The sequence below is a fragment of the Haematobia irritans genome, chromosome 3 (assembly GCF_050003625.1).
Source record: "Haematobia irritans isolate KBUSLIRL chromosome 3, ASM5000362v1, whole genome shotgun sequence".
Taxonomy (NCBI): domain Eukaryota; kingdom Metazoa; phylum Arthropoda; class Insecta; order Diptera; family Muscidae; genus Haematobia; species Haematobia irritans.
This window is the reverse complement of record NC_134399.1, coordinates 163,211,796-163,788,511: the sequence shown is the minus strand read 5'-3', so window position 1 is coordinate 163,788,511 and position 576,716 is coordinate 163,211,796. Positions and strand designations below refer to the sequence as shown.

General features: G+C 32.9%; 4 protein-coding genes, 1 long non-coding RNA gene and 3 other non-coding genes across 11 annotated transcripts in view; 4 read left to right on the top strand and 4 right to left on the bottom strand.

Moving 5' to 3' along the window:
• The window catches only part of Traf-like (TNF-receptor-associated factor-like), a 17,184-nt gene extending 9,993 nt beyond the window's left edge, over positions 1 to 7,191 (bottom strand). The window contains exon 1 of the mRNA XM_075300261.1: positions 6,623 to 7,191. Within this exon, the coding sequence (XP_075156376.1) occupies positions 6,623 to 6,757 (135 nt within the window). The 5' untranslated portion in view covers positions 6,758 to 7,191. The remainder of the gene's footprint in view (positions 1 to 6,622) is intronic.
• Positions 7,192 to 141,735: 134,544 nt separating this feature from the next.
• Positions 141,736 to 380,972, top strand: LOC142231262 (otoferlin-like). The gene is made up of 25 exons (XM_075301878.1): positions 141,736 to 142,140; positions 189,587 to 189,645; positions 202,933 to 203,128; positions 223,580 to 223,650; positions 282,472 to 282,664; positions 314,490 to 314,570; positions 322,431 to 322,800; positions 329,798 to 330,025; positions 334,931 to 335,114; positions 335,181 to 335,243; positions 342,114 to 342,198; positions 346,475 to 346,631; positions 346,696 to 346,978; positions 347,048 to 347,731; positions 349,425 to 349,622; positions 349,679 to 349,795; positions 349,869 to 350,222; positions 350,280 to 351,340; positions 361,433 to 361,808; positions 361,875 to 362,419; positions 362,549 to 362,795; positions 373,688 to 373,938; positions 374,001 to 374,239; positions 374,300 to 374,576; positions 380,792 to 380,972. The coding sequence occupies exons 1-25, from the start codon at positions 142,062 to 142,064 to the stop codon at positions 380,970 to 380,972; spliced, it is 6,579 nt and encodes a 2,192-aa protein (XP_075157993.1). The 5' UTR covers positions 141,736 to 142,061.
• LOC142229046 (uncharacterized) lies at positions 159,566 to 160,933 on the top strand. The gene is made up of 3 exons (XR_012720313.1): positions 159,566 to 159,668; positions 159,730 to 159,819; positions 160,748 to 160,933. It is a non-coding gene; the product is annotated as an uncharacterized LOC142229046 (long non-coding RNA).
• Positions 229,526 to 229,598, bottom strand: TRNAR-CCU (transfer RNA arginine (anticodon CCU)). Its single transcript has one exon. It is a non-coding gene; the product is annotated as a tRNA-Arg (tRNA).
• Positions 238,366 to 238,438, top strand: TRNAR-CCU (transfer RNA arginine (anticodon CCU)). The gene has a single exon. It is a non-coding gene; the product is annotated as a tRNA-Arg (tRNA).
• On the top strand, positions 238,858 to 238,930 carry TRNAR-CCU (transfer RNA arginine (anticodon CCU)). The gene has a single exon. It is a non-coding gene; the product is annotated as a tRNA-Arg (tRNA).
• A 14,888-nt stretch (positions 380,973 to 395,860) lies between the features above and the next one.
• LOC142228526 (phospholipid-transporting ATPase IF) lies at positions 395,861 to 514,852 on the bottom strand. 4 transcript variants are annotated; one of them, XM_075298975.1, is made up of 11 exons: positions 485,351 to 485,984; positions 457,247 to 457,843; positions 442,044 to 442,254; positions 409,793 to 409,918; positions 404,833 to 405,794; positions 404,076 to 404,769; positions 403,872 to 404,010; positions 403,305 to 403,807; positions 400,521 to 401,334; positions 396,771 to 397,097; positions 395,861 to 396,705 (listed from the first exon to the last, which is right to left on the bottom strand). In XM_075298975.1, the coding sequence occupies exons 2-11, from the start codon at positions 457,379 to 457,381 to the stop codon at positions 396,483 to 396,485; spliced, it is 4,134 nt and encodes a 1,377-aa protein (XP_075155090.1). In that variant the 5' UTR covers positions 457,382 to 457,843; positions 485,351 to 485,984; the 3' UTR covers positions 395,861 to 396,482. The 4 variants fall into 4 exon arrangements, with proteins under 4 accessions (XP_075155090.1, XP_075155091.1, XP_075155093.1 ...); XM_075298976.1 differs by having other exon boundaries at positions 485,448 to 485,984; XM_075298978.1 differs by lacking the exons at positions 457,247 to 457,843; positions 485,351 to 485,984 and adding an exon at positions 514,363 to 514,852.
• A 13,609-nt stretch (positions 514,853 to 528,461) lies between these two features.
• LOC142231260 (phospholipid-transporting ATPase IF-like) lies at positions 528,462 to 571,723 on the bottom strand. Its single transcript, XM_075301877.1, has 13 exons — positions 571,684 to 571,723; positions 562,741 to 562,866; positions 557,563 to 558,524; positions 554,564 to 554,752; positions 548,167 to 548,305; positions 548,001 to 548,097; positions 547,446 to 547,924; positions 543,443 to 544,256; positions 540,650 to 540,976; positions 540,398 to 540,564; positions 531,421 to 531,598; positions 530,483 to 530,916; positions 528,462 to 530,215 (listed from the first exon to the last, which is right to left on the bottom strand). Exons 1-13 carry the CDS (start codon positions 571,706 to 571,708, stop codon positions 528,462 to 528,464), a joined length of 5,691 nt encoding a protein of 1,896 aa, XP_075157992.1. The 5' UTR covers positions 571,709 to 571,723.
• Between the last annotated feature and the right edge of the window lie 4,993 nt (positions 571,724 to 576,716).

Sequence of the window (576,716 nt, the reverse complement as noted above, 5' to 3'; positions counted from 1 at the left end):
GGGAAATCGATTAGTTTATCAATTTAGATGATAGGAGATTTTTTGTTTGCACCTGCTGTCACATTTCTAACTAAAACAACTCCGAGTACAAGTGTAGACGAGCGTTTAGTTTATATGAGGCTTATCTTATCATTTATGTAAAATGTATTGCAATGTGTATATGTTTTTCGAAGACACATAGAACAATTTTTATGGGACTTGTGATATGATATTTAGCTTGCACAAAGGAGATAACATGGATTCATTGTTAAACAAGCCAATATAATTTTCAATATAACGAAGCCGGCTTTATAATTCCCTTCACATTCATAATATCCTATACCAATAATGTTAGTGAATGCATTTAGGTATAGGGAAAAATTTTGTTTAAATAATGAATTTTTAATTGTTAGCTTATAATCTGTGTTTAAAAAATTTTAATTTTTTAAATTTTAATCATTGAAATTTTTTTCCCTCCATTAAATCCCAGGCATTAAAGAAAAGAAAACCATGTTTAATTTAAATAAGCAATAAATAAATGATTTTAAATATTGTATCTTCGAATAAAACACTTACTTTGAGGATTTTGTATTTTAGCTTAAAACTTTTTTTGCAACAACCTCCATAGGATGGTGATAAGGGTATAATAAGTGTGCAATTCCCTTTGTAATACATCGAAATATCGATTTCCGACTATACAAAGTATATATTCTGGATCAGGGAGAAACTCTAAGACGATATATAGATATTCATCCATATCTTAGTATATTTGTGAGAGCAATATACTGCAGTGGTGAACTTGGAAAGTTCAAAAATTTTTCTACTGAATTTCTTTTTTTGGACATGTTGGATTTCTTGTTCTTTGCAATAGAAGAAAATTGTTCAAAATTAATAAAATCGTCTTTATAATTTTGACTTTTTGTATCTTGACTACAAAGCTACAAATAAGGGTTTAACAAGTATATACGGCCGTAAGTTCGGCCAGGCTGAATCTTATGTACCCTCCACCATGGAGGGTTATATATAACAATAGACCGATATGGACCTAGCTAGGCATGGTTTTTAACGGTTATATACTAGCACAATGTACCAAATTTCAACTGACTCGGATGAAATTTGCTCTTCCAAGAGCAAATCTCGGGATCGGTTTATATGGGGGCTATATATGATTATGGACTGATATGGACCACTTTTGGCATGGTTGTTAAATATCATATACTACCACCGCGTACCAAATTTCAACCAGATCGGAAGAATTTTGCTTCTCCAAAAGGCACCGGAGGTCAAATCTGGGGAACGGTTTATATAGGGGCTATATATAATTATTTACCGATGTGGACCAATTTTTGCATGGTTGTCAGAGACCATATACTAACACCATGTACCAAATTTCAACCGAATCGGATGGAGCGGCTCCGGAGGTCAAATCTGGTGATCGGTTTATATGGGGGCAATATATAATTATGGACCGATGTGGACCAATTTTTGCATGGTTGTTAGAGACCATATACTAACACCATGTACCAAATTTCAACAGGATCGGCTTAAATTTGCTTCTTTTAGAGGCTCCGCAAGCCAAATCGGGGGATCGGTTTATATGGGTGCTATATATAATTATTGACCCATGTGGACCAATTTTTGCACAGTTGTTTGAGACCATATACTCAAACCATGTACCAAACTTCAGCCGGATCGGATGAAATTTGCTTCTCTTAGAGACTCCGCAAGCCAAATCGGGGAATCGGTTTATATGGGGGCTATATATATTTATGGACCGATGTGGACCAATTTTTGCATGGTTGTTAGAGACCATATACTAGGTTAGGTTGGGTTAGGTTATGTGGCAGCCCGATGTATCAGGCTCACTTAGACTATTCAGTCCATTGTGATACCACAGTGTTTAACTTCTCTCTTATCACTGAGTGCTGCCCGATTCCATGTTAAGCCCCCATATAAACGGACCCCCAAATTTGGCTTGCGAATCCTCTAAGAGAAGCAAATTTCATCCGATCCGGCTGAAATTTGGTACATGGTGTTAGTATATGGTCTCTAACAACCATGCAAAAATTGGTCCACCAAATTTCAGCTGGATCGGCAGAAATTTGCTTCTCTTAGAGGCTCCGCAAGCCAAATCGGGGGATCGGTTTATATGGGGGCTATATATAATTATTGATCCATGTGGACCAATTTTTGCATAGTTGTTTGAGACCATATACTCACACCATGTACCAAATTTCAGCCGGATCGGATGGAATTTGCTTCTCTTAGAGACTCCGCAAGCCAAATCGGGGGATCGGTTTATATGGGGGCTATATATAATTATTGACCCATGTGGACCAATTTTTGCATAGTTGTTTGAGACCATATACTAACACCATGTACCAAATTTCAGCCGGATCGGATGACATTTGCTTCTCTTAGAGGCTCCTAAGCCAAATCGGGGGATCGGTTTATATTGGGGCTATATATAATTATTGACCGATGTGGACCAATTTTTGCATGGTTGTTAGGGATTATATGCTTACCCATGTACCAAATTTCAGCCGGATCGGATGAAATTTGCTTCTCTTAGATACTCCGCAAGCCAAATCGGGGGATCGGTTTATATGGGGGCTATATACACAGTCTTACACAAGTTTACATACGACTTAAGAAATTGTATTTTCTTTAATTAATAAAATATAATAAAATATGCATATATATGCTTTAGATTTTGTAAATTAATTTAAAAAACAAAGTATTTGTCAATTTTCAAGAAGATTTTTTTAGTCTGGATTATAAACAACAACAAGAAACATGTTTAGTTATAAGGTAAAAACCTCAAGGGTATGTAAACTTATGTGAGACTGTGTATAATTATGAACTGATGTGGACCAATTTTAGCATGGTTGTTAAAGATCATATGCTGACACCATGTACCAAATTTCAGCCGGATCGGATGAAATTTGCTTTTCTTAGAGGCTCCGCAAACCAAATCAGGACATCGGTTTATATGGGGGCTATATATAATTATGGACCGATGTGGACGAATTTTTGCATGGTTGTTAGAGATCATATGCTGACGCCATGCACCAAATTTCAACCGGATCGGATGAAATTTGCTTCTCTTAGAGGCTCCTAAGCCAAATCGGGGGATCGGTTTATATGGGGGATATATATAATTATTGACCCATGTGGACCAATTTTTGCATGGTTGTTAGATACCATATACTAGGTTAGGTTAGGTTAGGTTAGGTTAGGTTATGTGGCAGCCCGATGTATCAGGCTCACTTAGACTATTCAGCCCATTGTGATACCACAGTGGTGAACTTCTCTCTTATCACGGAGTGCTGCCCGATTCCATGTTAAGCCCCCATATACACGGACCCCCAAATTTGGCTTGCGAATCCTTTAAGAGAAGCAAATTGCATCCGATGCGGCTGAAATTTGGTACATGGTGTTAGTCCACCAAATTTCAACCGGATCGGATGAAATTTACTTCTCTTAGAGACTCCGCAAGCCAAAGCGGGGGATCGGTTTATATGGGGGCTATATATAATTATGAACCGATGTGGACCAATTTTTGCATGGTTGTTAGAGACCATATACTAACACCATGTACCAAATTTCAGCCGGATCGGATGAAATTTGCTTCTATTAGAGGATTCGCAAGCCAAATGGCGGGATCGGTTTATATGGGGGCTATATATAATTATGGACTGATATGGACCACTTTTGGTATGGCTGTTAAATATAATATACTACCACCACGTACCACGGATGAATTTTGCTTCTCCAAAAGGCACCAGAAGTCAAATCTGGGGATCAGTTTATATGGGGGCTATATATAATTATGGACTGATATGAACCAATTCCTGCATGGTTGTTGGATATCATATACTAACATCACGTACCAAATTTCAACCGAATCGGATGAATTTTGCTCTTCCAAGCGGCTCCGGAGGTAAAATCTGGGGATCGGTTTATATGGGGTCTATATATATAGTTATCGACCGATTTCGACCAATTTTTGTATGGGTGTTTGAGGCCATATATTAAAACCACGTACCAAATTTGAACTGAATCAGATGAATTTTTTGCCTTCCAAGAGGCTCCGGAGGTCAAATCTGGTGATCGGTTTATATGGGGGCTATATATAATTATGGACCGATGTGGGCTAATTATTGCGTGGTCATTAGAGACCATATACTAACACCATGTACCAAATTTCAACCGGATCGGATGAAATTTGCTTCTCTTAGAGGCTCCGCAAGCCAAATCGGGGGATCGGTTTATGTGGGGGCTATATATAATTATTTACCGATGTGGACCAATTTTTGCATGGTTTTTAGAGACCATATACTAACACCACGTACCACATTTCAGCCGGATCGGATAAAATTTGCTTCTCTTAGAGGATTCGCAAGCCAAATTTGGGGGTCCGTTTATATGGGGGTTATACGTAATAGTAGACCGATATGGCCCATTTGCAATACCATCCGACCTACATCAATAACAACAACTTGTGCCAAAATTCAAGTCAATAGCTTGTTTCGTTCGGAAGTCAGCGTGATTTCAACAGACGGACGGACATGCTCAGATCGACTCAGAATTTCACCACGACCCAGAATATATATACTTTTTGGGGTCTTAGAGCAATATTTCGATGTGTTACAAACGGAATGGCAAAGTTAATATACCCCCCATCCTATGGTGGTGGGTATAAAAATAGAAGATGTTCTTCAATACATTATTTAAAAAAGTAAGGAAAGTCTAAAGTCGGGCGGGGCCGACTATATTATACCCTGCACCACTTTGTAGATCTAAATTTTCGATAACATATCACATCCGTCAAATGTATTGGGGGATATATATAAAAGTTTGTCCCTAATACATACATTTAAATATCACTCGATCTGGACAGAATTTGATAGACCCAAAATTTAAGTCGGTTAATGCACTAGGGCGGAACGCAATGTTAGTAAAAAAAATATGGGAAACATTTAAATCTGAAGCAATTTTAGGGAAACTTCGCAAAGTTTATTTACTATTTATCGCTGGATATATATATGTATTAGAAGTTTAGGAAAATTAGAGTCATTTTTTCAACTTTTCGACTAAGCAGTGGCGATTTTACAAGGAAAATGTTGGTATTTTGACAATTTTTGTCGAAATCAGAAAAACATATATATGGGAGCTACATCTAAATCTGAACCGATTTCAACCAAATTTGGCACGCATAGCTACAATGCTAATTCTACTCCCTGTGCAAAATTTCAACTAAATCGGAGCAAAAAATTGGCCTCTTTGGTCATATGAGTGTAAATCGGGCGAAAGCTATATATGGGAGATATATCTAAATCTGAACCGATTTTAACCAATTTTGGCACGCATAGCTACAATGCTAATTCTACTCCCTGTGCAAAATTTCAAGTAAATCGGAGCAAAAAATTGGTCTCTGTGGTCATATGAGTGTAAATCGGGCGAAAGCTATATGGGAGCTATATCTAAATCTGAACCGATTTCAACCAAATTTGGCACGCATAGCTACAATGCTAATTCTACTCCCTGTGCAAAATTTCAATTAAATCGGAGTACAATATTGGCCACTGTGGTAATATGAGTTTAAATCGGGCGAACGATATATATGGGAGCTATATCTAAATCTGAACCGATTTCAATAAAATTTGGCACACTTGACTACACTACTAATTGTACTCCTAGTGCAAAATTTCAACCAAATTGGGGTAAAACTCTGGCTTCTGGGACCGTATTAGTCCATATCGGGCGAAAGATATATATGGGAGCTATATCTAAATCTGAACCGATTTCAATAAAATTTGGCACACTTGACCATAGTACTAATTGTTCTTCTTGTGCAAAATGTTAAGCAAATTAGGGTAAAACTCTGGCTTCTGGGGCCATATAAGTCCATATCGGGCGAAATATATATGGGAGCTATATCTAAATCTGAACCAATTTCTTCCAAAATCAATAGGGTTCTATTCTGAGCCAAAACACATATTTGTGCCAAATTTGAAGTCGATGGGACTAAAATTGCGACCTAGACTCTGATTACAAAAATGTTTTCACAGTCAGGCAGACATGACTAGATAGACTCAGGGGCCGACCCGGAGCAATATTGGCAAAGACACCATGTGTCTATCTCGTCTCCTTCTGGGTGTTGCAAACATATGCACTAACTTATAATACCCTGTTCCACAGTGTGGCGCACCGTATAATTATATCTAATTTTGTCTCATCATATCTGGGTAAATCTGCTTAGATCTAAAGGGGCCAATTTTGAGATCTAATCATATCTAATTAGATCTTCAAATTTTTACACAGGCAGCAAATTTATTACAGTCCAAATAATCAATAAATTGTCAACATTGAAAATAGATTGAAATTGTATTGTTTCTAGAAACAATATTCCAAAAAATTTTATTTATTATAAGAGTATCGTATCTTTGTTTAGCCGACTTTGACCGATAACACAGTTCAGTTTAACGTATTACGAGTACTCCCTTACATTGTAGCATTGAATTAAACACGCACACACACACAAATATACAGAAATGATAAGATTAGCGGTATGTTTTTCAAAAAGAACCCATTCGTGCTTTTTGGCTAAGGAATGGTCTTAACCATCATTGACACATACCGTAAATGTTTGCGAGTCGAACCATTCATTACAAAAAAGACAGGAAGATTTTTCATATTTTATCACAGTAGTGGAGCCGGATGACGAGGGTGCGATTGGTGGTGAGTCACCATTATTTATGGAGGCACCATTCATACTCGTTTTGTCTCAAGAAGGAAACGCTTCAACTCAATGGTTTTCTTAAAAACACACAACACTTTAGCCGTTGGTCAATATGAAGGAGATAACGATCAACTTTTTTTTTTTGATAATAGAAATTTATTATTCTATATTTTAAAATAATTTTCGAGACCGTTACATTAATTTGTCACAAAAAAGGTCAAACTTTTTTCCCTCAAAGATTTTATTTTACAATATTTAACACTTTCTCTTTTCAGATTTTTAATAATTTAATTATTCTCTAAATGGTTGTTATCAATTAGGGGTGTTTTCCATTCATTATTAGAAATTAATATTTATAGATTTTTGTTTTGTTTTAATTAATTTTTTTTTTTGTTATTAGATGTGATTTTTTTTGTTTTCTTTTGCCAGCTGCTGCTGTCTGGTTTTACTCGGTTTAATGACAGTAATACTACTGAATGTTATGAAGTGAATATTAAAGCAAAAATGCGTTTACTATGAGGTACTTAAAATTTAGAAAACAAAAACACAGAATTGTTTTTTGCTCAGTAAATATCAGTAGATATCATTTTTGTTCCCTGTTATCAGTTTCTACTGGCATTGTTGGTGTTGCAGGTCTAGAGAGTATGAACTACTCTTGCCATTATTTGTGAAAATGATAAAGAAAAATTGCTGATTATTTTTAATGTCTAGCTGATGTTTCTCTTCGTTTGGTTTGTAAACAATTCGCAATTGCAAGAGTAAGAGTTTCTACATAAGAGAAAATTATTATATATGGGTATTTCCACTAGAAACAAATTTTAAATTCTTATTCGCGAAATTAATTGATCCAATTATTTGTATACCCTACCCAAGACAGGGGAACAAGGTATTATAAGTCAGTACCAAGTTTCAAGTAGATAGATGCATGGTGTCTTCGGCAATAATGCTCAGAGCCGGCCCTTGAAATGATCTAGCCATGTGAGTCCGTCTGTCTGTATGTGCCAAACTTGACACAAGTCTGCGTTTTTGGGCAGAATAGAACTATATTGATTTTGAAGAAATCGGTTCAGATTTAGATGTAGCTCCCATTACTTACTGCTGAAGTATTTTTTACCAATATGGACCAAGTTCTGGAGGTCAAATCTGGGGATCGATTTATATGGGGGCTATATATAATTATGGACAAATATTGGATTGGGTGACTGGACTAAGACGTTCTGTTATGGTGCCAACACCCCACGATGGGAACTAAAAAGTTTCTCAAATTGTAAAACTTAAATACTCGTATTTAGAATATAAAAGTTTCATAAAATATGTAAAAAAGTGAAATGTGAAATTAGTGAAAAGATTTTGTTTTTATTTTTTTTAATTTCTTCATTCAAATGAACCTCCAAGGCACAAATTCTAAGCAAATGCAAAGGATCCGAAAACATAGTACTTCCGTCCTATGACAAGCCCATGTAAAATTCATTGGACATGATCCAAGTTAGCACTACTTCAGGATCATAAGTTGGGATTCCAAACTACTGACATCATGTATTACATTAACCGCTTCGGATGAAATTTGCTCTTCCAAAAGGTCTCGGAGTTCACGTTGGAGGATTGGTTGATATGGTACTATGTCTAACTATCGACCGATATTTATTTATTCATTCAGTCTATGGAATACATTCCTAACAGACTAGCAACTCTAAAAATAAATTAAGTCTAAAACTATTTACAGAAATTGAAAAATCTAAATCAAAGTTATTATTTAATTTATTAAATTCCCTAAGATATCTCAAAATTGGCTCCAAAGATGCAAAGAATGTAACCAAAGAATGGAAACTAATCTTGTAAAGATTCGCTAGCAAAACATTATGCGGAACCTTCTCAAAGGCTTTGCAGAAATCTAAGTATATAGTGTCCACTTGAAACCCTTTTTCCAAACTATTTAAACAGAAATTAGTAAAGACTAACAAGTAAGGAAAGTCTAAAGTCGGGCGAGGCCGACTATATTATAAACTGCACCACTTTGTAGATCCACATTTTCGATATTATATCAAATCCGTTCAATGTGTTGGGTGCTATATATAAAGGTTTATGTTCCCATATACATATATTTAAATCTGACTAGATCTAGTCAGAGTTCTACAATATTTATAAACTTTAAATTTAAGTCGTTTTTGTGTTCCCTGGGAGTGGAACACAATATTAGTAAACAAAAAAAATATGGGAAACATTTAAATCTAAACCAATTTTGAGGTAACTTCGCAAAAGTGTATTTATGATTTATCTGTCGATAGATATTTATTAGAAATAAATGAAAAATTGAGTCACTTTTAAAAGTTTCCGAATAAGCAGTGGCGATTTTATAAGGAAAATGTTAGTATTTTAGCCATTTTTGCCCAAATCGGAAAAGCATATATATGGAAGCTATATCGAAATCTTAACTGATTTCAACCAAATTTGGCGCGCATAGCTACAATGATAATTCTACTTCCTGTGCAAAATTTCAATTAAATCGGATTAAAAAAATTGGCCTCTGTGGCAGGGCTGTGGAGTCGAGCCAATTTTGCTCGACTCCGACTCCAGCATTTTTCATCAGCTCGACTCCGACTCCGGAGTCGACTCCGGGTAATATGACTAAATCTCATTTTAATACCACTAATTTGTAGTTTTATTGTGGGGGTACCGTAAGTGGATCGATATAAAGTATCGTATTTATTTATGTGTGCAAAAAAGGTCTTAATTTCACATTAGATGCCAATTGAACTCTATATTTCAAATTTAGGGCAATGTTTAATAAATAAAATAATGATATAAATACCCATCATAATATATGAGAAGATACAAACAGTATATGTATTTGTGAACCAAAATTATTGATACTATCTCAAATCCATATGCATGAATTTCAATCTGAATCGATTTAGCCAAAATTTATATACTTCTACAAAATCTATGTACTTTAAATTTAAATCTAACATTATGGGACGTAACACAATTTTAACAAAAATTAAAAATGCAAGGAAAGTCTAAAGTCGGGCGGGCCGATTATAATATACTCTGCACAACTTTGTATTTAGATCTACATTTTGATAAAATCTCAAATCAGACTTCTACAAAATCTCAGGCAATATTTAGTAAATATTTATAATTGTTTGGACAATTTCGCAAAAATGCATTTATGATTCATTCATTGAAAAATTTGAAAATTTGACTCATTTTTACAAGTTTTCAACTTAGCAGTGAGTTCACTGTTACTCACGCATACAAGTTTGGAAAAATTTTTATCTAGTAAATAAAATGTTGACTAAATTTTATATAGAAATAAAATTTTGCAAAATTTTGTGCAGAAACAAAATTTTGACTAAATTTTCTATAGAAATAAAATGTTGGCAAAATTTTCTATAGAAATCAAATTTTGACCAAATATATAGAAATAAAATTTTGAATAAAATTTTTATAGAAATAAAATTTGGCAAAATTTTTTATAGAAATAAAAGTTTGAAAAAATTATCAATAGAAATACAATTTACAAAAATGTGTAGCAAACAAAATTTTGCCAAATATTCTATAGAAGTAAAATTTTGACTAAATTTTCTATAGAAATAAAATTTTAACTAAATTTTATATAGAAAAAAATATTTCTATAGCACTAAAATTTTTAATACATTTTTTATAGTAGTGAGTATCAGTGAACATCAGTAAGAAAAAAATTTTTGAGAAAATTTACTATAGAAATAAAATTTGACAATTTTTTCTTATAGAAATAAAATTTTGAAAAAATTATCAATAAAAATACAATTTTTTGTGTAGTAAATAAAATTCTGCAAAGTATTCTACAGAAACAAAATTTTGACTAAATTTTCTATAGAAATAACATTTTGACAAAATTTTCTATAGAAATAAAATATTGAGCAAATTTTCTAATAAAAAAATATATTACTATAAAATTTTGGCAAAATTTTCTATAGAAATGAAGTTTTGACTTAAATTTTTGTAGAAATAAAATTATCAATAGAAATAAAATTTTGAAAAAATTTTTGTGTAACAAACAAAATTTTGCAAAATTTTCTATAGAAATAAAATTTTGCAAAATATTCTATAGAAACAAAATTTTGACTCAATTTTCTATAGAAATAAAATTTTGACTAAATTTTCTATAGAAAAAAATATTTCTATAGTAATAAAATTTTGAATAAATTTTTTATAGAAATAACATTTTGACAAAATTTGCTATAGAAATAAAATTTTGACAAAACTTTTTATAGAAATAACATTTTACCAAATTTTCTATAAAAAACAACTTTGAAAACATTTTCTGTCAATATTCCACATACACAGTCTCACACAAGTTTACATGCGGTTAAACAATTTATATTTTCTTTAAATAATTAAATTTTAACAAAATATACATATATCCCTTAGTTTTAGTAAATTAATTTAAAAAATAAACTATTTGTTAATTTGCAAGAAGATTTTTTTGGTGTGGTTTATAAAAAACAACAAGAAACAGGTTTAGTTAAGAGGTAAAAAACTCAGGGGTATGTAAACTTGCGTGAGACTGTGTATGTATATGGCCTTAAAATAAAATTTAAAAAAAAAAAACAAGTATATACGGCCGTAAGTTCGGCCAGGCCGAATCTTATGTACCCTCCACCATGGATTGCGTAGGAACTTCTACTAAAGGCTGTCATCCACAATCGAATTACTTGGGTTGCGATAACACTTGCCGATGGCAAGGTATCGTAAAACTTTTTAACACTGTCTTCTAAATTGTAAGTTAGCCCATACGGGGTATATATTAAACAAAAAAAAAAGGCGATTAAATACGTATATAATCTAGTTTGACAAAATTTTCTATAGAAATAAAATTTTGACAAAATTTTCTATAGAAATAAAAATTTGACAAAATTTTCTATAGAAATAAAAACTTGACAAAATTTTCTATAGAAATAAAATGTTGACAAAATTTTCTATGGAAGTAAAATGTTGACAAAATTTTCTATAGCAATACAATTTTGACAAAAATTTCTATAGAAATAAAATGTTGACAAAATTTTGTATAGAAATGAAATTTTGACAAAATTTTGTATAGAAATAAAATGTTGACAAAATTTTCTACAGAAATAAATTTTTTACAAAATTTTCTATAGAAATAAAATTTTGACAAACATTTCTATAGAAATAAACTTTTGACAAAACTTTCTATAGAAATGAAATTTTAACAAAACTTTCTATAGTAATAAAATTTGACAAAATTTTCTATGGAAATAAAGTTTTGGTAGATTACAAAATTTTCTATAGAAATAAAATTTTGACAAAATTTTCTATGGAAATAAAATTTTGACAAACATTTGTATAGAAATAAACTTTTGACAAAACTTTCTACAGTAATAAAATTTGACAAAATTTTCTATGGAAATAAAGTTTTGGTAGATTATTTTTGGCGATATGGACCAATTTTTGTGTAATAAGTCATAGGATATATATAACTAAAGACCGATATGGACCAATTTTTACATGGCTGTTAGAGGCCATATATTGACAAAATGTACCAAATTTCAACCGTATCGGATGACTTTTGCTCCTCCAAGAGGTTCCGGACGTCAAATCTGGGGACGGTTTATATGGGAACTATATATAATTATGGACCGATATGGACCAATTTTTGCATGGTTGTTAGAGACCATATACTAACACCATGTACCAAATTTCAACTGGATCGGATGAATTTTGCTCTTCCAAGAGGCTCCGGAGGTCAAATCTGGGGATCGGTTTATATGGGGGCTATATATAATTATGGAGCGATATGGACCAATTGTTGCATGGTTATTAGAGGCCGTAAACTAACATCAGGTACCAAATTTCAACCGGATCGGATGAATTTTGCCCCTCCAAGAGGCTCCGGAGGTCAAATCTGGGGATCGGTTTATATGGGGGCTATATATAATTATGGACCGATATGGACCAATTTTTGCATGGTTGTTAGAGACCGTATACTTAGACCACGTACCAAATTGCAACCGGATCGGATGAATTTTGCTGCTCCGGGCGGCTCCCCAAGCCAAATTTGGGGATCGGTTTATATGGGGGCTATACGTAAACGTGGTCCGATATGGCCCATTTTCAATACCATCCGACCTACATCAATAACAACTACTTGTGCCAAGTTTCAAGTCGATAGCTTGTTTCGTTCGGAAGTTAGCGTGATTTCCACAGACGGACGGACAGCCGGACAGACGGACGGACGGACAGACGGACAGACGGACGGACATGATTAGATCGACTCAGAATTTCACCACGACCCAGAATATATATACTTTATGGGGTCTTAGAGCAATTTTTCGATGTGTTACAAACGGAATGACAAAGTTAATATACCCCCATCCTATGGTGGAGGGTATAAAAATAATGTCGATTGTTCGAAATATTTCAAATAAATTGATATGGGCATTAAAGTGGATCGATCCAGCACATCTGCTAGTCTAACATTCTAGGAAACATAAAAAGATAGCCATAATTGGAAGTTGATTTTCATTTACAGTCATGCTATACATTGATCGAATGAATAACGCAATGGAAACTAATTTGCGTAAAAACTTGCTTAGTTACAAAAATGTGAAGTGTTTTAAAAAATTTGGTTTAGCCGGAGTCGGAGTCGAGTAAAATTTTTACGACTCCGACTCCGACTCCAGCAAAATCTTCAGACTCCGACTCCAAGACTCCGACTCCGGCTCCACAGCCTGCTCTGTGGTCATATGTGTGTAAATCGGGCGAACGATATATATGTGAGCTATATCTAAATCAGAACCGATTTCAATAAAATTTAGCACTACACTACTAATTTTACTCCTAGTGCAAAATTTCAACCAAATTGGGATAAAACTCTGGCTTCTGGGACCATATCAGTCCATATCGGGCGAGAGATATATATGGGAGCTATATCTAAATCTGAACCGATTTCAATAAAATTTGGCACACTTCACTATAGTACTAATTGTTTTTCTTGTGAAAAAATTTAAGCAAATTAGGGTAAAACTGTTGCTTCTAGGGCCATATAAGTCCATATCGGGCGAAAGATATATATGGGAGGTATATCTAAATCTGAACCGATATCTTCCAACATCAATAGGGTTCTATTCTGAGCCAAAACACATACTTGTGCCAAATTTGAAGTCGATTGGACTTAAACTGCGGCCTAGACTTTGATTACAAAAATGTGTCCACAGACAGACGGACAGACAGCTATATCGACTCAGGAGCTCACCTTGAGCATTTTTGCCAAAGACACCATGTGTCTATCTCGTCTCCTTCTGGGTGTTGCAAACATATGCACTAACTTATAATACCCTGTTCCACAGTGTGGCGCAGGGTATAATAAATTTGTAACCGTCGAATCAATTTTTGCATAGGGGGCTTATACTAATGTCAATTACCAAATTTCAATCCGGCCATAAGAAATCTTCTCTTCACAGAGGCTCCGGAAGCCAAATGTTAATCGATTTACCTGGGGGCTATACCTAAATGTGGTCTGTTATGCCTCATCGGCAATACCATCCGACCTACAACTACTTGCGCAAAGTTTCAAGTCGATAGCTTGTTTCGTTGGGAAGTTGGCGTGATTTCAACAGACGGATCGCCACACGGACGGAAGATCATGAATATTTATAATTTATGGGCTTTGAGACAAATGTTTCGATGTGTTACAAACGGAATGACAATGTTAGTGTATCCTCCATGGAGAATAGAAAAACATAAACATTTGGTTTTGTATCTACTTACAAATGCATGTGGTATTGGTCTACCATTTGAAACCGCATGCCAATACATCAATAATGGAAGACTTGAGCATACATAAAAAATTGCAAAACAACAAAAGCCAACTCAAAATTGAAAACTGTTTATTTCCCAATTGACGAGCACGAGAATTTACAAGGAGTACCACCAACACACCAATGTGGCAACAATAGAGCTATCATCAACACATCAATGTGTGATGATGGATGATGGTAGTCTTAAACGATACACAAAGGACTAAAACAGAACAAGGATATTTAAAGCACACATGCATATACACACATACTCACACAAAACATAGCGAAATATCAACATTATGTCCTTTTAACTAATAACATATGCACATGTGTTGGTTAACGGATGTAGCACGTTCCATTTATTTTTGGCATAGGAACCAAACAAGCAAGAGAACGCTTTTCTCATTTGGCTTCGTGTTTTTTACATTGAAAAATAAAAATAAATGTTAAAAAGTCACCATTAAATTTCAACAACAAAAATTTGGTTTTGTAAGCTTATGGAAAATAATGGAAAAACCGTTAATAGTCATGTTTGCATCTCTTGGGGAAAGGGAAATGTTCTGACATCTTGACCTGTTGTATATGTCAAGCAACACCTTTTTTGCCTCTGCCCATAATTTGGGCTATTTTAAGGATTATAGCTTGTTTTTTTTTCACATGGAATTTGTTATTGTGTTGTTTGTTTTGATTAGGATTTTCTGCGACTTGTTGTTTTTTTTTTGTTTTTCTTTTGCCGCCAAAACATTTATGATGAGAGAGTATATTTTTGAACTGAGAGAATAAGAGAGTCGAGAGAGTTTATTCCATCCTGTCGTTTTTTTTTTTTTGCCACATTTGTAGTTTTAGTACTTGTGTTGGTGTTGGGTCAACGTGTTCTTCTGCTGCTGACGTAAATCATAGCAGTACTTATAGTATTTTGTACTAAAAAGCCATGTTGCGGCCAAACACTAAAGCTTTTTCGAATGTCATTGTCAATGACTTATGCAATGTTGGTTTAATACTCCCTCCCTAGGAAAGAGTTGCCAATTGGCTTTGGAATTTATAAAAAAGGCTAAGGCTTAAGGGGTTCATAAATTACAGAATAAAACAAATGAGTAAAGTAGAAAGTCGGGCGGAGCCGACTATATCATACCCTAAACCACCCCTACTTAATTAGTAAACATTAGCATTTGTGGGGTATCTTTGGTATAGGTTTTGGAGTATCATTGGTATAGGTTTTGGAGAACATAAAGTGGGGTACATATTTACGGGAGTCTTGTCACAATCTGAGAAGAAATGTCTAGTATTATGAGCTATAGTTTATTTTGCACCAAAAGAGTTAGTATGCCACTAATATTGAGTCCATTATTAAAAAAGAGGAAATCGGTCAATTATGTTAGTTGTGTTTTTTGGCCGATCAAACTTATTATACCCTGACCACTATGTGGTTTAGGGTATAGTGTGGCCATAATACTCTTATTTATTAAACTATGTTATTCAAATTTCAAATTTTGATGTACTAGCTGATCGTATTTAGACTTACATGTAGCTCTTACATAAATCTATTGCCCTATTTGCAGAAATTTGGATTTATTACCCACAACTAATTGACCGATTTTCTCTTTTATACCCTAAACCACATAGTGGTCAGGGTATAATAAGTTTGATCGGCCAAAAAATGTGCCTACCAGAAATATTGATTTTAGACCCCATAAAATATATACCGATCGACTCAGAATCACCTCCTGAGTCGATCTAGCGCTTGGTGTCAGTCCGTCCGTCTGTCCATGTATTTGTTGTTCACAGGATTCCGGTCGCAATTATTAACCGATTTTGATGAAATTTGGTACAGGGAGTTTTTTGGGCACAAGGACGAACGCTATTGGAAGAAATCGGATCAAATTTGGAAGAAATCGGATCAAATTTAGATATAGCTCCCATATATATGTATCGCCCGATTTCGACAAATGGAGTCACGTTGCTCTTTTTTACAAACTTTTTCATCACCCTTTAAGTCTGCAAAATTTCATCGAAATCGGTTCAGATTTAGATATAGCTTCCATATATATGTATTGCCCGATTTGGCCAAATTTGGCCGTAAAACCCTTATTTATTAAGCGATCTTACTCAAACTTGGCTTACTCTAATCTTTTATGGTACTGACAATATGTGCTAAAAATAATCGAAATCGGTTCAGATTTAGATATAGCTCACATATATATGTATCGCCCGATTTTGGCAAATTTGGCCGTAAAACCCTTATTTATCAACCGATCGTAACCAAGGTTGGTTAAATGTAATCTGCTATAGCTCTAACTGTATGTGCGACATTTCATCGAAATCGGTTCAGATTTAGATATAGCTCCCATATATATGTATCGCCCGATTTTAAAAATTTGCCCCTAATAACCTTATTTTTGACCATAGGGCCCTCATTTATTAACTGATCGTACTCAAATTTTTCACAAGGTAACCTTCTGTGGTATCAATCATACCTGCAACATATTATACAAATTGGTTCAGATTTAGATATAGGTCCCATATATATGCATCGCTCGATTTTGTCATATTTGGCCATAAACTCTTATTTATTAACCTATGTTGTTCATATTTCAAATTTTGATGTAATAGCTGATCGTATTTAGACTTACATGTAGCTCTTACATAATAATATTGCCCGATTTTTACAAATTTGGATCTTATATACACAACTAATTGACCGATTTCCTCTTTTTTAATAATGGACTCAATATTAGTGGCATACTAACTCTTTTGGTGCAAAATAAACTATAGATCCTAATATTAGATATTTCTGCTCAGATCGTGACAAGACTCCCCTAAATATGTACCCCCCTTTATGTTCTCCAAAACCTATACCAAAGATACCCCACAAATGTTTATGTTTACTAATCCAGTAGGGGTGGTTTAGGGTATGATATAGTCGGCCCCGCCCGACTTCTACTTTACTCACTGGTTTTTTTTTTTTTTGAGTTAGTCTTTATGAAATTGTTTCTACATCCTGGAAAAGAATAAACGTTTATCACTTTTCTTTCAAATAAACTTCCTTACAGCGAAAAGCAAATGAGTAACGAACTTTGTTTGTCTAAAAATTCGTTTGGGAGGAAAGAATTATTTTTTTGCGTGTAATACATATGCACCAAGTTCATAGTACTCCGTAAGGAATTTTGTTCTAAAGATTGAAATATGTAAATGAGTATTTTATTCAACATTAAAATCTCGTTAAGGAATTGCATTTCCCCCTCAGAATTTCCCCACAGATGGCATCTCTGTTTGCCCTCATCATACCAACACATAAAAAGAAAGCTTTCTCTTTACCACCAACACCACCATGCCCACTCCACACTCCAATGACCATGTGAGCTTTTCCACTAGAGATGAAATCAAAATAAATATTTTAGCGCGTACACCAATACCAGTACATTCACAACATACAACAAAGTCGCATTGTGGTTCTCGTGCAACTCGGAAAAAAGGACTCTATAAACAAAAACAAAAAGCACGTGTATAGTAGTATAGAATGAAAACAATACGACTACCACACCAGCATAAAGTCCTCTAAGTTCTCATACTTCGCATACAAACACAGGAAATATTTGCTTATGTGCCGTTATGGTGTCGGCGTGCATAGAGTTTATTTTTTCCGTTATGTTACTGTTGGAATGCTGATTGTTTTTTATTTAAGCAAAGGATATCGGGTAGAGCAGTTCAGTTAGAAATGAGACATCGCGATATGCGTTAACCAGAATATTTTGAGAGCGCGGAAACTCAACGAAAATATAAGGTGTCCTATAGCAAATACACTCGGAAAAAAATTACACCATATATATACAAAACAGTGGTAGTGTTTGCAAAAAAAAAAAAAAAAAATAAAAAAAAAATTAAATTGATAAAAATTATTAAGTGAGAGAGAAATTATTTTTCTTTGATAAAAGAACATTAATAAATTTTGTGTGAAGTTAGAAAAATATAATTATTCAAATATAAATAATGGCATATTAATCGACCATTTTTTGTTCATAATTATAGCTATTGGATATGGTGCTAAGTGAAATGAATAACTGTGTGGGTTATTTAATGACCAAGTGAGTGTGTGAAATTAATTATAAATATTTTCATATATCATATATTCCAAGGATATCCATTTTAATAAATTGTGGTATTAGAATCAATCAAGCTGTTAAGTAGTTTCATTACTGAGCGTCGAAAAGTGAAAGGCAACTTTCAACTAAAGAATATTTTGTTTAAAAATTTCTTTATATTTAATAAACTTAAATCAGATCACAGAAATATAATAAGGCCTAAAATATAGACTCCCACCTATAAAGAATAAAATATATAAGTGTTATAATTTATTATAAGAATATCCTGTGCCGTGACGTCGTGTCCTTGTTGTAGCATTAATGCTGCCAAGCATTAATAGTCAGCATGCCAAACTCCTTAATATTTCATTAGAAATAAATGTGGATATATGAACCAAAATGTATTCTTTGTTTTCTACGTATCGAGTACTCCAGATAGTAAAATTAAAGCCAATTCCCAAGTGAATTCATAAACTAGCATTGGTATAGAATCGTCTACGACAACGCAATAATTGTGTTCTTCTATCTTCCCCAACAGGTAATGGAGTTTTTTTCTTCTTCAAGTCAAAGTGTTGGCTGGTATTTTTTTTTTATAAATTTTTGTAATCAATGTTCTCAGCCCAAATATAATGAATAATTTATTTCACTGTATTACGAGGGTTTCATGATATTTATTTGCACTGAAATACATATTTAAGTTACCAGCAGAGTACTAAATTTTCCCAATGAAAATAAGTTAAAAAGTGTTAAAGTCAGACGGAGCCCACTAGACGAGGATTTGTGTGCTATGGCAATACAGGGTAGCAGACATAAAGTGTTTCCAAGTTTACTCTTGTTTATCTGGCAAAATTTGCACGCAGAGTGGATGAAAATCGGTTGTAGTGGAATGTTCCTTCCATCTTCAGTTATATGAGTTGAATAACAGGTTAATGGCTGATAAGTTCCCGGTCTAACAAAGAAAAACACATTTTTTGTCAAAATTCGTTTTTATTATTCAACATAATTCCCTTCAAGAGCGATACAATGATTATAACGACCCTCCAATTTTTTGATACCATTTTGGTAGTACTCCTTCGGTTTTGCCTCAAAATAGGTCTCAGTTTCGGCGATCACTTCTTCATTGCAGCCAAATTTTTTCCCTGCGAGCATCCTTTTGAGGTCTGAGAACAAGAAAAAGTCGCTGGGGGCCAGATCTGGAGAATACGGTGGGTGGGGAAGCAATTCGAAGCCCAATTCATGAATTTTTGCCATCGTTCTCAATGACTTGTGGCACGGTGTGTTGTCTTGATGGAACCACATTTTTTTCTTCATTCAGAGGCCAGCGGACTTTTGAGTTTTTCCACGCTTCGGAGATGATTCACCGGTCGCTGTCTACTCAGCCGACTGTAGATTGGACTCAGGAGTGTAGTGATGGAGCCATGTTTCATCCATTGTCACATATCGACTCGGGTGTATTACGAGCTAACAACTGCAAACAACGCTCAGAATCTGGATTTTTCTTCTACATTATTTGATTTTTGTAAATCATTAGATATTATATATTTTTAGTAATAAGCTTAGTCTGTAAGGATTGTAATGCAAATCCAAAGACTGAAATAAATAAATAAATAAATAAAACACGTTGTTGTGGTTGGTCAAATGTGAGCTCACGCGGCTCCCATTTTGCACAGAGCTTCCGCATATCCAAATATTGATGAATGATATGACCAACACGTTCCTTTGATATCTTTAAGGCCTCTGCTATCTCGATCAACTTCATTTTACGGTCATTCAAAATCATTTTGTAGATTTTTTTGATGTTTTCGTCGGTAACCACCTCTTTCGGGCGTCCACTGCGTTCACCGTCCTCCGTTCTCATTTCACCACGCTTGAACTTTGCATACCAATCAATTATCGTTGATTTCCCTGGGGCAGAGTCCGGAAACTCATTATCAAGCCAAGTTTTTGCTTCCACCGTAGTTTTTCCCTTCAGAAAACAGTATTTTATCAAAACACGAAATTCCTTTTTTTCAATTTTTTTCACAATAACAAAAGTTGCTTCACAAAAGACGCTCTATCTCACAAACTAATTGACTTACAGACGTAAAATTTTGACACGAATCATTTGAAGGTTGGTACTATATAAAAATAATATGCATTTAATACTAGCGACGCCATCTATGTGTCATACCGGGGACTTATCAGCCAACCTGTTACCTGAATTTGCAATTTTTTCGAGAACGGAAGCAGTAGACTCTAATTTTAATTGATTTGTGTTTGTAATACAGACAATTGGGTTTGAAATCCGTAGATCCAATCTAATTTGAACAAATTAAATAAAGGTTTTGTCCACTCTTGGGAGGTATCCAGTTATGAGAGGGTAATTTACAATAAGTTTGTCATTCCATTTGTCGAAATATAGATTTCCGAGTATATAAAGTATATACATTCTTGATCAGGGAGAAATTCTAAGACGATATAACCATGTCCGTCTGTCTGTTGTAATCACGCTATAGCTTTCAATAATGACGCTATCGTTCTAAAATTTGGCAGAGATTCGTTGTTTGTTTGCAGGCAGGTCAAGTTCGCAGACGGGCTACATCGGTTCAAATTTTTATGTAGTCCCCATATAAACCGACTTCCCGATTTGGGGTCTTGGGCTTATAAAAACAGTAGTTTTTATCCAATTTGTCTGAAATTGGAAATCTAGAGGTGTTTTAGGACCATCAAAGAGTGTGCCGAAAATGGTTCCCATCGGTCCATGTTTTGGTATAGCCCCCATATAGAACGACCTCCCGATTTTATTTTTTTGGGCTTCTAGAAACTGTATTTTTATCCGATTTGCCTGAAATTGAAAATCTGGAAGTATTTTTGGACCTTAAAGAGGTGTGTCGAAAATGCAGAGTATCGGTCCATGTTTTGGTATAGCCTCCATATAGACCGATCTCCCGATTTTATTTTTTGGGCTTCTAGAAACTGTATTTAATATCCGATTTGCGTGAAATTGGAAATCTAAAGGTATTTTGGGACCACAAAGAGGTGTGTCGAAAATGGTACGTATCGGTCCATGTTTTGGTATAGCCCCCATATAGACCGATCTATCGATTTTGCTTCTTGGGCGTATAGAAACTGTATTTTCGAGCCGATGTGCCTGAAATTGAAAATGTAGAGGTATTTTAGGACCATAAAGAGGTATGTCGAAAATGTGGTGTAGCGGTTCATGTTTTGGTAAAGCCGCCATATAGACCGATCTCCCGATTTTTATTCTTGGGCTTCTATAAACTGTATTTATTACCCGATTTGCCTGAAATTAGGTATCTAGAGGTACTTTGGGACCACAAATAGGTGTGCCGAAATTGAGGTGTATCGGTACATTTTTTGGTATTCCCCCATATAGATCGATCTCCCGATTTTACTTCTTGGGCGTCTAAAGACTATATTTTCTAGCCGATTTGCTTGAAATCTTGAAAATCTGGAGGTATTTTAAGACACAAATAGGTGTGTCGTAAATGGTGCCTATCGGTCCATGTTTTGGTATATACTGATCTCCCGATTTTAATTCTTGGGCTAGAATTCGTAGTTTTCACCCAATTCGCCTGAAAGTGGAATTCTAGAGGTATTTGAGGAACATTAAGAGGTGGTGAGTATTGGTTCATATTTTGGTATAGCCCCCATATAGACGTAACTCCCGAATTTATTTCTAGGACTTTTGGAATCCGGCTGACCACAAATAGGTCAGCCGAATATGGGGTGTTTCGACCCATGTTTTAGTATAGCCTCCACACAGGCTGATCTCTAGATTTAAGTCCTTGGGCTTGCAGAGCACCTAGTTTTTTATCCGATTTGCACAAAAATGTAAATACACTGGAATTTTAGACCCTCAAAAATCTGTATCCCATTTATTTTTACCGGTCCAATTTATAAGGCATCGATATAGACCGATTTCACTTCTTGAAGGTACCAAAGAAAAAATATTTTCCTCCGGAATGAAATTTTAGAGAAACGAAATTCCCCTTTCGTATAAAGTATTTTCGTTTAGAGCAAATTAATCCGAAGTTTTGATAAGCGATTCAACGATTGTCTCTAAAATTTGTGTCAAAAGAAAACTTTGCATGTCTTAAATTTTCATGCATCAGAAAAGAAAACACTTCTTTCAGGTTATAGCAGGTGTAATGATCATGAAAATTGCTTGAAACTGAAGGGAAAATTTCCAGATTTTACTCATCGTATTCATTTAAATAATTGTGCAAAAATCTAAAGATTTGAGATTTCAAATCAAGGAGTTATTTCATCATATACACGATATGTTTATGATTTCTCCAAAACTCAAGCAAAATTGGTTCTCATAAATCCAGAATCTGACCTAGTCTTCATAGGTAGTAACTTTAATTTTTTTCTTCGGAAAGCGTACTGGTTGAATTGATTTGCTTGGGAGAAGATTTGTCATCAAACCCCCTAAATTTCTATATATTATGAAGTAACCCGCTACGACGAAGATTTTTCAAAGTAAACTATTATATTTGATTCATGGTGGTGGGTATTTAAGATTCGGCCCGGCCGAACTTACTGCTGTATATACTTGTTTTTTTTTTTTTTTTTTTGCTACCAGATCATCTTTGGTCAATATACAATTAAAGGAAATGTATGCCAAAAATGCATATTCATGGCTAATTTACCCCCTTGTTTTACATACCAAAAATAAAGGTATATATGAAATATATACTATTCAACTGTTTTTAGCCGAAATGCCACTTTAAATAATGAACTTTTCATTTAACCAGTGTCGGAATTATTCAAGGGTGAAATAAATCAAATGAAATATTGATAAATTTTGTGGCTGGCGGTTGCTGATTCTCTTGTGTGTATTTTGTTATTCATATCCATTTAGATTTGTTCCGTTTCAAATTTCACAAAACTCTTCTGCGACCGATATAAATATTCTTAGAAATATGAGTTCTTCATTGCTTTTATACGATAAAAATATTTGATATTCAATACAGAATTATAATCTCACTGCTTCCGTAGGCTATCAAGCGAGTATGTTGGTTAAAAATGAACACATACACGAAAATGGTGTATACATGGGATTGCACATGTAAATGTGGATGTGTGTTGTTCTTTTAGTTAGCATAAAAGAACAATAATGTAGTAAAAATTCTCAAAAAAAAAAAGAAACAGCGACATTATCGATGCTCATTCACATGCATTTGTATACCACACAACGATGATGATGCCTCGTCATATACACGAACAAAAACATAAAGGCTATGCACACGAACACATATAAATAGCATTGAATGAATTCACAACCCACATAATTGAAAATCAAACGGATATGGGTTCTCCCATACTCACTCTCTCACAAAGCATACCCCATCTATTTTCCCTCGCTCACTCTCTGTCTCCCTCTGTCCCAAATGTGTTTGTTTTGTTAGCATCAATTTTTGTGTGAAATGTTCCTGGTGAATCTTTTGTTGTGAATGGCACGGATATTTGCAATCGACAAAATGAAACAAAAAAGAGGAAAATGGGGAAAATGATGCTTAGAAATGAATAATAATATTTAGCATAGTGGAGATCGTTTTGGTTCATACATTTTTATATTTCCCTAAAGCCTTACCGTTATATATTTTATATTTGTTGATTTGTGTGTATGTGTGTATATCATTGGCAAATATTTCATTATGGGTAAATGCGCCCTAGGCAGTCTACGGTATATTTGTTTGTTGTTATTTATAACTGATGTAATTAGTTAATTGATTTCCATTTAACTAAGAAAAAACCAGTAAGGAAAGTCTAAAGTCGGACGGGGCCGACTATATTATACCCTTCACCACTTTGTAGATCTAACTTTTCGATACCACATCACATCCGTCAAATGTGTTGGGGGCTATATATAAAGGTTTGTCCTAAATACATACATTTAAATATCACTCGATCTGGAAGAATTTGATAGACTTCTACAAAATCTATAGACTCAAAATTTAAGTCGGCTAATGCACTAGGGTGGAACACAATGTTAGTAAAAAAATATGGGAAACATTTAAATCTGAAGCAATTTTAAGGAAACTTTGCAAAAGTTTATTTATGATTTATCGCTCGATATATATGTATTAGAAGTTTAGGAAAATTAGAATCATTTTTACAACTTTGCGACTAAGCAGTGGCGATTTTACAAGAAATTGTTGGTATTTTGACCATTTTTGTCGAAATCAGAAAAACATATATGTGGGAGCTATATCTAAATCTGAACCGATTTCAACCAAATTTGGCACGCATAGCAACAATGCTAATTCTACTCTCTGTGCAAAATTTCAACTAAATCGGAGTTAAAAATTGGCCTCTGTGGTCATATGAGTGTAAATCGGGCGAAAGCTATATATGGGAGATATATCTAAATCTGAACCGATTTCAACCAAATTTGGCACGCATAGTTTCAATGCTAATTCTACTCCCTGTGCAAAATTTCAACTAAATCGGAGTTAAAAATTGGCCTCTGTGGTCATATGAGTGTAAATCGGGCGAAAGCTATATATGGGAGATATATCCAAATCTGAACCGATTTCAACCAAATTTGGCACGCATAGTTACAATGCTAATTCTACTCCCTGTGCAAAATTTCAACCAAATCGGAGTTAAAAATTGGCCTCTTTGGGCAAATGAGTGTAAATCGGGCGAAAGCTATATATGGGAGCTATATCTAAATCTGAACCGATTTTGTTGATATTTGGCAAGTTTTTCGAGACTCATAAAATATTCGGACGTACGGAATTTGAGGAAGATCGGTTGATAAACACGCCAATTATGACCAGATCGGTGAAAAATATATATGGCAGCTATATCGAAATCTGAACCGATTTTTTCCAAAATCAATAGGGATCGTCTTTGAGCCGAAACAGGACCCTATACCAAATTTTAGGACAATCGGACTAAAACTGCGAGCTGTACTTTGCACACAAAAATACATCAACAGACAGACAGACAGACAGACAGACAGACAGACGGACAGACAGACGGACAGACAGACGGACAGACAGACAGACAGACGGACATCGCTAAATCGACTCAGAATTTAATTCTAAGCCGATCCGTATACTAAAAGGTTGGTCTATGATTACTCCTTCTTGGCGTTACATACAAATGCACAAACTTATTATACCCTGTACCACAGTAGTGGTGAAGGGTATAAATATGGGAAACATTTAAATCTGAAGCAATTTTAAGGAAACTTTGCAAAAGTTTATTTATGATTTATCGCTCGATATATATGTATTAGAAGTTTAGGAAAATTAGAATCATTTTTACAACTTTGCGACTAAGCAGTGGCGATTTTACAAGAAATTGTTGGTATTTTGACCATTTTTGTCGAAATCAGAAAAACATATATGTGGGAGCTATATCTAAATCTGAACCGATTTCAACCAAATTTGGCACGCATAGCAACAATGCTAATTCTACTCTCTGTGCAAAATTTCAACTAAATCGGAGTTAAAAATTGGCCTCTGTGGTCATATGAGTGTAAATCGGGCGAAAGCTATATATGGGAGATATATCTAAATCTGAACCGATTTCAACCAAATTTGGCACGCATAGTTTCAATGCTAATTCTACTCCCTGTGCAAAATTTCAACTAAATCGGAGTTAAAAATTGGCCTCTGTGGTCATATGAGTGTAAATCGGGCGAAAGCTATATATGGGAGATATATCCAAATCTGAACCGATTTCAACCAAATTTGGCACGCATAGTTACAATGCTAATTCTACTCCCTGTGCAAAATTTCAACCAAATCGGAGTTAAAAATTGGCCTCTTTGGGCAAATGAGTGTAAATCGGGCGAAAGCTATATATGGGAGCTATATCTAAATCTGAACCGATTTTGTTGATATTTGGCAAGTTTTTCGAGACTCATAAAATATTCGGACGTACGGAATTTGAGGAAGATCGGTTGATAAACACGCCAATTATGACCAGATCGGTGAAAAATATATATGGCAGCTATATCTAAATCTGAACCGATTTTTTCCAAAATCAATAGGGATCGTCTTTGAGCCGAAACAGGACCCTATACCAAATTTTAGGACAATCGGACTAAAACTGCGAGCTGTACTTTGCACACAAAAATACATCAACAGACAGACAGACAGACAGACAGACAGACGGACAGACAGACGGACAGACAGACGGACAGACAGACGGACAGACAGACAGACGGACATCGCTAAATCGACTCAGAATTTAATTCTAAGCCGATCCGTATACTAAAAGGTTGGTCTATGATTACTCCTTCTTGGCGTTACATACAAATGCACAAACTTATTATACCCTGTACCACAGTAGTGGTGAAGGGTATAAAAAACACAAACCTTCCAAAAATCCGATTACAAAGATTAAATTGAAGTGTTTGTTATTCTATCCCATTCTTTTTCAATAATAATCAAGATTCCTACAGAATGCAAAAGGAATATTTGATAATAATATTAACCTTGAAGGTTATACATTTTCGATGGGCTTAAAAATTAAAGAAAGGATAAATAAATTAAAGTAAGCTATAGCATATAGGCCTTATTCATTTTGAAAATAAATAAATAATTTCACATTTACAATTTCGATTGTGGCGTTTTCTTTAGAAATAAAATTTCCGCAGACAAAATTGTTTTCATGGGTTAATAAATTATAAACTTAAATCTACTTCATTAAAGCAACTACAGGAAATTTTCATCAATCTTACACTAAAAAAAAATATTTACGTGGTATTAAATATTATGCAACCTAAAGTTTTGGATGCGCAATTCACAATATATAAAGGAAAAATTTCTTTAGAAAAATGAAATTTTAATTAAAAGAATGTTTATAATCTTTGCTCAAAAAAAAAAAAAAAAAAAATATATATATATATATAAGACACTAATTTTGGAAATTTGTCGTATGTCTTTAAACTAAGGGAAGTTAAGAAAACCACTTTTGATTTAAAGAATCTTCACATTTAAGATAAAAAACTCTTCAAATATAATTAAGAAAATATTGTATACATTGAAGTAGCCGTCATAATTTGAATTTTTAAACTGCCATTTGTTTGCACCTGAATAGCTTTAGTAATTTACCGCGAAAAAGGAATGAAAAATCCATAAATGAGACCTGTATCCTAATTTTAATTTTCTTTATCATAGATTTAGAGCCAGATAGGTCGATTTAAAATGCTTTTATTTTAAAGAAGCCGAGTTTGTGGCTCGGAATCAATACCAAAATCCTTAAAAGAAAGTCAAAATCTTTGGATCCAAGTAAAATTTTTTTGAGTGTGGGCAGGTGAAGTTCGAAGAGCTGCCAGATAAGGAATATGATCACCTCCTAGAAATGTTATTTTTGGACGGTGAACATGTAACATGTTTGTCGTAATCATTTTATTTTCTCGGACATTATGTATCAGATTTCTACAACCATTTTTTTTGGGCTAGAAAACAATATTTTTGTGGGAAAAATTTTGTTTTCTTCCCATCCAAAAATAACATTTTGCTTTTGGGGGTGATCATATTCTTTGTCTGCGTGTATGGAGTACCTTGTTGTTTTGATATTTGAAGATGAGGGGCGAACTTTTCTGCCCGGGCACAGAACCTTCCACTTGCTCGACACTTTGCAACTTGAAGAAAACTTTTCCTTTTTTTTTTGAGAAAGTTAAGGGTGCTCTGAATACAAATGTCCTCCTTTCTATTTTTCGATATTTGATAAGGGAAGGGGATGATGCCTTTTTTAACAGAATAGAGTAAAATATGAACTTCTCCGATTTACTTGAAATTTAGAGAAATCTTAAGAGAAGGTTATTAAATTAATACAATGCATTTTTTGATATCTGGAAGATGTGGGGTATGGTCCAACGTCTTGAATACAGTACATAAGTGTTAAAAAAGGTGTTGAGAAGGAACCACCCCTCCCCAACACTCAAAAAAAGTTTACTTGGATCCAACGATTTTGTTTTTTATACCCTCCACCATAGGATGGGGGCTATATTAACTTTGTCATTCCGTTTGTAACACATCGAAATATTGCTCTAAGACCCCATAAAGTATATATATTCTGGGTCGTGGTGAAATTCTGAGTCGATCTGAGCATGTCCGTCCGTCCGTCTGTTGAAATCACGCTATCTTCCGAACGAAATAAGCTATCGACTTGAAACTTGGCACAAGTAGTTGTTATTGATGTATGTAGGTATGGTATTGCAAATGGGCCATATCAGTCCATTTTTACGTATAGCCCCCATATAAACGGACCGCCAAATTTGGCTTGCGAGGCCTCTAAGAGATGCAAATTTCATCCGGCTGAAATTTGGTACATAGTGTTAGTATATGGTCTCTAACAACCATGCAAAAATTGGTTCACATCGGTCCATAATTATATATAGCCCCCATATAAACCGATCCCCCGATTTGGCTTGCGGAGCCTCTAAGAGAAGCAAATTTCATTCGATCCGGCTGAAATTTGGTACATGATGTAAGTATATGGTCTCTAACAAACATGCAAAAATTGGTCCATAATTATATATAGCTCCCATATAAACCGATCCCCCGATTTGGCTTGCAGAGCCTCTAAGAGAAACAATTTTCATCCGATCCGGCTGAAATTTGGTACATGGTGTTAGTATATGATCTCTAACAACCACGCAAAAATTGGTCCATATCGGTCCATAATTATATATAGCCCCCATATAAACCGATCACCAGATTTGACCTCCGGAGCCTCTTGGAAGACCAAAATTCATTTGATTCAGTTGAAATTTGGTAAGTGATGTTAATATATGGCCTCAAACACCCATGCAAATTTGGTCGATATCGGTCCACAATTATATATAGGCCTCATATAAACCGATCCCCAGATTTGTCCTCCGGAGCACCTTGGAAGAGCAAAATTCTTCCTATTCGGTTGAAATTCGGTACGTGATGTTAGTATAGGGTATCCAACAACCATGCAGAAATTGGTTCCTATCGGTCCATAATAATATATAGCTCCCATATAAACCGATCCCTAGATTTAACCTCCGGTGCCTTTTGGAGGACCAAAATTCATCCGATCTGGTTGAAATTTGGTACCTGGTGGTAGTATATGATATTTAACAACCATGTGAGTTGAAATTTTTGGATGACAGTCTTTCGTAGAAGTTTCTACGCAAACCAGGGTGGAGGGTACATAAGATTCGGCATGCTCGAATTTACGGCCGTATATACTTGTTTGGTATTGATTCCGAGCCAAAGATGCGGCTTTTTTTAAAATAAAGAAATTTTTAGCGACCTATCTGGCTTTAAATCTAGGACCAATAAATTTAAAATTAGGATACAGATCTTATTTATCAAATTTTCAATTTGTTTTCGCGGTTTATTAGTAAAGGTACTCACATAAAAACAAATGCCAGTTTAAAAATCCCAATTATAACGGATATATCAAAGTAAAACAATGTTTTGTTAATTCCCACAAAAAAAAAACTTTAAACCAAAGACGCTAAATCCTCAAAATAAGCCTTGGCCTATATGTGAAGCGTTTTTATCTTAAATATAAAGATTGAATATTTCAGGTAATGTAAGGACAATTTCTTTAAATCAAAAATGTGTTTCTTTACTTTAAGGACAATTATCCTCAGATCAAAGGCATGCGACTTTAACGGAGGGAGGAACGCAAATTTACAAAATTCGTGTCCTAAATTTAATGAAAAAAAAAATGCAGCATAGATTATAAACTTTATTTTAATTAAAATTTCATTATTTTAAAGAAATTTGTCCTTAATATTTTGTTAATTTCGCATCCTAAAATTTAGGTTGCGTAATCTTTAATATCACGTAAATATTTTTTTTTCAGTGTAGCTTTTGTTGAGAATATTAACCACATTTCTATATTTTTATACCCACCACCATAGAATGGTGACGGGGGTATAATAAGTTTGTCATTCCGTTTGTAACACATCGAAATATCGATTTCCGACTATATAAAGTATATATATTCTTGATCAGGGAGAAATTCTAAGACGATATAACGATGTCCGTCTGTCCGTCTGTCTGTCTGTCTGTTGTAATCACGCTACAGTCTTCAATAATGAAGCAATCGTGCTGAAATTTTGCGCAAACTCGTCTTTTGTTTGCAGGCATGTCAAGTTCGAAGATGGGCTATATCGGTCTAGGTTTTGATATAGTCCCCATATAAACCGACCTCCCGATTTGGGGTCTTGGGCTTATAGAAATCGTAGTTTTTATCCAATTTGCCTGAAATTTTAAATCTAGAGGTATTTTATGACCATAAGGAGGTGTGCCAAAAATGGTGAGTATCGGTCGATGTTTTGGTATAGCCCCCATATAGACCGATCTCCTGATTTTACTTCTTGGGCTTATAGAAACCGCAGTTTTTATTCAATTTACCTGAAATTGGAAATCTAGAGGTATTGTAGGACCACAAATACGTGTGCCAAAAATGGTGAGTATCGGTCCATGTTCTGGTATAGCCCCCATATAGACCGATCTCCCGATTTTACTTCGTGGGCTTATAGAAACCGCAGTTTTTATTCAATTTACCTGAAATTGGAAATCTAGAGATATTAAAGGACCACAAATACGTGTGCCAAAAATTGTGAGTATCGGTCCATGTTTTGGTATGGTCCCCATATAAAACGACCTCCCGATTTGGATCTTGGACTTATAGAAACCGTAGTTTTTATCCAATACGTATGAAATTGGAAATCTAGACCATAAATTTTATGACCATAAAGAGGTGTGCCAAAAATGGTGAGTATCCATATTTTGGTGTAGCCCCCATATAGACCGATTTCCCGATTTTACTTCTTGTGCTTCTAGAATCCGAAGTTTTTATCCTATTTGCCTGAAATCGGAAATCTAGAGGTATTTGCGGGTCATAAAGAGGTGTGCCGAAAACGGTGAGTATCGGTCCATATTTTAGTATAGTTCCCATAAGAACGATCTCCCGATTTAACTCCTTGGGTTTCTAGAAACCGTAGTTTTTATCTGATTCGCCTGAAATTGTAAATATTCTGGTATTTTAGGCTCACAAAAACGTGTATCGGATTAAGTTTTTATCGGTCCATTTGGTAATGCCTCCATTTAGACCGACTTCACTTCTTGAGGGTGTAGAAGGCGCACTGATCATGAAAATTGCTTGAAACTCAATGTAAAATTTCCAGATTTTACTTCTACAGATTTAAGATTTCAAATCAAGACGTTATTTTATAATTTTCTTGCACACTTACAAGAGATGTTAAAAATTCCTCTAAAACTCAAACAAAAATGGTTCTTATAAATCCAGAATCTGATATAGTCCTCATAGGTGAAATCTTTAAATTTATCTTCGGGAAGTGTCCTCAAGCCCTCCTGAAATTTCAAAGGAAACCCTAATATTTGGTTCATGGTGGTGGGTATTTAAGATTCGGCCCGGACGAACTTACTGCTGTATAAACTTGTTTTATCTATGGTTAAAACTGACGATTTTACACATTAGGAAAAACAAGGTTTCTGAATGTTTTAAAATTTAAAGGATTCCAGTTTGGAGTATATAAACTAATATAAAGTTTTTTTCCTTGTCCAAAAGTCGATAAACTTTTCACTGAAGTCGTACTGTCCTTATAATTAAGTGATTTCACTTAAAAATGGGTATCATAACATGAAAGAAAAAATGTTTGGGCTAAAGTCAACTTGACTTTAATAATTCAGAAAAATTCTTTAAATTTAATGAAATTGTCATTAAATTTGTTGTCGTTTTGCATCTTGACTATAAAGCAAAAAATCGTTCAAATATAGGACATGTTTTTCAAAACTTTATTTTAAAGACATTTTTTACTTGAAACATAGAATAATTCCTACTGAAAGTCGAGTCTTAATTTGGAAAATAAAGTTGTCGTTAACTCGTTTTTAAAGGACTTTGATAGCATATGAAGAAAAAAAGCTGAGAAACCGAAAAATTAAAATTTGCTTCCTAGAAGCAAGTACACAAAACCCAAATTTAAAAGAGAAATGTGTCTTAAAAGTATCCTTACTTGTATTCTCGGCTTCTTTGGCTCGGAATCAATCCCAAATTTTTTAAAGTAAAGACAAAATCTTTGGAACCGGGCATGCTTTTTTTCAGTGTAATGTTTTGTGCAAGTAAGGTTGTTTCCCCTGATACTACTATTTAAAAAGGTTCTTCGGTTTAGTTTTACAATATCACGAGCGGTCCATATTAATATTTATGCATAGTTTTTACTTTAAATTGAAGAAATTTGAAATGTTCATTGAAGGTAATAAAATTGGATGAGGCATTTTCGCAACAATCTTACCTCCAAATTAACAAATTCTCACTTTTTATATATGGGAATAATATAAATTGAACTGCGAAAATTTATGTGTTAGATAGTATTATAGATTCATTTTACATGCCTAGAAGAAGAGCGTAAGAAGAGCTTAAAATAGCTACGTTTAATTGTTATTAGTTTTGAACAATATTTTATTTCCCAACTTTAACTAATACCTAAAATCTTCTGAAATAAAATCTTCTGAAATAAAATCTTCTGACATAAAATTTCAAATATTCTCTAGCAGAATAAAGCCAAAATAATCAACAATGCATAGATGTTCAATGCAATTAGTTACCATAATCAATTTCTTCACATCATTTAATGGGAAACTCTAGTCATCTTCTTTTACGAATATATACCAATATCGAATTAATACTCTAGAGAGCTCATTTGAATCTCCTTTACCCATTAGTCTATTAAATTCCATGACCTTTTAAATAAATTGGCCAACAGAATACCTATAATGTCTGCTCTTACTGCATTTAATGAGTCTCCTTCAATGGAATTCGAATACGGATGCTAATCAAAAGACTCAAAATGCCCAATGTCATTGATTTTTGGCAAACCAAATCAATCTGTAAACCATCAAATCTAGGTTACAAGTGTGTCCTTGTTATGTGAGCATCTTCCTAAATTGAATTGAAGGACCTAAATAGCATAGAAATTGTGGGGGGTAAAAATTGCCTGCAAAATGAGATTGTCAAAACATTCCAAAACACAAAATTAGGAGGGCCAAATATGATAGTAATAAAGTTTGTTGTCAATTTTTATCGGAATGACATATGATTTTTAAAAACAACTTGCCTTACAACATAGTTTGCAATATTAATATTTAGGAAGAATTAAGAGAAAAATAAATAAAAAAGCCCATGAAAAAACTTCAAAGATAAATAAAAAATCTGGAAAAGAATTTACCTTAGTTCTATTAGAATTAAATTCGACTATTATGTAAAAGCTAGAAAGATCTTATTAACCCTTTGACTACCGATGTCCCCTTAGGTGGACATTCAAAAACGACACCAAATTCTATTTCCCAATTTAGTTTCGATTTATTTCTCGACGTTATTTTAAAGTAAAGGCTTTAGTCTAAATAAGCTATAAATAGTTTCCATATTGGTGAGAAGCATTTTCATACACTTCTTTAATAATAAAATAAAAATATTTAAGACCACTTTCCTACTGTACGTCTATAGTAAATGGACATTCATACAAAAACTATAGCCGATATTAACATATTTCGTATTCTTTTTTGTAGTTTTTTCTCACACTTCGATAGATATTATAGATCAAATAGCGCTTATTTTCGGGCACAATTCAAGAATCAAGTTTAAAGAACAAACTCATATAGCTTTCGAACTAAATGATGTAGGTTCTCAAAAGAAATTTTGTTTTCTAAATTGTAGCGAAAATTTAAAAAAGCGGAATTTTTTCAAATGTTTGGAAACTTATCCCAACTATTTGCCAATGTATGGGTACGGCAACGACAAAACAACCAATCCACGTATTGAAACAATTGGTTTTCTTATAGGAAAGAAAATGCTGATCAGTCCGATCTTACGTCATCGATCGGAACAAGTAGAAATCAGAAGAGGCAATATCTTGGCTATAAATAAGTACGGTTGCCACAGTTTGTAGAAGTCTACCAAAAATGCTAGATTTTTTATTATTGTTTCGCAGATTGTATAGAATAAACGTTTGATTAAATTTTTTAAAATTTTGACAAAATTTTCTATAGAAATAAAATTTTGACAAAATTTTCCAAAGAAATAAAATTTTCTATAGAAATAAAATTTTAACAAATTTTTTTTATAGAAATCAAATTTTGACAAAATTTCTATAGAAATAAAATTTTGACAATTTTTTAAAAAATTTTCTTTAGAAATAACATTTTGACAAAATTTTACAAAATTGTCTATAGAAATAAAATTTTGATAAGGTTTTCTATAGAAATAAAATTGTGACAAATTTTTTATAGAAATAAAATTTTGAAAAATTTTTAAAATTTTTTTATAGAAATAAAATTTTGACAAAATTTTCTATAGAAATAAAATGTTAAGAAAATTTTCTATAGAAATAAAATTTTGACAAACTTTTCTATAGAAAGAACAATTTGACAAAATTTTCTATAGCAATAAATTTTTACAGAATTTCCAATAGAAATAAAATTTTGACTAAATTTTCTATAGAAATAAAATTTTGAAAAAAATTTTCTATAGAAATAAAATTTTGACAAATTTTTCTATTAGAATAAAATTTTGACAAATTTTTCTATAAGAATAAAATTTTGACAAAATTTTCTATAGAAATCAATTTTTTACAAAATACCAATAGAAATAAAATTTTGGCTAAATTTTGTATAGATATAAAATTTTGATTAAATTTTTTATAGAAATAAAATTTTGACAAAATTCTCTATAGAAATAACATTTTGACAAATAAACTAAAATCTTGACGAAATTTTCTATAGAAATAATATTGTGACAAAATTTTCTATAGAAATAAAATTTCGAAAAATTTTCCATAGAAATAAAATTTTGAAAAAAATCTATGGAAATAAAATTTTGACAAATTTTTCTATAAAAAAAAAAAATTTGACAAATTTTTCTATAAAAAAAAAAAAATTTGACAAATTTTTCTATAAGAATAAAATTTTGACAAAATTTCGAATAAAATGTTGATAAATTTTTTTATGGTAATATAATTTTGGCAAAATTTTTTATAGAAATAAAATTTTGATAAAATTTTCTATAGAAATAAAATTTTGACAAAATTTTCTATAGAAACAAAATTTTGACAAAATTTTCTATAGAAATAAAATTTTGACAAAATTTTTTATAGAAATAAAAATTTAACAAAATTTTTTATAGAAATAACATTTTGACAAAATTTTCTATAGAAATAAAATTTAGACAATATTTTCTATAGAACTAAAATTTTGACAAAATTTTCTATAGAAATAAAATTTTTACAAAATTTCCTATAGAATTAACATTTTGACAAATTTTTACAAAATTTGCTATAGAAATAAAATTCTGATAAGGTTTTCTGTAGAAATAAAAGTGTGACAAATTTTCTATAGAAATAAAATTTTGAAAAATTTTTATAGAAATAAAATTTTGACAAAATTTTCTATAGAAATAAAATGTTGACAAAATTTTCAATAAAAATAAGATTTTGACAAAAATTTCTATAGAAATCAATTTTTTACAAAATACCAATAGAAATAAAATTTTGACTAAATTTTGTATAGATATAAAATTTTGAATAAACTTTTTAAAGAAATACAATTTTGACAAAATTCTCTATAGAAATAACATTTTGACACATTTTTCTATGAGACTAAAATCTTGACGAAATTTTCAATAGAAATAAAATTTTGATAAATTTGTTTCTGGAAATAAAATTTTGACAAAACCTTATAGATAAATAAAATTTTGACTAAATTTTGTATAGAAATAAAATGTTGACTAAATTTTTATAGAAATCAAATCTTGACAACATTTTCTATAGAAATAATATTGTGACAAAATTTTCTATAGAAATAATATTTCGAAAAATTTTCCATAAAAATAAAATTTTGAAAAAAATCTATAGAAATAAAATTTTGACAAATTTTTCTATAAAAATAAAATTTTGACAAATTTTTCTATAAGAATAAAATTTTGACAAAATTTCCAATAGAAATAAAATTTTGATAAAATTTTTTATGGAAATATAATTTGGGCAAAATTTTTTATAGAATTAAAATTTTGATAAAATTTTCAATAGAAATAAAATTTTGACAAAATTTTCTATAGAAATAAAATTTCGAAAAATTTTCCATAGAAATAAAATTTTGAAAAAAAAAAAATCTATAGAAATAAAATTTTGACAAATTTTTCTATAAAAATAAAATTTTGATAAATTTTACTATAAGAATAAAATTTTAATAAAATATTCTATAGAAATAAAATTTTTATAAGGTTTTCTATAGAAATAAAAGTGTGACAAATTTTCTATAGAAATAAAATTTTGAAAAATTTTTTAGAAATAAAATTTTGACAAAATTTTCGATAGAAATAAAATTTTGACAAAATTTTCAATAAACATAAGATTTTGACAAAATTTTCTATAGAAATCAATTTTTTTTTAAACTACCAATAGAAATAAAATTTTGACTAAATTTTGTATAGATATAAAATCATGATTAAATTTTTAATAGAAATAAAATTTTGCCAAATTTTTCTATGAGTCTAAAATCTTGACGAAATTTTCTATAGAAATAAAATTTTGATAAATTTTTTTCTGGAAATAAAATTTTGACAAAACCTTTTATAGAAATAAAATTTTGTATAGAAATATAATGTTGACTAAATTTGTATAGAAATCAAATCTTGACAACATTTTCTATAGAAATAATATTGTGACAAAATTTTCTATAGAAATAATATTTCGAAAAATTTTCCATAGGAACAAAATTTTGAAAAAAATCTATAGAAGTAAAATTGTACAAATTTTTCTACAAAAGTAAAATTGTGACAAATTTTTCTATAAGAATAATATTTTGACAAAATTTCCAATAGAAATAAAATTTTGATAAAATTTTTTATGAAAATATAATTTGGGCAAAATTTTTTATAGAATTAAAATTTTGATAAAATTTTTTATAGAAATAAAATTTTGGACAAAATTTTCTATAGAAATAAAATTTTGACAAAATTTTTTATAGAAATAAAATTTCGAAAAATTTTCCATAGAAATAAAATTTTGAAAAAAATCTATAGAAATAAAATTTTAACAAATTTTTTCTATAGAAATAAAATTATAACAAATTTTTTCTATAAAAATAAAATTTTGACAAACTTTCCTATAAGAATAAAATTTTGATAAAATTTTTTAAAGAAAGAAAATTTTGACAAAATTTTCTATAGAAATAAAATTTTGACAAAATTTTCTATAGAAATAAAATTTTGACAACATTTTCTAGAGAAATAAAATTTTGACAACATTTTCTAGAGAAATAACATTTCGACAAAATTTTCTAGAGAAATAAAATTTTGACAAATTTTTACAAAATTTTTTATAGAAATAAAATTTTGACAACATTTTCTATAGATTTTTCTTCTATGTTGACAAAATTTTCTATAGAAATAACATTTTAATAAAATTTTCTCTAGAAATGAAATTTTGACAAAATTTACTATAGAAAGAAGATTTTGACAAATTTTCTATGGAAATAAAATATTGACAAAATTTTTATTGAATGAAATTTTGAAAAAAGAATTTTTGTTTTTTTGGTAAAATGTTCTCCAAATTTTGGTAGATTATTTTTGGTTTAAGTGGCAACCGTGGTAACGATGCAATATAAACAACCTTTCCTTTGTTGCCTTTAGAACAGCGACTTTCGACGTCTCTCGACTTTAACACGTACGACACCAAATTTTCTTGCTTTTGAGTAGTCATCCAGTAATGTATACATGAGTCTGAAATATCAGGCTACCACTATACCTAACCTAACCTAAATATACTACTTACGAAATGCACAAACCATCTTTCACACGGTAAAAGCGAAAGTACACACCCCTGATAAGCTTCGGAGAGTAAGCTGTGTTTCAGTGTGGCCACGGAAAATAATTTTGTCATTGTGAATAATAAATAATCATAGGAAATTGCCAATATGACCTCCTTAACAGTATGAGTTAATTCCCCAGTGTAATTCTCACACTGTCTCATGCATCACAGATTATGCTGTCGAAACGAATAATGAATTCTGATGATGTGCTTCAGTAGCCTGGAGTAATTTTAATATTTGTCCTTTTGCTCAAATAAGTCCAAGGACAATGATGCGGTGGCATGCTACATTTTTCGTCCAAATAAAAGTGACAATAATGAATATTCTTTTTTTTTGGCCAAAAATATAGTTAAATTTGGCAGATATAAATTTTTTTGTGAAATCGTCGTAATATACGAATTAACTTGGATCCATTGGATCAATTAATTGTTTAATTGAATTTTATGATTTATAAACAGAAAAAATATCACCAAAGTTTTTCCAATTAAAATTCTAATTGAATTCTCAAAAATTGATTCAACTATATTTTCATATATAGTTTTTGTTTCAATTAATTGTTTAATTTGATTGGCGACAAAAAATTATTTTTCTATGTAAAAGTTTGCACTTATAAATAATATTTTGAAAAATTGAATTCCAAAGACACCAAAACATATGTGCGTGTACTTGTTATATATTTGATTCCATAAAAGTGTATTTATTTGAAGCACGATCTTAAATAATTTATCCATAGTATTAGTTGTCTCAAATAAACGAATGCTATTAACGTTTAAGAATTATGGTTTCACATTATGTCAAATGATTTTTGCCAAAAGTGGAAACATTCAACAGTCCAACCATTTCCACAAATTTTGAATTAATGGAATGGAACACAAGGGACATATTTGTTGTCCCAAGGCCATAAGCTGAGGCCATTTATTTAAAAAATACAAATGCTTCAAAGTCAGAAATGATGATGGATTTATCATCGTTATTAGCTAATTTAACGCATACAGCTGTCTTAAAAGACCTTCTACAACTATTGCTGGCAATTGGTTAACTACACAAGAGTGGTTGGGGAATAAAACAACAACAAAAATCAATTGGGAAAACCTTAGTTATAATTAAGATTATTTATATTGCTACAAACATTATGTGAGGTATGAGAGGACAAATCGGTATGGAATTATAAGGGGTTAAGAGAAAAATTGATTTTTCTATTAAAAAAAAAATTGCCAAATTTTTTACAATTAAAGATTGAAGTTGAAAACGTAATCAAGGAAAGTCTTGAGTCGTGTCGGACCGACTATGTCTTACCCTTCACAATTTTGAAGAAAATATATATATATATATATATATATATATATATATATATATATATATATATATATATATATAATATATCCCCATATACGATTATTTAAATATGAAACGATTTTTTCAACATTTGTTTCACTTTAACAAAATATACAAATTTAACAACTAACGCTTTCTTTGCAATTTCGCAAAAGTGCATTTATTATTTGTCGGACGTTCCATATGTATTAGAGGTACATGTACATTTAAAGCATTTTTAGAATTTTTGCTATTTACATAGCAGTGGTATATTTTACAAGAATATAAGCTATCAAAAACAAGTATATATTGCCGTAAGTTCGGCCAGACCGAATCTTATGTACCATGGATTGCGTAGAAACTTCCACTAAAGACGGTCATCCACAATTAAATTATTTGGGTTGCGGCCGATGGCAAGACATCTTAAAACTTCTAAACATCATCATCTAAATTGTAAGTTAGTTCATGCGGGATATATAGTAGACAAAAAAATGGTCGATTAAATACGTATATATTCAGTTCTTGAACGGTATATATAGGGAAGAAGTAAATACGAACCGATATGAACTTTTGTACGGTAATTATAGGGCCAGAATTGAAATATGGGGGTCGCTTTAACAGGTTGGCTGATAAGTCCCCGGTCTAACAAAGAAAAAAACACTTTTTTTGTCAAAATTCGTTTTTATTATTCAACATAGTTCCCTTCAAGAGCGATACAACGATTATAACGACCTTCCAATTTTTTGATACCATTTTGGTAGTATTCCTTCGGTTTTGCCTCAAAATAGGCCTCAGTTTCGGCGATCACTTCTTCATTGCAGCCAAATTTTTTCCCTGAGAGCATCCTGTTGAGGTCTGAGAACAAGAAAAAGTCGCTGGGGGCCAAATCTGGAGAATACGGTAGGTGGGGGAAGCAATTCGAAGCCATGAATTTTTGCCATCGTTCTCAATGACTTGTGGCACGGTGCGTTGTCTTGGTGGAACAACACTTTTTTCTTCTTCATATGGGGCCGTTTTGCCGCGATTTCGACCTTCAAACGCTCCAATTACGCCATATAATAATCACTGTTGATGGTTTTTCCCTTCTCAAGATAATCGATAAAAATTATTCCATGCGCATCCCAAAAAACAGAGGCCATTACTTTGCCAGCGGACTTTTGAGTCTTTCCACGCTTCGGAGACGGATCACCGGTCACTGTCCACTCAGCCGACTGTCGATTGGACTCAGGAGTATAGTGATGGAGCCATGTTTCATCCATTGTCACATAGCGACAGAAAAACTCGGGTGTATTACGAGTTAACAGCTGCAAACACCGCTCAGAATCATCAACACGTCGTTGTTTTTGGTCAAATGTGAGCTCGCGCGGCACCCATTTTGCACAGAGCTTCCGCATATCCAAATATTGATGAATGATATGACCAACACGTTCCTTTGATATCTTTAAGGTCTCTGTTATCTCGATCAACTTCATTTTACCGTCATTCAAAATCATTTTGTGGATTTTTTTTGATGTTTTCATCGGTAACCACCTCTTTCGGGCGTCCACTGCGTTCACCGTCCTCCGTACTCATTTCACCACGCTTGAATTTTGCATACCAATCAATTATTGTTGATTTCCCTGGGGAAACTCCGGAAACTCATTATCAAGCCAAGTTTTTGTTTCCACCGTATTGTTTCCTTTAGAAAACAGTATTTTATCAAAACACGAAATTCATTTTTTTTTTCATTTTTTCACAATAACAAAAGTTGCTTCACAAAAGACGCTCTATCTCACAAAATAATTGACTTACAGACGTCAAATATTAACACGAATCACTTGAAGGTTGGTGCTATATAAAAATAATATGCATTTAATACTAGAGACGCCATCTATGTGTCAGACCGAGGACACATCAGCCAACATATTATATGGGGGCTATATACAATTATGAACTGGAGTCTACCAAAAATGGAAGATTTTTTTAATAATTGGTAGAATTCTTGATATTTTGGAAGATTTTGCACAATATTCCTCTCCATAGTTGGATGCTTCGTAAATTGAATGCTTCGTAAATTTTCTATACAAATAACATTTTGACAAAATTTTCTATAGAAATAAAATTCTCTCAAAATTTTTTACGGAAATTAAATTCTGACAAAATTTTCTATAGAAGTTAAATTTTGACAAAATTTTCAATAGATATAAAATTTTGACAAAATTTTGTATAGAAATTATATTTTTACAAAATTTCGTAAAGACATAAAATGTTGACAAATCTTTCTATAGAAATAAAAATTTTCTTTTCTATAGTATTATAAAATTTTGACAACAATTTCTATGACAATAAAATATTGGTGGATTATTTTTGGCTCGAGTGGCAATCGTGGATTTTTCTGTGATTGGGGATCGGTTTATTTGGGGGCATTATCTAATATAGATCGATAAGGACCAATTTTAGCATAGTTGTTATCGGCCATACATTAGCGAAATGTACCATATTTCAACCCGATCGGTTGAATTTTGCTCCTTGAAGAGGCTCCGGAGGTCAAATATGGGGACCGGTTTATATGGGGGCTATGTATAATTATGGACCGATATGGACCAATTTTTGCATGGTTATTAGAGGCCATATACCAACATCATGTACCAAATTTCAGGCGGATCCGATGAAATTTGCTTCTATTTGAGGCTCCGCAAGACAAATCCGGGAACCGGTTTATATGGGGGCTATATATAATTATATACCGATGTGGACCAATTTTTGCTTGGTTGTTAGAAACAATATACGAATACCATGTTCCAAATTTCAGCCGGGTCGGATGAAATTTGCTCTTTAAAGAGGCTCCGGAGGTCAAATATGGGGATCGGTTTATATGGGGGCTGTAAAGGGTGATACGATCAAAATTTGATCAAGGGAAAACGCGTGTAAATCGGTGAAATCGTTTATTTAAAAAATCAAATTAAATTTCTTTTTCAAGTTCAATTAGTATAAAATTCAGGAAAAATATTCAGTTAGGCTTTCGCTTTTCCAAATCCGAATTGCCGGGTCTCACGCCTGACACATGTCATCAGATTTTGTACAGCCACCTTGTCCACCTTCTTCGCCGCAGAAAGCCAGTTTGCCTTGAACTGCTGCTCGTCCTTAGCAGTTTTTTGGTCTTCTTAAGTTCCGCTTGACAACAGCCCAATATTTCTCAATTGGGCGGAGCTCTGGCGTGTTGGGATGGTTCTTGTCTTGGGAACCACCTGCACGTTGTTGGCGGCGTACCACTCCATGGCCTTTTTACCGTAATGGCAAGATGCCAAATCCGGCCAAAACAGTACGGAACAACCGTGTTTCTTCAGGAAAGGCAGCAGACATTTATTCAAACACTCTTTCACGTAAATTTCTTGGTTGACAGTCCCGGAAGCTATGAAAATGCTGCTTTTCAAGCCACAGGAACAGATGGCTTGCCAAACCAGATATTGCTTTGCGAACTTTGACAGTTTTATGTGCTTGAAAATATCTGCTACCTTTCCCCTTCCTTTTGCCGTATAAAACTCCTGTCCCGGAAGCTGCTTGTAGTCGGCTTTGACGTCGGTTTCGTCGTCCATTACCACGCAGTCAAACTTCGTCAGCATCGTCGTGTACAGCCTCCGGGATCGCGCTTTGGCCGTCGTATTTTGTTTATAATCGCGAGTTGGAGTCACTACCTTCTTGTAAGTCGATAGTCCGGCTCGTTTTTTGGCACGATGCACGGTTGTAGACGATACACCCAGCTTATTTGCGGCATCTCGGAGAGAGAGGTTAGGGTTTCGCTTGAAACCGGCAACTCTCTTTGTCGTCTCAGCGTCTTCCGGTTTTCGATTTCCCCCCGATCCAGACTTCCTGGCTGTCGACAAACGTTCCCCAAATACTTTAATTACATTTGTAACGGTTGATTTGGCAACTTTTAGCGATTTTGCCAGCTTTGCGTGCGAGTAGCTCGGATTTTCGCGATGCACGAGCAAAATTTTGATACGCTGCTCTTCTTGCTTGGACGGCATTTTGACAACTGAAAAGTGAATTCCAAAATCAAAATAGGACCAACATTCTACACACACACATCTTCAAAATGAGGGGTGTTCAGGTTTTTTAAATGCAAAATTTAAATAAATACATCAAGTTTATATTGACCAAATTTTGACCGTATCACCCTTTATATACAATTATGAACTAGAGTCTACCAAAAATGGAAGATTTTTTTAATAATTGGTAGATTGGTAGAATTCTTGATATTTTGGAAGATTTTGCACAATATTCCTCTCCAACTATGAAATGCTTCGTAAATTTTCTATACAAATAACATTTTGACAAAATTTTCTACAGAAATAAAATTCTCACAAAATTTTCTACGGAAATAAAATTCTGACAAAATTTTCTATAGAAGTTAAATTTTGACAAAATTTTCAATAGATAAGGGCTATATAATTATGGACCGATATGGACCAATCCTGGCATGGTTGTTAGAGACCATATACCAACATCATGTACCAAATTTCACGCGGATCCGATGAAATTTGCTTCTCTTTGAGGCTCCGCAAGCCAAATCTGGGGATCGGTTTATATGGGGGCTATATATAATTATCTACCGATGTGGACCAATTTTTGCTTGGTTGTTAGAGACCATATACCAATACCATGTTCCAAATTTCAGCCGGGTCGGATGAAATTTGCTCCTTAGAGAGGCTCCGTAGGTCAAATATGGGGATTGGTTTATATGGGGGCTGTATATAATTATGAACCGATATGAACCAATTTTTCCATGGATGTTAGATACCATATATAAAAACCACGTACTAAGTTTCAACCGGATCGGACGAATTTTGCTTCTCCAAGAGGCTCCGGAGGTCAAATATGGGGATCGGTTTATATAAGGGCTATATAATTATGGACTGATATGGACCAATCCTGGCATGGTCCATATCGGTCCAAGTCTCAAGTCGATAGCTTGTTTCATTCGGAAGTTAACGTGATATCAACAGACGGACGGACATGCTTAATTAACAATCAACAATTAAAAAGTTTCTTGGATCAGTTAATTTCGTGATTGAATCAAACAACCGTTTTTTTTCTGTGTAAAGCATTCTCATTTCTTTAAAGACACCCTAATATTTTCAAAAAATATCCTGCTAAAGTTACCAAAGTCCAAATGACGAGATGAAATGCTCTCTTTAATACTCCTTATTTAATATCTTTCACAGGCTTTAAATTAAAATAACCAATTTTTTGTATGTGGTCCAACAAGGTTTTACATATAAGAAACGAAAAGGTTGGTTTAGAAAATGGTTTTTTGAACAAGAATATAGCTTCAAAGGATACCCAAGAAAATTGAACCCTTTTCTTTGTTTTGTTTTTAATATATGGCAATAATATATGCATATATTTATATATTGGAATATATATGCAAATGTGTAAATTTACATATTTATGTTTTCTTCTTGGCTAGTATGTTTATTTATTGCCAATGAAATTAGCCAATCTTGAAAATAAATTACCTCAGTGATTTATTTAGAACATTTGAAAGAAATTATGCACAACATTGTAAGGCAATTTCGTGAACCATAATTGACCCCTTAAGGATTAAGTGATTTCCGAAAAAAAAAAATTTTCCCAAGAAATACAAAATCCTCAATTTAATAGGAAGTAATAGAAGTTTATGGCGAAATTAATGGGAAAACTTGAATTAGAAACAAAAACCAATTTAATATGAATATTCGGTGTAATTAATTTTTATTAGGAAATTGGATTTCTATAGGAAATTTCATCGCAATTGAATATCTATAGGAAATTACTCTGCTGTTAGCAGTTGGATGGAAATTCCACCAATAGTTAGGTTAGGTGGCAGCCCGATGTATCAGGCTCTTGGAGGAGCAAATTTCAATCCATTGTGATACCACATTGGTGAACTTCTCTCTTATCATTGAGTGCTGCCCGATTCCATGTTAAGCTCAATGACAAGGGACCTCCGTTTTATAGCCGAGTCCGAACGGCGTTCCACATTGCAGTGAAACCACTTAGAGAAGCTTTGAAACCCTCTGAAATGTCACCAGCATTACTGAGGTGGGATAATCCACCGCTGAAAAACTTTTTTTTTGGTGTTCGGTCGAAGCAGGAATCGATCCCACGACCTTGTGTATGCAAGGCGGGCATGCTAACCATTGCACCACGGTGGCTCCACCAATAAATCCAATGTCCATTTTCTTTAAGCAGGATTAGAGAAAAGTTTATCTAATAAAGCTTTGCAGAGTACATAATATATGTATGTAATTCTGCCTACACTAAAAAATTCTACAAGGATCCAATGAGCTTCACCTTCTCCTAAGGATTTTGATATTGATTCCTAGCCCAACATGCGGCTTCTTTAAAATAAAGAGTTTTTTAAATCTCCGGATCTCAATACGTTAAACTTTTGTGCTAAGACCATTTCGGAGATTAAGATTGACACTAAAAACTACCAAAGCGTCGATCATGTCGGCGCTACCGTCGGGAATGGGTCAAAATACCGTAGGATCACTTTCGAGCAACTAGCAACTAAATAGTGGTCGTATGAAGACTTTGTCTGTCGTATGAAGACCAAAACTTGTGGCAAAGATAGCCAATTTGAGCAAATCTGAACTGGTTCTAAAAATTTATGTAATTTCCGATATTTTTTGCTATTGAATAAAAGAACTAAAAAAATTGCATTACATCGCAAAGAGGCTGATATGTAATCCTGCCTATGCTCAGCAAATATAATCTTTATTTTGATCCAAAGATTTTGACCGATTCCGAATCAAAAATTCGATTACTTTAAAAGGATAATTAGCCTTAAATTTAGGCCGTGTAAAATTAAAAGTAGGAAACAAATCTTATATATGAAATTTTCGATTTTTTATTCCCTACACCATGGGAGGGGTGGGAGGTGTATTTGTCATTCGGTTTATAACACACCGAAATATTGATCTAAGACCCCATAAAGTATACGTGGTGAAATTCTGAGTCTGAATCTAACGATATCCGTCCGTCCGTCCGTCTGTTAAAATCACGCTAACATCCGAATGATACAAACAATCGACTTGGAACTTGGCACAAATAGGTCAGATGGTATTGCAAATGGGCCATATCGAACCATTTGTACGTATGTAGGGTCCATATAAACCGACCCCCAGATTTGGCTTGCGGAGCCTCTTAGAGAAGCAAATTTCATCCGATCCAGTTAAAATTTGGTACGTGGTATTTGTATATGGCCTCCAATACACATACAAAAACTGGTCTATATCGGTCCATAACTATATATAGTCCCCATATAAACCGATTCCCAGGTTTTGCTTGCGCATCCACTGCACTCAAAAAAAGTTTACTTGGATCCAAAATTTTAACCTTCTTGAAGGATTTCGGTATCGATTCCGAGCCAAAAATGCGGGTTCTTGAAAATAATGATTTTTTTGCAACCTATCTGGATTTAAGTCTAGAATACAGATCTCGTTTATCAAATTTCCATTCTCTTTTCGCCGGTTATTAATAAAGCTATTCACATACAAACAAATGCCTGTTTAGAAATCCAAATTATGACGGATACTTGGAATTAAAAATTATTTTCCTAATTCAAAAAAAAAATAAAAACAAGTAAGGAAAGTCTAAAGTCGGGCGGGCCGACTATATTATACCCTGCACCACTTTGTAGATCTAAATTTTCGATACCATATCACATCCCTTAAATGTGTTGGGTGCTATATATAAAGGTTTGTCCCAAATACATACATTTAAATATCACCCGATTTGGACAGAATTTGATAGACTTTTACAAAATCTATACACTCAAAATTTAAGTTGGCTAATGCACTAGGGTGGAACACAATTTTTGTAACAAATATGGGAAACATTTAAATCTGAAGCTATTTTAAGGAAACTTCGCAAAAGTTTATTTATGATTTATCGCTCGATATATATGTAACTATTAGAAGTTTAGGAAAATAAGAGTAATTTTTTTCAACTTTTCGACTAAGCAGTTGCGATTTAACAAGGAAAATGTTGGTGTTTTGACCATTTTTGTCGAAATCAGAAAAACATATATATAGGAGCTATATCTAAATCTGAACCGATTTCAATCAAATTTGGCACACATGACTATATTACTAATTGTACTCCTAGTGCAAAATTTCAACCACATTGGGCCAAAACTCTGGCTTCTGGGGCCATATAAGTCCATATCGGGCGAAAAATATATATGGAAGCTATATCTAAATTTGAACCGATTTCAATCAAATTTGGCACACATAACTATACTATTAATTGTACTCCTAGTGCAAAATTTCAACCAAAGTCGGCCAAAAATCTGGCTTCTGGGGCCATATAAGTGCATATCGGGCGAAAGCTATATCTAAATCTAAACCGATTTCTTCCAAAATCAATAGGGTTCTATTCTGACCCAAATTAGGAACATGTGCCACATTTGAAGGCGATTGGACTTAAATTGCGACCTAGACTTAGATCACAAAAATGTGTTCACAGACGGACGGACGGACGGACAGACGGACATGGTTATATCGACTCAGGGACCCACCCTGAGCATTATTTCCAAAGACACCATGTGTCTATCTCGTCTCCTTATAATACCCTGTTCCACAGTGTGGCGCAGGGTATAAAAAATTTAGACCAAAAATCCTCAAAATAAGTCTTAGCCTATATTTGAAGCGTTTTTGTCTTAAATCTATAATTCAATACTTCAATTAATTTAAGGTCGATTTCTTTAAATCAAAAATATGTTTCTTTACTTTAAGGAATATTTGCCTTAGTTTAAAGACACGCAACTTTAACGAGGGGAGGCAAATTTTCAAAATGTGTGTCCTAAACTTATAAACTTTCTTTTAATTAAAATTTCATTATTTTAAATAAATTTGTGCATAATAGTGTGTAGGGAGCCACCGTGGTGCAATGGTTAGCATGCTCGCCTTGCATACACAAGGTCGTGGGTTCGATTCCTGCTATGACCGAACACCAAAAAGTTTTTCAGCGGTGGATTATCCCACCTCAGTAATGCTGGTGACATTTCTGAGGGTTTCAAAGCTTCTCTAAGTGGTTTCACTGGAATGTGGAACGCCGTTCGGACTCGGCTATAAAAAGGAGGTCCCTTGTCATTGATCTTAACATGGAATCGGGCAGCACTCAGTGATAAGAGAGAAGTTCACCACTGTGGTATCACAATGGACTGAATAGTCTAAGTGAGCCTGATACATAGGGCTAAATTGCGCTTCCTAAAATGTAGATTGCGTAATCTTTCCTATCAGGTAAATATTTTTTTTCAGTGTGGGAGGAGTAAAAATTCATCCGATCCGGTTGAAATTTGATACGTGGTGTTAGTATATCGGTCCATTATTATATATAGCCCTCATACACAGATTTGAGCTCAGGAGGCTCTTGGAAGAGCAAATTTCATCGGATCCGGTTGCCATCAGCAAATATTGCCACAATCCAAATAATTCCATTGTGGATGCCAGTCTTTTGTAGAAGTTTCTACGCAATCCATGGTGGAGAGTACTATAACAGATATTCCAAAAAGATATGTTCTTAATTAAAAAAATAAACTAAACCAATGATTCAAAATCCTCAAAATAAGTCTTGACCTATGGTAGAAGCTTTTTCTATCTTTAATTCAAAAATTCTATATCTCAATTAATTTAACGATTATTTCTCCAAATTTAAAGTTATTTTCTTTGCTTAAAGGAAATTTGGTATTGCTTCATAAACATATAAATTTAACATATGGACTCAGTTTTCAAAGAATAATATTCTCAATTAAATAAAATTCCTAATTAAATTTCTATTGTGTAAATTGAATATCTTAAAATTAAGGTAGTGTAATTTTTTATATTAGATCAACATTATTTTTCAACGTAACTGCTAAAAATTTTCCCGTTTATCCTCAATGAAAATATATTAAATTTACTATTGGGTAATTGGCAGCTATATGCTAAAGAAGCTACACAAAAAAGACCGTAATTGAAGAACTTTTTATTTTTCATTACGTTTCATAATGCTTTCCTTGGCGTCCACTTTGTCGCCTTTCAATATTTTTGTTACACCCTCCACCTTAGGATGGGAGTATATTAACTTTGTCATTCCGTTTAGGTTAGGTTAGGTTATGTGGCAGTCCTATGTATCAGGCTCACTTAGACTATTCAGTCCATTGTGATACCACATTGGTGAACTTCTCTCTTATCACTGAGTGCTGCCCGATTCCATGTTAAGCTCAATGACAAGGGACCTCCTTTTTATAGCCGAGTCCGAACGGCGTTCCACATTGCAGTGAAACCACTAAGAGAAGTTTTTAAACCCTCAGAAATGTCACCAGCATTACTGAGGTGGGATAATCCATCGCTGAAAAATTTTTGGTGTTCGGTCGAAGCAGGAATCGAACCCACGACCTTGTGTATGCAAGGCGGGCATGCTAACCATTGCACCACGGTGGCTCCCGTCATTCCGTTTGTAACACATTGAAATATTGCTCTAAGACCTCATAAAGTATATATATTCTGTGTCGTGGTGAAATTCTGAGTCGATCTAAGCATGTCCGTCCGTCTGCTGAAATCACGCTAACTTCCAAACGAAACAAGCTATCGACTTGAAACTTGGCACAAGTAGTTGCTATTGATGTAGGTCGGATGGTATTGCAAATGGGCCATAACGGTCCACTTTTACGTATAGCCCCCATATAAGCGGACCCCTTTATTTGGGGTCCGCTTATATGGGGGCGAATCGTCTAAGAGAAGCAAATTTCATCCGATGTGGCTGAAATTTGGTACATGGTGTTAGTATATGGTGTCTAGCAACCATGCAATAATTGGTCCACATCGGTCCACAATTATATATAGCCCCCATATAAACAGATCCCCAAATTTGGCTTGTGGAGCTTCCAAGAGGAGCAAATTTCATCCGATACGGCTGTAATTTTGTACATGGGTTAGCATACGATCTCTAACAATCATGCACAAATTGGTCCACATCGGTCCATAATTATATATAGCCCCCATATAAACCGATCCCCAGATTTGACCTCCGGAGCCTCTTGGAAGAAATTTCATCTGATTCAGTTGAAATTTGGTACTTGTTGTTAATATATGGCCTCAAACACCCATGTAAAAATTGGTCGAAATCGGTCCATAATTATATATAGCCCCATATAAACCCATTTAAAAACCCATTTGGTTTTGGAGCCTATTGGAGAAGCTAAATTCATCCGATCTGGTTGAAATTTGATACGTGGTGTTAGTATATGATATTTAACAACCATGCCAAAAGTGGTCCATATCAGTCCATAATCATATATAGCCCCGACCCCGACATTTGGTTTAGGAGCCTCTTGGAGGAGCAAATTTCATCGGAGTCAGTTGAAAGTTTGTACATTGTCCTAGAACATGGCCGTTAACAACCATGCCATCGGTATATAGTTATATATAGCCCTCAGATAAATCGATCCCCAAAAATTGGTCCATATCAAGTTCATAATTGTAGCCCCCATATAAGCGACCCCAATATTTCAAATCTGGCTCTCCACGTACCGTGCAAAAGTCCATATCGATTCGTAATTATTTGTAGACTTACATATACATAACTTGTTTGTCTAATATATACCATGTATGGACTAACTTACAATTTAGACGACGATGTTAAGGAGTTTTAGGATACCTTGCCATCGGTAAGTATTACCACAATGCAAGCAATTCGATTTTGGATGGCAGAAGTTTCTACGTACGAGGGTACATAAGATTCGGCCTGGCCGAACTTACGGCGGTATATACTTGTTTAATTTTGTTATTTTCTATACTCTTGAATAAAGTTAGAGTACAGCCATTCAAGGTCAAGTGAACAGCATTACCTCCATTGATCAACTACTACCAATTATTTTAAGAAATTTTAAGGGCAGGTTGATGGTAGTATGGCGGTACACTTTCACAACAGATTACCCATGTTAATTTCACTCAAGCGGAAATTATCTGTGTTCCATCGAAGGGAATGCCAAATTTAATTTCAACAAAGCCATGAAAAATGTACAACTGTGGCAGTCTTTGTAATCGCGTGAAAATTGGCAAGCATTTTACGATAGCCTGAATTTTTTGTGGCCATTGGCTTCTTGCCAAATAAATAAAAGGAAAATATTCGTATTTTATGAATAAAGTCTCAAGAGTATGCTGGAGGAAATATGAAATGAGAAGGACGATTTATGTTCTTCTTTTGTTGTTCAATAGAAAATCTCTTAAGTCTGTAAGTCATCTTAGGAATCACGAAATATATAACAATAATTTTTTGTATATTTACCAAAAGAAAGTTGTTTTTTTTCTTGAAAAAGTAGTAATGGTATTTCAATGATTAAATTACCTGCTGTGATCCAGAAATGGAATGTTCAATACTCATGGTTTCTTTTGAATGTAAAAGTTTTACCAGAGACAGAAGTCAGTGAATAATAAATATTTTGTATTATTGTCTACTTTGAAAATTCCAATTAAAATGTCAGCCATTGTTACTCTGCCAGATTCCTTTATTTATTCATTACGTTAATATTATTATTCTCTTTTAATTAATTTTGTGTACAAGGTATATTCCGAAGTTATAATTTTCTTCATTTAGTGAAGACAAAAAATTTCTTTCTAGGAATGTGAAATTATAATTATACAGTGCAACGATGCGTATAATTGCTAACAACTTACTGTCCACTTGGTCGTATGATTTGCTTCCGTTTTTCTAAACGTCACGTATACATCACATAGGACAGAAGTAATTAACCCTCTAATTATCTAGCCCTCTTGGTGAAAACGTGAATCTTGTACACAAACATGTCACCGTGCTGCAATGGTTAGCCTGCCCGTCTTACGTCCACTGGGTCATGGGTTTAAGCCCAGTTTCTACCAAAGACCAAAAAGCTTTTCAGCGGTCAAGTATGCCCTCTTTCGACGAACTTTATTGTTGAATAGCAACATTTCAATTTCGACGAAATTTCCTTTAAGAATTCGACAGAAATTCAATGTTGACGAAATTTGTTTTAAAACCTCAGTTTGTATGAGATTTCCTATAGAAATTAAATGTCAACGAAATTCTATATTAAAATTCAATTTCAACGAAATTTCGTACCGAAAATCAACTTTGATGATATTTTCTATAGAAATTTCGACAAAATTTCAATTTCAAAAACACAAAAAAAAATTGCGTGCACACAGAAAAAGAAATTCAGCTTCATCGAAATTTTTTGATCGGTATTTTATTGATGATGAATAATGAATTTCCTTGATGATTCCTTGGTTTGATTTTAACGAAATTTTCTTAAAGAAATTAATTTCAACGGAATTTCCTATCTAACTATAAAATCGACGACATTTCATAATTCAGAATTCAATTTCGACGCAATGTTCTTTATAAACCGTATTTTCTGCAAGAATTTTATTTGACGAAATATTCTATGGAAACTCAATTTCAATGCGATTTCTTTTAGAAACACAATATTGAAAAGATTTCTAATACGAAATTAATTTTGGCGTAATTTCCCAACAAAATTCAATTTCGACGAAATTTCCTTAAGGACCTTAATTCCTATCGAAATTCAATTTCGACGAAATTTTCTATAAAACGTATGAGGTATTTGATTTTAAATACAACTCGTCACTTATACGACATTAAGTACAGAAATCTTCAGTTTTAACAAAGGAATTTAAGTTTTAAAATAAATTTATTTTTCAATTTTAAGAAAATATCCTAAGGCTGTGACCACAGGCAAATATTTGACCAAAATTAGTGTCAAACATTTTTCCAGAACCATTTTCCAAATATCTGGATACAGTTTTTGGAAAATAATCCTACCGTGATGTTACCGTGATGAGCTAAATATGTTATCTGGTTTGGCTGTGGCGAAGGATTCATTTTTGATTTCTGTCAAATATTTGCCTAGACCATAGCATAAGAGATATAATGTCGATGAGATTTTCTATAGAAACTAAATTTTGATCAATAGTTCTTATAATTTTGATCAATAGTCCCATAGCATCGAAATATTGACAAATTTTCTCATGGAAAATCAATATCAATAACAACAAGTTATTGATATTGGCCAGGCCGAATCATATGTACCCTCCACCATGCAGGGCTATATATAACTATAGACCGATATGGACCTAGCTAGGCATGTGGTATCACAATGGACTGAATAGTCTAAGTGAGCCTGATACATGGGGCTGCCACCTAACCTAACCTAACCTAGGCATGGTTGTTAACGGCCATATCCTAACACAATGTACCAAATTTCAACTGACTCGGATGAAATTTGCTCTTCCAAGAGCAAATCTCGGAATCGGTTTATATGGGGGCTATATATGATTATGGACTGATATGGACCACTTTTGGCATGGTTGTTAAATATCATATACTACCACCACGTTGCAAATTTCAACCAGATCGGATGAATATTGTTTCTCCAAAAGGCACCGGAGGTCAAATCTGGGGATCGATTTATATGGGGGCTATATATAATTATGGACTGATATGAACCAATTCCTGCATGTTTGTTGGGTACCATATATTAACATCTCGTACCAAATTTCAACCGAATCGGATGGAGCGGCTCTGGTGATCGGTTCATATGGGGGCTATATATAATTATGGACCGATGTGGACCAATTTTTGCATGGTCATTAGAGACCATATACTAACACCATATACCATGCCGATCCGGCTGAAATTTGCTTCTCTTAGAGGACCCGCAAGCCAAATCGGGTGATCGGTTTATATGGGGGCTTTATATAATTATTAACCGATGTGGACCAATTTTTGCATAGTTGTTTGAGACCATATACTCACACCATGTACCAAATTTCAGCCGCATCGGATGAAACTTGCTTCTATTAGAGACTCCGCAAGCCAAATCGGGGTATCGGTTTATATGGGGGCTATATATAATTACGAACCGATGTGGACCAATTTTTGCCTGGTTGTTAGAGATCATATGCTGACACCATGTACCAAATTTCAGGCGGATCGGATGAAAGCTGCTTCTCTTAGAGACTCCGCAAGCCAAATCGGGGGTTTATATGGGGTCTATATATAATTATGAACCGATGTGGACCAATTTTTGCATGTTTGTTAGAGACCATATACTAACACCATGTACCAAATTTCAGCCGGATCGGATGAAATTTGCTTCTCTTAGAGGATTCGCAAGCCAAATTTGTGGGTCCGTTTATATGGGGGCTATACGTAAAAGTAGACCGATATGGCCCATTTGCAATACCATCCGACCTACATCAATAACAACTACTTGTGCCAAAATTCAAGTCGATAGGTTGTTTCGTTCGGAAGTTAGCGTGATTTCAACAGACGGACGGACGGACATGCTCAGATCGACTCAGAATTTCACCATGACCCGGAATATATATACTTTATGGGGTCTTAGAGCAATATTTCGATGTGTTACAAACGGAATGACAAATTTAATATACCCCCATCCTATGGTGGAGGGTATAAAAATTAAATTCGACAAAATTTCCTATAGGAATTCAATTTAGACGAAATTTTCTATAAAAAGAAAATTTCAAAAAGGTTTCCTCATAGTCGCCCGAATGTTATTTTCCAACTTTGCTTTGTACTTGGGGTGGTATGAGGTATTAGATTTTAAATACAACTCGTCACTTATACGACATGAAGTACAGAAATTAATATTATTATTTTTTCTGTTTTAACAAAAAAATTTAAGTGTTAAAATAGGCAAATTTTTATTAAGCATCAAATAAATAAATAAATAAGAATTCAATTTTAAGAAAATATCCTAAGAGACTCAATATCGGTGAGATTTTCTATAGAATGAATGATCAACATTTCCTTTAGAAATTGAATTTTAATTAAATTTCCTAAAGCATTGCAATATAGAAAAAATTTCCTATGAACTCAAGTTCTCTAAAATTTCTTTTGGAATTTTCAAAATCGTAAAAAAATTTGAACTTCGATGAAATTTAGTAAAAAATTCAATTTTCTATAGGAATTCAAATTCGAAATTTTGTATATAAAAAATCAACTAGGTTTCTTCATAGTCGCTCGAATGTTATTTTCCGGCTTTGGATTGTACTTGGGTAGTAGGTTAGGTTAGGTGGCAGCCCGATGTATCAGGCTCACTTAGACTATTCAGTCCATTGTGATACCACATTGGTGAACTTCTCTCTTATCACTGAGTGCTGCCCGATTCCATGTTAAGCTCAATGACAAGGGACCTCCTTTTTATAGCCGAGTCCGAACGGCATTCCACATTGCAGTGAAACCACTTAGAGAAGCTTTGAAAACCTCAGAAATGTCACCAGCTTTGAGGTAGTATGATATATTGGATTTTAAACTGAATTCAACACGTATACGTCATGAAGGACAGAAGTACTACAGATTACTGCTTTAATAAAAAATTTTAAGTTCGCAATAGTTTGACATGTACTACAAGTAGCAATGCAAATTTGTAAAAAAATAATCTAGTGGAAATTATTCTTTAAAATTAATATCAAACAATATTCCCTTTGACAACTCAATGACGTCTAAATAAAATGCTTAAACGTATTTAAATTCCAATCAATTGTTTGAAATTGTCCTTATTAAATTCAAAACAAATAAAAATGTGGGCCTCATCACATCTAAGCTTTAATTTCAAAAACAAAAATTAAATAAATAAAATAATTTTTTTCCAACCTTCTATTTGTTTAGTATGACCTTAAATATTAAAAAAAAATCAACACCATTCCACTCTGTTTGAATTCAAATTATTTTGATTTACTCCATAAAGTTAAGGGAAAATTTCATTAAACAATTCCAACTAAATTTAGATATAACATAGCTTCGGATATATTACCGCTAAATACTCTGAGAAAAATTTTCCTCCGGCCAAACTCCTCTCCCAACTGACTAATCAGCATCCTACTGAGGGAAAGTTAAGCAGGAGCCTTAACCACAAAAAATTATATTCTTTAAATACAAAAAGTTATAATTGGTTTCTCTGGCAAGTGAATGTTTTTGCCCAGCAATAAGGGAATGAATAACTTTAGAAAAATTTCTTCGGTGGCAAATAATTATGGGTCGGTCATAGTTCATAGTTTTGCATTTGGTCGTATTTCAGGGCTACCATGATGAGAAAATAGGATTGGTGAATATGGTCTTCTTCATTCGGTGTGTTTAGCAATTAGAGTTTTAATTAAGAATGTTATATTGTAGAACTGTACTTGATAATATGGTGTTGGTTAAATTTATTTAAAAAGTTTATGCTCGTCCAGAAGGATGGACATTGTCGTTTTCTAGTTGTTGTCATTTATTGATGGAAACAGATATTTTTGGTAAAGGTAAAAGTTTTTGTAATGGAAATGAACCTCCACAAAATCAGTTAGGTTAGGTTAGGTGGCAGCCCGATGTATCAGGCTCACTTAGACTATTCAGTCCATTGTGATACCACATTGGTGAACTTCTCTCTTATTACTGAGTGCTGCCCGATTCCATGTTAAGCTCAATGAGCCGATTCCATGTTAAGCCGAGCCCGAACGGCGTTCCACATTGCAGTGAAGCCACTTAGAGAAGCTTTGAAACCCTCAGAAATGTCACCAGCATTACTGAGGTGGGATAATCCACCGCTGAAAAACTTTTTGGTGTTCGGTCGAAGCAGAAATCGAACCCACGACCTTGTGTATGCAAGGCGGGCATGCTAACCATTGCACCACGGTGGCTCCCAAAAGCAGTTTAGATAGCCAACTTGAGATCCGAATATAGTGCAAATGAATTTTACATGGATTTATCATAGGGTGGAAGTTGTTCAGTTCAATGAAAAAGTTAAAAAAAAGTTTTTTTTTTTATATAAAATTTTTATTTTAGTTTTCCAATTTAATATAATTTTTTTAATTCTTAAAACCCTTATCGCTCCGACCGAGAGTTGAGCCTGGGTATATTGCCATAACAGCAGACCCGCACAGTCAGCCGTAGACGCCATTGAACATGATGCATCAGCACGACAGTGACAAAAATGTTCCATGTTCACCGTCCATTTTGCTCTTGGTACATGATCATATTCCTTCTCTTCGTGTATATCATATTCCTTCTCTTCGTGTATATCGAAGAAGTATAGATTTTTCATTATTCCAAAAGGGAATCCCCTTCCACGACCAGATATCATAGATTCATGTACACTAAATCAATTTAAAACCCCTTTCCCACTGTCCCCCTGAATTCCAAGAAAATCGGAGAACTTTAAATTTTGCTCTATTCTTTAAAAAAGGACGCAAGAAAATTTCATAAAAATCGTGTAATTTATTTTCAAGTTTTAAAATGACGGGTAAAAGGAGACTCCTTTTCAGGACAACTATCGGAAAACACGTTTTCAGCCATCACTGAAAATTTCCGAAAAATCGGGAATTTTTTCTTCAAGTTTCAAGTTTCATATTGTTGGAAAAGGGGGAGGCCATTCATTCACGGTTGTCATAATTTGGTAGAATTCTACCAAAAATTGTAGGTTTTTTACCTTTTTGGTAGATTTTGCCAAATATTCCTCTCCAACTAAGAGGTACTTCATAAATTTTCTATAGAAATAACATTTTAACAAAATTTTCTATAGCAATAAAATTTTGACAAAATTTTCTAAAGAAATAAAAATTTGACAAATTTTCTTTCTATAGAAATAAAGTTTTCAGAAAATTTTCTTTCTATAGAAATAAAATTTTGACAAAATTTTTTATTGAAATAAAATTGTTATCAAATTTTCTACAGAAAAAAAAATTATCAAAATTTTCTATAGAAACAAAAATTAACAAAATTTTCTATAGAAACAAAAATTAACAAAATTATCTATAGAAATAAAATTGTCACAAAATTTTCTATAGGAATAAATTTTGACAAAATTTTCTACAGAAATAAAGTTTTGACCAACGTTTCTTTAGAAATAAAAATTTTACAAAATGTTCACAAAATATTCTCTCTATAGAAATTTCTATAGAAATAAAATTTTCACAAAATTTTCGTTCTATAGAAATTTCCTTAGAAATACAATTTCGACAACATTTTCTATAGGAATTAAATTTTGACCAAATTTTTTATAGAAAAAAAAATAAAAAAAAATTCTATAGAAAAAAAATTAACAAAATTTTCCATAGGAAAAATTTCACAAAATTTTCTATAGATATAAAATTTTGGCCAACTTTTCAAAAGAAATAAAATTTTGGCTAAATTTTTTAAAAAAATAATATTTTGACAAAATTTTCTATTGCAATAAAAGTGTGAAAAAAAAATTTCTATAGAAATTAAATTTTGACAAAATTTTCTATTGAAATAAAATTTTGACAAAATTATCTATTGAAATAAAAAATTGACAAAATTTTCTGTGGAAACAAAATTTTAACAAAATTTCATATAGAAATAAATTTTCACAAAATTTGCTATAGAAATAAAATTTTGACAAAATTTTCTACAGAAACTAAAATATTGACTAAATTTTCTATTGAAATAAAATTTTTAGAAAATTTTGTATAGAAATAAAATTGTTACCAAATTGTTTTTACAGAAATAAAATTTTGACTACATTTTTTAAGAAATAATATTTTGACAAAATTTTCTAAGGAAATAATAGTTTGCCCAAATCTCTTATAGTTATAAAATTTTGACAAAATGTTTTTGTAGAAATAACATTTTGACAAAATTTTCTATAGATATAAAATGTTGACAAAACTATATATAGAAATATAAATAAAATTTTGACTAAATTTTTTAAAGATATAAAATGTTGACTAAATTTTCTATAGAAATAAAATTTTGACAAAATTTTCTATAGAAATAAAAAAAAAATTGACAAAATTTTCTATAGAAATAAAAATTCGACAAAATTTTGTATAGAAATAAAATTGTTACCAATTTTTTTTTACAGAAATAAAATGTTGACTACATTTTTTAAGGAAATAATATTTTGACAAAATTTCCTAAAGAAAATAATGGTTTGCCCAAATCTCCTATAGACATAAAATTTTGACAAAATTTTTTGTAGAAATAATATTTTGGCAATTTTTTTTATAGAAATAAAATTTTCGTTTTGTTTGTTATTGTTGGCTTCTCTTCAATCGTTATTGTTGTTTTTTATCTCAGCTTAAAGCCATGCATTGACTAAACTACAAGTGAAGCTTAACCAACAGAGGAAAAGTATGCTTGTAAAATTTATGTGGACAAAGCCTTATAGACTGCAAGATGGTTGGATGTACATCTGTTTCGGAATTAACACATTCCTCATCAGCATCCTCTACTTGCAGCAAAACTATCAACCAATTATCAGAATAAATTCGGGTAATTCACTCAACCCAAAGTGAACTGCACCTGAACCTTCCGAAAAAAAGTTTGATAGTCGGCTACTGCCTAAACAAATTTGCAAGCATATCTCTTTTCCTTTGCCAAACTCAAATCATCGATTTGAATGTAGTTGGCTGGGTTTGTTAAGCTACACTTGTAGTTTAGTCAATACATGGCTTTAAGCTGAGATCAAAAACAACAATAACGAAATAAAATGTTGCCAAAATTGTTTAGAGAAATATTTATTTATAATAAAATCATAAATACGATTTTTACCAAATTTTCAATAAAAAAAAATTACCAAATTTTCTATAGAAATAAAATTTTAAAAAATTTTCTATAGATATAAAATGTTGACAAAATTTTCTATACAAATAAAATTTTGACTAAATTTTTTAAAGAAATAAAATTTTGACTAAATTTTCTATAGAAATAAAATTTTGACAAAATTTTCTATAGAAATAAAAAAAAATTGACAAAATTTTCTATAGAAATAAAATTTCGACAAAATTTTCTATTGAAATAAAATTTTGAAAAAAAATTTCTATATAAATAAAATTTTGAAAATTTTTTCTATAGAAATAACATTTTGACAATATTTTCTATAGGTATAGCATTTTGACAAAATTTTTCTATAGAAATAAAATTTCGACAAAATTTTCTATTGAAATAAAATTTTGACAACATTTTCTATATAAATAAAATTTTGACAATTTTTTCTATAGAAATAATATTTTGACAAAATTTTCTATAAAAATAACATTTTGATTAAATTTTTCTACAGAAATAAAATGTTGACAAAATTTTCTGTAGAAATAAAATTTTGACAACATTTTCGATAGAAATAAAATTTTGAAAAAAACTGTTATGGAAATAAAATGTTTACCAATTTTTCTTAAGAAATCTAATTTTTTTTTTTACCACGAAAAAAAATTTCCAAACTATATTCGTTTGAAAGAAATTTTTTTTTGTGTATAGCTTAACCCTCAATTTATCTTCCCAAAAACAAAAGTAATGGAAATTCCTCACGAAATGTTAAGAGTTGCTAGTTTTAGCATAAAATAAGAATTATCTGATTCAACCTAATGATAAAGAGGCATAATAAAACAGAAGACATTACAATGCCAACCAACCATCCAAACAACCATCAACAAGCCGCAAAACAAGAACATCTTCAGTGGGCCTCTAACACGCCCCAGGTATAAATTTTATCAGATTCCTTTTTAGGATTATCAACACGGTAAATAGAATGAAGTGTGCATCTGTGTGTGTGTGAGAGAGGAGACACGACAAGGAAACCCTTGTTGCTTGCGTGTGAGACACTTAATAACAGAAATTACATTTGTTATTTTGAAAAATTACACACACACAGCAAACATTGGATATTCACCTGTCCTCCTACCCTTACAGAGAGGACTGATACAGAAGCTTTGCTATATAGAGCAAATGTTTGTGAATGGTGGGAATGGCTGTGTTCTTTGACCCTGGCAATATATTAAATATTCAATAGTCTCTTAAGGACACACTTCATTTATGCCACTGTTTCTTATGCTATGACATATCCCTGCGGAAGGAGTCTGGGACAAGAAGTAGTCAATTGACAAGGCTATGAGCAATGAAATGGAAAATGGATGCTGTCTTACTAACGCAAATCCAAAAGGCTCCAAAATTTGACAACAGCTTTATGGCTTTTGCTTCAAAATTATTACCATTGACTTTGTGTTCCAGACTCCCCCACAGAGACCATCCAAGCATTTTCCAATTTTGAAAAATTCCTCAAATGACTCTTCTGCCATGTCCATGGTAGACACTCAAAATGGAGAAATTCACGAATTCTGCTCGTCGACAATCTTTAAAGTACAGGTACACAAAGAAGGATTTTTCACAGCAAAATTCTAGGAAAATGGTATTTGGGTGTGTGTGCGTGTATGTAGCCAGGTTCGTTTGCCTTGAAATCCATAAGGATGAGAAAAATGATGTATATCTTTGGCCCATTATAATTTCAAAAGAAAAGAAAATGTAATAAAAGTTGTTTGTTTTCCACATAAAATGTAAGACAACCCAAAAAGCCTTACTTAACGTGAACAAAAGTTTACACCATTTTGCAAATGATGGTGATACAGTCGAAAATTCCACCTGCCCATTTACTTGCAATGATTTCTATTTTGTATTAAGGGGTGTGTGGGTGAGAACACTTGGCTTTATATTTGGATATAGCAAAGAAGAAGTTAAAACAAGTATATACGGCCGCAAGTTCGGCCAGGCCGAATCTTATGTACCCACCACCATGGATTGTGTAGAAACTTCTACGAAAGACTGTCATCCACAATCGAATTACGTGGGTTGTGGTATCTTAAAACTTCTTAACATCGTTTTCTAAATTGTGATTTAGTCCATACATGGTATATATTAGACAAAAAAGTTATGTATAGTTAAGTCTACAAATAATTACGAATCGATATGGACTTTTTGTACGCAGAGAGCCAGAATTGAAATATGGGGGTCGCTTATATGGGGGCTATATACAATTATGAACTTGATATGGACCAATTTTTGTGTGATTGGGGATCGATTTATCTGAGGGCCATATATAACTATAGACCGATATGGACCTAGTTAGGCATGGTTGTTAACGACCATATACTAGCACAATGTACCAAATTTCAACTCACTCGGGTGAAATTTGCTCCTCCAAAAGGTTCCAAAACCAAATCTCGGGATCGGTTTATATGGGGCTATGTACGATTATGGAGTGATATGGACCACTTTTGGCATGGTTGTTAAATATCATACCACGTACCAAATTTCAAGCTGATCGGATGAATTTTGCTTCTCCAAAAGGCACCGGAGGTCAAATCTGGGGATCGGTTTATATGGAAGCTATATATAATTATGGACTGATAGGAACCAATTCCTGCATGGTTGTTGGATACCATATACTAGCATCACGTACCAAATTTCAACCGAATAGGAAGAATTTTGCTCTTCCAAGGGGCTCTGGAGGTCAAATCTGGGGATCGGTTTATATGGGGCCTATATATAATAATGGACCGATATCGACCAATTTTTGCATGGGAGTTTGAGGCCATATATTAACACCACGTACCAAATTTCAACTGAATCAGATGAATTTTGGTCTTCCAAGAGGTTCCGGAGGTCAAATCTGGTGATCGGTTTATATGGGGGCTATATATAATTATGAACCGATGTGGACCAATTTTTGCATGGTTGTTAGAGACCATATACTAACATCACGTACCAAATGTCAGCCGGATCGGACGAAATTTGCTTCTCTTAGAGGCCTCGCAAGCCAAATCGGGGGATCGGTTTATATAAGGGCTATATATAATTATGGACCGATGTGGACCAATTTTTGCATGGTTATTAGAGACCATATACTAACACCATGTACCAAATTTCAGCCGGATCGGATGAAATTTGCTTCTCTTAGAGGCCTCTCAAGCCAAATCGGGGGATCGGTTTATATGGGGGCTATATATAATTATGGACCGATGTGGACCAATTTTTGCATGGTTGTTAGAGACCATATACTGACACCATGTACCAAATTTCAGTCGGATCGGATGAAATTTGCTTCTCTTAGGGGCCTCGCAAGCCAAATCGGGGGATCGGTTTATATGGGGGCTATATATAATTATGGACCGATGTGGACCAATTTTTGCATGGTTGTTAGAGACCATATACTAACATCACGTACCAAATGTCAGCCGGATCGGACGAAATTTGCTTCTCTTAGAGGCCTCGCAAGCCAAATCGGGGGATCGGTTTATATGGGGGCTATATATAATTATGGACCGATGTGGACCAATTTTTGCATGGTTGTTAGAGACCATATACTAACACCATGTACCAAATTTCAGCCGGATCGGATGAAATTTGCTTCTCTTAGGGGCCTCGCAAGCCAAATCGGGGGATCGGTTTATATGGGGGCTATATATAATTATGGACCGATGTGGACCAATTTTTGCATGGTTGTTAGAGACCATATACTAACGCCATGTACCAAATTTCAGCCGGATCGGATGAAATTTGCTTCTCTTAGAAGCCTCGCAAGCCAAATGTTGGGGTCCGTTTATATGGGGGCTATACGTAAAAGTGGACCGATATGGCCCATTTGCAATACCATCCGACCTACATCAATAACAACAACTTGTGCCAAGTTTCAAGCCGATAGCTTGTTTCGTTCGGAAGTTAGCGTGATTTCAACAGACGGACGGACGGACGGACGGACGGACGGACGGACATGCTCAGATCGACTCAGAATTTCACCACGACCCAGAATATATATACTTTATGGGGTCTTAGAGCAATATTTCGATGTGTTACAAACGGAATGACAAAGTTAATATACCCCCCATCCTATGGTGGTGGGTATAAAAATCAGCAGAAAATATTAACTGGGATTTATCCAAATTTCAAAAAGGCCGAAAGAGAGATGGAAATTCCTAAATGTTAAAAAACAAATCGACCAAACGAATTAACTGAAAATGGAGATTGAAGGGCAAGTTATTATTTTATTAAGAATTTTTTAGTTTGATTAAAATGAGATTATACGTATATTACTCAATCGAGACAAGGAATACGTTCACTTCCTAGAGCACAATGTTATTTTTGGACGTTGAACATTAGAGTGACCGCAACTTATATGGGGCAAAAAAAATATCTGAATCTTGTTAACCCCACAAAACGAATCCCCTTTCCAGATATTGGGATAGCCAAAATTTGAGCCCGATTAAACGACGTTAACACGTGCCGCTCGTCGCTGAGTCAAACCAAGTTACGCCAGCCTTTAGCTTCGAAAACGCGACCTGGTGCCACTAGAAGCATTCGCCTTAACCTCACAAAACGAATCCCCTTTCCAGATATTGGGATAGCCAAAATTTGAGCCCGAATTAAGGACCAAATAAGCTATCGTTTGTGATATCGTGCGTATTTCTATTATTTACGTTCTCGAGTTATGGCTCAATACGTCATCTTTTTGGCCAAAACATTCGTTTTTTTTTCAAATTTTGAGCGACGATTTTGGCTATCCCAATATCAAGATTCCGACATTTTTTTTGCCCCACATAAATTGCAGTCACTCTAGTGAACATCAAACATGTATCTTGCAACCATGTTATTTTCACGAACATTATATATTTGATTTTGAATTGTTTGGCGAGAAAACAATATTGTTGCGGCAAAAGTGTTTCATGTTCCCCACCCAAGAATAACATTTTGCTCTAGGGGGTGGTCATATTCAGAATGCTACATTTTCCAACCAGTCATTAATCAACGAAAAATTCCAGTGACAGTTGATTTTATTGTTTACGAGCTTACAAGAGGTTTTTGATCTATTGCATTAAAAAATAAAATTATTCGTGTTGGGATTCACTCGTATATGTGGCTGGAATATCACAAGTGGCAATCGTTAGAGCCCTCATTCAAATTTTTTTACCATTACTGGTTATCATTACACTGGCACTGTTGCATGGACAAGGAGAAACCCGTAGCAATACCAGAAATGATTCGATATGTGAAGGCGAGATTTGATCGAAATTCAATCCTGTAGTATCCTCTTCCGAGGATACTATTCGGTGCACCTATTTATGGACCTGCAGAGAAGATTTTGATTCCCAGGCAAATCGGATCAAAATTGGGATGTCTATATGGGGACTAAACCAAAACAAGTGCCGATTCACAACAATGTTAAAGTGGCACTCCAATTTATTTTCAGGCTCACTTAAGCTATTCAGCCCATTATGATATTCACGACAATATTCACCATATCCATATAGGGACCTAAAATACCTCTAGATGTCCAATTTTAGGCAAACCGGAAAAAACTTGTGGCGTACAAAAGCCCAAGAAATCAAATCGGAAGCTTTGTTGGGCACACGTATTTTTGGACCCAAAGTTCGTCCAGATTGTGAATTTGAGGCAAATGACAAGGCATAAAATCGGAAATTGAAGTAAAGCCATTGAACTTTTTTTTGCTATTATCACCCAATTTTTTTAAATGTTTAATAATTTTTAGAGTCTGAAAGATACATGTGTAGATAGTGTATTTCAGTCCGTGTTTGTATGGTTCAAATGAAGACATAGTATCGATTTTATTTTTTGATCATCTTCGACTGATGTCATTTAAGCTACATACATAAATAGAAATTTTGAAGTTGTAGACATGATACTAATACTCGAATTCAATGGTATGGTGAAGGTAAAAAATAAACGTACCTATATATTATGGGGGTCTAAAACTATTCTTTTTCCATCCAGCGGTAACACTTGCCAATGGCAAGGTATCATAAAAAACCCTTAACACCGTCTTCTAAATTGTAAGTTAGTCCATATATAGGCCGATTAAATACGTATATAATTCAGTTCGACAAAATTTTCTATAGAAATAAAATTTTGACAAAATTTTCTATAGAAATAGAATTTTGACAAAATTTTCTATAGAAATAAAATGTTGACATAATTATCTATAGAAATAAAATTTTGACAAAATTTTCTATAGAAATAAAATTTTGACAAAATTTTCTACAGAAATAAAATTTTAACAAAATTTTCTACAGAAATAAAATGTTGGCAAAACTTTCTATAGTAATAAAATTTTGACAAAATTTTCTATAGAAATAAAATGTTGGTAGATTATTTTTGGTGATATGGACCAATTTTTGTGTGATTCGCCATTGAATATATATAACTATAGAACGATATGGACCAATTTTTGCGTGGCTGTTAGCGGCCATATACTAGCGCAATGTATCAAATTTCAACCGAATCGGATGAATTTTACTCCTCCAAGAGGTTCCGGAGGTCAAATCTGGGGATCGGTTTATATGAGGTCAATATATAATTATGAACCGATATGAACCAATTTTTGCATGGTTATTAGAGACCATATACTCACACCACGTACCAAATTTCAACTGGATCGGATGAATTTTGCTCCTCCAAGAGGCTCCCGAGGTCAAATCTGGGGATCGGTTTATATGGGGGCTATATATAATTATGGACCGATATAGACCAATTTTTGCGTGGTTGTTAGAGATCATATGCTGACACCATGTACCAAATTTCAGCCGGATAGGATGAAATTTGCTTCTCTTAGAGTTCCAGCAACCAAAATCTGGGGGTCGGTTTATATGGGGGCTATACGTAAAAGTGGTCCGATATGGCCCATTTGCAATACCATCCGACCTACGTAAATAACAACTACCTATGCCAAGTTTCAAGTCGATTGCTTGTTTCGTTCGGAAGTTAGCGTGATTTCAACACACTGGACGGACATGCTCAAATCGACTCAGAATTACACCATGACCCAGAATATATTTGACCTGGCTGTGATTTATTGAATATGAGTTGTTTTTCACAATTGTGTTATTTATTACCAACCAGCAAAGAAAAAAAGAGTCGAGAAAAAAGTAGTGGAAATATTCTTTTGGGTTCCGGAATTAGTGCAAAATTGGCGCATAAGCGATGCATTTCACATGGCCTTATCATAGGACGGATATCCACCATTTTAACAGGCGTTGCACTGAATTTACATCACTTCTTAAGATATGAACCGAATTCAGTGTTTTGGACGTGAATTAAAAGTTTAGTGATATTTTTCCAAATAAATAATATTTAGAATGTTTTTTTTTTTAAGATTTTTAATGAATTCTAAAGCTTGTCTGAAACGTTTGACCTAAAATTATAGTCACCTCAACGTTTCCTAGTGCGTGGAAGTTGGCTCGGGTAGTACCGATTCCCAAAAATGGATCATCTTATGATATTGATAATCTTAGGCCCATTAGTGTATTGCCCATACTCTCAAAGGTGTTTGAACACGTTATTCGGTACCAAATTACAAGACATTTAGAGGATAATGAACTGCTCAATGATAAACAAGCTGGTTTCCGGAGGGGTTGCGGTGTTTCTTCTGCATTACTAGGCGTCACCGAATCAGTAAGAGAGTATGTGGACAGAGGGGAGGCTTGTTTTTTGGTGTCCTTGGACTTGTCCAAGGCGTTTGATCGTGTTGATCATAAAATTATGTCAAGGAAACTTTGTGATCTCTTTTATTTTTCTAACAGTGCAGTTTCGTTGATATATTCGTACCTAGCTGGGCGAAGACAGTTTGTTTCGTTTAATGGCCAGAATTCTCGAATAAGATCGGTTACTTCAGGAGTAGCGCAGGGGTCTGTCCACTGCTGTTCACAATGTACCTGAATGATTTTTTTGGCATTGTAGGTTCTGATTTCTGTTCATTGTATTCTTATGCAGACGACATTTAATTAATTTTTCATCACAGTTCAGCTGTGATTCTACAAGAGAAGGCAAACGACACATTAAAACGCATTCATGATTGGGTGACATTGAATAAGTTTGTGCTTAATGTTTCGAAAAGTAAGCTCCTAAGGTTTGATTCTTCGAATCCAGGAAGCGTCATTGTTCGTGTTGATGATAGAGAAATCGAGACACTTGATGAACTTAAAGTTTTAGGAGTCACCTTGGATTCCGAACTTAGTTATAGGAGACATATTGATAATGTTTATTCCAAGGTATGTTTTACACTTAGGAGGCTTTACTCATTGAATGTAGTTCTTCCATACCGTATCAGATACATATTGGCCCACGCTTTATTAATGTCACAGGTTTGTTTTTGCATGGAGGTATATTTGTGTACTATATCTAGCAACATCAATAAGATTAGAATTCTAGTGAATAAGATTATTAGATTTGTTTTCAATGTTCGATATGTCTCAACAGTCAGACAGGCTGATGGTCAAACTGTTCATAGCTACAATCACATATCCCCCTATGTAATTCGTTTTTTTAACTGTACTTTTTCGGACTATATTACTATAAGATACTTACTGACGTTTTACAAGATAGTAAAGAGTTCTAGGCCAAAATTCTTAGCACAACAATTTACATTTTTGCATTCCCAGAGGAATTTGCAAATATTTATTCCTATAAGACATTATTCGATTTATGACAGATCACTTTTGATTAGAGTTGCACATGCTTGGAATTTCTTACCAACCGAATTGAAAAGATTTACATTTTCCTACCTTACATTCCGGAAGAAATTATTTGAATATTTTGGGAATGTATAACTTCGTTGTCTTCGGACCTTTTTATATAATTTAATTTAAGACTTTCTCTTTCTTATATATCTTGTTAAAAAGTATAGTGTTGTTAATTGAAGCTGATTATAGATAAAAAAAAAATATTTGAATATATATAGAATTAAGGTTATTACTTTATTACCAACTATGGAACAATTGTAATATGTTTTTGGCTATCAATAAGTAGCTTTTTGTATTACAAATTTGAATGAAATAAAAAAAATTTAAACTTGTTTTTTTACCAAATTTTAATAATTTGTACCATTTTACTAATGCATACCCTGTTTTTAACATTTTTGAAACAAAAAATGTAAAATTGCCCATTGAAAATAAGAAAAAAAAAACCGAGTTATAAAAATTTGTATTAAACGAACTTCCTTTATAGTTAAAATAAGGAATATCTTTGGAGGACATCTTTTGAAAGTGCTTTTAAAGTTGAGCCTTTGGAAGAACCTCCAAATTCTTTGCTGATTACGTAAGTAACATTAGTTTATTTTCAGTTAGATATAGAGACAGCCTATTAAAGTCAGTCAGAATTTACTGAAAGTGTATAATCCACCGCTGAAAAACATGTTGTTATTCTGTGGACACTGGGATTGAACCAATGACCCCTTGTATGTATGGCAAGCAATCTAACCATTGTACCATGGTGGCCCCCTTGATACCTAGAGTATCAAAAAGTCCTCTCCATCGAACTCTAAGCTCATTGTTATTTGTTGTGATCCCATATTATTCCATATTTTGATTGGAAATGCTATTCCCCTGCCCATTGACATTTCGCTCACTAAAGCCAATACAAAAGCCCACCAAGGATGTATATAGACAACTTATATAATGGCCTTTTATATTAAAATACATCAGTGTAGAAGGATAAAGAAAATTATTATCAAAACTTCCGACCATATCTCAGGTGAAGAAGTATTCCAGTTTAGTATAGAACTACGAACTACAATAACAAAACTTTTTATACTAAACAATAAAAAGAAAGGCAAACTATGCACAACCATGGAATGGCCTTAGTTGTGCAAGAAAGAAGATTTATTCTGTGTGATTATGCAGCGAAATAAAATAAAGCCAATTAAAAGGGAATAAAAATACAAAGAAAATTATTTTTTACTTAGATAAAGTTAAGAATATAAAATAGGGTTATAATTATGTTACTTTCTAACGATTGTAGATTTTAATTCCTCATGTGTACATTCAATTTAAAAATCAAATATACCATTGTCGAAGGGTATTACACTGGGAAACTGGTGTATATGGATTAAGTCATAACAGGTTAGCTGATAAGTCCCCGGTCTAACAAAGAAAAACAAATTTTTTTTGTCAAAATTCGTTTTTATTATTCAACGTAGTTCCCTTAAAGAGCGATACAACGATTATAACGACCTTCCAATTTTTTTATACAATTTTGGTAGCACTCCTTCGGCCTCAGTTTAGGCGATCACCTCTTCATTGCAGCCAAATTTTTTCCCTGCGTGCATCCTTTTGAGGTCTGAGAACAAGAAAAAGTCGCTGGGGGCCAGATCTGGAGAATACGGTGGGTGGGGAAGCAATTCGAAGCCCAATTCATGAATTTTTGCCATCGTTCTCAATGACTTGTGGCAATCCATGGTGGAGGGTACATAAGATTCGGCCTGGCCGAACTTACGGCCGTATATACTTGTTCTTCATAAGGGGCCGTTTTGCTGCGATTTCGACCTTCAAACGCTCCAATAACGCTATATAATAGTCACGTAGATGGTTTTTCCCTTCTCAAGATAATCGATAAAAATTATTCCATGCGCATCCCAAAAGACAGAGGCCAATACTTTGCCAGCGGACTTTTGAGTCTTTCCACGCTTCGGAGACGGTTCACCGGTCGCTGTCCACTCAGCCGACTGTCGATTGGACTCAAGAGTGTAGTGATGGAGCCATGTTTCATCCATTGTCACATATCGACGGAAAAACTCCGGTGTATTACGAGTTAACAGCTGCAAACACCGCTCAGAATTATCAACACGTTGTTGTTTTTGGTCAAATGTGAGCTCGCGCGGCACCCATTTTGCACAGAGCTTCCGCATATCCAAATATTTGATGAATGATATAACCAACACGTTCCTTTGATATCTTTAAGACCTCTGCTATCTCGATCAACTTCATTTTACGGTCATTCAAAATAATTTTGTGAATTTTTTTGATGTTTTCGTCGGTAAGCAAAGTTTTTGCTTCCACCGTATTTTTTTCCTTTAGAAAACAGTATTTTATCAAAACGCGAAATTCCTTTTTTTCCATTTTTTTCACAATAATAAAAGTTGCTTCACAAAAGACGCTCTATCTCACAAACTAATTGACTTACAAACGTCAACTTTTGACACGAATCATTTGAAGGTTGGTACTATATAAAAATAATATGCATTTAATACTAACGACACCATCTATGTGTCAGAACGAAGACTTATCAGCCAACCTGTTACCACAAAGGATTACCTTATGTCTGCACATATACGAGATGAATAGAGTTACGTTGGCCATAATGATACATATACAGGGGGGCTGCTATGTAATGTAACATCCCATCAATATGGAAGTTATTCTTAATGCACGACTCTAAGAACAGTTCCAGAAATGTCCTCCCAAAGATGTTTTTTATTTAAACTACATGGGAATTTATTTTAATTCAATTTTTCATAACTTCTTTTTTTTCATATTTTTTTTAATGGGTAATTTTAACTTTTTTGTTTTAAATAGGGTAAAAACGGAGTAAGTACAAATTTTTCAAATTTGGTCAGAAAAAATGCTAAATCCATTCTAGATAAATTGCGAATTTTTGGAAATATTTGAAGTCAAACGTTTCAGACAAGCGTTAGGATGCATTAAAAATCATAACAATTTTTAAAAATTATTTGTTCGGCAAAATATCACACAATTTCTTAATTCACATCCAAAACACCGAATTCAGATCACACCTTAAGAAGTGATATAAATTTAGGCAACAGCTGTTAAAATGGCAAAACCGTGTTGAATTCATCGCTCTTGCGCTAATTTTGCACCACTTCCGGATCTAAAAAGAGCATTTTCACTATTTTTATTGGCGGTACTTCTTTTTTTTTTGCTGAGAAAGTAAAGCGCTTTACTTTTTTCGTGGAAATAATATCAAATTTTAGAATCAGTTTAGACTTTCTAGAACTGGCAAACTGTGGTACGAATTATCATCATCAAACGGCCAACATGCTACTCGAAAATGACTCTGCGGTATTTTGGGCCATTAACGGCCGGTCTTGGGATTATCGACACTTTGGTATTTTTAATACGAACCTTACACATCAAAAGGCCCCAGGATTGAAGTCCAAAGATTTTGGTGGCCATTGTGTGGTAAAAATGAAACTAGCGACCTCCTTTTTAAGGCCCTCTTGGTTGACGGGTGCTAAATCCTATTGGAAAGCTGCTGAATCCTGTTGGAATGTACGTGGTCTGTGGAAGCCCAGTGTTTCAATACTGTATATAGGACATTTTCCCGTTAATATTCGACATTTTTTTTGACCCACAGTCGATGAATACTAGCGGGGAGCGATCATCGACCGTTACGTCGGCCCTCACCATTAAAATCCGCGCCGCTTGAATACTGGTGGACAATTGTTCATAAACTGCTTAATTTGGCATAGATTTTCACCGGAGAAAACCAAATTCACTAATTGGCTACATTCGTGCAAACGAAGCAGCTCCTTGATTCTTTTCAGACAACAATGTTCTAGCTCATTTTTTTTCAATATGTGTTGTATTCGTTCTCGTGACATTCAGCTCACGCGTTAATTTTGACCAAACACAAAAGATTTATTCACACTTAAATGTTGGAGGTCTCTAACGATAGACACTGAGGGGTTTTCGTGAATTCCATCAGTAATGACTTCATTTCTGAATGAAATAGATCAAAATGCTTTTGTAAGCTAGTACACAATAAAAGATATAAATCTGTCAGTTGCACGATTTGTGGTTTCGAAAGTATAGCAAACTGAATTTGGTTTGTCAGTCACCCCCCAGGCAAAAAAATTTGGAAGTTCTTCCAAAGGCACAACTTTAAAAGCACTTCCAGAAGATGCACTCCCAATGATGTTCTTTATTTTGTTTCAAATAGGTTAAAAACAGAGTAAGATTTCATAAAATGGTACAAATCATTTAAATTTTGTCGAAAAAAAATGCTAAATCCAATCTGAAAAAATTGTGAATTTTTGAAAATATTTGAAGTCAATCGTTTCCGACAAGCGTTAAAATCAATTAAAAATTATAAAAATTTATAAAAAATATTTATTTGACAACATATCACATAATTTTTTAATTTACATCCAAAAAATTGAATTCGGATCACACCTAAAGAAGTGATACAAATTCATTGCAACGGCTGTTGAAATGGAGGACTTCCCTCCTATGACAAGTCCATGTTAAATTCATCGCTTCTGCGTCAATTTTGCATCACTTCCGGATCCAAAAAGAACAATCATTACTTTTTTGGCGACGCTTTTTTGCTGGGCCTGTATATATATAATTATGAACCACTATGGATCAATATTTGCCTGCCTTTTAAAGGGCATATAGTGGCATCACGTACACAATTTTAACGGGATCGACTATAAAAAGGAAGTCAATTTTTATTGCCAAGTCGGGCGGGTTCACCACTGTCGTATCACAATTTACCTAATGTCAAAGTGAACCTGAAATATAGGACTGCCACTATATATAACCTGATCTACTATCCTAATTGTACAAATTAGGAGGTAACATGCCCGCCTTGCATACACAGGATCGTGGGTTCAAACCCAGTTTCGACCAAATGGTGCTCGTGACATTTCTGAGTGTTTCAAAGCTTCTCTAGGTCGTTTCACTGCGATGTGGAACGCCGTTCGTATTCGGCTCTAAGTCCCTTTTCATTAAGCTTAACATAGAATCGGGCAGCACTCAGTGATAAGAGAGAAGTTCACCACTGTGGTATCACAATTGACTGAATAGTCTAAGAGAGGCTAAAAAATCGGGCTGCCACTATACCTAATCTAACCTAACCAAATTTTAGTAAACTAAAATTTAGCTTTGTTGTAAAGTTCTTTCTTTGAAAAAAAAAAATAAACACGACTTTACTGTAAGCATTGTGACAAGTTTCTCAAATCTTTTTTATTTGCTTCTTAACAAAAAAAATTTTTTTAAACATTTCTTTTGTTTAAAATTTCGCACTTCAGAAAGGAAACAATTTCATTCAGTATAAAAAATACATTGAAGACGTATAGTGCGACATTTGCCATCAGTAAACGAGTATTTTGTAAGCGTCAAATTTCATTAAAAATTTACGACAATTTCATTTGCAAAAGCACCACTTTAGGGGCTTTCAATTTTTGTATCATATTGGAAGTACAGTATGAATTAGTCCTTAGGTTCAATGAATTGTAAATTCTTTGTTCCTTTTTAGAATAAAACAAGTATTTACAGTAGTAAGTTCGGCCGGGTCGAATCTTGAATACCCACCACCATGAATCAAATATAATAGTGTCCTTTGAAAATTTCAAGCAGATCAGTTCAACCAGTTCGCTTCCCACAGATAAATGTAAAGGTTTTACCTATGAAGACTAGATGAAATTCTGAATTTATAAGAACCATTTTTTGTTTGAGTTTTAGAGGAATCATAAACAGCTCTTGTAAGTGTGCAAGAAAATGACGAAATAACGCCATGATTTAAAATCTATAATGTATGGATTTTCATACCAATTATTTAAATGACTACGAGAAGTAAAATCTGCATTCAGTTTCAAGCAATTTTCATGATCAGTGCGCTTTCTATACCCTCAATAAGTGAAATCAGTCTATATGGAGGCCTTACCAAATGGACCGATAAAACTGAATCATATACACTTTGTTATGGGTTTAAAATATTTTCAATTTGTGGCAAATCGGATAAAACCTAAAATTTCTAGAAACCCTAGGAGTTAAATCGGGAGTTCGGTGTAATGGCGGCTATTCCAAAACATGGAAAGATACACACAGTATTCAGCGCATCTAATTGTAGTTCTAGAATCTCGACCCCAAATCGGCACATCCTAGATTTCAAATTTCAGGCAAATTGGATAAAAACTACGGATTCTAGAAACCCAAGAAATAAAATCGGGAGATTGGTCTATATGGTGGCTATATCAAAACATGGACCGATACACCCCATTTTCGGTACACCTCTTTATGGTCTTAGAATACCTCTAGATTTCCAATTTCAGGCAAATCGGATAGAAAATACACTTTCTAGACGCCCAAGAAACAAAATCGGGAAATCGGTCCATATGGGGGCTATACCAAAACATGGACCGGTAGGCACCATTTTCCGTACACTTATTGATGGTTCTAAAAGACCTGTAGATTTCCAATTTCAGGCAAATTGGATAAAAGCTACAGTTTTTATAAGCCCAAAAAGTAAAATAGGAAGATCGGTCTATATGGGGGATATACCAAAACACGGACCGATAGACACCATTTTCGGTACACCTATTTGTGGTCCTAAAATACCTCTCCATTTCCAATTTCATACAAATCGGATAGAAAATACCCCGAATCGGGTGGTCGGTTTATATGGGAGCTATATCAAAACCTAGACCGATATAGCCCATCTTCGAATTTGACCTGTCTGCACACGAAAAACGAATCTGTGCAAAATTTCAGGACGATAGTGCCATTATTGAAGGCTGTAGCGTGATTACAACAGACAGACGGACATGCTTATGTCGTCTTAGAATTGCTCCCTGATCAAGAATATATATACTTCATATAGTCGGAAATTGATATTTCGATGTGTTACAAACGGAATGACAAACTTATTATACCCCCGTCACCATTCTATGGTGGTGGTTATAATGAGAATATAAAACTCATTTTCACTCTTTTTAATTTTTTCGGTTTTAACCAAAAACCGAATTTAAAAATTTCTGACTTTAGGATAAACCGAAAAACTAATTTTCAAAAAAGCGGTTATTTGGACACTCATTCCAAAGAAACCCTTAACAAAGAAAATAATCCACTCTTAATTATCACAATTTACAAAAATTTTCCAAGAGACAAAGATAGAAACAGAAAAGTCAACTCCCTTATATTTCTTCATGATCGTATCTGGTAACTGAGCCTTGTTAACTAACCTTAAATAATTTAGAAAGTTGTTTGTCCTTTGGCTTATATGTATGAGTGTTTGCTATTGAGCAAATCCCATTAAGGACCTAAGAGAAGAGAATGCATATGCCAACACAATGAGTTTCCTTTCAAGTTCATTTACACATACAATGACCATAACTTTGAAATGGGATAAATCAACGTGAAATATGAAAATTTAATTTTCATATTAACTATGTAAAATTATTTTTAGCAAAACTCTGGTGGGATTTAATTTCATGAAAATTTAATGTTGAAGATTATTAAGTAATTACCAATCTAGCCCATGCAAAAGCTTATAAATTTTAAAAAGGGTATTTTTAACATACAGAATGGATAAAGGGTGGCAATTGAAATTTGTATCTTTACATGAAAGAAAATTTTGTTGGGCTCATCTTGACTTTTATAATTCGAAAAAAAAAACTTCAAAATTAATGAAATAGTCTTTACATTTGTTGACTTTTTTCATCTTGACTACAACGCAGAACTTCGTTCAAAATTAGGACATGTTTTTCAAAACTTTATTTTAAAGGCGTTTTTACTTAAAGCATAAAATCTTTGGAGCCGGACATGCGTTTTTTCAGTGTATAAATTGTACACTAAGTAGCCTTTCATAATAAGTATTTTTTTATATCCACCACCATAGAATGGTGACCGGGGTATAATAAGTTTGTCATTCCGTTTGTAACACATCGAAATATCGATTTCTGACTATATAAAGTATATATATTCTTGATCAGGGTGAAATTCCAAGACGATATAACCATGTCCGTCTGTTTGTCTGTTGTAATCACGATACAGCCTTCAATAAGGGCGCTAATGTCCTGAAATTTGGCACAGGTTGGTTTTTTTGCAGGCAGGTCAAGTTCGAAGATGGACTATATCGGTCCATATTTTGATATAGTCCCCATATCAACCGACTTCCCGATTTGGGGTCTTGAGCTTATAAAAACCGTAGTTTTTATCAAATTTGCCTGAATTGGAAATCTAGAGGTATTTTAGAACCATCAAAAAGTATGCCGAAAATGGTGCCTATCGGTCCATGTTTTGGTATAGCCCCCATATAGACCGGTTACCGAGTTTGCTTCGTGGTCGTCTAGAAACTGTATTTACAATCCAATTTGCCTGAAACTGGAAATCTTGAGGTATTTTGGGACCACAAAGAGGTGTGGCGAAAATGGTCCGCATCGGTCCATGCTTTGGCGTAGCCCCAATATAGACCGATCTCCCGATTTTATTTCTTGGGTTTCTAGAAACTGTATTTACAATCCAATTTGTCTGAAACTGGAAATCTTGAGGTATTTTGGGACCAAAAAGAGGCGTGTCGAGAATGGTCCGTATCGGTCCATGATTTGGTGTAGCCCCAATATACACCCATCTCCCGTTTTTATTTCCTGGGCTTCTAGAAACTGTATTTGCTGTCCGATTTATCTGAAATTTGAAATCTAGAGGTATTTTATGACCACAAATAGGTGTGCCGAAAATGGGGTGTATCGGTCCATGTTTTGGTATAGCCCTTATATAGACCTACCACCCGAATTTATTTCTTGGGCTGCTAGAATCTATAGTTTTTATCAACTTTGTCTGAAATTGGAAACCTAGGTATTTTAGGACCACAAATATATCAGCCGAATATGGTGTGTATCGATCCTATTTCTCCTATTTTAACTTAGTCATTTTTTCCATGCAAAACAAGGCTTCTCATAATTTCCAATTAGTGTAATTTCAAATTAACCTCTACTCTGGTATATTCATAATCAGGAAACAGCAATCATTCACATTTCCTTTATTACCATTAACTTTCAAACACACCATTCATTTATATTCCTTGAACTACATTAGGATAATGGACTGACTGATTTAATGAATTTGTGATTTGTTGACCATAAATGAGGAGCTTTATAAGAGGATATAGGCTACTTTAACTACATTAATTTTTCCTCTTTATTTTGCTTTGTTTTGTCATCTTTTGAGTCAGTTTATGAAATAGAATGCTTACCTTTAGCAAAGGCTCTGTAATGGCGTTCAGTTCCTTCTGGTTATGGTCTACCGAAGATTAATTAAATTTTAGGCTTTTGATTTGTAATAGAATTACTGTGAAATGCTATATAACAATAAGAAAGAACAAGGAAATGCTAATTAGTATAGAAGTTATCGTAAACTACACGGATGAAAAAGACTGTTTTTCATATGTTTGGCTATAAACATTATATGTTTGGAACACACATTTTTAAACACAACATTTTTGAGTGCAAGCATATAATGTTCATAAACTAGCATAACATGTTTGGGACATATATGTTAATATATTAGAACATATTATGTTTGGGACATAAAATGTTTGTAAATATAATATGCTTGGATGCAAACATATATTAATTTAGAAATAGCCTATAAACATATATGTGTTTAGTAGCTTGAAGCGCTATTTAACAGGGAGCGATATTGAATTAAGTTGGTGGTTGTTGCTTGTTATTACAAAATTAACATTTTATTTTTCCTTGGGCAATTGATCAGCTACTTCTTTGATCCTTACAAACTGTGTGGTCCGCTGTTCGAATCCCCGTCCGGCAAAAGGTAAAATTAAAATATAAAAAAAAATCATAAAATTGAATAATTTCTTCTACAATGTTTGTATTGCAGAAAAAGGTGCTAAGAACTAAAAAATCTCGTGGAAGTGAGAAAGATGTCGGGGAATATACAATTGGGCAGAAACAAAATTTTGAGCATTCAGGTCGAAAACCTATGTTGTTAGCACCTATATTACCTGTTTATTTTCATAATTCATTATGATTGTAAATATATAAATAAATAAAATTTTGAGCACAATATTGTTTGGAAGAATTTTTTTAAGCATATAATATTTTTGGGTGCAAAATGCTTCCAAACATATTATATGGTCACATAATAAGATATTGTTTTTTGGAAGACAACATTATTGAATTTGGATGCAAAAATACAAAATGTTTGGAACTTAGACTACCCAAACATATATTGTTTAGACCAATATGCTTTCAAACATATTATATATTGGTAGAGATCAAACATATAAATGTTTGGGCAATACCCACAAATGTATATGCTTGAAGCAAAATATGTTTGGGAGTATATGTTACAGAAGCGATTTTTTGTGAGGGTGTAGATGAGTAAAATGATGACAATTCAATGATAAATCGTGTCAGCAAAAGAGTTTTTTTAAATATGTAGAAAAATGGAATTAATGTTTCAAAATTTTAATAAATTTGATATTGATGATGTATATGTCAGCAATCGGCTCACACATTTTATATCATGATTTAAATTAACCATATCCAAATTTTTTATTTCAAATTCTTTTTTTTTCCCTCAAAATACCGCAAAAAAAATATAAAATAGAATTTGTCTCATAATCTGAATGGTTTAATGGTAGTACCTATAATAACCAATAAATTATTCGCTATAGTTTTTCTATATTTTACGATGTGGTTTCATTTGTAAACATTTTCGAATGAAAATAAAATATTAACCACTTTTATTCGTATGCCATAGAATTGATACTAAACGCGACCAAATGCTCCATAAATAATTCATTTAAATGTAATTCAGTTTCAGTTTATTCAGCGATTATTTGTCGCATAATAAATGACATTATGTCCTCGCATTGGAAAACAGTGATGTTGACTCTTGTTTCCAAACACAAATTATTTACATTTAGGGACTGGTCAGAAAAAAAATACAATTGATTTTTTTTAAGGGAAAACATTGTGGAAAGTACACAATTTCGAACAAAATTAAAAATGACACTGATTACAAATGACGTGGTATTAAATTAAAATCATTTAATTTATGTTAATTGCTGGTGCATGCGGCTTCTTTAAAATAAAGACATTTTTAGCGACATATATGGCTTTAAATCTGGGATTAATAAAATTACAATTAGGATACAGATCTTATTTATCGAATTTTCATTCTCTTTTCGCGGTTTATTAAAAATCCAAATTATAACAGATACTTCAAAGTAAAACATGTTTTCTTAATTCAAAAAAAAAAAAAAACAAGTATATACGGCCGTAAGTTCGGCCAGGCCGAAACTTATGTATCCTCCACCATGGATTGCATAGAAACTTGTACTAAAGAATGTCATCCACAATCGAATTACTTGGGTTGCGCTAACACTTGCCGATGGCAAGGTATCTTTAAACTTCTTAACACCGTCTTCTCAATTGTAAGTTAGTCAATACGGGGTATATATTAAACAAAACAAGTAAAGAAAGTCTAAAGTCGGGCAGGGCCGACTATATTATACCCTGCACCACTTTATAGATCAAAATTTTCGATACCATATCACATCTGTCAAATGTGTTGGGTGCTATATATAAAGGTTTGTCCCAAATACATACATTTAAATATCACTCAGTTTGGACAGAATTTGATAGACTTTTACAAAATCTATAGACTCAAAATTTAAGTCAGCTAATGGACTAGGGTGGAACACAATGTTAGTAAAAAAATATGGGAAACATTTAAATCTGAAGCAATCTTAAGGAAACTTGACAAAAGTTTATTTATGATTTATCGCTCGATATATATGTATTAGAAGTTTAAGAAAATTAGAGCCATTTTTTCAACTATTCGACTAAGCAGTGGCGATTTTACAAGGAAAATGTTGGTATTTTGATCATTTTTGTCGAAATCAGAAAAACATATATATGGGAGCTATATCTAAATCTAAACCGATTTCAACCAAATTTGGCACGCATAGCAACAATGCTAATTCTACTCCCTGTGCAAAATTTCAACTAAATCGGAGCAAAAAATTAGCCTCTGTGGTCATATGAGTGTAAATCGGACGAAAGCTATATATAGGAGCTATATCTAAATCTGAACCGATTTCCACCAAATTTGACACGCATAGCCATAATGCCAGTTCTACTCCCTGTGCAAAATTTCAACTAAATCGGAGCAAAAAATTGGCCTCTGTGGGCAAATGAGTGTAAATCGGGCGAAAGCTATATATGGGAGCTATATCTAAATCTTAACCGATTTGGCTGATATTTTGCAAGTTTTGCGAGACTCATGAAATATTGGGATGTACGGAATTTGAGGAAGATCGGTTGATATACACGCCAATTATGACCAGAACGGTGAAAAATATATATGGCAGCTATATCTAAATCTGATCCGATTTTTTCCAAAATCAATAGGGATCGTCTTTGAGCCGAAACAGGACCCCATACCAAATTTTAGGACAATCGGACTAAAACTGCGAGCTGTACTTTGCACACAAAAATACATCAACAGACAGACAGACGGACAGACGGACAGACAGACAGACAGACGGACATCGCTAAATCGACTCAGAATTTAATTCTAAGACGATCGGTATACTAAACGATGGGTCTCACACTTTTCCTTCTGTAACGCCACATACAAATGCACAAACTTATTATACCCTGTACCACAGTAGTGGTGAAGGGTATAAAAAGGCCGATTATATATAATTCAGTTTGGCAAAATTTTCTCTAGCAATAAAATTTTGACAAAATTTCTATAGAAATAAAATCTTGACAAAATTTTCTATAGCAATAAAATTTTGACAAAATTTTCTATAGAAATAAAATCTTCACAAAATTTTGTACAGAAATAAAATTTTGAAAAAATTTTCTATATAAATAAAATTTTGGTAGATTATTTTTAGGGATCGGCTATATATAACTATAGACCGATATGGATCAATTTTGGCATGGTTGTTAGCGGCCATATACTAGCGCAATGTACCAAATTTCAACCGAATCGGATGAATTTTGCTCTTCCATGAGGCTCCGGAAGTCACATCTGGGGATTGGTTTATATGGGGGCTATATATAAGTATGGACCGATGTGGACCAATTTTTGCATGGTTGTTAGATACACATATACTTACACCATGTACCAAATTTCAGGCGGATGGGATGAAATTTGCTTCTCTTAGAGGATCCGCAAGTCAAATCTGGGGGTCGGTTTATATGAGGGCTATACGTAAAAGTGGACCGATATGGCCCATTTGCAATACCATCCGACCTACATCAATAACAACTACATGTGCCAAGTTTCAAGTCGATTGCTTGTTTCGTTCGGAAGTTAGCGTCATTTCAACAGACGGTCGGACGGACATGCTTATGGGGTCTTAGAGCAATATTTCGATGTGTTACAAACGGAATGACAAAGTTAATATGTTATGTTGCACAATCAAACAACGGACACTATTGAAATCTTAACCCTCTAATGTCCAATCCCGCCTTTAGGCGGACTTCATTTAATAAGGAAGCTTTTAGTAAAACGCACTTTAAGACAACAAAAATGGGTAAAATAAAAAGAAAACTTAGTTTAAACTGTTCAAGAGACTTTTCAGCATATACTGAATTTTACGGTATATTTAAATTTTTTTGTTTAGTTTTCTTGCTTTTGTGTCGTTAACATTGACAATTTAATCAGCTGGCAAAAAAATTGGGGCATTAGAGGGTTAAGCGTGCTAAAATCCGTGACGGTTAATTTGTTCGTGAGTCAATTTTATCGTGAACGTGATTTCGGAGTTATTTTACTCACGCAAATCACGAACACAATTTCATTCACGGCTTCGCGTGAATCATGCGTGATTCACGAAAATGTTTTGTTTTTTTTTTTAAACACATGCCAGTTTAACTGGCGGTCTAAAAAACCAAAGTATAGTAAAGCGCCCATATTCGAGCTAATTCTACAGGCCGATATCTATGGCTTCTTCCCTTTTAACGATTTCTTTTAAATTCCTCTTCAGCACTGCAGATATGTCTTCCATATCATTGCCTCATTCCTCGTCACTGGGACATCCCAATCGAAGTTCAAAACTTGTTTAATATCATTGTTTTTCAAACCTTTTTTCTCCCATGTCCAAAAATATGTAATTTTACTACCACAATTGCCCAAAGTTGCTCGCAGGCAAATTTTAAAATTTTCACACTTGTTGTTTTTTTTTTTGCAATTCTAAGATTTGACTTCTACAAATCTTTTATTTGATATGTACTACAACAGATTTAATAAAAACTTTCAATACTTTTGTTGTAATTTTTGAAAAAGATAAAAACTCATTTATAAAAACCGTTTTCCAAATTTGCAAATATTTTTTTTCTTGAGGCGCATGTGCTAAATGATAACCAAATTGGCTGTTTTTTGATTCAACTTAAAGAGAACGCCTGTAGCTTTCGATACCGTTCCAGTTTTATGAACAAATACCAAAACAACGCTGACAGTTAGTCTCAAAATACAAAAAGTAGCCCACAGGAAACTTTTGGGTCGAAAGGGTTAAGAGCAACTAAACCGAGCGATGCCTATAATCTTTTTACACCCTCCACCATGGGATGGGGGCATATTAACTTTGTCATTCCGTTTGTAACACATCGAAATATTGATCTAAGACCATATAAAGTATATATATTCTGGGTCGTGGTGAAATTCTGAGTCGATCTGAGCATGTCCGTCCGTTCGTCTGTTGAAATCGCGCTAACTTCCGAACGAAACAAGCTATCGACTTGAAACTTGGCATAAGTAGTTGTTATTGACGTAGGTCGGATGGTATTGCAAATGGGCCATATCGGTTCACTTTTACGTATAGCCGCCATATAAACGGATCCCCAAATTTGGCTAGCAGACCCTCTAAGAGAAGCAAATTTCATCCGATCCGGCTGAAATTTGGTACATAGTGTAGGTATATGGTCTCTAACAACCAAGCAGAAATTGGTCCACATCAGTCCATAATTATATATAGCCCCCATATAATCGATCCCCCGATGTGGCTTTCGGAGCCTCTAAGGGAAGCAAATTTCCGACTGAAATTTGGTACGTGGTGTTTGTATATAGTCCTTAAGAACCATGCAAAAATTGGTCCACATCGGTCCATAATTATATATAGCCCCCATATAAACCGATCCCCAGATTTGACCTCCGGTGCCTTTCGGAGAAGCAAAATTCATCCGATCTGGTTGAAATTTGGTACGTGGTGGTAGTATATGATATTTAACAACCATACCAAAAGTGGTCCATATCAGTCCATAATCATATATAGCCCCCATATAAACCGATCCCGAGATTTGGTTGGAGGAGCAAATTTCATCCGAGTCAGTTGAAATTTGGTACATTTTGCTAGTATATGGCCTTTAACCCATGTCTAACTAGGTCCATATCGGTCTATAGTTATATATAGCCCTCAGATAAATCGATCCCCAATCACACAAAAATTGGTCCATATCAAGTTCATAATTCTATATAGCCCCCATATAAGCGACCCCCATATTTCAATTCTGGCTCTGTGCAAAAGTCCATGTCGATTCGTAATTATTTGTAGACTTACCTATACATAACTTTTTTGTCTAATATATACCACGTATGGACTAACTCACAATTTAGGAAACGATGTTAAGATGTTTTAAGATACCACAACCCAAGTAATTCGATTGTGGATGAAGTTGAAGTTTCTACGCAATCCATGATGGAGTACCCTCCATCGGCCTGGCCGAACTTACGGCCGTATATACTTGTTTTATTTTATTTGTCGTTAAAGCAAATGGTTTAATGTCAAAAAACAAACATTGTTTGTACAAAATTTTGTTCTTCAGAACAGAAAAGTTTTCTTTCAGTGTATTTACTTACTATCCGAGCAAAAAATTGAAGTTTTTCTAAAGGTAAAAATGTATTTTTAATGGGTAATTTGAATTTATTTTGTTTCAGACAGTATAAGAATTAAAACAAGTATATACAGCACTAAGTTCGGCCGGGCCGAATCTTAAATACCCACCACCATGAACCAAATATTAGGGTTTCCTTTGAAATTTCAGGAGGGCTTGAGGACTTGAGGATATTCCCGAAGATAAATTAAAAGATTTCACCTATGAGGATTATATCAGATTCTGGATTTATAAGAACCATTTTTGTTTGAGTTTTAGAGGAATGATTAACATCTCTTTTAAGTGTGCAAGAAAATTATAAAATAAAGTCTTGATTTGAAATCTTAAATCTGTAGAAGTAAAATCTGGAAATTTTACATTGAGTTTCCAGCAATTTTCATGATCAGTGCGCCTTCTACACCCTCAAGAAGTGAAGTTGGTCTATATGGAGGCATTACCAAATGGATCGATAAAAACTTAATCCGATACACGTTTTTGTGAGCCTAAAATACCAGAATATTTACAATTTCAGGCAAATCAGATAAAAACTACGGTTTCTAGAAACCCAAGGAGTTAAATCGGGAGATCGTTCTTATGGGGGCTATACTAAAATATGGACCGATACTCACCGTCTTCCGCGCACCTCTTTATGACCCGAAAATACCTCTAGATTTCCAATTTCAGGCAAATAGGATAAAAACTTCGGATTCTAGAAGCCCAAGATGTAAAATCTTGAAATCGGTCTATATGGGGGCTATACCAAAATATGGACCGATACTCACCATTTTCGGCACACCTCTTTATGGTCCTATAATACCTCTAGATTTCCAATATCAGACAAATTGGATAAAAACTACGGTTTCTATAAGCCCAAGACCCCAAACCGGGAGGTCGTTTTATATGGGGACCATACCAAAACATGGACCGATACTCACAATTTTTGGCACACGTATTTGTGGTGCTACAATACCTCTAGATTTCCAATTTCAGGTAAATTCAATAAAAACTGCGGTTTCTATATTCCTAAGAAGTTATATCGGGAGATAGGTCTATATGGGGGCTATACCAAAATATGGATCGATACTCACAATTTTTGGCACACGTATTTGTGGTCCTACGATACCTCTAGATTTCCAATTTCAGGTAAATTGAATAAAAACTGCGGTTTCTATAAGCCCAAGAAGTAAAATCGGGAGATCGGTCTATATGGGGGCTATACCAAAACATGGACCGATAATCACCATTTTTGACACACCTCTTTATGGTCATAAAATACCTCTAGGTTTCAAATTTCAGGCAAATTGGATAAAAACTACGATTTCTATAAGCCCAAGACCCCAAATCGGGAGGTCGGTTTATATGGGGACTATATCAAAACCTGGACCGATATAGCCCATCTTCGAACTTGACCTGCCTGCAGACAAAAGACGAGTTTGTGCAAAATTTCAGTACGATTGCTTCATTATTGAAGACTGTAGCGTGATTACAACAGACAGACAGACAGACAGACAGACAGACAGACGGACAGACGGACATCGTTATATCGTCTTAGAATTTCTCCCTGATCAAGAATATATATACATTATATAGTCGGAAATCCATATTTCGATGTGTTACAAACGGAATGACAAACTTATTATACCCCCGTCACCATTCTATGGTGGTGGGTATAAAAATGTCAAAAATTATTCAAAATTTTGTTGAATAAAAAACTAAATCCATTCTAGAAAAGTTGCGAATTTTTGCAAATATTTTAAGTCAATCGATCAGACAAACGATAGAATGCATTAAAAATCATAAAAAATTAATTAATTATTCGGCAAAATATTACAACATTTTTTAATTCACATTCAAACCACTGAATTCGGATCACACCTTAATAAGTGATGCAATTTAGCGCAACGGCTATAGAATGGGTGAACATCCGTCCTACGACATACCCATTTTAAATTTATCGCTTCTGCGTCAATTTGCATCACTTCCGTATCCAAAAGGAACATTTTCACAACTTTTTTGGCGACGCTTTTTTTGCTGGGTTACTTTTTGAAATTTTCTTTAACACAACAGGATGATTTTAGTAATTGGTTTCAAGTATATGATCATTGGAGAAGCTTTCTTTAAGAGCTTAGACATTTCTACTTGAACTGAATTTTTCACAATATTTTAATGTGTTATATTAATACTCTGTATGCCCTGGGATTTGATTAGGTATCATTAGTAATTGATTTTCAATAGCAAATAATTTCCAAGAACTTCCATTATCAAATGCCAACATTCGTAATTTATCACCCAAGGGAAGTTATTCAAATAATTAGGTAATTTGATTTAACTAAGTGGTCATTATACACTCAAACATCTATTCATTTAACGATGACATTTAGCCATATTGGCAGAAAATATCCTTAGCACAGCAGTAAAGCAAGCTTATGGAAATGTTATAGCTGCGTCCCACAAGGCTACAACAACATAAACAAGTGATTACAATCGAACAAATCTGCAAATTCACATAGAGCCAAACAGGTGGTGGGGGAGGGGGAGTTCGGTCTCTAGAGTTCTCATTAAATAAAAACACATTCATTCATGGTAAAGTTCAATACCAATTGAGATCGAGCGATTAAAGTAATGCCATCAAAAATGTCCACAACATTGGATGTGTAAAGGAGGCGAGAAAATCGAAATGGAGTCTTTAACACAGTTTCACTTATTATACTCTGGTAATTGCCGAGTCCTCCAAACAAAAAACACTTAAAGTTTTATGGGTTTGCAGTGGTGAACATTTTTTTGTATTGAATGTTCACACTATGAATTCTTAAGGTAGCACACACACCCACACATACACAAGTGTACTTTCTTTTCTCGTAATCTCTCTAAAGAAATGTTTGTAGTCTGTTGGATGTTGGAGAGGAGAGTTTAATATTCTCATGGCATCCCATATTCCTGGTTTGTATTGTATACACTGAGTCGTAAAATGAAATAATCTTTGACATAATGACCGTACTTCCACAACAGTTATTTACTTTTATTTAGGCTAACTGGTGAGCAAATCTAGGTCATTAAATCCTGGTTTGCTATGTATTCTTGGTGGTCTCATCCACTGGGAGAGGTCTTGTGGGTCAAATGTTTGGCATTTTATTTGTAGTTTTTATTACAACTTGAGAATAGATGGCAGCCAGCTATTGTAGGCAACATTCGTAACAAAATGAATTCCATTTGCCTAGGACAAACATCAAATGTGAATTTGAGTCACATGGGAATAGTAGGGAAGGAAGGAAACAGAAATACAGAATATACATAGGCTGACCGCTAGGTAGTTCTTTTAAATGTTTTTGAAAATAATTTGGGAAAAATACCAAATGATACGTAAGTTTCCAAAAATGTCTATCTTTCCCTCATTCACTCTCTCTCTCTCCCTCTCTATCTCCCTGCCTCTCTACATTGTATCACAATTGTCTACTGAGTTTCAATTCCAAATACCAAAGCAAATTTCGTTTTCGTTGGATAAATCTGATAAAATTATTAAATGCCTTCACGAATAATAACCAAAAGCTTTGGAACATTTAGATACATTATAGAGATTGTTGACCAATCGGCAGGACACGATAGCATATTGTGTAATGACGAAATTGTAATGTTAAATAAAACTAAATGTAATGGCATTTAATTCTTTGTTTATTAAGATAATATGAAGCAATTACACCAAAATTTTTGAGTATAGGAGTATAGGGATTGGTCCTATGAGCACGATATATCATACTTAAATTATATATAATTACTCTCTTTATTTGACGAATAACATAGCAACAATGTGAAGAGAATGAAAATGAGGTGACATACAATCCCACAGTGATAATAAATTTGGTTTTGCTATATGAGAAAAAAAAACGTTTCCAATTTCGTTGCATATTCGTTTCAACTCTATACTGAAAAAAATATTTACGTTATATTAAAGATTACGCAGTCTAGATTTTAACATGCGCAATTTACAAAATATTGAGGAAAAATTTCATTAAAATAATTAAATTTAAATTAAAATAAAGTTTATAATTTTTGTTTCAATTTTTTTTTTTTTTGTTTTATTATATTTAGGCCACAACTTTTGGAAATTAGAGTCCCTCCATTAAAGTAGTATGTCTTTGATCTAAGAGAACATTTTCCTTAAAAAAAAAACTTAAATTAACTGAAATATTGAATCTTTACACAAAAAAAAAGTGAAGCCTATATTTCGCTGAAGCCAAATGAACTTTATTTTAGTTCATGGAATTTTTATGTTTTGGAGAAAGTTTTCTTTACTCTAATAATTTTTTTGAGTACGTTAGTTAAATGAACTAAAAAACCGAGAAAAATTATGTACAAATAAAGCATACAGATTTACTAAATTCATACTTCTCACAAAATAGTTCATTATTTCTAAAAAATTTGTAAATTTTAGTACAAATGCGGCTATCTTGAACTTCGTATGACTCTAAAGATATTCTTGCAATTTTGAACTCCAAGTTTTTCCTTCAAACTACAAAAATTTCTTTAACAAGTGAAAACAAGTATATATGGCCCTAAGTTCGGCCAGGCCGAATCTTATGTACCCTCCACCATGGATTGCGTAGAAACTTCTACGAAAGACTGTCATCCACAATCGAATTACTTGGGTTGTGATAATACTTACCGATGTAAGGTATATTAAAACTTCTTAACATCGTCGTCTAAATTGTAAGTTAGTCCATACATGGTATATATTAGACAAAAAAGGTCTAGATAGCCAGAATTGAAGTATGGCGGTCGCTTTATATGGGTGCTATATACAATTATGAACCGATATGGACCATTTTTTGTGTGATTGGGGATCGATTTATCTGAGTGCTATATATAACTATAGACCGATATGGACCTCGTTAGGCAGGGTTGTTAACGACCATATACTAGCACAATGTACCATATTTCAACTGACTCGGATGAAATTTGCTCGTCCAAGAGGTTCCAAAATCAAATCTCGGGATCGGTTTATATGGGGGCTATATATAATTACCGACTGATATGGACCAATACCGGCATGGTTTTTAGACACCATATACTAACACCACGTACCAAATTTTAATCAGATCGGATGAATTTTGCTTCTCCAAAAGGCATCGGAGGTCAAATCTGGGGATTGGTTTATATGAGGGCTATATAAAATTATAGACCGATATGGACAAATTCATGCATGGTTGTTAGAGAGCATAACATCACGTACCAACTTTCAACCGCATCGGATGTATTTTGCACTTCCACGAGGCTCCGGAGGTCAAATCTGGGAATCGTTTTATATGGGGTCTACATATAATTATGGACCGATTTCGACCAAATGTTGCATGGGTGTTTATGGCCATACATTAACACAACGTACCAAATTTCAACTGAATCAGATGAATTTTGTTCTTCCAAGAGGCTCCGGAGGTCAAATCTGGGGGGTCGGTTTTTATGGGGACTACATATAATTATGGACCGATATGGACCACTTCCTGCATGGTTATTAGAGACAATATACTAACACCACGTACCAAATTTCAACCGAATCGGATGAATTTTGCTCTTCCACGAGGCTCCGGAGGTCAAATCTGGGGATTGGTTTATATGGGGCGATATATAATTATGCACCGATTTCGACCAATTGTTGCATGGGTGTTTAAAAGGTTAACTTAACCTTAACCTTTATGGGTGTTTAAGGTTACATATTAACACAACATTTTAAATTTCAACTGAATCAGATGAATTTTGCTCTTCCAAGAGGCTCCGGAGGTCAAATCTGGGGATCGGTTTATATGGGGCCTACATATAATTATGGACCGATATGGACCACTTCCTGCATGGTTATTACTTACACCACGTACCAAATTTCAACCGAATCGGATGAATTTTGCTTTTCAACGAGGCTCCGGAGATCAAAACTGGGAATCGGTTTATAAGGGGGCATTATATAATTATAGACCGATATGGACAAATTCCTGCATGGTTGTTAAAGAACATATAACGTAACAACTTTCAACTGAATCAGATGAATTTTGCTCTTCCTAGAGGCTCCGGAGGTCAAATTTGGGGATCGGTTTATATGTATATAATTACGGACTGATATGGACCAATACCTGCATGGTTATTAGAGACAATATACTTACACCACGTACCAAATTTCAACCGAATCGGATGAGTTTTGCTCTTCCACGAGGCTGCGGAGGTCAAATCTGGGGATCGGTTTATATGGGGGCTATATATAATTATGGACCGATGTGGACCAATTTGTGCATGGTTGTTAGAGACCAGATACTAATACCATGTTCCACATTTGAACTGGATCGGATGAATTTTGCTCCTCCAAGAGGCTCTGGAGTTCAAATCTGGAGAACGGTTTATATGGGGGCTATAAATAGTTATGGACCAATTCTCGCACGGTTGTTAGATACCATATACCTACACCATGTACCAAACTTCAGCCGGATCGGATCCGACCTACATCAATAGCAACTACTTGTGCCAAGTTTCAAATTGATAGCTTGTTTCGTTCGGAAGTTAGCGTGAGATGGACGGACGGACATGCTTAGATCGACTCAGAATTTCACCACGACCCAGAATATATATACTTTATGGGGTCTTAGAGCAATATTTTGATTTGTTACAAACGGAATGACAAAGTTAATATACCCCCCATCCTATGGTGGAGGGTATAAAAAATATTTATATGTATTAAATTTTCTTCAATTTGTCGAAAAATATTTATATAATGTTTCTTCCTGGTGGGTTCACTGTTTTTTCAGTGTAGATTTAAAATAAAATTGCTTAAAATATAGGCTAAGACTTACTTTGAGATTTATCATCTTGTTTTTTGTAATTAAGGAAACGTTTTTTACTTCGAAGTATCCGTTATAATTTGAATGTGTGACATTTCATATAGTAATTTTTGATCCTAAATTTAAAGCTTGATGGTCGCTAAAAAATTTAAATTGTCAAATTGAAGAACATTTAATAAAAGTAATATTTTTTTTGTTTAAGAATATTTCATATTTTTTTTGTTTAAGAATATTTCATATATAATATTTCATACAAGACAGGTACAATTTTAGTAAAATTTACTCATTTGAGAGACATATGAACTCAATTTAAGCAAACTTCTCTCATTTTAGGAAAATGTGAATTATTTTCTGTTTTAACTATTTTATTTTTAGTAAAATTGTGCACTATATTTGTATACAACTTTTTTCTTAAAGTTAACTAATCTTCATGAACTAAAATAAAGGTCAAATGGCATTACCGCCCCATTTTTGAGTGCAAAAAAAATTTACTTGGATCCAAAGATGTTGACCTTCCCCTAAAGTTGTTGGTATTGACTACGAGCGAAAGATATGACGTCTTTAAAAGAAAGAGATTTTTGAAGGACTTATGTAGCTTATAGGGATCATGTTCTGTACATACCAATCTAAAAATCAGAATTTTAACAGATAAGTCTTAGCCTATATTTTAAGCGTTTTCATTTTAAAACTAATGATTCACTATTTCAGTGAATTTAAGCACAATTTCTTTAAAACCAAAATATTTTTTTTTACATTAAGGAAATTTTGTCTTAGTTCAAAAATTTTGTCTTAGTTCAAACTTTAATGGCCAGATGTAAATTTCCAAAATTTGTGTCCTAAATTTAATAACAAACATTTTGTAAGCAAAGATTATAAATATATAAAAATGTCATCATTTCAACGAAATGTGTGTAAATTGTGCATCCTGAAGCTAAGGTTGTATAATCTTTAATATCACGTAAATATTTTATCCAGTGAAGGCAAAAAAAAAAACGACTTTTTTACTTCGATTGTAATCCCTAAGCTGTATTCTGTTGTTTTTCATTCTTTTAAGAATTATTCACATATGACTAAAGGAAACACGTTAATTAAACATTTTAAGAGTCATTCCGACAAGATTACATTAATGCATAATTGAAAAATATGGAAGATTACAAACAAAATATCATGCGAAAATGTAAACATAAATCACGCAAGTAAAAGTACTGCTGTTTATTATACAAACAGCTAAAGGAAGAACATGTGTTCTAAGGATTAAAGGAATGATGGCATATACTCTTATGTGCTATAATAGAATGGGTTCCATGAAATCTGAAATACGAAATGAAATGGCTTTTTATCTTAAATCTAATGATTCAATATTTTAGTTAATTTAAGGACGATTTCTTTAAATCAAAAATGTGTTTCTTTACTTTAAGGAAAATTTGCCTTTGTTCAAAGACATTCGACTTTAACGGAGGGACGCAAAAAAAATTAAAAAACATTTTTGAAGCAAAGATTTTAAACTTTATTTTAGTTAAAATTTCATTAGTTTAAAGAAAATTGTGTTTAATATTTTGTAAATTGTGCTTCCTAATAAGAGAGAAGTTCACCAATATGCACAGAAAAAAGTGTCTTGTAAATTTAAGGACCATTTTAACTTTCACATAGTTCAACAAATTTACTGTAATATAGTTCATTTTTCGTAACCACAACGAAAATTAACTTAGCTAAAGGAAAACTTATAAAAATTCAGTAAATGATTTTTAGTTCACTAACTACGAAATGGGAAGGATTTTTTCTTAAATAAATTTCCAACACAGTAGTTAATGCATCGTTGATTCTATTATAAAAATACAGGGACAATATAAAAATCTTACGGACAATTTACTAAGAAAAAATTTTGTATGGAAAAAAAATTTTATAGTAAAAATTAACTTAACGACATTACCGATTCGTACGATGGCTACCTACAGATGATTTCCCTTTTTATTATATGTTGGAGTGTTTTTACTCACATTGAAAATTTTAGATAAAGTAGAATAAAAAGTAGTTAATATAATCCTCGACGGGTGTATATAATTTTTTTATAGATTCCTCATAGATTTGGTATATATTTTACCTTAATTTATAGATAGAATTCCAACTAATCAATAAACGTGCTACTGGAAAATGTGAGTGCACCATGTGAGGGAGTTTTTAGAGACATTTTGTGTATATCTCGTATGATTGTTTGTGTTTATTATTGCGTCATTTATGCTGTTGTTGGTTGTTTTGATTCTACCCACCTGACCACAACGTTCGTTATCGTATTCGATATAGAAACATTCTCGGTTTTTTCTCGAAGAAAACTATCGAAAACGATATCGAGAATGGTTCGAAAAAAATTCGAAAAACGTTCATCTGTCGTGCTGTTACTGCCAGCAAACTCTTCGTTTTCGAAGGCTTGCTAGTGATTCGTTAAAGAAGGTTTCGCGATATCTATAATTGATCGTTAACGAATCTATTTCGAATTCGTTTTCGTATCCGATATCATTTCGCTTTCGAAGGTTTTCTATACTGTTTTATTCCCATTTTGTTCCCATTGTAAGTTGCGTAGTAAAAGAAAATGTTCAAGTTTGTTTTTATTTTATTACAACACATATAGATAAGTATAATACAAAATAATATAGATATAAGTGTTGCGAACAAAATACTAGAAATATTTAAATTTAGGAATATATATTTAAAGTGATTGAAGGCACTGCTTTGACTTCTTTGCGCGGAATTTCTTATTAAACTGGTCGTGGTTATGCCATTGAAAAGGACTAGAATCAATGAGAAACATTTTCCTGGATACATCTGCAACTTAAACAAGAAAGAAAATTGGTATTTTTTTAAAAGATATATAAATAAATTACTTACTTCTTTTAGATTCGCTAAGACACTTCACCCGCACTTAACAATTTCTTAAACTGAAATGACTTTTTGATCTCTGTCTTTGTCAAAAACAAACATGGCGGAACACCAACAAATAAGCCGAAAAATATTCGTTATTACTTCGAAACAACGAACGTTCGAAATTTTTCTATTATCGAACTTTTTTCGAATAATGTGCGCATTAATTTATTTCGAAAAATGTTCGCTTTAGCGAATCTTCGCCATTTCTCGGCACTTTGGTCGGGTGGGTAGAGACAATGGAATGTTCCTTGTGTGTTGTTGGTATCTTTTGTGGTGAGAGTTGTTTTCTAGCAATAGCGAGATCTGACAGGGATCGTGTGTGTGTGTGGAATTCTTTTTCTTTACGGCATGTATGTATCTTTTATGACTATTTGTGTCTTTGAGTTTTATTGTTGCATTCAGTTATGTTGATGCATTTATGAAGTGCACACGTGGGTTTAATTTTGCAAAATTGTACGTGCGGTATTGGTGTTTATTAATGAAAATACATTTATTCGAAACATTTTAGAAACTGAGAAGTGAATGATGTGATGTTAGAGTAATCAAGAACGCTTTTTATTGATAAAAAAACAAATAACAGATTAAGGAACTGTATATTTCTGTTAATATGTTAGTTTAAAATTAGTGCGGATTTTAATTGATTTACATAAAAAATATACAACATGAGAAGTAATAGGAAGATCTATATTTATTCTATATCTGGATCACAGGTTGGAGATGCAACCATTTTTTTGAATCTATATTTTTTATGTTACAACAATTCCTACAGGTGAGTACTAGGTTCGAGTTTAGCCGCTAAAATTAAAAATAAATCACTAAGAAAAGTATAAATGTATACGTCTTCGATACAAATTTAAATAAAACTAGATGGAGAATAGCCCAAACCAAGTTTTTTATAAAGATTATTTTTTATAATAGATTATTAAAGAAAACTTATCATGAAAATTGCGATTTTGGCCTCTAAACTCGAACTTAATATTCACCTTAAATACTAAATGCTATACTGACAAGTGGAAATTATGTCTAATTTTATAATATTTTTTATTTCAAATATATTCTGAGAATAATTGCAAAAACGTCCCATTAGTCCATGGATATGATTCCAATAATGTACCTACTGCATGGATTTTTCAATGTGGTAAGTTTTTCTATAAACGGTATTTTGTCCGTTTTTAATAAAACCAAAATTTCAATTTATTGAAAATAATTATTTTCACTTACAGGTAGACAAGCCTTGTAATGGTAATTTTTTGGAATATTCTTACTGTTTAATGCTAACTAAGCTGATATCCTTATTGGCTCTAGGAAATACTCTTGAAACCCGTAAGTTAAAAATCAATATGAACGATAGAATTTGCAACTTTGCAATTTCAGATGCTTATAAGACAAATCCGTCCAACAAAAGTTAGCCAACATCTATGAAATTTGACAACAATTCAATGAATATAGCAACTTATGCCTCATATATCTTTCATATGGATAGAAAACATGGAAATTTAAATTAATTAGTTTAGTCCTAATAACATAGAATATTACCCTTTTGAAGAAGCAATTACTAACTACCGACAAGTAACTGCATCCAACGTACGAATAAAAATATGTCCTTTATTGTATATCATAAGCCATAGTTTTGTGTAATATAATAATAATTTTTTGAAATAAAATACTGGTCGTTATAGAAAATTGACTTGTTTTGTACGAAAGTTTTCTTAGTTGTATACAGGCTTGTTGTACCTTTGATTCCTCAATTTCTCTACTTTTTAGAAAATTATACTGACAAATAGTTTATTTCAAACCAATTTCTTAATACAGGTTTCCCAAAAAAATGTTCATTTTTCCGTATAACAGGAATATTTTGAATGAGTTTAAGTATATTCTTCCCAAAGCATAGTAATAATGAACTAAAATACGATGCAATACATGAACTAATTTATAAGAAAATCATGAACATATCTAGATGAAAAAAATCTTTGGCGCCAAATCATGGTCATTCTTACTATGGGTTAGTTCATTTTTCATAAAAAATAGTAAACTTTTTTTTCGGTGTGGTATCACAATGGACTGAATAGTCTAAGTGAGCCTGATACATTGGATTGCCACCTAACCTAACATAAACTCCTAATAATATTTTTATATTTAAATACATAAATATTTGTTAGTGTAGAATTTAAAATTTTTTATTGAGTATAAATGGGGAAAAAATATATTTGTACAAATATACGCCGAAAATAACAAAATAACAAGTACATACGGCCGTAAGTTCGGCCAGGCCGAATCTTATGTACCCTCCACCATGGATTGCGTAGAAACTTCTACGAAAGACTGCCATCCACAATCGAATTACTTGGGTTGTGGTATCTTAAAACTTCTTAACATCGTTTTCTAAATTGTGAGTTATTCCATACGTTGTATATGTATATTAGACAAAAAGTTATGTATAGGTAAGTCTACAAATAATTACGAATCGACATGGACTTTTACACGGTACGTAGAGAGCCAGAATTGAAATACGGAGGTCGCTTATATGGGGGCTATATAGAATTATGCACTTGATATGGACCAATTTTTGTGTGATTAGGGATCGATATATCTGAGGGCTATATATAACTATATACCGATATAGACCTAGTTAGGCATGGTTGTTAACGGCCATATACTAGCACAATGTACCAAATTTCAACTCACTCCGATGAAATTTGCTCCTACAAAAGACTCCAAAACCAAAAAAATGTTCATTTTTCCGTATAACAGGAATATTTTGAATGAGTTTAAGTATATTCTTCCCAAAGCATAGTAATAATGAACTAAAATACGATGCAATACATGAACTAATTTATAAGAAAATCATGAACATATCTAGATGAAAAAAATCTTTGGCGCCAAATCATGGTCATTCTTACTATGGGTTAGTTCATTTTTCATAAAAAATAGTAAACTTTTTTTTCGGTGTGGTATCACAATGGACTGAATAGTCTAAGTGAGCCTGATACATTGGATTGCCACCTAACCTAACATAAACTCCTAATAATATTTTTATATTTAAATACATAAATATTTGTTAGTGTAGAATTTAAAATTTTTTATTGAGTATAAATGGGGAAAAAATATATTTGTACAAATATACGCCGAAAATAACAAAATAACAAGTACATACGGCCGTAAGTTCGGCCAGGCCGAATCTTATGTACCCTCCACCATGGATTGCGTAGAAACTTCTACGAAAGACTGCCATCCACAATCGAATTACTTGGGTTGTGGTATCTTAAAACTTCTTAACATCGTTTTCTAAATTGTGAGTTATTCCATACGTTGTATATGTATATTAGACAAAAAGTTATGTATAGGTAAGTCTACAAATAATTACGAATCGACATGGACTTTTACACGGTACGTAGAGAGCCAGAATTGAAATACGGAGGTCGCTTATATGGGGGCTATATAGAATTATGCACTTGATATGGACCAATTTTTGTGTGATTAGGGATCGATATATCTGAGGGCTATATATAACTATATACCGATATAGACCTAGTTAGGCATGGTTGTTAACGGCCATATACTAGCACAATGTACCAAATTTCAACTCACTCCGATGAAATTTGCTCCTACAAAAGACTCCAAAACCAAATCTCGGGATCGGTTTATATGGGGGCTATAAATGATTATGGACTGATATGGACCACTTTTGGCATGGTTGTTAAATATCATATACTACAACAACGTACCAAATTTCAACCAGATCGGATGAATTTTGCTCCTTCAAAAGGCACCGGAGATCAAATCTGGTGATCGGTTTATATGGGAGCTATATATAATTATGGACTGATAGGAACCAATTTCTGAATGGTTGTTGGATACCATATTCTAACATCACGTACCAAATTTCAACCGATTGGGAAGAATTTTGCTCTTCCAAGATGCTCCGGAGGTCAAATCTGGGGATCGGTTTATATGGGACCTATATATAATTATGGACCGATACACCGAAAAAAAAGTATACTATTGTTTACGAAAAATGAACTAACCCATAGTAAGAATGACCATGATTTGGCGCCAAAGATTTTTTTCATCTAGATAAGTTCATGATTTTCTTATAAATAAGTTTATGTATTGCATCGTATTTTAGTTCATTCTTACTACGCTGTGGGAAGAATGTACTTTTACTCATTCAAAATATTCCTGCTATTCGGAAAAATGAACAAGTCTTTGGGAATCCGATATTTAGAAATTGGTTTCAAATAAACTGTTTATCAGTATAATTTTCAAAGAATTAAAAAAATTGAGGAATTAAAGGTACAACAAGCCTGTATACAACTAAGAAATTTTTCGTACAATATAAGACAATTTTTCATAACTACCAGTATTTTATTTCAAAAAATTATTATTATATTACATAAAACTATGGCTTATGATATACAATAAAAGAAATGTTTTTATTCGTACGCTGTATGCTGTTACTTTTCGGTAGTTAGTAATTCCTTCTTCAAAAGAGTAATATTCTATGTTAGTAGAATGAAACTAATTAATATCAATTTCCATTTTCTATCCATATGAAAGATATAAGTTGCTATTTTCATTTCATTTTTGTCCAATTTCACCGATTTCGCTAGTTTTTGTTGTGTGGATTTGCGTCATAAGCCTCTGAAGTTAAAAAGGTATATAAAATATAAAAATATTATCAAATTCTATGGTATTTTGATCTTTAACTTACAAGAGAATTTTCTTAGAGCCAATAGGGATATCAGCTTAGTTAGCATTAAACAGTAAGAAGATTCCAAAAAATACCATTAGATTTGCTGTCATCTTGCAAATGAAAATTATTTTTAATAAATAGAAATTTTGGCTTTATTACAAATGGACGAAAAACTTAACACATTGAAAAAAATCATCCAATTACTACATTAGTGGAATCATATCCATGCACAAATTGGACATTTTTGAAATCCTTCTCAGAATATAAATGAAATAAAAATATTATAAAATTAGATATAATTTCCACTTGTCAATATAGCATTTAGTATTTATGGTGGATATTAAGTTCGTGTTTAGTGGCTAAAATCCCAATTTTTCATGATTAGTTTTCTTTAATAATCTATTATAAAAAATAATCTTTATAAAAAACTTGGTTTGGGCTATTCTCCATCTAGTTATATTTAAATTTGTATCGAAGACGTATACATTTATACTTTTCTTAGTGATTTATTTTTAATTTTAGCGGCTAAACTCGAACCTAGTACTCACCTTAAGGACTCGCTAAAACATAAAAATATAGACTCAAAAAATTGTTCTGTGATCCAGATGTAGAGTAAATATAGATCATTTTATTACCACTCATTATGAATATTTTTATGTAAACCAATTTATTTTATTTATTTATCTTATTTTAAATTATTAATAGAAATATACAGTTTCTTAATATGTGATTTATTTTTTATCAATATAAAGTGTTTTTGTTTTCTCTAACATCACACCATTCACTTATCAGTTTCTAAAATGTTACGAAATACATGTATTTTTATTAATAAACACAAATACCGCACGCAAGCGCACCACGTGTGCGCTTCATAAATGCATCAACAGAACTGAATGCACCAATAAAACTCAAAGACAAAAATAGTCATAAAGGACACATATGTAAAGAAAAACAACTCCACACACACACATGATCCCTTTCTGATCTCGCTATTGCAACAAAACAACTATCACCACAAAAGATACCAACAACACACATTCCATAACATCATCGCAATAACAAACACAAACAAAAAAAGATGATGCAATAATTTCATAATTTCTTCTCACTTCAATTTCCAGTATCACGTTTATTGATTAGTTGGTATTCTATTTATAGGATAAGGTAAAATATATTCAAAATTTACGAGGAATCCATAAAAAATTATATACACCCGACAAGGATTAAATTAACTACTTTTTATTCTACTTTATCTAAAATTTTCAATGTGAGGAAATATCCTCCAACTTATAGTAAAAACCGAAATAAGCTGTAGGAAGCCGTCATACGAATCGGTACTGTGGTTAAGTTAATTTTTACTACAAAAATTTTTTTCCATACAAAAATTTTTCTTAGTAAATTGTCCACATTTCGTAGTAAGATTTTTATATTGCCTATGTCTTTTTATAATACAATCAACGACGCATTAACTATTGTATTGGAAATTTATTTAAGGAAAAATCCGTCCCATTTCGTAGTTAGTGAACTAAAAAACATTTACTGAAGTTTTATAAGTTTTCCTTTAGCTAAGTTAATTTTCGCAGTGGTTACGAAAAATGAACTATATTACAGTAATTTTTTTGAACTATGTAGAAGTTAAACTGGTCCTAAAATTAACAAGACACCTTTTTTCTGTGTATCGACCAATTTTTGCGTGGGTGTTTGAGGCCGTATATTAACATCACGTACCAAATTTCAACTGAATCATATGAATTTTGGTCTTCCAAGAGGTCAAATCTGGTGATCGGTTTATATGGGGTCTATATATAATTATGGACCGATATGGACCAATTTTTGCATGGAAATTGGTGAACAAATATTTTTACTTCCAAGACACAACTTCACTTCACAAGCCCATATTAATTTCATTGGAGATGATCCAAGTTGGCACTACTTCCAGAGCAAACGTTTGGGAATCAAACTACTTTTTTGGAATCTCTTTTTTGCTGGGAAATTATATGTGTATTGCAACTAATTGTTTTCAAACAAAATTTTCAACTATATTTTAAATTTTAGACCTTTTTTTATTAACTTGGGTGGTTAATTGTATACGCTTTTACTTAAATCAATTTTTTAATTGGAATTTTGTGTAAGCCTCTTTAGCTCTATATTACATCATGGTCATCAAGTAAATTCAACCAGATCGCATGAAATATGCTTCAAAAGGCTCCGGAAATAAAATCTGGGGATCGGGTTTATATAGGGGCTATAAGTAATTATGGGATCTATAAGACCCAATTTGTGATCTATAAAGCCCAATGGTTGTTTGAAGGCATATGCTGATAGCATAGGCGTAATTTCATCGAGATAGGATGAAATTTTTCCCCCAAGAGAGTCGGAAAGTTAAATCTCTTGATCGGTTTATATGGACATCATATGGGCCAATTTTTGCATGGTTGTAATTATGAACTGATGTGGACCAATTTTAGCATGGTTGTTAAAGATCATATGCTGACACCATGTACCAAATTTCAGCCGGATCGGATGAAATTTGCTTTTCTTAGAGGCTCCGCAAACCAAATCAGGACATCGGTTTATATGGGGGCTATATATAATTATGGACCGATGTGGACGAATTTTTGCATGGTTGTTAGAGATCATATGCTGACGCCATGTACCAAATTTCAACCGGATCGGATGAAATTTGCTTCTCTTAGAGGCTCCTAAGCCAAATCGGGGGATCGGTTTATATGGGGGCTATATATAATTATTGACCCATGTGGACCAATTTTTGCATGGTTGTTAGATACCATATACTAGGTTAGGTTAGGTTAGGTATAGTGGCAGCCCGATATTTCAGGCTCACTTAGACTATTCAGACTATTGTGATATCACGGTGGTGAACTTCTCTCTTATCACTGAGTGCTGCCCTATTCTATGTTAATGTCAATGACAAGGGACCTCCTTTTAATAGCCCAGTCCGAACGGCGTTCCAGATTGCAGTGAAACCACTTAGAGAAACTTTGAAACCCTCAGAAATGTCACCATGAGGTGGGATAATCCACCGCTGAAAAACTTTTTGGAGTTTGGTCGAAACTGGGTTTGAGCCCACGACCCTGTGTATGCAAGGCGGACATGCTACCCATTGCACCACGGGGGCTCCCAAGGCATATACTTACATCACGTACCATAAAATTTCGTTCCAGAACAAAGTATTTTTTTTTCTTTGTATGGACTCTTACGATTATTTTCCATAGCACTGACTGTCACCTAATTTAATTGCAATATATTTTTCATGTAATGATTCAAACGATGTTTATGTACTCCTCTTGTTTTTGTTGTATTCTGTAAACACTGAAAACATTTTTACCGAAAAGCCATGAATGAGAAAAAATCGCATTTCAGAGAAAAATCTAATTTACCTCGACTCATGTGATTAGAGTCAATGTAATTTTCATGCTGACAGGAGTTCTAGCAAGAGAATAAAAAAATTCAATTTGCTTATTAACGAAAGCGAAATGATGGTGGCTGGGTAGATTGAAAATCTACCATTTATAAATTCCCATGAGTTTCAAACTCATAAAATTAACTTTAAAATTTTACTCCTCTTTATTTTTCTGGGTAAAAATACACACACACACACAAGCTCATCTAAAGAGTTCCAAAGTGAAAATTTAAAATGAAAGTTTTTCAACTTTCCATGGAAACACACAAAACGCAGGTCATAAACTCAAAAAATACAAAAGCTAAGAAGGTCATTGCAACCTATGTCTGTGTCAAGTTCGCCATACACGCAAATGTTATCATGAATATTTCAATTATTGTCTTTGTTTTAGTTCATCATGATGTAAGGATTCCTTTGGGACACGTAAAAATTTAAATATTTTTTTTTTTAATACTGACACCTTGAAATTCTTGAAGTTAATAAAAAAATAATTAATTAAAACGCATTAGGTTTAGGGAAATTGTTAAAGTCCACAACGAAATCGGTGAAAATCATCCACTCGCAATATGCAATACTGAGGAATTATTGGATCTTTGGTACTTCACTACCACTTTCCACATTGGTGGCTACGTCAATAAGCAAAATTGTAGTATCTGGACCTCGGAGAAGCCAAAAGCTTATGTTGAGAACACTCTACATCCTGAAAGTATGACTGTTTGGTGAAGTTTATGGTCCGGGGGTAGACTTTACTTCTTGGATCAAAAGTTACACGGAAACAACTAACTCTTTCCTCCCAAACGAAATGGAAGAATATTTGCCACAGTTTGTAGAATTCTACCCAAAGAGTAGATTTTTTACTGTTTGGTATAAAAATAAAATTTTGTCTATAAAAATAAAATTTTGACAAAATATTCCAAATATATAAAACTTTGACAAAATTTTCAATAGAAATAACATTTTGACTAAATTTTTTATAGAAAAACATTTTGAGAAACTTTTCTATCGAAATAAAATTTTGACAAAAATTTCTATAGAAATAAACTGTTGACAACATTTTCTTTGGAGACAAAATTGCTGACAACATTTTCTATGGAGACAAAATTGTTGACAAAATTTTCTATAGAAATACATTTTTGACAAAATTTTGTATAGAAATAAAATGTTGTAAAATTTTTATAGAAATAAAATTTTGATAAAATTTTGACAACATTTTTTATAGAAATAAATTTTTGACAACATTTCCTATTGAGACAAAATTGTTCACAAAATTTTCTATAAAAATAAATTTTGACAAAATTTTCCATAGTTTGTTGCTATGGCAACAAAATTTTCTATAGAAATAAAATGTTGACAAATATTTCTCTAGAAATAAAATTTTGACAAAATTTTCTATAGAAATAAAATTTTGACAAAATTTTCTATAGACATAAAATTTTGACAAAATTTTCTATAGAAATAAAATGTTGTTGTTGTTTTTTTGATTTCAGCTTAAAACCATACATTGACTAAACTACAAGTGTAGCTTAACCAACAGAGGAAAAGAAACAACAATAACAAAACAAAACGAATGAAAGAAATAAAATTTTGACAAAATTTCTATAGAAATAAAATGTTGTCAAATTTTTTATAGAAATAAAATTTTGACAAAATTTTCTATAGAAATAAATTTTTGACAACATTTTCTATGGATTTGTTCACAAAATTTTCTGTAAAAATAAATTTTGACAAAATTTTCTATAGAAATAAAATTTTGACAAAATTCTCTATAGAAATAAAATTTTGACAAATTTTTCTATAGAAATGAAATTTTGACAAAATTTTCTATAGAAATAAAATTTTGACAAAATTTTCTATAGAAATAAAATTTTTACAAAATTTTCTATAGAAATAAAATTTTTACAAAATTTTCTATAGAAATAAAATTTTGACAAATTTTTCTATAGCAATAAAATTTTGACAAATTTTTCTATAGAAATAAAATTTTGAGACAATTTTCTTTAGAAATAAAATTTTTAAAAATTTTCTATAGAACTAAAATATTGACAAAATTTTCTTTAGAAATAAAATTTTGACAAATTTTTCTAAAGAAATAAAATGTTAAAAAAATTTTCTATAGTAGTAAAATCTAAATAAACTGTTGACAACATTTTTTATGGAGACAAAATTGCTGACAACATTTTCTATGGAGACAAAATTGTTGACAAAATTTTCTATAGAAATACATTTTTGACAAAATTTTGTATAGAAATAAAATGTTGTCAATTTGTTATAGAAATAAAATTTTGATAAAATTTTGACAAAATTTTCTATAGAAATAAACTTTTGACAACATTTTCTATAGAGACAAAATTGTTCACAAAATTTTCTATAGAAATAAATTTTGACAACATTTTCTATAGCAACAAAATTTTCTATAGAAATAAAATGTTGACAAATATTTCTCTAGAAAAAAAATTTTGACAAAATTTTCTATAGAAATAAAATTTTGACAAAATTTTCTATAGAAATAAAAGTTTTACAAAATTTTTATAGAAATAAAATTTTCATAAAATTTTGACAAAATTTTCTACAGAAATAAATTTTTGACAACATTTTCTATAGAAATAAAATTTTGACAAAATTTTTATAGAAATAAAATGTTGTCAAATTTTTTATAGAAATAAAATTTTCATAAAATTTTGACAAAATTTTCTACAGAAATAAGTTTTTGACAACATTTTCTATGGAGACAAAGTTGTTCACAAAATTTTCTATAAAAATAAATTTTGACAAAATTTTCTATAGAAATAAAATTTTGACAAAATTTTCTATAGAAATACAATTTTGAGAAATTTTTCTATAGAAATAAAATTTTGAGAAAATTTTCTATAGAAATAAAATTTTTGAGAAGATTTTCTTTAGAAAAAAAAATTTTCTATAGAACTAATATATTGACAAAATTTTCTTTAGAAATAAAATTTTGACAAAATTTTCTATAGAAATAAAATTTTGACAAAATTTTCTACAGAAATAAATTTTTGACAACATTTTCTATAGAAATAAAATTTTGACAAAATTTTTATAGAAATAAAATGTTGTCAAATTTTTATAGAAATAAAATTTTCATAAAATTTTGACAAAATTTTCTACAGAAATAAATTTTTGACATTTTTCTATGGAGACAAAGTTGTGCACAAAATTTTCTATAAAAATAAATTTTGACAAAATTTTCTATAGAAATAAAATTTTGACAAAATTTTCTACAGAAATAAATTTTTGACAACATTTTCTATAGAAATAAAATTTTGACAAAATTTTTATAGAAATAAAATGTTGTCAAATTTTTATAGAAATAAAATTTTCATAAAATTTTGACAAAATTTTCTACAGAAATAAATTTTTGACAACATTTTCTATGGAGACAAAGTTGTGCACAAAATTTTCTATAAAAATAAATTTTGACAAAATTTTCTATAGAAATAAAATTTTGACAAAATTTTCTATAGAAATAAAATTTTGACAAAATTTTCTATAGAAATAAAATTTTGACAAAATTTTCTATAGAAATAAAATTTTGACCAAATTTTCTATAGAAATAAAATTTTGAAAAAATTTACTATAGAAATAAAATTTTGACAAAATTTACTATAGAAATAAAATTTTGACAAAATTTTCTATAGAAATAAAACTTTGACAAAATTTTCTATAGAAATATAATTTTGACAAATATTTCTCTAGATATTTCTATTTATTTCGGCATAAGCCGGCTATCATGTAAAACCTTTTTTCGGAAGGTTCAAGTTGGTTAAGCTACACTTGTAGTTTAGTCAATGCATGGTTTTAAGCTGGAATCAAAATTAATAAAATCTTTACAAAATTTTGTATAGAAATAAAAATTTTTAAAAACGCTTCACATAAAGGATAAGACTTATTTTGAGGAGGACTGGCATTTGTTTGTACGTGAATAGCTTTATTAATATAACGCGAAAAGAGAATGAAACTTCGGCAAATGAGATTTTTATCCTAATTATAATTGCGTTTTTTTTTATTCAATTAAAATTTTAATTGGATAAATATTTGTAATATTTTTTATGTGTGGGTATAAGAAGGTAAAAAATATAATACTTGCTTCTATATTGTCTGTCATATAGTAGAGAACTAATTCAATTATATTATGACGGAAAGGACATGTGGAATAATGTACGGACAGAAAATAAAATAATTTTTTGGATTGTCTACAAATTTGTTTGAAAGGAAAAAAAGTTTTTTTTGCGTGTACATCATCGAAATATACCAACCATGCACTCAAGCTTTTATTTTATTTGAACATTTGGAATGTAATTTATATGCTTTCTCTTGAGGTTTGCCATGCTACATTCTTCCTTTCCTTCCAGCCGAATAAACAGAATTTCTTACACAGATTGCCCCTGCAATCAGGCTTTTCTGTTAGCATGACCATTTAAATGTAAGGCCCCATTTAATATAGGATTTCTTTTACCCCATAATTTAGGGGAGTGTAAACAATAATTATCCCACTAAATATAATCCACCATTGACCATGCACTTAAATGGACTAAAGTTTAACAATTAAGATGCCACTAATGGTAGTATTTATGGAACAGTATACGGATATAACCTTGCATCCCACCCGAGATGAATTTGAATTGAATGGTAAACAATGCCTTAACTAAATGGAAAACAGCAAAATAACCATTTCCAGATAAAATAAACAAAAAAAATGTAGAAAATTAAACAGACATTGCTGAAGTTGGTAAATATTTTTTTAAATGATGAACTGAATAGGAAAGAAAACATGAAATTTGAAATGTACTTCTTGTAAATCTGGATTATTTTCATGGAAAGTTTGTTCTTCATGTTACTGGATTTTGTTTAATGCCAAGTTCCAAGAAATTTATTGTAATCAAGAAAGTTATATTTGCTGAAATTAATTCTTTCCAGAAATAATACATTTTGATGTTGTCTTAGGTATTTTCTAATGATTACAAATATAAACAAACTAATTACTGTCTGGAGTAATAATCCAACAAAAACCTGGACGAGATATGAGCAAATAATATCCCAGTAAAAACTGGATAAGTAGGCGAAAAAGCGCTTACTACGAGAATTTATTCCATACACACAGTAATACCGTATACTTGCGGTTTTGATTGCCATATATGATATTTTCATGAGTTCTACCGTGCTTCATGAGTTCTACTTTGCTTTTTAAACCCACCCCTATAGAATGGGGTTTAAAAAATTTGTCATTTCGTTTGCAACACATCGAACTGTGCATTTCCGACTACATACAACTCTTGAGAAATTCTAAGAGGGGTTTTAGACGATGCAATTGGTTGCGTGCAATTTTTTGTATTCTCTTTTAAAGTTGCTTCTTAAAAACATCAGCATTTATACGGTGCAATTTTGAATGCAATACGCTTGAAATTTTTCGACGTTTATTCGCTCAATCTTACCAATTAAATTCGTAACAATGAAATACATAGTGAAAAAATTGTTTAAAAATAAAAATGGAAGATAATAACGAAAAAGTCATTGAATCACCACAACACGTATGTTTTCATATTTTTAAAACACCGCAACACGTTGAAAGCAGAATACAAATAAAGCAAATGAACAAGAGTACAAACGACAGTGCAGAGAAATGTCAAAAAATTGCAAGAGGAACGGAAAACGTGAAATTAATCTACAAACAAGAGTTGCATGCAATTATTGTACGAAGAAATTGCATCGTGTAAAAGGCCTCTAAGATTTGCCTAAAACTGGAAATCTGACAAACCAATTGCAGGACATCCAAAACGCACAAAACTAGGAGGCTGATTGTCCGGTTTAACTTCTCGTGCTCATTGTGTAATGCAGGTAAAAATGGCTACAATTTAGATTTCAAATCAGATTTCTTGATGTTTAAGATACCTCCAAAAATCAAGCAATAATTGTTCTTCTAAATCCAGAATTTACTGTAGTCAATTGGAAGAATTCTACCAAAAATATAGATTTTGTTTACTGTTTGGTAGATTTGCAGAACATTCCGCTGCAATTAAGAGGTGTTTCCATTTTCTACAGGAATAAAATTTTGACAAAATTTTCTAAAAAATAAATTTTTGACAAATTTTTCTTTAAAAATAAAATTTTGACAATATTTTCTTTAGAAATAAAATTTTCACAATAATTTCTATAGAAATAAAATTTCGACAAACATTTTTATATAAATTTTGACAAAGTTTTATTTCTATATAAAAAAAATTCTAAAAAAAATTATATAAGAATACATTTTTTGTCAAAATTTTGACAAAATTTTCTAGAGAAATAAAATTTTGTCAAAAATAGAAATGAAATTTTGACAAATTTTTCCATAGAAATACAATTTTGACAAAATTTTCTATAGAAATAAATTTTTTACAAAATTTTTTTATGGAAATAAAATTTTGACAAAATTTTATATAGAAATAAAATGTTGACAAATTTTTCTATAGAAATAAAGTTTTGAAAAAATTTTTTATAGAAATACAGTTTTGACAAAATTTTCATAGAAATAAAAATTTGACACAATTTTCTATAGAAATAAAATTTTGAAAAATTTTTCCATAGAAATACAATTTTGACAAAAATTTCTATAGAAATAAAATTTTTACAAAATTTTTTATGCAAATAAAATTTTGACAAAATTTTCTATAGAAATATAGTTTTGAAAAAATCTTTTTATAGAAATACAGTTTTGACAAAATTTTCATAGAAATAAAATTTTGACACAATTTTCTATAGAAATTAAATTTTGACAAAATTTTCTTTAGAAATAAAATTTTGACAAAAATAGAAATGAAATTTTGACAAATTTTTCCATAGAAATACAATTTTGACAAAAATTTCTATAGAAATAAAATTTTTACAAAATTTTTTATGGAAATAAAATTTTGACAAAATTTTATATAGAAATAAAATGTTGACAAAATTTTCTAGAGAAATAAATTTTTTGTCAAAATTCCTTATAGAAAGAAAATTTTGACAAAATTTTCTAGAGAAATAAAATTTTGAAAAAATTTTCTATAAAAATAAAGTTGTGATAAAATTTTCTAAGAAATAAAATTTCGACAACAATTTTTATAGAAATAAAATGTTGACTAAATTTTCGATGGAAATAAAATATTGGCAACACATTCTATAGAAATACAATTTTGACAAACATTTTTATCTTAATAAGAGTTTGACAACATTTGCTATAGAAATAAAATTTAGCATAATTTTCTAAAAAATTAAATTTCGACAAAGATTTGTACGGAAATAGAATTTTGACAAAAATTTGTATACAAATAAAATTTTGACAAAATTTTTATACAAATAAAATTTTGACAAAATTTTTATACAAACAAAATTTTGACAACACTTTCTATAGAAATAAATTTTTGACAAAATTTTCTGTAAAAACAAAATTTTGACAAAAATTTCTATACAAATAAAATTTTAATAAAATTCTCTATTTATTTATTTATTTATTTATTCATTTCGTCTATGGAATAGTACATCCTTTCAGACTACTGGCTAAAAATAAATAACATCTAAAATATTTTTAAATCTTTGTAAATTATAACTAAAATCGAGATCACAGATCAAATTAATTCTATTAAATTCTCTTAAGGCCTTTAAAATTGGTTCATTCATACAATGATTGTTTCTATGCATCGGTATGTTAAACATTTCAACTCTTCTTAAATGTCTACATGGTACATTGAAATTTATTAGATTAAGAATATAAAACAATCTATAATTCCACAAATAACTTTATAAACAAATAACATAGCCTGAATATGCCTGCGATTAATGAGTGTAGGTAGATGAATAAGCTTACATCTCGATTCGTATGACGGCAAAGGTAAACAGAAGTTCAAAGAAATAAGAGCAAATTTTACGAATTTACGCTGCAATTTCTCAATTCTATTCACTTGTGAGCACATAGAAGGATTCCAAATCAAGTGCGCATATTCTAACTTTGATCTAACGAAGCAAGAATATAATATTTTTCGCACGTAAGGGTCACTAAATTCCCGGCTGTTACGCTTAACAAAAGCTAGTGATGAATACGCTTGAGGCATTATATAATCTATATGTCTATTGAATGACAATTTGGAGTCGAAAAATACGCCTAGATCCAATTTCTCATCAACTTCTTTAACCAGTTTATTATTAATATAATACTCCATAAATATGGGACATCTCAGTCTAGAAAAACATAAGTAATAACTCTTTTCTGAGCTCAAATGTAAATCATTCAACGAGCACCAACGTTCAATAGATTTGAGATCTAACTGCAATAAAGTTGCATCTAAATGAGATCTCACGCTCTTAAAAATGTTCATATCATCTGCATATAGCAGGCAATGGGAGTATGAGATAAACGAAGAAATGTCATTAATAAACAAATTAAAGAGAAGCGGACCAAGAATACTGCCCTGTGGCATACCCGATATAGCTGTATATGGCATTGACTTACAACCATTAATCGATACAACATACTTTCTTCCATTAAGATACGAAATAATCCACTTCAAGAAATTTGAGTGAAAACCCATCTTTAACAATTTTTTGGCCAATATAATGTGTGATACCTTATCAAAAGCTTTCACAAAGTCTAAATAAATCGTATTTACTTGATTTCCAGCTTCAAATGAAGAAATACAAAAATTAGAAAAAATTAATAAATTCGTCAACGTAGACCGTCCATGAATAAAACCATGCTGATTATCCGATATAAACGATTTAAAAGCAAAATATATCTTTTTATAAATTATATTTTCGAATAGTTTTGCAATATTACATAGTTTGGCAATTGGCCTATAATTTCGAATATTAGATTTGCTACCAAATTTGAATATGGGAGTAATAAGAGCAAACTTCCACTGGTCTAAAAACACACCCTCATCTAGGGATTTATTGAAAATAATTCTCAAAGGTACACAAAAAGAATCAGACAGATTACACAAAATCTTCCCGGACAGCCCATCAAGATCCAATCGTTCAGAAAGTTTCATTTCATTAATACTTTCAAGTACATCATCATTTGAAAGTTCTATAGATCCAAAATTAACGCACTCTTTAACACTAATTAAAAATTCATTCGATGAATTTGGACAAAATTTTCTATAGAAATAAAATTTCGACAAAAATTTTTATAGAAATAAGATTTTGGCAAAACTAGAATTAAAGTTCTGAAAACATTTTTTATAGAAATAAAAATTTTGACAAAATCTTCATAGAAATAAAATTTTCTATAGAAATCAAATTTTAATAAAATTTTCTGTTAAAATAAAATTTGGACAAAATTTTCTATAGAAATAAAATTTCGACAAAAATTTTTATAGGAATAAAAATTTGACAAAATTAGAAATAAAGTTTTAAAAAAATTTTATAGAAATAGGCTTTTGACAAAATTTCCATAGAAATAACATTTTGACAAAAATTGTCTATAGAAATAAAAGTTTGACAAAAATGTTTATAGAAATAAAATGTTGACAACATTTTCTTTGAATTCAATTTCTTTAAAAATTTTAATTTTCCTTTTAGGTCATACTATCAAATTCCCATGGTGAGTATGTTACCTCCAAGATAACTTCTAATTACAAATCTATAGCGAATAGATATGGTAGTACTTACTACACAGAAATAAAGCTTGTTCGGCTCCAAAGATTTTATCTGTAAATTAATGATTTTGGTATTGATTCCGAGTTTATTTGTTTCTTTTAGCATTTTTCTTCATGTGCTTTCATAACGTATTAACGACAACTTAAACTCCAAAAGTCAGACTCAACGTTAAGTAGAAATTATGATATGTTTCAACTAAAAAATGTCTTTGAAATAAAGTATTAAAAATTAACTATTTTGTAGTAACATACAAAAATTCAACAAACTTAATGACGATTAGTCAAAGAAACTTTTCTTTCATATAAATATACTAATTTTTAAGTCGAATCACTTAACTATAAAGATATACTTGAGAGAAAAATAAAAAATTTATATCTTCTATGCTAAACATAATTCCCATTCGTAATTTAAGGTTATGACATTTTTGAAATCACGTCAACATTTTTTCAGTGAATAAACCATATAATTTAAAGCGAAATTCCTTTGGGAGTATGTTTAATCAAGTGATGAAATTCGATCCATGTATTTAAAATTATTTAAAATTATGCCTGAACTTTTTTAAAATAAATATTTACCAATACCAGTTGCTATCACAATATAATCGAATTATTGTTGTTCGAAAGCCTTATTAAATTCCGCCAGTGATTATGTTTATAAGTCTACGGCCAATACGTGTATGCATGAACATTTTTTTGGTTGTTGATTAAAGTCACGTCCTTTCAAGTAAATACATAAATAAACGTTCTTTCGTGGTTATCTTGAAGTAAGACACCAGCAAAGATTGGTTTTCATTGTTGGTGGGTAGTCACGAGTTATCCATAAAATCCATCGAAAAATATTAAATTGTACATTGTCTGGGGAGGGAATTTCTGGAAAAAAAAATATTTAATTTATGGCTCTTCTTAAATACTGAATATGAAACAAATTTTCACTAAAATAACTCTGTTATTATTTATTTAAGAAAATAATATTATTACCAAAATTTCTACATAAACTTAACACGGACAAAACGTATGTACTATTCACCATGGATTGCGTACAAAGTTCTACTAAATTTTGGCAAAATTTCATATAGAAAAGAAATAAAATTTTGACAACATTTCGTATAGAAATAAAATTTTGACAAAATTTTCTATAGAAATAAAATTTTGACAAAAGTTTCTATAGAAATAAAATTTTGACAAAAGTTTCTATAGAAATAAAATTTTGACAAAATTTTCAATAGAAATTAAATTTTGAGAAATTTTTCTATCGAAATGAAATATTGACAACATTTTCTATAGAAATAAAATTTTGAGAAATTTTTCTATCGAAATGAAATGTTGACAAAATTTTCTCTAGAAATAAAATTTTGACAAAATTTTCTATCGAAATGAAATATTGACAAAATTTTCTCTAGCATACGATCAAATTTATCCCATACTACTTCAATCAATACCATACACGAGAATGATTTTATAGAAATTTCTTATTCAAAAATAATCTTAAAGTCAGGTGATGAATAGATGTTTTCTTTTTAAACAATTTTAAATATCTCACAAAAGTTCCACATAAATACTCTCTCATATTTCGAATGAACGTTAGAGTTTTCTATGTGTATCTTTGTGACAAGAATAAAATACTTTGGAAACATTTTCAAATCCACGTATGTATTTTACAAAAATTCCAATATTCAAAAATTCATTCCACGTTTCTCATTGCCAACAACTCATTTCGCTTCAATGTCACTACGACCAATGTCATGAAAACCATACCAGGCAGCTGTTTCCAGCAGCCTAAACCAATAAATCAAAAACAGTTTAACCTGGGGCTCCTAAAATATTTTGCAACATTTATGGGGAATGGAATGCGCCCAAACGACTCCTGCAAAAACCTCAATTGCTCCCAGAGGCTGGGTCTCAAAAACCGCAAACACATGGTGTGGTATTTTACAGAACTGACGGAGCTGACAAGATTTTCTGTGGAAAAAAACTTCCACTGACATATCATCCTCAGAGGATGGTTTGATGTTTTTACACTTGGTGACAAATATAAACTCCATTTTGTAAGAATCCTTTGAATTATTGAAACAACATCGCAGTAAGGACAACTTCATCCGGGGAATACAAAAGCGTTTTCATTTGACAATGGCTGTCCTAAAATAATTGGAACACATGAACATATATCGAAATGTTTAAATTTCGAACTGAATACAAGTATACACTAAAAAAATATTGACAATACCAAATTATAGGAAAATTAATTAATAAACAATATTAAGAGCAAATGTATTAAATGAAAAAAAAAATATTTAGAAAATTTATGATTTCAGTTGTAATTATTTTTTATTAAATTTGAGACACCCAAATTATAGATTATAACCTAGATCTATTTCCAAATGCAATGTGATTTGGATTGTCGGCGAACGATGTACATATATTGAATTCTACACACAAAAAGTGAACCCTCTATTTCACTAAAGTAAATTTAACGTGGAAATATTATGTTTAGAGATATAATAATCAACCAAAATGTTTCTTCCTGGTGGTTTCACTCCTTTTTTAGTGTACCGACGAACGGACAGATGGACATCTCTAAACTGTCTCAGGAAGTTTAAAACCAGAACCACTTCCTGAGACGGCTTAGAGATAAAATTTTAAATTTTAAATTTTTTGACAAAATTTTCTATAGAAATAAAATTTTACAACATTTTCTGTAGAAATAAAATTTTGACAAAATTTTCTATAGGAATAAAATTTTGACAAAATTTTCTGTGGAATTAAAATTTTGGCAACATTTTCTATAGAAATAAAATCTTGACAAAATTTTCTATGGAAGTAGGTTAAGTTAGGTATAGTGGCAGCCCGTTAGTTCAGGCTCACTTAGACTATTCAGTCAATTGTGATACCACAGTGGTGAACTTCGCTCTTATCACTGAGTGCTGCCCGATTCTATGTTCAGATCAATGACAAGGGACCTCCTTTTTATAGCCGAGTCCGAACGGCGTTCCAGATTGCAGTGAAACCACTTAGAGAAGCTTTGAAACACTCAAAAATGTCACCAACATTACTGAGGTGGGATAATCCACCGCTGAAAAACTTTTTCGTGTTTGGTCGAAGTTTGGTGTTTGGTAGAAATTTTAGTGTTTCGTCGAAGTTTTTTGGTCACATTTTCTACAGAAAATTTAGTAAAAATAGTATTTCTATAGAAAATTTAGTAAACATTTTACCTCTATAGAAAAGTTTTCAACATTTTATTTCTATATTGTCAACATTTTATTTTTAAAGAAAATTTTATCAACATTTTATTTTTAAAGAAAATTTTGTTAAAATATGGGTTCGAACCCATGACCCCGTATATCTTAACAAAATTTTCTTTAAAAAAAAAATGTTGACAAAATTGTCTTTAAAAATAAAATTTTGACAATATAGAAACAAAATTTTGAAAAATTTTCTATAGAGGTAAAATGTTTGCTAAATTTTCTATAGAAATACAATTTTTACTAAATTTTCTGTAGAAATAAAAATTTTGAAATATTTTCTATAGCACAAAAAATCTTGACAAAATTTTATATTGAAGTAAAATTTCAAGAAAATGCTCTGTAGAAGTATAATTTTGACAAAATTCTCTATAGAAATAAAATTTAAAAAAAAAAATTCTATAGAAATAGAGTTTTGGCATACTTTTATATAGAAAGAATTTTGCCAAAATTTTCTATAGCCATAAAATTTTCTATAGTATAAAATTTTACCAAAATTTTCTACAGGTATAAAATTTTAGCAAAATTTTCTATAGAAATAGAATTTTAGCAAACTTTTCTATAGAAATAAAATATTGCCAACATTTTCTATAGAAAAATTTTCAAAAATTTTTATAGAAGTAACATTTTGACAAAATGTTCTATAGAAATAAAATTTTGACAAAATTTTCTATAGATATAGAATTTTGGCAAAAATTTATTGAAATGAAATTTTGACAAAAATTTTTATAGAAATAAAATTTTGACAAAATTTTCTAAAAAAATAAAATTTTGAAAAAAAAATCTTTCGAAATAAAATATTGACAAAATTTTCTATAGAAATAAAATTTTGAAAAAATTTTCTATAGAAATAAAATTTTGATAAAATTTTCTATGACAACATTTTCTATATATAGGATTTTGGCAACATTTTTTATAGAAATAGAATTTTGGCCAAACTTTCTACAGAAATAGAATTTTGGCACAATTTTCTAAAGACATAAAATTTTGGAAACATGTTCTGTAGAAATTAAATGTTGTCAAAATTTTCTATAGGTATAACATTTTGGAAAAATTTTCTACAGAAATAAAATTTTAAATTTTCTATAGATATCAAATTTTGGAAAAATTTTCTATAGAAATAAAATTTTGAAAAAATGTTCTATAGAAATGGAATTTTGGCAACATTTTCTATAGAAATAAAATTTTAAATTTTCTATAGATATAACATTTTGGAAAATTTTTCTATAGAAATAAAATTTTGATTTTTTTTTTTTAATTTTGGCAAAATTTTCTATAAAAATAAAATTTTGACAACAGTTTCTATAGATTAAAATTTTTACAAAATTTTCTGTAGATATAAAATTTTGACAAAATTTTCTGTAGATATAAAATTTTGACAAAATTTTCTATAGATATTGAATTTTGTCAAAATAGAAATAGAATTTTTAATTTTCTATAGATATACAATTTTTAGAAAAATTTTCAATAGAAATAAAATTTTGGCAAAATTTTCTATAGGAATGGAATTTTGGCAAAATTTTCTATAAATATAAAATTTTGGCAAAATTTTCTATAGGTATAAAATATTGCCAAAATTTTCTATAGATATACAATTTTCACAAAATTTTCTATAGAAATAAAATTTTGACAAAATTTTCATTAAATATTTTAATTTTTGTGTTGGGTAATACCGTCATACACTTAAAGTAACTACTAATAGGAGATATCATAATGTATAATATTTCAAATATTGAAATAAAATTCTAAAATAATTTAAGAAGAAAAAACAATTTTTCATCATAACCACAAAAATTTGATCAAAAACTTCAAGATAAAAGTTTTTAAATTTGGAAAATTTTGGTAAAATTTTCTTCAAATTTTGATAGATTAGTTTTGAAACATTTGGCAACCGTGACGACACCCCAAGAAAAAAACAACGAACATTTTTATAGCCGATTTAACATTATTTTAGTTCTTGAAAATTATTTGATATTAGTTCAAATTTGAGAATTTTTTTTTATTTTAATTATGTCTAAACTACAGTTTAGACTTATCTTTTTTATTTATTTTATTATTCTATAACCATTTTTAACTGAAATCTGTTTGAAATTGAATTGAATTATTGTGAATTATGATAGTGGTACAAGTTTAAGTCTTAAGTGAATTATCGATTAATTTTCTAAGTATATTATTGTGAATTATGAACTTTAGAACATGTATGTTTCTTGGTAGGTTTATTCATATGAATTCAATTCTGCATCTCAAACGGTGAGCATAGGCAATAAACCAAACCTCCATAACTCTAACTCTTGGCCTTTTCTCTTTTTTTATTGTTTTGTACCACTGCGGTTGCATAATTTCTCGTATGCTATGAAATTATGACAAAGATCTAACGTCCACAATTCTCCTAGCTCCAAAGGTTCTCCAAGTGTTGTTCCGCCCAACCAGCGTTGCCAGAATTGTTTCACCAAAAACCGCTAGATTTGCCCAAAAAAATAGCTAAAAAAAGCTAAAAAATGCTAAAAAAATAGCTAGAAAAAAAGCTAAATTTTTTGGTATCAAAAGTCACATTTTTGATTGAAATTTAACAAACTTAAAGGCTTTATTTCACTTACAATGCATATTATTTTCATTTTAATTCCACTTCTGTGAGACTGTAACAATATCTAAGGCATATTAGCTCTGTTTGCGTATTCGATACATTTTGATTACTATCACAAATTTTTTACTGGAAGTCCTTCGTTTTGTGGGAGCTACCTTCCCAACACCTCTATTTTATTTACTTGTTATTTTAAAATATTAAATGATTTATGCATGCTTTGGATTTGGTAAAAAAATGATTTGTCATTTTTTTAAATAAAATTTTAGTTTGGTTTTGAAATTGTGAAAAAAAAAAAACATTTTTTTTTTTATTTAAATTGTAGAAAATACCTATAGTTTAGATTTCCCAGTAAAAACATTTTCCTTTTCTTCATGAGCTATCAAAGTGCTTTAAAAACGTGCTAACGCCAACTTAAATTTCCAAATTCAGACTCGACTTCAAGTAGAAATTATTGTATATATACGTTTTTAAAATAAAGTGTTGAAAAACATCTTCTATTTTTGAACGCTATTTTGGTTTGTGGTTAAGATGCAAAAACTCCTCACATTTAAAGACTATTTCATTAATTCTTCCTTCTTTCATGAAAACATACCCATTTTTAAGTTGAATTACTTAATTATAAGGACAAAACGACTTTATCGTCTTTTGGACAAGGAAAACAGTTTATATAAAAGAAATTCACAAATGCTATTATAACCAAAATTCGCGTTCGTATTTTAAGGAGACGACAATATTTTTTCAGTGCACAAAGCTATTCACATCTACTATTTTAATTTAGTAATATCGTAATAACTTTAGAATATTATAATAACATAAAAAGGATACACGAGTCAAATGATAATATTCCCAATAATTTACTGACAGTTTATCTAACAAATTTGTATGGTAATAGTAGATTTAAAGTTTACGATAACTTTTATGTATATAATGAAAAAACTTTACAACAAGGTGCATTTGCTACAAAAATGCCCGCATAATGGCTGAACTCATTATTAATGTTTCAACTGAGCTTTGAAATATGTGGAAACCCTTATAATTGCAGCAAGGCTTAGATAAAAACGCCGATTTATCCATATTTCAATAGAAACATGTCGAAAATAAAAAAAGCCAAAAATAGCTAAAAGGGTCATGAAAAAAGCCAGAAAAGAAGCTAAAAGCTAAATGCATTTTTTCCCGCTAAACGTCTTCAAAAAAGCCAAATCTAGCGGGAAAAAAGCTAAATTGGCAACGCTGCGCCCAACTACCCACAACTACAGTCAAAAACACACTAAAGGAATTGGAATCCACCTACTCAATTGCTTCGTCCACAATCCCCCAAACCCCCATTCTAAACAAATTATTTTTTGCTTACTTTAATGACGTGAACTAAAAATAAAAAAAAAATTGTATACAAAAAAATTGTATTTGACTAAATGTGAAAGTAGTTCATATTTTCCTAAAATGGGTGAAGTTTGCTTAAATTTAGTTAATAAATTTCTCAAATGAGAAAATTTCTTTTAAATTGTGTCTGTCTTTTTTTGTCAATTTGACAAAAACTATTAACTTATTTGTGTCATATTGCAATTACTAAAATATTTTAGTTAAAATTGTCTAATATAACCCTACATTTTCTTTCATGGTATGCTCACGTTTTTCTGGGTGTATGTTTATTATCCCAGCAAAAAAGCGTCGACAAAAAAGTGGTGAAAATGTTATTTTTTGATCCGGAAGTGGTGCAAAATTGGCGCAGAAGCGATGAATTTAACATGGGCTTCTCTTAGGATGGATGTACACCATCTCACACCCGGTGCACTAAATTCGCATCACTTCCTAAGTTGTGATTCGAATTCAGTGTTATGGATGTGAATTAAGAAATTTTGTGATATTTTTACAAATAATTTTTAAAATTTTTTATGATTTTTAATGCAGTCTAATGCTTGTCTGAAACGTTTGACAACAAATATTTTCAAAAATTCGCAATTTTTCTAGAATAGATTTAGCATGTTTTTCGGCCGAATTTAAATAATTTGTACCATTTTATTAATTCTTAATCTGTTTTTAACCTATTTGAAATAAAAAAAATTAAATTTCCCATTAAAAATATGAAAAAAGCCAGTTATAAAAAAATTGACTAAAATTAACTTCCTGTACAGTTAAAATAAGGAACATCTTTGGAAGGACATTTTTGGAAGTTATGTTATGCATATAGAAGAACTTCCCAATTTTTTTGCTGGGATATCATATCATATCGTGTTCCACAGTCCATTCCTATACTCAGTAAAAAAAGCGTCGCCAAAAAAGTAGTGAAAATGTTCTTTTTAGATCCGGAAGTAGTGCAGAATTGACGCAGAAGCGATGAATTTAACACGGGCTTGTCATAGGACGGATGTCCATCATTTCAACAGCCGTTGCACTGAATTTGCATTACTTCTTACTCTGTGATTCAAATTCAATTTTTTGGATGTGAATTAAAAAATGTTGTCATATTTTGACAAATAAATAATTTGTATAATTTTTTTATGATTTTTAATGCATTCTAACGCTTGTCCGAAACGTTTGAATTAAAATATTTTGAAAAATTCGCAATATTTCTGGAATGAATTTTTGAATTTTTTCGACAAAATTTCAATAATTTGTACCATTTTATTAAAGCTTACTCTGTTTTTAACCTTTTTGAAACAAAACAAGTATATACGGCCATAAGTTCGGCCAGGCCGAATCTTATGTAGCCTCCCCATGGATTGCGTAGAAACTTCTACGAAAGACTGTCATCCACAATTGTGGTATCTAAAAACTTCTTAACATCGTTTTCTAAATTGTGAGTTAGTCCATACGTGGTATATATTAGACAAAAAAGTTATGTATAGTTAAGTCTACAAATAATTACGAATCGATATGGACTTTTTGCACGGTACGTAGAGAGCCAGAATTGAAATATGGGGGTCGCTTATATGGGGGCTATATACAATTATGAACTTGATATGGACCAATTTTTGTGTGATTGGAACAAGAGGCTCCAAAACCAAATCTCGGGTCGGTTTATATGGGGCTATATATGATTATGGACTGATATGGACCACTTTTGACATGGTTGTTAAATATCATATACTATCACCACGTACCAAATTTCAAGCAGATCGGATGAATTTTGCTTCTCCAAAAGGCACCGGAGGTCAAATCTGGGGATCGGTTTATATGGGAGCTATATATAATTATGGACTGAAAGGAACCAATTCCTGCATGGTTGTTGGATAACATATACTAACATCACGTACCAAATTTCAACCGAATGGGAAGAATTTTGCTCTTCCAAGGGGCTCTGGGGGTCAAATCTGGGGATCGGTTTATATGGGGCCTATATATAATTATGGACCGATACCGACCAATTTTTGCATGGGAGTTTGAGGCCATATATTAACACCACGTACCAAATTTCAACTGAATCAGATGAATTTTGGTCTTCCAAGAGGCTCCGGAGGTCAAATTTGGTGATCGGTTTATATGGGGGCTATATATAATTATGGACCGATGTAGACCAATTTTTGCATGGTTGTTAGAGACCATATACTTACACCATGTACAAAATTTCAGCCGGATCGGATGAAATTTGCTTCTCTTAGAGGCCTCGCAAGCCAAATCGGGGGATCGGTTTATATGGTGGCTATATATAATTATGGACCGATGTGGACCAATTTTTGCATGGTTGTTAGAGACCATATACTACCACCATGTACCAAATTTCAGGCGGATCGGATGAAATTTGCTTCTCTTAGAGGCCTCGCAAGCCAAATTTGGGGGTCCGTTTATATGGGGGCTATACGTAAAAGTGGACCGATATGGCCCATTTGCAATACCATCCGACTTACATAAAAAACAACTACTTGTGCCAAGTTTCAAATCGATAGCTTGTTTCGTTCGGAAGTTAGCGTGATTTCAACAGACGGACGGACGGACGGACATGCTCAGATCGACTCAGAATTTCACCACGACCCAGAATATATATATACTTTATGGGGTCTTAGAGCAATATTTCGATGTGTTACAAACGGAATGACAAAGTTAATATACCCCCCATCCTATGGTGGAGGGTATACAAATTAAATTTACCCATTATAAATAAGAAAAAGCGAGTTATAAATAATTGAATTAAAAGAACTTTCTGTGTAGTTGAATTAAAGAAGATCTTTGGGAGTACATATTTTGGAAGTGCTTTTAAAGTTTTGCCTTTGGAAGAACTTCCAAATTTTTTTGCTGGGTATGTGAATCTTTTTTAATTTTGATCCAAAAATTCAGTATTTCAGTTAATTTAGAGATTATTTACTTAAATCTAAATCTGTTGTTCATTATTTTAAACAATATCTTCCTCACTTCAAAGACATACAACTATATCGGAGCAATGCATATTCCAAAGATATTTCAAAGAGGTGGGCATATATTTTATTAGATTCAAATATTAATATCTATCAACTCAGGAAAAAATGTACATTAAATCATTTAATATGCATGTCATGTTGTTGGTCATGTCTATTTAAGGCATTGCCATCTATTCAGCATAAAGCTTTACAAAATTCATTTCAGTTCTGTTTCCTTTAGATGATGAATTCTACTGTCATATGACCATCAGCCAGGATATCGAAAAACAAACAATGATGTGCAAGACATTGAGATGTATGTGACGAAAGTTTCGATTACCAATCATTCCTACATTCGAAATTCAAGACATTGCAGTATGGCCAATGGCATTCGATTGTTTACTTGTATTTCATTCAAATATGCGTTAGTGGTGCATGTCTGAGAAGACGAAACCAATACAAAGAAATCTCTATGTATGCATTTATGGGGTATTGTGTCCACACAAAGAATTCATATCGATTTCTAGAATTAAAATGCAATGATCATACGAAAGATATGGGATAAAGTCAGTCAATATAGCAAATGTATTATACTATTGATATCGGCTGTCGTGCTATTACTGGGTTCTAACATAAGTTTATGTCTTAAAAAATTTTTATACCCTCCACCATAGGATGGGGGGTATATTAACTTTGTCATTCCGTTTGTAACACATCGAAATATTGCTCTAAGACCCCATAAAGTATATATATATACTGGGTCGTGGTGAAATTCTGAGTCGATCTGAGCATGTCCGTCCGTCCGTCCGTCTGTTGAAATCACGCTAACTTCCGAACGAAACAATCTATCGACTTGAAACTTGGTACAAGTAGTTGTTATTGATGTAGGTCAGATGGTATTGCAAATGGGCCATATCGGTCCACTTTTACGTACAGCCCCCATATAAACGGACCCCCAAATTTGGCTTGTGATTGCTCTAAGAGAAGCAAATTTCATCCGATCCGGCTGAAATTTGGTACATGGTGTTAATATATGGTCTCTAACAACGGTGCAAAAATTGGTCCGTATCAGTCAACTTTTACGTATAGCCCCCATATAAACGGATCCCCAAATTTGGCTTGCGATTGCTCTAAGAGAAGCAAATTTCATCCGACCCGGCTGAAATTTGGTACGTGGTGTTAATATATGGTCTCTAACAACCATGCAAAAATTGCTCTATATCGGTTCATAATTATATATAGACCCCATAGAAACCGATCCCAAGATTTGAACTCCGGAGCCTCTTAGAGGAGCAAAATTCATCTGATCCGGTTGAAATTTGGTACGTGGTCTTAGTATATGGTCTCTAACAACCATGCAAAAATTGGTCCATATGGGTCCATAATTATATATAGCCCCCATATAAACCGATTCCCAGATTTGGTTTGCGGATCCTCTAAGTGAAGCAAATTTCATCCGATCCGACTGAAATTTGGTACATGATATTAGTATATAGTCTCTAAGAACCATTCAAAAATTGGTCCATATCAGTCTAGAATTATATATAGCCCCTATATAAACCGATTCCCAGATTTGAACTCCGGAGCCACTTGGACGAGCAAAATTCATCCGATCCGGTTTAAATTTGCAACGTGGTGTTAATATATGGCCGCTAATAACCATGCCAAAATTGGTCCATATCGGTCTATAGTTATATGTCGCCGATCCCCAATCACACGCACAGAAAAACCATGTTTGGACATGGTTGCCGCATCCATTTAATGCTTAGCTAGAGCATGTAATTGCCGCGAAAACCATGTATTTTGTCTTTGTAAAAATAGTTTTCGAGCGGAGAAAAATTTATGGTGGCAATAAGCATTTGAATGGTTCTCAAATACCGCAAACATGTTCTATCATTTAAATGATAGAATTTGAGACCATTAAATGGTCGGGAAAATCATGTACCTGACCATTCAATTTTTTTTACTTTTTTACAGGGAAAAAAGTATTTTTATAGGTTAAGTATAAACATGTCTAGAACCATTACATGGCCATAAAGACCATTTACATTTTTTTCGTGACCATTTAATTTTTTAACTTGTTTGCAGCGAACAGAATTTTATAAAAACATTGAGCAGGCACACACGATTTTCATTTTGCGCGTCAGTCGTGTGTTGATTGTTTCTTGGAATGGACGGAGAATACGGATTTACTGTGTTTTGTGTTAATTTATTTATTCAGAAGTGGCACGTGGTTTTATGTGAACACAAAAAAGGGAAAGTGTAATTGAAAAAATGTACCTGTTTTTTGTTCTGCATTTTGCTATATGGTATCATTTATTTTTATTTGCAGTTACATGATGTCTGCCTTTGTACATTTGATGCGCACGATGTAAATATGGAATAATTACTTATTGTTGAAATTGAAATAAAATAGAGTATGTAAAAATATATGATGTTTGCTTGAACGGCATTATAAATACAACTAAACAATGAATTAGTTTATAAATAAATAAAAACAAACAAATAAAGTTAATTTTGTGTTTTCTTTTCTCAAGTGGCGTCCTTTTTTCGACGATGAAAAAAGTTTTTTCATAAAGATCAAAACATTTTAGGTTGTGACCATGTTCTTTTAACTAGAAGAAAAACATTTTTAATGAATACCATAACATTTTAAATCGTGACCATTGTCTTTTCATTCAAACAAAATTCTTTTTATCAATATAATAACATTTTTGATGAGGACAATTACATTTTTCGTAGAACCATGTTCACTGAGCCAACATGGTTGCAGGTTAAAATGTTACATGGTCGCCGCAAAAATAGCTCCTATCATATTATTTTGCTCTTCGAATATGATTGTGACAATCATGTTTCTTCTCTGCGTGCACACAAATATTGGTCCATATCGGTTCATAATCATGCTTGCCACTCGAGCAAAAATAATCTAGCAAAATTTGTGGAAATTTTATTCCTATAGAAAATTTTGTCAAATTTTATTTCTATAGAAAATTTTGGCAAAATTTTATTTCTGTAGAAAATGTTGTCAAAATTTTAATTCTATAGAGAATGTTGTCAAAATTTTAAATCTTTCGAAAATTTAGTAAAAATTTTATTTCTATAGAAAATTTTGTCAAACTTAATTATATACGTATTTAATCGGCCATTTTAAGTTTTATATATACCACGTATGGACTACGTGGTATATATTACGCAACCGAAGTAAATCGATTGTGGATGACAGTCTTCAGTAGAAGTTTCTACGTAATCCATGGTGGAGGGTACATAAGCTTCGGCCTGGCCGAACTTACGGCCGTATATACTTGTTTTATTTGAAAAACAAGTAAGGAAAGTCTAAAGTCGGGCGGGGCCGACTATATTATACCCTGCACTACTTTGTAGATCTAAATTTTCGATACCATATCAAATCCGTCAAATGTGTTGGGGGCTATATATAAAGGTTTGTCCCAAGTACATACATGTAAATATCACTCGATCTGGACAGAATTTGATAGACTTCTACATAATCTATAGACTCAAAATTTAAGTCGGCTAATGCACTAGGGTGGAACACAATGTTCGTAAACAAATATGGGAAACATTTAACTCTGAAGCAATTTTAAGAAAACTTCGCAAAAGTTTATTTATGATTTATCGCTCGATATATATGTATTAGAAGTTTAAGAAAATGTTGTTAAAACAAGTACTGATTTTATATGAATTTTAACTAACCTTCTTATAAAGTAAAAAAAATAAATAGAAGTAAAGAAACAGATCATTAGCTCCATAATAATAATGTTTTAGTTCATTCTTATTATTTTTGGAAACATTTCGAAGATTTTCTACTCTTTTAGTTTGAATTGAACCTATTTTTACGACAATTCATTTTTATACCCAGGTTTAGTTCATAAAGTTATTGAGACATAGTTGGAATAGTGGAAATTTCAAAAATAAGAAAAATTGTAAAAAAAAATAATAATTAAATTTAGCACCGGTGTAAGATTGGATTTGTTTTCAATGTATAATATCCCCCATCACACATCCCCCATCCTAACTGAAATCGCGTATGTGCCATGTTTTTTAGTTTAACCAACATCACAGTAGAAAATAAAGTTGTTTATATCCAATTAAGGTGAGTGAGGTGATATCGTAAAAATGACATTGCTGTATGATTTTTGCTTTCATAAAATATATAGCGAGAGAAAGTAGCAGAGAGAATGTCATTTATGACACAGTTTACCAACTACAGCCAAGAGCATATTGGTCATGGGTAATAAATTCTTGCAATGTGACATAGGCATCGACCAACTTAGTGTTCGTGTATTTGTGTGTATACGAAGAGAAGTGAGTGATATTTTTTAATAAACTTTTATGAATTGTTTTTTTTTCCTGTTAACGTGTTAGAATGTTGGTTATGTGAAAATTTAACGGTTAATATTTCACACTATGGTCAATGAAAATTTACGATGCAGACACCATGAGAAATTTAAAAACCAGACTATAGGTGAGAGTTTTATTGGTGGCCTCATGTAGTATACGTGTCAGCAAGGACATCGAAATGGAGTGAAATTATTTGTTAAGCTACATCTAGATAAAAAATATTAATAAGGGATTTTCATAATAAGTAAAAATAAGAAGTAAGAAAAACTTGACCTTACTATTGCTAAAGTATGCAATATCAAAAAAAAAAAAAATCAATAAATCCTTGCCTATGTTTGAAGCTTTTTATACCCACACTGATATACTGAAAATATTGTCGTGAGGCCAAAGATTTCATGTCCTTAAATTACGCAGTTTGTTTAGCATAGAAGACGCATTTGATATCAAATTGTTTTCCTTGTCAAAAATTCGATAAGCTTTTCAAATGAAGTTGTTTTGTCTTTATAGTTAGGTGATTCGACTTGAAAATGGGCAATTTTATATGAAAAAAAAAATGGTTTGAGTAAGGTCAACTTCAAATTCTTCAAAATTAATATAATAGTCTTTAAATTTGTTGACCTTTTGCATGTTGACCACAACGCAAAAAGGCGTTCAAAATTAGGACATATATTTTAAAACTTTATTTTAAAGACGTTTTTGCTCGAAACATAGCATAATGTTTACTTGAGTCGAGCCTGAAATTTAAAACTTAAGTTGTCGTTAATACGTTTTAAAGGACTTTGATAGAATGAAGTGAAGAGAAGAGCTAAAAAGATGAATAAATTACAATTTTGTCCTAAAATCAAGTACGCAAAACTCAAATTTAAAACAAATTGTGTCCTAAAAGTATTCTTATTTCAATTCCCCCCTTCCTTGGCTCGGAATCAATACCAAAATCAATATTATTTAAATAGAGAATAGAGAGTGGAAATATTTGTACACTACACAGCCACCGTGGTGCAATGGTTAGAATGCCCGCCTTGCATACACAAGGTCGTGGGTTCGATTCCTGCTTCGACCGAACACCAAAAAGTTTTTCAGCGGCGGATTATCCCACCTCAGTAATGCTGGTGACATTTCTGAGGGTTTCAAAGCTTCTCCAAGTGGTTTCACTGCAATGTGGAACGCCGTTCGGACTCGGCTATAAAAAGGAGGTCCCTTGTCATTGAGCTTAACATGGAATCGGGCAGCACTCAGTGATAAGAGAGAAGTTCACCAATGTGGTATCACAATGGACTGAATAGTCTAAGTGAGCCTGATAGATCGGGCTGCCACCTAACCTACACTACACAGTTTTTGTTACCAACATTACTTTCAAATCTTGTAAATATTATTTTATTTCAAATTTATAGTTTTTTGAATTTTTAGTCAAAATTTGATTTTCAATTTTGACTTTAATAATATCAATTCCTTCAACTAAAATTTGGCCAGCATCTAAAGACTCGATTGGCAAAGAAATCGAAAATTTATTTAGAAGATTAAAGGGTGATACGGTCAAAATTTGGTCAATATAAACTTTGTGTTTTTTTCAATTTTGCATTTAAAAAACCTGAACACCCCTCATTTTGAAGGTGTGTGTGTGTAGAATGTTGCTCCTATTTTGATTTTGGAATTCACTCTTCAGTTATCAAAATGCCGTCGAAGCAAGAAGAGCAGCGTTTCAAAATTTTGCTCGCGCATCGCGAAAATCCGAGCTACTCGCACGCAAAGCTGGCAAAATCGCTAAAAGTTGCCAAATCAACCGTTACAAATGAAATTAAAGTGTTTGGGAACGTTTGTCGGCAGCCGGGAAGTCTGGATCAGGGGGAAATCGAAAACCGGAAGCCGCTGAGACGACAAAAACCTCTCTCCGAGATGCCGCAAATAAGCTGGGTGTATCGTCTACAACCGTGCATCGAGCCAAAAAGCGAGCCGAACTATTGACTTACAAGAAGGTAGTGACTCCAAATCGCGATGATAAACAAAATACGACGGCCAAAGCGCGATCCCGGAGGCTGTACACGACGATGCTGACGAAGTTTGACTGCGTGGTAATGGACGACGAAACCTACGTAAAAGCCGACTACAATCAGCTTCCGGGACAGGAGTTTTATACGGCAAAAGGAAGAGGAAAGGTAGCAGATATTTTCAAGCACATAAAACTGTCAAAGTTCGCAAAGAAATATCTGGTTTGGAAAGCCATCTGTACCTGTGGCTTGAAAAGCAGCATTTTCATAGCTTCCGGGACTGTCAACCAAGAAATTTACATGAAAGAGTGTTTGAATAAACGTCTGCTGCCTTTCCTGAAGAAAAACACGGTTGTTCCGTACTGTTTTGGCCGGACTTGGCATCTTGTCATTACGGTAAAAAGGCCATGGACTGGTACGCCGCCAACAACGTGCAGGTGGTACCCAAGGACAAGAACTCTCCCAACACGCCAGAGCTCCGCCCAATTGAGAAATACTGGGCTATTGTCAAGCGGAACCTAAAGAAGACCAAAAAAACTGCTAAGGACGAGCAGCAGTTCAAGGCAAACTGGCTTTCTGCGGCGAAGAAGGTGGACAAGGTGGCTGCACAAAATCTGATGGTAGGTGTCAAGCGTGAAGCCCGGCAATTCGGATTTGGAAAAGCGAAAGTCTAACTGAATATTTTTCCTGAATTTTATACTAATTGAACTTGAAAAAGAAATTTAATTTGATTTTTTAAATAAACGATTTCACCGATTTACACGCGTTTTCCCTTGACCAAATTTTGACCGTATCACCCTTTACAAAAGTCAATAAAATTTCGCTATTTCGATTAGGGTGCCAAGTAACCGATTATAGCCGAATTTAGATTTTTCTAAATTTCCTTAATTTTTCCACAGTCTCTTTAGGTCTTTTGGGGCGTTTAACCTTTTTGTTTAAATACATTAGAAATCACTTTAAACTATTCATGATAAATTGGTTTTGTAAACCCTTGTTACATTTCTTATCAAACCCAAAATCGTTGTTGCCCTCATTTATTTATGGGTTGTTTTGGCAAATACCTGTTACATATGCCCTAGTACCACTACTTTGGACACTTTGGTTTTATGCTGTCATATTTGGTTTTAAATGCCAAAACGATATGACAGCCTGACAACTCATACGTTTCCAATGTTTTACCTTAACCTGAATTGTAACTTGAGGCAAGGTTACAAAGGTTTTCTCTTTTTTTTTTAATTTTTTTATAAACCCATTTTCTGCGTTACTCTTCAAGCTTTTGCCTGTTTAAATTTCACATATGGCCACAAAATGTCCTTTGCATGTTATCCCCTAATTAGCTTAACGTGTAATCTTTCTGTTCTATAGACCATAAGGATTTTGTGTAAAAAACACACAAATTAAAATTCATTTAAAATGTTTTTAAAATAAATGACTGGGTTGATACACTTGAAATGCTTGTTGGGGGAAACAATATCACATGGCGTACACACTCAACCACACATTCACTCCCACATACACCAACACACAAACTCAATTATGCACTTGAATGAATTTTGGTATTTTTCTTTAGGAAATGGGGAACATGCAACATTATCTGGCAACAAGGAAATTATTGCTTGTCAAGGGAAAACTTATGTGCTCTTCCATTTTGCTATGCACAAACAGATGAATTAGAAATGAAAAAGCAAAATTCGACTACCAGACATCGGAGCATTAATCAATCCTAGAGAAATGTAATCATGTTGTGTAGTCATTTCCTGTGGAATTGTGTGAGTTTTGGTATGGAAACTACAATCAAAAAAATTATTTACTTGGATCCAAAGGCTTTGACCTTCCCTTAACAATTGTGGTATTGATCTCGATCCAAAGATACGGCGTCATTTAAATACACAGAATAAAAATTAAACTGTTTTATAGGAAGAATGAACTACCTCGCTCCAAAACTGAACTATAAAACAAAAATTAGGATACACTCTAAGACAAATTTCGCGAAGGTCGTCCAAAATCAGTTGTTGTTCCAGAAAACAGTGGTGCTGTTGCAAGATCGTCATGTGACATTCAATATTCCACCATACTCCAAAAATACGATCCGTGTGCTTCGAAACACGTCTATGACATCGTGACGGGTGATGAATCGTGGATTTAAAGTAACCAGCAGTCACCTATATATATATGTTTCAAAATCGCTTGTTTTTCGCAAAATTGGACATGTCGCTATCGTACTACTAGAACAACGCCATCGTACTACTAGAAAATAAATAAAATTTTCTATAGAAATAAAATTTTGACAAAATTTTCTATAGAGATACAATTATGACAAAATTTTCAATAGAAATATTTTTACCATAAATTATCTATAGAGATAAAATTTTGACAAAATTTTCTATATACATAAAATTTTGACAAAATTTTCGATATAAATAAAATTTATATAGAAAATTTTATTTTATTTGAGATAAAATTTTGACAAAATTTTCTATAGAAATAAATTTTTCTATAGAGATAAAATTTTCTATAGAAAAAAAATTTGCAAAATTTTCCAAGAGATAAATTTTTGGCAACATTTTCATTGGGATAAATTTTTGACAAAATTTTCTATAGAGATAAAATTTTGACAAAATTTTCTATAGATAGAAAATGATGACAAAATTTTCTGTAGAGATAAAATTTTGACAAAATTTTCTATAGAGATAAAATTTTGACAAAATTTTCTATAGAGATAACATTTTGACAAAATTTTCTATAGAAATAAAATGTTGGCAAAATTTGTGATAGAAATTAAATTTTGACAAAATTTTCTATAGATATAAAATTTAGACAAAATTTTCTGTAGAGATAAAATTTCAATTTTCAATAGAAATACAATTTTAAAAAAATTTTCGATAGAAACAACATCTTGACAAAATTTTTGATAAAGATAAAATGTTGACAAAATTTTCTATAGACATAAAATTTTTGACAAAATTTTCCATAGAGATACATTTTTGACAAAATTTCCTGTAGAAATAAAATTTTTAAAATTTTTTTTTCTATAGAAATTAAATTTTCTTTAGAAATTAATTTTCTATAGAAATTAAATTTTCTAAAGCAATAACAATTTAGGAAATGTTTCTATGGAGACAAAAATTTGACAAAATTTTCTAGAAGATAAAATTTTGACGAAATTTTCTATAGAGATGCCATTTTGACAAAATTTTCTATCGAGATAAAATTTTGACAAAATTTCCTAGGTTAGGTTAGGTTAGGTGGCAGCCCGATGTATCATACTCACTTAGACTATTCAGTCCATTGTGATACCACATTGGTGAACTTCTCTCTTATCACTGAGTGCTGCCCGATTCCATGTTAAGCTCAATGACAAGGGACCTCCTTTTTATAGCCGAGTCCGAACGGCGTTCCACATTGCAGTGAAACCACTTAGAGAAGCTTTAAAACCCTCAGAAATGTCACCAGCATTACTGAGGTGGGAGAATCCACCGCTGAAAAACTTTTTGGTGTTCGGTCGAAGCAGGAATCGAACCCACGACCTTGTGTGTGCAAGCGGGCATGCTAACCATTGCACCACGGTGGCTCCTATAGAAAAAAATGTTCAACAAAATTTCCTATAGAAAAAAAATTTTTGACAATTTCCAATACAAATAAAGTTTTAACAAAAATTTTCTACTGCGATAAAATTTTGACAAAATAAAGATAAAATTTTGACAATAGAAATAAAATTTTGATAAAATTTTCTATCAAAATAAAATCCTGACAAAATTTTCTATATATAAAATTTTGACAAAATCTTCTATATAAATAAAATTTTGTATAGAAATATAATTTTGACAAAAATTTCTATAGACATAAAATTTGGACAAAATTTGCTATTGAAATAAAATCTTGACAACATATTCTATACATCAAATTTTGACAAAATTTTCTATATAAATAAAATTTTCAATAGAAATAAAATTTGACATAATTTTCTAAAGATATAAAATTTTGACAAATTCTTCTATAGAAATAAAATTTGACACAATTTTCTATAGAAATAAAACTTTGACACATTCTTCTATAGAAATAAAACTTTGACAAATTCTTCTATAGAAATAAAATTTTGACAACATTTTCTAAAGAGGTAAAATTTTGACAAAAGTTTCTATAGAAATTAAATTTTGACAAAATGTTCTATAGAGACAAAATGTTGACAACATTTCTATAGAAATTAAATTTTTACAAAATAAATAAAATTTTAAGAAAATTTTCTATAGAGGTAAAATTTGACAAATTCTTCTATTAGAAATAAAATTTGACACAATTTTCTATAGAAATAAAATGTTCGTTTTGTTTTGTTATTGTTGGTTTTTTACTCTTTAATCATTGTTGTTGTTTTGATTTCAGCTTAAACAATGCATTGCCTAAACTACAAGTGTAGCTTAACCAACAGAGGAAAAGAATGTTTGTCAAATTTATTTGGGCAAAGCCCTATAGACTGCAAGATGGTTGGATGGAAGCACGTTTAGAATTACCATATTCCCTCATCAGCATCCTCTACTTGCAGCAAAAACTATCAACCAATTATCAGAATAAATTCAGGGCAGTTCACTAAACCCAAAAGTGAGTCACACTCATATAATAAAAATTTGGACGAATTCTTCTATAGAAATAAAATTTTGACAAAATTTTCTATATAGATAAAATTTAGACAAAATTGTCTATAGAGATAAAATTTAGACAAAATTTTCTATAGAGATAAAATTTAGACAAAATTTTCTATAGAGATAAAATTTTGACAAAATTTTCTGTAGAGATTTTGACAAAATCTCCTATAGAGATAAAATTTTGACAAAATTTTCTATAGAGATAAAATTTTGACAAAATTTTCTATAGAGATAAAATATTGACAAAATTTTCTATAGAGATAAAATTTTGACAAAATTTTCTATAGAGATAAAATGTTGACAAATTTTCTATAGGCAAAACATTTTGACAACATTTTCTATAGAAATAAAATATTGACAAAATTTTTGATAGAAATAAAATGTTGACAAAACTTTTGATAGGAATAAAATTTTGGCAAAATTTTTGATAGAAATACAATAAAAATTTTCTATAGATATCAAATTTTGACAAAATTTTCCATACAGCTACAATTTTGACAAAATTTTCTATACAGCTAACATTTTGACAAAATTTTCTTTAGAGACAAAATTTTGACAAAATTTTCGATAGAGACAAAATTTTCTATAGAAATAAAATTTTAACAAAATTTTCGATAGAAATAAAATTTTAACAAAATTTGTGAAAATCGTACGATCTTTCTCCTTTTTTTACCAAATTTCACCCGGTTCGGATGAAATTTTTATTTTATTTATTCATTCATTGTCTTTGAATTACAAGAATTCCTTACGGACAGAAAACTTAAAAATTATACATATATCAAAATCAAAAATATATGAATTCTAGAATTTCTAAATACTTTGATAAACTTAAACTAAAATCAAGTTCATAACAATTGGAGATATTAATAAACTCATTTATGGCACGAGAAATAGGCTCATTTGCTGAATAATTACTTTTGTGTATACAAGTATAAAATAAAGCTCTACTACGCAAAGATCTTGCGGGTACTTTTAATAGAAGTATTAACTTTCCCTTATTTGTGCAATCTAAAACCATTAAAGCATGTAAAATTCGACACATTTACAATACATTCATTCGAAGAAAAAACATTAGCTGATGGCCTCAGTTGTCAATGCTTTTTATATCTTTATACTAATATTATATTTACTATAAATTTAGTATCAACTATAAATAAAATAAATAAAATAAAAAACATTTGTTTCATAGCAAAAACAAAAAATTGATCAAAAACTTCAAAATTAGATTTTTTTCAATTTGATAGATTTGTGGTAAAATTTTCTTCAAATGTTGGTAGATTTTTGGCACGAGTGGCAAACGTAACTTAAATGACTTCTTTTTATACTCGTATTCAAAAAATAAAATAAAAGGTTAACGTTTTTCGACTACTGAAGGAGTGGTTCATACGTTTAGAATGCATGTTTTTGGCATACCTCAACTAGAGAGAGGAAACGTTTTTCGAAAATTGGTTCAAACGAATGCAAAATTATATAGATCTTAATATGTTAGGGAAGAGTTTGTAAAACAGTAAAGCTATTTTCGATGATAATTTGTTTTTTTTTTTTCACCACCGGAATATAAAATACAACCATCATATTAAAAAAAGATTCAATATTTCACTTATTTTAATGAGTTTTTCTCTAAATCCAAATTTCTTTTCTTGACAGAGGCAAGATAAAAGATAAAAGGTGGTTCGTATTTTTTTGGCTCAATGTGATGTTCTGCCTTTCTTCAGCATATACGTCCTGTCATAGTTTTTACCTAGTCTTAGAGACTAGATACTAACGTCCCATATATTGTACGAAATGCACGAAGAGAAATGCTGAAGATTATTTATAATTTCTTAAGTGCCCTTGGTTAGAAAGCAGTTACCAACAATTTTCCCGGATAACAAGTGTATTAACTTTGAGGCCACACTGAAAAAAATATTAACCTAATATGGAAGATTATACAACTTAAATTTTATGACTCAACATTTACGCAATGCTAAGGACAAAATTCTTTAAAACAATGACATTTTAATTAAAAGAAAGTTTATAATCCTTGCTTCAAAAAATTTTTTTAAAAAATTTAGGACACAAATCTTGAAATTTTGCGTCTCTCTACTGAAGTTTTAGATCTTTGAAGTAAGGCAATTTTTCCTTAAAATAAAAAAACATTTTTAATTTAAAGAAATCGTCTTTAACTCAACTGACATATTGAATTTTTAAATCTAAGATAAAAACGCTTCAAATATATGCTAAGACCTATTTTAAGGATTTGCATCTTTGGTTTAAAGTTTTTTTTTTTAGCATTAAGAAAACAGTTTTTACTTTAAAGTACTTGGCATAATTTGGATTTTGAAACTGGAATTTGTTTGTACATGAATACCTTTATTAATATATCGCAAAAAGAAAATAAAAACTCGATGAATGAGATCTGCGTCCAATTTTAATTTATTTGATCCTAGATTTAAAGCAAGGGAGGTCCGTAAAAAAATGTCTTTATTTTAAAGAAGCCGCATCTTTGGCTCGGAATCAATACCAAATTCCTTAAGGGAAGGTCAAAATCTTTGGATCCAAGTAAACTTTTTTTGAGTGCAGGATCAATGAAAATTACTCTGAGGCCACCACAGGTGGGTACAGCTGCCCTTGGTTTTCGGAGGCCATTGGCGGTAGGTCCAGCCGTTTGGATTCAAATTCTCTTTAACAAAAAATTTACGCAATTGATTTCGAGGGCAGTAACTGCACAACCTTGCAGTTTGGCAACGATACCATTATCATTATAACGAGTTATGGGACGATTTACAACTTGTGTTCCTTTTGATGAGTTTGGGCTCGTGTAACAAGCTGCTTTGGGAAATTTCACATACATCAAAGTACTCGACCACATGTTATACCATTCCTATCTAAATTAAAAAAAAGTACTTGGCTTATGTAGTCATCAGTAATATTAAAACCAACCTGAAACTATAACTAATCCGAAGCAACAAGTTATTGGCATAGCCAGCTTTTACGGATGCAGAAATCAGCCTGTGTTCCACTTCTACTTGAACTTTCTTTGTCAAAACAAGTAAGACTATATTATACCCTGCACCACTTCGTAGATATAAATTTTCGATACCATATCACATCCGTCAAATGTGCAAAAAATTGGCCTCTGTGGTCATATGAGTGTAAATCGGGCGAAAGCTATATATGGGAGCTATATCTAAATCTGAACCGATTTCAATAAAATTTGGCACGCATAGCTAAAATGCTAATTCTACTCCCTGTGCAAAATTTCAACTAAATCGGGCTTAAAATTTGGCTTCTGTGGTCATATGAATATAAATCGAACGAAAGATTTCGAATGTACAGATTTTGAAGAACATCGGAAGAACATATTTTGCAAGTTTTTCGAGACTCATAAAATATTCGGATGTACGGAATTTGAGGAAGATCGGTTGATATACACGCCAATTATGACCAGATCGATGAAAAATATATATGGCAGCTATATCTAAATCTGAACCGGTTTTTTCCAAAATCAATAGGGATCGTCTTTGAGCCGAAACAGGACCCTATACCAAATTTTAGGACAATCGGACTAAAACTGCGAGCTGTACTTTGCACACAAAAATACATCAACAGACAGACAGACGGACATCGCTAAGTCGACTCAGAATTTAATTCTAAGCCGATCCGTATACTAAAAGGTTGGTCTATGATTACTCCTTCTTGGCGTTACATACAAATGCACAAACTTATTATACCCTGTACCACAGTAGTGGTGAAGGGTATAAAAATATCGTAATACCTCCTTTACACTTAACGGTTAGTTAACCATTCACCATTTTCATCCATTGTAACTTTTTCCCCACAGCATGCACTTCATAAAATAGTTTTTGTTCATAGAAGTAAAGGCAACGTTGATAGCATGTCGACAAAATGAATTTTCGATAGAATTCATTAAATTGCATTACAGCAAAATTTTCTAAGAAATACCAAATGCCAGTAGCGCTTTTTAAAAAATTAAACGACAGGAATGCTTGAAGGATACTCAAGATAGATAAGAGAATGTAAAGTGTGTCATTCCGAAAAAGGGGTTGTTAGTCAGCTTCTTTGTTTATGTATAAACTGATGGTACAATTACAAATTTTATGACTTTCATTAATTCTTTAAGACAAGGGCATTTGTTTACATTGTGATATTAGAGTGTGTAGGAAACAAAAGCTGGGTAAATTTTGTGGGGTTTCAATGTGAATTGAGTTTTTATTAAGTTATCTATTGTTATATTATATAAGTAATAGATTTTAAACATTTTAGTTAAATACTATGGTATATTTCCCAAACTCTAGTTTGACACACTACAAAAGGGTTACACTCTAATATCATCCCAAAGTCATCCGCAATGATATAAAGTAAAGAGTTTCTTTACTGCACTACAATTAAAATTTATAATTAATTTGTACCAGAATTAACTAAGATACTGAAACTCATTTAATCTTTTAAACAAAGTGTTTCATATTGACGATTGAGCTAAATTAGCACAGTTTGCATTTAATTGTGTCTCTGGAGATAATATCCATATTTCTTAAAATAATTTCTGGAGGAGCAAGAAAAGCAAATCATCCACAAAATTTTAGTAATAAATCTCATAAAATTAAGTGTGTATTTCTTGAAAAGACAATGTCTCAAAATATATATGTGTGTGTTATTATTTTTGGAAAATTTGGTGGTGCCCACAAAAAAGGTTATTTGATCCAAAGATTTTGACATTCCTATAAGGACATTTTTAAGAAGCTATCCAACTTCGAACCTAAGTTCTATAGGATTTAACTTAGCATACAGATTTCATTTTTAGAATTTGTATTCTCCGTTTGCGGTAAACTAATAACTCACGTTCAAATAAATTCCAGTTTCAAAAATCAATGCTATAACAGATATCTGAAAATTTTTCTTAAATAATAAAAAACTTGTAAACCTAAATACAATTCCTAAAAATGTCTGTTCGCCTATATTTGAGGCTTTTCCATCTTTAATCCAAGAACTCAATAACTCATCTATTTTAAAATTTAAGTCTTTCAGGAAATTTTGTTTTACCTCAAGGACATACGACTTTAACGGAGGAACGCAAGTTTCAAAGATTCGTGTCATAATTGTTACTGAAATCATAGCAACACGAAATTGGTTGCAATACATATCATCCATCCTCTACTGGCTTGTTAGACCTCGCACTAGTTGGTTATCGCAATAATCAACCTTTTTTTATAATATTGAGCCAACTCGAGCCTTTTTCACTTCCAAAAAGAAAATGGTTTTTCCCTCCCATATCCCCAAAAAAGCTCAATGAAAAGGTAAAAATGTAAATATTTGGGAAGTTTAGTGTTTCCCATTGTTACATTCTAATCCGATTTAAAATAAATCCCATAAAAACAATATTAAACTTTTATTACTTTCCATTGTCGCTACATACTTCAAAATGGGATTTAATTCGAACAGATTTGAAAAAAATAGGCAATAAAGGGATTGTAATCGGAATAAAAAAACAACTTTTCGAATTTAACACAATTCCAAAAAAGGGATTTTTCAATATTATGAAATTTTGAAAAAACAACAAACATCTAAAGAGATAAAGTAAAATTTTTGCAAAATTTTCTGTAGAGATAAAATTTTCAAATAAGCTTTAAATAATTTTACAAAATTTTATCTCTATAAAAGGTTTTGTCAAAATTTCATCTCTGTAGATAATTTTGTCAAAATTTCATCTCTATCGAAAATTTAAAATCTATAGAAAATTTTGTCAAACTGTTATCTCTATAGAAAATTTTGTCAAAATGTTATCTCTTTAGAAAATTTTGTCAAAATTTTATCTCCATAGAAAATTTTGTCAAAATTTTATCTTTATAGAAAATTTTGTCAAAATTTTATCTTTATAGAAAATTTTGTCAAAATGTTATCTCTATCGAAAATGTTGTCAAAATTTAATTCCTATAGACATGTTTGCGTGTATTTTATTTCTATTGAAAATTTTGTCAAAATTTTATCTCTATAGAAAATTTTATCAAAATTTTATCTCTATCGAAAATTTTATCAAAATTTTATCTCTATAGAAAATTGTGTCAAAATTTTATCTCTATAGAACATTTTGTCAAAATTTTATTCTTATAGAAATTTTTGTCAAAATTTTATCAAAATTTTATCTCTATAGAAAATTTTGTCAAAATTTTATCTCTATAGAAAATGTTGTCAAAATTTTATCTCTATAGAAAATGTTGTCAAAATTTTATCTCTATAGAAAATTTTGTCAAAATTTTATCTCGATAGAAAATTTTGTCAAAATTTTATCTGTATAGAAAATTTTTTCAAACTGTTATCTATAGAAATTGTTGTCAAAATTTTATCATTATAGAAAATTTTGTCAAAATTTTATCTCTATCGAAAATTGTGTCAACATTTTATCTCTATATAAAATTTTGTCAACATTTTATCTCTATAGAAAATTTTGTTAAAATTGTATCTCTATAGAAAGTTTTGTCAAACTATTATCTCTACACAAAATTTTGTCAAAATTTTATCTCTTTAGAAAATTGTGTCAAAATTTTATCTCTATAGAAAGTTTTGTCAAAACTTTATCTCTGTAGAAAATTTTGTCAAAATTGTATCTTTATAGAAAATTTTGTCAAAATTGTATTTTTATAGAAAATTTTGTCAAAATTTCATTTCCGTAGAAAATTTTGTCAAAATTCTATCTCTATAGAAAATTTTGTCAAAATTTTATATCTATAGAAAATGTTGTCAAAATTTTATCTCTATAGAAAATGTTGCCAAAATTTTATCTCTATAGAAAATTTTATCAACATTTTATCTCTATAGAAAATTTTATCAAAATTTTATCGCAATAGAAAATTTTGTCAAAATTTTATCTCTACAGAAAATTTTGTCAAAATGTTATCTCTATAGAAAATTTTGTCAAAATTTTATCTCTATAGAAAATTTTGTCAAAATTTTATCTCTATAGAAAATTTTGTCAAAATTTTATCTCTATAGAAAATTTTGTCAAAATTTTATCTCTATAGAAAATGTTGTCAAAATTTTATCTCTATAGAAAATGTTGTCAAAATTTTATCTCTATAGAAAATTTTGTCAAAATTGTATCTCTATAGAAAATTTTGTCAAAATTTTATCTCTATAGAAAATTTTGTCAAAATTTTATCTCTATAGAAAATTTTGTCAAAATTGTATCACTATAGAAAATTTTGTCAAAATTGTATCTCTATAGAAGATTTTGTCAAATATTTTTTTCTGTAAAATATTTTGTGAAAATTTCATTAACAAAACTTTGCAAAATTTTATTGCTATATAAAATTTCGTCAAAATTTTAGTTCTGTAAAAAATTTTTTTTGTAAAAAAATTTTTCTCAAAATTTATTTCTGTAAATAATTTTGACAAAATTTTATTGCTATAAGAAATTTTGTCAAAATTTTATCTCTATGTTTGTTCAAAAATTCAAATTGTTGAAATATTGAAAAGTCTTATTTTTAGGATTTTCGTAAATGTCGAAAATTCGATTTTTTTAATCTGATTACAATCATACCTTCTTATTTTAAATATGTTCGTATTGACAAAATTTTCAATAGATGTAATTTATTTTGTTTAAAGAAAATTGTTAACTATTAATTCTTTAAGAATAAACATTTGGCACAATGTTCTATAGAAATAAAATTTTGACAAATTATCCTATAAAAATAATTTTTTATAGAGATAAACTTTTTGACAACATTTTCCAATGATTTCAATAACGATGGCCAAAAGTCGACTACAGCCTTGCATTGGTAAAGAAAATCTATTTTCGAATTTTATATCCCTAAGGCAAAGGAGAAGGACATGTTTGGCACAATAAAAAAAAATGGAAAACCAGAACCACAGATGTGGAAAATGTGGACTTCCATCGAAGTTATATACAAAAGGGAAGACAATAAAACCTACAAACTTAGAACAAAGGAATCCTTTATTGGTCTGTGATTTTAAAATTCACAATGATTTTTCAATTCTCATGCGGCAGTAGAATGTAAAAAAAATATTCTAACATTCTTTTCTATCAACATTAGAAGTGAATAAAAAACTTTTTATTTTCTAATTTTTTATCCCATTGTTCTATTCTCTTTATCGTTTCAGGATATTTTTCAACATCTAAACAGCCAATGTGAAAGAAAGTTGTAAACATAATAATGCCATCAAATGGAAACCCCGCCAGAAACCAACAACAAATAAAAAGCAATATTTTAACAAATCACAAAAGTTATAACCGTCATTGAGACTATAAAATAACCCAAAGCAAGTAAAAGTCAAAAAGGACCACATTTGAAACGAAGGCGTAATCAAAAAAAAAATTGGCAGTTGCCTTTTTGGTAGAAAATAATTGTTCGTTGTTAAAAACAAACCCAACACAAATCAAAAGCAATAAATATTATACACCGATATAAATACCAAACAAAGGAAAGCTTCAAAATGTCGTTGACCATTAAAGTGATACAATTTCAAGTGCCCAAAGCCAAATCGAACCTTATAGCTAAGGTGGAATTTCGAGGTAAGTGAAAAGTAAATATAGTTTCATATATACATAAATTTAGTTCATATATCGATCGATATAAATTGTTCACCGACACAAACTTTTCAGACAAAAATCCACTGATATAAAAATGTCGAATTTTCTGAAGAGATAAAATTTTGACAAAATTTTCTAAAGATATAAAATTATGACACAATTTTCTAGAGATAAAATTTTGACAAGATTTTCTATAGAGATAAAATTTTGACAAAATTTTCTGTAGATATACATTTTTGACAAAATTTTTTGTAGAGATAAAGTTTTGACAAATTTTTTTAGAGATAAAGTTTTGACAAATTTTTTTAGAGATAAACTTTTGACAACATTTTAGATAGATGTAAAATTTTGACAAAATTTTCTATAGAGATAAAATTTTGACAAAATTTTCTATAGTGATAAAATTTTGACAAAATTTTCCAATGAGATACAATTTTGACAAAATTTTCTAAAGAGATAAAATTTTGACAACATTAAAGATATAAAATTTTCTATAGAGATAACAGTTTGACAAAATTTTCTAAAGATATAAAATTTTGACAAAATTTTCTAAAGAAATAAAATTTTGACAACATTTTCTATAGAGATCAAATATTGACAACATTTTCTATTGTGATAAAATTTTGACAAAATTTTCTATGGAGATAAAATTTTGACAAAATTTTCTATGGAGATACAATTTTGACAAAATTTTTTGTAGAGATAAAATTTTGACACATTTTTTTTAGAGATAAACTTTTGACAACATTTTAGATAGAGGTAAAATTTTGACAAAATTTTCTAAAGATATAAAATTTTCTATAGAGAAAACATTTTGACAAAATTTTCTAAAGAGATTAAATGTTGACAAAATTTTCTAAAGAGATAAAATGTTGACAAAATTTTCTAAAGAAATAAAATTTTGACAAAATTTTCTATAGAGATAAAATATTGACAACATTTTCTATAGTGATAAAATTTTGACAAAATTTTCCAATGAGATACAATTTTGACCAAATTTTCTAAAGAGATAAAATTTTGACAACATTAAAGATATAAAATTTTCTATAGAGATAACATTTTGACAAAATTTTCTAAAGAGATAAAATTTTGACAAAATTTTCTAAAGAAATAAAATTTTGACAAAATTTTCTATAGAGATCAAATATTGACAACATTTTCTATAGTGATAAAATGTTGACAAAATTTTCTATGGAGATAAAATTTTGACAAAATTTTCTATAGAGATAAAATTTTGACAACATTTTCTAAAGAGATAAAATTTTGACAAAATTTTCTATAGAGATTAAATTTTGTAGTGATGAATAAATAAAATTTTGTATAGAGATACAATTTTGACAAAATTTTCTATAGAGATAAAATTTTGACAAAATTTTCTATAGAGATAATATTTTGACAAAATTTTCCATAGAGTTAAAAATTTGACAAAATTTTTTATAGAGATAAAATTTTGACTAAATTTTCTATGGAGATAAAATTTTGTCAAAATTTTCTATAGATATAAAATTTTGACAAAATTTTCCATAGAGAAAAAAATTTGACAAAATATTTTATAGATATAAAATTTTGACAAAATTTTCTATAGAGATTAAATTTTTCCATTTGTTTTGTTTTGTTATTGTTGGTTTTGTTCTTTAAGCATTGTTGTTGTTTTTTTATTTCAGCTTAAAACCATACATTGACTAAACTACAAGAGTAGCTTAACCAACAGAGGAAAAGAATGTTTGTCAAATTTATTTGGGCAAAGCCCTATAGACTGCAAGATGGTTGGATGGACGCACGTTTCGGAATTACCACATTCCTCATCAGCATCCTCTACTTGCAGCAAAACTATCAACCAATTATCAGAATAAATTCAGGCAGTTTATTAAACCCAACAAAAACCACACTTGAACCCTCCGAAAAAAGGTTTTACATTGATAGCCGGCTTATGCCGAAATAAATTCGAAACAAACATATCTCTTTTCCTATGTCACTGTCAAATCATCGATTTGAATTCACATGGCTGGGTTTATTTCGAGCGTGCCTCCTCTTCTTTTTCCATTTGTTTTGTTTTGTTATTGTTGGTTTTGTTCTTTAAGCATTGTTGTTGTTTTTTTATTTCAGCTTAAAACCATACATTGACTAAACTACAAGAGTAGCTTAACCAACAGAGGAAAAGAATGTTTGTCAAATTTATTTGGGCAAAGCCCTATAGACTGCAAGATGGTTGGATGGACGCACGTTTCGGAATTACCACATTCCTCATCAGCATCCTCTACTTGCAGCAAAACTATCAACCAATTATCAGAATAAATTCAGGCAGTTTATTAAACCCAACAAAAACCACACTTGAACCCTCCGAAAAAAGGTTTTACATTGATAGCCGGCTTATGCCGAAATAAATTCGAAACAAACATATCTCTTTTCCTATGTCACTGTCAAATCATCGATTTGAATTCACATGGCTGGGTTTATTTCGAGCGTGCCTCCTCTTCTTTTTCCATTTGTTTTGTTTTGTTATTGTTGGTTTTGTTCTTTAAGCATTGTTGTTGTTTTTTTATTTCAGCTTAAAACCATACATTGACTAAACTACAAGAGTAGCTTAACCAACAGAGGAAAAGAATGTTCGGAGGGTTCAAGTGTGGTTTTTGTTGGGTTTAATAAACTGCCTGAATTTATTCTGATAATTGGTTGATAGTTTTGCTGCAAGTAGAGGATGCTGATGAGGAATGTGGTAATTCCGAAACGTGCGTCCATCCAACCATCTTGCAGTCTATAGGGCTTTGCCCAAATAAATTTGACAAACATTCTTTTCCTCTGTTGGTTAAGCTACTCTTGTAGTTTAGTCAATGTATGGTTTTAAGCTGAAATAAAAAAACAACAACAATGCTTAAAGAACAAAACCAACAATAACAAAACAAAACAAATGGAAAAAGAAGAGGAGGCACGCTCGAAATAAACCCAGCCATGTGAATTCAAATCGATGATTTGACAGTGACATAGGAAAAGAGATATGTTTGTTTCGAATTTATTTCGGCATAAGCCGGCTATCAATGTAAAACCTTTTTTCGGAGGGTTCAAGTGTGGTTTTTGTTGGGTTTAATAAACTGCCTGAATTTATTCTGATAATTGGTTGATAGTTTTGCTGCAAGTAGAGGATGCTGATGAGGAATGTGGTAATTCCGAAACGTGCGTCCATCCAACCATCTTGCAGTCTATAGGGCTTTGCCCAAATAAATTTGACAAACATTCTTTTCCTCTGTTGGTTAAGCTACTCTTGTAGTTTAGTCAATGTATGGTTTTAAGCTGAAATAAAAAAACAACAACAGAGATTAAATTTTGACAAAATTTTCTGTTGAGATAAAATTTTGTCAAAATTTTCTATAGATATAAAATTTTGACAAAATTTTCTAAAGAGATAAACTTTTGACCAAATGTGCTAAAGAAATAAAATTTCGACAAGATTTTCTAAAGAAATACAATTTTGACAAAATTTTCTATAGAGATAAAATGTTTGCAAAATTTTCTAAAGAGATACAATTTTGACAAAATTTTCTAAAGAGCTAAAATTTTGACAAAATTTTCTATAGAGATTAAATTTTGTAGTGATAAATAAATAAAATTTTGTATAGAGATAAAATTTTGACAAAATTTTCTATAGAGATTAAATAGTAACAATTTCTGTAGAGATTTAATTTTAACAAAATTTTCTGTAGAGATACATTTTTGTCAAATTTTTCTATAGATATAAAATGTTGACAAAATTTTCTATAGAGATAAAATTTTGACAATAATTTCTATAAAGTCAAAATTTTGACAAATTTTTCTATAGAGATAAAATGTTGACAAAATTTTCTATAGGGATAAAATTTTCTATGGAGATAAAATATTTAAAAACAAATAATATTTATAGAGATAAAGTTTTGACAGAATTTTCTATAGGCGAAAATTTTGTATTGATATATATATTTTTGACAACCGTTTTATAGAGACGAAATTTTGATAAAAAAATTACGGAGAAACAGTTTTTACATCTCTTTGTACATATTTTGTTGAATTCTTAATATTGTTTATTGTTGTTGATATATGGATTCATTTCACATTGCTTTTATTAATTAAATCTCTTAGGAATTCGCTTTTATATTTGCATTTTTGTGGTTTAGTAGATCGGTCATATGTTCACCGCAGGGTCACTAAATCAATTTATATTTATGTATACAAATCGAATTTGATGATTATTTGTGAGTGTCAAATCGTTACCACAATCCTAAATTTGTTGATTTAATTTTTGAAATTACAATCAAGGATTCAAACATTGCTACTTCACATTATAAATTCAAAAGCAGCATGTTCATATTTTCTAATTGGAAACATAAATATTGTATGATATCTCAATGAAATAGCTTTAATAATATAGATTTTCTATCATTATTAAAATTTGTTTCTCAAAAATGTTATAAGCTATGTTGTAAGCAATTGGTATTAACTAACAAAAAAATTATTCCAAATTTTTGTAGTTAAAATAATAACTTAATTTAAAAAATTTAATAAAAAACATAATTAAATTAAAAAAAAAATATAAAATAATGGTATAACTTGTTTAATCAAAACAAAAAGCAATCATAGGAAATAATTCTATCAATAATTTTTTTAATTGGATCAACTTTCTAATAGACGTTAGTGATTCATAGTATCATTTTCCTGTTAAAAAAATCCTAATTACCATAGGGATAAAATTTTGACAAAAAACCTATAGAGATAAAATTTGGACAAAAATTTCTGTAGAGATAAAATGTTGACAAAATTTTCTAACGAGATAAAATTTTGACAAAATTTTCTATAGAAGTATAATTGTGGCAATTTTTTTAATGGAGATAAAATGTTGACAAAAGTTTTTATAGACATAAAATTGTGACAAAATTTTCTATAGAGATAAAATTTTGACAAAATTTTTTGTAGAGATAAAATTTTGACCAAATTTTCTATGGAGATAAAATTTTAAAAATTTTTCTATAGATATAAAATTTTCTCTAATTATACAATAAGTTTTCGAGCTTTATTAACCATGTTCTTTAATCTATATCTGTCGATAAAGTTCGAAAAATAATTGTATAATTAGATATAATGCATTTGGACGTCAATTGCCTGTTTCGGTATCAGGCTAACATGAAATATAATGATATAAAATTTTGACAAAATTTTCTAACGAGATAAAATTTTGACAAAATTTTGTAAAGAGATAACATTTTGACAAAATTTTCTAAAGTGATAAAATTTTTACAACATTTTCTAAAGAGATAAAATTTTGACAAAATTTTCTATAGAAGTATAATTGTGACAAATTTTTTAATGGAGATAAAATGTTGACAAAAGTTTTTATAGATATAAAATTTTGACAAAATTTTCTATAGAGATAGAATTTTGACAACATTTTTTGTAGAGATAAAATTTTAACAAATTTTTTTATAGAGATAAAATTTTGACAACATTTTAGATAGAAATTTTGACAGATTTTCTATAGATATAAAATCTTCACAAATTTTTCTAAAGAGATAAAATTTTGACATTTTCTAAAGAGAAATTTTGACCAAATTTTCTATGGAGATAAAATTTTAACAAAATTTTCTATAGAGATAAAATTTTGACAACATTTTCTATGGATATAAAATTTTGACAACATTTTCTTATAAAATTTTTAATTCACTTCCAAAACCATTAAATTCGGATCACACCTTAAGAAGTGATGAAAATTTAGTGCAACGGCTTATGAAATATTCGGCATCCATTCATGACAAGCCCATGTTAAATTAATTGCTTCTGCGCCAATTTTGCGCCACTTCCCGATTCAAAAAGGACATTTATCACTGTTTTTTGGCGACGCTTTTTATCTGGACATTGGTGCGTATGATTTACAAAAATTGATAGACCATTGTGGCGCATGATTGATAATGACTGTGATGGCACTCTATGTAGTCGATCGATTTATAAGAATACAATTTGGCAAAATTTTCTATGGAGATAAAATTTTGATAAAATTTTCTATAGAGATAAAATTTTGACAACATTTTTTATAGAGATAACAAAATATTTACTTGGTAAAATATCACAAAATTTTTAATTCACATCCAGAACTCTGAATTCGGATCACATTATGAAAATTCAGTGCAACGGCTGATGAAATGTTGTATACCCATCCTATGATAAGCTCATGTAAATTAATCGCTTCTGCGCCGATTTTGCACCACTTCCGGATCCATAAAGAAGATTTTCACTACTTTTTTGGCGACGGTGGCCATAGTGTGTATGATTTATAAAAAAATATATTACATGTTAGCCTGCTACCGAAACAGGCAATTGACGTCCAAATGCATTATATCTAATTATACAATTATTTTTCGAGCTTTATGGACAGATATAGATTAAGGAACATGGTTAATAGAGCCATTGAAAAGAAAACGCCAGATACAAATCTATACACGCCCGGACTGTACATGTTTCGGTTCGGGCGAATGAACCTTTCCATAGCCTTTAGTATAGATCTGGCTGGGAGAGATAACTCAATTTTGGGCCCTTTATGCTAACTCCTTATGGAGAAAACATTTGGGAAATTTCCTCTTACAAATTGAATCATTGAATTGAATCTCCCACTGTACATCATCTTTTCATATAACTTACAAGTCCCTTAATCTTATTTTTTTTTTATTTCGTTTTGTTACATAGTAATGCAACAACACGAAATTTATTTTTAGAAAGCTAATTTGTTAGAATTCACCTAAGTGGTGAACAGTCGAACAATGCTTATTGTTTCTACAGTCAACTATTAACCATGTTCCTCAATCTATATCTGTCCATAAAGCTCGAAAAATAATTGTATAATTAGATATAATGCATTTGGACGCAATTGCCTGTTTCGGTATCAGGCTAACATGTAATATAATAAGCAACGATGAGCCCGTCGTAAAACTAGGAAAAACACGACTAATGTACGCGTTAGAATTGTTGTTGTATCCTGGAAACCAGTTTCTGTTAATCGTCATATGTTGTAGTTGACTGTAGAAACAATAAGCATTGTTCGACTGTTCACCACTTAGGTGAATTCTAACAAATTAGCTTTCTAAAAATAAATTTCGTGTTGTTGCATTACTATGTAACAAAACGAAATAAAAACAAGTATATACGGCCGTAAGTTCGGCCAGGCCGAAGCTTATGTACCCTCCATCATGGATTGCGTAGAAACTTCTTCTAAACACTGCCATCCACAATCGAATTACTTAAGTTGCTGTAACGCTTGCCGATGGCAAGGCATCTTAAAACCTCCTAACACCATCTTCTAAATTGTATAACAAAATTTTCTATAGAAAGAAAATTTTGACAAAAATTTCTACAGAAATAAAATTTTAACAAAATTTTCTATAGAAATAAACTTTTGACAAAATTTTCTATAGAAATAAAATCTTGGTAGATTATTTTTGGCTCGAGTGGCAACCATGATTATGAACCGAATAAAATTTGAACAAAATTTTCTATAGAAATAAAATTTTGACAAAATTTTCTCTAGAAATAAAATTTTGACAAAATTTTCTATAGAAATAAAATTTTGACAAAATTTTCTATAGAAAAAAATTTTGGTAGATTATTTTTGGCTCTAGTGGCAACCATGATTATGGACCGATATGGACCAATTTTTGTGTTATTGGACCAATTTTGGTATGGTTGTTAGCGACCATATACTAACACCACGTTCCTAATTTGAACCGGATCGGATGAATTTTGCTCCTCCAAGAGGCTCCGGAGGTCAAATCTGGAGAACGCTTTATATGGGGGCTATATATAATTATGGACCGATATGGACCAATTCTGGCACGGTTGTTAAAGATCATATACTAACACCATGTTCCAAATTACAACCGGATTGGATGAAATTTGCTTCTCTTGGAGACTTCGCAAGCCAAATCTGGGGATCGTTTTATATGGGGGCTATATATAATTATGAACCGATGTGGACCAATTTTTGCATGGTTGTTAGAGACCATATACCAATATCATGTACAAAATTTCAGGCGGATCGGATGAAATTTGCTTCTCTTTGAGGCTCCGCAACCCAAATCTGGAGATCGGTTTATATGGGGGCTATATATAATTATGGACCGATGTGGACCAATTTTTGCATGGTTGGTAGAGACCATATACTAACAGAATGTACCAAATTTCAGCCGGATCGGATGAAATTTGCTTCTCTTTTAGGCTCCACAAGACAAATCTGGGGATCGGTTTATATGGGGGCTATATATAATTATGGACCGATGGGAACCAATTTTTGCATGGGTGTTAGAGACCATATACCAACATCATGTACCAAATTTCAGCCGGATCGGATGAAATTTGCTTCTCTTTTAGGCTCCGCAAGCCAAATCTGGGGATCGGTTTATATGGGGGCTATATATAATTATGGACCGATGTGGACCAATTTTTGCATGGTTGGTAGAGACCATATACTAACAGCATGTACCAAATTTCAGCCGGATCGGATGAAATTTGCTTCTCTTAGAGCAATCGCAAGCCAAATTTGGGGATCCGTTTATATGGGGGCTATACGTAAAAGTGGGCCGATATGGACCAATTTTGGCATGGTTGTTAGAGACCATATACCAACACCATGTACCAAGTTTCAGCCTGATCGGATGAAATTTGCTTCTTTTAGAGCAATCGCAAGCCAAATTTGGGGGTCCGTTAATATGGGGGCTATACGTAAAAGTGGACCGATATGGACCAATTTTTGCATGGTTGTTAGAGACCATACACCAACACCATATACCAAATTTCAGCCGGATCGGATGAAATATGCTTCTGTTAAGGCTCTACAAGCCAAATCTGAGGGTCCCTTTATATGGGGGCTATACGTAAAAGTGGACCGATATGGCCCATTTTCAATACCATCCGACCTACATCGATAACAACTACTTGTGCCAAGTTTCAAGTCGATAGCTTGTTTCGTTCGGAAGTTAGCGTGATTTCAACAGACGGACGGACGGACGGACGGACGGACATGCTTAGATCGACTCAGAATTTCACCACGACCCAGAATATATATACTTTATGGGGTCTTAGAGCAATATTTCGATGTGTTACAAACGGAATGACAAAGTTAATATACCCCCATCCTATGATGGAGGGTATAAAAAATAAGATTAAGGGACTTGTAAGTTATATGAAAAGATGATGTACAGTGGGAGAAAAGATGATTCAATTTGTAAGAGGAAATTTCCCAAATGTTTTCTCTATAAGGAGTTAGCATATAGGGCCCAAAATTGAGTTATCTCTCCCAGCCAGATCTATACTAAAGGCTGTGGAAAGGTTCATTCGCCCGAACTGAAACATGTACAGTCCAGGCGTGTATAGATTTGTATATGGCGTTTTCTTTTCAATGGCTCTATTAACCATGTTCCTTAATCTATATCTGTCCATAAAGCTCGAAAAATAATTGTATAATTAGATTTATAAAAAATGGCTAGATCATAGTGGCATATGATTAAACATTACTTTGATGACATTCATTGAATCCGATTGATTGAAAGAGAAAAAATTTTAACAACATTTTTAAAGCGAAAAAATGTTGACAAAATTTTCTATAGAGATAAAATTTTGACAAAATTTTCGATAGAGATAAAATTTTGACAAAATTTTCTATAGAGATAAAATTTTGACAAAATTTTCTATAGAGATAAAATTTTGACAAAATTTTCTATAGAGATAAAATTTTGACAAAATTTTCTATGGATATAAAATATTGAAAAAAAATTATATTCGATAGAGATAAAATGTTGACAACATTTCCTATAGAAATACAATTTTGACAAAATTTTCTATAGAAATACAATTTAAACAAAATTTTCTATAGAGATAAAATTTTAACAGATTTTCTATAGATATAAAATCTTGACAAAAAAATTTTTTTAAGAGATAAAATGTTGACAAAATTTTCTATGGAGGTAACATTTTGACAAAATTTCCTATACAGATAAAATTTTGACAAAATTTCCTATAGAGATAAAATTTTGACAACATTTGCTTAAGATATAAAATTTTAACAAAATTTTCTATAGAAAATTTTTAATTCACTTCCGAAATGTCGGACATCTATCCTATGACAAGCCCATGTTAAATCCATCGCTTCTGCGCCAATTTTGCACCACTTCCGGATAAAAACAAAAAACAAAAAAAAACATTTTCAATACTTTTTTGGGAACTTTTTTTTGCTGGGCATTAGTGCGTATGATTTATAAAAATTTCTAGACCATAGTGGCGTATGATTGACAATGATTTTGATGGCATTCAATGAATTCGATTGGATGATAGCAAAATTAAATTTAAAATTGATGACCGTGTTTATTTCTACAGATCATTAAATAAAGAAATTGATTTACAGCGTGATAAAACCAAATTAATTTGTGGTATAGGGAATATTTGGAAATTAAATGGAAATCTTTCAGAACCTCTCAGGCTAAAATATGTCCATATTATGAAGATATACTATTTATCATTATTTTTTAATCTTAAAGAAAAATGTACATGTAAAATTTATAAACAGAGCTGCTACTGGACTTTTGGCCATTTTCATGTAGCTCCGTTAGACTTTAACTGCCAGTTAACAAATTCCAAACTGACATACTGAATATATAGGCAAGATGACAGATATGTATATCTGTAGTACGGTTTACGAACAAAAGCAATTATAATATCCTAGCCCTTAAATAATTAATTTGAGAATATTTTATTTAATGTTACTGAGACATTAATTCTCCTAGATATGTAAAAGACAAGGTTATGTTTTCTTGTGTGTGTGTGTGTGTGTGACCCTGAATATATACTGTTTTCTTTTATATGTTGAAAGATTTATGCTGACATATATAAAAGAAGGAAATTTCACCACGATCCTATTACCCGAAACCTATGTAACATAAGAAGTATCCATTTATTTTATGGTGTTCTCAATGCTTTAACTTTTCAAGATGTCGTCAATAAAAGAAAAAAAAAACGAAAACATGTCAGGAATTTGACCTTTTTGTCAAAGTTCATCAAAAATAAAAAGGAAAAAGAAATGTGAAAGTTTCAGCTTTTGTTGGCAAAATGTAAGTACTACATATCTGTCATTCATTGCCATACTAAATATAGATGGCAGGACAAAGAAAAGTCCTCTTTGCTATGGCACAGTTAATAAAATTTCAGGAATCTTAACATTTGGCACTTCAGTGAAGAGCATGAGTAATGGATATCATGGTGGATTCATTACAAGAATTCATCTTTGAAATTTGACCTTAATAGGGCAAATTATTTCTCGAAAGAATATTTTGTGCTAAATGTCTATCAACCCTTAAGGATTCTACTGATTAACAAAAGACCCATGTAGATTTGCAATCCAATTTAGTATCCTTTCATTTATTGCTTATGTCCGTTGTGGTGTGATGAAAATACAAATTAAGAAAACCCCGGTTTCTTTCCCATTTCATTTGTTACATTCTAATATTCCTTTATTTTCTTTTCTCATTACTATCAAAAATATTTACGCAAAAATTTCATTACAACAAAAGGATAATCCTGTGTCTAATCTTTATGAAATATACACCAGTGACACAAATCTAATTTCCTGTGACTACTGTGAGAGAGAGACAATCATAGCTGCTAAGTAAACAAATCTAATCCTTCTACAAACATCATCATCACCATTGTTTATCTGATTTAGCAGATCTAAATCACTCCACACACACACACACATAGATGTCTTTGGGTCATTTTACTACAGCTCCTTATTTCCTTGCACTGTTAGTGGCAACATCATCGTTAACTATATCATCCAGTTTATTGTAGTCAAGGATTATGATATAGGCTTCTCTGTATTTTAGTGTTAACATCGTCATAGCAATGGTCAAAAGAAGGCGGAAATCTGGTTATGTAGATAGGCAAACAAAATGAACCAAAAATAACCCGGAAATTGCGTCTCTTCATCATGGTCTTCTAACGATGAAATGATTAAACCATAAAAATCATACGCACAATTTCGTTTTATATTTCTCTGCCCCCGCCCCCATAAACAGCGGAGACAAGAGCAAAATTTTCTATTTGCTCCTCTATTCGCATATATTTCCGTATTTTTTTATGTGCCAGAGTATGTCAGAAGAACGTGTGTCCTTGCAGGTACCCTGAATTGTGGATATACCATGCCCACCATCATCACACCTGTTTTACAGGGAGTTGAATTTAGCTGAACACAAAAAAGTGGCGAAACAAATGAAATGGAATCATTTATTTGAGTTCTCGTTAAGGTCCTTTATCATCCAAAATGGTTTCATTTGTGGATTGTCATTTTTTCTGGTATTCTTTTAATTTTCCCTTCTATTCCTTTGATTACAAAAAGTTCGTTTGGGTCTGACCATATCAAAATGGCCAAAATGGACATGTTCACAGCATGACCAAAAATGAAGAGGATATGTCAGTTAAAGTGTGTAAAACCCCTGGAGGTTCTTGTTGGTATATTGCGGAATTTCTGTATCATATTTACGTAGAAACGAATATCAAAAAAATTCCATTTGAAATATTAAAAAATAAAAATTTAATCAAATAAATTTATTGGTTCACTTAATTTGTAATCAATCAATCACATAAATTAAGTGAACCAATTGAGTTTTTAATTGGGTTGGGTCAGTTAATCATCAAGTAAATACGACCAAAATTCGGTCAGCCCGAATCTTATGTATACCATAAAAAAATCACTTCTGTAACATATACTCCCACACACATTGTGCTTCAAGCATATTTATTTTCAGGATTGGTCCAAACAAAATATTGTTCGTATTGTTTTAACATATTATGTTTCGCATACACTGTGGTAGAAAAAAACTTTTAATGAAACTTCCGTTGTGTGTATATATTTTTAAGGCGCCAATTTCAATGCATCTTAAAGCTTGTCTGAACCGTTTGACCTCAACTATTTTCAAAAATTCGCAATGTTTCTAGAATGAATTGAAACTTTTTTTAACAAAATTTGATTAACTTGTACCATTTAATTAATTCTTACTACGTGTTTGCCCTATTGGAAATAAAGAAGTTAAAATTACCCATTAAAAAATATGATAAAATCGAATTATAAAAATTGAATTAAAAGAACTTCCTGTGTAGCTAAAATGCAGAACATTTTTGGAAGTGCTTTTAAAGTAGTGCCTTTAGAAGAACTTTAGAATGCCTTTAGAAGAACTTTGTTGCGTACCGATAACATGGTATATTAAACCTTTTTAACATTGTCTTCTAAATTGCATGTCAGTCCATATGGAGTATATGTTCGATAATAAAAGCTAAGGTCAGATGGGGCCAACTATAGAATACTATAGTATAGCCGAGTCCGAACGGCGATCCACATTCCAGTGAAACCACGTAGAGAAGCTTTGAAACCTTCAGAAATGTCACCAGCATTACTGAGGTGGGATAATCCACCGCTGAAAAACTTTTTGGTGTTCGGTCGAAGCAGGAATCGGACCCACGACCCTGTGTATGCAAGGCAGGCATGCTAACCATTGCACCACGGGGGCTCCCTATAATTATATGTAGCTCCCATATTAACCGATCCCCAGATTTGACTTCCGAAGCCCCTAGGAAGAGCACAATTCATCCGATCGGGTTGAAATTTGGTACGTGGTGTTAGTATATGGTCTATCCGGAACTATTGGGGGATCAAAATTCATCCGACCCGGTTGAAATTTGATACGTGGTGAAATTTGGTACATTGCGCTAGTATATGGCCGCTAACAACCACGCCAAAATTGGTCCATATCGGTCTATAGTTATATATAGCCGACCACCAAAAATAATCTTCCAAAATTTTATTTCTATAGAAAATTTTGTCTAAATTTTATTACTATAGAAAATTTTATCAAAATTTTATTACTTTAGAAAATTTTGTCAAAATTTTATTACTATACAAAATTTTGTCAAAATTGTATTTCTATAGAAAATTTTGTCAAAATTTTATTGCTATAGTAAATTTTGTCAACATTTTACTGCTACAGAAAATTTTGTCAAAATTTTATTGCTATAGAAAATTTTGTCAAACTGAATTATATATAATCGGCTTTTTATACCCTGCTCCACACTGTGGAACAGGGTATTATAAGTTAGTGCATATGTTTGCAACACCCAGAAGGAGACGAGATAGACATATGTTGTCTTTGGCAAAAATGCTCAGGGAGGGCTCATGAGTCGATATAGCCATGTCCGTCTGTCCGTCTGTCCGTGAACACATTTTTGTAATCAAAGTCTAGGTCGCCGTTTAAGTCCAATCGACTTCAAATTTGGCACAAGTATGTGTTTTGGCTCAGAATAGATCCCTATTGATTTTGGAAGAAATCGGTTCAGATTTAGATATAGCTCCCATATATATATATATATATATTTCGCCCGATGTGGACTTATATGGTCCCAGAAGCCAGAGTTTTACCCTAATTTGCTTAAAATTTTGCACAAGAAGAACAATTAGTACTATAGTCAAGTGTGCCCAATTTTATTGAAATCGGTTTAGATTTAGATATAGCTCCCACATATATCTTTCGCCCGATATGGACTAATACGGTCCCAGAAGTCAGAGTTTTACCCCAATTTGGTTGAAATTTTGCACAGGGAGTAGAATTGGCATTGTAGCTATGTGTGCCAAATTTGGTTGAAATCGGTTCAGATTTAGATATATCTCCCATATATAGCTTTCGCCCGATTTACACTCATATGACCACAGAGGCCAATTTTTTGCTCCGATTTAGTTGAAATTTTGCACGGGGAGTAGAATTAGCATTGTAGCTATGCGCGCCAAATTTGGTTGAAATCGGTTCAAATTTAGATATATCTCCCATATATAGCTTTCGCCCGATTTACACTCATATGACCACAGAGGCCAATTTTTAACTCCGATTTAGTTGAAATTTTGCACAGGGAGCAGAATTAGCATTGTTGCTATGCGTGCCAAATTTGGTTGAAATCTGTTCAGATTTAGATATAGTTCCCATATATATGTTTTTCTGATTTCGACAAAAATGGTCAAAATACCAACATTTTCCTTGTAAAATCGCCACTGCTTAGTCGAAAAGTTGTAAAAATGACTCTAATTTTCCTAAACTCTAATACATATATATCGAGCGATAAACCATAAATAAACATTTTCGAAGTTTCCTTAAAATTGCTTCAGATTTAAACGTTTCCCATATTTTTTTACTAACATTGTGTTCCACCCTAGTGCATTAGCCGACTTAAATCTTGAGTCTATAGATTTTGTAGAAGTCTATCAAATTCTGTCCAGATCGAGTGATATTTAAATGTATGTATTTGGGACAAACCTTTATATATAGCCCCCAACACATTTGACGGATGTGACATGGTATTGAAAATTTAGATCTACAAAGTGGTGCAGGGTATAATATAGTCGGCCCCGCCCGACTTTAGACTTTCCTTACTTGTTTTGTTTAATATATACCCCGTATTGACTAACTTACAATTGAGAAGACGGTGTTAAGATGTTTTAAGATACCTTGCCATCGGCAAGTGTTACCGTCATCGATTGTGGATGACAGTCTTTAGTACAAGTTTCTATGCAATCCATGGTGGAGGGTACATCAGATTCGGCCTGGTCGAACTTACGGCCGTATATACTTGTTTTTATCTCTGATTTCTAAACTACTAGGAAAAATTATGTTCCAAAATCGTGAACGGACGGTAACAAAATGAAATGAAAGCGTTCACGAAACATCAAAACGGAATGTTTACTTTTATGAACAGATCATTTTGAAAAGAGCACGCTGTTTATGTTTTTTTCTATGGGTGTATGCATATTCTCGGTCCTGGAGATATTGATGATGAAATCTGTGTGTCTGTCTGTTCCGAAAGAAACAAGCTTTTGACTTGAAACTTAAAATTCTGAAGAGTTAAAATCAGGGATCCGGAGCGGAGCGTGGAGCGGAGCGGAGCGTGGAGCGGAGCGGAGCAAGCCCTTTTTTTGCCGGAGCGGGAGCGGCATTTCTAAAATCCGGAGCGGAGCGGTTTCCAAATGAAAAACCGCTCCGCTCCGAATAAAATATTACTTGAATGAAATGTGTAACTTTGAAATTACACTGTGTAGGTAATTTCAAATTTAGCTAGTACTTAGCGTAGTGTGAGTAAACGTTTAAAATGTACGATACGTATTTTTGTACGTACGTACATTGGGGAAAACACAACGTGTTTTTTTAGTAATTGTTTTCAAAAACGGCAAATGTCAAAATATATATCTAGTATGTGTTGTAAAAGTAACAACAGTACTTTCGATCAATTTCATCCCGTATTACTACAAAGATGTTTGTAATGAACGTCAAATAAATGAAATTAAACGATCTTATTTATATTTAATCTTTTAGTTTTCTACACTGAAAAAAATATTGTCGTGAAGTCAAAGATTCCATGTCCTTAGAATAAGAATGCAAATTTTGCTTAACATGGAAGACGCATTTCTCTAAAATAAAGTTTTTTATACCCATCACCATAGAATGGTGACGGGGGTATAATAAGTTTGTCATTCCGTTTGTAACACATCGCAATATCGATTTCCGACTATATAAAGTATATATATTCCTGATCAGGGAGAAATTCTAAGACGATATAACGATGTCCGTCTGTCTGTCTGTCTGTTGTAATCACGCTACTGTCTTCAATAATGAAGCAATCGTGCTGAATTTTTGCACAACCTCGTCTTTTGTCTGCAGGCAGGTCAAGTTCGAAGATGGGTTATATCGGTCCAGGTTTTGATATAGTCCTCATATAAACCGACCTCCCGATTTGGGGTCTTGGGCTTATAGAAATCGTATTTTTTATCCAATTTGCCTGAAATTTGAAATCTGGAGGTATTTTATGACCGTAAAGAGGTGTGCCAAAAATGGTGAGTATCGGTCCATGTTTTGGTATAGCCCCCATATAGACCGATCTCCCGATTTTACTTCTTGGGCTTCTACACACAGAGAAGAGATTGGTTGGAAATCGGTTGAAGTAATGAAAATTCTACATTTATAATTAAATATCAATTGCCCCAATCTATGTATTATATTTGCAATCATACGTGGGTCTCTACTACAATGCTTCGATTATTTCAATGGATTTACGTTTGTGATAGAAGACAGACAGTTGTAGGAGCCAAATGTCTCTACTTTAAAAAATTTTGCCCGTATTCGGATGACACAACCTGCCGTAATTAGTTGTCGTAACTGTCACTTTGTTATCACAACTTACGGATACCTTTCACAACCGAATGCCATTTGAATTATTGTACAAATGTCATTTCTATTAAAATATTAATTTCATGTCTAAGGAAGACGTATTTTTTTAATTTTTAATCTTCAAAACATAATTTGTTACCTGGAGAACTCGGAATGTAATAGATCGGATGAGAAAGAGAAATGCCCTTCCACAATGGTCAAGGAGTGCTCCGAGACACCACTTTAATGTACCAATCTTCACAGTTCCAACAGGTATTTAACCCTAGCATCCAGTCTGTGATTTGATCAATTAATCAAAACTTTTGTCTTTTAGTTAGTAAAATACTGGCCAGAGTGGTTGACAACTTAATTCCGTGCTAAAGCAAATATAAACTCTCTCGATAGCTGGCGACGTCGGCAAAAAGTAAATACTTGTAATCTGCTATAATCTCAATAGTAACGATTTTCACAATTTTACGTACATGTCAGCTAAACAGGTGCAGATGTTCATGCAATATGTTACGAGATGAGTCTTCAAGTAAATTTCTTATGTGTCCTCCATTGAGTTGGGTATTATACCCTCCACCATATGATGGGGTGGAGTATATCGAGATATGGCTCTAAAACTCAATAAAGTATATATTCTTAGTCGTGCTGAAATTCTGTGTCGATCTAGCCATGTCCGTCCGTCTATTGAAATCACGTTAACTTCCGAACGAAAACAGCTATCGACTTCAAACTTGACACAAGTAGTTGTTAGTTCGGATGGTATTGCAAATGCATATTGTCTACATATAAACCGACCCCCCAGATTTGGCTCTCGGATCCTCTTAGAGAAGCAACATTCATCCGATTCGGTTGAAATTTGGTACGTGGTGTTAGGTCGATATCGGTCCGTAATTATATTTAGTCACCATATAAACCGATCGCCAGATTTGACTCGGGAGTCTCTTGGAAGAGCAAAATTCATCCGATGCTATTGAACTTTGGTACGTGGTGTTAGTATATCGTCTTTAACAACCATGAAAAATTGGTCCATATCGGTCTATAATTATATATAGCCTCCATAGAAACCGATCCACATATTTGACCTCCGGAGCCCCATAATTCATTCGACTCGTTTGAAATTTAGTACATTGTGCCAGTATATAGCCGCTATCAACCATACAAAGACTGGTACATATCGGTCTATAGTTATATAGCCCCCATATAAAACAAACCCCATATTTTAATTCTAGCTCTCTAATTAACGCGCAAAAGTTCATATCGGTTTAATCTTTCTGCGTATTTAGTTGTTTTCGATACGAACATATATTAATTAATTTACTAATCAATTTTTATTTTGTTTGTAGTAAAATTTTTTTGCAACATAGGATGATGCGCAAATTCATGGCGAAGGATATACGAGCTGATTTACAACCAACTTAATCGCTAAAAATTATAAATTGTAATTTTCATAATTTGATATGAAATACAATGAATTAAGATTTATTTTCATTTCATATTTTTAAATAAAATAAAATATATTTAATTGGGAAGGAATTGGTTTTTAATTTGGCCATGAGTATTATTAAGGTTGGGCAACACAACCGAATGATGAAGGTAGCTACAACCAATGTCGTCGGCAGACCCAACCAATATCACATTAGGCATTAGTTGTGTCGACCGAATCAGTCGGGTGACACAACTGCCAACTGATAGTTGCTACAACTGCCAAAAGGAGGTTGGCAATAAATTCGGTTGTCACAACCAATCTGTATTGTCTGTGTAGAATCCGAAGTTTTTATCCTATTTGCCTGAAATTGGAAATCTAGAGGTATTTTCGGGTCATAAAGAGGTGTGCCGAAAACGGTGAGTAGCGGTCAATGTTTTAGTATAGCCCCCATAAGAACGATCTCCCGATTTAACTCCTTGGGTTTCTAGAAACCGTAATTTTTATCTGATTTGCCTGAAATTGTAAATATTCTGGTATTTTAGGCTCGGTCCATTTGGTAATGCCTCCATATAGACCGACTTCACTTGAATTGCTTGAAACTCAATGTAAAATTTCCAGATTTTACTTCTACATATTTAAGATTTAAAATCAAGACGTTATTTTATAATTTTCTTGCACACTTACAAGAGATGTTAATGATTCCTCTAAAACTCAAACAAAAATGGTTCTTATAAATGCAGAATCTGATATAGTCCTCATAGGTGAAATCTTTAAATTTATCTTCGGGAAGTGTCCTCAAGTCCTCAAGCCCTCCTAAAATTTCAAAGGAAACCCTAATATTTGGTTCATGGTGGTGGGTATTTAAGGTTCGGCCCGGCCGAACTTAGTGCTGTATATACTTGTTTTCTTGTCCAAAAGGCAATAAACTTTTGAATGAAGTTGCAATGTCCTTATAATTAAGTGATTTTACTTAAAAATGTGTATCATAACATGAAAGATAAAATTTTTGAGGTAAGGTCAACGTGACTTTAATAATTAAGAAAAATTCTTTAAAATTAATAAAATTGTCTTTAAATTTGTTTCCTTTTTGCATCTTGCCTACAAAGCAAAAAATCGTTAAAAAAAAGACACTTTATTTTAAAGACGCTTTTTACTTGAAACATAGCATAATTTCTACTGGAAGTCGAGTCTTAATATGGAAAAAAAATAATTCGTTTACTCGTTTTTAAAGGATTTTGATGACAACTGGCGAAAAAAATCTAAAAAAAATGAAAAATTAACATATGCTTCCTAGAATGCTTCCTTTAATGAAGTCAAAATGGATTTAATATTTCTGAAAAAATCTTCAAAATTAATAAAATATTTCAACACATTGTTTTAAAGTCATTATACCCTAAACCACATAGTGGTTAGGGTATAACAAGTTTGATCTGCCAAAAAATGTGCCTACAAGAAATATTGATTTTACACCCCATAAAATATATACCGATCGACTCAGAATCACCTCCTGAGTCGATCTAGCGCTTGGCGTCCGTCCGTCCATCCGTCCGTCTGTCCATGTATTTGTTGTTCACAGGATTTCGGTCGCAATTATTAACCGATTTTGATGAAATTTGGTACAGGGAGTTTTTTTGGGCACAAGGACGAACGTTATTGAATTTGGAAGAAATCGGATCAAATTTTGATATAGCTCCCATATATATGTATTGCCCGATTTCGACAAATGGGGTCACGTTGCACTTTTTTTACTAACCGATCGTCGTCAAATTTAGCACAAAATAATCTTCTGTATCACCCTTTAAGTCTGAAAATTTCATCGAAATCGGTTCAGATTTAGATATAGGTCCCATATATATGTATCGCCCGATTTTGTCAAATTAGGTCATAAAACCCTTATTTATCAACCGATCTTAATCAAAGTTGGCGAAATGTAATCTTCTATAGCACTAACTATATGTGCAAAAAATCATCGAAATCGGTTCAGATTTAGCTATAGCTCCCATATATGTACCGCCCGATTTTTCTAAATAAAATAAAACTCAATTGAACAAATAATACAATGTTTGTACTATAATTTTCTCGAAGAGGAGCGGAGCGGAGCGTGGAGCGGAGCGATTTTTTTTTTCTCGGAGCGGAGCGAGGATCGGAGCGGTTTTTTTTTCTCCGGAGCGGGAGCGGAGCGGAGCGAAAAAAATGGACCGCTCCGGATCCCTGGTTAAAATGGACTATGTTATAAAAAGTGCACGCTCGAATCTAGCCCTTGATTATTTATTTGATAACTCAGTTTTTGCCTTCCATGCCAGATATATGATTTCTTTGACATTGTTCCAACAATTGAAGTGCTTGGTGTTCTTCTTAATATTTGAAATACATTTATGCTAACTTCAATCATGAATTCAGATTTAACCATGTTTTATTGATTTGATTTGAACAAAATGTATTTTCCATTCAACAAATTTGCTAAAATCCATTTTCATCACTTTATATCTTAAGTGACTGAAATGGATTTCATCTGTAATCTATGAAATTGAATGTCTCATTTGACTGAATCTTCAAAGAAGAAATTGGTTAAACGCGATTATCATCAAATCGAATTATATGGAGTGCTAAAAATAAGCAAACAAAGTTTTTACCCCCCACCTAGGGGGGAGGACAAAAGAAAAACATTTTTCAGAATTATTATTAGTATTGCTATTATTAGAAAAAATCGATTTACTGCTTTGATTAAAAATAAAGTTTTCACAAATCTGCTAGATTCATATAGACTTGGTTAAGTGGTAATGAAATTCCTTTCATAACAAAAACTTTTCTTTGCCCTTAGAAAAGTTCTAATATGATATGAAAATTTAAGATTCATCTCACAAAGTGGCGAAGGAAATGTTTTCATTATTAAATGTTAACTTGCAAAAGAATTTTAGCTATTTGTGCTTGATGGTTGGTATTCTCTGGCATGATCTCTTTTTAAAAGAATTTTCCTTGATTATGATTCAAAAAATCCCAAGGTCCAATTTTCACAGTGGTGGAGCACACAAAATTTTCCCAATTATTTCGAAAATTACTTGGGCATGTCCACCATCAGTGGTTTGTATTTCTATCTGTGCAGATGATAACATTTCTTTTGCCACTTGGTTTTGGTTAAATTAAAATTCTTAAACATTTCTATTATTCTCATTGTTATTATTATCATTCATTCATCCACCAAGGATGCTATTGACCAAGTGATGAATAAGGCTTCCATGAGCATAACTTTTCTTCCCTATTTATTATAACACGTCTGGTTGTATGGTTAAGACATTCGCACACACAGAAATTTCATTTTTCGTATTCGAATTGTGAAAATTTTCTGAAAAAGTTAATCACGCTGACAACACTCCTGGGGAATTTCTGCTTCTGTTCATATATTCTCACATCCAATTATACCATGACACCCATCCAGTTTGCAGACAAAATATTCCTAAATTACATTCAATTGGGTAAGAGTAGGACATTCCAGTTGTGCCTCTATTGTTTTGCTAACCAGATATGGGAATAGCAACGCGTGCCACTCACTTATTCAAGTAATTTGTTCATACGCAAATAGGGGAGAGAACAAAGAAATTAACAATTTATAAATGGATGTGCTTACAATAGGGATTCAAAATTAGATTTTTCTTTTGTATATTATCATTCCCTTGGTAACGTATTGAATTAGTGGTCCTATATCATATAAAGTGCCTGTATTTTTGGTCAAGGTGAAATTTTGAATCCAAAAATTTTGAATTTATAACAAGTATATACGGCCGTAAGTTCGGCCAGGCCGAATCTTATGTACCCTCCACCACGGATTGCGTAGAAACTTCTACGAAAGACTGTCATCCACAATCGAATTACTTGGGTTGTGGTATCTTAAAACTTCTTAACATCGTTTTCTAAATTGTGAGTTAGTCCATACGTGGAATATATTAGACAAAAAAGTTTTGTGTAGGTAAGTCTACAAATAATTACGAATCGATATGGACTTTTGCACGGTACGTAGAGAGCCAGAATTGAAATATGGGGGTCGCTTATATGTGGGCTATATACAATTATGAACTTCATATGGACCAATTTTTGTGTGATTGGGGATCGATTTATCTGAGGGCTATATATAACTAAAGACCGATATGGACCAACTTTTGCATGGTTGTTAGAGACCATATATCAACACCATGTACCAAATTTCAGTCGGATCGGATGAAATTTGCTTCTCTTAGAGGCTCCGCAAGCCCAATCGGGGGATCGGTTTATATGGGGGCTATATATAATTATGGACCGATATGGACCAATTTGTGCATGGTTGTTAGAGACCATATATTAACACCATGTAGCAAATTTCAGCCAGATCGGATGAAATTTGCTTCTCTTAGAGGCTCCGAAAGTCAAATCGGGGGACCGGCTTATATGGGGGCTATATATAAGTATGGACCGATATGGACCACTTTTTGCACGGTTGTTAGAGACCATATACCAACATCATGTATCAAATTTCAGCCGGATCGGATGAAATTTTCTTCTCTTTGAGGATCGGCAAGCCAAATTTGGGGGTCCGTTTATATGGGGGCTATACGTAAAAGTGGACCGATATGGCCCAGTTGCAATACCATCCGACCTACATCAATAGCAACAACTTGTGCCAAGTTTCAAGTCGATAGCTTGTTTTGTTCGGAAGTTAGCGTGATTTCTACAGACGGACGGACGGACATGCTTAGATCGACTCAGAATTTCACCACGACCCAGAATATATATACTTTATGGGGTCTTAGAGCAATATTTCGATGTGTTACAAACGGAATAACAAAAAGTTAGTCATTAGGGTTATATAAGCCATTCCATTTATACACTGAAAAACAAAACCCTAATATGAAGGACTAAAGGGTGATACGGTCAAATTCTGGTCAAGGGAAAACGCGTGTAAATCGGTGAAATCGTTTTTTTTTTATATCAAATTAAATTTCTTTTTCAAGTTCAATTAGTATAAAATTCAGGAAAAATATTCAGTTAGGCTTTCGCTTTTCCAAATCCGAATTACCGGGCCTCACGCTTGACACCTGCCATCAGATTTTGTACAGCCATCTTGTCCACCTTCTTCGCCGCAGAAAGCCAGTTTGCCTTGAACTGCTGCTCGTCCTTAGCAGTTTTTTTGGTCTTCTTTAGGTTCCGCTTGACAATAGCCCAGTATTTCTCAATTGGGCGGAGCTCTGGCGTGTTGGGAGGGTTCTTGTCCTTGGGAACCACCTGCACGTTGTTGGCGGCGTACCACTCCATGGCCTTTTTACCGTAATGGCAAGATGCCAAATCCGGCCAAAACAGTACGGAACAACCGTGTTTTTCTTCAGGAAAGGCAACAGACGTTTATTCAAACACTCTTTCACGTAAATTTCTTGGTTGACAGTCCCGGAAGCTATGAAAATGCTGCTTTTCAAGCCACAGGTACAGATGGCTTGGCAAACCAGATATTTCTTTGCGAACTTTGACAGTTTTATGTGCTTGAAAATATCTGCTACCTTTCCCCTTCCTTTTGCCGTATAAAACTCCTGTCCCGGAAGCTGCTTGTAGTCGGCTTTGACGTAGGTTTCGTCGTCCATTACCACGCAGTCAAACTTCGTCAGCATCGTCATGTACAGCCTCCGGGATCGCGCTTTGGCCGTCGTATTTTGTTTATCATCGCGATTTGGAGTCACTACCTTCTTGTAAGTCGATAGTCCGGCTCGTTTTTTGGCTCGATGCACGGTTGTAGACAATACACCCAGCTTATTTGCGGCATCTCGGAGAGAGAGGTTAGGGTTTCGCTTGAAACTACCGGCAACTCTCTTTGTCGTCTCAGCGGCTTCCGGTTTACGATTTCCCCCCGATCCAGACTTCCTGGCTGTCGACAAACGTTCCCCAAACACTTTAGTTACATTTGTAACGGTTGATTTGGCAACTTTTAGCGATTTTGCCAGCTTTGCGTGTGAGTAGCTCGGATTTTCGCGATGCGCGAGCAAAATTTTGATACGCTGCTCTTCTTGCTTGGACGGCATTTTGACAACGGAAGAGTGAATTCCAAAATCAAAATGGGAGCAACATTCTTCAAAATGAGGGGTGTTCAGGTTTTTTAAATGCAAAATTGAAAGAAATACGTCAAGTTTATTTTGACCAAATTTTGACCGTATCACCCTTTATCTTGGCGAGATCTAACCAATATCCTTGTAAAATCCCCACTGCTGAGTAGCAAAAATTGTAAATATTACTCTAATTGTCCTATATCTCGAATACATATGTATCGCCTGAAAAATCACAAATCTCTTTTGTACAATTGCATTAAAATTTCTCTCGCTTCATAACATTGTGTTTCATCCCAGGGCGTTAGCCGATCTAAATTTTAATTCTAGAGTTTTTGTAGAAGTACAAAAAATTGTTTTCATTAAAAGTATTTGTATCTGGAAATGCAAACTTTTATATAGCTCCCAGCAAATTTTAAATAGTTGAGATGGTAATACAAATGTTTGTCTACATAGTGGTGAAGGGTATAATATAGTCGGCTCCGCCCGACTTTAGACTTTACTTATCTGTTTTATTTGGTTTTAAAGAATAGTTTTTACGGAATTTTCGTTTGTCTAAAATTTCGTTCTTAAAAAAGAAATCTCTTATTTGAGTGTACTCATTTAATTGTATTTTTTTTTAATTTTTCATTCTATTCATTAAAAAAAAAAAAACCTAATCAAAAAATTTAATTCACTTTGTCATATTTTGCATATTTATCAACTAAACATAATGTTAAAAAAGTTTATTTATTTCATAGAACTTCAACTCTTGTTTCACATTCGAATATCAGACATATGTACATTAAATCAAATCCATAAAATTACGTAGTTTTGTGCACTTACAAATACAACGAATGGATTCCCATCTTTCTCTAAGTTTATAAAAATGTTCTTTCATGTCTTTGGAAACCCAATCACATATATTTCCTTGCCAAACATACTTTCTCCATATATTTGTACTTTACGATGTTGTACATTTGAGTTGATGATCCTAGACCTACTGGGATAAATCTTTCTTGACTCAAAACCATTGGTGCACACAACGAGAAAGTTTCTTTATGACATTGACAAAACTGGGAGGAGAAATTTAAACTTGAAAGTTTTCTAAATGGTTACAAAATCCTTGTAGTATAAAAATATGTTAAGCAGCCACTGGGAACAGATGATTAAAGTATTTTTCAAAAACTTTGATAAAATTTTCTATTTCCCCTGAAACTCTTCAAACCCTTTGGTATGGTGTGTTTAAAAAATATGTATTTCCTAAATTATATTATCGTCATAAAAATCTAATAATATCTCAATTTTGTATTTTCAGTATTTTCATTTCATTGTGAAATTTTGGGAAATTTTATTTCTATCGTTATATTAAATTAATTCAAATAACATTTGTAACTATTATTGCAAAAGTTATCATCAAATCCATGAGTAGTATTTTGCTTTGGGATATTTTATTCTATTTATAGAAGAGAGACATATCTCAAAATTTAATCACAATCTATTTTTGATCTAGGATTACTCTGTTGAAATGGGGTATTATGAGTAGATATTTTTTCACATTCATGGAAATATCAAAAGTTACATGTTATTTTTATATTTTCCTAGTACATCCAGAGAAGGCATATTATCACTTTGTAGAGTAAAATGTTATTTTTGGACGGCAAACACCAAAATTTTTGCAATTATAATTTTAATTGATTTTTAAATATTCAACAAGAAAGGAAAGTCTAAAGTCGGGCGGGGCCGGCTATATTATACGCTGCACCACTTTGTAGATCTAAATTTTCGATACCATATCACATCCGTCAAATGTATTGGGGGCTAATATAAAGGTTTGTCCCAAATATATATATTTTAATATCACTCGATCTGGACAGAATTTGATAGACTTCTACAAAATGTATAGACTCAAAATTTAAGTCGGCTAATGCACTAGGGTGGAACACAATGTTAGTAAAAAAATATGGGAAAATATTTAAATCTGAAGCAATTTTAAGGAAACTTCGTAAAAGTTTATTTATGATTTATCGCTCGGTATATCCGTATTATAAATTTGTGAATCGACGGAAAATAAAACAGTGTCATTAAATTTAATAGCACAAAGTAAAATAATTCATTTATTGATTAATTAATTGATTATTGGCTCAAAGAAATTAAGACAAAATATTTAAAGTGTTTTCAGTTTCGCTAATCACCGTCGACTGACTTTACTTCATCTTTCTTCTCCTCCTATCCATCAACAGAGTTGCATATCACTCGGTAGGGACGTGCATATAATAGGTGTTTTCACATTCGGCCTTTCCTGACGATCTAGGCGGCCTCGCCAGATGTTTCGTCATCATCCTCTTCAAACGGTGGCAAACAACACCAAGGCTTCATTTTATCGGAAGAATATACCGAACAGTAATGTCGGCGTTTACGGTTTGAATTTGGTAGATCCTCGATTACGTAGCGATCGTTAGCTAAAACCTTCGTTATTTGAAATGGTCCCTTAAAGCGTGGTTCGAGTTTTCTTGATGAGCCTGTACTTCCAGGTTCATTCTCTACAAGGACCAGGTCACCAGTTTTGTAGCTTGTTGGCGTTTTATGATCAGCGTCGTACCGTTGTTTTGCATATGCCCGTCTTTGTTGTATATTAGCGGAAGCCTCTTCCCGTATCTTTTGCAATTGCTCGTCATCAATTGACGTTTCGTTGTGTAGAGCTAAGACAATTTTATTCTTCAAAATATCACGAGGGGTATATCCAAACAATAATTCATTGGGTGATTTCATCGTTGTTTGATTTTTATTCGAATTCATAGACCATTGAATATTTCTTAGATGTTCATCCCATCGTTTATCTTCGTTTGACGTCGGCAATAACATATCCAGAATAGTGCGATTAGCACGCTCGACTTGCGCGTTGGCCCTGGGCGTTCTGACTGCATTTAAGATATGAGTAATGTCATTATCGTGGCAATACGACTCAAAATCCTTAGACGTAAAAGCCGTACCTCGATCTGAGATAATACGAGTAGGTACGCCAAAATAACTGCTAACATCTTTCAAAATCTCAAGTACGTGTTTCGTAGCCGTATTCTTGACAGGTCGTATGATGACATATTTAGTAAAAGAGTCGATTAAAACCAAAATATGCTCATTTCTCCTAACGCTCTTGGGAAACGGACCCAAATGGTCCAAATGTATCGTGTGAAATGGTATAGGTTCGCATTCGCCAAAATGGTACTCACCCTCTTGTTTACCGCCTGGTCGCTTATTGTATGCGCACTCAATACAAGATTTTACATACGATTTAACGAAATTACGCATACGAGCAAACCAAAAATTCTTCTGCAACCGCTCAATTGTTTTGTCCACACCAATATGGCCTACACAATCGTGATGATTTTGGACCAGCTTCTAACGAAGTGATTTAGGAACTACCCACAATAACTGACCTGATGACTTACGAAATAGTCGCTGATGTTCTACGGCATAATCCTTCTTGACTTCGTTATCACCCATGTTGATTCTTTCGACGATTTTCTGTAAATCGGGGTCTTGCATTTGCATAGCGTACAACCAATCATTATCATCGATTTCGGTTTTCATAATACGCATTGTAGCCGTATCCGGTTCTTGACATGTATTAGTTGGTGCTCGACTCAGAGCGTCGACGTGATCCATTTGAATTCCTTTTCGATGTTCCAACGTGATTTCAAAATCTTGAACCTTCAACCACCATCGCGCTATTCGAGGGATAAGCTCACGTTTCTGCATAACTGTGGTGATGGCGTTACAATCGGTTATCACTTTAATTTGTTTACCGTAGATATAATACTTGAATCTCTCTAGGCTCTCAACCACAGCCAACGTCTCAAGTTCATAGCTATGGAAAACTTGTTCGGCTGAAGTTGTAGCACGGCTATAATAGGCTATCGGCTTAAGATCATCTCCTTCTCTCTGTAGCAGTACACTGGCCAGACCTACAGCACTCGCATCAGTGTGTAATTCATGTTCTGCGTCAACTCGATATGGCACGATTACAGGATGTGAAATCAAACGTTGTTTTAATTCCTCGAAAGCCATCTGTTGATCTTCTTGCCACTGGAATTTAGCCTCTTTTCGCAACAATTTACGCAACGGTTCGGATATGATGGCAAATGCAGGCACAAATTTTCGAAAATAGCCACAAAGACCCAAAAATCTTCGCACATCAGTAATATTCGACGGAACACTAAATTCGGCAATGGATTTTGTCTTCACCTCACCGGGACTTACGCCTTCGCTGTGTAGCTCGTGGCCTAAATACTGAACTGTCGCCTTGAGAAAGTCACATTTCCTCAAATTAAGCGTCAAATTTAATTTCCTTAAAACTTCAAAAACACGCTCAAGTTTCTCGAACATCTCGCTCGTTGTCTCACTGGCTACGACTATATCGTCCATGTAATGGTACATATCTCCGGGTCGTGTCTCACTCTTTACGCGAGCCATGAGGCGTTGAAAAACTGCCGGGGCGTTCTTCAACCCGAAAGGCATGCAGTTAAATTCGTATAGTCCATCCGGAGTAATAAATGCCGTATACTTTCGACTGTCAGACTCTATCGGTATCTGATAGTAACCACTATTCAAATCGAGTACACTAAAAAGTTTGTATTTCAAAACCTCTTGAAGTCGTTCTTCGATATTTGGAGTTGGAAAGTTCTCCTTAACTGTAAACCGATTTAGACGTCTGTAATCGACACAGAGTCTGTCACTACCGTCTTTTTTCTTTACAAGCACTATCGGACTAGCATATTCGGAATGCGATTCTGATATTATACCACTTTCCAGGAGATCCTTGACCATACCCGACACTATTTCCCGTTTAGGTTCCGGAATACGATACGGTTTCTGCGTGATCGCTTCACCTGCTGTCAACTCAATTCTCATCTCCAATACATTTGTCTGTCCGATTTCGTTTACGTTATTAGAAAACACATCACTAAATTTATTTAGAATTTCCATTAATCTCATTCGTGTTTCAACATCGTCGGTACCGCAACGTATTTGAGCCTCGTCAATTCTCTTAACCATTTGGACTTTTGCCTCCTCAAATTTCACTGATCGACCGCGAAGTACCGCACGAATGTCATTGTTTACAAAAATGTCACTTCCGAGTAAAATATCCGTAGTTAATTCACTATCTGATATCACGTATAAGTCAATTTCCAGGTCTATTTCATCCATTCTCATACAAACAGTAATTTTTTCATTCAATTCACCGGTGCCACCACATATTCCGTTTATCCGCATCGAGCATTTCTTCGAAGCGCCAATTTGTCCAGCCTTAGAACGACGTACCATGCTTATTTCACTACCGGTATCGAGAAATGCAGTATATTTTCCTCCATTTATCAGCACTGTCTTTGCGTCTTTATCACCCGATTCGACTCTCGTGGCTAGCTTTATTGTTTTTCCACAATCTTGAGGCTCGTTTCGCGGGTGTACCTTATTACAGTCTTTGCAACGTGATCGTTTCTGCGGCTCTGTACACTTACTCGAAATATGACCGGTAATTCCACAATTATAACACACGATTTGATTCGATTTTTCAACTGTCTTCTTCGCGCCCGTTTCAATCTTATTGGTAGGAATGTCCTTACGTATCTGGCGATCACTGTTAAAATTCTTTAAATTGCTTAAATAAGACTCGAGAGTCTCCCGCATTTCCTTCATAGAATTAAAACGCATTGCGGCAATAGCGATTTGCAATTCACGATATTTTAATCCTTCTCGCGTATATTTGACCACAGATGCTTCGTCTAAATTATACCGTCTTCCTAGCGCACTCATTCGGAAACAATAATCGGTTACCCGTTCAGCTTGTTGTCTCACAGCACTGCTCATTTTGTAGTGGATGTCCGCTGCGTCGAGTTGGGAACCAAATTCTGCCATCAAAGCGCTTGAAAAATCCGCCCATGAGACATAAATGTCAGATGAAGCATCCAACCACAATTTTGATGCACCTTTCAGCTTACCATACACTGCTAGATGAACGCCTTTATCGTCCCATCGATATGCGTGAATCGATTTATTAACCCGATCAATAAATTGCTCAACAGAAAACAATGAATCTTTTGATGGGTCATATTCTGGAATGGTGTCAGCAATATCCTTAACGTTATAACTTCGCATCATCATACCGTCGTTAGTTGGATTTGACTGTCTCGTTGTATTTTCTGCAGCCACCTCAATACCACCAACATCCACCGGTGTATTATTCGCGTTGCTGTTGCCACTTTGCAACAACGCCATCATCCCCTGCATCATGTTACGTAGGTCATCTATTTGTTGCTGCATGACGCTAGCCTCGTTTACGCCCTTAATTTCGTTTTCATTCATCACGTCCAGTCCGTTTGCATCCACAAACTCGTCCTCCGAAATAATTTCGTCCTCCAAATTCACTTTGTTTTTACCAACAGCAACAACCTCCTTCTTGTCCAAAACTTGCATCAGCCGTTTTATTAACTCTTGCCTATCTCCCGTCGTAGGCAAACCAAGTCGTCGTAGTCTCTCTCTTAAACTCGTTGTACGTAAATTCGAAATAATCATTTAGCCGCTACCGTCTGTTTTTTTCTACACCGTTCGTAAACACACATAAAATTTTACCAATTTTCTACTCGTTACAATTCGTATACGTTAAAAATTCAAAATTTCTCGCCCGTATTTTTGTATGTCTCACGCACATACACACACCAATACATTTGCTCGTTGTCTATTCGTTTGTCTCACCGAAACTATGACATGATCATAATGACCGATGCAGACACTTAATTCACGTTTTGCCGTCCTTAATTACGTTCTTATTCTCGCTTCTGCCTACGTTCATTCATAGAAGTGCTGTGACTTTAACACACACAACCATGCCAATACATTTGGTTGGCTTCGTAAAGTTATGAAAGCACACACACGTTCACGCGACGATCATAACTCTGTCAATTCATTCGTCGTTTTCCATACAAAACAAAAACTCACAACCGCACATTACAACTTTAATTTCATTATGTACGCGAATTCAATCTCACTTCTGAACTGTGAATCGACGGAAAATAAAACAGTGTCATTAAATTTAATAGCACAAAGTAAAATAATTCATTTATTGATTAATTAATTGATTATTGGCTCAAAGAAATTAAGACAAAATATTTAAAGTGTTTTCAGTTTCGCTAATCACCGTCGACTGACTTTACTTCATCTTTCTTCTCCTCCTATCCATCAACAGAGTTGCATATCACTCGGTAGGGACGTGCATATAATAGGTGTTTTCACAAATTTAGGAAAACTAGAGTCATTTTTACAACTTTTCGACTAAGCAGTGGCGATTTTACAAGGAAAATGTTGGTATTTTGACCCTTTTTTGTCGAAATCAGAAAAACATATATATGGGAGCTATATCTACATCTGAACCGATTTCAACCAAATTTGGCACGCATAGCTACAATGCTAATTGTACTCCCTGTGCAAAATTTAAACTAAATCGGAGTTAAAAATTGGCCTCTGTGGTCATATGAGTGTAAATCGGGCGAAAGCTATATGTGGGAGCTATATATAAATCTGAAACGATTTCAATCAAATTTGGCACACATGGCTACAATGCTAAATCTACTCTCTGTGCAAAATTTCAATCAAATTGGGCCAAAACTCTGGCTTTTAGGACCATATTAGTCCATATCGGGCGAGAGATATATATGGGAGCTATATCTAAATCTGAACCGATTTCAATCAAATTTTGCACACTTGACTATACTACTAATAGTACTCCTAGTGCAAAATTTCAACCAAATTCGGCCAAAAATCTGGCTTCTGGGGCCATAGAAGGCCATATCGGGCGAAAGATATATATGGGAGCTATATCTAAATCTGAACCGATTTCTTCCAAAATCAATAGGGTTCTATTCTGACCCAAATTAGGAACATGTGCCAAATTTGAAGGCGAGTGGACTTAAATTTCGACCTAGACTTTGATCACAAAAATGTGTTCACAGACAGACGGACATGGTTATATCGACTCAGGGTCCCACCCTGAGCATTTTTGCCAAAGACACCATGTGTCTATCTCGTCTCCTTCTGGGTGTTACAAACGTATGCACTAACTTATAATACCCTGTTCCACAGTGTGGCGCAGGGTATAAAAATGTATTTGGTTCAAAAAAATGTTTAATTGAAACAAAAATTAATTGTATCAATTAATTTTTTAATTGACTTTAGTGCTGGATACTATTATTTCTGTTATTGAAGACATTTCAATTAAAAATTAATTGGATCATTTTTTAATGAGAAAAAAACATATCACCGTAATATTTCCAATTAAAAAGTTGATTGAAGTTGAAAAATTTTCACTTCATAAATTAATTGATACAATTAACTTTTTATTCAAACTCGAAAGACTAAGTCAATTAAAAAATGATGACAATTTTTTTAATTTTTAACTAAAAATTTAGTTCAAACAATCTCTTTTTTAGTCAAACTAAAAACACTAACAGCCATTCTCCTGTAGCTCCGATAGGCTTTAACTGCCAGTTAACAGAAAATAAATTTCAAATATCTTCTCTCGGGTTAACTTTAACTGAAAAATTGTTGTCAGTTAAATTCCTAACTGGCATATGGAATATATAGGCAAGATGACAGCGGACCACTAACGGAGCTTCATGAAAATGGGGGTTAGTCAGTTAAGGACATAATAAGAAATGTTAAGTTTTTAATGAAAAAAAAAAAAACAAGTAAGGAAAGTCTAAAGTCGGGCGGGCCGACTATATTATACCCTGCCCCACTTTGTAGATCTAAATTTTCGATACCATATCACATCCGTTGGGTGCTATATATAAAGGTTTGTCCCAAATACATACATTTTACTATCACTCGATCTGGACAGAATTTGATAGACTTCTACAAAATCTATAGACTCAAAATTTAAGTCGGCTAATGCACTAGGGTGGAACACAATGTTAGTAAAAAAAATATGGGAAACATTTAAATCTGAAGCAATTTTAAGGAAACTTCGCAAAAGTTTATTTATGATTTATCGCTCGATATATATGTATTAGAAGTTTAGGAAAATTAGATTCATTTTTACAACTTTTCGATAAGCAGTGGCGATTTTACAAGGAAAATGTTGGTATGTTGACCATTTTTGTCGAAATCGGAAAAACATATATATGGGAGCTAAATCTAAATCTAAATCTGAACCGATTTCAATCAAATTTGGCACACATGACTATACTAGCAATTGTACTCATTGTGCAAAATTTCAAGCTAATCGGGATAAAACTCTGGCTTCTGGGGCCATATAAGTCCATATCGGGCGAAAAATATATATGGAAGCTATATCTAAATCTGAACCGATTTCATTCAAATTTGGCACACATGACTATACTATCAATTGTACTCCTTGTGCAAAATTTCAAGCTAGTCGGGACAAAACTCCGGCTTCTGGGTCCATATAAGTGCATATCGGGCGAAAGATATATATGGAGCTATATCTAAATCTGAATCGATTTCAACCAAATTTTGCACACTTGGCTATACTACTAATTGTATTCCTAGTGAAATATTGCAACCAAATTCGGCCAAAAATCTGGCTTCTGGGGCCATATAAGTCCATATCGGGCGAAAGATATATATGGGAGCTATATCTAAATCTGAACCGATTTCAATCAAATTTTGCACACTTGACTATACGACTAAGTTTTACGTTTGTACAAAATTTCAAGCAAATCGGCATAAAACTCTGGCTGGAGATTTCAACCAAATTTGACACGCATAGCTACAATGCTAAATCTACTCCCTGTGCAAAATTTCAACCAAATTGGGCCAAAACTCTGGCTTTTAGAACCATTTTAGTCAATATCGGGCGAAAGATATATATGGGAGCTACATCTAAATCTGAACCGATTTCTCCCAAAATCAATAGGGTTCTATTCTGACCCAAATTAGGAACATGTGCCAAATTTGAAGGCGATTGGACTTAAATTGCGACCTAGACTTTGATCACAAAAATGGGTATAATTAATTGAGTTTTGTAATCAACATCAATTAAATTTTCAATTGGATCAATTAAATAATTTATTAAAATTTGCTCATGTAATCAATAAAATTTGTAATCATGTATTTTTTAATGTCCAATTAAAACTGTGATTGATACTATCATTTTCGTGATTGAAGACATTTCAATTTAAAAATTAATTGGATCAATTAATTTCATAATTGAATCAGAAAAAAAAATTTGTTTGTGTAACATGCTTGTCGCAGCTATGTTATTCTCTTTGACATTATGTATCGATTTCAACAACAACATTTTTGCGGCAAAAATGTTCCATGTTTCCCATCCAAAAATAACGTTTTGCTCTAGGAGATGATCATATCTCTCTCTGCGCGTAACTTCGGAACTATTTTCAATAAAAATAGTAAGATTTCTCAACTCTTCACGATCCTAACATACGAATGCAAATTTTGTTTAAAATCAGAATTACATTTCTCTGATATAAAATGTTTTTCTTATAGGTATCTTCAGTGAAATTCTCAGCTTCTTTGGGTCGGAATCAATACAAAAATCATTAGTCTAAATACTTTTTTTAGCGCGTGATATCTTATTTGGAAACGTTCAAATAGGAAGTCCTACCCATCCGTGGTATAGCCCAGACATTGGTACTTTTGATTACCACCTTTTCTGATCGTTGACGCATGATTCCGATGATCAGCAATTTTGTTCTTATGAAGAAGCTAAAAATAGAGTCGATTTTTGTTGATCAATCTGCTACAATTTCTTTTTTGGAATAAGAGAAAAACATTTGAAAAAATTCTGCACTTTTAATTAGCGCCTCCATTATTATTTTAGGCAGTTTTGCATACTCAATACACAAAATATTATTGCAATATTTTTGTAATTTTTTTATTTCAAACTACATACCATATGGAAATATTCATTTTATTTAAAGTTCCCAACACAAATTCAAGATATTACTTTCTTGCTTCAAATTACCACAAATAAAAACTAAAGTTCTTCACACAACGAAAAAGTCATAAAATATGTAGTTTTGTGAGTGTGTGTAAATAATATAATAAATTTTCCAATGTGTGTATAAGTATTGATAAATCCATTCTTGTGCAGAAACTAGATGTTCTTTTACGTCCTTCAGAATGTGATTGTTGACGTTAGCTATCAATGAAAAATCAATCATTCACATATATGTTACAGTGCTTCTTATAGTTGTTGATGTAGAAGATGTTAAGGATACTAAAGCAAATACAAATATATAATAAGACCGCATCAAAACAAATTAAGCAGAACGTAGTACATGTGAAAATAAATAAGAAAAATACTCAAACATCACAAAATAGGCTGAAGGACAGATATCGCTAGGGTTAGGGAGTCAAAATAACCGGCTTCTTTTTTAAATCGGGTTTATCCGAAAATCAACATTTTTAGGTTTTAGGTTTTAGATATTTTATTTTTCCAAAATCCGGTAATCCATTTTAAACTGAAAAACAAAAATTTGTGAAAATGAGTTATCTTACTGTAAAGGGAAAAAATTTACAATTAAGGGTATTTGTTTACATTTTATGAAATGTTCTCTGAACAAACTCGTTCTTCCTTCCAGTTTTACTTCTTAAGTATGTCTTTGCACAAATTTCGGAGACAACATATGACAAAATAGATAGAAATTTCATTGAAATAAAGAAAACCGGTTAACGGGTACTCAAAAACCGGTTTTCGGATTAACTTCTTTCCAGTTTTACTTCTTTGGTGCAAATTAGTGAAACCCTGCTGTAAGATCAGCTGTTTAACTTCTTAAGTATGTCTTTGCACAAATTTCGGAGACAACATATGGCAAAATAGGTAGAAATTTCATTGAAATAAAGAAAACCGGTTAACTGGTACTCAAAAACCGGTTTTCGGATTAACTGGAAATGCGTATGTTTTCACTATGCGGTTTAGGTTTTTGTAACGGAATCCGTTTATCCAGTGTTGGTATTAAATTAAATTTGTTTACAATATACTCGTATTTATTTGTAATTGGAATGAAATGAGTTTGGGTGAGTAAGTTATTCCGGAGAAATAGTCTTCCCACAAGCGATAGATTGATGTCCGCCTCTTAGTCTTAGCTATGATCATGGGAAACTTAAAGACGATCACGCAATGTCCGCCTTCAAGAACTGTTTCAATATGCTACTATCTGCAACGTAGACTAGCCCCAGTGCGAAATAGACCACTGTTGCCGCAATTGGTAGAATTTTACCAAAAATGGTAGATTTTTTACTGTTTGGTACATTTGTAGAATTCTTGATGTTTGCAAAGAGGTTCTTAAATAAAATATTGACAAAATTGTCTACAGAAATAAAATTTTGACAAAATTGTCTATAGATATAAAATTTTGAAAAAAAAAATTTCTATAGACATACAATTTTGACAAAATTTTCTATAAAAATGAAAATTTGACACAATTTTCTATAGAAATAAAATTTTGACAAAATTTTCCATAAAAATGGAATTTTGACAAAATTGTCTATAGAAATAAAATTTTGACGAAATTTTCTATAGGCATAGGTTAGGTTAGGTGGCAGCCCGATGTATCAGGCTCACTTATACTGTTCAGTCCATTGTGATACCACATTGGTGAACTTCTCTCTTATCACTGCACCCTCACAAAAAATCGCTTCTGTAACATATACTCCCAAACATATTTTGCTTCAAGCATATACATTTTTGGGTATTGCCCAAACATTTATATGTTTGATCTCTACCAATATATAATATGTTTGAAAGCATATTGGTCTAAACAATATATGTTTGGGTAGTCTAAGTTCCAAACATTTTGTATTTTTGCATCCAAATTCAATAATGTTGTCTTCCAAAAAACAATATGTTATTATGTGAACATATAATATGTTTGGAAGCATTTTGCACCCAAAAATATTATATGCTTAAAAAAAATTCTCCCAAGCAATATTGTGCTCAAAATTTTATTTATTTATTTATATATTTACAATCATAATGAATTATGAAAATAAACAGGTAATATAGGTGCGACCTGAATGCTCAAAATTTTGTTTCTGCCTAATTGTATATTCCCTCACATCTTTCTCACTTCCACGAGATTTTTTAGTTCTTAGCACCTTTTTCTGTAATACAAACATTGTAGAAGAAATTATTCAATTTTATGATTTTTTTTATTTCAATTTTACCTTTTGCCGGACGGGGATTCGAACAGCGGACCACACAGTTTGTAAGGATCAAAGAAGTAGCTGATCAATTGCCCAAGGGAAAATAAAATGTTAATTTTGTAATAACAAGCAACAACCACCAACTTAATTCAATATCGCTCCCTGTTAAATAGCGCTCCAAGCTACTAAACACATATATGTTTATAGGCTAATTCTAAATTAATATATGTTTGCATCCAAGCATATTATATTTACAAACATTTTATGTCCCAAACATAATATGTTCTAACATATTAACATATATGTCCCAAACATGTTATGCTAGTTTATGAACATTATATGCTTGCACTCAGAAATATTGTGTTTAAAAATTTGTGTTCCAAACATATAATGTTTATAGCCAAACATATGAAAAACAGTCTTTTTCATCCGTGTGAGTGCTGCCCGATTCCATGCTAACCATTGCACCACGGTGGCTCTATAGATATAAAATTTTGACAAAATTTACTATAAAGCTAATAATTTTGACAAAATTTTCTATAATAAAATTTTAACAAAATTTTCTATAGAAATAAAATTTTGACAAATTTTCTATGGAAATAAAATTTTGACACCATTTTCTATAGAAGTAAAATTTTGACAAAATTTTCTATAGAAATAAAATTTTGACAAAATTTGCTATAAAACTGAACATTTGTCAAAATTTTCTATAGAAATAAAATTTTAACAAAATTGTCTATAGAAATAAAATTTTGACAAATTTTGCTATAAAAATTAAATTTTGAGAAAATTGTCTATAGAAATAAAATTTTAACAAAATTGTCTATACAAATAAAATTTTAACAAATTGTCTATAGAAATAATATTTTAACAATATTTTCTACAAATCTTTTCAAAAAAATTAATTAAGAAAATTGTCTATAGAAATAACATTTTTATAAAATTGTCCATAGAAATAAAATTTTGAAAAAATTTTCGATAGAAATAAAGTTTTGACAAAATTGTCACTAGAAATAAAATTTTAACAAAATTGTCTATAGAAATAATATTTTGACAAAATTTCTATAGAAATAAAACTATGACAAAATTTCTATAGAAAAAACTTTGTCAAAATTTTCTATAGAAGTAAAGTTTTGACAATTTTTTTTTGAAATAAAATTTTCATAAAAAATTCTATAGATATAAAATTTGACAAAATTTTCTATAGAAATTTAGCAGAAATAATATTTCGACAACATTTTTTATAGAAATAAAATGTTGACTAAATTGTCTATAGAAATAATTTTGTCAAAATTTTCTATAAAAATTAAACTTTTCTACAGAAATAAAATTTTGACAAAATTTTCTTTTGAAATAAACTTTATTCAAAATTTTGTCAAAATTTTCTATTAAAATAAAATTTGGACAAAATTTTCTGTAGAAATGATGTTGTCAAAATTGTCTATATAAATAAAACTATGGCAACATTTTCTATACAAATAAAATTTTATATGGAAATAAGATTTTGACACAATTTTCTATAGAAATAATATGTTACCAAGTTTTCTATAGAAATAAAATTTTGACAACATTTTCCATAGAAAAAAATTACAATATTTTCTATACAAATGAAATTTTGATAAAATTTTCTATAGAAATAAAATTTTTCAAAACTTTCTATAAAAATAAAATTTTGACAAAATTTTCTATAGAAATAATTTGTCAACATTTTCTATAGAAATAAAATTTTAACAAAATTTTCTATGGAAATAAAATTTTTACAAAATTTTCTATAGAAATAAAATTTTGAAAAAATCTTCTGTAAAACTAAAATTTTTGAAAAAATTTTCTATAGAAATAAAATTTTAACAAAATTTTCTATAGAAATAAAATATTGACAAAATTTTATATAAAAATAAAATTTTGACAAAATTTTCTATAGGAACAATGAAAGTACAATTTACTATTACTTAATTTTTTCATCTATCAAAAGGTATAATTTAGTGAACTGCAGTTAAAGAGTACAACAGGAAATCTTAAAATGTGGAATACAATTTAGTTTAGTCTTCCTAGAAAAGAATTTATTTTTTCGGTATAGGCTGCACTGGATTTTCCAATCGAATAAAAATTTTCAATTTATGGGGGAAAGGGGTAAAGTATGCAAAACATTTTTTACCAATCAGAATAACTATATGTTTGTACCGAACATGGTGTGAATCGGTTTTTGTTTTTGTATAGTCGGTATGTAAACCGATTTTCCTATTTTAACATTTAGGCACCCCAATTTGTATTCAATTAGTCTGAAGTTCTATTTTAGGTCCACAAATAGGAATACCGAATATAGTGTGTATCGGTTCATGTGTAGGTTTAGCCGAATTCGAAATCTAGAGGCATGTTTGGCTCCTAAAGTGATATGTTTATATCAATATGGGTTTGAAATAATCCTCATATACATAGGTCTCCCGATTTGCACGAAACTAGAAGTAAAATTTTTGGATTTTACTCCTCGTGTTCATTCGAGTAATGCGGGTAATATATATAGAATTTAGTTGTAAAATCATATGAAAGGCGTTATTTCATCGAGAGATGTTTAATATTCCTCTAGAACTTTACAAATATGGTTCTTATAAATCAAATAATCTGAATTATAGAATTGTTAAATTTCGTCAATTTCGAAAAATATGCTGGTTGAACTGATCTACTTGGGAGAATATCATATATTAACATGTAACCCATTAGGACGAAGAGTTTTCAAAGTAAAGTATTATTATGTATTGGTGGTGCGTATTTAAGATTCGTCCCGACCGAACATAAGGTCAGTTTCTTTTTTTTTTATTCATATATGAGCTGCAGACAAGATTCAGTCAACTTAATAAAGATTTTTAATTAAATAACTTTTAAATTTCCAAGGAATAACATAAAAAATGGGAATCCTACCAATCCTTGCCAACGTCATCAAATCTCTAAAAGAAAACCCTCCACAGAATTGAGACAAACTTAAAAGCATATGTATCCATATAAGTAAGTGAATGTTAAACCTTGTATTTTCATAAAATATTCTTTTATTTTGACTTCCAGCAAGCATTGTTTTTTATTGTCGTATCCTTACAATAAAACTAACTACACAGAATAGAAAATATTTTGTTGACATCAGATGGAGAAAACCAAAAAACGAGTGCAAATAAAGGCACTAAAAGCCCAAAGGATATATAGGTCTTTAGAGATTCCAAATAAAACTGATGGGAAATTGTCCCACATCAGCAAAACCTAGAATAAATGGCAATGGCAAAAAAAAATCTGTTACAATTGCGCCACTTTTATATGACCTCCAATTTTACTGAATGAAGAAGGTTAACATATCCGTGACACTTTAATCAAGATTTCTCTTTTCGTAAGAGCTTTAAAGCATTTAACGACAGATGTTAATATTGGATTATCTCAGATTTATTTGATTGAGTGTAAGTAACATTTATTATTATGATAATGATTCGGTGGTTTCGCACCTCATTCAGTCCCTCTCGCAAAGGTATCCTTATCATGTGTGCTTGTGCTTGTTTTTGTCTGTATACAAAATGGTAATTTGATTTTATGAGAATCGAACGTAGGATGCTATAAAGAAGTTGTCTTCTTCTGTTTTTTTTTACATACACACCCACATATTGGCAGGTGATAATTTTCAAATGAAAATCCATTAAATTGACTATATAGGCAGATGTGATTTGTGATAAGTTTTATGCCGATATCAAATAACGAATTGTTAAATGTGGTAAAACAAAATTGAGTTTTCCGCATGGATTTAAATACAATAGGAGATCTCATCCTCCTGTTGAATAAAATCGTTAAATAGAGAATGGATTTTTTATACCCTCCACCATAGGATGTGGGGTATATTAACTTTGTCATTCTGTTTGTAACACATCGAAATATTGCTCTAAGACCACATAAAGTATATATATTCTGGGTCGTGGTGAAATTCTGAGTCGATCTGAGCATGTCCGTCCGTCTGTTGAAATCACGCTAACTTCCGGACGAAACAAGCTATCGACTTGGAACTTGGCACAAGTAGTTATTATTGATGTAGGTCGGATGGTATTGCAAATGGGCCATATCGGTCCACTTTTACGTGTAGCCATATAAACGAGCCCCCAAATTTGGCTTGCGAGGCATCTAAGAGAAGCAAATTTCATCCGATCCGGCTGAAATTTGGTACATGGTGTTAGTATATGGTCTCTAACAACCATGCAAAAATTGGTCCATATCGGTCCATAATTATATATAGCCCCCATATAAGCCGATCCCCCGATTTGGCTTGCGAGGCTTCTAAGAGAAGCAAATTTCATCCGATCCGGCTGAAATTTGGTACCTCGTGTTAGTATATGGTCTCTAACAACCATGCAAAAATTTGTCCATATCGGTCCATAATTATATATAGCCCCCATATAAACCGATCCCCCGATTTGGCTTGCAGAGCCTCTAAGAGAAACAAATTTTATCCGATCCGGCTAAAATTTGGTACATGATGTAAGTATATGGTCTCTAATGACCATGTAAAAATTGGTCCACATCGGTCCATAATTAAATATAGCTCCCATATAAACCGATCTCCAGATTTGACCTCCGGAGCCCCTTGGAGGAGCAAAATTCTTCCAATTCGGTTGAAATTTGGTACGTGATGTTAGTATATGGTATCCAACAACCATAAAAGAATTGGTTCCTATCAGTCCATAATTATATGTAGTGGTCCATATCGGTCCATAATCATATATAGCCCCCATATAAACCGATCCCGAGATTTGGTTTTGGAGCCTCTTGGAGGAGCAAATTTCATCCGAGTGAGTTGAAATTTGGTACATTGTGCTAGTATATGGCCGTTAACAACCATGCCTAACTAGGTCCATATCGGTCTATAGTTATATATAGCCCTCAGATAAATCGATTCCCAATCACACAAAAATTGGTCCACATCAAGTTCATAATTGTATATAGCCCCCATATAAGCGACACCCATATTTCAATTCTGGCTCTCTACGTACCGTGCAAAAAGTCCTTATCGGTTCGTAATTATTTGTAGACTTAACTATACATAACTTTTTTGTCTAATATATACCACGTATGGACTAACTCATAATTTAGAAAACGATGTTAAGAAGTTTTAAGATACCACAACCTAAGCAATTTGATTGTAGATGACAGTCTTCCGTAGAAGTTTCTACACTGAAAAAAAAGCATGCCCGGTTCCAAAGATTTTGTCTTTACTTTAAAAAATTTGGTATTGATTCCGAGCCAAAGAAGCGGAGAATACATGTAAGGATACTTTTAAGACAAAATTCCCTTTTAAATTTGGGTTTTGTGTACTTGCTTCTAGGAAGCAAATTTTAATGTTTCGCTTTTTCAGCTTTTTTTCTTCATAGACTATCAAAGTTTACGACAACCTTATTTTCCAAATTAAGACTCGACTTCCAGTAGAAATTATGCTCTGTTTCAAGTAAAAAACGTCTTTAAAATAAAGTGTTGAAAAACATGTCCTATATTTGAACGATTTTTTGCTTTGTAGTCAAGATGCAAAAAGACAACAAATTTAAAGACAATTTCATTAAATTTAAAGAATTTTTCTGAAGTATTAAAGTCAAGTTGACCTTAGCCCAAACATTTTTTCTTTCATTTTATGATACGCGTTTTTAAGTCAAATCACTTAATTATAAGGACAATACGACTTCATTGAAAAGTTTATCGACTTTTGGACAAGGAAAAAAACTTTATATTAGAGAAATGCGTCTTCTATGCTAAGCAAAATTTGCATTCGTATTTTAAAGACATGAAATCTTTGACCTCACGACAATATTTTTTTCAGTGTACGCAATCCATGGAGGTGGGTACATAAGATTCGGCCTGGCCGAACTTACAGCCGTATATACTTGTTTATTTTTATTCAATAATGGAAATTGGTAAGAGGTAAAGTGCTTAATCTGCAACAATTACAAAAGAAAAATGGTTAAAGAACTAGATATCAGCCATTAGATGAGCTTCACTCCAACGATTTAAAACCGGCTGGAACAATGCCTTTGGACCTTAGAGTAAAATTGTAAGAAATGGTAGAAAAGATGTAACTATTATTAAAAAAATTATATTGTTCAAGTATTTATTCCAGCTTTATTCCACTCTATGCGGAACTTATGTTCTATATTAAGGAGTCCTGAGCTTACCACGCTGATCACAAATCTATTGACATAAAAATGCGTTATTTATACTAAATTGACAAAGATCCGTCTATATAGGAGTTATGGTCATCGCATTTATATCATAGAAAAGAAAACTGCACAATTAAAGTAAATGTGTTGAGAAACCCTTCAAGGCCAATGTTTCATTTTATTTAGTTAAATACAATTTATTTAGTTCCAAACTTAGATAACAATTGTGACCTTCACAAACTTTGAATGATCCTTGGACACATAATGTTCCATAATGTTGGACACATGTTCCAATTGTTTAGGTTGGATATTGTTGTTGTCCTTATGTAGGTATCTAAATCATTACCTGAGTCACATTTATTATTTATTTTGATCTTCCAATTCAAAATTGGATTACAAGCAGAGAGCATTTTAAATGCAAATAATTAAAATTCATTTTTGCACATCAGCTGATTGTTTTCTGTCACGATGATCCTTGTGTCATTTTTATAGTTTTGGAAGCTTAAACATATATCCACATATTTTCCCAGTCAAATTTAATATTTTTCTGGATTTTCAGACTTAGAAATGATTCAGAAATAAAAATATTTTAAACCGAAAAAAATAGAATTCATTCTGTGCACATCACTTGATTGTTTTCTAGTGATATTGGTCATTTGTTACCGAGTATTGTAATTGCTACAAAAAGTAACTGTCACCGTCGCCTTTCCCCAGAAATACCAACTTAGCGGCGAGGCGACGAAAAAGCGAGGGCGAAAGCGAAAATAGGAAAAGAGGCGAATATGTTGGGACGATATATCCGACCTACATCAATAACAATTACTTGTGCCAAGTTTTAAATCGATAATCCTGTTTCTTTCCCGGAAATTAGCGTGATTTTAGCAGACAGACGGACGGACATACGACCACGGTTGCCACAGTTGGTAGAATTCAAGCAAAAATGATAGATTTTTTACTGTTTCGTAGATTGGTAGAATTCTTAATATTTTGGTAGGTTTTGCCAACTATTCCTCTCCAACAAAGAGCTACTTCACAAATTTTCTATAAAAAAAAAATTTTGACAAAATTTTCTATAGAAAAAAATTTTTTGCAGAAAAAAAGTGTGACAAAATTGTTTATAGACATAAAATTTTGACAAAATTTTCTATAGAAATACAATTTTGACAAAATTTTCTATAGAAATGAAATTTTGACAATATTTTCTATAGAAATACAATTTTGACAAAATTTTCTATAAAAATAAAATTTTAACAAAATTTTCTATAGACATAATATTTTGAAAAAAAAATTGTAGAAATAAATTTTTACAAAATTTTTTATAGAAATACTATTTTGAAAAAAAATTTCAACACAAATAAAAGTGTGACAAAATTGAATAAAATTTTATACAGAAATAAAATTTTGACAAAATTTTATACAGAAATAAAATGTTGACAAAATTTTCTATAGAAAAAAAAATTGACAAAATTTTCAATAGAAATGAAATTTTGACAAAAATTTTCTATAGAAATGAAATTTTGACAAAATTTTCTGTATAAAATTGACAAAATTTTCTGAAATAAATAAATAAATAAAATTTTAACAAAATTTTCTATAGAAGTAAAATGTTGACAAAACTTTTTATTGAAATAAAATTTTGACAAAATTTTCTATAGAAATAAAATTTTTAAAAAATATCTATAGAAATAAAATTTTGAGAACATTTTCTATAGAAATAAAATTTTGAAAAATATTTCTATAGAAATAAAACTGTCACAAAATTTCTATAGAAATAAAATTTTGACAAACTTTTCTACAGAAACAAAATTTTAACAAAATTTTCTACAGAAATAAAATGTTGACAAAATTTTCTATAGAAATAAAATTTTGCCAAACTTTTCCTTAGAAATAAAACTTTGATAAAGTTTCTATAGAAATGAAATTTTGACAAAATTTTCTGTATAAAATTGGCAAAATTTTCTGAAATAAATAAATATATAAATAAATAAATAAAATTTTAACAAAATTTTCTATAGAAGTAAAATGTTGACAAAATATTTTATTGAAATAAAATTTTGACAAAATTTTCTATAGAAATAAAATTTTTAAAAAATATCTATAGAAATAAAATTTTGAGAACATTTTCTATAGAAATAAAATTTTGAAAAATATTTCTATAGAAATAAAACTGTGACAAAATTTCTATAGAAATAAAATTTTGACAAACTTTTCTACAGAAACAAAATTTTAACAAAATTTTCTACAGAAATAAAATGTTGACAAAATTTTCTATAGAAATAAAATTTTGCCAAACTTTTTCTTAGAAATAAAACTTTGATAAAGTTTCTATAGAAATAAAATTTTTACAAAATTTTCTACAGAAATAAAATTTTGACAAAATTTTGTATAAAAACAAAATTTTCTATTGTAATAACATTTTGACAAAATTTCTATAGAAGTACAATTTTAACAAACTTTTCTATAGAAATAAAATTTTGACAAAATTTTTATAGAAATAAAATTTTTACAAAATTTTCTATAGAAATAAAATTTTGACAAAATTTTCTATAGAAATAAAATTTTGACAAAATTTTCTATAGAAATAGAATTTTCTATTGCAATAAAAGGTTGACAAAATTTCTATAGAAATAAAATTTTCACAAAATTTTCCATAGAAATAAATTTTTTACAAAATTTTCTATAGAAATAAAATTTTTACAAAATTTTCTATAGAAATAAAATTTTGACAAATTTTTCTATTGAAATAAAATTTTGAGAACATATTGAAAAAATAATTGACCAAATTTCTTATAGAAATAAAATTTTCCAAAATAATTATTTTTTTAGTAGTTCATTGGTAAAATGTTCTCCAAATATTTGTAGATTATTTTTGTCTCGAGTGGCAACCGTGCATACGACTCAACATTTCACTACGATCCAGAATATATTTAATTTATGGGGTCTGAGAAAAAGTCCCATCCTATGGTGGAGGGTATAAAAGTGTGTAAAAAAGTGATAAACTTTATTCTAACGAAAAAAATATGAGTTAAAACATTTATATCATTTATTCTATACTAAGCTATCATGTAGCAGGATTTAAGCCTATCCAAGTACACCCATGTAATCACAATCGACATGCATAAAACTCCTTATTTGCATATTCATACAGTAAAAGAAAACAATGAAACGCAAAACCAACAATCATATTAATTGAATATAAAAATTTGACGGACATATTCCATTTTATTAAAATTTTATGACGGCAAACATTTAAATGCGCTTGTAAACACGAAATAGCAATTTAGTATCCTTTAAAGCGTAATCAAAAACACGAAATAAAATTTTAAACAAATCTGATTTAATATGGCCATATCATATTTTCTTTTTCAGGTGTATCCCACATCACATCGGAATTAAGCTCATCCTCAAACCAAATTGATGTCAACCAGGTAAGTTGAATGTTACGGAAATGTGGAGAACAATGATATGATGCGATTCATTTCTACTTCAATGATTCATCTAAATGAAGTATAATGCTAGTCATCTGCAGGGAAAATTCGTTCCCAAGAACCCCATATAGTCGATGTCATTGTCATCTATATATAAGTAAATGAGACGTATAGGTCAACGTTGAAATCGATGGAATTTGGTTTGATATGATATGATATGATATGATATGATATGATATGATATGATATGATATGATATGATATGATATGATATGATATGATATGATATGATATGATATGATATGATATGATATGATATGATATGATATGATATGATATGATATGATATGATATGATATGATATGATATGATATGATATGATATGATATGATATGATATGATATGATATGATATGATATGATATGATATGATATGATATGATATGATATGATATGATATGATATGATATGATATGATATGATATGATATGATATGATATGATATGATATGATATGATATGATATGATATGATATGATATGATATGATATGATATGATATGATATGATATGATATGATATGATATGATATGATATGATATGATATGATATGATATGATATGATATGATATGATATGATATGATATGATATGATATGATATGATATGATATGATATGATATGATATGATATGATATGATATGATATGATATGATATGATATGATATGATATGATATGATATGATATGATATGATATGATATGATATGATATGATATGATATGATATGATATGATATGATATGATATGATATGATATGATATGATATGATATGATATGATATGATATGATATGATATGATATGATATGATATGATATGATATGATATGATATGATATGATATGATATGATATGATATGATATGATATGATATGATATGATATGATATGATATGATATGATATGATATGATATGATATGATATGATATGATATGATATGATATGATATGATATGATATGATATGATATGATATGATATGATATGATATGATATGATATGATATGATATGATATGATATGATATGATATGATATGATATGATATGATATGATATGATATGATATGATATGATATGATATGATATGATATGATATGATATGATATGATATGATATGATATGATATGATATGATATGATATGATATGATATGATATGATATGATATGATGTGATATGATATGATATGATATGATATGATATGATATGATATGATATGATATGATATGATATGATATGATATGATATGATATGATATGATATGATATGATATGATATGATATGATGTGATATGATATGATATGATATGATATGATGTGATATGATATGATATGATATGATATGATATGATATGATATGATATGATATGATATGATATGATATGATATGATATGATATGATATGATATGATATGATATGATATGATATGATATGATGTGATATGATATGATATGATATGATATGATATGATATGATATGATATGATATGATATGATATGATATGATATGATATGATATGATATGATATGATATGATATGATATGATATGATATGATATGATATGATATGATATGATATGATATGATATGATATGATGTGATATGATATGATATGATATGATATGATATGATATGATATGATATGATATGATATGATATGATATGATATGATATGATATGATATGATATGATATGATATGATATGATATGATATGATATGATACTCTGACAAGCAAACATATATACACATGGAAATTCGAAGACTTAAGACATGGGACTATGCCAGCACATGGAAATCGGAAGACAACACGGGGCTATAGCAAAACATTGGCCCATCCACACCATATTCGCTACACCTATTTACGGACCTTAAATACTTGTCAATTTTACATTTCAGGCAAATCGGAAAAAATTGCGTTGTCCACGAAGTCAACTCGGGAGATTGATTTAAGGGGGTATATCAAACTATGGATCGATATACCCCATATACGTCGCATTTATGTGTGGACCCAAAATACCTCTAGATTTTCAATTTAAGCGAAACGGAAAAATTGAGATGTCTAGACACTCAAGAGGTCAAATCGGGAGATCGGGCTATATGTGGGCTATACCAAACTATGGATCGATACACACCATATTCAGTACGCTTTTTTATGGGCCCAAAGTACCTTTAAATATTGAATTTCAGGCAAATCGAATAAAAATTCGGATATCTACACCATCAAAAAAAAATCGCTTCTGCAACATATACCCCAAACACATTTTGCTTCAAGCATATATATTTTCAGGATTGGTCCAAAGAAAATATTTTTTGTATTGTTCAAACATATTGTGTTTCACTTTAGGGCATACACTGGTAGTAAACAATTTTATTGAAATTTTCTGTGTGTGAATATATTTTAAGGCGTCAATTGGTTACTTCTATTTTTTTATTTGCAGCATACTCTCTAGGCCTCTCTTTCTAAACACATATATGTTTATAGGCTATTTCCAAATTAATATATGTTTGCATCTAAGCATATTATATTTACAAACATTTTATGTCCCAAACATAATATGTTCTAACATATTAACATATATGTCCCAAACATGTTATGCTAGTTTATGAACATTACATGCTTGCACTTACAAATATTGTGTTAAAAAATTTGAGTTCCAAACGTCGTCCGTGTAGACGCTCAAGAAGTCAAATCGGGAGATGGGGCTATATCCAAATGTGGACCGAAACAAACCTATTCACAAACCGAAAATACTTCAAAATATTGAATTTCAGGCGAAATGGATAACAATTGCAGTGTCTAGAGCACGGTTGCCCCTCGAGCCATAAATAATCTACCAATATTTTGAGAAAATTTTACAAAAAAACAAGTATATACGGCCGTAAGTTCGTCCAGGCCGAATCTTATGTACACTCCACCATGGATTGCGTAGAAACTTCTACGAAAGACTGCCACAATCAAATTACTTGGGTTGTGGTATCTCAAAACTTCTTAACATCGTTTTCTAAATTGAGAGTTATTCCATACGTGTATATATTAGACAAAAAAGTTATGTATAGGTAAGTCTATAAATAATTACGAATCGACATGGACTTTTGCACGGTACGTAGAGAGCCAGAATTGAAATATAGGGGTCGCTTATATCGGGGCTATATAGAATTATCAACTTGATATGGACCAATTTTTGTGTGATTGGGGATCGATTTATCTGAGGGCTATATATATCTATAGACCGATATGGACCTAGTTAGGCATGGTTGTTAACGGCCATATACTAGCAGAATGTACCAAATTTCAACTGACTCAGATGAAATTTGCTCCTCCAAGAGGCTCCAAAATCAAATCTCAGGATCGGTTTATATGGGGGCTATATATGACTATGGACTGATATGGACCACTTTTGCCATGGTTGTTAAATATCATATACTACAGCCACGTACCAAATTTGAACCAGATCGGATGAATTTGCTTCTCCAAAAGGCACCAGAGATCAAATCTCGGGATCGGTTTATATGGGGGGCTATATATAATTATGGACTGATATGAACCAATTCCTGCATGGTTGTTGGATACCATATACTAACATGACGTACCAAATTTCAACCGAATCGGATGAATTTTGCCCTTCCAAGAGGCTCCGGAGGTCAAATCTGGTGATCGGTTTATATGATGGCTATATGTAATTATAGACCGATGTGGACTAAGTTTTGCATGGTTGTTAGAGATCAGATACTAACATTATGTACCAAATTTCAACAGGAACGGATGAAATTCGCTCTTCTTAGAGGCTCCTCAAGCCAAATCGGGGGATCCGTTTATATGGTGGCTATAACTAATTATAGACCGATGTGAACCAAGTTTTGCATGGTTGTTAGAGACCAGATACTAACATCATGTACCAAATTTTAACAGGATCGGATGAAATTTGCTTCTCTTAGAGGCTCCGCAAGCCAAATCTGGGGATCGGTTTATATGGGGGCTATATGTAATTATAGACCGATGTGGACCAAGTTTTGCATGGTTGTTAAAGACCATATACTAACATCATGTACCAAATTTCAGCCGGATCGGATGAAATTTGCTTCTCTTAGAGGGTCCACAAGCCAAATCTGAGCGTCCGTTTATATGGGGGCTATACGTAAAGGTGGACCGATATGGCCCATTTGCAATACCATCGGACCTACATCAATAACAACTACTTGCGCCAAGTTTTATGTCGATAGCTTGTTTCGTTCGGAAGTTAGCGTGATTTCAACAGACGGACGGACATGCTTAGGTCGACTCAGAATTTCACCACGACCCCGAATATGTATACTTTATGGGGTCTTAGAGCAATATTTCGATGTGTTACAAACGGAATGACAAAGTTAATATACCCCCATCCTATGGTGGAGGGTATAAAAAACCGAACAAAAAATCTTATTATGCAATATTTTGTTACTGTTCTCAAAACTTTATTTCTGAAGAAAATTTTGTGAATTTCTTTTCTATAGAAAATTTGGTCAAAATATTATTTCTGTAGAAAATTTTGTCAAAGCTTTATTTCATAGAAATTTTGTCAAAATATGATTTCTATAGAAAATATTTTGTGAAGTACTTCTTAGTTGGAGACGAATAATGTACCAAAACATCAAGAATTCTACCAACCTAAAAGCCAACCCAAACAGTAAAATATCTACAAGTTTTGGTAAAATTCTAACAACTGCGGCAACCGTATATAGAAACCCAAGAAATCGAGAGATCGGTCTTTATGGGGGGGTATATCAAAATATGCCCCTATACGCACCTATTTATGCACCCAAATGGCTTCGTTATTGAAGACTGTATCGTGATTACAACAGACGGACAGACAACCAACCAGACAGACGGACATGGTTATATCGTCTTTCGACGATATTTCCATGTGTTACATACTATGTGTACCCCCATCCCAATTCTATGATGGTGGGTATATAAAAATATCTCTTTACTTTCTTGCATTACATATCATCATCCACTCTGTATTATCTAGGCGCATTTACAATAACATACAACCGCCATAAGTTCTAACGTACACATTTTCCACTTGTCAGTTTCCGGTCATTTGTACACTTTCCTCCTATTGCTGTGAAAGCAACCATATATTTTTACGTGTCATGTTTTTAATCCTTGTATAAGGACTTTTGTACATACACAACAGACTGGTGCTGTGTTTCAACCAACTTAAATATACTTGAATGCATTCGCCCCGGCAGCATTCTCGGACATAAGCATAAACAACTTTTACACTCCCCTCCATAAACAAAACACCATGGTATTGTGAGAGAATGCTAGTTGACCCGGTTAATAACTGCTCATTATTCGCTCATTGCTTCATGAATGTGAACCGAGCAATTCTAGACTAAAATGAATGGTAAACGAAATGAATTTGCAAATAAGCCAATTGGGATACCTGTAGCCAATGTTTAGCATACTCTACTCCGCCTGGCCAACTGCTATTTTATTTCGACAAATATGCGGGAGACGAAATTGGGAAAAGTTTGTTTTCAAAATTAAAACTAATGACATATTCATGATAAATTAAGTCACCTGAAAGCCAGATATCAGGTGTACACTGATGGAAACATTTCATTTTCTTAATAGTCTAAAATGTTTCTATTTATTTGTGTTGATAGATAGAGAATGCATTGGGAGTTGAGAAAAATACTTAGTAGACCTATTAAATAGCTCTCCATATTCATAAGCTATTTTTTTGAGATATTTCCCCTGACACACTCTCAGTAATGTGCAAAGTATTTTATTACTCTACTCATAATTCACACGCTCAGTGACACTCAGTGCTCGTGGGAGAAATTGTGTTCTTATTTTTTAGCCATTGAATATGGAGTAGAATTCCAGAAATATTTCCAATGGTTGGCTTTTAATGGATATGTCACACTAGAGAAAAATATGGATCTAATGGTGTTGGTAAATAGTGACATAATTTTGGAATGAGTAATGTGATAGTGAGCAGCGTTGCCAGAATTGTTTCACAAAAAACCGCTAGATTTGTCCAAAAAACTAGCCAAAAAAAGCTAAAAAATTTTAAAAAATAGCTAGAAAAAAAGCTAAAATGTTTTGTATCAAAAGTCACATTTTTGATTGAAATTTAACAAACTTAAAGGCTTTATTTCACTTAAAATGCATATTATTTTAATTGTATTCATTTTAATTCAATTTCTGTGAGACTGTAAGAAAATTTAAGTCATATTAGCTCTGTTTGCATACTCGATACATTTTGATTACTATCACAAATTTTTACTGGAAGTCCTTCGTTTATATTTCCTAGTAAAAACATTTTTCCCAGTAAACTTGCAATTGTCAGCTGGTTAATCATCAACAAGTCCAATGTGCGATATATTGCACAATGTCACATAGAACTGCATAAGAAAATATCAATATATTTCGTTTTAACTGAATTAATGATAAATTCGTGAACGAGTACACTTCTCCTAATTTTACCCAAGAGAATAAAACCCATTCTAACTGTCTTGCAAGTTTATATTGAATAACTTTTATTCGAAAATTTCCCATACAAACCTATTGTTATCTAATTTTCGTAAATGTAAATCCATTCCATTAATATATAGCAGATTTGTTTTGATCCTATCACTACGAATTTTTTCATTGCATTTTTTTGATGTTAAAATAAATAATACCACATTCAAAACTTTATTTCCTTAATTATTTCTATGTTCGGTTCCAAAGATTTTGTACACTAAGGATTTTGGTATTGATTCCGAGTCAAATTTGAATTTATTCGTTTTTTCAGCTTTTTCTTCATGAGCTATCACAGTGCTTTAAAAACGTGCTAACGACAACTTAAATTTCCAAATTCAGACTCGACTTTAAGTAGAAATTATTCTATGTATACGTTTTTAAAATAAAATGTTGAAAAACCTCTTCTATTTTTGAACGCTATTTTGGTTTGTGGTCAAGATACAAAAACTACACAAATTTAAAGATTATTTCATTAATTTTAAGAATTTTTTAGAATTGACCCTAGCCTTCTTTCATGAAAAAATACCCACTTTTAAGTTGAATCACTTAACTATAAGGACAAAAAAAATTTGTCGGCTATTGAAGAAGAGAAATTCACAAATGCTATTATAACCAAATTATAATAACATAAAAAGGATATACGAGTCAAATGCTAATATTCCTAATAATTTACTGACAGTTTATATAAGGAATTAAAATATGTGGAAAACCTTATTCTGGCAGCAAGGCTTAGATAAAAACGAAGTTTTATCCATATTTCAATAGGAACATGTCGAAAATAAAAAAAGCCAAAATTAGCTAAAAGGGTCATGAAAAAAAGCCAGAAAAAAAGCTAAAATCTAATTGCATTTTTCCCCGCTAAACGTCTTCAAAAAAAGCCACATCTAGCGGGAAAAAAGCTAAATTGGCAACGCTGATAGTGAGTGACAAGTGAGGAAGGGTTGTTATCAGATGGAAATTATTTCACATCAAATTTAATTGCCATACTATTAATTAAGAAAATTTAATATTCTACCACTTTTGATTTCTTTTCAAAAAATTTCTAAATAGTGTCTTGGAGAGGTTATTGCTGTAAACTCTACTGATATCTAAACATTGAATATTTCATTTTCAACTCAATAATTACACTAGTTTACAAAATAAATTTGTTATACCCTGCGCCACATTGTGGAACAGGGTATTATAAGTTAGTACATATGGTTGCAACAACCAGAAGGAGACGAGATCGACATATGGTGTCTTTGGCAATATTGCTCAGGGCGGGTCACTGAGTGGATTTAGCCATATCCATCTATCCGTCTGTCTGTGAAAACATTTCTGTGATCAAAGTACAGTTCGGTTCTGATTTAGATATAGCTCCCATATATATCTTTCGCCCGATATGCACTTATAAGGCCCCAAAAGCCAGTGTTTTACCCTGATTAGCTTGAAATGTGGCACAAGGAGTTCAATTTGTATTATAGTCAAGTGTGTTAAATTTTATTCAAATCGGTTCAGATTTAGATATAGCTATATATCTTTCGCCCGATTTTCCCTTATATAACCACAGAGATCATTGTTGTAATCCGATTTACGTGAAAATTTGCACAGGGAGTAGAATTAACGTAGTAACTATGCCAAATTTGGTTGAAATCGGTTCAGATTTTAAAATAGCTTGTAGACAAAAATGTGCGAGTATTTAAAGGAGAACGAAAAGGAAAAAAGGCAAAATCATCTTTAAGATTTGAATCCACGACCGAGGCACAGCGACATATGGGCAATAGAATTGCCATATCTAGACCCAAAGAAAAAAATCCCCTTTCTTATGAAGTATTTCCTTTTAGAGAAAATTTGTCCGAATTTATGATAAGTGACTCAACAATTGTCTCTAAACTGTTCCGCTAAAATCAAAATTGAATCAGTAAAAGTAGATTAAAATGATATAGTTTTGTTTATTTATTTCGTTTTTCAGCTTGAGGTCTGAACCGATTTCCACCAAATTTTGCACACTTGACTGTACTACTAATAAGACTCCTCGTGCAAAATTTCAAAAAAATCAAAGTAAAACTCTGGCATCTCAGGCCATATAAAATACTGACAAAATCCAGTGTCGTTGACTTTTTCCAAAAAATTGGTCAAAATTCTGTATTTTTTTGAAATTCTAAATTGTGGAGTTTACAACTTTTGATTTAAAGCACATAGGTACAACATTTTTCTTCTTAAATTCGTAGAATTTTGTAGGAATTGCAGTTAATAAAAGATCGGCTCAACCACGGACCCTCAAGGTTCCAAATACTGACCCCACTTTGCTAACATTTTGAAAAAAATAAATTTTAGGCCAGGGTTGCCATTTTGGTCCGATCGGACCAAAATTAGTCCAAAAAATTATAAATTTTTAAATTTGGTTCGATGGTCGGACCAAATGGAATTTGGTTTATTTTGATCCATTTTCGTTAAATCGCTATTTTTTTTAAATAAATAGAAATAAAATTTTGACAAAAAATGCTATACATATAAAATGTTAACAATATTTTATATAGAAATAAAATTTTGAACAGAAATAAACCTTAAAAAAATTTTGTATAGAAACAAAATAATGCAAAAATTTTGTAAAAATAAAAATAAAATTTTGCAATAACTTTCTATAGAAATAAAAGTTTGACAAAATTTTCTATAGAAATAAAATATTTTTTAATGAAGTCAAAGTTTTGGATACATTAACTATAGCAATGAAATTATGACAAAATTTCCTAATGAAATGAAATTTTGATAAAATTTTCTATAGAAATAAAATTTGGAAAAAAGTTTCTAATGAACTAAAATTTTAACAAAGTTTTCTACAGAAATAAAATTTTGACAAATGTTCTATAGAAATAAAATGTTGGTGACATTTTCTATAGAAGTAAAATTGTGACAAAATTTTCTATAGAAATAACATTGTGACAAAATTTTCTATAGAAATAATATTGTGACAAAATTTTCTATAGAAATACAATTTTTATTGTTGTTTTTGATCTCAGCTTAAAACCATACATTGACTAAACTACAAGTGTAGCTTAACCAACAGAGGAAAAGTATGCTTGTCAAATGTATTTGGGCAAAGCCCTATAGACTGCAAGAAGGATGTACAGCTGTTTCGGAATTACCACATTCCTCATCAGCATCCTCCACTTGCTGAAAAACTATCAAGCAATTATCAGAATAAATTCGGGTAATTCACTAAACCCAAAGTGAACTACACTTGAACTATCCGAAAAAAGGTTTGATAGTCAGCTACGGCCTAAACAAATTTGCAAGCATATCTCTTTCCTTTGCCAAACTCAAATAATCGATTTGAGTGTAGTTGGCTGGGTTTTTTGATACCCTAAACCACATAGTGGTCAGGGTATAATAAGTTTGATCGGCCAAAAAATGTGCCTACCAGAAATATTGATTTTAGACCCCATAAAATATATACCGATCGACTCAGAATCATCTCCTGAGTCGATCTAGCGCTTGGTGTCCGTCCGTCCGTCCATGTATTTGTTTCTCGCAGGATTCCGGTCGCAATTATTAACCGATTTTGATGAAATTTGGTTCAGCGAGTTTTTTTGGGCATAGGGACGAACGCTATTGAATTTGGAAGAAATCGGATCAAATTTAGATATAGCTCCCATTTATATGTATCGCCCGATTTCGACAAATGGGGTCAGGTTGCGCTTTTTTTCAAACGGATCGTCACCAAATTAGGCAAAAGGTAATCTTTTCCATCGCCCTTCAAGTCTGCAAAATTTCATCCAAATCGGTTCAGATTTAGATATAGCTCTCATATATATGTATCGCCCGATTTTCCCAAATTTGGCCACAAAACCTTTATTTATCAACCGATCTTACTCAAAGTTGGCTAAATATAATCTTCTATAGCACTAACTATATGTGCAAAAAATCATCGAAATCGGTTCAGATTTAGCTATAGCTCCCATATATATCTACCGCCCGATTTTTCTAAATTTGGCCATAAAACCCTTATTTATCAACCGATCTTACTCAAATTTGGGTAAATGTAGTTTTCTATAGCACTAACTATATGTGCAAAAAATCATCGAAATCGGTTCAGATTTAGATATAGCTCCCATATATATGTATAGCCCGATTTTCCCAAATTTGGCCATAGAACCCTTATTTATTAACCGATCTTACTAAAAGTTGGCTAGATCCAGTCCTCTATAGTACTAACTATATGTGCAAAATTTCATCGAAATCGGTTCAGATGTAGATATAGCTCCCATATATGTATCACCCGATTTTGAAAAATTCGTCCTTAATAACACTATGTTTGACCATACAGGCCTCAATTCTTAATTGATCGTACTCAAATCTTGCACGAGGTAACCTTTTGTGGTATTTATCAAAACCGCAAAATATTATGCAAATTGGTTCAGATTTAGATATAGCTTCCATATATATGCATCGCTCGATTTTCCCAAATTTGGCCATAGTACTCATATTTATTAACCAATGTTACTCAAATTTCAAATTTTGTTGTACTAGCCGATCGTACTTATACGTACTTGTAGTTCTATTGCTCGATTTTTACAAATTTGTGTTTATTACCCACACTAATTTAACGATTTTCTCTTTTTTAATAATGGGCTCAATATTAGTGGCATACTAACTCCGTAGGTGCAATATCAAATACAGCCAGTGTTGCTAGAAGTAGGAGAAATTCCCTATATGTAGGGTTTTTCTAATATTTAGCGTCTTGTGGGGACGTAGGGCCACAATGTAGCACATTTTCACTCAACACAATTTGTAATAAATTTTACATTTTGGTGGCTCTAGAGGAGGAAATTAGAAGCCGGCAAGGCTTGATCTTTAACAATGTGTGGTAAACTTTATTCCTGTAGAAAATTTTGTCAACATTTAATTTCTATAGAACATTTTGTCAAAATTGTATTTCTATAGAATTTTTTTTCAAAATATTATTTCTATAAAAAATTTTCTCAAAATTTTATTTCTGTGGAATTTTTTCTCAAAATTTTATTTCTATAGAATTTATTGTCAAAATTTTATTTCTATAGAAAAATTTGTTTATAGAAACTTTTTCCAAAATTTTATTTTTATAGAGATTTAACAAAAAAGATTACTAATTTGGGTAGAATTCTACCAACTGTGGCAACCGTGGTGGTAATACAAATGTATATTCTAAGTTATATACGTTGCATATTCATGTTTTAAGATAATAAAGTACTTAGAACCATTTTTGTTTTGTAAAATTTTTTAAATTTAACGAAAAATATAGTAGGGAAAATTGTTTGGGAATGTATGGGAAAGTAGGGAACTTTTTTTGTCCTTGTAGGGTAAACCGAACATTTTCCCTGGCAACATTGGCTATGAGCTATAGTCAGATTGACACAAAGCACCCATAGACATGTACCCCTTAATTTTCTTATGATTACTAATTCTGTAATGGTGGTTTAGGGTATGATATAGTCAGCCCCGCCCGACTTTCTACTTTACTTACTTGTTTTTTTTTGAGCGTGCAAATTATAGAAATAAAATTTTGACAAAAAATTCTATAGAACTAAAATTTTTACAAAATTTTCTATAGAAATAAAATTTTGACAAATTTTCTATAGAAATAAATAGAAATAAAAATTTGACCAAAATTTCTATCGAAGTAAAATTTTGGAAAAATTTGAACTTTTCAATGATATTAATTTAATTTGGAAAGATGGTCCGCTGGTAGGAATTTTGGTCCAATTTTGACCTTCGGTTCATAATTGCGGAATTGACAGCTAAAACGAAATTTGATACCCCGAGGTGACCAACTCTCAACGCCTACAGGTCAGACCGTGGACACACTAGGGACTCACAAACTTGCAAACTTAGAGGAAAACACCTCAGCTTTCACTCAAATGAAAAATTATGTACGGATAAAGATCCGTTCAAAAGTTGCAGAATTATTTCCAAAAAAAGCGATTTGGAACCACTGTGGGAGGGCATCGTTAGGTAGACTTAGAATTTCAACACGTCCCGGAATATATATACTTTATGGGTTTATAGGTTTCAGACGCGTATTTCGATATATTACCAAGGGAATGACAAAGTTAATATACACCCCCATACTATGGTGAAGGGATTCATTATTTTGAAATCCCGAATCCCGGGACTTATAAAAATCGATCCCGAATGACAGTCCCAGTCCATACTTATGGCATGACCAGCGAATAAAATCTCATTGCATTTTGCAATTATATATTTTATATTTTTGCAATTTTAACCCCAATATTTTTGTACACAAGGTGCACAGTTTTCATTACATGATTACTCTCATGAAAAAAATTGAGTCATTTTTGAGATATAGAATTTTAAATAGTGCAGAAAAATTCAAATTAAAAAAAAAAATCCCTGGCTCACTTTGTTACGCTTCTTCTGGCCTAACCCATTGGCAAGAAAAACTTTTTTTTTATAGACACTTATTTAGGATGTATATTACAAATTTTATCACTCCCATTAAAAGACCCTTTTCGCTGGCATTAAATTTATGTTCATATACTTTAACATTACATGTAAGTCATAAAAATAAAATAAACATTATTATAGAAGTGATGACCATCATCATAAAGAACATCATACGACACCATACACAAAGAATGTAAACTAAATTTAGAAAACATAAATTTAATTTTTTTTGTCTGAAGTTATAAATGAAATTGAGTAACAAATGCCTGGACTTTTTTCTTATTTATTTTTTGCAGTCGTTTATATGGCCTTTGGCTAGACCCGCCACCGATGAAGAGCCTTTGATTGTCGAATTACGCTCCCAAACGACAAAAACTCTAATCCGAACGAGTTTAAGTCATGCCTCAGGTGGATGGATGGGTGGTAGTCCTGCCACTGGCACAATTTCCAGCAGTAGTAAATGTGTTGGCCAATATCTAATACTTATGCAAGGTAAGTACTCCATAAAGGTCATCTTTCTTTCCATAGGTGTCTATGGGGGGTTTAATACCAAAACCCGTATGAGTTAAAACAAACAACATTTCCACATAGTTGACCATATTCAAGGATACTGATGATATACATGGCCCACAGGATAAAATCTTCATAGCAGGTTAGATGATGATGATGATGGTATCACCATTTTTCCATTTGTCTCTGTGAATGTTCGAGATGGCCGAAAGAGAATATTTAATATTGGAGATATGTGGACACTAGTACCACTATCCTATGTGACATTTTAAGTGTTTGGCGGTTGGCTTAAAGCCTTACGAATGCATGACATACATATTGGGCAAAGGGAACGTGTGCGACGATATAGGCAGGATAATCGGATTACCATTACCATGAGTTACAACTACAGTTGATACTTAGATTTTCAGCCTTAAAGAGAATATTTGAAAGAGAATGGAAGAAAACTATTTTGCCATGTCCATGTTCTTTATTGCTATATAATCTCGTAAGCATATTGGCATTATTTACTTTGTAAAGATTTGGAATTCCAAATGATTTCTAAAGTAAAGTAAAAGCAAAAGAGCATGATTTTTAAGCATGATTTTTATAGATTTTGGAAATTTTTGTCATTATTCTTCCCAGAAAACTGAGGTTTCAAAAAATTGGATACACAAATTGTGTACCCAGCAATGAACACCTAAAAAATGTCATAGATAGATAGATTTCACTTCACACAAAGTTCTTTTGAAATAATATATATAAAAATCATTTGTTTTGTGCTTGTGTTTTAACAGAAATTTATTTTTACCGTAGGTTACGTTACGTTTGTATTAACAAACAAATATGGTCAGGGTTGGCTGATAAGTCACCGGTCTAACAAAGAAAAACCCATTTTTTTGTCAAAATTCGTTTTTATTATTCAACATAGTTCCTTTCAAGAGCGATACAACAATTATAACGACGTTCCAATTTTTTGATACCATTTTGGTAGTACTCCTTCGGTTTTGCCTCAAAATAGGCCTCAGTTTCGGCGATCACTTCTTCATTGCAGCCAAATTTTTTCCCTGCGAGCATCCTTTTGAGGTCTGAGGACAAGAAAAAGTCGCTTGGGGCAAGATCTGGAGAATACGGTGGGTGGGGAAGCAATTCGAAGCCCAATTGATGAATTTTTGTCATCGTTCTCAATGACTTGTGGCACGGTGCGTTGTCTTGGTGGAACAACACTTTTTTATACCCTCCACCATAGGATGGGGGGTATATTAACTTTGTCATTCCGTTTGTAACACATATATTGCTCTAAGACCCCATAAAGTATATATATATATATATATATATATATATATATATATATATATATATATATATATATATATATATATATATATATATATATATATATATATATGTATATATATATATATATATATATATATATATATATATATATATATATATATATATATATATATATATATATATATATATATATTCTGGGTCGTGATGAAATTCTGAGTCGATCTGAGCATGTCCGTCCGTCCGTCCGTCCATCCGTCTGTTGAAATCACGCTAACTTCCGAACGAAACAAGCTATCGACTTGAAACTTGGCACAAGTAATTGTTATTGATGTAGGTCGGACGGTATTGCAAATGGGCCATATCGGTCCACTTTTACGTATAGCCGCCATATAAACGGACTTGGCTTGCTATTGCTCTAAGAGAAGCAAATTTCATCCGATCCGGCTGAAATTTGGTACATGGTGTTAGTATATGGTTTCTAACAACCATGCAAAAAGTGGTCCACCCCATATTGACCGATCACCAGATTTGACCTCCGGAGCCTCTTGGAAGACCAAAATTCATCTGTTTCAGTTGAAATTTGGTACGCGGTATTAGTATATGGTCTCAAATACCCATGCAAAAACTGGTCGAAATCGGTCCATAATTATATATAGCCCCCATATAAACCGATCCCCAAATTTGATCTCCGGAGCCCTTGGAAGAGAAACATTCATCCGATTCGGTTGAAATTTGGTACGTAATGTTAGTATATGGTATCCAACAACTGTGCAGGAATTGGTTCATATCAGTCCATTATTATACATAGCCCCTATATAAACCGGTCCCCAGATTTGACCTCCGGTGCCTTTTGGAGAAGCAAAATTCATCCGATCTGGTGGTAGTATATGATATTTAACAACCATGCCAAAAGTGGTCCATAATCATATATAGCCCTCATATAAACCGATCCCGAGATTTGGTTTTGGAGCCTCTTGGAGGAGCAAATTTCATCCGAGTGAGTTGAAACTTGGTACATTGTGCTAAAAAATGACCGTTAACAACCATGCCTAACTAGGTCCATATCGCTCTATAGTTATATATAGCCCTCAGATAAATCGATCCTCAATCACACAAAAATTGGTCCATATCAAATGCATAATTCTATATAGCCCCCATATAAGCGACCCCCGTATTTCAAATATGGCTCTCTACGTACCGTGCAAAAAGTCCATATCGATTCGTAATTATTTGTTGACTTAACTATACATAACTTTTTTGTCTAATATATCCCACGTATGGACTAACTAACAATTTAGAAAACGATGTTAAAAAGTTTTAAGATAACACAACCCAAATAATTCCATTGAGGATGACAGTCTTTCATAGAAGTTTCTACGCAATCCATGGTGGAGGGTACATTAGATTCGGCCTGGCCGAACTTACGGCCGTATATACTTGTTTAATTTACATCCAAAACATTGAATTTGGATCACACCTAAAGAAGTGATGGAAATTCAGTGCAACAGCTGTTGAAATGGAGGAGTTCCATCCTATGACAAGCCCATGTTAAATTCATCGCTTCTGCGTCAATTTTGCACTACTTCCGGATCCAAAAAGAACATTTTCATTACTTTTTTGGCAACGCTTTTTTTGCTGGGTTTTTATATGAAATGTCTTCAAGCACAGAAAAGGTATCAAACACCAAAGCCAATTCAAAAATTAACAGATACAATTAATTTTTGCGATTGAGTTTTATATCAATTAACAAATTGGATAATCCAATTGAATTTTTAATTGAATATTTTTTTAAATTCAATTAAAATTTTGATTGGAAAAAATTTGATGGTATTTTTTGTGTGAAGTTGTGTCTCTCGAACAATTTCCAAATTTTTTGTTGGGAAAAAGTGTGGAACTAAGTTTAGTTGCTTTATTATAAATATATGTATGATTTTTTATTCATATTTAATAAAATAAAACATTAATTGAACCTAAAACATCAGTCTATTAATTTTTGGTTAGGAGGACTATAGCCCCCAGACATGGCTATATTGACTTGGAATTTCTCCTCGATTAGGAATATAGAAATTTCCCATACAACATAATTTTAGAATTTCTTTTCTATAAAACATTATAACAAAATTTTCAAATTTCTACTTCCGTAGAAAGATTTGTCGAATTTGGCATTAAATAATTTGTTCGATCTTATATATTCGCAAATTGTTTTTCAAAGAAAAATGTGATTTTAATAGATTATTTTTGATCCCATCCCAATATTTAATTGTCATAGAAAAAACTGAATCAAAATTTCATAAAGAATTTAATTCCGTTGCAAATTTCGAATTCCATTTCTTAAATTTGTTACCATTTTTGTTTTTTTTCAAGCACTCTCATCGTTATTTCAACCCCCCAATGATCGTAGATTCGATTCGAAGCAAATTTCAAGGTCCTAGCATCCACTACTGTTGCTTTTCAATTAAAAATCTCTTTGTGTATGGTAATGGCAAAATAACACACAAGCCGTGACCTCGTTAACTTTGAGTGAAAAATGCAAGTGCAAATTATTTTTATGTAAATTAGTTGAAAAAAAAATATTCTTATTTTTTGTTGCTTATAGCTTTTAACTAACGTTTAAACACTGCCATAGCCAGAAACCTTCATATAATATATCATGTATAATATAGAGTACTGCTTGTTTTAATTTCTTCAGACTTTCATTCCTACAAAAGCAGCGTATGAAAAAGAGTTCATTAAACGAAAGAAGAGTGAGAATAAGCCTTGCTATAGGAAGGACCAACTGATATTACTGATATTAGTTCTCCCATTTTTTTTTGTTTCCATCATTAAACTGATTCGAAATTTTAATATTTTTATTGGAAAAAAAATATATAATTGTTTTTTTTTTTTTTTTTTTGAAAGATTCTACAGCCCTATGCACTCTGCCTTATCTGAAGTATGCCTTATACAAACTAAACGTGGATACAAAAATCAACAACCCTATAAATAAGTTCAATGCAAAGTAAATCAGAAGAAAAGTTTCATACAATTCTCAAAAATAATTATATGGCGATGGTTTGGTGCCAATGATTTTTCTTTGTTTTTCGATAATATCATAAATGGTAGGTACAAATCCTCAAATTTCAATAATTTTTATACCCTCCATCATAGGATGCTGGTATATTAACTTTGTCATTCCGTTTGTAACACATCGAAATATTGCTCTAAGACCCATTAAAGTATAAATATTCTGGGTCGTGGTGAAATTCTGAGTCGATCTGAGCATGTCCATCCGTCCATCTGTTGAAATCACGCTAACTTCCGAACGAAACAAACTATTGACTTGAAACTTGACACAAGTAGTTTTTATTGATGTTGGTCGGATGGTATTGCAAATGGGCCATATCGGTCCACTTTTACGTATAGCCCCCATATAAACGGACCCCCAAATTTGGCTTGCGATTGCTCTAAGATAAGCAAATTTCATCCGATCTGGTTGAAATTTGGTACATGGAGTAAGTATATGGTCTCTAATAACCATGCAAAAATTGGTCCACATCGGTCCATAATTATATATAGCCCCATATAAACTGATCCCCCGATTTGGCTTGCGAAGCCTCAAAGAAGACCAAGTTTAATCTGATCCGGCTGAAATTTGGTACATGGTGTTAATATATGGTCTCTAATGGTCCCATATAAACCGATCCCCAGATTTGACCTCCGGAGCCCCTTGGAAGAGCAAAATTCATCCGATTCGTTTGAAATTTGGTACGTGATGTTAGTATATTGTATCCACCAACCAATTGGATCATATCAGTCCATAATTATATATAGCCCCCATATAAGCCGATCCCTAGATTTTACCTCCACTGCCTTTTGGAGAAGCAAAATTCATCCGATCTGGTTTAAATTTGGTACGTGGTGGTAGTATATGATATTTAACAACCATGCCAAAAGTGGTCCATATCAGTCCATAATCATATATAGCCCCCATATAAAACGAGCCTCTTGGAGGAGCAAATTTCATCCGAGTCAGTTGAAATTTGGTACATTGTGCTACTATATGGCCGTTAACAACCATGTCTAACTAGATCCATATCGGTCTATAGTTATATATAGCCCTCAGATAAATCGATCCCCAATCACACAAAAATTGGTCCATATCAAGTTCATAATTCTATATAGCCCCCATATAAGCGACCCCCATATTTCAATTCTGGCTCCCTACGTACCGTGCAAAAGTCCATATCGATTCGTAATTATTTGTAGACTTACATACATTTTTGTCTAATATATTCCACGTATGGACTAACTCACAATTTAGAAATCGATGTTAAGAAGTTTTAAGATACCACAACCCAAGTAATTCGATTGTGGATGACAGTCTTTCGTATAAGTTTCTACGCAATCCATGGTGCAGGGTACATAAGATTCGGCCTGGCCGAACTTACGGCCGTATATGATCACCTCAAGCATGTTTCAAAAGCAAAATGTTATTTTTGGGTGGTGACCTACATGGTTTTTGCAACATGTTATTTTCTCGGAAATCATGTATCTGATTTCGGCTAGCAGGTTATATTTGACGAGAATACAAAATTAGTATAAAAAAACTTTGGAAACTGACACCATCACCTAAATGTTTTAATTTTATCGAAATGTTAATTGGGTTAACCCTTTCACTACCGATGTCCACTTAGAAGGACATTCGAAAAAGACACCAAATTCTATTTTCCCACTTAGTTTAGATTTATTTCTCGATGTTATTTTAAAGTAGAGGCTTTAATCTAAATAAGCAGTTTTATAAACTTCTTTAACAATAAACGAAAAATACAAAAATTTGAGGCAATTTTTCTGTATGTTTGTAGTAAATGGAGATTTATACAAGAAATATAGCTGATACTGTTTCAGGTTCTTTTTTGTATTTTTTCTCACATTTTGCAAGATATTGTAGGCCAAAAAGCGCTCATTTTCGTAAGGCCATTTGGTCGTAATTCTAGAATCAAGTTTTCAGAACAAAGTCATATACACAGTCTCACATAAGTTTACATACCCTTGAGGTTTTTACCTTATAACTAAACATGTTTCTTGTTGTTGTTTATAATCCAGACTAAAAACATCTTCTTGGAAATGGACAAATACTTTGTTTTTCAAATTAATTTACAAAATCTAAAGCATATATATGCATATTTTATTATATTTTAATAATTAAAGAAAATATAATTTCTTAAACCGTATGTAAACTTGTGTAAGACTGTGTAGCTCTTGTAGTAGTTGAGGTAAGTTCTCAAAACGACAATTTTTGTTCTACATGCCGTTAGTACAAGTTAAAACAGAAGAAAAATTAAAGCTTTTAACATAGGGTTTATTTCGGCAGTAAAAGGGTTAATTAAGATTTTGGTTAAAACTTAAACTTTTTCAATTTAATTATTTTCCTTAAGTTATTTTTTAATTTGATTTAAAAATTAATTCTATTATTAATTGACTATATTCTCAGTTTCTATCATTTTTAATTGATAATATTTTGATGACATTTTTTCTGTGTAGAGTGTCATTTAGCCAGCATTTACGAAAAATTATATTGAATTTATCTTCCGACAAAATCTAAAGGATAGAACGTTTCATATAAAATTTACAAATTAATTTGAATTTAATGAACCATTAAAAAATTATCCAATTTTACCTTTATTTCTAAACAATCTATTCACCAACAATTTCCCGCGATGAAGCATAGGGCTAAAATAAAAGTAAATATTTGCGAACTGGAAGAAAAGTAAAAATCAACAGAAGCGCATCAATGTTGTCTTCAACATTATTCAATTCCCTCTCTGGCCAATGTATGCAGTACATTAAGAAAACTCTACCTTACATAAAGAGGTGGAAGAAGCAAGTTACCTTTTTATTTGTTTGTTTTTCATGAACCCTTGACCCACAAACAAAAAAAAACTTAAATATAAACAAAAATAAAACATGGTAGAAACATAGTTCGCAGTATCAGCAGTAGAGTTAAATAAGAGCAAAAAATATTTACAAAAAACTGCTGAAGGTTAGTAGTGCAATGTCTTTCATTGCTGCAATCGTTTCTGAACTATAGCACAAATGCTTTTAAAATTATGCCATAGGTTTGCAACTTTGGTTTGGTGAACTTGAAAAATTCGAGAATATAAGGTATTTACCATATCCATCTCGTTCTAAGAAGACTTTAAGGATATTTAGATTAGGGATGTTTATCGACGGTTGCCACTCGAGCCAAAATAATCTACCAAACTTTGTAGAAAAAAGTACCAAACAAAAAAATTATTTTGTCGATATTTTATGTCTATAGAAAATGTTGTCAAAATTTTATTTATACAGTAAGTTTCTAAAAAAAATTGTCAAAATTTTATTTCTATACAATATTTTGTCAAAATTTTATTTCTCTAGAAAATGTTGTCAATATTTTATTTCTATAGAATATTTTATTTTTGTGTTAAAATTGTATTTCTATAGAAAATTTTATTATTTTTTTTTTGCTTTTTTTATACCCTGCGCCACACTGTGGAACAGGGTATTATTTTATTACTATAGACAATTTTCTCAAATATTTATTTCTATAGAAAATTTTGTCAAAATGTTTTTTCTATAGAAAATTTTATTAAATTTTATTTCTATAAAAAAATTGGATAAAATTTGTTTTCTATTTTGTCAACATTTTATTTCTATAAAAAATTTTGTCTATTTCTATAGAACATTCCATGTAGGAAATTGAGGTGACTTTAAGTTAATAAATTGTTAGTCATAACTGAGTCATAGGTGACACAAAACCTAACTCATTTCCCATGTAAAATCCTATTCAGTTTTAACACGTGTTGTCATTGGAACGAGTCAGTCCTCACTCAACCCTACATAAGCTTCAGCTAACCAAAAGTTCACACAAAAAAATTTTTTTCTGATTCAATCACCAAATTAATTGATCCAACTAATTTTTTAATTGAAATGTCTTCAATCACGAAAATGATAGTATCAATCACAGTTTTAATTGGACATAGAAAAAATTCTTGATTAAGTGATTAATTGATTTTTTCAGCAAATTTCACTTAATTGTTTAATTGATTCAATTAAAAATTTAATTGATGTTGATTGCAAAACTCAATTAATTTATTAATTAAAAAAGGTAACTATTTTTAATTACTTTCTGAATTGGCTTAGAGTTTTTATTTGAATTAACAAATGATTGTTTGAAATACATTTTTAATTAAAAATTTAAAAAAAAATCAGCACTTTTTTTAACCCTTTCACTACCGATGTCCGCTATGAAGGACATTCGAAAAAGACACCAAATTCTATTTTTCCACTTAGTTTTGATTTATTTCTCGATGTTATTTTAAAGGCTTTAATGTAAATAACCTATAAATATTTTCTATATTGGTGAGGTCCAAAATACATTTTTGTAAAGTTCTTTAGAAATAAACGAAAAATACGAAATTTTGAGACAATTTTTCTACTGTATGTTTCTAGTAAACGGACATTCATACGAAAACTATAGCTGACACTTTTTCGGGTTCTTTTTTGTATTTTTGCTCACACTTTGAAGGACATTATAGGCTAAATAGCACTTATTTTCGTAAGGCCACTTGGTCACAATTCAAGAATCAAATTTTCAAAACAAGCTCATATAGCTCTTGAAGTAGGTTTTCAAAATGGCAATTTTTGTTCTACATGCTGGTAGTACAAGTAAAAACAGAAGAAAAATTAAAGTTTTTAACATTAGGTTTATTTCGGTAGTGAAAGGGTTAACAGAATTAGTCTTCCGAATTTGAATAAAAAGTTAATTGTATCAATTAATTTTTTAATTAAAAATTTAAAAATTTTCAATCATTGCCTTAATTAACTTAATGTTTCTATCATGATTAAAAAGTTAATTGTATCAATTAATTTATTAATTGAAAAAATTTTCAACTTCAATTAACTTTTTAATTGGAAATATTTTGGTGATATTTTTTCTGTGATAGCTCAAAGTGAGCTAACTTTAGGCTGATAATATATGAACATACTATGAGTTAGCTCCTAACTGGTTAGTTTATGGTGAGCTCTTTGTGGATAATAAACTATTTTGTTTTTGTTTTATTATTTTTGACTCATTTTATTTTGAATTAATTAAAAAAAATCAATTCAGATTTTTTAAAATTATTTTACAATAAATAAAATATAACGTAAATAAAAATTCGGGTAATATTAATTTAGTTCATCTTGTCTTGAGTTTGAGTGTTGTCTTAATTTTCTCGTTTAACTCAGAGAGAGTTGTACCTACTTTTGTAATGACGCACACGGAAGAGACGTTGGGCTTCTTCTGTTGGATGTGAACAAACCAAATTGATGTGGGATGACAATAATACTAGGAACTCTGAGGTCCTGATGTCATTACAGAGGGAGGATGTAAGGTCTATGATAGGCATCATAACGGGACACAACACCTTGGGGAAACATATGGTAAGGATAGGCCTAGCAAGTGATGATATTTGTAGGTGGTGTCTGGACCCCGATGCTACGGAGGACTCTTTTCACTTCCTGTGCCAGTGTCCAGCACTATCTTTCAGAAGAAACAAGATACTCGGCTCTTATTTCTTTCAGACTTTGACCGACTTGCGAGAATGCAGCCTGAGGAATATCCTCGTCTTCATCAAGTCTTCGGGGTGGAGGAGCTAGGCGCTTCCAAGGATACACTATCATACAATGGACTCATTCCGGCCAGAAGATGACGGACACGTGGAGGAGAAGGAAAAAGAAGTTTAGAGGAATCACAATGGACCAACTATGGTCTAAGTGGACACAAACCCGCTAGTTCGGATTGGTGTCAACCTCCATAACCTAACCTAATGACGCACACTGAATGGAAGTGGCATTCGTCAATGAAGTCCAAAAGGCTTAAGTGTATTTCCCTATATCTTCGTCCTCAAACAGCCATTTAATACTTTTATTCAAAGTTTTCACTTATTCCGTCAATGATGGTTTCTAGTGGAAAAGAGGAAAGTTTAATTACTAAATTGCATTTTAATTGTGCATTTATATGTTACTTACCGCTATCCGCGACAAAAAATTACAAAAGTTCTCTGAAATTACAAGCTAAATTGAAACAAATATAAAAAGCCAAATCCAAATTGACAGTTATAGAAGTCAATACATATTTTTTGTTTGTTTATTTGAATTGTTTCCATGACTTTACTTCACTTAAATATGAATCAGCTTAGAGTGAGCGAAAAGGTAACTCATTGCTGATCGAGAAAAAGTGAGTCTGGGAAAAATTCAAATGACTCAAGACTGCATAAATATTGAGTTAGCTCAAATTAGTTTGTAAAAAGTTAGTTTGATTTTGAGTGAGTTCGATTCCTACAGATTCCTACAGGGTTTTATCAAAATTCTATTACAATAGAAAATTTTGTAAAATTCTACTACTATAGAAAACTTTGTCAAAATTTTACTTAATTGGCAAATTTTGTTAAAATTTTACTTCAATGGAAAATTTTGTTAAATTTTTTTTCTATAGAAAATTTTGTCAAAATTTTATTTCTATGGAAAATTTTATCAAAATTTTATTTTTATAAAACATTTTGTCAAAATTTTATTTCTCTTGAGAATTTTATCACAATTTTATTTCTCTTGAAAATTTTATCAAAATTTTATTTCTATAAAAAATTTTGTTAAAATTTTATTTCTCTTGAAAATGTCGTCAAAATTTTATTTCTATAGACAATTTTTGTCAAAATTGTATTTCCATAGAAAATTTTGTCAAAATTTTATTTCTATAAAAAATTTGTGAAGTACCTCTTAGTTGGAGAGTAATATTTGGCGAAATCTATCAAATCATCAAGAATTATACCATTCTACCAAATAGAAAAAATCTGTCATTTTTGGTAGACTTTTACCAACTGTGTGTTAACTGAAGTGAGTAATATTACTCATCTCAGTATTTATTTTATAATAAAACAAGTAAGAAAAGTCTAAAGATGGGCGGAGCCGACTATATTATACCCTTCACCACAATATAGACAAACATTTGTGTTACCATCTCAACTACTTCAAATTTGCTGGGAGCAATATAAAGGTTTGCATTTCCAGATACAAATACTTTGATAGGCGATAATTTTTTGTACTTTTACAAAAACTCTAGAATTAAAATGTAAATCGTCTAACGCCCTGGGATGAAGCACAATGTTTGTAAAAAACAAGTAAGTAAAGTCTAAAGTCGGGCCGGGCCGACTATATTAAACCCTTCACCCCTATGTAGGCCAAAATTTGTGTTACCATCTCAACAACTTCACATTTGTTGGAAGCTATATAAAGGAGACAATTTTTTTACTTCTACAAAATCTCTAGAATACAAATTTAAATCGGCTAACGCTATCCAGTTAATTGGAGGAAACTTCCATTGAAAATGGGTCTAAAATGTGTAACAGTCTACCATATTTCCCCAACTCTGGTGTACGTATATATGGGAGCTTTATATAATCTGAACCGATTTTGACTAAATTTGACATGTATAGTTAGAATAATAATGCTGCTATCTATGCGAAATTTCACGTAAATGGGAGTATAACTTTGGCCCCCCTGGTCATATGAGTGCAAATCGGACGGAAGATATATATGGGAGCCATATCTACATCTGAACCGATTTCAACCAAATTTGGCACAATTACGTATTCTACTAAACGTACTCCTTGTGCGAAATTTGAAGCAAATCACGGCAAAACCCTGGATTTTGAGGCCATATAAGTTCAAATCGGACGAAAGATATACATGGGAGCTATATCTAAATCTGAATCGATTTTGTCCATATTTGGCACATACAATAGTATCGTTAAAAGTACCGCTTGTGCAAAATTTGAAGTAAGTCAGGGCAAAACTCTGGCTTTTGACACCATATAAGTCCAAATCGGGCGAAAGATATATATGTGAGCTATATCTAAATCTGAACCGATTTTAACAAAATTTGACACACTTAACGATACTATTAAACGTACCCCTTGGGCAAAATTTGAAGCAAATCACGGCAAAACTCTGGCTTTTGTGGCCATATAAGTTCAAATCGGACGAAAGATATATATGGGAGCTATATCTAAATTTGAACCGATTTCAATCAAATTTACCAAGAATTGGTAGAATGTCAATTCTACCCTTTGTGCAAGATTTCACGAAGATCGGTAGTAAACTTTGGCCTCTGTGGTCATATGAGTCTAAATCGGACGAAAGATATATATGGGAGCTATATCTAAATCTGAACCGATTTGGCTGATATTTTGCAAGATTTTCGAGATTCATAAAATATTTGGTCGTACGGTATTTCAAGAAAATCGGTTGATAAACACGCTAACTATGACCAAATCGGGGATAAATATATATGGCAGCTATATCTAAATCTGAACCGATTTTTTCCAAAACCAATAGCGATTGTCTCTGTCCCAAGAAACGGTCCTATGCCAAATTTGAGGACGATCGAACTTAAATTGCGAGCTTTACTTTGCGCACAAAATTACATATACAGACAGACAGACAGACATACGGACATCGCTAAATCGACTCAGAATTTAATTCTAAGCCGATCGGTATACTAAAAGATGGGTCTATGGCCACTATTTCTTGGCGTTACATACAAATGCACAAACTTATTATACCCTGTACCACAGTATTGGTGAAGGGTATAAATATGGGAAATATGAAGCGAAGTAAATTTTAATTCAATTGTACAAAAGAGCATTTATGATTTATCAGGCGATACATGTATTCGAGATATAGGACGTTTTTAGTAATATTTAAAATTTTTGCTACTCATCAGTGGCGATTTTACAAGGATATTGGTTAGATTTCGTCAAGATATGTGGTCACGTGTGGGTTGTGATATATTATTTGGTCAACTCGGGCGACTACGAGCCTTATTTAGAACTCAACCGTTCTGTGGAAATTCTGGCATTACAGTGTTTAGGATATGACTATGATATGGGGAAATCATCACAGAATTTTTGGGAATTTTGGCCATATTTCTATAAACCGGAAAAACGAATATATAAAGGCTTTATCTAAATCTGAACCAAACTAAATCAAGCTTGACATATTTAAATATCATATTAAATGAATTCTCTATGGAAACTATCCAGTCGATTGGAGGAAAATCCCATTGAAAATGGGTTTAAAATATGAAACAATCTACCATATTTCCACAACTATGGTGTATATATATGGAAGCTATATCTAAATCTGAACCGATTTTGACTAAATTTGACATGCATAGGTAGAATATTAATTCTGCTATCTCTGCAAAATTTAACGTAAATGGGAATATAACTTTGGCCCCCGTGGTTATATGAGTGTAAATCGGACGAAATATATATATGGGAGCTATATCTAAAACTGAACCGATTTAAACCAAATTTTGACACACTTACCGAAACTGTTAAACGTACTCCTTTTGCAAAATTTGAAGCAAGTCGTGGCTTTTGAGGCCATATAAGTCAAAATCGGCGAAAGCTATATATGGGAGCTATATCTAAATCTCAACCGATTTTAACTAAATTTGGCACACATAACGATACCATTAAATGTACCCCTTGTGCAAAATTTGAAGCAAATCACGGAAAAACTCTGGCTTTTGATGCCATTAAGTCCAAATGGGACGAAAGATATCTATGGGAGCTACATCTAAATCTGCACCGATTTCAATCAAATTTACCAAGCATTGGTAGAATGTCAATTCTACTCTCTGTGCAAAATTGCACGAAAATCGGTGATAAACTTTGGCCTCTGTGACCATATGAGTCTAAATCGGACGAAAGATATATATGGGAGCTATATCTAAATCTGAGCCGTTTTGCCTGATATTTTGCAAGTTTTTTGAGGCTCATAAAATATTCGGATGTATGGAATTTGAAGATCATCGGTTGATAAACACGCCAATTATGACGAGATCGGGGATAAATATATATGCCAGCTATATCTAAATCTGAACCGATTTTTTCCAAAACCAATAGCGATTGTCTCTGTCCCACACGCAGAGAAGGAATATGATCACCTCAAACATGTTTCAAGAGCAAAATGTTATTTTTGTATGGTGACCATGTAACATGTTTGTCACTAAAATGTTATTTTGTCGTCAAATATAACCTGCTTGCCGAAATCAGATACATGATTTCCAAGAAAATAACATGGTTGCGAAAACCATGTTACATGGTCACCACCCAAAAATAACATTTTGCTCTTAAAACATGTTTGAGGTGATCATATTCCTTCTCTGGGTGCACAAAACGACCCTATGCCAAATTTGAGAACGATCGGACTTAAACTGCGACCTGTACTTTGCACATAAAAATACATGAACAGACGGACGGACGGACAGACAGATCGTTAAATCGACTCAGAATTCAATTCTAAGACGATCGGTATACTAAAAGATTGGTCTATGGCCATTATTTCTTGGCGTTACATACAAATGCCCAAACTTATTATACCCTGTACCTCAGTAGTGGTGAAGGGTATAAATATATGGTTTCATATCGGTACACACTACTATGTTTCCTTTTTTTTCACGCATATAACAGAAAATATAACTAACCATCAAAATCAATTGAATTATCCATTCATTCAAGTATGTTTTGAAACTTACAACATTTCTATACACACATTGTAAACCACATCTATATTACATTTCACTCAAGCCCAGCCATCAAGCATTGGTTTATATGAGAATTCGTTTTACAATTTTGGGTCAAGTTCAGAAATGAAGTGGTGTACTGTTGCATTTGTTTAGGTGAACCTCAGTGGTAAACATGAAACGAGAAAAAAGATTTCCCAAATGTTTTCAAGGTAAACATGTGAATTTGTTGCCCCTAGTATACAAAATGTCCGGACTTGATAACGGTACAGGATACTGATGCCAATAGCAAAATACTTGTATTACGTGAAATCATTGAAGTACATTTAGTTTAAAGACATATGCCATTAATAAGTGTTGATAAACAGTATAGTATGTCTATGGCAATATGTTGAAGCAACATGTTGATTAAAATTAGGATTTGCCGTACGGTATACCTTTTACTTTTAAGGTTGTGGGATTTTTTTATACCCACCAGCATAGAATGGTGACGGGGGTATAATAAGTTTGTCATTCCGTTTGTAACACATCGAAATATCGATTTCCGACTATATAAAGTATATATATTCTTGATCAGGGAGAAATTCTAAGACGATATAACGATGTCCGTCTGTCTGTTGTAATAACGCTACAGTCTTCAATAATGAAGCAATCGTGCTGAAATTTTGCACAAACTCGTCTTTTGTCTGCAGGCAGGTCAAGTTCGAAGATGGGCTATATCGGTCCAGGTTTTGATATAGTCCCCATATAAACCGACCTCCCGATTTGGGGTCTTGGGCTTATAGAAATTTGAAATCTAGAGGTATTTTATGATCATAAAGAGGTGTGCCAAAAATGGTGAGTATCGGTTCATGTTTTTGTATAGCCCCCATATAGACCGATCTCCCGATTGTACTTCTTGGGCTTATAGAAACCGCAGTTTTTACTCAATTTACCTGACATTGGAAATCTAGAGGTATTGTAGGACCACAAATACGTGTGCCAAAAATTGTGAGTATCGGTCCATATTTTGGTATAGCCCCCATATAGACCGATCTCCCGATTTTACTTCTTGGGCTTATAGAAACCGCAGTTTTTATTCAATTTACCTGAAATTGGAAATCTAGAGGTATTGTAGAACCACAAATACGTGGGCCAAAAATTGTGAGTATCGGTCCATGTTTTGGTATGGTCCCCATATAAAACGACTTCCAGATTTGGGGTCTTGGGCTTCTAGATACCGTAGTTTTTATCCAATTTGTCTGAAATTGGAAATCTAGAGGTATTTTAGGACCATAAAGTGGTGTGCCGAAAATGGTGAGTATCGGTCCATATTTTGGTATAGCCCTCATAAGAACGATCTCCCGATTTAACTCCTTGGGTTTCTAGAAACCGTAGTTTTTATCTGATTCGCCTGAAATTGTAAATATTCTGGTATTTTAGGCTCACAAAAACGTGTATCGGATTAAGTTTTTATCGGTCCATTTGGTAATGCCTCCATATGGACCGACTTTACTTCTTGAGGGTGTATAAGGCGCACTGATCATGAAAATTGCTTGAAACTCAATGTAAAATTTCCAGATTTTACTTCTACATGTTTAAAATTTCAAATCAAGACGTTATTTTATAATTTTCTTGCACACTTACAAGAGATGTTAATGATTCCTCTAAAACTCAAACAAAAATGGTTCTTATAAATCCCGAATCTGATATAGTCCTCATAGGTGAAATCTTTAAATTTATCTTCGGGAAGTGTCCTCAAGACCTCCTGAAATTTCAAAGGAAACCCTAATATTTGGTTCATGGTGGTGGGTATTTAAGATTCGGCCCGGCCGAACTTAGTGTTGTATATACTTGTTTTAACTGTGAATATTTTACTGTGAATATCATTCTCTGGAACTCTTTATTCATATTTGGGGTTATCTAACATGTTTGTATGGTTAGTTGAATATCGTGAAATTTGATATCCTGTACCGCATTTCAGAAGGATCGAATGAAAAATAAATGTTCAAGACTGGCATCTGCTTAATTATAAACTGTAACGAACTTATATTTGTATGATTTCTTGGGGTATGTAGTGACACCACGTACAGAATATCAGATCTGAGGATCGTTCAATGGACCAAATTTGTGTGAATATTGAGGATGAAGATGGATATTTTGCAAAGAATTTGGGGCGGTTCGTATGAAAAATAACCTTTCAGGATGCCCAAGAAATCGAATATGGGGATCGGTCTACATTAGGGCTAATTAAATTGGGAGCCACCGTGGTGATAATGGTTAGCATGCTCGCCTTGCATACACAGGGTCGTGGGTTCAAGATCAATATCGACCACACGCCAAAAAGTTTTTTAGCGGTGGATTAAGCCACTTCAGTAACGCTGGTGACATTTCTCAGTGTTTAAAAGCTTCTGTAGGGGGTTTCACTTCAATGTAGAACGCCGTTCGGATTCGGCCACAAAAGGAGGTCCCTTGTCATTCAGCTTTACATAGAATCAGGCAACACTCAGTGATAAGAGAGAAATTTATCACAATGAACTGAATAGTCTAAATGAGCGTGAAATATCGGGCTGCCACTATACATAAATTAAGCTAGGGCTAATTATAAACCGATATCGACCAAATATGTTGTATAAGAGATTTTGTTCTATGGACGTTGGGGCAATTCTGCATTTTATACAATTTGGACCCAAGTCCCCACGAAATGATTTCAGAATTGTAAAAATTATACTAGTCAACCTGAGTAAATGTATAAATTAGCGCTTAGGGTTCCAAACATTTATTCCTCTGAGTATTTCTAGCCCAAATTCTTCACTTGCATTCTATGGTATGCCGTGGAACAAAGAGAAACAGAGTTTTATCTTTTTTAAACTTGACGATTCGCTGTGTTTTTATACCCTGCGCCACACTGTGGAACAGGGTATTATAAGTTAGTGCATATGTTTGTAACACCCAGAAGGAGACGAGATAGACACATGGTGTATTTGGCAATAATGCTCACAGTGGGTCGATACAACCTAAACTGAACACTATTGATTTTGGAAGAAATCGGTTCAGATTTAGATATAGCTCCCATATATATCTTTCGCCCGATATGCACTAATATGGACCCAGCAGCCAGAGTTTTATACTGATTTGCTTGAAATTTTGTACAAACATAACACTTAGTAGCCTAACCTAACACTTAGTAGTATAGTCAAGTGTGCTAAATTTGATTGAAATCGGTTCAGATTTAGATATAGCTCCCATATATATCTTTCGCCCGATATGGACTAATATGGTCCTAAAAGCCAGAGTTTTGGCCCAATTTGGTTGAAATTTTGCACAGGGAGTAGATTTAGCATTGTAGCTATGCGTGCCAAATTTGGTTGAAATCGATTCAGATTTAGATATAGCTCCCATATATGTCTTTCGCCCGATAAGCACTTATATGGACCCAGAAGCCAGAGTTTTATCTCGATTAGCTTGAAATTAGGCACAAGGAGTACAATTGGTAGTATAGTCATGTGTGCCAATTTTGATTGAGATCGGTTCAGATTTAGATATAGCTTCCATATATATTTTTCGCCCGATATGTACTTATATGGCCCCAGAAGCCAGAGTTTTGGCCCAATTTGGTTGAAATTTTGCACTAGGAGTACAATTAGTAATATAGTCATGTGTGCCAATTTTGATTGAAATCGGTTCAAATTTAGATATAGCTCCCATATATATGTTTTCTGATTTCGACAAAAATGGTCAAAATACCAACATTTTCCTTGTTAAATCGCCACTGCTTAGTCGAAAAGTTGTAAAAATGACTCTAATTTTCCTGAACTTCTAATACATATTTATCGAGCGATAAATCATAAATAAACTTTTGCGAAGTTTCCTTAAAATTACTTCAGATTTAAACGTTTCCCACATTTATTTACTAAAATTGTGTTCCACCCTAGTGCATTAGCCAACTTAAATTTTGAGTCTATAGATTTTGTAAAAGTCTATCAAATTCAGTCCAAATTGAGTGATATTTAAATTTATGTCTTTGGGACAAACCTTTATATATAGCAACCAACACATTTGACGGATGTGATATGGTATCGAAAATTTAGATCCATAAAGTGGTGCAGGGTATAATATAGTCGGCCCCGCCCGACTTTAGACTTTCCTTATTTGTTTTTTTTTTAATAATGCACCAATAGAAAGACTTTTATTTAAACCTTCATTGTAAACCTGGTTTATTATACGGAGCAGATTGGGGATATATCAATGCTGACATCACTGTATATGTTTATTACAGTGATTTATTTTAAAGAAGTCGCAAATAGATTTTTAAACTAATCAAAAAAAATCAAAAATTTCAAGGCGACTTTTTGTATCTTTCAAAATGGACTCAACGTCTTTTGATTGAGTCAAATGTACTCAACGGTTTTTATTGATGGTCACAATCGACTAACGTACTTCTGATAAAGATTTAAAACTCTATTGTATACCGCTCTTTTTATTCCAACAAGTCATAAAAAAGTGCCAAAAGTCGAAAGTCGTGACGTTAAAAATCAAATGTTGAATAATCGCAAAAGTCACGACTTCTAAATATATAAAAAATGGCCAAAATCGATTTTCCAAATTTGGGAAAACGACCAATTTTTAATCTGATTACAATGCCTTATTTTCTCCTAGATAAATGTAGATCCCAATCTCCAATTAGAAAATGTGGTAACCCTCCCAAATCACCTCAGCAACATTATACCAAACTCATATTAGCAACATCAACACAACTTATTCGGCAACATGAACATACCACCCTAATTTCATGTATATTCACTCATGCTTAGCACACATTATCCATGGCAGCTTATTAAGTTGATGTTAGAAACGGAAACAAGGTTCCTGCCATCAACAGCATCCTTGAAACGTGATTATTTTTAAAAATCCATAAACAAACACATTCACGCCATGTATGCTACGAGGCGAATGCACTTCAACAAAATAACATCTCTTAAAGCCATTCGGGAAATGTACTGTCAAAGAACCCAAAATAGTGCAAATCTCACGCTGTGATTAAGTGATAAGTACTGACATTAGTTGGATGGTGTAGACGGGCAGTTTACTTGTGGCAATTTCGTTTTTGGATTAGCATGAGATAGAATTTGTACTTCATGTTGAATTTAGATGAGCATATTCCATTGAGAAATTGTATTAGCAATGTGGCATTAATTTGTAGAGATATATATGAGTAAGAAAACAATCAAATTACATTTGTTGGAGTATATTGGGTAGTCGAAGAAGACCTTTAGTGTTTTGTTCAATAGATGCCGTTGAAATTGTCTATTTCCCGAGCTACCAATCGCCAATGAACTAAACATTCATCATCAAACTTTTTGAAGCATTTAAAAATTACATAGAAGTTGGTTATTACATGAACTGTCTGTGATAGGGATATAAAGTTGAAAATCGGCTAATCGACTTCTTATCAAAAAACAAAAAAAAAAAAAAAAGTGGAATGTCGAATTCAACTTTCAATCGATTCTTTTAAGTCGATATTTCTCTTAATTTTTTTATTGGATTATCATTGAATTGCTTTAAACTTTGTTTTATTTTTACAGGTCTTATACAAACTGGATTTATCCATGTTGAAGATTATATGGTGGATATAGCAACAAGTAGATCTTTACCGGTAAGTTTTGATGAATATTGTCTGATATCTTATAGATGTGTGAGCAAATTAAACTAAGGAACGATTCTAGTCCCTTAACCCCCACTAATTCCCTACCAAAAAAAAACAAACATTTTAGAATTTTCTATGTATTTAAAATATTTATTTGTATTTATTTTACAACATAGTTGATATATAATTACATTTAAAAAATTAATTACCCATCTAAAATAGCAACTCAATGGGTTTATAATTCTATTAAATTAAAAAAAATATATACCGTCAAAAGTTCGGTCGGGCCGAATTTTAAACAACCATGGGGGTTTGATGACAGATACCCCCTAGCAGATCAGTTCAGTTACTACGCTTCTCGAAGTTAAATTTAAAGTTTCTACATATGGACACTAAATTCACACAAAAAAATATTTTTTGTCTTCAATCACGAAATTAATTGACCCAATTAATTTTTAATTGAAATGTCTTCAATCACAGAAATGATAGTATCAATTAAAAAATTAATTGAAAGTCAATTAAAAAATTAATTGATCCAATTAAAAAATTAATTGATACTATTAATTTTTATACCATCCACCATAGGATGGGGTGTATATTAACTTTGTAATTCCGTTTGTAACACATCGAAATATTGCTCTAAGACCCCATAAAGTATACATATTCTGGGTCGTGGTGAAATTCTGAGTCGATCTGAGCATGTCCGTCCGTCCGTCTGTTGAAATCATGCTAACTTCCGAACGAAACAAGCTATCGACTTGAAACTTGGCACATGTAGTTGTACATCAGGTCGGATGGTATTGCAAATGGGCCATATCGGTCCACTTTTACGTATAGCCCCCATATAAACGGACCCTCAAATTTTGCTTGCGGAACCTCTAAGAGAAGCAAATTTCATCCGATCCGGCTGAAATTTGGTACATGATGTTAGTATATGATATCTAACAACCATGCAAAAATTGGTCCACATCGGTCAATAATTATATATAGCCCCCATATAAACCGATCACCAGATTTGACCTCCGGAGCATCTTGGAAGACCAAAATTATTCTGATTCAGTTGAAATTTGGTACGTGGTGTTAATATATGGTATCCAACAACCATGCAGGAATTGGTTCCTATCAGTCCATAATTATATATAGCTCCCTTATAAACCGATCCCCAGATTTGACCTCCGGTGCATTTTGGAGAAGCAAAATTAATCCGATCTGGTTGAAATTTGGTACGTGGTGGTAGTATATGATACTCAACAACCATGGCAAAAGTGGTCCATATCAGTCCATAATCATATATAGCCCCCATATAAACCGATCCCGAGATTTGGTTTTGGAGCGATCCCCATATTTCAATTCTGGCTCTCTACGTACCGTGCAAAAAGTCCATATCGATTCGTAATTATTTGTAGACTTAACTACACACAAAAAAAAATTTGTTTGATTCAATCACGAAATTAGTTGATCCAATTAATTTTTAATTGAAATGTCTTCAATCACAGAAATGATAGTATCAATTAAAAAATTAATTGAAGGTCAATTAAAAAGTTAATTGATCCAATTAAAAAATTGATTGATACTATTATTTTTGTGATTGATTTTTGTTTCAATTAAAAAAATTTGTTGAATCAATTAAATTTTTAATTGAATATTTTTTAAAACTCAATTAAAATTTTAATTGGAAAAATTTTCGTGAAATTTTTTTGTGTGTATACATACCTTTTTTGTCTATTATATACCACGTATGGACTAACTCACAATTTAGAAAACGATGTTAAGAAGTTTTAAGACAGTCTTTCGTAGAAGTTTTAAGGCAGTCTTTCGTAGAAGTTTCTACGCAATCCATGGTGGAGGGTCGAACTTACGGCCGTATATACTTGTTGTTATTGATTTTTGTTTCAATTAAAAAGTTTGTTGAATCAATAAAATTCTTAATTAAATATTTTGTAAAACTCAATTAAGACTTTAATTGGAAAAATTTTCGTGAACATTTTTTCTGTGTTGGATTTAGGAACCATAAGAACCATTTTTGTTTGAGTTTTAGAGGAATCTTAAAATTCTTGTTGAAGCGCGCTGGAAAATCTAATGAAAGATCGTCTTTCATATGATTTGAAATCTAAGTTCTATAAATTTTGACCCGCATTACTCGAATGGGTACGGCAGCCCTGACTAAGATTGCGATTTCTAGAAACGATGGAGAAGTGCAACTCGGAAGATGGGTTCATATGAGGGCTATACCAAAAACATGGATCGATACATACAACATTTAGTATATCTCAAGAGCTAAATCCATTTTGGAAAAATTCTACATTTTTAAAATTTTTTGGGTCACACATTTCAGACAAGCGTTAGAATGCATTAAAAATGCAACAAAAAAATGTTTATTTGACAAAATATTACAAAATTTTTTAATTCACATCGTAAACAATGAATTCGGATCGAACCTTAAGAAGTGATTCAAATTCAGTGCAACGGCTGTTGGAATGGTAGACGTCCATCCGATTCTACCTATGAATACTAGATCAGATTTATGAGAAGCAATTTTGTTTGAGTTTTAGAGAAATCATAAACATATCGTGTATAAAGGGTGATACGGTCAAAATTTGGTCAAGGGAAAACGCTTGTAAATCGGTGAAATCGTTTATTTAAAAAATCAAATTAAATTTCTTTTTCAAGTTCAATTAGTATAAAATTCAGGAAAAATATTCAGTTAGGCTTTCGCTTTTCCAAATCCGAATTGCCGGGCCTCACGCTTGACACCTGCCATCAGATTTTTTACAGCCACCTTGTCCACCTTCTTCGCCGCAGAAAGCCAGTTTGCCTTGAACTGCTGCTCGTCCTTAGCAGTTTTTTTGGTCTTCTTTAGGTTCCGCTTGACAATAGCCCAGTATTTCTCAATTGGGCGGAGCTCTGGCGTTTTGGGAGGGTTCTTGTCCTTGGGAACCACCTGCATGTACCACTCTATGGCCTTTTTACCGTAATGGCAAGATGCCAAATCCGGCTCTTCTTGCTTTGACGGCATTTTGGCAACTGAAGAGTGAATTCCAAAATCAAAATAGGAGCAACATTCTACACACACCTTCAAAATGAGGGGTGTTCAGGTGTTTTAAATGCAAAATTGAAAGAAATACGTCAAGTTTATATTGACCAAATTTTGACCGTATCACCCTTTATGATGAAATAACGGGGTATAATAAGTTTGTCATTCCGTTTTTAACACATCGAAATATCGATTTCCGACTATATAAAGAATATATATTCTTGATCAGGGAGAAATTATAAGACGATATAAGCATGTCCGTCTGCCGCTATTGTCTGAAATTTGGCACAGGTTCGTGCTTTGTGTGCAGGCAGGTCAAGTTCGAAGATGGGCTATATCGGTCAAAGTTTTGATATAGTCCCCATATAAATCGACCTCCCGATTTGGGGTCTAAGGCTTTTAAAACCCATAGTTTTTATCCAATTTGCCTGTAATTGGAAATCTAGAGGTATTTTAGGACCATCAAAAAGTGTGCCGAAAATTGTGCTTAACGGTCCATGTTTTGGTATAGCCCTCATATAGACTGATTTCCGGATTTTGCTTCTTGGGCGTCCAGAAACTGTATTTACAACCCGATTTGCCTGAAATTGGAAATCGAGATGTGTTTTGGGACCAATATATCGAAAATGGCTCGTATCGGTCCATGTTTTCGTACATCCCCCATATATACCGATATCCAGATTTTATTTCTTGGGCTCCTAGAAACTGTATTTACTATCCCATTTGCCTGAAATTTGAAATCTAGAGGTATTTTATGACCAGAAATAGGTGTGCCGAAAATGGAATGCATCGGTCCATGTTTTGGTATAGCCCCCATATAGACCGATTTCCGGATTTTGCTTCTTGGGCGTCCAGAAACTGTATTTACAACCCGATTTGCCTGAAATTGAAAATCTAGAGGTATTTTAGGACCAAAGATTGGTGTGTCGAAAATGGGGTGTATCGGTCCATGTTTTGGTAAAGACCCCATATAGACCGATCTCCCGATTTTACTTCTTGGGCGTCTAGAAACTGTATTTACAACCCGATTTGCCTGAAATTGGAAATCTAGACGTGTTTTGGGACCAATAAGAGGTGTGTCGAAAATGGTTCGTATCGGTCAATGTTTTCGTACAGCCCCCATATAGACCGATATCTTTTTTATTTTATTTCTTGGGCTCCTAGAAACTGTATTTGCTATCCGATTTGTTTGAAATTGAAAATCTAGAGGTATTTTAAGACCACAAATAGCTGTGTCGAAAATGGGGAGTATCGGTTCATGTTTTGGTATAGCCCCCATGTAGACCGATCTCCCGATATTACTTCTTGGGCGTCTAGAAACTGTATTTGCTATCCGATTTGTTTGAAATTGAAAATCTACAAGTATTTTAAGACCACATATAGATGTGTCGAAAATGGGGAATATCGGTGCAAGTTTTGATACATCTCCCATATAAACCGATCCCCCGATTTGGGGTCTTGAACTTCTAGAAACCGTAGTTTTTATTCGATTTGCCTAAAATGATGTATTTTAGGACCACAAATAGGTGTGGATAAAATGGGGTGTATCGGTCCATGTATCGTTGTAGCCCCCATATAGACCGATCGCCCAAATTTAATTCTTGGACTTATAGTATCCATTGTTTTTATCCAATTTGCCAGAAATTAGAAATCTAGAGGTATTTTAGGACCATAAAGAGGTGTGTCGAAAATGGTCCGTATCGGTCCATGTTTCGGTATAGCCCCCTTATAGACTGATCGCCCAATTTTAGATTTCGTAGTTTTTACCCTATTTGTCTGAAATTGGAATTCTAGAGGTATTTGAGGAACATTAAGAGGTGTGTCGAAAATTTTGAGTATTGGTCCATGTTTTGGTATAACCCCCATATAGACCTACCTCCCGGATTTATTTCGTGGGCTGCTAGAATCTGTAGATTTGATCAACTTTGCCTGAAAATGTAAACATACTGGTATTTTATACCCTCAAAAATTTGTATCGCATTTATTTCTACCGGTCCATTATGTAAGACATTGATTGATCGACCGATTTCACTTGAGGGTATAGCAGGAGCACTGACCATAAAAATTGCTTGAAACTAAAATTTCCAGATTTTACTCCTCGTTATCATTTAAATAATGGCGGTCAAAATGTATGGAATTAAGATTTCAAATCAAGGCCTTTTTCATCATTTACACGATATGTTTATGATTTCTCTAAAATTCAAACAAAATTGGTTCTTATAAATCCAGAATCTGATCTAGTCTTCATAGGTAGAATCTTTAAATTTATCTTCGGGAAGTGTACTGGTTGAATTGATCTGCTTGGGAGAATATCTATCATCAAACCCCCTTAAATCCTACATATATTATCAAGATACCCGCACCGACGAAGAGTTTTCAAATCAATTATATTTGATTCATGGGTATTTAAGATTCGGCCCGGCCGAACTTACTACTGTATATATTTGTTGTAAGTGATTTTAAAGTTGTGCCTTTAGAAGTACTTCAAAATTTGTTTTATGGGAAGTCCATGTAGAATGTATCGGTTCTGCGCCAATTTGCACCACTTCCGCATACAAAAAGAAAATTTTCACTACTTTTTTGGCGACGCTTTTTTGCTAGGATGTTCATTTTATGTAAATTTAAATGGACAAAAAATATTTCTTTATGACATGTTATAATCTCCTCTATCCGAGTTTAGGTTTTTCATACTTCTTATTTAATAATTACTGCCAAATAAAAAAATCGATACTTTATTTATTTCACATATACAAGATTTTAATCTTATAATTATATATAGGAGTACTAAAGGCACATTTAATAAAAAAAATAATTTAAAATAAGATTAAAAAAAATAAAACTATCTAACTTTACCCCAGATGGGACTCGAACCCACAATCCCCGGCTTAGGAGGCCGATGCCGTATCCATTGGGCCACTGGGGCAGTTGAGCGCATAGCAACTAAGTGCACTTTATAAACACATCAATGCCATTCACGCACATTCACCACACATAACTGTAACCAAACCATCACAAGTTCTATTCTTAGAATATCTCTCTCCCTCATTACTTACTCACCATGCTGGTAACAACAGCCAAATAACCAAATGTTAGCTGCCGGGTAAGAGCACCACAATAACAGCAACAAGAACAAACAAACAACAGATAAGAATACTCTTTCATTTCATTGTCGTATATACATATGTAGTCATGGCGATGACAAACAAACCACAACTGAAACATGTTTACATACCCACTTACCAACCGACATACATACGTTCAGTGTGTAAACGGGCACATATTGGCGGGTTGTATAAAAGAAGATATTCTTTATTCAATACTCACCGAAGTTATAAATAAACCAGAAGGAAATACAAAAAAGTTTGTTTGAATAAAAAACAAAAACAACGCATGCGAGTCTACGTCACCGCATAAACCATTTGAATGAGATTGCTAAAGAGCATTTCAAAAGAGAAAGTTTGCCGGTTGTTAGTAAAACAGAAATTTGACGCATTATTTGCGAAAGAGTTCAAAGGTAAATATAATAAAAAACTCAGAGAAATGTTGTTGAAGAAAAAAGCTTACAAAAGGTTTCATACAGAAATCTGGGCTGGCCAACATATCACACGCTATTATGAAGAGTTAGTTAGTAGTGCGTTATAATAAAAATTTGTTGATAATTTTTAAGAATTTGTTCATTATTTTAAACTTCTTCATATATTTTGGGAAATCTATTTCGTCACCCCAAAGTAATCCCCCAGTCTCAATACACTAATTGCGAGGTTTTTTTATACCCACCACCATAGGATGGGGGGTATATTAACTTTGTCATTCCGTTTGTAACACATCGAAATATTGCTCTAAGACCCCATAAAGTATATATATTCTGGGTCGTGGTGAAATTCTGAGTCGATCTGAGCATGTCCGTCCGTCCGTCCGTCCGTCTGTTGAAATCACGCTAACTTCCGAACGAAACAAGCTATCGACTTGAAACTTGGCACAAGTAGTTGTTATTGATGTAGGTCGGATGGTATTGCAAATGGGCCATATCGGTCCACTTTTACGTATAGCCCCCATATAAACGGACCCCAAAATTTGGCCTTGCGAGGCCTCTAAGAGAAGCAAATTTCATCCGATCCGGCTGAAATTTGGTATGTGGTGTTAGTATATGGTCTCTAACAACCATGCAAAAATTGGTCCACATCGGTCCATAATTATATATAGCCCCCATATAAACCGATCCCCCGATTTGGCTTGCGAGGCCCCTAAGAGAAGCAAATTTCATCCGACCCGGCTGAAATTTGGTACATGGTGTTAGTATATGGTCTCTAACAACCATGCAAAAATTGGTCCACATCGGTCCATAATTATATATAGCCCCTATATAAACCGATCCCCCGATTTGGCTTGCGAGGCCCCTAAGAGAAGCAAATTTCATCCGATCCGGCTGAAATTTGGTACATGGTGTCAGTATATGGTCTCTAACAACCATGCAAAAATTGGTCCACATCGGTCCATAATTATATATAGCCCCCATATAAACATATCCCCCGATTTGGCTTGCGAGGCCTCTAAGCATAAGCGTAGGAAGGCCTCTGGGGAGGGGGCTTAGACCCCCCCAGAAAAAATTTAGCCCCCCCAGAACTTGAAAACCTATTTACGATTTTACATTTTTATAAAAATTAAACAAGCACAAAGTTCCGCTAAAGACCTTCATGCACAATCGAATTACATGGATTGTGGTAGCAGTTGCCGATGGCAATGTTTGAAGTCTGATATTTATGAAATAGAGCTGTGATTGAACTTATGGTTTAGTTGAATAACTAACAGCCTGTTTCCGTATGTCGAACGAGTTCAATCGATCGACTGAAATGTATAGAAACAGCTGTTTTTGGTTATAAATTCAGCTGTTTGTTTCCATTTTAGTCGATCGACAGAGCTCATTCGACATACAGAAACAGGCTGTAAAGCTCCTTTATTATATTGTTTAGTCTGGTTTAGTCATCTTAATTAAAAAATAGTAATTGGTATTAATTACATTCTTTCATAAATTAATATCTAAATAAATTAATGCTGCAAAAAAGCGTCGCCAAAAAAGAAGTGAAAATGTTCTTTTTGGGTCCGGGAGTGGTGCAAAATTGGCGGATCAGCGATGAATGTAATAAGAACTCGTCATAGAACGAATGTCCACCGTTTCAACAGCCGTTGCAATAAATTTGCATCACTTCTTACTTTGTGATCCGAATTCAGAGTTTTGAATGTGAATTAAAAAATTGTGTGATATTTTCCCAAATAAATAATTTTTATTTATTCGTTTTTTATTTGATTTTTGGTCGACCTTTTTTTAGAATTATATAAATATTTATAAAGACCTCGAGCTTCAAGAAACATTAATTTATAATAATTTGTATATTTTTTTATGTTTTTTAATGCATTATAACGCTTGTTTGAATATTTTCAAAAATTATCGATAAGTTCAGTCTATAAATTTTTAGCTAGGGGGGCTATAGCCCCCCCTAGGAAAATTGTATAGCTACGCTAATGCCTCTAAGAGAAGCAAATTTCATCCGATCCGGCTGAAATTTGGTACATGGTGTTAGTATATGGTCTCGAACAACCATGCAAAAATTGGTCCACATCGGTCCATAATTATATATAGCCCCCATATAAACCGATCCCCCGACTTGGCTTGCGAGGCCTCTAGGAGAAGCAAATTTCATCCGATCCGGCTGAAATTTGGTACGTGATGTTAGTATATAGTCTCTAACAACCATGCAAAAATTGGTCCACATCGGTTCATAATTATATATAGCCCCCATATAAACCGATCACCAGATTTGACCTCCGGAACCTCTTGGAAGACCAAAATTCATCTGATTCAGTTGAAATTTGGTACGTGGTGTTAATATATGGCCTCAAACTCCCATGCAAAAATTGGTCGATATCGGTCCATAATTATATATAGGCCCCATATAAACCGATCCCCAGATTTGACCTCCAGAGCCCCTTGGAAGAGCAAAATTCTTCCCATTCGTTTGAAATTTGGTACGTGATGTTAGTATATGGTATCCAACAACCATGCAGGAATAAGAAGTTTTAAGATACCACAACCCAAGTAATTCGATTGTGGATGACAGTCTTTCGTAGAAGTTTCTACGCAATCCATGGTGGTGGGTACATAAGATTCGGCCTGGCCGAACTTGCGGCCGTATATACTTGTTTTTCATTCACGTTTAATATCTTTCATATTTACTGAATAGCCGGATGTAATAAGAACCGAAATTTTAGACGAAGGAAGTTTTTTTATATCGTTTCACAATTTATTTCAAATTGGTGTAAAACTTGTTTTGCATATACAGTCAATGTTCGTGGTAAACAGCTTTTTACCTCAACTAATTAACACTTTTTGTTGGGAATCAGAACTTATCCCCTTTGTTACTTTTAATCTGACACCAATTACACTAGTTTACACTGAAAGTGTACATGTGATGAGAGGTGAATTTTCTTAAGTATTTTGATCCGCTGAATTCGAAAAAAAAACAAGTATATACCGCCGTAAGGTCGGCCAGGCCGAATCTTATGTACCCTCCACCACGGATTGCGTAGAAACCTTTACTAAACCCTGTCATCCACAATCGAATTACTTGGGTTGCGGTAATACTTGCTGATGGCAAGGTATCGTAAAACTTCTTAACACCGTGTTCTCAATTGTAAGTTAGTCCATACGGGGTATATATTAGACAAAAAAGGCCGATTAAATACGTAAATAATTCAGTTTGACAAAATTTAATATAGAAATAAAATGTTGACAAAGTTTTCTATAGCAATACAATTTGACAAATTTTTGAATAGTAAAAAAATTTTGACAAAATTTTTTATAGAAATAAAATTTTGACAAAATTTTCTATAGAAATAAAATCTTGACAAAATTTTGTATAGTAAAAAAATTTTGACAAAATTTTCTACGGTAATAAAATTTTGACCAAATTTTCTATAGAAATAAAATTTTTGTAGATTATTTTTAACGATCGGCTATATAGACCTATAGACCGATATGGACCAATTTTGGCATGGTTGTTAGCGGCCATATACTAGCACAATGTACCAAATTTCAGCCGGATCGGATGAATTTTGCTTCTCTTAGAGGGTCTGCTAGCCAAATTTGGGGGTCCGTTTATATGGCGGCCATTGGCGGAGCTAGAAATTTTCTCTGGGGGGGGCTATGCCCCCCAGACATCCTTCAAAATTTTGTCGAAATTTCCGAAGCGATAAATTACCCCTATTGATAAAACTATACATGATTGATACTATCATTTTTTTTTGATTGAATACATTTCAATTAAAAACAAGTAAGTAAAATCTAAAGTCGGGCGGAGCCGACTATATTATACCCTTCACCACTATGTAGACAAACATTTGTGTTACCATCTCAACTACTTAAAATTTGCTGGGAGCTATATAAAGGTTTGCATTTCCAGATACAAATACTTTTAATGGAAACAATTTTTTGTACTTCTACAAAAACTCTAGAATTAAAATTTAAATCGGCTAACGCCCTGGGATGATACACAATGTTAGTAAAAAATATGGGAAATATGAAGCGAGAGAAATTTTAATGCAATTGTACAAAAGAGATTTTTAATTTTTCAGGCGATGCATATGTATTCGAGATATAGGACAATTAGAGTAATATTTACAATTTTTGCTACTCAGCAGTGGCGATTTTACAAGGATATTGGTTAGATCTCGCCAAGATATGTGTAGGGCGACTTGGAGCCTTATTTAAAACTCATCCGTTCTGTGGAAATTTTGGCATTGCAGTGTGTAGGATATGGGGAAATCATCACAGAATTTTGTGTAAACTGTGAGAATTTTGGCCATATTTGTATTCTCTGTGGAAACTATCCAGTCAATTGGAGGAAAATCCCATTGAAAATGGGTCTAAAATATGAAACAGTCGACCATATTTCCCCAACTCTGGTGTACGTATATATGGGAGCTATATACAATCTGAACCGATTTTGAATAAATTTGACATGTATAGTTAGAATAATAATTCTGCTATCTATGCGAAATTTCACGTAAATGGGAGTATAACTTTGGCCCCCCTGGTCATATGAGTGCAAATCGGACGGGAGATATATATGGGAGCCATATCTAAATCTGAATCGATTTCAACCAAATTTGGCACAATTACCTATACTACTAAACGTACTCCTTGTGCGAAATTTGAAGCAAATCACGGCAAAACCCTGGATTTTGAGGCCATATAAGTTCAATCGGACGAAAGATATATATGGGAGCTATATCTAAATCTGAACCGATTTTAACAAAATTTGACACACTTAACGATACTATTAAACGTACCCCTTGTGCAAAATTTGAAGCAAATCACGGCAAATCTCTGGCTTTTGTGGCCATATAAGTTCAAATCGGACGAAAGATATATATGGGAGCTATATCTAAATTTGAACCGATTTCAATCAAGTGTACCAAGCATTGGTAGAATGTCAATTCTACTCTTTATGCAAAATTTCACGAAAATCGGTAGTAACCTTTGGCCTATGTGGTCATATGAGTCTAAATCGGACGAAAGATATATATGGGAGCTATATCTAAATCTGAACTGATTTTGCTGATATTTTGCAAGTTTTTTGAGACTCATAAAATATTCGGATGTACTGAATTTGAAGAACATCGGTTGATAAACACGCCAATTATGACCAGATCGGGGATAAATATATATGGCAGCTATATCTAAATCTGAACCGATTTTTTCCAAAACCAATAGCAATTGTCTCTGTCTCAAGAAACGGCCCTATGCCAAATTTGAGGACGATCGGACTTAAATTGCGAGCTGTACTTTGTGCACAAAATTACATATACAGACAGACGGACGGACAGACAGACAGACAGACGGACATCGCTAAATCGACTCAGATTTTAATTCTTACCCGATCGGTATACTAAAAGATGGGTCTATGACCACTATTTCTTGGCGTTATATACAAATGCACAAACTTATTATACCCTGTACCACAGTAGTGGTGAAGGGTATAATTAATTAGATCAATTAATTTCATGGTTGAAGACAAAAAATATTTTATTGTATGTGGGAGCCGGTTCCACGACACCGCTATAAATAATCAAATAGCAACTTACCATTATTTAATATAACAAAAAATAAAAGCATTGCTTTAAGTATGTGTTTGAAAAATATTGTTTGTAATTTATTTTTAATTCAAGACAACAAACATATGATTTTTAAATTTTATTTAAAATGTGTGTTTTAAAACAGGACTAGACATCATAAAGCAAAACATAAACTTAATATATTCATCGTGTATAAAAAATACTAAGAATAAAAAATTAAATAAAAGGCAAAAAATAAATTGAATATTATAAAACTTCTATCTTCGATTAGTTTTTAGAAATTCTCTGAGAACAGAATACAACGAAGCAACTGTCGAGAGCAGCGGTGCCAACTCTGTGGATTTTTCGTGATTTTGACGATTTTAGATGGTAAATTGGGCATGTGACGATTTATGATTTTAATCAACGTAGTTATAAATTGACTATTTTTGAAAATGTGCGTCTCAAGTTTCCTTTTAGTGTTTTTATTACGTGTTTTTAGTTGTAATGTAAATATCAATACTAAAAAATATGCTTAACATACTCTCTCTGCCACAATCTTAATTGGATTAAACACATCGCAAAGCTTGAATTAAAATATAAATCAACTGTAGCTTTGATTATTCTGGGGGGGGCAAGAACTATTCTGGGGGGGGCATAGCCCCCCCCAGCACCCCCCTAGCTACGCCAATGATGGCGGCTATACGTAAAAGTGAACCGATATGGCCCATTTGCAATACCATCCGACCTACATCAATAACAACTACTTGTGCCAAGTTTCAAGTCGATAGCTATATATATATATATGTTTCGTCCGATTTTCACTTATATGGCCTCAAAAGCCAGAGTTTTCCCTGACTTGCTTCAAATTATGCACCAGGAGTATGTCTAATAGTATCGTTAATTGCGGCAAATTTGGTTGAAACCGGTTTAGATTTAGATATAGCTTCCATATATATCTTTCGCCCGATTTGAACTTATATGACCTCAAAAGCCAGAGTTTTGCCCTGACTTGCTTCAAATTTTGCACAAGCAGTACGTTTAATAGTATCGTTAATTGTGCCAAATTTGACTGAAATCGGTTCAGATTTAGATATAGCTCCCACACATATCTATCGTCCGATTTGAACTTATATGACCTCAAAAGCCAGAGTTTTTTTAAATTTGTAAATTTTTCTTTTTTACGACATTTAATTGTCCAAACTTTAAATTTTGAATTTAAACCCCCAAATAGTTTATTTTCTAAGAACTTCATCGAAAGTGGACAAAAATTAATGGGGGATCCGGGGATGTTCTTAAACAGAAATGTTTGTGGAACAACTTCAAGTTTTATTAACCGATAGAAACCAATTTTTACACGGATCGGATGAAATTTCCGACAGTCAAATCTGGAGATCAATTTATATGGGGGCTAAACCTATACCACCCGACCACCCGTACATCAATAACTATGACTTGTGCCAAGTTTCAAGTCGATAGCATATTTCGTTCGGAAGTTGATCTCAACAGACGGATGGACGGACATCGCTATACCGACAACGAATATATATATATATATATATATATATATATATATATATATATATATATATATATATATATATATATATATATATATATATATATATATATATATATATATATATATATATATATATACTTTATGCGATCTAAGACCAATATTCCTATATGTTACAAAATAAAATTATTACCTTCAATCATTATATTTCTTAACATCTTTTCACAATGTCCATTTCGCACTACTTCTGCATTCAACCATGTGAAAAAGGTTGCATATAGCGAATTCAGCTAATAATAAAATGAGAAGATTAGCACCTGAAGAGTGTTTGTAGCAACTCAGCATGAAAAATCGTTAGATATAGCTATAAAATAGCTAAATTGACATCACTGCTTTTTAATTTGTGTCATCTGCTCTCAAATATATTTTCTGCACTCTCTAAGAACTCTTATAAGAAACTGCTTAGCAAAACAAAAAAACGGAAAACATGCGCAAAACTTTATCAATCGATAGTGAGTGTTGGCGGGAAAATACACAATGTTCATTATTCGTTTATACAGTAGCACCAAAACAGATGTTATCTATGAGATACAAATCGACATGGCAATAACAACGAATAGAGTGTGTCAATTTTATGATGTCTAAAGAGGTAGCTATAGGCGAAGATGGGAGGGCGTTAATGTTCTTAACATGAATATGGATGTGATGCTGTATAAATCCACATACGTACCTATTTAATATTCGATTTTTATTCTCTTTATTCTGTTTTTTAATAAATTAAAATTTAAGCAGAAATAAATTTTGATGATTGTATCTCATAGATACAACGATATAGTTTTCGTATTTCATTGATTTGAGTGTGCAGACATTTGTACTCAACCAACACAAATGTTCTATTTTGGGTTTCGAGAATATGGCATGGACTTTCTCTTATTCTGTTTGGGAGATGACCTCATTTATGGCTAAAAAGAATATTATACAAAAAAAAAAAAAAAAAAAAACATTTCTCATAGCTCAATTTTTAATAAGAGTTCACCTTATAGCTGACATTCTAGTAACAGCCCCAGTGGCCCAATGGATACGGCATCGGCCTCCTAAGCCGGGGATTGTGGGTTCGAGTCCCATCTGGGGTAAAGTTAAATGAGAATTTTTTATGTATAGAATAATTAGTTAAACAAGAAATGGCAATTAAATGTAATTAATTAGAAAACCATAACGGGTAATTAATGGGTGGCCTACACAAAACGCTGCTAAGCCAATTAAAATTGCATTAACTTGTGATTTCTATGAAATCCCATCATAAATTTAATGGGAATTTCAAACTGTGATAAATTCATATCACAGGTTGTAATTGAAGTGCGTTTGTGTGTTGACATAATCACTGTGTATCTGTTGGTGTGGTGAAATTGTCAACCTTCTATATTTGTGGTTCGCTCTCAATGCCTCTTTGTGGGGTGGGTTTTCTCTTTTACCTCAGAGATAATCACAGTATTTATCTGATCTTTTTTATGCTTGAACTTTAATTACCTTTTAATCGGCAAACGTATTAACCGCCCCAGTGGCCCAATGGATACGGCATCGGCCTCCTAAGCCGGGGATTGTGGGTTCGAGTCCCATCTGGGGTAAAGTAATGAGTGTAAATTCTTTCTTTTTTTAAAGAAAATTGTGTGGGAAACTATAGTATTACACCGTTTGATGCTTGTCTTATGGCCTGTTCCTGTACACCCAGAAAAAAGTGACCCCTTCTTTAAGTTAAAATGAACTCATTGTGAAGAAAGTTGAACTTCGTATAGCGCCAAAGACATTTTTATTTGTTTGAACGATGTGATTTTCGTAGAAATTAGGGATAATGCATTCCATATATTAGTTAACATTTTCCTATATTTATATACCACTATACTACAGAATGAAAAAATTTAACTAATTTGAATTCATATATGGAATGATTTTATTGAAATTTTTTCATTCATTTCGACAAATCTTACACATTTGTGGTAAAACTTTTACTTCATAATTAGAACTGCTTACCTTCGTTTTTAAATACAATTTTATTTATTTCTATAAGCAATTTTATCTTCAATAAAAGACATGTTTTATTAATATATTGAATATATTTATTAAGAATCAACAGCATCGAATCTCTTTGAAATATTAGTTTATTATTCCACTATTTCCAATTTCCGTGTGATATTATCAACTGTAAAACGCACTTTTTCTTCTTCTTGTACTTTTCACTTTTAATAAGTTGCTGCCTAATGATTTTGTCCTCCTTTTACAATTTCAATACCTACAAATATAAAAAATCATAAAACATTTTTGTTGCAAAAGGTTAGCGTCACTGAATATTACCTGATAATTGAAGATTCCAAAATGAAGACAAATGGGTTGTTATTCTGCTGGTGTTTTCTTTCTTTATACACTATCACGAACATTGATAGATTTATTTAAAAAAAAAACGAAAATTTTTCTCACTAGTTTAAAATAACAAATATTTTATATATTTTATTTGTTATTTATTATATTATTTTACCATATTATTTTTTAACAATCTCTCCGTATACCAAAACAACGCGATTCCAACTAAAAAAACAACCGACGCGCAAATATATCGATTACACCCACGCGCAAACACATCGATTACGATGACAGGTAGACAATAGAAATTTAGGAAAATTTCCTATATTCTAACAAGTGTGTTTCCTTAAGTTTTGAAAGGATTGCATACTTCTTAGTACGAATGAACTAAAATATTTTTCTATGCCAAGTGTTGTTCGTATGTATGAAAAACTTTCTATTATAAAGGAAGTCGCAATTATCATTTTATAAGAAATTTTACTAATTTTGAAGAAACTTGATTTTAGTTCGGTTTTTGTTTATTTTTACGAATGCTTTGTTATCGGTGAATAAAATTTTCTTTTTCAGTAGTAAATTCTTATACCCAGCGAAGAAAATAGTATGAGTAAAATTCCATGCCTTATTCTAGTTAATGAACTATTCCTAACTGCTTACAGTTTAGGATTTTTTTACTGAAACGAGTAAATTTTATTATTTTTCACAAAAATTTACCTTAATGGAAATAAAATGGATAAACTATATTGATGAAAATTTTTTCCTTTAGTTTCGAAGGCACTTTTTTCTGGGTGTATATCGAACGAAAGGTTTCTTTCGTATTCCAAACGAAAGAGAATTGATTTTTGTTCTTTTATTTCGAAAAGCAAGTCACTTCATATTTTGTTGTCGAGTAATAAACGAACATATACAATAAGTGTCAAGAAAAAAGTAAAAAACATTGTTAACATTTGACTGAATTCTCAGGCCAAAAGTTTGAAAATACTCATTTTGGATAATCAATGTATTCTCCTACAAACGAAACGAACTGTCAAAAATAGAAAAACCCAAAATCATACGAATTCGAGTGACTGCCTTTCTTTCGAATGAGTTTTCGTTCGATAAACAGGAACAGGCCATTAGACACAAGAATAGTGCAGGGTAGCTGGCATTAAGTGTAACCAATTCAAAAAACAAAATTTTTTGTTGGAAAATCCAAATAAGTTGTTGTTCCGGAAACCATTGATGCTGTGATATTGCAAGATCGTCATGTAAGATTGAGATAACCTTAAACATTGGGAGGACCAGCATTCAGAACATTCAACATTGCATGACAATTTAAATATCAAAATATTTTTTCATTTATAACCGTACGTAGAAAATAAAATGAGAGGTCTCGACGCCTGAAGAAGCCGTTGATGGGTTCATAATTTTTTTTTTTGAAGATACCTCGATGAAAGTGGCAAAAGGGGTTCAACAATTGGTTCAAACAAATAGAGAGGGAATGTTTTGAAAAAAAAAACTGTAAGAGATTTTCAAAGATTAATATTTGTTTTCTCTAATCCTGAAATATAAAACACAACCCTCGTACTTTCTTAGAAAGAGAATTTCTTTTGTCTTAAATTTCGTTCCGGAAGAAAGTATTGTTTCTTTGAGTGAAGAGATACAAAAGTCGAAAAACAATTTTGATTTGAAAATGTACTAACGGACAATGGACTGAATAGTCCAAGTTAGCCTGAAATTAAACCAGGGTGCCACTTTAAACTTACCTTTAACTTAACGGAACTTTTATGTCGGCCAAAATCGGTTAATAGCCTTTTGATAGTAATCAAAATCGTCTTGCAGAATTTTAACGAAAAAAATCTAAACGTGGTGTGCAATTCATCAAAGTCGCGACGCCAAATATCGAATTTTTCCAAAACTCAAATGTCGACTTTTTCTTAGGCCCCATATTTTCCTTTTTTTATACCCTCCACCATAGGATATTCCCTTTGTAACACATCGAAATATTGCTCTAGAACCCCATAGAGTATTTTTATTCTTGATCGTGGTGAAATTCTGAGTCGATCTAAGCATATCCGTCCGTTCGTCTGTTGAAATCACGCTAACTTCCGAATGAAACAAGCTATCGAATTGAAACTTGGCATAAGCAGTTATTATTGATGTAGGTCAAATGGTATAGCAAATGGGCCATATTATACCACTTTTACGTATAGCCCCCATATAAACCTACCACCAGATTTAGTTTGCATTGCCTCTTAGAGGAGCAAATTTCATCCTTTCCGGTTGAAATTTGGTACGTGCTGTAAGTATATAGTCTAACAACCATGCAAGAATTGGTTCACATCGGTCTGTAATTATATATACCAATTTCCAGATTTGACCTGCGGAGCTTTTTGGAGGAGCAAAATTCACCCGATCCGGTTGAAATTTGGTACGTGGTGTTAGTATATGGTCTCTAACAACCATGCAAAAATTGGTTCACATCGGTCCATAATTATATATAGCCCCCATATAAACCGATCCCCAGATTTGACCTCCGGAGCCTCTTGGAGGAGCAAATTTCATCCTATCCGGTTAAAATTTGGTACATGGTGTATGTATATAGTCTCTAACAACCATGCAAGAATTGGTCAACATCGGTCTGTAATTATATATAGCGCCCATATAAACCGATCCCCAGATTTGACCTCCGAAGCTTCTTGGAGGAGCAAATTTCAACCGATTCGATTGATATTTTCAATGTTGTGTAAATATATGGCCACTAACAACCATGCAAAAATTTATCCATATCGGTCCATAATTATATACAGCCCCCATAGCCCCCTAGATTTGACCCCGGGAGCCTCTTGGGGAAGGAAATTTCGTGCGATTCGGTACGTTATATTAGTAAATAGTCGCTAACAACCAGGGATCGCTTCGTTCCGAGAAAAAAAATTTCGCTCCGCTCCCACTCCTTCTTAGAGAAAACTATTTTTTTATTTACTTGTTTATAATCATAAAAAAAAAAACAATTAAGTAAAGTCTAAAGTCGGGCGGGGCCGACTATATTATACCCTTCACTCCTATATAGGCCAAAATTTGTGTTACCATCTCAACTACTTCACATTTGCTGGAAGCTATATAAAGGAGACAATTTTCTTCTTCTTCTACAAAATCTCTAGAATTAAAATTTAAATCGGCTAACTCTATCCAGTTAATTGGAGGAAACTTCCATTGAAAATGGGTCTAAAATGTGTAACAGTCAACCATATTTCTCAACTCTGATGTACGTATATATGGGAGCTATATACAATCTGAACCGATTTTGACTAAATTTGATATGCATAGTTAGAATAATAATTCTGCTATCTATGCGAAATTTCACGTAAATGGGAGTATAACTTTGGCCCCCCCTGGTCATATGAGTGCAAATCGGACGGAAGATATATATGGGAGCCATATCTAAATCTGAACCGATTTCAACTAAATTTGGCACAATTACCGATACTACTAAACGTACTCCTTGTGCGAAATTTGAAGCAAATCACGTAAAAACCCTGGATTTTGAGGCCATATAAGTTCAAATCGGACGAAATATATATATTGGAGCTATATCTAAATCTGAATCGATTTTGACCATATTTGGCACATACAATAGTATCGTTAAAAGTACCGCATGTGCAAAATTTGAAGTAAGCTAGGGCAAAACTCTGGCTTTTGAGACCATATAAGTCCAAATCGGGCGAAAGATATATATGTGAATTATATCTAAATCTGAACCGATTTTAACAAAATTTGACACACTTAACGATACTATTAAACGTACACCCCTTGTGTAAAATTTGAAGCAAATCACGGCAAAACTCTGGCTTTTGTGGCCATATAAGTTCAAATCGGACGAAAGATATATATGGGAGCTATATCTAAATTTGAACCGATTTCAATCAAATTTACCAAGCATTGGTAGAATGTCAATTCTACCCTCTGTGCACGAAGATCGGTAGTAAACTTTGGCCTCTGTGGTCATATGAGCCTAAATCGGACGAAAGATATATATGGGAGCTATATCTAAATCTGAACCGATTTGGCTGATATTTTCGAGATTCATAAAATATTTGGATGTACGGTATTTCAAGAAAATCGGTTGATAAACACGCTAACTATGACCAAATCGGGGATAAATATATATGGCAGCTATATCTAAATCTGAACCGTTTTTTTCCAAATCCAATAGCGATTGTCTCTGTCCCAAGAAACGGCCCTATGCCAAATTGGAGGACGATCGGACTTAAATTGCGAGCTGTACAAACAGACGGACGGACAGACAGACGGACATCGCTAAATCGACTCAGAATTTAATTCTAAGCCGATCGGTATACTAAAAGATGGGTCTATGACCACTATTTCTTGGCGTTACATACAAATGCACAAACTTATTATACCCTGTACCACAGTAGTGGTGAAGGGTATAATTATGAAAATAAACGAAAATATAGGTGCTAACATATGTTTCGACCTGTTACATAAAAGCACAGTACACACACAGAAAAAAATATTTTTAGAGGCCAAAGATTTAATGTCCTTAAAATAAGAATGCGTATTTCTCTCATATAAAGTGTTTTTCCTTGTTCAAAAGACAAACAACTTTTCAATGAAGTCGTTTTGTGCTTATAGTTAAGTGTTTCGACTTGAAAAATGGTATCCCAACATAAGAAATTTCTTTCTTCATAAGAAATTTTCTTTTTACTAAGGTCAACATGACTTTAATACTTCGGAATTTTTTTTTTTAAATTAGTGAAATCGTCTTAAAATATGTCTACTTGTTGCTTCTTGGCTATAAAGCTAAAAAGCGTTTAAAAATTGGTGACATTTTTCAGCACTTTATCGACGATTTTCTATACGAAAAAAACAAATAAATTATAAATTGCTTCCTACACTGAAAAAAACCTTGCCCGGTTGCAAAGATTTTGTCTTTACTTTAAAAATTTTGGTATTGATTCCGAGACAAAGAAGCGGAGAATACAAGTAAGGATACTTTTAAGACACAATTCTCTTTTAAATTTGGGTTTTGTGTACTTGCTTCTAGGAAGAAAATTTTAATTTTTCGCTTTTCAACTTTGTATACCCTAAACCACATAGTGGTCAGGGTATAATAAGTTTGATCGGCCAAAATATGTGCCTACCAGAAATATTGATTTTAGACCCCGTCCATCTGTCCATGTATTTGTTGTTCACAGGATTCCGGTCGCAATTATTAACCGATTTTGATGAAATTTGGTACAGGGAGGTTTTTTGGGCACAAGGACGAACGCTATTGAATTTGGAAGAAATCGGATCAAATTTAGATATAGCTCCCATATATGTATCGCCCGATTTCGACAAATGGGGTCACGGCGCGTTTTTTTTTCAAACGGATCGTCACCAAATTTGGCAAAAGCTAATCTTTTTTATCGCCCTTCAAGTCTGCAAAATTTCATCCAAATCGGTTCAGATTTAGATATAGCTCTCATATATATGTATCGCCCGATTTTCCCAAATTTGGCCACAAAACCTTTATTTATCAACCGATCTTACTCAAAGTTGGCTAAATACAATCTTCTATAGCACTAACTATATGTGCAAAAAATCATCGAAATCGGTTCAGATTTAGATATAGCTCCCATATATATGTATAGCCCGATTTTCCCAAATTTGGCCATAGAACCCTTATTTATTAACCGATCTTACTAAAATTTGGCTAGATCCAGTCCTCTATAGCGCTAACTATATGTGCAAAAAATCATCGAAATCGGTTCAGATTTAGCTATAGCTCCTATATATATGTACCGCCCGATTTTGAAAAATTCGCCCCTAATAACCTTATGTTTGACCATACAGGCCTCATTTCTTTACTGATCTTACTCAAATCTTGCACAAGGTAACCTTTTGTGGTATTAATCAAACCAGCAAAATATTATGCAAATTGGCTCAGATTTAGATATAGCTTCCATATATATGCATCGCTCGATTTTCCCAAATTTGGCCATAGTACTCTTATTTATTAACCAATGTTACTCAAATTTCAAATTTTGATGTACTAGCCGATCGCTCTTTTACGTACTTGTAGCTCTTACATAAGAATATTGCTCGATTTTTACAAATTTGTATTTATTACCCACACTAATTGAGCCATTTTCTCTTTTTTAATAATGGGCTCAATATTAGTGGCATACTAACCCCGTAGGTGCAATATCAAATACAGCCAGTGTTGCTAGAAGTAGGGCAAATTCCCTACGTCCCTACAAGATGCTAATATTTAGCATCTTGTAGGGACGTAGGGCCACAATGTAACAACAGTTACCACTCGTGCCAAAAAAAAATCTAACAAAATTTGAAGATTACCACAAATTACCACAAATCTAACAAACAAATATTTCTATAGAAATTTTTATCAAAACTTTATTCCTGTATGAAATTTTGTCAACATTTTATTTCTATAGAAAATTTTGTCAAAATTGTATTTCTATAGAAATTTTTTTCAAAATATTATTTCTATAAAAAATTTTCTCAAAACTTTATTTCTATGGAATTTTTTCTCAAAGTTTTATTTATATAGAATTTATTATCAAAATGTTATTTCTATAAAAAAATTTCTCAAAAAAATTGTTTATAGAAACTTTTTCAAAAATTGTATTTCTATAGAGATTTAACAAAAAAAAATACTGTTTTTGGTAGAATTCTACCAACTGTGGCAACCGTGGTGGTAATACAAATTTATTTTCTACGTCATATACATTGCATTTTCAAGTTTTAAGATAATAAAGTACTTACAACCATTTTTATTTTGTAAAATTTGTTAAAATATAACGAACAATATTGTAGGGAAAATTGTTTGGGAATGTATGGGAAAGTAGGGAACTTTTTTTGTCCTTGTAGGGTAAATCCAACATTTACCCTGACAACACTGACCATGAGCTATAGTCAGATTGAAACAAAGCAACTGCGGTTAAACTCCCAGACCTATATCAATTTTACCCCACAAATGCTTATGATTACTAATTCAGTAAGGGTGGTTTAGGGTATGATATATTCGGCCCCGCCCAACTTTCTACTTTACTTACATGTTTTTCATATACTATCAAAATCCTTTAAAAACGAATTAATGACAACTTTATTTTGCAAATTAAGACTCGACTTCCAGTAGAAATTATGTCTTTAAAATAAAGTGTTGAAATACATGTCTTATATTTGAACGATTTTGGGTAGTCAAGATGCAAAATGACAACAACATTAGAGACAATTTCATTCAATTTAAAGAATTTTTCTGAATTATCAAAGTCAAGTTAACTTTAGCCCAAATATTTTTTCTTTCACGTTATGATACCCATTTTTAAGTGAAATCACTTAATTATAAGGACAATACGACTTCATTGAAAAGTTTATCGACTTTTGGACAAGAAAAAAAAAATTATATTAGAGAAATGTGTCTTCTATGCAAAGCAAAATTTGGATTCGCATATCAGGACAATATTTTTTTCAGTGTAGAAGGTTTTCATTGCATAATTTGGTTCATGATGTTTGTATTCAGCCTTCAATGATGTTTGTATTCACCAATCACACAAAAATTTCCCATATAAAGACAGGGAGAGCAGAAACAATGAATGCTTGTCAAAAAAGGGACTGAATATTAAATGCAAACATGATGAGTTCGTTATCAGATTTTTTTTATTTATTTGACAACATGGTATAGAATCTCTGAAATATACGTGTGTTTGTTTGGTCGGGGCAACTTGACAAGAAAAGTTTTGTTTCTTTAACCCTTTTCAGGCGTGTAATTGTCTGTAAAAAGGTTTACTAATGGAGAAGAAATTTTTGGAAATTGTTTGGATTTTGGCAATTGGAGAAAATTGAAGAAGTTTGAAAAATTTGTTCATGGCTCCCGCAAGTCATCGAAAGTTTCTTTAAGGAAATTTAATATTTCCATTGTCAAAGGTAATGGAAGCTTTAAAAGTTCACTGAACACCAATTTAATGCGGAAAGTAGATTTATGTTTTGGGACATATTAACATGGAGACATACATATGTATGGTTTCATGTGTCTGTAACTATGGAAAGGAGGAGCTTTTGTATGACACAGTGGTTTCTGAAAAAAAAAACCAAGATGGATAATACTTCGATTAATCAGTCTGGTACACTTCTTTGTCGGAATAAATTTCCAAACATGTCAAAAAAATCCCCCATTTTTTATTAGCCGAAGGAAATGGAAAAATAGTCTTGATTAAAGAACAAGTAAGTAAAGTAGAAAGTCGGGCGGGCCGATTATATCATACACTGAAAAAAAAGCATGCCCGGTTCCAAAGATTTTGTCTTTACTTTCAAAATGTTGGTATTGCTTCCGAGCCAAAGAAGCGGAGAATACAAGTAAGGATACTTTTAAGACACAATTCTCTTTTAAATGTGGATTTTGTGTACTTGCTTCTAGGAAGCAAATTTTAATTTTTCGCTTTTTCAGCCATGAATTATGTTATGATACCCATTTTTAAGTGAAATCACTTAATTATAAGGACAATACGACTTCATTGAAAGGTTTATCGACTTTTGGACAAGGAAAAAAACGTTATATCAGAGAAATGCGTCTTCTATGCTAAGTAAAATTTGTATTCGTATTTTAAAGACATGAAATCTTTCACTTCAAGACAATATTTTTTTCGGTGTATGTATTTAAGAGATACATGTAAGTCTAACTACGATAGGCTACTACTTCAAAATTTGAAATGTGAGTAACTTTGGTTAATAAATAAGAGTGACCCAATTTGGGAAAATCAAGCGATGCATATATATGGGAGCTACGTCTAAATCTGAAACGATTTGGATGATATTTTCCAGGTTTGGTTGATACCACAGAAGGTTACCTTGTACAGAAATTGAGTAAGATCGGTTAATAAATAAGGCTATTATGGTTAAAAAATAAGGTTATTAGTGCCAAATTTTCGAAAATCAGGCGCTACTTATATATGGGAGCAATAGTTAAATGTGAACCGATATCCATGATTTTTTGCACATATAGATAGTACTACACACAAAAAAGTTTTTTTCTGATTCAATCACAAAGTTAATTGATCCAATTAATTTTTAATTGAAATGTCTTCAATCACAGAAATGATAGTATCAATTAAAAAATTAATTGAAGGTCAATTAAAAAGTTAATTGATCCAATTAAAAAATTAAATGATTTTTGTTTCAATTAAAAAATTCGTTGAATCAATACAATTTTAATTGAATATTTTTTAAAACTCAATTAAAATTTTAATTGGAAAAATTTTCGTGAAATTTTTTTGTGTATAGAAGATTAGATTTGTCAACCTTTGAGTAAGATCGGTTGATATATAAGGGACTCATTGTCAAATTTGGGATGATACATATATATGGGAGCTATATCTAAATCTGAACCGATTTCGATAATTTTTTGCACACTTAAAGGGTGGCAAATTTGACGTCAGTCGGTTAGTAAATTAGGGCAATATGACCCCATTTATCGAAATCGGGCGATACATATATATGGGAGCTATATCTAAATTTGATTCGATTTTTTCCAAATTCAATAGCGTTCGCCCTGGTGCAAAAAAAAACCATATGCCGAATTTCATCAAAATATTTTTTGTAGGGTCTACAATCAATATTGCTGGTAGAAACATTTTTTGGCAGATCAAAGTTAATTTACGGTTAAAAAGGCCATGGAGTGGTACGCCGCCAACAACGTGCAGGTGGTTCCCAAGGACAAGAACCCTCCCAACACGCCAGAGCTCCGCCCAGTTGAGAAATACTGGGCTATTTTCAAGCGGAACCTAAAGAAGACCAAAAAACTGCTAAGGACGAGCAGCAGTTCAAGGCAAACTGGCTTTCTGCGGCGAAGAAGGTGGACAAGGCTGTACAAAATCTGATGGCAGGTGTCAAGCGTGAGGCCCGGCAATTCGGATTTGGAAAAGCGAAAGCCTAACTGAATATTTGTCCTGAATTTTATACTAATTGAACTTGAGAAAGAAATTTAATTTGATTTAAAAAAAACGATTTCACCGATTTACACGCGTTTTCCCTTGACCAAATTTTGACTGTATCACCCTTTATTCTGGGTCGTGGTGAAATTCTGAGTCGATCTGAGCATGTCCGTCCGTACGTCTGTTGAAATCACGCTAACTTCCGAACGAAACATGCTCTCGACATGAAACTTGGCACAAGTAGTTGTTATTGATGTAGGTCGGATGGTATTGCGAATGGGCCATATCGGTCTTCTTTTACGTATAGCCCCCATATAAACGGACCCCCAAATTTGGCTTGCAGAGCCTATAAGAGAAGCAAATTTCATCCGATCCGGCTGAAATTTGGTACATGATATTAGTATATAGCCTCTAACAACCGTTCAAAAATTTGTCCATATCAGTCCATAATTATATATAGCCCCCATATAAACCGATCCCCAGATTTCAACTCCGGAGCCTCTTGGAGGAGCAAAATTCATCCGATCCGGTTCAAATTTCTATAGTTATATATAGCCGATCCCCAATCACACAAAAATAGGTCCATATCGGTTCATATCATGGTTGCCATTCGAGTCAAAAATAATCTAGCAAAATTTTATTTCTATAGAAAATTTTGTCAAAATTTTATTCCTACAGAAAATTTTGTCAAATTTTATTTCTATAGAAAATGTTGGCAAAATTTTATTTCTATAGAAAATGTTGTCAAAATTTTAATTCTATAGAAAATGTCAAAATTTTAAATCTTTTAAACATTTTGTCAAAATTTTATTTCTATAGAAAATTTTGTCAAAATGTTATTTCTATAGAAAATTTTGTCAAACTTAATTATATACGTATTTACCCAAGTAATTCGATTGTGGATGACAGTCTTCAGTAGAAGTTTCTACGCAATCCATGGTGGAGGGTACGTAAGCTTCGGCCTGGCCGAACTTACGGCCGTATATGCTTGTTTTCTTCTGTGTGTATGAGCTGAGGCCATACCAAACTCAATGATGATCTGTTAAGGAAATCATAAACATTCACAGAATTAATTCTTCACCATCAGATGGATGGGATCTTATCAGGACTGACAAGGTAGTTACCAAAAAATATACCCATGTCAGTTTGGGAATCCTTTGTAAATAAAATATCAAAATAAATTCAACTCTTTACAGTGGGTTCGTATTTGTTGTACTTGTTCATGTTTCTTCTTAAGTACAATTTTAGGGCACTACAAAACCACTGTTATCAGTTGGATTTATTTGAGATGTTTTATTTACACAGGATTCCCCCAACTAAGACGTGTATATTTATGTTAGCAACCTCATAAGTCCTGATAACACTCCATCCACCTGATAGAAAGGAATTATTTCTCTGAAGGTTTACGGTTTCCTACAAGTTCATGTCTCATATTTTCTTTTTATACCCTGCGCCACACTGTGGAACAGGGTATTATATGTTAGCGCATATGTTTGTAACACCCACAAGGAGACGAGATAGACACATGGTGCCTTTGGCAATAGTGCTTACGGGTGGGTCCCTGAGTCGATCTAGCCATGTCCGTCTGTCCGTGAACACATTTTTGTAATAAAAGTCTAGGTCGCAGTTTTAGCCCAATCGACTTCAAATTTGGCACAAGTATGCGTTTTGGCTCAGAATAGAACCCTATTGATTGTGGAAGAAATCGTTTCAGATTTAGCCTTATATAGATTTCGCCCGATATGTACTTATATAAACCAGAGCCAGAGTTGTACCCTAATTGGCTTAAATGTTTGCACAAGAAAAACAGCCAGAGTTTTCCCCAATTTGGTGGTGTAGTCAAGTGTAGTGTAGTCAAGATTGCTAAATTTTATTGAAATCGGTTCAGATTTAAATATAACCCCATATATACCTTTCGCCCGATTTGTACTAATATGACCACAGAGGCCAAAGTTGAACTCCGATTTACGAGAAATTTTACACTTCTAATACATATCTATTGTCCGTCCGATAAATCATAAATGCACTTTGCTTCAGATCTAAATGTTTTCCATATTTTTATACCCTCCCCCATAGGATGGGGGTACATTAACTTTGTCATTTCGTTTGTAACACATCGAAATATTGATCTAAGACCCCATAAAGTATATATATTCTGGATCGTGCTGAAATTCTGAGTCGATCTGAGCATGTCCGTCCGTCCGTCCGTCTGTTGAAATCACGCTAACTTCCGAACGAAACAAGCTATCGACTTGAAACTTGGCACAAGTAGTTGTTATTGATGTAGGTCGGATAGTATTGCAAATGGGTCATATCGGTCTACTTTTACGTATAGCCCCCATATAAAAGGACCCCCAAATTTGGCTTGCGAGGTCTCTAAGAGAAGCAAATTTCATCCGATCCGGCTGAAATTTGGTACATGGTGTTAGTATATGGTCTCTAACAACCATGAAAAAATTGGTCCACATCGGTCCATAATTATATATAGCCCCCATATAAACCGATCCCCCGATTTGGCTTGCAGAGCCTCTAAGAGAAACAAATTTCATCCGATCCGGCTGAAATTTGGTACATGATGTTAGTATATGGTCTCTAATGACCATGCAAAAATTGGTCCATATCGGTCCATAATTATATATAGCCCCCATATAAACCAATCACCAGATTTGACCTCCGGAGCCTCTTGGAAGACCAAAATTCATCAGATTCTGTTGAAATTTGGTACGTGATGTTAATATATGGCCTCAAACACCCATGCAAAAATTGGTCGATATCGGTCTATAATTATATATAGGCCCCATATAAACCGATCCCCAGATTTGACCTCCGGAGCATCTTGGAAGAGCAAAATTCTTCCCATTCGGTTGAAGTTTGGTACGTGATGTTAGTATATGGTATCCAACAACCATGCAGGAATTGGTTCCTATCAGTCCATAATTATATATAGCTCCCATATAAACCGATCGCCACATTTGACATCCGGTGCCTTTTGGAGAAGCAAAATTCATCCGATCTGGTTGAAATTTGGTACGTGGTTGTAGTATATGATATTTAACAACCATGCCAAAAGTGGTCCATATTAGTCCATAATTATTTATAGCCCCCATATAAACCGATCCCGTGATTTGGTTTTGGAGCCTCTTGGAGGAGAAAATTTCATCCGAGTGAGTTGAAGTAGAAGTTTCTACGCAATCCATGGTGGAGGGTACATAAGATTCGGCCTGGCCGAACTTACGGCCGTATGTACTTGTTTTTTACTAACATTGTGTTCCACCCCAGGGCATTAGCCGACTTAAATTTTAAGTCTATAGTTTATGTAGAAGTCTAACAAATTTTGTCCAGATCGAGTCAGATTTAAATCTATGTATATGGGAACAAAAACCTTTTTGTTGTATATAGCACCCAACACATTCGACGGATTTGATATGGTATCGAAAATGTGGATCTACAAAGTGTTGCAGGGTATAATATAGTCGGTCCCGCCCGACTTTAGATTTTCCTTACTTATTTTCATTGGATTCTTCTGTCTTCCACATGTTCTTCTTAGTGCCCACAAATAAACAAAAAATATATGTGGCTCTTGGCCATTGTTATTGATTTCCTTTTGTTCTTGCTTTTTTCGACTGGATATAATTTCCTCATACATGGCCTTGTATTGTTCTTTAAGCCTTAACCTTGGGAAGGTAAAAACCCGTATATCTTAATAATAGTTGAGAGAAATTTATGGTGGGGAATGAAGATGTAGTTCAACGACATCGTATGAATGTAGAAAAAATTTACTTACGCAGTATTCTACTGAAAAAAACTATGAAACAAATATATACGGCCGTAAGTTCGGCCAGGCCGAAACTTATGTACCATCCACCATGGATTGCGTAGAAACTTCTTCTAAACACTGCCATCCACAATCGAATTACTTAAGTTGCGGTAACGCTTGCCGATGGCAAGGTATCTTAAAACCTCCTAACACCGTCTACTAAATTGTATGTAAGTCCATACGTGGTATATATTAAATAAATCAAAAAATTATCGATTTAATACGTATATAATTCAGTTATAGAAATTAAATTTTAACAAAATTTTCTATAGAAATAAAATGTTGGTAGATTATTTTTGGCTCGAGTGGCAACCATGTTTATGAACCGATATAGAACAATTTTTGTGTGATTGGGAATCGGCTATATATAACTATAGACCGATATGGAGCAATTTTGGTATGGTTGCTAACGGCCATATACTAACACCATGTTCCAAATTTCAACCGTATCGGATGAAATTTGCTTCTCTTAGAGGCTCCGCAATCCAAATCTGGGGATCGGTTTATATGTGGGTAACATATAATTATGAACCTATGTGGACCAATTTTTGCATGGATGTTAGAGACCATATATTAACACCACGTTCCCCATTTGAAAGGATCGGATGAATTTTGCTCTTCCAAGAGGCTGCAAAGGTCAAATCTGGAGAACGGTTTATATGGGGGTTATATATAATAATGGACCGATATGGACCAATACTAGCACGGCCAAATCTGGGGATCGGTTTATATGAGGGCTATTTATAATTATGGACCGATGTGAACTAATTTTTGCACGGTTGTTAGAGACCATATACTAACACCACGTACCAAATTTCAGCCGGATCGGATGCAATAGGCTTCTCTAAGAGGCTCCGCAAGCCAAATCTGAGGATCGGTTTTTGCATGGTTGTTAGAGACCATATACCAACACCATGTACCAAATTTCAACCGGATCAGATAAAATTTGCTTCTCTTAGAGGTTCCGCAAGCCAAATTTGAGGGTCCGTGTTTATGGGGGCTATACGTAAAAGTGGACCAATATGGCCCATTTGCAATACCATCCGACCTATATCAATAACAACTACTTGTGCCAAGTTTCAAGTAGATAGCTTGTTTCGTTCGAAAGTTAGCGTGATTTCAACAGACGGACGGACGAACATGCTTAGATCGACTCAGAATTTCACCACGACCCAGAATATATATACTTTATGGGGTCTTAGAGCAATATTTCGATGTGTTACAAACGGAATGACAAAGTTATTATATCCCCATCCTATGGTGGAGGGTATAAAAAACAAAAAGATTAATTCAATCTGAAGGTAAAATATGTTCTACCAAAAGCATATTTCAGTACTTTTTTCCTTCAGAAGTTTGGCTTATACGCCAAAAAAAAAACTTTGCTAAAAAAAACAAACAACAACTCGTCAAATATTGAGCTCTTAAATTTTTAACCAAACACCCACAGAAGGAATATGATCACCGTCAGTAGAAAAATGTGTTTTTGTATGGGGAAAATGGAGCATTTTTGCTGCAAAGATATTGTTTTCTCGGCAGATATAAAATGCTTGCCCAAATCAGATTCATAATTTCCGAGAAAATAACATGATTGCGACAAACATTTTACTTGTTTCAAAAATAATATTTTGCTCTTGAAAAATAGTTTACGTGATCATATTCCTTCTCTGGGCTAAATAAAAAAGAGTTTGTGGTATATTTCAGCCCTGTAATACTCTGATAAAATACCGAATGTGATCAGCAAACTTCACATTTTATTTTTAAACATAAGGCCTTGCAACTTTTAAGTTAACCTATTTTTGTTTGTTTTTGCCAAATTAAAACATATTTTAGTGAAATCGTTTTTGGTTCATTTGTTCAAACATTTATAGCTTTCCCCTTTTCATTGGACTTTTTGCTGTTTTAGCAAAATTTTCTGCAATGTCTACAAACAAATTTTCTTTGAGTGTACCATTAGTGGTATAATTTCGCCTCTTGAATTTCATTCTGGTTTGAATATTTTATATAAATTTTGTTGTTCTTCTCGTTATTTGTATTACGAAATATCCAACATTTTTCAAAGCTGAATTTTCATAGAATACCTTTGAAGCCATAACAAAGAAGTGAATTCTTTTGATTTTTCCTTTTAGAATCTCTGGTTTATTTTACGCTACAATGAACATCATCTCAAAACCAAGAATTTCTACGTGAACTAAATTCCTTGACTAGACTACAACAGCCGGATGGAAGTATTTCGAATGTATTCAAAGATTTTGAGATTAAAGTGGCATAAACAGTAGTTTTCCTTTAGGGTGACATAAACTGATTTTTTTATGACTGGAATTACATTTTTATTCCTCTGTTATCTGCCATTACGTAGACTTATTGAATAGCAAGACAGTTTTATCTAAATTTATGCAACTTTTTTATTTTGCTTTAAACATACATAGTGGATATGAAAACCATTTTTCGTTGACTTCTCAACCATTAAATAAACTGCACAAAAACAAATATGTTTAAGATTCAAACACGAAATTAATTGGTCCAATTAAGTTTCAATAAATATTGCTTCAATGACGAAAATGATAGTATCAGTCACAGAATTAATTGATAATTAAAAAATTAATTGATTCTTCTGCGCATTCAATTAATTTTTTAATTGGGTTGAATTATTTATCGTATTACTATTTATTTAAAAATATTTGGAGGTATATTTTAATTTTATTTAAATATTATTTGATATAATACATATTTTAATTATAAATGTAAACATTTTCATTCAATTTCTTAACTGAATTTATTTTGATACCCTCCACCATAGGATGCGGGGTATATTAACTTTGTCATTCCGTTTGTAACACATCGAAATATTGCTCTAAGATCCCATAAAGTATATATATATTCTGGGTCGTGGTGAAATTCTGAGTCGATCTGAGCATGTCCGTCAGTCTGTTGAAATCACACTAACTTCCGAACGAAACAAACTATCGACTTGGCACAAGTAGTTTTTATTGATGTCGGTCGGATGGTATTGCAAATGGGCCATATCGGTCCACTTTTACGTATAAACGGACCCCCAAATTTGGCTTGCGAAGCCTCTAAGGGAAGCAAATTTCATCCGATCCGGCTGAAATTTGGTGCATGGTGTTAGTATATGGTCTCTAACAACCATGCAAAAATTGGTCCATATCGGTCCACTTTTACGTATAGCCCCCATATAAACGGACCCCCAAATTTGGCTTGCGATTGCTCTAAGAGAAGCAAAATTCATCCGATCCGGTTGAAATTTGGAACATGGTGTTAGAATATGGTCTCTAACAAACACGCAAGAATTGGTCCATATCGGTCCATAATTATATATAGCCCCCATATAAACCGTTCCCCAGATTTGATTTCCGGAGCCTCTTGGAGGAGCAGAATTCATCCGATCCGGTTGAAATTTGCAACGTGGTGTTAGTATAAGACCGCTAATAACCATGCCAAAATTGGTCCATATCGGTCTATAGTTATATATAGCCCATCCCCAATCACACAAAAATTGGTCCATATCCGTTCATAATCATGGTTGCCACTCGAGCCAAAAATAATCTACCACAATTTTATTTTTATAGAAAACATTGTCAAAATGTTATTTCTATAGAAAATTTTGTCAAAATTTTATTTCTATAGAAAATTTTGTCAAAATTTTATTTCTATAGAAAATTTTTTCCAAATTTTATTTCTATAGAAAATGTTGTCAAAATTGTACTTCTATAGAAAATGTTGTCAAAATTTTATTTCTATAGAAACTTAATTATATACGTATTTAATCGGCCTTTTTTAGTTTAATATATACCACGTATGGACAATGTGGTATATATTACGGTGTTAGGAAGTTTTAAGATACCTTGCCATCGGCTTCAGTAGAAGTTTCTACGCAATCCATGGTGGAGGGTACATAAGCTTCGGCTTGGCCGAACTTACGGCCGTATATACTTCTTTTCAATTCAATTTCTTAACTGAATTTATTTTTATACCCTCCACCATAGGATGCGTGGTATAATAACTTTGTCATTCCGTTTGTAACAAATCGAAATATTGCTCTAAGACCCCATAAAGTATATATTCTGGGTCGTGGTGAAATTCTGAGTCGATCTGAGCATGTCCGTCCGTCCGTCCATCTGTTGAAATCACGCTAACTTCCGAACGAAACAAGCTATCGACTTGAAACTTGGCACAAGTAGTTGTTATTGATGTAGGTCGGATGATATTGCAACTGGGCCATATCGGTCCACTTTTACGTATAAACGGACCCCCAAATTTGGCTTGCGAAGTCTCCAAGAGAAGCAAATTTCATCCGATCCGACTGAAATTTGGTGCATGGTGTTAGTATATGGCCATAATTATCTATAGCCTCCATTTAAACCGATCACCAGATTTGACATCCGGAGCCTCTTGGAAGACCAAAATTCATCTGATTTAGTTGAAATTTGGTACGTGGTGTTAATATATGGCTTCAAACTCCCATGCAAAATTGGTCGATATCGGTCCATAATTATATATAGGCCCCATATAAACCGATCCCCAGATTTGACCTCCGTAGCCCCTGGGAAGAGCAAAATTCTTCCCATTCGGTTGAAATTTGGTACGTGATGTTAGTATATGGTATCCAACAACAATGCCAAAAGTGGTCCATATCAGTCCATAATTATATATAGCTCCCATATAAACCAATCCCCAGATTTGACCTCCGGAGCCCCTTGGAGGAGCAAAATTCATCCGATCTGGTTGAAATTTGGTACGTGGTGGTAGTATATGATATTTAACAACCATGCCAAAAGTGGTCCATATCAGTCCATAATCATATATAGCCCCCATATAAACCGATCCCGAGATTTGGTTTGGAGCCTCTTGGAGGAGCAAATTTCATCCGAGTGAGTTGAAATTTGGTACATTGTGCTAGTATATGGCCGTTAACAACCATGCTTAACAAGGTCCATATCGGTCTATAGGTATATATAGCCCTCAGATAAATCGATTCCCAATCACACAAAAATTGGTCCACATCAAGTTCATAATTGTATATAGGCCCCATATAAGCGACACCCATATTTCAATTCTGGCTCTCTACGTACCGTGCAAAAAGTCCATATCGATTCGTAATTATTTGTAGACTTACCTACACATACCTTTTTTGTCTAATAAATACCACGTATGGACTAACTCACAATTTAGAAAACGATGTTAAGAAGGTTTAAGATACCACAACCCAAGTAATTCGATTGTGAATGACAGTCTTTCGCAGAAGTTTCTACGCAATCCATGGTGGAGGGTACATAAGATTCGGCCTGGCCGAACTTACGGCCGTATATACTTGTTCAATTTAAAAAGTTAATTGTGCCACACTGTGGAACAGGGTATTATAAAGGGTGATACGGTCAAAATTTGGTCAATATAAACTTGACGTATTTCTTTCAATTTTGCATTTAAAAAACCTGAACACCCCTCATTTTGAAGGTGTGTGTGTGTAGAATGTTGCTCCTATTTTGATTTTGGAATTCACTCTTCAGTTGTCCAAATGCCGTTCAAGCAAGAAGAACAGCGTATCAAAATTTTGCTCGCACATCGCGAAAATCCGAGCTACTCGCACGCAAAGCTGGCAAAATCGCTAAAAGTTGCCAAATCAACCGTTACAAATGTAAAGTGTTTGGGGAACGTTTGTCGACAGCCAGGAAGTCTGGATCGGGGGGAAATCGAAAACCGGAAGCCGCTGAGACGACAAAGAGAGTTGCCGGTAGTTTCAAGCGAAACCCTAACCTCTCTCTCCGAGATGCCGCAAATAAGCAGGATATATCGTCGACAACCGTGCATCGAGCCAAAAAACGAGCCGGACTATCGACTTACAAGAAGGTAGTGACTCCAAATCGCGATGATAAACAAAATACGACGGCCGAAGCGCGATCCCGGAGGCGGTACACGACTATGCTGACGAAGTTTGACTGCGTGGTAATGGACGATGAAACCTACGTCAAAGCCGACTACAAGCAGCTTCCGGGACAGGAGTTTTATACGGCAAAAGGAAGGGGAAAGGTAGCAGATATTTTCAAGCACATAAAACTGTCAAAGTTCGCAAAGAAATATCTGGTTTGGCAAGCCATCTGTACCTGTGGCTTGAAAAGCAGCATTTTCATAACTTCCGGGACTGTCAACCAAGAAATTTACGTGAAAGAGTGTTTGAATAAACGTCTGCTGCTTTTCCTGAAGAAACACGGTTGTTCCTTACTATTTTGGCCGGATTTGGCATCTTGCCATTACGGTAAAAAGGCCATGGAGTGGTACGCCGCCAACAACGTGCAGGTGGTTCCCAAGGACAAGAACCCCCCCAACACGCCAGAGCTCCGCCCAATTGAGAAATACTGGCCTATTGTCAAGCGGAACCTAAAGAAGACCAAAAAAACTGCTAAGGACGAGCAGCAGTTCAAGGCAAACTGGCTTTCTGCGGCGAAGAAGGTGGACAAGGTTGTTGTACAAAATATGATGGCAGATTCGGATTTGGAAAAGCGAAAGCCTAACTGAATATTTTCCTGAATTTTATACTAATTGAACTTGAAAAAGAAATTTAATTTGATTTTTTAAATAAACGATTTCACCGATTTATACGCGTTTTCCCTTGACCAAATTTTGACCGTATCACCCTTTAAGTTAGTGTATATGTTCGCAACACCCAGAAGGAGACGAGATAGACACATGGTGTCTTTGGCAATAATGTTCAGGGTCGGCCCCTGATTCGATCTAGCCATGACCGTCTGTTCTTCTGTCCATGCTCCGTTCGTCTGTCTGTGAACACATTTTTATAATCAAAGTCTAGGTCGCTATTTTAGTCCAATCGACTTCAAATTTGGCACAAATTTATCTTTTGGGTCAGAATAGAACCCTATTGATTTTGGAAGAAATCGGTTTAGATTTAGATATAGCTCCCATATATATCTTTCGCCCGATATGCACCTATATGGCCCCCATAAGCCAGAGTTTTACACTGATTTACTTCAAATATTGCACAAGGAGTACAATTGACAATATCGTAAATTGTGACAAATTTGGTTGAAATCAGTTAAGATTTAGATATAGCTCCCGTATATATCATTCGCCCGATTTACACTCATATGGTCACAGAGGCTATAGTTTTACTCCGATTTACAGTGGGGAGCAAAACCCAGCGCATGTTGACCTCTTAGGAGTATTTTTATGTGCTTAATAACAACCGTCTATTATTGGTGCTCTTTGGTGTAATCTCAAGCACCTTTTAACGAGAGACTATAAATGCTCAATGGGATTGAAATCGGGGCTTTGTGGTAGCATTTTGCCGTCTTTTTGAAAAATAACTTGATCCTCAAGGTAGGCGTAAACCTCCACAAACTCAGGCAAATTTGATTGAACATTATCAAGATAGTCTCCTTTTTTCATGATTCCTTATCACTAACCAACGGCCCAGTGTGTTACCATCCCCATACCATAAACACCATGTGATGTGGTGCTTTTGGTAACTTTGTCATTACCAGTAAAGTTCTATTGCATCAGATTGAAAACGCTTTATTTTTGTTTCATCTGACCATTTAACTTATTTTCAGTCATCAACGACCCAATCTCTATGGGCCTTACTAGACATTTCCTATTTAATACAGATTGCAATAAGGGATTTGTTTTTGAAGTGGCGATTTTACAAGGAAAATGTGGGTGTTTGGGCAATATTTGCTCAAATTGGAGAAACATATAGGGACATATGGGGAGCAAAACCGGGCATACTTTTTTAAGTGCATATACGAACAGTCCCGGCCTCTCATGCATCTTCGATCCATCTCCCACTGGTCTGATCTCTTTTTAGGTTCCATTCTCCCAGAACCATCTTACTGGTATCACAATGTCACACTCTACCACAGGAGCCACCGTGTTGTAATGGTTAGCATGCCCGCCTTGCATACACAGGGTCATGGATTCAAACCCAGTTTTGACCAAACACCAAAAAGTTTTTCAGCGGTGACTTATCCCATCTCAGTAATGCTGATGACATTTCTGAGGGTTTCAAAGCTTCTCTAAACGGTTTCACTGGAATCTGGAACGCCGTTCGGACTCGGCTATAAAAAGGAGGTCCCTTGTCATTGTAACATAGAATCGGGCAGCATTCAGTGATAAGAGAGAAGTTCAGCACTGTGATATCACAATGGACTGAATAGTCTAAGTGAGCCTGATACATCGGACTACCACCTAACCTAACCTAACCTAACCTATGGTCCAAAACTACCTCTAGATTTCCAATTTCAGGCAAATTGGATAAAAACTACTGTTTCTATAAGCCCAAGAAGTAAAATCGGGAGATCGGTCTATATGGGGGCTATACCTAACCCTGGACCGATACTCACCATTTTCAGCACATGGTCCTGAAACACCTCTAGATTTCCAATTTCAGGCAAATTGTATAAAAACTACTTTTTCTATAAGCCCAAGACCCCAAGACCGGTTTATATGGGGACTATATCAAAACCTGGGCCGATATAGCCCATCTTCGAACTTGACCTGCCTACAAACAAAAGGCGAGTTTGTGCAAAATTTCACACGATTGCTTCATTATTGAAGACTGTAGCGTGATTACAACAGACAGACAGACAGTCAGCGATACGGACATGGTTATATCGTCTTAGAATTTCTCCCTGATCAAGAATATATATACTTTATATAGTCGGAAATCGATATTTCGATATGTTACAAACAGAATGACAAACATATTATACCCCCTTCACCATACTATGGTGGTGGGTATAAAAACAGGATATATTGTAAGTAACCCCAAAAGAATTGTTTCCTTTATTAACCAGCTTAACTTTTGGAAGGCTTTCATCTATTTCGAAAATATAGATAAAATTTTGTCACAGCCACTTATTTGAAGAAGCCTTAAACCATACAACCCAGGTTGTTATTCACTTTAAATATTGGAGTAGAAACATCCGAAACAAAAATGATATAATACTTCTGGAAGGAAGATATGACGGGGGATCATTCCTTCCATCATCTATGACAGAGAATTAAAAATCAAAAGAAAACAAAAAACATTTCCGCCTGTCGTTGACATCATTACGAGGATACTCACTAAGGCAATGAAGGATAATGTTGTATGCACTCTAGTGCCCCATATCGCCCCTAAATGACTGACACTAAAGGAAATTCTCCAAGGATTTGAACGTTACAAAGAGATATTCACTGATGAATAGAACATCAAACGAAAACATGGCAATGGCAATAAATGCAAAGATAACCTTTAAGCATTCCAACTCAACTTAAAGTGGTTAACCAAGTTCGGCATTGTACTAGTAAGTGGAAAATTGAAGTTAAGGAAGTGTTGTGTAATTTTACGCAATACTAGCACAACATGTTTGGTCGATATGGAGGTAGACTGAAGTTTTTCTATTTGGCTTGTAATTGAAGGTCATGGTAGATGAAAACATTTACCTTGAGGTCTGGTAAAACTTTTTAAATTAACATATTCTTAATTAAGTTCAAAGAACTTAATTGACTGCTTAAGGGACCAAATGTGATGAGTTCATTTTGAATAGAATTTTTTAAATAACGCAAACTTGTACACTGAATCCGGAAGTGGATACCTATCGTTACCAAAATTTTGACCATATTGGGGGAGTATCAACTTATGAAAGGTTTCACAGAAGTTTGAGAGGTTTCCATCTTCCAGACTTGTTGGCCAGATTGGGCCAAATGATTCTTGAGAATATTTAAATGATCTATTTTGTGTATATTTCCTTCAAGAAATATGAGGTTTCTATCGCCATTTGTATGCCGTCACATTCCTACCTACGTGGTTAACAGTATACGCAATATTTGGTTTCTTCCCAATTTGTCTCAATTTGTCCTCCACACGTACCGAACTACTCATAAATAAGTTGAATTTTCGGTTTAGCCTCCATATTGTAGAGTTATTGGCGTACTTTTTTATCGGCGCCAGGCTTCAGGCTCACTTAGAATATTCAGTCCATTGTGATACCACAGTGGTGAACTTATCTTTTATCACTGAGTGCTGATCGATTCCATGCTTAGCTCAATGACCACCTTTTTCAAGCCGAGTCCTAACGGCGTTTCATATTGTGGTGAAACCACTTAGGGAAGCCTTGAAACACTCAAAAGTGCCACCAGCATTACTAAGAGGGGATAATATAGCACTGAAATACTTTTTGGTAGAACCCACGACCATATGCCTGTAAGGCGGGCATGCTAATCACTTCACCACGGTGGCTCCCAGTGTTGCAATGGGCCAACTGACAGATCTATCGTAAAGCTTGACACTTTATACACACTCTGGTTCATCTCCCCCCAAAATATGGAATTAAATAGTGACCATTTTCGTGCGATAATTTTTTACAATTTCGACGTCGATTGCCTCACCAACAGTGCGTCGATGGACTTAATTCACTTTTTGGCGATGAAGCTGCGGCAAGGACCAGTGTTTATCGATGGTATGGTGAATTCACCCGATGTCGTAATTCACTCCAAGACGAATTTCGTGAAAGTTGTCCAAAATCTGTTGCTTTCCGGATACCATTGATCCTGCACCCCAACTGGTATTGCGAGATCGTCATGTGAGATTGAGAAAACTTTAGGGATTATTGGGACCAGTATTCATTCAATATTGCAACAGTCAAACAATTTCTCGCGTTGGATCCCACACAATTTGTCAACTGCTCAAAACAAGGCTAGTGTCGATTGCTCGAAAGTAATGCTCCAAAAATACGATCATGGTACTTGGAAACACGCCTATGACATCGTGATATGTAATGAATCGTGAATTTACGCGAAAAAGCTCAAAAGTAACCAGCAGTCGACTCTTAACCACGACAATGCGAGCTGTCACACATCGACTCAAACAAGTGCATTTTGGGCCACTCAAAACATCGATTTGATGGGTCATATAGTCTTGACTTGGCACTGAATTACTTCCCGTACGTAAATAATAAAAATAAAGGTAATCGTTTCTCGACACCTGAAGAAGAGGTTAATGCGTTCAGAATGCATGTTGAGGAAATATATCTAACAGAGTGCTTCCGCAATTAGATACTTCCGCATTGAACTCGACCAAATCATCCGAAGTAAACATATCCGTAATAACAAACGAAACGTTGCCGACGACATATAAACTAATCATCAACAATAATTCGAAGAGTCGCCGAGGCGGTGTTAGCGGAAACCCAGAATTATTTACACCGAACATTATCGACGACGTATGAAATAACCGCAACGACAATCCTGAATGAGGACTTCGAACAGTCGCCGACGCCGTATCAGCTGAAAGCCGAAACTTTTACCGTGAACTGTAACCGACGCCGAAACGCCGGAATCAACGAAACCGGATCAACAACACCGCGTCAAAGAATCCTCAACGACAACAATCCGGAATCAACTAATCAGAAGAGCCGCCGACTCGGTATCAACGGAAAGCCCCAATCATTTACACTGTTTCCGATGCCGGCTACTCCGAACCAATGAAACCGGATCACCAACACCGACCAGCCACCGACGCCGCATCAACAAATTGTCAACGACAATCCTGAATCAACTACTTAGAAGAGCCGCCGACACGGTATCAGCGGATTGCTCGAACAGTTACCGACACCGAAAACCCCGAATTACTGAAAGCCGAAACTTTTACCCCGAACTGTAACCGACGCCGAAACGCCCGAATCAACGAAACTGGATAAACAACACCGCATTAAAAATTCCTCAACGACAATCCCGAATCAACTAATCAGAAGGTATCAACGGAAACTCTCTTCTTCCGACGCTGGTAACTCTTTCCGACGCTGGTAACTCCGAACCAATGAAACCGGATCACCAACGCCGACCAGCCACCGACGCCGCATCAACGACAATCCTGAATCAACTACTTTGAAGAGCCGCCGACTCGGTATGAGCGGATTGCTCGGACAGTTACCGACACCGAAAACCCCGAATTACTGAAACCGTATCGCATCAAGGAACCCTCAACGACAATCCCGAATCAACAACGTCGAAGAAGCGCCGACGTGAAAGCCTGAATCGTTTACACCTAACAGTTACTGACGCCGACAACCCCGAACCAATGAAACCAGATCACCGACAACGACCAATCACCGACGCCGTATCAACAATTCCGAAGAGCCGCCGACGCGTTGTCAATGGAAAGCCAGAATCGCGTACACCGAACAGTTACTGAAGGCGACAACCCCGAACCAACAAAACCGGATTCCAACACCGAAAGCCTGAATAATTTACACCGCATAGTCACCAACGCCGACAACACCGATTCAATAAAATCTGATTACCAACACCGATGTCCCGTCAACGAATCTTCAACAACAATCCCGAATCAACAAATCCAAAGAGACCCCGATGTGGTATCAGCCGAAAGAACGAATCATTTATCCTGAACAGTCACCGCCGCCGTACCAACGAATTGTTATCAACAGTCGCGAATCTGCAAATGGGAACAGTCACTGACGCCGTTCAGTTCAAAATTATCAATACCAAACCGTCACTGACTCCGACGATGTATCTTCAATAAACCACCTAAATCCTAGATTCATCTTAGGATAGGTTAGGTGGCAGCCCGATGTATCAGGCTCACTTAGACTATTCAGTCCATTGTGATACCACATTGGTTAACTTCTCTCTTATTACTGAGTGTTGCCCGATTCCATGTTAAGCTCAATGACAAGGTACCTCCTTTTTATAGCCGAGTCCGAACGGCAGCCCGATGTATGAGGCTCACTTAGACTATTCAGTGCATTGTGATACCACATCGGTGAACTTCTCTATTATCACTGAGTGCTGCCCGCTTCCATGTTAAGCTCAATGACAAGGACCTCCTTTTTATAGCCGAGTCCGAACGGCGTTCTACATTGCAATGAAACCACTTAGAAAAGCTGTGAACCCCTCAGAAATGTTATCAGCAGTACTGAGGTGGGATAATCCACCGCTTAAAAACTTTTTGGTATTCGGTCGAAGCAGGAATCGAACCCACGACCTTGTGTACGCAAGGCGGGCATGCTAACCATGGCACCACAGTGGCTAGATTCACCGTAGAGCATAGTTAAATACGATATTAATTGTTCAATTGGAAAATTCCAAAAAAAATATAGTGATTACATTGACGATAAGTGAATTTCCGCCCGGAATAATTGAATTTGTTTTGAAAAAAATCTTCATTTGACATGTAAAAGGTTTCATTTGATTTGAAAAAGGTTCCATTTGGAATCATCGCAATGTGAAACGCCGTTCGGACTCGGTTATAAAAGGAGGTCCCTCCTCATTGAGCTAAACATAGAATCGGGAAGAACTCATTGATAGAAGAGAAGTTCACCAATTATGTTATCACAATGGGTTGAATAGTCTAAGTGAGCATTAAATAATGGACTGCCAAAATATCTAACCTAACCTTCATTTAAAATAAAACCTTCTACAAATTTATCATTTACAAATTTATTTATTTATTTATTTATTTATTTATTAATCCACAAAGTAATACAAAAGCCCTAGGGCCAAAAAAACGTATTACATAGCAAAACAAAATACCTGAATTATAGAAAATAATTAAATTCAAAAACTTAAAATCTAGATTACCTAAATTACAAAAAAAAAATACTTAACCATAGTATATTTGGCTCCCCAGCCATTTATAAATACATTTAAAAAAATGAACACTAAAATATGCCCAATTATCCATGTTAAAGCATCACAAAAATAGAGAATCATTCAGTATCACCCGAAAAATGCTGCAAAAGCTTACGTCTAAAAGCATTATTAGAGTGTGTAAAAGTCTGTAATTCAATAGGCAAATAATTCCAACAACGTGCCACACGAATCAGAAAAGATCTATCGAAGGTACTACACCTACTCAGAGGAATATCAATATGATTAACCCTTGCAGACCGAATAAAAGAAAATGCATTACACAGTGGTAAAACTACTCCGCACTTAAGCGTCCTATAGAAAAGATACACTGCGCGAATCTTAACGAAATCCCTGAAAGAACATCCTAACAATTCTCTTACATAACCCGATATATGTTCCCTTCTCCTAACGCCAAAGACAAATCTCGCCACAGAATTAACAATACGTCCAAGTAAGTCAATATTGTTAGATGTAGTGCCCGAATAAACCTCGAGTCCATATAGTACCTGCGGCATGAGTAGCGACCAAGCTATACGATACTTAGTACCAAGTGGCAAATAAATGTTAGTAGAATAAATCCTTCGTAGAACACTCAAAACCTTACGCTGGACAGATTCTATGTGGGACAAAAAGCGTAGCTGCTCATCTAGAATAACTCCAAGACAACTAAATTGACTAACAAATTCGATAGCAGTCCCATCAATAAATAATCCATAATTGAAATAACGACTCGAAGAGCAAAATGCGATAGCTTTAGATTTGACCGGATTAATGGCCAACGCATTCACTGCCGACCATTGAAAAATCCGATCGAGGCAAGATTGTATATTATCACGCAATAAATCAGGGCAATTCCGTGCAGAACTAAAATGTAAAAATATGTCGTCCGCAAACAAAAACGGGGTACAAAATCTGCTATCCACACAATCAGGGAGGTCATTTATATACAAAATGAATAAAAGGGGTCCCAGGACAGTGCCTTGGGGTACACCCGATGATAACCCCAGATTGCTAGACACAGCACAATTCATCTCTACAAATTGCGACCTACCAGTCAAAAAGGACCATATCAACTTACACGCCGAATTAGAAAAATTAAAGTTATTCCTGAGCTTATTAATCATTGTGAATTGAAGATTGCGTTTCTAGTTTGCGACAATACTTGGTCCTTTATTAAGAGCTCCACTATCTTCGAAACTGCCGGGAGTATTGATATGGGCCTCAAATCTTCCGGGCCCCTAACTCTGGCCGACTTAGGAATCGGAACAACCCGCGCTTTCTTCCATAGAATAGGAAACGTCGAAGTAGTAAGTATCGAATTGACTAAATCTAACAAGACAAGGGCGATAAATGGATACACCAACTTCAAGAAGTGAATAGGTATCCCATCTGTCCCCATCGCTCCTGATCTTACCTTTTTCAGGGCCAACACAACATCGTATTCATCAACACTTCTAAAAGAAAATAAGCCATCATCCCCATCCGAATGATCAAAAGGTAGTTCGTGTGACTCTACGTTATCCAATGGCGTTCGCACAAAATGCTCATTCAAAGTCTCAATATCACAGTCAAAAGCCACATTAACCGATCTCGAGCATCCAGCCTCCTTAAGCAGTCTCCACATACCCGAGGTGTCCAAGCTGGCAAATAATTTTGCAAAATGTCTCCTTTTCTCCCTTCTGACTACCGCTTTCGCCCGATTCCTATATTTGCAAAACACCTTCCAGTTATATTCAGATGGATCGGCCAAATACGTAGAAAAAGACAAGTCCCTCAGCGACCGCGCATAAATAACAGTTCTCAACTTCATCCAACAATCATCAGTCCTTCGTACACATCTTCTAGTCGGCACAAAACCGAACAAGGTGTCAATTAAAGATGAGAACAAAAAACATTTCGAATCCACATCCTGTTCATCCAAAATATTTGAAAAATTGTAGGAATCACAAAATCTCGCAATCCCATCCCAGTCCATCCTCCTAAAGTCCCTGTATTCAACATAGTCATCATTGGCTGCCGAATGTAAGGCAAAAGAAGCAAAAACCAGCGCATGGTGGGAAATACCAGGGCATTGCACCTGGGAAGAGAAATTTATCAAAGATGGGTTACTGATAAGAAAAAAGTCAATTAGTGATGTTGACTTATGTTGCACATCATAGTGTGTGGGAACTGAATTGTGACAAATGGACAAATTATTCCTAGCACAAAACGAACGGACTGAAGCCGACTTAGCCAAGTCAAACTGGTTAAGATTAAAGTCTCCCACAACAATGATGTTGGAATAGTTCAAAAATAGTTCCGAATGAAGATCCTCAAATGAATGTATGTCAGCTGGTGGCGGCAGATACACCACACCAAACAAAACCCTAACGCTCCCCAAATGTAGCTCAATAAAAACAGACTCCGCAACTGGACTTGAACTTCGGAAAACAACCTTAGTAACAAATTTGCGAGAAATGTATATACCCACACCACCACCCCTGCGAGTACCAGACCGATCATTCCTAATAAACCTATAGCCAGGTAACTCAACAGCACAACTCGACACATTCTCATTTAGCCAAGTTTCAGAGATGCCAATGGCATCAAAACCCGATCCTCCGAACACTGCTTTTAAATCATCAAACTTGGAAGTATTATAAGAGGGCCTAATACTACAACAGTTCATATGTGCAACAGAAAAATTGCCTATGTAAGGACGCAGAATGTTCGAGAAATATGTGTTGCCATTAACAATTGGGCCCAAGTTAGGGCTAATTGACATTGGATATTAAACACAACGGTATGGTGGGGAACCAAATGTACCGGTACAAGTATAATGGCACAATATAATCGCTATACATCATGGACCTAGAAATTCATTTTGCTAAAGTACAGCTGATCAAAGCAGCATTAGAGATCAAATAAAATATACTTAAATATAATACAATAGTTGGAGCATAGATATAATGATCATTAAAAAGAAGAACAAAAGGAATTCATTAGACATTATATCACAACTTCACAGACTTAAAAAAAAAATGTAGCATATACTTATAAAGTAGCAAACAATCAAACTAATTTTAAGAGATAGGTGAGTTACCATTACGAATCGCAGCACATCCATCCACATTATAAACAAAGGTTTCTCTTCCATCCAATAATAATAGCTTAGCACTAAGCTTATCAGCATTAATAATCTTGTATTTCGAAATCAAACCATCTTTTAAGAGGCCACGACAGGCAGCATTAAGTTTACCAGCTGCCGGTGAGTAGTGGTCATTGAGGAAGACCCTATCACGAGGATTAGTATTCACATCGGATGTCTCACTATCCTTTACGACCTCTCCAATAATATCACGTCTCCTCAAGTTCCGACTTTTGAAGTATGCACTCATGATTTTATCTCGTATAAATACATTGCTGAACCTCACCAATATCTGTCTTTTTTTGTCGATGTAGCAGACTTGGCCTATATCTTGCCCGGCAACAGGAATGTTAAAAAATGCACCCAATGCAACCACAATACTAACGAGGTTATCAATGCCATCAGGAAGTCCTCGAATCACTAAGTCATAGCGATTAATTCTCCGGTGCAAAGCATGAATCTCTGTGTCATATGTAGACATTTTTGAAGAAACAAAAGCTGCATTATCGTTAACCATTTTTTTGCACTCAGTAATGTCGCTTTTTAACTCATTAAAACAGGTATCCATTTTCGATTTCATGAACTCCTTGAGAGAACTCATCTCTGCTCGCATTTCAGCCATAAAGCGTTCAAGTCTATCGCTCGGCTCGCTGTTGTCGCCCCCATCATCGTTAGGTTTACCATTACATTCTGAGCAAGTAAATGAAAATAGCTTCGTATTCTTTAGCACTGTAAGTTCTCTATCAGTGACACCAGCACATGAGGAGTGAAACCAATACGCACAGCTCTTGCATTGAAGCGATGGCTTCCTAGCGCTAATATTCTCATCACATTTGCCACAGGTTGTCACCATGATCACAAAAAAATTTAGGTTAGAGCCAACAAAAACAATTATCTGCTATGACACCAACAAAATAAGATGCTGCACAACAACAATAGACTGGAAACCCCACGTTGTGCGAAGAGAATCAGTTTTATCATAAAAAACTGAACAAATCCACGGATAGTCGTATTGTAATGTATAAATCAATAGGTTGTAGTGGCGCTCCACAAAAAAAACTGCAATTTTAGTAGCCAATTAGCCGGATAAAGCGGGAAAAATCGAGAAAATAAAAATTTGATCAGCTGCGACTTAATTTTCTCGTCTATTCAGGCATAGCGTTGCCAGATATCCCAGATATATTATTTAAATAATATAATCCAATAATATATTATTTAAATAATATAATCCAACTTCATATTACACTCTGTTATTTTAAATCATATAATTAGCACAATCTACAAATCCTTCTGCTCTTGTTTAGAAATAATTCCAAGTCCTCAATTAAAATTCACATTCCATTGCACAATTGAAAAAATCATCTTCCTCTCGTCTTTTTGAATCAGTCAACAATTAATGCGGAAACAATGGTCCTATTGTTCCTCTTACAATTGGCTACAATGTTGCTTATATTCGTCTTCATTCGTTAGACGAAGAATTGAAGATGTCAAGTGCACAGACAGTCATTTAAAATCGTAAGCATTTATGGTCCTGTAATACAAACACATACATGTACATCCTGGTACCAGTTTTTCCGAGTGTGTATAGTGTGTGTGTAGGCTCCATCAGCTACATGGTCTTGGCCATGGCCAAATTGATGGTAACAGAAAATATGGCAGACAGACAAGTTAAAACAAACTGGCGGAAAAAAGAAAGTAGCAGACGTCAAAGAGCATTCGTGTCATTTCCATTGGTAAATGGTCCCACAGCGGATGCTACGAATAATAGACTCATCGTTTAATGTGTCACCCGAAGAGACGACCGATAAACCATCATAACGAGTCAAGGCTAATGGAACTTTGCTGGTGCTGGATTTTATTGGTTCGATGGTTTTGTCCAGTTACAGCTTCGGCAGAAATTCCGCCATGTGGCTCCAACAGTTTTTGGTATGGAGAAGTTGAAATCGTTTTGCCTGTTGATGTACCTGCCAAATTTTGATTTCTGGCTTAAGAGCAATGAAATTTTGGGAGTATTTTTTGTTGATTTGTTTCATTTGAAGAGAAATAAATTTTGTGACAACAGAGTTCTGGATGAAGTTTTCTAGCCAGGGGAATGTTATACTACAGGCAAAAAATCCTACTTCTATCAAAATAAACATGGTTGTCACGATCATATTTAAAGAGCAAAATAATATGATTGGAGCTTTCAACGCAACCGCCCATTGAGCAAAGAGATAATAAATAAAGGAGTAATGCCTTAGGGATCTATAGTACAAACCAATAATCGATTTTTCGACTCTTCGATTATTGACTTTTAATCAAAAATCGATTTTCGTTTATCTTTACCAATCAAAATTCGAATATTCGATTTTTCATAATCGAATTTCATAGAAATAATGATTCTACGAAATATTCGATTTTATGAAATCGATTTGTCTTTCTGTGATAGTTATCAACGATAGTTGGTAAGAAATGCCAAATACATGTTATTTTTTATACCCCCCTCCATAGAATGGTGACGGGGGTATTTCCGTTTGTAACACATCGAAATATCGATTTCCGACTTTATAAAGTATATGTATTCTTGATCAGGGAGAAATTCTAAGATGATATAACCATGTCCGTCTGGCTGTCTGTCTGTTGTAATCACGCTACAGTATTCAATAATGAAGCAATCGTGCTGAAATTTTGCACAAACTCGCCTTTTGTCCTCAGGCAGATCAGGTTCGAAGATGGGCTATATCGATTCAGGTTTTGATATAGTCCCCATATAGACTGACCTCCCGATTTGAGGTCTTGAGCTTATAGAAACAGTAGTTTTTTTTATCAAATTGACCTGAAATTGGAAATCTAGAAGTATTTTAGGACCATAAAGAGGTGAGCTAAAAATGGTGAGTATCGGTCCATGTTTTGGTGTAGCCCCCATATAGACCGATCTCCCGATTTAACTTCGTCTGGCTGCCTGTCTGTTGCAATCACGCTACAGACTTCAATAATGAAGCAATCGTGCTGAAATTTTGCACAAACTCCTCTTTTATCCGCAGGCAGGTCAGGTTCGAAGATGGGCTATATCGGTTCAGGTTTTGATATAGTCCCCATATAGATCGACCTCCCGATTTGGGGTCTTGGGCTTATAGAAACAGTAGCTTTTATCAAATTGGCCTGAAATTGGAAATCTAGAGATATTTTAGGACCATAAAGAGGTGTGCCAAAAATGGTGAGTATCGGTCCATGTTTTGGTATAGCCCCCATATTGACCGATCTCCCGATTTTACTTCTTGGGCTTATATAGTAGTTTTTATCCAATTTGCATGAAATTCGAAATCTAGAGGTATTTTAGGACCATAAAGATGGTGAGTATCGGTCAATGTTTTGTTATAGCCCCCATATAGACTGATCTCCCGATTTAACTCCTCCGGTTTCTAGACACCGTAGATTTTATCCAATTTGCCTGAAATTGTAAATATACTGGTATTTTAACGCACAAAAACGTGTATCGCATTTAGTTTTTATCAGTCAATTTGGTAAGGCCTCCATATAGACCGATTTTACTTCTTGAGGGTATAGAAAGCGCACTGATCATGAAAATTCCTGGAAACTGAATGTAAAATGTTCTGATTTTACTTCTCGTAATCATTTAAAAAATGGAGGGTGAAAATCTGTAGATTTTAGATTTCAAATCAACGGGTTATTTCATAATTTTTTTGTACACTTACAAGAGATGTTAAGGATTCCTCTTAAACCTAACAAAAAAATGATTCTTATAAATCCAGAATTTGATATGGTCTTCATAGGTAAAATCTTTAAATTTATCTTCGGTAAGTGTAATGGTTTAACTGCTCTGCTTGGGATAATATCTGTCATCAAACCCCCCTGAAGTTTCAAAGGAAACTATAATATTTGATTCATGGTGGTGGGTATTTAAGATTCGGCCCGGCCGAACTTACTCTTGTATATACTTGTCTTTGTTTTTTAATTTGTTAAAAATCAAAAAAATATCAAACCCTTTTTCGGGAGGTTCAAGTGTAGTTCACTTTGGGTTGAGTGAATTACCCGAATATATTCTGATAATTGGTTGATAGTTTTGCTGCAAGTAGAGGATGCTGATGAGGAATGTGGTAATTCCGAAACAGCTGTACATCCAACCATCTTGCAGTCTATAGGGCTTTGCCCAAATAAATTTGACAAGCATACTTTTCCTCTGTTGGTTAAGCTACACTTGTAGTTTAGTCAATGCATGGCTTTAAGCTGAGATAAAAAAAACAACAATAATTTGTTAAAAATGTTATATTGAACATTTTAAATATATATTAAAATGTTCAATATAAAATTTTTAACGTGTATGAATCATTTCTCATAATTTCGCCAAATAATTACCAGTATAAATTTGAGGAAATTGAAAACACAAAGGATTCATTTCCATCAATTTTATATTTTATTTAATCAAATCAAAATCTAAAATCGATTTTGCGATTATTTTTAGGTTAATAATCGATTTCGATTTTTTTTAGATTTTCATGCCAAAATTCGAGTAATCGATTTTTGATTTATAGATCTCTAGGTTGCCATTTTAAGGTTTAGAGAACAAAACAAAAATATTAATCTTCGAAAATCGCTTTATTGCTTTCAAAAATTCCTCATTAAGAGATATACATTTGTACGAGTATGCGTTTGAACCAAATATCAAAGCACTTTTGTCACTCTCATTGAGGTATCTCAATAATAGGCATTCTGAACTCATCAACCGTTTTTTCAGGCGTTGACTTCTCATTTTATCTTTTATATACGGGTAATAAATCATTTGGTCCCATGCATAAGCGTAGGAAGGCCTCTGGGGAGGGGGCTTAGACCCCCCTAGAAAAATTTTAGCCCCCCCAGAATTTGAAACTCTATTTATGATTTTCCATTTTTCAATAAATGTCAATAGTTTTTTTAATTTTTATAAAAATTAAACAAGTATATACAATCGCACAAATTTCCGCTAAAGACTTTCATGAACAATCGAATTACTTGGGTTGTGGTAGCAGTTGCCGATGGCAATGTTTGAAGTCAGATATTTATGAAATAAAGCTGTGGTTGAACTTATGATTGATTTAGTTTAGTCAATTTAATTAAAAAAATAGTAATTGATATTAAAACTATTCTTTCATAAATTAATAATGCTGCGAAAAAGCGTTGCCAAAAAAGTAGTGAAAATGTTCTTTTTGGGTCTAGAAGTGGTGCAAAATTGGCGGAGAAGCAATGAATGTAATATGAGCTTGTCATAGGACAAATGTCCACCGTTTTAACAGCCGTTGCAATGAATTTGCATCACTTCTTAAGGTGAGATCCGAATTCAGTGTTTTGAATGTGAATTAAAAAAATTTTTCACAAATAAATAATTTTTATATTGTTTTTATGATTTTTAATGCATTCTGACGCTTGTTTGAAACGTTTTTCTTGGAATAATTTCCAAAATTATCGATTTTTCTATAATGGATTTAGCAGTTTTGTGGCAAAATTTGAATAATTTGTACCAATTTATTTATTCTTACTCTTTTTTTAAACTATTTGAAAAAAAGAAAACAAAAAATTACACATTAAAATATGAAAAAAAATTAAGTAAAAAAAACTTCCTGTGTAGTTAAAATAATTGAGGACATTTTTGGAAGTACTTTTAAAGTTGTTCCTTTAGAACAACTCACAATTTTTTTGCTGGGAAAAGTGTGGAACTACTTTTAGTTGCTTTATTATAAATTGTTTGTCGAGTTATTTCGATGTCTAATTTTTATTCAATTTTATGAAATAAAACATTAATTGAACCTATAAGTTCAGTCTATAAATTTTAGCTAGGGGGGCTATAGCCCCCCCTAGGAATATTGTCTAGCTACGCTAATGGTCCCATGTCAGGACTTCGACTTCGAGTGCTCAAAAATGCAGTTGTTTGAGTCGATGAGTGACACCTCGCATTGTCGTGGTGAAGAGTGATCCGTCTTCGAAAAAATTCGAATTTTTTTTATAATATTTGTGACCAAACGTTTCAGACATTCTTAGAATGCATTAAAATCATTAAAAAATTTTTTGGGCAAAATAGCACACAATTTTTTAGCTCATATCCAAAACACTGAATTCGGATCACACCTTAAGAAGTGATGCAAATTCAGTGCAACGGCAGTTGGTAGTTGACACTTTCCCATAAATGTAAAGAAAAATATCATAGGCGCCAAATCATGACCATATTATCCGAACTGTAGTTCATTCTTACCCCACCTTCAGAAGATAAAATTTTGAGCCATATTGGGAATAAAGAAAATTGCAAAAAAATCGAAAAATATATTTTTAATTAAACTAAACTGAAATATTTTTCCCTTTAAAAATAAGCATCAGTTTTCCAATTATCTTTTTTCCCTATACTAGGACGCACATTGGTGAGTGTAGATATGTTAACAGAACATGGACGAGGATAATTACATCCTCACATGATTCGTTTCCTTCAAGTAAATTTGCTTTTGAACAAAGCTTGTTTGCTCATTTCATATTACTCAAAAATTTGCTTGGCCTTCATGTGCCTACAACTCTATAATGGAAAAATAATATCAACCTTGGTACAGATTTTTTGCCTTTTACAAACGTGGTTAGAAAAGTGGCCTTTACTTGGATATTTATGACCATAAATCACCCACTACACAACATTCGCCTTCCCCATAAAATAGGATAAACTAAGAATCACAATTAGCCAGTACCATGACAAATTATGTTGAACATCCCTAACTACCTGTTGCTCTGCTTACAAGCGACCTCAACATTCAACCAAAATAGCCCAGAGGAATTAAGGACGACAATGTCAAAACAAATTTCCACCTACACCACAACAACACACACACACACAACCATACTACACGTACTCTAGGCATACATTCATTTATGTGAATACAATGTGTTTAGTGTAGGAACTCTATTGGGCTCCTTCCTGGACCTAAACCCTAGCGAATAAACACACAAGCTTCGCTTAATGAAAAAGTCAAGGAGACGAGAAAAACAAAACATTTTTATGCATTGACCTTATCCCGGCAAAAATGAAAATAGACATCTAACAACATCGAACATGTTCGAGAAGGATAACCATAGCTCGCAAAACATGGTGTCGGTTCAGCCTACAGGTTTATGAACAACATTGCTTTTAAGAGAAACTCACATTTCTTTGTTGGTATACGAAAGAGAGTGCGAACAAGAGTTTCGTATCCTAAAGGCAAGAGAACAAAATAAACACGTGTTGTGCGCAGTGTAAACAAATTGTTGATTCAATCCCATTCACCATTAAGATGAAAATTCAAAATCACCCATCCGTATTACTTACTCGAGGGTTACCTTAAAAAATCAAAATGCCTGTATTTGGAGCTAGCCAAATATTGAACGTGTTTTCATCACTTTAGAGAATTTCATAACTTTTGCCCAATGGAGAGAAATATGCCAAAATTTTATGTCATTAGAAAATATTGTCAAAATTTTATTTACACAAAAAATTTTGTAAAAATCTTTTTTCTATAGAAAATTTTGTTAAAATTTTATTTCTATAGAAAATGGAGAGAAATATGTCAATATTTTATTTTTATAGAAAATTTTGTCAAAATTTTATTTTCACAAAAAATTTTGTCAAAATTTTATTTCCATAAACAATTTTGTAAAAATCTTTTTTCTACAGAAAATTTTGTTAAAATTTTATTTCTATAGAAAATGGAGAGAAACATGTCAAAATTTTATTTTTATAGAAAATTTTGTCAACATTTTATTTCCACAAAAAATTTTATCAAAATTTTATTTCCATAAACAATTTTGTAAATATCTTTTTTCTAAACAATATTTTGTAAAAATGTTTTTCTATAGAAAATTTTGTAAAAATTTTACTTTAATAGAAAAAAAATTTAAAATTTTATTTCTGTAGAAAATTTTGTCCAAATTTTATTTCTTATAAAATTTTATCAAAATTTTATTCCTATCGATAGCTTTGTCAAACGTTTATTTGTACAGAAAATTTTGTCAAAATTTTATTACTATACAAAATTCTTTCAAAATTTTATTTCCATAAAAAATTTTGTCAACATTTTATTTCTCTAGATAATTTGTCAAAATTTTTATTTCCATTGGAAAGTTTATCAATATTTTATTTCTATAGAAAATTTTGTCAAAATTTTATTTCTATAGAAAATTTTGTCAAAATTTTGTTTCTGTAGAAAATTTTGTAAAAATTTTATTTCTGTAGAAACTTTTGTCAAAATTTTATTTCTGTAAAAAATTTTGTCCACATTTTATTTCTATATTAAATTTTGTCAAAATTTTATTTCTATATAAAATTTTGTCAAAATTTTATTTCTATAGAATATTTTGTCAAATTTTTTTTCCTATTCAAAATTCTTTCAACATTTTATTTCAATACAAAATTCTCTAAAAATATTATTTCTATAGAAAATTTTGTAAAAATTTTATTACCATAGAAAATTTTGCAAAAATTTTATTACCATAGAAAATTTTGCAAAAATTTTATTTCCATTGGAAATTTTGTCAATATTTTATTTCTATAGAAAACTTTGTCAAAATTTTATTTCTATATAAAATTTTATCAAAATGTTATTCCTATCGATATTTTTGTCACACTGTGGAACAGGGTATTATAAGTTAGTGCATATGTTTGTAACACCCAGAAGGAGAAGAGGTAGACATATGGTGTCTTTGGCAATAATGCTCAGGGTGGTTCCCTGAGTCGATATAACCATGTTCGTCTTTCCGTCCGTCCGTCCGTCCGTCTGTCTGTGAATACATTTTTGTGATCAAAGTCTAGGTCGCAATATAAGTCCAATCGCCTTCAAATTTGGCACGTGTTCCTTGTTTGGGTCAGAATAGAACCCTATTGATTTTGGAAGAAATCGGTTCAGATTTAGATATAGCTCCCATATATATCTTTCACCCGATATGCACTTATATGGCCCCAGAAGCCAGAGTTTTGGCCCAATTTGGTTAAAATTTTGCACTAGGAGCACAATTAATAGTGTAGTTAATTGTACTCAATTTGATTGAAATCGGTTCAGATTTAGATATAGCTCCCATATATATCATTCGCCCGATATTGACTAATATGGTCCTAGAAGCCAGAGTTTTGGCCCAATTTGGTTGAAATTTTGTACTAGGAGTGCAATTAGCAGTATAGTCATTTGTGCCAAATTTTATTGAAATCGGTTCAGATTTAGATATAGCTCCCATATATAGTTTTCGCCGGATATGCACTTATATGGACCCAGAAGCCAGAGTTTTATCCCGATTAGCTTGAAATTTTACACAAGGAGTACAATTGGTAGTACAGTCATGTGTGCCAAATTTGATTGAAATCGGTTCAGATTTAGATATAGCTTCCATATATATTTTTCCCCCGATATGGACTTATATGGCCCCAGAAGCCAGAGTTTTGGCCCAATTTGGTTGAAATTTTGCGCTAGGAGTACAATTAGTAATATAGTCATGTGTGCCAAATGTGATTGAAATCGGTTCAGATTTAGATATAGCACCATATATATGTTTTTCTGATTTCGACAAAAATGGTCAAAATACCAACATTTTCCTTGTAAACTCGCCTCTGCTTAGTCGAAAAGTTGTAAAACTGACTGTAATTTTCCCTAACTTCAAATACACACACACATATATATATATATATATATATATATATATATATATATATATATATATATATATATATATATATATATATATATATATATATATATATATATATATATATATCGAGCGATAAATCATAAATAAACTTTTGTGAAGTTTCCTTCAGATTTAAATCTTTCCCATATTTTTTTTACTAACATTGCGTTTCACCCTAGTGCATTAGGCGACTTAAATTTTGAGTCTATAGAATTTGTAGAAGTCTATCAAATTCTGTCCAGATCGATAGATATTAAAATGTATGTATTTGGGGCAAACCTTTTATATATAGCACCCAACAAAATTGACGGATGTGGTATGGTATCGAAAATTTAGATCTACAAAGTGGTGCAGGGTATAATATAGTCGGCCCCGCCCGACTTTAGACTTTCCTTACTTGTTTTCTATAGAAAATTTTGTCAAAATTTGTTTTCTGTAAAAAATCTTTTATAAATTTTATTTCTGTAGAAATATTTTTTTCTTTAGAAATTTTTTCAAAGTTTTATTTTTATAGAAAATTGTGTCAAAATTTTATTTTTATATAAAATTTTGTCAAAAATTTATTTCTCATAAAATTTTATCAAAATTTTATTCCTATCGACATTTTTATCAAAATTTTGTTTCTATAGAAAATGTTGTCAGAATGTTATTTCTATAGAAAATTTTGTCAACATTTTATTTCTATAGAAAATGTTGTCAAAATTTTATTTCTATAGAAAATTTTGCCAAAATTTTATTTCTATAGAAAATTTTATCAAAATTTTATTTCTATAGAAAATTTTATCAAAAGTTTATTTCTTTAGAAAATCGTGTCAAAATTAAATTTTGTCAAAAATTTATTTCTATGGAAAATTTTGTCAAAATTTTATTTCTATGGAAAATTTTGTCAATGGAAATTTTGTCAATATTTTATTTCTATAGAAAATGTTGTCAAAATTTTATTTCTATAGAAAATTTTGTTAAAATTTTATTTCTATATAAAATGTTATCAAAATCTAATTATACAATTTTTCTTTTCAATGGCTCTATTAACCATGTTCTTTAATCTATATCTGTCCATAAAGCTCGAAAAATAATTGTATAATTAGATATAATGCATTTGGACGTCAATTGCCTGTTTCGGTATCAGGCTAACATGAAATATAATTTTATCAAAATGTTATTCCTATCGATATTTTTTTTAATTTTTTTCTATAGTACATTTTGTCAAAACTTTATTTCTGTAGAAAATCTTTTAAAAATTGTACTTCTGTAGAAAATTTTATTTCTATAGAAATTTTTTCAAAGTTTTATTTTTATAGAAAATTTTGTCCAAATTTTATTTCTTATAAAATTTTATCAAAATTTTATTCCTATCGATATTTATTTCTATAGAAAATTTTGTCAGAATTTTATTTCTATAGAAAATTTTGTCAAAATTTTATTTCTATAGGAAATGTTGCCAATATTTTATTTCTATTGAAAATTTTGTCAAAATTTTATTTCTATGGAAAATTTTGTCAAAATTTTATTTCTATGGAAAATTTTGTCAAAATTTTATTTCTATGGAAAATTTTGTCAAAATTTTATATGTGAAGAAAATTCATTGATCGTGATTCTGTATTGATTTTCCATATTCGAACTTGACCTGCTTTCAGATAAAAATAAAGACTCAGTGCCAAATTTCACCACGATTGCGTCATTATTGAAGGCTTTAATTTGATTACAACAGACAGATAGGCAGAACGACGGACAGACATGGCTAAGTCGGCTTAAAATTTCGCCCTGATCAAAAGTATATTTCATATAGAGGGAAATCGATTATCGATGTTTTACAAACGGAATGACAAACTTATCATCACCATTCAGCCAGCATGTATTGACATTTGTCTATATCGGCAGCCGCAGAGTTTATTGTTACTCCCGTATAATCCACTACACACTATAAAAATTAATACTACACAGTAAAAAATATCACTAATATTCTTCCATGTGAAATATTTATAGAATTTGCAAATTATCGATTAAAAAATTATTTTGAATAAATTTTTGTATTTAAAAGAAAACATTGATTTATATCAATTAATGTTGTGATTGAAGCGGTGAACATTGCAGCATTTGTCCATATCTCTCCGAAACTAAAACGTGATGCATGAATTTTTGAACAGACTTAACAGAACCCTTTACAGATGTGGTAAAAGTATCTGACGTCAGACTTTTTTTTTATTGGTCTCTATATAAACTCATTTGTCCTGAATATTAAAATAGAAGCGGTTATATGTAAACGATTTTTCTGAAATTCCAATATGAATTAATTTAATAAATAAATAAACAAAATAAAATATATAAAAATCCTACAATGCTGTGTTGTAGGCCGTGTAGTTATTATCGATTTATGCTTTTCCATTTTACTTCTTGAACATAAATAATAAAATGAAAAAAAAAAACACATCTATTGTTTCCTTTCTCCCTCCCCAACCCCCACCATCTCACTCCGAACTCTTCACAAAGGAAAGACCATGCTCTTATATTTTACATATGCTTAGCATTTTCCCGCATCCTGTTCATATGCTATAAACACTCATGCTCTTTTGTTGTCTTCTTGTTGCTTATTTTCTCCCCTCAATTCTTTTACAGGTCCTTGTTATATTCGAAGCAAAATATGTATCTCCCGATGATGCTTCTGGCAACTTTGAACCAACCAACTTGGTACGTTCCATACAGCAGCAGCATAACATAAGTTGCAGCACACAAAGTTTGGATGATGATCAACAGATGCTACTTGACATCGAACAGAACATAGCGAACCTGGAGCGCACTCTAAATAAAGGTGAACAAAATAGAATCGAATTTTTAAAAGCAAAATAAAAAAAAAAAATATTTCATATATGAAAATAGTCTCATCTCATAGTATAAAAGCAATGCCTCACAAATGTTTTCCTTTCAATCGTAGTAAAGTGCTATACGGAAGACAAAAGCATGGCATACATTTAGGAGTTCGCGGAGATTAAACGTAGTCTATTCCTTAGGGATTTCGTGCAAAATGAATGGCAAATAAAATCGCTAGTTTTGTGGAAAAACACTTGATAAATGTTAAGTGGAATATAAAGTTGTGACAAGTGAATCTTATTTAAAATGTGATGTAGATAGAAGCGAAGGCCAAACGTGATAATTAATTATTTATTTACATGAATATAAAATCAAAGAATTAGTGTTTTGTAGCAAAAATAATGAAAAAATATTAAATAAATTAGATAGGGTGTTAAAAATTCTTCACAATGAAATCCAATAAAAATACTAATGAATATGCAAGGCCTACCCCATACCTGGGACCCAGAGGAGAGCTACCATCAATTTTAAACCGAAGAACCGTGAGGTGTAAGTTTGACATTTTTTTAAATAAAATTATATGCAATAAAATAAAAAAAAACATGAACGATAGACGTTTAAGATTTGTTTGACAAAGATAAAAATAATGAGAAACAGTAACTACGTTCATTAAAAAAAGCTTAGCAAAAAATATTTAAAGCAATTCTAAATTTTTTTTAAAATTTTATTGAAATTATCGTCGCTGTTACAAAAACATTTAAGAAAAATTATTTTGTGGACATAGTTTTTTTATTAACCCAATACATTTGGAAATCCCAATATATAAGAAATTTAAATAATTTAAAAAAATATTTAATAAAAATGGCGGTTATTTTTTCATAGATTATTTTACAGCCAATACATTCGGCACCAGTGATACTTCAACTTTGACAATTGTTTGAAAATATGTTTCCTCCACTCCTGCAAAACAGACTCTTTCGTGATGATAAACGACTCATTTGATTGATATTGTGCCAAGAGTGTGACTTTTAGTGATCCAAATCATAAGGATTCGATGGGGCCAGCAATGAACGTGTATATCGCCTGAAAGTATGCAAAACAATGGTTCTATACTAAGTAAAGCTGGTTACTGTCCAAAAATGTCATACGGGACAAAATCAAAGAAAATACTGTGGATAAAGCAACAGTTTGTAGCCGAAATTCGTTGTGTGTGTACAATTTTTTTTACATAAAAAAACCGACTTTTTTTTTAAATCGACTAATCGAATTTTTATATCGACCAAAATTTACTAACCGAACATTAACGAAAAAGTCGAATTAGAGGTGAAAAGGGATGTGATACAAATCTTTGTATGCTAAAACTTCAAAAACAAAGAAAGTCGCGCAGTCAAACGTCAACTTATTATTTTTAAATCCACACGTCACGGCGATAAAGATCGAAAATTTTTCTTTTTGTTATCGCCAAAATCAAGTAACCCAAAATATTTTAAAAATCAAGTTAAATCGTCTAATCAACTTTTTAATATTATGTTAACTATAGTCGAAAGTCTAAGTTTTCAAAAATTGGAAAAAATCGAAATTTCTAGGATACAAATGTCGAAAATCGACATTTTCTCTCCGAAATCGACAATTATTGGAAACTGAGTTATAAAATCGAATCGAAAAAGGTTGAAATAGATTAATCAAAATTTGACTAAAAAAACCAAAAATTAAATTCGAATAGGAAACGGAAAAAATTCATCAAATTTTATTTGTAGAGAAAACTTGTCAAATAGCCGACTGACGCGATTTAGAATTTTTATACCCTAAACCACATAGTGGTCAGGGCGTAATAAGTTTGATCGGCCAAAAAATGTGCCTACCAGAAATATTGATTTTAGACCCCATAAAATATATACCGATCGACTCAGAATCACCTCCTGAGTCGATCTAGCTCTTGGTGTCCGTCCGTCCGTCCGTCTGTCCATGTATTTGTTGTTCACAGGATTCCGGTCGCACTTATTAACCGATTTTGATGAAATTTGGTACAGGGAGTTTTTTGGGCACAAGGACGAACGCTATTGAATTTGAAAGAGAAATAGGATCAAATTTAGATATAGCTCCCATATATATGTATCGCCCGATTTCGACAAATGGGGTCACCAAATTTGGCAAAAGGTAATTTTTCCCTTGCCCTTCAAGTCTGCAAAATTTCATCCAAATCCGTTCAGATTTAGATATAGCTCTCATATATATGTATCGCCCGATTTTCACAAATTTGGCCACATAGCCTTTATTTATCAACCGATCTTACGCAAAGTTGGCTAAATATAATCTTCTATAGCACCAACTATATGTTCAAAAAATCATCCAAATCGATTCAGATTTAGCTATAGCTCCCATATATATGTACCGCCCGATTTTCCTAAATTTGGCCGTAAAACCCTTATTTATTAACCGATCTTACCCAAATTTGGCTAAATGTAGTCTTCTATAGCACTAACTATATGTGCAAAAAATCATCGAAATCAATTCAGATTTAGATATAGCTCCCATATATATGTATAGCCCGATTTTCCAAAATTTGGTCATAGAACCCTTATTTATTAACCGATCTTACTAAAAGTTGGCTAGATCCAGTCCTCTATAGATATAGCTCCCATATATGTATCGCCCGATTTTGAAAAATTCGCCCTTATACCCAGCAAAAACTAGGTAACCACATCTCATTACAATTGACATTACCAGGAGTAAAGCTGTCATTACACGTTGCATTACATTGCGGCGAGTTATAATGACTAACTTGTAATGACAAAAATAAATACTTCTCGGTAATTTTCGAATTGTTATTCTCAAATTTTTAGGCAGTTGTAGTTTATATAATTATTCACATAATCGAGCACTTACATAAAAAAATCAAAAAGAATATGTAATGTAACGGTAATTCTGAAGATTTTTCCGTTAAGAATTTTTTATCACAAATATTTCATAATAATTGTGTTTAATGACATTATCATACTATGTTTTAAATAAATCCTTTCTTATACCTCATTGACATTACACTTCCAAAATGCGCATAAACTAAATTTTAAATGCCATTTGCCTTATAAAAAAGAGACTTAAAATCCAGTTTTAGTAGATTTCGAACCTTATGTGAATTGGCTATTGGATATATTATAACGTAATTCACGAATCCAACTCCCTTACACAACGTACATTTATTTCTATTTTAAGTGTGAAATTAATTTGAGTGTAATCTTATTTAGATTATTTATTAGACTTTTACTTTTTTTATACAATATTCGTTTCTATTCAAGTAGTTCTCCTATTACAGCACCACTCGCCATATTTTGATCCATTGTAATCGGCGATAGAAATCAATATTTTCGAGATTTGGTTGCCTGAGACAATAAGTGGCTATTTTGCAAGCTTTGGTGTATCTACGAATAAGTCATTACATATTAGGTGATTATATGCTTTAAATGCACTACTTATTTTATGGCCGAAAGTATGCCTGGGGAGAAGTACTTTCCTCCTAGGACATGCGTATGTAAATGTAATCCGAAGCGATGCCAATTAATAAGTGGTTATTAATTTTTAAATAGGCTTACCTACAAGATTACCGGGTAATGAGAGTTTTTGCTGGGTAACCTTATGTTTGACCATACAGGCCTCATTTCGTAACTGATCTTATTCAAATCTTGCACAAGGTAACCTTTTGTGGTATTAATCAAACCAGCAAAATATTATACAAACTGGTTCAGATTTAGATATAGCTTCCATATATATGCATTGCTCGATTTTCCCAAATTTGGCCATAGTACTCTTATTTATTAACCAACACTGAAAAAACAGTGAACCCACCAGGAAGAAAACTTTTGATTAATTTTAGAAAATTTTTAATATTTTTAGAAATTTTTAACTAAACAGTATTACAAGCGCTAGCATCGCGCCGATATCACAAAAATAAGTAAATATTTTTCGACAAATTCAAGAAAATTTATTAGACATAAATAATTTTTTTCACTTTTTAAAGAAAATTTTGTAGTTTGAAGGAAAAAATTGGAGTTCAAAACTGCAAGAATGTCTTTAGTGACATACGAAGTTCATGATGGACGCTTTTGTAGTAAAATTTACAAATTTGAAGAAATAATGAACTATCTTATGACAAATACGAATTTAGTAAATCTCTATCCTTAACTTGTGTATAATTTTTTCCCGTCTTTTAGTTCATTTAACTAATGTACGCAAAAAATTATTAGAGCAAATGAAACTTTCACCGAATATAATAAGTTCATGAACTAAAATATAGTTAAATTGGCTTTAGTGAAATAGTGAGTTCACTTTTTTTGAGTGAATGTTACTCAAATTTCAAATTTTGATGTACTAGCCGATCGTACTTATACGTACTTGTAGCTCTTACATAAGAATATTGCTCGATTTTTACAAATTTGTATTTATTACCCACACTAATTTAACGATTTTCTCTTTTTTAGTAATGGGCTCAATATTAGTGACATACTAACTCCGTAGGCGCAATATCAACACAGCCAGTGTTGCTGGAAGTAGGGGAAATCCCTATACGTAGGGTTTTTCTAATATTTGGCGACTTTTAGGGACGTAGGGCCACAATGTAGGACATTTTCACTCAACACAATTCGTAATAATTTTTACATTTTGGTGGCTCTAGAAGAGGAAATTAGAAGCCGGCAAGGCTTGATCTTTAACAATGTGTGGTAAACTTTATTCATGTAGAAAATTTTGTCAACATTTTATTTCTATAGAACATTTTGTCAAAATTGTATTTCTATAGAAATTTTTTTCAAAATATTATTTCTATAAAAAATTTTCTCAAAATTTTATTTCTGTGGAATTTTTTCTCAAAATTTTATTTATATAGAATTTATTGTCAAAATTTTATTTCTATAGAAAAATTAATCGCAAAAATTTGTTTATAGAAACTTTTTCCATAATTTTATTTTTATAGAGATTTAACAAAAAAGATTACTAATTTGGGTAAAATTCTACCAACTGTTTTTTTTTTTTTTTTTTAAATTTAACGAAAAATATAGTAGGGAAAATTGTTTGAAAATGTATGGGAAAGTAGGGAACTTTTTTTGTCCTTGTAGGGTCAACTGAACATTTTCCGTGGCAACATTGACTATGAGCTATAGTCAGATTGACACAAAGCACCCATAGACATGTACCCCTTAATTTTCTTAAATATGCAACTGCGGTTTATCTCCCAGACCTAAAGGGTGATTTGTTAAGAGCTTGATAACTTTTTTTTTAAAAAAAACGCATAAAATTTGAAAAATCTCATCGGTTCTTTATTTGAAACGTTAGATTGGTCCATGACATTTACTTTTTGAAGATAATTTCATTTAAATGTTGACCGCGGCTGCGTCTTAGGTAGTCCATTCGGAAAGTCCAATTTTGGGCAACTTTTTCGAGCATTTCGGCCGGAATAGCCCGAATTTCTTCGGAAATGTTGTCTTCCAAAGCTGGAATAGTTGCTGGCTTATTTCTGTAGACTTTAGACTTGACGTAGCCCCACAAAAAATAGTCTAAAGGCGTCAAATCGCATGATCTTGGTGGCCAACTTACCGGTCCATTTCTTGAGATGAATTGTTCTCCGAAGTTTTCCCTCAAAATGGCCATAGAATCGCGAGCTGTGTGGCATGTAGCGCCATCTTGTTGAAACCACATGTCAACCAAGTTCAGTTCTTCCATTTTTGGCAACAAAAAGTTTGTTAGCATCGAACGATAGCGATCGCCATTCACCGTAACGTTGCGTCCAACAGCATCTTTGAAAAAATACGGTCCAATGATTCCACCAGCGTACAAACCACACCAAACAGTGCATTTTTCGGGATGCATGGGCAGTTCTTGAACGGCTTCTGGTTGCTTTTCACTCCAAATGCGGCAATTTTGCTTATTTACGTAGCCATTCAACCAGAAATGAGCCTCATCGCTGAACAAAATTTGTCGATAAAAAAGCGGATTTTCTGCCACTGATTTTGGTAATAAAATTCAATGATTTGCAAGCGTTGCTCGTTAGTAAGTCTATTCATGATGAAATGTCAAAGCATACTGAGCATCTTTCTCTTTGACACCATGTCTGAAATCCCACGTGATCTGTCAAATACTAATGCATGAAAATCCTAACCTCAAAAGAATCACCCTTTATATGTTACCCCACAAATGCTTATGATTACTAATTCTGTAATGGTGGTTTAGGGTATGATATAGTCGGCCCCGCCCGACTTTCTACTTTACTTACTTGTTTATTATGTACACGCACATACATACATAAATGGACTTAGGAGTAAGTATGAGCAATTTTTAATTCGGTTTACGTCGTTTGGATTAACGTCGTCAAATTCCGGAACCAATCACGACGTATATCGAGGGATTACTGTAGTATAAGAAGGAATAATTACAATGTTGCACAATATAATCAGAAGTTGTCGCAAAAATGTAAAAATTATTTAGTAGCACAAAAAAAATTTACAAAAAGTATAATCTCGTGAAAAAATGACAATTTTACCACTAAAATGGCACAACAGTAAAATTGATGGACATACAAATCAGTGGAATGAAATGTTCAAAGCTCTCATTGAAGTTACGAAAAAACATAATTTTCAGACAGATTAAAAATCTTGAACTATTGCTGGCCCAGGTCGAGTATCGAGTTATTAGAACTAGAGGTGTGCACGTGACACGAAATTGTCGTGACTCACGCGTGAGTCGTGATTCACGCTCTTGGCAACGGCGTGAGTGTGCGTGAGCATGATTAACAAACCAAAATGTCGTGCGTGAGCGTGAGTCACGAAAATATTATCTTCGTTAGTGTGCGTGAGTAAAGATTTACGCTCACGAAAATAATCCCGCTCACCAACATGAAACGCTTAAGAGTTAAGTTAATTTACAATTTTAGTGACACCTGGGATGTTAAGAGTGTAATAACGCTCTCGATTTTAATAACGCTCATATTTTCAGACACGTCGCTAAAGTAAATTACTCAAAAAATTGTTCGTTAGTCACGACATTTTTCGTGAGTCTCGATATTTTTCGTGAGTCACGATATTTGTCGTGAGTCACGATATTTTTCGTGAGTCACGACATTTTCGTGCGTGAGTATAAATTTTCTTTTCGTGAGTGTGCGTGCGTGAGTCCTACCAAACAATATCGTGCGTGAGTAAGATTTTTCCGTCGTGAGTGTTCGTGAGCAAAATATCACTCACGTACACACCTCTAATTAGAACACCTTATTGAAAAGCAAATACCCACTTTTTCAAAACGTTTTCCCTTTTTGGTAGGCTATGTGGCCCAATATAATCAGAAGTTGTCGCAAAAATTTAAAAAATTTTTAGGACCACAAAAATTTTTACAAAAAGTATAATCTCATAAAAAAGTGGCAATTTTACCAATAAAGAACAGTAACATTGATGGACATACAAATCAGTGGAATGAAATGTTCAAAGCTTTCATTGAAGTTACGAGAAAACATAATTTTCAGACATGGTTTTCAACACATGGTTTTCAACACTTTATTTTAAAGACTTTTTTACTTGAAACATTTGAAAAAAAAGTTGTCGTCAACCCGTTTTAAAAGGACTTTGATAGCATACACTCAAAAAAAAGTGAACTCTCTATTTCACTAAAGCCAATTTAACTTTATTTTAGATCATAGAAATATTATGTTTGGAGAAAGTTTTCTATACTCTAATACTTTTTTGTGTACGTTAGTTAAATTAACTAAACCCGAGGAAAAAAATATACTAAAATGAAACATAAAGATTAACTAAATTCGTGTCCTCCACAAAATAGTTCAGATTCTTTAAATTTTTAAATTTTACCAAAAATGCGTCCATCGTGAACTTCGTATGTCACTAAAGACGTTCTTGCAATTTTGAACTCCAAGTTTTTTCTTCAAACTACAAAATTTTCTTTAACAAGTGAAAAAACTTAGTTATGTCTAATAAGATTCCTTGTATTTGTCGAAACATATTTACTTATTTATATGACATCGGCGTGATGCCAACATTTGTAATACTGTTTAGTTAAAATCTTCTACAAATATTAAAAATTTTCTAAAATTAACCGAAAGTTTTCTTCCTGGGGAGTAAAGACACACGTTTGTGATTTAAAGAAATCATCGTAAAATATCAAATCGCTGTAAACACTGCACATATTTAAAATTGAAATTAAATTCCTATTGTTCTCATGAGCATTATGATGGAGTACTGAAAACTGAGAGTAAATTAAGCACGGCTTTTAAAAGTAATTTCACCAAAGTCTCACATTACGCAAAAGATTTGTACACCGTAAAAAGGTGGACTGTTTTACGGGAAAAGTACAAAATTGACATTAGCATAAGCATAAGGAAACTTGGACATTGGAGTAAGGCTACCTGTCTAAAAAAAATAACAGAAAAAATTATTATTTTTAATAAATTTTCTTCAAATGAACTTATTTGTAAAATGTTGCCATTAGAAAAGTATTTCAGTTATTTGGTTTCATCGTGGGTTCACTTTTTTTGGATGTATTGTTTTTTTTTTGCCATAACAATACGATAATATTAGCATCACTTTAACTTTGGACTTTTTTTCGATGTAATTGCATAACAAAAGATATTTTGGCGGAGGCTATATAATGAAGAGTAATGCTATGTTAAATATTGTAAAATTCTTGGAATTTCATACGGCTAAAATATATCATATTAGAATAGCAAGAAAGGTAAAGCATACCATTAGGAGTAGATTGTATTTCGTTAAGTTTAAAGTATATCTTTAGGCTCTGGGGTGTTGATATGATGAAAGTAATATGATATGATTGACAAATAAACAAGTATATAAATTTGGCCAAAAACTCGGCCAGACCGAATCTTATGGACCCCTCACCATGGTTTTTGTAGGAAACTTTTTTATAAAGACAGTCGTCCACATTCGAGGGCAATATGATTGTTGTAAGAAAGTGAAACTAAACATCACGTATCAAGTGGACGATGAGTAAAATATCTAGGACAGTCAAAAAGCTAAATAAAAGCGGTCACCATAGTTGGTAGAATTTTACCAAAAATTGTCGATTTTTTATTGTATAATAGATAGGTTTAATTCTTGTTTTGATAGATTTAACAAAAATATTCCTCTTCAACGAAAAGGTACTTCACAAATATTCTATAAAACAAACATTTTGAAAAAATTTTCTATAAAAATAAAATTTCCTATAGGAATAAAATTTTGACAAAATTTCCTATAGAAATAAAATTATGATAAAATTTCCAATAGAAATAAAATTATGACAAAATTCTCTATAGAAATAAAATTATGACAAAATTTCCTATAGAAATAAAATTCTGAAAAAATTTCCTATAGAAATAGAATTTTGACAAAATTTTATATAGAAACAAGTAAGTAAAGTAGAAAGTCGGGCGGGGCCGACTATATCATACCCTAAACCACCATTACAGAATTAGTATTCATAAGCATTTGTGGGGTAACATATAGGTCTGGGAGATAAACCGCAGTTGCATATTTAAGAAAATTAATGGGTACATGTCTATGGGTGCTTTGTGTCAATCTGACTATTGCTCATAGTCAATGTTGCCAGGGAAAATGTTCGGTTTACCCTACAAGGACAAAAAAAGTCCCCTAATTTCCCATACATTCACAAACAATTTTCTCTACTATATTTTTCGTTAAATTTAAAAAAATGTACAAAACAAAAATGGTTATAAGTACTTTATTATCTTAAAACATGAATATGCAACGTATATAAGAATATAAATTTGTATTACCACCACGGTTGCCACAGTTGGTAGAATTCTACCCAAATTAGTAATCTTTTTTGTTAAATTTCTATAAAAATAAAATTTTGGAAAAAGTTTCTATAAACAAATTTTTGTGAGAAATTTTTCTATAGAAATAAAATTTTGACAATAAATTCTATAGAAATAAAATTTTGAGAAAAAATTCCACAGAAATAAAATTTTGAGAACATTTTTTATAGAAATAATATTTTGAAAAAAATTTCTATAGAAATACAATTTTGACAAAATGTTCTATAGAAATAAAATGTTGACAAAATTTTCTACAGGAATAAAGTTTACCACACATTGTTAAAGATCAAGCCTTGTCGGCTTCTAATTTACTCCTCTAGAGCCACCAAAATATAAAAATTATTACAAATTGTGTTGAGTGCAAATGTCCTACATTGTGGCCCTACGTCCCTAAAGACGCTAAATATTAGAAAAACCCTACATATAGGGAATTTCCCCTACTTCTAGCAACACTGGCTGTGTTGATATTGCACCTACTGAGTTCGTATGCCACTAATATTGAGCCCATTATTAAAAAAAGAGAAAATCGTTAAATTAGTGTGGGTAATAAAAACAAATTTTTAACAAGTATATACAGCAGTAAGTTCGGCCGGGCCGAATCTTAAATACCCACCACCATGAACCAAATATTAGGGTTTCCTTTGAAATTTCAGGAGGGCTTGAGGACTTGAGGACACAACCCGAAGATAAATTTAAAGATTTCACCTATGAGGACTATATCAGATTCTGGATTTATAAGAACCATTTTTGTTTGAGGTTTAGAGGAATCATTAACATCTCTTGTAAGTGTGCAAGAAAATTATAAAATAACGTCTTGATTTGAAATCTTAAATCTGTAGAAGTAAAATCTGGAAATTTTACATTGAGTTTCAAGCAATTTTCATGATCAGTGCGCCTTCTACACCCTCAAGAAGTGAAGTCGGTCTATATGGAGGCATTACCAAATGGACCGATAAAAACTTAATCCGATACACGTTTTTGTGAGCCTAAAATACCAGAATATTTACAATTTCAGGCATATCAGATAAAAACTACGGTTTCTAGAAACCCAAGGAGTTAAATCGGGAGATCGTTCTTATGGGGGCTATACTAAAATATGGACCGATACTCACCATTTTCGGCACACCTCTTTGTGACCCGAAAATACCTCTAGATTTCCAATTTCAGGCAAATAGGATAAAAACTTCGGATTCTAGAAGCCCAAGAAGTAAAATTGGGGAATCGGTCTATATGGGGGCTATACCATACTATGGACCGATACTCACAATTTTTGGCACACGTATTTGTGGTCCTACAATACCTCTAGATTTCCAATTTCAGGTAAATTGAATAAAAACTGCGGTTTCTATAAGCCCAAGAAGTAAAATCGGGAGATCGGTCTATATGGGGGCTATACCAAAATATGGACCGATACTCACAATTTTTGGCACACGTATTTGTGGTCCTACAATACCTCTAGATTTCAAATTTCAGGTAAATTGAATAAAAACTGCGGTTTCTATAAGCCCAAGAAGTAAAATCGGGAGATCGGTCTATATGGGGGCTATACCAAAACGTGGACCGATACTCACCATTTTTGGCACATCTCTTTATGGTCATAAAATACCTCCAGATTTCAAATTTCAGGCAAATTGGATAAAAACTACGATTTCTATAAGCCCAAGACCCCAAATCGGGAGGTCGGTTTATATGGGGACTATATCAAAACCTGGACCGATATAGCCCATCTTCGAACTTGACCTGCCTGCAGACAAAAGACGAGCTTGTGCATAATTTCAGCACGATTGCTTCATTATTGAAGTCTGTAGCGTGATTACAACAGACAGACAGACAGACAGACAGACGGACAGACGGACATCGTTATATCGTCTTAGAATTTCTCCCTGATCAAGAATATATATACTTTATATAGTCGGAAATCGATATTTCGATGCGTTACAAACGGAATGACAAACTTATTATACCCCCGTCACCATTCTATGGTGGTGGGTATAAAAATCGAGCAATATTCTTATGTAAGAGCTACAAGTACGTATAAGTACGATCGGCTAGTACATCAAAATTTGAAATTTGAGTAACATTGCTTAATAAATAAGAGTACTATGGCCAAATTTTGGGAAAATCGAGCGATACATATATATGGAAGCTATATCTAAATCTGAACCAATTTGCATAATATTTTGCGGGTTTGATTAATACCACAAAAGGTTACCTTGTGCAAGATTTGAGTAAGATCAGTTAAGAAATGAGGCCTGTATGGTCAAACATAAAGTTATTATGGGCGAATTTTTCAAAATCAGGCGATACATATATGGGAGCTATATCTACATCTGAACCGATTTCGATGAAATTTTGCACATATAGTTAGTACTATAGAGGACTGGATCTAGCCAACTTTTAGTAAGATCGGTTAATAAATAAGGGTTCTATGGCCAAATTTAGAAAAATCGGGTGGTACATATATATGGGAGCTATAGCAAAATCTGAACCGATTTCGATGAAATTTTGCACATATAGTTAGTTCTGTAGAGGACTGAATCTAGCCAACTTTTAGTAAGATCGGTTATTAAATAAGGGTTCTATGGCCAAATTTAGAAAAATCGGGCGGTACATATATATGGGAGCTATATCTACATCTGAACCGATTTCGATGATTTTCTGCACACATAGTTAGTGCTATAGAAGACTACATTTAGCCAAATTTGGGTAAGATAGGTTGATAAATAAGTGTTTTATGGCCAAATTTAGAAAAATTGGGCGGTACATATATATGGGAGCTATAGCTAAATCTGAACCGATTTCGATGATTTTTTGCACATATAGTTAGTGCTATAGTAGATTATATTTAGCCAACTTTGAGTAAGGTCGGTTGATAAATAAGGGTTTTATGGCCAAATTTAGAAAAATTGGGCGGTAAATATATATGGGAGATATAGCTAAATCTGAACCGATTTGAATGAAATTTTGCAGACTTGAAGGGTGATGGAAAAGATTACCTTTTGCCAAATTTGGTGACGATCCGTTTGAAAAAACGCGCAACGTGACCCTATTTGTCGAAATCGGGCGATACATATATATGGGAGCTATATCTAAATTTGATCCGATTTCTTCCAAATTCAATAGCGTTTGTCCTTGTGCCCAAAAAATTCCCTGTACCAAATTTCATCAAAATCGGTTAATAATTGCGACCGGAATCCTGTGAACAACAAATACATGGACAGACGGACGGACGGACGGACGGACACCAAGCGCTAGATCAACTCAGGAGGTGATTCTGAGTCGATCGGTATATATTTTTTGGGGTCTAAAATCAATATTTCTGGTAGGCACATTTTTTGGCCGATCAAACTTATTATACCCTGGCCACTTGGTTTAGGGTATAAAAAATTGATAAAATATTCTATAGAAATAAAATGTCGACAAAATTTCCTATAGAAATACAATTTTGAAAAAAATGTTTATAGAAAAAAAAATTGATAAAATTTTCTATAGAAATAAAATTTTGACAAAATTGCCTATAGAAATAAAATTTTGAAAAAATTTTCTACAGAAATAAAATTTTGACAAAATTTTCTATAGAAATAAAATTTTCACAACATGGAATAAAATTTGATAAATTTTTCTATAGAAATAAAATTTTGACAAAATTCTCTATAGAAATAAAATTATGACAAAATTTCCTATAGAAAAACAAAATGATAAAATTTTCCTTAGAAATAAAATTTGGACAAAATTGTCTATAGGAATAAAATTTTTACAAAATTGTCTATAGAAAGAAAATTTTGAAAAAAATTTCTACGGAAATAAAAAATTTTGACAACATGAAACGAAATTTGATAAATTTTTCCATAGAAATAAAATTTTGGCAAAATTTTCTATCGAAATAAAATTTGATTCCTTTTGTTTTGTTCTTTAATCATTGTTGTTGTTTTTGATTTCAGCTTAAAACCATGCATTGACTGAACTACAAGTGTAGGTTAACCAACAGAGGAAAATAATGTTTGTCAAATTTATGTGGGCAAAGCCCTATAGACTGCAAGATGGTTGGATGGACATCAACATTTTAACAAATAAAATTTGTTAAAATGTTCTGTAGAAACAATTTTTTGACAAAATTTTCTATAGAAATAAAATTTTGACAAAATTTACTATAGAAATAAAATTTCTGATGATGTGACTTTGGCAAAGGAAAAGGGAGATCTTTGTTCAAAATTTATTTAGGCAAAAGCCGACTATCAAAAACCTTTTTTTTCTAAGAGGTTCAAGTGTAATTTACGTAGGGGTTAGTGAATTGCCCGAATTTATTCTGATAATTGATTGATAGTTTTGCTGCAAGTAGAGGATGCTGATGAGGAATGTGGTAATTCAGAAACGGCCGTCCATCCAACCATCTTGCAGTCAATAAGGTTTTGCCCAAATAAATTTGACTAACATATTTTTCCTCCGTTGGTTAAGCTACTCTTTCTATAAAAATACAATATTGAAAAAATTTCCCATAAAAATAAAATTTTGACAAAATTTTCTATAGAAAAAAATCAATAAAATTATCTGCACAAATAAAATTTGACAAAATTTCCTATAGATTTTTTTTGAAACAATATTCTATAGAATAAAAATGTGGCGAAATTCCCTATAGAAATAAAATTTTGACAATATAAGATTTCTTTTGTTGGTAGTTTTTTGGTAAGTTTTTTTCCAAATTTTGGTAGATTATTTTTGGCTCGAGCTCCCATACAAATCACTCGCCCCGTTTGTACACATATAAGCACAGAAGTCAAAGTTTTAAACCGATTTAGGTGAAATTTTACCCAAGCAGTAAAATTAATAATCTTGTTATAATTTAGAGATTTAGATATAGCTCCCATATATATATTTCTCCGATTTTGGAAAATTAACGGAAATACCGAGATTTTCCGTCTTAAATTTTAAGCATAGAGATTTTGTGGAATTTTAAAAAATTTTGTCCAAATCGGTTCAGTTTTATATATAGATATATGTATATGGGGACATAAACTGTAATATATGTTATAGCACTGAATAAATTTGAATAATTTCAGATGTAGATCTACAAATTGGAGGAGGGTAAAATATAGCCGGCCCCGTCTAACTTTAGACTTTTTACTAGAATTTTCTGAATTACAGATGCTAGTATCAATCACCAACACAAATTAAAGAATTACGGGATCTAATTAAAAAATTTATTGGTACATTTAAATTCCATGATTGATTGTTGTTTTAATAAAAAAAAAATTTAATCAATTAAATTTTTTATAAATATTTTTAGTTCAACTAAAATTTAAATTCGAAAAATTCCTGTTCCTACCATGGTCTTTAAAACAGTCTCTATAGAAATGTCCATCGAATTGGCATTTAGCAGTTTGGACAACCACTATATGAACGAAATTAAAATTTTTAGCAACTCTTGTGTTTCATGTGGTTTTTGTGTGGTGCTCATTGCCCCCACGGCCCAATAACAAATTGTGTTTAATATAATTTCGGATACTAATCTGTCACATTTGTGGTCATTCGATAAAGTGGTTTGTTTTATGAATTTAGGGAAATTTTTCTAATGTAAAGGCAATATGTTTGATTTAAATGAATAATCCTTAAATTAACTGAATCTTTGGATTACAAATAAAAAAGCTTCAAATATCGGAGACATTTTTTTTTAAATATTTCGGAACAATTAAAACATTTTTCTGTTTTTGAAATGTCTGATGTAATTTGGATTTTTAATTAGATATTTATCGATACGAGAATTATTTGATATACATCTCCCAAAAAAAAAGAAAAATTCGATATAGCACATCTGAATTCAAATGTCGACTTCTTAAAGTTTAATGGCGGCACCTTTGGCTCGTAATCAATACCAAAATTTTTAAGTGGAGGTCGAAATCTTTGAAACCAATTAAACTTTTCTGTTTAGTGTAGAGGGCATTAATAGAAAGTTTTTCATTAATTTAATGCTACTTCAATATGTCAGCTAACAAGGCATGTAAAAATATTTTGACAAACACTTTTGTACTGTATATAATTTTGAGAGACTAATATTTTTGAAGCTTTTGACCTCATTGTTTTGCCTTTCTTAAAAGATGAAAGTCCATAAAATAAAACTTCATTAAAAGTTCATTCAACTGTAACCAACGCCTAAAGTTATGCTACTCGTCTAAACAACAAAAAAAAAATGGCAACTAAAACTGGGTTTCATTGTTTAATGTTTTTCTATTACATGTAAAAAAAAATTATTAAATATTTATGACGATAACATCAGCAAGAGAAATGTCTGTTACCCCAACCATTCATCTGGGATAACAAAACAATTTCTTTAAAAGTTGGTTACACCGTAACAATATTTTGCTTAAGGAGGTGGTAGGAGGGAAGAAACTCCTAGGACTTCTCCTTGTTATTTCAATAAAGACTAAATGGAATATTTTTCGCTTGGATCTCTTTTTAAGCGAATATATCTATCTATTGTCGAGAAGAAAGCAATTTGACAAAAACTTTTCTTTATTTTACACTTCATTTAGATGATTATATTTTTGATATCAATTAGAGTAGATAAGACTAATTGGTCTTGCACTTGGACAAGTGCACTGAAAAAAACTGATCTGATCTAATTTGCAAAATAAATTATGAGCACTCAATTTACACAATATCTTTTAAAATAATTTTAATTAAAAGAAAATTTTGAATCTTAGCTTTAAAAATGTTTACGTCAAATTTAAGACAAAAATCTGTGAAATTTGTGTCCTTTACTTCAAAGACAAACTCTTTGAAGTAAAAACAAAAATTCCTTAGAGTAAAGAAAAACATTTTTGATTTATTGAAAAACTCTTTAAATTTACTGATATATTGCATCTTTGGTTTGAAAAAAGGAAAACCTCCAACTCTATACTTGAATTATTTTTTTTTATACCCCCCACCATAGGATGGGGGTATATTAATTTTGTCATTCCGTTTGTAACACATCCAAATATTGCTCTAAGACCCCATAAAGTATACATATTATGGGTCGTGGTGAAATTCTGAGTCGATCTGAGCATGTCCGTCCGTTCGTCTGTCTGTTGAAATCACGCTAACTTCCGAACGAAACAAGCTATCGACTTGAAACTTGGCACAATTAGTTGTTAATGATGTAGGTCGGATGATATAGCAAATGGGCCATATCGGTCTACATTTACGTATAGCCCCCATATAAACGTACCCCCAGATTTGGCTTGCGGATCCTCTAAGAGAAGCAAATTTCATCCGATCAAGCTGAAATATGGTACATGGTGTTAGTATATGGTCTCTAACAACCATGCAAAAATTGGTCCATATTGGTCCGTAATTATATATAGCCCCCATATAAACCGATCCCCAGATTTGGTTTGCGGATCCTCTAGGAGAAGCAAATTTCATCCGATCAAGCTGAAATTTGGTACATGGTGTTAGTATAATGTCTCCATATAAACCGACTCCCAGATGTGAACTCCGGACCCTCTTGGCGGAGCAAAATTCATCCGATCCGGTTGAAATTTGCAACGTGGTGTTAGTATATGGCCGCTAATAATCATGCCAAAATTGATCCATATCGGTCTATAGTTATATAAAGCCGATCCCCAATCACACAAAAATTGGTCAATATCGGTTGATAATCATGGTTGCCACTCGAGCCAAAAATAATCTAGCAAAATTTTATTTCTATAGAAAAATTTGTGAAAATTTTGTCAAAATTTTATTCCTATAGAAAATTTTGTCAAATTTTATTTCTATAGAAAAAGTTGGCAAAATTTTATTTCTATAGAAAATGTTGTCAAAATTTTAATTCTATAGAGAATGTTGTCAAAAATTTGAAATCTTGAAAATTTTGTCAAAATTTTATTTCTATAGAAAATTTTGTTAAAATCTTATTTATATAGAAAATGTTGTCCAATTTTTACTTTTATAGAAAATGTTGTCAAAATTTTATTTTGTCAAAATTTTATTTCAATAGAAACTTTTGTCAAAATTGTATTTCTATAGAAAATTTTGTCAATCTTAATTATATACGTAGTTAATCGGCCCTTTTATACCCTCCACCATAGGATGGGGGTATATTAACTTTGTCATTCCGTTTGTAACACATCCAAATATTGCTCTAAGACCCCATAAAGTATATATATTCTGGGTCGTGGTGAAATTCTGAATCGATCTGAGCATGTCCGTCCGTCCGTCCGTCCGTCTGTTGAAATCACGTTAACTTCCGAACGAAACACGCTATCGACTTGAAACTTGGCACAAGTAGTTGTTATTGATGTAGATCAAATGGTATTGCAAATGGGCCTTATCGGTCCACTTTTACGTATAGCCCCCATATAAACGGACCCCCATATTTGGCTTTCGAGGCCTCTACGAGAAGCAAATTTCATCCGATTCGGGTGAAATTTAGTACATGGTGTTAGTATATGGTCTCTAACAACCATGCAAAAATTGGTCCACATCGGTCCATAATTATATATAGCCCCCATATAAACGGACCCCCAAATTTGGCTTTCGAGGCCTCTAAGAGAAGCAAATTTCATCCGACCCGGCTGAAATTTGGTACATGATGTTAGTATGTGGTCTCTAATCACCATGCAAAAATTGGTCCATATCGGTCCATAATTATATATAGCCCCCATATAAACCGATCACCAGATTTGACCTCCGGAGCCTCTTGGAAGACCAAAATTCATCTGGTTCAGTTAAAATTTGGTACGTGATGTTAATATATGGCCTCAAACACCCATGCAAAAATTGGTCGATATCGGTCCATAATTATATATAGGCCCCATATAAACCGATCACCAGATTTGACCTCTGGAGCATCTTGGAAGAGCAAAATTCTTCCCATTCGGTTGAAATTTGGTACGTGATGTTAGTATATGGTATCCAACAATCATGCAGGAATTGGTTCCTATCAGTCCATAATTATATATAGCTCCCATATAAACCGATCGCCATATTTGACCTCCGGTGCCTTTTGGAGAAGCAAAATTCATCCGATCTGGTTGAAATTTGGTACGTGGTGGTAGTATATGATATTTAACAACCATGCCAAAAGTGGTCCATATCAGTCCATAATCATTTATAGCCCCCATATAAACCAATCCCGAGATTTGGTTTTGGAGCCCTTGGAGGAGCAAATTCCATCCGAGTGAGTTGAAATTTGTGGATGACAGTGTTTCGTAGAAGTTTCTACGCAATCCATGGTGGAATGTACATAAGATTCGGCCTGGCCGAACTTACGGCCGTATATACTTGTTTAGTTTAATATATACCATGTATGGACTACGTGGTATATATTACGGTATTAGGAAGTTTTAAGATACCTTGCCATCGACAAGTGTTACCGCAACCCAAGTAATTCGAGCACTCTAATGAGTCTAAAATAAATTTTGATAAACAGTCTTTAGTAAAAGTTTCTACGCAATCTATGGTGGAGGGTACATAAGCTTCACCTGGCCGAACATACGGCCGTATATACTTGTTTTAAATTACATTTATTTGTATGTGAAAAGATTTTAATTTTATTTAATCCTAGATATCTCCCTGAAAAATATCTTTATTTTAAAGATACCACTTCTTTGGTTCATAATCAATACCAAAATCCTTAAGGAAAGAAAGGTCAAGAACTTTGGATCCAATTATTTTTTGAGTGTGGGAGATATAACACAAAAACTCCTTCAATTATGGAATGAAATCTCTTTTTGATTTTATCTAAATCTATTCATAACTTTAATAAATTTTAAATTGTACACTTGAATGTAAGTACCTGTAATTCTCAGAATTTATGTTGTTGTTTTATGTCCTTCTTTCGTCTAGAAATAAAAAAAAACTGAACATTTCATTAAAGGGTTTTTCTATTGAAAAATGTATTTGACTTTTACAACCAAAAAGAGAATAACTTTAAATATTTATGTATTATGCACATCACAAACAGATGTGAATGTAATTAGGTTTGAGACAAAAACTATAAGAAATCTCTTTGTAATAGATAAATTGATTGCTATGGGAGTAGAATGAAGTAAATTTATAAATATCGGGTTTATAGTAAATTATTACAATCAAAAAAGGTTTAATTGGAGCTAAACAGGTTTCAGCCAAGTATGTTGATATTGATTTCAAGCTAAATATATGTTTTTTTTTTTAATAAAGATAATTTCTGGGAAGAAACTCACACAGAGAAAAATTTTGGTCTTATGCCGCCACGAAAGTAATTGATCCAATTAATTATTTAATGGTAATTGCTTCAACCTTAATATTAATCACAGTATTGATTCAACATAAATGAATCGATATTGTCAACACATTCTATTAAAAATTTAATTATTTAAATTTAATTAATTTTACAGCAAAATTCAATAATTTTTTTATTGCCGCAATCATTTATTTACTCGATACAATCAAATATTTACCTACCTTCAAATTGATTATTTCTGTAAAAAAGCATATAATTGCTTCAGTTACAAAATCAAATCAATCGATCACATTTGTGGGAATGCAATTGACACAATATTAAGGGTAAATTTCTTTAAAAGAAATAAATTTTAATTAATTGAAAGTTCATGCTTTAAAAACATTTTTCATTAAATTTTTGACACCATTCGTTGAAATTCTTTGTGAAGCAAATTTTCCTTAAGGCTAAGAAAATCATTTTTTTTATAAATATAGTCTTTATGAGGTATTGAAAAATTGGATTAAAGATCAAAACGCTTCAAATATAGGCTAAGACATCTTTGAATTGAAGTTTTCTTTTTTGATATTAAGAAAATATTTATTCGTACAGAGCTATTGTCAATATATTGCAAAACCAGAATGAAAGTTCGATGAAAGATATCTGCATCTTATTTATATGAGGCTTAGATGTAGTTAGCTAGTTAGCTCCCAAAATTAAATTACTTGGTTGCGGCCGATGGCAAGGCATCTTAAAACTTCTTAACATCATCTTCTAAATTGTACACTGAAAAAAAGCATACTCGGTTCCAAAGATTTTGTCTTTACTTTTAAAAATTTGGTATTGATTCCGAGCCAAAGAAGCGGAGAATACAAGTAAGGATACTTTTAAGACACAATTCTCTTTTAAATTTAGGTTTTGTGTACTTGCTTCTAGGAAGCGAATTTTAATTTTTCGCTTTCTCAGCTTTTTTTCTTCATATGCTATCAATGTCCTTTAAAAACGAGTTAACGGCAACTTTATTTTCCAAATTAGGAATCGACTTCCAGTAGAAATTATGCTATGTTTGAAGTAAAAGACTTCTTTAAAATAAAGTTTTGAAAAACGTGTCCTATATTTGAACGATTTTTTGCTTTGTAGTCAAGATGCAAAAAGACAACAAATTTAAAGACAATTTCATTAAATTTAAAGAATTTTTCTGAATTATTAAAGTCAAGTTGACCTTATGTTAAGATACCCATTTTTAAGTCAAATCACTTAATTATAAGGACAATACGACTTCATTGAAAAGTTTATCGATTTTTGGAAAGGAAAAATAACTTTATTTTAGAGAAATGCGTCTTCTATGCTAAGCAAAATTTGTATTCGTATTTTAAAGACATGAAATCTTTGACCTCACGACAATATTTTTTTCAGTGTATATACAATTATGGATACGAGTCCACCAAAAATGCCAGATTTTTTACGATTTGGTAGATTGATAGAATTTTTTGGTGTTTTGGAATATTTTGGAAAATATTCCTCTCCAAATATCAAATGCCTCATAAATTTTTTAACATTTTGTTAAAATTTTCTATAGAAATAAAGTTTTGACAAAATTTTATATAGAAATAAATTTTTGACAAGATTTTATATAGAAATTATATTTTGAAAAAATTGCCCAAAGAAAAAAAAATGTTGACAAAATTTCCTAAAGAAATAAAATGTTGGCAACATTTTATGCGGCAATACAATTTTGGTAGATTATTTTTGACTCGATTGCCACAGTGATTTTTCTGTGATTGGGGATCGGTTTATTTGGGGGCTATATATAATATAGATCGATACGGGCCAATTTTGGCATGGTTGTTATCGGCCATATACTATCGAAATGTACCAAATTTCAACCGGATCGAATGAATTCTGCTCCTTGGTCGGTTTATTGGTCCATATCGGTTCATGTAATTATGAACCGATATGGACCAATTCTTGCATGGTTGTTAGAGATCATATACTAACACCACGTACTATGTTTCAACAGGATCGGATGAATTTCCCTCCTCCAAGAGGCTCCGGGGGTCAAATCTGGGGATCGGTTTATGTGGGGGCTACATGTAATTATGAATCGATATGGACCAATTCTGGCATGGTTGTTAGATACACGTTCCAATTTTCAACCGGATCGGATAGAAATTTGGTTCTCTTAGAGACTCCGCAAGCCAAATCTGGGGATCGGTTCATATGGGGGCTATATATAATTGTGAACCGATATGGGCCAATTTGTGCATGGTTGTTGGAGACCATGTACCAACACCATGTACCAAATTTCAACCGGATCGGATGAATTTTTCTCCTCTAAGAGGCTCCGGAGGTCAAATCTGGGGATCGGCTTATATGGGGGCTATATATAATTATGGGTCGATGTGGACCAATTTTTGCTTGGTCATTAGAGAACATATACAAACACCATGTACCAAATTTCAGCCGGATCAGATGAAATTTGCTTCTCTTAGAGGCCTCGCAAGCCAAATCGGGGGATCGGTTCATATGGGGCCTATATATAATTCTCAACCGATGTGGGCCAATTTTTTGCACGGTTGTTGGAGACCATGTACCAAATTTCAGCTGGATCGGATGAAATATGCTTCTCTTAGAGGCTCCGCAAGCCAAATCTGGGGGTCAGTTTATATGGGGGATATACGTAAAAGTAAACCGATATGGCCCATTTGTAATACCATCCGATCTACATCAATAACAACTACTTGTGCCAAATTTCAAGTCGATAGTTTGTTTCGTTCGAAAGTTAGCGTGATTTCAACAGACGGACGGACGGACGGACATGCCCATCCTATGGTGGAGGGTATAAAAAAAACAAATTTAGTACAAATTTATATAAGCCTCTTTACTTCTTGACTGGTTTATATAGAGGAGTCTATAAAAAATTTGAACCGATATGAACCAATTTTCCCATGCTTTTAATCGGATTAAATTTGTTCTTTCAAAGTCCGCAAGTCAAATCCGGGGGTGGGTGTATATTGTAGGAAGTACGAGTCAATTTCAAGTGTTGTCTTTCAGAATTCGTAAGCCAAAATATGGTGGAATATTGGTAGAAATTTTTCCCTATTGATACCATAGTGCTTTTATGACTCCTCCTGAAAGTATGCAAATATCTCAATGACATTTTCCTATTGTAGTTTTGGACTTATATTCTTGGACTGTAGCTGTTTTAATTTAGATCTTAATATTTTTCGTATTCACAGTCAATTCATGTTCTTTGTTCTATTGTCATTTGCAAATTAAACTTGGTTTCTATTGCAGACAGAGCATTGAATAATTGAATTCTTAAGTTGTGAGTCTTTGGATTGCGTGCAATGTCATTAGGATTATTTAATTTTATTAAGTTATCAACTACAAGTTCAACATGCAAATGATGTGCACATTAATATTACAGTAAAAAGCCAAAATGGAAACATATTTTAATTGATTAGGTTGTCTACATTTTGATAGGGGAAGCATTATTAAAATTTGCAATTAAAAAGTTAATTGCTTTAATCAAATTAAAAAATACATTTTTGAACATTTTTATATTTTTCCAAAGAATAAACCAACTGTTATCATAATTGGACTGAAATAAAAAAAATACTTGTGTTTTGCGATCAAAATAAAATTAAAAAATTAATTGAATCGATTACAAACTTAATCGAAAATGACGAAGAAATCAATAAATTTTTCAATTAAGTTCATTTTTCTAACTAATTCTGTAGTTGATATTATTTTCTTAATTGAGGCAATTTCAATTAAAAATTAAAAAAATCCAATTAAAATTGTTAAATTATTTTGGAGGATATTTAAAAAAAAACGAAAAGATCTAAAAAATTTGACTAGACTATTTCAATTAAAAATAAAAAATAGATTTTTCCAGTCAAAATTGCTAAATTATTTTCTAGGATTTGTTTAAAAAACGAAAGTACCTCGAAAAGAAAATAAATTCGACTAGATGAGATGAATAATTAACAGAATAAATAACACAGGAATTTTTAGTCAAACTAAAAAATAATGGAAGTTAAAATAAATTATTGAAAAAATTTTCCAAAGAATAATCCAACTTTTATCATAATCGAAAAATATATAAGAATTTGCTATTTCGTATGAATTTTTCTAAAATCGCAATAAAACCCTATATTATATATAAATATAGATATATAAATAATAATACAATAAATAATTGACCCAATTAAAAAATTAATTGTTTTTTTGCCATCAAAATAAAATTAAAAATTTAATTGAATCGATTGCAAAGTTAATTGAAAGTGCCGAAGAAATCAATAAATAAATGAAGTTGATATTATTTACGTAATTAAGGCTAATTAAATTAATTAAAATTTATTTTTTTTTCCAATTAAATTTGCTAAATTATTTTGGAGAATATATTTAAAATACGAAAACATCTAAAAAATGTGACTAGGCAATTTCAATTAAAATATTAAAAAAGATTTTCCAGTCAAAGTTTCTAAATTATTTTCGAGGGTATGAGGCTAATTAAATTAATTAAAATTTAATTTTTTTTCCAATTAAAATTGCTAAATTATTTTGGAGAATATATTTAAAATACGAAAACATCTAAAAAATTTGACTAGGCAATTTCAATTAAAATATTAAAAAAGATTTTCCAGTCAAAGTTTCTAAATTATTTTCGAGGGTATGTTTAAAAAACTAAAGTATCTCAAAAAGAAAATAAATTCGACTAGATGAGAGGAACACAGAGTAATAAATATAACAATTTTGTTTGAAGAGGAGACAAAAGCACCCCTTAGCTTCCTAATGAAATATATTTTGAATATAAAAAAAACTAAAACTTAAAAATCTGCCTAACGAGCAGTAACGAAAATTTCTTATCAGCTAGTACCTTCCAGATACCTTTTTAAATAACATAGGCCTTTCGTGGGTTATTGCCTGTTCTTGGCAACCATGCTTATTCAAAGCCTTCATTCTACTCATCGAATATAATTCTAAGTGGCTTTCAGAATCCATGTACTTATTTCCGAAGAATTACATTGAAGATTTGTAATTGGTAAATTTGATATCATGTATCATTAGAACAAATATAAGAATTATTGGATTTTATTAAATGTGCTTGTTATCCATGACATTCATTTTAATTTATTTGTTTTTTTTTCTTTTGTTAAGGACAGCATTGGCAATTTTTTATACTTCCCAAAGATCAACATCAAATTACAAATTAATGTAAAGCAAAAAACAAAAACGGAAAACGGTTACAACAAACATGAGTCCTTCGAACTCTGCCCCAAGAAATGCTTGAAATTTGTTATGCTAACTTTAGACATTGAGAGAGAGAGGGAACGCAGCTGCCACCCAAAAGCGATTTATTTATGAAATGACTGACATTTACAAATATTTTTGGAAATTAAATATACATATATCAGTTAAACAAATTGATGTTCACAATTTATTTACATTGTTCATATATGTGAGCTCTGTCGTAAGCCTAAAAGTATGCTTAATACAACCTTTTTATTTGCTTTTGTAATTCTCCACCCCATATACTCGTACAGTAGAATTTTTCTTTTTTTCTTTTTCTATTTAAGATATGGTGGACATTTATGATCGGGGTATTAATAATTCAACACCATCGTTTGACAAAGAATGAGCAATGCTACATTTACAATGGATTTATGCTTCATGATGAGAGTCTAGGAACCCTTTTCAACCCAGCACAAAAGTTGTGTGCATGCAATCCTGCAAAATAATAAACAGTATATCCCCAATTTATTTAAAATTGTAAACCTTTCGGGACCAGCATATACGAGGTGGCTGATATGTAGTGCAACAAAGCAAACTGCTGCATTTTTTTATATTTGAAGATAGCAAAAATGGAAACAAATTCAAATTTAAGAATCATAATAAATGTGTTTGAATTGGCTACCTTTGGCACGAATTATGGCCTTTTGAACGGTCGATAAACACCCAAAGAAAATTTCATAAAAATTGAGCCAACGGCAGTTTTTCATTGATACAACCAATATTTTTCATTATGACAATGAAAACTTTCTTTAGCAGTACGAAATGCTTCATTGCTTAACAGAAAATTCATAACTATACTGAAAAATTTCGTTAATAACGAATTTTTTTCGTTGGCTCAATTTCAATCAAAAATTTCGTTGAAATAAAGAAAGTTTTCCTATCTGTCAAGCCATAACACGCTGCACGAATGTTGGTCTATGGTTGGTCTATGAAAAACATGTTGACAACACTTTGTATAGAAATAAAATGTTGACAAAATTTCCTATAGAAATAAAATTTTGACAACATTTCCTATAGAAATAAAATTTTGACAAAATTTTCTATAGAAATAAAATGTTGACAACATTTTCTCTAGAAATAAAATTTTGACAAAATTTTCTATAGACATAAAATTTTGACAAAATTTCCTATAGAAATAAAATTTTGACATAATTTTCTATAGAAATAAAATTTTGACAACACTTTGTATAGAAATAAAATGTTGACAAAATTTTCTATAGAAATAAAATGTTGACAAAATTTTCTATAGAAATAAAATTTAGACAAAATTTCCTATAGAAATAAAATTTTGAAAAAAATATTCTATAAAAATAAAATTTTGACAACATTTTCTGCAGAAATAAAATTTTACCAAAATTTTCTATAGAAATAAAATTTTGACAAAATTTTCTACAGAAATAAAATTTTGACTAACTTTCCTATAGAAATACAATTTTGACAAAATTTTCTATAGAAATAAAATTTTGATAAAATTTTCTATAGAAACAAAATTTTGACAAAATTGCCTATAAAAAAAATTGTTGACAAAAATTTCTATAGAATTAAATTTTGACAAAATTTTCTATAGAAATAAAATTTTGACAACTTTTTCTATAGTAATAAAATGTTTTTAGTTTATTTTTGGCGTTATGGACAAATTGTGTGATTGGGGATCGGCTATATATAACTATAGACCGATATTGACCAATTTTGACATGGTTGTTAGCGGCCATATACTAGCTTAATGTACCAAATTTCAATCGAATCGGAGATGCCGGAAGTCAAATTTGGGGCTCGATTTATATGGGGGCTATATATAATTATGAACCGATATGAACCAATTTTTGCATGATTGTTAGATACCATATTCTTACAGCTCGGACCAAATTTCAACCGGATCGGATGAGTTTTGCTCCTCCAAGAGGCTCCGGAGGTCAAATCTGGGGATCGGTTTATATGGGGCCTCTATATAATTATGGACCGATATGGACCAATTTTTGCATGGTTGTAAGAGACCATATACTAACACCACGTACCAAATTTCAACCGGATCGGATGAGTTTTGCCCCTCCAAGAGGCTCCGGAGGTCAAATCTGGGGATCGGTTTATATGGGGCCTCTATATAATTATGGACCGATATGTACCAATTTTTGCATGGTTGTTAGAGACCATATACTAACACCACGTACCAAATTTCAACCGAATCGGATGAAATTTGCTTCTCTAAAAGCCTCCGCAAATCAAATCTGGGGATCGGTATATATGGGGGCTATATATAATTATGGACCAATATGGACCAATTTTTGCATGGTTATTAGAGACCACATACTAACATCACGTACCAAATTTCAACCGGATGGGATGAAATTTGCTTCTCTAAGAGCCTCCGCAAATCAAATCTGGGGATCGGTATATATGGGGACTATATATAATTGTGGTTGTTAGAGACCATATGCTAACACCACGCACCAAATTTCAACCGGATCGGATGAAATTTGCTTCTCTTAGAGGCTCCTCAAGCCAAATCTGGGGATCATTTGAAATTTGCTTCTGTAAGAGGCTCCGCAAGTCAAATCTGGGGATCGGTTTATATGTGGGCTATACATAAAAAGTGGTCCAATATGGCCCATTTGCAATACCATCCGACCTACATCAATAACAACTACTTATGCCAAGATTCAAGTCGATAACGTGTTTCGTTCGGAAGTTAGCGTGATTTCAACAGACGGACGGACGTGCTTAGATCGACTCAGAATTTCACCACGACCCAGAATATATATACTTTATGGGGTCTTAGAACAATATTTCGATGTATTACAAACGGAATGGCAAAGTTTTTATACCCTCCCCATCCTATGGTGGAGGGTATAAAAAGTTTTATTTTGATGCTAAAAATTTTCTTTAACAACAAATAAAAAGTTTGGGCGCTATCGTTTGTCGTGAATTCGGTATTATTTTTATTTATAAAAAATTTATTTTGTTTTATAATTATTTTAATTTATAAAAATACTAAAAATACCCTTGTGCTGTCGATTCTATTTTTTGCTTAAAGCCAAGGGATCTCCATTTTTTTTCTATAAAAAAAGCGTTCACTTGCTATTACGAATGATATTTTTGTGATACTTTTCACAATTGCGTTTAATTTTTTGAAATATGTGTATTGTAGCATAATGTCAGTACAACCAACTTTAAGGAGATGTAGACGTTTCGGCAGGTTTACGCCATAGAAAATGTGTAAGGCGTTTAGCCTTAGGAAGGACAAAATACATACGTCTCCTCATGCCTTTTTAATATCGATATATACGTTTTTGTATGATTGCTTTTTTCTTTTCAATATTTGTAATGCAGGAGAAAAAGAAAAACCAATTATTTTATGTTCAATACATGTGACTGCATGACACGTGTTGCCTTTATGCCTTAAAATATGCTGTATAATTTTTTGTTTGGCTTGATTTGCCTGGGGTTCTTTTGCATATTAAATTTTATTCAAATAGAGCAACTATTTAATGATTTTAACGTTGTAATATTAATAAGTTTTTTTATTTATCGATTTTAACTTTGTAATATTAAGAAGTTTTTTTTTAAATATAAATTAATTTCCTTATAAATATAATGAACAATACACCAATATTTGAATAATGAGAAAAACAAAACAAAGTTAAATGAATAATTTATAATTTTATATTAGATAAATTTAAATATCGTAGACTTTCAATTATAATAAAGATCAAGTTGTCTAAATGTGTGGCATACATTAAAGTAAATTTTGAATATGAATGAAAGCATAAGATTAGGGGCAAACGTTATGAAGTTCTCGTTTCATCCAAACACCCCTTAAGCGCTACCTATGAAAAACTGTTACTTCCTTATTGAAATTTATCCCACCAATGGCATTATAAGCTAATTTTTTTTTTGTGTCTTCACTCTTACACTGCCTTTGCATTTTAACGTATTTTAATTAGACATTTTCGTAAATTAATATAAATGTTTTTTCACAAAATGAAAATACCCTTTTCAATGTTACAATTTCCCTATCTCTAATTAATTTGCATAAGCTTATGAAATTCATAAATGAAAAATAACATTACTAATATTTACTCTAAATGGGTTATAAATGGCAGCCACAATACGGGAAATGCGGATAATGCAATCTTAAGCAGATGTTAACTTTGGCGAGAAGATGGTTTGTGGATAGATTTAAACCCACTTGAAATAATTATGATAGGTATTTCCTTTTCTTAGGTCTACCCTTGTTTCCAGACTTGAATCCTAATATTCGTAATTAAGTTTTATTTTTATTTTATTCTATTAGACTTTATCGATGTATAAAGAGAAAAGAAAATAAGGAGAATACTTAAATTACGCATTTTATTTTTTATGAAAATAATTTTTGTTAAAGAAAATTAATTCATAAAGGTTATGTCAGGTCAGGTCAGCTGTCTCTTATTTCGGGCTCACTAAAGAATAGTCAGTCCTTTGTACTGCACAACCTCTTACATTTTGTCTAATGCCCTGTTTAACTCAATGGCATAGACCTCCCCATTAAAGCCGAGTGTGAAACACGGTTGTCACTCGTTCCAAAAATAATCTACCAAACTAAAAAAAAAAAATATTTTTTTAGATTTTTCTTCGAAAGAAATGTGTTTAAGAAGTTTATTTCAGTATTTGCAATATTATATAATATGATCTATAATATATATATATTATATAATATGAATATCAAACATTTTTTAGATCTTGATGATCTAACACGAACATTAAAATTTTTTCAAGATTTTGAATTTAAAGAAAATTTTGATTCTATAGAAAATTTTGTCCAAATTTTATTTCTATAGAAAATTTTGTAAAAATTTTATTTCTATAGAAAATTTTGTCAAAATTTTATTTCTATAGAAAATTTTGTAAAAATTTGGTTTATTGTTGTTTTTGATTTCAGCTTAAAACCATGCATTGACTAAACTACAAGTGTAGCTTAACCAACAGAGGAAAAGTATGTTTGTCAAATTTATTTGGGCAAAGCCCTATAGACTGCAAAATGGTTGGATGTACAGCTGTTTCGGAATTATCACATTCCCCATCATTTGGTAGAATTCCGAAACAGCTGTGTTTCTATAGAAAATTTTCTCCAAAATGTATTTCTATAGAAAATTTTTTCCAAATTTTATTTCTATAGAAAATTTTGTCAAAATTTTATTTCTATATAAAAGTTTGTCAAAATTTTATTTCTAAAGAAAATTTTTGTCAAATTTTTATTTCTATAGAAAATTTTATCAAAATTTTATTTGTATAAAAAAATTTTTCAAAATTTCATTTCTATAGAAATCTTGAAAAATTTTATTTCTATAGAAAATTTTTTCAAAATTTTATTTACGTAGAAAATTTTGTCGAAAATGTATTTCTATATAATTTTTTTGTCAACTTTTAATTCCTATAGAAAATATTGTCCAAATTTTATTTCTATAGAAAATTTCGTCAAAATTTGATTTCTATAGAAAATTTTATAAAAAATTTGATTTCTATTGAAAATTTTGTCAAAATTTGATTTCTATAGAAAATTTTGTCAAAAATTGATTTCTATAGGAAAATTTTTCAAAATTTGATTTCTATAGAAGATTTTGTCAATAGTTTATTTGTATAGAAAATGTTGCCCAAATTTTATTTATGTACAAAATTTTATCAAAGTGTTATTTCTATAAACATTTTTGTCAAAATTTTATTTCTATAGAAATTTTGTCAAAATTTTATTTCTATAGAATATTTTGTTGAAATTTGATTTCAATAGAAAATTTTGTCAAAGTCTTATTTCTATAGAAAATTTTGTCCAAATTTTATTCGATTTCACATTACAAAAATACATTTTAGTGTATACAATTAATATGTATAATTAATAAGTATTATTAAGTAAATAAAATTAATAAGTATTATTAAGTAAATAAAAGAACAATACAGCACGGTTTTTAGAAATCGTCTGTCGGAAAAATGAGTTTTACGAAGAGTATTAATAATTGAATTCATTTATCAAAAATTTTCTAAAATTTAAAGCTTCCTTTAAAAACTTATACAAATCTAACCAGCAAAAATCTTCACCTCCATTAAGAGAATGAATTATGTCATTGTGAGATAATATATATTGATTAAAGTACCTCAAGCGTATCTCATTTAGCACTGGGCATCTGCCTATGATATGGTTAATTGTTTCGATTTCTCCCAAGTTACATAATGAGCATCGCTGATCTTGTGAAGTATCATGTTTATTTCCGTTCAACCGAAATAGGTCTCCTCTGGCTTTCATTATATAAGTAATTTGATCGAGAGTAAAATTTTCGTTGCAATACATGACACCGACGTTGAGATCTAAATGTCTATAAAATCGCGTTTCGCTTTCCTGAGCTTTTTGTAAGTTTGCATTATAAGAATGTGCAGTAATCTAATTAAGAATTTCCTGGCATGCATGCAACCAATTGACCTTATTAGACGTTATGTGATTTGTGGAGATATTATGGTTAAGAAGTTGTCTTCTAAAATCCAGCTTATATCTAATTCAAGGATCTTTGATGCAAGGATATGTGGTAATCTGCGGTCGTCAAGGTCAAACAACAGTTTTCCTAAGTATGATAAATGCCGATTGTATGTATAAATATAACACGGTTCGTAGCCAGTTTCCAGAGATATTATGTAACTTGGGGTATTTTCTGGTAACTTTAAAATTCTTTTAATAAAATATCGGTAGAGTTTTTCTACCTCCTCAAAATAGGAATTTCCCCAAATGTCAGCACGATAACTATGTTTTGACCGGCATACCGATAGAAACAGCTTCCATTTCGCCTTCAAAGGGACTGATGATTTTACAATGAAGTTACTCCATGTTGAGTTTATAGACAATTTGGCTGCAACATTTTTCTTGTCAAGGTGTTTTTTAAAAGCCATCTTGGGCGTCAGAATGAGTCCAAGGTATTTATATTCGTTTACTATTCTAATAGATTCCCCCATAAATGACCATTTTTCGTTGTTTGCGAGACAACCTCATTTCCTAAACACCATGATCTCAGATTTGGTTTGATTAACTTCCATGCCCCATTTTAAACAATATATTTGTAGGTTGTTTATCATCTGTTGCAATGTACTTGGGTTTTCTGCCAATATTACTATATCGTCCGCATACATAAGGAGACGTATATTGATATTATCTATGAAGAGACCTGCTTCGAGTTGGTCATGTAAATCATTCAGGTATAATGCAAACAAAATTGGTGACAGTAAGCAGTCTTGTTTAACTCCTGTGACAGTTGCGAAGTATTCTGTACCTGTCCATACAGCCGACTTCGTACTTGTATATATCTGTTCCAGAAATCTTACAATTTTCGAAGAGAGGCCAATCTCGTGGAATTTATAACAATAGATGTCGAGGAACTCTATCGAAAGCGGATTTAAAATCAACAAAATATGCGTATACATTTTTGTTCTCGCTCATCTTAATTCTAATTATTGCCATCAGATTGAAGATATCGTCGAGTAGCCTTTTCTGAAACCCGCTTGAAATTCTATTCACCCATTTTATTTCTATAGCAAATTTTGTCAAAATTTTATTTCTATAGAAAATCTTGAAAAAATTTATTTCTATAGAAAATTTTTTCAAAATTTTATTTACGTAGAAAATTATGTCGAAAATTTATTTCTAAATAATTTTTTTGTCAACTTTTAATTCCTATAGAAAATATTGTCCAAATTTTATTTCTATAGAAAATTTTTTAAAAATTTGATTTCTATAGAAAATTTTGTCAAAATTTGATTTCTATAGGAAAAATTTGATTTCTATAGAAAATTTTGTCAATAGTTTATTTGTAAAGAAACTGTTGCCCAAATTTTATTTATGTACAAAATTTTATCAGAGTGTTATTTCTATACAAAATTTGGTCAAAATTGTATTTTTATAGAAATTTTGTCAAAATTTTATTTCAATAGAATATTTTGTCGAAATTTGATTTCTATAGAAAGTTTTGTCAAAATCTTATTTCTGAAGAAAATTTTGTCAAAATCTTATTTCTGTAGAAAATTTTGTCCAAATTTGATTTCTTTAGAAAATTTTGTCAAAATCTTATTTCTGTAGAAAATTTTGTAAAAATTTGATTTCTATAGAAAATTTTGTAAAAATTTAATTTCTTTGGAAAATTTTGTCAAAATATTATTTCTATAGAAAAGTTTGCAAAATCTACTAAAACATCAAGAATTCTACCAACCTACCAAACAATCAAAATTCTACAATTTTTGGTAGAATTCTCCCAACTGTGGCAATCGTGGTTTGAGAACTGTTTAACATCACGCTTAAAACACTTAGATAAAATTTGAAATTCTCAAAAATGTCACCAGCATTACTGACAATTTAAGACCCACCGCTGAACAACTTTTGGTGTTTGGGCGAAACTGGGATTAAACTAATGACTCTTTGTATGGAAGGCATGCTAGCTTTTATACCCTTCAGGGTGGCTTCCCTCAACCCATACAAAGTTCATTATTTCTGTACTTTACGCATTCGCCTAAAATTATGCTACGCTTATATCAGGATATTCATAAGAGTTGATAGTCAACTGATTTTCCGACATTCTATTTACTTTTATTTATGTAATTTATTTATTTAATAGAGAAGGAGTTACGTACTTTTAAATCAAGCCGATATTAAAAACAATCGAAACACACACAAAAAGTATATTTTTTAAAATATTTTTTAAGAAAAATTTCCCCAACCCAACGGCATTCCAATATGTCTCAAAAATTTTATTACCTAAGGGGGTATACATTTCATAGATCATAGAAATAAGTTTAATGCTAATTAACAGAAGAAAATGTTCGTGCAAATCTCAAAATAAATAAGAGAAAACGAAGTATTGATTTGGTGCCAATGATCCTTTACTTTATTTTTAGTGCATTTTTTACTTTACTGAGAAAGACGAATTTCGTAAATGGTGGATAAAAATTCAAAAAATCTCGTTATTTTAACCAAGCATTATAGAATACAAATTAGTTCAATTATCGTACGAGGAGTTAATTTTTCCAATAAAACCATTTAACTATTTTTTGTTTTTCTGTTCAGATCTTAAATCTGGTTTGTCCGAGCAACAGCAAAAAACATCTTTGAAATGTGGTGATTTATTTTTCGAAGTAATACCCTTTTAATTCGATATCTTTGGGCGAACGATGTCCCAAATATAACTTTTCGGAAAAATATGATCTGAGGCCTACAAACTAGCACCCTCAAATATGCACTGTTCCAAAGATTTTGTCGTTAAACTAATGATTTTAAAGAATTGAATTATGAATACATTTAAGACACAATTCCCTTGTAAATTGTGTACATAATACTAAATTTCAATCTAATCATTTCTCAACGTTTTTCTTAATGCGCTATCGCAGTCCATTAAAACTGTGTAAACGACAATTTAAATTTCTAAATTCAGACTCGACTTCATGTAGAAATTATGTTATGTTTCAAGTAAAAAAGTCTTTTACATAAAGTATTGAAAAACATCTGCTATTTTTAATGATATTTTGTAGTTAAGATACAAAAGGTCAAAAAATTTAAAGACGATTTAATTAAATTTGAAAAAGTTGTCCGAATTATTAAAGTCAAACAAAATTTTCTTCCATGTTAGGATACCCCATTTTTAGGTCAAACAAGTATATACGGCCGTAAGTTCGGCCAGGCCGAAGCTTATGTAGCCTCCATCATGGATTGCGTAGAAACTTCTTCTAAACACTGCCATCCACAATCGAATAACTTAAGTTGCGGTAACGCTTGCCGATGGCAAGGTATCTTAAAACCTCCTACCACCATCTTCTAAATTGTATGTAAGTCCATACGTGGTATATATTAAATCAAAAAAGATCGATCCAATACGTATATAATTCATTTTGACAAAGTAGACATACAATTTTGACAAAATTTTCTACAGAAATAAAATTTTAACAAAATTTTCTATAGAAATAAAATTTCACAAAATTTTCTATAGAAATAAACTTTTGACAAAATTTTCTATAGAAATAAAATCTTGGTAGATTATTTTTGGCTCGAGTGGCAACCATGATTATGAACCGAATGAAATTTGAACAAAATTTTCTATAGAAATAAAATTTTGACAATGATGAAAATTTTATTATGAACCGAATAAAATTTTAACAAAATTTTCTCTAGAAGTAAAATTTTGACAAAATTTTCTATAGAAATAAAATTTTGACAAAATTTTCTATAGAAATAAAATTTTGGCAGACTATTTTTGGCTCTAGTGGCAACCATGATTATGAACCGATATGGACCAATTTTTGTGTGATTGGACCAATTTTGGTATGGTTGTTAGCGACCATATACTAACACCACGTTCCTAATTTGAACCGGATCGGATGAATTTTGCTCCTCCAAGAGGCTCCGGAGGTTAAATCTGGAGAACGTTTTATACGGGGGCTATATATAATTATGGACCGATATGGACCAATTCTGACACGCTTGTTAAAGATCATATACTAACACCATGTTCCAAATTACAACCGGATTGGATGAAATTTGCTTCTCTTGAAGACTTCGCAAGCCAAATCTGGGGATCGGTTTATATGGGGGCTATATATAATTATGAACCGATGTGGACCAATTTTTGCATGGTTGTTAGAGACCATATACCAACACCATGTACCAAATTTCAGCCGGATCGGATGCAATTTGCTTCTCTTTGAGGCTTCGCAAGCCAAATCTGGAAATCGGTTTATATGGGGGTCTATATATAATTATGGACCGATGTGGACCAATTTTTGCATGGTTGTTAGAGACAATATACCAACATCATGTACCGAATTTCATCCGGATCAGATGAAATTTTCTTCTCTTTGAGGCTCCGCAAGCCAAATCTGGGGATCGGTTTATATGGGGGCTATATATAATTATGGACCGATGTGGACCAATTTTTGCATGATTGTTGGAGACCATATACCAACACCATGTACCAAATTTCAGCCGGATCGGATGAAATATGCTTCTCTTAGAGGATCCACAAGCCAAATCTGGGGATCGGTTTATATGGGGGTTATATGTAATTATGGACCGATGTGGACCAATTTTTGCATGGTTGTTAAAGACCATATACTAACACCATGTACCAAATTTCTGCCGGATCGGATGAAATTTGCTTCTCTTTTAGGCTCCGCAAGCCAAATCTGGGGATCGGTTTATATGGGTGCTATATATAATTATGGACAGATGTCGACCAATTTTTGCATGATTGTTAGAGACCATATACCAACACCATGTACCAAATTTCAGCCGGATCGGATGTAACATGCTTCTGTTAGAGGCTCCACAAGCCAAATCTGAGGGTCCCTTTATTTGGGGGCTATACGTAAAAGTGGACCGATATGGGCCATTTTCAATACCATCCGACCTACATCGATAACAACTACTTGTGCCAAGTTTCAAGTCGATAGCTTGTTTCGTTCGGAAGTTAGCGTGATTTCAACAGACGGACGGACGGACATGCTTAGATCGACTCAGAATTTCACCACGACCCAGAATATATATACTTTATGGGGTCTTAGAGCAATATTTCGATGTGTTACAAACGGAATGACAAAGTTAATATACCCCCATCCTATGATGGAGGGTATAATAACATAACTAAAAAGACAAAACGACTTCATTGAGCAAAATTTGCATTCGTATTTTAGTTGTAAGAAATTTTCAGCCACACGACAATATTTTTTACTATGCATACTTGATTTCTTCGCATTTATTTAGCTTGTTTCATTTTCTTGCTTTTGTCTCATAAATCTTGATTATTTTATCAGGTGGTAGAAAAAATGGGGCATTAGAGGGTTAATAATTAAGCAGTAGTCTCACCTCCATCATCCTTTATCTCATTAGAGCAATAGATTTACTGGAAATCTCATCAAATTTCAATGTACATCAACTCAAGTTTCTGTCAATGTGTGTTGGTGTGTCCGTGGGGGTGGGATGGTATTTAATCTTCTACGACAAATTAAAATCCTGACAAATCATATAAATGTGACACCTATGGCCGTGTTCTCCAGCCTACTCGTATATTTCATGGGTTTCTATGGCGAAATTTAATGCGCTATATGTATTTAAACCATACACGTGTACAAAGTTTATGTTATTAACACCTCAATGTGGCTAAGAATTCACATAACTTCTCAGGAAATCAAAATGAAGCAAAAGTGTTCTTTGGACTATTGTGATTCCGTATTGGTTACCAAATACCAATAGAATTCTACCAAAAATTGTAGATTTTTACTCTTTGATAGAATTCATGATGTTTTCGTTTATTTTGTGAAAATTTCTCTCCAATTAAGAGATACTTCAATTCTCTATAGAAATTAAATTTTGGAAAAATTTTCTACGGAAATAAAATTTTGGAAAAATCTTCTACGGAAATAAAATTTTTTAAAAAATTTCTATACAAATAAAATTTTAACAAAATTGTCTATAGAAATATAGTTCTGACAAAATTTTCTATAGAAATAAATATTTGCTATAGAAACAAAATATTAACAAAATTTTAATTTTAAAATTTTGACAAAATTTTGTATAGAAATAAAATTTTGACAAAATTTCCGACAGAAATACAATTTTCACAAAATTTTGTAAAGAAATAAACTTTTGACAACATTTTCTACAAAAATAAAATTTTCTATAGAAATAATCATTTGACAAAATTTCCTATGGATAAAAAATTTTGACAAATTTTTCTATAAAATGAAATTTTGACTAAAAGAAAATTTGGACAAAATTTTCCATAGAAATAAAATTTTGACAAAATTTTCATTAGAAATAAGATTTTGGTAAAATTTTCTATAGAAATAAACATTTTTATAGAAAGAAAATTTGGACAAAATTTTCTATAGGAATAAAATTTTGACAAAATTTTCATTTGAAATAAAATTTTGACAAAATTTTCTATAGAAATAAAATTTGGCAAAATTTCCTATGGATAAAAAATCTTTTTGAAAAATTTTCTATACAAATAAAATTTTAACAAAATTGTCTATAGAAATATAGTTCTGACAAAATTTTCTATAAAAATAAAAATTTGACAAAATTTTCTATAGAAATAAAATTTTTACAAAATTTTCTATAGAAATTACATTTTGACAAAATCTAATTTTAATTTTAAAATTTTGACAATATTTTCTCTTGAAATAAACTTTTGACAAAATTTCCTATGGATAAAAATTTTTGACAAATTTTTTTATAAAAATGAAATTTTGACAAAATGTTCTATATAAATGAAAATTTGACAAAAATTTTTATAAAAAAAAAATTGGACAAAATTGTCTAAAGAAATACAACTTTGACAAAATTTTCTATACAATTAAAATTTTGACAAAATTTTCTATAGAAATAAAGTTTTGGCAAAATTTCCTATGGATAAAAAATCTTATACGGAAATAAAATTTTTGAAAAATTGTCTATAAATAAAATTTTAACAAAATTGTCTATAGAAATATAGTTCTGACAAAATTTTCTTTTGAAATAAAAATTTGCTATAGAAACAAAATATTAACAAAATTTTAATTTTAAAATTTTGACAAAATTTTGTATAGAAATAAAATTTTGACAAAATTTCCGACAGAAATACAATTTTGACAAAATTTCCGACAGAAATACAATTTTCACAAAATTTTGTAATGAAATAAACTTTTGACAAAATTTTCTACAAAAATAAAATTTTCTATAGAAATAATCATTTGACAAAATTTCCTATGGATAAAAAATTTTGACAAATTTTTCTATAAAATGAAATTTTGACTAAAAGAAAATTTGGACAAAATTTTCCATAGAAATAAAATTTTGACAAAATTTTCATTAGAAATAAGATTTTGGTAAAATTTTCTATAGAAATAAACATTTTTATAGAAAGAAAATTTGGACAAAATTTTCTATAGAAATAAAATTTGGCAAAATTTCCTATGGATAAAAAATCTTTTTGAAAAATTTTCTATACAAATAAAATTTTAACAAAATTGTCTATAGAAATATAGTTCTGACAAAATTTTCTATAAAAATAAAAATTTGACAAAATTTTCTATAGAAATAAAATTTTTACAAAATTTTCTAAAGAAATTACATTTTGACAAAATCTAATTTTAATTTTAAAATTTTGACAATATTTTCTCTTGAAATAAACTTTTGACAAAATTTCCTATGGATAAAAATTTTTGACAAATTTTTTTATAAAAATGAAATTTTGACAAAATGTTCTGTATAAATGAAAATTTGACAAAAATTTTTATAAAAAAAAATTGGACAAAATTGTCTATAGAAATACAACTTTGACAAAATTTTCTATACAATTAAAATTTTGACAAAATTTTCTATAGAAATATATGATGGATAAATTTTATTAAGTAGCAAATTTAAATCAAAAATACTAACATCAATTTTCTACCACATTTTAACCATTATTTTATTGCTTAAAATTCTCTCCATAGATGCAAGCAGCACCATGGCATCTGGTAGTGGTAACGCCTCAAGCAGTAGTGAATCATCGAAGAAGCGCCTACTGAAACGAGTCATATCCAGCTCACACGCGACCTCTGTGACAACATCAACCACTTTTGTGGGTGGTACTCAGCCGACTCAGCCCATACCCATTGCAGGTCGTTCACGTAGTGAAGCTGCATCAAGAAGTAGTTCCATAGGTGGCGGTGGTGGTGGGACGAGTGATACTGGTACTCCAGGCGGTAGTCCAGTGGTAAAAGAAAAACGCATTACAATGCGAGCTGTTCGCAGTCTAATGCGTTTAGGACGTAGTCGAAATAATTCACAAACACGTGATAGCAGTACAGAAGATGAGGGCAGGTAAATAGTGCGATGATATTAAACTCAAAACAAAAAAATTATTTCTTTTCTGGGAAACGAAATGGTAGATTAACAAAGTTATGTTTTTTAGGAATTTTCGTTGGAATTTTTTTTCCATTGTAAGACATTTGTTTGGAAGAAAAGTATATTATTTTTATTGTAAATGTTATCGTCTTTTAACAAAGACATTTGTTTGGAAGAAAAGTATATTATTTTTATTACAAATGTTATCGTCTTTTAACAAAGACTAGCTAATTTCTTTATACCCTGAACCACTCTGTTAAAGACGATATTATAGGTTACTGCATATCCCAGCAAAAAAGCGTCGCCAAAAAGTAATGAAAATGTTCTTTTTGGATCCGGAAGTGGTGCAAAATTGACGCAGAAGCGATGCATTTAACTTGGGCTTGCCATAGGACGGAAGTTCTATTCAACAGCCGTTTCACTGAATTAGCATCACTTCTTTAGGTGTGATCCTAATTCAATGTTTTGGATTTAAATTAAACAATTCTGTGATATTTTGTCAAATAAATAATTTTTATAATTTTTTATAATTTTTAATGGATTTTTAATTTAAATTATTAATGACCTCAAATATTTTCAAAAATTCACAATTTTTTCCGATTGGATTTAACATTTTTTTCGACAAAATTTAAATAACTTGTACCATTTAATGAATTATTACTCTGTTTTTATCCTATTTGAAACAAAAAAAGTTAAAATTACCCATTAAAAGTATGAAAAAACCAAGTTATAAAAAATTGAATTAAAAGAACATCCTGGGTAGTTGAAATAAAGAACATCGCTGGGAGTGCATCTTCTGGAAGTGCTTTTAAAGTTTTGCCTTTGAAAGAACTTCCAAATTTTTTTGCTGGGATGTAGAAACAAAATTTTGAGAAAATTTTCTATTGAAACAAAATTTTGACAAAATTTTCAGTAGAAACAAAATTTTGACAACATTATCTATATGAACAATATTTAGAGAAAATTTTCCATAGAAACAAAATTTTGACAACATTTGATATAGAAACAAAATTTTGCCACAAAAAAAAATTTAAAACAAAATTTTGAAAAAAAAAATATCTATAGAAACAAACTTTTGAAAAAAGTATTTTCTATGGAAATAAATTTTTCTATAGAAACAAAATTTGGACAAAATATTTTATTGAAACAAAATTTTGACAAAGTTATCTAGAGAAACAATACTTTGACAACATTTTCTATAAAAACACACATTTTGATATAATTTCTTGTAGAAACAAAATTTTTACAAAATTTTCTATAGGAACAAAATTTTGACAAAATTATCTATAGAAATAAATTTTCAATAGAAACAAAATTGTGACGAAATATTCTATTTATTTATTTATTTCAGTCTTTGGATTTGCATTACAATCCTTACAGACTAAGCTTATTATAAACAAGTAAGGAAAGTCTAAAGTCGGGCGGGGCCGACTATATTATACCCTGCACCACTTTGTAGATCTAAATTTTCGATACCATATCACATCCGTCAAATGTGTTGGGGGCTATATATAAAGGTTTGTCCCAAATACATACATTTAAATATCACTCGATTTGGACAGAATTTGATAGACTTCTACAAAATCTATAGACTCAACCAGAGAATGAAGCCGACCCATTTTTGTCGGCGGAGGCTAACACTAAATTTTTGCCTCCGGCGGCGGCGGCTTGACGGCTAAGCCGATAAAAAATTGTCTGTTCGGCGGCGCAAAATTATCTATTATAAAATCAATTTGAAGTTTTCCCAATTGTAATGTGATTAGTTGTACAACCAATCTTACAATCAAATTTACATTTCATTCAAATTTTTTGAGCTAAATTTTTGTAAAACTATTATAGCAACTTGATACTAATTGATTAAAAGTGGAAAGTTCAAAATTTTGGCAAAAACTATAACAAATATTATTAAATTTTTCTGATATAAATCAATATTTTAGATTAATTGGCGGCTAAATTTAAGTCGAGATGAGTCGACATATTCGGCGGCGGCGTCGACTGCTAAAAACGGGTCGGCGACGGCTAAAATCGGCGGCTCGACTCGGCGGCTTCATTCTCTGGACTCAACATTTAAGATGGCTAATGCACTAGGGTGGAACACAATTTTAGTAAAAAAAAATATGGGAAACATTTAAATCTGAAGCAATTTTAAGGAAACTTCGCAAAAGTTTATTTATGATTTATCGCTCGATATACATGTATTAGAAGTTTAGAAAAATTAGAGTCATTTTTACAACTTTTCGGCTAAGCAGTGGCGATTTTACAAGGAAAATGTTGGTCGAAATCAGAAAAACATATATATGGGAGCTAAATCTAAATCTGAACCGATGTTAACCAACTTTGACACGCATAGCTACAATGCTAATTATACTCCCTGTGCAAAATTTCAACTAAATCGGAGCAAAAATTTGGCCTCTGTGGTCATTTGAGTGTAAATCGGACGAAAGCTATATATGGGAGCTACATCTAAATCTGAACCGATTTCAAACAAATTTGGCACGTATAGCTACAATGCTAATTCTACTCCCTGTGTAAAATTTCAACTAAATCGGAGCAAAAACTTGGCCTCTGTGGTCATTTGAATGTAAATCGGGCGAAAGCTATATATGGGAGATATATCTAAATCTGAACCGATGTCAACCAACTTTGGCACGCATAGCTACAATGCTAATTATACTCCCTGTGCAAAATTTCAACTAAATCGGAGCAAAAAATTGGCCTCTGTGGTCATTTGAGTGTAAATCGGGCGAAAGCTATATATGGGAGCTACATCTAAATCTGAACCGATGTCAACCAACTTTGGCACGCATAGCTATAATGCTAATTCTACTCCCTGTGCAAAATTTCAACTAAATCGGAGCTAAAACTTGGCCTCTGTGGTCATATGAGTGTAAATCGGGCGAAAGCTATATATGGGAGATATATCTAAATCTGAACCGATGTCAACCAACTTTGGCACGCAAAGCTACAATGCTAATTATACTCCCTGTGCAAAATTTCAACTAAATCGGAGCAAAAAATTGGCCTCTGTGGTCATTTGAGTGTAAATCGGGCGAAAGCTATATATGGGAGCTACATCTAAATCTGAACCGATTTCAACAAAATTTGGCACGCATAGCTATAATGCTAATTCTGCTCCCTCTGCAAAATTTCAACTAAATCGGAGCAAAAACTTGGCCTCTGTGGGCAAATGAGTGTAAATCGGGCGAAAGCTACATATGGGAGCTATATCTAAATCTGAACCGATTTGGCTGATATTTTGCAAGTTTTTCGAGACTCATAAATATTCGGATATACGGAATTTGAGGAAGATGGGTTGATATACACGCCAATTATGACCAGATCGGTGAAAAATATATATGGCAGCTATATCTAAATCTGAACCGGATCGTCTTTGAGCCGAAACAGGACCCTATACCAAATTTTAGGACAATCGGACTAAAACTGCGAGCTGTACTTTGCACACAAAAATACATCAACAGACAGGCATACAGACAGACAGACGGACATCGCTAAATCGACTCAGAATTTACTTGTAAGACGATCGGTATACTAAACGATGGGTCTCAGACTTTTCCTTCTTGGCGTTACATACAAATCCACAAACTTATTATACCCTGTACCACAGTAGTGGTGAAGGGTATAAAAATATAGAATATCTAATGATTTACAAAAATCAAATAATGTAGAAGAAAAATCCAACCTAAAATTTGAGATCCGATTAAATTCCTCTAAAACACGCACAATTGGTTCATTATATGAATAGCTGCTACGATGAATTGGAATGAAGAGTAGGTTTTGACGACGCAAATTATGGCATGGAATATTAAATTGTATTAATTCAAGCAAATCTGGAGCATCTATGATACCATTAACTATCTTGTACAGAAAAATCTGAGATAAAATTAATCTTCTATTTTCTAGTGTCTTCATACCGATAAGTCGACATCGGTCCGAATATGATGGTTCAGGATCTGTGAAAGATATTGAACGCAGGGCAAATTTAATAAACCTCTTCTGAATGCGTTCAATACGAGTAACATGGCACATATAAAAGGGATTCCAAATCACACTGTCATATTCTAATCTAAATCTAACCAATGACATGTATATATTTCTAGCAGTATAGTGATCTAAAAAGTCCTTACAATGCCTTTTAACAAAGGCTAACATTGCATATGCCTTTGGCACAATGAAGTCAATATGACCCACAAATGTAAATTTAGAATCAAATATTACTCCCAAGTCCTTCACATTATCAACATCTTGAATACAAAAGGAATCTATGAAATGATTCGTAGAAATCCTAAACCTGGCCTTGCTAAATGTGACCTTAAAACATTTAGCTACATTAATATCAAGTCTATTCTCTACACACCAATTCACAATATTATCTAAGTCATTCTGTAGTCTAGAAAAGTCAACATAAGATTCAACCCGTAAAAAAAAAATTAAATCATCAGCATAAAGTAGTATATTCGCCCACACAACACATTCAGATATATCATTAATAAACAATATAAAAAACAGAGGTCCTAAAACACGCCCCTGTGGAATACCGGATGTGGCCCTATATACATCAGACACATAATTTTCTATTCGTACATAACAAAGTCTATTACACAAATAAGAAGATACCCATCTCAAAAAATTAGAATGAAAACCTAAACAAGCTAACTTTTTCAAAAGTATACTATGTAACACACGATCAAAAACCTTCGACAAATCCATATAAATGGCATCAACAAAATGTTGATAAAATTATCTAGAGAAACAAAATTTTCTATATAGAAACAAAATTTTGACAACATTTTCTATAAAAACACACATTGTGACATAAATTCTTGTAGAAACAAAAAAAAGATTTTGACAAAATTTTCTATAGAAAAAAAAAACATTTGAGAAAATTTTCCATAGAAACAAAATTTTGACAACATTTGATATAGAAACAACATTTTGACAAAATTATCTATAGAAACAAACTTTTGAAAAAAATTACTTATAGAAACAAAATTTTGATAAAATATTCTATAGAAAAAAAAAATTATAAAATTTTCTATAAAAAAAAAAACAGAATAGAAACAAAATTTGTGACAAAATTTCCTCTAGAAACAAAACATTGACAAAATTTTCTATAAAAACAAAATTTTCTGTACAAAAAAAATCTATAGAAACGATGCACTTTTGCCGTCCCCCAGTTTGACGATATATGTATAGTAGCCCACTGTTTGAAAATATTTTTGGCACGATAGGCATTGATGCAGTATAAATAAAATAAGTATAATTTTAAATTTCCCAAAGATGACAAAGCTGTATCAATATTTATTGATATTTTCATGGCACTCAAAAAAAATTAAAGCTTTCAAAGAAACCACAAATTCCACACACGTGGAATTCAGTAAAAAGCATTCGTTTGTTTCCCAATTTTGTTACAAATAAGTGGTTTCATTCGAAACGTATACATAAAGCTGCTTGTGGCAAAATGATTCAACATTCAACGGTAATGTCAATTTATTTCAATTCAATTCAGTTTCATCGACAACAATGTCCCACTTTATCCTCTGGGTAAAAAGCGAACAGGTATATGAAATATTTCGAGGCAACATAGTGAAAGATCTGTTTAAGACATAAGCTGTTCTGGTAACTTTAAAAACATTGGGTTGTAACTAGTGTGTACAAATAAATGGTTTATTTTGAAAAGTCGGTTTTCGGTTTATCCAATTTTTTTACAAACCGGGTTTCGGTTATTTATTTTGCTCAAAACCGGTTAAAAACTAAAAAAATATACATAAATGAAAATGAGTTTTAAACACCTATTTTTTATATCACCTGGTCCCTTTCCAAGAGATATTTTTGTTTAATGTATTTACTGATACTAAATATTGGACTATTCGTGTTCAGTGATTGTATAAAAGCATTGAAAATTTTACAATTTTTAATTAAAGTCTTAATTTGATCAAATAATGAATTTGATATAATTTTTCAATCGAAAATCAAGATCAAAATCAATCACTGAAATTAATTGAATCAAATATATTTTTAGTTGGATCAATTAATTTTTAAAACCTCTACCATAGGAGCAGGGGCATACTAACCTTGTCATTCAGTTTGTAACATATCGATATATTGGTCTCAGACCCGATAAAGTATATATATTCTGGGTCGTGGTGAAGTTCTAAGTTTATCTATCGTAGTCAGCTTGTAGAAACGATAAAATTGGAGACCGTTATATGGCCGGGAAAACCATGAACCTATTTTTCGCGATCAATAAATTTTGTCGATTTTAAAATTAATTAAACATATGTTTTCTAAATTATTTTCTGTTTTTTACAAAATTAATTCGTTTGATTAATTTTGGTAGTTGATGTTAATTTTGATTACAAAATTATTTAAATCAACTATATTTTTTTTCAGTTGAATATTTTTCAATTAAGGCTTCAATATATTTTTCGATATATTTTCTAAATCTCTTAAAGAAAATAGCCAACAATGTTTATATTACAAAAATTCTTTTTAAACATTATTAAAGCTACTAACGATTTGAAGCTGAGTACTTTTGCCACAGCAGGTTAGAAAAACTCCAGATTTTTCTTCTCTTAATTTCTTAATGGAAATCAAATTTAATTAAACGTTTCTTTAAGTTCCTTTAACACACAAACAACATTATTGTTGGCATTTTTTCTCATGAAGGACTCATATTTTTACAGCATAATTATATTTTGTGTGTTTCAGACTTAATTAAGTATGATGACTAATTAGCATAATTGTTCTCTGGAATATGTATGGCTTTGTCCGCAAAATTTTCTAATGTAAACAAACATCACAAAGGAAACCCCAAATTCAGGGTATAATAGAAAAATAACAACTTTTAGTGAATGCTAAAACAATTATTTCTCACAAAAATATTTATGTTTAATTCACTTGTTTTCATTCGATTGTTGTTTTGTTCTTTCGTTTCTTACTTTCATTCCACTAGATCCCCTCTAATATTTGACAATGAAATGGGTGTGACCAATGCCGCAGGAGGAATAACAAATGCTGCCGCTTCGGCAGGAAGTGCGGATGCTATTGATGGCGTGAGACGAGGCAGTGGAATGATGCCCAACAACATGACGACGACTTTACCAACCCCTGGAGCTGAAAGTGTAAATTCAATGCAATCGAGTGATGTCGAAGAAATGCATCAAGTTGACCAGGGTAAAATGTGAGTAGAAAATGTTCAGTCTTTAATTTTAATTTTTGAGCTTTCTCTGTTAAAGTTGAATTGGTGAAATAGGGTATATTATACACGCAAAAAATAAGTACAGAATATAGTTTTTGTGATAAACGTTGAATCTTTTACAGAATGTAATAACAACTCCATAAAGACTAAATCAAAAAATGTTGCAAAATTTTTCTACAGAAATAAAACTTGACTTGACTTTTCTATAGAAATAAAATCAACATTTTCTATAGAAATTTTCTGAAGAAATAAAATTTTGAAAAAATTTTCTACAGAAATAACATTTTAACAATATTTTCTATAGAAATAAAATTTTAACAAAATTTTCTATAGAAATAAAATTTTGACAAAATTTGCTATAGAAATAAAATTTTGAAAAAATTTTCAATACAATAAAATTTTGACAAAATTTTCTATAGAAATAAAATTTTAACAAAATTTTCTATGGATAAAAAATTTTGGCAAAATTTTCTATACAAATAAAATTTTTACACAATTTTCTATTCCAATAAGATTTTGACAAAATTTTCTATGCAAATAAAATTTTTACCAAATTGTCTATAGGCAATATAAAATTTTGACTAAATTTTCTATAGAAATAAAATGTTGACAACATTTTCAATAAAATAAAATTTTGACAAATATTTCTATAGAAATTAAATTTTAACAAAATTTTCTATGGATATAACATTTTGACGAAATTTTTTAAAGAATTAAAATTTTAACAAAATTTTCTCTAAAAATAAAATTTTGGCAAAATTTCCTATACAAATAAAATTTTTACAACATTTTCTATACAAACAAAATATTGACAAAATTTTCTACACAAATAAAATTTTGACTAAATTTTCTATAAAAACACAATTTTGAAAAAAAAAAAATCCATAGAAATAAAATTTTCACAAAATATTACATAGAAATAAAATTTTTACAAAATTTTCTATAGAAATAAAACTTTGGCAAAATGTTCTATACAAATAAAATTTTGACAAAATTTTCTATAGACAAAAAAATTTGGCAAAATTTTCTATAGAAATAAAATTATGACAAAACTTTCTACAGAAATAAAATTTTGACAAAATTATCAATAAAAATAAAATTTTGACAAAATTTCCTATAGAAATAAAATTTTAACAAAATTTTCTATAGATATAAAATTTTGACGAAATTTTTTAAAGAAATAAAATTTTAACAAAATTTTCTATACAAATAAAATTTTTACAAAATTTTCTATAGGCAATATACAATTTTGACTAATTTTTCTATAGAAATACAATTTTGAAAAAAAAAATCCATAGAAATAAAATTTTCACGAAATATTACATAGAAATAAAATTTTTACAAAATTTTCTTTAGAAATAAAACTTTGGCAAAATGTTCTATACAAATAAAATTTTGACCAAATGTCCTACAGAAATAAAATTTTGAAAAAATTGTCTACTGGAATAAAATTTTAATAAAATTTTACATAAAAATAAAATTTTTACAAAATTTTACATAAAATTAAAGTTTTGACAAAATTTTCTATAAAATTAAAGTTTTGACAAAATTTTCTATAAAAATAAAACTTGGCAAAAATTGTCTATAGAAATACAATTTTGACAAAATTTTCCAATATATTATGCAGAAATAAAATTTTGTTAAATTGTCTATAGAAATAAAATTTTCTATAGAAATAAAACTTTGGCAAAATTTTCTATAAATTTTCACAAAATGTTCTACAGAATTAAAGTTTTGACAAAATTTTCTATTGAAATAAAGTTTTAACAAAATTTTCTATAGATATAAAATTTTGCGAAATTTTTAATAGAAATAAAACTTTAATAAAATTTTCTTTGAAAATAAAATCTTGATAACATTTTCTATAAAATTACATTTTTACAATATTTTCTATAGAAAAAAAATTTGACAAAGTTTTCTATAAGCAAAAAAGATTTCACAAAATTTTCTATAAAAATAAAATTTTGACAAAATTTTCTATCAAAATAAAATTTTGACAAAATTTTCCATAGAAACTAAATTTTGACAAAACTTTCGAAAGAAATAAAATTTCAACAAAATTTTCTATAGATATAAAATTTTGACGAAATTTTTTATAGAAATAAAATTTTAATAAAATTTTCTCTAAAAATAAAAATTTCACAAAACATTACATAGAAATAAAATTTTTACAAAATTTTCTATGGAAATAAACTTTGGCAAAATTTTCTATACAAATAAAATTTTGACCAAATGTTCTATAGAAATAAAATTTTGACAAAATTTTCTATAAAAATAAAATTTTGACAAAATTTTCTATAGAAATACAATTTTGACAAAATTTTTCATAAAAATAAAATTTTCACAATATATTATGTAAAAATAGAATTTTGATAAAATTGTCTATAGAAACAAAATTTTCACAAAATATTATATAGAAATAAAATTTTCTATAGAAATAAAACTTTGGCAAAATTTTCTATAGAAATAAAATTTTGAAAAACATTGTCTATTGAAATAAAATTTTGATACAATTTTGTACAGAATTAAAGTTTTGACAAAATTTTCTGTAGAAATAAAATTTTAACAAAATTTTTTATAGATATAAAATTTTGACGAAATTTTCTATAGAAATAAAACTTTAATAAAATTTTCTTTAAAAATAAAATTTTTACAAAGTTTTCTATATGCAAAAAAAAATTTTACAAAATTTTCTATAGGCAAAATAATTTTGACAAAATTTTCTATCAAAATAAAATTTTGACAAAAATTTCTATAGAAATAAAATTTTGACAAAATTTTCTATACAAATAAAATTTTCACAAAACATTACATAGAAATAATTTTTTTACAAAATTTTCTATAGAACTAAAACTTTGGCAAAATTTTCTATACAAATAAAATTTTGACCAAATGTTCTATAGAAATAAAATTTCGACAAAATTTTACATAAAAATAAAATGTTGACAAAATTTTCTATAAAAATAAAATTTTGACAAAATTTTCTATAGAAATACAATTTTGACAAAATTTTCACAATATATTATGTAGAAATAAAATTTTCTATAGAAATAAAAATTTGGCAAAATTTTCTATAGAAATAAAATTTTGACAAAATTTTCTATAGAAATAAAATTTTGAAAAACATTGTCTATTGAAATAAAATTTTGACAAAATTTTGTATAGAATTAAAGTTTTGTCAAAATTTTCTATAGAAATAAAATTTTAACAAAATTTTCTATAGATATAAAATTTTGACGAAATTTTCTATAGAAATAAAACTTTGACAAAATTTTTTATAGAAATACAATTTTGACAAAAATTTCCATAGAAATAAAATTTTCACAATATATTATGTAGAAATAAAATTTTTATAGAATTGTCTATGGAAATAAAATTTTTACAAAATATATAGAAATAAAATTTTGACAAAATTTTCTATAGAATTGAAGTTTTGACAAAATTTTCTATAGAAATAAAATTTTGACAAAAATTTCCATAGAAATAAAATTTTCACAATATATTATGTAGAAATAAAATTTTTATAGAATTGTCTATGGAAATAAAATTTTTACAAAATATATAGAAATAAAATTTTGACAAAATTTTCTATAAAAATAAAATTTTGACAAAATTTTCTCTACAAATAAAATATTCACAAAAATTTCTATAGAGCTAAAACTTTGGCAAAATTTTCTATACAAATAAAATGTTGACCAAACGTTCTATAGAAATAAAATTTCGACAAAATTTTACATAAAAATAAAATTTTGACAAAATTGTCTATAGAAATAAATTTTTGAAAATATATAGATATAAAATTTTGACGAAATTTTCTATAGAAATAAAACTTTAATAAAATTTTCTTTATGAATAAAAGCTTGACAAGATTTTTTATAAAAATAAAATTTTGACAAAATTTTCTATAAAAATAAAATTTTGACAAAATTTTCTATAAAAATAAAATTTTGACAAACAATTTCCATAGAAATAAAATTTTCACAATATGTTATGTAGAAATAAAATTTTATAGAATTGTCTATGGAAATAAAATTTTCACAAAATATATAGAAATAAAATTTTGACAAAATTTTCTATAGAATTAAAATTGTGACAAAATTTTCTACAGAAATAAAATTTTAACAAAATTTTCTTTAAATATAAAATTTTCTATAGAAATAAAACTTTAATAAAATTTTCTTTAAAAATAAAATCTTGACAAAATTTTCTATAAAAATAAAATCTTGACAAAATTTTCTATAAAAATAAAATTTTAACAAAATTTTCTATAGGACAAATTTTCTATACAAATAAAATTTTGACAATTTTTTTTTTGTAAAAATAAAATTTTAACAAAATTTTTTATAGAAATACAATTTTGACAAAATTTTCCATAGAAATAAAATTATTACAATATATTATGTAGAAATAAAATTGTGATAGAATTGTCTATGGAAATAAAATTTTCACAAAATATAGAAATAAAATTTTGACAAATTTTTCTATAGAAATAAAACTTTGGCAAAATTTTCTATAGAAATAAAATGTTGACAAAATTTTCTATTGAAATATTTTTTGGCAAAATTTTACATAGAAATAAAACTTTGACAACATTTTACATAAAAATAAAATTTTGACAATTGTATAAAGATATTACGATGGTATACAGAAGTATTTTCATTAAACAAAATCTGCATCTATGGCTCGGAATCCTAAAGGAAAGTCCAAACTCATAAAATCCAAATAAACTTTTTTTGAGTTTTATGGGAAAACATTCAAAATACTCACTACAGTATTTAAACATATTGGCAAAGCCAATCATCAAATATTGAGATCTATTAACATTTCGATTGTTTTAGTTCATCTTTTTCATCGCAAATGTTCATTTGATTCCTTTTGCCATTTTAGGATAAAACAAATGACCCGAACGGAAGATCATCTGAAATCGCAAGATTTTCAAATTTGTATTACAATCATTGAAGCTCGACAACTGCCAGGTTTGAATATGGATCCCGTGGTATGCATACAAGTTGGGGATCAAAAAAAGTATACCAGTGTTAAGGAGAGTACAAATTGCCCCTATTACAACGAAGTAAGCAAATCATTAATATTATGGTTTAATCAAGATAGACAAACAAAATTTTCTTCAATCTTTTAGTATTTTGTCTTTGATTTTCATATGCCTCCTGTTATGTTATTTGATAAAATTATTACTTTGTCGGTAAGTATTAAGCTAAACAAAATTAAATTAAATATTTAACAAGTATCTAATATTCAAATAAAATTAATTAATATGTTCGGTAATCTAAAAGCAGGGACAAATAAGTTTATGCCTTTGGACATGTAGTATTTTCTTTAAATAAAAATAGTTCGAATTTTTAGCACAACACAACCAGGATTTTTGCCGGTAAAAGAAAAACTTTATGTTTCTAATTTTTATTCTCAGTAAAACTTACAGTCCACCATGTATCGTCTGTGTTCCAAGAGTCCTTTAACAAAAAAAGTTAATTATGTTTGGAACCTTTTTCAATTAAAAAATTATTTGATAGAATTGACTTTTTAATCAGATAACAAGTCAATTAGGTCAATGACAGAACAATTTTTAAATTTTCATTTAAAAAAATAAGTGATACAATTATATCGGTCAATAAACTCAGAAAACTAATTCAGTTTAAAAAATGATTAATTTTTTTATTTTTAATAAAAAAATAAAAATAAAAACACCATGTCAATTAAGAAAGTGATGGAAAATAGTTACGCCTTTAATTAAAAATTTATTGATACAATCATTTTTTAATCAAACTAAGAATATACAGTTATTGAAGAAAATGAAAGAAAATTTCGTGGTTTTTATTAAACAATTAATAGTTCCTGTTAACAATTTAATTAAAAAATGTAATCGATGGCGATTGCAAACCTTAATTATTTGTTTAACTGATTTAATTAAAAAGTTTAATGAAATGATTAATGGAATCTATCAAAAAACTAATTTAGTTTTCCAACCGACAGCAAATAAATTTTTGATTGAATCAATTAAAAAATTAAATAGTTTTAAAAAATTAATTGAAAATTAATTAATTTTCAAATCAATTAATTTTTTTATCATTTAGTTTTTATGCCCAATTAAAACTGTGATTGAATCAGAAAAAAATGTTTTATATATATGAAGAAACAAGTATATACGGCCGAAAATTCAAGCAAGCCAATTGCAAGGAATCTTAAGCTTTTTTAACATTATCTTCTAAATTGTAAGTTACTCCTCTAGAAATAAAATGTTGACAAAATTTTCTATAGAAATAAAATTTTGATAAAATTTTCAAAAAAATGGACTAAATTTTCTATAGAAATAAAATTGTGACAAAATGTTCTATAGACACAAAATTTTGACAAAATTTTCTATAGAAATAAAATTTTGACAAAATTTTCTATTTCAAATTTCAACCGAATCAAATGAAATTTGCTCTTCGAAGAGGCTCCGGAAGCCAAATCTGGGGATCACTTTATATGGGATTTATATGGAACAAATTTTGCACGTTTGTTAGATGGCACAAACTTACATCTCGTACGAAATTTCGATAGGATCGAATGAAGTTTGCTTTTCCAGGAGTCACCTAGACACTAATTATTTTGGTATTGATTTCGAGCCAAAGAAACGGAGTATTGAAGTAAGGATATTTTTAAGACACAATTTTCTTTTAGATTTGAGTTTTTCGTACTTGATTCTAGGAAGCAAATTCTAATTTATTCGTTTTTATACCCTCCATCATAGGGTGGGGGTATGTTAACTTTGTCATTCCGTTTGTAACACATCGAAATATTGCTCTAAGACTCCATAAAGTATATATATTCTGGGTCGTGGTGAAATTCTGAGTCGATCTGAGCATGTCCGTCCGTCCGTCTGTTGAAATCAAGCTAACTTCCGAACGAAACAAGCTATCGACTTGGAACTTTGCACAAGTAGTTGTTATTGATGTAGGTCGCATGGTATTGCAAATGGGCCATATTGGTCCACTTTTACGTATAGCCCCATATAAACGGACCCCCAAATTTGGCCTGCGATTGCTCTAAGAGAAACAAATTTCATCCGATTGGTCCACATCGGTTCATAATTATATATAGACCCCATATACACCGATCACCGGATTTGACCTCCGGAGCCTCTTGGAAGACCAAAATTCATCTGATTCAGTTGAAATTTGGTACGTGATATAAATATATGGCCTCAAACACCCATGCAAAAATTGGTCAATAATTATATATAGCCCCCATATAAACCGATCCCCCAATTTGGATTGCGGAACCTCTAAGGGAAGCAAATTTCATCCGATACGGCTGAAATTTGGTACATGGTGTAAGTATATGATATCCAACAACTATGCAAAACTTGGTCCACATCGGTCTATAATTATATATAGCCCCCATATAAACCGATCCCCAGATTTGACCTCCGGAGCCCCTTGGAAGAGCAAAATTCATCCGATTCGGTTGAAATTTGGTACGTGATGTTAGTATATGGTATCCAACAACCATGCAGGAATTGGTTCATATCAGTCCATAATTATATATAGCACCCATATAAACCGATCCCCAGATTTGACCTCCGGTGCCTTTTGGAGAAGCAAAATTCATCCGATCTGGTTGAAATTTGGTACGTGGTGGTAGTATATGATATTTAACAACCATGCCAAAAGTGGTCCATATCAGTCCATAATCATATATAGCCCCCATATAAACCGATCCCGAGATTTGGTTTTGGAGCCTCTTGGAGGAGCAAATTTCATCCGAGTCAGTTGAAATTTGGTACATTGTGCTAGCATATGGCCGTTAACAACCATGCCTAACTAGGTCAATATCGCTCTATAGTTATATATAGCCCTCAGATAAATCCCCAATCACACAACAATTGGTCCATATCAAGTTCATAATTCTATATAGCCCCCATATAATCGACCCCCATATTTCGATTCTGGCTCTCTACGTACCGTGCAAAAGTCCATGTCGATTCGTAATTATTTGTAGACTTACCTATACATAACTTTTTTGTCTAATATATACGACGTATGGACTTACTCACAATTTAGAAAACGATGTTAAGATACCACAACCCAAATAATTCGATTGAGGATGACAGTCTTTCGTAGAAGTTTCTACGCAATCCATGGTGGAGGGTACATAAGATTCGGCCTGGTCGAACTTACGGCCGTATATACTTGTTTCAGATTTTTTCTTCATGTGCTATCAAAGTCTATTAAAAACGTGTTAACGACATTTTAAATTTCCAAATTCTAGCTTATGAAATGTTTCAAGTAAAAAAACGTCTTTAAACTAAAGCGTTAAAAAATATCTACTATTAAAAAAAACAATTTAAAAAAATTTTGAATATTTTTTCCGAAGTATTAAATCCAAGTTGACCTTAATAGAACGAAATTATCTTTCATGTTACGATACCCCATTTTCAGTCGAATCACTTAATTATAAGGACAAAACCTTCACATTGAAAAGTTTATCGACTTTTCGACAAGGAAAAACTTTATATCAGAGAAATACGCTTTTTATGCTAATCAAAATTCGTATTCGTATTTTAAGGACATGAAATCTTTGGTATCATGACAGTATTTTTTCAGTGTACCTTTGGCACGAATTTTGGCCTTAAAATGGCCGACAAACCCATCACACGCTTCGGTATTTTTGCCCAACCTTACCTTCTTAATTACCCTAAAAGTCAAACCGTTTGAAATCTCTGAGGTTTTCGCGGCCTTTGTGCAGTAAAAATGAAACGAGGATCCTTCATTTTAAGACATTCGTGATTGACGCGTGATTGACCTTCATTTTAAGACATTCTTGATTGACGCATGCTGAGTACGATGGCGCTGGGTCCTGTCCATGGTCTGCGGCTGAAATGGTTGTCTTCCGAGGGCTTCGATACTGTCTGAAGGACATTTTCCCGATAATATACACTCATAGAAAAAAGTCTGCTGAAAACAGCAGTCGATGTCTGCTGTTATATTTTTATACTTCAGGGCGTAATGAACAACAATTTATAAAATTTTTAGGTTATAAAATTTTCCCCAAAGCCTATTTAAGAACCAAAAGTAGTTTTTGGTATATTTTTGCACTGTAATATACTACAAGCTCCTAAATACGATCAGCAAACATTTTGTTTGCTGTTATGCCTCAATTCGATAAATATTCAGATTTTTGGTCCAATACTATAGATATTCATAAAATATTGTTTTAATTATGTTAGGATTGCTCCTAAGTTGACATTTTTATTTGTTTTAGCCAAAATAAAATATGTTTTAGTGTAATCGAACTTCAAAAATAGCAGGAAATGTTTGCTATTTTAGCAAACAGTGACTGCTGTCCCTTTTCCAGCAGACTTTCTGCTGTTTTAGCAGACTTTTCTGCTGTCCCTAATAACAAATTTCTTTGGGTGTACGGAGTAGATTTCGATCAGATCTGGTCTTCGCTTTTTGGATTAACCACTTTTAAGACGTGATACAAAACTGCCACTATCATGGTGACGATCAATGATACGACAAATGAATTAATTATTCACATTTCACATTTATGGTGGATGGCTCCAACGATAGCCACTGGTGTTTTTCCAACCAAATATAAATCAACCACACTATCATGCTTGAATTCCATTACGACTAATTTTATTTCTGAATGCAATAGATCAAAATGCTTCTGTAAGCATGTGAACAATAATATGAACTGCAACTGGAATAAATCTGTCAGCTATTAGACGAGCGTTTTAAAAATGATAGCAACCTAAAATCGGTTGCAGTACATATCAGACACCCTGTATTTGATGTGATTCATGATGAAGTGATTAATTTGATATTCAAGGTTAAAGTCTCCTTGTGCGTGATGATGATGAAGTTTCATCGAATTTCTTATCCATCCTCATTTCATATTTGTTTGTTACATAAACAACCAATTTAAATTTTATCTAATTAACTAATTGATGGTTGAGATGCGTTAATCCTTAGCTAATGATGTGAAGCTCTTGTAGCGACAGCCAGAGAGAATAATTGCATGTGGGAGCAAGGATGTTAAAGCTCATCACAATTACTTTCGCTTAAGATAATTATTTTTGCTGCCACGCAAATATCTGGTACTCAATTACCTCCATTGTTTTCAATGAAGTGTTATTTTTATGAGTTTAACAAAGGATGATTTATTGGTTTACATTATCCATTGTATTGTTGCATTATTATACACTGAAAAAAAATATTGTCGTGAGGTCATGCCTTTAAAATACGAATGCAAATTTTTCTTAGCATAGAAGACGCATTTCGCTAATATAATTTTTTTTTCCTTGTCCAAAAGTCGATAAACTTTTCAATGAAGTCGGAGTGTCCTTATAATTAAGTGATTTCACTTAAAAATGGGTATCATAACATGAAATAAAACATGTTTGGGCTAAGGTCAACTTGACTTTAATAATTTAGAAAAATTCTTTAAATTTAATGAAATTGTCTTTAAATTTGTTGGCTTTATTTTAAAGACGTTTTTTACTTGAAACATAGCATTAGTTCTACTGGAAGTCCAGTCTTAATTTGGGAAATAAAGTTTTCGTTAACTCGTTTTTAAAGGACTTTGATAGCATACTTTCTTTGAGAGCAATTATGTTATTGTACCACATTCCAAATTGAATTGGATGAAATTTCCTCTTACATGAGGCTCCGAAAGTTGGGAAGATGAATTATATGCGCCTATCCTTAAAAGTGCTTCGATATGGCCAATTTGCAATGCCATAAGACCTAAACAAGAATTATTTGAAGACAGTAGATCGATCTAAACTTACCGTGATTTCAACGAACAGACAGACAGACGGACATTGAGATTGTCAGAAAATATTTACTAATTTTTTACATCTAGTAGGATCACTTTTTTCAGCGTGAATGTCTAACAGGTTGGCTGATAAGTCACCGGTCTAACAAAGAAAAACACATTTTTTTGTCAAAATTCGTTTTTATTATTCTACATAGTTCCCTTCAAGAGCGATACAACGATTATAACGACTTTCCAATTTTTTTATACCATTTTGGTAGTACTCCTTCCGTTTTGCCTCAAAATAGGCCTCAGTTTCGGCGATCACCTCTTCATCGCAGCCAATTTTTTTTCCTGCGAGCATCCTTTTGAGGTCTGAGAACAAGAAAAAGTCGCTGTAGGCCAGATCTGGAGAATACGGTGCGTGGGAAAGCAATTCGAAGCCCAATTCATGAATTTTTGCCATCGTTCTCAATGACTTGTGGCACGGTGCGTTGTCTTGGTGGAACAACAATTTTTTCTTCTTCATATGGGGCCGTTTTGCCGCGATTTCGACCTTCAAACGATCCAATAACGCCATATAATAGTCACTGTTGATGGTTTTTCCCTTCTCAAGATAATCGATAAAAATTATACCATGCGCATCCCAAAAAACAGAGGCCATTACTTTGTCAGCGGACTTTTGAGTCTTTCCACGCTTCCGAGACGGTTCACCGGTCGCTGTCCACTCAGCCGACTGTCGATTGGACTCAGGAGTGTAGTGATGGAGCCATGTTTCATCCATTGTCTCATGTCGACGGAAAAACTCGGGTGTATTACGAGTAAACAGCTGCAAACACCGCTGACAGCGGTGTTCGTGCTCAGCGTTCACCGTCCTCCGTGCTCATTTCACCACGCTTGAATTTTACATACCAAGCAATTATTGTTGATTTCCCTGGGGCAGAGTCCGGAAACTCATTATCAAGCCAAGTTTTTGCTTCCACCGTATTGTTTCCCTTCAGAAAACAGTATTTTATCAAAAAATTTTTTCACAATAACAAAAGTTACTTCACCAAAGACGCTCTATCTCACAAACTAATTGACTTAAAGACGTCAAATTTGGATACGAATTATTTGAAGGTTGGTACTATATAAAAATAATATGCATTTAATACTAGCGACGCCATCTATGTGTCAGACCGGGGACTTATCAGCCAACCTTTTATATATGATGTCTTTACTACCTTTTACATTTATTACATTTTAAAAATGAATTGTATATTAATTCTCTATTAATTCTTGAATATTAATTCTCCAAATATAAATATAGGTTTTACAATCGAGAAAATTTTTACGAGCTGGAACCTTAGTGGGCTCCTTCAAAATAGATTTATCTACTGTATATGATGCAGCGGGTATATATTACAAATGAATTAATTTTCTCACAAATTGTCGTACTATGTAGTTTTTTCTTAAATATTGATGTTCTCCCTTCGTGTTGTTTAAATAAAAAAACTCTTATCCTTGAGTTGTTAAAACTTCCAAATTTCCAAAACAGATATTTCCAAAGGCTGCAAACAAACACAAAATATTTTTTGTATTTTGGACATATCTGTGATGGTTTAATATTTTTTACAGAGATTTTAAAGTAATTATTAGTTGTAAATACATTACCTTTTTTTAAATATCTAATTTGTTAATGAATGTTGTTTCCTTTTTCCATTTCTTCTTTCCTTTCTTCCTAATACTTAAACTTGTTTTTTTTCCTCCAATAAAAAAAAAAAAATAAAAACTGTCGACTAAATTTTGTGTAAAAAAATACCCTTGAAATCTGTAACAAAAAAAAAAACACAAACAAACAACACAAAATACATCAACAAAATGCCGGAAAAAAATTATGTCCGACCTCATGAAAACACAACAAAACTTGTAAAATTTTCCAAATTTAATTGTTACTAACCTCTGCATGCGTTACCCACCATACACAAAACAAAAGGTCTTACAAAGTCGTAGTGTTTTAAGGCCAAATAAATTAATTGGTAATTTCAAATTGGATGTAGCAACGGTCTGGACCCAAAAAGGTAACAGCCAAAATGGTTATAACCACACATCCGCACATCAAGGACTCCAAATACAACACCCCCAACACCAACCATAAAACAAATTCCACTTTCACTTCATTGTTCTTTTCGCTTAGCTATTCATTTCCTTAATTTCGGGTATTAATAGAAAAATGCCATAAGAACCCAAAACTTTGTTAATAGTTTTAACGAAAAGGTATAAGGGACGAAGGATAGAAATTACTTCTGTGAATTTCTATCTCTAAATATAAATGGTGGAAAATGTATCTAAAGACACAAAGAATGAATTATGGGATTTGCGATGTAAGTAATTTGACATGAATTTTCGGTTAATTTCTCCATTTAATAGGACATTAAATAATGTCAAATTGCTTTTGGATCACAAAATTAAATGATCCAAAAAGACCATTCGAAAGTAAAAATATAAACTGTAATTTTGGACTAAAAACTTCACAAACTAAAAACAAAATCTATTCGAACACACACATGAATATGTCCATCTGCTATATGATTCACATTTTTGACCTATTGGGGGACTTAGGGAGGCTACAGGCTGAGACTTTAAACATCATTCCGTCTTCCCGTTTGCTGTTGGCTCGCTACGTTCTGCTCGTACTTCGGTTATATAAGTTCAACCACTGAGACGTTTGGGCAAACAGTTTAACCACTGAGATCATCGGATCAACAGTTCAACGACTGCGACCTTCGGGCCTACAGTTCAACCACTGAGATCTTCGTATCTACCGTTCAAACACTGATATATACGAATTAACAGTTCAACCACTGAGACCTTCGTATCTACCGTTAAAACACTGATATATACGAATTAACAGTTCAACCACTGAGACCTTCGGATCTATCGTTCAACCACTGAGACTTTCAGCCCTACAGTTCAACCACGTAGATCTTCAGATTTATCGGATCAACAATTCAATCGCTGAGACTTCCGATCTAATGTTCAACTACTGAGATCTTCGAATCGACAGTTCTACCACTGAGATGTTTGGATCTACACCATTCAACTCCTGCGATCTAAATACGGAGCAACAGATCAACCGCTTAAACGTTCGGGCCTAAAGTTCAACTACTGAGATCTTCCGATCGACAGTTCCACCACTGAGAACTTTGGATCTACCGTTCAACCCCTGAAATCAACGGATCAACAGTTCAACCACTGATACCTTCAACCACTGATGCCTTCGCTAAGATCTTCCAATCGATAGCTTCAGAACTGAGATGTTAAGGTCGATAGTTCCAGCACGGAGATCTTCGGATCGTACAATTCAGCCACTGAGATCTTCGGATCAACAGTTCAATCACTAAGATATTTGGACCTACAGTTCTGCTACTTAGATCTTCCGATTGACAGTTCCACACTTCGGATATACCATTCAAACACTGAGATCTTCCAATCGATAGTTCCAGCGCTGATATCTTCTATCTTCACTGAGATAGTTCAACCACTGCGACCTTCGGGCCAATCACTGAGACATTCGGGCCTACAGTTCAACCACTGAGATCCTCGGATCTACCGTTCAAACACTGATATATACGAATCAATAGCTCAACCACTGAGACCTTCGGATCTATCGTTCAACCACTGGGACTTTCAGCCCTACAGTTCAACCACGTAGATCTTCAGATTTACCGGATCAACAATTGAATCACTGAGACTTTCGATCTATAGTTCAACTACTGAGATCTTCGAATCGACAGTTCTACCACTGAGATGCTTAGATCTACACCATTCAACTCCTGAGATCTACGTATCAACAGTTCAACCGCTTAAAAGTTCGGGCCTATAGTTCAACTACTGAGATCTTTCGATCGACAGTTCCACCACTGAGAACTTTGGATCGTTCAAACCCTGAAATCAAAGGACCAACTGTTCAACCACTGATACCTTCGGGCATGCAGTTCAATCACTGAGATCTTCCAATCGATAGCTCCAGAACTGAGATCGTCTGGTCGATAGTTTCACCACGGAGATCTTCGGATCGTACAATTCAGCCACTGAGATCTTCGGTTCAATCACTAAGATTTTTTGACCAACAGTTCTACTACTGAGATCTTCCGATTTACAGTTCCACCACTTCGGATATACCGTTCAAAAACTGAATCTTCCAATCGATAGTTCCAGCACTGAGATCTTCCGATTGATAGTTCAACCACAGAGACATTCGGACTTGAAATCATTGGATCTACCATTCAACCACTGAGATCTAGGGATCAACAGTTGAGCTTCTGAGATCTACGGGTCTAAAGTTAAACTCCACCATTGAGATTTTTTCGGTCTACCGTTCAACCCCTGAGATCAACGGATCAACAGTTCAAACACTGATACATTCGGGCCTTCCAATCGATAGTTGCAGCATTGAGATCTTCGGATCGATAGTTCCACCACTGAGATCTCCTGATCATACAGCTCAACCACTGAGATCTTCGGATCAACAGTTCAACCACTGAGATCTTCAGATCTACCGTTCAACCATTGCGCTCTTCGGATGAACAGTTCGACCGCTAAGACCTTCGGACCGGCAGTTCAACCACTGAGATCTTCAAGTCTATAACTCAACCACTGAAATCTACGGATCTACCGTTTAACCACTGAAACCTTCGGGCCAACCGTTGAACCACTGAGACCTTCGGGCCTACAATTCAATTACTAAGACTTTCGGATCAACATTTCAAAGACGAGGATTGTATAAAAACGCGTTTGGAAATGGTAGCCAAGAGAGAATGTTGTGGGTTTGGTGGAATTGATAGGGAATAGACGGGAACTCTACTGTCCACAATTGATTCTTCTTAAGAAAAATCACACACAACGTCCAGCTTTTGCCTAATAGTGGAATTGTGGTCCATTAGAAGACGTCACAAAAATCGATTATGAATCGCCAGAAGTTCCGGGAGATTGGTTGGGAGGTTCTTAGGCATCCACTTTAGAGTCCGGAACTGGCGAATCTACTTGGGCATAACACAAGTTTATTTGTGGTATACCCGGTTTACGGAAGTCTCGGCCTTCCTGACGATGCTCGTTCTAGTCGCTCGAGCATGTCAACAATAGATGAAAACATCAGATAGGTTGATATTGGCATATCTTCGCATGGACATCGCTCAGGACCTGTTGAGCATAAGCCGGACTAAATATCTCAAAATCCATAAGTGGCCCGTGCTGATTTTAACCTCTTCGCAAAACTGAAGACTCCAATGAAAGGAAAGCATTTTGCTACAATTTAGGATATAAAAAAATGGAAACAGGAGTTGTTGACTTTATCAAAATTAGGGATGGAATACGTTTACTATACTGTAGTGAGGGGAAACAATAAAGCTATTGATTGATCAGACCGCGGCTATTTTTTTTATCAGACCTCTAATATTGATATATTTTCTTATGGCTTTAAAAATTCATACCTTATGTGTATCACTATTGAACTGCATTTTAATGTCAACTTTACACTACTTTATCAGTTTTACAATTATTTCTTCTATTTTGCTTGCTATATTTACCCATTATTATTTTTTTACGTTATCTTGATGTTGAAATGTCTAGAATAATTTTCTGATTTATATCAACCTTAAAACCTTACCTTCTTCTCCATCCACATCACAGATCATCAATTCTATCATAAATGGGCCTTACTCACCGATCCAGATGACTTTTATAGTGGACCAAAGGGATATCTTAAATGTGATATTGGAATTATTGGCAAGGGAGATACAGTAAAGGTCCCACAGAAATCAGAAAAAGATCCCGATGATATTGAAGCGTAAGTATCGTCTACCAAGAGATATGTTATCAATATAGTTCAAACACAAATTCTTCTTTTGCAGCAATCTCTTACTACCCGATGGTGTTCCCATTGAAAGACAACGAGCTAAATTTATTGTAAAAATTTATCGAGCCGATGGCTTGCCACGTATGAACTCTTCCATTATGGCCAATGTTAAAAAGGCCTTGACAGGTGAAGCCAAAGATTTGGTGAGTCCCTATGTGCAAGTCTCATTTGCTGGTTTATCGGGGAAAACGACTGTAAAGAAAAATGCCTATGCCCCTGTGTGGAATGAGCAATTGGTATTTACTGAAATGTTTCCTCCTCTATGTCAAAGGATTAAGGTAGTAGTTTTATAGAAAATTTTTTATATTTAATATTTTTATTTTTATCTTCATCTTTATTTTCCACAGATCCAATTACGTGATGCCGATCCCATGAAACCATCTATCATTGGCACCCATTACATTGATCTGAAACAAATCTCCAACGATGGCGAAAAGGGATATCTTCCTACATTTGGTCCTTCGTTTATCCATTTGTATGGATCAACTCGTGATTATACCATCTTGGATCAACATTCCAATTTAAATACCGGGTTAGGAGAGGGTGTCAGTTTTAGGGCACGACTTTTAATTGCCATACGCACCGAGATCACAGAAAACATCGAATTGACCACCGAAAAGAATGTTGAACTTGAACCCACCCAATTGATCTCGGAATCTTCGTATTCACGTAATGAGGAATTCTTTCTATTTGGTTCCATCATTGAGGCCTCCATGATTGATAAGAAAATCAGTGATAAGACAATATTCTTTGAATTGAGTATGGGTAATGCTGGTAATTCTATAGATGGCCACAATGAAAGTTTCTCCACTCTGACGGAAGATGGTGAAGATGGTTGTCTATTGGAATCGGTGGATACAACATCGTTTAGTAGCACCACAAATTCCTGTAAACCCATAACTCATGATAAGAATCATTACTATTTGCCATATTGGGATTATAAGCCGTGCATGGATGTTAGATGTACACTGCCGGATTTACGAAGACGAATGTATAACAGTAATATGTTGAACAAGATGGCGGAGAAATTTGTAAGTATCACGAGATTTTGAAGATGTAGGTTTATTCTCAGTGCCAAACAAACTTATAATTGCATTAAAACTGATAAATACAGGATGGCTGATATGCCAGAGGACCATCTTCATATTCATATTATATTGGCATTATTTTAATGCCAATATTATTCTCCAAAATGTGTCAGTAGCAAAAATCTAACGGATTGAAATTCGGGGATTTGGGTGGTAATTGTTCGGTAATAATGGGGAACCTCCTTTTAAGTCATTCTTGGTTGCCGCGTGATGAGACCTTTTCGAATGTCCACGGCCTTCAAACGGTTGACAAAGCCATCGAATCGCCGTCCTGAGATGATCGACATTTTGTAATTTTTTATGTTAACCTTACTTTTTCAAATTTCAAATGATCAAAAATTCAAAGAATTGAGAACTGGAAATTTGAGTGACCATTGTTCGGTAAAAATGAGGAACTTGCTTCTTAATTCATTCTTTGTTGACGCGTGCTGAGTGCGATGATGCAGTGACCTTTTCCAACGTCCACGGCCCTCAAACAGTGGACAAAACCATCACAACCTACACAAAAGTGGTTCTGCGTTATATTGGCCCGTTCCCGGTGGGGCACAGTCTTGAGATTATCGAGACTTTAGTATTTTTTAGTGCCAACCTTACTCTCCAAAATGCTCCAGACGGACGCGTGCTGCGTGCGATGATGCTGTGACCTTTTCTAACGTCCACGGCCCTCAAACAGTGGACAAAGCCATCACAACCTGCACAAAAGTGGTTCTGCGTTATATTGGCCCGTTCCCGGGGGGGCACAGTCTTGAGGTTATCGACACTTTGGTATTTTTTAGTGTCAACCTTACTCTCTAAAATGCTCCAGACGTGAAACTCCAACGGATTGAGTTCCGGAGATTTGGGTGGCCATTGTCCTTTAAAAATGAGGAACCTCCTTCTTATGCCATTTTTAGTTGACGTGCCGACTGCGATGGGTGTGAGATCTCTTGAAATATCCATGACCTTTAACCGGCCAACAAAGCCATCACAGGCTGCACAAAAGTGAATATGCGGTATTTTGGCTCTTACCCAGCGAAGCGCCAATGGGGAGTAGAACCTCAGCGAGGATCCTCCTGTTTAAGCGATTCTTAATTCACGCGTGATGAGTGCGATAGTGCTGAGTACTGTTGGGATGTCCATAGTCAGCGGCCGAAATTTTGTCTGCCCAGGGCTTCAATATTTTCTTGAGGATATTTTCACGATAATATTCAGCATTTGTTTTGACCCGTCTTGCTCTTGAAATATGTTCGAGGTGATCATAGTTCCATCATCATTCCGCTGATATGAAACAAATTTCACCGCCTAATTCGGAAGATGCAGGCGGTGGATCTGTCGGCAAAGATTGCTGTCTTAGTCGTAGAGCTCTATGCACGAAAGTGTCAGTGGTAGATCTGTAGACCCGTAGCCCTAATTGGTGGAAATGTACGCCCAAGCGTTTAAGTGGTGCAACAGTAGGCTCAAAACTCTTATTGATGCAATATATTAGTGGTGGATCTATAAACCCGAAATTCTTAGCGCTGGATCTGTTGCCCGAAAAGTCTCATGGGTGGCATTGTATGTCGGCAGATGTCGGTGTGTAGGCCTAAAAATTTCTGTATATATAGTTCTTGAATACACATATAGTACTTTCATAGTTACAATTATTTTTCTTACTTAGGAGGATGGATTAAACGAGACCAAGCACTTGATAGAGAATGAAGATCCCAAAGCCGAAGTTCGTTTACGCTCTACCTTAGAAGAATTGGCATCGTCCTGTGTACGCTACCAAACTATAACGAAGACGAATGGTGTAGGAGCTGGAAGTGGAAAAACCAAATTGGATAAAGAAAGAATGAAATTGTGTATGAGAGAAATTGTAAGTTAACAGAACCTAGGAAAACTTTTCTTCACAAAAACATTTTTCATTGATAGGAAAGTTTGGGCAACCTGGCAAGAAACCTTCGAGCTTTAGTAACAAAGAACTCTTTGAAGGAACGCTATAAACAGGCGCTAACCTACATGCCAAAATTAAAATTCTTAATTGATGATGTAAGTCGAGAGAGAGAGAGAGAGAGAGAGAGAAGAATCCCAGAATATCTAAAGTAATCAATAATTCTTACAGCCTCAACATTCCCTACCCGATATATTCCTATGGTTGGTAGCCAATGGTAAACGATATTGTTATCATCGTATGTCTGCTAGAGATTTGATTTATTCATCGACGGAAGAGGAATCTGGTATACATTGTGGCAAAATTCAAACATTGTTCCTTCGTTTACCGGGACGGCAGACTTCAACATCGGCCAGTTGGTTTATTCAAGCTAAACTCTCGATATACCTATGGTTGGGTATTGTCGGTCATAAGGAACATTTTTTCGAAGGCTTACCCATCGGTTATGATTTGTCACATGAGCTTAGAAATGCTGGGAGACCAGGAGCCATGGCTCCCAATAATATTCATTATCTGGAGAAATCGGTAAGGCTAGCATACTTATTCATCTTCTTCATCATTGCTTCGAAATTTTAATTTCAGACCTTCCAACTGAGGGCTCACATTTATCAGGCCCGTTCTTTAATTGGCTCTGATGCTTCAGGTCTAAGTGACCCCTATGCCACCGTTTATATTACCGAATTTGCCAAAACCACCCAAGTTATCGAGGAAACTCTTAGTCCCACCTGGGATGAATTACTTGTCTTCGATGAAATTTTAGTTTATGGTACCAAAGATGAGATCAAGAAAAATCCTCCCACCATTATCATAGAGATCTATGATCAAGATAAAGTTGGAAAATCCGAGTTTATTGGACGAGCTATAGCCAAGCCACGTGTGAAGCTTAGAGAAAATCCTTATGTCACACCAACTCTGGAGTGGTATGACATAGTACGAGGTCCTGATAATGCGGGCGAACTTTTGGCTGCCTTCGAAATGCTAGAAATTGGTTCACCCGATATGCCACGCTTAACGGAACCTAAAAGTCTCATCACGAATGATGTGCAAAATGAGCGCAATAATTTGCCACCTCAAGATACAATATTTCCAGTTCCTAAGGAAGTTCGTCCTCATTTGTCAAGATTTCGTTTGGAAGTTCTGTTTTGGGGTTTAAGAGATCTCAAGCGGGTACATTTCATGTCGGTAGATAAACCGCGCATCGATGTGGAATGTTCGGGAAAAATCTTGAGCTCAAATATCATTCAGAATGCCAAGAAAAATCCTAATTTTCCCAATATGCTGAAATCAATAGAATTGGAATTACCTTTGGAAGAGATGTATGCTCCACCTATAACCATTCGTTGTGTGGATTGTCGCTCCTTTGGTCGTTACACATTAGTGGGTACCCATCAGATAACCTCGATTCATCGTTACTTGTATAAACCACCGCCCAAAGAAGATATCACCAAATATAAGACCATGGGTGGTCAGATAATTTTGTCCGCTCCCTTTACCGAAGACAGTTATCATAATCTGGTCGATGGTTTTGGTATGCAACCTATGATGGATTCTTTGCAGCAAGCGAATATGACGGATTTCTATGGTAATCGCAGATCATCATGTGATCAATTTACTATGTATGGAGCAGCTTGCGTTACCAAAATGTAAGTAAAAACAAGTAAGGAAAGCCTAAAGTCGGGCGGGACCGACTATATTATACCCTGCACCACTTTGTAGATCTAAATTTTCGATACCATATCACATCCGTCAAATGTGTTGGGTGCTATATATAAAGGTTTGTCCCAAATACATACATATAAATATCACTCGATTTGGACAGAATTTGATAGACTTTTACAAATCTATATACTCAACATTGAAGTTGGCTAATGCACTAGGTTGGAACACAATTTTAGTAAAAAACCAGTGAGGAAAGTCTAAAGTCGGGCGGAGCCGACTATATTATACCCTGCACCACTTTGTAGATCTAAATTTTCGATACCATATCACATCCCTCAAATGTGTTGGGGGCTATATATAAAGGTTTGTCGCAAATACATAAATTTAAATATCACTCGATCTGGAAGAATTTGATAGACTTCTACAAAATCTATAGACTCAAAATTTAAGTCGGCTAATGCACTAGGGTGGAACACAATTATAGTAAAAAATATGGGAAACATTTAAATCTGAAGCAATTTTAAGGAAACTTCGAAAAAGTTTATTTATGATTTATCGCTCGATATATATGTATTAGAAGTTTAGGAAAATTAGAGTCATTTTTACAACTTTTCGACTAAGCAGTGACGATTTTACAAGGAAAATGTTGGTATTTTGACCATTTTTGTCGAAATCAGAAAAACATATATATGGGAGCTATATCTAAATCTGAACCGATTTCAACCAAATTTGGCACGCACAGCTACAATGCTAATTCTACTCCCTGTGCAAAATTTTAACTAAATCGGAGCAAAAAATTGGCCTCTGTGGGCAAATGAGTGTAAATCCGGCGAAAGCTATATTATGGTTGATATACACGCCAATTATGACCAGATCGGTGAAAAATATATATGACAGCTATATCTAAATCTGAACCGATTTTTTCCAAAAACAATAGGGATCGTCTTTGAGCCGAAACAGGACCTTATACCAAATTTTAGGACAATCGGACTAAAACTGCGAGCTGTACTTTGCACACAAAAATACATCAACAGACAGACAGACAGAAAGACAGACGGACATCGCTAAATCGACTCAGAATTTAATTCTAAGCCGATCCGTATACTAAAAGGTTGGTCTATGATTACTCCTTCTTGGCGTTACATACAAATGCACAAACTTATTATACCCTGTACCACAGTAGTGGTGAAGGGTATAAACAGTAAATACTACCAAAATTTCGGCCAAATTTACTTGTCATGGATCATACAAAAATATGTTACCCAAAGAAAAGGAAAATAGCCCTCAAGACTATAAATGGTTCTGTCATCGGCTGAGATGAGGACCAGTGAGTGTCCATTTATGGACACCGCGTGGAATATTTGGGACTAGAATGAAGCAACAGTAGAGCTGCTTTCAGCACCTGCTTCAAAGTTAAAAATATTTCATTAATTGCAAAATAATTTTCACCAAAGATGACAAAATCTCAAACTAAGTATTAGTCTAACATAGTTTTGATGCCTTTTTATTTTTAATCCAAACATTCAATATCTCAGTTAATTTTAAGACGATTTCTTTAAATCAAAAATGCTTTCCATTTATTTTAAGTAATTTGCCTTACTTCAAAGACATGCGACCTTATCGGAGGTACGAGAATTTTAAAGATTCGAGTTCTAAATTTAAACAATTCTTAAAGCAAAGATTATGAACTTTCTTTTAATTAAAAAATCTCTATTTAATAATAAATTGTCTTTAATATTCAGTATATATGGCGTATCCTAAAATTTAGGTGGCATAATCTTTCAATGTACTTTTTTATGTACACTGAAAAAAAGCATACTCGGTTCCAAAGATTTTGTCTTTACTTTAAAAAATTTATATTGATTCCGAGCCAAAGAAGCGGAGAATACAAGTAAGGATACTTTTAAGACACAATTCTCTTTTAAATTTAGGTTATGTGTACTTGCTTCTAGGAAGCAAATTTTAATTTTTCGCTTTCTCACCTTTTTTTTCTTCATATGCTATCAAAGTCCTTTAAAAACGAGTTAACGGCAACTTTATTTTCCAAATTAGGACTCGACTTCCAGTAGAAATTATGCTATGTTTGAAGTAAAAAACTTCTTTAAAATAAAGTTTTGAAAAACATGTCCTATATTTGAACGATTTTTTGCTTTGTAGTCAAGATGCAAAAAGACAACAAATTTAAAGACAATTTCATTAATTTCTTTCATGTTAAGATACCAATTTTTAAATCAAATCACTTAATTATAAGGGCAATACGACTTTATTTTAGAGAAATGCGTCTTCTATGCTAAGCAAAATTTGTATTCGTATTTTAAAGACATGAAATCTTTGACATCACGACAATATTTTTTTCAGTGTACTTAAGGCAAACCTTGTTTTGTATTTTTTTTTTCAATACCCAGTTCATTTTTATAAATAGAAACTAATTCAGCAAGATTTTTTCAATTAAAATTTTAAAGAAATATTCAATTAAAATTTAATTGATTCAATTTATTTTTTATTTAAAACAAAGATTAATTGTATCACTTAATTTTTTAATCGGAACAATTAATTATTATATTAATATTGGTAAAATATAACTAGTCTGAAACCATTCGCTTAGTATACCGAATTCTACCAAAAATTGAAGATTTGTTATTGTTTGGTAGATTGGTAGAATTTTTGATGTTTTGGCAGACTACAATTTACTATAGAAATAAAATTTTGAAAAAATTTTCTATAGAAATAAAATTTTAATAAAAAAATTATAGCCTAAAATTCTGACAAAATTTTCTATAGAAATAAAATGTTGGCAAAATTTTCTATATAAATAAAATTTTGACAAAATTTTCTAAAGAAATAAAATTTTGACAAAATTTTGGATAGAAATAAAATTGTGGGAAATTTTTTGATAGAAATAAAATTTTGACAAAATGTTCTACAGAAATTAAATTTTTGAGAAAATTTTCGATAGAAATAACATTTTGGCAACATTTTCTATAGAAATAAAATTTTGACAAAATCTTCTATAGAAACGAAATTTTGAAAAAATTTTCGATAGAAATAAAATTTTGGGAAAATTTTTGATAGTAATAAATTTTTGGGAACATTTTCGAAAGAAATAAAATTTTAGGAAAATTTTCGATAGAAATAAAATTTTTACAAAATTTTCTACAGAAATAAAATTTTGAAAAAATTTTCAGTAGAAATAAAATTTTCGATAGTAATAAAAATTTGTGAAATTTTCGATAGAAACAAAATTTTGACAACATTTTCTACAAAAATTAAATTTTGACAAAATAAAATGTTTAACAAAATTTCCTATAGAAATGCAATTTTTAGAAATCTTGACAAAATTTTCTATAGAAATAAAATTTTGACAAAATTTTCTATAGAGAGAAAATGTTTACAACATTTTCTATAGAAACAAACTTTTGACTAAACTTTCTATAGAAATTAAACTTGTTACAAAATTTTCTATAGAAATAAAATTTTGGGAAACTTTTCGATAGAAATGAAATGTTGTCAAAATTTTCTATAGAAATAAAATTTTTACAAAATTCCCGATAGAAATAAAATGTTGGCAAAATTTTCTATAGAATTAAAATTTTGACAACATTTTCTATAGAACTAAAATTTTGACAAAATTGTCCAAAAAAATAAATTGTGACAAAATTTTCTATAGAAAAAAAAATTTGGGAAAATTTTTGATAGAAACAAATTGTTGACTAAACTTTTCGATAGAAATAAAATTTTGGGAAAATTTATGATAGAAATAAATTTTTGGAAAAATTTTCGATAGAAATAAAATTTTCGGAAAATTTTCTATAGAAAAAAAAATTCTGACAAAATTTTTGATAGAAATAAAATTTTGGCAAAATTTTCTATAGAAATAAAATTTTGACAAAATTGTCAATAGAAATAAAATTTTCGATAGTAATAAAATTTTGGGAAATTTTCGCTAGAAACAAAATTTTGACAACATTTTCTACAAAAATGAAATTTTCACAAAGTTTTCTATAGAAATGAAATTTTGACAAAATTTTCTACAAAAATAAAATTTTGAAAAAATTTCCTATAGAAATAATATTTTTACAAAATTTTCTTTAGAAATAAAATTTGGACAAAACTTTCTATAGAAATTAAATTTGTGACAAAATTTTCTGTACAAATAAAATTTTGGGAAAATTTTCGATATAAATAAAATATTGGGAAAATTTTCTATAGAAATAAAATTTTTACACAATTCCCGATAGAAATAAAATTTTGGCAAAATTTTTTATAGAAATAAAATTTTTACAAAATTCCCGATAGAAATAAAATTTTCGGAAAATTTTCTATAGAAATAAAACTTTGACAAAATTTTCTATAGAAATAAAATTTTGACAAAATTTTCTATAGAAATAAAATTTGGACAAAATTTTCTACAGAGAGAAAATTTTTACAAAATTTTGACTAAACTTTCTATAGAAATTAAATTTGTTACAAAATTTTCTATAGAAATAAAATTTTGGCGAAATTTTCGATAGAAATAAAATTTTAACAAAATTTTCAATAGAAATAAAATTTTGACAAAATTTGCAATAGAAATAAAATTTTCGATAGTAATAAAATTTTGGGAAATTTTCGATAGAAACAAAATGTTGACAACATATTCTACAAAAATGAAATTTGGACAAAATTTTGTACAGAAATAACATTTTTACAAAGTTTTTTATAAAAATTAAATTTTGACAAAATTTTCTACAAAAATAAAATTTTGAAAAAATTTTCTATAGAAATAAAATTTTTACAAAATTTTCTTTAGAAATAAAATTTGGGCAAAATTTTCTATAAAAATTAAATTTGTGACAAAATTTTCTATACAAATAAAATTTTGGGAAAACTTTCGATAGAAATAAAATATTGGGAAAATTTTCTATAGAAATAAAATTTTTACAAAATTCCCGATAGAAATAAAATTTTGGCAAAATTTTCTATAGAAATAACATTTTTACAAAATTCCCGATAGAAATAAAATTTTCTATAGAAATAAAACTTTGACAACATTTTCTATGGAAATAAAATTTTGACAAAATTTTCTATAGAAATAAAATTTTGACAATATTTTCTATAGAAAAAACAATTTGGCGAAATTTTGTATAGAAATAAAATTTTGACAAAGTTTTCTATAGAAATAAAATTTTGACAAAATTTTGTATAGAAATAAAATTTTGCGACAATTTTTTATAGAAATAAAATTTTTGTAGAAGAAAATTTTGACATTTTCTAGAAAATACAATTTTGACAAAATTTTGGCAAAAATTGTATTTTTTTGTTTTTTATTCGATCTTTTTCTTTCTATAAATGCATATAGTTTTTTAAGCTTGGGATCTTAGTTTTCTTTTCTTTATTGTTAATTCAATAGAGCAATAGATAAAGCAGACGAGAGCAGTGATGCTCCATTATAATAAGAATTGTTTGTGTTATCATTGTCGTAGATGTCGAATACCTCTGAACAAGCAATTCAGTGAAATTGCGAAATATCAGGAATGATGAATTAACAATAAATAAAGGAAAACTAAGATCTCAAGCTCAAAAAACTATTGAAATTTATTTTGGAAAAATTTTGGATAGAAATAGTATTGTGGCAAAATTGTTTATAGAAATAAAATTTTCTTTAGACTAAAAATGTTGACAAAATTTGTATAGAAACAATTTGACAAAATTTTCATAAATTTAGTATTTTTAAAATTTAATATTATTTTTTAAGTAAGAGTAAGTCCTCCCTTTTTAGTAGAAGAACTAGCAACTTTTCCTTGTTGGTTTAGCCTAAAATTCGATAAATTTACAATTCGAGGGATATTTATACAGCCATAAAGTTGTCGATAATAGGAGAAATCATATTATATATTATTTTGCAAATACTGAAATAAACTTCTAAAATAAAGTAATAAAATATATCTTTCGAAGAAAAATTATATTTCCATAACAATCTTAAAAATTTGATAAAAAAAAATTAAATTTTTAAATTTAGGTAGATGTTTGGTAAAATTTTCTTTAAATTTTGGTAGATTATATTTGGGGCGAGTGACAACCGTGGTTCTTCTTTCACTTAAATTTACTTGAAAATGTGCAGAGATTGTAGAATTGACATTCTGGCTACGTATGCCATATGTGCCTTTCGATCGATAGGGCCTTAATTGGCCGAAGGTCAGAGTTTCACATTGATGTGCTTCAAATTTTGCACAAGAAGTACTATTGATACTGGACGCATGACAAATTTAGTTGAAATTGAATCCGATTTAGATATATGTCCCATGTACATTATACATCCGATTTTGATTAATTTGACCACCTGGGGTTTAAGTTTCATTAGACTTTACTTGAAATGATTCACTCAGACTTTCTACTGAATCGTTTGAGACCTAGTTGAGGCTTCGACTTGTGTAGATATCGCACGGTTTGGACAAATATTGCCCCAAAATTCAAAATTTACCTCCTATCTTGACGAGATCTTGCCTATATCGTTGTAAAATTGCCAATGATAAAGGGTGATACGGTCACAATTTGGTCAATATAAACTTGACGTATTTCTTTCAATTTTGCATTTAAAAAACCTGAACACCCCTCATTTGGAAGGTGTGTGTGTAGAATGTTGCTCCTATTTTGAGTTTGGAATTCACTCCTCAGTTGTCAAAATGCCGTCCAAGCAAGAAGAGCAGCGTATCAAAATTTTGCTCGCGCATAGCGAAAATCCGAGCTTCTCGCACGCAAAGCTGGCAAAATCGCTAAAAGTTGCCAAATCAACCGTTACAAATGTAATTAAAGTGTTTGGGGAACATTTTTCGACAGCCAGGAAGTCTGGATCGGGGGGAAATCGAAAACCGGAAGCCGCTGAGACGACAAAGAGAGTTGCCGGAAGTTTCAAGCGAAACCCTAACCTCTCTCTCCGAGATGCCGCAAATAAGCTGGGTGTATCGTCTACAACCGTGCATCGAGGCAAAAAACGAGCCGGACTATCGACTTACAAGAAGGTAGTGACTCCAAATCGCGATGATAAACAAAATACGACGGCCAAAGCGCGATCCCGGAGGCTGTACACGACGATGCTGACGAAGTTTGACTGCGTGGTAATGGACGACGAAACCTACGTCAAAGACGACTACATGCAGCTTCCGGGACAGGAGTTTTATACGGCAAAAGGAAGGGGAAAGGTAGCAGATATTTTCAAGCACATAAATCTGTCAAAGTTCGCAAAGAAATATCTGGTTTGGCAAGCCATCTGTACCTGTACCATCATAGCTTCCGGGACAGTCAACCAAGAAATTTACGTGAAAGAGTGTTTGAATAAACGTCTGCTGCCTTTCCTGAAGAAACACGGTTGTTCCGTACTGTTTTGGCCGGATTTGGCATCTTGCGAATAAATGGTACAGGGCATACTTTATGGTACAGGGCATACTTTTTTAACAACTTTGAGCTTCCTCCCGAGGCGTTAACCCATATAAATTCTATATCTAGAGATTTTGTAGAATTGTAAAAAATTTTGTACAAATCGGTTCAGATTTAAGTATATTAGTCTCAACAAATTTGAAATATATGTGGAGGTATATATTAGAGGTCTGCATCGAATAAATTTTCACTACATGTATGTAATTCGCTGTCGAATATAGTACATACACTGTCTTTCTCTCAGAGCGCGAGTAGTGAAGTGAAGAGAACACTTGCTTGTCAAATACCACCAAGTACTTATCCGAAACAATATGTGTTCCGAAAAAAAGGAACAATAAAAATGTAAGTACTTGAGAAAAAGTACAACATGGATTATCTTCACTTCACGTGGTACCACAAGTATTTCTCAGTTATGTGCGAAGCAAAACTTTCCATTATTATTAAACATAGATATTTATGTATGTCACATATTTCATATATTTATGTATGTCACACACCTTGTAACGATCCACCGCATAGGGCTCCACTTTCGAAGAGGACGGCTACCTTCTTTTTGCCGACGATGCTCAGTCCTGGGGGGTGGTGGGTTCTTCCGAAAGGGGATTTGGATACGTTGCCATAAAAGTAAAGAAGAAAGGTAGCTCTTGGAAATATAGGGAATGGAGAACCGAATGCACATCAAATTTAGGACGATGATGATGAGAACCGCAGCATGAGATGTCAGTCTGCTGCCATTAGCACTAAACCCACCCGACCAATTCCGACGACTTTTCGCGTCGGCCCTAATATCCTCTACCTACCAACCCTTACCTTTCGTGGTGAAAGAAATATACGTTTTAGAACATCTTAATATCTATTTTAAAAAAATATATCATTCTAACAGACGTACGGTAGAATCGTGAATAACAGTTAGAGATGCTGATCCAATTGTTTTTAGTAACAAAAAAAATAAAAAAACTCAATTATAAAGCTTGGTTAATAAAAGAATTGGTAACAATATCACCGATAGGAAAATAATTATAGGACAATAAAAAAAATTATGTAGGTACGGTTGAGCTGGTGCAATTTGAAATACAAAATATTCTTTCAATAAGGAACCTAAGATCGGACTTACCATTCATATCCAGCGCTGTCCACAGGCCTGCGACTTCGGGATAGTTTCATATATGAAAGTTTAATAATCTATTTTACAGTCTGTACCTCAATTTTGCATAGCTCGATTACGTAGGATAATATAATAATTGAGAAGAGTTAAATGGGCCATTTTAACTAAAACTTAAATTAATCCAGCTTGATGACTGGGCAACATCCTAAAGGATAGTATATGCAAATAAACAATATTAGTAGAAGATTCCCATCAAAAATTCGATCAGTGCCTCCACATCGTATCCTTAATGATTATAGTGAAATGGTCTAATCCGAGTTAGTAGGTATAATCCGAGTTAATAGGGTAAAATCCAAATTAATTGATTCGAGTTAATTAGGCTAATTTGAGTTAATTGGCTTAATCCGAGTTAGTAGGTATAATCCGAGTTAACAGGGTAAGATCCAAATTAATTGATTCGAGTTAATTAGGCTAATTTGAGTTAATTGGCTTAATCCGAGTTAGGACATATAATCCGAGTTAATAGGTCAAATCCAAATTAATTGATTCGAGTTAATTTGGCAAATCTGAGGTAATTGGCTTAATACGAGTAGGGTGGCCTCAACCCAAAATGTTGTCAATTTCTTGGAGCTTTGTTTCGTGATACCAAAATTGGTAATCCCCGGAGTAACTCCGGGTAGAGGATTTTTACCACCGAATTTCCCAACCGAATTGGATTCCTAAACAGCCAAATAGGTAGAATAACTATGATGTTTGCAATTCATTGTCCAGCGAACTTACCAGGAAATTTTTATGAGGGTAAAAAAAATAATTGTCGGTTTTCCCGGAATCTGAATTTTGTAGTTTTTTTTTTTTGGTTTTCAATAGCTCTAGCCTAGTATCTTTATCTGTATCTTTATCCAACTTAAGTCTCCTTGTCTCTCAATAAAAATGAAAATTTTCTAGTTTGACAAGAAAATTTTACAACCAGAAAATTTAAAATTTGGAAACGTCTATGTTTCCTTAGTTATGTATTTATTTAGTGTATTTTATTGGTGTGGATCGGGAAAATGTTAAACCATGGAAAGTGGCTACAACCTTAACGTTTGCCGTTCTTTATATCAAGCCGAAAACATATATTATGGAGAGTAACTGTTTTCTTGTATTTCTGAAACTGCACGTGGTACACGGAGTACTCTATGAAGTTTTGTTCTCGTAACATACTCGACGTGATCACTCTGAGTACACTTCAATAAGAGAGAAAGAGGAATATGTGTTTGTTGGTAGTGAAGACATCAGAGTAGCAACAAGAAGTTACTCGTGGCTTTTAGTGTTCATTAAAATGTGTACCAATTGTTTTGCGACTCTCCCAAACAGATGTACTCATTTAGCAAGTACACGTGTACTCTGCATTTACAAATGAAATTGTACAGACCTCTAGTATATATGATGTTGATCTGCAGAGTGGAGAATAGTATAATACAGTCAGCCCCGCTAGATCTTAGACTTCTCTTACTTGTCTCTTTCTTGTATTGTAAAATAGTATAATTTAATTTAATTGCCTTACATTATTCCGCAGGGTCAAAAAACAAACATCGAAAAAGAAATCCTCACCACGGAGTATGAATAAAGAGAACTCCATTTTGGGGGACCAACTAGACCCCGATGATGAATGCAGTCGTGATTGGTGGACCAAATATTTTTGGTCCTATGAACGTCTCATCGATAGTACGAAAGCCGAAAAAGCTCTAACAGCCACAGATAAATATCTCACACCAACGACACATCTACAACCACAAGGTACGAAAAATTTTGGCTCAAAATTTGTCCAGAAACTCAGTCCCAAAGCAATGACTGGGTTGGGACGTAGCAACAAGAATGATGAAAACATATCCATGAATTCAACAAAACAAACGAAATCGTATAACAACACTTCCACCACAGCTTTGTGTCAGGTAAGTGGACAAACGAATTCGTCTAAACGAATTCGAAGTGTGGCACGTCGTGCTCCTCACTTTCAGATATATCCTGGTGAGCTGGAAGCCCAATCCGAGTTCAACAATTTTCGTGATTGGCTTCATTCATTTGCCCTGTATCGGGGTAAGAAAACTGGCGATTCCACCGAGGATGACAATCGTACAGTGGGCTTCTTTAAGGGAGCCATTAAAGTGTATCGTCTACCACCACCTAAGGGCATAGATTACCCGATACAGAATTTACCCGCCAATGAACCAATACATGTTCTAGTACGCGTGTATATTATTAAGGCAACCGATTTGCACCCGATGGATTTGAATGGTAAAGCTGATCCCTATGTGGTATTGCATTTGGGTAGCAAACGTATATCGGATAAGGAGAACTATGTTAGTAAACAACTGAATCCAGTATTTGGTAAATGCTTTGAGGTGGAGGCCACATTTCCTCAAGATTCAATGTTGACCGTGCAAATTTTCGACTGGGATCTGGTAGGTTCGGACGATTTGATTGGTGAGACCCGTATCGATTTGGAAAATCGTTTTTACAGTAAACACAGGGCCACTTGTGGTCTAGCTCTACGTTATGAAGAGTAAGTATTCCAAGTTCCATGAGAGCATCTCTGGGAGTGATATTTACTAAATAATTTTATCTTCTCTCTATACCTTTTATTCCCTGGTCCCCTTAAATCCCCTCCATTAACCTGACAACCTTATTGTAGTTGTGGTTATAATCAATGGCGTGATCCCATGAAACCAACACAAATTCTATCGAAATTGTGTAAAGAAAATAAATTGGATACCCCACATTATTTTCAAGATCGCGTGGCTATTGGCAAGTACTGTATGACTTTCTCCGATGAGGAGGTTATAGCCTGGAATGGTCCCAGTACTTGCCGTAACCGCGATGAGCATTTGGCTTTAGCAGTCCTACATCGCTGGAGTGAAATACCAAATGTCGGTTGTAAGGTGGGTTCTTAACGTCCTCGATTCATGAGTGTGTCAATGTATGGTCTTTCCTCTGCATTGTTTATTTTTTTTTTTTCGTCTAACTATTTTCTGGATGTTTACAAATTTCTCAAATTTAAGCAAAGAATTTTTTTTTAAATCAATTCTTCACCTACTTTTTCTCTCTACGAATGGTAACTCTATTTTCATTTTAGTATTCCATCTGGCAAGATATTTTTTGAAATCTCGATGTATTGAACGATATACCTATTTTTTCGGAAATTGCAGTACTCATAGCTCAATTGTTGAATATGATGAGATATATACAGATGAATCATTCGAGGTACAACCAAGAAAGATACCTTTATTTTTTACTATATACAATCACGATTTTTTCGTACTTCAATCACCAATTAATTGATTCAATTTATTTAAAACGTTGTAGCATGATTTACCAGATTCAATTTAATGTAAATATATATACAATCCTAACTGCGTTTGGATTTTATTATTAAATAAATTGAATCAAACAATTTTGTCAGTATATATATGTTTTAAAATCTGTCTACATTTTTTACGAATTTTATTTGTGTATCCATTGCAAATTTTTATTTATATTTATTTGTCCTATTTTCTCTCTTTTTTACTATTTTTCTTCAATGTTTATTATAAAATGGATGTTTGTTTTTTAATTTTAATAACAAACGTTTTTCACACCTATCTTAAATGTTGAACTTAACAATTCTAACTGGGGTTCTATAGAAAAAAATGATATAAGTTTAGTCGTCATAAAATACTGGCAAAATATGCATTATATTTGCTACGTTACTACTATACCATTTTAGTGGCAAAATTTCAGCCTTTTCAAACGGTGCTACTTTTTTGCCATACGCACGTGTATCGCCGAAAAGTATGCAGAAAAAAAATTCTTTATTAGATAAAGCGAGTTAATCTCCTGAATATTGAATTCAAAAGAGTAGTTTCAACGAAATGGAGATAAAATGATTTTTAGATTAGTAAGGATCTAAATTAGGGTTACCAGACGAAATCCGGAACATTGCGCCATACATTCCGGAATTTGTCGGTACAAGCAAAAACAGTCACATTTTAAAAAAAAAATAGTCCCTATTTTATCACTTGGTATCTCTTTTGGTAAATTTGCATAAACGCCATGTCGTAGTCATTATTGCCCGCAGACTTTGAAATTCCTAAAAAACAGGTTGGCTGATAAGTCCCCGGTCTAACAAAGAAAAACACATTTTTTTTTTGTCAAAATTCGTTTTTATTATTCAACATAGTTCCCTTCAAGAGCGATACAACGATTATAACGACCTTCTAATTTTTTGATGCCATTTTGGTAGAACTCCTTCGGTTTTGCCTCAAAATAGGCCTCAGTTTCGGCGATCACCTCTTCATTGCAGCCAAATTTTTTCCCTGCGAGCATCCCTTTGAGGTCTGAGAACAAGAAAAAGTCGCTGGGGGCCAGATCTGGAGATACGGTGGGTGGGGAAGTAATTCAAAGCCCAATTCATGAATTTTTGCCATCGTTCTCTATGACTTGTGGCACGGTGCGTTGTCTTGGTGGAACAACACTTTCTTCTTCTTCATATGAGGCCGTTTTGCCGCGATTTCGACATTCGAACGTTCCAATAACGCCATATAATAGTCACTGTTGATGGTTTTTCCCTTCTCAAGATAATCGATAAAAATTATTCCATGCGCATCCCAAAAAACAGAGGCCATTACTTTGCCAGCGGACTTTTGAGTCTTTCCACGCTTCGGAGACGGTTCACCGGTCGCTGTCCACTCAGCCGACTGTCGATTGGACTCAGGAGTGTAGTGATGGAGCCATGTTTCATCCATTGTCACATATCGACGGAAAAACTCGGGTGTATTACGAGTTAACAGCTGCAAACACCGCTCAGAATCATCAACACGTTGTTGTTTTTGGTCAAATGTGAGGTCGCGTGCAAATATTGATTAATGATATGACCAACACGTTCCTTTGATATCTTTAAGCCCTCTGCTATCTCGATCAACTCCATTTTAGGGTCATTCAAAACATTTTGTGGATTTTTTTGATGTTTTCGTCGGTAACCACCTCATTCGGGCGTCCACTGCGTTCACCGTCCTACGTTCTCATTTCACCACGCTTGAATTTTGCATACCAATCAATTATTGTTGATTTCCCTGGGGCAGAGTCCGGAAACTCATTATCAAGCCAAGTTTTTGCTTTCACCGTATTTTTTCCCTTCAGAAAACAGTATTTTATCAAAACACGAAATTCCTTTTTTCCATTTTTTTTTCACAATAACAAAAGTTGCTTACAAAACACGCTCTATCTCACAAACTAATTGACATACAGACTAAATTTTGTTAAATTTTGACACGAATCATTTGAAGGTTGGTACTATATAAAAATAATATGCATTTAACAATAGTGACGCCATCTATGTGTCAGACCGGGGACTTATCAGCCAACCTGTTATGTTATTTTGTGAGCCAGCTTTCCTTCTCTCCAATAAAGTTTTCAGTGGGCACGTGTATCGCCTAAAAGTATGTAGAAAAATATTCTGTATTAGATAAAGCGAGTTAATCTCCTGAATATTGAATTCAAAAGAGTAGTTTAAATGAAATGGAGATAAAATGATTATTAGGTTAGTAAGGATCTAAATTAGGGTTGCCAGATGATGGTTGCCTAAATCCGGAACATTGCGTCGTACATTCCGGGATTTATCGGGACAAGCAAAACAGTCACATTTTTCAAAAAATAATAGTCCCTATTTTATCACTTGGTATCTCTTTTGGTAAATTTGCATAAACGCCATGTCGTAGTCGTCATTGCCCGCAGACTTTGAAATTCCTAAATATGTTGTAACCTATAAAACTTTCTCCCATGATGGCTGCGATGATTTTATATCAAGTTGTCCTTTGAAAGTCGGAAGCCTAAACTTATATTTAGTGGCAATTACTTTCGACACGGACATGAATTTGGGTATATATGGCATCACACATAGAAAAAAAAAATCACGAAAATTTTCCAATTAAAATTTTAATTGAGTTTAAAAAAATATTCAATTGAAAATTTATTTGATTCAATTAATTTTTTAATTGGATCAATTAATTTTTTAGTTGACCTCCAATTATTTTTTTAATTGATACTATCATTTCTGTGATTGAAGACATTTCAATTAAAAAATTAATTGGATTAATTAATTTCGTGAGTGAATCAGCAAATTTTTTTTTTGTGTGCAATTGGCGATTGTTATAGTGTCACTAAAGAGTCTATGGTAGTAATAGGGATAGGTTAGGTTAAAGTGGCAGCCCGATTAAGATTCAGGCTCACTTAGACTATTCAGTCCATTGTGATACCACATTAACTAAAAGTACCTATTACATATACGCACTTCCAGTTTTAACCGCTGAACCTTCTCGATTATTTTTCTTCGCTGAACCAACCAGATTGTTCCAAAAACATTAGCAGACTGCTTAAGTTAACGTTTTCCAGATCCGCCAGTAATCTGAAGCTATATGCTCCTAAAAGTTGCTTGCGCAAAATGCAGGACGCTCACACAAGAGGTGTTTAATTGATTCTTTTTCCTCCGCATCATGACAGCTCATACAATAGTCATTATACTTCGCGCCAATAGTTTTTGCAAAATCGTCTATCGGGCAGCGACCCGTTATAGCAGATATCAGGAGTGATATCTGACGTCTCGAGAACATTAGCATATCTAGTGTGCGGTTTAAGTTGAAATGGGGCCATATTTGCTTGGTGTCGTTACAACCCTTGCAATTCTTCCATCGAACATTTGCCATCATAACAGCCTTCTCACGCAGTATGAGCTTGCAGCTACCTAGGGGCATACCAACAAATTCTAGTTCCCCTGGAATATGTAAGGTAGTCCCTAGCCTTGCCAACTCATCCGCTTCGCAGTTCCCCGGTATGTTCCTATGGCCAGGCACCCATATTAGGTGAATATTGTACTGCTCAGCCATCTCATTGAGAGATTTGCGGCAGTCGATGGCCGTTTTCGAGTTGAGGAACACAAAGTCCAAAGATTTTATTGCAGGTCAACCTGTCTGAATATATATTAAAACCCACATTGTTTTGGAACATTACTTCTCAGCCAATTCGCCACCTCTCCTATTGCTAATATTTCAGCCTGAAAAACACTACAGTGATTAGGTAATCTTTTCGCTATTCGAAGTTCCAGATCATTAGGATATACTCCGAACCCCAATTGTCCATCCAATTTGGAGCCATCAGTGAAGAAATCTATATATTCTTTATTCCCCGGGGTCTGTGTGCACCACGCCTCACTGTTGGGGATAAGAGTCTCAAACTTTTTGTTGAAAAGTGGACTCGCCAAAGTGTAATCCACTACGTTAGGCACATCTGGCATTACTTTGACGACCGAACTGTGACCGTAACTTTTTTCCGACCACAGCGATAGCTCGCGCAACCGCACAGCCGTTGTTGCAGCTGACTGTTTGGTCAAAATGTCTAAAGGCAATAGATGCAGGATGACATTAAGGGAATTTGTTCCTGTCTTGCTGAATGCACCTGAGATACACAAGCACGCCATACGCTGAACTTTGGCTAAACTTGTTGGCTGGAGAAGTGCCGGCCACCAGACTACAATACTATATAGCATTATAGGTCTAACCACTGCCGTGTATAGCCAATGCACAATTTTTGGTTTTAGTCCCCACTTTTTCCTTATTGCCTTTTTGCACGAGTATAAAGCTACCGTTGCTTTCCTCGTCCTTTCTTCAATATTAAGCTTAAAGTTCAGCTTCCTGTCCAAAATAACGCCAAGGTATTTTGCACACTCACTAAAGGGAATTTCAATACCCCCTAAGGAAATGGGCCTAACCGTGGGAGTTTTGCGATCTTTGCAGTACATGACTAGTTCTGTCTTTGCAGGATTTACCCCAAGACCATTATCTTTCGCCCACTTCTCAGTCATCCGGAGGGCTCTCTGTAGAATATCTCTAACTGTTGATGGGAATTTTCGCCTGACTGCTGGCGCCACATCATCTGCGTATGCCACCACTTTTATCCTTTCTTTTTCTAGGGAAACCAGAAGGTCGTTTATAGCAACATTCCAAAGAAGAGGTGATAGAACTCCTCCTTGAGGAGTGCCTCTGTTCACATACCTTTGTATATTTGCTTGTCCTAGTGTGGCTGAAATGAGTCTCTTCCTTAGAAGTTCGTCTAACAGCCTAAGAATACCTGGATCAACATTCAGAGTTGTCAGTCCATTTAATATAGAGCTCGGATGGACGTTATTGAACGCCCCTTCGATGTCTAGAAACGCCACGATTGTGTATTCTTTGACAGATAGTGAGCTGACTAGTTCATGTAATGCGGTCTCAGTAGACCTGCCTTTCGAATATGCATGTTGTCGTTTCGACGCTAGTTCTAAGATAAATATCTATCATCCTCTCCAGAGTCTTAAGTAGGAATGATGATAAGCTGATTGGTCGGAAATCCTTCGCATTCGAGTGAAAGGCTTTTCCCGCTTTAGGTATGAAAACGACTTTTGATTCCCTCCACTTTCCTGGAAAATATGCTAAGTTGATACATCCTATATATCGCCGACAACCAGGGGATAATTCTGTCAGCCACCGCTTGTAACTCCGCCGGAGTAATTCCATCAGGTTGAATGATCAAAAGCTATTTAACGCCCATTTTATTCTAGATTCCGATACAATTTCCTCGATAGGAAACGACCGCTGAGCCACTGTGGCACGGCCAGTACATGGTTCAACCGTCTGATTTCCGGGAAAATGTGTGTCCAATAGTACCTCCAGCGTCTCTTCACTGGACGTTGACCAATTGCCCTCCGATGTTTTAATGAAACCTGGAACGGAGCTCGTGGATGCTAGCACCTTCCGTAGTCTGGAAGCCTCGGGCGTATTCTCAATGCTGCTGCAGTAATCATTTCAAGAGTTATGCTGAGCCTTTCTCAGTTCTCGCTTGTATCCTCTCAGCTTATTCTTGTAAGCGTCCCAATCCACAGGAGCTCAGGTAGTGATAGGGATAAAATCGATTTTGAAATGTTTGCAGGGAATACAGACTTAAGCAGAGTTTGTCACTAACCGTGAACTGATAATTATAATTTGTAAAAATACTTTTCACAGAAAAACGTGAATTTGAAATAAAATAAGATATGTGCGTATATGTTTAATATTTACTCCTCAAGTGACAGCTGATTTGTAATCCGAAATTTTGCATAGGCAGTGGAATTAACATTGTATCTGTGTGTGCCAAATTTGGTTGAAATCGATACAGATTTAGATATAGCTCTCATATATATGTTTTTCTGATTTCACCAAATTGGCCAAAATACCCACATTTTCCTTGTAAAAACGTCACTGCTAAATCGAAAACTTATAAAAATGACTCCAATTTTCCTATTCTTCTAATAAATATCTATCGACCTATACATCATTAACATAAAGTTGCCTAAAAATAGCTTCAGATTTAAATGCTAATAAGCTATCGAAAATGTTGATCTACAAAATGATGCAGGGTATAATAAAAGAAGCTTTGAAACCCTTAAAGAAGCTTTGAAACCCTAAAGAAGCTTTGAAACCCTCAGAAATGTCACCAGCATAACTGAGGTGGGATAATCCACCGCTGAAAAACTTTTTGTTGTTGGGTCGAAGCAGGAATCGAACCCACGACCTTGTGTATGCAAGGCGGGTATGCTAATCATTGCACCACGGTGGCTCCTTATCGTAGGTGTGAGACGTTTAAAATTTTTCGTGCGTGAGTCCTACCAAAAATATCGGTCGTAAGTGAAATGTTTCCGTCATGAGTGCACGTCTGTTGTAATCACGCTACAGCCTTCCATAATGGCGCTGTTGTCCTGAAATTTGGCACCGATTCTTTTCTTTTGTCTGCACGCAGGTCAAGTTCGAAGATGGGATATATCGGTCCAGGTTTTGATATAGATATATAAACCGATCCCCCGATTTGCGGTCCTGGGCTTTTAGAAACCGTATTTTTATTCGATTTGCCTAAAATTGGAAATCTAGAGGTATTTTAGGATCACAAATAGGTGTGTCGAAAATGGTGTGTATCGGTCCATGTTTTGGATTAGCTCCCTTATAGACCGATCTCCCGATTTTATTTCTTGGGCTTCTAGAAACCGTAGTTTTTATCCGATTTGTCGGAAATTGGAAATCTAGAGTTATTTTAGAACCACAAATAGGTCTGTCGAAAATAGTGTGTATCGGTCCATGTTTTGGATTAGCTCCCTTATAGACCGATCTCCCGATTTTACTTCTTGGGCTTCTAGAAACCGTAGTTTTTTTCGATTTCTCTGAAATTGGAAATCTAGAGGTATTTTAGGACCACAAATTGGTGTGTCGAAAATGGGGTGTATCGGTCCATGTATTGGTATAGCCCCCATATAGCCCGATCTCCTGATTTGACATCTTGGGCTTCAAGACACCTCAATTTTTATCCGATTTACCGGAAATTAAAAAATCTAGATCTAGGTATTTTGGATCCATAAAAAGGTGTGCGGAAGATGGTGTGTATCGGTCCAAGGCGGCCGAATATTGTTTTATAGGATCCAAACACTTTCTTCCGAAACATTTTTATACCCTTCACCACTACTGTGGTACAGGGTATAATAAGTTTGTGCATTTGTATGTATCGCCAAGAAGGAAAAGTCTGAGACCCATCGTTTAGTATACCGATCGACTTAGAATTAAATTCTGAGTCGATTTAGCGATATCCGTCTGTCTGTCTGTTGATGTATTTTTGTGTGCAAAGTACAGCTCGCAGTTTTAGTCCGATTGTCCTAAAATTTGGTATAGGGTCCTGTTTCGGCTCAAAGACGATCCCTATTGATTTTGGAAAAAATCGGTTCAGATTTAGATATAGCTGCCATATATATTTTTCACCGATCTGGTCATAATTGGCGTGTATATCAACCGATCTTCCTCAAATTCCGTACATCCGAATATTTTATGAGTCTCGAAAAACTTGCAAAATATCAGCCAAATCGGTTCAGATTTAGATATAGCTCCCATGTCTAGCTACGCTAGACAATTTTTCTAGGGGGGGCTATAGCCCCCCTAGCTAAAACTTTATAGACTGAACTTATAGGTTCAACTAATGTTTTATTTCATAAAATTGAATAAAAAATAGACATCAAAATAACTCGACAATCAATTTATAATAAAGCAACTAAAAGTACCCTACGGGAAATTGGTGCAAATTGCCACTGACGGACCTATCACAGAACTGAAACCTGTGCTCCAGTTAGTTGCAATTTTCACATTTAGTGAAATAAAATTATCAGAATAACCTTTTATTTCAAAAGTTTTTTTTTTTCATTTCGGGTTCGATTAGGAGCCCAAATTGAAAGAGATTTCTAAGGGTTTGTCCGAGACTGGTTCCTGAGGACCTGTTTATGGGTTGCTCCTGCTAAATTGTCCCAGGACGTGTCCTTTGGGATGAGTCCAAGACGCGTCCTAAAATGTAAGTTTACTCCGTCAATGACAAACCCATGTTAAAGTGGACGGTCCCTTCCATACGTTTTGATCAGAACTGGGACTGGTCCATACACACCAGGGACTAGTGCTGTACCAGTTCTGTGGTTGATCCATTTCCCGTAGGGTAGTTCCACACTTTCCCCAGCAAAAAATTGGGAGTTGTTCTAAAGGCACAACTTTAAAAGCACTTCCAAAAATGTCCTCACAAAAAAGTTAACTATTTTAACTACACAGGAAGTTTTTTTTATATTTTAATGCCTAATTTTTTGTTTTATTTTTTCAAATAGTTTAAAAAAAGAGTAAGAATAAATAAAATGGTACATATTATTCAAATTTTGCCACATAAATGCTAAATCCATTATATAAAAATCGATAATATTTGAAAAAAACGTTTCAAACAAGCGTTAGAATGCATTAAAAATCATAAAAAAATGTAAAAATTATTTATTTGGGAAAATATTCAGATCACACCTTAAGAAGTGATGCAAATTCATTGCAACGGTTGTTGAAACGGTGGACATTCGTTCTATGACAAGTTCATATTACATTCATCCCTTCTCCGCCAATTTTGTACCACTTCCAGACCCAAAAAGAACAATTTCACTTCTTTTTTGGCGACGCTTTTTTGCAGCATTATTAAGATATTAATTTATGAAAGAATAGTTTTAATATCAATTACTATTTTTTATTCAACTAAATCATAAGTTCAACCACAGCTTTATTTCATAAATATCAGACTTCTACCACAACCCAAGTAATTCGATTGTGCATGAAAGTCTTTAGTGAAACTTTGTGCGTTGTACGAGTATATACTTGTTTAATTTTTATAAAAATGTAAAATCGTAAATAGGTTTTCAAATTCTGGGGGGGGGCTAAAATTTTTCTGGGGGGGTCTAAGCCCCCTCCCCAGAGGCCTTCCTACGCTTATGGCTCCCATATATAGTTTTCGCCCGATTTACACTCATATGACCACAGAGGCCAATTTTTTGCTCCGATTTGGTTGAAATTTTGCACAGGGAGTAGAATTAGCATTGTAGCTATACGTGCCAAATTTGGTTGAAATCGATTCAGATTTAGATATATCTCCCATATATAGCTTTCGCCCGATTTACACTCATATGACCACAGAGGACAATTTTTAACTCCGATTTAGTTGAAATTTTGCACAGGGAGTAGAATTAGCATTGTAGCTATGCGTGCCAAATTTGGTTGACATCGGTTCAGATTTAGATTTAGTTCCCATATATATGTTTTTTCTGATTTCGACAAAAAAGGTTAAAATACCAACATTTTCCTTGTAAAATCGCCACTGCTTAGTCGAAAAGTTGTAAAAATGACTCTAATTTTCCTAAACTTCTAATACATATATATATCGAGCGATAAATCATAAATAAACTTTTTCGAAGTTTCCTTAAAATTGCTTCAGATTTAAATGTTTCCTATATTTTTTACTAACATTGTGTTCCACCCTAGTGCATTAGCCGACTTAAATTTTGAGTCTAAAGATTTTGTAGAAGTCTATCAAATTCTTCCAAATCGAGTGATATTTAAATGTATGTATGTGGGACAAACCTTTATATATAGCCCCCAATATATTTGACGGATGTGATATGGTTATAATATAGTCGGCACCGCCCGACTTTAGACTTTCCTTACTTGTTTTTTTTTTATAAATGAAATTTGCATCTGTTAAAAAATATTTTCTTTAAGAGCAAACTAAAACGAACTTATGGAAACTTTGCAATTATTGTGTTCAGTCTTTTTTATTTGTCTTTAAATAACATTTTTTAGCATCAAAAGAAAACTTCGTTTATCTAAAATTTTGTTTCTCAGAAAAAAAACTTCTTTCAGTGTATTGTATATATAAATACTAGTATGTGTAAACAAATTTGTGTACGTCTTTGGTGGAGTTTACTTGGTTCGAAAATCATCCATACTATACGGACTATTCCTGGTTCTCGTTCCATGTTTGCCGCCTTTAGAGCTTTCTTGGTTGTACAGTTGTGGCAAATCATAAGTTTTGGAATATAATTTCTGTTATTTATTTACCAATCCTCTCTCTCTCTCTCTAATGGAACTAAAAAAATATATGAAAATATTCATTTTAAAAATTTAAATAAAATAAACCGAATTATTCATAAATGTATATGTCTCTGCTAAATTTGATTCATCTTCTCCCTTTGAGCTATGACTGCAAAAAATAAAACAAAATCTTGTGATTAAATGGTCGTACAATGTGTATGAAAATTGAAATACAATTTTGGTGTTCTTTTCCAACTCACGGAATCTTCTCGGAATTTTTTTGTAAATATTTCTAAATATTTTTAAAATTGTTGATATTTTGGTCGCAAGAGAAATTCGTTATTAACATATGAAATTGAACCCAATTAAAGATTGTTCCCGAACACATTGAAAGTCGTCCCATCTATAATCCCGATAAGCCAGGTATAGAACAGGGCAAATTGGAAATGTGGGTTGATATGTTTCCCATGGATATGCCATTACCGGGACCGGCGGTTGATATTTCACCAAGAAAACCAAAAGCCTATGAATTACGTGTGGTCATATGGAACACAGATGATGTGGTATTGGAGGATGATGCCTTCTTCACGGGTGAAAAAATGTCCGATATTTATGTTAAAGGGTAAGATAAAGAGAAAAGAAATCCCAAAACAGTATTAAGGTTTTAACAAATAAACTTCTCAGATGGTTAAAGGGTCCCCAAGATTGCCAATCTACAGATATCCATTATCGTTCCTTAACGGGTGAGGGTAATTTCAATTGGCGTTTTATCTATCCCTTTGAATATTTGGCGGCCGAAGAGCGCATTGTGCTTTCACGAAGAGAATCTCTATTCAGCTGGGATGAGACAGAAGTAAAAATACCAGCACGTTTGGAACTACAAGTATGGGATGCTGATCATTTCTCGGCAGATGATTTTTTGGGTAAGTTCAAAAATGTATTATTGACGACGACTTCTAAAATCTAGTGATTTCTTTAAATAGGTGCTATATCATTTGATTTGAATCGTTTTCCACGAGGAGCTAAATCTTCGAAATTGTGTACCTTGGACATGTTGAAAACTGACAATGTCCCCACTGTCAATATTTTCAAACAGAAACGTGTTCGTGGTTGGTGGCCATTTTATATTAAGAAACAAAATGAGGAAATGGAATTGACCGGAAAAGTCGAAGCCGAATTCCATTTATTAACCAAAGAGGAAGCTGAGCAGAATCCAGCCGGTTATGGTCGCAATGAACCGGATGCATTGGAAAAACCAAAGTAAGTTTTAAAACTTTTGGATAAAATTTGAGAATTTCTCATAAACACAATCTCATATCAATGGACGAAATCCCTCTGATGTTTTCATGTTCAACTTATCGCAAACAATTAACTTTGGGAATTTCGGGAAAACAATCCTTTTTGTCGTTAAATTTATTTCTTTCAGACTTCCTACTCCCAGAGAAGGAATATGATCACCTCAAACATGTTTTAAGAGAAAAATCTTATTTTTGGGTGGTGACCATGTAACATCTAAGCATGTCCGTCCATCCGTCTGTTGAAATCACGCTTGGCATAAGTTGTTGTTATTGATGTAGGTCGGTTGGTATTGCACATGGGCCATATTCGACCACTTTTACGTACACGCAAAGAAAAAAAAAACGTTTGGAAAACGTGTACCGAAAATGTTTTTCTTTTGTTAGAGTTTTTTGAATTGCTTCGAAAATTTTAAACTTTTATCATCAAAAAAATTCGTTTGTTACAAAATTTTTATTTTTTCAATAAAAAAAGTTATTTTTGAAATAATTTCGTTTATATCAAACACTGTTCTTTTCTGACTTTAGGTCTTTAATAAGACACATTTTACAGTTCAAAATTTAATATAGTACAATGTAATGTTGAACATTTTTTCGGAATCTTCCGAATATATCTGGAATATATGTAAAAAAAACAAAAGCAAAAAAAAACTTTGGCCGAAGCAGGGATCGAACCCACGACCCTTGGCATGAGAGTCGGACGTAGCTACCACTGCTCCACGGTGCCAAACTAAATGTTTGTTTCTGTTAAATAAACTTTGTTTATTCGGTTCGTGGGCGCCGCAAACTATGCTATATACATATAACTTATATTGATATTTATCTATTGATGACCATAACAGGTACATAGCTCAGTGGTTAGAGTGTTGGCTTACAATGTGCATGGTCGATTCTCCGTCCAGGCGAAAGGTAAAAAAATTTTAAAAATTTATAAAATCGTATAATTTCTTCTACATTGTTGGTATTACAGGAAAAGGTGTTAAGAACCAAAAATCCTCGTGGATGTGAGAAAGATGTGAGGGACAATGCAATTAGCAAGAAAATAATGTTTTTTTTTTTGAGCTAGTCTTTATGAAATTGTTTTTACATCCTGGAAAAGAATAAACGTTTATCACAAAAAGTATATACTTTTCTTCCAAATACACTTCCTTACAGCGAAAAGCAAATGAGAAACGAACTTTGTTTGTCTAAAATTTCGTTTGGGAGGAAAGAATTATTTTTTTGCGTGTATAGCCCCCATATAAACCGATTTCCAGATTTGACCTCCAGAGCCTCTTGGAGGAGCAAAACTCATCCGATTCGGTTGAAATTTGCTACGTGGTGTTAGTATATGGTCTCTAACAACCATGCAAAAATATGTATACATCGGTCCATAATTATATATAGCCCCCATATAATCGATCCCCAGATTCGACCTCCAAAACCTCTTGGAGGAGCAAAATTCATCCGATGAAATTTGGTACATGGTGTTAGCATATGGTTTCTAACTACCGTGCAAAAATTGGTCCATATCGGTCCATAATTATATATAGCCCCCATATAAACCGTTCTTCAGATTTGACCTCCAAAACCTCTTGGAGGAGCAAAATTCATCCGATTCGGTTGAAATTTGATACGTGGTGTTAGCATATGGTTTCTAACTACCGTGCAGAAATTGGTCCATATCGGTCCATAATTATATACAGCCCCCATATAAACCTTCCCCATATTTGACCTCCGGAGCTCCTTAGAGGAGCAAAATTCATCCGATCCGGTTGAAATGTGGAACGTGGTGTTAGAATATCGCCGCTAACAACAATGCAAAAATTGGTCTATATCGGTCTATAGTTATATATAGCCGATCCCCAATTACACAATAATTGGTCCATATCGGTTCATAATTATGGTTGCCACTCGAGCCAAAAATAATCTACCAAAATTTTATTTCTATAGAAAATTTTGTCAAACTTTTATTAGTATAGAAAATTTTTTTCAAAATTTTATTTCTATAGAAAATTTTGTCAAAATTGTATTTCTATAGAAAGTTTTATGAAAATTTTATTTTTATAGAAAATTTTGTCAAAATTTTGTTAAAAATTTTATTTCTATAAAAAATTTTTGTCAAAATTTTATATCTATTGAATTTTTTTTTTTAAATTTTATTTCTATAGAAAATGTTGTCAACATTTTGTTACTATAGAACATGTTGTCAAAATTTTATTTCTATAGAAAATTTTGTCAAAATTTTATTGTTATTGAAAATTTGTCAAAATTTTATTTCTATAGAAAATTTTGTCAAAATTTTATTTCTATAGAAAATTTTGTCAAAATTTTATTTCTATAGAAAATTTTGTCAAAGTTTTATTTCTATAGAAAATTTTGCGAACATTTTATTCTATCGGGAATTTTGTAAAAATTTTATTTCTATAAAAAATTTTGCCAACATTTTATTTCTATCGAAAATTTTGTAACAAATTTAATTTCTATAGAAAGTTTAGTCAAAATTTTGTTTCTATAGAAAATTTTGTAAAAATTTTCTCTCTATAGAAAATTTTGTCAAAATATTATTTCTATAGAAAATTTTGTCAAAATTTTATTTCTATAGAAAATGTTGTCAAAATTTTATTTCTATAGAACATGTTGTCAAAACTTTATTTCTATAGAAAATTGTGTCAAAATTTTATTTCTATAGAATATGTTGTAAAATTTTATTTCTATAGAAAATTTTGTCAAACTGAATTATATAGGTATTTAATAGTACTTTTGTATCACAATGGACTGAATAGTCTAAGTGAGCCTGATACATCGGGCTGCCACCTAACCTAACCTAACCTAATAGTACTTTTTTTTAAATATATACCACGAATGGACTAAGTTACAATTTAGAAGTCTGTGTTAGGAGGTTTTAAGATAATGTAAATAATTTTCTGGGGATTTTTGTGGGGAATTTTAACTTAAATTGGGAATTTTTGGGGATGAAAGCGTCTCAATTTGGGGGCAAGAGTGAGGTAAATACTGGTAACACGCTTACTGAATTCCATGCCGCCCATCAAACGGCCAATCACACGGTGCTTAGTCCTGTCCTGGTATACGTCAACATTTTTGTCTGGCTAGGTCTTCTGTACAGTCCCTGTAATATTCGGCATTGATTTTGAGTACGGGCGGACGTTACGGCTGCCCACACTATTATCATCAGCGGCGCTTGAGTTCAAATTGCCAAGATCATTTTGCTACCGTTTCCGTTGCCCACTTCTTGGACTTCTTGGATTTATAAGAGAGTAGCGATAGCCACTTGCAGGTTCATAGCCAAATATAAAGCAATCACACTACGATAGCGTAGGTTAGGTATAATGGCGGCCCTCAATTTTAGGCTCACAGATGGTGAACTTCACTCTCCGATCCGGCTGAAATTTGGTACAAGGTGTTGGTATATGGTCTCTAACAACCATGCAGGAATTGGTCCATATCGGTCCGTAATTATATGTAGCCCCCTTATAAACAGATCCCCAGATTTGACCTCAGGAGCCACTTGGAAGAGCCAAATTCACCCGATCCGGCGTGAAATTTTGGTATACGTATTAAATCGGCCTTTTTTTATACCCTCCACCATAGGATGGGGGGTATACTAACTTTATCATTCCGTTTGTAACACATCAAAATATTGATCTAAGACCCCATAAAGTATATATATTCTGGGTCGTGGTGAAATTCTGAGTCGATCTGAGCATGTCCGTCCGTCCGTCCGTCCGTCTGTTGAAATCACGCTAACTTCGAACGAAACAAGCTATCGACTTGAAACTTGGCACAAGTAGTTGTTATTGATGTAGGTCGGATGGTATTGCAAATGGGCCATATCGGTCCACTTTTACGTATAGCCCCCATATAAACGGACCCCAAATTTGGCTTGCGAGGCCTCTAAAAGAAGCAAATTTCAACCGATCCGGCTGAAATTTGGTATATGGTGTTAGTATATTGTCTCTAACAACCATGCAAAAATTGGTCCACATCGGTCCATAATTATATATAGCCCCCATATAAACCGACCCCCCCCATTTGGCTTGCAGAGCCTCTAAGAGCAACAATTTTCATCCGATCCGGCTGAAATTTGGTACATGGTATTAGTATATGGTCTCTAACAACCATGCAAAAATTGGTCCATATCGGTCCATAATTATATATAGCCCCCATATAAACCGATCCCCCGATTTGGTTTGTGGATCCTCTAAGAGAAGCAAATTTCATCCGATCCGGCTGAAATTTGGTACATGGTGTTAGTGTATGGTCTCTAACAACCATGCAAAAATTGTTCGATATCGGTCCATAATTCTTCCCATTCGGTTGAAATTTGGTACGTGATGTTAGTATAGGGTATCCACCAACCATGCAGGAATTGGTTCCTATCAGTCCATAATAATATATAGCTCCCATATAAACCGATCCCCAGATTTGACCTCCGGTGCCTTTTGGAGAAACAAAATTCATCCGATCTGGTTGAAATTTGGTACGTGGTGGTAGTATATGATATTTTACAACCATGTGAGTTGAAATTTGTGGATGACAGTCTTTCGTAGAAGTTTCTACGCAATCCATGGTGGAGGGTACATAAGATTCGGCATGGCCTAACTATATACCCCGTATGGACTAACTTACAATTGAGAAGACGGTGTTAGTTTTAAGATACCTTGCCATCGGGAAGTGTTACCGCAACCCAAGTAAGTCGATTGTACACGCAAAAAAAATAATTCTTTCCTCCCAAACGAAATTTTAGACAAACAAAGTTCGTTTCTCATTTGCTTTTCGCTGTAATGAAGTGTATTTGGAAGAAAAGTATATACTTTTTGTGATAAACGTTTATTCTTTTCCAGGATGTAAAAACAATTTCATAAAGACAAACTCAAAAAACAAAACATTGTTTTCTTGCTAATTGCATTTTCCCTCACATCTTTCTCACATCCACGAGGTTTTTTAGTTCTTAACACCTTTTCCAGTAATACCAACAATGTAGGGGAAATTATACGATTTTAGAAATTTTTAAAAATTGTTTTACCTTTCGCCTGGACGGAGAATCGAACCGCGGACCATGCACTTTGTAAGCCAACACACTAACCACTGAGCTATGTACCTGTTATGGCATCAATAGATAAATATCCATATAAGTTATATTTATATAGCATAGCTTGCGGCGCCCACGAACCGAATAAACGAAGTTTATTTAACAGAAACAACCATTTAGTTTGGCACCGTGGAGCAGTGGTAGCTACGTCCGACTTGCATGCCAAGGGTCGTGGGTTCGATCCCTGCTTCGACCAAAGTTTTTTTTTTTTTTTTTTTTTTTTTTATTACATATATTCCAGATAACGCCGTTCGGACTCGGCTATAAAAAGGAGGTCCCTTGTCATTGAGCTTAACATGGAATCGGGCAGCACTCAGTGATAAGAGAGAAGTTCACCACTGTGGTATCACAATGGGCTGAATAGTCTAAGTGAGCCTGATACATCGGGCTGCCACATAACCTAACCTAACCTATATTCCAGATATGTTCGGAAGATTCTGAAAAAATGTCAACATTACATTGTACTATATTAAATTTTGAGCTGTAAAATGTGTCTTATTAAAGACCTAAAGTCATAAAAGAACAGTGTTTGATATAAACGAAATGGACTGTGTTGATGTTTCAAAAATAACTTTTTTTATTGAAAAAATAAAAATTTTGTAACAAACGAATTTTTTTGGTGATAAAAGTTTAAAATTTTCGAAGCAATTCGAAAAACTCTAACAAAAGAAAAACGTTTTCGGTACACGTTTTCCAAACGTTTTTGTTTCTTTGCGTGTAGATGACAGCCTTTATTACAAGTTTCTATGCAATCCATGGTGGAGGGTACATAATATTCGGTCGAACTTACGGCCGTATATACTTGTTGTTTTCTATTTTAAATATAAAATTTATTTATTATCCTTAATATGAAAAAAAATTCTAAAGTTGTAGGGAAACCACCCAAACACTGTATCAATATTTCAATGCACTATAAATAGAACGGGGATCCTATGACAATCATAGGATCATAGGTATATAAATGGATAAAAAACAAAAACTCCAATTATTTTGAACATAATGCTTTCAAAGTTATTCTAACTTACCATTTAAAATATGAGTGACTACTTTCCCCGCTAATAATAATTTCTTTATTCTTTTAATTTCAGTCGTCCAGATGCCTCATTTATGTGGTTCATAAATCCTTTGAAATCAATCCGATATATAGTGTGGCACAACTACAAATGGGCTATACTAAAGGGTCTCTTACTATGTGGCATAGTGCTCTTCTTCATCCTATTTGTATACTCTGTTCCTGGATATTCGGTTAAACGAATATTGGGAGCTTAAAATACCCATTACAAAATGAATATATCATATGTGAGTGTGTGTGTGTGTGTGTATGTAAAAAATTATTCAGTTGCTGGAAGAGAAGATTGTGAAACTTTTATAATATCAGCATTTTTCGATTGATTGAAAGAGAAAAGAAACAAGAGGGTTGTACCTGATTTTGTTAAGAGTGTTGAATGTTTGTGGTTATAAGCTTAGATAATATACAATTTAATATTTATATAAGTTGGCAAAAAAAAAAAACATTAATTATATTTATATTAATTATAACACAAATATGAAGAAATTTCTTATTTAAGAAATGACTATGAACAATGAGATTTTAAGGGTTTCAGGGTACCTAACTAAACAAACAAAAAGTGATCTTTTGATGGATGAAACATAAAGTGCAAATATATTCAAAAGTATGTATAAGATTGTGTATGCGGGTGTGAATGTTTGAAACCAGTCTAGTTTTTAATAAAATATTAATAATTATATTATATGCTCAAATTATATGGATATTTTTCTATAACAAATTTATCAAAAATATCATAAAATATAAGTCATATTTAAGGAGCAGTGTTATCGACAAAAGTTTTTTGTTCAAGTTTTTGTTATTACAATAATTTGGTATACTTTTTCTACATTGTCGCAGGGTACCTATTGGCGGCAGTTTCAGAATATTATTCTATTCACAGCTTGGGGTTTTGGCAGCATCGTCATGTTCAGTTTATATTTTATATAAGGACCCACCATTCCATACTAAATACAGCCTTAATTTTGTTTACGAAATCTGAAGTCTAAATAATAGAAAATCTAGATAAAGTCACAATGAAAACGGATCATTGGGTCAAAGGCAGGGTTGTGGAGTCGAGCCAATTTTGTTCGACTCCGACTCCAGCATTTTTCATCAGCTCGACTCCGACTCCCGAGTCGACTCCGGGTAATATAATCATTTTAATACCACTAATTTGTAGTTCTATTGTGGAGGTACCGTAAGTAGATCGATATAAAGTATCGTATTTATTTATGTATGCAAAAAAACAAAAAGGTCTTAATTTCACATTAGATGCTAATTTAACTCTATATTTCAAATTTAGGGCAATGTTTAATAATTAAAATAATGATATAAATACCCATCATAATATGAGAAGATACCAACTACTGATGCTATCTCAAATCCTTTAAATTTGTTGCGAGCTATATAAAGGTTTATATTCCCATATGCATGAATTTGAATCTGAATCGATTTAGACAAAATTGTATATACTTCTACAAAATCTATGTAGTTAAAATTTAAATCTAACGTTATGGGACGTAACACCATTTTAACAAAAAATAAAAATGCAAGGAAAGTCTAAATCTCAAATCAGACTTCTACAAAATCACGGGCAATATTTGGGAAATATTTATAATTGTTTAGACAATTTCGCAAAAATGCATTTATGATTCATTCATTGAAAAATTTGAAAATTTGAGTCATTTCTACAAGTTTTCGACTTAGCAGTGAGTATCAGTGAGCATACAATTTTTGAAAAATGTTTGTCTAGTAAATAAAATTTGATTTCTATAGAAAATTTTGACCAAATATATAAAAATAAAATTTTGAATAAAATTTTTATAGAAATAAAATTTGGCATAATTTTTTATAGAAATAAAAGTTTGAAAAAATTATCAATAGAAATACAATTTAAAAAAAATTGTGTAGCAAACAAAATTTTGCAAAATTTTCTATAGAAACAAAATTTTGCAAAGTATTCTATAGAAACAAAATTTTGACTAAATTTTGTATAGAAATAAAATTTTGTCTAAATTTTATATAGAAAAAAATATTTCTATAGTAATAAAATTTTGAATTCATTTTCTATTGCAGTGAGTATCAGTTAGCATCAGTAAGAAAAAAATTTTAAGAAAATTTACTATAGAAATAAAATTTAACAATTTCTTATTATAGAAATAAAATTTTGAAAAAATTATCAATAAAAATACAATTTTAGAAAATTTTTTTTGTAGTAAATGAAATTCTGCAAAATATTGTACAGAAAAAAAATTTTTTTGATTAAATCTTCTATAGAAATAAAATTTGGACAGAATTTTCAATAGAAATAAAATTTTGACCAAATTTCCTAATAAGAAATCTATTACCATAAAATTTGGGCAAAATTTTCTATAGAAATAAAATTTTTACCAAATTTTCTAATAAAAAAATCTATTACTATAAAATTTTGGCAAAATTTTCTATAGAAATAAAATTTTGACTTAAATTTTTATAGAAATAAAATTATCAATAGACATAAAATTTTGAAAAAATTTTTGTGTAACAAACAAAATTTTGCAAAATTTTCTATAGAAATAAAATTTTGCAAAATATTCTATAGAAACAAAATGTAGACGCAATTTTCTATAGAAATAAAATTTTGAATAAATTTTCTATAGAAAAAACAAGTAAGGAAAGCCTAAATTCGGGCGGGGCCGACTATATTATACCCTGCACCACTTTGTAGATCTAAATTTTCGATACCATATCGTATCCGTCAAATGTGTTGGGTGCTATATATAAAGGTTTGTCCCAAATACATACATTTAAATATCACTCGATTTGGACAGAATTTGATAGACTTTTACAAAATCTATAGACTCAAAATTTAAGTTGGCTAATGCACTAGGGTGGAACACAATTTTAGTAAAAAACAAGTAAGTAAAGTCTAAAGTCGGGCGGGGCCGACTATATTATATCCTTCACCCCTATGTAGGCCAAAATTTGTGTTACATCTCAACTACTTCACATTTGCTGGAAGCTATATAAAGGAGACAATTTTTTTACTTCTACAAAATCTTTAGAATTAAAATTTAAATCGGCTAACGCTATCCAGTTCATTGGAGGAAACTTCCATTGAAAATGGGTCTAAAATGTGTAACAGTCTACCATATTTTCCCAACTCTGGTGTACGTATATATGGGAGCTATATATAATCTGAACCGATTTTGACTAAATTTGACATGTATAGTTAGAATAATAATTCTGCTATCTATGCGAAATTTGACGTAAATGGGAGTATAACTTTGGCCCCCCTAGTCATATTAGTGCAAATAGGACGGAAGATATATATGGGAGCCATATCTAAATCTGAACCGATTTCACTACTAAACGCACTCCTTGCGCGAAATTTGAAGCAAATCACGGCAAAACCCTGGATTTTGAGGCGATATAAGTTCAAATCGGACGAAAGATATATATGGGAGCTATATCTAAATCTGAATCGATTTTTACCATATTTGGCACATACAATAGTATCGTTAAAAGTACCGCTTGTGCAAAATTTGAAGTAAGTCAGGGCAAAACTCTGGCTTTTGAGACCATATAAGTCCAAATCGGGCGAAAGATATATATGTGAGCTATATCTAAATATGAACCGATTTTAACAAAATTTGACACACTTAGCGATACTATTAAACGTACTCCTTGTGCAAAATTTGAAGCAAGTCAGGGCAAAACTCTGGCTTTTCAGGCCATATAAGTCCAAATCGGACGAAAGATATATATAGGAGCTATACCTAAATCTGAACCGATTTCAATCAAATTTACCAAGCATTGGTAGAATGTCAATTCTACCCTCTGTGCAAAATTTCACGAAGATCGGTAATAAACTTTGGCCTCTGTGGTCATATGAGTCTAAATCGGACGAAAGATATATATGGGAGCTATATCTAAATCTGAACCAATTTGGCTGATATTTGGCAAGATTTTCGAGATTCATAAAATATTTGGATGTACGGAATTTCAAGAAAATCGGTTGATAAACACGCTAACTATGACCAAATCGGGGATAAATATATATGGCAGCTATATCTGATCCGATTTTTTCCAAAACCAATAGCGATTGTCTCTGTCCTAAGAAACGGCCGTATGCCAAATTTGAGGACGATCGGACTTAAGTTGCGAGCTGTACTTTGTGCACAAAATTACATATACAGACAGACGGACAGACAGACGGACAGACAGACGGACAGACAGACGGACAGACAGACGGACAGACAGACATCGCTAAATCGACTCAGAATTTAATTCTAAGCCGATCGGTATGCTAAAAGATGGGTCTATGACCACTATTTCTTGGCATTACATACAAATGCACAAACTTATTATACCCTGTACCACAGTAGTGGTGAAGGGTGTAAATATTGCTATAGTAATAAAATTTTGAATAAATTTTTTATAGAAATAAAATTTTGACAAAATTTGCTATAGAAATAAAATGTTGACAAAACTTTTTATAGAAATAACATTTTGACAAAATTTTCTATAAAAAAACAATTTAAAATAAAATTAAATTAAAAAAAAAATAATTTCGATTGTTCGAAATATTTCAAATAAATTGATATGGGCATTAAAATGGATCGATCCAGCCCATCTGCTAGTCTAACATTCTAGGAAACATAAAAAGATAGCCGTAATTGGAAGTTGATTTTCATTTACAATCATGCTGTACATTGATCGAATCAATAACGCAATGGAAACTAATTTGCGTAAAAACTTGCTTAGTTACAAAAATGTTTTAAAAAATTTGGTGTAGCCGGGGTCGGAGTCGAGCAAAATTTTTACGACTTCGACTCCAGCAAAATCTTCAGACTCCGTCCGACTCCGGCTCCACAGCTCTGGTCAAAGGGTCTCATTGTATAAAATTTATACCGAAATACCGGCGAGTACATGTCGAAATTTCAGAGGAGAAAATATCTAACTACCTCTTAGTAGAGAAAAAACCAAATCAAACATATAGTGGAGGAACTATAGTCCTAAATACTACTGAAGTAAGACAAAAAGAAGTGTGGCTGAGTATCAAGTGTCCCTTCGTCAGCGTGTCCTGATTTCTCATGAGTATAGTATGACTCACGTACAAATTTATACAGTGTACCAAAGTCTGTGTGACCAACTGTTGGTTCAACCGAGATGTGAAACTATAGACCGAAATCCTATGTAGGCCAAAGTTTCATGGTAAGGATTCAGAGGAGAAACTGTAGCCGGAACTATCCCAAATGAAAGAATATGATACAAAAATCTAGGTGGGGAGAAATCATAAGAAAAGTTTTAGTGATTATGAAGCTGAAGAAAAGTGAAGATCTTTACGTCAGAGGACATCTAAATACTAGTGGAGAAACTTCATGCCACTGACTTAGTGAAGTAATACAAACAGCATTTAGAAGGCTCTTGACGAGTGTGTTTGAATATCAGGTGTATTTTCCTGGGCTTGTAGACATTTTTTCAGGATTAAAATATGGCTTACATACACATCACTTCGGTGAACCAGAGTCTATATTCGCAACTTTGACTGTTGGAACTACTCAGTAGTGAAGCTGTAGAGCGAAGTCCTGAGAATGAACTGAAGACCGAGGTTTCAGTAGTTGAACTGAATTTTGAAGATTCTGAAGAGAAACCGTAAAATAAAATTTCTGTGGGGAAACTATAGGCCAATATATCCAGAACAAAATAATATGGTATTAAAATCTTGGTGAAGAAATTGTAAAAAAAGTTTTAGTGATGATGAAACTGAAAATCTATCCTCAGAGAGAACAGCACAGAACAAAAATTAAGAGTACTACAGGAGGACAAAAAGAGACTTATCCACACCCTCAAAAAATCGCTTCTGTAGCATATACCCCAAACACATTTTGCTTCAAGTATATACATTTTCAGAATAGGTCCAAAAAAAATATTGTTTATATTATTCAAACATATTATGTTTCACCTTAGAGTATACATTGGTAGAAAAAAATTTTAATGAAATTTTCTTTGTGTGGATATATTTTTAGGCGCCAATTGGTTACATCCATTGTTTTACTTGCAGCATAGTCTCTAGGTCTCTCTTTCTAAATTAATATATGTTTGCATCGAAGCATATTATATTTACAAACATTTATGTCCCAAACATAATATGTTCTAACATATTAACTTATATGTCCCACGGTTAGGTTAGGTTAGGTTAGGTGGCAGCCCGATGTATCAGGCTCAGACTATTCAGTCCATTGTGATACCACATTGGTACACCTCTCTCTTATCACTGAGTGCTGCCCGATTCAATGTTAAGCTCAATGACAAGGGACCACCTTTTTATAGCCGAGTCCGAAAGGCGTTCCACATTGCAGTGAAACCACTTAGAGAAGTTATGAAACCCTCAGAAATGTCACCAGTATTACTGAGGTGGGATAATCCACCGCTGAAAAACTTTTTGGTGTTCGGTCGAAGCAGGAATCGAACCCACGACCTTGTGTATGCAAGGCCGGCATGCTAACCATTGCACCACGGTGGCTCCCTATATGTCCCAAACATGTTATGCTAGTTTATGAAAATTATTTGCTTGCACTTAAAAATATTGTGTTAAAAATTTTGAGTTCCAAACATATAATTTTTACATCGAAACATGTGAAAAACAGTCTTTTTCGTCCGTGCAGCATTGCCACAATTAATTTTTATTTTGAACCAACATTTTTCCAAAATTGGACCAAAATTCGTACAAGCGGACCATTTCTCCAAATTAAATTAATTAATTATGTCAAAATTTTATTTCTATAGAAAATTTTGTCAACATTTTATTACTGTATAAATTTTAATCAAAATTTTGTTTCTATAGAAAATTTTGTCAACATTTTATTACTGTACAAATTTTAATCAAAATTTTATTTCTATACAACATTTTGTTAAAATTTTATTTCTGTAGAAAATTTAATCAAAATTTTATTTCTATAGGAAATTTTGTCAAAATATTATTTCTGTAGTAATTTGAATCATAATTGTATTTCTATAATTTTTTTTTTCAAATTTTTATTTCTATTTTTATTTTTGTTTCTATAGAAGTACCGACATCTCATGCTGAAGAAGTACCGACCGATTTTTTAGAAATCTCATTAGATCAATTGTTTATTAGTAGGGGGCCTGCACAAATTTATTTATTTTTTAAAATAAAGGGTGGTTAAATTGTAAGGACCGATGTTGCATGTGAACCACACCAAAACGCCAATTTTTTTCCAAATTTTATTTGACATTTCTCTATTTCAGACTTATTCAATTTCAACCATGGAGAGATACACAATCCAACAACGTGTTAAATGGTTCCAAGAAATGGCAACAGTGGATAATCAATTTTCGAAGAAAATCATCTTCAGTGATGGGGCACATTTTCACCTCAGTGGATTCGTCAATAAACAGAATTGCCGCATTTGGGCGAATGAGAATCAAAGAGTGATTGTCGAAAAACCAATGCACCCACAAAGAGTGACTGTTTTGTGCGGTTTATGGTCTGGCGGCATCATCGGGCCGTATTTTTTCCAAAATGAGGCCGGTCAGGCAGTTACTGTGAATGGTGTTCGCTATCCTGAGATGATAACGAACTTTTTATGGCCCGAATTGGAAGATATGGATGTGGACGATATATGGTTTCAGCAGGACGGTGCCACTTGCCACACAGCTAACGAAACAATGGCTCTTTTGCGCAACAAATTCAATGGCCGTGTTATCTCACGTAATGGCGATGTCAATTGGACGCCAAGATCATGTGATTTGACACCGTTGGACTTTTTTCTTTGGGGTTGTTTGAAAGAAAAAGTGTACGTCGATAAGCCAGCAACAATTCAAGAGCTAAAGGATGAGATAATTCGGCACATTAACGGCATAGAACCTCCATTATGCCTCAGCGTCATCAAAAAATTTGGACCATCAGATGAAGGTGTGCCACCGAGGTCGCGGCGCCCATTTGGCCGATATTTTGTTCCATACATAATTGAGTAATACCAATATGTCATAATAAAATAAAATTACAATAATTTCCTAAATAGTTTGTGTTTTATTCAAAATCAACATCGGCCCTTGAAATTTTAACCTCCCTTTACATCTAGATTTTAATTTTCAAGCAGATCGGATAAAAGATGAGGCTTTCATGCCCTCAAGAAGTACAATTGGGAGATTGGCTATGACACTATAACGGCTACGTCGTTATAAATAAGTCTATTCGACGGTGGACAATTATTCATTATAAAATGAAATTGAGGTTATCCAAATGGTTACGAGATTAGTTGTACAACCAATATGACAATCAAATTAACATTTCATTAATATTGCAAAATTTTCCAATTGATAATTGTTGATAAAAACGAGCTCGAGGTCTGTATGATTAATTTTTATTTATTCAATATTTCGTCCTTTCATTGAAAGACTTCATCGGGAAAATTTTTGAAAAGAACAAAAATAATACACCAACTGTAGAGTAAATAACTAACGACGGTATCTGTTGCATTACTGTAATGAGTAATGATTAATGCAACAGACACCGTCGTTAGCTATTTACTCTACAGTTGGTGTATTATTTTTGTTACTTTCAAAAATTTTCCCGATGAAGTCTTTCAATGAAAAGACGAAATATTGAATAAATAAAAATTAATCATACAGACCTCGAGCTCTATTTTATCAACAATTATCTATTGGAGATCTATATACAGGTCAAATATAATAAAAACATCCATAATAAATGTTGCAAAATTGTTATAGCAACTTGCTATGTTATTGAGTGATTGTAGGTGTGCTGGCAAAAAAAATAGTCGGAGGCGCGACCCGGCATCTTCATTCTTTGATATGGTGGCTATATCCAAACATGGACCGATGTATACCAAATTTAAAATATGCCTAGATTTTCTAATTTAAATTTTAAATCTAGATATTTTTTAGAAGCTTAAAAAATGTTGTTCAAGTTGGTTCAGATTTAAATATATGTTATCGGGAATAAAAATCTTTATATATAACACCTAACAAATTTGAAAGATTTGAGATTATATCGAAAATGTAGATCTACAAAGTGGTTCCGGCTATAATATAGATGGTCACGCCCGACATTAGATTTTCCTTATCTATTTAATAAGCATTTATACAATCATAAACTATCAGATAACACTGTACCTCTATCATCTTTGGTATTTTAAATTCTATAAGAATCGCAAGCTGGGTTGTTATTTATAAAACAAGTTCATATTGAAATCTCTAGTCTAATTACATACTTCCCACCTACTCCAATAAACAAATAATAACTATTCTAATTTATTCCAAAATCCTAAGACGAGAACCAATTGTTTGATTGAACTCATTTCAAACAACCTAACTATATAATTGAAACTAAACAATGTATTTCAGAAAAAAAGAAGAAAATCAAATTAAACAATCAAAATAAATTTGTAGTTGTGCAATTTTATAGCTTTCTCCAATCAACAATGAATACAAAATATTTATAAACTTTATCGAACTTACTATAACTACATAAGATATATTTAATATCAAAATCAAAATAAAAAAACAAAAAATTAAAAATTATTTGTGCCACCATATTGGAAATGAGAATTAAAAAATAAAATAAATAAAATGAATATTATAAAATTTGTATTATATATATGTATAAAGTAAACTTACTTATTAATTAAAAAATATTAATAATTTAGAATTAGAAACAAATCACATACTTTTTTTCGTTTTCACATTTTATTGTAAACTTTTATTGTTAATCAATGTGATTATCAAATATGTATGTATTTATCAAAATACTATGGTAACATAAAAAAGTAATAGTTCATTTGCTCAAAATTATCTTTAAATTGAAACTATTTACTTCACATAATTAATCTATATTTACCTTTACTAGTTTCTTGAACTAAATTAAAAAAAAAATAAATAAATGAATAAATAAAAATATATATGTTGTTATATTCACTTTTTTCAATAAACAAAAAATCAAAAGAAAACTCATTAATACGGTTTGTTTGTATAGGACTCCAAAGGCCTGTTTTCTTGTACAAGTGTATATAAAATTTATTTGAAAACAAGAAGATATTCTCAGTGCGCAACACTCACCGACATTCATCAGGCTGATCCGTACATAGTGTCAGTGCGTACGGATCATCATAGATCGAATATATATTTTCTTTATTCGAAACCCCTCGTCATACCAGGTTATATGTAATTTGTAATTTCAGGCAAATCGTACAAAAATGTCAGTGTTTAGGAGCCCAAGAAATCAAATCAAGAGATCAACTATGAACATAAAATAGATACCTCTAGATTTTTATTTTAAGGAAAATCTGATATAAATGCTGAATCTAGAAACTAAATCGAAGGAGTTGGTTTTTATGCGGCTATACTACAAAATGGACCGATCGAATCAAAACCATTATATGCCAAATTTCAGGACGATAGCGCCATTATTGACGGCTGGTTACTATAGGCAGACTGGAGCACATCGTTATATGCATGATTTTATATAGTCGAAAATCGTTATTTCCATTTGTTACAAAATGTGTTTTATACGAGGTTGGCTGTAATAATTCGAGATTAGATACAAACAAAAAATTAGGCGATTATGGACGTCCACTTCTGGGAGGTTTCACTGCATACACTTTTGCATGCGTTTGAACTAATTGAAGCACTTTTGCCACTTTGATTGAAAATATGCATTCTGAACGCATCAACCGCCTCTACAGGTGTCGAAAAACGTTGACCTCTCATTTTATTTTTTATGTACGAGAATAAAAAGAAATCATTAGGCCCCAAGTCAGAACAATACGGCGGATGACCCATGAAGCCGATGCCTTGAGGGCTCAACAAGTATATACGGCGTAAGTTCGGTCTGGACGAATTTTATGTACCCTCCCCCATGGATTGCGTAGAAACTTCTACTAAAGACTGTCATCCACAATCTGCAGGTCAAATCTGGGGACCGGTTTATATGGAGGCTATATATAATTTTGAACCGATATCGACCAATTTTTGCTTGGTTATTAGACACTATATATTTAAATCGCGTAGCAAATTTCAACCGGATCGGATGAAACTTGCTCCTCCAAGAGGCTCGGGAGGTCAAACCTGGGGATCGGTTTATATGGGGGCTATATATAATTGTGGGCCGTTGGAAAAATTGGAAGTTGTTCCACAAAGATTTCTTTTAAAGCGCATCGTGGGATCCCCCAATGTTTTTTTTCTACTTCCGATGCAGCCCTTGTGGACAAGTGCACAAACATTTTTTCTAAAGCGCATCTTAGGATCACCCAATGATTTTTTTCTACTTCCGATGCAGTCCTTGTGGTCAAGTATTAGAAAGAACGCAATCAGGCTATTTTAAGTGCAAATTTTGGACAATTAAATTATACAAAAAAAAAAAAATAGAAAACTAATAAAAAAAACTAAAAAAACAGTAGAAAATTAATAAAAAATAGAAAAATAATAATAATAAAAAAAAAAAACAAATTTCATCCCCGCTGGGATTTGAACCTGTGCCGTTTGACTTTTTCGCTTCCATGGAAGTTCTTTTGAGAAGGTTTTGCAAATTACGAGAATTTTTAATTTTTTGTTGATTTTTATTTGAAAAAATATATTTATACGAAAATATGTTATATGCCGAAAATAAAAAATAACAAGTATATACGGCCGTAAGTTCGGCCAGGCCCTAAGCTTATGTACCCTCCACCATGGATTGCGTAGAAACTTCTACTGAAGCCGATAGCAAGGTATCTTAAAACTTCCTAACACCGTAATATATACCACATAGTCCATACGTGGTATATATTAAACTAAAAAAGGCCGATTAAATACGTATATAATTAAGTATAAAGTTTCTATAGAAATAACATTTTGACAAAATAAAATTTTGACAACATTTTCTATAGAAGTAAAATTTTGACAAAATTTTCTATATAAATAAAATTTGGAAAAAAATGTCTATAGAAATAAAATTTTAACAAAATTTTCTATAGAAATAAAATAAAATAAAAAAATTCTGTTTTTTGTTTCACTTCAGCCTTGAAAACGGTTTTGACGAAGTCAACCGAAATATTGGAAATAAAAATAAAAGAAAAACATCATATCTATGTTTTTTAATCGACCTATAGCCCAAACTATGAAAAATAATTCTTAAAGATAAATAAAAAGGTCAACGATAATCATCCAGAAATATAAATAAAATTTTGTCAAAATTTTCTATAGAAATAAAATTTTGGAAAAATTTTGTATAGAAATAAAATTTCGACAAAATTTTCTATAGAAATAAAATTTAGACAAAATTTTCTAAAGAAATAACATTTTGACAATGTTTTCTATAACAAGTATATACAGCAGTAAGTTCGGCCGGGCCGAATCTTAAATACCCACCACCATGAACCAAATATTAGGGTTTCCTTTGAAATTTCAGGAGGGCTTGAGGACTTGAGGACACAACCCGAAGATAAATTTAAAGATTTCACCTATGAGGACTATATCAGATTCTGGATTTATAAGAACCATTTTTGTTTGAGGTTTAGAGGAATCATTAACATCTCTTGTAAGTGTGCAAGAAAATTATAAAATAACGTCTTGATTTGAAATCTTAAATCTGTAGAAGTAAAATCTGGAAATTTTACATTGAGTTTCAAGCAATTTTCATGATCAGTGCGCCTTCTACACCCTCAAGAAGTGAAGTCGGTCTATATGGAGGCATTACCAAATGGACCGATAAAAACTTAATCCGATACACGTTTTTGTGAGCCTAAAATACCAGAATATTTACAATTTCAGGCATATCAGATAAAAACTACGGTTTCTAGAAACCCAAGGAGTTAAATCGGGAGATCGTTCTTATGGGGGCTATACTAAAATATGGACCGATACTCACCATTTTCGGCACACCTCTTTGTGACCCGAAAATACCTCTAGATTTCCAATTTCAGGCAAATAGGATAAAAACTTCGGATTCTAGAAGCCCAAGAAGTAAAATTGGGGAATCGGTCTATATGGGGGCTATACCATACTATGGACCGATACTCACAATTTTTGGCACACGTATTTGTGGTCCTACAATACCTCTAGATTTCCAATTTCAGGTAAATTGAATAAAAACTGCGGTTTCTATAAGCCCAAGAAGTAAAATCGGGAGATCGGTCTATATGGGGGCTATACCAAAATATGGACCGATACTCACAATTTTTGGCACACGTATTTGTGGTCCTACAATACCTCTAGATTTCAAATTTCAGGTAAATTGAATAAAAACTGCGGTTTCTATAAGCCCAAGAAGTAAAATCGGGAGATCGGTCTATATGGGGGCTATACCAAAACGTGGACCGATACTCACCATTTTTGGCACATCTCTTTATGGTCATAAAATACCTCCAGATTTCAAATTTCAGGCAAATTGGATAAAAACTACGATTTCTATAAGCCCAAGACCCCAAATCGGGAGGTCGGTTTATATGGGGACTATATCAAAACCTGGACCGATATAGCCCATCTTCGAACTTGACCTGCCTGCAGACAAAAGACGAGCTTGTGCAAAATTTCAGCACGATTGCTTCATTATTGAAGTCTGTAGCGTGATTACAACAGACAGACAGACAGACAGACAGACAGACAGACGGACAGACGGACATCGTTATATCGTCTTAGAATTTCTCCCTGATCAAGAATATATATACTTTATATAGTCGGAAATCGATATTTCGATGTGTTACAAACGGAATGACAAACTTATTATACCCCCGTCACCATTCTATGGTGGTGGGTATAAAAATAAAATCTTGATAGATTATTTTTGGCTCGAGTGGCAACCATGATTATGAACCGATATGGACCAATTTTTGTGTGATTGGGGATCGGCTATATATAACTGAATTTTGCTCCTCCAAGAGGCTCCGGAGATCAAATCTAGGGAACCACATTCTAACACCATGTTCCAAATTTCAACCGGATAGGATGAATTTTGCTCCTCCACGAGGCTCCGGAGGACAAATCTGGGGATCGATTTATATGGGGCCTATATATAATTATGGACCGATATGGACCAATTCTTGCATGATTGTTAGAGGCCATATACTAACACCACGTACCAAATTTCAACCGGATCGGATGAATTTTTCTCCTCTAAGAGGCTCCGGAGGTCAAATGTGGGGATCGGCTTATATGGGGGCTATATATAATTATGGGTCGATGTGGACCAATTTTTGCATGGTCATTAGAGAACATATACAAACACCATGTACCAAATTTCAGCCGGATCAGATGAAATTTGCTTCTCTTAGAGGCTCCGCAAGCCAAATCGGGGGATCGGTTTATATGGGGGCTATATATAATTATGGACCGATGTAGACCAATTTTTGCATGGTTGTTGGAGACCATATACTAACACCATGTACCAAATTTCAGCCGGATCGGATGAAATTTGCTTCTCTTAGAGCAATCGAGACCATACGCAAAATTCACGAATAATCGAATAATACGCAAAATTCACGAATAATCGCGTGATTGAAATTTCATTCACACTCACGAATAATCACATAAGTGAAATTTCATTCACACGAAGCAAAATGTTAATTCACGCACGTTCACGAACGATACGTTTGGTAGCCACTCACACTCACGCATGTTCACAAAATGAAAACCGGTACTCACGCACAAGCTACTTTTAAAGACTCACGCTCATGCACGATTCACGACAATTAACGTGACTCACGACAAATTCACGAGACTCACGACATTTGCCAACACGGAAAAAGGGTTTAAAGAGGGCAGCTAAATAAAATTCAATTATCATATCAGAGAGAAATAAATCTTGATTTTTTTCTTGAGCGTGATTTTGCAGAAATTTTATTTTATTTCTCACGCACGACATATATCAAGGACACTATCTTAGATTTTGGATCCGGTATCCCTCACAATATTATGAATTAACAATAACTTTGGAATGACAATATCATTTGGGCGAAAAAACAATGATGGAAAAAGTAGTGTAACACCAAGGCAACATATTTTTTGCGAATCGAAAACGCCCTAAGTTTGCCAAATAAAAGATTACCCTCGTAAATAATTTTTTATTATTTTATATATGTCCTCTACAAAACCAAAAAAAAATCGCTTTTCTGCAAAAAGTATATCATTGTTGTATTTTTCATTTTATATGTCATTTCATTTGTCTTTTAGTTGATCATTTAAAATATTTACACATACATCATTGTTTGTTGCATATTTTGTCATGGTATAAAATAAATAATTATCTTATATCTAGAAAACTTAAGGACTATTATTTGGCACTGGACAACTTCGTTAATACGTGTACTATTATTATTAATAAGAGAAACAAAAAGAATAGCGACTTATTTGTAGAAACTCACTTACATTTAAACTTAGAAAATTAGAATTAAACCTAAATAACAAATAAAATTCAATACTTTTGTGATTTGACTTTTGTTGGGGAATTTGTAGAAAATTTCAAAAGACCCTAACCCTAATATACATACATCTTTAAAAATCTTCCATAATTCATGAAAAGCAAAACAGAATACATTTTTATGAAAAAAAAACTTTAGACAAACACGATTCTTCGTTTTTGCTTTGGTATTTTCAAATAAAAACAAATTTTGTAACAACCATAAGAATATTTGTGTCAAAATTCTAATAATTTGTCCTAAATAAAACAATTAATTCCCCTTCAAGATGGTTTGGTTGGCATGCACCCCATCTCTTCGCAATCTCTGGAACTATAGATGTGTCGATTGAACTTTAGTCCGTTGCAATTGTAGTAAACGTAAACGATTTTTTCCTGGGAAGAAACTACGTTGGGGCAAATTTAAACCTCGTTTGGCCATACGGAATGTAAAATCAGGCAATAGGCAAGCTACAGTGGTCATAATGGTAAAAAGCCATACTGGAATGGAACTCAGCAATTTGTTATAGGCCCAATAGATATCTGTGTCGTATTTACTGTAAGAGAATAAAATGCATTATTTTTTTTTCTCCCCTTAAAAACAAAAATAAAATTCACTTACAAATCAATGACATTATAGATGACAGTGGTCACCATAAAGGCCAATATCGATCCTACTATGGTTACTATGTACCAATAACTTAGATATTTGGATTCCAACCATAGCTTTAAATTTCCAACAATAACCACCAACTGTATCAGCAAGGTTCCAAAACAAGAAAATTCTGCTGTTTGTCCCACATTGAGAACCACATCATTGGTCGAGAATATAAAGAAGGCAAAATAGAAACAAATAAGGGAGTGATATACAGCATATAGAGTCCAAGCCAAAAAGAAAGGCCACTGTAGTTGTTTGTTGTTCGTATTCTTTTTGTATAATTCGGGTTCCCTGAAAAACAGAAACAAGAAACATTAAAATGATTAAGCACATACATTTTATTAAATATATCTTCAACTCTAGGATGATCATCGAAATATTGATCTCAGACCTCGTAAAAAAATAAATATTTTGGGTCATGGTGAAATTCTGAGTTCAACTACTGATGTCCGTCCGTCCGTCTGTTGAAATGACGCTAACTTCCGAACCACACAAACAAATTTAGCACAAGTAGCGGTTATTGATGTAGGTCGGATGGTTTGCAAAGCCCCCATATAAACCGACCGCCAGATTTGGCTTGCGGAGGCTCTTGGAGCAGCAAGTTTCATCAGATCCGATTGAATAGCTCCCCAATATGACGACATTCCGACTTTGACGTCTGGAGGAGCACATTTTAACCCATTTGACCATGCGAATATTGGTTCGACCGATCAAGAACTAAAGTGGCTTATTTACACGCAAAGAAAAAAAACGTTTGGAAAACGTGTACCGAAAACGTTTTTCGTTTGTTAGAGTTTTTTGAATTGCTTCGAAAAGTATACACTGTTATCACCAAAAAAATTCGTTTGTTACAAAATTTTTATTTTTTCAATAAAAAAAGTTATTTTTGAACCAACAACACAGTCCATTTCGTTTATATCAAACACTGTTCTTTTCTAAATTTAGGTCTTTAATAAGACACATTTTACAGTTCAGAGTAAAAATTTAATATAGTAGAATGTAATGTTGAACATTTTTTCGGAATCTTATGACCATATCTGGAATATATGTTAAAAAAAAAAACTTTGGTCGAAGCAGGGATCGAACCCACGACCTTTGGCATGCAAGTCGGACGTAGCAACCACTGCTCCAAGGTGCCCAACTAAATGTATTTTTCTGTTAAATAAACTTTGTTTAATCGGCTCGTGGGCGCCGCTAGCTATGCTATATAAATATAGCTTATATGGGTAATTGTCTATTGATGACAATAACGGCTACATGGCTCAGTGGATAGTGTGTTGGCTTACAAATTGCATGGTCCGCGGTTCGATTCTCAGTCCAGGCGAAAGGTAAAAAAAAATTTTAAAAATTTATAAAATCGTATAATTTCTTCTACATTGTTTGTGTTACAGAAAAAGGTGCTAAAAACTAAAAAAAATCGTGGAAGTGAGAAAGATGTGAGGGAAAATGCAATTAGCCAGAAAAAAATTTTTTGAGTTAGTCTTTATGAAATTGTTTTTACATCCTGGAAAAGAATAAACGTTTATCACAAAAAATATATACTTTTCTTCCAAATACACTTCCTTTCAATGAAAAGCAAATGAGAAACGAACTTTGTTTGTCTAAAATTTCGTTTGGGAGGAAAGAATTATTTTTTTGCGTGTAGGTATATAATTTTTAAGATGTCTTGCCATCCGCAACCCATGGTGGAGGGCACATAAGATTCGGTCGTATTTACTTATTTTTATTTTAATTTTTTTATACCCTCCTCCATAGGATGGGGGTATATTAACTTTGTCTTTCCGTTTGTAACACATCGAAATATTGCTCTAGGACCCCATAGGTTAGGTTAGGTTATGTGGCAGCCCGATGTATCAGGCTCACTTAGACTATTCAGTCCATTGTGATACCACAGTGGTGAACTTCTCTCTTATCACTGAGTGCTGCCCGATTCCATGTTAAGCTCAATGACAAGGGACCTCCTTTTTATAGCCGAGTCCGAACGGCGTTACACATTGCAGTGAAACCACTTAGAGAAGCTTTGTAACCCTCAGAAATGTCACCAGCATTACTGAGGTGGGATAATCCACCGCTGAAAAACTTTTTGGTGTTCGGTCGTAGCAGGAATCGAACCCACGACCTTGTGTATGCAAGGCGGGCATGCTAACCATTGCACCACGGTGGCTCCCTAGGACCCCATAAAGTATATATATTCTGGGTCGTGGTGAAATTCTGAGTCGATCTGAGCATGTCCGCCCGTCCGTCCGTCTGTTGAAATCACGCTAACTTCGGAACGAAACAAGCTATCGACTTGAAACTTGGCACAAGTAGTTGTTATTGATGTAGGTCGGATGGTATTGCAAATGCAAAAATTGGTCCACATCGGTCAATAATTATATATAGTCCCCATATAAACCGATCCCCCGATTTGGCTTGCGGAGCCTCTAAGAGAAGCAAATTTCATCTGATCCGGCTGAAATTTGGTACATGGTGTAAGTATATGGTCTCTACTGACCATGCAAAAAAAAAAATGGTCCATAACGGTCCGGAATTATATATAGCCCCCATATAAACCGATCACCAGATTTGACCTCCGGAGCCCCTTGGAAGAGCAAAATTCAACCGATTCGGTTGAAATTTGCTACATGGTGTTAATATATGGCCTCAAACACCCATGCAAAAATTGGTTCATATCAGTTCATAATTATATATAGCCCCCATATAAACCGATCCCCAGATTTGACCTCCGGTGCCTTTTGGAGAAGCAAAATTCATCCGAGCTGGTTGAAATTTGGTACGTGGTGGTAGTATATGATATTTAACAGCCATGGCGAAAGTGGTCCATATCAGTCCATAATCATATATAGCCCCCATATAAACCGATCCCGCGATTTGCTTTTGAAGCCTCTTGGAGGAGAAAATTTCATCCGAGTCAGTTGAAATTTGGTAGATTGTGGTAGTATATGACCGTTAACCGTGCCTAACTAGGTCCATATCGGTCTACAGTTATATATAGCCTTCAGATAAATCGATCCCCAGTCGCACAAAAATTGGTCCATATCAAGTTCATTATTGTATATAGCCCCCATATAAGCGACCCTCATATTTCAATTCTGGCTCTCTACCACGTATGGACTAACTCACAATTTAGAAAACGATGTTAAGAATTTTTTGAGATTTCACAACCCAAGTAATTTGATTGTGGATGACAGTCTTTCGTAGAAGTTTCTACGCAATCCATGGTGGAGGGTACATAAGATTCGGCCTGGCCGAACTTACGGCCGTATATACTTGTTTTTAAATAATTTTTCATTATACGGGGGAATATTTCATTGTCGATTTAGGTTTTTGGGAGATTTTAATCTTTTTTTCTTTTTCATTGTTGAATTGTCCAATTCCAATTCAAAGTTGATATTTCCATTTTAGAAATAAAATTCGGTTTTGGTCACAAGTATGTATGTATATTGATCGTCTCCGGCCGATGTCAGAAAAGATTAACCACTTTGACATGCTTTCCAAAACAAAAAGAATGAATAGGTTCATAAAATGAATAGGAAGATGACAAAATATCGGTCTCGAATTATTTAGTCCAAAAGTCGATTATCAAGATATATTCCCTTTCTTTTTAGGTGTACATATCCTAACCTATCCACAACCAATGATCCTTCTTCTAAAGGACTCTCTTATACGCGACCATATTTGACTCTATGAACTCATATCAACTACAGTACTCACCTTGTTAATGTCTCCTCCGTATAGGGTTTCTCTGTTAGCGATATAAAGAATATTGGCAATGATGTGTAGATCACATTGTACAATGTTAAAAATAGCGAATCGTATACAGATGATGATGAGAACAAGGTATGGAATTGAAATAGGAACATAATACCCATAAAGAAGATATTCTTATAGAAAAAGTACAAGACCAGCAGTGATAGCCTGCTCGTATGATAATGACCATGGACCAGCAACATTCGTTTTAGCATACAAAATTTGGCAAAAGCAAAATCAGCACATCGGGCTGCTTGTCGCCCTTCTTTGCCCATAATGCCAATACCAACATGAGCCTCTTGGATCATACTAACATCGTTTGCTCCATCTCCAATGGCGGCAGTGTTGAAATTTTGTGGAGCACTTTTAATTAATGAGACAACTTCACTTTTCTGCAAAGGACTGAGACGACAACATAACACAGCCGTGCATTTGATGGTGACATCCCGAAACTCATCGGGAGTTTCTGTTAAAGCTACCGTTAAACTTTTGCCATCGATTAGTAGAGCACAATCGTGACCCATTCCAAAAATAATCTCACGATCCAAGGCATTCAGGTGAACCAACATATCTTCTTTTCGGCTACAATCGATGATGAAATATTTTAAGGCATTTTGAGGTATATGACCACATGATAGGGCAATATTCAAAGCTGTCTCCACTTTGTCACCGGTGAGTACCCAAATTTTAATACCAGCTTTTTGTAGAGAAATTAATGTGTCGGCCACATCATCTTGCAAAGCATCTTCCACGGCTGTAGCACCCAAGAGATCCAAATCTGAAAAAAAACACAAATGGGAATATGAAAATTATTTTGATGGAAAATTATAAAGCGTGAAATACAGATAAATAGCGCCATCTATGCGAAAACTAAGCACGAGAAATATATTGTCGCAGACGATAAAATAGCCAGAGTGGTTGACTGTTGTTACACACACTCTGTAGCAATGAATCCATTGGAATATACTGCTGAAAATGTCATCTTTAGAACGCAGAAACCAATCGGTCTTATGCATCGCGAAATATAGATAAATAGCGCCATCTATGGGCAAATTAATGGATTTTTTTACGATATCTAATATTGCCTTTATTCACTGGAAACAGAATGCCACATAAAACTGTCCTTCTCTAACAGAGTGGAGAGTGGTTTGAAACTGGCCTGTGTTCTCTATTGACTTACAGGGTGGCTGGTATGCAATGCAACAAAGTAAAGCGATATATATTGTGCCAATTGTTCAAGAGCAAATAATGTCGACAATAACATCAAATTTTAGAATTAGTTTAGATTTGTTCGAATTTACTACCTTTGGCATAAATAATTGCCCTCAGACGGCCGACAAATCGATTACACGCTGTGGGTCTGCAGTATTTTGGCGCATTCCTGGCAAGGGACCGCTTTGAGATCATTCACACAGTCCAATGTAAATCCAAAGAATCACAGGTGGTGAAGTTCTCGCTTGTCAATGAGTGCTGCCCAATTCTATATGAAACTCAATTACAAGCGACCTCCTTTTTATAACCGAGTCCGAAAGGCGTTTCACTCAAGAATGTCGACTTCATTACTGCCGCACTATTCACTATATGGACGGCAAAAAAACTGTGACCACAAATTACCCCATTATTTTCGGCTGCCTTTTTAAGTCGTCTGCCCATGCCAGTGCAATTTGTGATATACTCCACGGTCGAAACAAGATCCTCAAGTCGCTTGCAGGCAGCACTTGGGTTGCGGACAAAGCAACCTTGTTGACTACAAATAAGACAATTGGTCGGTCAGTGATACCGAACACCTCAAACGAGTGACACGCAGTGGAATAACATACAGACCTGTCAGAACGCTTCCCTTAGAACTGTGACAGGATGTCTCCACAATACACTCCTGGTAGCGGAGACCAATATCATCCCAGTCCATCGACACAAATACATGTTGTCAAAGCATTACCTCTTGGGTAGCCATTCAAATCACCATCTTGTGGATAGGCATTCACCACTCAGTAATGTAAGGTGTTGATCTTCACCTTCTAGAGCGCGAGATGCAGACAGGTCTGAACAGGATTCATGAGCTGAGCGAGCGGTGAGAAGCTACAAGATTAATCTTGTTCTCGGTGCTCAACCAACACCCATAGCACCGGAGGAAAGAGACCTCCCGCGACAGACTAGGGTAATTTTATCCCAACTATGATCAGACAAGTGCAGACGCCTCAGTTCATTCCTATCAATGATTGATAGCAGCGTAGCTGACGTGTTTCCCATCTGTAACCAAGGGGCACAGGACACTCGTCACATTTTCACTTGCCCAGCTAACCAAACCCGAATCACCACCAGATCACTCAGGACACATCCCATTCTTGTCGCAAACTTCCTTGATCTGGACACTAGCTGACCAAAGCAAAGAACCACATGGATAACACCACATTAAAAACTGCGGTTGAGAGGGAATCATCCACCAATAAAATCTTGTTGGTGTTCGGTCGAAAATGGGATCGAACACATAACCCTTTGTATTCAAAGCGGACATACTAATCATCGCTTGAATTCCATCACGAAAAAAATTATTTCGGAATCCAATAGAACAAAATGCTTTCGTAAGCTTGTAAACAATAAAATCTGTCAGCTGTCAGACGAGCAGTTTAGAAATTACAGCGCTCTGGAGTCGCTTACAATACATATCAGCCATCCTATATATATATATTCTCACTTCTCTCACTCTTACCCTCCCTTCATCCTCCTCCTCATTCCACTTATACTTACTGCTCTCAATTTTCGCATAACATTTCTCGCTCAACTCCTTACGATTCTCCAATGAACTGTTAGCCTCATTTAACTCGGCCAAAAACTCTTTGTATTCTTCCTCATTGATTTTCCTTCTTGCAATGGCCAAGGTGCGTAAACCCAAACGAGCAAAATCACTGATATGAGTATCAGTTTTTGCAATCATATCACTGGAATGATTACCACACAATGGGAAGACATAACTTTCGGCACCTTTGGTATAAATCCATTTATCATTGTTCTCATCTTTGACTATGACACTCATGCGTTTGCGATCGGAGGTAAATTCCAGGACATGTAAACGATCGAATGTCATTTCATTCACTTTGCCCACACTAAAGGGACGCGTATAATCCATATGGGGAGGAACAACACGCACTTTCAGAATTTCATCATCATCACCAATGTAGACCAAACCCAAATGGGCACAGGCCTCAACGAGGGCTTTCTCATCGGGACTAGAGGCTTGATAATCCAAGGTGCTAAGGTAGAAAAGAACTCAGTTAAGTGTTGAGAATGATACTACGAATGATTGTTGGAACTTACTGCACTACTTGCTCAATTTCATTTTTCCTTCTCTGGGATTCGGCTCTTATTAGGATGGTTGGTTGTCTTTGAAAACTGGGAGCAGCATAGGATTCTCGAGATGCTGTACTGGGTGTACGATAAACAACTCCAGGTGATACTGAAATGGAAAGGAAAATTAAAATCTGTTTTCAATTTCCAAAAACTAAAAACTTTTTCGTTTACCTGGTTGTGTTATATAGGCCCCAGGGGCCCCATACGATTGAGACCGTCTGTGGCCCAAAATTGCAGAAGTCCCTCTCATACTAGTCCCACCATTAGCTCCATTTCCGGCCCCTCCATATTCAGGTAAATCCATTTCTGAGGTAGATCGTTTAAATTGCATTGACAAAGGCCGTCCTGTGGGTATACTCTGAAGAGATGAAGGAAATATAACAGGTCTATCACCACCACCATTGATCATTTCAAAATTTTGCGGTGGCACTGACATGGGATGGACTCGTGTGGCACGGGCAAAATTAGGACTCCGCTTCACAATTTGTGGCCTCTTACGTCTTTCGACCTTTTCACAATCATCTAATAGAGGATTGACATCTGATGTCATTTGAGGTTGTGTTGGTGTAGACATGGTCATAGGTTGACCATTGGGATCGGTCGATAAAGAGGTTTCCAAAGAATTAACATCACTTTGTTGACTAGAATTGTGACTCTCCTCGGTGATATCAGAGATGGAGTATTTATTGGCCAAGGCTGCACCCATTAAGACCGGAGGGATTGCGGATGGCATTGCGGATTTGACTTCCGCATCGGGAACTTTCAGTTTCTCATTTGCATCCGGTGTTCCATTGCTATTCATATCCCCGGCAACTTGGACAGTATGACAAATGGTTAGAGCTTGAAAAAAGTTTTTCTGGTCTTTCTGAAAGAGAGGAGAGAGAGAAAATTTTTCAATCCCTTCTATTCTGAAACCTATTTCACTTACATTGAATTTATTGATATCCACTTGATACGCTGCCCCATCTTCTTGTAACCTCGTCTTCTTGTACAAGTATTTCCTCCCCGCTATGGAACATTGTTGGAAAATCATTTCATTCTTCGTCAGCGTACCCGTCTTATCCGAAAAGAGAATATTGATTTGTCCCAATTCTTCATTTAAATTTGAGGTATTCACTATACATGGTTGATCGGTGGCTTCATCATACAGCTGGGTATCCCATTCCATGAAGAGACCACCCAATACACGATGCATTTCAATGGTCACATACAATGATATCGGTATCAAATAATTGAAGAGTATCAAAAACGAGAGATAATCCTGAAGGAATTGTTTCACACTATAGCTATCGGCCGGGGGACCCAAATAGGCCAAATGTGGTATAACAAAGAGCTCATCGTAACGCTTAAGGAAATACAATACTGTCACAATGACAATCAAGGCCACCAGTATAAAGATCAAGAAACGATTGATATACACCTCACTCGAAGCTGATTTATTACGTGTCAAACGGGAATTCAATTGCAATTTCGTAGTCATTCCCGTGTACACCGCACAGCCTATAACGCATTCCGTATTCTTGACTCGTGATCCTCGCAATAGGACATTTTCTGCCGTCAATGGTAGGACTCTACCCTCAGCACCTGATAATTCAATTTTACCATTAAAACTATATAAATCAGTCTTTGGACTTTCACATTCTATAACACCCAACTTGTGCATTTTATCCAAATCCACCATGGGCAAATCCCTGGGCACCATCAATGTCTTCAAATTGGATTCACCATCCAAATTGGCAGTGGTTATGAAACATTTACCATGTGGATCTGAAGAACGTATTAGCACCAGATCACAGGGTACATCACAGTCGCGCTCCACCAGCACCAAATCACCAGGGGCCACATATTGTGATTCAATGTGCTCCTCTATGCCATTTCGTATGACCGTCACTGCGGGAATAGAACGAAAGGAAAATGTAAAGTAAATTTTATAATTATAATTATGTGAAAATTTAATAGTGATTCAATAAAGGAGAGCTAACATATTTAGAGAAGCTAAGTAAAACCAAGAAGCTTTGAAATACACTGAAACGCAATTTTTCAAATTTTTGAAATTACTGATGAATCAAAAAAGTAATGGATAGCTTTGGACAATACCATAGCTAGCCACTACTTTTTCCCATCTTTCTGGCAACATAAGGATATGGCGACGGAAAACTACTCGATGTTTGACTCTATCCCTAAATCAATCCAATTTATGGATTCCTCATAAGAACGAAAATGTTGATCAGCCAGATCATGCGTCAACGATACGAACAAGTGGGCAATTAGTGTGCGACTTCCCATTTGTGTATTTACGCAAGATGTGGACCATCGTTATCATGCTGCAAAATCCCAATACACTTCCTTTTCAAATATTGGGGCCTTTTATCAAGCAATGGTCGGGTCAATCGCATTAATTGAGTTCGACCCAAAGTTCATGTTATCGTTCCACTCAGTTGCGGCCGCTCATAAAATATCACTCCCAGTTGTACCCACAAAGCTTCTACGATATTTGATACGTAGGGAATGGCCGGGATACCCCTGCCCCTACATCAACAAGTTATGTTTGGCGAGAAAACAATATTCTACGACAAAAATTTTCATATTCTCCGTAAAAAAATTAAAACTATGCTCTTGAATCATGTTTGGGGGATCATATTCCTTCTTTGGGCATGCGAACATCACGAAATACGCAATCTGCTATAAATTCGACATTACAGATTTGCGCACCCAATATGTTTTCCGTAAATTTGCTACAATACGTCTCTTGGCTAACACGTATTTTGGTCACTTCCTTGGTCAACGTATAATGAATGCAACCTTCGAACCTACAATACGCCGTAAAAATCACCGAACCTACAGTATTAACACTGAGACTCTCGGAGAAAAAGTTCCACCTCCGAAGACCGTGTTTACAGTTCCACAAAAAGATGTTTAAGCTTAAAGTTCCACCGCAAGTTTTTCGAGTTTTTCCTTCATTGAGACCTTTCGGTCTATAGTTCAATATTGAGACCTTCTGGCCTTCAGTTCCACTACTGTAACCTTTGAGTTAACACTTCCATCACTAAGGCCTTCGTAACTATAGTTCCGTCGGTGAAACATTCAGACCTACAATTCCAACATTGAGACTTTCGGAGCAAAAGTTCCATCTCTGAAGATTATCGTACAGTTCCACAACTAAGATCTTTGAGCTCAAAATGCCACCATTAAAACCTTCGAGTTTTTCCTTCATTAAGACCTTGCAGTTCATACTTCCAACATAGTGACCTTCTGGCCTACAGTTCCACCACTGAAACCTTCGAGTTACAAAATCTATCACTGGGACCTTTCCATCGCCGAAACCTTTACGCCTACTGTTCTATTACTGGGACCTTCCACTACTAAAATCTTGGGGTTAACTGATCACCACTAAAACCTTCAAAAATTCTGCCTTTCAATTTTATAACTGCAAAACTTCACGTTTATAATTCCATCACTGAGACCATTATGGCTACATCGCTGAAATGTTTGGACATATCGTAATAAATTCGAATAAGCATGTAAGCATGAAAATAACCATGAAACATAACATCCTTCATCTGGGTGCCTATGTCCTCGATACTTATAAAATTATCGGTCGAAGAGTTGTGTTGAGCCATTCACAGTTATCGCTTAAATCCTTTGTGCAGTCTCTATTCTCCGGAGCTGTAGAGGAATTTGCTCTATTATAGGGCTTCCTGCAGGATCTTCTCTGACCACTTAACTTCATAGAGCACTATAGAGGTCTAGTTTCCCCCTTATTTTATTCTGACATATGGTGCATTGAAGGCTTTCGTACTCGGCTTCACAGATTTTCCGATCACAGTGATCATATTCAAACCAACTAAGAATATGATCCTCTCAAACATGTTTCCAGAAAAAAAATATGTTTGGATCACACACTTTCCACTTTTAAGAGGACAACACTGAGGACATTTAAAGTAGTACATGAAGGCTTGCACTAGTAAATATTTTTATGAAGATACATAATGACACTCAACTATGGCCCTATAATTGCTTTCAATTCAGCCAAAAAGTATATCGTTCTCATAGTTTTCGGTTAATATTGGAACTATCTTCGAGAAAATTTTCCGAAAGTCGAAATATCAACCGTTACAACCTTATATGCAACCCTAGTGTTGCAATCTGCCAACTGACAGCTCTATCGGAAAGCTTGATATTTTTGAGGCTATATGCACTCAGAATGTTTTGACATACTAGCGCTATTTTTGTTGTTTACAGTTACCGAAAAAGATTCATCTCGCCCAAAAAAATGGAATTAAATCGTGAACATTTTCGTGCGATTATTTTTTACAACTTTTGACGTAGATTTTGCAAGATAGTCACGTGACCTATGGTGAAATTAAGACATCACCAGCATACATTCAATATTGTATGAACATTAGACGGTCAAACAAGTTGTGGGAGCACACACAATTTGTCAATCGCTCAAAAAGAGGGTCGTGTTGATTGGTCGAAACTAATGCTCCAAAAATACGCGGTGCTTCGAAACACTTCTATGACACCATGAGAGGAGATTAATCATGCATTTACGCGTATAAACCCGAAAGTAAACCGCTGTCGACTGTACGAGTGTCAATATGAGCCAAGATGCTCGCGCAAGAAGCACATCCAAACAAATGATCCCCCATTTTTTCGGAAAACTGAACATGTCTCAATCGTACCAATAGAACAACTCGATGGCTTTCTTTTAACACTGGATACCCCAAGCCTTGAAGGACTAAAAGAAAACAGAGTTTATCCAGAATATCTCCAAAAATTTTTGTTATTCCATAGACTGAAATAAATAAATAAAAAAATAAAATAAAAATATGCAATACTGTCATCAGCTGTTTAAAAACAATCATAGAAAAAAGTGAAATCTTGCATTTTTAATGTATGAAATGCTCCAATTAGTAATAAATATTTATTGCTGCGATTATTTATGACACTGTACCACTTTGAATTTCATGTTTTTCGATAAATTAGTCACAATAAATTGCTATTGTGAATCGAAGACGCGTCACTTTATCAAAATACAATCTGGCAATATCGGCGCGACTTGCACTGAAGAGATATTCTGCATAGAACACCAGTGCAATGGTGTTCTGGATAGCCCATACAAATGTTGTATCCAGTGCTAAAAGAAAACAGCCCTTCGGAACATACAATTCTGAGCGGTACACAACCATTTGTTTGCCAGTTGTCTTCTCAGAAATCAGGAAAACCAACCGACGAATCACTCTTTACCACGACAATAAGAGCTGTCACACATCGTCTCAAATAAATTTTGCACTCAGAACATCTATATAAGGTTCGTCCACCATATAGTTCTTACTTGCCGCTAATGGACTTTTTTTTATTCCCGTACTTTAAAAATAAAAGGAGAGGTCAACGTTTTTCGATGCCTAAAGAAATTAATGCGCTCAGAATGCATGTTTTGGAGATACCTCAATCAGAGTGGCTAAAGTGCTTCTACAATTGGTTCAAACGCATGCCAAAGTGTATAGATCTTAATGGGGAATATTTTTAAAAACAATAAAAGGATTTTCGAATATTAACATTTGTTTTTGTTCTCTAATCCTGAAATACCATTGGTAATGTCACATATGTTATATACGTTTTTTTTCGTTGTTTAGAAGATAGTTGTTGCCAACAAACCTGTTACTATCTCTTATTATTATTTTCTCTTTTTTTTCTCAAAATTGAATCAAGGAAATATCATGATGGAAGCAGCAATATTATTCCACCTTATCAGCAACAAATTTAATTGATTTGAATGATGTCTGCATTCGCACTTGCTAAATTTTATCTATTTAGTTTCTCTCTCCAAACAATTTGAAATTTCCCAATGATGACACTTAGTTGATTGATTCTCAGAAGCTTACCTGGTGAACAATTAACAATATTATCGGTTTTATAGCGAAGAATATCTTCATAGCCTTGTTTAGCTGCCGTTACTGCAATTACAAAAACTAAAGGTAGCAGTGATGTCATTGGCGATACTGGACTATCTGTAAATAAAGAAATTGAAAAAAAAAATAATAAAGTTATTTTGATTTATTAAAAACAAAAACTAATAATAGTCACAAAATTTAATAAACGAAAGCAATTTTATCTATGAATTCATCAAAATGATAACATGTTTATTTTTCAAATTCAATTGAATGGAAATCAATTGAGTATTTATTTATTCAACAAAAAAAATGCAACACTTGATGTGGACGAAATATTTAAAGTAATATGGTTATTGAAGTTCTGACCAAACAATGACATTTTTAACATAACATTCTTATTTGGCACGATGTGTGTCGGAATATGATGATGATTTGTATTCATGAAAGGTTGCTTCTTTGTCTTAACATTTCAACTTTACGAAACAGTAGTCGTAAAGAATTTTGAGGAACTCATTTAAACATGAATGGGTAGCTACCTATGATTATTATCTAATAGAGCTTCATTATTTACCAATTGTTCATAAATTTTAGATTTTTTAACTATGAACATTTTTTGTTATATTTGTGTATTTAAATAAATCAATTGGAATAAGTGCACATGCTGTAATCGTGATGAGTGTCATGATTACATTCGAAAAGAAAAACAAGTATAAAGGGTGATACGGTCAAAATTTGGTCAATATAAACTTGACGCATTTCTTTCAATTTTGCATTTAAAAAAAAACTGAACACCCGTAATTTTGAAGGTGTGTGTGTGTAGAATGTTGCTCCTATTTTGGTTTTGAATTCACTCTTCAGTTGTCAAAATGCCGTCCATGCAAGAAGAGCAGCGTATCAAAATTTTGCTCGCGTATCGCGAAAATCCGAGCTACTCGCACGCAAAGCTGGCAAAATCGCTAAAAGTTGCCAAATCAACCGTTACAAATGTTATTAAAGTGTTTGGGGAACGTTTGTCGACAGCCAGGAAGTCTGGATCGGGGGGAAATCGAAAACCGGAAGCCGCTGAGACGACAAAGAGAGTTGCCGGTAGTTTCAAGCGAAACCCTAACCTCTCTCTCCGAGATGCCGCAAATAAGCTGGGTGTATCGTCTACAACCGTGCATCGAGCCAAAAAACGAGCCGGACTATCGACTTGCAAGAAGGTAGTGACTCCAAATCGCGATGATAAACAAAATACGACGGCCAAAGCGCGATCCCGGAGACTGTACACGACGATGCTGACGAAGTTTGACTGCGAGGTAATGGACGATGAAACCTACGTCAAAGCCGACTACAAGCAGCTTCCGGGACAGGAGTTTTATACGGCAAAAGGAAGGGGAAAGGTAGCAGATATTTTCAAGCACATAAAACTGTCAAAGTTCGCACAGAAATATATGGTTTGGCAAGTCATCTGTACCTGTGGCTTGAAAAGCAGCATTTTCAACCATTTGTCAACCAAGAAATTTACGTGAAAGTACTGTTTTGGTCGGATTTGGCATCTTGCCATTACGGTAAAAAGGCCATGGAGTGGTACGCCGCCAACAACGTGCAGGTGGTTCCCAAGGACAAGAACCCTCCCAACACGCCAGAGCTCCGCCCAATTGAGAAATACTGGGCTATTGTCAAGCGGAACCTAAAGAAGACCAAAAAAAAACTGCTAAGGACGAGCAGCAGTTCAAGGCAAACTGGCTTTCTGCGGCGAAGAAGGTGGACAAGGTGGCTGTACAAAATCTGATGGCAGGTGTCAAGCGTAAGGCCCGGCAATTCGGATTTGGAAAAGCGAAAGCCTAACTGAATATTTTTCCTGAGTTTTATACTAATTGAACTTGAAAAAGAAATTTAATTTGATTTTTTAAATAAACGATTTCACCGATTTACACGCGTTTTCCCTTGACCAAATTTTGATCGTATCACCCTTTATACGGCCGTAAGTTCGGCCAGGCCGAATCTTATGGACCCTCCACCATGGATTGCGTATAAATTTCTACACGGATGAAAAAGACTGTTTTCCATATGTTTGGCTATAAACATTATATGTTTGGAACACAAATTTTTAAACACAATATTTTTGAGTGCAAGCATATAATGTTCATAAACTAGCATAACATGTTTGGACATATATGTTAATATGTTAGAACATATTATGTTTGGGACATAAAATGTTTGTAAATATATTATGCTTGGATGCAAACATATATTAATTTAGAAATAGCCTATAAACATATATGTGTTTAGTAGCTTGGAGCGCTATTTAACAGGGAGCGATATTGAATTAAGTTGGTGGTTGTTGCTTGTTATTACAAAATTAACATTTTATTTTTCCTTGGGCAATTGATCAGCTACTTCTTTGATCCTTACAAACTGTGTGGTCCGCTGTTCGAATCCCCGTCCGGCAAAAGGTAAAATTAAAATAAAAAAAATCATAAAATTGAATAATTTCTTCTACAATGTTTGTATTACAGAAAAAGGTGCTAAGAACTAAAAAATCTCGTGGAAGTGAGAAAGATGTGGGGGAATATACAATTGGGCCGAAAAAAATTTTGAGCATTCAGGTTGAAAACCTATGTTGTTAGCACCTATATTACCTGTTTATTTTCATAATTCATTATGATTGTAAATATATAAATAAATAAATAAAATTTTGGGCACAATATTGTTTGGGAGAATTTTTTTAAGCATATAATATTTTTGGGTGCAAAATGCTTCCAAACATATTATATGTTCACATAATAACATATTGTTTTTTAGAAGACAACATTATTGAATTTGGATGCAAAAATACAAAATGTTTGGAACTTAGACTACCCAAACATATATTGTTTAGACCAATATGCTTTCAAACATATTATATATTGGTAGAGATCAAACATATAAATGTTTGGGCAATACCCAAAAATGTATATGCTTGAAGCAAAATATGTTTGGGAGTATATGTTACAGAAGCGATTTTTTGTGAGCGTGTACTAAAGACTATCATTCACAATCGAATTACTTGGGTTGTGGTAATACTTGCCGATGGCAAGGTATCTTAAACCTTCTTACATCGTCTTCTAAATTGTAAGTTAGTCCATAGGCAGATTAAATACGTTCTTGCCCGGTATATAGGGGAGTCTATATATTAGGAACCGATATAAACTTTTGCGCGGCAATTAGAGAGCCAGAAGTGAATTATGGGGGTCGCTTTATATAAGCTCTATATATAGTTATGAACCGATGTGGACCAATTTTTGTGTGATTGGGGATCAGTTTATCTGGGGGCTATATAAAACTATAGACCGATATGGACCAATTTTGGCATGATTGTTGGCAGCCATATACTACCGCAATCTACCACATTTCAACCGGATCGGATTAAATTTGTTCCTCATAGAGACTCAGGAGGTCAAATCTGTGGATCGGTTTATATGGGGGCTATATATAATTATGGACTAATTTTTATACCCTCCAACCTATGTTGGAGGGTGTAATAATAGCTATGATGAACAATCTCCTCCGCCAGATCTATACTAAAGTCTATGGAAATTCAAATAACCCAGCAATGAACTAAACGAGGGTATAATTTCAATGGCCGTATAAATAAATTCACTGTGGTTATGAGAAAGAAGACAATTTAGTTCCAATTCCACACGTGATAGTTCATTCTACCCACAATCGCTGCAACCATTACTGAGAGAGAATAATTCACCGTTGACAAGCTTTTTGGTGTTTGATGTGAACATATTATATGTTTGGAAGCATTTTGAGCTCAAAAATATTATATGCTTGGAAGAATTTTTTCCCCAAGAAGATTGTGCTCATTCCCTCACATAATTTTCACTTCCACTAAATTTTTAGTTCTCGGCACCTTTTTCTGTAATACAAATAATGTTGAAGAAATTATTCAATTGCACTATGGGCGGAAATCGCAAAACAGCGGCAAAAAGTCAAATTTTCAAAATGAAAAATTATTGGATATTCCAATTGAAATTACTATAGAACATCTTGGATAGTAAAAATCGAAAGTTAATTTAAAACTTGGCAACCCTGTTCAGGAGAAAAAGGTTGCCAATGTTTAACAAAATGTATGCCAGTTGCGTTTAATCAAAGCGAACAAAAATTGACAAATTTCGTGCTTAATTTTTTTCGCAATAAAAGTGAATAAAGTAGTTCAAAATGTTGTAAAGACTTTACAAAATATTTTTGTTTTTGAACTTGAATTTATGGATTCAAAAGTGCGGTTTATATGTGAAAATTGTAACACATACGTATATTTGGGAGGAATAGATCTAGAAATGTTAACGATTGTTAATGAAAATTTTTGCTTAATATTGTTCGTGAGGCAGTATACTTTTACGTGATGTAAAGTTTGTCTGCCCAAACTTGCCCATACTAAAATAAATGTAAGGGTTTTATAGTCAAATTTGGGAAAATCGGGCGATAAATATATATGGTAGCTATATCTAAATCTGAACCGAATTTGATTAAATTTTGCACACTTTAAGGATACTATAAAAAATTACTTTGTGTTAAATTTGAAGACAATCGGGTATTAAATAAGCGCAGTATGGTCTAATTTGTCGAAATCGGGCGATACATATATATGGGGGCTATATGTAACTTTGATCCATTTTTTTCCAAATTCAACCGTGTTTGTCCTTTGACCAAGAAAACATGTTGTACCAAATTTTATCAAAATCGGTTAATAATTGCCATCGGAATCCTGCGAACAACAAACACAGAGGGACGGAATTAGAGTTAGATACCGAAGAATGTGATTTTGATTTGATATTTGTTTAATTTTAATTAATAAAATTAATTTAATAAAATGATAATTGGTTTATACTATTTACATCAAGTTCTGGGATAAAGCGCTTTCTTAATAAGGAAAATAAGCAAGTATAAATTAAACTCTATCTAAGAGTATATTCTATAGTATTCCAAGTGGAATTACAATTTCGACCCCTCTATAGTAACGCACCTGGAATAAGGGGGATTGACTCCCTTTTTGTTGGTAACATTTGATTTTGATAAGATATATCGATATACCATGTTTGGCGATACTAGATTGATTGTAAATAATTTTTGCCGCAAATTTTCAATTTCCGCCCATAGTGCAATGTAATGTTGAACATTTTTTCTGAATCTTCCGAACATATCTGGAATATATGCAAAAAAAAAAAACTTTGGTCGAAGCAGGGATCGAACCCACGACCCTTGGCATGCAAGTCGGACATAGCAACCACTGCTCCACGGTGCCAAACTAAATGTTTGTTTCAGTTAAATAAACTTTGTTTATTCGGTTCGTGGGCGCCGCAAGCTATGCTATATAAATATAACTTATATGGGTAATTATCTACTGATGACCATAACAGGTACATAGCTCAGTGGTTAGTATGTTGGCTTACAAAGTGCATGGTCCGCAGTTCGATTCTCCGTCCAGGCGAAAGGTAAAAAAAAATTTTAAAAATGTATAAAATTGTATAATTTCTTCTACCTTGTTGGTATTACGGGAAAAGAACTAAAAAACCTCGTGGATGTGAGAAAGATGTGAGGGAAAATGCAATTAGCAAGAAAACAATGTTTTTTTTTTGTGAGTTAGTCTTTATGAAATAGCTTTTACATCCTGGAAAACAATAAACGTTTATCACAAAAAGTATATACATTTCTTCCAAATACACTTCCTTACAGCGAAAAGCAAATGAGAAACGAACTTTGTTTGTCTAAAATTTCGTTTGGGAGGAAAGAATTATTTTTTTGCGTGTGTAATCCTGATCTGTGAAGAACTCTTCTGATGGTTTATGCATGGCAATTTATTTGTAGATGTTTGGTCACCAAATCTCGAATATTTGGAGTACTTAGTTTGGGGTTAGATCGATATTTATTTATTATCTATCTCTGTTCGAAAACAGTTTTTTGAACTGGATCTCGGCTTATCAATGATCCGATTTTCATCGGTATTCGCCGTTGACTTACGCCATTTGTAAAATGTTTTATTATTAAATTTCGCATCTCAAACAAAGTGTGAGATCCCGTTTTTCGATTTTCGTATTTTATTCTTAAGGAAATTTTAATCGAGCACTTTTTTGCGTACTGGAAGGAAAGCATTATATTTTTGTCATTTCTATTGAAAGGACATTTACACTGTGGCATGATATTTCTAACATTTCTCTTAAATATCGGAGAAATAATTTATAGCTGAAACCTGAAATTTATATTCACAAAATATTGTTGTTAATTAAATTTACTTAAGAGAAAACTAACATTTGGAATAGAGGTGTGCGCGTGACACGAAATTTTCGTGACACGCGTGAATCACGTGAGTCGTGAACAAAATCCAAAGCAACTCTCGCGAATGTGCGTGAATGGGACTAAAATAAATTTGTCGTGTGTGAGAAATAAAATCGATTCGTGAATAAAATTTGAAAGTAGTTCGTGCGTGAGCGTGCGTCAGTACTGGTTTTCGTTTCGTAAATGTGCGTGAGTGGGATTGGCTACCACACGTATCGTGCGTGAGCGTGCGTGGATATACATTTTCCTTCGTGAATGTGAGTGAGTGAAATTTCAGTCACACGCACACCTTTAATTTGGATCTCTGATTGACCAAATATGAGATAAACTATCAAAATATTTACATTTACTCTGGTGGGTCATTTTCACTGTGACTCACTGTATGTTAGCTTTTTAAAACATAGTGTCAGCATCCTGTATCCCCGATGTTCATTAAAATCCTATATAAATTAACCAATTAAATTCATCCGAATGTCACTCAGGGATGGAAAATGCAGTACTATAGTACTTTTTTCAACACTTTTTCACCCCGGTCAGTACCGTAGTACCCCCGCGAAGGATTTAGTACCTTTTGTGTAGACATTTTTGAGTCGATATCAGATTTATGGTACAATAGCTTTGACAAAATATTTTAATATTTTGAGAAAGTCTTTATCAACCTTATTTGCTAATAGTCTTTTACAAATATGGCAAAACAGACATGTTCATGTGGGAAGAAAATCTCGATTTTGTAAAAGACATAGTCAACAAGTAAGGAAAGTCTAAAGTCGGGCGGGGTCGACTATATTATACCCTGCACCACTTTGTAGATCTAAATTTTCGATACCATATCACATCCGTCAAATGTGTTGGGTGCTATATATAAAGGTTTGTCCCAAATACATACATTTAAATATCACTCGATTTGGACAGAATTTGATAGACTTTTACAAAATCTATAGACTCAAAATTTAAGTTGGCTAATGCACTAGGGTGAAACACAATTTTAGTAAAAAAATATGGGAAACATTTAAATCTGAAGCAATTTTAAGGAAACTTCGCAAAAGTTTATTTATGATTTATCGCTCGATATATATGTATAAGAAGTTTAAGAAAATTAGAGTCATTTTTACAACTTTTCGATTAAGCAGTGGCGATTTAACAAGGAAAATGTTGGTATTTTGACCATTTTTGTCGAAATCAGAAAAACATATATATGGGAGCTATATCTAAATCTGAACCGATTTCAATCAAATTTGGCATACATGACTATATTACTAATTGTACTCCTAGTGCAAAATTTCAACCAAATTGGGCCAAAACTCTGGCTTCTGGGGCCATATAACTCCATATCGGGAGAAAAATATATATGGAAGCTATATCTAAATCTGAACCGATTTCAATCAAATTTGGCACATATGACTATATTACTAATTGTACTCCTTGTGCAAAATTTCAAGCTAATCGGGATATAACTCTGGCTTCTAGGGCCATATAAGTCAATATCGGGCGAAAAATATATATGGAAGCTATATCTAAATCTGAACCGATTTCAATCAAATTTGGCACACATGACTATACTACCAATTGTACTACTTGTACAAAATTTCAAGATAATCGAGATAAAACTCTGGCTTCTGGGTCCATATAAGTGCATATCGGGCGAAAGATATATATGGGAGCTATATTTAAATCTGAATCGATTTCAACCAAATTTGGCACGCATAGCTACAATGCTAAATCTACTCCCTGTGCAAAATTTCAACCAAATTGGGCCAAAACTCTGGCTTTTAGGACCATATTAGTCCATATCGGGCGAAAGATATATATGGGAGCTATATCTAAATCTGAACCGATTTCAATCAAATTTTGCACACTTGACTATACTACTAATTGTACTCCTAGTGCAAAATTTCAACCAAATTCGGCCAAAAATCTGGCTTCTGGGGCCATATAAGTCCATATCGGGCGAAAGATATATATGGGAGGTATATCTAAATCTCAACCGATTTCAATCAAATTTTGCGAACTTGACTATACGACTAAGTATTATGTTTGTACAAAATTTCAAGCAAATCGGTATAAAACTTTGGCTGCTGGGTCCATATTAGTGCATATCGGGCGAAAGATATATATGGGAGCTATATCTAAATCTGAACCGATTTCTTCCAAAATCAATAGGGTTCTATTCTGACCCAAATTAGGAACATGTACCAAATTTGAAGGCGATTGGACTTAAATTGCGACCTAGACTTTGATCACAAAAATGTGTTCACAGACAGACGGACAGACGGACATGGTTATATCGACTCAGGGACCCACCCTGAGCATTATTGCCAAAGACACCATGTGTCTATCTCGTCTCCTTCTGGGTGTTACAAACATATGCACTAACTTATAATACCCTGTTCCACAGTGTGGCGCAGGGTATAAAAACAGGATTTTATTGAACTTCAAGAATGTTTTAGTCGAAAAAATAATGCGATTCTATATTATAGAAAATGTTGTCAAAATTTTATTTCTATATAGAATTTTTGCAAAATTTTATTTTTATAGAAAATTTTGTCAAAATTTTATTTCAATTGAAAATTTTGTAAACATTTTATTTCTATAGGAATTTTTTGCAAAATTTTATTTCTATAGAAAAAATTTTGCAAATTTTTTTTCTGTAGATTTTTTTTTTGCAAAATTTTGTTTCTATAGAAAATGTTTGCAAATTTTTGTTTCTATAGAAAATTTTTGAAAATTTTTATTTATATAGAAAATTTTGTCAAAATTTTATTTTATTTAAAATTCAGTCTCTTGACAATAATCTTCCAGTGAAATTTTTGTTGAAATTTAGTAAAAAGTACCTTTCCGCTCAAAAAATACCTTTTTTGTACTTTCTTAAAAATTTTATTTTCCATCCCTGATGTCACTACGGTATAATGTATCATGTAGTAGACTGGAACCAACTCTGCTACCGTATTCTGAAAATTTTCAATTACCACAAATCATAACTGAATGTGAATAAATCGTTGAGCTAAATTTCTCCAAAAAATCGCAACACACATCTGATTTTGCCAATCATTGTAAATTTATCACAACTGTTTTGTATCATTTTGGTAATAAAAGAAATATACTCGTTCATATCTTGGATTCATTCATTCAATACTATCGTGTGAGATTTCTGTTCCTCAGTTTATATCTTCAAGTCTCAATTAAGATTTTATTTTCTTTTAAATGTCAACGATAAAACTTTTTGCCCAACCCCAGTGTTTGAAAAATATTTTGTGACTCTCCCTTCTTTACGGTTCATAGGCAATTGTTTTTACTATACTGTGAATTACTCACGGTCAAGGTTAATAGAGAAATCTTCACATTTGGTTCAATGAATGAGTTTCACGAACTTGAGGTTTCTGCTTCCTCAAAAAAAAAAACTTATACAAAAATAACTAAAACTAAAAAAAATATTTTACATTTATGTGCAAATTTAATTAGAATGCGAAGAAATAAATTCAAAAAAGACTAAAATCCTCCTGTTATCTCAGATTTTTAAAGTGGTGATGTGAAGTAGGTATTCGCATTGTTTAAGCATTTCTAGTGGACGTTTATTGACACTTAGTTTTCATTTGCTACTGCTCTTCAGAAATGATGCAGTTCCATATATGTATAGGAATCATCGCACAGTGGGCCTAAAAAGGTTAAACAACATTTCAAAATAATAAATGTATTATTTGGAATGTTAAAAGGAATGCAAATAACCAGTAAACCAATAACCAGTAAGTCAATAGGTGGTTTGGATCCCAAATTATGATCTGGTGTAATGCAAGTTCGGATCATCTGCAATGAATTTTAAATGGGCTTGTCCTGGGGCGGAAGTATTTCGTTTTCGTATCCTTGCATTCCCAGCAAAAAAAAAGCGTCAACACTTCGTCGTCGAAGTGGTGCCAAATTGACGCAGAAGCGATGAATTTCACATGTCATAGGACGGATGTCCACCATTTCAACAGCCGCTGCACTGAATTTCTATCACTTCTTAAGGTGTGAGGCGGATTCAGTGTTTTGGAAGTTAATTAACCCTTTCGACCCTAAAGTTGCCTGTGGGCAACTTTTTGTGTTTTGAGACTCACTGTCAGCGTTGTTTTTGTTTTTGTTCATAAAACTGTAACGATATCGAAAGCTACAAGTGTTTCCTTCAAGTTGAATGAAAAATCAGCTAATTTGGTTGTCAATTAGCAAAAAAAAATTCATTAATACGCACGTACCTCAAGAAAAAAATATTTGCGAATTAAAAAAGAGGTTTTTATACATGTGACTTTTTTCAAAAATTACAACTAAAATGTTTAAAGTTTTTATTAAATCTATTGTAGTACATGTCAAATAAAATATTTCTGGAAGTCAAATCTTAGAATTGCGAAAAAACAACAGATGAGAAATTTTTAAAATTGAAAAGTTGCCTGTGGGCAACATTAGGCAATTGTGGTAGTAAAATTACATATTTTTGAACATAAGGCCTGGAGAAAAAAGGTTTGAAAAACAATGATTTTGAAAAAATTTTGAACTTCAATTGGGATGTCCCAGTGACGAGAAATGCGGCGATGATGTGGAAAACATATCTGCAGTGCAGTGGGGAATTTGGAAGGAATCGTAAAAAGGGAGGAAGCCACTTCTTGGCAACATACTAGTGGATTAGCACGAATATTGACGCTTTATAATACTTTGGTTTTTTACACCGCCAGTTAAATTGACATGGGTTAAAAACAAACAAAAAAAAACAAAACATTTTCGTGAGTCACGCGAAGCCGTGAATGAAATTTAAACGAAATCTCGTGAATATGCGTGAACGGGATTAAAGAAAAATGTGTGGCGCGTGAGCGTTAGTTAAAATCAAATTGTGTTCGTGATTGTGAGTCAGTAAACTTTCTCCGAAAACACGCTCCCGATAAAAATTTACTTTCACGATCCAACCCACCCTCACGATCCAACTCAATAGCGTGAATCACGAGAAATTTCGTTAATTACCAGAATTTTATTGAGCCACGAAAATTGTCGTGTTGCGAAAATATTCGTGACTCACGAGATTTGTCGTGAATTACGAAAATTGTCGTGAATCGTGCGAAAGCGTGAGACATAAACGTTGTTCATGTGTGATCGTGCGCGAGTATGACTTTTCATTTCGTGAATTAATTTCGTGACCGTGAATTCCTACCCACATGGCGTGCGTGAGTACAAATATTTCTTCGTGAATGTGTTTGAGCGTGATTGAAATTCCACTCACGCGCGCATCTAAGTATATATTTACTGTAAAATAACAAAAAACTTAACAAAAATCCAATAAAACGTAATACGTCTATCAATGCAAAACAAACTATTTTGTAGTCACAATTGCCCAAAGTTGCCCACAGGCAACATTCTCTACCGCCTAAACGAATGGGCGTGGCGACCCGAAATTTTGGCTAGACGGGTCAGGGTCGAAAGGGTTAAGAAATTTTGTGATATTTTGACAAATAAACAATTTTTAAAATTTTGTATGATTTTTAATGCATTCTAACGCTTGTCTGCACGGATGAAAAAGACTGTTTTTGATATGTTTGGCTATAAACATTATATGTTTGGAACACAAATTTTTAAACACAATATTTTTGAGTGCACGCATATAATGTTAGAACATATTATGTTTGGGACATAAAATGTTTGTAAATATAATATGCTTGGATGCAAACATATATTAATTTAGAAATAGCCTATAAACATATATGTGTTTAGTAGCTTGGAGCGCTATTTAACAGGGAGCGATATTGAATTAAGTTGGTGGTTGTTGCTTGTTATTACAAAATTAACATTTTATTTTTCCTTGGGCAATTGATCAGCTACTTCTTTGATCCTTACAAACTGTGTGGTCCGCTGTTCGAATCCCCGTCCGGCAAAAGGTAAAATTAAAATAAAAAAAATCATACAATTGAATAATTTCTTCTACAATGTTTGTATTACAGAAAAAGGTGCTAAGAACTAAAAAATCTCGTGGAAGTGAGAAAGATGTGGGGGAATATACAATTGGGCAGAAACAAAATTTTGAGCATTCAGGTCGAAAACCTATGTTGTTAGCACCTATATTACCTGTTTATTTTCATAATTCATTATGATTGTAAATATATAAATAAATAAATAAAATTTTGAGCACAATATTGTTTGGGAGAATTTTTTTAAGCATATAATATTTTTGGGTGCAAAATGCTTCCAAACATATTATATGTTCACATAATAACATATTGTTTTTTGGAAGACAACATTATTGAATTTGGATGCAAAAATACAAAATGTTTGGAACTTAGACTAACCAAACATATATTGTTTAGACCAATATGCTTTCAAACATATTATATATTGGAAGAGATCAAACATATAAATGTTTGGGCAATACCCAAAAATATATATGCTTGAAGCAAAATATGTTTGGGAGTATATGTTACAGAAGCGATTTTTTGTGAGCGTGTGGAACGTGTGTCATCAAATATTTTCAAAAACTCGCAATTTTTCTAGAAAGAATTTTGCATTTTTTTCGGCAAAATTTAAATACTTTGTACAATTTTATTAATTCTTAATCTGTTTTTAACCTATTTGAAATGAAAAAATATAAACTTCCCATTAAAAATATGAAAAAGCGAGTTATAACAAGTATATACGGCCGTAAGTTCGGCCAGGCCGAAGCTTATGTACCCTCCACCATGGATTGCGTAGAAACTTCTACTGAAAACTGTCATCCACAATCGAATTACTCGGGTTGCGGTAACACTTGCCGATGGCAAGGTATCTTGAAACTTCCTAACACCGTCTTCTAAATTACAAGGTAGTCTATACGTAGTATATATTAAACTTAAAAAAACCGATGTATATACGTATTTAATATAATTAAGTTTAAAGTTTCTATAGAAATAAAATTTTGACAAATTTTGCTATAGAAATAAAATTTTGACAAAATTTTCTATAGAAATAAAATGTTTACAAAATTTTCTATAGAAATAAAATGTTGACAACATTTTCTATAGAAAAAAATTTTGACAAAATTTTCTATAGAAATAACATTTTGACAATGTTTTCCATAAAAATAAAATTTTGGTAGATTATTTTTGGCTCGAGTGGCAACCATGAATATGAACCGATATGGACCAATTTTGGCATGGATATTAGCGGCCTTATACTAACACCACGTTGAAAATTTCAACCGGATCGGATGAATTTTGCTCCTCCAAGAGGCTCCGGAGATCAAATCTGGGGTACGTCTTATATGGGGCTATATATAATTATGGACCGATATGGACCAATTCTTGCGTATTTGTTAGAGACCACATTCTAACACCATGTTCCAAATTTCTACCGGATCGGATGAATTTTGCTCCTCCAAGAGGCTCCGGAGGACAAATCTGGGAATCGATTTATATGGGGGCTATATATACTTATGGACCGATATGGACCAATTTTTGCATGATCATTAGAGAACATATACCAACACCATGTACCAAATTTCAGCCGGATCGGATGAAATTTGCTTCTCTTACACGCTCCGCAAGCCAAATTGGGGGATCGGTTTATATGGGGGCTATATATAATTATGGACCGATGTGGACCAATTTTTGCATGGTTGTTAGAGACCATATACTAACACCAAATTTGGGGGTCCGTTTATATGGGGGCTATACGTAAAAGTGGACCGATATGGCCCATTTGCAATACCTTCCGACCTACATCAATAACAACTACTTGTGCCAAGTTTCAAGTCGATAGCTTTTTTCGTTCGGAAGTTAGCGTGATTTCAACAGACGGACATGCTCAGATCGACTCAGAATTTCACCACGACCCAGAATATATATACTTGATGGGGTCATACAATTGCCCAAAGTTGCCCACAGGCAACATTCTCTACCGCCTAAACGAATGGGCGTGGCGACCCGAAATTTTGGCTAGACGGGTCAGGGTCGAAAGGGTTAAGAAATTTTGTGATATTTTGACAAATAAACAATTTTTAAAATTTTGTATGATTTTTAATGCATTCTAACGCTTGTCTGCACGGATGAAAAAGACTGTTTTTGATATGTTTGGCTATAAACATTATATGTTTGGAACACAAATTTTTAAACACAATATTTTTGAGTGCACGCATATAATGTTAGAACATATTATGTTTGGGACATAAAATGTTTGTAAATATAATATGCTTGGATGCAAACATATATTAATTTAGAAATAGCCTATAAACATATATGTGTTTAGTAGCTTGGAGCGCTATTTAACAGGGAGCGATATTGAATTAAGTTGGTGGTTGTTGCTTGTTATTACAAAATTAACATTTTATTTTTCCTTGGGCAATTGATCAGCTACTTCTTTGATCCTTACAAACTGTGTGGTCCGCTGTTCGAATCCCCGTCCGGCAAAAGGTAAAATTAAAATAAAAAAAATCATACAATTGAATAATTTCTTCTACAATGTTTGTATTACAGAAAAAGGTGCTAAGAACTAAAAAATCTCGTGGAAGTGAGAAAGATGTGGGGGAATATACAATTGGGCAGAAACAAAATTTTGAGCATTCAGGTCGAAAACCTATGTTGTTAGCACCTATATTACCTGTTTATTTTCATAATTCATTATGATTGTAAATATATAAATAAATAAATAAAATTTTGAGCACAATATTGTTTGGGAGAATTTTTTTAAGCATATAATATTTTTGGGTGCAAAATGCTTCCAAACATATTATATGTTCACATAATAACATATTGTTTTTTGGAAGACAACATTATTGAATTTGGATGCAAAAATACAAAATGTTTGGAACTTAGACTAACCAAACATATATTGTTTAGACCAATATGCTTTCAAACATATTATATATTGGAAGAGATCAAACATATAAATGTTTGGGCAATACCCAAAAATATATATGCTTGAAGCAAAATATGTTTGGGAGTATATGTTACAGAAGCGATTTTTTGTGAGCGTGTGGAACGTGTGTCATCAAATATTTTCAAAAACTCGCAATTTTTCTAGAAAGAATTTTGCATTTTTTTCGGCAAAATTTAAATACTTTGTACAATTTTATTAATTCTTAATCTGTTTTTAACCTATTTGAAATGAAAAAATATAAACTTCCCATTAAAAATATGATAAAGCGAGTTATAACAAGTATATACGGCCGTAAGTTCGGCCAGGCCGAAGCTTATGTACCCTCCACCATGGATTGCGTAGAAACTTCTACTGAAAACTGTCATCCACAATCGAATTACTCGGGTTGCGGTAACACTTGCCGATGGCAAGGTATCTTGAAACTTCCTAACACCGTCTTCTAAATTACAAGGTAGTCTATACGTAGTATATATTAAACTTAAAAAAACCGATGTATATACGTATTTAATATAATTAAGTTTAAAGTTTCTATAGAAATAAAATTTTGACAAATTTTGCTATAGAAATAAAATTTTGACAAAATTTTCTATAGAAATAAAATGTTTACAAAATTTTCTATAGAAATAAAATGTTGACAACATTTTCTATAGAAAAAAATTTTGACAAAATTTTCTATAGAAATAACATTTTGACAATGTTTTCCATAAAAATAAAATTTTGGTAGATTATTTTTGGCTCGAGTGGCAACCATGAATATGAACCGATATGGACCAATTTTGGCATGGATATTAGCGGCCTTATACTAACACCACGTTGAAAATTTCAACCGGATCGGATGAATTTTGCTCCTCCAAGAGGCTCCGGAGATCAAATCTGGGGTACGTCTTATATGGGGCTATATATAATTATGGTCCGATATGGACCAATTCTTGCGTATTTGTTAGAGACCACATTCTAACACCATGTTCCAAATTTCTACCGGATCGGATGAATTTTGCTCCTCCAAGAGGCTCCGGAGGACAAATCTGGGAATCGATTTATATGGGGGCTATATATACTTATGGACCGATATGGACCAATTTTTGCATGATCATTAGAGAACATATACCAACACCATGTACCAAATTTCAGCCGGATCGGATGAAATTTGCTTCTCTTACACGCTCCGCAAGCCAAATTGGGGGATCGGTTTATATGGGGGCTATATATAATTATGGACCGATGTGGACCAATTTTTGCATGGTTGTTAGAGACCATATACTAACACCAAATTTGGGGGTCCGTTTATATGGGGGCTATACGTAAAAGTGGACCGATATGGCCCATTTGCAATACCTTCCGACCTACATCAATAACAACTACTTGTGCCAAGTTTCAAGTCGATAGCTTTTTTCGTTCGGAAGTTAGCGTGATTTCAACAGACGGACATGCTCAGATCGACTCAGAATTTCACCACGACCCAGAATATATATACTTGATGGGGTCATAGAGCAATATTTCGATGTGTTACGAACAGAATGACCAAGTTAATATACCCCCATCCTATGGTGGAGGGTATAAAAAAATTGACTCAAATGAACTTCCAGTGCAGTTACAATAAAGATGGCATTTTTGGAAGTTCCTTTAAAGTTGTGCCTTGAGTATAACTTCCAAATTGTTTGTTTGGGTTGCTTTCTATTCCTACTTCGACCGAATACCAAAAAGTTTTTCAGCGGTGGATTATCCCACCTCAGTAATGCTCTTGGCATTTCTGTGTGTTTCAAAGCTTCTCTAAGTGGTTTCACTGCAATGTGGGACGCCCTTCGGACTCGGCCATAAAAAGGATGTCCCTTGTCATTGAGCTTAACAAGGAATCGGGCAGCACTCAGTGATAAGAGAGAAGTTAACCAATGTGGTATGACAATGGACTTAAGAGTCTAAGTGAGCCTGATACATCGGGCTGCCACCTAACCTTGTCCTTGAAAGTTCATTTGATTGAAGCAATTAAAAACAAGTATATACATCCGAAAGTTTGGCCAGGCCGAATCTTATGTGCGCATCCACAATGTTTTGCGTAGAAAGTTATACCAAAGACTGTCATCCACAATATGGGGATCGGTTTATATGAGGGTTATATATAATTATAGACCGATATGAACTAATGTTTGTATGGTTGTTAGACGGCATATACTAACATCGCACATCAAATTTCAAACGGAGGAGCAGATGAAATTTGATCTCCTGGTACTCTAAAAAATCTCTTTATTTTGAAAAGATCGACCCCCAGATTTCCAGGATTTTGGTATTGATTTCGAGTCAAAGATGCGGCTTCTTTAAAACAAAGACTTTTTTGCGACCTGTCTGGCTTTAAATCTATGATAAATAAAATTTATCTAAATTTCATTCTCTTTTTGTGGTATATTAATAAAGCCATTCACGTACAAATACCAGTTTAAATATAGAAATTATAACAGATACTTAAAAATAAAAAAATATTTTCTTATTTCCAAAAACATTTTAAACCGATGATCCTCACAATAAATCTTAGCCTATATTTGAAGCGTTTTTATCTTAAATCTAAAAATTCAATATTTCAGTTAATTTAAGGACGATTTCTTTAAGTCAAAAATGCGTTTCTTTAATTTAAGGAAAATTTACTGTAGTTCAAAGACAAAAATGTTTTTTTTTTTGTTATTTAAGGAAAATTTACTTTAGTACAAAGACATGCGAATTTAACCCAAATTTACAAAATTTGTGTCCTAAATTTAATGAAAAAAATTTGAAGCAAAGATTATAAACTTTATTTTAATTAAAATTTCATTTTTTTAATGATAATATATAATATTTGTTGGAAATTGCGCATCCTAAGAAAAAGCATGTCCGGTTTTAAAGATTTTGGTTTTTTTTATGGAAGCTCTATATAAAACAAGTAAGGAAAGTCTAAAGTCGGGCGGGACCGACTATATTATACCCTGCACCACTTTGTAGATCTAAATTTTCGATACCATATCACATCCGTCAAATGTGTTGGGTGCTATATAAAGGTTCGTCCCAAATACATACATTTAAATATCACTTGATTTGGACAGAATTTGATAGACTTTTACAAAATCTATAGACTCAAAATTTAAGTTGGCTAATGCACTAGGGTGGAACACAATTTTAGTAAAAAACAAGTAAGGAAAGTCTAAAGTCGGGCGGGAGCTATATCTAAATCTTAACCGATTTCAACCAAATTTGGCAGGCATAGCTACAATGCTAATTCTACTCCATGTGAAAAATTTGAACTAAATCGGAACAAAAAATTGGCCTCTGTGGTCATATGAGTGTAAATCGGGCAAAAGCTATATATGGGAGCTATATATAAATCTGAACCGATTTCAATAAAATTTGGCACGCATAGCTAGAATGCTAAATCTACTCCCTGTACAAAATTTCAACCAAATTGGGCCAAAACTCGGGCTTCTGGGGCCATATAAGTCCATATCGGGCGAAAAATATATATGGAAGCTATATCTAAACCTGAACCGATTTCAATCAAATTTTGCACACTTGACTATACTACTAATTGTACACCTAGCGCAAAATTTCAACCAAATTCGGCCAAAACTCGGGCTTCTGGGGCCATATAAGTCCATATCGGGCGAAAAATATATATGGAAGCTATATCTAAATCTGAACCGATTTCAATCAAATTTTGCACACTTGACTTTACGACTAAGTGTTATGCTAATACAAAATTTCAAGCAAATCGGTATAAAACTCTGGCTGCTGGGTCCATATTAGTGCATATCGGGCGAAAGATATATATGGAAGCTATATCTAAATCTGAATCGATTTGAACCAAATTTGGCACACATAGATACAATGCTAAATCTACTCCCTGTGCAAAATTTCAACTAAATCGGAGTTAAAAATTGGCCTCTGTGGTCATATGAGTGTAAATCGGGCGAAAGCTATATATGGGAGCTATATATAAATCTGAACCGATTTCAATCAAATTTGGCACGCATAGCTAGAATACTAAATCTACTCCCTGTGCAAAATTTCAACCAAATTGGGTCAAAACTCTAGCTTTTAGGACCATATTAGTCCATATCGGGCGAAAGATATATATGGGAGCTATATCTAAATCTAAACCGATTTCAATCAAATTTTGCACACTTGACTATACTACTAATTGTACTCCTAGTGCAAAATTTCAACCAAATTCGGCCAAAAATCTGGCTTCTGGGGCCATATAAGTCCATATCGGGCGAAAGATATATATGGGAGCTATATCTAAATCTGAACCGATTTCAATCAAATTTTGCACACTTGACTATACGACTAAGTGTTATGCTAATACAAAATTTCAAGCAAATCGGTATAAAACTCTGGCTGCTGGGTCCATATTAGTGCATATCGGGCGAAAGATATATATGGGAGCTATATCTAAATCTGAACCGATTTCAATAAAATTTGGCACACTTGACTATAGTACTAATTGTTCTTCTTGTGCAAAATTTTAAGCAAATTAGGGTAAAACTCTGGCTTCTGGGGCCATATAAGTGCATATCGGGCGAAATATATATATGGGAGCTATATCTAAATCTGAACCGATTTCTTCCAAAATCAATAGGGATCTATTCTGAGCCAAAACACATACTTGTACCAAATTTGAAGTCGATTGGACTAAAACTGCGACCTAGACTTTGATTACAAAAATGTGTTCACGGACAGACGGACAGACGGACAGACGGACATCGCTATATCGACTCAGGAACCCACCCTGAGCATTTTTGCCAAAGACACCATGTGTCTATCTCGTCTCCTTCTGGGTGTTGCAAACATATGCACTAACTTATAATACCCTGTTCCACAGTGTGGAGCAGGGTATAATTAAATATTTGAATTCTATGACAAAACAAGAAATGTTAACCAAGTTATTTAAAACTAAATGAACAAAGTGAAAATACTGTACAGTAAAGTAAAGTCCCTACAAAGGATACCTTTAAGATACAACTCACTTATAAACTGGAGATTTGCGTACTTAATTTTTGGGAAACAAATTTTAATTTCCAAATTCAGACACTACTTCAAGTAGAAATTAGGCTACGTTTCAAGTCCTCTCATATCTTCTATTTTTACACACAAAGATTTTCTTTATTTTAACTACACCGGAAGTTCATTTGAGTCAATTTTTTTATAACTCGTTTTTTCATATTTTTAAGGGAAATTTAAAATTTTATTGTTTCAAATAGGTTAAAAACATATTAAGAATTAATAAAATTGTGCAATTGTTCGACTGTTCACCACTTAGGTGAATTCTAACAAATTAGCATTCTAAAAATAAATTTCGTGTTGTTGCATTACTATGTAACAAAACGAAATAAAAATAAGATTAAGGGACTTGTAAGTTATATGAAAAGATGATGTACAGTGGGAGAAAAGATGATTCAATTTGTAAGATGAAATTTCCCAAATGTTTTCTCCATAAGGAGTTAGCATAAAGGGCCAAAAATTGAGTTATCTCTCCCAGCCAGATCTATACTAAAGGCTGTGGAAAGGTTCATTCGCCCGAACCGAAACATGTACAGTCCAGGCGTGTATAGATTTGTATCTGGCGTTTTCTTTTCAATGGCTCTATTAACCATGTTCCTTAATCTATATCTGTCCATAAAGCTCGAATAATAATTGTATAATTAGATATAATGCATTTGGACGTCAATTGCCTGTTTCGGTATCAGGCTAACATGTAATATAATTGTGCAAATTATTTAAATTTTGCCGAAAAAAAATGCTAAATCATTTCTAGAAAAATTGCGATTTTTTGAAAATATTTGATGTCAAACGTTCCAGACATAACGCTTGTCTGCATTAAAAATCATAAAAAAAAATTTTGAATTATTTATTCGTCAAAAAGTGATTCGTTTTTTCGTTAAAAAGTGATGCAAATTCAGTGCAACGGCTTTTGAAATGTTGGACATCCATCCTATGACAAGCCCATGTTAAATTCATCGCTTCTGCGTCAATTTTTCACCACTTCCGGATCCAAAAAGAACATTTTCACTACTTTTTAGGGGACGCTTTTTTTGGCTGGGTAATTAAAGCCAAGTTGGCTTTACTTAAACAAAATGTCCTTTCATATAAAGATACCAATTTTTAAGCCGAATCACTTCACTTGGTATCAGAGGAATGTATCTTCTATAATAAGTAAAATTTGCATTCTGTTTTCTACAATATGAAATCTTTAGTCTCTTGACAATATTTTTCCAGTGTAGCAAAGACTTATGTACTGATTTATAAACTATTTATAGCTTATGCATGTTACTTTCGGTGAAACTGTATATTAAGTTTTTATGAATATTTCTGTTAAGGTTTAAAAATTCAAATATTTTTTTTTTTTTTTGTATTTAAAATAAATATGGTTATACTGGTATTTTTTGATAATTATTCAAATTTATTCAAAGCAATGGAGAAGATTGGCTACATTACATCGCAATTGAAAAATATAAATTAAATAATTTCGAAATATCAACTCAATTTTTCTTTGCCATGTTTGGTGTGTACACGACCATGACAATGATTTGATTTTGGTTTGAATGCACTATGCTCACCAATTGTATATCTTTAATTTGGGCTAATTTCGGTTGCGTTTATTTTAAATAGAAAACATTATTGTGACAAGCATGTCGTGTTATATAATGGCTGTTAAAATAATCGTGGGCATGGACATGAAATTAAAATGCAATTTATTTTGGTTCATTGTCATGGGAATCCATTTTTTTATACCTCCACCATAGGATGGGGGGTATATTAACTATGTCATTCCGTTTGTAATACATCGAAATATTGCTCTAAGACCCCATTAAGTATATATAATCTGGGTCGTGGTGAAATTCTGAGTCGATCTAAGCATGTCCGTCCGTCCGTCTGTTGAAATCACGCTAACTTCCAAACGAAACAAGCCATCGACTTGAAACTTAACACACGTAGTTGTTATTGATGTAGGTCGGAGGTATTGCATATGGGCCATATCAAACCACTTTTACGTATAGCCCCCATATAAACCGACGCTCAGATTTGGCTTGCGGAGCCTCTTGGAGGAGCAAAATTCCTCCGATCCGGTTGAAATTTGGTACATGGTGTTAGGTCTCTCACAACCAAATTGGTCCAAATCGGTCCATAATTCTATTGGCTGGTGAAGGCTCTAAGAGAAGCAAATTTCATCCGATCCGACTGAAATTTGGTACATGGTGTAAGTATATGGTCTCTAACAACTACGAAAAAATTGATCCACATCGGTCAATAATTATATATAGCCCCCATATATACCGATCCCCCGATTTGGCTTGCGGAGCGTCTAAGAGCAGCAAATTTCATCCGATCCGTTTGAAATTTGGTACATGGTGTTAGTATATAGTCTCTAATGACCATGCATAAAGTGGTCCACATCGGCCTCAAACACCCATGCAAAAATTGGTCGAACTCGGTCCATAATTATATATAGCCCCCATATAAACCGATCCCCAGACTTGACCTCCGGAGCCCCTTGGAAGAGCAAAATTCATCCGATTCGGTGAAATTTGGTACGTGATTTTAGTATATGGTATCCAATAACTATGCAGGAATTGGTTCATATCAGTCCATAATTATATATAGCCCCCATATAAATCGATTCCCAGATTTGACATCCGGTGCCTTCTGAAGAAGCAAAATTCATCCGATCTGGTGTAAATTTGGTACGTGGTGGTAGTATATTTAACAACCATGCCAAAAGTGATCCATATCAGCCCATAATAATATATAGCGCCCATATAAACCGATCCCGAGATTTGGTTTTGGAGCCTCTTGGAGGAGCAAATTTCATCCAAGTCAGTTGAAACTTGGTACATTGCGCTAATATATGTCCGTTAAAAACCATGCCTAACTAGGTCCATATCGGTCTATAGTTATATATAGCCCTCAGATAAATAGATCCCCAATCACACAAAAATTGGTCCAATTTAGAAAACGATGTTAAGAAGTTTTAAGATACCACAACCCAAGTAATTCGATTGTGGTTGACAGTCTTTCGTAGAAGTTTCTACGCAATCCATGGTGGAGGGTACATAAGATTCGGCCTGGCCGAACTTACCGCCGTATTTACTTTTTTTTTTTTGAGTTGTTAGCCATTTATTTATGTTGGTTTGGGAAATATCGTTAGATTTTTTCAGTGTAAAAATTCACACGATTTTGTCTTTATACTAATGAATGAATGTTGTTTATTAAGAGCCACTTTTAAATTTTAGTTTGCTATATTTGATACTAGAACACAAATTTGGATTTTATCTCTTTTTTCCCTTATCTGTGTTAACGAAACCTTAGATTTTTTAATTAAAACTCGACTTCATGTAGAAATTATGCTCTTTTTTAAGTAAAAAATCGTCTTTAAAATAATGTTTTGAAATATATGTCCTATTTTTTAACACTTTTTTTGTTTTGTAATAAGAATGCAAAATAACAACAAAATTTTAAGTCGTGCATAATTTTATGGACAAAACGACTTCATATTCGTATTTTAATGTCAAAAAATTTTTGGCTCCAGGACAATATTTTTTGTAGTGTAGATTTATCCATAAGAAAATTTGGATATTGAATAAAACTACACATACATTAATCATATATATTTAATCCAAATCGTAAACTCAAAACAAGTTTTATTTGGATACAAATATTTTTACCTTCCCTTAAGCATTTTGGTATTGATTACGACCCTTCTTTGGAATAACGTAAATGTGTATTTATTTAAAACTCTAGGCTCTATTAAATTAAGATTGAAATTTCGTGTTTCGAATTTTCATTCTTTTTTGCGATTATAAAAGAAACTACAAAGTTAAAAATACTTTAATAATTTAAAAAAAAAAAAAAAAAAACTTTAAACTAAAGATGCAAAATCCTCAAAATAAGTATTAGCCTATATTTGACGTTTTTTATGTTTAATCCAAAGAATCAATGTCTCAATGTTAATTTAAAGATTATTTCTTTAAATTGAAAATGTTTTTATGTGATTTAAGAAAAATTCGGCTCACTTTAAAGACATACCATTTTAACGAATGGATACAAATTTCAAAGATTCATGCACTAAATTTAAAGAAGAAAATTTTTAAATCAATGATTATGAACTTTACTTTATTAAAAAATCTTTATTTTAAAGAAATTTGTTCTTAATGTTGTGTAAATTACGTGTCCTAAAATTTAGGTTGCACACATTGTATAACTGAAATTTCAGTATGCAGTTCAGTTACTAAGGTTTCAATCTAGAGTTCAATCACTAGAGTTTCGTCTGCTATTCAATCACTTAATTTACGTCCATTGAGGTTTGAGACCCTCCAGGACACTAAAGCTAATTTGACTCTATTTTAATTTATGATATTATTATGTTTTGAGAAAAATTCCTTGAATTTAAAAGTTTTTCATAATTTGTAAATTTTACCACAAAGGTGTCCATCTTGAACTTCTTTTAATTCCAATTTTTTCTGCAAACTACGAAATTTTCTTTAACAAGCGAAAAATTAACTATACAAGTATAATACATATTCTTGCATGTTTTAAAAAATATTTACTTATTTTTGTGATATCGTCATTTGTACAAAGTTGGTTCCAACGTTTTTGGACTTCCTTTAAAAACACAAATTTTATCAAATACTTCACAGTTAAAAATATGTTCTTCATGCAAAAAAACTTTAAACCAAATATACAAAATATTTCAGGTATTTGAAGGTTGATTTCTTTAAATCAAAAAAAGTTTTTCGTTACCTAAAGGAAAATTTTCCTTATTTCAAAGGCGTACAACTTTAACTGTAGGAAGTTTCAATGAAAACTTTCTTTTAATAAAAATATCATTATTTTAAAGAAATTTGTCCTTAATATTGTGTACATTTGATGTCCTATTTTATATGTGTAAATTTAGAATGCGTAATTTTTAATACCACGTAAATAGTTTCTTCAGTAGTTAGAGTTTCGCTTACACTATTCTAAGAAACAATTTTTAATTTGTTCGTTTTTTCTTCATTTGCTATCATAGTCTTTTAAAATTTGTTAAAGATTTCCCGATTAAATTTCAGGTTCACTTAGTCTATTCAGTCCATTGTGATACCACATTTAACTAAAAGTACCTATTACATATGGACACTTCTAGTTTTAACCACTGAACCTTCTCTATTATTTTCTTTTGTTGAACCAACCAGATTGTTCCAAAAACTTTAACAGACTACTTAAGTTAACGTTTTCCAGGTCCGCCAGCAGTCTAAAGATATATGCCCCGACAATTCGCTTACGCCTTACACAAAATGCAGGACACTCACACAAGAGGTGTTTAATTGATTCCATTTACTCCTCATCATTACAACTCACACAGTAGTCATTATACTTCGCACCAATAGTTTTTGCAAATTCGCCTATCAGGCAGCGACCTGTTATAGCAGATATCAGGAGCGATATCTGACGTCTTGAGAACACTAACATATCTAGTGTGCGGTTTAAGTTTAAATGGGGCCATATTTACTTGGTGTCGTTACAACCCTTGCAATTCTCCCATCGAATATTGGCCATCATAACAGCCTTGTCACGCAGTAAGACCTTGCAGGTTGCCAGAGGCATACCAACAGATTCTAGTTCCCCTGGAATGTAAGGTAGTTCCTAGCCTTGCTAACTCATCTGCTTCTCAGTTTCCCGGTATGTTCCTATGGCCAGGCACCCATATTAGGTGAATATTATACTGCTCAGCCATAACGTTGAAAGATTTGCGGCAGTCGATGGTCGTTTTCGAGTTAAGGAACACAGAGTTCAAGGATTTTATTGCAGGTTGACTGTCTGAGTATATATTAATGTCAATATTTATTGGAACATTACTTCTCAGCCACTTCACCACCTCTCTTATTGCTAATATTTCAACCTGAAAAACACTACAGTGATTAGGCAATCTTTTCGCTATTCGCAGTTCCAGATCTTTAGAATATACTCCGAAACCCACTTGTCCATCCAATTTGGAGCCATCAGAGTAGAAATCTATATATCTTTTATTCCCCGAGGTCTGTGTACACCACGTCTCACTGTTGGGAATTAAAGTTTCAAACTTTTTGTCGAAAAGTGGTTTCGCCAGAGTGTAATCCACTACGTTAGGCACATTTGGCATTATTTTGAGGACCAAACTGTGACCGTATATTTTTTCCAAACACAGCGATAGCTCGCGCAACCGCACAGCCGTTGTTGCAGCTGACTGTTTGGCCAAAATGTCTAAAGGCAATAGATGCAGCATGACATTAAGGGAATCTGTTCCTGTCTTACTGAATGCGCCTGAGATACACAAGCACGCCATACGCTGAACTTTATCTAAACCTGTCGGTTGCTGAAGTGCCGGCCACCAGACTACAACACCATATAGCATTATAGGTTTAACCACTGCCGTGTATAGCCAATGCACAATTTTCGGTTTTAGTCCGCACTTTTTTCCTATTGCCTTTTTGCACGAGTACAAAGCTACCGTGACTTTTCTCGCCCTTTCTTCAATATTAAGCCTAAAGTTCAGCTTCCTGTCAAAAAAAACGCCAAGGTATTTTGCACACTCATCAAAGGGAATTTCAATACCCCCTAAGTAGAGGTGTACGCGTGAGTGAAATTTCACTCACACTCACGCACATTCACGAAGCAAAATGTTTATTCACGCGCGCTCACGCACGATACGAGTAGTAGCCACTCACGCACATTCACGAAATGAAAATCTGTACTCACTCACGTTCACGCATGATTCACGACAATTCACGTGACTCACGACATTTTCCAACCGGTAATGAGCAAAGGTAACAAAATTAATGTGTAGAATATAGTTCGACAGCTAAATTAATTTCAGTTTACATACGAGTAAGAATAAAATCTTGATTTTTCGTGAGCGTGATTTTGCAGAAATTTTATTCACGCACATTCACGAACTGATTTTATTTCTCACGCACGAGATATTTGTTTCAGTCCCATTCACGCACATTCACGAGAGTTGCTTAAGAATTGGTTCACGACTCACGTGATTCACGCGTGAGTCACAGGTGTCACGACAGTTTCGTGTCACGTGCACACCTCAACCCGTAAAGATATGGGCTTAACCGTGGGAGTTTTGCTATATTTGCAGTATGTTACATGACTACTTCTGTCTTTGGAGGATTTAATCCAAGACCATTCTCTTTCGCCCATTTCTCAGTCATCCGGAGAGCTCTCTGTGTAACATCTCTGATTGTGGATGGGAATTTACCCCTGACTGTTAGAGCCACATCGTCTGCGTATGCCACCACTTTTATCCTTACTTTTTCTAGGGAAACCAGAAAGTTGTTTATATCAACATTCCAAAGAAGAGGTGATAGAACTCCTCCTTGGGGAGTGCCTCTGTTAACATACCTTTGTATGTTTGTTTGTCCTAGTGTATTTCAGCTACACGTCTCCTCATTAGAAGTTCAGCTAACAGCCAAATTATACCTGGATCAACATTCAGAGCTCAGATGGACGTTATTGAATGGCCCTTCGATGTCTAGAAACGCCACGATTGTGTATTCATTGACAGATAGTGAGCTTTCAATAAAGCTGACTATTTCATGCAATGCGGTCTCAGTAGACCTGCCCTTCGAGTATGCATGCTGTCGTTTCTTTCATGTAAAGATACCTATTTTCAAATCGAATCACTTAACTATTATCATAGACTTTTGGGCATATAAAAAAACTTTCTATACGAGAAATGCTAAGCAAGATCAGCAGTCATATTTTCGGGCCATGGAATCTCTGAAGTTAATGTTTGTGCTCTAACAACCATGCGAAAATTTGTCCGTATCGGTCAACAATTATATATAGCTTCCACAACCCAAGTACTTCGATTGTGGATGACAGTCTTTAGAAAAACTTTCTCCTCAACCCATGGTGCAGGGTACATAGGTTAGGTTAGGTTATGTGGCAGCCCGATGTATCAGGCTCACTTAGACTATTCAGTCTATTGCGATAACACAGTGGTGAACTTGTCTTTGTGAAGGGTACATAAGATTTGGCCTGGTCAAACTTAGAGCCATATATAATTGTTTTTTTTTTTTCAATTTTCTATTGTGATATACACAAATAATAATAATATACCACTGTGTCACATCACTAGCGTAATAAAATTAGTAATTTATACAGCAATGAGGAATGGAGAAATTTAATTGGTTAAAACAAAAAATTTTGTATATTTGAGTGGTTTCAATAATGGCGTTTTTTTACAACAATCAAATCATACAGTTATATCATTTAATTGATAACAAATTTATAGAAAAACGATTTATTATTAGCTAACCTGTTTAGTTTTTAATTATCAGACACACTCTTTTTTTTAGCATTAGTACAGCACCATTGATAAATAACATTGCTTATCGCTTAAAACAATTAACAAAACGATTTCAAGAATTAGTTTTAAAAAATTAATTTGAATTTCAACTGATGCTTTGTGAGAGGGTATACAAATTTTAATAATAGTCAATATATCACATTAAAACACAACAAAATCTGGAATAAGAAAGGCACCTATTATACTAAAGTAATTTAAGTTGAATAAATTGAATTGAAATAAATTTAATTCAATGATTAAACCACTGGAAGATCGACCGATACACACTATATTCGGAACAAAACATCTCTATATTTCCAATTTCAGGTAAATCGGATAAAAACTACAGTTTCTAGAAGCCCAAGAAATCAAATTGGGTGATCGGTATCTATGGGGGCTGTATCTATGGGGGCTACCGATCGTGACTTGTGTGCATACAAAATTCGAATCTGTGCTAAATTTCAGGGCGATAGCACCATTATTGAGGTATGTAGAGTACACAGAATTTTTTCATGAAAATTTTTCCAATTAAAGCCTTAAATCAGAAAAAAAATTTTGTCTGTGATTACAACAAACAGATAGACTTGATTGAGTTTGAAAAAATATTCAATTAAAAATTTAATTGATTCAACAAATTTGAATTAAAAAACAAGTATATACGGCCGTAAGTTCGGCCAGACCGAAGCTTATGTACCCTCCAACCTCTAACCTAACCTAACCTAACCCTCCACCATGGATTGCGTAGAAACTTCTACTGAAGACTGTCATCCACAATCGAATTACTTGGGTTGCGGTAACACTTGCCGCTGGCAAGGTATCTTAAAACTTCCTAACACCGTCTTCTAAATTAAAAAACAAGTATATACGGCCGTAAGTTCGGCCAGGCCGAAGCTTATCTACCCTCCATCACGGATTGCGTAGAAACTTCTTCTAAACACTGCCATCCAGAATCGAATTACTTAAGTTGCGGTTAACGCTTGCCGATGGCAAGGTATCTTAAAACCTCCTAACACCATCTTCTAAATTGTATGTAAGTCCATACGTGGTATATATTAAATCAAAAAAGATCGATCCAATACGTATATAATTCAGTTTGACAAAGTAGACATAAAATTTTGACAAAATTTTCTACAGAAAAAAAATTTAAAAAAATTTTCTATAGAAATAAAATTTTCACAAAATTTTCTATAGAAATAAAAATTTTGACAAAATTTTCTATAGAAAGAAAATTTTGACAAAAATTTCTACAGAAATAAAATTTTAACAAAATTTTCTATAGAAATAAACTTTTGACAAAATTTTCTATAGAAATAAAATCTTGGTAGATTATTTTTGGCTCAAGTGGCAACCATGATTATGAACCGAATAAAATTTGAATAAAATTTTCTATAGAAATAAAATGTTGACAAAATTTTCTATAGAAATAAAATTTTGACAAAATTTTCTATAGAAATAAAATTTTGACAATGATGAAAATTTTATTATGAACCGAATAAAATTTTAACAAATTTTTCTCTAGAAATAAAATTTTGGTAGATTATTTTTGGCTCGAGTGGCAACCATGAATATGAACCGATATGGACCAATTTTTGTGTGATTGGGGATCGGCTATATATAACTATAGACCGATACGGACCAATTTTGGCATGGATATTAGCGGCCTTATACTAACACCACGTTGCAAATTTCAACCGGATCGGATGAATTTTGCTCCTCCAAGAGGCTCCGGAGATCAAATCTGGGGAACGGTTTATATGGGGCTATATATAATTATGGACCAATATGGACCAATTCTTGCGTGTTTGTTATAGACCACATTCTAACACCATGTTCCAAATTTCTACAGGATCGGATGAATTTTGTTCCTCCAAGAGGCTCCGGAGGACAAATCTGGGAATCGATTTATATGGGGGCTATATATAATTATGGACCGATATGGACCAATTTTTGCATGGTCATTAGAGAACATATACCAATACCATGTACCAAATTTCAGCCGGATCGGATGAAATTTTCGTTTCTTAGAGGCTCCGCAAGCCAAATCGGGGGATCGGTTTATATGGGGACTATATGTAATTATGGACCGATGTGGACCAATTTTTACATGGTTGTTAGAGACCATATACTAACACCATGTACCAAATTTCAACCGGATCGGATGAAATTTGCTTCTCTTAGAGCAATCGCAAGCCAAATTTGGGGGTCCGATTATATGGGGGCTATACGTAAAAATGGACCGATATGGCCCATTTGCAATACCATCCGACCTACATCAATAACAACTACTTGTGCCAAGATTCAAGTCGATAGCTTGTTTCTTTCGGAAGTTGGCGTGATTTCAACAGACGGACGGACGGACGGAATGACAATATTTCGATGTGTTACAAACGGAATGACAAAGTTAATATACCCCCATCCTATGGGTATAATAAATTGGATCAATTAATTTCGTGATTAAATCAGAAAATTTTTTTTTGTGTGTGTGATTACAACAAACAGATAGACGGCCAGACGGACATAAGTATATCATATTAGAATTTCTCCCTGATCAAGAATAAATATACTTTATATAATCGGAATACGATATGCGTTACACTGAAAAAATATTGTCGTGAGCCCAACGATTTCATGTCCTTAAAATACGAATGCGAATTTTGCTTAGCATGAAAGATGCGTTTTTCTGATATAAAGTTTTTTCCTTATGGAAAAGACAATAAACTTTTCAACGAAGTCAGTTTGTCCTTATAGTTAGGTGATTCGACTTAAAAATGGTATCTTCACATGAAAGAAAATTTTCTTTGTCTAAAGTCAAATTGACTTTAATAATTTAGAAATATTCTTCAAAGTTAATTAAATAGTTTTTAACCCTTAAATGAGCACTGTATCTTTTAAGATACAACTAGAAAAAATTTTAACGTCTTAAAATGTTGACCGAATTCTACGAAATCAAATCTGTTGCATTTGAGTCACCATAATACTGTTTAAAAAAATATATTTTTTCGGAAAATCTATAATAGTGTAATCTGAAACCAAAAGCCCGAAAATTCAAAAACCTATTAATTCGAGAATAATTAATATTTACCAATGATAAAAGTAATGTTGGTAAAAAACAATTTGCAAACAATTCGCACTATATCTTTTAAGATACAATCACTATTTTTCAAAACAATACAAAAACTAGAAAAAAATGTGGTATGCCGATGTTTCTTTTTACCACCTTGTTTGTATTTTTTCGGAGGAATCGGTATTCTTGTGCGTTTAAGGGTTAAATTTGTTGAATTTTTGCATTTTGACTACAATGCAAAAATTCGTTCAAAATTAGGACACACTTTATTTTAAAGACGATTTTTACTTGAAACATAGCATAATCTCTACTTCAAGTCGAGTCTGAATTTGAAAATTTAAGTTGTCGCTAAACGTTTTTAAAGGACTTTAATAATAGATGAAGAAAAAAGCTAAAACGATGAATAAATTAAAATTTGTTTCCTAAAATCAAGTTCATAAATATGAGAATGAGTTGCATATACGATTTCAAAAGAAAATCATATAAAATGCGAATTAAACCTATTTATGAATCCCAGGATGTCAATGTTTCTATTCATGAGTTTCTACTTGTTTTCCTTTCCGACAAAACATACATTGAAATTTAATGACAAATAATTGCAGAGTTACTTGTGATTAAGAGTGCAATGACTATGTAACTGAATGAATAAATTTGCTAAGACTGTTTGAATAACTCACCTATTAGCAATGATATGATTGTCATAATTAGAAAATAAAAATTTGCTATTCGACGAAATTGTTCGAGCAGATTTTGTGGCAGAAATGTGATGAAAGTATATTTCGTTGATTTAATGCGATTCAATTTTTGTCTTCGTTTTTTCTTTATGACCTCCTCATCACCGCCAATTTTTATTTGTAGCCAATCATTGATGGTGCTGACACGCGAACCCTGAAAAATAAAATATAAACAAATAAATACAAAATTATTGTTAACAACTTAATATGCTATAGGATTTCTTTAATCATATTATGTTTATGCGAGGGCTGTTCGGAAACTTCTTAGCCTATCAATGAAAAAGAATAGTTAGTTTTTCAAAAATATTTTTATTATACCCTCCATCATTGGATGGGGTTATATTAACTTTGTCATTCCGTTTGTAACACATCGAAATATTGCTCTAAGACCCCATAAAGTATATATATTCTGGGTCGTGGTGAAATTCTGAGTCGATCTAAGCATGTCCGTCCGTCCGTCCCCATATAAACAGACCCCCAGAATTGGCTTGCGGATCCTCTAAGAGAATCAAATTTCATCCGATACGGCTGAAATTTGGTACAGGGTGTTAGTATATGGTCTCTAACAACTTTGCAAAAATTGGTCCATATCGATCCATAATTACAGTATGTCAAGAAAGTCTTTTGACATTGCCAAATATTCTAGAAATTCTAGAAATAATTGAAATATTAAATATTTTATTAAATTTTTAATTCTGTGTACGTATGTATACTTTGCAAAATACATAATAAAATATTTTTTTAAAATTTCATTATATTTAATTTTGGAACAAAACATAATTTTTATCCCATTGTCAAAACACTTTCTTGACAAACTGTATATATAGCCCCCATATAAACCGATCCCCCGATTTGGCTTGCGAGGCTTCTAAGAGAAGCAAATTTTATCCGATCCGCCTGAAATTTGGTACATGGTATTGGTATATGGTCTCTAACAACCATGCAAAAATTGGTCCACAACGGTCCATAATTATATATAGCCCCCATATAAACCGATCACCAGATTTGACCTCCGGAGCCTCTTGGAAGACAACAATTCATCTGATTCAGTTGAAATTTGGTATGTGGTGTTAATATATGGCCTCAAACACCCATGCAAAATTTGGTCAAAATCGGTCCATAATTATATAGAGCCCCCATATAAACCAATCCTCAGATTTGACCACCGGAGCCCCTTGGAAGGGCAAAATTCAACAGATTCGGTTGAAATTTGGTACGTGATGTTAATATATGGTATCCAACAACCATGCAGGTTCATATCAGTCCATAATTATATATAGCCCCCAGATTTGACCTCCATATCAAGTTCATAATTGTATATAGCCCCCATATAAGCGACCCCCATATTTCAATTCTGGCTCTCTACGTACCGTGCAAAATTCCATATCGATTCGTAATTATTTGTAGACTTACTTATATATACCTTTTTTGTCTAATATATACCACGTATGGACTAACTCACAAGTAATTCCATTGTGGATGACACTCTTTCGTAGAAGTTTCTACGTAATCCATGGTGGAGGATACATAAGATTCGGCCTGGCCGAACTTACGGCCGTATATACTTGTTTTTAATTATCATTATTTTATCATTATTGTCTTTACTCTATAAAAACATAGTAAAATTCGTATGTTAAAACAAAGAATTTTTATATACTAGGTATCAGCTCAAAATAACTAATTGTGAAGTGAAAATCCATCTCTAGAATAACATAACATGTTTAGATGTACATTACCAGAAATTACTTTGAAAGAAATTTGTTTTGCGAAATTATTGAATAATTTGCCACAACTCACAGTGGGCGATTGGGCCTCGCTAGCGGCATTTAATTCAAATTTTCAAATTTGAAAAAGCGTTAATTTTTTTTCACAAATCGATAACAGATGCTTTGATTAGATTTTTGGCGTTTTTCTATAAGCTCTACGATCAGCTGATCATCAGCTGTGAGCTGTCAAACACAAAATATTTTTTAGGAAGTGCTTTACAATATTTTTTCTTTGTTATGCGCATTGATTTCGAGCTCCTTGGAAATTTACAATTTTAACTTGTTTTATTAAAAGTGTGGCTTTTTATTAACTTCTAGGTATGTATTACATAAAAAATCAGTGTTTGTGACCGGTCTTTAAATGTGTTGTTCATAAAATGTAGTGGTAATTAAGTGTATTAACAACTAGCCCGCACTAGCGTGCACCTGTCGTTCGTGGAGTAGAACTTTCAAGATTCGCACGGATTCGGTCTAACTCTTTTTTTAGCTGGAAGTATGAGTCATTGTGCGTCCAAAATGTGTAATATGAACTGCTATTACGTGCAAACCTTTAAATCATGGTACTTTTTAGGAACAATGTCGGTATCAAAACGGGTACTTTTTTTAGTATGGCATGAAGAAGCGATCCCAACCAAGAAGTTTCTCACCATGGAAAACTTTGTTTTTGGTACTATTCTCAAAAACCTTAAATATACTCAGGAGGAGCAGTACGAGATTGGCAAAAAGCTTCGAAATTTTACTAGTAAGCTTGTAGAAAAGTGGAAAAACTGTAGAAGAAATAAGGTTTTTTTTTTTGAAAACAAAAGTCAGGAATGGCTAGATACGCCGTTAGTGTTAATTGAAAGATCATCTTCGGAAATTATTGGACGTCTACAAAAAGATATTTCGGAGTGTTGCAAAAAAACGCAAGTTTAGAAATTGTCAGGCCTTACTGAAGATGTGCCAACAGAAGCATTGTTGGTAGCTGCAAGCTGCAGCTTGTATAAAGGTGGAAAACGTAGTGCTTCACAGCTGGTGTCAATGCTAAACTCCGACGATGAGTTTAGCGGTAAGATTTTGAAAACTATGAGTACCCCTGGCGCTATTTGTAGATGTTGGACATACCAAGTACACATGGAATTTGTCAAAGAGAGCCGCTAAAGGGCAAAACGCCGATATATATCCATGCTACGACAAACTGCGTTGTGCGAAAAAAAATGCTATCCTAGTGTCATCACGGTCACTGATCATTTCGCTGAGGTACCATTACAAAGCTTAGTAGACCATACGATTGCTAGGATTATTGAAGCACACCCAGAAAGTTTTCAAAACCATATTGAAAATAATAATAACACACAATTAACTGCTACCTACAAATGGGGTTGTGATGGCAGCAGCGGCCATTCTACTTACAGGCAAAAATTTAATGACTTCGATGGAGACATGATAGATCAATATTTATTTTCAATTTGTATGGTACCATTGATAGTGCAGAAAGGACCGACAGTTTTATGGAAAAACAATCGGCCTTCTTCTACCCGATATTATCGACCCATTAAATTACTTTGCGAGAAAGAATCGGCAGACTTATCTCGCAGAGAAATTCAAAACATTAACAGCCAAATATTAAATATTTCTCCAACATTTGTGAGTACCTTAAGAATTGATCACCAATTTCATATGACCATGCTTGATGGCAAAACGTTCAGTGTCATATCGGAATCAGCTTCGCAAACATGCGGAATCTGTAGCGCGAGTCCCAAAAATATGAACGATCTAAATTTGGTGAAAAGCTTTCCTATAAAGGGAAACCTATTTGAATATGGCTTATCAAGTCTCCACGCATGGATTAGGTTTTTCGAGTGTGTTTTGCACATTGCATATAGAATACCAATACAAAAGTGGCAAGTTCGTGATGCTGACAAGGATGTCGTTGACCAAAATAAAAGAAGTATTCAGCAGAAGCTAAGGGAAGAAATGCATTTGTTGATAGATATACCAATGGCTGGTACTGGCAGCACGAACAACGGAAACACTGCAAGGAGGTTTTTCCAACAACCAAATTTAGCTGCTCGTATAACAGGAGTAAGCTATGATTTAATATATCGATTTAGCGTAGTCTTACGAGCATTGGCTTGTGGATACGACATAAATTCAGACGCATTCAGATCTTACGCATTGGAAACTGCCGAAATTTTTGTTAAAGCATACTCCTGGTTTTACATGCCATCGTCTGTTCACAGAATTTTAATTCATGGAGCAGATATAATAAACCATTTTTCCCTTCCGATTGGTATGATGTCCGAAGAAGCTCTTGAAGCCAGGAACAAGGACTATCGAAACATACCCGAGAGCAATACAAGAAAAAATTCCAGGAAAAATACAATGGAAGATATCATACATGCTTTGTTAGTTTCGTCTGACCCTTTGATATCTTCATTGTCCAATGGGTCTTCAATTTCGTCTGCAAAAAATATTATTATGGACGATGATGTTAAGAGCTTTCTTTTAATGAAGCATCTAGATATGCCTGATTCTGGTTCCGAAGATTCCGAAGATAATTTTGATTTATAAAATTGGTTTATTGAAGTTAAAAAAAAAATTTTTGAAATTAAAAAAAAAATTAAAAAAAATTTTAAAAATTAAAAAAATAAATTTAAACAAAAATTTTTTTTCTTAAAAAATTCTATGACTTTTTTCTGAGCTGTGAAAAAAAACCGTCTGAAGATATCTTTGTTTGTTTAGAAGTTATTAATTAAATGCCGCTAACGAGGCCCAATCGCCCACTGTGCAACTGTATGCCTTTTCTACTTGCTTCCCATTCAAATCATTAATTTCAATTTTGAATTTTTTATTTCTTGTTGCAATTACATTGGCGCGCCATTAAATGTTTTTCTCGTGATATATTTAATAAACACTACACAAATCATTTGTGGTAACTGTACAAAATGTAATAATATTAGCAGTAAACGTAATCAATTAACACATATCTAACATATATTCTTGAGGCTACTACTATTTATAAAAGTGCAATACAAATAAATATATAGGACTGTAAGTTCAACCGGGCCGAATCTTAAACACCCAACACCATAAATAATTTATACACTGAAGAAACTTATTACTGTGAGCACACTGTTTCATTAGGACCTGTCTATAGAATAGTCCTACTAAGTTGTCGTGTCCTTTGGAATGAGTCCAAGTGTAAATTTATTCCAGCAATGACAAACCGATGTTAAAGTAACCGATCCATTCCATTCGTTTTAAGCAGAAGTAGGACAAATCTATATACTCCAAGAGTAACCGTGGTGCAATGGTTAGCATACACGTCTGACATACGAAGGGTCGTGGCTTCAATCGACCGAACACCAAAATGGTTTTCAGCGGTGATTTATAAAATTGGTTTCACCGTAATGTGAAACGCCTTTCGGACTTGGCAATAAGAAAGAGGTCCCATGTGAGAGGTTAATATAAAATCGGACAGCACTTATTGATAAGAGGGAAGTTCAACACTTGTGGTTTCACAATGGACTGGGTAGTGTAAGTGAATATTTTCGCGTGATTGTTTTTTTTTTTAACTTACAACGTAGATTAACTCAGCATCGCTTAATTAATTTTTTGGAGAAGAAAGAAAGAAGCTCTGTCAAGGACCAGAGTTTATAGATGTATACTGAACTGATATAGTTCACTCCAAGACGAATTTCGTGAAGTTTTCCCAAAATCAGGTGTTGTTCCGGAAACCAATTGATATCGAAAAATCTCCATGTTCCTTATCGTTGGATTGAGACAACCTTATACGCTGTCCAGACTATAAGTTTATCCGGACGACAGTGCTCGTGTCAAACATATCCCAGATGTCGGCCACACTAAAAGTTAAATCCGACGGCATAATCGATAATGCTGCTTGTTGATGTGATCGATAACATATTTATCGAATATTTAGTCATCGCCCAAAATTCGTATCGATTGGCCATATCGTAAGAGTCTTTTCAAACACAGTTATTCCGTCCCGATAAACTCATAGTCTGAACGGCGCATTATGCATTAGTCAAAAAAAAATTGTTCGGGCTGGATCGCACACAATTTTTCAATCGAAATGGCTCGTGTCAATGCTGCAAATATACGATCACGGTGCTACGAAACACGTCTATGACACCATGATAGGTGATGAACGGATTTACGAGTATGAGACCGAAAGTAAACTGCTGCCGACTGCATGGGTATTTCACGATGATCAAAATCCATAAAAAGTTGTTCGCTCGGAAGAAGCACTTCCAAGCAAATTATGCTACGTTTTTCGGAAAAACTGGCATTCGTATCACAAGAACAACACAAAACAGCCAATTCTGAGTGGTACACAGCCATTTCTCATCCAAAAAATCAGATCAGGAGTCAATTAATTGACAAATCGATTTTCATTTCTTTTTATATACACGTTTATTAGTCAATGTATATTACAATCAAATGTATATTACAATATATTTCTAAGTCTATATAGTTATCGATAAAATTTCAGTTTCAAAACTAAACTTAACTAAAAAAAAAATATCTCATATCGAATTTTATTTCATTTAGCAAAAACCAAATACGTATTCAAAAAAAAAATAATTTCGAAACCTATTGCAATTTTACGCTACTGAACCTTGCGATATTACTATATTACATATTTGTCTTTTTGGGCGAAAATGTGCAAAACAAAAACGAAATAATATTTGCCGAAATAATTAGAAACTAAATGCGAAAACATCAACGATGAATGCAATTAGTCAGCATTTAAATAAACGACTGAAATTACAAATAGACCGCAAATAAGAATTTAAATGAAATGATCTCTGTTCGAAAGCTTAGTTAACAATCGTATTACTTTTGTATATGGAGAACAATTGTTATTAAATAAATTTCAGTGTCATTTATTTTTGGATATTTAAACACGAAATAAAGGTCATACAGTGACAAGATAACACACTGAAAAAAAAGCATGCCCGGTTCCAAAGATTTTGTCTTTACTTTAAAAATTTTGGTATTGATTCCGAGCCAAATAAGCGGAGAATACAAGTAAGGATACTTTTAAGACACAATTCTCTTTTAAATTTGGGTTTTGTGTACTTGCTACTAGGAAGCAAATTTTAATTTTTCGCTTTTTCAGCTTTTTTTCTTCACATGTTATCAAAATCCTTTAAAAACAAATTAACGACAACTTTAATTTCGAAATTAAGACTCTACTTCCAGTCGATATTATGCTATGTTTCAAATAAAAAACTTCTTTAAAATAAAGAATTGAAAAACATGTCTTATATTTGAACGATTTTTTGCTTTGTAGTCAAGATGCAAAAAAACAAAAAATTTAAGGACAATTTCATTAAATTTAAAGAATTTCTCTGAATTATTAAAGTCAAGGTCAAATTACCCCAAATATTTTTTCTTTCATGTTAAGATACCCATTTTTAAGTGAAATCAGTTATTTATAAGGACAATACAACAACATTGAAAAGTTTATCGACTTTTGGACAAGAAAAAAACAAATATATTTGCATACAAATAAATGTAAGTTAAAAAATCCCAATTATAACAGATACCTTAAAATGAACAATTTTCAATTTGCTTAATTAAAATTTAAAATTTTAATATCAAAGTCGTCAAAATAAGTCTTAGGCTATGTTTGAAACTGTTTTATCTTTAACCCAAAGATTCAATACCTCAGTTAATTTATTTTATTTATTTCTTTCAATAAAATAAGTTTTCCATTATATTAAGGAAAATGTGCTTCACTTCAAAGATGACACAATTTAACACAATTTTTGAATCAAAAAAAAACTTTTAATAAAAATATATTTATTTTAAAGAAATTTATCTTTAATACCATGTAAATGGGGCGTCCAAAAGTTTATGTTGAACAATATTTCATATTATGTCACTACTTTTTTCAATGTATTTATCAGAGAATCTCAATCTACGAACTCATGTACCAAGCGCAAAAACAAAACTAAAAATCCTATGATCCACTGAGAACTTCTAGACGATTGTAGAAATTATCGTAAATACCTACTTTTATATCAGGTGGTAAAGGTAATAACTTATCGGAGCATCCCGAATATAGATAAATATTCGATTATACAATTCTCTCCCAAATATGTCCCAATTTGCGATTTGACGATGAATGTTTCTTTTTTTCTAAGTCTATTCGGTTTTTCTAAGTACGTGCTTGAATAAAATATTGGAAGTATTTTAATAATTTTTTTATATCCGCAGCCAATAAGAAACCATGAATAAATTTCAAATATTTTCATTAGACACAAACTTGGTTACGGTTGTACCAAATATAATTACATATTTCCAATTAAAGTCATGCTAGAACATTTTTGAGGCTTTGCATTGGCGTAGTCTGCCAAAAAGCATTTGCAAATTACAACTTCAAGGTTCGGAAGAAAATAATCTGACGGTGGTTAATCCCTAGAGGGTCATTTGTCATTCCGTGGAAATCACGCTAACTTCCGAACGAAACAAGCTATCAACTTCAAGCTTGGTATAAGTAATTTTTATTGATGTAGGTCGGATGGTATTGCAAATGGATCATATCGGACAACTGTTAGGTATAACCCCCATATAAACCGATCCCTAGATTTCAGCACCGGAGCCTCTTGGAAGAACAAATGTCAAATTCGATACACGCTGTTAGTATATGCCATCTAACAACCATGCACAAGTTGGTTCACATCGAACCATAATTATATATAGCCCTCTCTATAAGAAGTTCACTCACATCGACTTTAACTCTTTCTTACTTGTGTTATTTTATAATAAACTATTAATAAAGTAAAAATAATTAAAATTCAATTTAGATATTTCCAAGCAACACCTTACTCTCACATTTCTTATGCCCAATTCATAAATTTTAAATGAAGCAAAACTTGATGAAGTCACTCGAACTTTTGTTAGACGTCAAGCCCCCTTTTGTTTTGTGATTTCATTTATTTCCAGTTTCTTTTGTTCCTCAATACCATGGATATTTAAACAATTGATTTTCATAAATCTCCGAACTCATAAAAATCATATTGAATTTGGATATTCTTAAACAAAACAAAAAATGCTTTAGTACCCAATATTCACATAACCACACATTTGTAATTAACTTCTGGGAGTTTTTGTAATATGCAAATGATATTTGAGATATTTTCTTAAATATTGTTAAATAGTTTACCATTTAAATACTGACGGAAGAGTTGAAATAGAAAGATGAAATAATGTACCGATAAATTTAAATTATAATAAATATTTTTTAATTAAAACCAAGTAAAAACAAGTAAGGAAAGTCTAAAGTCGGGCGGGGCCGACTATATTATACCCTGCACCACTTTGTAGATATAAATTTTCGATACCATATCACATCCGTCAAATGTGTTGGGGGCTATATATAAAGGTTTGTCCCAAATACATACATTTAAATATCACTCGATCTGGACAGAATTTGATAGACTTCTACAAAATCTAACATATAGACTCAAAATTTATGTCGGCTAATACACTAGGGTGGAACACAATGTTAGTAAAAAAATATGGGAAACATTTAAATCTGAAGCAATTTTAAGGAAACTTCGCAAAAGTTTATTTATGATTTATCGCTCGATATATATGTATTAGAAGTTTAGGAAAATTAGAGTCATTTTTACAACTTTTCGACTAAGCAGTTGCTATTTACAAGGAAAATGTTGGTATTTTGACCATTTTTGTCGAAATCAGAAAAACATATATATTGGAGCTATATCTAAATCTGAACCGATTTCAACCAAATTTGGCACGCATAGCTACAATGCTAATTCTACTCCCTGTGCAAAATTTCAACTAAATCGGAGCAAAAAATTGGCCTCTGTGGTAATATGAGTGTAAATCGGGCGAACGCTATATATGGGAGCTATATCGAAATTTGAACCGATTTCAACCAAATTTGGCACGCATAGCTTCAATGCTAATTCTACTCCCTGTGCAAAATTTCAATTACATCGGAGTAAAAGATTGGCCACTGCGGTGTAAATCGGGCGAACGAGCTATATCTATGGGAGCTATATCAAAATCTGAACCGATTTCAATAAAATTTGGCACACTTGACTACACTACTAATTGTACTCCTAGTGCAAAATTTCAACTAAATCTGGCTTCAGGAACCGTATTAGTCCATATCGGGCGAAAGCTATATATAAATCTGAACCGATTTCAACCAAATTTGGCACGCATAGCTACAATGCTAATTCTACTCCCTGTGCAAAATTTCAACTAAATCGGAGCAAAAAATTGGCCACTGTGGTCATATGAGTGTAAATCGGGCGAATGGTATATATGGGAGCTATATCTAAATCTGACCCGATTTCAATAAAATTTGGCACACTTGACTACACTACTAATTGTACTCCTAGTACAAAATTTTAACCAAATCTGGCTTCTGGGACCGTATTAGTCCATATCGGGCGAAAGATATATATGGGAGCTATATCTAAATCTGAACCGATTTCAATAAAATATGGCACACTTGACTATAGTACTAATTGTTCTTCTTGTGCAAAATTAGAGTAAAACTCTGGCTTCTGGGGCCATATAAGTCCATATCGGGCGAAATATATATGGGAGCTATATCTAAATCTGAACCGATTTCAAATCAATAGGGTTCTATTCTGAGCCAAAACACATACTTGTGCCAAATTTGAAGTCGATTGGACTAAAACTGCGACCTAGACTTTGATTACAAAATGTGTTCACGGACAGACGGGCATGGCTATATCGGGTCAGGAGCCCACCCTGAGCATTTTTGCCAAAGGCACCATGTGCCTATCTCGTCTCCTTCTGGGTGTTGCAAACATATGCACTAACTTATAATACCCTGTTCCACAGTGTGGCGCAGGGTATAACTACATTCAGTTCTGCCGAACGGAAGCTTTTGTACTCTTCATTACGCTCGTAAAAAAAAGTTGTTAAGAAGAAATTTCGCAATAATAACAAAAAATGTCTTTACATTTACGAATTTGTCTCGTTGGCTCAATTATTCAATTAATATAACGAAGTTTTTCCTACCAGTGCATCTCGAAGAACCAAAAATAGTTCTTTGTGTATTACAACGCCATAATATTCCTATAAGTAACTAAGTGCGATCAGCCGTTATGTTATTATTGTAGAAAAAACACCTAGAATTTATCACAAAAAAAAAATTTTAACAGAGTTATCAATCGAGGATACCGCGATGACACGCCGTTCGGACTCGGGTATACATAGCCCAGCAAAAAATTCTTCAGCAGTAAGAGTTTAGTTGCGCTTTTTGGTATACAATAAAGTTGGCAGTGCATCCACCCTGCATGGATCGGTGGCAATAACATAAACGAGAATTCAAACTAGTTTATGATCATTCGTTTACGTTATTGCAAACAATTCATGCAGTATAGATGCATGGAAGGTAATGCTGTTTTCCTTCACACCAATAATGCTAAAAAATAGGAAACACAAATTTATATATCACTTCTGGGCAATATTTCTATTAAAATGAGCAATTATATCAGCGCAATGTAGAAGCTGCTCTAAATCGGGATATCGCCCACAAAAATCAGCGCTGATTCGGTTGTTTTGTAAGCAGTTGGTACTGCCTCTCTCCCTTACAATCCTGCTGAAATAGTGCTTCATTTTTTGCTGAGTGAAAGATTCCATAGAAGGCATGACATGAATATAACCCATGATCTGGTTTACGAATTCGCAAAACGTAAAATTTTGAATTGTCAATAACTCGTCAGCCGATACGTCTTACAGCTTGTTTCTGTATGTCGAACGAGCTCTATCGATCGACTGCAATGCATGATTTTTGGTTATAAATCAGTTGTTTGCTTCCATCTCAGTCGATCGATAGAGCTCGTTCGACATACAGAAACAGGCTATTAAGATTTGAAATTCTTACAAATTAAATACCTTATCGATAGGAACTGTTTGCGAAATTTTCGTATTATTTATTTTAGCGGTTCGGAAAATAAAGACAGAGAAATATTTTGCGTTTTGCGAATTCGTAAACCATAATAGTTTCAGTATTGTCTGATGCCTATATCCCAAACTACGCAATCTATTTTCAAGCTGGCATTAGTTATATCGTATTATAATAGCCCCTAGCGCAACTGAAACATGTTTTGGAGTGATTGGGTTTACAAAAATAGCAGACAATATTATCGATTTCCCATGCTATTGTAGCAAACTTTCTTGCTGAGTCTACACAGAAAAAAAAGTGTCTCGTAAATTTAAGAAGATTTTTACAATAATTTATTACAAGAATTTTCCAGAATTTTAGTTCATTTTTCGTATCTTTAACGAAAATTAACTACTCGAAAGGAAATTTTACAAATTCTAAGTAGCAATCGTTTAGTTCATGGCATACAAAATACGATGGAAATTTCCTTAAAAAATTTCTTAACTGGTAGTTAAAAATTCGTTTGTCATGCTATAAAACTACTTGTAAAATCTAAAGTATTTTGTAAATAATAAGTGCAATTTACTATAAAATTTTTTTGTATGAGAAAATATTTTTTTACGAAAAATGAACTTGAAAGTGGATAGCAATTTCTTACTGACAATTCCTATAGTTAATAATTGTTGGTAAAAAATTACCCAATGAAATATTTCTAGTTCACATGTAATTAAATTTATAGACATTTTCGTCGAAAATGGTAGATAACATTTCTTGGAAATTTTGCAAATTTTAAGTTAAACGTTTCATTGTTCGTAAACTGGTGTGCCTTTACGAATATTATTCTTAGAGTAAATTGTCAGCTGATGCGATGAACTAATGCATAGTACAGAGATCTTTATCGGCATAGTGGAATGTGATTAATGTAAAGATGATGTTACTTGAGTTTTGTTGTGTATACATGAGCGTGGGGTTGTTTTTATTTTTGTCCATTTAGTGGTTTGTGTGTGTGTGTTTGTTATTCGCGGATGGTTTATTTGGCTGGATGAGGTGTTGTTTTCAATAAAGGCACATGTGTTTTTGTTGTTGTAGGAATGTTTTGGCTTTGCTTGGTTTTGTTTGGCATGCTTCAGTTGTATAGTTGGCGTTGGCGTGGGCTGTTGCATTTTTTAAGTAGGTATGCAACAAGGGAATATAAAGGCATGGAATATTTTGGAATTTTGAGACATATATTGGTGTTTGTGTTATAAACCTTTTAAATGAAAGTTATTAATATTTTATCGGTAGTTTAGAAAAAAGTTATTATGAATATTTAGGAAAATATGTTGAAATTGAAAGTGTATTGAAATTTTCATTATTCTATATAAAAAATTAATATTCAATTCCAGATGAATGTGAAAAATTTTTGATATATCTCAGCGTATAGTTTATTCATAAATTGGTAAGTATCTTTTTAATATGACTTTCTTTTAAAAAGAATATTTTTTATGTATATTATTATTTGTTAATTAATTTTTTTGGAAACCAGTTCAATGTTTTTCTTTGTTGTAAAACAATAGTTAATTTCGGAGCAACTCCAGATGGATTCGAACAAATTTACAAAATAGAGAATTGGTAAGATTTCTTTTAAAAATTGGCTTTATTTCAACTAGAATATTTACGTTTATGTGACCTTTTTATCATCAAAATTACAGGTTTTTAATGCCTTATTTTAGTATTTCTTTAATCAATTTTTTTGGAAAGCAATGTAATATTTTTAATGTAAAAGACAAATATTTAATTTCAGAGTAACCCATTAAAAATTTGGAAACATTGTTAGTACTCCTTTGCTTGTAATTTAATAGTGAATTGGTAAGGATTCTTTAACTTTCTTTTAACCCTGGACAGTCATCCTTATTTTTTGTACATTAACGTCATCCTTCGTCATTTTGACTACGGCTGTTTTCAAGACGCTATAATTTTCATCGTGAGCGAAAAGTGAACCAAACTTGAATTTATTTTCTTACTAAATTTGGTTTTAAGTAGTATAAAACAAAAATTCATAAAACGGTCGAATTAGTATAACTTAGATTTACCATTTCCCAATAGACTAAAATGCATTTTAAATCGAAAATGAAATTACGTGTCGTCATTTTGACGAATGATGACTGTCTAGGGATATCAAGAATATTTGGTTTTTTATGCATATTATTATTTTTTTCATTAGATTTTTTGAAAACCTATTTAATAATTTTATTTAATGTAAAAAATAAATATATAATTTCAGAGTAACCCAAATAAATTTGGACAACTTTTTATATTTCCCCTCAGCGTACAATTTAATAGAATTGGTAAGTTTTATATTAAAACTTTGGCTTTCTTTCAACTAGAATATTTATTTTATTATATCTTTCACGTCGATAACAACACAGTTTTATGAGTTTATTTAGAATACTTCATTATTTCTCTAATTGTTTCAGGTACAAATTTTATGAGATACGTTTTCCAAAGAAAAGTTAAATTCCTTACACCATTTGATAAAATGCCCCAAATATTGTAAGTTACAAGCTAAAATGAAGAATTAAAAATTATATTTCATTACATGGTATTAATTTTTAACAATTTTCATTATTGTTTCCATTTTTTTCCAGCAAGGTATGTGAAAAAATTACCTACGATGAATAAAATAAGGATAAGTCAAAATGTCCAAACAGCGAGTTCAAATGAACTACTTACTCTCTGTTCCACGTGGTCATAATTTTTATTCACAAAAAACATTGTATTAAGAACTTTCATCATAAGTTTTTATAATAAAGTACTTTTGCTTAAAGAAAGTTTAATTTTAATGTATGAAAATTTTCATAATAGTAAAACGGTTTGTTGTTCTTTTAATTATATAATTTCTCTGTACTGTGGAATGATTGATCTAAAAATAGTTTAGTCGTCGACATTTTAAAGAGACTGTTAACCAATTTTTATTATCGGGTTTCCCACAAAATAAGCAAGTAAACCAAAACAATACTGACTTTTTAACTTGGTAGGGGTATATAAATCTTATGGTGTTGTAAAAATGAACTAAACTACAATGTTATAGATGAACTAAAATTCAAGAAAATTATAAACTAGACAAGTTGAAAAAAATCTTAAGGGCTAAATCATGGTCAATATTACTACAGTTTAGTTCATTTTGCAATGGAAAAGGGTTCACTGTTTTTTCAGTGTACTAAGAAATTTCTTTGGGTGTGCGTTCTTTATTGGCCTATAATTACTGTTTCATTTTCATGACGCTATAAACAAATACAAATATTGTCCAAATTGAAGGGCATGGATATTTCTAAATCATTTACAAATTTGGGCTTAATCCGACTTACAACCCCCTTCATGAAATTTCTCTCAATGCCTACAATGCATAATAATTCAATAATGTTGGTTTTGTGACGAATAGATAGAAAAGATTTTCTTAAGTATGGTAGTTTACAAGAAAAATAAAAATTTACCTTATGCCACTTCCATGAAACACTTTCTTTCACAAAATTGGCAGTTTCATTTTTGGTCCATAGCGGTATGCCGAAGGTGGTGTTATTCACACGTCGATAACCGCCCAAATGATCATGACGACCAATAAAATTCATGTTTCACTGGAACTTTTTTATTTGATTTTTCGTCTTACATTCAATCTTTGAACTTCCAATCTTAATTTGTATTGGCCGTTGATATTGCTGCTGGCATGCTAGCACTGACTCTTACTTTGTTCATTAGCATTAAAGAAATTTAATTTGATTTTTTTTTCTTAAATACGAAATGCTTTTTTTTAATTTTTTTTTCGTTTGTGAGTGTACGATAATTTTGTTTTTAATTCGAAATTTTATATTTAAATAAAATTTTTATTTCCGCAAAAAATTTCACTTTATTTTGTAGCCGTGTTATACGTATCATTTGTTTTGTAATTTGTTTTTATTTCAAAGTTTTGAACGAAATTTTCTCAAATTGGTCAAATTAATTGATTTTGTTTTTTTCATCCAGTTATCATTTTATAATTTTGGATTTTACACAAGACAAGTTTCCCATGACTACTTCCCCCTAATGGTGCATGACTATAAAACGAAAAGTTGTTAATTTCAATTGATAACATTTTCCAAACCACGAAGATATTACAAATTAGTATCTGGTTTAAATTGCCTCACTTTATGGACGTTAATGGGCTAAACGATAGTAGCAGCAACAAAAACAGGAACAGTAGCGATTTATAAATACTTGGATAATCAAATGCCATATTTGTATATTTAAAAAATATTTAACGGTTAACTTTCTAAAATGTGTGTTGGGGGAGTTTGTATTGATTTGTTGAGAGATCATAAAATAATTTTTATTTAAGATTCGATTACCAGTAAACCCTCAAACAGTATATTAAGCTTTCTTATGGAAATTCAATAATATAAAATTTTCTTTGAAAATTCCATAACATTAATTTTTTCGATAATGTTTATTTTTTATTCTCAAAATTCGATATAATTCAAATTGATTTCAAAATTCTCTAAAATTCAAACTTTCAATAAAAATACAATTACAATAAACAAATATGAAAACCAGCACACCAAAACTTCGATCATATTAAAATTGATTTTAAAAATGTGATAGCATTCATAATTTTCATAAAATATATATATACTTATATTTAAAAATTTCATAGCATTACCATTCTATCAAAATTCTAACGGTTGGCTTATAAGTCCCCGGTCTGTTATAACACTGAAATATTCTACAAGATTCTATAAAAATTCGATACTATTGAAATTGTCACAAAAATTCGAAAATATTGAAATTTTGTCCAAAATTTCAATTACGATAAATATATTAAAAATCCAACAAACAACAAAATTTTTATAAAAATTCTAGAAGTATATCTAAATATTCTCCAAAAATTCGATGATATTCAAATTTTGTATAATATTGAAATTGTTTAAAAAATTCGACACTATTGAAAATTTCTAAAATTCAAAATTCAACAAAGAATAAAAGTATTCATAAAAATTCAATTATACCCAACAAAAAAATTTGGAAGTACTTCTAAAGACACAACAACAAAGACACTTCCAATAATGTCGTTCCAAAGATGTTCTTTATTTTAACCATACAGGAAGTTATTTTGGTTCAATTTTTATACCCCAAACCATATAGTGGTCAGGGTATAATAAGTTTGATCTGCCAAAAAATGTGCCTACCAGAAATACTGATTTTAGACCCCATAAAATATATACCGATCGACTCAGAATCACCTCCTGAGTCGATCTAGCGCTTGGTGTCCGTCCGTCTGTCCATGTATTTGTTGTACCCAGGATTCCGGTCGCAAATTATTAACCGATTTTGATGAAATGTGGTACAGCGAGTTTTTTGGGCACAAGGACGAACGCTATTGAATTTGGAAAAAATCGGATCAAATTTAGATATAGCTCCCATATATATGTATCGCCCGATTTCGACAAATGGGGTCATGTTGCGCTTTTTTTCAAACGGATCGTCACCAAACTTGGCAAAAGGTAATCTTTTCCATCGCCCTTCAAGTCTGCAAAATTTCATCCAAATCGGTTCAGATTTAGATATAGCTCTCATATATATGTATCGCCCGATTTTGCCAAATTAGGTCATAAAACCCTTATTTATCAACCGATCTTACTCAAAGTCGGTTCAGATTTACTTACAGCTCCCATATATATGTACCGCCGGATTTTCTAAATTTGGCCATAATACCCTTATTTATCAACCGATCTTACTCAAATTTGGCTAAATGTAATCTTCTATAGCACTAACTATAGTGCAAAAAATCATCGAAATCGGTTCAGATGTAGATATAGCTCCCATATCTATGTATAGCCCGATTTTCCCAAATTTGGCCATAGAACCCTTATTTATTAACCGATCTTACTCAAAGTTGGCTAGATCCAGTCCTCTATAGTATTAACTATATGTGCAAAATTTCATCGAAATCGGTTCAGATGTAGATATAGCTCCCATATATGTATCGCCCGATTTTGAAAAATTCGTCCCTAATAACCTTATTTTTGACCATACAGGAAAATTTCTCACAAAAATTTGTTTATAGAAACTTTTTCCAAAGTTTTATTTTTATAGAGATTTAACAAAAAAAATTACTATTTCTGGTAGAATTCTACCATCTGTGGCAACCGTGGTGGTAAGACAAATTTATTTTCTAGGTTATATACGTTGCATTTTCGTGTTTTAAGATAATAAAGTACTTTGTACTTGTACCTTGTTTTGTAAATTTTGTTTAAACCAAAAACATTGTACGGAAAATTGTTTGGGAATGTATGGGAAAGTAGGGAACTTTTTTTTTGTCCTTGTAAGGTAAACCGAACATTTTCCCTGGCAACACAGACTATGACCTATAGTCAGATTGAGACAAAACACCCATAAACATCTACCCCTTAATTTTCTTAAATATGCAACTGCGGTTTATCTCCCATACCTATGTCAATGTAACCCCACGAATGCTTATGATTACTAATTCAGTAAGGGTGGTTTAGGGTATGATATAGTCGGCTCCGCCCGACTTTCTACTTTACTTACTTGTTTATATTCGCTTTGTTCATATTTTGAATGGGTAATTTTAACTTTTGTTGCTTTTTTTGGATTCAATTAATTAATTCACTAAATTAATTGAGCCAAATAATTGAAAGTGTCTTCAATCACAGAGATTATAGTATCAATCACCGAAGTCAATTAAAATATTAATTGATCCAATTAAAAAATTAATTGATACTATTAATTTTTGTGATTGATTTTTGTTTTAATTTAAAAAAATTGTTGAAACAATTAAATTTTTACTTGAATATTTTAAATAATTCAATTAAAACTTTAATTGAAAGTATTTTGGTTGAATTTTTTTTCTGTCTAGGTTACAAACAGAGTAAAAATTAAAAACAAAATCGTACAAATTATTTAAATTTAGTTGACAAAATGCTTAATCAATTGCGAATTTCTGAATATATTTGAGGTCAAAAGTTATAATGCATTAAAAATCATAAAAATTATTTTTATAATTTTTTATGACTTTTAATTTAAACACTGAATTCGGTTCACACCTTAAGAGTGATGCAAATTAAGTGCTACGGCTGTTGAAAAGGTAGACATGCGTCCTATGACAAGCCCATGTTAAATTCATTGCTTTTGCGCCAAATTTGCACCATTTCCGTATCCAAAAAGAAAATTTTCGCTAATATTCTCCAAAAATTCGATGACATTAAAATTTTCTATAAAAATTCGATTACGCCAAAAAAGTCTGTAAAAAAGTCGATTACAAATAATTTTTTGAAAATTCTATAACATTAAATTTTTTATGCAAATTAAATGGCAATGAAGTTTTTCAATAAAAATTAAATTACAGTAAAATTTTAAGAAAAAAATTGTAAATTAAAACATTATATGAAAAATCGAAATGTGTTTCTCTAAGAGAAGCATTGCTACGAAAATTTTATTAAAATCAAATTTCTTATCAAACTCGACAACGAGTATGTTAGGTATAGCAAAAGTAAGTCCATAATTTTTCCCATAAATGGCGTTATTTATATATCATTTCATTTATGTAATTATCAGCATTTGAGATCCATTACATATCGTCAAAGGTGAACTCTAATGATTAGATATACGCTATATTATAGTCCATCACGGAAGGTTTTGCCTGATGGACTACTTGGCCAACTCCTTACCTAGTTTCTGATGGGTTAAATTTTAATCTAATTCTACGAAAAAACAAAACAATTGTATTGAAACCATCAATATTAAAAAAAATGTTTTCTTAGAAGTTAAAATAAAAATCTAGTGACCCAATTCGCCATCTCATGATCACATTCATTACGTGTGTATGTTAAAAACGTAACACGACAATAATGGCAATGATTACAATTTTTTCTTGTCGTTTTGACGTTTATGTCATTTTCTTGGGTTTCACATAAACGGCTCATTGTACCCCTGTATCGCTCTAGCCATAACTGTTGCCGTCATCATCATATTTGCCATTGGGGTATAGCTTAATATTTTGCACACTCGATTTAAAGGGTGATTCTTTTGAGGTTAGGATTTTCATGCATTAGTATTTGACAGATCACGTGGGATTTCAGACATGGTGTCAAAGAGAAAGATGGTCAGTATGCTTTGACATTTCATCATGAATAGACTTACTAACGAGCAACGCTTGCAAATCATTGAATTTTATTACCAAAATCAGTGTTCGGTTCGAAATGTGTTTCGCGCTTTACGTCCGATTTATGGTCTACATAATCGACCAAGTGAGCAAACAATTAATGCGATTGTGACCAAGTTTCGCACTCAGTTTACTTTATTGGACATTAAACCAACCACACGAATGCGTACAGTGCGTACAGAAGAGAATATTGCGTCTGTTTCTGAGAGTGTTGCTGAAGACCGTGAAATGTCGATTCGTCGCCGTTCGCAGCGATTGGGTTTGTGTTATTCGACCACATGGAAGATTTTACGCAAAGATCTTGGTGTAAAACCGTATAAAATACAGCTCGTGCAAGAACTGAAGCCGAACGATCTGCCACAACGTCGAATTTTCAGTGAATGGGCCCTAGAAAAGTTGGCAGAAAATCCGCTTTTTTATCGACAAATTTTGTTCAGCGATGAGGCTCATTTCTGGTTGAATGGCTACGTAAATAAGCAAAATTGCCGCATTTGGAGTGAAGAGCAACCAGAAGCCGTTCAAGAACTGCCCATGCATCCCGAAAAATGCACTGTTTGGTGTGGTTTGTACGCTGGTGGAATCATTGGACCGTATTTTTTCAAAGATGCTGTTGGACGCAACGTTACGGTGAATGGCGATCGCTATCGTTCGATGCTAACAAACTTTTTGTTGCCAAAAATGGAAGAACTGAACTTGGTTGACATGTGGTTTCAACAAGATGGCGCTACATGCCACACAGCTCGCGATTCTATGGCCATTTTGAGGGAAAACTTCGGAGAACAATTCATCTCAAGAAATGGACCGGTAAGTTGGCCACCAAGATCATGCGATTTGACGCCTTTAGACTATTTTTTGTGGGGCTACGTCAAGTCTAAAGTCTACAGAAATAAGCCAGCAACTATTCCAGCTTTGGAAGACAACATTTCCGAAGAAATTCGGGCTATTCCGGCCGAAATGCTCGAAAAAGTTGCCCAAAATTGGACTTTCCGAATGGACCACCTAAGACGCAGCCGCGGTCAACATTTAAATGAAATTATCTTCAAAAAGTAAATGTCATGGACCAATCTAACGTTTCAAATAAAGAACCGATGAGATTTTGCAAATTTTATGCGTTTTTTTTTTTAAAAATTTATCAAGCTCTTAACAAATCACCCTTTATTTTATTTATTGACACATTTCTTTTACCTAGTCGTTGTATTTTTTCCATTGTGGAAATACGCTACTACTCGAAGAGGAAGAATATCGCGGATCTTTGTTAAAATGCCCTTAGGTTAGGTTAGGTTAGGTTAAAGTGGCAGCCCGATTAAATTTCAGGCTCACTTAGACTATTCAGTCCATTGTGATACCACATTTAACTAAAAGTACCTATTACATATGGGCACTTCTAGTCTTAACCACTGAACCTTCTCTATTATTAACTTTTGTGGAACCAACCAGATTGCTCCAAAAACATTAACAAACTGCTTAAGTTAACGTTTTCCAGGTCAGCCAGTAATCTAAAGCTATATGCTCCTAAAATTCGCTTACGCCTTACACAAAAAGCAGGACACTCACACAAGAGGTGTTTAATTGATTCCTTTTCCTCCACGTCATGACAGCTTATACAATAGTCATTATACTTCGCACCTATAGTTTTTGCAAATTCGCCTATCAGGCAGCGACCCGTTATAGCAGATATTAGGAGTGCTATCTGACGCCTTGAGAACACTAGCATATCTAGTGTGCGGTTTAAGTTTAAATGGGGCCATATTTGCTTGGTGTCGTTACAACCCTTGCAATTTTCCCATCGAATATTGGCCATCATAACAGCCTTCACACGCAGTAAGAGCTTGCAGGTGGCCAGAGGCATACCAACAGATTCTAGTTCCCCTGGAATATGTAAGGTAGTTCCTAGCAAATTTTAGCAAAATTTTATTTTTATAGAAAAAATTATTAACATTTTATTTCTATAGAAACTGCTGTCACACTTTTATTTCTATAGAAAATTTTGTCAAATTTTATTCCTATAGAAAATTTTGTAAAATTTTCATTTCTAAAGAAAATTTTGTAAAATTTTTATTTCTATAGAAAACCTTGTCACAATTTTACTTCTATAGGAAATTTATCAAATTTTATAGAAAATTTTGTGACAATTTTATTTCCAAAGAAAATTTGTCACAATTTTATTTCTATGGAAAATTTTGTAACATTTTTATTTCTGTAGAAAATATTGTCACAATTTTATTTCTTAGAAAGCTTTGTCATAATTTTTATTTCTTTAAAAAAATTTTGTCAAAATTTTATTTCTATGGAAAATTTTGTCAAAATATTATTTCTATAGAAAATTTTCTCAAAATTTTATTTCTATGGGAAATTTTGTCAAAATTGTATGTCTATGGAAATTTTGCAATATTTTATTTGTATGGAGTCAAAATTTTATTTTTATATAGAAAATTTCGTCATAATCTTATTTCTACAGAACATTTTCTCAAAATTTTATTTCTATGGAAAATTTTGTTAAAATTGTATGCCTATGGGAACTTTTGTCAATATTTTATTTATATGGAACATTTTGTCAACATTTTATTTTTATATAGAAAATTTTTTCATAATCTTATTTCTATAAAATATTTTGTCAGTATTTTATTTCTATGGATAATTTTGTCAAAATTTTATTTCTATAGAAAATTTTGTCACAATTTTAATGCTACAGAAAATTTTGTCAAAATTTTATGTCTATAAAAAATTTTATTTCTATGGGACATTTTGTCAATATTTTATTTGTATAGAGTGAAAATTTTATTTTTATATAGAAAATTTTGTCATAATCTTATTTCTATAGAACATTTTCCCAAAATTTTATTTCTATAGAAAATTTTCTCAAAATTTTATTTCTATGGAAAATTTTGTAAAAATTGTATGTCTATGTGAAATTTTTGTCAATATTTTATTTGTATAGAAAATTTTGTCAAAACTTTATTTCTATAGAAAATTTTGTCAAAATTTTATTTTTATATAGAAAATTTTGTCAAAATTTTCTTTCTATAGACAATTTTGTCAACATTTTATTTCTATAGAAAATTTTGTCAAAATTTTATTTCTATAGAAAATTTTGTCAAAATTTTATTTCTGTAGAAAATTTTGAAAAATTTTTATTTCTATAGAAAATTTTGTAAAATATTTATTTCTATAGAAAACCTTGTCACAATTTTACTTCTATAGAAAATTTATCACTACTTTGTTTCTATAGAAAACTTTGTGACAATTTTATTTCCAAAGAAAATTTGTCAATATTTTATTTCTATGGAAAATTTTGTCAAAATATTATTTCTTTAGAAAATTTTCTCAAAATTTTATTTCTATGGGAAATTTTGTCAAAATTTTATTTCTATGGAAAATTTTGTTAAAATTGTATGTCTATGGGATATTTTGTCAATATTTTATTTATATGGAATATTTTGTCAACATTTTATTTTTATATAGAAAATTTTGTCATAATCTTATTTCTATAAAAAAAATTTGTCAGTATTTTATTTCTATGGAAAATTTTGTCAAAATTTTATTTCTATAGAAAATTTTGTCACAATTTTATTTCTACAGAAAATTTTGTTAAAAAAATTTTATTTCTATAGAAAATTTCGTCAAAATTTTATTTCTATAGAAAATTTTATACAATTTTTATTTCTATAGTAAACCTTGTCACAATTTTACTTCTATAGAAAATTTGTCACTACTTTGTTCCCATAGACAATTTTGTGACAATTTTATTTCCAAGGAAAATTTGTCACAATTTTATTTCTATGGAAAATTTTGTAACATTTTTATTTCTGTAGAAAATATTGCCACAATTTTATTTCTATAGAAAACTTTGTCATAATTTTTATTTCTTTAGAAAATTTTGTAAAATTTTTATTTCTAGGAAAATTTTGTCAAAATATTATTTCTATAGAAAATTTTCTCAAAATTTTATTTCTATGGAAAATTTTGTCAAAATTTTATTTCTATAGAAAATTTATTCAATATTTTATTTCTATAGAAAATTTTGTCACAATTTTATTTCTATAGAAAATTTTGTCACAATTTTATTTCTGTAGAAAATTTTGTCCAAAGTTTTATTTCTATAGAAAATTTTGTCACAATTTTATTTCTATAAAAAAAAATTTTGCCACAATTTTATTTCGATAGAAAGTTTTGTCACAACTTTATTTGTATAGAAAACTTTATCACAACCTTATTGTTATAGAAAAATGTCCCAAAATCATAATAGCCTTCTCACGCAATATGAGCATGTAAGTAGCCAAACAGATTCTACTTCCCCTGGAATAAGTAAGATAGGTCTAGCCTTGCTAGCTCATGCGCTTTCAAGTTCCCTGCATTCAAGAAAAAAAGTTTACTTGAATCCTATGTTTTTGACCTTCCCTTAAAGATTTTGGTATTGATTACGAGACAAAGATGCGGCTTCTTTAAAATAAGGACCGTTTTTGGAAAGTTATCTGTTTTTACATCTAGGCTCTATAAAATTAAAATTATGATACAAATCTGATTTATCGATTTTTGTTTCATTTTGCCATATATCAACAAAGCTATTCATGTACAAATGAATGTCAGTTTAAAAATAACAGATACTTTAATGCACTGAAAAAAATATTGTCGTGAGGTCAAAGATTTCATGTCTTTAAAATGCGAATACAAATTTTACTTAGCATAGAAGACGCATTTCTCTAAAATAAAGTTATTTTCCTTGTCCAAAAGTCGATAAACTTTTCAATGAAGTCGTATTGTCCTAATAATTAAGTGATTTCACTTAAAAATGGGTATCTTAACATGAAAGAAAAAATTTATAGGCTAAGGTCAACTTGACTTTAATAATTCAGAAAAATTCTTTAAATTTAATGAAATTGTCTTTAAATTTGTTGTCTTTTTGCATCTTGACTACAAAGCAAAAAATCTTTCAAATATAGGACATGTTTTTAAAAACTTTATTTTAAAGAAGTTTTTTACTTCAAACATAGCATAATTTCTACTGGAAGTCGAGTCCTAATTTGGGAAATAAAGTTGCCGTTAACTCGTTTTTAAAGGACTTTGATAGCATATGAGGAAAAAAAGCTGAGAAAGCGAAAAATTAAAATTTGCTTCCTAGAAGCAAGTACACATAACCTAAATTTAAAAGAGAATTGGGTCTTAAAAGTATCCTTACTTGTATTCTCCGCTTCTTTGGCTCGGAATCAATACCAAATTTTTTATAGTAAAGACAAAATCTTTGGAACCGAGTATGCTTTTTTTTCAGTGTGTAATAAATGTTTTCATAATTTCAAAAAAAAATTTAAATCAGCCACCCACATTACATAAATATTTTTGTGCTCAACCATCTCGTTGATGCGCCTTGCAGGCTATAAGTTTATCCGGACGACAGTCATCGTGTCGAACATATCCTATATATTGGCCACATTATAAGTTAAGTCCGAAGGCACAATCGATACTGCTGCATGTTTATGGGATCGATAACACATTTACCGATTATTTAGTCATAAACAAATTGTATCAGATTTTTTACACACACAGACATTCCGTCCGGAAAAACTTATAGTCTGCAAGACGCATAAGTCTATGGCCGCTTTTGAGTTGGGGGCACGGTTGCCACAGTTGGTAGGATTCTATAAAAAATGGTAGATTTTTTACTGCTTGGTAGATTGGTAGATTTCGTAGATTTTGCAAAATATTCATCTCTGACAAATTTTTCTATAGAAATAAAATTTTGACAAAATTTTATATAAAATAAAATGTTGACAAAATTTTATATAAAAAAAAATTTTGAGAAAATTTCATATAAAAACAAGTATATACGGCCGTAAGTTCGGCTAGGCCGAATCTTATGTACCCTCCACCATGGATTGCGTAGGAACTTCTACTAAAGGCTGTCATCCACAATCGAATTACTTGGGTTGCGATAACACTTGCCGATGGCAAGGTATCGTAAAACTTTTTAACACTGTCTTCTAAATTGTAAGTTAGCCCATACGGGGTATATAAAAAAAGGCCGATTAAATATGTATATAATATAGTTTGACAAAATTTTCTATAGAAATGAAAACTTGACAACATTTTCTATAGAAATAAAATTTTGACAAAATTTTCTATAGAAATAAAAACTTGACAAAATTTTCTATAGAAATAAAATGTTGACAAAATTTTCTATGGAAGTAAAATGTTGACAAAATTTTCTACAGAAATAAATTTTTTACAAAATTTTCTATAAAAATAAAATTTTGACAAAACTTTCTATGGAAATAAAATTTTGACAAACATTTCTATAGAAATAAACGTTTGACAAAACTTTCTATAGAAATGAAATTTTGACACAACTTTCTATAGTAATAAAATTTGAAAAAATTTTCTATGGAAATAAAGTTTTGGTAGATTATTTTTGGCGATATGGACCAATTTTTGTGTAATAAGTCATCGGCTATATATAACTAAAGACCGATATTGACCAATTTTTACATGGCTGTTAGAGGCCATATATTGACAAAATGTACCAAATTTCAACCGCTTCGGATGACTTTTGCTATATATAATTATGGACCGATATGGACCAATTTTTGCATGGTTGTTAGATACCATATACTAACACCATGTACCAAATTTCAACTGGATCGGATGAATTTCGCTCCTCCAAGAGGCTCCTGAGGTCAAATCTGGGGATCGGTTTATATGGGAGCTATATATAATTATGAACCGATATGGACCAATTTTGCATGGTTGTTAGAGACTATATACTAACACCACGTACTAAATTTCAATTGGATCGGATGAATTTTGCTCCTCCAAGAGGCTCCGGAGTTCAAATCTGGGGATCGGTTTATATGGGAGCTATATATAATTATGAACCGATATGGACCAATTTTTGCATGGTTGTTAGAGGACGTATACTAACATCAGGTACCAAATTTCAACAGGATCGGATGAATTTTGCCCCTCCAAGAGGCTCCAGAGGTCAAATCTGGGGATCGGTTTATATGGGGGCTATATATAATTATGGACCGATATGGACCAATTTTTGCATGGTTGTTAGAGACCGTATACTAACATCAGATACCACATTTCAACCGGATCGGATGAATTTTTCCCCTCCAAGAGGCTCCGGAGGTCAAATCTGGGGATCGGTTTATATGGGGGCTATATATAATTATGGACCGACATGGACCAATTTTTGCATGGGTGTTAGAGACCGTATACTAACATCAGGTACCAAATTTCAACCGGATCGGATGAATTTTGCTGCTCCGGGAGGCTCCCCAAGCCAAATTTGGGGATCGGTTTATATGGGGGCTATACGTAAACGTGGTCCGATATGGCCGATTTTTAATACCATCCGACCTACATCAATAACAACTACTTGTGCCAAGTTTCAAGTCGATAGCTTGTTTCGTTCGGAAGTTAGCGTGATTTCCACAGACGGACGGACAGCCGGACAGACGGACAGACGGACGGACATGCTTAGATCGACTCAGAATTTCACCACGAGCCAGAATGTATATACTTTATGGGGTCTTAGAGCAATATTTCGATGTGTTACAAACGGAATGACAAAGTTAATATACCCCCATCCTATGGTGGAGGGTATAATAAAATCTTGACAAAATTTTCTTAAAAAATAAAATGTTGACAAAATTTTCTATAAAAATAAAATTTTGACATTATCTATAGAATTAAAATTTGAAAAAATCTAAGGAAATGAGATTAGGACTAAAATTTCTATAGTAAAAAAATAATGACAAAATTTTTTAGGAAAAAAGTTTTGACAAAATACAATTTTTTGTTTGGAAGTTTTTTTGGTAAAATTTGCTTCAAATTTTGGTAGATTATTTTCTAGTGGCAACCGTGGTTGGGAAACATAGAGTACAAGGATTTCATTGTCTGGTGGCTATCTGAGTATATAAAGGGTGATTCTTTTGAGGTTAGGATTTTCATGCATTGGTATTTGACAGATCACGTGGGATTTCAGACATGGTGTCAAAAAGAAAGATGCTCAGTATGCTTTGACATTTCATCATGAATAGACGAACGATCTGCCACAACGTCGAATTTTCAGTGAATGGGCCCTAGAAAAGTTGGCAGAAAATCCGCTTTTTTATCGACAAATTTTGTTCAGCGATGAGGCTCATTTCTGGTTGAATGGCTACGTAAATAAGCAAAATTGCCGCATTTGGAGTGAAGAGCAACCAGAAGCCGTTCAAGAACTGCCCATGCATCCCGAAAAATGCACTGTTTGGTGTGGTTTGTACGCTGGTGGAATCATTGGACCGTATTTTTTCAAAGATGCTGTTGGACGCAACGTTACGGTGAATGGCGATCGCTATCGTTCGATGCTAACAAACTTTTTGTTGCCAAAAATGGAAGAACTGAACTTGGTTGACATGTGGTTTCAACAAGATGGCGCTACATGCCACACAGCTCGCGATTCTATGGCCATTTTGAGGGAAAACTTCGGAGAACAATTCATCTCAAGAAATGGACCGGTAAGTTGGCCACCAAGATCATGCGATTTGACGCCTTTAGACTATTTTTTGTGGGGCTACGTCAAGTCTAAAGTCTACAGAAATAAGCCAGCAACTATTCCAGCTTTGGAAGACAACATTTCCGAAGAAATTCGGGCTATTCCGGCCGAAATGCTCGAAAAAGTTGCCCAAAATTGGACTTTCCGAATGGACCACCTAAGACGCAGCCGCGGTCAACATTTAAATGAAATTATCTTCAAAAAGTAAATGTCATGGACCAATCTAATGTTTCAAATAAAGAACCGATGAGATTTTGCAAATTTTATGCGTTTTTTTTAAAAAAAAGTTATCAAGCTCTTAACAAATCACCCTTTATATATTACAACATTATGCCACCTCAAATATTGCTAATATGTCCGCCTGGCAAACATTACAATGATTAGATAATCTTTTTTTATACCCTTCACCACTACTGTGGTACAGGGTATAATAAGTTTGTGCATTTGTATGTAACGCCAAGAAGGAAAAGTCTGAGGCCCATCGTTTAGTATACCGATCGTCTTAGAATTAAATTCTGAGTCGATTTAGCGATGTCCGTCTGTCTGTCTGTCTGTCTGTGTGTCCGTCTGTCTGTCTGTCTGTTGTTGTATTTTTGTGTGCAAAGTACGGCTCGCAGTTTTAGTCCGATTGTCCTAAAATTTGGTATAGGGTCCTGTTTAGGCTCAAAGACGATCCCTATTGATTTTGAATCGGTTCAGATTTAGATATAGCTGCCATATATATTTTTCACCGATCTGGTCATAATTGGCGTGTATATCAACCGATCTTCCTCAAATTCCGTACATCCGAATATTTTATGAGTCTCGAAAAACTTGCAAAATATCAGCCAAATCGGTTCAGATTTAGATATAGCTCCCATATATAGCTTTCACCCGATTTACACTCATTTGCCCACAGAGCCCAATTTTTTGCTCCGATTTAGTTGAAATTTTGCACAGGGAGTAGAATTAGCATTGTAACTATGCGTGTCAAATTTGGTTGAAATCGGTTCAGATTTAGATATAGCTCCCATATATAGCTTTCGCCCGATTTACACTCATATGACCATAGAGGCCAATTTTTAACTCCGATTTAGTTGAAATTTTGCACAAGGGGTTGAATTAGCATTGTTGCTATGCGTGCCAAATTTGGTTGAAATCGGTTCAGATTTAGATATAGCTCCCACACAGATAAAAATAAGTTTGAGAACCAATAACTTTTGTTGGAAAACCAATAACAAAATTTGTTAATTTTCCTGCAACAAACTAATTTGTACTTTTAATAACCATTATTACAAAAAAGTTGTTAGCAATCGTTACCATCAGAAGGCAACAAATAATTTGTGTTCTCAATAACATAATTTGCAAGTAATTTGTTGAGCTTCCAACAGTACAAAATATTTGTTGTTGAACGTTACGTTTAATCCTCAACAAATATTTTTGAATTTGAACGAAAAAATTTGTATGTGGTTTGTTGGAGTCTATCAATGACCTGTAACAAATTTATTGGTGTATTGACAAAAATTAAATTGAAATTGACAGAATTATTGCACCAAAATTGCAAAATTGCTGGAACAATTTTGGAGATATTTTGTTAAGTACATACAGAGAATGAATATGACCAAAATGCTATTTTTGGACGGGGAACATGTAACATTTTTGTGTCGAAAATCCTATACTCAGTTTTGTAAATGTATGACGATTTTAAATTTGAGTAGTCCAGGGTCTAGCAAGCATTTTGACAACTTTTTGCCCAGTGATATATATTCTAGTTAATTAGAATTGTAATAACTCTAATCCCGATATTAATATGGTTTTATTAATTATCTCATACAACAAACACATTTAAGAAACTACCAAATTGAAAAATATAAATTTTCACAGACATTTATAAATGTTTTTCTGTATTCTCTGTTTAATGAGCTCTTTGTTTGCTATCATACACGTGCATGTGCTCATACTCATTTTGTTCTAACGGTATTCTTCGCATACTTCTTTTAGCTTTCGTACATGTTCTCAGCGATGTGCGCGTAACCAGTCTTGTATTTTTATACCCTCCACCATAGGATGGGGGTATATTAACTTTGTCATTCCGTTTGTAACACATCGAAATATTGCTCTAAGACCCCATAAAGTATATATATTCTGGCTCGTGGTGAAATTCTGAGTCGATCTAAGCATGTCCGTCCGTCCGTCCGTCTGTCCGTCTGTCCGGCTGTCCGTCCGTCTGTGGAAATCACGCTAACTTCCGAACGAAACAAGCTATCGACTTGAAACTTGGCACAAGTAGTTGTTATTGATGTAGGTCGGATGGTATTAAAAATCGGCCATATCGGACCACGTTTACGTATAGCCCCCATATAAACCGATCCCCAAATTTGGCTTGGGGAGCCTCCCGGAGCAGCAAAATTCATCCGATCCGGTTGAAATTTGGTACCTGATGTTAGTATACGGTCTCTAACACCCATGCAAAAATTGGTCCATGTCGGTCCATAATTATATATAGCCCCCATATAAACCGATCCCCAGATTTGACCTCCGGAGCCTCTTGGAGGGGAAAAATTCATCCGATCCGGTTGAAATGTGGTATCTGATGTTAGTATACGGTCTCTAACAACCATGCAAAAATTGGTCCATATCGGTCCATAATTATATATAGCCCCCATATAAACCGATCCCCAGATTTGACCTCTGGAGCCTCTTGGAGGGGCAAAATTCATCCGATCCTGTTGAAATTTGGTACCTGATGTTAGTATACGTCCTCTAACAACCATGCAAAAATTGGTCCATATCGGTTCATAATTATATATAGCTCCCATATAAACCGATCCCCAGATTTGAACTCCGGAGCCTCTTGGAGGAGCAAAATTCATCCGATCCAATTGAAATTTAGTACGTGGTGTTAGTATATAGTCTCTAACAACCATGCAAAATTGGTCCATATCGGTTCATAATTATATATAGCTCCCATATAAACCGATCCCCAGATTTGACCTCAGGAGCCTCTTGGAGGAGCGAAATTCATCCGATCCAGTTGAAATTTGGTACATGGTGTTAGTATATGGTATCTAACAACCATGCAAAAATTGGTCCATATCGGTCCATAATTATATATAGCAAAAGTCATCCGAAGCGGTTGAAATTTGGTACATTTTGTCAATATATGGCCTCTAACAGCCATGTAAAAATTGGTCAATATCGGTCTTTAGTTATATATAGCCGATGACTTATTACACAAAAATTGGTCCATATCGCCAAAAATAATCTACCAAAACTTTATTTCCATAGAAAATTTTTTCAAATTTTATTACTATAGAAAGTTGTGTCAAAATTTCATTTCTATAGAAAGTTTTGTCAAACGTTTATTTCTATAGAAATGTTTGTCAAAATTTTATTTCCATAGAAAGTTTTGTCAAAATTTTATTTTTATAGAAAATTTTGTAAAAAATTTATTTCTGTAGAAAATTTTGTCAACATTTTACTTCCATAGAAAATTTTGTCAACATTTTATTTCTATAGAAAATTTTGTCAAGTTTTTATTTCTATAGAAAATTTTGTCAAAATTTTATTTCTATAGAAAATGTTGTCAAGTTTTCATTTCTATAGAAAATTTTGTCAAACTATATTATATACATATTTAATCGGCCTTTTTTTATATACCCCGTATGGGCTAACTTACAATTTAGAAGACAGTGTTAAAAAGTTTTACGATACCTTGCCATCGGCAAGTGTTATCGCAACCCAAGTAATTCGATTGTGGATGACAGCCTTTAGTAGAAGTTCCTACGCAATCCATGGTGGAGGGTACATAAGATTCGGCCTAGCCGAACTTACGGCCGTATATACTTGTTGTTTTTGTTTTCATATCGATAGCAGTCAACTATTTTCCCAACAAAACAATTTGTTGAAAATTCTGAATATTTCTATTATTTCCTCTGTCAAGCATCTACAAACACATTTCAACAACAAATGCCTCATATTCAATAGACAAATTTGTTGAGCATCAGCAGATTTTACATACAAATAAAGTTGTTAATATTTATTTGCAGTTATTTTTTTTGTGTGCATATATTCTGATTTCGACAAAAATGGTCAAAATACCAACATTTTCCATGTAAAATCGCCACTGTTTGTATGTATTTGGGACAAACCTTTATATATAGCCCCAACACATTTGACGGATGTGATATGGTATCGAAAATTTAGATCTACAAAGTGGTGCAGGGTATAATATAGTCGGCCCCGCCCGACTTTAGACTTTCCTTACTGGTATTGGTATAGAAATCAGTAAAACTTTTATTCCCCAGGGTGTAATATCGCTAGAAGAAATTTTTCCCACTGTGCGATATCATTATTCAGGCATTTAGGAGATATTACTCTTTCCGTTTTAGTAACAAGCAGTACAATGAACGGTTTGATTTCACGCCAGATATTCAAATTCACACGCGAAGTACGTTTGTTTTTTGTGTGATTGTTTGCATATTTAGAGTACGGAGTATTCTCTATCGATCGATAAACTCGTTCCAGCAGCCATCTATCCCAATGTCTGCCTTAGATTTCATGAGGGTATTGATGCGCATTCATTCCATTATTAGTATTTTTTTCTATTTGCTAATTTTTTTAAATGATTTTTTTATGGGCTTTTAATTAGCACACATTGATGTTTTTCATTGTAATTCACTATGATTTTCAGATGTTTTCGTTCAAACGTTTATTCGCAAGTCTATTTGATTTTGTTATTTAACAAAAAAGAAAAAAAAATATTAACAACAATAACAATCGTGAACCTTTTTTATGGATATCGAAGCTAAATGGAAGTGAAAATGTACCTTTTAATATTTTTTTTCGTTTGATTGGATTTTTAACACATTCTTATTTTTTATTATATTTGATGGGCGCCCAAAGTACGCAATATTGTTAAAAAAAATGATTCTGGACGATGTTTTTTTTATCGTTACATTATTGACAGATGTTTATTTAATAAAAGTCTTGATTGTTGTTGTTGTTAATGGATTATAATGAAATTGGATTTTTAACGCTTAGTTAAGTTTTTAATTTTAAAAACAATTAAGGCGAAAACGGTCTATGTGAATCTATGGATCCAAGGCCGTATTCAGGGGGGGGGGGGATGAGGGGGATCAAACCCCCCCGAAATGAATGAATATTTTTATATAAATAAATATATATTTTTAGCTGCATAGAAAAATCTTATCGAAGATGTTGAAGAAAATCTCGAGGTTTTATTTTGAAAAACGCTTACCTATAAAACTTGCACAAATCATAGAATACTAGTTGAAAAGCCCGTCAAACGACGGTCGAAAAAAACAAATTGTTTTTGTTCTCGCACCACAAATTTCATTTTTGTATTTCTATTTCTGTATTTCTGCTTTTTATGTGTGTTTGTTATTCTTTTTGTGAACATGACTCGCTTTGTTTGGCCATAGAACAACAATGAAACAGCCAAACATACGTGTGTAAATGAAATGGAGCAAAATCTGCGAAAAGAACCTGCCTAATTTAGCGATGGAAGCAATAAAGAGATATTTCCAAACGTCCATATTTTAAAAATTTTGGTCACTTTACCAGTTGCTCAGGGATGGAAAATACAATTTTTAAGAAAGTACAAAAAAGGTATTTTTTGATCGGAAAGGTACTTGTTACTAAATTTCAACAAAAATTTCACTTGAATATTATTGTTAAGAGACTGAATTTTAAAGAAAATAAAATTTTGGCAAAATTTTCTATATAAATAAAATTTTGCAAAAATTTTCTATAGAAATAAAATTTTCCATTCGTTTTGTTTTGTTATTGTTGGTTTTGATCTTTAAGCATTGTTGTTTTTTTTGTTGCAGCTTAAAACCATACATTGACTAAACTACAAGTGTAGTTTAACCAACAGAGGAAAATAATGTTTGTCAAATTTATTTGGGCAAAGACCTATAGACTGCAAGATGGTTGGATGGTTTCGGAATTACCACATTCTTTATCAGCATCCTCTATTTGCAGCAAAACTATCAACCAATTATTAGAATAAATTTAGGCAGTTCATTAAACCCAACAATGAACCACACTTGAACACTCCGAAAAAAGGTTTTGTATGATAGCCGGCTTATGCCGAAATAATTTTGCAAAAAAATAATTTTGCAAAAAAATAAAATTTTGCAAAAATTTCCTATAGAAATAAAATTTTTACAAAATTTTCAATTGAAATAAAATGTTGACAAAATTTTCTATAAAAATAAAATTTTGCAAAAATTCTATATAGAAATAAAATTTTGACAACATTTTCTACCGAAACAAAAAATCGATAATATAGAATCGCATTCTTTTTATACCCTCCACCATAGGATGGGGGTATATTAACTTTGTCATTCCGTTTGTAACACATCGAAATATTGCTCTAAGACCCCATAAAGTATATATATTCTGGCTCGTGGTGAAATTCTGAGTCGATCTAAGCATGTCCGTCCGTCCGTCCGTCTGTCCGTCTGTCCGTCTGTCCGGCTGTCCGTCCGTCTGTGGAAATCACGCTAACTTCCGAACGAAACAAGCTATCGACTTGAAACTTGGCACAAGTAGTTGTTATTGATGTAGGTCGGATGGTATTAAAAATCGGCCATATCGGACCACGTTTACGTATAGCCCCCATATAAACCGATCCCCAAATTTGGCTTGGGGAGCCTCCCGGAGCAGCAAAATTCATCCGATCCGGTTGAAATTTGGTACCTGATGTTAGTATACGGTCTCTAACACCCATGCAAAAATTGGTCCATGTCGGTCCATAATTATATATAGCCCCCATATAAACCGATCCCCAGATTTGACCTCCGGAGCCTCTTGGAGGGGAAAAATTCATCCGATCCGGTTGAAATGTGGTATCTGATGTTAGTATACGGTCTCTAACAACCATGCAAAAATTGGTCCATATCGGTCCATAATTATATATAGCCCCCATATAAACCGATCCCCAGATTTGACCTCTGGAGCCTCTTGGAGGGGCAAAATTCATCCGATCCTGTTGAAATTTGGTACCTGATGTTAGTATACGTCCTCTAACAACCATGCAAAAATTGGTCCATATCGGTTCATAATTATATATAGCTCCCATATAAACCGATCCCCAGATTTGAACTTCGGAGCCTCTTGGAGGAGCAAAATTCATCCGATCCAATTGAAATTTAGTACGTGGTGTTAGTATATAGTCTCTAACAACCATGCAAAATTGGTCCATATCGGTTCATAATTATATATAGCTCCCATATAAACCGATCCCCAGATTTGACCTCAGGAGCCTCTTGGAGGAGCGAAATTCATCCGATCCAGTTGAAATTTGGTACATGGTGTTAGTATATGGTATCTAACAACCATGCAAAAATTGGTCCATATCGGTCCATAATTATATATAGCAAAAGTCATCCGAAGCGGTTGAAATTTGGTACATTTTGTCAATATATGGCCTCTAACAGCCATGTAAAAATTGGTCAATATCGGTCTTTAGTTATATATAGCCGATGACTTATTACACAAAAATTGGTCCATATCGCCAAAAATAATCTACCAAAACTTTATTTCCATAGAAAATTTTTTCAAATTTTATTACTATAGAAAGTTGTGTCAAAATTTCATTTCTATAGAAAGTTTTGTCAAACGTTTATTTCTATAGAAATGTTTGTCAAAATTTTATTTCCATAGAAAGTTTTGTCAAAATTTTATTTTTATAGAAAATTTTGTAAAAAATTTATTTCTGTAGAAAATTTTGTCAACATTTTACTTCCATAGAAAATTTTGTCAACATTTTATTTCTATAGAAAATTTTGTCAAGTTTTTATTTCTATAGAAAATTTTGTCAAAATTTTATTTCTATAGAAAATGTTGTCAAGTTTTCATTTCTATAGAAAATTTTGTTTTGTTATATACATATTTAATCGGCCTTTTTTTATATACCCCGTATGGGCTAACTTACAATTTAGAAGACAGTGTTAAAAAGTTTTACGATACCTTGCCATCGGCAAGTGTTATCGCAACCCAAGTAATTCGATTGTGGATGACAGCCTTTAGTAGAAGTTCCTACGCAATCCATGGTGGAGGGTACATAAGATTCGGCCTAGCCGAACTTACGGCCGTATATACTTGTTTCGACTAAAACATTCTTGAAGTTCAATAAAATCTTGTTTTTGACTATGTCTTTTACAAAATCGAGATTTTCTTCCCACATGAACATGTCTGTTTTGCCATATTTGTAAAAGACTATTAGCAAATAAGGTTGATAAAGACTTTCTCAAAATATTAAAATATTTTGTCAAAGCTATTGTACCATAAATCTGATATCGACTCAAAAATGTCTACACAAAAGGTACTAAATCATTCGCGGGGGTACTACGTTACTGACCGGGGTGAAAAAGTTTTGAAAAAAGTACTATAGTACCGCATTTTCCATCCCTGCAATTACTACGTGCTCATCCGAACGTTCATTTTTAACAATGAAGAGATTCATGGCTGAACAAGAAGGTTAAATAATGGGGCCATATGAGTACAATTTTTTTATTTCGACCAAATTTTAAGATGTCAAAATCATATGTTTATGGTGATTGCAGCTCTCCAAATGACACTGCATAGCAAATGCATCTCAAACAAACTAGCGCATTCATAGCTGGAGAATTGTTCAAAGATGACTTGAGTATCTTGATAACATATTCCAGACCCAAAATACCACGCACATCAGTTTTTAAACTGCATCATAAACTGTTCTTGTTAATAGATGGCGAATATCCATTTGACTGACTTCCATTATTAACTTTGGTCTCATATCGGCGTTCCTCGGATGAATTATCCACTTCACAATAACTCATAGGTGACGCAATTAAATTTGAACCTTTATTTTTCTCTGGATTTGAATTATTTTTTCAGGACAATTGAAGGAATAAATAATTGCCACTTTTGCCAATGCCACACGATTCTTTTATCAGCTGATTTTGACTTCTTAAAATTGTAAACAACATATTGAAATTTGTTGTTTTTGTTATCGTGATTCAACCTCCTTATTCAGCCATGGAAGAGATTAAAGACGTATCTTAGAAATTCGACTAGCGAGAGTAGACTCAAAGGATTGGCATTAATGTCGGTTCATTGCCGAATAAATGTGCCGACTAAAGAAGTCATTGATTTATTTGCTGCCCAAAAAGCCCGTCGGTTCAATTTAATATTATAAAAATATTGTATACATACCTATGCATAATTAAAATTTTCTACACATGAGATTATATGAATATTTTTTTTTTAAGTTGAACCCCCCCGAATTAAAATCCTGGCTACGGCCTTGTATGGATCTATTTGTACTATACAGTAGAAAGTATACTGGCACACAAAAAGGGATTTCTTTTCTGAGGCACGATATTTTAGACAAACGAAGTTTTCTTAAGATGCTAAAAGTAACTAAAACAAGTAAGGAAAGTCTAAAGTCGGGAAGAGCCGACTATATTATACCCTACACAACTTTGTAGATCCACATTTTGATACCATATCAAATCCGTCAAATTTGTTTGGTGCTATATATAAAGGTTTTTGTCCCAAATACATACATTTAAATCTGACTCAATCGGAATAAAATTTGTTACACTTCTACCAAATCTATAGACTTAAAATTTAAGTCGGCTAATGCCCTGGGGTGGAACACTATATTAGTAAAAAACAAGTATATACAGCAGTAAATTCGGCCGAGCCGAATCTTAACTACCCACCACCATGAATCAAATATAATAGTCTCCTTTGAGAATTCTTCTTCGTAGCGGATTACTTGATATTATATAAAATTTCAGCGGGTTTTATGACAAATATTCTCCCAAGCAGATCAGTTCAACCAGTACGCTTCCCGAAGATATATTTAAAAATTCTACCCATGAAGGCTAGATCAGATTCTGGATTTATAAGAACCATTTTTATTTGAGTTTTAGAGGAATCATAATCATCTCGTGTAAGTGTGCAAGAAAATGATTAAATAACGCCTTGATCTAAAATCTGTAGATTTTTACCACCCATTATTTAAATGATTATGAGAAGTAAAATCTGTTCAGTTTCAAGCAATTTTCATGATCAGTGCGCCTTCTATACCCTCAAGAAGTGAAATTGGTCTATATGGAGGTTCTAGAATCTAGACGCCAAATCGGAGGGCCAGTTTATAAGGGGGCTGTATCAAAATCTATCGGTACAGGTTTTGATACATTCAGCACACCTATTTCTAGTCGGAAAAAAACCTCCAAATTTTCAATTTCAGGCAAATTGGAAAAAACTACGGTTTCTAGAAGCCCAAGAAGTAAAATCGGGAGATCGGTTTATATGGGGGCTATATCAAAACATGGACCCATAATCACCATTTTAGGCACACCTATTTGTGGCCCTAAAATACCTAGATTTCCAATTTCAAGCAAAATATAAGTCATTTTTAAAAGTTTTCGGCAGTGGCGATTCTACTAGGAAAATGTTGGTATTTTGGCCATTTTTGCCGAAATCAAAAAAAACATACATATGGGAGATATATCTAAATCTGAACCGATTTCAACTTTGGCATGCATAGTTACAATGTTAATTCTACTCCCTGTGCAAAATTTCACGTCAATCGGATTACAACTCTGACCTCTGTGAACATATGTGTGAAAATCAGAGGAAAGATGTGAAAGAAGTGAATATCTAAATCTGAACCGATTTAAACCAAAATGGAATGCGTATCCAGAACGTTAATTCTACTCCCTGTAAAAAATTTAAAGCAAATCAGGGAAAAACTCTGGGGTCATATAAGTGCATATCGGGTTAAAGATATATATGGGGGCTAACATATATCTAAATCTAAACCGCTTTTAATCAAATTCGGCACACTTAACAACACAATCAATTGCTTTCCTTGTGCAAAATTTAAAGCAAATCAGGCTGAAATTCTGGCATCTGGGGCCATATAAGTATATATCGGGCGAAAGATATATATATGGAAGCTGTATCTAAAACTTAATCGATGTCAAAATCAATAAGGTTCTATTCTGACCCACATACTTGTGCCAAATTTGAAATCGATTGGACTTAAATTACGACGTAGACTTTGATCACAAAAATGTATTCACAGACAGACGAACATGCCTATATCGACTCCGGGACCGACCCTGAGTAATATTGCCAAGGACACCATGTGTCTATCTCGTCTCCTTCTGGATATTGCAAACATATGCACTAACTTATAACACCCTGTTCCACCATGTGGTGTGAAATGAAAATTTAGTCAATCCCTAGAAGAACAATTTTGGATGTCCCTTAAAGGTAACTACTTAGGAAGAATTTCCAAATTTTTGCTGGGTCTTTTGGTATCCTAAATATTAACAAGTATATACAGCCGTAAGTTCGGCCAGGCCGAAGTACCCTCCACCATGGATTGCGTAGAAACTTCTTCTAAACACTGCCATCCACAATCGAATTACTTAAATTACGGTAACGCTTGCCGATGGCAAGGTATCTTAAACCCTCCTAACACCGTCTTCTAAATTGTAAGACCATACGCGGTATATATTAAATCACAAAAAAATAGGTCAAATACGTATATAATTCAGTTTGACAAAATTTTCTATAGACATAAAATTTACACAAAATTTTCTATAGAAATAAAATTTTCACAAAATTTTCGATATTTAGAAATAAAATTTTGACAACATTTTCTAAAGAAATAAAATTTTGACAAAATTTTCTACAGAAATAAAATTTTGACAAAATTTTCTATAGAATTAAAATTTTGACAAAATTTTCTATAGAAATAAAATTTTGACAAAATTTTCTATAGAAATAAAATTTTGACAAAATTTTCTACAGAAATAAAATTTTAACAAAATTTTCTATAGAAATAAAATTTTGACAAAATTTTCTATAGAAATAAAATTTTGACAAAATTTTCTACAGAAATAAAATTTTCACAAAATTTTCTATAGAATTAAAATTTTAACAAAATTTTTGTATGGAAATAAAATCTTGACAAAATTTTCTATAGAAATAAAATTTTGACAAAATTTTCTACAGAAACAAAATTTTGACAAAATTTTCGATAGAATTAAAATTTTAACAAAATTTTCTATAGAAATAAAATTTTAACAAAAATTTTCTATAGAAAAAAAATTAACAAAATTTTCTATAGAAAAGAAAAATTTTGACAAAATTTTCTATAGAAATAAAATTTTTGTAGATTATTTTTGGCTCGAGTGGCAACCATGATTATGAACCGAATAAAATTTTAACAAAATTTTCTATAGAAATAAAATTTTGACAAAGTTTTCTATAGAAATAAAATTTTGGTAGATTATTTTTGGCTCCAGTGGCAACCACGATTATGAACCGATATGGACCAATTTTTGTGTGATTGGAGATCGGCTATATATAACTATGGACCGATATGGACCAATTTTTGCATGAATGTTAGAGACCATATACTAACACCACGTTCCACATTTGAATCGGATCGGATGAATTTTGCTCCTCCGAGAGGTTACGGAGGTCAAATCTGGAGAACGTTTTATATGGGGGCTACATATAATTATGAACCGATGTGGACCAATTTTTGCATGGTTGTTGGAGACCATATACCAACATTATGTACCAAATTTCAGCAAGATCGGATGAAATTTGCTTCTCTTTGAGGCTCCGCAAGCCAAATCTGGGGATCGGTTTATATGGGGGTTATATATAATTATGAATCGATGTGGACCAATTTTTGCATGGTTGTTAGAGACCATACACTAACATTATGTACCGAATTTCAGGCGGATCGGATGAAATTTGCTTCTCTTTGACGCTCCGCAAGCCAAATCTGGGGATCGGTTTATACGGGGTCTATATGTAATTATGGACCGATGTGGACCATTTTTTGCATGGTTGTTAGAGACCATATACGTACACCATGTACCAAATTTCAGCCGGATCGGATGAAATATTCTTCTGTTAGAGGCTCCACAAGCCAAATCTGAGGGTCCCTTTATATGGGGGCTATACGTAAAAGTGCACCGATATGGCCCATTTGCAATACCATCTGACCTACATCAATAACAACTACTTGTGTCAAGTTTCAAGTCGATAGCTTGTTTCGTTCGGAAGTTAGTGTGATTTCAACAGACGGACGGACGAACGGACATGCTTAGATCGACTCAGAATTTCACCACGACCCAGAATATATATACTCTATGGGGTCTTAGAGCAATATTTGGATGTGTTACAAACGAAATGGCAAAGTTAATATACCCCCATCCTATGGTGGAGGGTATAAAAAATAAATATATGCCTGCGTAACGCAAATTACGATATAGATATCTACAAACAAAAAGATAATACATTTATTTTATGAATAGTGTTCACAAAAATTTTCCAAACACGAGATTCATATATTATATGAAAACAATTCATAAAATAAAAAATACAGGTTTTCATTGGCTACGAATGTATACATAATATGAATGGAGTGTTTAATATTATAAATGAAGGATACATATTTTTCGTCAGTGAAAAATATGTACTTTTTCATAATATATATTAAAAACGTCATGCAATATATATAACTTTTCCTTTAGATTTTTCCCCTGATTCTTAATACCTGCATAATTGGTCAAAATGTGTGAACCCATTTACTAAAAACCGCATTATAGTCCAACCAGTAAAGAACATAATTTTATGATATTTTATATTACTTATGAGCACCAACGCTTGCATTTAATATTGTTTTTTATAAATTTTTTACAGCAATAAAAAATTTTTGGAACCGCGACGGCGACTCAAACTGTACTGAAAAACTCAAACACACGTGTTGCCTTCAAAACGTTATGTTTCGTTTTTTTTTTTTTTTGTCTCGTATTATATGTTGTATTGAGAGTAACTCTATGTTGTGGTTCTCTCACGCTAAGAGAAAACCAGTATTTTTTGATATATTAAGTAAAGTTTCATTGATTTTATGAAACCGTCCATATATATTATTAAAAAATTCATAATTTCACAACAAGTATTTACGAAAACAATATATTATGTAAGTGTACATATTTTTTATTTAAAAGCTCATAAATTTATAAAAATTTACAAATTTATGTACAAATTCATATTTCATTTTTTTGTGTGTAGTTTATCATATTACCGGTAAAAAAGGCCTAAATCTAAAATATCGTTTCACCTCAAATACATTACGTTATTTCTTTGTTATACAAAGTCAAGAAACCAAGCAATCTTTTCACATTTCTTATTTTAATAAATTAAAAATATCTCATGTATTAATTGAATTGACAATTTATTGCTTCCATGCCATGTGTGGCGGTGGATACATGAATCTACAGCTAGAGATGTGGAATTGAAATTCGAATTGAGTTTCGTTTTCTGAATTGTCTAAAATGCGAAAAAAAATAAATATCATCGATTCACAGCATCCTCAATTTCACACATAAATCACAGTAAAAGTAATTCATTCGATATGGCTACGGTTATTCCAGTGATATACACACACATACTCATATACATATTATGGTAATGGTAGTGGTATTTCTACCTCACTCTATGAAATATTGTCACATCGCATTGAATAAAACAATTTAGTCACATTTAGTGTTTATTGATTTCTCAACAACGACAACAAAGTGTCGGCATATATCACACTCCCTCCAAACACAAATTAAGAGTATAAGGAGAAAACTAAAATTCACCAATTAATTACATTTCACCAAAAAAAAAAAAAAAAAAAACGAAAAACAAATGAAATTCGCGCAGTTGTGCTCTTTGTTTTTGTTGTTGCCTTTTATGAATCTATTTCGTTTAACATTTTTGAACTCTTCATAAAAGTTGCACACGAACACCGTTGTACTGTAGTTTTACCATTCTTGACTTTCATTTCCGACAAAAAAAAAAAAACAGAAACAAAAACGAGAAATTATGAAACGATGACAATTATCGGCATCACTCACTCACTCACACACAAAGATCATTAACATGGTCAAATGCAATGGCATTCGCATCATATCATCCTCATCGTCATTATCACGTTTTTTATATCTCAACATAACCCGCGGCGCAACCGGGTCATTTGTATAGTTGCTACCACAACTACCAACATGGCTTTAAAGATCATTTTGGTTTAAAGTCATTAAGACATTTTCTTCTGGTTATAATCTCTTCGTTTCACTCTCTTCTTGCTTTCTCACATCACATTAATTTTATTTTTTGTAAATTTTCTTTTTTTCTTCTTCTTCTTCTTGTTATTTAATTTAGTTTTTTTCCAGACATGTAATACCGTAAAACTGTTATTTTTTGTGATATGCTTTAATTAGTTTTATTTGATTTTTTTTTTCGATTAGACTGCTTCGTAGTTGACGATTCTCTAACCATTGCCACACACTTTTGAAGAGCAGCACATGTCAAATATTTTTTGTTTTCTTTTTCATAGGCAGAGAAGAAAGATGCGTTCACTAAAGCATTCGAACCGAGACTGAACTTGAAACGGGTCTTGCCAGAAGAAATGTGACTGACTGACTGACTCTGCTGTTATTAACTTTGATTTAAGCCACATAAGGCACTCATCTCTCACGCTTGTTCTCCTCTCTTTTTGTTTGTGTGGTTATTTCAGTTATGAGACTAGGTTTAATGGATACCAAAACAACCTACAGTGGGACAAGCGCCAAAAAAAAATCGATAAAAATACTGATGACCATAAAAATTGTTATTTTAACATCAAATACATTAAAAAATATTTTTTTTTTGGGAATATATACATACAACAATCGATTGAAAATGTTCACCAGAGTTATTTTAGGATTTGTCTTCATAATCAAAAAAACGATTTTTTCAAAATTTTCATTCGAAGTTGGCTTTCCAATATAGGACAACATCAAAAGTCAATTTCATTCGATTTGCAAATAGTAAACAAAAATGATAAATTACTAATAGCCAAAACAATTGTCCAATGTTGCAACTATTGGGGATTTTTACCCAAAATGGGTCTATATTTTCGTAGATGAGGACGATGAGGACGGTGCAGTATAATAAATCAGGTTATCAATGAAGCATTTGGACTAGAAACGGGCACAGGATTTTATGTCGGGGGGTCCAAGTGCTAATGTATAATTTTAATCAGCTCGTTTAAGAAATTTTTCTACAATTGTGAAATCATTTCTTGAGGACTAAGGTCTAGATGTTGCCCTCTCATCGCTGATTTGGACAATATATTCCATAAATACAGAAATGATGAAGATGGTTCACCTTCATCACTCAGAGAAAGAATATGATCACATCAAACATGTTTCAAGAGCAACATGTTATTTTTGGATAGTGAAATTTCTTTATTAATTCACCAATTAATTTCTTGATTGACTTTGCTTCCTTTACAAAGCTACAGAAAATTAAGCAAGTTTCTGCTGGGAAGTAAAATTTTGTGAGTGACACAAAATTATCGATGCATGAATAAAATTTTTGCAAACTCAAGCTCAAAATTTAATTCTTGCTCATCTGCTAATCACGTCTATTATTTGAATAACAGACAATAATTACACGCAAAAAAAAATAATTCTTTCCTCCCAAACGAAATTTTAGACAAACAAAGTTCGTTTCTCATTTGCTTTTCGTTGAAAGGAAGTGTACTTGGAAGAAAAGTATATACTTTTTGTGATAAACGTTTATTCTTTTCCAGAATGTAAAAACAATTTCATAAAGACTAGCTCAAAAAAATTTTTTTCTAGCTAATTGCATTTTCCCTCACATCTTTCTGTAATACAAACAATGTAGAAGAAATTATACTACTTTATAAATTTTAATTTTTTTTTACCTTTCTATCCACACTATCCACTGAGCTAAGTAGCCGTTATTGTCATCAATAGACAATTACCCATATAAGTTATATTTATATAGCATAGCTTGCGGCGCCCACGAGCCGATTAAACAAAGTTTATTTAACTGAAAAATACATTTAGTTGGGCACCGTGGAGCAGTGGTTGCTACGTCCGACTTGCATTCCAAGGGTCGTGGGTTCGATCCCTGCTTTGACCAAAGTTTTTTTTTTTACATATATTCAAGATATGGTCGGAATATTCCGAAAAAATGTTCAACATTACATTCTACTATATTAAATTTTTACTATGAACTGTAAAATGTGTCTTATTAAAGACCTAAAGTCAGAAAAGAACAGTGTTTGATATAAACGAAATGGACTGTGTTGTTGGTTCAAAAATAACTTTTTTTATTAAAAAAATAAAAATTTTGTAACAAGCGATTTTTTTTGGTGATAAAAGTGTATACTTTTCGAAGCAATTAAAAAAACTCTAACAAAAGAAAAACGTTTTCGGTACACGTTTTCCAAGACTAGTTAATTGAATCTACGCGAGTTCCTACCACATATCGTGCATGAGTAAACATTCTCGTGAACCTCACTCGCAAATCTCTAGTCACAAGAATGATTGTTATTTAAGGCCCACTTGGACTATTCAGTTCATTTTGATCATTTGGTGAACTTCTCTCTAATGAATGAATGCTGCCCGATTCTATATTTAGCTCAATGAAAAGAGACCTCCTCTTTATAGACAAGTCTGATAATTTGTTGGACATCCCCCTAATAAAAGTTCTTCGATTTTAAGGTACAGGGCGCTTCACGACAAAGAAGTCGGTATCAAATTTGTTGATATTTGGACACAACAAAGTTAGCAAAATACTTGAAAACCTCCACTACTCTGATTTACTTGCAGCAAAAACGAAATTCATTAGGACTACCACTTAAAAAAGTTCTTCGATTTGAAGATACAGGGCGTTTCACGACAAAGAAGTCGGTATCAAATTTTTTGATATTTGGACATACACTCAAAAAAAATGTAAGTTCTCCCATTTAATTGGAAATATGAAAGAACGGGTAAATAACTTTTTGTGACAAGTGGAGTTCCTTCCCAAATACCACTTTTTGAAAACGGAGTTTAAAGTCTCCGGCAAAATTAAAACATTTATCGAACATTTGGAACGAGAGCTTCCATTGCTTTAATTTTCGACATTTTACTTTGAATGTTTTATCGACACAGAAAAAACGAAGAAATAAAAAAACTCGATTATTGTACCAAATTTCAACCGAATCGGGTTAATTTTGCTCTTACAAGGGGCTCCGGAGGTCAAATATGGGGATCGGTTTATATGGGGCCTATATATAATTATTGAACGATTTCGACCAATTTTTGCAGGGGTGTTGGAGGCCATATATTAACACCACGTACCAAATTTCAACTTAATCAGATGCATTTTGGTCTTCCAAGAGGCTCCGGGGGTCAAATCTGGGGATAGGTTTATATGGGGGCTATATATAATTATGCACCGATGTGGACCAATTTTTGCATGGTCGTTAGAGACCATATACCAACACCATGTACCAAATTTCAGCCGGATCGGATGAAATTTGCTTCTCTTAGAGGCTCCGCAAGCCAAATCGGGTGATCGGTTTATATGGGCTCTATATATAATTATTGACCGATGTGGACCAATTTTTGCATAAATGTTAGAGACCATATACTAACACCATGTACCAAATTTCAACCGGATCGGATGAAATTTGTTTCTCTTAGAGGCTCCGCAAGCCAAATCGGGGGATCGGTTTATATGGGGGCTATATGTAATTATGGACCGATGTGGACCAATTTTTGCATGGTTGTTAGAGACCATATACTAACACCAAGTACCAAATTTCAACGGGATCGGAGGAAATTTGCTTCTCTTAGAGGATCCGCAAGCCAAATCGGGGGATCGGTTTATATGGGGGCTATATGTAATTATGGACCGGTGTGGACCAATTTTTGCGAGGTTGTTAGAGACCATTACTAACACCATGTACCAAATTTCAGCCGGATCGGATGAAATTTGCTTCTCTTAGAGCTCCGCAAGCCAAATCGGGGGATCGGTTTATATGGGGGCTATATATAATTATTGACCGATGTGGACCAATTTTTGCATAAATGTTAGAGACCATATACTAACACCATGTACCAAATTTCAACCGGATCGGATGAAATTTGCTTCTTTTAGAGGCTCCGCAAGCCAAATCGGGGGATCGGTTTATATGGGGGCTATATGTAATTATGGACCGATGTGGACCAATTTTTGCACGGTTGTTAGAGACCATATACTAACAGCATGTACCAAATTTCAACCGGATCGGATGAAATTTGCTTCTCTTAGAGCAATAGCAAGCCAAACGAAATGATAATTTTTGTATTTGAGTCAAATATTCACATTTTTCTGTGGAATTTGAAAAATCAAAATGAAGAAAACTGTAAAGTGTGTACTTCACCTTTTTCAAAATTAGTTTGACTTCATAAAACTTGGGTAAATTCGTTTTTACTTAGTGGTTATTAAATTGATTTAATTTTTACAATAGGCTCCACTGTACCCCGTTATGTTCCATTCAATGTATCTTCGATATTTTCTTGATACACATGACGTAGTATGTTTGTATATTCATATCTTCAAGATATGGACTAATTGACTTCAGTTCAAATCATGTATGTGTGTCTGCTGTGCATGTATGCCTGTTGGATATACAAGGTACCGGTCTGTTTGGGGCTTTTGTTATTTCTATTTTATGCTGATCTTTCATAGAGAGCAGAGGGAATTTGTAATGCCAGCATTTTTGTTGTTAAACAATTGAAGATTCCAAGTTTATAAATGTTTGTTTACAGAGTACATAGTTGATTGCAACCATTCTCTCTCTCTCTATTATGTCAGTTGTTTTTTATCTCTCGCTCTCAGATTAGATGGCTTGGCATGATTTTACTTCTTTTGGTAATATGTACTCTTCTCGTTTTTCTCTAACACACGATTGAAAGCATTTGTTGTGTGTGGGTTTTGTTTTGTTTAGATGAAGTTAACTGTTTGTTCTTGATTTTGGAAGAGTTTCCGATATATTAAGGTTGCTCACGAAAAAATATTCGAGTTTTTCAAACACCTAGTATATGGAACCGAATGGCCGTTTGAAAGGATTGGATCATTAGCCTAATGTTTGGCGGACATTTACAAGTTTACTTGGAATTTTAGGTCAGCGAGTAACGACGAGGATATAACTCCCGTGAGAGTTAAGAGTTTACAGGGACACAATCAAGCTACTAACAATTATCGAGTTTAAGGGCGCTTCTAATAATATTGACGATTTGTTTCCGAGTTTTTAGGACAAATCGACCTTAGTTTAATAGAAGTTTAATATCGCATCACCTAACTCTAAGTACAAAACCCCTTCATTGGAAATTTCATCGAATTCTGATCAAGGAAAAAAGTTTGTATCGAAGGAAAATTGTCTTCTTTGCAAAGCAAAATTCGCATTTGTAGTTTAAGGACAATAAATCTTTACGTCACTACTATTGTTTTTCAGTACGTGGGAAGAAAATCCAATGAGTTTACAAATAAATTTAATGTACATTAAAACAGAAAAGGAAATTTTCGCACGATTCCAAAAAATACAAAAAGTACTGAAAAACAAGCTTGCCCAGTTCCAAAGATTTTGTCTTTTGACTAATGATTTTGGTAATGATTTCGTGCCAAAGAAGCGGATAATTGAAGCCAAAATACGTTTAAGACACAATTCTCCAATTTTTAATTTAAATTTATTGGTTTCTATACCCATTACCACTACTGTAGTACGGGGTATAAAATGTTTGTCCATTTATATGTAACGCCAAGAAAGACCAGTCTGAGACCCTCACGTATAGAACTACAATTATATTAGGAGCTCATCAATTTTGGTTTTCAAAAATTCTTTTATTCTCGTCGTAAAAACAGAAATACTTGATACAGACTTGATCCACCGTGGTGCAATGGTTAGCATGCCCGCCTTGCATACACAGGGTCGTTGGTTCAAACCCAGTCTCGACCAAACACCAAAAAGTTTTTCAGCGGTGGATATCCCACCTGAGTAATGCTGATGACATTTCTGTGGGTTTCAAAGCTTCTCTAAGTGGTTTCACTGCAATGTGAAACGCCGTTCGAACCAGGGTTGGCCTGTTACAAACTGTGACTTTTGCGACATACATTTGCGACGGTATAATTAATACGTATGTCGCAAAAGTCGTAAACCTACTGTAAATAGAAAACCAAATTTTGAATAGAAGAAATCCTGAACATTTTTTAATTTAGTGAGTTTCTGCAGAAATTTGTGAAAGTTTTCTCATGGTCAAGCCTATTTTGGTGAGTTGGTGAGTGTGCAAAATACCTTGGGGTTATATTGGACAGGAGACTGAACTTAAAGTTAAGAAAGAAGGAGAAAATCCACGGTTACCCTGTACTCGAGCAAAAGGCAATAGGGAAAATGTGGGGACTAAAACCGAAAATTATGAACATTCCTTAGAATTGAAACTTCTTCGCACATACCATCGCCTTGGATATCATCGAATTCGCTGCCTAGCTGAAGCGACTAAAGTATTTTCAGTTTGCGACTTTTGTTACTTTTTCTACATTTACGACGCGTAAAGGGTGATACGGTCAAAATTTGGTCAAGGGAAAACGCGTGTAAATCGGTGAAATCGTTTATTTAAAAAATCAAATTAAATTTCTTTTTCAAGTTCAATTAGTAAAAAATTCAGGAAAAATATTCAGTTAGGATTTCGCTTTTCCAAGTCCGAATTGCGGGCCTCACGCTTGACACCTGCCATCAGATTTTCTACAGCCACCTTCTTTGCCGCAGAAAACCAGTTTGCCTTGAACTGCTGCTCGTCCTTAGCAGTTTTTTTGGTCTTCTTTAGGTTCCGCTTGTCAATAGCCCAGTATTTCTCAATTGGGCGGAGCTCTGGCGTGTTGGGAGGGTTCTTGTCCTTGGGAACCACCTGCACGTTGTTGGCGGCGTACCACTCCATGGCCTTTTTACCGTAATGGCAAGATGCCAAATCCGGCCAAAACAGTACGGAACAACCGTGTTTCTTCAGGAAAGGGAGCAGACGTTTATTCAAACACTCTTTCACGTAAATTTCTTGGTTGACAGCCCCGGAAGCTATGAAAATGCTGCTTTTCAAGCCACAGTTACAGATGGCTTGCCAAACCAGATACTTCTTTGCGAACTTTGACAGTTTTATGTGCTTGAAAAAATCTGCTACCTTTCCCCTTCCTTTTGCTGTATAAAACTCCTGTCCCGGAAGCTGCTTGTAGTCGGCTTTGACGTAGGTTTCGTCGTCCATTACCACGCAGTCAAACTTCGTCAGCATCGTCGTGTACAGCCTCCGGGATCGCGCTTTGGCCGTCGTATTTTGTAAGTCGATAGTCCGGCTCGTTTTTTGGCTCGATACACGGTTGTAGACGATACACCCAGCTCATTTGCGGCATCTCGGAGAGAGAGTTTAAGGTTTCGCTTGAAACTACCGGCAACTCTCTTTGTCTTCTCAGCGGCTTCCGGTTTTCGATTTCCCCCCGATCCAGACTTCCTGGCTGTCGACAAACGTTCCCCAAACACTTTAATTACATTTGTAACGATTGATTAGGCAACTTTTAGCGATTTTGCCAGCTTTGCGTGCGAGTAGCTCGGATTTTCGCGATGCGCGAGCAAAATTTTGATACGCTGCTCTTCTTGCTTGGACGGCATTTTGACAACTGAAGAGTGAATTCCACAATCAAAATAGGAGCAACATTCTACACACACACACCTTCAAAATGAGGGGTGTTCAGGTTTTTTAAATGCAAAATTGAAAGAAATACGTCAAGTTTATATTGACCAAATTTTGACCGTATCACCCTTTATGTGACGTTTACGACGTTTACAACTTTGCGACAGTCGCAAACCTTAAAAATTTTGATACTGACCATCTCTGGTTCGAACTCGTCTATAAAAAAGAAGGTCCCTTGTCATTGAGCTTAACGTAGAATCGGGCAGCACTCAGTGATAAGAGAGAAGTTCACCACTGTGGTATCACAATGGACTGAATAGTCTAAGTGAGCGTGAAATATACCTAACCTAACCTACAAACTTGATTTCATTGGGCAAATTATTAAATCTTAAACTGCCCGAATATTCAATTCTTTGCTTAGTTGTCTCACTTCTGCATAGAACAACTTTCGAGCTGGAAAAATCATTAATTTATTAATATTTAGCAGATTATTATTACGAGTGTTAATGTTATGACTATTGAACAAGAAAGAAATTGTATGATGTCCTATTTGATGCAAGCATTTGTATAAATATAACAATATTTGAAGGTTATAAGTTCCACGAATTGGTAAAATATGAGAAAAAAACATCCATACACAGGTTTAGCGTAGGGTATCGAAATTTGCTACTTGTAACTCATTCTTTTATTAATGCGGAAAATTATTATTATGTGAAGTGATAGTTGTATAAATGATCAAAAAAATAAACATCTAAATAATCGTGTTTTACTTAACCACAATGATTCTTTTCCAACTATCTTAAAATGCACTTTATCTAATAATTTGAAGGGGCTCTTGTTGGCGTCGTTTTAAATTTATCTAAAAAGGCACCTAATAATTGCACTGATGCGATGCCTTTTTGTAGTATCTTGGCGTGGTACAACTTCTCAATAGTGACGGCGCTTTTCCGACGTATTTTGGATATCGTATAGAACTGTTTTCGACGTGGTGGGGATTCTCAGAAGCGCCGTCAAATTCAGGGCAGGGTTATATTACTTATTGCTAAACAGCTGATCAAATGACAATGACAGCTGACTTAAAACTTCTGTACCGAATACACTACAATCCTCGCCACTGCTAAGTAGCAAAAATTTTAAAAATTCCTCAAATTTACATATACCTCTAATACATATGTATCGGTCGATTCCATAAGGCCAAATCGGTTTAGATTTAAATATTTATATATGGAGATATAAAACTTCGGAACAAATTTGTAGGATTTGAGATGGTATCAAAAATTTTGGTCTACAATATTGTGAAGGGTATACTCGTAATAATATAGTCGACCTTGCTCGACATTAGACTTTTCTTACATATTTTTTTACCTTTAGTTATTTCTTTCTTTTATGAGAAGGTGTAATTTCGTAAATTAAATTTAAAAAGTATACCAGGTCATTTTATGTTCGTTATTTTAACACCATATTCTGTAAATCTCAAATAGTGGTAGTGTATAATTTAGTTCATTTTCCGACAAAGCAATTTACTATTTTTTAATGTATATATCTTAAACATGTGTTATCTTATAAAAAAAAACAAGTATATACGGCCGCAAGTTCAGCCAGGCCGAATCTTATGTACCCACCACCATGGATTGCGTAGAAACTTCTACGAAAGACTATCATCCACAATCGAATTACTTGGGTTGTGGTATCTTAAAACTTCTTAACATCGTTTTCTAAATTGTGATTTAGTCCATACATGGTATATATTAGACAAAAAAGTTATGTATACTTAAGACTACAAATAATTACGAATCGATATTGACTTTTTGTACGTAGAGAGCCAGAATTGAAATATGGGGGTCGCTTATATGGGGGCTATATACAATTATGAACTTGATATGGACCAATTTTTGTGTGACTGGGGATCGATTTATGTGAGGGCCATATATAACTATAGACCGATATGGACCTAGTTAGGCATGATTGATAACGACCATATACTAGCACAATGTACCAAATTTCAACTCACTCGGATGAAATTTGCTCCTCCAAGAGGTTCCAAAACCAAATCTCGAGATCGGTTTATATGGGGCTATGTACGATTATGGACTGATACGGACCACTTTTGGCATGGTTGTTAAATATCATATACTACCACCACGTACCAAATTTCAAGCAGATCGGATGAATTTTGCTTCTCCAAAAGGCACCGGAGGTCAAATCTGGGGATCGGTTTATATGGGAGCTATATATAATTATGGACTGATAGGAACCAATTCCTGCATGGTTGGTGGATACCATATACTAACATCACGTACCAAATTCCAACCGAATGGGAAGAATTTTACTCTCCCAAGGGGCTCTGGGGGTCAAATCTGGGGATCGGTTTATATGAGGCCTATATATAATTATGGACCGATATCGACCAATTTTTGCATGGGAGTTTGAGCCCATATATTAACACCACGTACCAAATTTCAAGTGAATCAGATGAATTTTGGTCTTCCAAGAGGTTCCGGAGGTCAAATCTGGTGATATGTTTATATGGGGGCTATATATAATTATGAACCGATGTGGACCAATTTTGTGCATGGTCGTTAGAGACCTAATACTAACATCACGTACCGAATTTCAGCCGGATCGGATGAAATTTGCTTCTCTTAGAGGCCTCGTAAGCCAAATCGGGGGTTCGGTTTATATGGGGGCTATATATAATTATGGACCGATGTGGACCAATTTTTGCATGGTTGTTAGAGACCATATACTAACACCATGTACCAAATTTCAGCCGGATCGGGTGAAATTTGGTTCTCTTAGAGGCTCTGAAAGCCAAATTTTGGGGTCCGTTTATATGGGGGCTATACGTCAAAGTGGACCGATATGGCCCATTTGCAATACCATCCGACCTACATCAATAACAACTACTTGTGCCAAGTTTCAAGTCGATAGCTTGTTTCGTTCGGAAGTTAGCGTGATTTCAACAGACGGACGGACGGACGGACGGACGGACATGCTCAGATCGACTCAGAATTTCACCACGACCCAGAATATATATACTTTATGGGGTCTTAGAGCAATATTTCGATGTGTTACAAACGGAATGACAAAGTTAATATACCCCCATCCTATGGTGGTGGGCATAAAAAAAGATTAAAGCTTTTTCTAAGCAACATAAAAGACATGTTATCAGAAGCTAAAGCTTTTCATATTTACAGTTCAACGTAAATAAAACTTTGGCAGTTTTTATTTAGCCTACAGTAAGAGTGGGAGTCCATTTATGGGTGTGTGTGTGTGCATATATGGGTCTATCTCTCACAATATGTGTGAATGACAGTTTCCCAGCGGCGGAAATCGCTCTTCATAAGGCCTTTTAAAAGGCATTTATTTGCAGACACAAGGCATTGACTTCCCATTACATATTCATTGATTTTTTACACAGGGTGTCATAGCCGAACAAGGGCTCCGACTTCAACTTACAGCATAAGGGGACATAAAAGGTCATTATTTTAAGGCCTTTTAGGAATTGCCTCAAATAAGTTCTTTAAAATGTGTGATAAAATAAGGCCTTTTATAATGTATACATCAAAAGGCTTTATGAAGCATATATAAATAGAGGCCTCTTAATAGGAGTTTAAAATAATGCCAATTTGATGCCTTTTTATGAAGGCTGTTTAAAAGGCCTTGTTTACATACCTTATATAGGACCTACTCCAAATTTCATATATAAATAAGAAACCCAAAATTCTTTTTATTTTATTTTGTACTATATAAAATTGTACTATTAAAAATAAATCACCTTCTTCATAGGAACTCATTTCGTATTAGACGTCTGATTTCCACATATTGAACAGAACATTGGCTTTCATGGTAGAAGTTGTCGCTAAATAATAAGTAAAATTATTATAAAATTATTATTATTATTATGTAATTCAATATAGTATAATATTCGTCAAAAAAAAATATACTTACCGCATATTTGACACTTCAGCTACATAAAAAAATAAACACCGCGACTTGCTCCAACGAAATCACAAATCCGAATGAAGAAACACGTGTTGCTTTAAATTGTGCAAAATTATTTTATTCTTAACTTTCGGTTACTTATAAACTTACGGTATAAGGGCTTATCAAAGGTCTTTTAGATTGAAGAAGTGAGCATATGAGAACATGACTTGTCTTTTTTAAAACCGTTATATTGTTTGTGACTCGTTGTCGAAAAACGTATAAATTGGCTTACGGCATAAGGGCTTTTCAAAGGTCTCGTAAATTATAAGAGCTTGCTATGAGAATATGAGTTGTTTTTTAAAATCGTTTTATTTTGCCTCGTTGCAAGAACACATTGTAATTCACAATTCCAAACAAGGCCTATTAGGAGTTCTTTAAAATCTGTCTTTAAACACATGTCCCAGCTAAGCCATTTCAAAAGGCCTCGACAAGTATGCTATGAGAAAAGTGATAGCGATATTAGTAAATAAAGACATTTTTTAAGGCCTGGTTTTTGCAATGAATAATGAATGAGTATCAACCTTTTTTGTAAAGAAGGAAGAGGTCTTACAAAAGGGATTATTTTATAAGACCTAATCGTATGAGTATTGCCTCTAAAATAAGGGCTCCGTGAATGCTTTAAATCGAAAGCGCTCTCGATTTACGCCGCTGGGTTATTGTTGATAAAGTATTCGGTTATCATTTCAATTTCCATGGAATCTATAGACTAACACATCGAACACACTTATCGAAAGCTTTAAGCAGTATTGTGATTGCTAATATTTTTCGAATCTTATGTTAGTCATAATATAACTATTTAAAATTATTTATAAAAAAAACAATATGGAAAATATATAATAAAGCATTTCATTTTAGAGAAAATATCTAATGATAAAAATTTCGATAATACACAGTTAACGAGTGGCCATGGCCTTCATTAGGGCAACCATAACAAAGCAAAATTTTGATTGATGAATTGGAAAGCACTTACCCTTCTTTTGAAAATCGTATCCAAAAATTCCTCCATAATGGTAAATTTGTTTATAAACAATTATCATATAAAATTTGTTTATTTTTGTATAATATTTGCTTTCTTTATTTTGATCTTAATTCCATATATATTTTTAAGAATTTTTAGATTCTTCTTGTTTCTTGATCACTTTCTTTTAACAATTGTCTCATTCGAGTATTGTATTTCCGCACTGTTTCGACTACCGTTTATTAACGATTCCGTTTCGTCTATTAACGTAGTTTCTTGGCCATTTTATGCCACCCAAACTGAAAACAAGAACTTCTAACACTTATCTTTAGACCTTAGAATTCTTATCGGACCGTTGAGGTAATATCAAGAAGGAAAAAAACGGGGATTTCGTCAAACAAATAGGTTTTCATTTTTTATTTCGAAAATTATTTGAAGCTATTTCATCGCAAATCATTATCATTTATTATTATTATTTTTTTTTTTTAACTTAGTTATCATAGAGTACAAAAGAATGTAATTGAAATTTCGTTTTCGTATTGGCAAAAAAATAAAATTAAACCGTTTTCAGTTTTAATCGCTGCGACTGTTTTACCTCACACTAATAATGTGAAGAATAGTTTATACCAACCTGTCAGACCTATCCATATGGGAAGCCAGAGATAATGTCAATGGGTAATAAGGCAAGTATTCCTCTACGGGAGTTCTTAGTACATACATAGACATACCCGCCATCAGACTAATCTTATCTTTAGCAATCCATTTGTCATTATTCACTCTCTGTGTACATAAATGATTGGCAAAAGTATATGGGGGATAATGCATAAACTTAGATAGGCCTCTGTGAGAAAAATTTTAGTCCCCCAGAAAATTTGAAAACCTATTTTCAATTTTCCACTATATATATATATATTTTATGTAATATTAAAAACCATCAATCTATCAAAATGAAAAAGATAATATTAAATATACTACCAAACAACATGTAAGTATGTATACCCAACAAAAAAAATTGGAAATAGTTCCACAATCATTTCTCTTTAAGAGCATACCGGGATCCTGGGCGCGATAGGTTTGGGAAATAAAGCGTAGTTTTCAGGAGGTGATTCTGAGTCGATCGGTATATATTTTATGGGGTGTAAAATCAATAATTCTAGTAGACACATTTTTTGGCAGATCAAAGTTATTATACCCTGAACTATGTGACTAACCACTATGTGGTAGAAGTGTGCACGTGACACGAAATTGTCGTGACTCACGAAAATTTTCGTGACTCACGCGTGAGTCGTGAGTCACGCTCATGGCAACGGCGTGAGTGTGCGTGAGCGTGATTAACAAACCAAAATGTCGTGCGTGAGCGTGAGTCACGAGAATATTATCTTCGTGAATGTGCCTGAGTAAAGAGTTACGCTCACGAAAATAATCCCGCTCACCAACATAAAACGCTTAAGAGTTAAATTCATTTACAATTTTAGTGACAACTGGGATGTTAAGAGTGTAATAACGCTCTCGATTTTAATAATGCTCATGTTTTCAGACACGTCGCTAAGGTAAATTACTCAAAAAATTGTTCGTGAGTCACGACATTTTTCGTGAATTACGATATTTTTCGTGAGTTACGGTATTTTTCGTGAGTTACGGTATTTTCGTGCGTGAGTGTGCGTGAGTACAAATTTTCTTTTCGTGAGTGTGCGTGAGAGTGAGTCCTACCAAACAATATCGTGCGTGAGTGTGCGTGAGTAAGATTTTCCCGTCGTGAGTGTGCGTGAGCGTGAGTAAAATATTACTCACGTGCACACCTCTACTATGTGGTATATAGTATAAAAACTTCTTCCGCGGGGATTGAACCTGTGTCTGTTGACTTTTTTCACTTCCATGGAAGTTCGATTGAAAAGGTTTTGCAAATTACGAGAATTTCCAATTTTAATTGAGCTAAAATTGAAAACATTTATTTAATATACGCCGAAAATAACGAAATATATATTTTATTTTATTTTATTTTAGTAAAGTTGTACAATTTTTTCTGATATTAAGCTCATAACATTAAAGACAATTTTTCTCACATTTGGCATAATTTAACTAAAATTTAAGATTCATTAACTAAAATAAATTTAAATCTTCGTTTTTTGTTTTGCAATTAATTATGCCATATTTTTATATAGCTATCATAGCAAATTAAAGTTGTCATTAACCTGCCTGCTTTTTAAAGTTCGATTTCTTGCTATAAAACAGTTTATGAGGGCAGTTCGGAAACTTCTTAGCCTAGCACAAAAAGCGCGGTATAAACTGAAAAAAGTTAAGTGTTTTGGAAACTTCCATCTCTGTTATGAACACATGTTAAATTTTGCTTCGATCTGGCAACTCCATCATATAGAAACAGGTGTTCAAAACTTTTTTTCTTTTGTTTCTGTGTATACGACTGTTTTTGACGTGATAGGGATTCTCAAATTCAAACAAGTATATACGGTCGTAATTTCGGCCAGGCCGAATCTTATGTACCTCCACCATGGATTGCATAGAAACTTCTACTAAAGACTGTCATCCACAGTTGAATTATTTGGGTTGCGGTAACACTTGCCGATGGCAAGGTATCTTAAAACTACTTAACAACGTCTTTTAAATTGGAAGTTAGTCCATAAAAACGTAAATAATTCAGTTTGACAACATTTTCTATAGAAATAAAATTTTGACAAAATTTTCTCTAGAAACAAAATTTTCTCTAGAAACAAAATATTGACAACATTTTCTCTAGAAATAAAATTTTGACAAATTTTTATTTATATAGAAATAAAATTTTGACGAAATTTTCTATAGAAATACAATTTTGACAAAATTTTCTATAGAAATAAAATTTGGACAAAATTTTCTATAGAAATAAAATTTTTAAAAATTTTTATACAGAAATAAAATTTGGACAAAATTTTCTACAAAAATAAAATTTTGACAAAATTTTATTTCTATAGAAATAATATCTAAAAATAAAATGTTCTATAGTAATAAACTTTTGACAAAATTTTCTATAGAAATAAAATTTTGACGAAATTTTTTATAGAAATAAAATTTTGACAAAATTTTCTATAGAAATAAAATTTTGACAAAATTTTCTATAGAAATGAAATTTTGACAAAATTTTCTATAGAAATAAAATTGTGACAACATTTTCTATAGAAATAAAATGTTGACAAAATTTTCTCTAGAAACAAAATTTTGACAAAATTTTCTCTAGAAACAAAATATTGACAACATTTTCTCTAGAAATAAAATTTTGACAAAATTTTATTTATATAGAAATAAAATTTTGACGAAATTTTCTATAGAAATACAATTTTGACAAAATTTTCTATAGAAATAAAATTTTTAAAAATTTTTATACAGAAATAAAATTTGGACAAAATTTTCTACAAAAATAAAATTTTGACAAAATTTTATTTCTATAGAAATAATATCTAAAAATAAAATGTTCTATAGTAATAAACTTTTGACAAAATTTTCTATAGAAATAAAATCTTGACGAAATTTTTTATAGAAATAAAATTTTGACAAAATTTTCTATAGAAATAAAATTTTGACAAAATTTTCTATAGAAATGAAATTTTGACAAAATTTTCTATAGAAATAAAATTGTGACAAAATTTTCTATAGAAATAAAATTTTGACAAAATTTTCTCTAGAAACAAAATTTTGACAAAATTTTCTCTAGAAACAAAATATTGACAACATTTTCTCTAGAAATAAAATTTTGACAAAATTTTATTTATATAGAAATAAAATTTTGACGAAATTTTCTATAGAAATAAAATTTTGACAAAATTTTCTATAGAAATAAAATTTGGACAAAATTTTCTATAGAAATAAAATTTTTAAAAATTTTTATACAGAAATAAAATTTGGACAAAATTTTCTACAAAAATAAAATTTTGACAAAATTTTATTTCTATAGAAATAATATCTAAAAATAAAATATTCTATAGTAATAAACTTTTGACAAAATTTTCTATAGAAATAAAATTTTGACGAAATTTTTTATAGAAATAAAATTTTGACAAAATTTTCTATAGAAATAAAATTTTGACAAAATTTTCTATAGAAATGAAATTTTGACAAAATTTTCTATAGAAATAAACTTTTAAAAAAATTTTCTATAGAAATAAAATTTTGACAAAATTTTCTATAGAAATAAAATTGTGACAAAATTTTCTATAGAATTTAAATGTTGACAAAATTTTCAATAGAAATAAATTTTTGAAAAAAATTTAAATAGAAAAAAATGTTGACATCATTTTCTCTATAAATAAAAATTTGACGAAATTTTCCATAGAAATGACAAAATTTTCTATAGAAATACAATTTTGACAAAAATTTCTTTAGAAATACAATTTTGACAAACATTTCTATAGAAAAACATTTTGACAAAATTTTCTATAGAAATACAATTTTGACAAAATTTTCTATAGAAATACAATTTTGACAAACATTTCTATAGAAAAACATTTTGACATAATTTTCTATAGAAATAAAATTTTGACAAAATTTTCTATAGAAATACAATTTTGACAAAATTTTCTATAGAAATACAATTTTTACAAAATTTTCTATAGAAATACAATTTTGACAAAATTTTCTCTAGAAACAAAATTTTTACAAAATTATCTATAGAAATAAAATTTGCTTTAGAAATAAAATTTTGACAAAATTATCTATGGAAATAAAATTTTGAAGAAACTTTCTACATAAATAAAATTTTGTACAGAATTCAAATTTTAACAAAATTTTCTATAGAAATAACATTTTGGTAAATTATTTTTGGCAGATTTTGCAAAATATTTCTCTCCAACTAATTTATATTCATAAATTGTCTATAGAAATATAATTTTGACGAAATTTTATATAGAAATAAACTTTTGTCAAAATTTTCTATAGAAATAAAATTTTAGTAAATTATTCTGGACCAATTTTTGTGTGATTGGGGATCGGCTATATATAACTATAAACCGATATGGACCAATTTTGACATGGTTGTTAGCGGCCATATACTAGCGTAATGTACCAAATTTCAGCCGGATCGCATGAAACTTGCTCATCCAAGAGGTTCCGGAGGTCAAATCTGGGGATCGATTTAGATGGGGGCTATATATAATTATGAACCGATATGGACCATTTTGTGCGTGGTTGTTAGAGACAATATACTAACATTACCTACCAAATTACAACCGGATCGGATGAATTTTGCTCCTCCAAGAGGCTCCTGAGGTAAAATCTGAGGATCAGTCAAATCTGGGGATCGATAAGAGGCTCCGCTATACGTAAAAGTGGCAATACCATCCGACCTACATCAACAACAACTACTTAACATATACCAAGTTTCAAGTCGATAGCTTGTTTCGTTCGGAAGTTAGCGTGATTTCAACAGATGGACGGACGGACATGCTTAGATCGACTCGGAATTTCAGAATATATACTTTATGGGGTCTTAGAGCAATATTTCTATGTGTTATAAACGGAATGACAAAGTTAATATACCCCCACACAATGGACTGAATAGTCTAAGTGAGCCTGAAACTTAATCGGGCTGCCACTTTAACCGTTTAACCTATGGTGGTGGTCGAAGGTATAAAAATGTTGGCAGGGTATGGTCTAGTTCCTGTGACCCCAGCAATTTGTGAGTCCAAGATTTTGCCTTACTTTAAAGACTTTAACGGAGGGACGCAAATTTCCAAAATATGTGTCCTAGATTTAATGAAAAAAAATATTTATTTATTTAAATTATACTAAACTTATAGCAAATATAAAAATTATATGGGTGTAATAGAGCGAAGCAAGCGAAGGTTTATAATCTACCTTCTTTGCGTGTCCTAAAATTTAGGTTGCCTAATCGTTCATATTAGGTCAATATTTTTTTCACACTGAAAAAAATATTGTCGTGAGGTCAAAGATTTCATGTCTTTTAAATACGAATACAAATTTTGCTTAGCGTAGAAGACGCATTTCTCTAAAATAAAGTTATTTTCCTTGTCCAAAAGTCGATAAACTTTTCAATAAAGTCGTATTGTCCTTATAATTAAGTGATTTGACTTAAAAATGGGTATCTTAACATGAAAGAAAAAAATTATAGGCTAAGGTCAACTTGACTTTAATAATTCAGAAAAATTCTTTAAATTTAATGAAATTGTCTTTAAATGTGTTGTCTTTTTGCATCTTGACTACAAAGCAAAAAATCGTTCAAATATAGGACATGTTTTTCAAAACTTTATTTTAAAGAAGTTTTTTACTTCAAACCTAGCATAATTTCTACTGGAAGTCGAGTCCTAATTTGGAAAATAAAGTTGCCGTTAACTCGTTTTTAAAGGACTTTGATAGCATATGAAGAAAACAAGCTGAGAAAGCGAAAAATTAAAATTTTCTTCCTAGAAGCAAGTACACAAAACCTAAATTTAAAAGAGAATTGTGTCTTAAACGTATCCTTACTTATATTCTCTGCTTCTTTGGCTCGGAATCAATACCAAATTTTTTAAAGTAAAGACAAAATCTTTGGAACCGAGTATGCTTTCGAAAATTACTATTTTAGCCAAATATTTGTGAAGTGTGATCATTCTCTACGCTATGATAGGCCCAAACGTTTTTCCTGTCAAAAATCTAAATTTTAGGACTTAAACTGTATAATATAATAAAAATGAATTTCCTACCAATAACGATATTTTAATTGGAAGAAAGTTTATAAGCTTCCTTTTAAAGATTTATTTCATTGAATTTAGGATACCCATTTTTAAAATTTGCATTTTTTCGTTATAGTCATATGTCTTCGAAGAAAGGCAAATTTTCTTTACTGTAAAGAAAGAAATGTTTGGTAATTAAATTGATTAAAACTGAAATGACCAGGAGTCCAAGATTGGCCATGTGGGTCTAAATTTTAACATAGTCTCCACGCAAATAGATATCAATTTTTAATTATGATCTGAGAAAGTTTTCTTGAGTTAGTTAAAATAACTAAAAAATGGGAAACAAATTTACATAAATGAAGCATAAAGATTTACTAAATTTGTGTCTCCCAATTTTTTCAATAATGGGCCCATTTTGAACTTCTAAATGACACTAAAGGCAATTTTGCAATTTTTAACATTAATTTTTACTTTCAAACTAAAAAATTTTCTTTAAAAAGTGAAAAATTGTTGAAAACTTATGTCCAATAATTTTTTTGGAATTTGTCGAAAAATATTTACTTATTTTATAATTATTTGCCTATTTTGGAAGCTTTTTATCTTATCCAAAAATTCAATTGTCAGTTAGTTTAAAGGTTATTTCTATAAATGAAAACTATTTTTCTTTACTTTAAGGAAATTTTGTCTTACTTCAAAGACACGCGACTTTAACGGAAGGACGCAAATTTTGAAGATTCGTATCCCAAATTTTAAGAATATAATTGTTAAACCAACGATTATGATTTTCTTTACTTTCATTAATTAAAATGTCTTTATTTTAAAGAAATTTATCCTTAATATTGCAAAAAAAATCTTTCCTCATAATCGAAATTGTAGACAAACAACCATGGTCCAACATTTGTTTTTCTCTGCACTGAAAAAAATATTGTCGTGAGGTCAAGGATTTCATGTCTTTAAAATACGAAAACAAATTTTGCAACGGTCAAAATTTGGTCAATATAAACTTGACGTATTTCTTTCAATTTTGCATTTAAAAAACCTGAACACCCCTCATTTTGAAGGTGTGTGTGTGTGTAGAATGTTGCTCCTATTTTGATTTTGAAATTCAATCTTCAGTTGTCAAAATGCCGTCCAAGCAAGAAGAGCAGCGTATCAAAATTTTGCTCGCGCATCGCGAAAATCCGAGCTACTCGCACGCAAAGCTGGCAAAATCGCTAAAAGTTGCCAAATCAACCGTTACAAATGCAATTAAACTGTTTGGGGAACGTTTGTCGACAGCCAGGAAGTCTGGATCGGGGGGAAATCGAAAACCGGAAGCCGCTGAGACGACAAAGAGAGTTGCCGGTAGTTTCAAGCGAAACTCTAACCTCTCTCTCTGAGATGCCGCAAATAAGATCGGTATATCGTCTACAATCGGACATCGAGCCAAAAAACGAGCCGGACAATCGACTTACAAGAAGGTAGTGACTCCAAATCGCGATGATAAACAAAATACGACGGCCAAAGCGCACTCCCGGAGGCTGTACACGACGATGCTGACGAAGTTTGACTGCGTGGTAATGGACGACGAAACCTACGTCAAACCCGACTACAAGCAGCTTCCGGGACAGGAGTTTTATACGGCAAAAGGAAGGGGAAAGGTAGCAGATATTTTCAAGCACATAAAACTGTCAAAGTTCGCAAAGAAATATCTGGTTTGGCAAGCCATCTGTACCTGTGGCTTGAAAAGCAGCATTTTCATAGCTTCCGGGACTGTCAACCAAGAAATTTACGTGAAAGAGTGTTTGAATAAACGTCTGCTGCCTTTCCTGAAGAAACACGGTTGTTCAGTACTGTTTTGGCCAGATTTGGCATCTTGCCATTACGGTAAAAAGGCCATGGAGTGGTATTCCGCCAACAACGTGCAGGTGGTTCCCAAGGACAAGAACCCTCCCAACACGCCAGAGCTCCGCCCAATTGAGAAATACTGGGCTATTGTCCAGCGGAACCTAAAGAAGACCAAAAAATTGCTAAGGACGAGCAGCAGTTCAAGGCAAACTGGCTTTCTGCGGCGAAGAAGGTGGACAAGGTGGCTGTACAAAATCTGATGGCAGGTGTCAAGCGTGTGGCCCGGCAATTCGGATTTGGAAAAGCGAAAGCCTAACTGAATATTTTTCCTGAATTTTTTACTAATTGAACTTGAAAAAGAAATTTAATTTGATTTTTTAAATAAACGATTTCACCGATTTACACGCGTTTTCCCTTGACCAAATTTTGACCGTATCACCCTTTAGAAGATGCATTTCTCTAATATAAAGATTTTTTCCTTGTACAAAAGTCGATAAACTTTTCAATGAAGTTGTATTGTCTTTATAAGTAAGATCAACTTGACTTTAATAATTCAGAAAAATTCTTTAACTTTAATGAAATTGTCTTTAAATTTGTTGTATTTTTGCATCTTCACTACAAAGAAAAACATCGTTCAAATATAGGACATGTTTTTCAACACTTTATTTTAAAGACGTTTTTTACTTGAAACATAGCATAATTTCTACTGAAAGTCGAGTCTTAATTAGGAAAATAAAGTTGTCGTTAACTCGTTTTTAAAGGACTTTGATAGCATATGAAGAAAAAAAATCTGAAAAAAGGAAAAATTAAAATTTACTTCCTAGAAGCAAGTACACAAAACCCAAATTTAAAAGAGAATTGTGTCCTAAAAATATCCTTACTTGTATTCTCCGCTTCTTTGGCTCGGAATCAATACCAAAATTTTTAAAGTAAAGACAAAATCTTTGGAACCGGACATGCTTTTTTTCAGTGTGTAAGAAAATTTATTTTAATGGAAAGTATAGACTTTTTGTGTTAAACCGAAAAAAATGAAAATTTGAAATATGCGATCTGTACCAAAATTTTATTTTTTGCATTTAGATTTAAAGCTATATAGAACCCCAAAAGTGTTTTTAGTTTAAAGAATCTGTTTATTTGGATCGGAATTAATACCAAAATCCTACAACCTCCGCTAATCGTAAGTCCCATGTGATAATTTATCATAGCCTTCTCAAACTTCATGATTATGAATTGCATGAATCACATCCTATGTAGATACTACAATCATAGCAATTGAACATTAATTTCTTATCAGTTAAGTCTGAACATTCACCTGAATCATGCGTTTAATTTTATGATAATTTGTATATGGCACGTCTTCCTTGAAGTTTTTTGCTTTATGATATATTCAACAAATTTGCGGCAATATTTTTTAATATTGTAAATTTTATATAGACAAATACCTAGATATCATACCATTAAAATTAATTCTTTTAAAGTAAGCACTTGTTTCAGTTATTCGATAACCTTTATTATCAATGAAAAGTTATATAAAAAGTTTTGAAGTTTTTTTTTCAGTCGAAGATTTAAGATTAAGATATATGGGCCAATTGAAGTTTTCTTTTTTTTTTCTCAAAAAAAAATTATTTAAGGACACAAATCAGAGAAGAAGTGACAACCCATGTTTTGTTATCTGTAGATTACCTCCTTTCTGATCGATCTAACACCACATTTCATCAGCCAACTTTTGGTTTGAATTTTTCGAGGAAGTTGGTCACTTAATTTCTACGACTAATATTTGTTTTGATTTGGAGACAATTTTTTGATTTGAGTTGATTTTTTAATTGAAATCAAAAAATCTTCGCTATAGTCAAACTAACAAATAGTGTTAGATCATATTCATAGCTCACAATTTTGCCTTATTTTAAAGACCTAAAGCTTTAACGGACGAACGCAAATTTGCAAAATTTGTGCCTTAGATTTAATGAAAAAATATTTATTTAAACTTATAGTAAAAATAAGAAGAATATGGGTATAATGGAGCGAAGCAAAGATTATAAACCTTCTTTGCGTGTCCTAAAACGTAGGTTCCCTAATAGTTCAAATTAGGTGAATATTTTTTCAGTGTATATTTCGAAATTTAGCCTAGTCTAGTGTGATCGAACTCAATGCTATGATAGACCCAAACATTTTTTTTCTGTCAAAAATCTAGATTTTAGGATTCGAAACTTACAATGCAATAAAAATGAATTTTCTAACAATAACGATATTTTAATTGGAAGAAATTTTGTAATCTTCCCTTTAAAGATTTGTTTTATTGAAATTAAATTTTTAAATTTTGCATATTTTCGTTAAAATCATATGTCTTCGAAGAAAGGCAAATTTTCTTTACTATAAAGTAAGAAATTGTTGGTTATTAATTTTGTGAAATTTTGAATATTTGGATTAAAACTAAAAAGACTAACTGCCATTTTCATGTAATTCTGTTAGAAATTAACTCCCAGTTACCAGGAAGTAAATTGAATATTTTCTCTCCTGTTAACTTTAACTGAAAAAATTTCAGCAGTTAAGTTCCTAACTGGCATATGGAATATATAGGCAAGATGACAGATATGTCCATAGTATGGTTTAAAGTACTAATGGAGCTTCATGAAAATGATTTACATATTTACTTTTAATTCATTTTTTTCTATGGGAGGGTGTAATTTCGTGAAGTGCAGTTAAAAAAGTACACCAGGGCATTAATTTTTTTTTTTTGGTTTTAACAACGCAAATTTAACTAAATTGTGGGGTACAATTTAGTTAAATTTTTATTCTTCTTATAAAAGTTTACTTGTTTTCTATACATCGCGTACAAAATTTCAACCAGAACAGATGAAATTTGTACTTGCAAGAAGCTCCGGAGATCATATCTGAGTATCAGATTATTTGGGAGCTATATATAATTATGGCCCGATATGAACCAATTTATGAATGGTGGTTAGAGGCCCTATACTTACAGCACGTAACAAATTTCAACCGGATCGGATGAAATTTGCTCCTCCACAAAGATCCGAAAGCGCAATCTGGGGATGGGTTTATATAGGAGATATATATAATTTCGGACTGATGTGGAAAAATTTTTTATGGCTTCAGGAGGCCGTGGATTAACACCACACTGAAAAAAATGTTTACGTGATATTAAAGATTACGCAACCTCAATCTTAATATGCGCAATTTACACACTATTAAGGGCAAATTTCTTTAAAATAATGAAATTTTAATTAAAAGAAAGTTTATCATCTTTGCTTCAAAAAAATTTTTTTTATTAAATTTAGGACATACATTTTGGAAATTTGCGTCCCTTCGTTAAAGTTACATGTCTTTCAACTAAGGCAAAATTTCCTTAAAGTAAAGAAACACATTTTTGAAGTTTTTCTGGAATTAAGAAAATATTTTTTTACGGCATAATTTGGATCTTTAAACAGGCATTTGTTTGTACGTGAATAGTTTTATTAATATACCGGAAAAATAGAATGAAAATTGGATAAATGAGATCAGTATCCTAATTTTAATTTCATATATCCTAGATTTAAAGCCAGATAGGTTGCAAAAAAATTGCATTATTTTAAAGAGCCCGCATCTTTGGCTCGGAATCAATAGCAAACTCCCTAAAGGAAGATCAAAATCTTTGGAACCAATTAAACTTTTTTTGAGTGCACGTAACAAATTTCAACCGGATCTAATAAAATTTGCTCCTCCAAAAGCCTGCGCAAGCCTAATACGAGGGTCACGTGAGTAATATTTTACTCACACGCAGAGAAGAAACATGATTGTCACAATCATATTCGAAGAGCAAAATAATATGATAGGAGCCATTTTTGCGGCGACCATGTAACATTTTAACCTGCAACCATGTTGGCTCAGTGAACATGGTTCTAAGAAAAATGTAATTGTCCTCATCTAAAATGTTATTATATTGATAAAAAGAATTTTGTTTGAATGAAAAGACAATGGTCACGATTTAAAATGTTATGGTATTTATTAAAAATGTTTTTCTCCTAGTTAAAAGAATATGGTCACAACCCAAAATGTTTTTATCTTTATGAAAAAACTTTTTTCATCGTCGAAAAAAGGACGCCACTTGAGAAAAGAAAACACAAAATTAACTTTATTTGTTTGTTTTTATTTATTTATAAACTAATTCATTGTTTATTTGTATTTATAATGCCGTTCAAGCAAACATCATATATTTTTACACACTCTATTTTATTCCAATTTCAACAATAAGTAATTATTCCATATTTACAACGTGCTCATCAAATGTACAAACGCAGACATCATGTAACTGCAAATAAAAATAAATGATACCATATAGCAAAATGCAGAACAAACAACAGGTACATTTTTTCAATTACACTTTCCTTTTTTGTGTTCACATAAAACCACGTGCCACTTCTGAATAAATAAATTAACACAAAACACAGTAAGTCCGTATTCTCCGTCCATTCCAAGAAACAATCAACACACGACTGACGCGCAAAATCAAAATCGTGTGTACCTGCTCAATGTTTTTATAAAATTCTTTTCGCTGCAAACATGTTAAAGAATTAAATTGTCACGAAAAAAATGTAAATGATCTTTATGACCATGTAATGGTTCTAGACATGTCTATACTTAACCTATAAAAATACTTTTTTCCCTGTAAAAAATTAAAAAAAAATTGAATGGTCAGGTACATGATTTTCCCCGACCATTTAATGGTCTCAAATTCTATCATTTAAATGATAGAATATGTTTGCGGCATTTGATAACCATTCAAATGCTTATTGCCACCATACATTTTTCTCCGCTCGAAAATTATTTTTACAAAGACAAAATACATGGTTTTCGCGACAATTGCATACTCTAGATAAGCAATAAATGGATGCGGCAACCATGTCCAAACATGTTTTTTCTGTGCGTGCACGCACAATATTGTTTGGTATGACTCACGCACACTCACGAAAAGAAAATGTATACTCACGAACGAAAATGTCATAACGCACGAAAAATGCCGGGAAAATATCGTGACTAACGAAAAATGTCGTGACTTACGAATAAATTTATGAGTAATTTATCTTAGGGACGTGTCTGAAAACATGAACATGGTTAAAATCGAGAGCGTTATTAAACTCAAACGATCCCAGATGTCATTAATATTTCAAATGAATTCAACTCGTAATTGTTTTATGTGCGGATTATTTTCGTGATCGTATTTTTCCGAAATTCGTTACTCACGCATACTCACGAATAAATTATTTTCGTGACTCACGCACGACATTAAGTTGATAGCTCGTTTCGTTTGCACGGACGGACATCGCTATATCGACTCAGAATTTCACCACGAGCTATAATATACATATACTTTATCTGAGACCAATATTTCGATGTGTTACAACCGGCGAATGACAATCATCATAAACCCCCCATTCTATGGTGGCGGGTATACAATTACCCTTTTAATCAAATTAACAAAATAAAGTAAGTTAAGAAACTGATTGAATATTTCTAAATTTTTAATGAAAATATTAATTATCCCAATTAACGTTTTAATCAAATAAAATATTCACTTAAAACTATAACTTTAAAGTGATTTCACTTACAAATGCGTATCATAACATGAAAGAAAAATTTTTTGGGCTATGGTCAAATTGACTTTAATAATCCAGAAAAATTCTTTAAAATTAATGAAATTGTCTTTAAATTTGTTGTCTTTTTGCATCTTGACTACAAAGCTAAAAATCGTTCAAAAATAGGACATGTTTTTCAACACTTTATTTTAAAGACGTTTTTTACTTGAAACACAGCATAATTTCTACTGGAAGTCGAGTCTTAATTTGAAAAATAAAGTTGTCGTTAATTCATTTTTAAAGGTCTTTGATGGCATATGAAGAAAAAAAGCTGAAAAAGCGAAAAAATAAAATTTGCTTCCTAGAAGCAAGTACACAAAACCTAAATTTAAAAGAGAATTGTGTCTTAAAAGTATCCTTACTGGTATTCTCCGCTTCTTTGACTCGGAATCAATACAAAGATCAATTAATTTCGTGATTGAATAAGATTTTTCTTCGTGTATGATAAGCCAATATAAAAATCATTGCATTCAATACACTGAAAAAAATATTGTCGTGAGGTCAAAGATTTCATGTTTTTAAAATACGAATGCAAATTTTGCTTAGTATAGAAGACGCATTTCTCTAATATAAAGTTTTTTTCCTTGTCCAAAAGTCGATAAACTTTTCAATGAAGTCGTATTTTCCTTATAATTAAGTGATTTCACTTTAAAATGGGTATCATAATATGAAAGAAAAAATGTTTAGGCTAAGGTCAACTTGACTTTAATAATTCAGAAAAATTCTTTAAATTTAATGAAATTGTCTTTAAATTTGTTGTCTTTTTGCTTCTTGACTACAAAGCAAAAAATGGTTCAAATATAAGACATGTTTTTCAACACTTTATTTTAAAGACGTTTTTTACTTGAAATATAGCATAATTTCTACTAGAAGTCGAGTCTCAATTTTGAAAATAAAGTTGTCGTTAACTCGTTTTTAAAGGCCTTTGATAGCATATGAAGATAAAAAGCTGAAAAAACGAAAACTTAAAATTTGCTTCCTAGAAGCAAGTACACAAAACCTAAATTTAAAAGAGAATTGTGTCTTAAAAGTATCCTAACTTGTATTCTCCGCTTCTTTGGCTCGGAATCAATACCAAGATCAATTAATTTCGTGATTGAATAAGATTTTTCTCTGTGTATGATAAGCCAATATAAAAATCATTGCATTCAATACGATACGCACTACTATGGGAAAATTTGTTTTGCTTTTTGGTAACACGTGTTTGTTGGGTAATATTGTACTTTCAGGTGGCTATGGACAGACTAAGAAAAATATGTCAATCTTCATTCATGTATGACACAATGATTTAATCCATTATTTTGAAAAGACATTTTTTTAAATCATTACCACTCAGCAAAAAAAAAATAGAAGTTCTTCTAAAGGCACAACTTTAAAAGCACTTCCAAAAATGTTCTCACAAAGAAGTTCTTTATTTTAGCTGCACAGGAAGTTCATTTGGGTCAATTTTTTTAGAACTCTCTATTTTCACAATTTTAATAGAAATTTTAAATTTTTTGTTTCAAATAGGTTAAAAATAAATTAATAATTAATAAAATGGTAAAAATTATTTAAATGTTGCCGAAAAAAAATCCAAATCCATTCTAGAAAAATTGCCATGCATTAAATAAAACTCATAAAAAATTTTAAAAATTATTTATTTGTCAAAATATCACAAAATTTCTTAATTCGCATCCAAAACACTGAATTCGCATCACACCTTAAGAAGTGATGCAAGTGCAGTGAAACGGCTGTGGGCATCTGTCCTATGACAAGCCCATGTTAAATTCATCGCTTCTGCGCCAATTTTTCACCACTTCCCGATCCAAAAAGAACATTTTCATTACTTTTTGGCGACGCTTTTTTTGCTGGCGGTTAATTGCGATTACTACTAAAAATATGCACAATTCCCACATCATAGAAACGATATAAAAATAAAATGCAAAAGTTGTCTTTTTCAGTGTGGACATTCGATATTTTTCTATTTGTTGCACTGTGTAATTATTTGGGGTTACTAAAAAATCTGTGAACCCCAATATTTATTTTCTAAATATACCATCGATCATAAATATATTAGCAAATAAAAAATCGTATTACTCATTAATTCAATATTTATTGTAAACAGAATTTCCATTGCACATTCATGTGACGTATACGTAACACACATACATTATCACTCATACGTTACTGTTTACATATGAGTACTTTAAATTCCTGTGGATGTGTTTGTGTGTGGTGGTGTACTTACCATTCTCAGTTCTTTCTTATGTTGTAATCCAAACAAAAGATGAAAGTAATAGCGATAAACACAAACAACGGGTATAAGTCAATGAGCTTGAAACAATTAAAAAACAGTTGTTCAAATAATTTCTCTTATTTATTTGTTTTGCTTGATTGCAGATTAATTTCGCTTTACTACAAAATATTGGTTTTATAATTTATTTTAAATTATTGCAATTTTTTTTTGTTTAATATTTTTATAACTTATTTAAACCATTAAAATAATAATTTCAGTTTTTTTTTAGATTTTCATAATAATACTATCACTTTGTTGTTGTTGCTTTGTCACTAATCACCATGCATTCGTTTCAACCATGAGTAGATCGATTCCGTTTTTCTCGTATTATTTTCCCCCGAATATAAATCGATTGAATATAGCCGTAAACACATTTAAGCGTCACATTTCGTAGGCCAACTAAACGATGTCACGAACGAACGAATTTAAAAACAAAAACCTTTGCGTAAATATCAACACTGACATTCTTACTCTACGATATTTACTACCCAAGAGTAAATCCGAAATTTTCAATGGCTAGCAGAGTCTCAACTGACGCCTGCCAATTCTTTTTGTTTTTGATTGTTGTTGTTGTTTGTTTGCTTCGATAACAACCACGACGCACCTACCTATCCAACACCAAACCTTTGCTCTCCTTGTAAATATATTTAGGTAACACAACTGCTGTGGTTTTGTTATCTTAAAAAAACCCAAACAATAGTTAACCAAAGTCTTGCGACTCATTACCAATAACAATAGAGAGTGAGAGAGTAAAGTAAAGAGAGAGAGAGTATGCAAAATTTCAAGTGCGTATGAAAATCCTCTAAGAAAAAGAGAGTGATATTTCTATTCGCAAAAAAACAATCTATTATGAATGATAACAATAATGACTCTGTTTTGCTAACTCACTCTATTGAAGTTTTCAAATCTTATCAGTGCCGATAGTAATAACTCTCTAGGTGAGTATGTTAGTGTGTTGAATACCTCTTTTCGATAGGGCATTGTTATCGTTAAAATGAAGTACTCACGATGGTTACCGCCACTAAACTGTCAATAAATATTTAAACATTTGTTTAATTTGACTATTTGCTGAATACATAAGGCGTTAAGCTTTTGTTTTATTTTTAAATTAAAAATTTCATATTTCAGTTTATTTTGCTAATTTAGAATCTATATTTTAGTAAAGGAAGCACGTTTAGTTTTTTTTTTTGAACCCGTGTTCATATTGCAATTAATATTCGCTACACTTTTAAATTCATTGTGATATTGTGATCTATGATTTAAAATTGAATTTTATTTGAGATGAATTCTTTGCATGTATTCTTATGGGAAGCTGTCTACGTGCACTTCAATTCTAAAACGTTTCTATTGTATAAGGAATTGACTCTAATAGCGCTTGTCAGGCCTGGATACTCCAATAATATCTTAATTGGAGGAGGAGGAGCCTTTTTTGGAGCAATGATGTTTTTTTTTTATACCCTGCTCCACACTGTGGAACAGGGTATTATAAGTTAGTGCATATGTTTGCAACACCAAGAAGGAGACGAGATAGACACATGGTGTCTTTGGCAAAAATGCTAAGGGTGGGCTCCTGAGTCGATATAGCGATGTCCGTCTGTCCGTGAACACATTTTTGTAATCAAAGTCTAGGTCGCAGTTTTAGTCCAATCGACTTCAAATTTGGCACAAGTATGTGTTTTGGCTCAGAATAGATCCCTATTGATTTTGGAAGAAATCGGTTCAGATTTAGATATAGCTCCCATATATATATATTTCGCCCGATTTACACTCATATGACCACAGAGGCCAATTTTTAACTCCGATTTAGTTGAAATTTTGCACAGGGAGTAGAATTAGCATTGTAGCTATGCGTGCCAAATTTTGTTGAAATCGGTTCAGATTTAGATATAGCTCCCATATATAGCTTTCGCCCGATTTACACTCATATGACCACAGAGGCAAATTTTTTGGTCCGATTTAGTTGAAATTTTGCACAGGGAGTAGAATTAGCATTGTAGCTATGCGTGCCAAATTTTGTTGAAATCGGTTCAGATTTAGATATAGCTCCCATATATAGCTTTCGCCCGATTTACACTCATATGACCACAGAGGCTAATTTTTGGTCCGATTTAGTTGAAATTTTGCACAGGGAGTAGAATTAGCTATGCGTGCCAAATTTTGTTGAAATCGGTTCAGAGTTAGATATAGCTCCCATATATATTTTTTTCTGATTTCGACAAAAATGGTAAAAATACCAAAATTCCCCTTGTAAAATCGCCACTGCTTAGTCGAAAAGTTGTAAAAATGACACTACATTTCCTAAACTTATAATACATATATATCGAGCGATAAATCATAAATAAATTTTTACGAAGTTTCCTTAAAATTGCTTCAGATTTAAACGTTTCCCATATTTTTTACTAACATTATGTTCCACCCTAGTGCATTAGCCGACTTAAAATTTTGAGTCTATAGATTTTGTAGAAGTCTATCAAATTCTTCTAGATCGAGTGATATTTAAATGTATGTATTTAGGACAAACCTTTATATATAGCCCCCAACACATTTGACGGATGTGATATGGTATCGAAAATTTAGATCTACAAAGTGGTGCAGGGTATAATATAGTCGGCACCGCCCGACTTTAGACTTTCCTTACTTGTTTTTTTTAAGTTAGACTCATTTTAACGGAACGAAGATCTTCCAGGCCTGCAACAAAGCCCTCGAGATGGCACCTATAATTCTTTTTTAAATAAAAGTTTATCATCCTGACTTATGACCGTGCTATATCTATGAACCGACATTTCACCACCATGAATCAAATATTATAGTTTCCTTTGAAAATTCCAGGGGGGTTGATGGCAGATGTTCCCAAACAGAGCAGTTCAACCAGTAAACTTCCCGACGATCAATTTAAAGATTCTACCTACGAAGACTATATCAGATTCTGGATTTATAAGAATCAATTTTATTTGAGTTTTAGAGGAATCATAAACATGTCGTGTAAGCGTGCAAGAAGATGATGAAATAACTCCTTGATTAGAAATGATTACGAGAAGCAAAATCTGCAAATTCTACATTCAGTTTCAAGCAATTTTCATGATCAGTGCGCCTTCTATACTTGACCTGCCTCAAGAAGACAAATAGTTCCATATGGAGGCCTTACCAAATGGATCGATAAAAACTAAATCCGGTACATGAACCGTAGAAGCTTAAGAAGTAAAATCTTGGGATTCGGTTTATATGGTGGGGGCTATATCAAAACATGGACCGATACTCACAATTTTCGGCACTTTTTATGGTCCGAAAATACTTGAGGCTAATTGGATAAAAATACGCTATCTATAAGCCCAAGAAATAAAATCAGGAGATCGGTCTATATGGGGGTTATACCAAAACATAGGTCGATACTCACCACTTTTGGCACACCTTTTTGTGGTCCTAAACTTCCTCTAGATTTACAATTTCAGGCAAATTTGATAAAAACTACAGATTCTTTAAGCTCAAGAAGTAAAATCGGGAGATCGGCCTATATGGGGGCTATACCAAAACATAGACCGATACTCACCATTTTTGACACACCTTTTTATGGTTCTAAAATACCTCTAGGTTTCCAATTTCAAGCGAATTGGATAAAAACTAAGGATTCTAGAAGCCCAAGAAGTAAAATCGTAAGACCTCTTTATGGTCCCAAAATACCTCTAGATTTCAAATTTCAGGCAAATTTGATAAAAACTAGGGATTCTATAAGCCCAAGAAAAAAAAACCAGGAGATCGGTCTATATGGGGGCTATATCAAAAAATTAACCGATATTCACCATTTTTGGCACACCTCTATAAGGTCCCAAAACACCTCTAGACTTCCAATTTCAGGCAAATTGGATAAAAACTACTGTTTCTATAAGCCCAAGACCCCAAATCGGAAGATCGGTTTATATGGGGACTATATCAAAACCTGGACCGATATAGCCCATCTGCAAAATAGTCGTATTGTATGTCGGACATCCTTTCGAAATCTTGCGAACATTTTTATACCCACCACCATAGGATGGGGGGTATATTAACTTTGTCATTCCGTTTGTAACACATCGAAATATTGCTCTAAGACCCCATAAAGTGTATATATTCTGGGTCGTGGTGAAATTCTGAGTCGATCTGAGCATGTCCGTCCGTCCGTCCGTCCGTCCGTCCGTCCGTCCGTCCGTCTGTTGAAATCACGCTAACTTCCGAACGAAACAAGCTATCGACTTGAAACTTGGCACAAGTAGTTGTTATTGATGTAGGTCGGATGATATTGCAAATGGGCCATATCGGTCCACTTTTACGTATAGCCCCCATATAAACGGACCCCAAAATTTGGCTTGCGAGGCCACTAAGAGAAGCAAATTTCATCCGATCCGGCTGAAATTTGGTATATGGTGTTAGTATATGGTCTCTAACAACCATGCAAAAATTGGTCCACATCGGTCCATAATTATATATAGCCCCCATATAAACCGATCCCCCGATTTGGCTTGCGAGGCCCCTAAGAGAAGCAAATTTCATCCGATCCGGCTGAAATTTGGTACATGGTGTTAGTATATGGTCTCTAACAACCATGCAAAAATTGGACCACATCGGTCCATAATTGTATATAGCCCCCATATAAACCGATCCCCCGATTTGGCTTGCGAGGCCCCTAAGAGAAGCAAATTTCATCCGATCCGGCTGAAATTTGGTACATGGTGTCAGTATATGATCTCTAACAAACATGCAAAAATTGGTCCACATCGGTCCATAATTATATATAGCCCCCATATAAACATATCCCCCGATTTGGCTTGCGAGGCCTCTAAGAGAAGCAAATTTCATCCGATCCGGCTGAAATTTGGTACATGGTGTTAGTATATGGTCTCGAACAACCATGCAAAAATTGGGCCACATCGGTCCATAATTATATATAGCCCCCATATAAACCGATCCCCCGATTTGGCTTGCGAGGCCCCTAAGAGAAGCAAATTTCATCCGATCCGGCTGAAATTTGGTACATGGTGTCAGTATATGATCTCTAACAACCATGCAAAAATTGGTCCACATCGGTCCATAATTATATATAGCCCCCATATAAACATATCCCCCGATTTGGCTTGCGAGGCCTCTAAGAGAAGCAAATTTCATCCGATCCGGCTGAAATTTGGTACATGGTGTTAGTATATGGTCTCGAACAACCATGCAAAAATTGGTCCACATCGGTCCATAATTATATATAGCCCCCATATAAACCGATCCCCCGACTTGGCTTGCGAGGCCTCTAAGAGAAGCAAATTTCATCCGATCCGGCTGAAATTTGGTACGTGATGTTAGTATATAGTCTCTAACAACCATGCAAAAATTGGTCCACATCGGTTCATAATTATATATAGCCCCCATATAAACCGATCACCAGATTTGACCTTCGGAACCTCTTGGAAGACCAAAATTCATCTGATTCAGTTGAAATTTGGTACGTGGTGTTAATATATGGCCTCAAACTCCCATGCAAAAATTGGTCGATATCGGTCCATAATTATATATAGGCCCCATATAAACCGATCCCCAGATTTGACCTCCAGAGCCCCTTGGAAGAGCAAAATTCTTCCCATTCGGTTGAAATTTGGTACGTGATGTTAGTATATGGTATCCAACAACCATGCAGGAATAAGAAGTTTTAAGATACCACAACCCAAGTAATTCGATTGTGGATGACAGTCTTTCGTAGAAGTTTCTACGCAATCCATGGTGGTGGGTACATAAGATTCGGCCTGGCCGAACTTGCGGCCGTATATACTTGTTAGGATATATGTGAAATTACATTGTTTCTGTTTCCAAAGTTAGTAGTATTTGATACATCGTTTGTAAGAAAAGAACCAAATAAAGTGGTTTGTTGTCTTTTAATAAAGTTTCTTCACATCAGCTTGTGTGTGCGCAACAATGTTGTCTATTAATAGAACGGCTTAATTGTATGCTTTGTTTGTGTGTTTTTTGATGTCAATGAGACATTCATGAATTAGGGAATAGTGTGTTTGCTTAGAAACTATATGGTCCACGGTTCGATTCTTAGTCTGGACAAAAGATAAAACTCGAAAAATTTATAAAATCTAATAATTTCTTCTACATTTTTGTATTACAGAAAACAGGACTGAAAACTAAATGAACCACGTAGAAGTGAGAAGATGGTAAGAACGATGACCGAAATTAAAAAAAAAATATATATAATTTTCTTCCAAACAGTTTGGGAGCCACCGTGATGCAATGGTTAGCATGCCCGCCTTGCATACACAAGGTCGTGATTCGAACACCAAAAAGTTTTTCAGCGGTGGATTATCCCACCTCAGTAATGCTGGTGACATTTCTGAGGGTTTCAAAGCTTCTCTAAATGGTTTCACAGCCATGTGGACTCGGCTATAAAAAGGAGGTCCCTTGTCATTGAGCTTAACATGGAATTGGGCAGCACTCAGTGATAAGAGAGAAGTTCACCAATGTGGTATCACAATGGACTGAATAGTCTAAGTGAGCTTGATACATCGGGCTGCCACCTAAACCTTACCTAACCTAACCTTCCAAACAGACATCCAGTTACAACGAAAAGCAAATGTTAAACGATGGTTATTTGTCCAAAATTTCGAAATTTATTCACCTACACGCAAAAAAATAATTCTTTCCTCCCAAACGAAATTTTAGACAAACAAAGTTCGTTTCTCATTTCCTTTTCGCTGTAAGGAAGTATATTTGGAAGAAAAGTATATACTTTTTGTGATAAACGTTTATTCTTTTCCAGGATGTAAAAACAATTTCATAAAGACAAACTAAAAAAAACAAGTATATACAGCAGTAAGTTCGGCCGGGCCGAATCTTAAATACCCACCACCATGAATCAAATATTAGGGTCTCCTTTGAAATTTCAGGAGGGCTTGAGGACACTTCCCGAAGATAAATTTAAAGATTTCACCTATGAGGACTATATCAGATTCTGGATTTATAAGAACCATTTTTGTTTGAGGTTTAGAGGAATCATTAACATCTCTTGTAAGTGTGCAAGAAAATTATAAAATAACGTCTTGATTTGAAATCTTAAATCTGTAGAAGTAAAATCTGGAAATTTTACATTGAGTTTCAAGCAATTTTCATGATCAGTGCGCCTTCTACACCCTCAAGAAGTGAAGTCGGTCTATATGGAGGCATTACCAAATGGACCGATAAAAACTTAATCCGATACACGTTTTTGTGAGCCTAAAATACCAGAATATTTACAATTTCAGGCATATCAGATAAAAACTACGGTTTCTAGAAACCCTAGGATTTAAATCGGGAGATCGTTCTTATGGGGACTATACTAAAATATGGACCGATACTCACCATTTTCGGCACACCTCTTTGTGACCCGAAAATACCTCTAGATTTCCAATTTCAGGCAAATAGGATAAAAACTTCGGATTCTAGAAGCCCAAGAAGTAAAATTGGGAAATCGATCTATATGGGGGCTATACCAAAATATGGACCGATACTCACCATTTTCGGCTCTTTATGGTCCTAAAATACCTCTAGATTTCCAATTTCAGACAAATTGGTTAAAAACTACGGTTTCTATAAGCCCAAGACCCCAAATCGGGAGATCGGTCTATATGGGGGCTATACCAAAATATGGACCGATACTCACAATTTTTGGCACACGTATTTGTGGTCCTACAATACCTCTAGATTTCCAATTTCAGGTAAATTGAATAAAAACTGCGGTTTCTATAAGCCCAAGAAGTAAAATCGGGAGATCGGTCTATATGGGGGCTATACCAAAACGTGGACCTATACTCACCATTTTTGACACACCTCTTTATGGTCATAAAATACCTCCAGATTTCAAATTTCAGGCAAATTGGATAAAAACTACGATTTCTATAAGCCCAAGACCCCAAATCGGGAGGTCGGTTTATATGGGGACTATATCAAAACCTGGACCGATATAGCCCATCTTCGAACTTGACCTGCCTGCAGACAAAAGACGAGCTTGTGCAAAATTTCAGCACGATTGCTTCATTATTGAAGACAGACAGACAGACGGACAGACGGACATCGTTATATCGTCTTAGAATTTCTCCCTGATCAAGAATATATATACTTTATATAGTCGGAAATCGATATTTCGATGTGTTACAAACGGAATGACAAACTTATTATACCCCGTCACCATTTTATGGTGGTGGGTATAAAAACATTGTTTTCTTGCTAATTGCATTTTCTCTCACATCTTTCTCACATCCACGAGGTTTTTTAGTTCTTAACACCTTTTCCTGTAATACCAACAATGTAGAAGAAATTATACGATTTTATAAATTTTTAAAATTTTTTTTACCTTTCGCCTGGACGGAGAATCGAACCGCGGACCATGCACTTTGTAAGCCAACACACTAACCACTGAGCTATGTAGCTGTTATGGTCATCAATAGATAAATATCCATATAAGTTATATTTATATAGCATAGCTTGCGGCTCCCACGAACCGAATAAACAAAGTTTATTTAACAGAAACAAACATTTAGTTTGGCACCGTGGAACAGTGGTTGCTACGTCCGACTTGCATGCCAAGTGTCGTGGGTTCGATCCCTGCTTCGACCAAAGTTTTTTTTTTTGTTTTTTTTTTTACATGTGTTCCAGATATGTTCGGAAGATTCCGAAAAAAATGTTCAACATTACATTGTAGTATATTAAATTTTGAACTGTAAAATGTGTCTTATTAAAGACCCAAAGTCAGAAAAGAACAGTGTTTGATATAAACGAAATGGACTGTGTTGTTGTTTCAAAAATAACTTTTTTTATTGAAAAAATAAAAATTTTGTAACAAACGATTTTTTGGTGATAAAAGTTTAAAATTTTCGAAGCAATTCAAAAAACTCTAACAAAAGAAAAACATTTTCGGTACACATTTTCCAAACGTTTTTTTTTTCTTTGCGTGTATAGTCTTATAGAATTTATTTTTTCTTGATTGATGTAAGAGTCCATATGACTTAAGGTGTGATCCGAATTTAGTGTTTTGGATGTGATTTAAAAAATTGTGATATTTTGCCAAATAAATAATTTTTCTATTTTTTTATGATTTTAATGCTTGTTCAAAACATTTGATCTAAAATATTTTCAAAAATTCTCAAAATTTTGTTTTTTTGGCAAAATTTAAATAAAATTTTCACTCTGTTTTTAACTTTCTTAAAATTAAAAAAGTTAAATTTCCCCATTAAAATATGAAGAATTAAATGAACTTCCTGTGTAGTTAAAATAAAAACATCATTGGAAGGACATTTTTGGAAATGCTTTTAAAGTTGTGCCTTTAGAACAACTTCGAAAAGTTTTTGATGGAGCTTTAAACCCTTAGACTATTTGTAATTAATTTAAATGTCTAACATTTTTACCATACAAAGGAAAATTTTCTTTAAGAGGGATCGCGAGAAATTTAAAAAAAAAAACTCCCGCTTTTATCTAAATGGAATAAAGTCCGAGAAAAAAACTCTAATTGCAATTTTCTTCTAGAATTTTATATGGACCGTGATATCGTTTATTCAGTTAAATCACTCACAGCAAATATTCAAATACTATTTTTTGTTTGTTTGTGGACAAACAGCTGTATTTGCTAGTAAAGGGTGGTTAAAATTTCAAGGGCCGATGTTGATTTTGGATAAAACACAAACTATTTAGGAAATTATTGTAATTTTATTTTATTATGATATATTGGCATTACTCAATTATGTATGGAACAAAATATCGGCCAAATGGGCGCCGCGACCTCGGTGGCACACCTTCATCCGATGGTCCAAATTTTCGATGACGCTGAGGCATAATGGAGGTTCTATGCCGTTAATGTGCCGAATTATCTCATCCTTTAGCTCTTGAATTGTTGCTGGCTTATCGACGTACACCTTTTCTTTTAAATAACCCCAAAGAAAAAAGTCCAACGGTGTCAAATCACATGATCTTGGCGGCCAATTGACATCGCCATTACGTGAGATAACACGGCCATTGAATTTGTTGCGCTAAAGAGCCATTGTTTCGTTAGCTGTGTGGCAAGTGGCACCGTCCTGCTGAAACCACATATCGTCCACATCCATATCTTCCAATTCGGGCCATAAAAAGTTCATTATCATCTCACGATAGCGAACACCATTCACAGTAACTGCCTGACCGGTCTCATTTTGGAAAAAAATACGCCCCGATGATGCCGCCAGCCCATAAACCGCACCAAACAGTCACTCTTTGTGGGTGCATTGGTTTTTCGACAATCACTCTTGGATTCTCATTCGCCCAAATGCGGCAATTCTGTTTATTGACGAATCCACTGAGGTGAAAATGTGCCTCATCACTGAAGATGATTTTCTTCGAAAATTAATCATCCGCTGTTGCCATTTCTTGGAACCATTCTGCCTATTCACGACGTCCATGGTTCAAATTGAGTAAGTCTGAAATAGAGAAATGTTAAATAAAATTCGGAAAAACTTGGCGTTTAAGTGTGGTTCACATTCAACATCGGCCCTTACAATGTTACCTACAATTTAATGCCATCATTTGTTATATGATCATTAAGATATTATCGGTATAATGAATGCGTACACTGAAAAAAATATTGTCGTGAGGCCAAAGATTTCATTTCTCTAATATAAAGTTTTTTCCTTGTCCAAAAGTCGATAAACTGTTCAATTAAGTCGTGATTTACCTTATAATAAAGTGATTGGACTTAAAAACGAGTATCATAACATGAAAGATCTTTTTGGGCTAAGGTCAACTTGACTTTAATAATTCAGAAAAATTCTTTAAAATTAATTAAATTGTCTTTAAATTTATTGTCTTTTTGAATCTTGATTACAAAGCAAAAAATCGTTCGAAAATAGGACATGTTTTTCAGAACTTTATTTTACAGACCTTTTTTACTAGCATATGAAGACAAAAAAAGCTGAAAAAACGGAAAATTAAAATTTGCTTCCTAGAAGCAAGAACACAATACCCAAATTAAAAAAAAAAAAAAACTTTGGAACTGGACATGATTTTTTTAGTGAACGAAAACCTCAATTTCTAAATTCAGACTCGACTTCAAGTAGAAATTATGCTACTATTGAAGTAAAATTCATCTTTAAAATAAAGATTGGAAAAACATGGCCTAATTTCGAACGAATTTTTGCTTTGTGGTCAAAATGCAGAAAAGTCAGCAAATTTAAAGACGATTTCATTATTTTTAAAGAATTTTTCACAATTACTCAAGACAAGTTGACCTTAGCTAAACAAAATTGTCTTTCATTTTAAGATACCAAGTTTTAATAGGAATCACTTAATTATAAAGACAAAAAGACTTTATTGAAAAGTTGATCGTCTTTTGGACAAAGAAAAAACTTTATATCAGAGAAATGCGTCTTCTATGCTAAGCCAAAAACGCATTCGTACCCAGCAAAAAAATTTGGAAGTTCTTCCAAAGGCTCAACTTTAAAAGCACTTCCAGAAGATGCACTCACAATGATGTTCTTTATTTTAACTACCGAATAGAGGTGTGCGCGTGAGGGAGTTTTCACGCACGCTCACGCACGCTCACAAATTCAAAATGTCATTCACGCACGATCACGCACGCCTGTTTTAGAATTGCTCACACTCACGCACGCTCACGAATGAATTCGTGACATTCACGCACGATCACGCACGCCCGTTTTTGAATTGCTCACACTCACGCACGCTCACGAATGAATTCGTAACATTCACGCACGATCACGCACGCCCGTTTTGGAATTGCTCACACTCACGCACGCTCACGAATGAATTCGTAACATTCACGCACGAAGGTTTTTATTGATTCACGCTCACTTACGTTCACGAACCAAAATCCTGCAAAGATAAACACTCACGATTGCAGAATAGTGACTACCGCACGCTCACGACGGGATATATCAACTCACGCACGTTCACGAACAACAAACTTATTCACGCACACTCACGATTCGAAAATAAAAACTACTCACGCACGTTCACGAACAATGGAACGTACTTCCACACACTCACGATTCATAAAAAAACTATTCACGCACGCTCACGATGTAAAATGCAACTCACGCACGTTCACGACTATTATACTTACAAAACAAACGAAAAAATGTAATTCACGAATGAGTACGAACTTAAAAACTTACTCACTCTCGCTCGTGATACAAATGAGCTACCCACAAAAATTCGCCAAAATATTTCTAATTAAAAATCTGAAGTTGAAACGTACTCAATTAAAAAATTAACAGATACAATTAACATTTTAATCAAATCAAAATATAAATTCAATTAAAATTTGAATTGATTTTGCCGGAAAACTTAATTAATTTTTAATTGAGGCAATCAATTTTATAGTGTTATTGTTTACTTATTTTATTTTTATACCCTGCTCCACACTGTGGAACAGGGTATTATAAGTTAGTGCATATGTTTGCAACACCCAGAAGGAGACGAGATAGACACATGGTGTCTTTGGCAAAAATGCTCAGGGTGGACTCCTGAGTCGATATAGCCATGTCCGTCTGTCCGTCTGTCCGTCTGTCCGTGAACACATTTTTGTAATCAAAGTCTAGGTCGTAGTTTTAGTCCAATCGACTTTAAATTTGGCACAAGTATGTGTTTTGGCTCAGAATAGATACCTATTGATTTTGGAAGAAATCGGTTCAGATTTAGATATAGCTCCCATATATATCTTTCGCCCGATATGGACTAATACGGTCCCAGAAGCCAGAGTTTTACCCCAATTTGGGTGAAATTTTGCACTAGGAGTTCAGTTAGTAGTGTAGTCTAGTGTGCCAAATTTTATTGAAATCGGTTCAGATTTAGATATAGCTCCCATATATATCGTTCGCCCGATTTACAATCATATGACCACAGAGGCCAATTTTTCGCTCCGATTTAGTTGAAATTTTGCACAGGGAGTAGAATTAGCATCATAGCTATGCATGCCAAATTTGGTTGAAATCGGTTCAGATTTAGATATAGCTCCCATATATAGCTTTCGCCCGATTTACACTCATATGACCACAGAGGCCAATTTTTTGCTCCGATTTAGCTGAAATTTTGCACAGGGAGTAGAATTAGCATTGTAGCTATGCGTGCCAAATTTGGTTGAAATCGGTTCAGATTTAGATATATCTCCCATATATAGCTTTCGCCCGATTTACACTCATATGACCACAGAGGTCAATTTTTTGCTCCGATTTAGTTTAAATTTTGCACAGGGAGTAGAATTAGCATTGTAGCTATGCGCGCCAAATTTGATTGAAATCGGTTCAGATTTAGATATAGCTCCCATATATAGCTTTCGCCCGATTTACACTCATATGACCACAGAGGCCAATTTGTTGCTCTGATTTAGTTGAAATTTTGCACAGGGAGTAGAATTAGCATTGTAGCTATGCGTGCAAAATTTGGTTGAAATCGGTTCAGATTTAGATATATATCCCATATATAGCTTTCGCCCGATTTACACTCATATGACCACAGAGGCCAATTTTTTGCTCCGATTTAGTTGAAATTTTGCACAGGGAGTAGAATTAGCATTGTAGCTATGCGTGCCAATTTTGGTTGAAATCGGTTCAGATTTAGATATAGATCCCATATATATGTTTTTCTGATTTCGACAAAAATGGTCAAAATACCAACATTTCCCTTGTAAAATCGCCACTGCTTAGTCGAAAAGCTGTTAAAATTACTTTAATTTTCCTAAACTTCTATTACATATATATTGAGCGATAAATCATAAATAAATTTTTGCAAAGTTTCCTTAAAATTGTTTCAGATTTAAATTTATCCCATATTTTTTTACTAACATTGTGTTCCACCTTAAGGCTTTAGCCGACTTTTTTTTTTAAATTTATTTTATTCCATTAAATATGTTTACAATATAATAGAAGTCTCTGCGCCGAGTAGGCTTATATAGAGACTAGTTGGCAAAAACATATATCTATCGTATTATCAATTACTTCTCATAATTAATTCAAAAATAAATTCATATTAAAATTATATTAAAATTCAACTTGACAATAAAAAATGTGTAATGATTGATATTAAATTAGTGTTTCAATTTTTCCTAGTATATATTTTTTCAATGAAGATTTGAATACCGAAATTCTAGCAATTATTTTTAGAGTTTGTGGTAGTGCATTATATTCTTGAGGTCCCGCGTATTCAATCCTTTGTTTTGTTAGCTCTGTTCTGCATCTAACAGATATTAAATTATCCTCTTGTCTTGTGTTGATGTTGTGTTGATTTCTGTTTCTTTTAAATTGTACAAGCGAAAATCCATTATTTGTCACAGCTTTAAACATATAAATCAATATGTGATTTTGATATATACCTTTTATAGGAAGTATATTGGTTGCGTAGTTTTTGAATATGTTTAATGTAGAAAAATCATTTGGTAAGTTAAAAACAATTTTCAAGGCTTTATTCTGCGCTGATTGTAACGATTTTAAAGCATTACTCTTCTTGTGACCATAGATTGTTGGTGCATAAAGAAAATGACTGTGGATTAGGGCTTGGTATAATCGCAACTTAGTATCTGCTGATAATTTGTGTTTGAATTTCCTTAATACTCCTGTTGCTCTACATACTTTTTCTTTCAGTTTTTCTATGTGTGTGTCCCAATTAAGATTATACTGCAGACATGCACCAAGATACTTTACAATTTTTTGTTCAAAAATAGGGTTGCCATCAACATAAATAAACATATCCTCATCTTTTTTTAATGCATGCGGTCTAAACCGTATGAACTGTGTTTTAGCTGCGTTGAGAGTTAGCTTATTCAGCCGTATGAACTCGCATATTAGTGAAGCATCGTATTCAATCTCAGTTTTCAAAACTGAAGGATGTTTGTAATAATATAAAATGCAAATATCATCCGCATACATGTAAATTTTGCCCTTTAAATCAAGATTTTGCAGATCATTTATATAAATTTTAAACAGCAGTGGACCTAACACACTGCCTTGTGGGACGCCACAAACTATTTGTTTAAAATTGCTATTGCTTTGCCCAATATTAACACATTGCTTTCTATTACATAAGTAGCTCTCCAATAATTTTATAGTAGGGGTTTGTATGCCATAGAATCTCAATTTGCTTAAAAGTATCCTGTGATCAACAAGATCAAAGGCTTTACTTAAATCGAAGAATACGGCCGCAACACCACTATATCCTTTATCCAAACCGTTACATATATCGTTTATAACGTTTATTAATGCTGTGTCAGTTCCAATACCTTTTTGAAATCCATACTGCCTTCTAAACATCATTTGATTCTTTTCCAAATAATCAGAGATTTGGTTGTAAATTAATTTCTCAAAGATTTTGCTAATATTTGATAGCATTGAAATCGGGCGAAACAATGCGATGTCTTGCGAGGAAGTGCTCTTAGGAATCGGGATAATTTTATGTATCTTTAATTTATCTGGATATATCGAATTTTGTATAATGCTATTAAAAATTCTTGTTAAAAATATTGTTGTTAAACGCTTTCTGATTAATAATGACTTAACTGTAATGCCATCATGACCAGAGCCTTTGTTTAGAGGCATATTTTCTAAGATATTTTCTAAAGCACTATTATCAATTTTATTCAAGTTAAATATTGTTTGAGAGAGCCAAAGAGTACCAAAATTGTTAATGTTATCATCTGGATGTACTGGAATGTTATTGCGAATAATATGTATCGTCTCATCAAAGAATTGATTAAAGGCATTTGCTTTCTCGGAATCACTAGACAGTAACTCCCCATTTACATCTTTAAGACCATAGTTTATATTTGATTTGCTACCCATTTCTTGGTTTAAGAAACGCCATATCTTTTTCGTATCACCATTACAGTTTCTTATTGACTTCTTATAAAATTGATCAATTAAATATTTTTTGGAATGTTTTACAATTTTACTTAATCTTGAAATTTGGTCATTTAAATCTTGTTTTTGTTTGCACTTTTTTCTTCTTTTTATCAATTTTTGTTTATATCTTATTAAAGCCATTAAGTTTTCTGTCATCCAGGGTGTTATTTCTTTGCGAATGTCGGTTTTGTAATTACGCATTTTCGTACCAAACGATATTGCATTTTTAAAACACTCAACAAAATCATTACATTGTTCCGCTGGGTCACAAATGCTTAAATTCATTTCCAGATTTTCGTCCAAATATCTTCCAACCATGTCATAATCCACAATGCTTAATTCTTTTTCAATTCTTATATCCCAGGTCTTCTCTGTGCGTAGTATACAATTAATATAATTATGATCCGTCAGACCATTTTCAATAGAACAAATCTGTACAAAGTTTTGTAAATTCCCAAAAACACCATCTATGGAGGATTTGCTACTTGGTCTAGTAACCATATTGTGTAGAGAATTCAAATTATATTCGGCAAATATATTCTTCAGGGCAATGGAATGCGTCGATTCACTTTTAATATCTATATTGAAATCTCCAACAAATAGACACTCACCCCAAGAAAACTTCTGTAGTATAATTTCAATACTTTTGAGAAAAGTAATTAAATTACATTTTTGAGACCTGTATATATTAATAAGATGAAGTTGCTTGCCACCAAATTTGATTTCCGGGAATGAAACAACTATCACATCTACAAAGTACTCGCTTTTTTTATACAGAACTTCATATTTCAACACTTCAGATACGTATACAGATGCTCCTCCATAACCATCGCTTCGGCAACAGTGTATCGCTGAATAACCAGCAATATTATATAGCCTAGTAACATTTTCATCAAACCAAGACTCTTGAATTGCTAGAATTTTCGGTAATTCCCTAAACTTATTTAATTCAGATTTAAATCTATTAAATTTCAACAACGATGAAACACTTCTTGTGTTAATGGATAATATATTGATAAAGTTATAATTTAATTTTTTATACATTTCATTAAAACATTCTATATCAGAAAAATACATATTGTGAATGAGTGACAAAAATCAATCAAATAAAAATGTAGATTTGATTCAAAAACAGCTTTGCTATTACATGACTCCTTCATCTGCATTATCATCATCTTCACTGGAACTATCATCAGCAGGCACAATTACTCTGGAACGTCGCATTCCTTCTACGGTTGATTTCTTTAACAGTTTATCAACATCCTCCTTTGTTTTAATGAGGATTTGATTGGATTTATCATGTTTCTTCACAAACACGTTACTTCCTTTGTAGTATACAAATTGATATCCAACTGATTTGGTAGATCTCGCATAATTAAAAAGTTCTTGCGTTTCCTTAGACAAATAGTCATTGATGTAAACATTTTTCAATTCTTCACAATCTTTAAGTTTATTTTTCTTCTCCATAAAATGTTTTTTGTTCTTAAATTTTGAGTCTATAGATTTTGTAGAAGTCTATCAAATTCTGTCCAGATCGAGTGATAGTTAAATGTATGTATTTGGGACAAACCTTTATATATAGCACCCAACACATTTGACGTAATGTGATATGGTATCGAAAATTTAGATCTACAAAGTGGTGCAGGGTATAATATAGTCGGCCCCGCCCGACTTTAGACTTTCTTACTTGTTTATTATATTATAATTACATATATTATAATTATACTATATAGAATTATTTTTTTTACATCTAAGCCAAAACTTAATGAACCAATGAAACCAATTATTTCCGAAAATTATTAATTTTTTATTTGGAAGTATGTTTTCAATTTAAAAATGTAAAAATGTTCAATCATTATTATACCCTTCACCACTACTGTGGTACAGGGTATAATAAGTTTGTGCATTTGTATGTAACGCCAAGAAGGAAAAGTCTGAGACCCATCGTTTAATATACCGATCGTCTTAGAATTAAATTCTGAGCCGATTTAGCGATATCCGTCTGTCTGTCCGTCTGTCTGTCTGTTGGTGTATTTTTGTGTGCAAAGTACAGCTCGCAGTTTTAGTCCGATTGTCCTAAAATTTGGTATTGGGTCCTGTTTCGGCTCAAAGACGATCCCTATTGATTTTGGAAAAAAACGGTTCAGATTTAGATATGGCTGCCATATGTATTTTTCACCGATCTGGTCATAATTGGCGTGTATATCAACCGATCTTCCTCAAATTCCGTACATCCGAATATTTTATGAGTCTCGAAAAACTTGCCAAATATCAGCCAAATCGGTTCAGATTTAGATATAGCTCCCATATATAGCTTTCGCCCGATTTACACTTATTTTCACGAAAATGTCGTGTCACGCGCACACCTCTACTACCGAAGATGTTCTTTTAATTCAATTTTTTATAACTTAGTTTTTTCATACTTTTAATGGGTAATTTTAACTTTTTTGGTTTCAAATAGGTTAAAAACAGAGTAAGAATTCATAAAATGGTACAAATCATTTAAATTTTGTCAAAAAAAGTGCTAAATCCAATCTGAATAAATTGTGAATTTTTGAAAATATTTGAGGTCAAACGTTTCCGACAAGCTTTAGAATCCATTAAAAATTAAAAAAAATTATAAAAATTATTTATTTGACAAAATATCACAGAATTGTTTAATTTACATCCAAAACATTGAATTCGGATCACACCTAAAGAAGTGATGCAAACTCAGTGTAACGGCTGTTGAAATGGAGGACTTCCGTCCTATGACAAGCCCATGTTAAATTCATCGCTTCTGCGTCAATTTTGCACCACTTCCGGATCCAAAAAAAACATTTTCATTACTTTTTTGGCGACGCTTTTTTTTGCTGGGTATTTTAAAGACACGAAATCTTTGGCCTCACGACAATATTTTTTTTTCTGTGTATTTACCATATCATTTTTGCTGTAAAAAACTCTGGGCTTGTTAAAAAAATTATTTTTTTATTCTAAAACTAAATCCCAGATCTGTTTCCTGTGGTTCAAAGTATAAAAATCGTCACATGACGGGTTAATATTATTTAAAACATTGATATTGTTTTTCGTTTTACATAAATACAATCCTTATCAATTTTTTTGTGGAAATATTAATTGCGTAGGTGTGAAATATCTTCGTCATAAAGTACTTAATAATTGGAATTGTAATTGATTTAACAAATAAAAATTGTTTATATCTACATATGCGCTATACACCATAAGGTCAATATATATGAAAAACCATTGTTAATGGTTCAAGGTTAATTGCAAATATTCATTTATTTCGGCATTAATTATGAGAAGCTCAGTCCAAGAATAGCCTGCGTCAGATCGTGACAGTCAACGAGATGGGGATCAACTGACGCACACGGTAGACTAATGAACTACCCAAACAATGGCGACTATCTGACCGTTTCCAGACAAAAGGTATGGTTTCCTTCGTCACAGCGGTCAGTTTTTCATAAGTAAGAAGTGCATCACTGGTGGTAGCCAAATGGACTGTGCAGTTATCAAAATTTTGTAAAACATGATTTTTCGACATTCTAACATAGATTGGTAGAATTCTTGATTTTGGTAGATTTTGCTTCATAAATTTTCTAATGAAATAAACTTTTGACAAAATTTTCTATAGAAATAAAAATTTTACAAAATTTTCTATGGAAATAAAAATTTGACAAAATTTTCTATGGAAATAAAATTTTGACAATTTATATATATATGTTTTTCCGATTTCGACAAAAATGGTCAAAATACCAACATTTTCCTTGTAAAATCACCACTGCTTAGTCGAAAAGTTGTAAAATTGACTCTAATTTTCCTAAACTTCTAATACATATATATCGAGCGATAAATCATAAATAAACTTTTGCGAAGTTTCCTTAAAATTGCTTCAGATTTAAATGTTTCCCATATTTTTTATACCCTGCTCCACACTGTGGAACAGGGTATTATAAGTTAGTGCATATGTTTGCAACACCCAGAAGGAGACGAGATAGACACATGGTGTCTTTGGCAAAAATGCTCAGGGTGGACTCCTGAGTCGATATAGCCATGTCCGTCTATCCGTCTGTCCGCCTGTCCGTCTGTCCGTCTGTCCGTGAACACATTTTTGTAATCAAAGTCTAGGTCGTAGTTTTAGTCCAATCGACTTTAAATTTGGCACAAGTATGTGTTTTGGCTCAGAATAGATACCTATTGATTTTGGAAGAAATCGGTTCAGATTTAGATATAGCTCCCATATATATCTTTCGCCCGATATGGACTAATACGGTCCCAGAAGCCAGAGTTTTACCCCAATTTGGGTGAAATTTTGCACTAGGAGTTCAGTTAGTAGTGTAGTCTAGTGTGCCAAATTTTATTGAAATCGGTTCAGATTTAGATATAGCTCCCATATATATCGTTCGCCCGATTTACACTCATATGACCACAGAGGCCAATTTTTCGCTCCGATTTAGTTGAAATTTTGCACAGGGAGTAGAATTAGCATCATAGCTATGCATGCCAAATTTGGTTGAAATCGGTTCAGATTTAGATATAGCTCCCATATATAGCTTTCGCCCGATTTACACTCATATGACCACAGAGGCCAATTTTTTGCTCCGATTTAGCTGAAATTTTGCACAGGGAGTAGAATTAGCATTGTAGCTATGCGTGCCAAATTTGGTTGAAATCGGTTCAGATTTAGATATATCTCCCATATATAGCTTTCGCCCGATTTACACTCATATGACCACAGAGGTCAATTTTTTGCTCCGATTTAGTTTAAATTTTGCACAGGGAGTAGAATTAGCATTGTTGCTATGCGCGCCAAATTTGATTGAAATCGGTTCAGATTTAGATATAGCTCCCATATATAGCTTTCGCCCGATTTACACTCATATGACCACAGAGGCCAATTTGTTGCTCTGATTTAGTTGAAATTTTGCACAGGGAGTAGAATTAGCATTGTAGCTATGCGTGCAAAATTTGGTTGAAATCGGTTCAGATTTAGATATATATCCCATATATAGCTTTCGCCCGATTTACACTCATATGACCACAGAGGCCAATTTTTTGCTCCGATTTAGTTGAAATTTTGCACAGGGAGTAGAATTAGCATTGTAGCTATGCGTGCCAATTTTGGTTGAAATCGGTTCAGATTTAGATATAGATCCCATATATATGTTTTTCTGATTTCGACAAAAATGGTCAAAATACCAACATTTCCCTTGTAAAATCGCCACTGCTTAGTCGAAAAGCTGTTAAAATTACTTTAATTTTCCTAAACTTCTATTACATATATATTGAGCGATAAATCATAAATAAATTTTTGCAAAGTTTCCTTAAAATTGTTTCAGATTTAAATTTATCCCATATTTATACCCTGCTCCACACTGTGGAACAGGGTATTATAAGTTAGTGCATATGTTTGCAACAACCAGAAGGAGACGAGATAGACACATGGTGTCTTTGGCAAAAATGCTCAGGGTGGACTCCTGAGTCGATATAGCCATGTCCGTCTGTCCGTCTGTCCGTCTGTCCGTGAACACATTTTTGTAATCAAAGTCTAGGTCGTAGTTTTAGTCCAATCGACTTTAAATTTGGCACAAGTATGTGTTTTGGCTCAGAATAGATACCTATTGATTTTGGAAGAAATCGGTTCAGATTTAGATATAGCTCCCATATATATCTTTCGCCCGATATGGACTAATACGGTCCCAGAAGCCAGAGTTTTACCCCAATTTGGGTGAAATTTTGCACTAGGAGTTCAGTTAGTAGTGTAGTCTAGTGTGCCAAATTTTATTGAAATCGGTTCAGATTTAGATATAGCTCCCATATATATCGTTCGCCCGATTTACACTCATATGACCACAGAGGCCAATTTTTCGCTCCGATTTAGTTGAAATTTTGCACAGGGAGTAGAATTAGCATCATAGCTATGCATGCCAAATTTGGTTGAAATCGGTTCAGATTTAGATATAGCTCCCATATATAGCTTTCGCCCGATTTACACTCATATGACCACAGAGGCCAATTTTTTGCTCCGATTTAGCTGAAATTTTGCACAGGGAGTAGAATTAGCATTGTAGCTATGCGTGCCAAATTTGGTTGAAATCGGTTCAGATTTAGATATATCTCCCATATATAGCTTTCGCCCGATTTACACTCATATGACCACAGAGGTCAATTTTTTGCTCCGATTTAGTTTAAATTTTGCACAGGGAGTAGAATTAGCATTGTTGCTATGCGCGCCAAATTTGATTGAAATCGGTTCAGATTTAGGTATAGCTCCCATATATAGCTTTCGCCCGATTTACACTCATATGACCACAGAGGCCAATTTGTTGCTCTGATTTAGTTGAAATTTTGCACAGGGAGTAGAATTAGCATTGTAGCTATGCGTGCAAAATTTGGTTGAAATCGGTTCAGATTTAGATATATATCCCATATATAGCTTTCGCCCGATTTACACTCATATGACCACAGAGGCCAATTTTTTGCTCCGATTTAGTTGAAATTTTGCACAGGGAGTAGAATTAGCATTGTAGCTATGCGTGCCAATTTTGGTTGAAATCGGTTCAGATTTAGATATAGATCCCATATATATGTTTTTCTGATTTCGACAAAAATGGTCAAAATACCAACATTTCCCTTGTAAAATCGCCACTGCTTAGTCGAAAGCTGTTAAAATTACTTTAATTTTCCTAAACTTCTATTACATATATATTGAGCGATAAATCATAAATAAATTTTTGCAAAGTTTCCTTAAAATTGTTTCAGATTTAAATTTATCCCATATTTATACCCTGCTCCACACTGTGGAACAGGGTATTATAAGTTAGTGCATATGTTTGCAACACCCAGAAGGAGACGAGATAGACACATGGTGTCTTTGGCAAAAATGCTCAGGGTGGACTCCTGAGTCGATATAGCCATGTCCGTCTGTCCGTCTGTCCGTCTGTCCGTGAACACATTTTTGTAATCAAAGTCTAGGTCGTAGTTTTAGTCCAATCGACTTTAAATTTGGCACAAGTATGTGTTTTGGCTCAGAATAGATACCTATTGATTTTGGAAGAAATCGGTTCAGATTTAGATATAGCTCCCATATATATCTTTCGCCCGATATGGACTAATACGGTCCCAGAAGCCAGAGTTTTACCCCAATTTGGGTGAAATTTTGCACTAGGAGTTCAGTTAGTAGTGTAGTCTAGTGTGCCAAATTTTATTGAAATCGGTTCAGATTTAGATATAGCTCCCATATATATCGTTCGCCCGATTTACACTCATATGACCACAGAGGCCAATTTTTCGCTCCGATTTAGTTGAAATTTTGCACAGGGAGTAGAATTAGCATCATAGCTATGCATGCCAAATTTGGTTGAAATCGGTTCAGATTTAGATATAGCTCCCATATATAGCTTTCGCCCGATTTACACTCATATGACCACAGAGGCCTATTTTTTGCTCCGATTTAGCTGAAATTTTGCACAGGGAGTAGAATTAGCATTGTAGCTATGCGTGCCAAATTTGGTTGAAATCGGTTCAGATTTAGATATATCTCCCATATATAGCTTTCGCCCGATTTACACTCATATGACCACAGAGGTCAATTTTTTGCTCCGATTTAGTTTAAATTTTGCACAGGGAGTAGAATTAGCATTGTTGCTATGCGCGCCAAATTTGATTGAAATCGGTTCAGATTTAGGTATAGCTCCCATATATAGCTTTCGCCCGATTTACACTCATATGACCACAGAGGCCAATTTGTTGCTCTGATTTAGTTGAAATTTTGCACAGGGAGTAGAATTAGCATTGTAGCTATGCGTGCAAAATTTGGTTGAAATCGGTTCAGATTTAGATATATATCCCATATATAGCTTTCGCCCGATTTACACTCATATGACCACAGAGGCCAATTTTTTGCTCCGATTTAGTTGAAATTTTGCACAGGGAGTAGAATTAGCATTGTAGCTATGCGTGCCAATTTTGGTTGAAATCGGTTCAGATTTAGATATAGATCCCATATATATGTTTTTCTGATTTCGACAAAAATGGTCAAAATACCAACATTTCCCTTGTAAAATCGCCACTGCTTAGTCGAAAAGCTGTTAAAATTACTTTAATTTTCCTAAACTTCTATTACATATATATTGAGCGATAAATCATAAATAAATTTTTGCAAAGTTTCCTTAAAATTGTTTCAGATTTAAATTTATCCCATATTTATACCCTGCTCCACACTGTGGAACAGGGTATTATAAGTTATTATACCCTGCTCCACACTGTGGAACAGGGTATTATAAGTTAGTGCATATGTTTGCAACACCCAGAAGGAGACGAGATAGATACATGGTGTCTTTGGCAAAAATGGTCAGGGTGGGCTCCTGAGTCGATATAGCCATGTCCGTCTGTCCGTCTGTCCGTCTGTCCGTGAACACATTTTGTAATCAAAGTCTAGGTCGCAGTTTTAGTCCAATCGACTTCAAATTTGGCACAAGTATGTGTCTTGGCTCAGAATAGATCCCTATTGATTTTGGAAGAAATCGGTTCAGATTTAGATATAGCTCCCATATATATATTTCGCCCGATATGGACTTATATGGCCCCAGAAGCCATAGTTTTACCCTGATTGACTTAAAATTTTGCACAAGAAGAACAATTAGTACTATAGTCAAGTGTGCCAAATTTCATTGAAATCGGTTCAGATTTAGATATAGCTCCCGTATATATCTTTCGCCCGATATGCACTAATACGGTCCCAGAAGCCAGAGTTTTACCCCAATTAGGTTGAAATTTTGCACAGGGAGTAGAATTAGCAGTGTAGTCAAGTGTGCAAAATTTTATTGAAATCGGTTCAGATTTAGATATAGCTCCCATATATATCGTTCGCCCGATTTACACTCATATGACCACAGAGGCCAACCTTTAGCTCCGATTTAGTTGAAATTTTGCATTGGGAGCAGAATTAGCATTGTAGCTATGCGTGTTAAATTTGGTTGAAATCGGTTCAGATTTAGATATATCTCCCATATATAGCTTTCGCCCGATTTACACTCATATGACCACAGAGGCCATTTTTTTGCTCCGATTTAGTTGAAATTTTGCACAGGGAGTAGAATTAGCATTGTGGCTATGCGTGCCAAATTTGGTTGAAATCGGTTCAGATTTAGATATAGCTCCCATATATAGCTTTCGCCCGATTTACACTCATATGACCACAGGGGCCAATTTTTTGCTCCGATTTAATTGAAATTTTGGACAGGGAGTAGAATTAGCATTGTAGCTATGCGTGCCAAATTTGGTTGAAATCGGTTCAGATTTAGATATAGCTCCCATATATATGTTTTTCTGATTTCGACAAAAATGGTCAAAATACCAACATTTTCCTTGTAAAATCGCCACTGTTTAGTCGAAAAGTTGTAAAAATGACTCTAATTTTCCTAAACTTCTAATACATGTATATCGAGCGATAAATCATAAATAAACTTTTGCGAAGTTTCCTTAAAATTGCTTCACATTTAAATGTTTCCCATATTTTTTTACTAACATTGTGTTCCACCCTAGTGCATTAGCCGACTTAAATTTTGAGTCTCTAGATTTTGTAGAAGTCTATCAAATTCTGTCCAGATCGAGTGATATTTAAATGTATGTTTTTAGGACAAACCTTTATATACAGCCCCCAACACATTTGACGGATGTGATATGGTATCGAAAATTTGGATCTACAAAGTGGTGCAGGGTATAATATAGTCGGCCCCGCCCGACTTTAGACTTTCCTTACTTGTTTTTTACTAAAATTACCCAACATACATTTTGAGTCTATAGATTTTGTAAAAGTCTATCAAATTCTGTCCACATCGAGTGATATTTAAATGTATGTATTTGGGACAAACTTTTATATATAGCACCCAACACATTTGACGGGTGTGATATGGTATCGAAAATTTAGATCTACAAAGTGGTGCGGGGTATAATGTAGTCGGCCCCGCCCGACTTTAGACTTTCCTTAATTGTTAATTCTTAATTTAATTTCCTTTATTTTTATATCAAATCAGATATTTTTTATTTGCTATAAATTTGATCGATCTTGTTCATAGTTGACTTAAAACTACAAATCATAATTACTAATACATATTACACTTTACTAAATTTAAATTTAAAAATCCCATTTGGCCAATTGAATTCTTGTTTAACGATAGCCATTATAAAATCGGGCAATAGGCAAGCAACTGTTGTTATTATACAGTAAAGCCATACTGGTATAGAACCCAACAGTTTATTATAGGCCCAATACAAATCGGTATCCAATTGTCTGAAATAGAGATTATTTAAAATTTTAGATTTCAACATTCATTTATAATTTAATCAAACAAAAAAAAAACATTATCCATACTTACAAATTAAACCAATTATACAAGACCATAGTGCCAATATAGACCATTATAGAAAAAAATATAGTGGCTATATAGAAATAACTTTGATATTTGGTTTCTATCCAAAGTTTCAAATTTACTATCACTATGACGATATGCATCAGAAGGGCACAATAGCAGGCCAAATCAGCAGTTTGTCCCACATTTAGAATCACATCATTGGAGGCAAATATGAATGATGTGAAATAGAAACATATGACCGCATGATACACACCAGAGATATTCCACTTAAAGAATGGAGTCCAACGAAGAGGTTTATTCTTTGCATTTTTGGTATACAATTCCGGTTGGCTACAAAAATTTAAAAAAGGAATAAAAACAAGAAGTCAGATTCTAAATCTTTATATTTTGAGTCCGGCTTTTAGTTTGTTTAAGCCTACAATGAAAAAATTATTGAGCTATTAGGAAAGATTATGTAACCTAAATTACATATGTTATTAAGAACATATATATTTAAAACAAAGAATTTTAATTAAAAGAAAGTTCGCAATCGTTGCTTTAAATTTTGTTTTCATATTATTTAGCACACAAATCTTTAAAATGTGCGCCTCTCGCGTTAAAGTGTTTTTTTTTTTTTTTAATTAAGCAAATTTTTGTTTTTTAATGTAAGCAAAAATAAACTGATATATTGAATATCTGAATTAAGAATAACAAGTAACATAATTTTAAAGAATTTTTCTGAATTATTAAAGTCAAGTTGACCTTAGCCCAAAATTTTTTTCTTTCATGTTATGATACCCATTTTTAAGTAGAATCACTTAATTATAAAGGCAATACAAATTCATTGAAAAGTTTATCGACTTTTGGATAAGGAAAAAAACTTTATGGTAGAGAATTGCGTCTTCCATGCTAAGCAAAATTTGCATTCGTATTTTAAAGACATGAAATCTTTGACCTCACGACAATATTTTTTCAGTGTATGGTACAATAAAGAAATTATTTTTATTCCCTTTTTATACCCTCCACCATAGGATGGGGGGTATATTAACTTTGTCATTCCTTTTGTAACACATCGAAATATTGCTCTAAACCCCATAAAGTATATATATTCTGGGTCGTGGTGAAATTCTTAGTCGATCTAAGCATGTCCGTCTGTTGAAATCACGCTAACTTCCGAACGAAACAAGATATCGACTTGAAACTTGGCAAAAGTAGTTGTTATTGATGTAGGTCGGATGGTATTGCAAATGGGCCATATCGGTCCACGTTTACGTATGGCCCCCATATAAACGGACCTCCAAATTTGGCTTGCAGACCCTCTAAGAGAAGCAAATTTCATCTGATCCGGCTGAAATTTGGTACATGGTGTTAGTATATGGTCTCTAATGACCATGCAAAAATTGGTCCACATCGATCCATAATTATATATAGCCCCCATATAAACCGATCCCCAGATTTGGCTTGCGGAGCCTCTAAGAGAAGAAAATTTCATCCGATCCGTCTGAAATTTGGTACATGGTCTCTAACAACTATGCAAAAATTGGTCAACATCGGTCAATAATTATATATAGCCCCCATATAAACCGATCCCCAGATTTGGCTTGCGGAGCCTCTAAGAGAAGCAAATTTCATCCGATCCGGCTGAAATTTGGTACATGGTGTTAGTATATGGTCTCTAATGACCATGCAAAAATTGGTCCACATCGGTCCATAATTATATATAGCCCCCATATAAACCGATCACCAAATTTGACCTCCGGAGCCTCTTGGAAGAACAAAATTCATATGATTCAGTTGATATTTGGTACGTGGTGTTGATATATGACCTCAAACACCCATGCAAAAATTGGTCGAAATCGCTCAATAATTACATATTGCCCCCATATAAACCGATCCCCAGATTTGACCTCCGGAGCCCCTTGGAAGAGCAAAATTCGTCCGATTCGGTTGAAATTTGGCACGTGATATTAGTATATGGTATCCAACAACCATGCAGGAATTGGTTCATATCAGTCCATAATTATATATATAACCCCCATATAAACCGATCCCCTGATTTGACCTCCTTTTTTGGGGATCGGTTTATATGGGGGTTATATATAATTATGGACTGATATGAACCAATTCCTGCATGGTTGTTGGATACCATTTGGTATCCAATAAATGATGCCTTTTGGAGAAGCAAAATTTATCCGGTCTGGTTGAAATTTGGTACGTGGTGGTAGTATATGATATTTAACAACCATGGACCAAAAGTGGTCCATATCAGTTCCGATCCCGAGATTTGGTTTTGGAGCCTCTTGGAGGAGAAAATTTCATCCGAGTCAGTTGAAATTTTGTACATTGTGCTAGTATATGGCTGTTAACAATCATGCCTAACTAAGTCCATATCGGTCTACAGTTATATATAGCCCTCAGATAAATCGATCCCCAATCGCACAAAAATTGGTCCATGTCAAGTTCATAATTGTATATAGAACCCATATAAGTGACCCCCATATTTCCATTCTGGCTCCCTACGTACCGTGCAAAAGTCCATATCGATTCGTAATTATTTGTAGACTTACCTACACATACCTTTTTTGTCTAATATATACCACGTATGGACTAACTCACAATTTAGAAAACGATTTAAGATACCACAACCCAAGTAATTCGATTGTGGATGACAGTCTTTCGTAGAAGTTTCTACGCTATCCATGGTGGAGGGTACATAAGATTCGGCCTGGCCGAACTTACGGCCATATATACTTGTTATATTTAAGTACTCAAGTAAGTAAAATTCGTTCTCTACATTTCTAAGAACCAATCACTCACCTCATAAGCAACTCCTCCGAATAGGGTTTCTCGCTTAAGGACAAAAACAATATGGGCAATGTAGTATAGATCACATTGTACAAAGTCATGGGTAAAGAATCAAATGCCGACGTGGTCGAGAATAGATTTTGAAATTGGAATAGGAACATTATTCCCATAAGAAAGACATCCTTATAGAAGAAATATAACAGCAGCAATGATAACCGTATCGTATTATAATGCCCATGAACCAAGAGCAAACGTTTAAGCATCGAAAATTTGGCAAATGCAAAATCAGCACATTGGGCTGCCTGGTGGCCTTCCTTCCCCATAACACCAATACCCACATGGGCCTCTTGAATCATACTGACATCATTCGCACCATCACCAATGGCAGCAGTAATAAATTTCTCTGGAGCATTTTTTATCAACCATACCACTTTACTCTTTTGCAAAGGACTTAAACGGCAACATAAAACTGCAGTACATTGTATGGCTATATCTCGAAATTCTGTGGGCGTTTCACTCAATGCCACCGCCAAACTTGTACCATCGATCAGTAAAGCAAAATCTTGATTTTTTCCAAATTTCATATGAAAATCCACATTATCCAAATGATCCAGCATCTCCTCCTTATTCTTACAATCGGTGATGATATATCGAAGGGAATTTTGTGTTATATGACCACATGAAATGGCTATATTGAGAGCAGTTTCCATTTTATCACCAGTGAGGACCCAAGTTTTAATACCAGCTTGTTTCAAAGAGATCAAAGTATCGGCCACATTATCTTGTAGGGCGTCTTCAACGGCAGTAGCTCCCAAAAGTTCTAGATCTGAAAAAAAGGAAAAGATGAACATTAACTGAAATGCAAAATGCCAAAAAAAAAACAAGTAAGTAAAGTCTAAAGTCGGGCGGGGCCGACTATATTATACCCTTCACCCCCATGTAGGCCAAAATTTGTGTTACCATCTCAACTACTTCACATTTGCTGGAAGCTATATAAAGGAGACAATTTTTTTACTTCTACAAAATCTCTAGAATTAAAATTTAAATCGGCTAACGCTATCCAGTTAATTGGAGGAAACTTCCATTGAAAATGGGTCTAAAATGTGTAACAGTCTACCATATTTCCCCAACTCTGGTGTACGTATATATGGGAGCTATATATAATCTGAACCGATTTTGACTAAATTTGACATGTATAGTTAGAATAATAATTCTGCTATCTATGCGAAATTTCACGTAAATGGGAGTATAACTCTGGCCCCCGTGGTTATATGAGTGCAAATCGGACGGAAGATATATATGGGAGCCATATCTAAATCTGAACCGATTTCATCCAAAATTGCCACAATTACCTATACTACTAAACGTACTCCTTGTGCGAAATTTGAAGCAAATCACAGCAAAACCCTGGATTTTGAGCCCATATAAGTTCAAATCGGACGAAATATATATATGGGAGTTATATCTAAATCTGAATCGATTTTGACCATATTTGGCACATACAATAGTATCGTTAAAAGTACCGCTTGTGCAAAAATTGAAGTAAGTCAGGGCAAAACTCTGGGTTTTGAGACCATATAAGTCCAAATCGGGCGAAAGATATATATGTGAGCTATATCTAAATCTGAACCGATTTTAACAAAATTTGACACACTTAACGATACTATTAAACGTACCCCTTGTGCAAAATTTGAAGCAATCACGGCAAAACTCTGGCTTTTGTGGCCATATAAGTTCAAATCGGACGAAAGATATATATGGGAGCTATATCTAAATTTGAACCGATTTCAATCAAATTTACTAAACATTGGTAGAATGTCAATTCTACCCTCTGTGCAAAATTTCACGATGATCGGTAGTAAACTTTGGCCTCTGTGGTCATATGAGTCTAAATCGGACGAAAGATATATATGGGAGCTATATCTAAATCTGAACCCATTTGGCTGATATTTTGCAAGATTTTCGAGACTCATCAAATATTTGGATGTACGGTATTTCAAGAAAATCGGTTGATAAACACGCTAACTATGACCAAATCGGCGATAAATATATATGGCAGCTATATCTAAATCTGACCCGATTTTTTCCAAAACCAATAGCGATTGTCTCTGTCCCAAGAAACGGCCCTATGCCCTATGCCAAATTTGAGGACGATCGGACTTAAATTGCGAGCTGTACTTTGTGCACAAAATTACATATACAGACAGACGGACGGACGGACAGACGGACAGACGGACATCGCTAAATCGACTCAGAATTTAATTCTAAGCCGATCGGTATACTAAAAGATGGGTCTATGACCAATATTTCTTGGCGTTACATACAAATGCACAAACTTATTATACCCTGTACCACAGTAGTGGTGAAGGGTATAAAAAGTATATACGGCCGTAAGTTCGGCCAGGCCGAAGCTTATGTACCCTCCACCATGGATTGCTTAGAAACTTCTACTGAAGACTGTCATCCACAATCGAATTACTTGGGTAAATACGTATATAATTAAGTTTGACAACATTTTCTATAGAGGTAAAATTTGGACAAAATTTTCTATAGAAATGCGATTTTAACAAAATTTTCTATAGCAATAACATTTTGACAAAATTTTCTATAAAAATAAAATTTTGACAAAATTTTCAAAAGATTTAAAATTTTGACAATATTCTCTATAGAATTAAAATTTTGACAACATTTTCTATAGAAATAAAATTTTGCCACAATTTTCTATAGAAATAAAATTTGACAAAATTTTCTATAGAACTAAAATTTTGCTAGATTATTTTTGACTCGAATGGCAACCATGATTATGAACCGATATGGACCAATTTTTGTGTGATTGGGGATCGGCTATATATAACTATAGACCGATATGGACAACTTTTGGCATGGTTATTAGCGGCCATATACTAACACCACGTTGCAAATTTGAACCGGATGGGATGAATTTTGCTCCTCCAAGAGGATCTGGGGATCAGTTTATATGGGGGCTATATATAATTATGGACTGACATGGACAAATTTTTGAATGGTTGTTAGAGACTATATACTAATACCATGTACCAAATTTCAGCCGGATCGGATGAAATTTGCTTCTCTTAGAGGATCCGCAAACCAAATCTGGGAATCGGTTTATATGGGGGCTATATATAATTATGGACCAATATGGACCAATTTTTACATGGTTGTTAGAGACCATATACTAACACCACGTACCAAATTTCAACCGGATCGGATGAAGTTTGCTCCTCTAAGAGGCTCAGGAGTTCAAATCTGGGGATCGGTTTATATGGGGGCTATATATAATTATAGACCGATATGGACCAATTTTTGCATGGTTGTTAGAGACCATATACTTATATCATGTACCAAATTTCAGCCGTATCGGATGAAATTTGCTTCTCTTTGAGGCTTCGCAAGCCAAATCTGGGGATCGGTTTATATGGGGGCTATATATAATTATGGACCGATGTGAACCAATTTTTGCAATGATGTTAAGGACCATATACCAACACCATGTGCCAAATTTCAGCTGGATCGGATGAAATATGCTTCTCTTATAGGCTCTGCAAGCCAAATTTGGGGGTCAGTTTATATGGGGGCTATACGTAAAAGTGGACCGATATGGCCCATTTTCAATACCATCCGACCTACATCAATAACAACTACTTGTGCCAAGTTTCAAGTCGATAGCTTGTTTCGTTCGGAAGTTAGCGTGATTTCAACAGACGGACGGACAGACGGACGGACATGCTCAGATCGACTCAGAATTTCACCACGACCCAGAATATATATACTTTATGGGGTCTTAGAGCAATATTTCGATGTGTTACAAACGGAATGACAAAGTTAATATACCCCCCATCCTATGGTGGAGGGTATAATTAAAGACTAGTTGAAGCAAACATCCCTATATCTTATGTGAAAATATTTGTTCTTTTTTTCACTCGAGAAAGATAACACTTGTATTCTTATTTCGAAAGGTATAAAGGAGACAGACAATAAAACCACATTAAATTACCTCTCTCAACTTTTGCATAGCAATCCTCATTAAGTTTCTGACGATGATCCAAAGAAATACTAGCCTCTTTTAATTCTTCAAGAAACTTTTGATATTCATCCGCATTGATTTGCCTTCTGGCAATTGCCAAAGTCCTTAGACCCAATCGAGCAAAATCTGTTATATGACCATCGGTTTTTGTAACCATATCCTTGGAATCTTCGCTGCACAAGGGAAATATACAACTTTCAGCTCCTTTCGTATAAATCCATATCAAACCATTATTGTCTTTGACAATAACACTCATACGTTTACGTTCCGAGGTAAATTCCAAAATATGTAGTCTCACAAATTCTTTGGCATTGATAGAATCCTCATGAGGAGCAACTATGCGAACTTTAAGTATTTCATCGTCATCTCCTGTATAAACTAAACCCAAATGGGCGCATGCTTCAACTAAAGCTTTCTCATCCGCACTAGAAGATTGATAATCTAGAGATCTGAAATGAAGTCATCAAAAATATTCCATTGCCATTGGTGTCTAGTAAATTTTTTGACATTAGGTATCTTACTTACTGTATGGTCTTCGAAATTTGTCTCTGGAAATTCGTTAGTGCTGGAAGTGCCTTTTGTATATCATGTGATACTTGTTCCTCGAAAACTTTATGCAATGCTGAAAATGTATGCAATCCAAATATTAATTATTTTTTTGTTTGCATGATATCAACGCAAATATACTTACTCTTCTCTACACCGTTCGAATTTACTTGTATTGGTGTTTCTATTTCGTTGAAATTTTCACTACTATTCCCATCGATTTCACCTGCCACCTGTACTGTATGACATATCGCTAGAGCTTGGAAAAAGTCTCTCTGATTCATCTAAAAACAAAGAATAAAAAGCATTAAAGTTATCTTCAAAATAACACAAGATTTTAGACTATATAGGGTGATACGGTCAAAATTTGGTCAAGGGAAAACGCGTGTAAATCGGTGAAATCGTTTATTTAAAAAATCAAATTAAATTTCTTTTTCAAGTTCAATTAGTATAAAATTCAGGAAAAATATTCAGTTAGGCTTTCGCTTTTCCAAATCCGAATTGCCGGGCCTCACGCTTGACACCTGCCATCAGATTTTGTACAGCCATCTTGTCCACCTTCTTCGCCGCAGAAAGCCAGTTTGCCTTGAACTGCTGCTCGTCCTTAGCAGTTTTTTTGGTCTTCTTTAGGTTCCGCTTGACAATAGACCAGTATTTCTCAATTGGGCGGAGCTCTGGCGTGTTGGGAGGGTTCTTGTCCTTGGGAACCACCTGCACGTTGTTGGCGGCGTACCACTCCATGGCCTTTTTACCGTAATGGCAAGATGCCAAATCCGGCAAGAACATTACGGATCAACCGTGTTTCTTCAGGAAAGGCAGCAGACGTTTATTCAAACACTCTTTCACGTAAATTTCTTGGTTGACAGTTCCGGAAGCTATGAAAATGCTGCTTTTCAAGCCACAGGTACAGATGGCTTGCCAAACCAGATATTTCTTTGCGAACTTTGACAGTTTTATGTGCTTGAAAATATCTGCTACCTTTCCCCTTCCTTTTGCCGTATAAAACTCCTGTCCCGGAAGCTGCTTGTAGTCGGCTTTGACGTAGGTTTCGTCGTCCATTACCACGCAGTCAAACTTCGTCAGCATCGTCGTGTACAGCCTCCGGGATCGCGCTTTGGCCGTCGTATTTTGTTTATCACTGCGATTTGGAGTCACTACCTTCTTGTAATTCGATAGTCCGGCTCGTTTTTTGGCTCGATGCACGGTTGTAGACGATACACCCAGCTTATTTGCGGCATCTCGGAGAGAGAGGTTAGGGTTTCGCTTGAAACTACCGGCAACTTTCTTTGTCGTCTCAGCGGCTTCCGGGTTTCGATTTCCCCCCGACCCAGACTTCCTGGCTGTCGACAAACGTTCCCCAAACACTTTAATTACATTTGTAACGGATGAGTTGGTAACTTTTAGCGATTTTGCCAGCTTTGCGTGCGAGTAGCTCGGATTTTCGCGATGCGCTAGAAAAACTTTGATACGCTGCTCTTCTTGCTTGGACGGCCTTTTGACAACTGAAAAGTGAATTCCAAAATCAAAATAGGAGCAACATTCTACACACACACACACACCTTCAAAATGAGGGGTGTTCAGGTTTTTTAAATACAAAATTGAAAGAAATACGTCAAGTTTATATTGACCAAATTTTGACCGTATCACCCTTTAGTATATAAATTAAATATGTTACAACAATTGGTGCCAGATAGGTTAGGTTAGGTGGCAGCCCGATGTTTCAGGCTCACTTAGACTATTCAGTCCATTGTGATACCACTTTGGTGAACTTCTCACTTATCACTGAGTGCTGCCCGATTCTATGTTAAGCTCAATGACAAGGGACCTCCTTTTTATAGCCGAGTCCGAACGGCGTTCCACATTGCAGTGAAACCACTTAGAGAAGCTTTGAAACCCTCAGAAATGTCACCAGCATTACTGAGGTGGGATAATCCACCGCTGAAAAACTTTTTGGTGTTCGGTCGAAGCAGGAATAGAACCCACGACCTTGTGTATGCAAGGCGGGCATGCTAACCATTGCACCACGGTGGCTCCCTGGTGCCAGATTATTTTGATAAACATTCGTACAAAATCGGGAGATCAATTTATACTGGCGTCGAAAAAAAATCGACCTACCCAGATGTCCAAGCAGTAACTACCCTGCGGGAAATGGACCAACCACAGGACCGGTACAGAACTAGTCCCTGGTGTGCATGGACCAGTCCTAGTTCTGGTCAAGACGTATGGAATGGACCGGTCACTTTAACATGCGTTTGTCATTGACGGAGTAAATTTACACTTTAGGACACGCCATGGACTCGTTCCTAAGGACACGTCCTGGGGCATTTTAGTAGTAGCACTTCATAGACAGGTCCTCATGGTTCAGTCTCGGACAAACTATTAGAAATCTTTTTCAGCTTGGTTATTGAAAAAATTTTTGAAAAATGTTGAACAATAGGTTATTCCGGTAATTCTTCTTCACTAAATGTGTAGATCCAATAAGATTTTTATATAAAGTGAGTATGGAAATAATTAAATTATCACTATTTAAAAACAGCGACAAACCGGATCACCAGTACAAGTCCTGTGATAGGTCCGTCAGTGGCAATTTGCACCATTTCCCGTAGGGTACCAATGATATCCCATCCTCCTCCCATGTTAATGTTATTCAGAAGGTGTTCCGGGACATCATCAACGCAGCAACCACTCGCTTCATACCCGCTGGTCGAATTGCCCAGGAGTCAGTGGCAATTTGCACCATTTTCCCGTAGGGTACCAATGATATCCCATCCTCCTCCCATGTTAATGTTATTCAGAAGGTGTTCCGGGACATCATCAACGCAGCAACCACTCGCTTCATACCCGCTGGTCGAATTGCCCAGGTGAGGCCAAACTTCTCAGCAGAAGCGGCGGGACTCGCAGACGATCGTGATGAATGCCGTCGTGCCAACCCTGCACACAAAAACAAATTTTTCTGATTCAATCACGAAATTAATTGATCCAATTAATTTTTAATTGAAATGTCTTCAATCACAGAAATGATAGTATCAATTAAAAAATTAATTGAGGGCCAATTAAAAAGTTAATTGATCCAATTAAAAAATTAATTGATACTATTATTTTTGTGATTGATTTTTGTTTCAATTAAAAAATTTGTTGAATCGATTAAATTTTTAATTGAATATTTTTTAAAACTCAATTAAAATTTTAATTGGAAAAAATTTCGTGAAATTTTCTTGTGTGTGCTGATCCTAGAATCGGGGAACAGGGTTAGAGCACCCGAAACAATGTAACCAGCTAAGTTGTGGTCAACAGTAAGAACTCTCTCGAACCCCGTTACAAGGGATGATAGGATCTCAGTCACGTTTGCCGACGTCGCGTTGACTGATGCGAAGAGATGGGCGAGGTTTTTTAACCAGCAGTTTATCGAGCAACCCGAGAGTGATAGAGCAAAAAGGCGAGCCATTCTTCGCATTCGTGATCTCCGAGCCAGGGACACACCACAATTTACCTCAGCCGAAGTTACCAATCATTATCAACCGTGCAAAACCATCCAAGGCGCTGGGCCCCGACGAAATTCTATGCTAATGTTGAAGCATCTGAGATTAGTAGAAGTTGAATTGGAATCGCACATTACTTGTATACCCGATGTCTGGGAAATAAACAGGATGATTAGTGCAACTGACGCCAGAGAAAGACTCGATCAAGATTGAGGCGTACAGGCAGACCTCCTTCCTCTAGCCAATATCTAATGTACTTGCCGTTCTACTCCTCCCTGGCTTTGCGAAGCATTTTCCAGCTGCTAACCACCAACGTGGGCTCCGTAACATAAATAAAGGAACAAACACATTCGCAGCTGTGTAACAGGACGTTCCTCGTGGTTCTCTATCTATCAAATGCATTCGATACGGTTAATCGTGACAGATTTTTCAAGGATATCGTAAAACTTTCCTGAAGGTAGGGTTCTTAATTATATGTGCGCGCGCCAGTCCTATGTAGTATTTAAAGATAAAATGCCAAGGCCTCGTAGAGTGAAACTGGAAGCTTCCAAAGGTGGGATCATATCTCTAGCACTATCCAACCTCCACTTATTTTCTAATCAACACCAAATGACATTGAGATTGTATCATATGTGTACGACTGTACAATTATGACATTCGGGCCCTTGCAGATGAGGTCTGCGATCGGTTAAACATATGCTTTTAGACCAATTTGATTGATAGATATTTGAAGATATCCGCCATCAAATCCTCAGCCACACTATTCACTACATGGACTGCAAAGGACGTTGGCAGTTAAATGTTAGAGTTGATGACATAACAATTCTGACAACAAACTACATCACGATTCTCGGGGTCACATTCGATACGACTTTAAGTCGTATGCCCACACCACTGGAATTTGTGAAAAGTTCCGTGGCAGAAAAAATTTTCTCAAATCGCTTGCCAGCTGCACTTGGGGTGCGAACAAAGAAACTTTGTTGGCCTGGCTAGGTATAGGTGCAGCCCGTTATTTTATGCTCACTTAGACTATTCAGTCCTCATGAAATTTTCTCTCTTATCAATTAGTGCCACCCAGTTCTATGTTGAGCTAAATGACAAGGGAACTCCTTTTTATAGTCGAGTTCGAACGACGTTTCACACAGTGGTGAAACAACTTAGAGAAGCCTTAGTACACTCAGAAATGTCACCAGCATTACTGCGAGAAACTGGGCACCCTTGTTGACGAACCATAAGGTAGTGGTAAACTATGTACGACCACTGTGAACACCTCAGACCAGTGACACGCAGTGGAACAAGTCCTTAGTACTGCCTCCCCTGGATCAAATTTATTCGGAGGTCAAGACATACCTCTAGACCAGGCAAGATTTATAAGGATAATGTAGTTGAAGCGGTGAGATGTTACAATGTTTATCCCGTTCTCGGAGTCCGACCACCGTCCGTAGCTCCGGAGTGAAGAGACCACACATGGTAGTTTTAGCCCATCTAAGATCAGGCAAGAGCAGCAGCTTCAATTCCTACACGGTTGAAAAAGACTGTTTTTCATATGTTTGGCTATAAACATTATATGTTTGGAACACAAATTTTTAAACACAATATTTTTGAGTGCAAGCATATAATGTTCGTAAACTAGCATAACATGTTTGGGACATATATGTTAATATGTTAGAACATATTATGTTTGGGACATAAAATGTTTGTAAATATAATATGCTTGAATGCAAACATATATTAATTTAGAAATAGCCTATTAACATATATGTGTTTAGTAGCTTGGAGCGCTATTTAACAGGGAGCGATATTGAATTAAGTTGGTGGTTGTTGCTTGTTATTACAAAATTAACATTTTATTTTTCCTTGGGCAATTGATCAGCTACTTCTTTGATCCTTACAAACTGTGTGGTCCGCTGTTCGAGTCCCCGTCCGGCAAAAGGTAAAATTAAAATAAAAAAAAATCATAAAATTGATTAATTTCTTCTACAATGTTTGTATTACAGAAAAAGGTGCTAAGAACTAAAACATCTCGTGGAAGTGAGAAAGATGTCGGGGAATATACAATTGGGCAGAAACAAAATTTTGAGCATTCAGGTCGAAAACCTATGTTGTTAGCACCTATATTACCTGTTTATTTTCATAATTCATTATGATTGTAAATATATAAATAAATAAATAAAATTTTGAGCACAATATTGTTTTGGAGAATTTTTTTTAAGCATATAATATTTTTGGGTGCAAAATGCTTCCAAACATATTATATGGTCACATAATAACATATTGTTTTTTGGAAGACAACATTATTGAATTTGGATGCAAAAATACAAAATGTTTGGAACTTAGACTACCCAAACATATATTGTTTAGACCAATATGCTTTCAAACATATTATATATTGAAAGAGATCAAACATATAAATGTTTGGGCAATACCCAAAAATGTATATGCTTGAAGCAAAATATGTTTGGGAGTATATGTTACAGAAGCGATTTTTTGTGAGCGTGTACCTACTAGCAGGATACTGCAACTGAAGCGGTAAGATACTGACCACCGCCTTTAGCACCAGAAGATTGAGACCTCATACAGCAGACTAGTAGTTTTGACCCAACAATGATCAAGCAAGTTCAGCCGGATCAATTCCTACCTGTCAGTGATTGATAGCAGCTTAGGTGAAGGAATCGAGGGCCACATACCACTTGTCACCATTACGCTTGCCCCGCTGAAAATACCCCACTCAACACCAGGTCACTCTAGATGCACCCCACCTTATTCGCATATTTCTTCGATCAGGATACTAGTTGATGTACCAAAAGCGCAATACAAAAATGGACGATAACACAATGTGAAACAACAACGTTTGATAGTTTGTTCCCCTTTGGAAAGCATGCGGAAATGGTAGCTAAACACGTTGCGTGTAGAAACTATATTCTGAAGGCATTGGCTGGTATACCCATAGAAAAGTAGACTTCCAGTATTCGCGATACTCAAAAAATGCTCTCGGTGAAGCAACACTGCGACCTCCTCACGCTCCAGTACCTGATATAGTGCAGAGGTGTAAACCACACAAACCATCCCACATTCAGAAGGGTACCAACTGAACGAGCCAAACCCATCAGGTTCGATTTCACAAAAGAAATTGCAATCAGTTAACCACTTTATGGGCAGTGATGAGACAATTAAGGGCGGTACACACGGCAGCAATGCAGAAGGCAATAGATTCCTACCAGTGCACCGTTGTGTTGGTTGGAAGACCACTACCTGGCAACGATGACGAGAGAGCAGGTCGGTATTATCCCAGCTAATATATGACATCATCATTTCAAGGAGATGGGCTAGGTTAGGTTGACAGAAAAATTTTCACGAAATTTTTTCCAATTAAAGTCTTAATTGAGGTTTAACAACTATATACGGCCGTAAGTTCGGCCAGACCGAAGCTTATGTACCCTCCACCATGGATTGCGTAGAAACTTCTATTGAAGACTGTCATCCACAATCGAATTACTTGGGTTGCGGTAACACTTGCCGATGGCAAGGTATCTTAAAACTTCCTAACAACGTAATATATACCACATAGTCAATACGTGGTATATATTAAATTAAAAAAGGCCTATTAAATACGTATATAATTAAGTTTAAAGTTTCTATAGAAATAAAATTTTGACAACGTTTTCTATAGAAGTAAAATTTGGAAAAAAAATTCTATAGAAATAAAATTTGGAAAAAATTTTCTATAGAAATAAAATTTTGACAAAATTTTCTATAGAAATAAAATTTTGACAAAATTTTCTATAGAAATAAAATTTTGACAAAATTTTCTATAGAAATAAAATTTTGACAAAAGTTTCTATAGATATAAAATTTTGACAAAATTTTCTATAAAAATAAAATTTTGACAAAAGTTTCTATAGAAATAAAATTTTGACAAAATTTTCTATAAAAATAAAATTTTGACAATGTTTTCTATAAAAATAAAATTTTGGTAGATTATTTTTGGCTCGAGTGGCAACCATGATTATGAACCGATATCATATGCTGACACCATGTACCAAATTTCAAGCGGATCGGATGAAATTTGCTTCTCATAGAGGCTCCGCAATCCAAATCTGGGGATCGATTTATATGGGGGCTATATATAATTATGGACCGATATGGACCAATTCCTGCATGGTTGTTGGATACCATATACTAACACCACGTACCAAATTTCAACCGGATCGGATGAATTTTGCTCCTCTAAGAGGCTCCGGAGGTCAAATATGGGGATCGGCTTATATGGGGGCTATATATAATTATGGACCGATATGGACCAATTTTGGCATGGTTGTTAGAGACAATATACTAACACCACGTACCAAATTTCAATCGGATCGGATGACTTTTGCTCCTCTTAGAGGCTCCGGAGTTCAAATCTGGGGATCGGTTTATATGAGGGCTATATACAATTATGGGCCGATGTGGACCAATTTTTGTATGGCCATTAGAGAACATATACCAACACCATGTACCAAATTTCAGCCGGATCGGATAAAAGTTGCTTCTCTTAGAGGCTCCGCAAGCCAAATCGGCGGATCGGTTTATATGGAGGCTATATATAATTATGGACCGATGTGGACCAATTTTTGTATGGTTGTTAGAGACCATATACTAACACCATGTACCAAATTTCAGCCGGATGGGATGAAATTTGCTTCTCTTAGAGCAATCGCAAGCCAAATTTGGGGGTCCATTTATATGGGGGCTATATGTAAAAGTGGACCGATATGGACCAATTTTCGCGTGTTTGTTAGAGACCATATACTAACACCATGTACCAAATTTCAGCCGGATGGGATGAAATTTGCTTCTCTTAGAGCAATCGCAAGCCAAATTTGGGGGTCCATTTATATGGGGGCTATATGTAAAAGTGGACCGATATAGACCAATTTTCGCGTGTTTGTTAGAGACCATATACTAACACCATGTACCAAATTTCAGCCGGATCGGATGAAATTTGCTTCTCTTAGAGCAATCGCAAGCCAAATTTGGGGGTCCGTTTATATGGGGGCTATACGTAAAAGTGGACCGATATGGCCCATTTGCAATACCATCCGACCTACATCAATAACAACTACTTGTGCCAAGTTTCAAGTCGATAGCTTGTTTCGTTCGGAAGTTAGCGTGATTTCAACAGACGGACGGACGGACATGCTCAAATCGACTCAGAATTTCACCACGACCCAGAATATATATACTTTATGGGGTCTTAGAGCAATATTTCGATGTGTTACAAACGGAATGGCAAAGTTAATATACCCCCATCCTATGGTGGAGGGTATAAAAGTATTGATTCAACAATTTTTTAGTTGAAACCATTACAATTAAAAAATTAATTGGATCAATTAATCTCGCGCTTGAATCAGATTTTTTTGTGTTAGGTATAGTGGCAAAATCACTATCACTATTCGGTCCATTGTGAAACCTTAAATGGTGACCTTCTCTCTTATCAATGAGTGCTGCCCTATTATATGTTTAGCTCAATAGGACGGGACTTAACCAAGTATATTTTTTTAGGTTTGGGAACAAAAAGGAATCGCAATGCTTTGGAGAACTATTAGTGAGCTACTAATTTGACCATGGCAAGACGGTAAGAGTCATGGGAAAACAGGACTTTTTCACCAAATTGATCGGTTTCCTTTCAATCCAACATCAACGGCAAATAAATTGGCACAGTTAAGTCTTGTGGACGTGTATTGATTAAAAACTGAAGTCGAAGCGGAGGTCGAAGGAGAAGGGCATCCTCTTTATAGTCGAGTCCGAACAGGCGAAACCACTTAGAGAAACTCTGAAACACTTTGAAATGTCACCGGCTCTTGGAGTTCGGTAAAAACTGTGATTGAAGCCATGGCCCTTTGTATGCACAAACTTCTTAAATGTGATACTACTATTCGTTCACAGACTGATAGTCAGACGGACCCGGTTGGAATTTCAAAATGTTGCGGAACCAATATGTATAAAAATCTATTCCATAATTACAATAAATAGTCCATAAATATTATTAATTAGTTTCTTACAAATACATACAAACTTACATTAAACATGTTGTAATCCATGTCCAGCTCTGATCCAACCTCTTCCAATTGGGTTCGTTTATAATTATATTTTCTCCCCGCGATTGAGCATTGTTTAAAGACCATTTCATTTTTTGTCAAAGTACCAGTTTTATCCGAAAACAATATATTGATTTGACCCAATTCTTCATTCAAATTTGTTGTATTAACCATACAAGGTTGATCAGTTTCCTCATCATACAACTGAAGATCCCATCTCATAAATTGCCCAGCCATGACACGATGTAATTCAATGGTAACATACATTGATATTGGTATTAAATATTTAAATAAAACCAAAAATGAGAAATAATCTTGCAAAAATTGACCAATGGAATTAATATCCACAGTGGTACCGATATATTCCATAACATTGATGGTTGTTAGCTCAGCATGATTCTTCAGTAAATATAAAATTGTAACTGTGGCAACCATTAGAAATAGAATGAATATTAGAAACCGATTCAAATACAATTCACTCGAGGCGAATTTATTTCGTGTATGACGGGAATTCATTTGCAATTTTGTTTGCATACCCGTATATACAGCACAACCGATAGCTTGTTCGGTATTTTTTACTCTAGATCCACGTAAGAGAAGATTTTCAGCTGATAAAGGTAAAATGTCTTCACCATTACCTGATAATTGGATTTTTCCATTGAAACTATATAAATCAGTTTTGGAATTTTCACATTCTATATAGCCCAGGGTAGAAATTTTATTCAACTCGACTTGCGGTAAATCTCTGGGAACCATAAAAGTTTTCAAATTACTTTCTCCATCTAAATTTGCAGTGGTGATAAAACATTTGCCATGTGGATCAGATGACTGCAGCAGCACTAAATCACATGGCACATCGCAGTCTCGTTTAACAACGACCAGATCTCCAGGAGCCAGATATTGAGATTGTATCAACTTCTCTTTTCCATTTTCTATTATAGTTGCTGTAAGCAAAATCAAGATATAGGTTAAAATTAAAAAAATCTTTCTATAGGAATAAAATTTTGACAACATTTTCTATGGAAATAAAATCTTGATAAAAATTTGTTAAAACATTAAATTTTGCCACAATTTTCAATAGAAATAAAATTTTGTCAAAATTTTCAATAGAAATACAATTTTGACAAAATTTTCTATAGCAATAAAATCTTCATTTCTAAAAAAAAATACATTTCTAAAAAAAAAATACAAAATTTTCATTAGAAATAAAATTTTGACAAAATTTTCTACAGAAATAAAATTTTTGAAAAATTTACTATAGAAATATAATTTTCACAAAAAATTCTATGGAAATATAATTTTGACAATATTTTCTATATAGAAATAACACTTTGACAAAATTTTCCGTAGAAATAAAATGTTGACAAAAATTTCTATAAAAATAAAATTTTCTATAGACACAAAACTTTCTATAGTAATAAAATTTCGACAAAATTTTCATTAAATTTCCTATAAAAATAAAATATTGACAAAAATTTCAATAGAAATAAAATTTTGACAAAATTTTTTATAGAAATAAAATTTTTCCATAGAAATAAAATTTTGAAAAAATTTACTTTGCAAATTAAACTTTGAAAAAAAATTGATAAAGTTTTTTCTATAGAAAAAATTTCTATAGATATAAAATTTTAGCAAAATTTTCTATAGAAATAAAACTTTGACAAAATTTTCTATAGTAATAAAATTTTCATAAATTTTCCTATAGAAATAAAATTTGGACAAATTTCCCTATAAAAATAAAATTCAGCCAAATTTTTATTAGAAATTGACAAAAATTTCTATAGAAATAAAAATTTGACAAAATTTTCTATAGAAATGAAATCTTTACCAAATGTTCTATAGAAATAAAAAATTGTCAACATGTTCTATAGAAATAAAATTATCACAAAATTTTCTGTAGAAATAAAATTATGACAAAATTTTCTATGTAAATAAAATTTTGACAAAATTTTCTATTTAAATACAATTTTGACAAAATTTTTCTATAGAAATAAAATTTTGACACAATTTTCTATAGAGATAAAATTTTGGCAAAATTTTCTATAGAAGTAAAATTTTTCTATAGAAATAACATTTTGAAAAAATTTTCTTTGCAAATTAAACTTTGAAAAAAAAATCTTGATAAAGTTTTTTCTATAGAAAAAACTTTTGTGCAGAAATAAAATTTTGACAAAATTTCTATAGAAATACAATTTTGACAAAATTGTCTATAAAAATAAATTTTTCACAAAATTGTCTATAGAAATAAAATTTTCAAAAAATTTCCTATGAAAATAAAATATTGACAAAATTTGCAATAGAAATAAAATTTAAACAAAATCTTCTATAGAAATAAAATTTTGAAAAAATTTTCTTTGCAAATTACACTTTGAAGAAAATTTTGATAAAGAAAAAAATTTTGTGCAGAAATAAAATTTTGACAAAAATTTGTATAGATATAAAATTTTGATAACATTTTCTATAGAAATAAAACTTTGACAAAAATTCCTAGAGAAATAAAATTTGGAATAAAATTTCTTATAAAAATAAAATTCAGCCAAATTTTCATTAGAAATTGACAAAAAATTCTATAGGAAGACAAAATTTTCTATAGAAATAAAATTTTGACAAAATTTTCTATAGAAATAAAATTTTGACAAAATTTTCTATAGAAATAAAATTTTGACAAAATTTTCAATAGAAATAAAATTTTGACAAAATTTTTTATAGAAATAAAATTTGTCTATAGAAATAAAATTTTGAAAAAATTTTCTTTGCAAATTAAACTTTGAACAAATCTTGATAAAGATTTTTCTATAGAAAAAAATTTTGTGCATAAATAAAATTTTGACAAAATGTTTTATTTCTATAGAAATAAAATTTTTCTATAAAATAAAATTTTGAAAAAAATTTCTTTGCAAATTACACTTTGAAGAAAATTTTGATAAAGAAAAAAATTTTGTGCAGAAATAAAATTTTGACAAAAATTTCTATAGATATAAAATTTTGATAACATTTTCTATAGAAATAAAACTTTGACAAAACTTCCTAGAGAAATAAAACTTGGAATAAAATTTCCTATAAAAATAAAATTCAGCCAAATTTTCATTAGAAATTGACAAAAAATTCTATAGAAAGACAAAATTTTCTATAGAAATAAAATTTCGACAAAATTGTCTATAGATATAAAATTTTCATAATACTTCCTATAAAAATAAAATATTGACAAAATTTGCAATAGAAATCAAATATTGACAACATTTTCTATAAAAATAAAATTTTTCTATAGAAATAAAATTTTGAAAAATTTTCTTTTCAAAATAAACTTTGAAAAAATCTTGATAAAGTTTTTTCTATAGAAAAAAATTTTGTGCAGAAATAAAATTTTGACAAAAATTTCTGTAGATATAAAATTGTGACCAAATTTTCTATAGAAATAAAACTTTGACAAAATTTTCTATAGAAATAAAATTTTGACAAAATTTTATTAGAAATTGACAAAATTTTCTATAGAAATGAAATCTTTACAAAATGTTCTATATGATATATAGAAATAAAAGATTGTCAAAATTTTCTATAGAAATAAAATTATGACAAAATTTTCTGTAGAAATAAAATTATGACAAAATTGTCTATGTAAATAAAATTTAGACAAAATTTTCTATTTAAATACAATTTTGACAACATTTTTCTATAGAAATAAAATTTTGACACAATTTTCTATAGAAAAAAATCTAAAATAAAATAATAAAACTTTTCTTTCGAAAAAAACATTTTTTTCGTAATAGTTAATTACGTTAACAAAATTTTCAATAGAAATAAAATTTTGACAATATTTTCTACGGAAATAAAATTTTGGCAAAATTTACTATAGAAATATAATTTTCACAAAAAATTCTATGGACATATAATTTTGACAATATTTTCTATATAGAAATAACACTTTGATCAAATTTTCTTTAGAAATAAAATAATGACAAAAATTTCTATAAAAATAAAATTTTGACAAAATTTTTTGTAGAAATAAAATTTTGACAAAATTTTTTTTATAGAAATAAAATTTTTCTATAGAAATAAAATTTTGAAAAAATTGTCTTTGCAAATTAAACTTTGAAAAAAATCTTGATAAAGTTTTTTCTATATAAAATTTTGACATTTTCTATAGAAATAAAACTTTGACAAAAATTCCTATAGAAATAAAATTTGGAAAAAATTTCCTATAAAAATAAAATTCGGCCAAATTTTCATTAGAAATTGACAAAAAATTCTATAGGAAGACAAAATTTTCTATAGAAATAAAATTTCGACAAAATTGTCTATATATATAAAATTTTCATAAAATTTCCTATAAAAATAAAAAAATTACAAAATTTGCAATAGAAATAAAATGTTGACAAAATTTTCTATAAAAATAAAATTTTTCTATAGAAATAAAATTTTTAAATATGTTCTTTGCAAATTAAACTTAAAAAAAAAAAAACTTCATAAAGCCTTTTCTATAGAAAAAAATTTTGTGCAGAAATAAAATTTTGACAAAAATTTCTATAGATATAAAATTTTGACCAAATTTTCTATAGAAATAAAACTTTGGCAAAATTTTCTATAGAAATAAAATTTTCATAAAATTTCCTATAGAAAGAAAAATTTGGACAAAATTTCCTATAAAAATAGAATTCAGCCAAATTTTTATTATAAATTGACAAAATTTTCTATAGAAATGAAATCTTTAAACAATGTTCTATAAAAGAAATAAAAGATTGTCAAAATTTTCTATAGAAATAAAATTATGACAAAATTTTCTGTAGAAATAAAATTATGACAAAATTTTCTATGTAAATAAAATTTTGACAAAATTTTCTATTTAGATACAATTTTGACAAAATTTTTCTATAGAAATAAAATTTTGACACAATTTTCTATAGAAAAAAAATTCTAAAATAAAATAATATAACATTTCTTTCGAAAAAAAAAACATTTTTTTTTCGTAATAATTACAAAAAACAGATCAAACACTATAATATGAAATTTTATTTATTTGGTAAAATTTTCTTCACATTGTGGTAGATTATTTTTGGCTCGAGTGGCAACCGTGCTCATAATGTAATTTTTTCTCTCAGTGCACCACCTTCACTTTCATTTCTATTGAATTATTATGGATTTTATTGCTTTGTGCAATGTTACCTGTTGTACGATTAACTTCGTTATCGGATTTATGACGTTGTATGTCTTCATAACCTTGTTTTGCTGCCGTAACTCCAATTACGAAAATCAATGGGACTAATGCTGTCATTGGTGATACTGGACTATCTGTAAAATAAGCAAACAGAAATAGAAGAAATTAACAACTAAAAAAAGCATTCTTGTACTAAAAACATAAAAACAAACTATAACTGATAAAACTGTACGCATAGTGGTATTGTGGATATTGTGTATTGTGTGTGCGCGTGAGTAAAATCTCACTCACGCACATTCACGAAGCAAAATGTTTATTCACGCACGATATGTGTGGTAGCCAATCACACTCACGCACATTCACGAAATGAAAAACTGTACTCACGCACGAACTACTTTTAAAGTCTCCCACTCACTCACGGTTCACGACAATTCACGTGATGCACGAAAACTTCCCGAGACTGTCGACATTTTCCAACCGGGAGTGAGCAAAGGTAACGACATTCAAAAATAGAATATAGTTCGACAGCTAAATTAATTTCAGTTAACATACGAGTAAGAATTAAATCTTGATATTTTTCGTGAGCGTGATTTTGCAGAAACTTCATTCACGAACCGATTTTATTCCTCACGCTCGCTCACGCACGATATATTTCGTTTAGTCCCATCCACGCACATTCACGAGAGTTACTTTGGATTTTGCTCACGACTCACGTGATTAAAACGTGTCACGCGCACATCTCTATTGTGTATAGTATTATAAGAAGGTTTAAATAATCAAATGAGTGCGGCAATATTTACAATGCGATTATCAATCAATAATACATACATGAGTTCACATAAATTGTTGTTTGAATAATACGATTTTGTGTTTTCTTTAGAGTTTTAGATGTATTGGAATCTTTAATTAGATTTTTTGTATTGCAACAGTTTTAAAGATATTGTCATTTTGTTTCTGGTCCTGGGCTTTTAACAAAGGCATAGAACTTCGGATGTAAAACTCATAGCTTTCGATATCATTGATCCAATTTGCGATATGGCAACAGTTTCAAAAGCATTATCAATGGTATTTCTAATCAGATTTCTTGTATTGCAACAGTTTTAAAGACATTGACATTTTCTTTCTGGTCCTTGACTCTTAACAAAAGCATGGAAGTTCGGATATATTACTTCATTCCTAGAGCTTTTCAGTCTGCCTTTTCTCTAATGAGGCAAATCAACAGTTTTAGTAACATTGCGAATTTAACTTTTTGTAGTCAGATGTCTTGAATTGCAACAGTTTTAAAGACATAACAATTTTGTGTTGTGTTCTTGGCTTTTAAGAAGTTGAACCAGCATTTGATATCGCTGAACCGATTTGCGGTATGGCAATAGTTTTAGAAGCATTATCCATTGGAATTTCAATTCTGATTTCTTATATTGTAACTTTGACGATATTGCTTTGTCTCCTTGAATTAAAAACGAGTATATACGGCCGTAAGTTCGGCCAGGCCGAATCTTATGTACCCTCCACCATGGATTGCATAGAAACTTGTACTAAAGACTGTCATCCACAATCGAATTACTTGGGTTGCGGTAACACTTGCCGATGGCAAGGTATCTTAAAACTTCTTAACACCGTCTTCTCAATTGTACGTTAGTCAATACGGGGTATATATTAAACAAAACAAGGCCGATTATATATAATTCAGTTTGACAACATTTTCTATAGCAATAAAATTTTGACAAAATTTTCTATAGCAATAAAATTTTGACAAAATTTTCTATAGAAATAAAATCTTGACAAAATTTTGTACAGTAATAAAATTTTGACAAAATCTATCTATCTATATCTATATATATAAAATTCAATCTATGTTTGTTTATTTGTTTGTATGTTCCGAGTTGGCTCCGAAACGGCTGAACCGATTTACGTGAAACTTTCAGAGATCGTAGGGGGCGTTCATGTGGTGAAAATAGGGTTCCTCATTTTTTGAAACCTGGTCGCAGAGGGGGACCTCCCCTTTGTCGGACTTTTTGAAAATTGGACCAAAGTTTACCGATTTGCTTGAAATTTTCATTGAAGGTTGGTGTTGGAATCTAGACAAAGGTCCGCTACTTTATATTTCGATATTTGATGGCGGAGGGGGACCTCCCTTTGTTTGACTTTTTTTTTAAAGTACAGTGAAAAAACAAATATTCTCTAAATTATCTGAGATTTACAGAAAATATGCGGTGAGGTTATGGAATTAATATGGTGTACCTGATGATTTCATATGTGGACGGGGAGGGAGACCTCCCCCTTGCGCTACTTTTTGAAACTTGGAACAAAATTATGCGATTTGCTTGAAATTTTCATTGATGTTGGGGTTGGGACCTAGACAAAAATCCGCTACATTATTTTTCGATATTTGGTCGCGGAGGGGACCACTCCTTTGCCAGACTTTTTTTTTAAGTACAAACAAAACTAAACTCCCCCGACAGAAATTTTACGGAAAAATGGGTGAGATTATGAAATTTATAACAGGTTCCTGATTTTTAATAAAAAATAAAAGGGCATAGGGAGACATCCGTTTCTCTTAAGTACACACAGAGCAACAATTAAACTTTACCGAGTTACTTGAAATTTACATAGGACTGGGGAGAGGTTACGATATTAATAGTTGATACCTGATTTTGTGATATTTGGACGGAAGAGAGGCCGCCCCTTTAGACTTGTAATTTGCTTGACATTTTCTGGGACGTTTACAAAAGATATGCTACATCACTTTTCGGTATTTGGCCGGGGAGGAGTTCCTCTTCTTAAACTGCAAAAGAAAACAAAAAATTTTAAGTTTTCTTTAAATTTACAAAGGCAGTGGGGGAAGGTTATGAACGAAGAGGCAAGCTTCCTTGAAAGTTTCAAGAATTTTCAGGGAAGGTTAGGGGTGCTATTCACTACGGCGTTTGTCGATATTGTATCGGGGAAAATGACGTCCCTTTAAAATAATAGAGCAAAATTTAAACATCTCCGATCTACTTGAAATTTACAGGGAACGTGGGAGGAGGTGATTAAATTTATACATGATTTTTAAATTAGTATATGATTTTCCGATATCTGGTTGGGGAAGGAGAAAATTTAAATAAACTTTGTCGATTTACTTCGATAGAATTTATAGGGACCATTGAGTAGTTGTGATAGTCCGATATCAGGTCGGAGTGGAGCGAAGGTGGGGAGAGGGTTCCCTTTTGTCCGTTTTTTTTTTTTCTTAAATTGAAAGTACAGGATTGTCCATAAATGGGAACTCGGTTCATAATTTTATGATTTTTGCACAGGCTTCTGCCAGACTTCTTTTTAGTAAAGAACTTAAATTTACACGAAATTGGCAGCCAACGTAGAGGGTGCATAATTTTCCAACATTTTAGCAAATGTTAATGTGGTAAAAATTTTTTACTACTTTTGCTTTTTCCGATTTATTGGATGGGAAACAGTAATTCTTTGTATGTTATTTTAATATAGTGCTTAATTTTCAGATATGTTGAGGAGAAAGATACCTATCCTTGACAAACCACACTTAAAATTCACGAGAAATATAGAAGATTGTCATACTACTTTAATATAGAACATTATTTAAAAAAATTGGAGGAAAGGGTACACCCTCACCCCGACATTTTTTAAGACGAATCGTTTTACATATGCATATCCGCCGTATTTGTACCTATAAACGAAAAAGCAAGTAGTCCGATTTGTTTGAAAGAATTCAGATATATTCGAATTTGTTTTCAGCACGAAGGATATGGTTGACTAAGTTAACGCAAGATGTGGCTACAAATACGCTTCGGAAGGCACAGCGAAGCGGGCCGGGTTACGCTAGTTTTCTATATAAATAAAATTTTGGTAGATTATTCTTGTGATCGTCTATATATAAGTATAGACCGATATGGACCAATTTTGGCATGGTTGTTAGCGGCCGTATACTAGCGCAATATACCAAATTTCAGCCGGATCGGATGAATTTTGCTCATCCATGAGGCTCCGGGGGTCAAATCTGGGGATCGGTTTATATGGGGGCTATAGATAATTATGTACCGAAGTGGACCAATTTTTGCATGGTTGTTAAAGACCATATACTAACACCACGTACCAAATTTCAACCGGTTCTCGGGAATTTTGCTCATCCATGAGGCTCCAGAAGTCTGGGGATCGGTTTATATGGGGGCTATATATAATTATGAACCGATGTGGACCAATTTTTGCATGGTTGTTAGAGACCATATACTAACACAATGTACCAAATTTCAGCCGGATCGGATGAAATTTGCTTCTGTTTGAGGCACCGCAAGCCAAATCAGGGGATCGGTTTATATGGGGGCTATATATAATTAAGAACCGATATGAACCAATTTTTGCATGGTTGTTAAAGACCATATACTAACACCATGTACCAAATTTCAACCGGATCGGATGAAGTTTGCTCCTCCAAGAGGCTCCGCAAGCCAAATCTGAGAGTCGGTTTATATGGGGGCTACACGTAAAAGTGCAATATTTGCAATACCATTCGACCTACATCAATAACAACTACTTGTGCCAAGTTTCATGTCGATAGCTTGTTTCGTTCGGAAGTTAGCGTGATTTCAACAGACGGACGGACGGACATGCTTATGTTAGATCGACTCAGAATTTCACCACGACCCAGAATATATATACTTTATGGGGTCTTAGAGCAATATTTCGATGTGTTACAAACGGAATGATAAAGTTAATATACCCCCCATCCTATGGTGGAGGGCAGGGATCCGGAACGGTCCATTTTTTTCGCTCCGCTCCGCTCCCGCTCCGGAGAAAAAAAAACCGCTCCGCTCCGAGAAAAAAAAATCGCTCCGCTCCGCTCCACGCTCCGCTCCTCTTCGAGAAAATTATAGTACAAACATTGTATTATTTGTTCAATTGAGTTTTATTTTATTTAGAAAAATCGGGCGGTACATATATGGGAGCTATAGCTAAATCTGAACCGATTTCGATGATTTTTTGCACATATAGTTAGTGCTATAGAAGATTACATTTCGCCAACTTTGAGTAAGATCGGTTGTTAAATAAGGGTTTTATGACCTAATTTGACAAAATCGGGCGATACATATATATGGGACCTATATCTAAATCTGAACCGATTTCGATGAAATTTTCAGACTTAAAGGGTGATACAGAAGATTATTTTGTGCTAAATTCGACGACGATCGGTTAGTAAAAAAAGTGCAACGTGACCCCATTCGTCGAAATCGGGCAATACATATATATGGGAGCTATATCTAAATTTGATCCGATTTCTTCCAAATTCAATAACGTTCGTCCTTGTGCCCAAAAAAAACTCCCTGTACCAAATTTCATCAAAATCGGTTAATAATTGCGACCGAAATCCTGTGAACAACAAATACATGGACAGACGGACGGATGGACGGACGGACGCCAAGCGCTAGATCGACTCAGGAGGTGATTCTGAGTCGATCGGTATATATTTTATGGGGTCTAAAATCAATATTTCTTGTAGGCACATTTTTTGACAGATCAAACTTATTATACCCTAACCACTATGTGGTTTAGGGTATAATGACTTTAAAACAATGTGTTGAAATATTTTATTAATTTTGAAGATTTTTTCAGAACTATTAAATCCATTTTGACTTCATTAAAACGAAATTTGCATTCATGTTAGGATACACATTTTTATGTCGAATCACTTAGCTATAAGGACAAACAGACTTCATTGAAAAGTTTAGAGACTTTTAGACAAGGAAAAACTTTCTTTCAGAGAAATACGTCTTCTATTCTAAACAAAATTCGTATTCGTATTTTAAGCATGTGAAATATTTGGCCTCCAGACAATATTCTTTGCGGTGCACCATCTACTATTTAATATGTGATAGAAACCAAATTTATGAAAATGGACCAAATTCTGTTTGGTCTGACCATCGGACTAAATTTAAAAATTAGAAATCTTTTGGACCAATTTTGGTCCGATCGGACCAAAACGGCAACGCTGATTGGAATTGAAAGTCTATACACAGAGTATAAGTAACTACTCTCCGAAAGTTTTTTTTTGTTTTGCAACAGACGTAGAGAAGAGGTTTTGTTATATTTGTAATGTGTGTGTGTGTATGTTTATATTTGCAACAACCTCCATCGACATCAGTCCGTGGTATACCTACGAATATTCTTACTCAGATCTAGTGTTACCTAATTTCGCTTTTTTCCCCTTTATTGTATAATAAATGTATATGCGCACATTTTTCAACCAAAATTGAAACTATCCATAATTTTAATTAAATTTTCGAGAACTAATATCAGAAATAAGAGAATGCTAGGTATAGTACAATAGTAAAGCAAATGTGAATGAAAAAAAGCATGCCCGGTTCCAAAGATTTTGTCTTTACTTTAACAGTTTGGGTATTAATTCCGAGCCATAGAAGCGGAGAATACAAGTAAGGATACTTTAAAGACGTAATTCTCTTTTAAATTTGGGGGTTATGTACTTGCTTCTAGGAAGCAAATGTTAATTTTTATTTTTTTTAGATTTTTTTTCGTCAGTTGTTATCAAAATCCTTTAAAAAGGAGTTAACTAGTTATTTTTTTCCATATTAAGACTCGACTTCCAGTAGAAATTATGCTATGTTTCAAGTAAAAAGCGTCTTTAAAATAAAGTGTTGAAAAACATGTCTTATTTTTTAACGATTTTTTGCTTTGTAGGCAAGATGCAAAAAGGAAACAAATTTAAAGACAATTTTATTAATTTTAAAGAATTTTTCTTAATTATTAAAGTCACGTTGACCTTACCTCAAAAATTGTATCTTTCATGTTATGATACACATTTTTAAGTAAAATCACTTAATTATAAGGACATTACAACTTCATTCAAAAGTTTATTGCCTTTTGGACAAGAAAAAAACTTTATGTTAGAGAAATGCGTCTTCCATGTTAAGCAAAATTTGCATTCTTATTCTAAGGACATGGAATCTTTGACTTCACGACAATATTTTTTTCAGTGTAGAAAACTAAAAATTAAATATAAATAAGATCGTTTAATTGCATTTATTTGACGTTCATTACAAACATCTTTGTAGTAATACGGGATGAAATTGATCGAAAGTACTGTTGTTACTTTTACAACACATACTAGATATATATTTTGACATTTGCCGTTTTTGAAAACAATTACTAAAAAACACGTTGTGTTTTCCCCAATGTACGTACGTACAAAAATACATATCGTACATTTTAAACGTTTACTCACACTACGCTAAGTACTAGCTAAATTTGAAATTACCTACACAGTGGAATTTCAAAGTTACACATTTCATTCAAGTAATATTTTATTCGGAGCGGTTTTTCATTTGGAAACCGCTCCGCTCCCGCTCCGCTCCGGATTTTAAAAATACCGCTCCCGCTCCGCTCCCGCTCCGGCAAAAAAAGGGCTTGCTCCGCTCCGCTCCGGATCCCTGGTGGAGGGTATAAAAAAGATAAAACTTCGTGTACATTACTCTTGTCAGAGTTTTATATATGTCGGATTACCTTCTCTGTTCACCCAGAGAAGGAATATGATAACCTCAAACATGTTTTAAGAGCAAAATGTTATTTTTGGGCGGTGACCAAGTAACATGGTTTTCGCAACCATGTTATTTTCTCGGAAATCATGTATCTGATTTCGGCAAGCAGGTTTTTTTTTTTGACGAGAAAATAATATTTTAGTGACAAACATGTTACGTGGTCACCATACAAAAATAACATTTTGCTCTTGAAACATGTTTGAGGTGATCATATTCCTTCTCTGCGTGTTTGTTTCTGGTACTAATAGCTACAGATCGAAATTCAGATTCATAGATATTTTGAGTCTGTCATTTGAAATGAATGAACCTTCGATATCGGCACAGACCAAGAACATCTACCGATTGGAATTAGTAACCAGATTTCTTGTATTGCAACACTTTTAGCGACATTGCCATTCAGTGTTGTATTCTTGGATTTTAACACAATGATGGAACTTCGGATGTAAATATTACTCTTGTCACATTTTTATATGTCCCGGAATAACTTCCCTGTTTGCTTCTGGCACTATAAGAGAGATATTGAACCCCAAAACCATAGATCTTTTGAGTTTGCCAATTAAGATGAACCAGCGTTCATTATTGCTGTCCCGTTTTCTGGTATGGCAACAGTTTTAGAAACAATGTCAATCCATGTTCAGTCTCTTGCTTGAAAGCATAGAAATTCCGATCATAGGCTTGAAAGCAACGAACTTCCGATTGTGGATATCTCAGAACCCGTTACTCAATTCCAATGGAAGCAGAACGTCAACCCACATCTATCTTAGCATCATGCATTATTTTCCTCAACATTTATATGTTTGTGGAAACCCGAAACCACTTCACTGGTTGATCTCCCATTGACAGAGATAGAAATTAACCCGGAATCATAGTTCTGTTCAGTCTCTGATGCTGAACTGATGAATGTTAGGTTAGGTTAGGTGGCAGCCCGATGTATCATACTCACTTAGACTATTCAGTCCATTGTGATACCACATTGGTGAACTTCTCTCTTATCACTGAGTGCTGCCCGATTCCATGTTAAGCTCAATGACAAGGGACCTCCTTTTTATAGCCGAGTCCGAACGGCGTTCCACATTGCATTGAAACCACTTAGAGAAGCTTTGAAACTCTCAGAAATGTCACCAGCATTACTGAGGTGGGATAATCCACCGCTGAAAAACTTTTTGGTGTTCGGTCGAAGCAGGAATCGAACCCACGGCCTTGTGTATGCAAGGCGGGCATGCTAACCATTGCACCACGGTGGCTCCCGAACTGATGATAGGTGCTTTTCGAGAACTGATGAAAGGTGCTTTTCGAGAATAGGTCGTGTTTATATTACTATACGATACTACGACGGGAATGAATCTTCGCCTGTGGACCATGTATTAAGAGAAATAAAGCAATATAAGTACTTACCAATCAACCATGATATGATTGCCATAAAGAGGAAATAAATATTCGCTATGCGTCGAAATTGTTCAAGCAAGTTAAGTGGCAAAAATGTAATAAATGTATATTTTGTAGTTTTAATACGATTTAACTTTTGCCTTTTCCTCTTCTTCTTTGTATCGCCGCCGATTTGTATTCGTATTGAATCTGAATCAGATATTCCATTTGCTTTCTGCAATAGATAATTTATTGTCTGTAGATTGATCATTCTATTAAGCAATATTAAAATAAATAAATACTAATATTAATTATATTAACATTCAAAATTTCCGAATTTGGGAATCCTTATTCATTCGAATTCCAAATAGGACACTTTATTTAAGATTATAAAGATTAAGATTACTTTCATTTAATTAAAATTTCATTTTCATTATGTCCTTATAGTTTGTACTTAATATTGTGTCAATGAGATGTCCTAAAATTTAGGTTGCACAGTTTTTCATATTAGGTAAATATTTATTTCAGTCTATGAACCCAATCCAAGTTCTTTAAAATAAGGTTCACATCTTTGGATAAACTTATATATATTTGACTGTATAAATTCACTAACCATTTTCATGATGATTTTCCAATAACACGAATTCACGAAGTAATCATTAATCTATCCAAGGGTCTAGAATTAGAATTTAACTTTTTTCTCTCTATATATTTATGTATTTGCGAATAAGATGAATAATATTATATTCAATTGTGTAATATAATTTTCTAATAATTTTCACAAATCTTCGCACTATCCTTTAGCCAGGATCTAATAATCATTCAAAGGATATCTGTCAATTTTTTAAAATTTTTTCCATTCCATAGCATCCGAAAATATTTGTTACCACTTTCACTTCTAAATTAAAACTGTTTCATGAAATTAGATTTGTAAGTATGGCTACTGCAAAATTAGCATAACCCCACCATTGAAAAAATACCTTTAGCATTAATTGTCCCCTTGCAAATTTAAAGTCATAAATTTTACCTTTTTTTATACCCACCACCATAGAATGGTGACGGGGGTGTAATAAGTTTGTCATTCCGTTTGTAACACATCGAAATATCGATTTCCGACTATATAAAGTATATATATTCTTGATCAGGGAGAAATTCTAAGACGATATAACGATGTCCGTCTGTCCGTCTGTCTGTCTGTCTGTCTGTTGTAATCACGCTACAGTCATCAATAATGAAGCAATCGTGCTGAAATTTTGCACAAACTCGTCTTTTGTCTGCAGGCAGGTCAAGTTCGAAGATGGGCTATATCGGTCCAGGTTTTGATATAGTCCCCATATAAACCGACCTCCCGATTTGGGGTCTTGGGCTTATAGAAATCGTAGTTTTTATCCAATTTGCCTGAAATTTGAAATCTAGAGGTATTTGATGACCATAAAGAGGTGTGCCAAAAATGGTGAGTATCGGTCCATGTTTTGGCATAGCCCCCATATAGACCAATCTCCCGATTTTACTTCTTGGGCTTATAGAAACCGCAGTTTTTATTCAATTTACCTGAAATTGGAAATCTAGAGGTATTGTAGGACCACAAATACGTGTGCCAAAAATTGTGAGTATCGGTCCATATTTTGGTATAGCCCCCATATAGACCGATCTCCCGATTTTGCTTCTTGGGCTTATAGAAACCGGAGTTTTTATTCAATTTACCTAAAATTGGAAATCGAGAGGTATTGTAGGACCACAAATACGTGTGCCAAAAATTGTGAGTATCGGTCCATGTTTTGGTATAGCCCCCATATAGACCGATCTCCCGATTTTACTTCTTGGGCTTATAGAAACCGCAGTTTTTATTCAATTTACCTAAAATTGGAAATCGAGAGGTATTGTAGGACCACAAATACGTGTGCCAAAAATGGTGAGTATCGGTCCATGTTTTGGTATAGCCCCCATATAGATCGATCTCCCGATTTTACTTCTTGGGCTTATAGAAACCGCAGTTTTTATTCAATTTACCTAAAATTGGAAATCGAGAGGTATTGTAGGACCACAAATACGTGTGCCAACAATTGTGAGTATCGGTCCATGTTTTGGTATGGTCCCCATATAAAACGACCTCCCGATTTGGGGTCTTGGGCTTATAGAAACCGTAGTTTTTATCCAATTTGTCTGAAATTGGAAATCTAGAGGTAGTTTAGGACCATAAAGAGGTGTGCCGAAAATGGTGAGTATCGAAAATTGCTTGAAACTCCATGTAAAATTTCCAGATTTTACTTCTACAGATTTAAGATTTCAAATCAAGACGTTATTTTATAATTTTCTTGCACACTTACAAGAGATGTTAATGATTCCTCTAAAACTCAAAGAAAAATGGTTCTTATAAATCCAGAATTGATATAGTCCTCATAGGTGAAATCTTTAAATTTATCTTCGGGAAGTGTCCTGAAGTCCTCAAGCCCTCCTGAAATTTCAAAGGAAATCCTAATATTTGGTTCATGGTGGTGGGTATTTAAGATTCGGCCCGGCCGAACTTACTGCTGTATATACTTGTTTATTTTCTCACATTGCAAAGAATATCTTATCGATGAAATGTTTGCCAATTTGCTGCAGATTTTGAATGTGGTGAGTTCATAAGTGAATGGCGTTTTCCTATGGGAGAGAAATTGAAGGTTGACGGATTAATTTAATCTCTCACAAGAAATTTTACTATGTTAGCCCGATCCTAATCTAACTATATTAAAAACAATAAGATGTTTCTATAAGTTAGGGGTGAGGTTACACTGGGCAAATCATGAAATATTTATTCATCCTATTTAAATCGGAAATAAATTTTAGCTGATATTCCATACATCCCATGCACATGCACAAAAGAGTTCCATCTCATTAAGAAACATAAAATTCAATAGTAGTTCTCACTATTTCCATAACGCTCACGATTTTAATGGACTTGAAACTTGGCACAAGTTGTTATTGATGTAGGTCGGATGGTATCTGCAAATGGGTCATATCGGTCCACTTTTAGGAACAATCCTTGATATTGGCCCCGAAATAAAGTTGATTCAGATGAGTGCGGCGGAGAAACCCTCTCACAGGTTCTTTGATTGACCCTTATCTGCTGAGTTCACGCTGGTTCTGCATAGTTCATTTACCTGCTAATTGCCTTATTATTAGTCAATGAGGTTTCCTTGAAATCACCAGGCATGTAAGTAAATTTTATTTTTTTGTTAAAAATAATTAATTTGTATACCCTGCGCCACACTGTGGAACCTTTATATATATCACCCAACGCATTCGACGGATTTGATCGAAAATGTGGATCTACAAAGTGGTGCAGGGTATAATATAGTCGGCCCCGCTCGACTTTAAACCTTCCTTACTTGTTTTTAGTAATTTTTTATTATTTTTATTTATTAATTTTTTGAAATATGCTTCATTCCGATAGTGTTGAATATCTTTCGTGTTAGACAAATGGCGCAAAAATGAAAAAACATTTATGTTTTATAATCCCAGCAAAAAAAGAGTCGTCAAAAAAGTAGTGGAAATGTCCTTTTTGGATCCCGAAGTGGTGCAAAATTGGCGCAGAAACGATGAATTTAACATGGGCTTATCATAGGACGGATATCCACCATTTCAACAGTCGTTGCACTAAATTTGCATCACTTCTTAAGCTGTGATTCGAATTCAATGTTTTGGATGTCAATTAAAAACAAAAAAATATTTTTTATAATTTTTTATGATTTTTAATGCATTCTAACGCTTGTCTGACACGTTTAATCTCAAATATTTTCAAAAATTCGAACTGTTTGTAGATGGAATATAGCATTTGTTTCGACAAAATTATAACAATTTGTAAGAAAAGTCTAAAGTCGGGCGGGGCCGACTATATTATACCCTGCACTACTTTGTAGATCTAAATTTTCGATACCATATCACATCCGTCAAATGTGTTAGGGGCTATATATAAAAGTTTGTCCCAAATACATACATTTAAATATCACGCGATCTGAATAGAATTTGATAGACTTCTACAAAATCTATAGACTCAAAATGTAAGTCGACTAATGCACTAGGGTGGAACACAATGTTAGTAAATAACAAGTAAGGAAAGTCTAAAGTCGGGCGGGGCCGACTATATTATACCCTGCACCACTTTGTAGATCTAAATTTTCGATACCATACCATATAAATGTTTGTTCCAAATACATACATTTAAATATCACTCGATTTGGACAGAATTTGATAGACTTTTACAAAATCTATAGACTCAAAATGTAAGTTGGATAATGCACTAGGGTGGAACACAATTTTAGTAAAAAACATATGCACTAACTTATAATACCCTGTTCCATAGTGTGGCGCAGGGTATATATATATATGGGAAACATTTAAATCCGAAGCAATTTTAAGGAAACTTCGCAAAAGTTTATTTATGATTTATCGCTCGATATATATGTATTAGAAGTTTAAGAAAATTAGAGTCATTTTTACAACTTTTCGACTAAGCAGTGGCGATTTAACAAGGAAAATGTTGGTATTTTGATCATTTTTGTCGAAATCAGAAAAACTAAGCAGTGGCGATTTTACAAGGAAAATGTTGGTATTTTGACCATTTTTGTCGAAATCAGAAAAACATATATATGTGAGCTATATCTAAATCTGAACCGATTTCAACCAAATTTGGCACGCATAGCAACAATGCTAATTCTACTCCCTGTGCAAAATTTCAACTTAATAGGTGTTTAAAATTGGCCTCTGTGGTCATATGAGTGTAAATCGGGCGAAAGCTATATATGGGAGATATATCTAAATGTGAACCGATTTCAACCAAATTTGGCACGCATAGCTACAATACTAATTCTACTCCCTGTGCAAAATTTCAACCAATACGGAGCAAAAAATTGGCCTCTATGGTCATATGAGTTTAAATCGGCCGAAAGCTATATATGGGAGATATATCTAAATGTGAACCGATTTCAACCAGATTTGGCACGCATAGCAACAATGCTAATTCTACTTCCTGTGCAAAATTTCAACTTAATAGGAGTTTAAAATTGGCCTCTATGGTCATA

Coding starts and splice junctions, on each gene's coding strand:
- LOC142231262 (XM_075301878.1), top strand. CDS start 142,062: ATGTCGTTGACCATTAAAGTGATACAATTTCAAGTGCCCAAAGCCAAA. Junction 335,244..342,113: donor ATAAAATTATTACTTTGTCG/GTAAGTATTAAG, acceptor ATATAAATATAG/GTTTTACAATCGAGAAAATT. Junction 351,341..361,432: donor GCAGCTTGCGTTACCAAAAT/GTAAGTAAAAAC, acceptor ATTATTCCGCAG/GGTCAAAAAACAAACATCGA.
- LOC142228526 (XM_075298975.1), bottom strand. CDS start 457,381: ATGAATTTTATTGGTCGTCATGATCATTTGGGCGGTTATCGACGTGTG. Junction 403,808..403,871: donor GAAATTGAGCAAGTAGTGCA/GTAAGTTCCAAC, acceptor TTTCTACCTTAG/CACCTTGGATTATCAAGCCT. Junction 397,098..400,520: donor ACGGAGGAGACATTAACAAG/GTGAGTACTGTA, acceptor TCTGTTTTTCAG/GGAACCCGAATTATACAAAA.
- LOC142231260 (XM_075301877.1), bottom strand. CDS start 571,708: ATGGCAATCATATCATGGTTGATTG. Junction 548,306..554,563: donor ACCCTTCTGAATGTGGGATG/GTTTGTGTGGTT, acceptor CTTTGTTTTTAG/ATGAATCAGAGAGACTTTTT. Junction 530,917..531,420: donor AATGCAGATGAAGGAGTCAT/GTAATAGCAAAG, acceptor TTTTCTCAAAAG/TATTGAAATTATACTACAGA.